The sequence below is a fragment of the Dermacentor andersoni genome, chromosome 1 (assembly GCF_023375885.2).
Source record: "Dermacentor andersoni chromosome 1, qqDerAnde1_hic_scaffold, whole genome shotgun sequence".
In the NCBI taxonomy this organism is placed as follows: domain Eukaryota; kingdom Metazoa; phylum Arthropoda; class Arachnida; order Ixodida; family Ixodidae; genus Dermacentor; species Dermacentor andersoni.
This window is the reverse complement of record NC_092814.1, coordinates 76,948,918-77,525,633: the sequence shown is the minus strand read 5'-3', so window position 1 is coordinate 77,525,633 and position 576,716 is coordinate 76,948,918. Positions and strand designations below refer to the sequence as shown.

Below are 576,716 nucleotides of genomic sequence, written 5' to 3'. Positions count from 1 at the left end.
ATCATTCTGTTTATGACTCGGTTATGCACTGTAGTTACGAAGTGATACACTGGGGCAGCACATTTCATTTAATTAAAGACAAGTACACATTTTTGAACCTATTGCGAAGTCAGAGAGAGACCGCTGCGCGCGTGCTCTGCTGCAAGAGAGAAACGACGTCAATACCGGCGTAGCCAATGGCGCGCCACACCTTTGCTGCGAGATAATTATGTCATCTTGAAATTGTCTTATAACCCGGTCCCCCCTCTGTGTCCCTTCCCTGCAATACTACATAGATAAATGTATATGTCCTAAACGCGTAAGCATCTCTATGTCTACCCAACGAGAAGTTTGTCTGTCCTTCACGTAAGACCAATGCAATGGTTCATACCCCTGCAGTAGGGTTTTTGTGGTCGGACCACGGGTGTTTCGCTTAGGCATATACAGCTTCGCTGTAAAAACATCGCGCTCAGATCTTGTAGGGGGCACTGCATCACTTCGCTCGGGACATCAGGTGCTGATTTTTGGCATCAGAGTTGATTATTCCTGGACCTTCAAAACGACTTATAAAGCCTAAAAAGCAGGAATTCCTTAACACAGCAGCTGCCTTATCACCAGCGGCTTAAAGATTGATTTACGAAAACACTGAATATTTAAAATGACGCAAGGAAGCTCTGTAGTTAAACGTCGTCTCAAGTGCCATGCTATCGCCACGTCGGGCAAGGTAGGTGGGTGGAAGTTGTCCTACCGAATGACGGAAACAGAAAATATCACTGCTTTACACATATTCTCGAAATTTATTACATATACAACAACGAAACCTTACCATGATAACACACAGACAAAAAAAAAACGAAAATCAACATGATTAACCAACACCGCCTGAATCAAACACTTTCAAATAATTAAATTTTAGACCACCTTGAGCAAAAACAAGAAAGTTGGCATAAGCGTTTTGCGAAACCGCCACGAAGATTCCATAGAGCTATGCCAAATTTGTTTCTGATACTTAGACATTGATAGTCTGGAAATGCTAATGTCTGCCCGTGTTTTTCAGATTTCACAGCATGCATCACTATATCACACATGACTTTGGAAAGTTGCATAAATCACAAAGATAAACTCAGAATTTGTCTAGACAACGCTTTTGCTGTCTCTAATATAACAGAATTCATAATTCTCATTCAAATGAGATAATAGTTATTTCATTTTTTCTGCAAATTCTCAATTTAGTACATCATTCTTCAATCTCACCACTGCCCCGCCCCCCCAACCAAGAACCCTGTAACCACTGGCTCCTTGTCCATGAGTCCCCCCGAAGTGGGTGAGGGCAGTGATTTTAGGAAAAAAGGCGGCAAGCAATAAAAGAAAAGAAAATCCGAAAAAGTGCTTAGGGGTCCTAACCACTTTTTATGAGTTGTGAATGCGAAATCATTAATGTCCACTTGAATGGCGCTGAGCGGTCCTTCCAGTCTTACGCTGCGAGTAATGTGCCATAGCGGTACGTGCCGGCCGAGCCAGCAAGAAGCAGCAGCCTGCCGTGCCAACGCCACATGCCACAGACGTGGCGATGCCCATGGGGTGACGCGTCGTGGCGATGCTATCTACCTTGACGTAATAGCTGGCACACTATCGCCGCAGCAGGTGTTTCATTTCGCCCGCTCTGCCAACGCCTCCTTGATAGCACAAGGAGCGTGCACTTCGATCCATGACGTCATGCTACCTTGCCCGACTGCCATAGAGCCTAACGGGGATGCTCCCGAGTAAGCCGTGGTGATTTTGACGTCACTGCTTTCGTCACGTCGGGCTTGACAGCGCAAATTTCGGGCCAAGTAGCATGACGCGATAAAGCAGAGTGCACAGGCCTGCGGTCTAGGAGGCGTTGGCTCTGCGCCGTCGAGGAGCGCTAATGCCGAGAGCGAGGGTGACATGGAGTCGCGGCGATACCCTCTCCGCTCACGCAACACCTGGCGCACTATCACTTCAGCAGGTGTTCCCTTTCGCCCGCTCTGCTCCGTCGAGGCGCAGCTCATGGCGTGGCGCCGAAGCATGGGAACTCCGTCGAGGCGCACTCGTGACGTGGCGTCGCAGTCAATGACAATGCGAGTTTAGGTGCCGTTTCGCTGCTACGGACGACAGACGCCGGCTTTTGCGTTCATCGGGCCACTTGACGCTTTCGCATCAATCATATGTTGGCCTTAATGCTGGCAGAATGCTACTGTCGCAGCAGATGAGTCTCGGGGCGAAGGAATTGCAGAAGTCTGCTGCCTTTCTAAAGACTTTGCTCACAGAAATCCACAGAAGTTAAAAGGATCGCAAGTCAATGGACACTTGTAGTGATGTGCAGTTGGCCAACAAGGGAAGCCTCAGGCTGGAGCTAAATAATAATAAAAAAAAAACGTTTTGAAGGGTACTTGTCGGAACGTTTGGCTCTATCCTGGCGTGTCCCTTGTTCACCCACTGTTGATCACTTGGTCAGAGAAGCATTGAAGATATATGTCCAGATACTGAGAGCACCCGCTGCGGTGGCTTAGCGGCTGTGGTGTTTTGCTGCTAATAATGAGGTCGCAGGATCAAATCCCGGCCGCGGGGGCCGCATTTCGACGGGGGGCGAAATGCAAAAACACACGTGTCCCATGCACGGGGGGCTCGTCAAAGGTCTCCTGGTGGTCAAAATTAATCCGGAGTCCCTCACTACGGCGTGCCTCATAATCAAATCGGGATTTTTGCAAGTAAAACCACAGAATTCAATTCAAGAGTATGAGAGCGCCGTTTCTTTGTTTAAAAATATATTGCGATGTCTGCAAAGCTCAATATGTAAGGATATACCACTCTTCTCTAGAGGCATCCTGTAGCTCTTGAGAGATGCATGCCTGCAGGATGCTGCAGTGTTCTCGCGTACCAGGGCTACAGTGGAACAGAAACAACTGACCCACAGTACGTTGCTTAATGTCTCAAAATATTAGCGACTCATGTTAAAGCGGTAAAAAGTATGAATTAGTGCATGACAGCGCTTAGTGCGGCATGTGAATAATATTATGGGTTTTTGTCCCACACATAATCGAGTATGTTGCTCCGATTTGTACTCGCTGTTGCTGGAAGTTGCTTCTCTGACTAAAGTATTTTATTAGCCCTCGCTTTCATAACTGCTGTTAGCAAATAAGCGTTGCAACTTCGTCGACAATGCGGCCCCCAAATCAGCCTTCGCTGTATATATATACTGTCAACCAGAAAGAGTTGCATTCACTTGGCGAATGCCATGGAAGAGCAGGTTGCCCTGCAGCGCGAGGGTACATCCCAGAGTGCAGTGCATCATCCTCTGGCATTCACACGGGCTGCAGAATTTCTTTTTTGCCGAGTTTTTCGAAAGCCGCCAGCTTCTATCGAACATAAAACGGAGCCGTGCGCACGCACTGGAAAGAAGGTCGTGCACTTGAAGCTGTTTCGCGAAACGAGTAAACAGGCGAAGCACAATAGGGTCGGAAGACTCGCTCCCTTTTTCTACCTCTCGCGCGGGGCAGGACCTCGGAGCCTTTTCGGCGCGACTGCTGAGATCCCGGCTTCAGGGGTCTTTATGCGCCCAGCCCGGCCACAAAGCGGAAGGACAAACAGGTGGATGGCAGTGCGCTGAGGGGCACAAAGACTCTGGACCCGGACCTATAGACCTGGGGGCCCGGGTCCTTTTGTGGCTAGCGGCGTCCGCCTCCTCCCCCTCACGGCTTTCATAGTCGCGCTGCTTTCCATTTCGCGGCGCGCCCTCTTTCTGTCTCATATTGAGCCGGGCACGTACCTTATCTCACCCTCGGCTGCTCGGCGTCGTCGTCGCCGGCCATCTCTCGCGGTCGCCCCATTGTGGCCAGGAATGCGGAGCCCACTTTGGTTTTTCACCTCGCTACGTGTTCGCTTGAGGATCCAAAGAGCTTTGCGTGTCGCCCCCACCGCCCCCAACAGACGCGCGCATTTTTAAAGTCTCGAAGCGGGGGATGGGGGACCTGAAAGCAACAATCGACGCGCGAGGTAGCCACAGAGGCTGGTAACGGGGTTGCAGCGCGATCTAGTGCTTCGCTCGTGTCGTCCTGGCCTCGTGAACCTATGCGTCACGAGGTGCGCGCCGCTGGAGGCATCGAGCAGTCGGATCATGACCTCGTGATGTGTCACGCCTGGCTCGCCTTCTTCGCTTGGGAAGACATACAAGGAAGACAGAGAGGCCATTTGAGCCGTCAGTTTCTCCCCAAGACCCACAAAGACGCGTCACAAAGCGATAGTGAACGATCTTTTTTTTATCCCAAGTATGACCTCTTATTGCGCAGCAACAGTTTTCTCTAGTATTTTTTTTTAATCACGGTTTTTTTTTTCTACGACACACATGGTTTGAGTTGCACATCGCTCATTGCATAACAAAGCTTTTCGTTGCTTCGTTCCCCAAGGAAAATTTCTTGGAGAGATTTTGGCGGTTACATATGTTTGAGGCTGCAATGGTAATTTAAACGAAGAACAAGAACGTTTAGTTCATCTAGCAACTGTTTCACCTCCCTGGTGTTTCCATGGCAAGGCCCAGGTCCCTCTTTTGTGCGCGTTGAAAATTCGTGTCCACCGTGTTCGCGAAGCTGTAAATCATTGGCATTGTCTGATTCCGGCGCTTTTCGGCGCTCCAACATGTTTCTGGAAAGACTTTCCGCGAGGCCCTCGTATGGGCCCGTCTGCTTCCTCGGTTTCCGTGCTTCTTGCGCTGGTGATGCTCCAAAAATACCGGCACATACATTGTCGCCGCAACCAAACTGTCAATTTATCACGCTGACCGACCGCCTGACAAGGCTCATAAATCTTTCCTGATAAACAGCTGTCTTTTTTATCTCCTCTTTCTTTTTTTTCTTTCTTCCTGCACTTTCGCACCCCCTCCTCGAGAGAGAAACTTACTCCTTCACTTGTTTCTCTCCGAAGCCGTATATATCTGCAGGCGGTGCACCTCGCTTGGCACACATTGCGCGCCACGCACGCGGAGCCTGCGCGTCCCACGTTCCTGCCGGGCGCCCGAGGCTCCGGCTCGTCAAATAGTCGTCACCTTCATAAACTAGACCAGCAGGGGCAGCAACGCGCGCTGCATGGGTGCCGCGCCACTGTGCGCCGGCCGATTATGACGATTATTTTGAGCCGAAAGGTTCCTGGGAAATGCGCTTGTCCCCGTGTCTGCATGCACGCGAGCCTGCTCGGACCGCTGGCAGCAAAAATAGCCGCCCGCAAGCGGTCTGTACGCTCTGCGGAGAACTGAAGGGGTAGAAAAAAAAAATGAAGAGAAGAAAAAAAAGAAAAGAGATCGGCTGCCACTCCATTCTTTTTTGCACGCATGTCTCGCCGGGCTGTAGTTCCGCTACAGTGTTTAAATCTAGCCAGCCGGAGCTAAACTTCACCTTGAGACCTTTTGATGTTTCGCACGGCGTGCTGCCGTTCATGTGCCTCTCTGAAGCCGTGGTTCAGCCGTGGAGCACAACAAGCACTCGCACAATCGTCGCGGACGAGCACAAGCACCTGAGCTTTCATGAGCACGGGAAATATAGCACAGTACAACACTCCTGCAAAGTGCCTCGAGCTGGCAGTCGCGCGACAATTTTGGGTGTATTCGCGGGCTTCTTTCACGCTCGGAAAAAAACTTTTATGTAGCACGTACTGAGCAACAGAAAGCTGTATCGGGAGTTTTTCACGTTGCTCTACAATTTTCTCATTGACACTTTTTATCTAATTGTAATATTTTAGAAGTTGACTTATTAATTAATACTTATTATATAATTAGGCGGACTGCAAAAAGTACTCCGAGTATCTCCAAGTGACGGCAGACAACATTACCTTGGTTCGGTGCAGGTACGTGGCATATGCAGTTTTAAATCTTTGTGCATGATAGTTGCAACACCCTGTATATAAGCATGCAGGCCCGTTTCATAGAGATACTGCCGCAGTGACTTATAAAATGTGTTGTCCATAATCCATCTTTCGTAGTCTTCAACTTGATCACTGTTCAATATTTGCGAAGGAACCGCATCATTTCGCCCTGGTCTACAGGTACTTTTCCAACAGTGACATCGTTCCATCGTTTTTCCTTTCTTTTCTTTTCTTTTTTGTAAACAGTAATCGTGTAATCTTGTGTGCCGCGCATGTGCGTGTTGGACTAGAGTCAATGGTGAAGACAGTTATGTCACCATAGTATGTAGACAACAAAACTTGCGCTCTTAAAGGATATTCTGACACGGTGGCCCGAAATAGATGCCCAAAGTGACTCTCCGGAGATGCCGTCAAAAGCTCAAAGTGCATTATTATTGCTTTCTTTATGACTAACAGAGCCTTTGTATTGTTTGTTTGACTATTCTGCACTAACTCTTTTCACTGCGTATTACGGCAAAGACGTTTCATACAAATGTGCCTATTACTTCAATAGTCGAATGCACAATCGGCAACGCTTGTTCGCAACTGCTTCGCCTTGGCGGCCACGACCACAAGTTCTCATATCCCTTAAGGAATAACTTATTTCTGATTATACCTTCCTCCCGCCAATCCAAGTACTTCGAAAATACACAATGCACTGATTTTCTCCTTATGCGTCCAGTTAAGTAGACGAACACCGAAAGTCGACTTATTATCGTACAAAGACAGCTTGAAAATGAATTTAAAGAAACATATTACGTTTACACGATTTCTATAGGCACTCCTGTCTTCTCCTCTTTGTCTTCCTTAATACTGACTTCTATCTGCAGACAATAGTCTTTGCGAAACTCTATAGCAATTTCAGTACCCCGTGGCGCGTGCCACGACCAGCCCCAGCCAACGCCTGCATGGTTTCATTTCTCATGCATAGATGGCGCTGTCGCGAAAGAGGTGAGAAAATACGTGAGAAAAAGAAGGCCGCACCTAGAATATTTTGGAACCACATAAAATTATTAGGCAGGAAGTCAACAACAATACAACAACATATCCTAAACGAAGATGGAAGCAAACTGGAAGGGGACGCGGCATTAAATGACATCCGAAAAATAACAACCAAATCGTTCCAAGGCAATGACGAGGTTGTATTTGAGGGAAAAAAAGAGCATGAAAGACAACCAGATGGAAAAGGAGCTGGTGCTGACAAATTTCCATTGGAAGAAAGCCGAAGAGAAAATACCTAAGCGCACAGCCACAGGGCTAGACGAGGTTCCCGTTAGGCTGATTAATGAATAGGACCAAAAAGTAAAGAAGCTCTGGTGAAAGCAGTGGAAAAAACTTTGAAAGATAGACGAATACTAGGCAGTTGGCGACATAGTAGAATGAAATTAATATATAAAGGTAAGGGGAAAGACGATAGAATTTTCTCACATAGACCGTTGACCATTACATCGGTAATATACAGGCTAGCAATGGAGGCAATTAAATTAAAGCTGCAAGCATGGGCAGAGAATAATGGCATTTTGGGAGAACTTCAGAATGTCTTCAGTATAGGTAGGCATTTGGATGATAACTCATTTGTACTTACTCAGTGTATTGAAATATCAAGAGTAGGAAGCAGACCGTTATATGTGGCCTCTTTAGATATTACAGGAGCGTATGACAACGTAGACCGCAATATTTTGTCGGATATTCTGGAAGGACAACGCTTAGGCGACGATTATCTACAGCTTTTGAGAGAGATTTACTTAGAAAATACCGTTTACGTTGAATGGGAAGGGATGAGGAGCGAGGAGAAAGTTGACATCAACGAGGGACTGAGGCAGGGGTGCCCTTTATCCCCACTGCTGTTTATGATGTACGTGATGAGGATGGAAAGGGCGCTAGAAAGAAGTAATATCGGGTTTATAATCTCTCATACAGATAGGCGGGTACAGTAGTAGAGCAGCAGCTTTCAGGTTTGTTTTATGCGGAAGAAATCGTGTTGCTAGCTAACAAGCAAAGTGATTTGCCACGTCTGGCTCGTGGCAATCACGTCATGACATGAAGTATTGAACTGTAGGGTTATTAAAGCGCAGTTTTCTTTGCCTCTTCTCCCGACTTTCCAGGCGCTGCTGTGGTTTTGCTAGCGCGCGCCGATCGGTTTTTTGCAACATCACCAGACGGCGCTCGCCTCCGTGAGGATGGCTGGCTGATATCTGTGGACAGGAAGGCGAAAATTTGGGTTTGAAACTTAGTGTTAAAAAAAATCAGGTGTTATGAGGTTCAATGAAAACAGTGAACGGACAGTGGCAATACAGGGCCAGGAAATACCTCGGGTAAAAGAATATAGATACCTTGGTGTATGGATAAACGAATGTAATAGGTATATGGAAACACAAGAAAAAACAATAACAGTAAAGGGGAAGAGAAATGTAGCCATAATGAAACACAGAGCGCTATGGGTATACAAAAGGTACGAGGTGCTCCCGGGTATGTGGAAAGGTGTAACGGTTCCAGGACTTACTTTTGGAAATGCGGTTGTTTGCTTGAAATCAGGGGTACAATCAGGACTCGATGGCAACCAAAGGCCAGTGGGACGTCTCGCATTGGGCGCTCACGGGAAGACAACATATGAGGTTGTGCAGGGTGATATGGGCTGGACAAGTTTTGAAGTGAGGGAAGCTGTGAGCAAAATTGATTATGAAGAACGACTGACGAATATGAAAGAAAGTAAATGGGCTGGGAGAGCGTTGAGTTATATGTACAGGAAAAACATTGATTCACAATGGGGGAAAAGAACTAGGAAGCTTACCAGCAAGTATGCGGCCTATAGGGTGAGCAACATCGCAACAGAGAAGGTCAAGAGGAAAGTCAGACAGGCTGAGATAATCTCATGGGTGGCAGCGATGGGAAATAAGCCTGCTATGAGTAAATACTTAAGAAAAAAAATCGAGATCAGGAAAGAAACAATTTATGATAACTCAAAGGGAAGCTCATTACTTTTCGAAGCGAGATCAGGATGCCTTAGAACACGCACGTATAAAGCGAGATATAAGAAGGAAGAAGAAACATGCGCTTGTTGCGGCAAAGCTAGGGAAACGACGGAACATGTTTTATTAGAATGTGAAGATATCTTCCCGGCGGTCGCTTTAGGCACCATTGGTCTCCTTAAAGCCCTTGGGTTCAGCGAGAGCAGGGGGAAAGTAAACATGTCCGCAGTAGGGAGATCAGTGAGAGGTGATCGGAAGATTGGCAGAAGAAAAGCAGGCAAACGACAAACAACAGAGGCGTACAAAAAACAAAGTTCCCAATAGGGCCTCAGAAAGATCGGTGAGGGGAATTCCTTCGTGTTTTTTTTTTAATATTTTCTTCTTTGCTTTTAACATAGGTAGCACATTAGGCAGTATAATAACAAAAGTTTAGTGGCGCAAACCAACGCCCCATTGCAAAGGGGACGCTCATAGCATCCATCCATCCATACATCCATCCAAGCAGGGAAGAGATCGATAGAGCCGGGGTCGGTACAGACGCAGTACAATATAGAGGTAGAAGTTTTAATGAAGAGAGAGCAAATAAAGGAGAAGATAGACAAAATACTAGAGTGTAATAGACGTAAAGCTTGATTAGCTCAAGCAGGCTAGATGACTATTTCTCGCCGCCCCGTTTTTTATTTTATTTATTTTATTTCCAATACTGTGAGCCCTGCCGGGCTGTTACAGGGTGTGAATTCAGAGCACAAAGTTCATGCAAAGAACTTAGTCAAGTTTTCTTCAAAAGAGTCAACCATGTTATTGCTCGGAAACACACAAGAATTCAAGTTATTCCACTCAACAATTGTTTTGACAATGAAAGACTGCTTAAAGACATCAACTCTAGGCACATAAGGCATTATAGCGTAATTGTGATTAGTTCGTGGTGAAATCTTTCCAGAAGGCTTCAAATAGAAACTGGAATTCAGGTTCAGCTTATTGTTATAGAGTTGATATAAAAACTTAAGGCGAGCGATTTTCCTGCGCACAACCAACGCAGTGAGGCCAGCCCTGATGAGCATGGAGGTTACCGAGTGACTTTTGTCGTAATAAGAAAAATCAAAGAAAAATCAAAGGGGATGCCGATAGAAATAATTATCATCATCAACAGCAGCAGCAGCAGCAACCAAGATAAGCAAGAAACCTTAAGAGTATTGGTGGACAGAGAGAGAGAGAGAGAGAGAGTAAACTTTATAGAAAAGAGCATATGAGCGTAGACAGCTCTGCAGGGGGTGGTCCCCTCAGTCCAGGAGTGCAGTGGCCTTGGCTGCCCTTCTCGCTCGGTTGACCAGGTTGAGCTGGTCCATCGAGTCTTAGCTGGGCAGCGCTGCCTCCCATTGCCGTGTGGTGGGGTGTGTTATGGGTGTGAACTGTGGTGTGCCTGCGCAAGCCCACACGATGTGGTAAAGCGTTGCGCATTGATCGTAGTCTGGGCATTTATAGGAATACAGCGCAGGGTGCATGGCGTGTTAAGAACAGCATGCAAGAGATGGGGTTTCGATAATCAGAAACATAGATAACTGTACGAAATAAAGAAGAAATAAGCAGAGTGCTAGATTACAATATAGTAACACGTAAGCAAATCACACGAGCTAACTGACTATTTGTCGCCGCTCTGTTTCAATTGAGGAGATGCCATTAGAAATCGTCATCAACACAGGTTAATATGACAGGTTAACAATGCAAACCATAAGATTGAAGCTTCAAACACGGACAGAACAGAATGAAATATTTGGGAGAAGTAGAGAACTGTTCTAGATTAGGCAGGCGCATATAGGATAAGCTATTTATAATCACTGTCCGTTAATATGGCCCCAAAAGGAACATACCTTTATGCTTTATGGACATTCATAGTGAATCAGGTAACGTAATCACAAAATTATGTGGAATATCTTTAGAGATTTAAGGACACCGTAACTCTACTAAATGAAGTATTCCAGAATAATAAAGTAAAGATAGCATGGGAAGGGCTGGGGCCGCAAGAACAAGAGACATTGAGAAAGGCTTGCGCCAGGTTTTCCCGTTATCAGGGGCGGCTTGCACGAACATTTAATAACGAAAATAATAATGAAATTAAGAACGCGTTCTAGTGCGGACTAGACGTTGTCTAGGGAACATTTAGGAACGCGTTCTTAGATTCGTTATTATTTTCATTATTAGAAATTCGTGCAAGCCGCCCCAGCTCTGTTCTTTATGATGCGCATGAGAGGCATGGCAAGGAGACTAGAGACAAGTAAGATTCATAGCATGTGGAGACAAAAAAAAAGGGGGGGGGGAAGGCAATGATGTTAGGCAGTGTAAGGAAGCATCTTTAGTCTAACCCTCAATCCACATATTCTCAAGAAGAGCAGAAACTTGTTTAGAGATTTCCGTGCTGAAAATGCTCTATACAAGTGTCAGAGGATTTTCTCCTTTGTCAAGGAGCGATTGTCGACGTGTCCAGCGCGGTAATTGTAGCGAGGGAAGTCACAAAGGACATGACTGGTCTTCTCCTTGCAGCCACAGTTGTGGCCTTGTGAATGCAACACTTGGCGGACGCAACCGTCCACGACAATGTATGGTATTTAATCTGTACTATACAGTGGACACTGTCATGGCGGGATCGTACGCCTCCATTCGCATGGTCCTTTCGAGGTCTCGCATGGGTTTTGCCGCAGCCGCTCAGTTTCCAATGACGGGCGACGTTGTGCCCCATTGTCGATTGCGTGGTAATGAGATAGTTTGATGTCAGCAACTAATCGTTCGTTAGGTTTGCCGTTCAAACGGCGAAAAAAAGTCAAAAGAGAGCTATCTTACAGCCACAGGAGATGCAAATGGAATGGGACAATTCTTGAGTAATAAACATCAAAGCAGCAAGGAGGGCTGACATGTCTCCAGCCATCAATGACGTCGGACGAAATGTCTTAAATTTGATGGTGATAAATTTCGCCTGAAAGGCCACTGCTCACGGAGGAAACATAACTGTGTAAACGTGAAGGCGCCATCAGTGCTTCTTGTGGAGGAGTAGTACTGGGACCTGTTCATGGTTAAAGATGACATATTAGCTTTCATTTTGATGTCAGGAACGCTGATGAGAGCTTGGAATTGGTCCAGGCACCACAGCAATAAAGATGGCCCTTCTGCGGGCTTGAAGCTCGACATTATAAACACTGAACGCGGTCTAACCGCAAGAAGAAAGGAAAGACGGTGTCCTTGGAAAGTTATTGCCCTAAAAAGTAATGTTTTTCTCATCTTTCCTGAGTTACCTATGTTTACTCCATCAATAGGTCACTGTCTTTTACCGCTGCTCTCCACCGGAGATTTATTCACTGTTCCTCTTTAAGTAGTCGGTAGTTCGACGAATACCACATGGGCAGGTAAAATTATTGTTAGGAAAGAAGCAGGCCACTGAGCATAGCCAAAACACAATGACGTTTCGAGATCCGTACAGATGACTTGTTCGCACACGCCAGCTGCGCAGAAGGTTCTTACCTATAGTATTAAGCGAACGACGCAAACTTAGGGAGTACGTGTGATTGAGGCTGCCAGATGATCTGTTTATTTTGTTTCTTGTGGTTTGAATTATTAAAGATTCAAGATTAAGCCTTGCTGTCAAATTTTTCTCTGTGGCTACGATACGCGCGTTGTCACAGTTCACCTTCGGGTCCGTCTTGTGGGTATGCTCGACGACGGCAGTTGTCAAAGCGTGGCCTTTGTCGGCATCATTGTTGTTTGCCTGTGGAAATTTCCGCTCTCACCAATACACAAGGATTTGTAGTCGGCGCACGAACATTTAAAAAACTACGCCAGGAAAACTTGCCTGAGGTAGCGGATACTTCACATTCATTAGGCCATATTAAGGCTTCCTTGCGCAATATTTAGGTTTGGTGGCGGCACATGCGCAATCTGTAACAATACGGGCTCGGGCATCCGTTCGCACCTCGCGGTATATATATATATATATATATATATATATATATATATGCGTGCGTGTTGTGTGTGTGTGTGTGCGTGCGTGTGTGTGTGTTTGTGTGTGTGTGTGTGCGTGTGCGTGTGCGTGTGCTAAAGCGCTCATCATTTGCTTCGCTGTCGATTGTGCTATGTATAATAAAACGCCAGGGGTGCCAATTCCTTGCCAGGTCTGCTTCAATTGTCTTAAGCTCCTCCTGAAGGCTTTTTACATCGGAGTAAGTGCTTTGTTCCCGCTCAACTAGCGCGCGTCGCACTGAGCGTATGCTGTAACCACGGGCTACACTCTGAACACGGTAACATTTATAAATGTGTACATTGTCAAATTTGAAAGTAACATACATATTGCTATTTTAGGCAAACGTAACAGTTGTGTGGCTGATTTTTTGTTTGCTGATTGCAGGTAAGACAAATGGAAATAAAAGTATCAGCAAATAATTATACGTAACTCAAGTGACAGGTGCACTGTTTTTTTTTTTTTTTTGCAGTTACGTCTAATAAGACGCTGCGCGAACCGTTACATTTACGCGGCAGCGCGTAAACTGCAGTTTCTATTATAGAGTATCTGAATGCATGGAAAGGAGCCACAATTGGGCGGTGTCATCCATCTATCCTGCTCTTATCTTTCGCTCGGGACGCATGCCAGAAAGACTTGTCTAGCGGAAAACCGCCCATTTTTTGCAGTGTGCGAGTCACCGTGGATGTATAATTTTCGCGCAACCGAGTTTTCCGCTGTCTTCGCAGCTTTTCTCCGCAGTTTGTTCCGTGCAGCCACTGCGTTAAGCAAGAGAACGTGATTCACGCAATACGCAGCCACTGAAATTATCCCATACTGTGACTGCATGCAGTACACAGTCACCGACCTGTCGGTCAACTCGGAACCGAAGAAAAAATGGGAGTAGTGCAACCATTGTCCAAGCGCTCACGGCCAGCTATCCGAGCTCGGCAAGTTGCTGCTATGATACGCGATATCCTGGCTTTAATCACGCAGTAACAATTTCTAAGGTTTTACTTTGTTGGCCCATTAAAGCTCGCTCACATTTGTGTAGCTGAATTAGTAATGGCCTAATGAACCTCGATTAATGGCTTATGCTTATGTCGTGTGAATGGTGCGTAGTACATTAGCATGGATACCACGGCTAGTGCGAACACATTGTGGTTACCTTTGTGGCACTGCGTGCCTATAATAATGAAACCACTCGCTTCTGATATGCACGTAACATGACTTGCTACTGGTACTGTGAAGGGCATCGAGCCATCATTTTTTCGGTTTCGCTTCGGGTTCACGTTCTTCGGTTCGGTTCAGCTTCATATACGCAGCAAAAATTATAACGGTTCGAACCGGTTCAGAAAGCTCTGTACTGGTTCATTCCGATTCAAGTCTGTCCGAACAAAAGAAAAGAAAGGACTTTCGCGTGAATCTGGCTTCTATAAAAACGTGGGTGCATTTAGAGAAACAAATTCGGTTCAGTATTGTGTAGAATTATTGCGGATCATTTTCTGCTGCGTAGTATCTGCACTTCATGTCGATTATGCGAGTAAATACTTGTTCCTATTGTAATATTGAAAACTGAAACTGTTAAGATACACTAGTTGTATTCTAGCGTATGCTGGTGGTTTTTGTCAAGCAAATTCTTCTACGTCCGCCTTGTCATTCCAGAATGGAACAGAATAGATACGTTTAAGCTGCCTCACAGGACATCATCAACAGCAGCAAAAACTTGTCTGTGTTGTGATACATAAGTTCTGTACAGGAAGAGAGAAAATTGGTCATCCTATGTGATTATTAGGCTTTAGTTTACGAAACTTTAAGGGAACTCACAGAGGCTAGTAAAAAGAATCACACAATAACGTTCTGGTAGCTATCTGGCTGCTGCAATATCCCTGGTAATGTTGCAGCAGATGAGGCAGCTGGACAAGCCCTAAACAGCGCTAAACAACAGGACGAAGAGAGGGACACAGACCACAGCGCTGACTAACAACCAAGTGTCTTTATTCTTTCAGTCAGTATATATATATATATATATATATATATATATATATATATATATATATATATATATATATATATGTGTGTGTGTGTGTGTGTGTGTGTGTACACTCTACCGCTACCTCAAAGCCCACAATCAACAGAAATTAGCATGCACAGGGCCAATAAATTGCAATCAGTGGCATAGGAAGGCTATCTCCTTGCGAAGGAGAGAAATGGAGGGGAGGCTTACACATGCTTCGGCCGCTATTATGAATGTGAAAGGCTTCAGAAATAAGACATGCGCAGTCATCGCGGTATCTTGACAAATAGGTCACATCTTTAAAAGACGGTTTGCAGCCGCATTCATTGCAATGCAGTGACAATTGACTATCTCTAGCTTGTTCTTGAACCTTGTTTGAGTGTTCGCGCATGTGGTCATTGATGCGCCGCCCCGTTTGACCGATATAGAAACGCTTGCATGAAAGGGGAATCTTATAAACCACACAGTCACAACAGTCAACAACAAACCTCTGCCTGTGCTACTTTTTACAACTTTTTTTGTTTTTCTCAGTCACCCGATTGACTTTGTGACAAATGCTATCTAACTTATTTCTAGCAGTGAATAACAACCTAACACCTGCCCTGCTGACGACGTTATTGAGATTATGCGCAACCTGGTGCACATAACCGCAACCATTTAGGTTAACCATGTGGGATAACCGCAATCATTTGCCGCGACTGATTCACAGATTGAGCAGCTGCCAATTGCTTTTTTTTAAGGCTTGCTGCGAGGATTTCAGCGATGCTAGTTAAAAGCGGTAACTGGAAACCTGCGAGCTTCAGCCTGGCTACTTGCAATTCGAAGCTTGTATCTACTTGGTGGTCACAAGATCTGATGAGTGCCGCCTTTATGCAAGATCTGGCAATACCGCGCCTAACTATCTTTGAGTGCGAGGAGGAAAACGGAAGAAGGCTCATATGAGACCGAGGAGCAAACTCCAACATACATGGTTGCTTGAGAACGAGAGCTCCATGTCTCAGAAACGCAGCTTATTGTCTGACTGATGCTCCGTGGTCAATTCAAAGAAATCTAAAACTGTGCGGAACACGTCATATATTATAGCTGCAGCAGGCTGCGCGTCAGGAGTGTAAAAAAAGAATTAAGAAGTCATCAACGTATCGCATCACTTTTAGAGTGCTCGTCTGGCTGAGCTTAGATTTAAGATTGCGGTCATAGGTGGCCAATAAAATGTCACATAGAACAGGGGCAATACATGAACCGATGCACACACCTCTTTTTTTGTATATAAAGCTTATCCTCCGTGCTGATGAAAGTTGAAAGCATGCAAACCTTAACAGCTCTAAATACCTGTCGACATTGATGCGACGTGCATTCTGAAACTTAAGAACACCATATTTGTCAATGCAATGGCCGACTTCGATACACACATCTTCTTGAGGCAAAGAGTAATATAAGTCCTTGGTGTCCACGGAAAAGGCTCGGACAGCCTTTGGACATTCTTCATGGAGAAAGGTGGAGACAGTACCTGGCGTCTTTATGAGGAAAGGGTCATCGATGTCGAGGAGGCACAAAAACTTTTGCAGGAACACTCCCACTTGTCGTTGACAGGTTCTGCGCTCAGCTTTCCCGTTACCGTTTTTAACTAGCATCGCTGAAAGCCTCGCAGCAAGCCTTCAAAGAAAGCAATTGGCAGCTGCTCAATCTGAGAATCACTCGCGGCAAATGGTTGCGGTTATCCCATATGTGCACCAGGTTGCGCATATTCTCAAAAAAGTTTGTCAGCAGGGCAGCTGTTAGGTTGTTGTTCACTGCCAGAAATAAGTTAGGTAGCCTGTGCCACCAAGTCAATCGGATGACCGAGAACAACAAAAAAGTTGTAAAAAGCAACACAGGCAAAAGTTTGTTGTTGACTGTTGTGACTGTGTGGTTTATAAGATTCCTCTTTCATGCAAGCGTTTCTATATCGGTCAAACGAGGCGGTGCATCAATGACCGCATGCGCGAACACTCAAACAAGGTTCAAGAACAAGCTAGTGATAGTCAATTATCACTACATTGCAATGAATGCGGCTGCAAGCCGTCTTTTAAAGATGTGACCTATCTGTCAAAATACCGCGATGATCGCGCACGTCTTATTTCCGAAGCCTTCCACATTCATAATAGCTGCGAAGCATGTGTAAGCCTCCCCTCCATTTTTCTCCTTCCCAAGGAGATAGCCTTCCTATGCCATTGATTGCAATTCATTGGCCCTGCGCATGCTGAATTTCTGTTGCTTTTGTGCTTTGAGATAGTGGTAGAGTATATATATGCTGACTGAAAGAATAAAGACACTTGGTTGTTAGTCAACGCTGTGGTCTGTGTCTCTCTCTTCGTCTTGTTGTTTAGCGCTGTTTACTGCTCCTAAGCATGAATCAACCAGCCCAAATGCTTACTCTTCTGCAGCTGGACAAGTGCATGAGAACAAAGTTACATCTGAACTTCTAACTCTAACTCCTCTAACTCTAACTCCTCTAACTCAAGGCTAATTGCGACATATAGTGAGACATATTTCAGCATGTGTTGCACAGCGACATGGTTCGATCAGTATTTAAAATCTTCAGATTTATTTTACCTCGACCCTACGCTTGAATTATAAATCCCGTCCACAATGGACACAAGCACATTCCTTGAAACGCTGGTTCACTTTCTCTTGCTCGATAACGCGTACACAAAGCACCTTCTGCGTAAAATCTTACGATCTGATATCGGAAATGCACTTGTAGCCACGGAGATGAAAAATATAGATTTTCTACTTGAAGGTCCGCGGCACGACGCACAAAGACAACGATTAATAAGTGATTTAACAGCATTAGACCGCAGGCCCTTTAGCCTCAGGAAGATCCTAGGTGCATAGCCAACCCATTCATTCCGAAGGCGAGAGTTAATGACGCTCCAGAGATTTCTGGCAGCAAAGCGATATTCTTCAAAAATACTGAATTGAATTTGTTTCGTTCTACGCCTGGATTCATGTGCCTTCGTGATAACTTATTTGGTGTTTTCTTATGTGCCCTGATTTTTCCGTAGTTATGTTACTGGACTATTTGTTTCTGTGTTCTTATGCGTTTTCCTTAATGTGAGATGGTTTAAGACTGAGTGTACGAATGATTTATATGAGTTAACCTTAAGTTTGAATGAGATTTCATGTGACGTTTCATGTCTGTGGCCTTTATTATGTGGCTTTCTACGTGGAAAGGAGTATCTATAGCCGGCACAAATAAAAGTGCAACATAGTAGCATATGTGGCTCAAGATATCTGCTGTAATATCGATTACATTGCTAGAAGAATGATGCTATGCGTACTACGGAGTGCTCCCCTGCCGGAAAGGGCTGGGTGCACGACGATGCAGCGCCATCTAGGGAATGACGATTCTCGCATTGGTGAAACGCATTGTCTTTTTTTTTTTTAGCACGTGTTAGCTTGGCGATTAAGGTTGGTGCGAGGTTAGAGGTTTGGCTATGCTATAGGTTGAAAACAAGTTGGGGTTAACTCGGTTAGAACGAAATATTACTGAAGCTCCGGATTGGGTGCGCGAATTATAAAGGTCTAAACCAGACTCGGAATTGCCCTCGAGTGTACGTTTCGATTGGTGAACTACTCTACGGCTGAAATGGCAATCCTTGCACGGGATGTGGCAGCATCGCAGTGTGGCACCTGTTCGTCGTGAGCACCCAGTGATTTTCGGTAGGGGCGCGCTCCGTAGCGCGCATAGCATCATCCTTGCTGGAAGTCGTGCATTACAGAACTTCGTTCCGGTCATAAAAACACTAGCAAGGGTAGCACGTCTTTTAATTTACTTGAGCAAGATATGTGCAGCTTTCTGAGAGACCAAAGGAAGATAATAACAATACAGTATTTTTTTTTTTTTGAAGTCGAGTCTAGCATGGCAAATTTCTTAAATTATTTTTTATGTGTATCATGATCTCATTGCCATGCACATTGCACCCAGCATAATTCTGAATTTGTACCAGTTTAGATTTTCTTATTCAGTTGGTTTCTGTGATCATAGGTTGTTATAGGATTTGGAGGGTTTTGACTTCTATTTCTGTACCATTGTGCTGCATTCTAGTCATTTTTTTTTTCTGTAACTTTTCTCGTTATTATGAATAAATTTGGGTACTGCTGAAAAGTAAGCTATTCGTGTTCGCATTAAAAATAAATGCTGGAAAACATTGCAGAAGAAGTTGTTTAAGAAAAGTAATAAATACATAATTTAGATAGTTGGCATACAGTTTGGAATAAATTCTTGCCCTATACAACGTGTCTCAGCGAACGCTTAAAAAAATTCTTAAAGGTTGCCTGTGACAGATAGCGCAATTCTAGTTCGTGAGGTGGTCTATACGCGAAGCGGCGGGCGCTACTTGCACAATAAAATTGAAATGCATAATCGACTAATTAACAAAAATCACTAATTAACTTTGAAAAGAATTACCTTATGTCCCATATTGCAATTTACAAGTTCTAGTCGTGGAGTTCGCAAGGCGGATTCACTTGGAACGATTTCACAAGATGACACCAGTTTCGAGATATTAATTCCCGAACTTTGCGGAATAATGCATTGGCGTTCCAGTTACTTTTGTGCTTCAATGCATAAAACCACGTTTTGTTAAGGTAGTAACTAAGCTTTCTGTTGGTGAATACGTTCTACATAAAAGTTTTCCCTAGCGTGAAAGAAGCCCGCGAAGACGCGCAACTCGGTAAAACGCTTTTAAATAGCACCGCGTATTGGGCAACAGAAAGCTGTATCGGGACTTTTTTCATGTTGCTTTAGAATATTTTATGGACACTTTTCATCTAACTATAATAATTGAGAAGTTGAATAATTAATTAAGACTACTTGTCTAATTGGGTGGAATGAGTAAAAAAAATAATCTGAGCCTCTCCAGCCAAACCGCGGCAAACAAAATTACCTTGGCTCTGTCCAGCTACGTAGCATTTGCATATTTTCGAAGTTTGGCTCGGGTTAAGTGAAATACCCTGCATGTATACGTTTGGCTACCTGCACAGCGCAGTGCGGTGTCCCGAACTTCAACACACACATATCGTGCCACGCGGCGATTACAGAACGCGGCGGCAGCGGTTGCGCAGTGCCGTGCACTGCTGTGCGACGCCATGTAGCCGCTCACGATCGACTCAATATATAGGTGCAACACATTCGCGCTGACCTCACTCGTCAGCACCGCCGCTGCGAGTCCCGTTTCATGACCGCTCAACGACCCCGCGAGGCATGCAGTGGGTGGTTCGGTGGGTCCGAGCGGCGTGCTTGGGAGTCAAGGCCAGCGGGGAGGGGGGCACGCTCCGGGGCGTGCGCCGGGGGCCGAAGAGGTGCACGCGCCGCAAGTCGCCGCCACCGGACAGGAGCGCCGGCGGCACGCGCCCGGCGCGGGGGAGGGTGGCCAGCTGCTGGCGAGCTCGGCCGCCGGCAGGTGCCCATTCGTCGTGGCGGGGACGCGGCGCCTTATCGGAGCCCGATTAGGAGCCGTGATGCGCGCTGCCCACTCGGCGCCGGCGGCACACTTAATGTCACATCGCGTACTGGGCGCGCCGGGGGCACGCATGCACAAGTGGACCTGCTACGCGTGAATTGTACCCCCGGGGCTTCGAGGAGCGGCATCGAGGGGGAGAAGCGTTGTGCACGCTTCGTGTCCAAATGTAATTACGTTTGGGCACACCTTCTGCACGCTGTTTACGGCCGCTGGGAACAACGGCCGTAAACATACAGCAAGAGCTCGAATACGGGCTAGCTAGCTTGCTTGCTTGCTTATTTATTTATTTATTTATTTATTTTGTGAAGGAACGCAACTCGTCAATGCTTCTTCCAGAGAGCTGCAATATTTAAAACGCCTGTTGAAGCATGGTGGAACAAAATCAATGTACGCGCTACGTTAAGCATGTTTTGAAATAGGCGACTTTTCTTTTTTCTTCTTCTTTTCCTCTTCTTTTGAGCGACCCCGGCCACCAAATTTTAAAGCAAGCAGGTTACCGACGGACGCGACCAACGCCTACTTGCAACAGCGACGCCACTGTTCGTCAGATTGGAGCTGCACTGCTGCGATTGTCACATATGCTTTGCATTCTACACCATTACCGCTTTTCTGCCCTTAAACCTTCTCTAACTAGAGAGACGCCTCGGTGGAGGTGCACAGGCTTTCCGCACAACGATTGTGCTCGGAAGATATAAGGTGCTCGTCCTCTCATCTGTTCGGCAAAGTTCAACGTCGGCATCTTACACGCAACTGACCACGAGTATGGAAGCGTCACGAGCATCATTCAAGCTCTCGTGTGTAAGTGTTCTGATGCACCTTGCTCTGGTTGGGAAAACATAATGTAGAAGACCCTTCGTTGCTGCTATTTGTCGGCTGCTTTCTCGTTGTTTCATTAATCAGCTTCATGCTGGCAGAGGAAGAAAAAAGTTCGGCGGTATGTTACTCTCCTGTAACACGTGAAGGCGAAAGCTTGCTGCACACGTCGTAATGAATTAAGTTACACGATTGGAGGGGTCAGACTTCTTGCAAGACATAACGAGCCGCAATGTGAAGTATGCGCATGACACTGCATAGGCCGACTTCCTCAACGACACATGCGAGCGCCTAATGCACTACCTCAGGGTTCTTTCGCTCTTTATTTCGTTCTAGCTTACTTTCTGTCTTTCTCCCTCACTTTTTTTTTTCTTCGTTCTTTTCTCTATGTTATTTCGCTTGTTCGCTCTTTCTTTCATTCGTTCTTCTTTTCTTTCGTTTCTTCATTCATATTCAGCAATTGCATCTTTGCTTGCTTACGGGGGTATGAGCCAATCCTGGTGATGATATTTTTTGCATCTGATTTTTTGCATCACGGGACTAGACACCGCTTTTTTGAGTGAAGAAACCTTTATTGCAGGTCCGGCGAGGACGCGAACTCGTCGCGCACCTGGCTAGTCCCACGTCAGGACCGGCAGGTCTAGCCCACCGGCCCGGTCGCGGGCACGCCGGGCAGCCAGGATTTGCTTTTCAAGAGCGGGGCTACGCAGAAGCAAGTCCCACTCATCCTTGATGAACTTGGGGTATGTCGACCCGCACTCCCACAGCATGTGCGCTAGAGTGGAGGTCTGCCCGCAGGAGGGGCAGGCGTCGTCGCGACACAACGAGCCACTTGAGGCTCTCGCCTTAAAAAGAGATACATTAGTTACAGCAGCGTCCATCTAAAGAAAGTCGGTTATACAAGTCACGTCGCGGCTGACCCGAGTGTCAAACTCCTGATTTCATTGGATTGGCAATGTCATGTGAGAAACGTGAACATAGCCCGGCATTTTTGCTTAATGTGAACATGCTTGTGCTTCTCCGGGCTTGTAACTTTCGCAGCAGATGCTTGATATCCCTAATTCCCTATAAAGTACTTACTTTTATAATATATATGGGCGCAGGCAATACGAAAAAAGGAAAGAAAGGAGCTTATATATATATATAGCATACAGTGAAAATGGTGCCCCGGAGATATGTAATAATGTTCAACACTTTGACGTTTGAGCCTAACTAAGATTACTTGTGCATGCGACGATGCGCTAATGCGTAAATGTGTTCCGCATAGACTGGCACAGTCATTCGTGAGGAGCAGTGTAAACCAGTACGCGTGCAACTGAGCGCATACAGCTATATATCCCTTACTCAGCTCGGTCTCCCTCGTTCAGTGCGCGCAGATTTCCTTCTCAGCAGCAAAAACCCGCGCTTCTAAACCAGGTGTACAACCTATCACACACACACACATATATATATATATATATATATATATATATATATATATATATATATATATATATATATATATATATATGCTATAGACAGTGCCGGAGCCTTTCAAGCAAGCCTACACAAAATTGATTCCGTACCGAATGAGTTGAAAGAAAGAAAACGCATTAAACTTTCGCGCGTGCAGCACATTCCCCGGGCACGGATATACCTGGCGAACGTTCATGGTTGCCACGGCTCACGACTTCGGGCTCACGATCCGCTTCGAAACCTCCTGGTTGCGCGCGCGCCAGACGCCAACCTGCGATTAGGGCCGAGCGTCTGCGGGGCTTTCCCCCAGAGGTCGTGTGCCTCGCACGAGCAGCTGGAGGCATTCCCGAAGCGGCACACGCTAGTAACACGAGGGCAGGCAGAGGGGCATCGCCTCCACCCACCCCACACCCATCCAAAAAAGAATGTATTGCCATTTATTGATCACCCTGCGTGAGACACCGCACTGATCAGCCGCATTAGTAAAAAGAGAAAAGAAAGTAAGAAAGAACCGGAAAATGCAGAGGGGAACAGCCAGTTTAGAACGAGAGGAAACAGTGTTCTCCGGAGCATCAGGATACAATGACCAATCTCTTTATTTACTTGCAATATGCTGTGATACCACACGTCTTCATAGGATTGTGCGCTTGCATGTGACGTCAGTGACGACGCATATGAGTTCATTTCGCACACTGCATGCTCAGCGTCATAGTACACAGAAAAACGTTTACCAGACAATGGTGCAGCTTTTCACGCCATGTTAGGGCTGTCTCTTACGTGGCGACCACCGCAACGACGTCAGTGGGAGCTGCATATTAGCGGCTTTACCAGAAGCAACTAAACGCCACCAAGTTGACCAGTAAGTGCGGATACGATGCCTGCATGCCGCCAAGGCATATTTTCGGCCGGTTTGCAGAGAGCAAAAATGGCGGTGCATCAGCACACGGATAGTATTATACTGGTCAGCGAATCTTAGTATTTTCAACGCCACATTAAAGACCGCTGCGTGCCTATATACAAGGTGTCCCAGCTAACTTTAGCCAGAGTTTAAAAACATGGAAATGCCACGTAGCTGGACAGAACAAAAGTAATGTTATTTGCCGTCGCTTGGTGATACGCACCTGACCAAGACGGCGTGCAGACCTGCGACGCGGCAGAGGTTGCTAAGAATCTATGGACCCGGACGGGCCGCTACTGGAAACTGAACCTAGCAACGTTCAAGACACGAACCCTCTCGAGTGAAGCTAGCTTAGCAACACTCTTTTAGGAAATATATTATTAGCCTTAGTGAGGTTAGAAGAACTGGTGAGGCTTATACAGTGCTGACTAATGGCCACGTCCTCTGCTACAGAGGACTTCCAGATAGATACAACACGGAGTAGGCTTTCTACTCTCAAAGGATATAGCGAGCAGAATTGATGAATCCTACAGAACTAATGAGACGGTAGCAGTAGACGTAATAAAGCTGAATAGGAGGTATATAATAAAGATAGTACAGGCCTACTACGCTCCAACCTCCACTCACGATGATGAAGAAATAGAAAAGTTTTATGAAGATGTTGAATTAGCGATGAGAAAAGTGCAAACTCAGTATACTGTAGTCAAAGGCGACTTCATTGCAAAAGAGGGGAAAAAGCAGGCTATTGAACAAGCAATTGGCAACTACGGTATCGATTTTAGGAACACTAAAGGATAGATGTTGGTAGAATTTGCGGAAAGGAATAGACTACGAATAATGAATACCTTCTTCAGGAAGAGTAGCAATAGGAAGTGGTCCTGGAAAAGCCCTGATTGAGAACCAAGAAATGAAATAGATTTCATACTCTCTACCGATCCCAGCACAGTGCAGGATGTAGAAGTGCTAGGTAGGGTAAAGATCATAGGTTAGTGAGGCCTAGGATTTCCCTCAATATGAAGAGAGAACGAGTAAAGTTAGTCAAGCAGAAACAGGCTAGCCTAGACACAGTAACGGTAAATCAGACCAATTCAGGCTGGTGCTTGCAAACAAATATGCTGCTTTATAGAACAGAGAGATGAAGACAACATATAGATAATTAATGAAACCGTAATTAAGCTGATTTCAGAAGCAGCAATTGGAGTGGGAGGTAAGGTACCAAGGCAACACGTAGGTAAGCTCTCCCAAATAACAAATTACTAATAAAAAAACGACAGAGCATGAAAGTGTCCAATTCAATATGTCTAATAGAATTTGCGGAACTGTCAAAACTGATCATCAAGGAGAAAGTAAGGGATATTTGAAATTATAACGTGAGAAAGACTGAGGAAGCAGTAAAAAATGGACGCAGCATGAAATCGGTGAGGAGAAAACTTGGCATAGGGCAAGCATGCATTGAAAGATAAACAGGGTAATATCGTTAGCAATTTCGAAGATAAAGTAAAAGCAGCGGAAGAACTCTATACTGACCTGTACAGTACCCAGCGCAGCTATGCTACCTCCATTCGAAATAGTAATGAACAGGTTACAGAGGTTCATTCTATAACTAACGGTGAAGTTAGAAGGGCCTTGCAAGACATGATCCAGGGAAAAGTGGCAGGAGATGATGGAATAACAGTAGATTTAATCAAAGATGAAGGAGATATCATGCTTGAAAAGCTTGAGGCCCTTAATACGCAATGTCTCACGACTTCAGATAACTGGAAGAATGGGAACGTTATACTAATCGGCAAAAAGGGAGACGTCAAAAAACTTAAAATGATAGGCCCGTTAACTTGCTTCCAGTATTGCATAAAATATTCACCAAGATAACTTCCAATAGAATAAGGACAACACTTGAGTTCGGTCAACCAAGAGAACAAGCTGGCTTCAGGATGGATCACACAATGGATCACATCCATGTCATCAATCAGGTAATCGAGAAATCTGCAGAATACAATCCACCTCTCTATATGGGTTTCATAGATTATGAAAAGGCATTTGATTCAGTAGAGAAACTATGCAAGAGTCCACCTAGTGGACATGTCGACTAAGTGGACTCTTGCAGAATACCTCCCCTGCAGTCATAGAGGCAATACGTAATCAATGAGTACAGGAGGCATACCTGAATATCTTGGAAAATATCTACAAAGATTCCACAGCTACCTTGGTTCTTTACAAGAAAATAAGTAGAAAGATACCTATAAAGAAAGGGGTCAGGCAAGAAGACAGAATCTGTCCAATGCTATTCACTGCATGCTTGGAAGAATTACTCAAGCTATTAAACTGAAAAGGCTTAAGAGTGAGGATCAACGGCGACTATCTCAGCAGCCTTCGGTTTGCAGATGACACTGTTCTGTTCATCAATACTGGGGACGAATTACAATAAATTATTGAGGACTTTAACCGAGAAAGTGTAAGAATGGGGCTGAAGACTAATATGCAGAAGACGAAGATAATGATCAGTAGCCTGGCAAGGGAACAAAAGTTCAGGATCACCAGCCAGCCTCTAGAGTCTGTGAGGAGTACGTTTACCTACGTCAATTACTCACAGGGGAAACTGATAAAGAGAAGGAAATTTACAGAAGAATAAATATGCGTTTGAGTGTTTGAGGCATCGTCAGATTCTAACTAGAAGCTTACCACTATTATTGAAAAGAAAGGTGTACAATCACTGAATTCTACCGGTGCTAAAGTAAGGTGATGTAACCAGCGCACGGGGGGACACAACACACAAGAAAGGCGACAAGGATAAGGAGCTTGTCCTTGTCCTTGGAATCATGGAATACCCACTAGCCCGGTCTCACACCTTGCTAAAATATGGGGCAGAAACTTGGAGGTTGACAAATAAGCTCGAGAACAAGGACCACGCAAAGAGCGATGTAAAGGAAAATGTTAGGCGTAACGTTAAGAGACAGGGAGAGAGCGGTGTGGATCAGAGACCAAACGGGAATAGCCGATATTCTGCTGGGCAGGGCACGTAATGCGTAAGATGGATAACCGGTAGACCATTAAAGTAACAGAATGGGGACCAACAGAAGGGAAGCGCAGACTAGGACGGCAGAAAACTAGGTGGGGTGATGAAATTGGAAATGCGCTGGACAGGGGTAATCAGAGATCGCAGGGAGAAGACTTCGTCCTGCAGTGGACATAAAAGTAAGCTGATTATTATTATTATTATTATTATTATTATTATTATTATTATTATTATTATTATTATTATTATTATTATTATTATTATTATTATTATTGTTTACCCGCCATGGTGACATAGTGGCTATGGCGTTGCGCTACTAAGCCCGATGACGCGGAATCAGATCGCGGTCACGGCGGCCGCATTTCGATGGGGTTGAAATGCAAAAACGCCCGTGTACCGTGCATTGGGTGCAGTTTAAAGAACCTCAGGTGGTCAAAATTAACCCGGAGTCTGCCACTACGGCATGCCTCATAACCAAATTCTGGTTCTGGCACGTGAAACCAATTCAATTTAATTTTCTTAATTTTAACTAATATTATTTTAACATATATAAACACTATAATCAAAGAAAGACAAGAGGAAAAAGATGAAGAAAGAAAAAAAATGAAGAGGAAGGCACGCCACAACACCACATCACGTCGCACGCAGAGTACGAACACTACAGACCAGAGTCTAGTTCCGTGGTTTACAAGAATTCCAGCACAGCTTTGTGAGCCTCGTATATGTATAGTTGAAGCACGACCTTTCGCATGCATTATTAAGCACAATGCGGGCAAGCTTAAGTTGCTACAACTTGTTCAGCAGCACGCAGTCACAACTGTCGAAAGCCGGGCAAGAAGGGCTCGACGCACGTCCTTGTCGGTGAAGGCAGCGTCCTACATTAACACGCCCGGTGCGTAACTTGAACAACAGAGACCTACTGCGAAGGATCAAATCATGGCGAGAGTTTGCTGTAAGGTTCGATTCCTTGGCGACACGTTCGTCCGGATATGAGTGTTGCAGGTGGGGGCGTATAAGGCGGTCGTGCATCGTCGAATTTACATTAAGTACCATCAGTGAAGTCACAGTTATGCGCTGACGCCGCCAGACTGAACAAATTATTGTATTCACAACATTAGCCTTCTCACTTTCCTTCTCAACAAGTCATGTTCCCTATATAAGCTACGGAGAAAAACGAAACTTAAGCGCGATGTATTCTTGCACGGAACTTCTGCAAACATGTAGTTCGCTAAAGAAACGCGTATGCTATGCCGATTGCACCTGTGTACCACGGTTAGTAATTGCTGGGCTGTTTACCGCTGATGCAGCGAAGTTGCCTCTGAATGGACGTGACAACCCTCTAACCAAGCTCTTCTAGCCTCTGTATAGCGCTGGCAGCTTGGAACTAGCACGTTCTGATGCAGACGTTTCTTCATTGTTGAAGCAAGATATACCTTCGTATATTCAGAGGGAATCTTCGAGCAAGTTTACGAACACGAAAACCTTTCAACGCTCGAAATTTTGAGCGGCACGTGTGTAAGTGAAGCAGCTACGCACTGTGAAGCGTGAAAGGAGAAACCATAGCACATGCGAAAACAAGATAGATACAGAGACCTGGTGACGAAGGGAAGGGAGTGGGGGAGGGATCCACGATTCCCTCTCCGCCTTCGAACATATACAAAATGGAGACCGGCCGAGTCACCTGCGCTGAAGTACATGAAGTGCGCAGAGGGCATGCGGTCTCGTGCGTGCGCTGCGAGGGCAATACCGTTCTCATGCGGTTGCGTCACGATGGGTGGTTTGGGTTACGGCAGTTCAGGGGCAGCTGCGGAGCTCGGGACGCGCGCCCACGGCCAGCAAGGACTGGGCTGGGCCACCTGCCTCGGTGATTTGGGCCTGCCCGTGGCCTGAAAGCGGGCGGGTGCGCGTGCCCGTCTCGCGCCCCTTCGCACTCGGGCGGACGACGGGCCCCGACAGCCGACCGAGGAAACCCCGCAGGGGGGCAGGCTTGCTCATCCCGCTGATGTCATCGAGAGAGCTGCTGGCCGGCCCCTCGCCGTTATTTTTAACGGAGCGCAGCCGCCTGGAACGACGGAGCGAGGAGGAAACCCGTTGCGCGTTTACACCGGCAGGTTTTCGCGTGTTCACGCATTCACAGGGCTGTTTCGTCTTTAAGTCTACCCGGGGCACGAACCACGAGCGTCATCAGGCGGCGCCTGCTACAACGGGATAGCGTATGCCTGTCTGCCATGCGTGTGTCTAAACCACTATTATTTAAATTCTAGTAGTCGACAAGTGTCGCAAGTGTCATAGCACCGCGATAAATGGCTCACCGTTTCTTTTTTTTTTTTTTTTCGCTCCTCATGCTCACCATCGTTGCTCGCAGATATCCCCATGTGCGCAAATTTCGCTTGTGCCGGCTTTCTGTACTATCTGATACAGCTTTCCCAGTTTCTATTTTTCTGGCGTATTCTTGTGCTTGATACTACTGTCAAGAAACGTTGCTCGTTCTACTGAAGAACATGGTACTGCCGACCCCAATAACAAATCTATAGTAAACGCAAGCAATACGGACGGCTGACTGGACGAGGATTCTTCTTATCAGTTATATTGTCATGAACGCCAATCACTGCCAAAAGCACCGCATTTTCGTGAAAAGGCCGGCTAGTTGTGTTGCGTATTGTGCACAAATTGTTTCACTAGCAAACGGAGCTCGAGTTTATTTCGGTTTCCGTCCGAGAAGCGCTATCCGGCGAGGAAAGCAGCATGGATAAGCGACGGCCGGAGATGCCATCACAGCACAAAACTTGCTCGCTCCTTGCAGAGCCGGTTCTCATCGCGATACTTGCGGCTACTGAATTGTCATATGACAGCGCCGCGAGGTTATTTCGGCCTGCAAACTTCGAGACGCCCTTAAAGGCAGCTGCATTTTGCCGGAATGTGGAAATTTAGCTCAAGATGGACGAGCACGGACAGCTCTTGCGAAAGCGCAGTGGTGTCACTCAGTTGTCGCTGACACGTAATTATAATAAATATTATAAAGTGATGTCGAAAGCGTTCGATAAGATAGCTCGCCAGCTTAGGCAGCGTCAGCAGTTACAGCGCCGCTGTCGCGCTAGCGATGCGGTCTATAAAAGCCGCCGCTTCCTGATAATAAACGTTCTTTGGTTGTTGCTTGTTGAAGGTGAAGGACGCACACTTCTTCGCGTCTGGTCGCGACGCAAACGTGGTGTCGGAAGTGGCGCCCGCCGATCTGAGGCACCACGGCTCTCGGACGTCAGACAAGCCCCGAAACGAGGACGCCGCGGCCCCACTAAACAGTGCCAGACGCCGGGCAAGCCAACAGGTACCTTACAAGGAAAGACCAAGTAAGATGGCTTTGTTTCAAATTGCTTTGCAACACGCAACGACTGGCCCCCCCTAGAAACAGTGATTTCTTCGCTTCCGAACTGCGTCTGGACGAGACGGGAAGCCAGAAAAGAGTCAAGTAGATGCATTGGTGTATCTAATGGGACCTCAAGCCGAGGATATCTTCAAAACGTTCAAACTTGAGCCTGGCGATGAGAAGCTCGAGGTCGTACTGCAGGAGTACGAGGCCTACTTTGTTCCTCGACAGAACATCATTTATGAAAGGGTGAAGTTTAACACCCGAACGCAACAAGACTGCGAATCCGTCGAGGATTTTGTTACTGCACTGCACACGCTTGCTTCCACGTGCGACTACGGGGAGCTGCGAGAAGGTTTAATTCGAGATCGTCTCGTGGTGAGTCTCCAAGGCCGTAAGATCTCGAGAGCTCTGCAACTCGATCCGGACCTAAACCTACAGAAAGCATTGTTGGTGGCACGACAGCACGAGACCGTCAACCAACAGCAGGCAGAGCTTCACCGCGTGCCAGAACAAGTCCACCAAATACAGTCCCAGAGGAGTACGCGACAAGTGGGGAAGAACGTGCCTCCGCCTGAAAGTGGAAGCAACGTTCCCAAACCATGCGGCTGGTGCGGAAGAAACAGGCACAGTCGAGCGTCCTGTCCAGCGAAAGATGCAGTCTGCAGAAAGTGCGACAAAAGAGGACACTTCGAGGCGGTTTGCCCATCAACCAGAGCTGTCAGGAACCTCGAAAACCGGACCGAGGAACCAGGCCTTCCTTGGAGTCGCATCCCATTCATCCGCTTACAGGTGGGAAGTCCCCGTTCTTGTTGAATCCTCGAATGTGGTACTTAAAATAGACACTGGCGTGGACGAAACGGTCATTCAGGCGAAGCTCTTCACTTGCATCTTTCCCGCGACGAAACTTCAACCAGCAAGGCGCCGGCTTCAGGGACCTGATGGTAAATCCCTTGCCATATCTGGTATGGCTGCCATGAATATGACGTTTGCGGGAACGAGCAGCCGCGAGGACGTGTATGTACTTCAAGGCCTCCGAACACCTCTTCTTGGGAAACCAGCGATAGAAAAGCTCTACGTACTACCACAAATCAACGTAGTGAAGAAACTGGACCCCTAATCTGATTTTCCGCAAGTGTTCCAGGTACTGGGGACTTTCAAAGAAGAGTATGACCTCAAGTTGAATCCGGAAGCAAACCCTTTCGCACTGTCGTCCTCACGTAGAGTTCCCCTGCCTTTGTTCAAAAAAACAAGACAGGAGCTCGAGCGGATGCAAGCACTAGGCGTCATTTCTCCTGTCACCGAGCTTACTACATGGTGCGCACCTATGGTTGTCGTTCTTAAACCCTCGGGTGCTGTTCGAATCTGTGTTGACTTTACGTAACTCAACAGATTCTCGTTCAAGGAGAATGGCATCCCATCCCGGCCGTCGAGTACACCATCGGAATGCTACGGGGAGCCAGCACGTTTTCGAAACTTGATGCGAACTCGGGGTTTCTGGCAGATACCGTTGAGTGAAGGGAGCAAAGAATACACAACTTTTATCACGCCGTCCGGACGATTCTATTTCAACCGATCGACTTCCGTTCGGAATTTCGTCAGCCCCCGAACATTTTCAAAGACGAATGGGACAGGTTCTTTCAGGACAGGAAGGAGTCGTCTGCCACATGGACGATGTGCTTATTTGGGGTGCCCCGCGGGCGCAGCATGACGAGTGGCTTCGGGCAGTGATGGACCGCCTCCGCACAGCGGGCATTACTTTGAACAGAGATAAGTGCGAGTTCAGTGTCACCCAGATTTCATTTTTGGGACATACAATCGGGAACAACGCAGTGCGTCCCGATAAGTAAAAGCTCGACGCGGTGACGGAAATGCCACATCTGACGTCCAAGACAGAGTTACGGCGCGTGATGGGCATGGCAAATTATCTGGCTCGCTTTGTGCCCCGCATGGCGGAAGTCCTTCAGCCGCTTTCTTCCATGATGAGCTCAAGACAAGATTTTGTGTGGGGTCCCGCGCAGGAAGCCACCTTCAAGAAGTGGAAAACTCTTCTTTCATCGGACCCTGTTCTGGTAATCTACGATTCAAACATGGAAACAGTGGTCACAGCAGACGCCTCATCATACGGTCTTGGAGCTGTCCTGCGCCAAAGGCAAAAAGTCGGTCAGTTCTAAGTGATTGATTATGCTTCCAAAACTCTTACAACCAACGAGCGGTGATACGCCCAAATTGAAAAAGAAGGACTTGGCCTCGTGTGGGCTAGTGAAAAGTTCCGAGATTATTTCTTAGGAAAGCGCGTTAGCCTTGAGACAGATCACAAACCACTCGTATCTTTGTTTGGGTCAAAATGAATTGACGAACTAACACCGAGGCTACAAAGAATGCGCATGCGTCTGATGCGCTACACGTATGACATTGTGTATGTTCCAGGCCGGGACTTACGGTGACGGACGCGCTTTCTCGGTCACCTCTTCCACAAACGGAATCCCTGGAACTGGAGGACGGGATCCAGGGCTATCTGCGATCGGTGGCTTCGTCAGTCCCGGTAACAGCGCCGAGTTTACAGCTTATCGCCCAGGAGCAAGAGCAGGACCCGGTATGTCAAGCTCTTATCAACCTGTGCACAAAAGGCTGGCCAAGCCGTCGAGACGTTGGGTTTGGCTTGAAGCCTTACTGGAATGAGAGGCAAAGCATTGCCCTTGTTGAAAACCTGCTCATGTGCGGCTCTCAGATAGTGATCCCATGGACACTACGGCAGCCCGTCCTTAAAATAATTCACGAAGGGCACTTCGGAATCGAGAAGTGCCGGGCACGTTCCGAGAGCTCAGTCTAGTGGCCAAGTATCGACGCGGACATTGAACGACTTGTTAAGAACTGCCACAGCTGCCTCAAGCACAGCACCAACCGAAAGATGCCTCTGCAACAGACCAAGTTTGCAGATAGGCCATGGCAGCGCATTGCGATGGATTTATTCTTTCTTGAGGGAAAATATACAATCATATCTCAATCAGCGCCAAGCAATGCGCCACTGAAATGATCGAAACACCATCCGAGGGCAGTTGGTGTCGCCGATGGGCAGCGCGGAGCGATCACCGTGGAACGGAGTTCGCCTGGTTTGCTCTTTTCTGCCGACGGTGTACAGATAACCAAATGTATTTTTCATATAGCCTCTTAATATTCATGCATGCGTTAGAGTTCGCAAAAACCTATGCGTTCAATTGCTAGCAGAAGCTTTTTCGTAACCGGCGACACCCGTTGGAGACTTTCCCGTATTTACCGTACGCGAAAAAGGACCGTTGTAATAAAACAAACAGCTCCGTCAAACTTTGCTTTGTTGCAGATGGGCCATATTAGTACGGTAAACTCTTCTATGCGGAGCATCAAGCTCGGCGCGCTGACTTAGTCGGCAACTGCCGATCGCTCTAACTGGTACGCCTAGCTCTCAGTTGTTGAAGCAGCAGTTGACGGCGCTTGCAATGAAAACGCCGCGACTCATAAAGCGTTTATTTTCGTAAGCATTTTAGCGTCTGGACAATTATATTGCGCTTTAATGAACACACAGTTGGTTCTCTCTATACTCAAGCAAAGCGCAAAGAAGGCTGGCCGCCTTGCGCGGCGGTCGCTGCGTGCGGCCAGCCTGCGAAACCAAGCGTGGACACTCGGCGACACATCGGCAGCGTGTTTCGACGACGTGCACTCCGTTCTTTCTTGAAGGAGTGTATGTCGCTCGCATCACTCCCGTGCTGGCATCAGCAGCCTCCGAATATACGATATTTTTAACGTAATCTTCTTCCTTCAGTACCGAGCCTCGATGAGACTGGCGAATAGTGGCAGTTAAAATATAGAAAGCAGTTACTGCCACACGCGATAAATTTGAATGGTATGCTTCGAGAAGTCGGAGGTCCATGTCATGCATGAAAACTGGAACGGTGTGACGATGCCTTCAATTATTTTTGCCGCAGAGTACATATGCGATAGCCGCGACAGAGGCCAGGCAGAAGCCGGGAAACGAAACTCGCTTTCTAACCACATACTCTCGCATGCAGAGCACTGCAGCTTTGCCTTTTGTGCGCAGTTGGCGCTCACTATATTGCAAACCGAAGGCAATAGATATATGGAAACACAGGAAAAAACAATAACAGTAAAGGGGAAAGAGAAATGCAGCCAAAATGAAACACAGAGCGCTATGGAGATACAATACTAATAATATACAGGACTTACTTTTGAAAATGCGGTTGTTTACTTGAAATCAGGGGTACAATCAAGACTCGACGGCACCCGAAGGTCAGTCGAACGTCTCTCATTGGGCGCTCACGGGAAGACAACATATGAAGCTGTCGAGGGTAATATGGGCTGGACAAGTTTTGAAGTGAAGGAAGCTCACAGAAAATTGATTATGAAGAACGACTGAGGAATATGGAAGAAAATAAATGGGATGGGAGGGTGTTGAGGTATTTGTACAGGATAAACATTGATTAGCAGTGGAGGAAAAGGACTATAGGACGCTTACCAGCAAGTATGCGGCCTGTAGGGTGGGCAACACAGCAACAAAGAAAAAGCGGAAAGTCAGAGAGGCTGAAATAATCTCATGGGTGGCGACAATGCAAAAGAAACTTGCTAGAAGTACTTAAAAGGAAAAATCGAAATCGGGAAAGAAACAGCTTATGATAACTCAAAGGGAAGCTCATTACTTTTCGAAGCGAAATCAGGATGCCTTAGAACACGCACCTATAAAGCGAGATATAATAAGGAAGAAAAATCATGTGCTTTCTGCGGTAAAGCTAGGGAAACGATGGAGCATGTTTTGTAGAATGTGAAGACGTTAGCCCAGCGGTCGATTTAGGTACCAGTGGCTTCCTTGAAGCCCTTGGGTTCAACGAGAGCAGGGGGAAAGTAAACATATCCGCAATAGAGCTTAGTAAAAGGCGATTGGAAGATTGGTGGAAGTAAAGTAGGGAAACGACAAAAAACGGGGAAGTACAAAAACAAAGTTCACAATAGGGGGTAAGGAAATGGTTGTGGGAATTCATCGTGGGTCCTTTTTTTTTTCTTTTTTAACCTGGGGAGGACATTAGGCAGTATAATAGGAAGAGCTTGGTGGCGCAATCCACCGCCCCGTTCCAAAGGGAACGCTCATAACATACATACATACATGCATACATACATGCATACATGCATACATGCATACATGCATACATGCATACATGCATACATACATACATGCATACATACATTGGTAGTGCCACACATGCGTGTTGCCGAGTTTGTGGATTCGGCTAGCTCCCACCGGTGGGTGGCAAGTTATCTATTCGTCCACTTTCGTTTTCCCCGTTTCCCCTATTATTTTTCCAGTTCAATTTCAAGCACAGCTAATTACCCTTATGCTTTCCTTGACTTCATTGCCTGTGGGCAACGAATAACTTGTGCGAGCGCCTTTGACTTCGTATAGTGCTGTCCACGCACGTGCACACATTTACTGCATTCCTCTGTCTCGTTCCCTTCATTATATTTCCCTTTTCCCTTCCCCCAGTGTAGGGTAACCAACCAAACACTTTTCTCCTTAACGTCCCTGCCCTCTCTCTTTCTTCTCTCTCTCTCTCTTCCCTGTCTGTTGGCTTTACACGCTCATGATTTGAAGAGTTTATTTCATTGGGAACAGGTCGGGCCTATCACTTCTAAGTTAAATTGTTAACAGTCTAATATTCCTGATCTATTTAAGGCGGGTATACTTCTTAAATTCGCTCAACGCGTAACTTATGAAGAACTCGGGAAATTGTCAGTTACAACCTAACTGTCTTTGTGTTAATAGGCCCTCTGTCTTGATATCAGAGAAAAAAATTCAAGCAGAGTAGATACGGCTATTATAAATTTATGTATGCCATTTTCTGTAGTTAAGTATCGCTCTTTTTGCTACAGTAATTTTTTTTTATTGTGGAGACATTATCAGGTGTGTCTTTTAAATCACACTGACCTCTAACTTCTTCAATATGCTCAATAATTACTGAGGAACTTGATCGTGAATTAATTTCCACTCGAAGATATGGTGGCGTTTTCCTTGCGGTACATATAAGAACGTTTATATATGAGATTGTTCCAGCACGAAAAAAAAAGAATACATCTTAGAAGAACACAGAAGATGAAACAGGATAGGATGAACGCTGTGTTTCTGCATTAAGTATGCATTATACATTGCTTTTCTTGCAAATGTTGCTTTTATGTCGCCGATACTCAACGAAAACTTGGGGCAGATTAAATTCAAATTCGGCGTGTTAGTTAAAGCAGTGATAACAATGGCGGCCGATTTGTAATGAAGATGGAACTGCATGCACGCTATTCGTTTTTGTGGCGGGAATTCGGTGCCCATGTAAAGAACGTGACGTCGCGTGGCGAATGTCTCGTGCGTTCTTTTTCGTCGTCTTCCCGCGCTCCTTTTTGTTAGGCGTTTGCAGACACTCCGGTATAATGCAAAATGAGAAATTACCGTGACAGGTGTCCTGCTAACCTTGAGGCGCCATACAGTTCTTGCCAGATCACCGAACGGGCGTTGATAGTGCATGAGAGAACAAAGTAAAGCGTGTCATGAATAGCAACAACGGAATGGCACTGACTCCTGAAGTGGCCGTGCGGAGACTACCACAACTCCGTAAAAGTGGAATATTTTATAATTCTTATAAAATACTAAAGCTAGTATAGCGCTGTTTCCGATAACTGATCCGGTTTTCGTTCAAGTTCGTACAATGTTCCAGAGGTGCAGCGAACCTAAACAAAAGAGATTGGTGGGCTAGTTGGCGTAGCACGTAAAGTATTTTTCGCGTAAAGAAACGCAGGACACGAGAGAAGGCACGCAGGACACAGCGCTGTGTCCTGTGTGCCTTCTCTCGTGTCCTGCGTTTCTTAACGTGCAGCGAATGTTCAGCAGAAGTGCTTGACGGCTTCGTTCAGTGCAGAGCGAGAGAAGCTAGTTTCTGGTAAACAGAGACACACCCTTTGAAACCGCCACCGGAGAGACAAAGCAGGGAACGTTAGAAACGGGCACGCACGTTGAGTACATAGCCGGCGCGCTTCTTTTTTCACCTTCGCTATTGAAGCGGTGAGAGCGGCATAATCTTACAGGTAAACTGCAGCCGAGGAGGCGAGCTGCTCGCGCGCGCGCACAAGGTCAGCTACCGATCTCAGCCACTGCAGCGGCTGCAAGAAAGCCACGCAGGCCGTGAGCTTTTCTTACTTTTTTTCCCCCGCCTTTTGTCGGCGAACAGGCTGTTTTACGGCCGCCTTTGCCCTTCCTCGGCACCGTTTTTGTTAGTCAAAGGAAGCGGCGATCATAATTTTGGCGCGGGGTAGCGATCGCCGCTTAGTCGTGGCGTTTATAGCGGCCGCTGCCGCGAGCTCCAATTTTGTGAGTGAGACATCAAAAGTCAATGCGCTCGACTTGCGAGTATTTCTTCTTTTCTTGAGGCCCAGATACTTTCGTCCGCACATCGTTCTTTTTATTCGGGATCTTTCTTTTTTTTTTCTTACAGTGCTTTGTCGAGAGGCTACTAAGCTGCAGACTTTCGCAGCGAACGTGAAGTCTAAGGAGTGGCCGTATAAAATTTGCACCCCAGGCAAGCGAAGCGGGAAATATATGGGTGAATATATTGATTGTGCCGAAACGTCGCAGTGTGTCGAATCTTCGCACCCTGAGAAAAATAAAGAACGGCAAAAAAAAAAGTCCATTGGACGACGCGAAGGTAATAAGGAGTGGGATGGGGAACCATCGCACAACGCCCGACTGCAAGAACGATGATGTTTGAAGAATATCGATGGCACATCTGCTCTGTGTGCTTAGCCGAGTGGTGCAGCAGCGCCACGATGGTGAGTTCAGTTAGGAGGACATTGTCCCGTGACCGCTTTTCGCTTGCAACTTCTCGCCATGTTTATATATATATATATATATATATACACCTACGCGACCCGGGCATATATGCTAGGTCACGTAGACGAAAAATGTTGAAGCGTGCGTATGAGAATAATGGTATGCCCGTACCCGTATAAAGAAAGATATTGTTACGTAGTAGTGATGGTGAATAATACAGCTGTAAAACTGTGAATGACAAAGCTGACTTTTTATTGGACGAACTTGCCCGCAAAAGCAAGTTACACTCAAAGTGCAGCAATAGCGGCGAGCACGGTCGGCGATCGTCGAAAATCTGATCGGCCGGTCAAGCGCGTCGGCTTTTATACACGAGCCATCGAACGTTCCAGAGCAATCGCTGGTGCCCGCGCGTCTTCCGGAAAGTTCTAAACCATTCGCGTCGCGAATACATGCAATCAGATTACACAAGGTTCGGTGACAACAGGCAGCGGATAGAACTATCGATAACATCCCAGAAACTTCCGATAAATGCAGGCGCGTCCGGCGCTGAGTGATAACATTTGTTAGACGGTGAAAAGCTCTCACCCGAAGATAACCAATGTCCACGTGTCAATATGCTTCCTTTATTTTTGTACGCCTCCACGATCTCTGTGACCATGAGCCAGTGTTTTGAAACATGTTTATTCATTTCAAATCTTTTACACCTACTGACATATTTGCGACATAACTCGGTGGTACTTATTCTTTAGTTTTGGGCGTTCGGTCGCAGTGTAGCCACTAACTCTCTTAGATACCTGCAATCATTCTAAATAGTTAAAACTGATTAGTGGTATTTGGTGCATCGTACACCAGAGACGTCACAAGGAGACAGCAATACGGCTTCGCTGTTGCAGTACATCGGTGCTTACTCACTTGTGCACAATTCTTGTCGAGTAAGAATACCCCTAATTATGTTAATGATTTAAAATATCAAATTAGGGGTATTCAGTTCTTTCACATACGCGAATGTCTATCATATGACGATGTACTGTCCGCATTAATTCAAACGCGAACAAGCCACAAACATCTCGAGTGAGCTGTTGCGTTTCCAAATTCACCGTGCATATTTGTGTAACAGTGCCTTAATTCCGACTCCAAAAACGTGCATTTAGGAATACTCCATGCTTTGAAACCGGCTACAGAACGATCGCACACGTTACTCTTCCTTGCAATTGCATGGTACAGGCATTCAGATGTGTCATTAGTACGATTAGCATGCTTTGCATACATAGTAACTTTGAATCTGCCCGTATTGGTACTATTCCAACGCGCGCCCTTTTTGAATAAAAAGTGCGTTCAAATCTGTATGCGTGTTCCAATCGTAACAAATGCTACTCAGCATAAAAACCGAAACCAATTCTTAGTTAAAAAAAATAAAGTTCAATGCAAGGTAGCTAGCCACCTTGCCATCGAACGGACGTTGTCTTTATATGCTTTTTTTTTTTTTTTTGCGGTCGCCCTTTTCCAATTTGCTGTACGTGGACGGGTGCGTGGAATGCCCTCCCGCAGACGATGGTTGTGCGAGCCTTCAAGAAGTGTAGCTTGTCTAATGCATTAGATGGAACTGAAGATGACTTTGTGGTCGACAGACAGCGAAAACGAGGTGTCGTCGCACTCTGGCAGCGACTAGGCGCTGAGGTTCAGCTGTGTGCGTGTCTGTGTGTCTTTCGTTTCCACACAGTACGCGTCGACTCAGGGGCGCTATAACGTAAGGCTATTCCAAACTTTTCTATTCCAATTCTGCAATCAGCCCTCCAAGATTGGTCAAAAAGTTTTTTGGACCACCCCCACTTCACCTGTCTGCCATGCGACGTCACGAAAACCACGATAGCTACCAATCTGACATGACGTGTACGCATTGATTATGCATGATTTTACCGAACAAAAGAAAATAATCGTTTCTGATTCGACGCCTTTTTGCCATTAACCCTTTGCCATTGGTCAAAAGGTATCAGGCTGCACCCACTTCACCTGTCTATCACTCGACGTCACAAAACCACGAAAACTCATTGCGTCAAAGTGACGTGTACGCGTTAACGACGTATTAATATGCCGAACAAAACTGGCTTTTTTTTCATGAACAACCGAAGAATGCCCCGTTCCGAAAGGAATAGAAGATGGCTGCCGCCGATCGCTCAGGCACTGGCTACTCGCACCTGCAGGAGAGTATGGGCTTATTTGCTTATAACAAAACGTTTTGCGTGGCCATATAACGTTATCGAGCCTTTTCGGCACGTATACGCCATCGCACTGCCAACTCTTCTTTGCTGACGATCAGTTTTAGCGGCCTTTTTAGCTGTCCGTTGCACGCCGCCGCGATTTTAGACAAGCCATCGTAGCTACCTAAGGGAAAGCGGACCAATCGCAGATACCGGCACCCCCTCTTCATCAGGTTATCTATATTCAATGCGCTCGCTCGGCCCCATCGAAATTCTCTCCCCTTGAGCGTGCTACTCGCCTCTTGTCAGCCAATTAGATAAGAAAAGCCACTCAATGTAAGCAATGATATTCGTTTTCAAAGCAAACAAAAGTGACGTCCTTTAAACGAGGAGAGCGTTTGATTGGGCTGTCCGGGCAGCGCTGCGGATCATCGCCCGATGCTTGCGTCGGCGGTTACGTAAATTTAATGTCAGAAGATTGTAATAAAACTGACTGGAATAGTTTTACGTTATAGGGCCCAGGTTTCGCTACTTGATTTGCGTGATAGAATCGGCAACAAGCTAATTTTTGGGGGGATATTTGGGCGTAATGTAACTGCGCGTTACAATCGTGGACGTCGTAGAATCGTGCTAATACTATCTATCTATCTATCTATCTATCTATCTATCTATCTATCTATCTATCTATCTATCTATCTATCTATCTATCTATCTATCTATCTATCTATCTATCTATCTATCTATCTATCTATCTATCTATCTATCTATCTATCTATCTATCTATCTATCTATCTATCTATCTATCTATCTATCTATCTATCTATCTATCTATCTATCTATCTATCTATCTATCTATCTATCTATCTATCTATCTATCTATCTATCTATCTATCTATCTATCTATCTATCTATCTATCTATCTATCTATCTATCTATCTATCTATCTATCTATCTATCTATCTATCTATCTATCTATCTATCTATCTATCTATCTATCTATCTATCTATCTATCTATCTATCTATCTATCTATCTATCTATCTATCTATCTATCTATCTATCTATCTATCTATCTATCTATCTATCTATCTATCTATCTATCTATCTATCTATCTATCTATCTATCTATCTATCTATCTATCTATCTATCTATCTATCTATCTATCTATCTATCTATCTATCTATCTATCTATCTATCTATCTATCTATCTATCTATCTATCTATCTATCTATCTATCTATCTATCTATCTATCTATCTATCTATCTATCTATCTATCTATCTATCTATCTATCTATCTATCTATCTATCTATCTATCTATCTATCTATCTATCTATCTATCTATCTATCTATCTATCTATCTATCTATCTATCTATCTATCTATCTATCTATCTATCTATCTATCTATCTATCTATCTATCTATCTATCTATCTATCTATCTATCTATCTATCTATCTATCTATCTATCTATCTATCTATCTATCTATCTATCTATCTATCTATCTATCTATCTATCTATCTATCTATCTATCTATCTATCTATCTATCTATCTATCTATCTATCTATCTATCTATCTATCTATCTATCTATCTATCTATCTATCTATCTATCTATCTATCTATCTATCTATCTATCCATCCATCCATCCATCCTTACGCCTGACCTATTGACCCAAGTCGTCTACTAGCTTGAGTCATCACGTCGTCACCACGCCGCCGTAATCGCTGTCATCATTCAGTCGGCATCATGCCACAAGTGTCGTCGTTGTGTCATTGTCATAGAGTCATCGTCAAGCATTTGCTGCCGTACTGTCGTCGTCATCCGTCTCCCGTCATGCCGTCGTCGTCAAGCCATCTTCTTCATTCCATTGTCGTCAGGCTGTCCTCGTACCATCTTCATCATTTCAGAAACGTCATCCCATTGTCATGATTGCATCGTCTTCATACTGCCTTCGCCTGTCCATCGACGTAATTACTTCTTCGTCATTCCATCACGATCATAATATCATTATTGAATCATGATCATGTCACTCAGAAGAATAAGAATGGGCTGGAGTGCGTTTGGCAGGCATTCTCAGATCATGAACAGCAGGTTGCCATTATCCCTCAAGAGAAAAGTTTATAACAGCTGTGTCTTACCAGTACTCACGTACGGGGCAGAAACCTGGAGGCTTACGAAAAGGGTTCTACTTAAATTGAGGACGACGCAACGAGCTATGGAAAGAAGAATGATTGGTATAACGTTAAGGGATAAGAAAAGAGCAGATTGGGTGAGGGAACAAACGCGAGTTAATGATATCTTAGTTGAAATCAAGAAAAAGAAATGGGCATGGGCAGGACACGTAATGAGGAGGGAAGATAACCGATGGTCATTAAGAGTTACGGAATGGATTCCAAGGGAAGGAAAGCGTAGCAGAGGGCGGCAGAAAGTTAGGTGGGCAGATGAGATTAAGAAGTTTGCAGGGACAACATGGCCACAATTAGTACATGACCGGGGTAGTTGGAGAAGTATGGGAGAGGCCTTTGCCCTGCAGTGGGCATAACCAGGCTGATGATGATGATGATCATGTCACCGTTGTCATGACATCGTCGTCATTGCATCATCATCATACAGTCGCCTTCATACATTCCTTGTCATATCGTCTGTCATGCTGTCTTCCTACAGTCACCGTCAGGCCATCGTCGTTAATTGTAGTCATGCCGTCAGCGTCACGCTGTAGTCGTCATACCCTCGTCATTGTTTCAGAATCATCATCTCATTGTCGTCATGCCATGATCGTCATACCGACGTCGTCTTTCCATCGGCGTCATTCCATCATAATCAAGCTGTCGACGTTCAATCGTGACTATGCCACCATTGTCATTGCATCGTCGTTATACAGTTGTCGTATAGTCCACTTGTCATACCGTCATCGTGGTGCCATCGTGGTCGTTCCATCGCCGTCATTCCAGCTTCGTCATCATCTTCTCGTCGTACAGTCATCGCCACGCCGTCGCCGCCATGCAATCGTCATCATACAGTCGTCGTCATCCGTCTGGCCTCATGTCGTCGTCCTTACATCATCGTCATCATTTTAGAACCGTCATCCCACTGCCATCCTATCGCCTTCGTCGTTAAATTGAATTCTTGTTCATCATTCCGTCATCGTCAGTGCGTCGTCGTCATGGTCAACCCTGGCGAGCGAGAGCCGATCCCGGAGACAGGGTACGTCGCATACCACCGAAGCAATAGAAATGTCAGAATTATCACTACAGATTGTAAATAAAGGCGCCTTCAGCAATACGGTGCTTGCTGCATTGCTTGATTGCTCATCGCATTAACATCGAAAGTTATCGCGAGATGGCTTCTGCGGGAATTTCAATGAGAAGTATTTGAGTGCAGGCACTTTTCGCGAGCGGGATGGGTATCTCGCCGTTTTCATGGGCCGACCCCGGTGATTGTGCAGTCTGAAATTATGTGTCACGGGCCACTTTGTATGTGCCTCTGGGTTTTAGTTTGCTTTCAATCTTATATCTAGCCATTAGAAACATTTTGTCTTACTTATAAATATAAACACTACAGCATATAATTTCTACATAACCGGTCTCTACAGAACATTCACTTTGTTAGGCAGCTTAAGAATAGCGTTTGCGCCTTCCATACGTTAAACGCAAGCACCTTTAATTGCGGGAGGTTACGATACGCGCCCCTTTAAGAACTTTAGTTTACCGTACGGGCACACGAAAGTAAGGAAGACGTTAGAAGGCAGGGCGCCGCCTGGTTCCTCGTGTCAAATATATCCAAGCCAAAACAATCTATTAGCAACCATCCTCTAATTTTATACCAACGCTCCAGTACACTATACGGACGCGTCTCGTTAGGCGTATACGGACGCCAAAATCGACTACGATCTCAGAAATTGGACGTGCTATATATGAGCTCATAACTAACATTTCAGGTGTTAGAGGATTCGATAGAAAGCTCAATTCAACATTTACTGGTGATAAACGATACCGAGAGCGTAGCATTTATGCAGAAGAGGGAGCCATGGGCGCCGCCATATTCGACAACGCTATTTCATGGCGTATGTAAAATGTAACGTACGTTAACATAACTAATGTAAAATCCAGAAACTCATTAATGTGTGAAGCCTACAAATGTGAGGACAATGCTATTCCTTGAACATAATGCGTTTACGTTTGGATGCAAACAGTATCTAAAACTATTCAAACAACCGCTTTCTACAAATTATGAATTCTTAGTATTACGTAGGCTTCAACTGCAGTTGAGCCAGCCAATTTTTTCTGTAAAAGCGAAGCTTTCTTTGCCTCTTTCCCCCTCCCCCATTTTTCGGGTGCTGGCATGCTGTCTTGCATGAATGCCGGTCTAGGGTATACAGAGCAAACCAGCACCGGATATCCAGTACCATCGTCGCCATGCAGCCATCTTCATGACTTCGTCATTATGCTGGCGGCGTCATTACGTCATTGTAGCGGTGTCATGTTCAGTTCATCGTTGACATGACGCTGTCGTCATCGTGCAGCCATCGTCATGCCTTCATCATTATGCCCTCGTCGTCATGCCTTCATCATTATGTCGGGGTTATAATTACGTCATTGTAGCGCTGTCGCGTTCATTTCATCGTCGTCATTACTTCGTTGCTATGTCATCGTCATTGTTCAGTCGTCGTTATTACGTCGTCGGCATGCAGTTACTTTCAATCTATCATCATCATTCCATCATCGCTATGCCTTCGTCATTGTGTCGGCGTCCTCATTTCTTCATTGCTATGCCGTCGTCACTCAGCATCGCCATTCCGTCGTCGTCATGCCTTCATTATTTAGTCGTCGCCACGCCGTATAGCTATCAGGCAAACGTCAATCACGGTGCCGTCATCATGCAGTCGACATCATTGTGTCGTGGCCATTGTGTCGTCGTCGTACAGTCGTCGTTGTGCCGTGATGGTCACGCCATTGTTGCTATGCCGTCGTGGTCTTTCCATCGTCGTTTTCCCAGTGTCTTCATCCCATTGTCGTCATGCCGTCGTCGTCATACCATGGTCATTCTTTCAGCGTCATTCCTCCACTATCATGCGTGGGATCCGCATGTCGGAGTATCACAAATTTATGTTGAGCGTTTCCCGGTGAAAATGTGTGCTTCGTGTGCTTTGTACTTGCAGGTGGTCGCTAAAGAAGAGCAGCGTTCTTCGCAAACACCAATAAAAGCTTCACCTAAACCGATTCCTACAGCGCATGGGACCCGCATATAATTTTATTTTGTGCGCGTTGCAATTTATGTTGATGGTACAGCACAGCAACCTATGTTTTAGAGCGCAGCTCTTAAGCATCCGTTCGTATACGTTGAACGACGGCATGCCTCGGCGTCGCAGCGTAACCGAGCTAACGAGCAGAGCGAATGATGAAAGAGCGAACGCGGAGCGCAGCGCGGGATGAAAAGTGAAGAGAGCGCGAGGAGGAAAGCGGAGGAGGAGACTACAGTGAAAACATTGGCGGAAAGTGGAGGAGGAGAGGATATGGCGAAAGCATGAGAAGAAAAGCCTAGTGCAGCTCTGCGGCGACGATTTCTACGAGATGGTGCCAGAGTAGCGCGCGCCGTCTGTTCACCGATGGCATGCGGCGAGCGCGTCCAACTATACTCTATATGAAAACAAAGCGCTGCACTAGCGGAATTCTGTTTGCGGCAGCTGCGCTGAATCGCGCCCACGCGTCTTTAACGCGCTGTTTCTCGCGACCTCCTTATTAGCGAGGCAGTCCCGCCACACTTCGCTCCGTTTGCAACGTATCGCACGAGACAGTTTGTCAACGCAGGCCAATATATCTCGAAATGAAAACACGTATAGAGTTGCGCTCAAATTTCGCATTAGGGAGTATCGTAATCGTCGGGGAATTTTTCTCTTACAGTGACTTCAAGAGAGCGTAGAGTGCGTAGAGTGCGTAGAGTATGTGTGTAGTGTAGAGAAAGAGAGTGTCAAGAGACTGTAGGACCAAGCCCGTCCGCACATGTGGCTCGAAATCGGTGGCAGCCTGCCGGCTAAGTGCATGATTTAGAGAAAAAAAGATTCTGGGAGCTCTACCCGACGCTTAGCTACCCTACACGGAAAAATGGGACAACGTATGCAAAAACAAATGCATCATGCACTATCCTACTTTCAACCTTTAGGAGAATTCGCTTTTAGAATTCGATTGTACTTCAGCCTCACCGCCAGAACCACGAGCGCTTGACGGAGCTACTACAGCGCCATCCATGCTTCTTTGGTAGTGTTTTTTCGTTATGCACCAAATTATTTATTATGAGCCTCTATAATTCCACTCTTTGACTGTAAGATTACGATTACAATGACAATGGTGCCATTCCTGCGAGCAGCACGTGAATTCGCATTTTTTCGCGAAAGTTTTTGTGAAAACGAAGCAGAAGGTATCACAGCTTGCAGTGACGGCACGATGACTAACCTTCTTGCGCATGTCATGATGTCGAGGTACGTTGAATTGAGCTAATAAGTGTCGATTCCTTTTCCTAAGAGAGCGCGGACAAATAACGACGTAGAGAAGAATAAAAAAAAATTCTGGGGTTTTGCAGTGTCTGAATCACGACCTGATTATGAGGCCCGACATAGTGGGGGACTATATGGATTAATTTTGAACAACTGGTGTTCTTCAACATGCACCTAAATCTAAGTGCCCCCATCGAAATGCACCCCCGTCGATATGCGGCCTCCGCGGCCGGGTTGGAACCTCCGACCTCGAGCTCAGCAGCGCAACGCCGTATAACCACCAAGCTACAGCGACAGGTGCTGTGTTAGGTAAACGAGTCGTGATTTCGTTTGACTGCTAGCGCTTACGCATGAACGCGTTAGATTAACAGAAACGAGCGCAGCAATCGAAGAGCTTTAATGACAGACAGTTATAGAAGGCCAGAAGTCGAGTTCCTGACTGGAATAGAAGTCAACGAAGCGTCAATCCGGCACTCATCGAGTTGTATTAAAAATGTCTGCACGGCAGGCGGCCTTTCTCCTCGTGGTGTAAAGCTCAAGCAGCGTGGCAGCGGCGGCGCAGTCATGGACCGGCTGGTGAGCTGCCGTCGCACCACATACCTGGTGCCACCGGTGTGAGGGGACCAGGTGCAGGCGGGCGTGCGTGGCCCGGACGCTGCTCATCGGCGAGCGCCTGATGAATGGCACGAGCGCTTCCGCGCGCTCTGGGCCCGCACCTTTTGTGTGCTCTTGGTCACCAATCGCCGGGCTATGAAATAATGCCGCGCCGCTGTTTGTCCACTAGCACCCCGTGTCGGCGAGGCGCGCGCCAGAACGCCCGCGCGGGGCTCGCACCACGGGGAAAGGGCCTGCTGGCCTGCGCGGGCGCGTGCTCAAGCCTGCGGGGCCCGCAGCGCGGCTGGAGTGTGCGATTCGCACCTGTCCCTTTTTTTTTTCTCTTCCCCTTTCCCTCCTGCTGTCTCGACCATTTGCTTTCTCCACTGAGCCGCGGTTCTTGTTCTCTTTGTGCTCTGGCCCTGGCGGCCGACATATCTGACGGGTCTCCTTTGTTCGGGGGCGAGTTCGTCAAGTAGCCGCTCGCGCAGATCGCAGATGTCTTCCTTTGTGCTCGCTCGCGTTGGTTGTTTTACTCGGCCAGAGGGGTGCATTTCACTCCCTTCGCCGACACCCGGCACTTGATAAAGGGAAAAAATCACCATTTAGGCGTGCTTTTTGGGGATCCACAGTTACACAAAGAAAGGGGGCGTCTAAAGGTGTTGCCTCCTGATAATAGTGGTTCCGGAACCGGTTAGGCATGTCAGGTTCTTTTATTCTTTTTGGCGCGGAAAACTAGAATGCTGCAAGTCCTTTTGGCTTTATTTCTATGCACCTGCCCCGACTTAGGTGCTTATGCCTTTATATTGATAGGTGTTTCTATTTCCTTTCTCGCTCCGTGGCTCCGTCTGTTCTTGTACTCTTGTACGAAACAATGGCGCAAGCTACGTATCGCAGCTTTATGAAATCATCCATTCAAAAAGATACACATTGAAAGCCAAATTACCTTAGGGCAAGGTCACAGAACTTCGAATCTAATCCCGCTCTTTCCCGACCCGCGCGCCGCGCTTCACGCACATTTCCTAGGCCGCGGAGCTTGGTCGAAAGACCCCGACGCGTTGCGGTGGGAAAGACGTGCGCCTGTCATGGTTGAGCCGAGGCGGGTGTAGTCGCGCGCAATACTGCGAGTATTCAATGTTGCTCCACTTTCTAGGAGTGCAATCTAGTGATGTGTCGGTACTACGGCACTCGGATTGGTGGGGCGGTGCAATGGACCGCAATGCACTCGTTGGCCTGCAGACTCTGGAAGAAGGCGGCGCACGAGCTGTCGCTTGCAAGCGGGGCGTCACTGCGCTTGGTCTTTAATGCCGCAGTATAGTAGCTTTTCCTGTTTTGATTAAGATGGTCGCTGTACGGCCCAAATAATTTATTTGATTCACGGATGAAACGAAAGAAAAAAAAAAGTTGGCACGCGCACTGAGGTCTGCTGGTCACCTTGTTATTCGGGCTTTCGGCGACCATGGTTCTGTTTTTCTTAGAGTAGGGCACCAAACCAGAAGCCTATTATGGTTCATGTTTGTTAATTTTCGTTCCTCTCGTCCCCGTGTCTTTTTCGTCTACGTCTCTAACCGTTAAATATTTATCAACTCGCTCAGCTATTTGGTTAGCCTCTATGTATTTGCTTTCTTATTTTACATTTTCCTTGACACGTGCGTGACATTCCTGTCCCACGGCACAGCAATGCCGATGACTTGGTTGAAAACTCTTGCAACCAGATCTTGCTATTTGCTGCAAGGTTCTTCACTGACGCACGTATATTGTTTGGCTACATTTGCAATCCGAACCGAATTATTCCTTAAAATGTAGCTCAATAAAACTTGTTCCTTGGGCTAGTTAGTTCATAGTGCTTAGGGAAAAGATATTGCGCAAAGCAGACAAGGACTAGAGGGTAGAGACATGCATTGGCGAAAACTTTAGCTTCAACAAATTTTATTTCAGCAAAAGTCGACAATATAAGCCCATTACCACCACACGTGTAGTGAGGCAACACGCATTTCCTATAAAAAAAATAATAAAACGGTGAAATATGCACGGAGTGATTACGTCACTGCGACATACCGCGCAAGAACCTTCCTACCAAACAAGAAAGTTGATACATCGCTCACGTATTCATTACCTTCAGAGGCGGCATAAAACGCGTCCGTCAACTCTCTGGCAGTGAAATCTTTGCTTCTGCCTAGACTCCTGATTTCCGAAGACTCGGAGCAAGTGCGAAATACTGTAGCTTTTTTTATTGAAATCTCGTGCTCCCTTGCACGATCATTAATGCAGCGTCCAGTTTGCCTGATATACGACTTCCTACAAGACAGCGGAATTTCATTTACAGCACCAATTGCCCCTTCCACAAACGCCCGAGCGTGCTTCTTGTAGCAACAACTACTCTTTCCCTCTCGGAGGCAATTCTGGTGCATACACGTGGTGTTTCTGCGAAGACTTTCAGTAATTTTTAAATATCATCTGTGGCAGATAGCGTAATTATATTCTTTGAGCTCGATTGCCCAAACACGCGGACATTATTTGGGTGAGAAATCGAGATGCATAACTGAATAATTACCAAAAATTTACTAATTATGTTTTAACTAATTCTTTTACAGCACATACTGCAATTTATAAATTGTGGCCTGGGAGTTCGCAAGGGAGATCTAATTGGAACGAATTCGCGGGATGGCACCAGTTTCGAGATATTAATTCCTGAACGTAGCGAAGAAATACATTGACGGTCCAATAACTTTTGTGCTTCAATGCATAAAACGGCGTTTTGAAAAAAAACAAATAGTGATGCGACAGTGCACTTTTAGAGCAGATTTGATTATGCATATCTCGAAAATGATGTCATCTACAGAATTATTTTCAAGTGTATATGCCTTGCAGACTCGCGAGCTAAAATTTGTAAATTGCAATATGCGACCAAGCAGACCTCGCTACAAGCGTCTCTGCATCACAGCGTAGGTTGTCCCATAACTTGTTATCAGCGCGACCCACTGGCGTTTAAGTACCTGATGGACCCCAAATGAGGTTCAATTATACATGATCAGTTTCCTCAGCTCTGTTACACATTATTATTTATTTTATTGCGACAACTTGCTCTGCGGCTATGAAACGGGATAGTGCCTCCGCCATGCAATAGCGCAATACCAAATCGCTCCACCCTCCCCCTCTTTTTCTCGATCCCGACCGTTAAAAGCTCTGGATACTCACTGGCAAAAGATGTGTATTAAATCAACACAGTAGACAGTATCCATGTTTAGCCGTGTATATTTTGTATTTGTACACTTACAAAAAAACTGAGAATGGTGCCCCAGATACTTCATCTGGCGCAGTTTCCGAAAAGCCATTTTTAGTATACCCTCAGCATTAGTAAAATTTCCCATCATTGCGCCGGTACGGCTGCATATACCAAAACAGGAGCCACATAGAGTGGACGTATGCTAGCCTGTGTGGAGCATATTGCTGTTCATTAAGTAAGGAGACCGTGCCAAAATTTACCAACGAAGGGCAGGCTATCCCAATGACCCAAAATAAACCCTGGCGGCAGTGAAATTTCAAGAAAAACAACAAAGGCAGAAAGGAAAAATATCAGAGGAATAAAACATCGCGTAAATGAAGCTCATCCTGTTACGCTAGTATACACATAGTCACGATATGACGGCAACTCTCGATCGTCCAATCACAGCGTTTTACCAAAACATTGGCGCAGGCACAATAGGAAAATATAATTAAAAAAAGAAAAAGAAATGAAAGAGAAAGCGGTCGAATCGATTCTCGGCCGGAATGCCACAGGCAAATAACAATACAGTTAAAAACACTAGTGACCACAGGCGTCCAGTAGCTTTTCGGCAAAATCGCCAAAGAACGAGCGGCGGCTGCCTGCTGCAAGTAGCAGGAAACACCGGCAGCACGTTCAGTCCTCACGCTCGTGTCGGAAAGACAAACTCGGCAAGAAGTGTGCTCTCGAGAGTGTCATTGTGTGGCCGGTATCCGCTCGCCGCAAAGTGGGACCTCTCCACTGGAAGTTCGCATGCCCGCGTATGCGGCGGGGAATGCCGCATAGATGCAGTCGGCTGATACGACAGCGGTCTTTTGAAACAGCGTGCTTGCAGAAAACGCAAGCCCCGCAGTCGCGCGGCTGCGCCTGAGGGAAGACAAGAGTGGGTGATCAAAGCACGCGCGTTATTCTGATACGCAACATTTTGCTCCACACGCCAGGCACATTGCGGCATGTATGTTTCCTTTATGGCCTTGTTTAGGGTTTGCTCAATATAAAAAAAAGACAAGAAAAAGCGGCAGAACTCATCTCACGACGACTGTCGACAGCGTATTTCCACCGTCGAAACGACGTATGTATGAGGCGTTTACCGTAGCGGGGCTCCTCTTTCGCGCTTCGATGATGATGATGATGATGATGATTTATATATCTTCTTTGAAACGGGGCCCTGACGAATTCACGCGAAGGTTCGCGCTAATGGCAAATATTTAGTAATTTTCATAAGCTGCGCTCTGGATATACAGTTTGGAGGAATTCTGGAATTTGGAGAATCGGACAAGTTTTTAATGGTATACACTTTTACTCCGTTTAATACATCAGCTGCAACGTTGTGGAGGCTAGAGATACTTTTTGCGGTGGCTGCGTTCGCACATCGAAAGAGTTTGGCATTTTCTGAGCGATTTTTGTGAAAATGGTCTTTATATAAGCCCAGTTCTGAATAATAATAAAAAAAACTTAGAAACAAACAAGCCATGTACTTATGCGACTATTAACGCATTTTCTTTCTTGCATGAATTTGCTTTCCCTTGTTTTTTATTCTAGCTTTTATTATTTGTGGCCCATCACGGCAGCCTCACGTGCATGCTCACGCGATTAAACGCCACTGGCGCTCATCTAAGCATAGAAGGTATGCGCGGAGTAATACATTTTGCAGACCGAACTTCTTGCGTATATAGCTTCCACAACGTTGCACCTGATGTATGAAATGGAGTACAAAGTTAAGAGTATCAGGATACCGTCTTCTGCGATACGTGCGTTTTATCTTTATTTTTTTCTACAATGTAAACGGAAATCACTCCCAGGTGGGAGTATATTGCTTGTCCTCTAGTGACCCCCCGCCCCGGTTGGGAGTTTATTATGCTCCGTATGATCGGAGTAGAATTCTTACTCCGTGCGAGGGGAATTTTTGCGTGGAACCATGGGAGTTGTTTTTGTGTCTGTTTTTATTTTTTTACTTTGCACTGGATGGAGCTCTTTCGAGGTGCAACGGGAGTATAAAATAAAGGTATCGTGTTAGTTTGCGTGAAGACTTTTATGTGCAGAGGCTATTGTTCAAAGTTCGAAATATGCACACAAGACCGCGTCAAATTCAATGAAACAAGTCAATGAAAGCGCATAAAAAATTACATAAATATTTGAGAACCGCCAATGCATAACTCTGAAAGACATCGAATACACACGCGACATAGAAGAAGCAACGCTGCCGGTATATATAGCCATGATACTGTGTGCCTGAAACCGCCTAGTGAGCAGCTGTGCTGTTTTCATTATTACGACTCACGTGCTCGGTCATACGAGATCTGCCTCTCTGAAATTAACAGACGACCTTAATCAACATAAATCTGTTAATTCAAGATAGTGAGAAAAATAGTTAATGGCGTAAATTTTCACAATTAGCATGCCATTCTGCGAGTGCTGGAGCGACTTCGCACACCACCGGCGTTCGCGACCAAAAAATAGTGCGCTAGTTACAGTAAGCATCAAAAATGTAAGTGTGTGTGCTTCATGGCCAAATTTACTTTGCGCAAAATAGTGGTAGCCTAGCAAGAATTTATTAAATGTGAGCAGGACCCGCAGCAGCCGAGGTAACACCGAATTAAAAGTGCGCAGTCATACATTTTCTTGACCGCACTACTTGCTCAGCGTCCAAGCAATTTCTCTCGGCTATGAAAAGGAGCTACATCGCTGATCTGTCGAGCGAATCCTCAAACGCGGAGCCAGCAGGCATGTTTCTAAATCAGTGTCTGGGATAGAGCATAATGTTAATGCAATATCGGAAGCAACGACGTGATCAAAACCGAAATGCGCGATAACAATTCGATCCACATCGCTCAGTAAGAAGCGTTATTTACAGTACGCATACTTATGTCCTACCGTTTTTCTTGGGCGAGGATATCCGTACACAGATAGATAAAAACAGTTGCTTGCAGTCCGGTCTTTCTCACTGGCCACAAAGCGCCGCAACGAACTTGGAGCATGCCATTCATGTGCGACTAGCACGGACGTCGTCGCTCGAACAGTCGCTGCTGTTGCCATTGCTACGCTGTCCTTTCGAACATTACACCGGCCGTTCTCAGCATGTATTCACAAAGACATAGAACTCGCATTTCACGTACTGAAGAACACAAGCCACGGTCACGCAGCACGAAAACACAGTCAGAACCTGACCCGACATCACGAGTCAGTGAGCAGCTTCGAGGTATGCCTAAGCTTTTTTCCGCACTTGAGAACGTTGCTCTTGCATTTATCGCTGTCAGCAAAGTGATCAGAGCTAACGCACTTGAAGCTGAGATACAGTGAGCTTCATGCACGCCTATAACACTTCCTGGAAGGAAATGCGGGAAACAAATTGACGAAAAGCTGTCACGGAACGACACTTCACAGATGTAAACAAACCGTCAGCCATGAGCACTGCCGACTCCGCCGAACGCGCCCGGTCGCTGGCGCGGCGCACAGCCTGATGGGAAGTGCCACGTGACCAACATGTTTCGGCGGAGGGGAGTTTTTTAAAACTCCCTGTCGGATTTTCACCTGCAGGAGAACAAGATTTTGGAGCGGAGTAAAATTGCACAAACAGGCCTGGAGTGCGGCCTGATCCCGGTGACCAGAACCGGTAACGCACTCTCTCACCAGAGCAGGATTGGCCACCCTGCTGCAGTACTTGGCCACAACCTCCTATATGAATACAACAATCGAACCCCGGCCCTCAGTCCCCAGCAGCCGCGAAGCAACTGACCACGGCGGCGGTCAGATCTGTGACGCTGCAGAGGGTGCTAAGAATACCTGGCTCCGGACAGGCCGCCATTGGAATCTGAACCTGGCAACGTTTAACGTTAGAACGCTATCTAGTGAGGCGAGTCTAGCAGTGTTATTGGAGGAATTAGAGGGTAGTAAATGGGATATAATAGGGCTCAGTGAGGTTAGGAGGACAAAAGAAGCATATACAGTGCTAAAAAGCGGGCATGTACTGTGTTACCGGGGCTTAGCGGAGAGACGAGAACTAGGAGTCGGATTCCTGATTAATAAGGAAATAGCTGGTAACATACAGGAATTCTATAGCATTAACGAGAGGGTGGCATGTCTTGTTGTGAAACTTAATAAGAGGTACAAAATGAAGGTTGTACAGGTCTACGCTCCTACATCTAGTCATGATGACCAGGAAGTCGAAAGCTTTTTGAAGACGTAGAATCGGCGATGAGTAAAGTCAAAACAAAATACACTATACTGATGGGCGACTTCAATGCCAGGGTAGGCAAGAAGCAGGCTGGAGACAAGTCAGTGGGGGAATATGGCATAGGCTCTAGGAATAGCAGAGGAGAATTATTAGTAGAGTTTGCAGAACAGAATAATATGCGGATAATGAATACCTTTTTCCGCAAGCGGGTTAGCCGAAAGTGGACGTGGAGGAGCCCGAATGGTGAGACTAGAAATGAAATCGACTTCATACTCTGTGCGAACCCTGGCATCATTCAAGATGTAGACGTGCTCGGCAAGGTACGCTGCAGTGACCACAGGATGGTAAGAACTCGAATTAGCCTAGACTTGAGGAGGGAACGAAAGAAACTGGTACACAAGAAGCCAATCAATGAGTTAGCGGTAAGAGGGAAACTAGAGGAATTCCGGATCAAACTACAGAACAGGTATTCGGCTTTAACTCAGGAAGAGGACCTTAGTGTTGAAGCAATGAACGACAACCTCATGGGCATCATTAAGGAGTGCGCAATAGAAGTCGGTGGTAACGCCGTTAGACAGGAAACCAGTAAGCTATCGCAGGAGACGAAAGATCTGATCAAGAAACGCCAATGTATGAAAGCCTCTAATCCTACAGCTAGAATAGAACTGGCAGAACTTTCTAAGTTAATCAACAAGCGTAAGACAGCGGACATCAGGAACTATAATATGGATAGAATTGAACAGGCTCTCAGGAACGGAGGAAGCCTAAAAACAGTGAAGAAGAAACTAGGAATAGGCAAGAACCAGATGTGTGCGTTAAGAGACAAAGCCGGCAATATCGTTACTAATATGGATGAGATAGTTCAAGTGGCTGAGGAGTTCTATAGAGATTTATACAGTACCAGTGGCACCCACGACGATAGTGGAAGAGAGAATAGCCTAGAGGAATTCGAAATCCCACAGGTAACGCCAGAAGAAGTAAAGAAAGCCTTAGGAGCTATGCAAAGGGGGAAGGCAGCTGGGGAGGATCAGGTACCAGCAGATTTGTTGAAGGATGGTGGTCAGATTGTTCTAGAGAAACTGGCCACCCTGTATACGCAATGCCTCATAACCTCGAGCGTACCGGAATCTTGGAAGAACGCTAACATAATCCTAATCCATAAGAAAGGGGACGCCAAAGACTTGAAAAATTATAGACCGATCAGCTTACTGTCCGTTGCCTACAAAGTATTTACTAAGGTAATCGCAAATAGAATCAGGAACACCTTAGACTTCTGTCAACCAAAGGACCAGGCAGGATTCCGTAAAGGCTACTCAACAATAGACCATATTCACACTATCAATCCGGTGATAGAGAAATGTGCGGAATATAACCAACCCTTATATATAGCTTTCATTTATTACGAGAAAGCGTTTGATTCAGTCGAAACTTCAGCAGTCATGGAGGCACTACGCAATCAGGGTGTAGATGAGCCATATGTAAAGATACTGGAAGCTATCTATAGCGGTTCCACAGCCACTGTAGTCCTCCATAAAGAAAGCAACAAAATCCCTATAAAGAAAGGCGTCAGGCAGGGAGATACGATCTCTCCAATGCTATTCACAGCATGTTTACAGGAGGTATTCAGAGACCTGGATTGGGAAGAATTGGGGATAAGAGTAAATGGAGAATACCTTAGTAACTTGCGCTTCGCTGATGATATTGCCTAACCAGAAGAATAAGAATGGGTTGGGGTGCGTTTGGCAGGCATTCTCAAATCATGAACAGCAGGTTGCCACTATCCCTCAAAAGGAAAGTGTACAACAGCTGTGTGTTACCAGTACTCGCATATGGGGCAGAAACCTGGAGGCTTACGAAAAGGGTTCTGCTGAAATTGAGGACGACGCAACGAGCTATGGAAAGAAGAATGATGGGTGTAACGCTAAGGGATAAGAAAAGAGCAGATTGGGTTAGGCAACAAACGCGGGTAAACGACATCTTAGTTGAAATCAAGAAAAAGAAATGGGCATGGGCCGGACATGTAATGAGGAGGGAAGATAACCGATGGTCACTAAGAGCTACGGACTGGATTCCAAGGGAAGGGAAGCGTAGCAGGGGGCGGCAGAAAGTTAGGTGGGCAGATGACATTAAGACGTTTGCAGGGACAACATGGCCACAATTAGTACATGACCGGGGTAGTTGGAGAAGTATGGGAGAGGCCTTTGCCCTGCAGTGGGCGTAACTAGGCTGATGATGATGATGATGAAAATCGCGTCATCTCGCCTATATATGATCCTCCCGCAGCTAGCCAACGGAGTGAAACGAGGGAATGGCGCTGTATTGCTCCCCTACATCGGAGTAAATATTCGAGGATGGGAGGTTTTAGGGCATATCATCTGTTAAAAACTCCTAGGTCGGTTTATTATAAGGCAGAAAAACACATATAGGAAACGTTGAGCTGTGCAGGTAACTGTCCCCTTTGACTGCTGGTAGGTAACTGTGGCGATGCCAGGGCATATGCGAAATTAGAAAAAGAGTACTTGCGCGTAGTACTGAAGACGAGATCGGAGCTACATACCGTAAATGTCCGCATATAATATGGACCCGCACATAATACGAGGCAAGATTTGAGGATATCCAAAAGCGAAAAAAAAAAAAGAGATTCTTCCGCGTGTAATACAAGTAACGCGAACTCAGAGGAAACATTCATTTACATCGGTCTTCGCGCTTCAGTCATCGTCGTCCCTCGGTTACGCTGTCTTCGGACAGTTCCTTGACCGAGAACTCTTCCCAGAGATAGTCATCTTGTGCGAAAAGCTTGCGATGTAAGCACATAATGGCGGCTGAACCCACACCGTCTCTAGCTGGCGGCTCCTGTACTCTAGAAAATGATGAGGATAATGGTAGCCATGCAGCAATAACCACGCCAAAACTCTGAGCCCCATTTGTGGCTGAAATTTGGGTTTGGATTTTCATTAGTATGAGGTGGAGATTTGAGGCACTAATAAATGGAAAAAAAAACTTGTATTATATGCGGATTTTTACGGTACTACTGGCCTTACCAGTAACGCTTTATCTCATTTTTCCACGCTAATATGTCTACAACCGCTGCTGCACCCGCCGTGGTTGCTTAGTGGCTGTGGTGCTGGGCTGTTAAGCACGACGTCGCGGCTGTTGGAATCGCCCCGCTGGCACGAGTTGTTGGGGTCTCGGTTCTGACGCCCGTTATTGCCAATGGGTCGCAAGCCCCAAGGGTAGCGTTGGCCTGGCGGCCTGGGGCACTGGAAGCATCCGAAGGTCCCGGCAAAGCATGAGAAGACTGGTAACAGAACAACTTGTTTATTCTAACATAGCAAAAGAGCGGCCGGTCAGGTCGACCGAAGTGGAGAGACGGGAGAGCACGTAACTCAACAGTACAAATCGGAGCCTCTCTCCTGGCGTCCGGGGGCAGCTGCTCTTATACTCTCGGCGTCGCGGTCCAAAAGGGAAGGTCACGGGATGAAGGTCACGGGATGAAGGTCACGGGACGGCGGAGCATGAGCGCACGACGGCGCGCACGGTCGAGCCGAGAGACCTGCTGAACCGAGTGCAGTGACGCATCGCCAACCCGCCCACACGACGGCGCGAACGGTTGAGCCGAGAGACCTCCAGGCTCCTCATTCGGGGAACTCCGCTCCCCGGCTGCCGCGCTTTGACAAGCGAGGGCACACACACACACACGCACACACGAAGACACGTGGCACTGAAACACGCCTGGACACGCTTGGCGGGGAAGCGTTGCGGCGGCGTCGCACGGGCCAAAATGTCCGCCGCTTTGAACGAAGCCCCGGCGTCCGTTGCATCCGCGCCGGCATTACCGCGCGTTGTAGGCGAAACGTAACAGACCGCCCCGCCGGGGGAAGGAGATCCCGATGGTCAGGGGACTGCATCCGCTGTCCGGAGGGATGTCGCTCGATGATGCTCATAACCGTAGTCGGGCGTCCTTTGGCGTTTCTTGAGCGCAGCGCACAGAGAAGGCCTCGTTCTCACGTTCAGGTGCACACAGGACACTGCAAAGTGACTTCGGGAGAGTTGACATTTTTGTTCTCGTTTCCGGCAAGCGTTAGAACTACGCCGAAAGTCAACCGCTCAGTCAGCAAGCACGGCACAACCCTCACTAAGCCCTGCCAGGCTCTTTCCCCTTTTATACTGCTGCCTAGTTCCTTACAGTAGTTTAGCAGCACTCAGAACGCGTCCACAAATCGGAAAAATTGCAATAAAAAGCACATCATCACTTTGAAACACTACACAAAAGCAATAGGTTAAAAATCCTGCCTCAGGAAGAAAAACATCAGTAACAAGCAATTTTGAGGCTGATTCCCACGTTAGGGGCTTCGACTTAAGCCATCGGCGTTAACGTTGAGACTCCCCTTTTTGTAACGCACCTCAAAGGAATATTGTTGCAAAGCGAGGCTCCAGCGCAGGAGGCGGCCATTTTTGGGAGAGATGGTCTGCAGCCATTGGAGAGGGCAGTGATCCGTTTCAATGATAAACCTCGAGCCGGCTAGGTAACATGACAATTTCTGAACGGCCCACACGATACACGCACACTCTTTCTCGGTGGCGCTATACGCCTGCTCACGACTCGTCAGCTTACGACTAGCATACAGGACGGGGTGTTCTACTTCTCCATTTTCCCGTTGGCACAGTACAACGCCCATGCCTCGCTCACTAGCATCACACTGAACAACGAACCCTTTTGTGTAGTCGGGCGATCGTAGCACAGGCTGGCTTGTTAGGGCGCTCTTTAGGGCGCTAAAAGCTCTTTCCTTTGCCTCGTCCCAGACGACTGTTTGCGGCTCTGTCTTTCTTAGAGCATCCGTCAAGGGAGCCGCGATATCAGAGTACCTGGGGATGTACCTCTGATAGTAGCCGGCGACACCTAAGAACGACCGAATATCGGTCTTCGTGCGCGGTTGTGGGAAGTCTCGCACAGCGGCCACCTTTATTTCAGAGGGGCGGCGACGACCCCGACCAATCACGTGTCCGAGGTAGACAACCTCGGCCTGTGCTAACTGGCACTTGGGAGCCTTGACTGTCAAGCCCGCATCGCGCAGGCGGGTTAGCACTGCCCGCAAGTGCGCCATATGCTCAGGCCAGGATGCGGAGAATATCGCTACGTCGTCTAGATACGGTAAAGCGAATTCTTGCTGTCCCCGCAACACTTTATCCATGAGGCTTGAAAAGCAGTATGGCGCGTTCTTCAAACCAAAACTCAAAACTTTAGGACGGAATGTCCCCATTGGTGAAATGAATGCCGCATACCTACTAGCCTCTTCTGTAAGTGGAACCTGCCAATAACCCCTGACAAGATCTAGGGTGGAAATAAACTGAGCGCTACTCACTCTCTCAAGGCGCTCCTCGATGTTAGGGATCGGATAAATTTGATCCTTAGTGATGGAATTAAGCCTGCGGTAGTCGACGCAAGGACGAGGTTCCTTGCCCGGTACCTCAACTAAAATCAAAGGGGAGGTATAATCACTCTCACCCGCTTCAATAACACCGAGCTGTAGCATTTTCTTTACCTCAGCCTCCATAATATCGCTCTGGCGGGGTGACACCCGGTACGCCTTGGATCGTACTGGCTCTGGGGAGGTAAGTTCTATGTCATGAGTAAGGACAGAAGTCCTACCAGGCCTCTCAGAGAACAGACCTTGAAACTCTTGTAAGAGCTGGTGTAGTTCGGTTTTCTGCTCAGGCGACAGCGATGCTTTACTTATTAAGTCACTAATGACTTGATCGGTGTCTTTCCTGTTCGTCACTGAGCCTAGTCCCGGAAGCTCGACCGGAAGCTCTTCTAACTTTCCCGCATCGGGAATTTCCTCTCCAGTATCTGGTGCCTTTAACGCTACAGGCTCAATTTTATCCCGTTCGGGCGTGCTCTGAATACCAGCTTGCTGCGCCTCTGACCCTTTCTCATCGTTCAACAACGTCGGCCCCGCAACTACCGCCTTTGCAGCGAGCTCCCGAACCTTCGATCTGGTTAAGGTCTGAACGCTAGCCTCACCAAACAAAAGCCCCTTCTCGCGCAGGAGGTGATCGGACCTGTTCGAAAATAGGTACGGGTACTGGGGGGGCAGCATAGATGACACTGCGGCCTCCGTCTCAAGTGCTCCGAAAGGTCCTTCAATAAGCACTTTTGCTACCGGCAGACACACGCTATGAGCTTCCACTGCTTGCTTGATCCATGCGCACTCGCCCGTGAACATATCGGGTTCTACGTAAGAGGGGTGAACGACATCCATCGTAGCTGCGGTATCGCGAAGCACTCGGCACTCTTTCCCGTTCACGAGGAGGTCTCGCATGTAAGGCTCGAGAAGCTTCATGTTCTCGTCAGTGCTGCCTAATGAAAAAAACACGACTTTTGGTTTTGTTTCTGGGCACTGCGCCGAAAAGTGACCCGGCTTCTGGCACGTATAACAAACGCGCGCTTGCCTCATCTCGAACCGCTTTCTGCGTTCGGCTTCGGTTGCCGCCGTCTCCTTACGTTCGGTCGGACTGCTTTCACTCGCATCCGAACTACGTGTGTCCCCCTTTGCTCTCATGGGCGTGAACTTTGGCCTCTCAAACTTGGAGCCAAATTCACCCTTTTGACCGTCCTTAGCTCCACGAGCCCGACGCGTCACAAACTCCTCGGCTAACTCAGCGGCTCTAGCCACCGTACTAACGTCTGGCCTATCCAAGACCCAGTACCGCACGTTCTCAGGTAACCGACTAAAAAACTGTTCTAGCCCGAAACACTGCAGAACTTTCTCGTGGTCACCAAACGCTTTCTCTTCTTTGAGCCACTCCTGCATGTTTGACATAAGCCTGTACGCAAACTCTGTATATGACTCACTTTTGCCTTTCTCATTTTCCCGAAACTTCCGACGGAACGCCTCCGCTGACAGCCGGTACTTTTTTAGCAGACTCGATTTCACTTTGTCGAAATCCTCTGCCTCCTCTCTATTCAAGCGAGCGACTACGTCGGCCGCCTCGCCGGGTAGCAAAGTGAGCAAGCGCTGTGGCCACGTTTCCCGAGAGAACCCCTGCTTCTCGCACGTTCGCTCAAAGTTAACCAGGAACAAACCAATGTCCTCTCCAAGCTTAAACGGCCGCATCAGGTCAGTCATTTTGAACAATACTCGTTCTCCTGCACCGTGTGCCTGACTTCCATTACGAGCGCGTTCCATCTCTACCTCGAGACGCTTCATTTCCAAAGCGTGTTCGCGCTCTTCTTTTTCTTTCTGTTCTTTTCGTTCACGCTCATCTTTCTCTTTCTGTTCTTTAAGTTCACGCTCCCTCTCCTCAATGGTCTCAAGGCATTCCGACAGCTCGTCATCCTCAGCTTCTAACTCAAGAATAGCCCTTAGCAGTTCTGGTTTTCTGAGTTTGTCTGAGACATCCAGACCCAACTCTCTTGCAAGCTCCAGCAATATCGGTTTGCGCAACGACTTCAAATCCATGGCTGCTCTGAATGCTGCTTTCTCTACTGCCTACTATTGTCTTGCCGCAAACTAACCCGGCAGCAACGACAACCACAATTACCAGCTCTGTTTCTAACACTAACAAAAGCCTGGCAAAACTCAGAAGAAGAAAGTCCCGCACTCACCAAACCTCGCAGCCAAGAATTCAGCGCAGTCGTTCCGCTGCAGGCAACCAGTCATCACACAGGGCTCGTTGCACTGCTCCCGGATGGTCGTTGTGCTGCTCAGCATACAGTCAACCGCATCTCTTCGCTGCTGGCCTCCGTTGTCGCGATCTCACCGCTGGCAACCAGATGTTGGAATCGCCCCGCTGGCACGAGTTGTTGGGGTCTCGGTTCTGACGCCCGTTATTGCCAATGGGTCGCAAGCCCCAAGGGTAGCGTTGGCCTGGCGGCCTGGGGCACTGGAAGCATCCGAAGGTCCCGGCAAAGCATGAGAAGACTGGTAACAGAACAACTTGTTTATTCTAACATAGCAAAAGAGCGGCCGGTCAGGTCGACCGAAGTGGAGAGACGGGAGAGCACGTAACTCAACAGTACAAATCGGAGCCTCTCTCCTGGCGTCCGGGGGCAGCTGCTCTTATACTCTCGGCGTCGCGGTCCAAAAGGGAAGGTCACGGGATGAAGGTCACGGGATGAAGGTCACGGGACGGCGGAGCATGAGCCCACGACGGCGCGCACGGTCGAGCCGAGAGACCTGCTGAACCGAGTGCAGTGACGCATCGCCAACCCGCCCACACGACGGCGCGAACGGTTGAGCCGAGAGACCTCCAGGCTCCTCATTCGGGGAACTCCGCTCCCCGGCTGCCGCGCTTTGACAAGCGAGGGCACACACACACACACGCACACACGAAGACACGTGGCACTGAAACACGCCTGGACACGCTTGGCGGGGAAGCGTTGCGGCGGCGTCGCACGGGCCAAAATGTCCGCCGCTTTGAACGAAGCCCCGGCGTCCGTTGCATCCGCGCCGGCATTACCGCGCGTTGTAGGCGAAACGTAACACGGCATAGTATCCCGGCCACGGCAGCCGCATTTCGATGGGGGCGATATGCGAAAACACCCGTGTACTTACATTTAGCTGCACGTTAAAGATTCCCAGGTGGTCCATATTTCCGGAGTCCCCCACTACGGCGTGCCTCATAACCAGATCATGGTTTTGGCACGTGAAACCCCATAATTTTTAACCGCGCCGTATAGACAATAATTAGTTAGCGGCTGTTGTGCAATTCATGGGAACGAGGTTTCGTCAGGCAAGGTATCGCCTTTCACTTCAATTCCTTGCCAGAAGTACCGTGATGAAAATGATGAATGCTGGGAACATCATGTATTTTTCTTGTCTGATTTATTTATCTATTTATTTATTTGTTTATTTATTTATTTATTTATCTTTAATGTATAATAAGCATTCGTGCTCCCGTTCCTTTGCATGACTATGCTATAGGGATGTTATGAGCAGAAATGCATTGAAAATGCATGGAAATGTTGCGAAAAGCAACTCCATAACGGTCCTCGATCGGTATTTCGACCATTGCTCATTTGCCTATAGAAATAGCATCTCACGGCGTGGTGCAATCCGTATGACGCGATGAAACTCCTTCTCCTGGCTGTTTTCCGAACCACACGGCTGGATTAGCTTCTCACTTGTATTCCCTGGTGCTATACATAGCGAACAGTCTTGATGCAGCCACAGCATACTTGACACGCAAAAATGCTCCGTGTCCTTATAAGCCTTTCAACTGTTCTCCAACTCGGAACGGTGCACGTTAATTTTGTTTAATTTCCAATGGTTTAATGAAATCACCATTCTGTGCTGTCAGCCGGAGGTATAAATATAATGCGTGCACGGCTGCCGCTGGCCACGCATTTGGGCATGACACACGGCAACGAATGAACGTATAGGCGCGAAGTAGGCTAATGACGCCATCTTGCTTCATTTGCGCAAAATGCTCGTAGGAAAGCACCTATAAGTGAGTGTCCGCAATTCTTGAGACATTTAGAAACGATTTTAAGGCACTAGCTTCCATTGTAAGCCACGTGTGCCTGCATTATGTGTACGTAAAGAAATCTGTATGGCATGAATGCACGGAAATTTCACTAACTACTAATGGTTATGCCTTTGATTTCAGTGCGAGCGAAACTAGAAGTTTGTTTTATAATTGATTCACCTGACAAGTCTTGCCTGTAGACTAAGCAAAAAAAAAGTGAAACTGAGTACGCAGTAAGAATTCGCAATTCGGTTCAATATAGCCGCATTATCTGCTTTATTCGAGCGATATATATATATGTATATATATATATATATATATATATATATATATATATATATATATATATATATATATATATATATATATATATATATATATATATATATATATGCCAAATGAGGCTCCCGCTCAATTTTACAAAGCCCGCGCAAGGAGCCGCCCGTCACGCCACAGGTGTCCGTGAGTATACAGCGACCTTTCACGCCCCGTTCCAGGCTGTTGTCTTTTCGCATTTGGCGGGCGATATCGGGGCTTGACAAGGAGGCTTGTTTCATGGTTGCCCAACGTTGTGGCTTAAACAGCCACATACTCATGGGGTTCTGCTTACAGCAAGGGCATGACAGTTGCACTCTTCTGCTCTTAAGTTTTGATTTTCTGGGTAAGATCAGCCAGATCTACAGAAATTTGAATGTGGAAAGCCGGTTATGAGCTTCACAAATAACGCTTCATCTATTGCATTAGGACCAATAGTGAAAATTTCCTCCCCCTTGCGGAAGCACCTCCACCAGGTGTCATGCGGAGTAGGAATGAGGCAAGGTCAAAGCACGTAACTGAATAAAAATAAACACTTTGGGCAAATTCGCGCCTCTCAAAAAAAAAAAAAAAAAAAAAAGAGGAAGTAACTCGGCGTCGACGATTGCTACAAGGTTTGACAAGCACACAATAGCTGCGGATGATTTAGAGCTGAAGCGGCTCTCGACTGGCCGCTATTTATGCATGACGCAGAAATTTCTCTGACTCGCGTAAAGAACGGCGAATATCCGTGAAGGAGCTACAAATCTCGGCTTGGACACACTCAGATAGCGCGATAACAGAACTTTTTCGAGAACATATTGCCAGCATCGATGGGACCAGGTAATGCATGAACTCGCACTACGAAACGTAAAACGATCGGGCGTTGTGTTAGTGGCGGTAACAAAACAAAGAAAACATATTGATCGGCAATGTACACGGTCTTAATTAAGGGATGTGCGTTGTTTGACCTGCCGTTGTTTACGACTGTCCCTGAAAAAAATGAGAAGCCAATTCCTGTAAGTTGGACCTTGAAGCGTTTACATCCATGATTCGTTGCGCCTATAGTCGTTATCGATTGCTATCTGCAGAAAAGCTTAGGCATCGCTGTGCCAAAGAAGCCGTGGACATCTGCGCCATCGTCCGCTGCTACAGTGACGCCTTCGTCTATAGTTTACTTCTATAGTTTCGCAATACTTCAAAGAGCCACCCTCTTTTTCAATTAAGTTTATTCATCATCACCACATTGCACGCAATAAGGCGTTTGCGGATGTGCAATGGCACGACGTTCATCCGGACACCGCGTGAAATTCTCGGAGAGCTCCGACAGGTCTTACTGGCAGCCAATGAGTTTGGTTGTCTAGCCGGACTTCTTTCTTTCTTTCTTTCTTTCTTTCTTTCTTTCTTTCTTTTTGTGTGTGTGATCTGCACCTACGGTTGATGGGCCACTGGGGTTACCTCATCTATATGAAAAAAAAAAGAAGGCGGAAACAAAATAGAAATCAAACCCACTGCAAATTCTTCACATGGAAGCTATTCAGTGGCGGTGGAACGTGAGGAGTTCGGCTGCGCAAACGCGATTTCGCTGCGACCGACGGCCGATCGCGTTTCCCATCCGGCATACGCAGCGTAACCCACGGAACGCAAGCTGCACCAAGTCTTCCCACCTCACGCGCACTCGGTCGTCCCGCGAGCTGCCCGTAAACAAAATCAGTGGCAGACACGCCCGTTCGCCTCCAACCACGCGGCGCTTTCCCGCGGAAGACACTTGCGTTAATGCGCGCGGCGTGTGAAGAGCGCGGTGTATCGATAGCGCGGCATGACCCTCGGTGGAAACCTTTCACGCTTTTCCCACTTGTTCGCGCGGCCGTTTCATCTTTCCTTGCGGCGAGTTCTTGTTGAGGCGCTGCGGCTCTTTTCCGCCGAGCGGCGTGCACTTGCACCTCGGCCCTGTCCCACCGTCCGCAGAACGCCCCGTTTCCCACCGGTGCTCCTGCTCGGGAGATGAGCCTCGGGGGCGACCGGCTCCTCCTGAGAATGCTGGACCGGCGGCGCCCGTGGGGGGACGCCCACGGAGAGAATGGCAAAACGGGCCATCCGCGAAACCACGACCGAATAACCGAGAGAAAAAAAAAAAAAAAAAAAGAAAGAAAACGGTACAAACGAGGGCGGAAGGTGGCGCACCGAGCGAAACCTGCCCGCCGTGGAACACATACGCGCGCACTGAGAGGGCTCCTGAGGGGGGAAAGTGATCGGAGGATGCTCGCCGGGGGCACGCGTGCAGTGTGTCTGTCCCGCGATGGGAAACCGTTGCGGCTGCGCGCTGACCTTCGACCCTGACAGAGCAGCTGCCGCCCAGGAAACAGGAAAAAGTGGTGGCTGAAGTGTTTGTGAGAAATCATCGACGAATATAGATAACGGGCCGGCAGGCCGACAGCGCCGTTGGCGTGCACGACGGCCAACGGTGCGTCGGGAGTCTGCCGCCGCCGGTGCCCGTTCATTCACACCGACGCGCGGGTAAAGAGGAGTGGAAGAGCGGGGAGGGGGGGGGGGGGGGCGGATATTTGAGCACGATTTGCGCCAAGTTCTTGATCTCATTCTTCCGCCGCTGGAGTATTGAGCCTGCCTGTGGGAAGACGTTTGTTGACTTTGTAGTTGTTGTAGGCACTTTGCGTCCGAGGTATCCTGTTATCTCGGCTGTTCGTCAACCCACAAATGCTGCTACGCAGTTATAAAAAAAATGACATGTTTCCGATGACTTATTGCCATCAAACCAGTTGGAAATCAGTTTGAAACGGTGGTAATTTATTGTTATTTTCGAGACTATTGCTCCAGGGTGTTTTCCCTATTCGAAAGAAAGGAAAGCAGGAGGGAGGAGTGTAGGAGGAGGAGGAGATGTGTAGGAGGTGACGGGGAAGATACAGTTCATCAATGACTTGTCACTTTCTTGAATCGATACCACTGAAAAAAGATAGAACAGCTTAAATGTGTGAACTACCTAATTTGCCACTATAACTTGTCAATTATTGCAGGTTTTGTGGACATCCTGAGATAAGAAACCTAGCAGCTGTGGCAACAACATCACCTGCGAGCACGACGCCAGCCGTGCCCCTGAGGGACGACGGGCAGCGTCGGCTGCTTGCTATATCGATTCAGGAGGGAGAAATAGCACTTATGAGCGAAAGCGGGTACTCACTTCTTCGATTGCCTTGATTGTATTTCGTCACTGCGTCGGTTTTTTTCGTGCAGGGGATGCTATATCAGTACTGAATCACCCCTATACCGCTGGCAGCGAATGAACAAGCCGCTAAAGAAACGTTCGTGTTGGTGAGCGAAACTCAAGAGAAACTTGACAAATATATGAATGCGGCCGCTAATAATATGTAAATCGATCAAAAAAAAAAGCAAGGTCACATCTAGTTACTGCTATGTTCTTGGTTTGATTTCGCGTTCTCTTAGAGCCTCTTTCCAGCGCTAGAAATTCGTATCACCACAATCTTCCATGCAGCCAAGGGTCGTATTCACAGCATGCGTAGCGTGGAAGCGCAATTTCCCACTCGACCCTCTTCAGCCTCTTCTACCGGTTCCCTTAGTACGAGGTCTTTAACAGTCCCTATTCCCTCGCTCTCTCAACCGTTGCAACGTATTATCCCGTGAAAGGGACGATTGAATCGAATTCCTCTTTAAAGGGACGCTATAAAGAGAAACAGTAAGTCAGTTTAGGCTGATCAAGTATTTTTTCATCGCTCTACTTTCATTATTTCGCGGTAAAAGGTTGATTATTACAGGAGTAAATGAAAGTCAAAGTTCCATTTCTTTTTTTTCTTTTTTTTTTTTCAATTTCGCGCCGAAACCCCACCGCCAGTACGTCAGTGTCAAATGTCACGGATTTCAGAGCATCTTTTTTTTTTCACATTTCGGCCATTGTGACTCAGTACGTTCTGAAAACTTACTACATTCAGCCTTTATTCCTTTTTTAATATAACGTAAACCGTCTTTAGCGATAAAAAAAAATAATTGGACCCTAGGAGATGCCGTTGAAATTCATGACGTCACGTCAACAGGTGTGCGAAATCAAAGGTAGCGCCACCACCTGGCTTTCGTACCAAGTCTCATCTCATGGTAAGAGTGGCTTTTTTTTTTGTCATTCTAAAATTGTAATTTACTAATACAGCTGAGTTGAATTTCCTATTTAGTGTCCCTTGAACTAATGTATGACGGAACCAGGCTCGCTGCCTGGAATTTCTGTACAGTGACGGAAGCTAGAACTTTTGTTCATGGACATACTATAGATTTATCGTCGCTCTGGACTGTTTTAATTTTGAAGTAGTTTATCTGCTGGGTCCACCTCTCAATCTTCCGTCTAGCCCGGAATTCTGCAAAACAACAGCTGCGCCCAGTTCTTGCGGTATACAATTTGTTGGAGAGCGCAACGATATTATGTCGTTTACTTCTCGTAGTCCCGCTTCGTGCTCAATGGAACACGAAGTTGTGTCTGAACACAGTCTCAGCATTTCAGTGTTTCCCCGGTTAGCGCATTAAAAATAAATGTTGGGTAACCTTTGCCATGTGATCAGGGCACAGGAAAAAAAATTGTACACACAAAACTAGTAAATATATTGTTTTCCTCATCTGTAACTTACATCTTACATGGCTAAAGTGGTAGGGCGCCTGGTACGAAATCCGATAATAAATCCGCGGTTTTCTTTTAAAGCCCCCTTCTTGTCATCTTGTCATTTACTTTGAAAAAAAAAAGGCGGGGGGGGGGGGGGGGAATAATCTATCAAAACCCATTTTTATTTTTCCATCGATGGAAAGACGCAACGAACTGCAATGTTAAGTGTTCTGCTAATATCCCCATTAGCACCTCTTCTCTCACGCAAATCCCGTGCTCTCCGAAGTCTCCGAAGATTTACCTCGAGAAGCGGTCGCCGACAGCGGTCTTGCTTTTCCATTAGTTCGGCCTGTTCCCACAGCGGACACCTATTAGACCAATCAAGCACCTGGCAGCAAGGTATGCCCTACGCTACAGTGCGATGAAAGGAGGAGCCGCCGTTCAGCTGGACACAATTATTGACACACTTTAAATTAATATTGGCCTCCAGTGAAGCTCTTGTGGCCTCGATCGTCGGCCGCTCCGCTCTGCGCATGTTCCCAGAGCTCAAGAAAAAAGAAGAGTAGAAGGGAGTTGGGGGGGCTGCTCTCGGCGGTCGCACGCTGTTCACTCACAGCGCACTCCTCGAAACCGCACGCAGCGGAGGGTCATGGTGTTCAGGCGAGAAACAAGAGAAAGGCGCCCTCTTCGCCATTAGCCCGCGGCGCCGATCGGGCAGGGTGCGCGGCGCGGGCGCGCGCTCCCCGGAGCCTGCACCGGCCGGTCGGCAGCAGCAGATGTGGGCCGCCCGTGTGAGCGCATGTGTGTGCTCGTGCATCCGTAGTATACGTGCATGCGCGCGCGCGCGCGCGCGCGATCGCCAAGAGGAGAAGGAGGTGCGCGCACCGAGGTCTTTAGTCCTGCTTCGATGAGTGCACGGCGCTGGTTTTGAAACACCGGGGCGGCGGCCAGATGGATGAATCACTTTGCGGCCCTGCTTGATTAATGGCGACCGGCAGGCCTAACGGACTTTGCCGCGAGAGCCTGGCGGTTCCGTTTGAAGTGCCTCGCTGTTCGGCTGTGACGCCAGTACGGTTGATGCGCGCCGGCCTCTTGGTCATTCGCCTCGGCCCTGAAATCACCGCGCGCTTTCACGACACGTGTTGCTCTTCTCTACGCTGTCAGCTGAAATGGCGCCTCGTTTCTATCGTGCCTTTTCAGCAGTACGCTCCGAGCAGTTGCCGAGAGTACACCAGCTCAGCAGAAGGTAAACACGCGGTCAACAACCTGACACAGTGGGAGAAACCATTCCGGTATTTACTCGAAACCGCGGCTTACATTATACGGCTTCGTACACATGTTGAATGGTGTTGACAAGCGACCGGAAGTCATCACTTCAAGAAAAAGAACGTCACGTCAGCGCTTCTCAATTCGAAAACAATAATGGAACGTATCATCCAGACTTTTCAAAAGTCACGGCGAGATCAGGTCACGTTCAGCATGACATCCCAGTTGTATCATAGTGTTCGTTGTCGCTCTTCTATGACCCGGCGGCTATGAACTGAGTTGGAGGCATGCATCATGAACGTTGGCACTGTTTCTCTATATTTCAAAACACTTAAAGGGAAGATCGCTCATGACAAAATTGAGAGCTTGGTATTTGTACATCCGTGGCGTGGCCACGCGAACCTCGTCGCTATCACTGAGAAATCGCTGGACGACTTCTCAATGCGTTTTTCGAGCTTGCTCGTGTCGGACTTGACAAAAAATGGCGAACTCTGCTATTGCGTCTCAAAGTCGTCCGTAATAAAATTAACACAGCGGTTCACAAATCCACAGAAAGATTTTTTTTGACAGTTTGGGGCTCTGCGTAATCAATTTGTTAACTTAGTGGAAACTTTGCTAATAACTTTCCCATAAGTAGACATGTATATGAACTACAAGTTACTTGGACTCTACAACAGTCAATTGTGCCAGGCATTCGTAGCTCATATACAATCTCCTGCTAGTCATTTGAGAAGACTTAACCGTGTTCGAGCAAGTTCGAACACCTTTGTGATCTGACAAAGGACAGAGATGCGAGTGGAACAGCATTGCAGCCTCCGGCAGTGCAAGACGGAACGTGAAGTCACTGCTGCGAATGTATGCACGACGCAGAGGGCCTACACAACTCAAAATAGTAACAAGCGTCTTTATGGAAGCTTCATCATACATACTGGAACCGTTCTACAAACTGAGCTGCTGGAAGTCTTGTTACATAACGCTTACGTTCGGCTATGACTCTCAACCACTGCGGGACTCGCAAGAACTGCGAGCATCTGCATAAACCCAGGTACAGCTACTACTAGCATTACGGTCTTTCGAACCATAGTGCAGGCCTTCTATGAGTATACGCTCCGAGGATGATCATTTACAGAACTTTCCGTTGCAGGTCGACGTGAAATGTGCTTGTATAGCGACACAAACGAGCTGCAGTAATGAATGTTGTGTTGCAATATGTGTCACACAATGCACAAGAAGCTTTGTCGTGTCTTTGCACGGCGGCGCACCGGTTCTCGGCCGGATATCGATGGTCGGTTGCCGGAAGCCTTTTCATCGGCATAAATCTCGATTCTGGCGTCTTCCGCCGTGTCGCCAGAAAGACTTTCAAGGGCCACAGTTGATCTACCTGATCGGACGCAACGGAGCCTTGTTTTTTTCGTCACTGTCAATGCGAGAACTTAAACGGTGCGTGGGAACAGCAACAATATTCAAACGGTCCTTCACAGCATGGGAAATCTGGCGAAAGGGATGTGTCGATGGAATAAAATAATAACTCGCATAGGCTCGGCGAACGCATGAGTCGACAGCATGAAAAGGTCCGTTGCGCCGTTCTCGTGGGCACCCATCTGTTGCGAACCCGCTGCCTATTTCGTACATCGATGCGTGTGATCGGACGCACACGGGAAGCGGCTATTCAATTTTTTCGATAAAACGAGGGTTCGGACCGCGCTCTCCCGGCAACTTAGAAAAATTCTCTGCCGGCCAAGTATAACGGGTTCCCGCCGTTCCAGTTTCCTCCTGCCCTGTTCATTTCTCAAAACGAAGGGCACACCTTTCCCTTGAAATAACTCCACGCAGTAACGGTAAAGAAAGCTGATAACGCATCTAAATTTCGTGCGAGGCGAAATCGTACTTGTACGTAACGAATTACGTGTAATCAATTACGCATTTCGGTAATTTTGTAATTTAACGATTACTTTGTTTACTCAGTAACGATCGCTGTAATTCAATTACTTTTTCGATAACCAATTATATTTAACCAGTTACATTTCTGACGAAACAAGCTATATCAGGTCACGTAGCATTGAGCACATAAATTTGGCGCGAGCTGCAATGTCCAAAGGGATGAAAACATACACATGGGTTACCTGCTTCCCAAATCAGCGCCCTGCAGCTTCGCCTCAGTCATATGAACATGGCAGGCTTGCTGATTTGCACACCGTTCCTGGAGCTTTTCTCTTATAATAAGTATATATATATATATATATATATATATATATATATATATATATATATATATATATATATATATATATATATATATATATCTCCCTCTCTCTGGGAAGTGCTTTGAAGCGGCCTTCATAGGCGACAAGAGCCCCTACTCGATTCTTATTTTCTTAGTGTAGTCAATGATATCTCTGATATAGACAGAAGCTGTTGGCCGTTAAACGTATATGTTTCTATCTTATTGATGTATGCGTGACTCATATGGGCCTATATTAGCGATTTTAAAACACGAGTGTCTTTGGGCCTGAATATTATGCAGCTTTATGTTGAATTACTATATAGACCTCTTCAACGCTTGCTGACGACGTTTGCTGATTTGTTAATAGTTCAGAACGAAAGGAGGGCGAATACAAGAGAAAATGCATGCGCCTTTCATTTAGTGGACACAATTGTACAGCACAGCCTACCATCGAGCTGCTTTCTCGCAACAAAAAATTGTCACCAACCGAAAGGTATAGCGACTACCAAAAAGTACGGCCGGTCTTTTGATAGTCATGCAAATGAACAATTGCTACTCGCTGAGAACTGTCCTCAACTTTTAATAAGTAGATATGTCCCACTCATTTTCTAAATGCCGTTTTTTTTTTTATGGGCGCCGCCATATTGCATAGGCAGTGGCGCCATCCATGAGCAGCCGGCTTGATGGCTCGGGAGATCGCTCTATGTTGTATGCCAGGCGTACGCTCGGCTGCAGTTTCCGGTGGTTGTTTTCGCGCTCGCGCGGTCTCTTTAGTATGACAAGGCACCTTCTACGTGGGAAATACTTCTGTGAGAGGTATTGAGGTGATTTAAGACGGCATGGCCGAATTTTCAACTGGCATTGAGGCGGAAAGGGCACCCAGGGCGATGTGTGCGCGCATGTTCCGAGCCTGCAGTCAGCCTCGGAACAGGTTGTGTATTTCAAAAAATTCGTTTCACAAATGTGCCCCTGCTGCAACATTCTCACTGTAATTCTAAGGAGTGGTTTAGCAGCAATAAGTAGTTAGAAAACAGGCGCAGCGATCGTAACATCGTGGGTACCGTTATGCTACGGAATAAGTTGCGTTGTTCACTTTGACAAGCGTTCAAATTGTTATCTGCAGATACGTTGTACGACTACCTCGTTTGTTGGACGCTGCTCCCACCAACAAATAAAATGGTTTTGATTAGTAATTACAGCATATCGTGCAGAGTGAATCACGCTAGTCGTGTAGTCGAGCGACTGGCACCGGACTCCTCAAGCGTCCGAAGAAATGGGAACTGCGGGTTATAGATCTGGTCTTATTGCGGCGTTAGCCCACTCTCTCTCTCTCTCTATCTCTCTCTCTCTCTCTCTCTCTTATTTTTCTTTTTTCTTTTGGGGAGGGGGGGGTCGACCAAATTGGCCGATTGGCGACTCTAAACAAGGGTACGTAATTCAAACTTTGCAAGCCGCAAGAGAAAACAGCTTTTTTTTCGGTCGTGCTCGTCCTGCCCTCTACAATGCACTCACCCGTTCTCCAGAATTTGTATCCTCACAAATAGCCTTCGCATTCTTTTCATGTGACGCCATATGGATATTGCTGCTTTACAGGGCAAAACGGGATTGCCGCAGCATAAGGCGTACATGTATCATGCTGGTTTACCAATCGTAGTGTTCCCTGTGTTGAGCCGCGCCATCGGTCTCATACAGTAGGCCAACATAGACATAGCATAGTCATTTCAAGTCTACTAGACTTGAAATGCGTGAGAACAATGCTGATGGCTGGCGCAAATATTTTAGAATGATTGGCGCTTAGATGTTTCCGGGTTGCATTGGGTTGGCTGTGCACGAGCATTTCTATATTTTAGTACCCATGCAAAGTGATCAGATAGATGATTTTCTAATTCACGCTGGCAATTCATAGACGCCACTGCTCTTCGTAGGTTAGAAACTGATACAGTCAAAATAGTTCACAACCGTACGCACACAGCGGTCGATTATGTAGGTCGCATGTTTGCGCAGCCAAGAGAAATTTCCGCATATATAATGTAGTTATTACTGCACCGAAAAGCTACACAGTGGATCCCAACGACCTTGTACGAACTGACATCACGTAAATTTCTCAAATAAAAAGCTAGAACATCTCAATATCGTTCTTCAGCACGTGACGGATAGATGGGTGGCTTGAGCGTCCTCTTTGAATCAGAGCGATGGGTTGCGTCACCAAGCTCTTGTTCTTATTTTGCCTAATGTCCTACCTACCTTTAAAGAAAACACACGCATCAAACTTTCTGAACCAGTAGAAGAAACTTGGTTATTACGCCTCCGCTGTTTGCCGTCTCCCTACTTTTCTGCCACGAAACCTTCAATCGCCTTTTATTAATCTCTATTACGGACATGTTTACTTTCCCCGTGCTGTCCCTGAACCCAAGAGGACCAAGGAGGCCAGGGGAGCCTAAACCGACAGCTGGGTAGATATCTTCACATTCTAATAAAACATATTCCATCGTTTCCCTAGCTTTGCCACAGCAAGCACATGCTTCTTCCTTGGTGTACCTCGCTTTGTAACTACGCGTTCTAAGGCATCCTGATCTCGCTTCGAAAAGTAAAGAGCTTCCCTTTGAGTTATCATAAACTGTTATTTTCTTAATTTCGTAGTGACCTCTTAGGTAGTTACTCATAGCAGGTTTCTCCGAGGATAATTAACATTGACCTGCACTGTGCTACTGTCCTCAATCTATGTCCAAGACGATGAGCAAAACGTGAACAAGGTGAATGCAGGAGCCAACGTTTCGACAAGTGGACTTGTCTTCTTCAAGGTGACGTACGCTCTCCTAGCCACAATTTATATAGGTGGGGTTCTTCTAAAGGGGAGAGGGTGTGAGGCGGGAGGGTGCGGAAACGAGGGAAGGTGTGTTAGCGTGTCGAATTGAGAGTGTCGAACACCATCCCGACCAATCATCGGTTCAGAAGGCAGTGAAGGCACTTCTCTCTCTGAGAACGTCTGGCTTGTGTGAGAGCCTTGACTCCGTAGTGATGGCCGTGACGTCTCTCCACCCCAATCTCTCTCCCTTCTTTCTATTTCCCTTCTCTCTTCACCCAGGGTAGGGTAGCCAACCGGACTCTTGACAGGTTGACAACCCTGACTTCCTTTTAACTCTCTCTCGCTCTTCCATTGCCGCCACCCAGGAGATTGTCTCAGCCTCTCTGACTGCGTCTGATGTTTTTTGTTGCCATGTTGCCTACTATACCGGTCGCATACTTGCTGGTAAGCTTCCTAATTGTTTTCCTCCACTGTCAGTCTATCTCTTTCTTTTACAAATGCCTGAACATTCTCGCATCCCATTTTCTTTCTTTCATAATCCTCAATGGTTCTTCAAAATCAATTTTTACTCTGAGCTTCCCTCACTCAAAACTTGTCCAGCCCCTATCACCCTGTACAGATTTATTTGTAGTCTTCCCGTAAGCACCCGATCCGAGGCATTTACAAATGTAAGTCCTGGAACTATTTCACCTTTCCACATACCCTGGAGCACTTGGTACCTATTGTATCCGCATATCCATTTATGTTTCATTATGGCCGCGTTTCTCTTCCCCTTTGCAATTACAGCATATTTTTTCCTGTACTTCCATATATCTATTGCCTTCGTTTATACGTACACGAAGGTATCTGTATTCTTTTACCCGAGGTATTTCCTGGCCCGTTATTGACACAGTATGTTCACTGTATTCATTGACTACCATAAAACATGATTTTTTTCAACGCTAAATTTAAATTCTAAATTCTGACCTTCATGTCCACAGATATTAGCCAGATGTTGCATATCACTTTGCCAGTTAGCAAGCAACACAATGTCGTCTACATAAAACAAACCTGGATGCTGCTGGTCGGCTATTGTGCCCGCCTGTTGGTATGAGAGACTAAATCCGATACTGGTTCCTTCTGGCGCCCTTTCCATCTTCACCATGTAAGTCATAAACAGCAGAGGGGATAAAGGGTACCCCTGTCCCAGTAGATAGGATAGGATATCCTACGATGGCGCGTACCCACTGTGGGGGATTGGCCAAGATTTGGATGGTATTAAAAAGATGATGTTATTACAAATACTGCTAAATGTGTCACGTGGAAATGGATAAAAATAATGTTTGAAGAAGTCATAACAATCGCCTTGAAACAACTATGACTTCCTCCACGGCTGAGCAACAATCCCTGTGGCAGTTTCCAAGAGAAGTGGCTCCTAGAGAAAGAATCCTTTGGTGATACCAACTTTCTCCTCGCTCCTTATTCCTTTCTATTCTATGCAAACGGTATTTTGTAGGTAAATGTCCCTCAAAAGCTGTATACAGTCGTTGCCTAAGCCTTCCCCTTCCAGAATATCCCCCAAAATGTTGCGGTCCACGTTGCCATGCGCTCCGGTAGTGCCTAAAAAAGCCACATACAACGGTCTCCTTTCTTCTTTGGATATTTCAATACGCTGAGTAAGAACAAATCAGTTATAATCCAGACGCCCACCGATTCTGATTTTAATAAGAGCAAATAAACAGCTCGCGCAAAAAGAAAGAAAAACGAAGTGGGCCGATCGAAGGCGCGTGGCACGGTAGTTCCCTGTCTTCTTGCTGGAGTAAACGGCGGCGTATGCAAATTTAGTTTTTGTTTGAATTTTAATAAACATGCTTGAAACCGCCTGCTTCTTGGCTAGTTCCTCGCAGTGGGTATGCGCCAGTATTTGGAGACAAGACAAGACGCGCTGCTCTAGGCTCTTCGGACGTATTGTCCTTCACCGTACTTGCAGCCTGGTCTACGGGACAATAAGGTCCTTGGGCTTATTGGTGCCGAAACCCGGGACTGGCTTTCGTAGAGGACCATGGAACGCCTGCGAAACGCGAGAGCAGCTCGGTGACGACACGACACTATGATCATCAAAGAAGTTGACGATCTTCTAGCTCGCAACGAGTTCGATCCCGCGGTGTTTCGCAACATTCTTCAGCGCCTCGAGAAAAGCAACGACGAGCTCGCCAAGGCCAACGAAGCACTGCATGCAGAGATGACTGATGACGAGAAGGCTGCTGACATTAACTCTGTGCTGGAGTACGAGGACCGGGCTGCTGAAAACGTTGGTCTTCTGCGACATCTCATCCAGGAGCTAACCCTCCGGACTCCGGCGACGTCAAGGTCCAATGGTGATGTACCAACTGACTCATCTTTGTTGCGTCCAACAAGCCCGAGAGAAGCGTCCGTCGTGTCCGGAGTGAGGCTTGCTAAGCTAAACCTAACGATATTCGATGGTTCCCCTACGAAATGGCTTCCATTTTGAGAACCCTTTCGCCAGACGGTACAAGAGAACTCGCGGCTTAACAATGTCGATCAGTTCCACTACCTCCGGTCTCTCCTAGACGGCCCGGCTGCAAAGGCTATTGCAGGTATACTGACGACATACAGCAGTTACGAGGACGTCATTTCGATCTTGAAGGAGCGGTACGGAGGTGTGCGAATTATCGAAGAAAAATAGATGGAAAACCTCCGCACTCACCGCTCTGTCGCTACTTCGGCCAACGTTAGTGCGCTGAGAAACCTCTACGACTTTGTGCACGTAAACATCTGGAGCCCCAAAGAACTCGAAGGCTTGGAGACGAACTATGTATACGCCGCACTGTTGTGCGAGGTGCTGAAAAAATCGATTCCCCAAGACATAATGGTAGAATATTACCGACGGCGTCGACTTCAGGCGTGAAGTGCGATTGAGCAGCCGAGCTTGGAACAAGAACTTCAGCAAATGATCAAGTACCTTGGCATCGAGATGGAGTGTAGGGAGCAGCCAACTTACCAGCAACGTGTCTAGTACTGCGGTCAACAGCAGCCTTTCGGCAGCTGTAAGAGACAGCCAAGGGCATCAGCTGCAGTCCTCAATAACAACGCTATGACAAAGGAGGAAGCATGCGTCTTCTGCCAAAAGGCACACTCAACGCAGGATTGCAACGCACCGATTGATAACGCGGAGAAAAAGCATTCAGGTGTACAACTAAGGGACACCGAGCAAGGGATTGTCGAAGTGAGGTGAGCTGCTTGTACTGTCAAGGAAGACACGTTTCTTCGATCTGCTCCAGAACGGGCGCTAAACGTGCTTACGTAACGACGCCACCGGAACACACAACGAGCAGTACTTCCATGTACGATGTGTCAGACGGAACTAAACTAAATGACATAGACACCATACAGATGTACTTCTGCAAATGTTCAGAGCTTGGGTAAAGGGCACCAAGAGTTCATGCTACATAAGAGGCATTCTGGATAGCCAACGCACTTTCATTAAGGATGATGTCTAAAAAAAATGACCCTAAAATTGGTAGGAGTTGTAGAGGTTGACCTTACCGTCAGTGTTTCTGGGAACAAAGGTGGAGGTCGAAGTACTCGTCGAAGACTAGTGGAAGTAACGTTACAAAGTCAGTTCGACGGTGTTCATCACGTGATAGAAGCAGTAGAAATAGCAGACATCTCTGAAGTCCTTGTTGAAGTGCAAAAAGACCGCGAATTCATCAAAGGCCTAAAGAATTGCGGTTGACGATTGGCTGATACCCTTTGCTTTCCCAACTTTCACCAAGAAGAAGACAGCGTATTAATTTGGTCAGACCAGTTATGGAAGATATTAGGAAATGACGTCATTTGGGATAGTAAGCACAAAGGTATCCTATCAATTGAAATTGTACTGGGATGGACATTCCAAGGACCCATAAACAGCGATGAGCCCATTCACACACACACACAAGCAAGCGTTTGTGTACTCCGGGCGAATTGCTGTATAAACGACGAAGGTGTATCCTTAGAACTGCAACAGTTTCGGACTCGAAAGATTAGGGATCGCAGATGCTATTGAACCGTTCTGCCATGATAAGTAACTTTTGAAAGCTTTAAAAAAAAAAACATTGAGCTGCGCGATCACAGATATGAAGTTTGTCTGCCTTGGAAGCACTTGCAAGCAGATGTGCACGATAATCGTGTAGTATAGCTATAAAACGGCTTCGCTGCTCCTTCGTCGGCTATCTCAGAACAAAGACGTTCTACTCAGCTATGATGCATCAGTGAGACAGTATCTTAAGGATAGCCATGCGGAACCAATTCCTGTCATTGAGGGTACGGCTACCACGAAGTACTATAGGTCCCATCGTGAAGTAATTTGGGAATTGTCCACCACGACTAAACTCAGAGTCGTCTTCGATGCGTCGTCCGATGGCACTGGAATGACTTCGCTGAACGACCACCTGGAAAAAGGTTCGAACCTCAGCAACGATATGTTGAAGATGTTGCTGCGCTTTCATCAACACCAGTTCGGAGTCGCGGCTGATGTCCAGAAAGCCTTCATACAGATTGGAACCAAGCCGTGCAATAGGTACGTTCTGATATTCCTTTTCTTTGAAAACAGAGCAACAGCAATATATGACATGCATCAGGTGCGCGATAACTGCATGACCCGCGTGCCCTTTGGCAATACGACAAGCCCCTTTTTGCTGAGTGCGACATTGTAGTATCCGTAGCGGGTAATCTTGCCGGTGTCTGCTTCGATCCTATAAACATAATACAAAGAAGGGATCACATCTAAAGTGTGAAAGACTTGGGGTCGAATTCGCTACTGTTTTCGTTTGTATGCGCTGTTTATTGCCATTGGCCGGTGTTACGTCTGAGCACCACAAAGGAGTTAATTGGAGGTGTGCCGCGTGTAAAATCACCACCCTTCTTATCCAGACGTCAACACAGTGTGGACACCGATGGCTGCAGGGTCCTACGAAAGGCCCTCATCCCACCATTACCTGGAAACCTGAGCAGAGGACGAAAAGGAGGGAACCACGACATCTAACTGAGAGCCGCAGTTAATTAGGCGTTTGCGACAAGTCAAATCACCACACATCTCTCTGCTCTTATCCAGACGTCAACGCAGTGTGGACACCGACTGTTGCAGGGTTCCACGAAAGGCCTTCACCTCGCCCTTTACCTGGCAGCCTGAGCGAAGAAAAGAAGGGGGGACAGCGACGACGAACGGGGCGTCGCCGGTTGTTTTCTTGCCACAGATTCCAAACCAGTCTCTTCGGAGGCGGAGTAACTGCGGGTTATTGCGAGCATGGGCGTGGTATCGCAACGGAGTCGACAAGGGTGATTTGCTGCTGAACAGTCTTCAGATTCCTTAATAGACTCGCCTATGGAAGACGACGGTATTAAAAGCGGAGACTTTTCGAGAACGAGGACAGAGAGTCCTGATGGGAACTGAGACGTTTAACTTGCTCCTGCATGGAGTGGGCTTCCGTAACTGGAGCCTTGTAACTAAGCTAAATAAACCATTTTTCCTTCATTTTCTACAACCTGACGTAGTGGTCGATGGGCTTGGTGGATTCCATGCCCTGAACGCCACCCTATAGCCGCGACACCGGCCACCTTCTCTAAGATTATGTCAAACGCCACGATTGGCTGGCAGGAGGAGGAGGAACTTTATTATTGCATGTGCTTTTACGAAAAGGTCTCGCATCAGAATTTTTTATGAATACGGGTCGGTGATATTTCTGTATGTACCTACGCACATTGTTCCTTTTCAAAATTTTTGAACCCGTTCGCGCACGACTTAGCGGCGAAAGGCCTGTTCTAGTATTATACTGGCAAATCAAATACGCCAAAATTCATTCTAGGCGATCGTAATGTACCTGGGCTAAATTCACAAATAACTTCCTTATGAAGAGCTGTTTGTCATCGGTAAATATCGATGCTAATAATAACTGCATTATCATGCTTGGCCGTTGTCTGTTGTACTTAGGAGCCGTTATACGGCACGAAGTTCTCTGTGGATATAGGCTAAGGCAGGGAATTCATTCACAAAGCTTCTTTTTTCTTAAGAACTGCTTGTAATTGGCCGACCACACTCACTAATTTCATTTTCGCCTTCGCGATCGGCCAGCCCTTGTTACCGACCGCTCAATAGCTGTGAACTGCTTCGTGTCAATACGGGCCTAGATGTTCACCAATCTCGTAGAATTTCTCGTCAAGAGGGAAAAGCAATGAAAGTGATCCTGTCTGTACGTATTCATCAAACACTTCTTTAGACGCTAGAAATGTTCGTAATAGCACATGCCAGCCAATCGTCATATTCGGCATATTAAGGCTTAAGTGGCTCATACCCCTGATGACCTTAATGAAACGCGTCGTCCGGTTCAATGGTACAAAAACTATCATCACCCGCCGCGGTTGCTCAGTGGCTATGGTGCTGGGCTGCTGAGCACGAGGTCGCGGGTTCGAATCCCGGCCACGGCGGCCGCATTTCGATGGGGGCGAAATGCGAAAACACCCGTGTACTTAGATTTAGGTGCACGTTAAAGAACCCCAGGTGGTCGAAATTTCCGGAGTCCTTCACTACGGCGTGCCTCATAATCAGAAAGTGGTTTTGGCACGTAAAACCCCATATATAATATAATATAAAAACTATCATCATCAGCAATGGCTCATATCCCCCTAAGCAAGCAAAAAATGCAGTGGCTCATCCCTCTCGTAACGCAGAGGCTACAATCACTCATCAAAGTGAAGCGTACAGTGCATACGTTTTTTTGAAATCACGCATACAACATACAGAAACGCGGCATCTAGTCAAGTGGTAAAAAAAAAAAAAAAAAAAAAAAAAAACGCGTGACCTTCTCAATGGCTCATACCCCCCTAGGCAAGCAAAAAAATGCTATGGCTTATACCCCGATAAAGCTGAGGCTACAATCGCTCAGCAAAGTGAAGCGAACAGTGCATGCGTTCATTGAAATCACCCATACAACACACAGAACAGCATACGTTTCAGTCCCCTGTTGAGAGGATGCAACGTAAAGTCGAAGAGAAACGTCGTTGGCGCGAATCTGACCCCGCTGTACGAGCGCGCGAAACCGCAGTTGAGCGTCGAAAACGAGTCGAAGAAACCGAACTGAGAAAGCAGCAACACGACGATGTATTACGAATTGTGCGGTAGGCTTTCGCCTTCACGTATTACAGGAGTATAACATGCTGTCGAATCTTATTACCTAAGGCCAGTGTCAAACATCACGTACGAACGAAAGGCTTTGAGAATATGGCCCATAATCGGGAGAGGTATTTTGTAAGGATTATTTTCCTCCGGTTCTTCTCATTTCTTACCATCAGTGCCACCAATTGGCTTATCCCAATGCTGGTTTGGACGCGGCTACAAGCTATCCAATGACAAAGAACAGAAAGAATAAAAATGGAAAAGAATGGTTACAAAATAGGGCCGACAGCATCGGCTAGAATGTAGTGATTTGCATGCTACGATCCCAGCAAGGGTCCTTCTGTAGCATGCAGTGAGTTCCATGGATATAGGGGCACAGATTCGTCATTCGCGTACTTGCCATCGCTGAGACAACACCGTTTCGCTCCTTTCCTGCCGTTAGAGCACATGCTACCAAGTTCCGCACTGTCCAAGGGAAGCCTTTCAGTATGTTGCTTACCTGCATACGATCAACCACTCTGCGTAATGAAAAAAAAAAAGAATACACTGTGTACATCACGAAGTTCACCTTCAACGCATTCAGGAAGATATTAAAATAACAAAACGTCAAAGCTAGACAAACTCGGCATATCCTCGCTTGTTAATGTTGTGAGCCGCCCTGCGAACAATCCGCATAACCATGCACGTCACCACCTTCTTGCCTGTATGGTTACACGGTGGCTAAATTTGATTAGGACACAAAAAGCGCTCCTATATACAGCCCCGCTGGTTGTCCAAGCTGTTGGGGAGCCCAACAACAAAACGGATATAAGAAAGTTCGGTAGAGGTTTCCCTGTCGCGGCACTTGTTTCCTTGTGACGACAACGAGAGGCCGCGAGCAAGATCGAAGAGCGCGCCGCCGCCGCCTCCCGGAACACGCAACGTCCCTCATTTATCACCGCCGCACATGCGCGCCAGCAGTGCATTCTGCAACTAATGTTTGCACCGACGCAAGTCAGGCTTCCGCGCGGGTCGGGTGCCACCGCTTTTCTCCGGTCGGGTGTGCGTTCCTCTCTCTGGGCGCTATTGTGCGTACTGGAGTAGAGTCGACCTGGGAACATGACCCGAACTGCTCCTGGGCGCTCAATGCAGTCATCCTGCGTGCTTTAGGCGTGCTGCACAATGCCAATGGGCGCAATGCCTAATCGATCCATCTCGCGCGGCTTTGTTGCGTAGTGCCGGAGGCAGGCAAACTCCACCGCGGGCGCAGTCCAGTGCCCCGCCACCGAAGTCGCGCAGAGAGGGGACCGTTCGCCCACCGTTCCCCCTTTTTTTGAGCCAAAACTGTTTTAAATGCGCACCGGCGCCACTTGGGAAAGCTTCTCCGCCGCGCGCGCGCTGCCGACGCTGCACCGTTACGGCGCACCAGACGGCTCTGTGTACACCGGCTCTGCGCTTTTACACGTTGGCTTTCCTTCCGGGTGACGTGCGCCAAAGACGGTCGCGGCAAAAGGTGCGGGCATGTACGCCAGGATCGGTTCTCAAAGGCGCCATTCACTTGCGAGGCCCTGATGGTCACCTGGTTGATGGATCACTCCGAGACGATGCGAGCGTGTGTGTGCGGGATGTCGATCTGGGAACGCCTTAAAAAGTGCGCCACCCGAACCCTTTTCTTTTGTCGATATGCGCGTAATGACGTCCGTCCAAGCAGGGACCGCTCACAGCAAAGGGTGCGTCTTTTTTCGAGGCGACAAGAAGCAGAAGAGCAAAAAGAAAAGAGTCTATAAAGTCGAGTAAAGCAGTCTTTGTAACCCGCATGTGCTCGCGCAAGTCAATATATACTGGTATATAAGCAAGTCATTGCGTTATTGTGCACATCCACGTGCACGCGTATAGATGAGCAGCTCGATGAAATTTGAGCGATGAGGTAACGAGCAGAAAGCGCCGTGCCTTGCTGCCTGCGTGGCGAGTTTTGCTACCGAAGCAGCTGCCGCAGAAAGCAAGCACGATGCTCGAAGGGCTTTCATAAGGCGTGTTTTTATGAGCGCAGCTCAGTGAGTTGCCAGCGTTTTGCGACGGCCGCGGAACGACTTGTGGTTTCGGCCTGGCACAGGCCGCTGTATGACAGGACAGATGGCTCCGGGGAAGGCGTTGTATACCATCAGCATAAATTCAAACGGGAAACATGTCGAAAACGACTAGAATGCGTTGTCGCGTTTACAGCTTCGCCTGCATTTGCATCAATCGCTTACTTCAGGCTACCAAAACGTACATGCGTGACTGCACCAATCTTAGGAAAGGGCTGCTGAGCAACTACACGTCGCACTTCTGTGCAATTATGCACAACGAGTATCTTGATCGGGGCTCGTATTCACAAAAATGTCCTTGCGCTAAACCTGCTCACAACGGTCCATGCCACAACGGTCGAAACCTCCACCACGGGCCACAAGGTTCAGCAAGCTCGAGAGATGATTCCGAATAAGCGACGAGGTAGCGTCTTCCTCAAATATCAGTCTTCAATCTCCCAATCAAATCATCCACGACCAGCTCTGCTTCCGTAAAGTGTGCGCGCGATGGATGCCAAGACAGCTTATTGCAAAACACAAGCTCGAACGTGTTGACATCTGTCAACGCTTACTCGATCGCTTCAACAGTGAAGACAACACATTTTTAAGCAGAATAGTCACCGTATAACAAACAGGGCTTCATCACTATCAACCAGAATAACAACGCCAGGGTATGGAGCGAAAACTGCTAGGGTCTCCGACGAATAGAAAAACGAGGACTGAGCCATCGGGGCGAAAGGTTATACGAACCACTTTTTTTTTTCTGAGGGGGGGGGGGGGGGGGGGTACGCGAAAGGGTCTATAGTGGAAGACTTTATGTAAAAGGGGACTACGATCAACAGCGCGAGTTACAGTGCAATGTTGGATAACAAGCTGAAACCAGCGATTCGCAGCAAATGCTGAGGTCTAGGCCGAAGAAAACGTTTCTTTTCTCTCTTTTTTAGATGGGAACGCTCGCCCGCACACGACAGGAGCTCCACCTCACCGTTGAAACCACCAAAGAGTTAAATTTTGAGGTACTGGAACACCTTACCCTATAGCCCATGCAGGGACCGAATTCCCAAAGCTTCTCGGTGGAATTCCCAAAACCAACTTTTCTATATTGGCGTAAAAAAAAATTCAAAAAAAAAGCAAATCCTCTAAGCTAAATACGTTCGTAAGATCAGCCAGCTTACGATGCCTGCCGCAGCCAAAACGAGTGCTGTACTCGACAACAATCGTGTATATAATGGTAGCACAAGTACGAACTTCCATACTTGCGCCTAAAGTAAGAGTAAGTCAATTTACAAAACCTAAACGGCTGTCGCCAGCTGCTGACGTAAGAAGAAAATTCTACGATAGAAAATTAGCAATCTTAGAACATAATGACGCTGATCTGCACCGGTCAAGATGCCGCTGGTAAGCGATGGGACGCGCTGTTGCAGGCGATTTGCTGGGAGGCCACGACTTTACTTAGATGACAGGTGCTTTCTTCGTACCGACGCCTTCTTATAATATAGGCCATCTAAAAGCGTACAGTGCCGTTTTAACACGCTACTTGACTTAGGAGTGCGCTGATGTGGAAGACAACGCTAATGCATCAGCTGGTGCTTACCGGCAAGTTGTGTTTCTCCAGGCTTTCAACAGACTGGTGCGGTTCTAGTGCTCGGGGAGGTAGTGTGTGGTATCCTAGTTGCTAGAAATGCGGTATCCCTTTATGACTATGACCATAGTTGGTCAGCATTTTGACCTGTTGTCTGCACCCCTAGCTGTGTTGTATTTTCGCAAAAGGCCTGCTCACCCTGATAGCTTGTAGATAATTTTTTTCGAGTGCTTGTTATACTAAGGCTTACTGTGCGAAATAAAAGAACAACGCGCATAAACGTCTCAAATTATCAGAACTTTTCGCTTTTGGACGATTTATTGTCACATTGCAGGCTATTAGTTCCAGTCTGTTACTACATTACTCCGTCTACGTGTTTCAAAATTAATATGCAAGGACGTAATGTATGTGCCCGCGGTTTGTCTTGTTGTGTACAGAGTAGTAAACATGCATACAGACGGTTGCTAATTCTGCCCAAGATACGAAGCGGGACGTCACTATAGTGACACATGAAAACGTAAAAGGCGAATAATATCACGTGGAATTGATTGGGATTTTTCTAAATCACTGAACGGTTCGATAGAATGCAGCACTGCATGAACCATCCCATCGCCACTCGCTTAACTAGACAGCGTACGATTATCATTCTGTGTGAATAACTTGGGAGTGAACACCATCTGTCACGTTAATTTATGCCACTTGGTTCTACTACAGGACAAACGTTGAAGCTGCCGTGACACATGCTTTATTTGTAAGCTGGGTAACATCACAAAGCAGCCTATGAGTTTCCAATGCAGAGAGCATGACCTGAAGCCGAAAGTTCATAGGTTCGAACTGTTATCGAATGAATAAATCGTCCAGCAGAAAAGGAAAGCCGACCGATGGTGTACGATCTCAATGCTCGGTACTTGTATGCGTTTTCCAATGGCACGTAGTGTTCCTCTGTATAATGCTCGCCGTTGATTTGACGTGCAATTTGAGCGTGCCGTTACACAGATCACAGCCTAAGCAGACAACAAACATAGGAAAGACAGGCCAACGTTGTCTTTTGATTGGTTAAAGATCCTTATTCTAAGTTCCAGGCTGACATAAGGCGTAAGCAGAATGACATCCCAACATCTCCAGCATATCATTAAAACTTGTATCTCTCTCTCACGTCTGTCCACCCAATAGTCCTTTCATATTTGCCTCCTCTCACTTTCGAAAGAGTTTGTAGGCGTTCGTGAATGCTCCGCAAGAATTTTCTTAGGCTGTAAAAAATTGTACGCTGCTTCGTGGCTGCTGCGCAATATACAAGTGAACATGCATGGCGGTGTAAGTCGGCCGCGGTTTCTGGCCTGGAATCACGAAGGATAAGAAGTTGTAAGGTTTTCATGCGAAGAATCATCTCCGAGGGCAGCCACGTTTTGCAAACGGGTGGGTGGGCGCTTTCTACGCTTTCTATTGGGTACGTTTTCGTACGCTAACGAGGTCATTTCTCACTATCGTCCACCCTGCTATTTATCTGACGGGCAGCGAGCGCGTGAGTGCTGTCACGCTTGTGGGCGCTGTATGGCAGCCACCCGGAAACGGAAGATGCCAAAAAAGCGGAGAACAGTGATCGGCGGTCAGCGCATAGCAGCCGCCTGATGCGCTATCGTGACATATACGGTAACTGCGTAACTGCGCTTCTTCTTTCCTTGTCGTCTACACCTAGCTTTACTTTCATCCTCGCCCCACACGACACTGCAAGCTAAATGCGCCGCAACTGCGGTGGTACTCTTTTCTTAATAGCGCAAGAACTTTTTGGCTAAGAAACTGCGTATGAAGAGCGCAGCTTAGTGAGTTCCGCTCCTCGTTCGTAAGTGCTCTTTGCCATTGGTCGGCCGCCTTAGCTAATAGTATACAGGGTGTCCCAGCTAACTTTAGCCAGAGTTTAAATATATGTCGATGCACTCTAAGACGACGCGACCCAATGCATGTTGCTGACTATTGTATGGAATAAGTCAAACTATCTTTTGCGTTTTCGTTAATTGCATAATTAGGCAATATTAATTAACCAACTTGTGAAGCAATGAAGTTACGCAATCCAATTAGAAAGTTCTAGAGCGGTTTGCAAAACGTCCGATTAAATAGTTTCTAACTTTCTATCTATTAAGCATTAGTTCTTTTTTTTCCCGCTTACTGCAAATGCCCGCGAAATATAAATAAAAAATACCACGTGACATGCCCGCTTGCGCGCCGTGATTGCAGCGTTCACAAACGTTCCGCGTACAAACGAACATAGCATTTAGCAGGATGTACTGCCGCTTAAAAGGCGACAGGGCAGCGACGCAGGCGTGGGCTGTGCGATTTACGCCAGCAACCGTTATCGCTTGCGCGGCGATAACGGTTGCCCTTTCCCATTTTAAGCGGGAGCACACCCTGCCAAATGCGGAACGCGGAACGTTTGGGAACACTGCAATGACGGTGCGCAAGCGGGCATGTCACGTGGTATTTTTTTCTTTAATTTCGCGGGCCTTTGCAGTAATTAATGATGGGGTTTTACGTGCCAAAACCACTTTCTGATTATGAGGCACGTCGTAGTGGAGGACTCCGGAAATTTCGACCACCTGGGGTTCTTTAACGTGCACCTAAATCTAAGTACGCGGGTGTTTTCGCATTTCACCCCCATCGAAATGCGGCCGCCGTGGCCGGGATTCGATCCCGCGACCTCGTGCTCAGCAGCCCAACATCATAGCCACTGAGCGGGCCTTTGCAGTAAGCGGGAAGAAACTAATAGTTAACAAATAGAAAGTTCGAAACGGTTTAATCGCACGTTTTTCAAACCACTCTACAATTTTCCGATTGGAATTTTTACAGCGAAGCTGTATATGGCTAGGTTCTGGAAAAAATTGCGTGCGTCCATCGAGCCGTGTAGATCGAGAATTTCTCCCCATACGTGGCCGATCCCAAAGACAGTGCAATACCAGGCCGACCCGCGGCGGAGGTGAAGCAAGCTTTAAGCACTCCGCCGAATTGCAAAAATAAGTTTAATATCTTAGGCCCAAATACAACCCGTATCAGATATTAAGCTGATAAGAACAGATACTACACTTTGACCCGCGTCGGCCATGCCTACGTTCGCTACGCCCTCTCTTTGTCGGCGTTTCAAGCGCTTGCGTATCTCCTTTCCTTCCGCTATCCCGTGCTGGCGGTCCCGTAAGCGTGCCGCCCGCCAGGACCGCGAGGCGGAAAGAAACGCGAAACGTCCATGCTGCCCGAATCCCGCAAACGTTTCACTGGAGCAACGGCCTAGTTTCAGAGAGAGTTTGCGGGAAAACAATTCTGTGCGGCATGTGTTGTGCGTCACCGCTTGTGGTTTTCGAGTGACCTCACAACCAGTGCTGCACTGCGGGACGTCGACCAACGAACGATCCTTGGTTACGGTCAAGCAGTGTGTACCCTCGGAGTGCGGTGAGGCGCGTGTATATTCTACGTGCCGGGATTCGTTAGCAAAAGGTGTCGTGCCGCGTTTTGCAATAATACATGGGTATATGTATAACCCCCGTGCCTCATCATCTTCCGAGGCTCAACGTCGTGGCGGAACTACTAATCGCGCCTCGCCTTCCAGTTATATGCATACGGCGTTTGACGCACGGCAATGGACAGTTAACCATTAAGGGGCCCACATACACAGCTTCGTTGGTCGTCCACCTTCACAGAGTGGAGCGGCACTGAATTTTTTGCTTAACTCCACTGCTTCAGAAGTTGGTTAATTAATGTTGACTAATTATGCAATTAAGGAGAATACAAAAAATAGTGTGACTTACTCCGTACAGTCAACAACATACGTTTGGTAACGTCGTTCTAGAATGCATCAGCATGTTTTCAAATTCTGGCTAAAGTTAGCTGGGACACCTTAGCTGTATATGTCCGGCATGAGGATTCGCTATAATTTTTTATTCCAGACAATTATATGTAAGAGTTTTTTGGTGAATGCGGGCCTACATCTTGCTCATTCCGACTTTATTCTGTTTGGGCCGCTCAAGGATGCAATGCGAGGTCGTCGATGCACACCGTGGTGGCTTAGCAGCGATGATGTTACGCTGCGGCGATCGCATTTCGATGGGGGCGAAATGCAAAAACACCCATGTCCGGTGCATTGGGGGCACGTTAAAGATCCCCTGCTGGTCAAAACAATCCAAAGTCCCCCACTACGTCGTGCCTCATAATCAAATCGTGGTTGTGGCATGTAAAACCCCAGAATTCATTCAACGAGGTCGTCGATTTTCCACAGACTTAGACGTGCAGGAAGCGGTGCAAAAGTGGCTTCGAGACCAGCCGAAAGTCTTCTTCTGGGAAGGAATACGCAAAAGTTTCTGGACCCTGCTGGACCGACTGCATTGACATGGGAGGTCCCTATGTAGAAAAATGATTATGGCACCCCTACCCTTGTGTAAATAAATTATTGAAAGGAAAGTGCGTGTATATATATATATATATATATATATATATATATATATATATATATATATATATATATATATATATATATATATATATATATATATATTTGTAACTGACGCTCGTATTTAAAGGTACACTATATGAGTATATTAACTCGAATACATTCGTAGATTACACTGCCGAGAGAGAGAAGAAAGAGAAGGGAGGTTAGCCAGGCGGAACTTCGTTGGCTACACTCTAAGAAAAATCCCGGGGAAAACGCAAGTAACAGGGCCGTTATTCCTAAAAAGGGCGCTTTCGTCCCTCAAAGGACTAACTGCATCAATGTGCGTACCGTGTACAAATTTCGGACAGTAAATGTTTAGTCCCTGGTCGGAAAGAGAGCAACGGCAGGACGAACGACAACAGTTACTCCCCATGCATGCACTTCGCTGTTTTCGTCCGCGTCATGGAACGAAGCTGCGAAAACGGTATTGTCTATAAATCGTGAACAGTTCGAAGTTCGTGCAATGCCTATTGAACTACATGCAAAGCAGCACTTTGCCTTTTCGTGAGAAAATTGCGTGAAACTTAAAAGCTGGAATGTGAAGAGCCATGCCATAAGTGAGCGATACACATTAAACGCGCAAGTCATTGATAGACTGCCAGATTTTGCTGGTCAATAGTACCTAAGTCCAAGGAGGTTATGAACTTAACTGAAACGATGTCTAGTTCAAACGGTACACGCTAAGCGACAGAGAAATTGGCCTTCTCTCTCGTCTTGGGTGCCCCAATTGAGCTTGCTACACACGTATATACATCGCGTAGTGCCTCAGTTTAAATCACCCTAAGAATAATCTGGCAGATTCCTTTTTGCAGTCGCTTACGATTGCAAGTACACTCAACGTTAGACTCTACTCGCATATATAGCATACACAAAATGCCGAGTCACTTTTACATTGCCGCACCGGCATTCCAATGCTTAACCTTGTCCCAATATCCGGGTCTGTCAGTTAACCGACTTGGTGCGAATCGAAACAGCTAATCTGGGTTTGGTGACTCAGGAACTGCAAGTCATTAAAAGAAAACTAAAAAGCTTAGAGGAGGATAAATACAGAGATGTAATTATACGTGTACGAGCTGAAAAATATCTCGCGGGGGAAGTACCAACAAAGTGAGCTTTGTCAGATGAAAAGGCTTACGCTCGAGGAAATGAAATATTGGAAATATAATATAATAGTAAGACATTCAGAGAAAAGAACGGTTATGATGACGGCATTTGAAAGTTACTATAGAGATTTGTTTGCTTGTCCTGAGCGAAAGGTGCCAGGCTACGAGGATGACTTTTTGACAGAAATGCCGACGATATAGGCGAAGAGGAAACGAATTTATTAGAAGTGAATATTAGTGTGGGAGACATTGAAAGGGCTATTGAGGAACTAAGCTCGGGCAAATCTCCTGGTCCGGATGGGATAAGATAGGATAGGATAGGAATAAACTTTATTTGTCCGACGGTTATTCCGGGATTACCGCGGCATTTCACAAGGCGTTCGAGACGGATATGGCAACATCATTGCATGAAGTATTTTCAGAGGCACTCAAGCGGGGGTCTTTACCTCCATCATTCAATCGTGCGCACACAGTACTAATCCCAAAAGGCAAAGATAGAAATATATTACGTAAAGTAACGGGATACAGGCCAATTACGTTGACAAATGCTGACTACAAGGTTTTCATGAAAGTTCTTGCAGCAAGGCTGCAGGGAGTTATACGGAAGTTAGTTGGGCCGCATCAGACATGCGGCATCAGGGTTAGGAAAATATTTACAAATATTCATACAGCTAGGAGCATTTTAGAATATTGCGATAGCGCTCTCTTCAAGGCAGCGCGATGCTGCAAATAAATCTAGCTAAGGCTTTTGACATGGTACCACATAGTGTTCTCTTTTAAATAATTAATTATGTAGGACTTGGTTCCGTAATATGTAAAGGCATCAAAATGGCATATCAAAGCTCATGTACCAATTTAATTGTTACTGGTGAACTTTCACAACGCATACAAGTACTCTCTTCCGTTCGACAGGGTTGTCCGTTAAGTCCTTTACTTTTTGCTTTATTTTTGGAGCCGCTCTGTAGAAGAATAGTTAATAGTACAGAAATCAGGGGGTTTAAGATACAATCCTGTGAAGTTCGTGTTCTAGCTTATGCCGATGACGTTGCCCTATCTGCTGCAGATAGGAAAAGTGTTAGCTCATTATTAAGAATTACTGAAAGGTTTTACGAGAAAAGCGTCAGTGAAATCAATAAGCAAAAGAGTATTGGTCTCTGGCATGGCCATTGGAATGCCACGCCCAGTGTTCTTGAAAATATCCGGTGGCTCACACCTAGCACTTACCTGGGGGTACCTTTGGATGGGTGTCGTGAGAACTAGTCACTCTGGCTCGATAAAACGGATGAAATGAGTGCGGTGGCCGAAGCATGGGGTGGCCGTGAATTGTCGCTTTTTGCACGTGCCACTATTTGTAACGTTTTTCTCGCTGCGAAAATTATGTATTTTCTGCAGGCACTGAATTGTACACGTAAGCACGTGAAATTTCGCCGAATCTTTGCCACGTTTATCTGGTGTTCTACGTGGGAGCGAACATCAAGGACAAATTTGTTTCGTCGGGTAAAGAAAAGTGGTCTGTCGGTGTGCCACTTGTTTCGTCAGCAAGTTGTATCACGTTTCATATTGCTAAGGGACGAAAGAGACCCGTTTCTGTGTTGTTTTTTAAACCATGCTATAACAGTTTCTATGCCTGATTTGTTTTTTCTTCAGCCATTGGCCCTCATTACACAATTTCAAGGTTCTTTCGTGAAGTTGTAAAGTTCTATCGTTTCCTTAGAGCAAAAGTTTCCCTTGAGTACCTCTCCAATGTAAAAAGAAAGCGTCTTATGAAGTATCTCATTCAGAGTGGGTTCCCTGTTCCATTGTATCGGTTAATGTTTCAAGAAGGGCCTGGGCAACATGTACTTAACAGGGTTAAAAATATCTGGATACCAACAAACGCTAAAACATTTTTCTTCAAGCTTCACACAGGAACCTTGCCTGTTAAAACGTGGTTGGAGGAAAGAGGGATTTATGTGCCATGGGGAAGCAGATGCTTTCTGTGCAACAAAGCTGAAACAATTGAACATGTTTTCATTGATTGTAATAATGCTATATTCTTTTGGGATATATTACAGAGAATATTAAATATAGACCTACCCCTCAATCCACACGGTATTCGTTTTTTACCACCTGAACGCGATTTTGAACAGATGCGTGTTATCTTTTTTACTTGGGTTGCACGCAGTCTGGCGTAGTCTGCTGGCATATAGACATTGTGATGTTAAAGGCCAATCTGTGTATGAATATTTTGTGGAAATGGTTGTGAAGGTACGTGACGTATACAAGACAAATGAGTGTGATGAAGGTGCGGTGTCAATGCTTGACACTTTGACACATATAAAACGAGTGGGATCTACGATAACAAACTCTTTTGAGGCTTGTAGCCAAGCTGGAAATAAAGAAAAAAAGAAAGACCACCGTAAAAAAATACAAAAGAGACCACCGTGGTGAAGTTCTTAGAGTACCTGACTTGTAAGCGAGAGGACTTGAGTTCTAATCCTACTTTCGGGCACGTTTTTTTTTTCAGCTCAGTAATTTTTTATTAGGGTATAAATGCCCAATTTCATTAATTCCATCTTTGCGGAGCGTCGGAAAGAATTACCGTTACTCCCTTGAGGAGCAACGAAAAAGGGCAACTGTTAGTCCTCGAAGGAGTAAGCGCATGGGGAGTAACAGTTCATCCCATGTTAGTTAGTCCCCAAAAGGACTAATGGTGTTGGCAAATCGGTTAGTCCCCAAAAGGACTAACCTCCCTACCCCTTTTAGTGATTTTTTTCTTAGAGTGTACCGTGGGGAAGGTAAAAGGAGGAAGAAAGGGATAAGAGATACTGACAAGACGTGACGCAAGCTCACATTCAGAGACGGTTGTGCAGCCCAGTCCCATCCGCCGCGTTGTCTCAGTGGATATGGGGCTCTGCTGCTGTAAGCACGAGGTCGCGGGCTCGATTCCCGGCTGCGGCGGCCGCTTTCCGATGGGGGCGCAATACAAGCACTCTAAGCTGCTTAGATTTATGTGCACATTGTCTGACAACCTAGCTTCCTATAGCGCTGCACAGACTTCAAAGCTTGTTTGGCGCTGAGAAGACACCTTTCACGTTGGCGCTGTTCCCGATCTTCTTCAGCCTAGTTTGTCAGACAAACCACAAAGAAAAGGCTTTGTTATATGTGAGGCCGGCGTTTTTTATGTGCTGCCGTTGTCATGCGACAAAAAAGTACATCGGCCAAACGGGACGATGCGCGAATGGCAGGTTGCGGGCGCGCGAACAATGTGGGAAAGGGCAGCGCGGGCCATCTTGCTTCCATTGCAGAAAATGTGGGTGTGAGCCCCAGTATGCACAGTATTCGCAGTGCTATAATAGGAAGGACTACCAAGCAAACGAAACCTGAGATCATAAGATGCGGCGAAGATGGTTAGATTGGGGGACGCGTGCGCCATCTATTGACCTTTCTAAAAAAGAACTGGACTTTCTTAACCACACAAGATTATGAGATTATAGCCTGTACTGCCATTTCCGCCGAGCCGCTCTTTGCGGCTCGGCGGGAATGGAAATACAGACTATAATCTCACAATCTTGCAAATTCGCGCTTTTCTAGCTTCGTTTTATCATCCTCTGTTGCTTTCTTAAATTTGATGCTTCATGTCATGGTTTATGAAATTGTACAAATGGCGCTTATGCGCAAGCGGTTTTTGTTTCCTGTACATATTTGTGATGCTTGTCAAAATAGAGAGATTGTTGGAAGTGAGAGCTTCGTGTATACGTCTGTCTAAATTGTCGTCCTGCATTTTTTTTTTGCTAGTAGCTAGAATGGAATGCCCAACATTGGGAATGCTAACATATGCCCAAACTTACGTTTCTGCAAATACGGTCACGCAGTAGGCACAAATAGGAAGTAAGTGACAGAAGTGGTATTGCCGGCTAAGTACGCCAGGCTAACCGCGCGTGGTGCAACACCACCACCACCTGGTATGGTGATCTGACTTTTTTAGCAGAAGCGTGTTACACCATCTCAAACACGTTTACTAAATTATCAAGACGGCGTAAATTTTCGCTAAGGAGTCATTTTAACCAATGGCAAACAAGAGAAACGTGATTTCAGAAACCCCATAATTTTACCAGTGCGAGCATGAAAAAACAAGCAAATAAAAGCTTTCCACTTACTTATTGTTGACAAGTTGCGTTGAATTGAGCTTCATTTATGAGGCGTGAACACAGTTATCGACCTCCATACAAACAACTGAATGTTGCAATTCTGGAAAAGATACGAAGCTTTCTAGAGAGACTGCCACGTCTTCAACAAAGACAGCGAAGCACAGGAAACTGCCGAGAAGGAGATCGCTCTTGGTCTTTGGCTTCATGAACCCTACGCTCCAAGACAAGGGCCAATTAACAGCGGGCGCCGGAGATGTTGAGAGACGACCACCGAACATGCGCTATGTTTTTGAGTTGCCAATTAAAGGTAAAACAAAAAGGAAGACGTTCGAAATAAATAGCTTCTCTTTGATGAGAAGCATTTCTCGGCTCATCAAGGCACTTTGCCGAAGGTATGCTGCTGTTCCTCATCGTTTAGGGCCTATTCAATAAAAAAAAAAATACAAGCGTCTGATGGTGGGCTCGAACCACGACCCCTTAAGCACAAAATCCCGATGCTCCAACAATTAAGCCATCATCTCTTTTTTTTTTCTTTATTATCATTAGGCCACCATGCATCGTACGCATACTTCTCGTTTGCGAACGCCAGCTAGCTCTTTGAGACGTCTGGCGCGGGCGGCACGTCTAGTAACACGAGCGCGTGCCCGCGCGCACGCGCATGTTTCCAATTGGCCACAGAGTCGGGAATGAAAGGCGCGAGTTATAGCGAGCCTTACCACTTTACTTCGCGTGCTTCACGTCGCATATCAACAAGTTGCCGATAAAAGCGAAGGCGTGCCAGTTTCTTACGTTCTTCTCTCGTGGTTGTTACTGCTTTTAGATGCTGCACGCCACCGTCGGGACCGGCCCAAGTGGTAACGAAACAGGTTGTATTGTTTCCGTGCCGTCATACTAATGTCGTCGCTGCCGTCGTCTTCTTGGTACTGTCGTGACGTATGCATTCGCGTCACACACCCAAATCTGACGGGGCTTTTAATCTGACAGTGCTTTTAATAAAATCTTCACCGTAAAATTTCGATTTTGGCCTTCAAGCACACTCGAATGTGAATGTGTGATACTTACATCGAGGGCAGCGCATATTCAAGCAGGAACCGGTTAATGTAGCTGAAGAGAAAAAAAAAAAAGTCATTTCTCATGTACTTTTTGTACCGAACTTATAAACGCGCTATATATATATAGCTGCAGGTTACTGCCTTTAAATTCACAGTTTAGCATCGAGTAGAAATCATTGAAGAAAACAGTTATAGTTATGATGCGTATTCTTCAATATACCGAAAGGTTCATGTGTCAACAGCATGCCAATTTTCACTTGCTGATATATCTAAAGGCAGCCTAATACAAAAAATTAGGCGTGTATGCCTCCGTAGGAATTATGTGCCGGAGATTACTGCTACTCTTAACTGTTCTGCAAAACAGCTGATTTCTCACCTTGGAATAGAGCGCACTCACACGCACGCACGCACGCACGCACACACGAACGCACGCACATGTGTGCACTTTTTTTAGGAGATTTTAAAGCATCAAAGAAAACAGAAAACCGTGTGTGGTGGCGAGCCTTTGTTTCTTGTCAGGCGCCACAAACTTACAGCACGACACAGCATGTCCGCGAGAACCCCAATACGGGGCAATCGTGGGGAAATTCTTTGTCTAACTGACAACCTGCGAAGATCCTGAATGCCGACAGCACGCGTATTTGAATGCTAAACAGATTAATCTCCTTTTGTGGTCGAAAGTTGTTGACGTCAATAACTCAGAGCCCTAAATTAACCAGTAGGGGGCTGCAACAATTTGATCGGATGACACAGCAAGGGCAAAAAGTGTTTCCCTCCGGTTCTCCGAGCTCCCGAGCGCCTCATCAAAGGGGCCGTCAGCGCAGTGGGCGTCCATTTGTCATCGCCGCAGAACATTGGTTCGCTCCCCTCACCGCTTTGGACAACGCCGATTGCGGGCTGCGCGTCGTACATGTGCAGAGGCGCTTTCTTTTCCACTTTGCCGGTGGCGCCGGACATTCAATTCAATTAAAACGAATAAGATCCTCGAGAGGGCACGGGGGAGGAGCAAAGAAAGCCTTGACATAAAACAAATGCTGCATTCGTCTCGGCGCCTTTCATCCTGACCTACAGAGATTATTTTGGCACCCTCGCTGTGAACAAGCGCGGGAGCGCATTCTTTTACAGCGCTCTGTCGTCATAATTAATCATGACCACGAGGGAGAAGATAAATTCGCTGTACGTCAGCTTGAAGTTCACAGCTCGGCAGTGACCGGCCGCGGCTTCTTCGAACTTGCTTTCCCCTCTTCTGTCCATGGTAGGCACCTACTGGAGCCCCTGTTCTCTGTATGAAGAGAAGGGAAATCTACAGCGCTACTTACAAGTTGAAACTGCGATGCCTCCTCCGGGCACACGATCATGTCCGTTCGCACCTCACTGGCCTTTGTGACTCGTCCTTTAAATAGTGTCACGACTTCCATAATTCGATATCGAAATACAACGCGCAGCTGTGCGGACGCCCGAGCAGCAGCTCCGCATCGTCCAGCACTTTAGCAGAACGAACGTGCATTCTGCGATGCCAACGAAAAAAGTCATGGTAATACCTGGGCCCGAATTATCAAAGCTTTTCGTTCGTAAATGCGGTTTTCCATTGGCTGGCCGCTTTCGCAATAATAGGTCCGGCAACCCCATTGGCTGGTATCTGCTTTTATAGCAACAGTTGTAGCGTAAGTGCTTTTTCGTGAACCAGCCCCGAATGCTCAAATGGATAACGACACAAACAGGAAGCAAGGACGTCACACAAAAGCTGACTACGCGTATATGAACAGACCATTAAGAAGCGCGTCTTCGTGAGTATCTTGTTCCCGGCCTTTGTCGTTCAGCTTTTGTGCATTTAGGTTTTATCATGCCGAACCACGTTGCCCGATTACCGATTCTAACCAAGAAAATCAGGGCTCGTGTTCCCAAAAACGTTATTAAATAAGAACGGTTCATAAGAGCAAAAGCCAGCCGATCGTGATGGAAATATTATCGACGGCTGCGGGCCAATAGCGAAGAGCACTTACGAATAAAAACCTTAGTGAAATCATCCCCACTATGTTTTTTTTTTTGTTCGTAAGTGTTCATTGCCTTCGACTGGTCGCCTTCACTAAATGACCAGCCTCTATAGTTTAGCTGCACTTTTCTCTTACCAGCAATTGGTCCTTAATCGCAGCGAAGCTCCTGCTCTAGAACTGTCCGTGAGAGCACGCTGCCACCAGCCGATCGCGATGTTAGAAATATTATTAGGGAAGACGGCCGGCCAACTGAGAAGAGCACTTACGAAGTATTTCGTTCTCAAACGTGAAGTGTGACCTTTTTTCAAAGTTTAGCGCTTCAGAAAATCACTTGCTACCTATGTCTATGAGTTCATACTTTGATTAGTGATCGTTATGACCCCGTTAGGAGAGCAGTCTATACATTCACGTCGATGGACGGCTAAGCAGCATTTATTTTATTTATTTATTTTATTTATTTTTATTTTATTTTTTGCCGCAGAAGCTGTTCTTGTAGAGGTCATCCTAGCCTCCTGCAGAACGCCAGTGCACGGATACAACGGATATTACATCATCACCTGGCATGGCGGCACCTGGCCTGATTATAGTCCTCATCGCTTCAGGCCGAACGGGTAGCCGTTTATAACCCGTTTTCACCCCTTCACGGGAAGTGAATTTTGTTGCAGGCTTTCGCTATGCTTTATCTCGCCTGGGCAGCAAAGTTAGGGCATTATCTCGGCGGTGTTCTTGAGATTGGTCCTTGACATTGACGGTTGACGGCCTAGCCTATAATCAAACACAAGCAGCTCGCTATGTCACAGCTACGGAATAGCGGGGTTATCTGTTACCGCTAAGGCAAAACAAAGTGAAACACGCTTTACTGTGAAAGATGACGCCACCATTCCGTTGCAAAGAAATCGGCATGTTTTGAGCCGTGTCGACGCAGACGATACGTACTTGGCATTGCCTTGGATTGGTGTTGCTTATGGCAGCATACGCCAAGATATATCGTATCTGCTCCTCTCGCTTGTGCATCAATGCTCGGATGCGCCAAATCAGTTTTAAAAATATTTCATTATTCTTTACCGCATCCTACAAGCGTGACCTTCTGGTGGCTTTATGCTTCAGCGACGTGTGTGAGAACCCTGAATGGCTCAGTCAGGAGCGATGGCTGCATCAACGGCAAAAAATTCAATGGAGCTTGCAGCTCTTGCGGTAACCTACTTTCGACCAGAAATGAAATTGGCCCACCTTTTCTTCTTTCACAAATAAGCTATATCAAGAAGTAAAGCTTATTTAATTAATACATATTAGTGCAACAAAAAATACAAGACACGTAAAAGAGGCCAAAATATGCGCTTAATTTCGACTGATTCACTTGTAGGCCGTAGTCAGACAGATTACCTACCGTGGTGCATGGTTCAGTGGAAAGGAGGTTATGTGCTTTGCGAGTGGAGGTGGCTCTCAATGACATACTCTCTCTGGCTTGTGCCGTGTACGTTCCGCGCAGCGCCTGTGTTTTAATACAGAAACCAGCGAGACAGACGCATACACGGCAGAAGGCGTGGACAGGACGAGCGCTGGACTTGCAAGGGAAGAGTTGTAAGTTCAGTGCTCCTTCTGAACACTTCTCTTGCGTACGTGTCTTTATGTTTCGACGGTTTCTTGTTGACTAATTTGCACCAACTCGACCCAGCAAGAAATGCTGCTGTGAGAGTTGGGCTTGCACAGAAGAGCGTGAGCCCTATCACAAGAATACTTCTGAGTATTATTTAAGATCTTGGGTACACCACATCACTAAGAAAACTAATCGAGCATATTGTGAAGAAAAAATGTGAACGCTGCTTTCACGATTGTAATATTTAAAAATTATTGAACACAAAACCTGAGTTACAAACCGAGCTTGTGTAGTGAACCATTATGCATTGCAAAAGTTCAGCTGTCAATTGGAAAAAGTTTTCTGTTGCTCCCATGCCTGTGAAGCATTTCTGACTAATATGCTTCTGTTGTCACGTGTGTTACAATACCAAGTTCTGGACGGGATGGATGAGTGGCAGAAAATTTTTTTAGTACACACAAAGTATAAGAGAACGTCTACAGTGAAGTTCATGACGCAAGGTCTTCAGCATACGAATATCAAGTTATTCAGGATGTTAAACACATGTAGCTGGTAAGGTTGTGTACTACAATAAATATTATATATATGAACGAGAAGAAAGGCGGTTAAGCGAGGGGCCCATTTTTATTAGTTATATTATGAGTAGCCGACAAACAAGGACACCAAGGACAACATAGGAGAAATTACTTGCGCTTACTAATTGAATTAAAGAAGCGAAAAAAACAACGGAGATTGAAGTGGATGAAAAAACCACTTGCCGCAAGTGGGGAACGATCGCACATCTTCGCATTACGCGTGCGATGCTCTTACCAATTGAGAAGAGCATCGCACGCGTAATTCGAAGACGTGGAATTTGCGCTCGTTGCGTACCACGGCAACTGACGACTGGCATGAAAGAATCGAGGAGGCGTACCCAACGAGCACGACTCTTCTTGTAACGCAGGAAATCCTTAATGATGTGGTTCACTGAACCAATGGAAATGGCAAGTGTTGTTGCGATCAAGTGTTGCTTGACCCTGAGATTGCCCGAATCAACTCGTCCACCTGATAATGATGATCCTTATCAGAGGCCGTTGCGGGCTGTCCCCTTTGGTGCTGATTATGGAAATTTGATGCGGCTGGATTTTGGTCTTTCACAGTCCTTGCCCACCTGCGCACAGTGCTGACGTCGACACAGGCATCCCCATAAACTGCAGTCAGGTGGCGATGTATGTTGATGGGCGCACAACCTTCCGCAGTCAGACATTCAACTACAGCCCGCTGTGCGTCAACCGGACGTTGCCACTGGATGCCATGGATTGCTCGATTGCTTGGAACGATAAGAGATTGGAAGGTGAGGCAAGCCTAAACATCAGTGCATTAATGATAAAGAGTTCATTGCTATAGTATTACCTGCTGTGGCCTCGGAGATAAATTAATCTCCGCCACCACACTCCCAATCTGTGTGACGCGCAAAACTCTGCACAAATTACCAAGCACTGACGCTGAGAGAAAGCGCAGTGGATAGTGCGTACACGGCTCTCCCCAATAGCGTCACGTTGCCACACAGGAGAGAGTGGCCGTGAAGGGGAAAGTTTTTTCTTCGCGAATAGCGTCGTCTTCGCCACATGGTGATGGTCCAACGGAGGGTGAGGAGGTGATCTGATGACGATGACAGCGTAACAGAAAAGACGGAAGTACGTACACAACAAAGCCAGTTAACGAGCTCTTAAAAGGGCTGACAACTGCCCAGTACATGTCATGAGTGTTGGTCGAAATGAAAAGACCATGATCTAGAGTAATAGAACCGAGCATTCCGTTCACAATAGAAGTAGAAATTATACTTTAAGCTGGTGCATAAAGTCGCAAACAACAGTAAGTGGCGCTAAAGGACGATGAAACCTTGGTATACTTCAGATGTAGCCAATAAAATTACTGTATACGTAAGTCGGCTGTTATTAAGTGCCACATACTTAATGTTTAAAATCGCAGTCTTTATGTTACATAGGTGTTCGCGCTTTCTTCAATGCGTATTACGAACTCAAAAAAAAAAAATGTTCAGTCTAACTAGCAGCGCTGCCTTCGCGGCAACTATAGTGAACCGGCCGAGCCATGACGTCCCTCATTGCATGGCGGCGCACATGGGTGTTCTTGTACGCGCAGGAGGTAGCGAGTGAGTACCCCGAGTTCGGTGGTCTCTCTGTTAGAGTCAAAGTGTCATTGACTAATTGTGCCTTGAATTGGTGCCAGCACGGCAATAATAGCACTACTGGCATAAATATAAAAAATAAAAGCCTCGCGCATGCAGCCAGCAAAAGCACGGCTTTCGATAGTGGCTTCGGTTACTTGGAGGGAGCCGTAGCTGGAGGATAGTTTTCGAAGCCACCTAATATTGTAGAAATAATTCAGCACGTTAGAAAACATCAACTGCGGGAACATAGGCTTGTTAAACAAAATATTACACTCTTACAGCTAGGGCCACACTTGTCGTCTGCTTCCCACCAATGCCGACGTATAATCGATATCGCGCTCACTTGTCACTGTTTCCAGCATTCCTTTATTCATTTTCCATTCCTTTATTTCAGCATTCATCTTTAAATGTACAAATGTACTCATGCATGTTTCCTCTGCATGAGTACATCCTCAATGAAGATCGATAAATTGTAATAAAAATGCTCCACGCCGTTTTCCCCATTACCACTGCATGATTGGACACTCGGAAGGGTAAGTTTTCCGTCGCACTTAAAAGAAAAGAAAAAAGAAAAACCGGGTACACCCCGTTTTTTGTCTGTTTGGTTGTTTGATTATAACTTGAAAATATTAAGCGCACCTAGCTATTTTGGAAGAGCTCAAGCGGGAAAAAGTAAGGTTTTCGTTCTATAGGCTCCTCACGACTTACGATTTGCAGAATAATTTGATGATGACACCTCCGAAAAATTACAATGTAAGCAAATGTATTTTAACAGCTGTTCTTCAAGATCAAGGACCGAAATCAGCAATGCATCTGATTCGTAAGAATTGCACGCCATCCAGAAATTTATTGCGCTATTTTACAAGGCTAGAACGTTGTGCTCCCCATAGCTATAAAAGATCACTGCTTCTCATGAAATACAGACTCGAATCGCAGCCAGTGGCAGTCGTCGGGACGATAAATTCGTTTGTACAGTCAATATCACCGAGAGCGCACTGTCACAGTACATGATGTTGTCATTCAGACAAACCCACCAGTAGAAAATAAACACTCGCGGGCATCGCCGTGGTTCTGCGCTGCTTGGGAGCCGGTATAGAAAAGGCGCAATTGGTCGCACGGCAGCACTGAGGAACTGGATGACGCATTCCTGGCATTCCTCGAATTTGGTTCAGCGCATCGCGCGCGTCGACAACAGCAAGGGGGGGGGGGGGGGGGTGAGGTTGCAAGTGCACGCAGATTTGAGCAGAGTTGGCGGCGGCGCTGTCTTCAAAAGAAGCCCGGGGACCAGAAAGGCGAGCTGGCCAGACAAAAGGGGCGGGGACCGCCGCATGCGCGAGCAATTCTTCGCCAAGGGCAAAGAGTCCCTCCGCAGGCTTGCTTTCAGAGCGACCCCCCTCCTTCCCCCAACCCGCTTTTGTGGCAACGTCTTAGGGTTGGGTCATCCGAAGAACGTTCGCTGCGGCACCGGCTTAAAGGGATGCGCGACCCAGTGCGCAGAGGACCACAAAAAGGCATTCAGGAAGGACTCGTATTTTGCGCTCGGCCCTGTTCGGACGCACTATTGTGCGCCCGGCGCCGAGGCCAGGAAAGAACCTGTCGTCCCCACTGACCGTCCCCGTATAACAGCCTGCGTCAGGTTTTTGAGGTCGCTACGAGGGTAAAGGATTGCCAAACATTGCCGGGCCTCCTCCTGTCACCTGTTCTTATGCAAGGTACATTCGGGGTCGTTGTGCGCGCCGCCATTGTACCCTCGGCTCGTCGGTGGGAAATATGCACTCCTTTTTTTTCTTTTTTTTTTTTAATGCCTGACTCTCTCCCTTCTCAGCCTTTCTTTAGCTGGTGTCGGGTATTTAAAGAATGTGGACGGTTGTTGAACCCTGGCACGGAACAAAGATGGCCCGGGTTCCAGAACCTGTATTCACAGGAGGGACCTGATTAGGTTGGGCGAACGAGTCTTGCCGACCCACGACGCGCGCACTCGGCCTACATGCGGGCCCTGGCCGCGGAGTATACGCGCTCCTGTCGTCGTTGCTCAGCAAACTTGTAGTTTCGGCAAAAATTGAGCGAGCCTTCAACTGGTCATAAAACAAGCTCTGACGAGGAAGGTGTGGCAGAGGCGTAGCAAAATAGTCCCCAAAATGGACGCTTAGCGTATGGAGGAAGAAAGAAAAGGTTATATGCGTCGGTAGGCATTGTCGCCATCACCCATCCATACTTCTTTGTTATTTTTTATTTTTACAGAATAGGTGCGCACTAGCCCGTGGCTCCTTGAATGCGTGGACCGGAGCGCCCGGTAATAATGCGAAAGTAAAAGGGGCGCCGGCCTGTTTCTGGGAAGTTGGAAAGCGTTGACGGAACCACATGAGGTGGCACTCCTGGAGGCGGCCATAATGCAGGTAACAATGCATGTGTGTGTTTTCAGTTTCTAGCGAATCTGTTTCACCCGCCTTTATTTGCACTCCTTGTGCATTTGTAGTTTAAAATGATTTATTCTTTATCTCTTCACCTCAAACGGTTTTATCCCGGCTCCTTGACGGAATAAGCTTTATTTACTAAAGCGACTTAAATTGTGCTAAATCGTCTTAAATAGCGAGACTCTGAAAATTCAAGAGGGACATGTAAGGACCCAGGGGCGTCTGGATGATACAACCAGCCAAATAAAAAGAGAATTTTAGATTAGGATACGCACGCGGCTTGCCTTCCGCTTACGCTTGCGTCCCACCATGACATAGCAGAGTCTGACTTTTTGCTTTAGAAAACCGCTTGCGTTCCTTAATCTCAAACTCCCTAATATATCAAATGTCTAATTCATGGCATATGAAAGTTTGGCTGGTTTCGAAACTCTGGCAGCCCATCAGCCAAACGCCTGAGCGATGATGGAAAGTATTTTGCATGATGTAAAAACGCCCAGTTTTGGGGATTGGATAATGTTGTGCAGAAATTTCCAAACAACAACTCAAATAACGAGACGTCGGCATTCTGTATACAGCGGATAGCAACGGCACCTACTGAGGCGCCCTCAAGCATTGCTGCCATTTATGGTTCAGGTGACTATGAAACAAGCATGCTAAAGGCACTAGGGGGGTTCTTTTTAATATGATATATGTTTTGAAGCGTTAGCATTCTTTGGGGAGCCCATGCACTTGCCGGGGGCTATCTACCTATCTATCTAACCATTATCCCGCTAAATCTGGGTCACTGGGTAGTCCGCGGTTGAATGGCTAACGCCTCGGGCTGCTGTGCTGATGTAATAGGCTTCGAAACCAACCACAGGACCAATTGGGTCATTAAGTACGTGCAATGTGTACATGCGTACCGCTCTTCAACGAACCTCTTCACGCCAATATGGATCACTGCAGATGCGGGTCTGGGTAGGCACCGCTGTTCGAAGAAACTCTTTCACGCCAACTTGGGTCACTGGGTATGTGCCAGTAGGTGTGTAACGCTGTTCAATTAACGTCTTTGACGCCTGGGTAACTATGTATGTGTCACTGGGAATGTGCCACTCTACAATAACGAAAAAACTATCCCTTAAATTTTCCCGATGCTGAGGGGAATCGAACCCACGGCACTATGGTTCCTCAAGGACAGCAACCCGATGTATTAGCAGGCTGTGGCACAGATGCACTGGGTATATGTGCCGCTTTGAATGGACGCCTGTCACGCCAACACTTTATCGAGCTGCGCCATCAATGCACTGGACATGCGTCGCTAATAGTAAACCTCCCGCCATCTTGGGTCACCGAGTATGTGCCAGTGAGTGTGCGGGAAATGAGGGAACAATTCTCAGCGTTCGCATGCACCAGCGCGCCATGCATTTCAAAGGCCACGCGCAGGCTTCGCGGCGGCGGCGCTAGATGACGCCGTGTTCTAGGAGAAGCACGAAAGAGAAATCTTGCTGCAGTACACGCATCATGCATAACTCATTTCGACGGTGGCAATACGTTGTGTCGCTATACTATTTCAATGCTAACGCATTACCGTCGACAGTCATCGTGAAATGGGTCCTGCTGCTTTTTTTTTTCTCCCCTTCGAGCACTTCTCTGCCTTATTTCCCCTCCTGCCAGCGGTACCTTGGCCTATCCCCCAAGTAGGTACGTGCCATAGTTAGGAATAATAATAATAATAATAATAATAATAATAATAATAATAATAATAATAATAACAATAATTAAATGGCGGGTGAAATCCGTCACTCAAAAGCTACGTTGTCTCAGTTGACCACGTTAAGAACGCTAGATTCTGGCACAGCAGACAAAGCGAACATGTGGATGACGTTCTTTGTGAACCAGACGAGACCGCCAGACATATTTTTCCCGCATTGCCACCTGCAATGTAAGCCATTAAAGGACCTTCCCGCAACATCACCATTGCCGGTTTCGTCAAAGTGGTGCTCGAAGGAGCTTCAGTGAACCGCGAAGAACAGCAGACGGGATCCGCCAAAGTGAACCTCCTGCAACTACAGGCGCTTGTGCATGTGGGGCAGAACAAAGCTCTTCGTTCAAGAGAGCTGTTTGCCAGTGGCCGCTCACTTTCGCTAATATGTGCATCACAGTTGGCTGACACGTGCCCATACGAATCGTTCAATCATAAGACATTTTGTTTGCGTGTATGTACGCTTGTGTGAATGCCGGGACCCTGCACTCTGAGAAAGAAAGGCGTCGTGTGGCAAACCATCCGATTAAAAGAGAAAAAGAAAGTGTGATTTCGGTCACTTTGTGGCTTAAATCGCTGTTCACCTAAAGCCCTTCATTATTTTTTCAAATTACTGTCTTGGCGACATTTAGCCGGGACAGCCGGTACACAGACGCCTCAACGAGAGCGGGCGGAAACGGGTTTAAAACTGCCACACATAGTTGGAAACGCGGCTGGGCTGCGACTGAACCACGCTAGGGGATAGGTTCGCAAACTAAAGAAGTGTTCTTTCAAGCCTCACGATTCCTTGCCCTCAGCTTATGTAGCAAGATCCATCAATATTAAGGAAACTGCAAGAAGAAAATTAACAAAATAGACGGCAAACAATTAAGTGAGTGGCATGAGCAACACAATGCACTTCCGGCACCACCAAACGACACTGAGCAGAATGGTGGCGTATGGGGACAAGTTCAAGTATACTCATTACCGATGCACGCGCTATACAAACAGGGCAATGAAGGACTAGCAGCACGCAAGAAGTATAGGGGGTGGGGCACCCGGATAACCAGCACATGCTGTGGGATTTCCCATAAAACAAAGAAAAATTAAATGAAATCATGAAAAACAAAGAAACGTAAAAATTCAACCACAACTATAAGAGTGCCGGCTGAATCCCCAGGAAATGTAGCGGCGATGATCGAACTTGTAACGAAGATCAATCTGGCCGAGGCAGCTGACGACAAACAGGGACATTACTACAAAAAATGAACGCAAGATCTAGAGGATCTAGATACATATTACAAGATGATCTAATTACAAGTTCGAAACCCGGTACAGGTAGTGAAAATTAACAGAGTACTTCTTTTTTTCTTCGTCTCACACCACATGATATAGCAAAATTTTTCGCAAAAGAAGAGAGGGTTTCCTTGTATCTCTTTCATTTCCTTTTTTTTCTTTTGCTAAAACACATTCACAAATGTTCATATCATACATCGGCAACAGACAACTTTGGAAGCTGGCAAGGGACAGTCGCCTGTCCTAGGGGCGCCAGACGTAAAGTGAACAGCAATTTGTTATCTTTTTTTTCCCCTTCTCTTATAATTTTTTTTTTCAGCACTGCTTCCGCAAGCTTTTCTTAACCGCATTATCAATTAATGGCATAAGCGTGCGGAGCAATAACATGCATTCTTAGTATCACACATTTGTCACCGGCCTTTAGTCTGCAATTACCATCTAAAATCAGCTTGACGGACATACATACTGAAAATATGGATAGTTATTTATTATTTTAAGTTGGCGGAGTATATATAGGCACCGTCACAGCGTGAGAAGCATGGCGGAGAGCGCGCGGAGCGAACGAAACGGGCGCGTAGCACGTCTACAATGGGAATTGAAGAATGCAGGCATTGTCATGGCGACAGTGACGCGTTCTTCAGAACGGCACAGGGCCTGCGAATCAGCCAATTAGCATATTGGTGAGGCCAATAAAGCACTTCTGTTCAATTGCTCCCTGCCCATAGAGGGATCGTGGAACGGAGATGCGACACGGATTCTCCGCTAGCGCCGGCTAGGATTACACCGAGATGGCGTTGCCCAACGCGACGCCACAGCAGACCTCGTAAACTAGCCCGACTACGTAGACTTCAGCTTATAGAAAGTATAGAAAGGCAGCCAGAGCGATGCTTCCGATAAGACACTCTCGCGGGACGACCCCGGAGCAAAATTGTGTCCCGCCACCGCACCGCGCGTCCAATGTCAAAGCGGACGCGGCGGGCTTTATTGTCAGATTGAAGACTCCGTGCATGACTTGCCGCGCGAAAAAATGCGCTCGAACACAATGGCGCATGGAGCGCCCCCAGAAATTGCGTTCCAGTCACGGCGCACGACGCTATCGGGCGCTCCCATTTGGCCATGCGCGAGAAGTTGACGTTTTGGGCGGTCCTGCACCCACTGCAGTAAGGACGACGAACAAGCGAGGCAGAGGGGAAATGATTCATCGCCGTGTTCCTTCTAATGCTTCTTTCATTTGATATCCAAAGCACCCTCTCTTGATCTGATAAGGCGCGCTCTGTATGGCGACGCCGGTGCACGTCTGGGCCGCAAAGTGCGCGAAGGAAGCGGCGCCGTTGCCATGCAGGCCCGCAAGAACACGGCGAGCAGCCGTTCGAACTGCGGCCTGTGGCAACGCACCAAGTGTCCTGAATAGACCCGCCCACAAAGAAATCACCTTCAGGGGGGCCCCTTCACAACGTTCGTCTCTGAGGGAGTAAAGTGCTGCAGAGAGCGAAAGATGACAGGATTTCATTCATTTTCTACATTTGAGAACTCGTTGCGGCAGTAAATATTTCGCAGGAACCTACACGTGAGATTGTGAATAAACTGCCACGTCAACTGCGCTCGATGACGCAGAAATAAGGAAACAAGCCCAACTGTTACTTTTTTCGTTCCCGGCGTTGTTGGAGGAATTACAGTTCCTGTAATTGCTGACTCCAACATCCCGCGGAAGCAAAATTCTGTGAAAAAGTTGAGGAAAGTAGTTTAGTATTGGCTGCTGTTGTTTTTACTACGCAATTAATGATCTTGGAACACATGGTTCTGATGCGCCTAGAATGGTTTTTGGAGAAGCGTAACATATATCTATAGAGGCGATGACAGGTTTCCGAAATGGTATAGATAGTCAATCGACAGCGCTATTGACCTAACGACTGTTGAACATCAGAAACGCCGCCCTCGATTGACGGCTGCTGTCTTTCTTGATATCAAGGGTGCATTTGACAACGTCCTAGATGATGCAATTTTAAATGCCCTTGAAGAATATGGCATTGGTGGCCCTCTGCATCAGTGAATAGCCAGCTATGTCCAAGAGAGAACGATATTTATGACAACTCTAGACGGTGATACAAGGAACCATCCCGTCTATCTTGAGGTGCCTCAAGGAGGTGTACTGAACCCAACCTTATTTATTGTTGTTCTAGTTGGACTCGTCAAAGAACGCACAGTCTCGGTCACTGTGTTCTCAGATTATATCTGCATATGCACCACGAGCATACAGCGCTTGCAAGTACAAACGAAGCTACAGCGTGCAGTGTCAATAACGTCGACATACCTAAACAATCGTGGACTACAGCTCTCACCGACAAAGAGTGCAGCCACGGCATTTACACGGAAGTCAATGGCCTGCTACCCTGTTATGATTCATGGAAAGATTATAGCTTAGGTAACCCACTAGAAGTTTTTGCGAGTCACCACCGTCTGTGACTTATCTTGGTCGAAGTATATTTCTGCATTAAGAAAAAAGTTGGACAGCTCCGCTCAAGTTATTCGACATATGCCTGGAAAATCATGGGAGCCATCGAAATCACCTCTTCTGCAGCTCTGCCAGGCACTTTTTGTTGGATACCTCGGCTACAGTGCGCCTGTACTTTGTCGGATTAGTACGTCTACCGTCTGCAGACTTAAAAGTGCTTAGGCTCGCGCACTAAGAATTTGTCTAGGACTACCAAAGTGTGCTTCTACATGGGGCACTATTGCAGAGGCACGTGCGTGCCCATGCTCGAGTTTATCTGCAACATGAGCCAGTGCGAGTGCATCTAAGGCTACTGACTAGGCACAGGAATCAACCACTGACAATCGTCCCAAGCATACGGCATGAGGCCGCCTACTCAGAAGCCGTGTTGTCGCTTCAAGGTCCACTGCCGTCGGACTTCGCACTGCCTGAGATACCGGAAGTTCCACTCTGGACGGTGGCAAAGCCGACGGTGAGACTCTCAATCCCCGGAATAACAAAGAAGTCGAAAATGCCGCTTGCTGGGCTCAAGTATTTCGCGTTATCCTACATTGCTTACATGTACAGATATAGCGAACATGTTTTTGCAGATGGTTCTGTAAGAGATACCTCTTCCGCGGCAGTTTATACGGTACCTGGAATGGGGATCACGCAACAGTTCAAGATAGGACACAGAACATCGTCTACAGCAGCTGAGTTGATCGACGTTCTAGAAGCAGTCCGCTGTATGTTGCAACAAAGCCTCGAGAAATGGACAGTGTTCTGTGGCTCGAAACCGGCTCTGCAGCTCATAAGCAATTATATGAATCACAGAAACGCATACAGTCCTCTGGTTTACGACATCATGGCTCTGCTTGCTGATGCGTCTCAATCTGGGCCTACCATCGTGCTGCCGTGGATTCCTAGCCTTTGTGGAATAGCTGGAAATGAGCAGGCTGATGCGGCGGCAAAAATGGCACACACTATATAACGGAAAGATTCTAAAACTTCATTTCTCCCGGTATGACATCGACGCCTTGCTTCGTAACTCCATCAAAACCTCTATGGTGCGACAATGGGACAACCCCGAACATCGGCAAGAGCGCCTCCATAGAGTTGACGCTGGTTTGCGATTCCGGCTTCCACTTCGGCTGCTAAGAGGCCAGGAAACACTCATCCATCGATTACGGCTCGATGTGGCGTACATTCGCCGATACCTTTACAAGACTGGACGACAACGGGAGCCTGACTGTAGCGTCTGTCACACTCCCGAGACAATAGATTACATACTTTGCGTGTGCCTTCAATATGCGGCTGAGCGAAGGACACTTACGTTTAATGTGGACTGTTTGTACTCCCACCCCTTTTTGGAAGAACAAATTTTAGGCGCATGGAGAAGAGTTGACCACGCCCAACACACCATAAAATCACTCTTGAACTTTCTACGTGAGACTGGCTTAGACCGTCGTCTCTAGGACCTGTGGAAACAGGTCTTTTGAGAGGTTAATACAGTGCGAAATGTGTTTGCGCGATAACGTTTTGTGTAGACAAGGTTACTCCTGCGTTTAGTGTGTCTAAAGCGCGCATCCGCGTACCATATTATAATCACCTGCCATGTACCTCTCCCTGTATCTCCCACTTTCCCTTACCCCATCGAGGAGTAGCAGGCTAGAGGTACGCTCTCCAGGCCGACCTCTCCTCCTTTATATTCATTAAAATCCGTTCCTCCTCCTATTTGTCTTATTTTACTTTGACAAATGAATTATGCTTCGGTGTCAATCATGCGGAGTGAAATCATCTATAGAAGACGGCATTTTTCATCATGCACGTGCGCAGTCGCGTATTTGTTGCACTTATTCCACCTCTGGTTCCTTATCATTGCTGATTCTAATTGTGACCCGCTGTGGTGGCTTAGCGGCTATGGCGTTGTGCTGCTAAACGCGAGGTGCAGCATCGAATCCGGCCTCGACGGTCGCATTTCTATGGGTACGAAAGGAAGAAACGTCAGTATGCCGTGCAGTGAGTGCACATTAAAGAACCCTAGGCGGTGAAAAGTTATACGGAGGCCTCTGCTAAGGCGTGTCTTATAATCAGATCGTGTTTTTCAAAAGTAAAGCACCAGAATTTATTTTATTTCTTTAGATCCTGCTTGCTACTTCCGCATTCCACGTGGCACCACGGCAGGAGCGACCGTGTTCGCACAATACTCAAAGTTGTTTTAAAAAATGCTCCTTGTACGAGCAATGTAGTGGAATACGTTTGCCATATAATTTGCACTCGTGAATGACTCGCAGCCTGGAGGATTACCTTTATAAATGAAATTACAGCTGTGTGCAGAGAAGCGTCCCTCGCACTTCTACATACGCTGTGCGAAGTTACGACGCCGTACTTGGACAGGTAGTGGCTAAAAGACTCGTACTCCCACATTCTTGCCCGTGTACAGCTGCACAGTGATAACTTATGTCCCCGTTCACCGATTGTTATAATCTGACCATCTGTTACAACTTTCAGCGTGTCCGCGTCCACTGGTGCTCAGTCTTCCTGTCACCTTCGGTGACACCGTTGCTATCCCACTTCCTGCTATAGCCACGCCGACCGCAAACATTAGCAACGCCTTCTGATTCTAGGCCATGGCCTTTTGAATCACTGGAGTACCGCGTCAGGAATGCATCAAATAGTTCTGATTGTGCAGGGCGCTCTCCTCTGTGGAATCACTTGTTGGCCGGCTACCCACCGTGAGCTTGGTCGCGAAACGCCGATGCCACCTTTTCCTGGATTCCTGCCGCTTCCGCTGATTCCGGATGCCACCGATTCATTTATCCGGCAACGTAGTTCACCGACGACGATCGATGTCACATCCAGCCAGGAATATAAAAGCGACCGAGCAGCCGTTGGATTTGGGCACGACACCGCATCTAGAATGCATCGAGTAACAGTTCTGATTGTGCAGGTTAGTTACCTCGACGGTGCTACTTGTCCTAAGAGTGACGATTACAGTCTATTCGCGGTGTCGTGCCCAACTAAGTTCCGCGCCAAGGCGGCTTCCTTTTGCGAGTGTCGCGTTGTTGTTCGTCTGCCCTGTGTTTATTGCTTTTACTTGCCGATGATATTGAGTCAAACCCAGGTCCTTCCCCTGAGCAAAAAACTCAAGAACAATTGCTTTCTTGTTTGTTGGATACCATGCGTAGGCTTGAGTCAGGCCAGGCAGCAGTACTGCTTGAACTGAAGGGCGTTAAGGAAAAACAAGATGGGACAGATATGACAATTAAGCAGCTATCCGACAGAGTTGCAACGCTGGAGGCCAAGGTAGAATCACGTGACCAAACCGATAACTATGGTCTTGACCCTGCGCTGCGTGAAATCACTGTAAAGCTGGAAGAAGTTAAAGTGAAATGTGACGACGCCGAGAACAGGCATGTCGGTCAAACCTGCTGTTCTTTGGTCTTCAGGATGACGCGAAAGAGAACTGGGATGGCTCGGAGCAGAAAATAATTACATTTTGCTCTAATCATCTAGGAATCACTGTAACCGAATCCCAGTTTGAACGCGTACATCGGTTAGGGAAGTTTTCTGTTGACAAGCAGAGGCCCATCATTGCAAAACTAACGTTTTTTTTAAGACAAACAGCGAATTCTGGCATCCGCGCACAAGTTGAAAGACTCTCATTATTCTATTCGCGAATATTTTTCTTTGCCGATCAGGTTAGCTAGGCGGAAACTAGTAGAATTCGCCAGAAACCAGAATAAGAAGAGCAAGCTGGTCGCTGATAAACTGCGCATTGACAACAAAACATACGTCTTTGATAGCACGACTAACTCAGTTGTGTTATCAGCAAGATAGCTAGACAAGAGCAAATGCACTCAGGAGCTGCCTAGGCCATCTAGCACTAGTCCACGGCTATCATTATCATTTACTAACATCCGCAGCTTGCTTCCTAAACGTGATGAAGTGTGTTCTTCCTTAAATAAAAAAATTATGCGGTTTTACGTGCCAAAATCACTTTCTGATTATGAGGCATGCCGTAGTGGAGGACTCCGGAAATTGCGACCACCTGGAGTTCTTTAACGTGCACCTAAATCTAAGTACACGGGTGCTTTCGCATTTCGCCCCCATCGAAATGCGGCCGCCGTGGCCGGGATTCGATCCCGCCACCTCGTGCTCAGCAGCCCAACACCATAGCCACTGAGCAACCACGGCGGGTTGTGTTCTTTTTTGGATGATACTAACAGCGATATTGTAGCACTGACAGAAACCTGGCTTCATAAAGATGTAATGGACAATGAAATTTTCCCTAACCAAAATAGCTATAACATATACAGGCGTGATCGTTCCGTTAAGAGAGGTGGCGGCGTCCTTATCGCCATCAAGAAAGCGTTTGCCTCATACCACGTACATAGTGATTCTTCTCTGGAAATAATGTGGGCCGCCTGTGCAACGGCATCGGTCAAGGTATTGGTTGACGTCTGCTACCGACCGCCAGATTCTGATCTCTCCTTCATTAATAAACTTCAAGCCAGTATTACTTCTGCCATCCAAACATGCCCAGCTGAATTCATTTACCTGGTTGGTGACTTTAACTTCCCGCACATTGACTGGCAGAATTTGTCAACCTCGTGTCGCACCTCAGCGGAGCTTATCAGCCTTACTTTAGACTTCAATTTTTTTCAAGTGATAAATCAACCTACTCGCGGTTCTAACGTTTTAGATCTTGTCTTCTGCAGTGCACCTGAAACGATTGGCGAAGTTCTGTACTTCGATGGTTTTAGTGACCACAAGCTTATTCATTTAGAGCTTAATGTCCCATTAGCATTTCAAGCTACTACAACCAGGCAAATTCGCGATTATAATAGAGCCGATTATAAAGAAATGAATAATAGGCTTAATGACTTTTTCATTCAAACGTTCTTGCCCTCATTTTCGGATAGCTCTGTTGAATACAACTGGGTGCTTTTTAAGAACATGATAAATAATGTAGTATACAAATATGTTCCCTTAATTTCTATCTCAAATGACAAATCTAAACCATGGTTTACAAAAGCTCTCCGTCGTCATCGAAATCAAAAGAAACGTCTCTACAAAAAGGCCAAACTCGTGTCCACACCATCGGCTTGGGAAAAATAAAGTGTATGCTTAAAGTCTTATTGTTCTGCTGTTCGCGTTTCTAAGGATAAATATTTTTCTCACGACCTCCCCTCTCTTTTAAAATCCAATCCCAAAAAGTTTTGGCGTGTGATATCTCCCGACAGTGCTAGTAATCATATTTCACTGACCAATAATGACCATCTCCCACTTACTGATAGTGAATGCCCTCATGCATTTAACAGGTACTTTGCATCAGTATTGACAAGGGAGGATCATTCCAACATACCCGTTGTACCTGATCATGATTGGCAATATATGGGCCATATATTCTTAATTAATAATAAATTCTTAATGTCACCGTTGAAGGTATCGCTCAACTCATTGATAACCTAAAGATTTCTACAAGTGCTGGTGTTGACAACATTAACTCTAAAATATTAAAAAGCATTGCATCAATTTCCAGTCAAATTCTTTGCCTCCTTTTTCAACAATCACTATTATCTGGCTTGCTCCCTACCAACTGGAAAATTGCCAAGATCGCCCCTGTGTTTAAAAGCGGAAACAGAAATTCACTCGAAAGCTACCGTCCAATACAATACATGTCCCAAATACATGTCCCACTGACATGTACTTGCTGTAAATTACTCGAACACATTATCGCTTCTCACATTTACAGTCACCTCGAACATAATTCCTTCCTTTTTCCTGAACAGCACGGCTTCCGAAAAGGATTTTCTTGTGATAATCAACTACTAGAATTCACGACTGATTTGCATTTTAACATGGACGCTAACCTACAAACTGACTGCATCTTTTTAGATTTTGCTAAAGCGTTCGACCGCGTTGCACATTCCCGTTTGTTTTCAAAATTATCTGCTATTTGCCTACATTCTTTTACACTGTCATGGATTCGTAACTTTCTTTCTTTCCGCCATCAGTTTATAACAGTTAGCAATTTTACTTCATCACTCTGTGACGTAACTTCAGGCGCACCTCAAGGCAGCGTTCTTGGCCCTTTATTGTTTCTCATGTACATTAACGACCTGCCCGCTAACATATCTTCTCATCTACGACTTTTTGCTGATGACTGCATGATTTACCGCTCCATTAATTCCATGAATAATTCCATGGATCTCGCCCTCCAAAGTGACCTTAACCTAATTTCCATTTGGTGTAATAAATGGAAAATGACACTTCACTCGAATAAATGCAAGCTTATCTCTTTCAGCCGCAAGCGTACCAATTCTAACTTCTCGTATCTCATAGATAGCACGGTATTATCTCAGGCATCATCATACAAGTATTTAGGTATGCGCCTCACGCATAATCTTTCATGGGCCACGCATGTCAACAAGATTTGTGCGAAAGCTTCAAAGAGACTGGGATGATGATGATGAAAAACGTTTATTTGCTCTATTTTGCAGTGATTTTTGCGGCTTCAGATGGAGTCTTCCATCTTCTCTCCAGGGTCGGTTCCCCTAGTCCAGGGCTCCGCTGAGGGTAGCTGCCCTGCGTGCACGCCTTACTAGTCCTTGTTGGACTTTCAGGATGTCGCTGGATAGCATCCTCTCCCACTGTTCCGCACTCGGGTTTTTTATTATGGCTAGCCCATCTATTTTCTGGCAAGCCCATGTGGTATGGTATAGGGTTGGTTTGTCTCCACACCATGGGCACTTGCTCTCGTACTGCGTGGGGTAGATCTTGCTTAGCATGTTTAGGCACGGGAATGTTCCCGTTTGTAGCTGCCGCCATGCTACGGCGTCTTCTCTATTTAGTTGTTTGTGAGGGGGCGGGTATTTTCGTCTGATGCCTCTGTAGTAGTTTAGTATCTCTGAATAGCTTTGTGCTACCGGCTCGGGTTCCTCAGCGGGGTCGGGATTGTTGGATGCTCGGTTTGTTGCGTGCCCTCGACCTATCCTATCCGCCTCCTAATTTCCCGTAATGTCGGTATGTCCCGGCACCCAAACTATCGTGTGTTTGGCCTGGTTGTTGACGGTGTTGCCACTTGAGCGGAGGATGCGGAGCGCGCTGTGGCTGATTCTGCCGTTTAGGTAGTTGCGGCATGCTGCTTGGGAGTCTGTGAGTATGGTTAAGGACCTGTTGGATCGGTAGCCCTCCGCTGCCGCTAGAGCCACGGCTGCCTCTTCGGCCTCAACTACCGTACAGTTCCGAATTGATGCGCTGGTGATTTCTTTTAGATCCGAGTTGATCACCGTTGCGACTTTGCTTTTCTTGTGGTTTCTGTCCTGAGTGTAGGTAGCGGCGTCTACGTACACTGTGTCGTGTCTAGTTGCCAGTGTTCTTTGTACATACTCTGCTCTTGCTTGTCTTCGTGCCATGTGTAGGTTCGGGTCCATATTGCTGGGTATCGGTGCTACTTTGATGGTGTTTCTGTATTCGTCCGGTATCGTCTCCGTGCTTTGTGTCTCCTTTATGGTAGCTTCACCGCCGTATCTGCTCAGGAGTCTTCTGCCCGTTGCCGATAGCTTTAGTCTTTGCATTTGCGCGATTATCTGCGCTTCTTGGAGCTCCTCGAGACTGTTGTGTAGCCCCAGGGCCAGGAGTTTGTCGGTCGATGTTGACTGCGGTAGGTGGAGCGCCGTCTTGAGGGCTTTCCTCAGGATTGCGTCCGCTTGTTGCATTTCGTGCTTCGTACAGTGGTAGTACGGGAGGCTGTACGTCACTCTACTGACCTCCAGGCTTCTGACCAGTTTGAGTGTGTCTGCTTCCTTCATGCCGTGTCTTTTCCGCGAGACCCGCGTTATCATGCGGGCCACTTGGTTGGCTGCAGTTTTAAGTAGTGTTAGGGTGTGGGTACATCGTTGGTTCGATTGTATCCACATTCCTAATATCCTGATGAGCGTCTTCTCCGGGATTGGCTGTCCCTCGAGGTGGATGTTCAACTTCATGTTTACTTCCTCTGGGACGGTGCGATTCTTCTTGCCTCGCCATACTCTTAGGAGCTCGGACTTCTCCGTTGAGCAGGCTAGACCTCTTGCCTTGACATATTCCTCTACGCATGTCGCAGCTTCTTGTAATATTTCTTCCTTTTCCCTGAGTGAGCCTTTGGTGACCCATACAGTGATATCGTCGGCGTACATGGCGTGGCGTACGCCGTCGATTTGGTCTAGCTGTTGGGCCAGTCCAATCATGGCAACATTGAACAGGATGGGTGAGATGACCGATCCCTGCGGTGTGCCTTTGTTTGGGGTGTTGAACTTTTCGGATCTCAGCTCGCCCAGGCCGATTGTTGCTGTTCTGTTGGACAAAAATGCCTTGACGTAGCTGTGTATTTTCATGCCGCAATTTAGGTTGTCTAGTCCTGTCAGGATGGCTTCGTGGCTTACGTTGTCAAAGGCGCCTTTGACGTCCAGTGCCATGATGATGTGCTCTCCGTTGAGCGGGATATTGCTCAGTACCTCTTCTCTGATTTGCAGGAGTACATCTTGGGTCGAGAGCCTGGCTCTGAAACCACACATGCTGTGGGGGTACAGCTCGTTTTCTTCCATATGATTTTGTAGCCTCCTCATAACCACTCTCTCATAGATCTTGCCTAGGCATGATGTAAGGGAGATTGGTCTGAGGTTTTCCACTTCAAGTTTCTTGCCTGGTTTCGGTATCATGATGACTTCCGCGTGTTTCCATTCTTCTGGTACTGTTCCCGCTTGCCAGTGTCCATTGAGGTATTCGGTTAGCTTTGCGACTAGCTCGTCTCCGAGGTTGCGGATGAGCGCGTTTTTGATCTTGTCCGCACCTGCGGCTGTGTTCTTTGTTGCGCTTCTTATCGCCGCGTACACCTCTTCCCGGGTGATGGGTCTATCCAGCCTTCCATTTTCTTCTCCTTTGTAGCGCTCTGTGTAGGCTGCTGGGTCGCCGTCGCCGTAGCACTTTTTGCGTACTTTGTCCAATAGTTCCGAGTCTGTTCCCTCGTACTGGTGCACCAGTCGGTATATGACTTTGTTGTTTTCGGTCTTTGATTTTGCCGGATCTAGGAGTGCCTTGAGTATGCGCCATGTTTTTGCAGTGCTCAAGGTTCCGTTTAGAGAGTCACTAAATTGTTGCCAATTTTGCTTCGATAGCTGCGCCGCGTACTCTTCTGCCTTTTTCGTGAATTCCGCGATCTTTAGCTTGAGCTTTCTGTTGTATTTCTGTCTTTTCCACCTTTTTGTGAGCCCCCTTCTGGCTTCCCATAGTCTGAGAAGTCTAGAGTCCACGTCCGGCGTCTGCGGCGTACGCTCAATTTCTTTGGTGAATTTGCGTTGTGTTTCTTTGAGCATGTTCCCCCAGTCTGTTATAGATTCGATGCTTTTTATTGTATCGCCACATGCTTCTCTGAACGCTTTCCAGTCCGTTATGTTTGCTTTCCCTATCTGTCGTCTAATTTTGTCTGCTATTGTGATTTGCGTCTTTAGGATATAGTGGTCGCTACCTAGGTTTTCCATTAGGTTGTCCCACTCCGCTTGCCTTGTTCTTTTGACGAACGTCAGATCGGGATAGGTGTCCTTGTTCACGCTGTTCCCGATTCTCGTAGGGGTATCGGCTTCCGTGATGAGTTCACACTCGATATTGTCACCTGCCTCGGTTACCGCTCTTCCCTTTTGATCCGTTCTCGTGTATTCCCAGCTCTCCTCTCTGGCGTTGAAATCTCCCAGTATGACTAGTGCATTTCCTTTAGCCAGCTTGTCTGCTCCTTTGAACAGCGCGTCGAATTTCGCCCTGCTTTGTCTCGGGGGGCTGTATATATTTACGATGAATATGCTTCCTCCCTTCCTTTTCTTTTTTGGTATGATCTCGACTATTACGTGCTCTACGTCTGTGTCGGCTATCCTGTCATGGCTTATGGCGATGAGGGTTTTGTTGACTAGGATTGCCGTTCTTCTCCCTTCCTCCGGATTCTCGTAGCACGTGTAGCCCTGTAGTGTTGGGGTAATCCCTGCGCCGGAACCTGCAGAATTCTCCTAACAATGTTCGAAAACTGGCCTATCTAACACTAGAACAGCTAGAATATGCAGCATCCATATGGTCCCCATATCAAAACTACTTAATAAACTTGCTAGAATTCATACAATATAGAGCCGCTCGCTTCATTACACGTAACTACAATCCCCTTTCGATCGTAACACAGATAAAACTTGATATCTCTTTTGAGCCATTACATATTCGTCGTTCAATCGCTCTTTCATGCTTATTTCTTAAATATCGCCATTGCACCAGGCAATCTGCGTTACCTCTAGAAGCGCCGTCGTGCATTTCGAGCCGTTTACATAATCAGTACAGCATCAAGCGCATATACGGAAGAACACAAGCTTTCAATTCATCAGCCCTTCCACGTGCCATCGTTCTTTGGAATGATCTTCCCGATAATATTGCATCCATATGCAACCATCAATCATTCCATGATCAGCTGCGCGAATATTTTTAAGTGACATCGTGATGTTAAACCTTCTTTTGTATAAAATATCACACTTTTTGGTTATTGCGTTTTTGTAAACCCCTGCATTATTATTTCTTTTCTTGAGTCATGTGTCAGACATTTGTGCTGTATTTGTATACTTCAATTATTCTTTGTACTTTAGTCTTATGTTTATTGCTGCTTTTTAGTACTAGTCCTGTGCAATGCTTTCCCTTTCCCTTTTTTTGACCTGTATATTTAGCATTTTTTATAATATCCTTGTTCGTGCCCTTACTCAATGGCCTCTGGGCCCTGTAAGATATTATAAATAAATAAATAAATAAAAAAAGATCCCTCGGCCCGTATAGTGCAGCAATTTCTTTCGCTCGATTCTGTGCCAGTCTTATCATCCACCGTTCACGGAATGGCATGGCATGGAATCGTTACATGATCCCAGCTGCCTTAGCGTTACCCTCAAGTGCATTGCGCCTCCGGTGCTCCTCCGCATCCTTGGTTCTCGAGCAGTTGGAGATGTAGAGACACCACTTTCAAGCCTTTGCTGATAGCTCTGTTAACGGAAGACAAGAAGCTATATGGGTACGGCATAATACCGTCCCTGAAGGCTTCATGGGCTGCCCGAACTAAAGGAGTTGTTGCGACGAATCCGCGAGAAAGTTTCGCAATTGAAGCTGCCCCGAGAACCTTTCAATTTTACTTAGTTCAAATATTAGTAACCAAAGAGCTGTAGCAGGTATTTCTACAGAACAATTGTATGCAGTGGTCATGGCTCAGCTTAAGACGGCTTCGCAGTTAGAAGTTTTCATTTAGACTAGAGTGTACTAGACCATAGTCTAGTGGGCCGAACGGCGCTCTCTCGCTGAGGCTCCGCGTGTGGAAAAATTTTGCAAGGGCGCTGCGAGCCAACTGGATTGGGGCGGAGACGCGCTTCGCGGCATATTCAACGCAATTTCGCTGTGGGCCCTAAGACCGACTGCGCGCGTACGCTCTTATAACAGTGCTTTATTTCCACTGCAAATTTATATTGACACCTTTTCGCTCCGTATACATATTTCAGGCATCGGTTATACAACATGACGTATTCAATTTTGCTCTCGTTGTCTAAAGCTAGGGAGCGCGCGTTCGTTGCGCGGGCGCTGGCGGACGCCCAGTTTTCTCACAGAAAGTGTCTGTGGTAAAAATTTCTGCGGATTTACTTGCATTGGTGCGCCCGCGACTCTTGTCGGCCGGTGCCAATTGTAGTTTCAGCCAGGTGAACTGCTGTTTTTAACATTGTTTTCTAAATGTAACACGCAATTTCTGCCACAGAGGCCGCCTATCTGCAACATGAAGTTACGAAAGAAAATGCTACTGATATCGTGTCATTTGACGCGAGCGTCTTGTTGGTGTAACTTTCATTAGAGCCAATGATCAAATAAAACAATATTATAGTGAAATAAACCAGGTTCATTAACTGCGTGGCGCGAAGCTAGAGGTGCAGATGACCAATGCATTTCTAGGTGAATCTAATGGTACATAGACATATATATCCACGAAACACATGCAAGAGAAAAATTAGCAACTATTCTAAATGCACTGATTGAAAAAGTGAAAGCTCCCGACCGGAATAAGCGTGTTTCTTCTAAAAGCTGCACCAGCGCCAGGTGGACCAATCGACTTTCCGAGAAAAGGAATCAAGGCAAATATTGGACGTTAATATGAACAACAGTGTTAGGGACAAGATATTGCCTATGTACTCAGACTGAATCAGGGAGGCCGGGAAGTCTTTACCAAAGTAATCTCCGTGGCTTGTCTGGTGATCTTCTTCAACGTGCCAACAGGCGAAATGAAGTAGAAACATATAGTCTAATCGAATGGTATTTGCTTTCAGATCGTATTCGACTTCAGAATTCACTATTAAAAATTATCGAATAGCCGTTTGCGTTCGAATGTAACGAATAGCAGCACTTTTGAAGTCTCGAAAATGAGACGATGCAAGTGAGGACTCATATTCCAAATGATTGTGCTGCTGGAGAGTCGTGGCTGTTGCTCCGAGGCGCACCAGTTCCCGAGAGAATTAGCGCGCGGGTGCTAATCAGTTCAGCTGAACAAGTTCCTAGCTGTCATTCAATATAAACTCTCCGTTTTGGGACAGCCAAATCTGCAAACTTGATTCAGGCTAGGAAATCATTTTTGGACAGTCTCACCATGTCTGCAAGACAGCAACCCTTTAAAACTGGGTGCCCTATGTGTTACCACACTTATCCTTTTCAACGAACGCAGCATATCTACAAATATCTCTACGTGTATGCGAGGCATGCATGCCGTTCCTTTAAATGCTTCGTTATTGTCCTTATGATAGTGCACTGGATAACTGAAAGCAGGCGTTTAATTATAATACAGAAGCTGCTTAGTTGAGCGGACGTACAGTCGGGAACGGCGTTACATTTAGGTATGAAATATAAGATAAGCGTAACATGTTTTTCTCATAAATCAGACTCAAGAATAATTTCTCTCGTTTACACCCCTATAGAAAAAAGCCGAAGGACGCAGCTACCTTCTTTTTTTCTTTTTATTTAATGAAACAAATTCTGCCGTTTTACGTCTGGCGATATGCTTACGAGGCACCCTGTTCAGTTCGCACCACCTGGGGTTCTTTAAAGTGCACCCACATCATATGCTTATGAATATGCTTATATACACGAGTGTTTTTCCATTTCGTTCCCATCGAATTCCGCGATCCGGTCTGGACCCGTGAGGTCGAGTTTAGCAGCGCAACGCCATATCCACTTAACAGCGACGCTGTTAAGGGCTACTTTTCCCACTATCGCGTCCGCGTGTAGAAAAAAATCCCGAATATAGTGCAATGTCAGGCCGCCCCGCGGCGAAGGTGCAGTTCAACATTAAGGGGCCCACATACACAGCTTCGCTGTTCATCCTTCTTCACAGAGTGGAAGGGCACTGAGTTTTGTTGTTGTTAAGCATGGACTGGACAAAAAATTTCACACGGCTTAGGGGCCAAAGATTAGCATATATAATCGCTACCTAAAACTGTTTTCGGCGCCCGAGTGCCGACCGCAATAAAAGAACCCGTGCTAATTACTCCGCGTTCTGTTAACGAGGAAGATGGAAACATGAATGGTATGTTGCACTGCAGTTTTTTTTTTCTTTTTCTATCAAAATACTTCCCGTAAATCTGAGTACAGGGTGCCGGATGGGGCCGATATGTTTTATTTGTTTGAAGCGGCAAGCAGGACGTTTACATATGTTTTTTTCCGTCTGCGTTTCGCAAGACGATGAAAAACTATATGCACAAAAATACATACGAGGGATACGTACTGCTTGAAGAACAAGAAAAACGTTTGCTCTCCAAAGGAAACCGTACAATAGCATAGTAGAATGAAAGCCAACACTGCGGCCGCAATGCACGCGAAGTCACAGAGCGGCATTCAAAATCAGTAAAATGAAATAAAGAAGAGAAAGAAAGGCATCTATTCCTAAGGCATCAACACATGTCATATCCAATTATAAACACCATTTGAGCGTTCTGATTGCCAACAGTAACGCGCGAAGCAGTACGAATGACCCCGCCGAGCAGAATCGCCAGCAGTTTCCAACGGCGCGACCTTGATGCAGCCCGATGGACGGACGGACGGACGGACGGATGGATGGATGGATGGATGGATGGATGGATGGATGGATGGATGGATGGATGGATGGATGGATGGATGGATGGATGGATGTTATGAGCGTCCCCTTTGGAACGGGGCGGTGAGTTGCGCCACCAAGCTCTTGCTATTACATTGCCTAATGTCATGCCTAGGTTAAAAAAGAAAAAAAAAAAGAAAAATAGAAGAAAACGCACGATGAATTCCCATAACCAAATTTTCTGACCCCCTATTGTGAACTTTGTTTTTGTACGTCTCCGTTTTTTGTCGTTTGGCTACTTTTCTTCCATCAATAGTACAATCGCCTCTCACTAATCTCCTATTGCGGACATGTTTACTTTCCCCCTGCTCTCGCTGAACCCAAGGGTTTCAAGGAGTCCAGTGGTGCCCAATCCATTTCGATCGCAGCGCCGCCACAGTATCTTTCGTCGTAGCGCGCCTCACCGCAAATCATGCGCCGCTCCAGCTGCTCGTCCCACTCAACCGTATTCTAGTACGCTTGCAAGTACTCCTCAACCGTTTTCTAGTACGCTGAACGCTTGCAAGAGCACTGATGTTTATTGTGATTCAAACATCTTTATTGAGCGCGCGCGCGCGCGCGTGTGTGTGTGTGTGTGTGTGTGTGTGTGTGTGTGTGTGTGTGTGTGTGTGTGTGTGTGTGTGTGTGTGTGTGTGTGTGTGTGTGTGTGTGTGTGTGTGTGTGTGCGTGTGTGTGTGTGTGTGTGTGTGTGTGGGTGTGTGTGTGTGTGTGTGGGTGTGTGCGTGCGTGCGTGCGTGCGTGCGTGCGTGCGTGCGTGCGCGCGCGTTTGTGTTCCCTAAATTCCCTAAATCACGTCTGCGAAAAATAAAGTAGAGTGAAACTGCTACGAACTGCCGAAACTGAGCTATATATAGTTCAGGGAAGGCACGGAGACAAGGAAGAAGAAATCCGAAGCACACTGTTTGCGCATCATGGTTATAATTTCCTCCGAAGGGGCATGGATAAGCTGCGTGTTTGCGACACGTGAAGCACGAATTATTGTAAAAAAAATCGTAAGTTTTTGTACCTCCAGAAAAGAAACCAGAATTATATGAAAACCGTTAAAAAAATTTGGAGGACGCTTAAGCTTCGCCTTAAAGAATGGAACGCGATAGCATTCAAATACCCCTGAGCTTTTCATGATTCCCGGCAACGGCAACTTATGTAACGTTTACCGGGAAACGCTGGCGGCGAACGCTATGCACGAAGGCAAGCTTTCTGGTAGAAACACGGCATCTTGTGTGGTCGATTTCCTGTTATTGTTTCGCACTTTTATTATTTCAGTCTGAGAAGAGCTAACGTAAAAGATATGTGCTGTCTATTTTTTTTTTTCAATACATTTGTTTGTGGGCTGCCGTTCTCAAAATTCCGAGGAATAACTTTGTCAAGAACGAAAGACAGGATATGAGCAACTTTGGGGGTAGAAGAGTGGTTGGGTATGCGTGGTTCGGAATTTTGTCCGAAATTCATTTTGTCGAGGCGCCGTCCGACGACCGACGCGTGGCGCCGCCGCCGGCACCGGATTTTCTGCCACACGGGGCCCCTTAACGCTATCGCGCTAAAACCCGCCACCCGCAAGCAAACAGATTTGCCCACTAGGCAGCGCAGAAAACCACTGAATCGGCTGCACTGGTCGCCGTCCCCGAGCCACTTTCCTGGCACAAAGCCAACTACATATATATGACAGATGTCGCAGTACTTTCTGCGACTGTTCGCAGCTTAGTCGCTCGCAGTGACACCTGCGCACAAGCTTAGTTTGTCAGCGGTGCAACCGACACTTATCAGCTAATTGCCCCTTGCGCACGGTACTGTACACCACAGAAACACCTTCTCCGTTTTCTTTCTTTCTTTCTTTCTTTCTTTCTTTCTTTCTTTCTTTCTTTATTGTTATCATCATAGGTGTTACAGTGCATACGCAAAAGACTTGGACCCAATAGCGGCAGGCTAGTGGATGGGTCGGGATGCGAAATATAATAGACATTCGGTACAAGCACAGGGAGATCAATACAGAGGATGAATGCCACAAATTAGCACATTAAAAACAGAAAAAAAACATATTTTTTGCAGCATGCATAACAATTATCACCAGTTACATAAATTATCAAACCGCAAAGAACAGAACGCCGAACAAAAATACAGGTACCAAATCAGTGGTTTATAGCTAATAAATGTGATTTTAGTGCTTTGCCGAAATTTTGTGTTTCTTTTATTTTGAAGGGTATGTTGTTCCATGTCTTAACTCCAACAAATTCAAGTAGTCATTTTCCATATACATTGTGTACAGGAGGCAGGTTAAAATTTCCAGCGGCAGTACTTCTGGTAGAACGTGATGATGAAAAAAAATATGGACACAGGGAAAGGATGATTGCGTTTCACAACACCGTTTACGTAGGTAGCTGTTTTGCGCTCACGCATAAGATCGAATGGCAATATTGCTACGCGAAGGACGAGTCAGTAAGACGAGCAACTATTTACAGAGAGAGAAGGGAAGACGGAAAAGCAGGGAGGTTAACCAGACTGAGTCCAGTTTGCTACCCTACACGTGGGGAGGGGAATGGGGATTGAAAGAGGGAGAGAGAGAACTTAGGTGTAGGATGTCTATAGTCGGGCACTCAAGTCTGTTGCCCTCAGGTAGCGAAAAAGCGCTCGAACTGCTTTCTGGGCCAATGAACTGTGAGGCCAGGCTCCCAAGATCTTCGCTTCCGTAAATGGCCTGTCATCCAGTCTATTTAAGGCACACTGGAGAGTCTCGCGTTGATTATTGAAGCGAGAACAGTGGCACAGAAGGTGACCGATGGTCTCTTCAGACTTGCACTTAGCGCACATTGGTGAATCCGCCATTCCAATACGATAGCTGTAGGTGTTGGTGAATGCTACTCCTACCCACAGCCGACACAGCAGTGTTGCGTCACGTCGTGGAAGGTTCGCTGGTAATGTAAGTTTCAGTGATGGGTCGAGGCTGTGTAAACGACACTTAGAGTTATGTGGTGTATTCCAGCAACCTAACGTGATTGTACGAGCGAGACTGCGAAGCTCTCTTGCAGCGTCGACTCTGGATAAAGGTATAAGGAGTGTCGGTGAGCCAGCCTGGGCACGTCGGGCAGCGTCATCGGCGAGGTGATTACCAACGATGCCACAATGTCCCGGCAGCCACTGAAATATGATATCACGTCCTCTTTCAGAAGCGCAATGGCAGGTTTCGTTGATTTGTGACACCAGCTCTTCATAATTGCCACGTCGTAAACTTCGCAAGCTCTGGAGGGCTGCTTTCGAGTCACAAAATATTGCCCATTTGTTGGGCGGTTCTTTTTCAATGTATTCGACAGCAGCGCGAAGAGCGGCCAGTTCAGAGCCTGTAGATGTCGTTACGTGTGATGTCTTAAACTTGATGACGACCGATTGAGATGGTAGAACAACGGCGCCCGTACATTTTTTCCGAAACGGAACCATCCGTGTAAACATGAATTCGGTTAGCGTATGAACAATGCAGAAGTTCCAATGTGATCTGCTTGAGAGCCGCGGTGGTCAGGCTAGCTTTCTTCACTATTCCTGGAACAGCAAGGTACACAGGTGGCTTCTTCAAGCACCACATAGGGGATGGCGTTCTTGTTGCGGGTGAGTGCCTCAAAGACAAAAAGTGCCGGTTAGCCGCAACTGATCTGGAGAACGCTGCCCTGGGTCTTTTCTCAGACAAGCGAGCGAGATGGTGGTCAGGGACTCTGGATATATGGCGAACATGCACCCGGAGTGCGTCGATATCTATATAGGTCCTTATTGGGTGGTCTCTCGCGGTAGCAATTGTTGCCACGGTTGCATTTCGAGGTAGCCCCAGACATGTTCGAAGGGCTTGGCCTTGAATGCTCTGTAGGACATGGATGTTAGTTTTGTTAGCATTGGACAGCACTGGTGTGCTGTATCGCAAGTATCCTAGGAAGAGCGTCCTGTATAGTTGAAGCATAGATGCCACGGATGTGCCCCACGTTTTACCGGCAAGAAACCTTAGTATATGGGAGATAGAAGTAAGCCTCTTCTTCAAATATGTGATGTGGGGGCTCCATGAAAGGTCTCTGTCTATAATAACGCCTAGGAATCGGTGAGTTTTTGCGTAGGAAATTGGTTGGTGGTCAATAGAAATGGGGGTACCAGGTCATGGGCTTGTGGGTAAAGGCGACTATAAGGCGCGCTTCTCGGTCGAAATGCTGAGGCCTTGCGCACGCAGGTACGATGATGTTAGGGTCACTGCTTTTTGGAGCCTTGCACGCACCTGGAGACGTGTAACTGCCGAGGCCCATATGCATATGTCGTCAGCATATATGAAAAGGTTTACTGTATGTGGTAGAACGTCGGCAAGGCCAAGGATTGCAAGGTCGAACAAAGTGGGGCTAAGAACCCCACCCTGACGGACGCCACGGTAAGTGTAATGGTCAGCAGTTCGGCCATCTGCACTGTGCACAAAGAAGGATCTTTTCAATAGATAGCTCCGAATCCACCGAAACATGCTTCCACCTATTCCATTATTTTCCAGGGCATCAAGGATGGCTTCATGCGTTACATTATCATAGGCGCTTTTCACGTCGAGGAATAGTGCAACCGATATACGCTTGTGGTGTTTTTCCTGTTGTACAGACGAGACTAGGTCGTACAGACGAGAGTACAGACGGTCGTACAGACGAGACTAGGAACGGCCTCTATTGTAGAGGCCGTTCCTCTATTGACAACTATTTACAGGTTATATTTACAACAGCGGTTGCAGCGCTGAACGGTTAGATTCACAGCGCGAGCCCACTTCGTTCTTCCTCGTCTTTTCTCGAGTGATGGCGCCCACGCGCCTCGTTCAAACAATCAAATACCACACGCGTGTAGCATAATCCCCCGGCGGCAGAAGCGACGTCCCCGAGCGTCTAAATGTCATCACTGGGAGGGCGATACTGCTTCAGTCGTGTAACGTGCACGATATTACAGGACTGGGAAGCAGATGGGGCATCAAGGGCGATCTCGTAGGTGACGGGAGTCACGGCACGAAGCACTCGGTATGGGCCTGTGTAACGAGACAGCAGTTTTTCTGACAGGCCGACCTGACGCGACGGAGACCATAGAGGCACCAAAGAACCAGGCGGGAAGTGCACGTCTGGGTGTCGCTGCTTGAATAACGGAAATAGTGGGGGCCGCTTGGTCAAAGGTACCGCCAGGGGGTCGTGGATGAAGGGGGGCCGGACTCACCGCTTCAATCTCACGGCGAACGATACGTGTGACGTTCTCTTGAAATGGTCGTGTGGCGGTAAGAGCGAAGCAAGAGGACGTGGCACGGGTGTTTGGGAGCCGGGAAAACTGTGGGACGACGCGGCGGCTTTTGGCTACCACGCTCAATCATGCTGAGCCAGTCGTCGACGTCAACGTCATTTTGGGCGGAGAATGTCCCAGGATCACAGAGACTTGGAACCGTAACGCGCGTAGTAATGTGTCAAATACCACACGCATGTAGCAATATGTTGAGTTGATTGAACAGGCCTGCTGGGTGTATTGGTTCTCGAGTGCGTCCTGACTCTTAATGCCTGCCTTTGTATGCAACGAATACGGTCAAGATAGGTGTTATACGTCCGGCCAGCCCCAAGACTCAATGCAGTATGATAAATGGCTATTAAATAAAGCAAAACGAAGTATTCGCGATACATTACAATCATATAGTTCGCGAGCTTGGTAAAGACAGTAGCAGGCTGACACCAATTTTGCACAGAGCACATCTATATGAGTTTGCCAGTGTAAGTGATCGTCTAGGGTTACACCAAGATACTTCAAGCCATAAGTGTGCTGTAGTCAGGAATCGTTCATGACTATATTTAACGTGTCAACAATCTTACTCCGTGAATGAAATATTGTGTATTTATTTAGTCTTTTTGATATTAACGGAAAGTTTGCTAGCTGAAACCCACTGAGACACCATTTTTAGTTCTAAGTTAAGCATGACTTCTAAGCCATTCAAATTGTTTGCCGTTACTATAATGGCTGCATCATCTTCATACATCAACATTTTTGCTCTGGTTAATACTTTTGGTAAGTCATTTATATATAAAGAAAACAAGAGAGGCCCTAACACTGAACCTTGGGGAACTCCAGTACGCACATACTGCTGGGATGAAGTCAATGACAACATTTTGCTGGCGATCATAAAGATAGCTAGTGAAAAATTCAAGGTATACTGCCTCGGAAACCATAGCATTCTAATTTTTCAAGAATAATTTGATGATTAACAGTATTGAAAGATTTTTTAAGGTCAAGAAATACATTAGCCACAAGCTCATGTTTGTTAAGTGCCGAGTTGATCATTTGCATTAAAGTAAGGACGGCAGATGAAGTGGAACAACTAGGCGGGAACCAATGCTGTTCAGGGCACAAGATACTATACTTTTCAAGAAACTTGTAAACACGGCTAGAAATGATATTTTTCAAAAATAATGTTCACCGGACTCAGAATAGATATCGGTCGATAGCTGGACGGATCTGAACCATCACAATCTTTAAATATAGGGATGACTTTAGCTAGTTTCAGTGATGATGGATATGTTGAGCTGCGTAAGGAATGATTGAATAAATTACAGAGGACGGGACTGAGGAGATCAATGTTGCCCTTAATTAGGCGTACAGGGATGTCATATGGTCCTATCGCTTTGCTGACTGACATATTTGAAACGACTGATAAAATTTCATGTCCTCTTTATGCGCTGGCCAGAAGTCATCGGTTCTACTGCTGCACACGAAGCTGCGGGTTCGATTCCCGGCCATGGCGACCGCATTTCGACGGGGGCGAAATGCACAAACACTCGTGCACGTTAAAGAGCCCCAGCTGGTCGAAATTAATCCGGATCCCTCGAATGCGGCGTCCTTCATGACCCACTGTGCAATTTCGGGACGTTAAACCCCACAATTTGATCTCAGAAGCCAACGTAAATGTGACATCAGAGAAAAATAGTTTCTCAGAGACGTATGTAAACAGTTTTGGTTATTTTTCTTTTTCTAATTATTATTATTATTATTGTTAGCCACAAAGGCTCTTAATAAGGGAACGAAGCGTAATTTGCTGGTTTGCCTGACACTCTATATGGGGGACACATACCCGACGCAGTGGTTCGAGCCTTCGGTAGGCATTTCTTCCTGACGTGAAAAATGAATGCAGTGCCAAACGAGCATACAATAGCATTTGGCGTGTAAGCAGTGAAACAGCTGCCGCTCGCCTTCGCGCTCACTCCTCGCGCACGGTAGGAAAAGATAAGAGACGGGAGGGCCGCCGCCCTACACGCCGGCCATGCGGTGGGCCCGCTACGCGGAGAGCGAGTGCAAGCCGGGTCCGGCAGCAGGCAGTGGGGCCCGGCAGGTAGCAACGCGCGCTTCGAGCTCGTATATGTGCGCATCGAATGGGCGGCCAAACGCTGCCGAATGGGCCCGCACGCGCGGCTCCAACGATGCCGCCCCTGACGCCCTTTGCCGGGGGCGGCTGTTGCGCTCCGGCGCGCGCGTTTGTGTGCCGTGTCGACCGACCGCAGGCGGCACCTTGTAGACAGGCGGATCCGCGGCCATCGTGGGACGTAGTATACGAGCGGGGGGAACCAGTCTGCCGGCCGATTCACTCTTTGGGTCAAGACGAGCAGCTGCGGCCAGCCTCCCGCCGCGCGCGCGTCCGTTTCGCTCGAGACGCGGGCGATTTTAGCGCGCTCGCGGGCCCTCCGCCGCCCACTAATCATTGTCACGGCGATGAGCGCACGCCGGCCGCTTTGGGGGAGCGCGGCGCCCGGCACGTGCCTGGCGCGGGCATGCGCGCGCATCTGTTTGCCTAATGGCCCCGCGGCCAGGTACACACGCGCACGCCGAACGGTGTGCGGACCCCGGGGGCAGGGATTCCCCTCCCGCGGCGTGGCACCCGGGCAGATATTCTCCGTCGGGGGAAGAAATACGGCTCCAAATGGCGCTGCTCGTTTAGCAATGTTTTACTCCAGTCTGTCACACAAGAGCGCGCGGCCGTGGAAATGCAGCCTGTCTGCGGATGTTTTGTTGCTGTGTAACGGGCGCGCCCAGTGTACGCACCGCTGCGTGGTGTACACCTCTGAGCAACACGTGATCCGGCTGCATCGGCGGGCCATACGTAGTATGCTGTGCGTCGAAGATACCTTCTCGCGCAAGCCCACCTAGCGACTGCTGTTGCGTAATAACGACCGCATGTTTCACTCTCAAAACTTCGATAATTATACATATTCAGACGCGAAATAGCGGAAGTGGCACGCCGACACATCAGCTGATGCTGGAACGTCGATGATTTGAGAGCCAATCGTGCGCGCTCCTTTAATCCCATTAAGAGGTGCACTGATGTCATTATACAACCTTCGGGGCAGTTCTTAAACAGTGGATGGATCCTACACCACTACCAAGTTATTCTGCTCCCCGCTACCAAATATGATTTTATTTTTACAGTGTTGCTCGGCTCTGAAGCTAAGCTGCATGGTGGCCCTGTTTCAACTGATAAACGCAACTAGAATCTCGTACTAACTAGAGAAACCAAGGTGACTAAAACTTGTATGCTACTTCAAAAGGGTCACAGCCTGTGACAGCCTCACGTATCTGGTATGCGCTTATACGAATAACATATAGGTTGCATGATTCGAGGCGTGAAAAGGAATAGAGACGCGGAAGTGTATCAAGTAATTTTCCCCGCGTAAAAGAATGTACTTTTGGTGCGTATTCGGATCTTTAATGTCACAACTTACACGTGGCGCTTAACGCGCATTGCATTTCGTTCTCGGGTTTTCGAGTTTTATTCTAGACACGAATATCACAGCTTTTCAACGCATATGTTGTATTTTATCACACACTCTTTCATTACGGGGCTCCGGCTTTTTGGGTTTTTGTTTTTAGTCACGTACTGCTGTTCCTGAACGACAAAGTCACTGAGTATACGGCATGCATTCTCGCTTTATTTTGTAAATTAAAAAAAAAAAAACTCGGCAGACCCCATCTCACGACGATATTGGACGGTAATGCGATTAGCATTCAAGCTATTTAGCGACACACTCTATTGCTGAAGTCGCGTTTATTTAAAATTTGTAGTAGTCATTCTAAGACTCGTGTTGCTTCGGCTATATGCGACATAGACTGCCATTGGTATCGGCCCACTTTAATATGGCATTCACTTGCCAAGTCGGCATGATGACGACTGTATGGCGACAACGCAGTGGCGACGAAGAATGAATGACGCCGATAGAACGACAAATGCGGTAAGACGACACTGAGGTGGCGATTCTGAAATGGCGATGATAGTATAACGACGATAGCGTAACGACGGCATCATGAAGACAATGGCATGGATAGAGTATGACGACGGTGTGACCACAACCCTATGGCGAAGCTAGACTGGCGACGATGGCACAACCACGATGACATGGCGACGGCGGTATGACAATGAATGTATGACTAGCGACTGTCTGACCACGATGGCATGACAACGGCGCCATAATCACGATTGATCTCCTAAGACCCCTTGTACAACCCATGATCTCCTAAGACCCATTGTGCACTGCCTTCAACATTTTTTCAAAGTTCACTCAGAAGCGGTTATTCAATATATTCAAAAGAATGTACGGAAGTGGTTTACTCATTCTTGTCCTCCTTAGAGAAATTTGACACTAGATTGATCTAGGCCCCTGTGTTGTCACAGATAGCGGAAAGCAACCTTGAAGTGTATTTGGAATTTTTTGATATTGCGTGAAATCGAGGGTGCAGCAGCAACATGGCAGTGCACTACACATAGTTCTATCTTCTCTGCGTTTAGGCAATGAAATATAGTTTTTTGCCATACCAAACATGAGAAGATGGTTACTTCTTCCACGCGCATGGAGATGCAGCATTTGGCATATAACTGTGTTATCTAAATTTTAAAAAATGTCTTTCACGTTCGTAACATACCAGTAGACAATGAAAACCAGCTTGAAAAGCGATTATGTCCCATAGTTGTATTCGGGTATCAGCAAGCTAAATGACGACAACGTGATGGCGATAGAATGACGAAGAAAGAATGACGTCGGTGGAACGACGAAGGCGTATGACGACAATGGGATGACGTTTCTGAAGTGATGACGATGGTAAAACGGCAGCGTCACAACGACGGCATGAAGACAATGGTATGACGACGACTGTGTGACGACAGGCGGCGTGACGGCGACGGCATGACGAGAGTCAGATGACGAAACTAGAATGACGACGATGAAACGGATCGCTACGACGGTGTTATAATGGATGCGTGACGACGACTGCTTGATCACGATGCAACGACGACTATGGCATGATACCGGTATGAGGACAATGGGATGATGACGTGTGTATGACGGCGATGGTATGACCACGACTGTATCACGAAGAGTGTATGACGACGATGCTGGTGTGACGACTATAGAACGACCACGACGGCATCAACGACGGTATGACAATGAATGCATAATGACTGTATGGCGACGATCGGGTGACGATAACGGCCTGACGAGAGTCGGATGACAAACTTGCAATGAAAACGACATAAGGACCACGACGGCTTCAGGACCGCGAGCTAGCGTTCAAAGCTGTTAGACAACTTGGGTCGATAGATAGATAGATAGATAGATAGATAGATAGATAGATAGATAGATAGATAGATAGATAGATAGATAGATAGATAGATAGATAGATAGATAGATAGATAGATAGATAGATAGATAGATAGATAGATAGATAGATAGATAGATAGATAGATAGATAGATAGATAGATATGCTCAAAACGCCTGAAGTAGGCAAAGAATGCTATCGCATTAATAAAAAATTGCAGGTTGGCCCATAATGCGAAGCCGTGACACGATAGCTGGGGCTGTATTATACGCAGTTAAAGTCGTGCACTGTTTCGTGTGGTACCGGTTGGAGTAAACATTGGCAGATGCGTGCCGGGCAACCTGCTTTGGGAAACAATAAAACTTTATTCAGTGTCGACTCTAGTCCATGTCGTCTTCGTTTGTGTAAGTGGCACTCCCCGGTGGTGGAAATAGCAGAGACATGGCTGGCTCCCTTCTCCTTCACACCCTGGCTTTTACTTCTTACCACTGGCTTAACTTCTTTCAGCTCGGTGCTGGTTTATAGACCAGCTTCAGAGCGTGGCGCCAGTCAATCATAGGTATCCACGTGCATTATTCTTTTCTGCTGCAGCAGCGGCAGAAGTGCAAACTATGCGCAACAAGTATTACACAGGCTCGTGCGGTAACGCTGGGAGCAAACATTCGAAGATTCGCGCGAAGCATTCACCTGCTGAGAATAAAACTTCATCTTGGGCGGTGGAGCTGCCTCTGCCCGGTGGTGAAGGTGGAGAGACACGGCTATTATCGTTTCCTCTTTTCTGTCCTGCCTTTCGCATTTTACAGCTAGCTTCATTTAAGTTCTTTCACTTCAGTGATAATTTACAGGTAAGCTGCAAAGCTTGGCGCCCGCCAATCATAGCAGCTAGTGGTGTGACCGCGCACTCCCACAGCCGTATTTTTTACTGCAACATCGGCTGAGGGGCTGAGAGGCAAAACCTCCGACTGTGGGACCTGAGTTCGAACGCACTCGCGGTATTGCGTATTTTTTCGAAGTTTCTTTATACACTTCTCGCAAAGCACATTGGGATTCTTGCGACGAAAGCCGGCGAACACCGGTGCCAGCGGCGGACATCAAATCGACTAGATAGAGCAGTGAGCCCATAACAGCTATCGCTCTAAAGGAATGTAAGGGTATTTGTCCATGTTCGCGTTACCAGTTGCTTCTCTTTCTCTTCTTTTAGTAGACTAAACAAAATATCGCAGAGTTGAGCTGACAAATTACTCTGAGTCGAGGTGGCCGAAGGCCAAGAAGTTGCTTGATGATGGTTTAGTCAGGCATTGTTGCGGCTGAAGGCAAGGTGCGGCTTCCAACTTCAAGCTATGAAGATTACCTCGCGCTTCCACCAGCGTGTAAGGTGATTTGTTGTCGATCATGCCTCGAATCTGTATGGTTGTTGTTGTTGTTGTTGCAGTAGCAGTATAGTTGTCCTTTCTGTTGTTGCTGCTGCTATTGGCGTTGTTGTCAAATAAATCTATTAGATAACAACAATGTTTGTGGGGCAGAGCTGCTCCTTCCTTCTTCCACGACATCCATTATTAAAGAACGTGTATTTGCTTCTCATTATGTATAAGACCTAGAGCACTATCAGCAAAACTTGAAACGCAAACAAAAGAGATAGAAAAAATCTTCATCAGAACGTTTGTTAAACGTAATTACACCGTAATGAGACGTTAAAGCACTCGGTAGTCGATTTATAATAGCAGGGTGCCGTCCCGAATGTATGCTTTGGAGCGTGAATTACGTAGGCTGCTACAAACACAGGGGAACCTGGAAAGCCCATAACCCCTTCCAGTCATTTTCGACTTGTTTGCGTTTGGATTTATGCTGATAGTACATATTTAAGCCCAATATGCATCTTGATGCGTAGTCAAAAGCCTTCAGTGCGTGTGCTCCTCGCGTGCCACCAGGCAAGCCTCTCCAATTTCATTAAAGAACATCTCTCGTGTGCTCCTCACCGCCTTTCCACATGCGACGACATACTAAACAGCGCAATTGCTTTCACTTTCTACGTTTGGAATATTCCACTTGCACCACACTGCTACGACCACAAGCATCATCAGCATAATTTTTAGCCGGCATTTTCTTCGTCTTCTTTGCACGCAACATTCAGGCATGATCAAATGGCAGATGAAGCACATTGAAGACATATATCGGATTACAGACATTTTAACTTTTTTACACTACCACATAACGGGACGAACAAAGGAAGTTTTTCTTTTTCTTTTTTTGTCATTTACACGGTCACTACTTTTGTTGTTCCGCTGTTTGCTTTGGGAAGTGTAACATCTTTGTTGCTTGCTAATGTCGGTGTTTCTCGCATCTTCGTTTATTCAATCTTGTTGTAACACTCGAACTTTTACTAAATTAAACGGACCGTGATACCCTTAAAAGGTCAAAAGAGAGAGAAAGAGCGATAAAGCACCCGGAATGTCATAAGTTACAGGCGTTTGACGCTCCCGTGTAGCTATTCCTCGAAGAATCTTTGGCAGCGCTTCGCATCACAGTCGCTACACTATGCAGCTGGTAGTTGTGTTTAGTACAGATGACAATGAACTTGTGGTTGCTTGGCCGATCTCCCACAATTTGAAGGGGCTCACCTCGATGAAGTATTCACAGGGTTCACGACCCAAAAGTTTCACTGACCTTCGATATGCAAGCAAGTGCTCAAAATGCATACCGCATAAGGCGCCGTTATGCGCCGGTGCCAGAAGACGACAGCAGAGGCAGTGCGTGATAGACAAGAGAAGCTCACATGCGCGACCTTGTCAAGCTCACAGAGCCTTAACAGCAGCGCGCACTCACCGCGCTTGTCGAAAAGAGGCGGCGTATAGAGTCTTAAATTATGCCTAGTCAATGCACGCGCACGGTTAGCACACAAAGGCTTGCACAGCCGAGTGACAAAGGATTCCTCTAGCAGCGAACGCGGCTTCTTTGTGGGCCTCCGCGGTGGGTTGATTTCTTCGAGTCGGATCTCCGCATTCACCGCGGGCGGGAAACCGCGTCCGCGCATGCACGCAGCGGCGAGCGCAAACGAATCCATCTGCGCCCAGTTTCGCACGCACGACTCCTTCGCACGTCATAAAAGACATCCCGCAGCCTCCATGACGTCGTTCGCGACCGATCCCCGCAACGGGGGAAGGACTGCAAACCGTACCAAATTGGATTTGGGGCCACAAAGCCACTCGCGAGGTTACCGAGCCGGGCGCGGAACACCGCGGGGAACGCTGTTTTACAACCGAACAAAACTCGTAAACTTTAATTTCGCCCAATTGACGCGACGGGCGCGTAAATCTCTCGACGTTCGGCGGGCGGCGTTGTTCCGCGCGGCGCCCGGGGGGCGTTGCTTCGGGGCGGACAAAAAGGCGCGGCCCGACATGATCGCGCTCGACGACGACAAGGAAGACTTCGCGCGCGCTCGGTCCCGGACGGGCTATCGATGAATAGCGGGCACCTTTATGACGTGCTCCCCGAGGGCATTATGCACGTGACCCGGTGCTTGTTGCGGTGTTCCGGGACTCGATGGCTGGCCTCTGGCACTCAATGCCGCAGCGTCCCCGCAAGCGCGGGGCGGACGCAATCAGAGAGCCATAGGCTGTGGCCCGAGCCGCAACGGCTTTCTTCTAGTCGACCTGCTTGCGCTAAATCACATTCCTCGACGCCTCCGTCTGAGAAGGGCGGTTGCGTTGGCCTTGCCTCGGCAGATGTGCGCCCACCCGAGGGAACCTGCCGCGGTCGACGCTTGCGTGTGCAGGCATGTCACTTGCCGTGCGTTTGCGCCGACGAGTGTTCGCCATTGCCCGCACAAAACACTCGATCCTGTGAGTAAACAGAAAAAAAAAAAAAAAAAAAACAAATTTACCACGAAACGATGAATAGGCACTCACTGAAACCGTCACAACCGAATGACGACACACAATGTTTCCTAGCAAAGATGCGACGCCTTGAGACGTCTGCGCCAGGGGCGTCACGCAGCGCAGCGCGGCACACGGAATGGCATGTGGTCGGCAGTCACTAGCACCCGCTTCCCATCCACTACCATAAAGTTAGTACGCCCAAATCAAAGTGAGGCACTCTGTCACGGAAGCTCAAAAAGCGGCACGCCCTGGCGATAACACGGCAGGATTTCTTATAGAACTTTATATTTTTCTGATGCTGTTCATACAAGTACTCTAACCGCAATAAATTCATTTCCGAGTAGCAACGAAAATTACCGCAGCTGAAACCTTGCACGGTATACACGTGCGTCCGGCTTCAGCATGGAATCGCAGGTGTTCACTGCCATAATGGACCATTAAAACGTTGACTGCAGCATGTGTAGTGCTTTGTGGCTGCGTATCCTTCATTTAGAGGCTCCAGAAAACTATCACTATACTACCACAGTTAAAATTATGGTGTCTCCAGCTGTTACTTCAGTGCTTTTCGGCTTTCGAATTGAAAGCGTGTTGTTGTAATCGTACCGCTGGCACGAGTTGTTGGGGTCTCGGTGCTGACGCCCGTTATTGCCAATGGGTCGCAAGCCCCAAGGGTAGCGTTGGCCTGGCGGCCTGGGGCACTGGAAGCATCCGAAGGTCCCGGCAAAGCAAGAGAAGACTGGTAACAGAACAACTTGTTTATTCTAACATAGCAAAAGAGCGGCCGGTCAGTTCGACCGAAGTGGAGAGACGGGAGAGCACGCAACTCAACAGTACAAAACGGAGTCTCTCTCCTGGCGTCCGGGGGCAGCTGCTCTTATACTCTCGGCGTCGCGGTCCAAAAGGGAAGGTCACGGGATGAAGGTCACGGGATGAAGGTCACGGGACGGCGGAGCATGAGCCCACGACGGCGCGCACGGCCGAGCCGAGAGACCTGCTGAACCGAGTGTAGTGACGCATCGCCAACCTTCACTTGGGGAGCTCCGCTCCCCGGCTGCCGCGCTTTGACAAGCGTGGGCACACACACACACACACACGCACACACGAAGACACGTGGCACTGAAACACGCCTGGACACGCTTGGCGGGTAGGCGTTGCGGCGGCGTCGAACGGGCCAAAATGTCCGCCGCTTTGAACAAAGCCCCGGCGTCCGTTGCATCCGCGCCGGCATTACCGCGCGTTGTAGGCGAAACGTAACAGTGTACTGTGCACGTCTTGAAGGTTAAATTGCCGACTTTTTTATCTTGTTAATTAATTATTAAAAGTATAACGATGGTAATAGATAAGTAAATATATACAGGTGGCCCTGATTGCGCAACATGACTACGGCAATCTTCAAAATTTTAATTGTCTAAATAACTAAATATATGTCTAAATATATTCGTCGCAATGACAGAAAAAGTTATTTCGGAGCGCGCGCTATGAAAGCTCCTGATCCTAAATGAAACGATTTATTTCTTTCTTTCTTTCTTTCTTTATTTATTTATTTATTTATTTATTTATTTATTACATACTGCCAATCCCAAGGGGATTATTGCAGGAGGGCAAACAAAATGAGAAAGAAAAACAATTACAAATAAAGTGTGAATACGCAGTTACAGATTTTATGCAAAGTTATTTGGGGTTAATTTTGAGGGAGCAAAAGTCATAGTAAAACATTACGAACAGACATGTAGCACATAATGATGACATTCAAGAATTGCACTAGTACAAAAGAAAAGTACACAAGGGTACTAGGTAAGCAATTGTCAAGCAATGTTAAAAATTTACATAAATCGTTACAACTAATTATACATTCGGGTAATCTATACCATTCTCTAATTGCCTTTGGGAAGAAAGAATACCTGAGACAATTTGTGTTGAAACGGCATTCTTGTAAGGTTAGTGGATGTTTGTGGCACGATTGTCTAGTTTCGCATTTAGATATAAATCTTGAGCTCTTGATCTTAAGCTGCTTATGAAAGAGTTGGAACAGCATTTCTTGGCGCGCGAATTTAGCACGATTACTTAATGTTAAGAGTCCAGACCTTTCAAATAATTCTGAGGGTGAATCGAGTAGACCATATTTGTTGTAGACAAACCTAAAGGCTTTTCTTTGCTCACCTTCCAGCTTAATAACTAAATTGTTTGTGGCCGGGAACCAAGCTACGTTTGCATATTCTAGTATAGGTCGAATAAAGGTACTGTAGGCTAAGAGCTTTGTTTTAGGTGGTGCAGATCAAAGTCGCCTTTTAAGGAAGAATAATCTCTTTATGGCGGACGATGTAACATAGTTTACGTGTGCCTCCCATCTAAACTCACGTGAAATCACTAATCCAAGGTACTTCTGTTGCTTGGCCGTAGTTAGTTGAGTGTCACCAATGGTGTGGGAAAATTTTTATATATATTTCGTTTACGTGTTATTCTCAGCAAAGCTGATTTTCTTACATTTAAAGTCATCTCCCATTTCGCACACCATTCTGATACTGCTATAACGAGCTAAGCACTTTCTGTTCGATACTGTATATAGGCGAGCAGTGCCGCCTCGACAGGAGCACTGTATAACTGCGCCCCTGTCGTTGGGCGTGTGCACGTAAAAAAAACCTAGTCGAACGTTTCGGAAAGCGCATGCGAGCATTAATTCTCCAAGTGAAATGTGCAGTTTAGAGGATTTCCTTTTTTCTTTATTTTTTCATCGGAAGGAAATATCGGAACAAAGGACAAGACGGCATATCACAGGTGTGGGAACGAGCCTGCAGACTTCTTATGTCGCACTCGCAACTCTACCACTTCAGTTCTGTTTTCGTCAGCCTACTTTCAGTGAGATATATATGCCTCTCAATATGCATCGCGCACTGGAGAGTGTGATGCCACCCCTGTTGAATTGAAGAAAGCCTGAAGTCACACGAGTAAGTCTGAAAGCTCCACGCTGCAAACAAGCAGGCATTAAAAAAAAAAAAAAAGACGGGGAAAATACCAAGTTTACATTCCCACTCAATTAACCGTGCAGTTCATGAAATACATTGCTCACAGCATTTCAATGCCAGTTCCGTACTTGTGCGGAGCGTACCCGGCGCCGTGTACGAAGCCCGCACTATAGCTGTCCTGCAAGTGTAGGGGATGCTGTGTAGGTAACGCAAGTGCAGGGAAAGTCTTTATGCCCGACCTGTGCAACGTGTAAAACGAATGGCGACCTGAAGATGTCTTCATTTGGCACTGGAAAAAAGGAAAAGGGAAGTGTATAGTCCCTCTTAAAGTAGTTCAGTAAATACATCAGCTCTATAGCGCGCCTTAGATTCACAGAATATCCCAGCTATATAGAAATTTGGTTTGGGCTAGTTGGTTCATTTCGAAAGTACATAAGCCGAGTAAAGCGCAAATAACACGGACAAAGAATGTACACTTACAATAGGACGGGTGCACATTTCCCACTACAGTTGAGAAAAAACAAACACGACTAATAAATATGCACATCTATATGACATTTACTCATGAAGGGCGATAAAGACAGGAGGGAAACCTGATCACAGCTATGTATCTTCTCAACTCCTGACATCAGCACCACTTGCCACACTAAGTTCAAGAACCACAAAACGCAGAACGCGCCATTCACGCAGATGGGTCGCTCTCCAAGGCTATACACAACGGGGTAGCGCACAATGCATAAACAGGACAAAAAAAAGAAAAAAGAAAACGTAGATGACACAAAAATTGACCATGCACCGCGCACCGGCGCGGACTAGCCAAGCAACAGAGATTTTGTTTACTCATAAGGCAGAGAGGTCGGCTTGAGCAAGTGCCTGCTACACTGCACTAGGCAAGAGGGAATAGGAGTGGAAATATAGGGATGAATGATGAGGAGGAAAGAGTTGGTGAGTACGTACTACCACGGCCGATGGATAATACACACAACGCGACCCTACTAAAGCCGCTCGTCCATGTCCCGTGGCATGAACGAACTCCAACAACGCTTTCGTGGTCTGCCTCGCAGTTGTAGCATACAGCCATGGGCCGAGAACAGCGCCCTCTGACAGAGGTTGCCTGCTGACGCTGGATAGGAAATTGTCCAGAGTCCGTCTCTCCGGGGCAAATATTGGGCAATCACATAATAACAATCTGTTCTAACGTTTCTGGCGTCTGGCAGCGTTCGCCGTAACAGCTGTTCGACGGGCCGATGAGGTGTGCGTAGCGGCGAGTGAAAGCAACCGCCATGCAGACCAATCCTGCGAAACAAAGATGTCCGGCTCCGCGTAAGACATTCCTGAAATGTCAACGGAACAGTACGACCATGTTTCAGGAAACATAGTGCAATTCTAACGGACAAAACTATCGCGTATGAATTAACAGGCATAAAACAGAACAAAAAAGGACAGGGTAACAAAAACCGCCCAAATAAACAACACTGGATCTTACCTGCACAGCAGTGTACAGCGTTGTTGTAGAAGCGTTGGTGTATAAAAGTCACGCGGCTGCTGTTAGGAGGAAGCAGCCGCATGACATTGTGAGCTATCGAGCACAGTACCCGCCGGTTTGGAACGACGATAAAAAGTACGATTGCAGCAGCTAACAGTTAAAATGACGCCCTGACACCTTGTTCGCCTTTCTTAAACTCTCTTGAGAGCGCGCGTTCTCGACTTCACATCGCTTTTCGTTTTTTTTTTTTCGCACCACAACTATGAAACGCGAAACAATAACTAAAAAAAAAGTTGTGGAAACTATTGAATATGATGTTTTCAAATGCCAAGCATGATTTGACATTCGAAGTTATACGATTAGACCAGTATTTATTATTTTGGTAAAATAATTTTAGCTAATTCACGAATTATGGATAACAAATACCCCAGTTTGCAGAAGAGGACTGCTGGCAGAACACCACTGGTCCCTTCCTAATATCTCGTAACCTGTGTGCGTACGTGTGCGTGTGCACGCACGCACGGGCGCGCGCGTGTGTGTTATAAAGCTCAACAGCACTAGCTCTTGCAATGATATACTTTCCTCCAAGACGGTTAAACGAGTTTTTTAACCTAAAAACACTAGTTACGCAATCATATCACCCACATTTCCGATTACGTAGTGTAATCTAATCAAACCCGCAACCACAGCTATTTCGTCTTGGAAACATTCGCGGAGTATCTGCCAATTGTCTTGGCAACTGCTGAAATGCCCTGGACTTGTAACGAAACGGTCAGTAAACGAGTCATCGATTTTCATTTGAGTAATGTAACCGTGCTTCGGTTTTTGATAAAAGGATGTTGCCCACATACTTCTGTCAAGCGACGTTTCAGTTAAACCAACTTTTTTTATTGCGATAGCGATTACGCGGACGCTGCAGGAGTGTTCGCGCCGTCGGCGGCGCCACCGTCCTGCTGTCTTGGTATCGACGCCACGTATACGCGGTCCGTGCGTGGGGGGTCTCCAGAGGTGCGCAGTCTGGCTGCAAAAACGACGAAGCCAAGTGGACGCACCGTCATACGTTCTGCTCAGTCGGCTCTGCCGGAGCCACGGAACGCTCTGGCCTCCACAGAGGCATGAGCGCTACATGTGCGCACATGCATCAGCGTTCCTGCTGAACAGCACTGTGCATGCCACACCGGGGTGCACTATAGACCGTTTTTTTCGTAGGCGCCGCCATATTGTGAACGCAGTGGCGCCGCCTATGAGCAGCGCCATACTGGCTTGGGTGAAAACGGTCTTTTGCATTGCAGGTATACGCTCGGCGGTAGGTTCTGGCGTTTGTTTTCGCGGTTGTGCGGTCAGTTTAGTATGACGTGCGTCTTCTACGTGGTAAACGGTTCTGTGAGACGTGCTGAAGTGGTTTAAGGCGTCATGGCCGGAATTTCTGCTGGCGTTGAGGTGGACGGAACACGCTGCGCGATGTGCGCGCGCCTATTTGAGCGTACAATCAGCCTCGGAGATCAATTCTGTATTTCTGAATGTTCCAATCACTAATGTGGCCTTATTGCAGTATTATCCTCTATTTCTAAGCTGCGGTTTAGGAGCCATGAAACATACGCGACGATCGTAACAGCGCGTAACCCTTCTGCTACGATAGGAGCTGTGATGTTATACTTTGACAAACGTTCAAACTGTTCGCTGTAGGTTACATTGTGTGACTACATGGTTCGATGGATGAGGTTTCCGTCCCTGAATAAAATAGTTTTGGCAAGTAATAGCAGCATACCTTACAGTCTGAATTAAGCTTGTCCAGCAAAGGGACTGTTTACGAACTGCGCGAGCGTCCTAAGCAGTGGTAGGTGCGGAATTACATATATCTTTGTTCTATATACCGCATGGTCCAAGTATACGGCATCAGCGGTTATATATAATAGGACCTCGCATACGGCGTGACTATGCGAGGTCCTATTGCGGCGTTAGCCCGTTTTCTCTTGCTTTTTCGAGAAAGAGGACGATAAGTGATTTTTTTTTTTCGGTTGTGTTCGTTCCGTTCTCTACAACGCACTCACACGTATTACGGAAGCTTTGTCCACAAAAATAGGCATCGCATTCTTTTTATGCGATCCCTCTCATATATTACGGCTGTATGCAGGCCAAAAAGACAATGCCAAAGCGCACAGCTTACATATGTATCGTGCTGGTTCACCAACCGCAGTGATCGCTGTGTTGAGCAACGCCATCGGCCTCATGCAGGAAGGCTAGCGTAGACATATGGTAATTTGAAGCCTACTAGACTTGAAATGCGCGAGAACGATGCCGGTGCATCACAAATATTTGATAGCGCCTGCCGCTTAGATGTTTCGTGGTTGCCTTAAGTTGGCCGTGCGCGAGCATGCGCTCTTATGCTTTATGTTTTACTCCCTACGCCAAGCGATCAGATAGTGAGAAGATTTACCATTTCATGCTGCTAATACAGAGACACCGGTTTTCTTTGTTGAATTAAAACCGATATAAGCAAAATAGTTCACGACACATACACACACCGCGACTGATAATGTGCGTACACCGCGGCTGATAAACCGCGTCACATTTTTGCGCCCCCAAGAGATATTTCCTCCTACTCTAGTTACCGATGCACCGAAAGGCTTCCCTGACGACCTTATGTGGACGTACTTGGCGTAAATTTCACAAAGTAAGATCTAAAACATCTCGAAATCGTTCCGCAGCACGCGACAGCAATATTTTCAAGCAGCGCCGCGCCGGATCGCCCAAGCCAGAGAGGAGGAAAGGCTCGCCGCGCGCCCTATCCTCCTCGCCCAATGAAACGGTCTGTACACTGGTCTGAGCGGAACGGACACTAAACGTCGCGCTAAATCTATCTAATATATTCACTGGGCGCTGAGAAACGCCGACGGTTTTTCATCGGCCTCATCTCATGCGTCATCGATGTGCGACGCCGGCAACGCCGCTGCCGGCGTCGACCCTCCAGATGAAAGGACAACGGGAATTTTCAGATCCAGGCCAATTTTGCGACAGGGAAATTCAATGGTTCTTTTTCTCGATACGGTAAAGCAGCGGCATGGAAAAGCTGGCAGTTTCGCACGAAGTGCTAAGCATTGAAAGCGATAGCGAGGTTTAGTGTTGCGCTAAAGCTCTTCAGGGAGATGTTTGCGCGGGCGACATATTGGCGCGACAGCGCTCGGCAGCTTTTAGACGTCTCACAACGCTGGCGTGATGAGGAGCGCCGTCACTGGTGTTGCATGGCATCGCACTTCATTGATGTAAGCGATGAGGCAGAAGGAGGTTCGTCAGCGTTTGTAACTTGAAGTACATTGTATCCGTTGCGTTCAGAGAACGCACAACGGTGGGGTATAATACACACAGCTGCGAAGAAGGAGCGCAAGTGTTTGTGCACACGACGCCAGCAGTGGGAGGCAAAACGCTGCCCTTGCTCCGTTATACAATGGTACAGAATTTTTTTTTGCAATGGTATACCGCAGGATCGGACAGGACCGTTAATGGATGCCTACGCCAGTGAGCCCGCAATTTCATTCAAGAACAAACTCTTGTGTCCACGCACCAAAATTAATTGAATACATTGCAAATATTCAAGGACTATAGGGAATGGAATATAGTCGTAATATAGAAGAGTTACTGGACGCGGTAAGGGAAGAACACGCAGATAGAGAATCCATAACAATAGCAGCTGCCGCGTTTCAAGGGCTCAATTTACGCAGCGGGAGAACTTTTACAATAAATTCTGGCAGAAAATTAGGTATAAAATATGGCAATTGAAAAGAAAAAAAGCGCTATCATGATCGCGACAATAAATATCCACGTCCGATTTCTCTTAACACTTTGATGCGTCAGTCGCTATAACAACGTTTGTTGAAATTGTCATTATAAAGTATCTTGAAGTATAGACCATCGAGAATGTGGTATGGGAGTATATAGCTTAGCGTTGTTTGGGAAGATATTGTCAAATATTCTTCTTTCCCCGATGCGATCCTCTACTTCATTTTTTTTTTCTTCGCTACGAGCACACACCTCTCGTCCACGCCTCCGTTTATGACAATGCTTGGCCAAACCAGCCCACAAAAGTAATATTGCTGTCAGGAAAGCACTTCAATATGCCGCTTACTAAGACATCTAGCATGTGTAGCGCGCAGAGCAGCGTAAAAATTCCCATATAACAACGTCCAAAACACCAAGGAACCGCGAATACACAGCGTGAGCCGACTGTAAAAGTTATCGGAGCACGGAAGCCGTGAAAAGTTCAGTTTACTTTCTACATCTCCGATCAGCCGAGAATAGGTCTGAACTGTGGTAGTCGCACGAAGAAGCACTCACTGGACGTTTTTGATTTGAGAGGAGAACCATATCAGCTGTATGAAATCTAGCTTTTTTTTTTTCTTTTATAATCCGTGCTCCGAAAACTTTTTCGTTCGGGTACATGTGTTTCCACTTAGACACAAGTATTCGACTACGCATGCACGCACACGCTCTGCAAAGCTTCAATAAGCAAATCTTTAAACGTGTTATTTAGCAAGCTCTTAAATGTTTTTACATTCTAAAGTGTGTATGTTGACGTGCCTATAACGCAGTGCGAAATCTCGCGACAAATCGACATCCTGATAGATTTGATTATGGCTGGACTCACGGTGGATAACTTGCTCGGTGCGATTCTACGAGTGAAAATTACAGAGAAACTGCGCAAACTTCCATCATCCTATTTTTTAAATGCAGCATTCTTCTGATATATCTAGGAGATCCCTCGATGGTGCTTGAAAATTTTCAAATCTCGGAATCTCGGCTAACATCCTATGTACATTGGTTTGATGTCGATGTTTCCGATAGCGCCGCAACATTACGCCTGAAATGCTGAACGCGCACTGGAAGCCTGAATGCGTTTCGAGATGAGATGCTTACGAACGTTCGGCCTTCCAGCGAAATAATGCTGGTTACGTAATTTCACTCCACTTTTTTCCAACTCAATAATGTCTTACCGTGTTCTTTTCAAAACTCATTTAAGAACACGCACGACTGCCGATAATGACTACCTGCAGTCACAGGCTTAGATATAAGACAGGAAATGTAACCATTTTACTTCGGCAGTGCACGCGATACATGACCAAAAGATGTTTGAAGAAACAGAAATAATGCGAGAACGCACACAAAACTACATCATTTTTTCCGACCACAGTAAGTCCGCTTCTTCATCTTGCGTAATCAGCACAGCGTGAGTACTTGCGAAGTGCACCGCTTGTTTGAAGTGCCTTTGTGTGCACCTGTGGTACTGTATCAACTGAACTGGCAGAAGTACCCACTCGAAGAAAGGTGCTTCCGTGTTCTTTTCAAACCTTCCGAGCTTGCAATAGTATGCACGCACACTTTTGTCTACTTATCTTCACCTTTCTACATTTCTCTCCAGAGGCCGCTCCCCATGAGCACATGATTTTCATAATATCCTCTACCAGTCAGGTGTCCTCTTACACGGATGGAATTCTTCCGCAGCCGTTGGAGAACTACCCTGCCGATCCGGTGTTTCACTCAAGAGCACGTAACCAAGTCTCCCCTCCTCAGCTCCTAGCTGGCTACCAAAAAAGAAAGAAACAAAAAAATGAAGCCGGCAGGCCCCGAAAGGCTGCTATTCGAGCGCACCTGTGGACATGGTGCAACCATTGTCGCCACCGCGTAGGCGCCCATCTCGGATAGCAGTGTTTCAGGTGTATAGGCGAGCGGCGATGGGGGCACCGGGTGTATAAATGCGAATAGCGTGTGTGCGCGCGTATATATATATGAGTCTATGCACGCTTTTTGTGCATCGCTATGCATATTGGCGAAACGCAGGTGCACGGCTTCGGCGATCCTCGGGCGACCAGAGAAAGGCGGGGAAGGTGTACAATGTGCAGCAGCACCCTGCTAGCATGCAGCACGCACCGCAGCCCTGAATACGCGAGTGGCCGCGTTTCTAGAACGTCCGCGTCCACAATGGCAGTGAGGTGGGTGAGGAAAACAAGCACAAAAGGAGGGCCCGCCCGACATATTTCAAGGCCCACATCTTTCACTGTATATGTTGTGTACGCTCAACCTTATTTTTCATCCGTTCATAATGCACGCTCTGCTTGCATTTGTGCGCGAACTGGGATGCTTAGAGCGGGACAACTCCAGCAAGTTGCACTTCCTTGATGGCCCCGTGTCGTCACGTTTGCCGGTTGTCTCCGCTCGTGCGGAAGCTTCCGGGTGTATAAAAGCTTTATGATATATACTAGGGCAGAACAACACTGGTTTGTTCACAGCTGCAGTTGAGCTACGTGTCTCCATACGTTTCCGTGCCGTTATCGGAATGCGCTTGCGTTCAGTAACCTCCAGAGCGCTAATGCCTGAGGGTCAATTCAGCACATTGGCTTAAATCTTGTGTCAGGCGTCTGGCTGCGTGTAAAGCCTATGGTGCATGGGTTTCACAGCTGCGTGCTTTGGAGGCGGGTATATAAGTGCGCAAGGTTTTCGCAGCTAAAGGGTGTATAATGAGTAATCAGCAGAGCTACACAGGCCGCACACAGCCACCTGGCAGGTTAAGACCCTTAAATTAGAACAGGGAAGGGTGCAGATAGATGCCCACAATAACCACAACATTACGTTCTTCGAGCTTTATAATGAAAACCTCCTTCTAGATTGCCCACATCACGACACACCCAGACGCCGACTTAAATTCTTACGTTCTGTGTAAAACACACTGTACTGTTGGTGGTGAAAATAAACTTCAACTTCAAATCAACCCTAATTACATCAGACCGCAGAGCTTCCAGTTTAAAGAAACTTTTGGGTGCTTGGCCAACAGCGTCCTTGCAGAAGAGCGCTTTAAAAGCACTAAAGACTTTTCTTGAAGACAGCGGCATTGTTGGCCGTTATTAACGCTTTTATTGTTGCTTTCATTTCAATGTCGCCGTATATATTTATGTGTTTGTGGATTATGTTATGTTGACTGTTCTTTTGTGACATGTGATAATGCCTTTACACGATGTATGTACCACCCGCTGACTAGAGACTGTGTTATTAGGCGACACTATCATTTATATTTTTGATACTTTTTCTACACCGCGGAGTCATTCAACTTGTATATTGTATGCACAACGTGTTTCTTACGTCATAGTGTTACTGTGAAAACGTTGCTTGACAAGTCCTGGCGCTTGTATGAATAGGTTATTTTATATGTAATCTTAATTGAACCCTGTATGTTGTAAGCTAGACCCATTCAAGAGCCAAGGAGTAGCGGGCGCCTTAAATTGTGCGTCAACATCTCCTTATATCATATAAAAAAAAAGTGCGCTGCAGCGTTATCTAATTCACTTCTTTACGAGTTTTTATATGCTACCCCGGACCTTCTCCTTCATGCATATCTCATTTGTGCTAGCCTTATTAAATGTACCCACGGCAAGGGCCTCCTACTTAATATAAGTAACCGACTTTCTTTCCCTCATCCACCTCTACTTACACTCATTTCTGAAGTGCGATAGCGCAAGCAGCCTACGCGATTTCCTAGTTCGAGAAGCACCCCGCAATAACGTAATTGCTTCGTCACTTGTGAATTAATTCTTAAGAAGGAAATAACAATCAAGTTACCAGTTAGGTTTAGAGTTCAAACACATGAGCAAATCCTCGTCACGAAATGATCAAGTACCTTTTGCCCGTTATCGTCCTGTCGCACACCAGACAACGTGAGCGTATTTTCAACAATACTCCATGGGGCAGTTGCAGTCCTATGATTTGTTGATGTATCAAAACATTGTGGACAAGGGTTTCTGAATGCTTCAATTTTTTCGTGAGCCTGCTCTCGGGTGCAGCGTTTTCTGCCTTTGTTTGACATGGAAGACATGGACACGGTTTTATCGTCCTGCGACACGTCACCATTCTTTCACTACTCGGAAGTGTCCCTGTAAGACAGCGGAAACTGATATAGCTGACTCTGCTAGGCTTCTTGGACTCAAGATCAGCTGACTCTACCACATTCTCTCCCGTGACCCATCGCCGTTCAAGGAACTGTATAACTCTTCAACATTAGGTAAGGCGACCGTCCTATTCTCACACATTTAAACGTTCACGGCTTTCTTTTTGCCACCTGCGGTCACCGATAGATTGTATCAGATTCCCAAGATGAAACTGAACGAGTTTTTCTTTCGCGCCTGGTCTTATCCAAGGAGTCAGAGCGAACCCACGAACAAATGCTAATGCTGTTGACGCTAGGTGGCCAAGACTCTTGTTAGTGGTCTCGGCCTTTGCGAGACCTGTAACTTGCTCAGTACACGCGCCTAATACTACAAAGTCGTAATTCAACTGCAGGTGTTATCCCCGACGTCGAACTTGTCATGACATGGACATTATTAAGAGCATGAGCGCGTACATCCCTCTTTGCGAAGTACTTTGTCTCCCCGCGCGCCTATAGTGTTACGTTTGCGCTGATGATTACACGGTGGAAAACACGTTTCCTTCTCAGCACCAGATGGGTTCTGGCGAAGTACCGATAAGTGACGTGCCCATTGCTGCCTTTGTCGTTGGTGCTCATGCTGTGTTTGCAGCCGGTGCAAACTGCCACGTCCGCAGCCGCGGTAGAAGCGAGCTCGACGCATGCTTTCTATTTCTCGTCGCCGCCATGATGTTCCGTATAAAGTCCAAAAGTCATATGAATGAGCAACCCGTACATCGTGGGCAACAAAAAAAGCACGTAACAGTGAGCCGAAATGGGTGCAGGCTTGATGGGAATTATCTTCCCGCAAGCTCAATATTCGTGTTAGTCGGAGGTCACACGATCAAATGCGCGCTTAGGAAGGAGAGTTTGCGGGTTCTCCACTATCTCTACCGTAGCTGCGAATGACTGTGCGCGGCTGACGCTTACGCGGCCCGCGTGTCGTATTTAATTGTTGGTAATAATGGGTGGGTGCAATGATCCAGGGCGAGCAGGGATGGCTGCTAACTTCATGCGCGCTGTCTTCCTTCCCGCGGGCTGTCTTTCCGCGTGTGTTGCAGATCGCTTAGTCTAAGAGACAGTGGTAATGGGAGATCGCTTACAGAGGCCATCCTGTAGTGCACATAAAAATTGGCAGATGATGATGATGAAATTAATTTGCGCAGTCGCGGTGAATCGCGCGGCTGTACGAATCATTCGTCCCCGCTGCCGGTCATATTCATAATCCCAGTGACGTGACAGCGACGGCTCGTGGCCATCCAGTCAGATATTTATAGGTTTAAATGGCCCGTGCATTAGACTATGATTATTTCAATTAGTAAGTAAACCTTTACTACAATTTGTGACCCATACAACTAACGTATAGACTCATTTAAGGGCCGCACTTTTTTTGTCGCGATTTTGACAAGCCTTACATGGGACAGGGACATTTGACCTAATTTATTCAGCTACGTGTATGAAATCCGCCGTAAACCTCCGCGATCGCCTCCTCTCGCCATACAATTTCGTGCGCGCGAAACTACGCTGCGCGCGAAATTTAGCTGTTGAGCGCGATCGGAATCAGCGCACCAAACGCGATAGCTTCATTGTCTGATTTTTTTAAATATTGGCTGTCAAGTTGGGGTTGCGGCCTTCACATGGGTGCGGCCCTTACACGGTTTTATACGGTAAGAAATTTCGTTCGAGTAATTATTTTAAACTTCGCTGTCACATTACTTCACCTTTCCGGCGAAACTGCAGCCTTTTCATTTTTTTCACTGCGATCGCGGGTATAAGCGCTGCTGCGCATGACTGCTATTGATTCTGGTTTCGAGTGAATCCAGCTTGTCCTCATTTCGGTTACTCAGTGAACTATATATATATATATATACACACACACACACACACACACACACACACACACGTACACACACACAGGGTGTCCCACATAACTTGAGCCAAGAATTTAAAAATGAAAGGCGCGTCAGAAGCGGATTGAACCGTACGCATACTATTCGCAATAGCCTAGAGTAACTCAGACAAGTTTTTGTTTCACCCATAACTCGCAAATTAATTAAGTTTAATTACCCACATTTTTCATTATTGGCTGAGGACCCCAAGTATCATACGCAGATTTGTAGAGCACCTTCAGAAACCACCGATCAAGTTGTTTCCTTTACGATATGTCTCACGCAGTCCTTTTTGACGGGTTGCAAAAGAAAGCCCGCGAAATATGAAAAAGGACACGTGATGGAGCACTTGCGCAGTGGCATCGTGCTGCTATCAAGTGTGGATACTTTCACCATCACCATTCACCGTGGTGTGCACGTTCGCAGAATCGTCACAGTGAGATCAATGAACTCTTCTCGAACATGACCCTGTGATGCTGAACAATGGCTGGCCGACTTATGTTTGTCGGAGAAGGACGCTCTCAGTGACCGACCTTTTGTGTTGGCGACACAAAGCGTGCAGCGATGCGGTCATGTGAATCGGACACTTGGGGTTTTGATCACCTCCCTATATAGCTCAGTCCAATACCGTGACAGGCTCATACGTTCATTTATAATTTATTTCATTACAAGCTGTCGTAAATTTTGGTAGCTACTGATTGTACTTGGTGAAGAGGATAGCTTCTTGACCAACTGCTTCAAGCCCACCGCAGCTCTGAAATTTGCTCAGAAAGGGCTTCTGAATCCTCTGCAACCCCGAGCAGAAAGGCACAACGGGGAATGCAACGTTCACAGCAGCTATCTGATTTGACTGTTGTAACGACCTAAGTGCTGCCACTTATTGACACACCAAGCAGCTCCGGAGAAATTCTTTGGCAGTGCTCTGCGGCACGATGGGAGTTCATAGCGGCTCACCGAACAACACTGAGGTCCCTCAGCGTGCGTCGTTCTCTTGAAATATGTCGTAAGTATACAGTCTAGCTTTGCACATTGCCACAAATGTCTGCATGGCTAGCGGAGACATTTGCAGATTCTTTTGTACCCATCACTATGACGCAGATGTAGCTCCATGTAGCCTTCTGGAAGAAAGCACAAGGCGCAAATAAAATGCGGCTTTTTGCATGAAAGAGCTTCGGCATGCACTCCACCTGCCGAAGCAGCGCAGTGCTTTAACATAGTTGTTCAGAAATTTTGGTGAATCACTCGACCAAGAAACATTGGATAAATACAATTAGATTTTGGGCTAAGGCAAAATTCCACTGCACTGGAAGTCGTCACTTGTCATTTCTGTGCTGAAACCAGGTTGTGTGGCAATCCGCCTTAAATCATCGTCCCATTTCTTTTTCATTCCATGCTGGGAGGTCGCAAGAAAGCGTACATCTTACTGACCTACTTCGCAGGAATGACTTCTTTCCTGAAGTTATGAATGGCTATCGCGAAAATCACTCCGATGCATACTGTATACACCTGGCATCATCGCTGGAGTATGCGAGACACAATCGTTCGTATGCCTAAATCTACCTGGACGTCTAGCAAGGTTCTTTTCCACACGTGCTCATTCTAGACGCCCTCCCACGCGATATAGAGTTGAAAGTCCACACTTCAATATGTTTTAGACTATCGCATATAGAGCATTGAAGGATTACGCGTTGGCCATGCGACAGGCAAGAGAAAGAAAGTTTATTTCAGAAGGTGAGATCGACCTGAAATAGCGCGTCATGTACTCTGCGCAGGAGCAGGGGAAACGGTGACTTACAGGCGTGATACGAAATGATGATAACATAGAAGAGGGAGAGAGAAAGATAAGTCGTCCAATAAGCCACCGGGTTCCAGATCTTGGCTGGGGTTGCTAAGTCAAATGAAAAAATAAAAAGAAAGAAACTTCGAAAATAAGCGTAAAAAAGAGGCTGGTGAGTGGTCTTCTTGTGTGTAAGCAGTACAGGGGCAAAGAAAGTGCTTTTGTAGTTTGTAAAGAGCTGCGATAAGCGGGTCCAGTACGGCGAGCACCTGCACGGCGCTTTTAGCAGCCGGAGTCTACAGAGAATCGTACTTTATTCCAGCAGATGCTTTAGCACTTGCTCAACGCTTTCGCTTTCATTATTTACATCTCGTTTCTCGCTTATAGTGTGGCCGGCTTCATTGGCCCTATCATTCGCTTCTTGACGTATATAGAGGACGATTACACGTCACGGTGCCACGTACGCCCGTAGGCCTAGAGGGCAGCAAAGACCATGTCATGTTCGTATCTTCTGAGGTGATAATATTTGCCCTGTGCTCTCACCGATCTCGAATTTGCAGTAGTTGGTGAAACCGTCCTCGACGCAGACGCATGGCAGATATCGTAGTGGCACCTGCGCCCCATACGGACTCGTTCTGAAGCGGCTGGGTAGTGCTTCTTTTGCGAGCGTTATATTGGCGAACATATTGAGTATAGCCTCTCTACGGGAAGATTTGTCTCCTTGAGAGACTTCGAATAATACTAACTTCCTCTTGCGTATTTGGGCAATTCTTCGACGTCGCTCTGTTATAGCCATTATCGTAGGACTATATAAAAGAAGATGCATCACAGTTATCAATGTCATGTTGTCCGCCGCAGCATCGACAGGTCACTTCGTTCCAACCCCCACAGCGCTTATGTGGCCTATCTTGAGATACTTTCGGCACTGCAGATGTCTTGGAACGTATGGTCGGACGGAGGTCTCACGCACCGTACTTGGCACACGCTTGTAAAGTGGGAGAAACAAATGCTAAATTGCTACACCAGGACTTCCCTAAGTGATGAATTTCAAGAGTGCGCACCGATGAACTTAAAATACTCTTCAGGTCGGCAGACTTGATTTCAAGGTCAACGACGGAAACCACAAGAGTCGTTGACTTCCTCCCATCAGTAAAACTGAACGGGCAGGCATTGCGATTTGTGTTGGAATGGGCTAGAGCGTCTCTGGTATTGCCTTACGCTTTTTTTTTCACTTACCGTTAGGATGTTCTTTCGAGCATTGATCCTGATTTCGTTGACTTGCTCATGGGCCACGCTTTCAAACTATTCTTTTAGAAATCACCTGCTTAGGGAGTTAAGGTTGTGTGACGCTGAGAGTGGAACGTAAAAAAAAAAGCGCTCAAGCACTCCGTACAGATGGTTAACCAGCGAAGCTGAAACGTGCGGTCCCAATGTTTATCCCTGGGTTAATCTCGACGGTGCATTAAACGACGGCTTGGTAGGCTGCCGGATCCTCGGTACGCAGTTTCTGCTTGAGCTCGGCTGCACGAGCCTATTCTTGTACCCGGGCTGCAGCATCGGCACGGCGTAGACGAGCTCATTCCCGGTTCTGCTCGCGGCGTTGCTGATGGACAGCTGCCTGTTCATCAGGAGTACGTATGATGCGTGTCCTACCCATTTCGAAGCCAGAGAGAAACTGCTGGATTCGCGCGCGCTCGGCTGCGATGGAGAGCACGACGTCACTACTGGCGCAGGCAATCGCGCGTCTCTTTGTCTCTTTTTTTTTTTTTCGCGCATGCGCATGGGGTTGCACCGAAGGAATTTTCGGCGTACAGGCGACAAACGGACGGACGGTCGAATCCGCTAGCCATGTACAGCTTCGCTGTGAAGCATAAAGAATTGCTATTCACACTGATTAGGTGAAGTCAGTTCCCTCGACGTCCCGCGCATCTTTTTCTTCATACGGCCGCTCATGCATGGCACGGTGTGCTCGTTGTGTGACTTCCGGAGTTAAGTTCTCCCAGGATTCGCACTGGTCCGAGCGTGAAAAAGTACGGCGTCCCAAAATGAGCGATGAAGTAGAACAATGACCGCAAATGCGTGGTAAGATGGAAGCTGCCCTGAATCCAGCAATGGAATGCGATGAAATTGAGATTCAAATTTATCCATAGAAGCCGAGTGACGCCACTACCCTGCAGGTTTACATCAGCTGACAGAGTCTCTCCTAGAAGACGTGTACTAGGATTTTACAACAGTTTATGCAAAGACTTATGTTCACGAAGCCATGTACCACTACAACCACTGCGTTTTTGACGCGAAACGTACGTCTTTAATATCGGTCAGAGGTGGTCGCTTGCTAAAACCGCATGTAACGAAAACCTGTTATATTATATTTGCAACCGCAATACCCACGCGCCTTACTTTGGTATCACTGTGCATAGCAAAGAAGCCATTACTGGATCATGTATGTGTTGTGTGCACAGATATGACGCCGTTGTCGCGACACGCATGACGCAATCAGAGCTAAATTTAGTCTCTCGCTCGGCATTCAGATAAATATTGCTCGGCAACACGTTTTTCCAGCCGTGTGGGAGTGGTCGCGTTTGCGAGAGCTCGCCTCAGAACTGAAACCCATGTTCATAAGGAGTTACAAGGCCTAGAAGTGTGCTATTCTTTGCAGAAATTTCACGTTCGCTCGGTTATGGTGCACCCGCGCGTTCGACACGCACGGTTCAGAAATGGCGTGAAAAAACTCGGGCAGCAAGACAGAGGGATATCCAACCTATTTGGCCCCGATGGCACGTGTCCGTCTCCATAGGGAGAGCAAGCGCAGGAGCTTGAGGCTAGCGCAGGAACTCCAACCATCTTATGAGTACGGCGGGCTTGAGCGGTGCAGGACAGTCTCGGACGCCACCAGTAGGGGGGTCATTTCTTTACCCTAGTGCCCCCCACAAAAAAAGAACATCTGCAAAACAAATGGCCCACTGTGAACAGGGAGCGAGCACGATTGCAAAATTAGACCGCAAGACCTCCACTAGCTGTAACATAAGTTAGGCATGTAAGCTTTCTAATGCATGAATAAATGTAACTTGTGTATTTGGTTACGTAATTTCTGTACCCTAGTGCCCATTTACACTCTGTAGCACGCACAAGACGTCTCCCGTACTCCACAGTGGCTGTGTCTCTAATACAACCTACCCGATTTTTTTTTCCCCCAGAGCATGCAGCAATGCATCGTTCTTTTAGAACAAAATACACGGCGTCGTCGACATCTGCGGAACTGTTAAGCATCAGCGTGGTGCTGAAATGTATTTGCCAACTGCGATTGCCAAGGGCTGCTGTTCCGCGTTGTTACCGCGGGGCTCCCAACCAGCTGTCCAGTGCCAACGCCGACACCTCTTTTGCGTGAAGTATTCAAGTTAGCCCTTGAAATCGAATCTCAGGGAATAACTATTAGACTCCTTTTATCAAACCAGCCTCGATTCGAAGCTCTTCCTCGATTCCACCGAGTAACTGATGCTCATTCAACTTAGAACGCAATCCCGACTTCACTGACAATACTTTGTGAAAGTAAAACGACGCCCGGTTGCTTTAAACACCACCGCCTCCAACGTTCATCATATTCGGGTGAACGTGTCGCCAAGAGATCGTGTATCATGCACAAATTGGTCGTGCTTTAACGCGCCCCGAAAGAGCCTTTCTGTTCAGGTTACGCCACAGGTGAGTTAACGTACTGCACATCGCCTTCACCGGCAAGGACATGCGTCGAGTCCTTAGTGCCCAGATTGTCGATACCGCAGTGAAACGCTTAAGTACTTGCTGCGGAGAAAGTTCCAACAGTTTGGTCTTTTACGATATTCAGTCACTGACTTGTTATTCTCAAAAATACGAGCTTCAAGTAGATACGAGGCCCACAAAGCTGTTCTAGTACTATTTTCAGCTGCAGTCCATCTCTCCGTCACGATGCAGGCCCGGCACTTCGATGTCGCGAAATGTATTGAATGCGAATTAATTATTCAGAAATGCTAGATAGAGCCGGCAACGCGAAATATGCACAAAAAAAAAGAATACATTTACAGCCATTCAAGAAATATCTGAAGCGACTTCTCCTCCCTTTAATTTCTAGATTGTTCTTAGAACGCAGTTATTTATTTCATCAATTCTTGACTAGGGTCATCAGCGGCTGACGCGGCAGGAGCGTTCGCTGGAACGTCTTAAGTCTGGGCCATGAGACAAATCTCCTCAAGGTAAGCCAGGAACGTATCGAGAATCCACTTCCGCTAATGGTACTCTCTAACAGGTCTCGTCCACTCTCGGAATGCGGATGGCCTATGTTCAGCTGCAGCCTATACGTATCTGAACGGATCGAACTTTTGCAAGGGCTGGACAGAGGCACACTAGGTGTTCCACGTATACACCGGCGTCGGGCAGTGGCATCTTGTGCATCGCCCAGCAGGCTGCAGTATGAGTCACTCAGCAAGTCGCTTATGCTGTCGTCTGCATAGACCTTAATAGGGGTGTTCACACGATAGCGTGCAGCAGTGGCGAATAGAGTCAACCGTGTAGGTGTGACGGCGTTGTCGGTGCGCACAACGTGTTACGTCGCCAAACGACTTTACCCGCACGTGTACACGGTCTAACGGGAGGAGGACGCCCAGGGCCGCTTTCTAGTGCACTTTAGCCTGCTTTTTCGTGGTTTTTTCACTTTATGTATACACTGTTTTTTTTTTCATATGTTTTTTGTCCTATGAAGCTTGCTTCCTAAACAGCATTCACGAAGAACAGAAAAAAGAAAGATATTACTCATATGAGTGAACAGTGGCCAGTCGCTACTACTGCATTGCGTGTGGATGCGTGTGAAGCGTTATAAATGCTTTTTCTCAGAGCTTCCGGCTAGAAGACCATCGACTGCTTCTTGAAGTTCGAAACAACGGATGATAAAAGAAGCGCGTGCCCATGCACGCCTTATAATAAGAACGACGCGGAAAACCCCGAAAAGCCTTTGAGTAATCACAAGGAATTTCTTAGAAAACGGACTGAAACTGACTGTACAAATCTCGTGAGAACTTCAAGAGCTGAAAGATTCAGGATGAAAAGGTTTCATATCATTGAGGAGAATATTGGGGGACGTGCTGTTACAATTATATCATTGATTCAGCCACACTTCTTTAACGCAAGGTAATTTTTTTCCCTCGGAAAGCATGTAAGTGAAGATTCCTGGAACCGAGCATTTGAATCACATTCTTGAGAGGCAAACCACAGGCGCACAATCACACCCGGCTACGCGTTGTGAAAATAATGACGCTTTAAACCGTGAAACTGACGACTGAATATGTTTTCAGTGTGAAATATATATGAGGCCGTGTATACAATTTTCTAGGAGTTGTTTTAAAGGAAACATAACCTTCATGAATGCAAGCAAGGGTATGAAAATAAGCGCGGCCAATCAAAGTGTGCTCTCCTTCAATTCCACACCTTCACGACTGTCATGTAGGAAAGTGTTCGCGGAGTGAGCTTACTGCATTAAAGTTGCAAATGTTTTGCTATGAAATGCATACATCACTATAGATACGAGTACAACTAGTGATGTCATGATATATGTTATAACATGTAGGTAGGTACGCAGTACTCCTTACATAATATTATATTGAGCATATTGCTCGTACATGACTCATTAACACGGGATGAAATCGCAAGATTATAGTCCCGTACCTTCGTGTGCCTTCGCCGAGCGAATAAGCATTAAATAAAAGGAAAAATAATCTGAAGTCTACAGCGTAAATATGCTTTCTGTATATGGTTAAATCAAAAGTGCAACTTGCATTGCTCATCTTCAGAATGTCTCGTTCCGAATTTTTGCCGAAGCGATGCGTGCATGCGTGCGCGCTTGCTCCTATGCAACTTTTACGATTCAGGCACGTATTTAGTAGGGCCACATGTTTCAATTTCCTAATCAATGCCTGTCAGTGCTCGAGGCGTGTCCAAGCAATCCGGAGACTTTAGCCCCAGTTTCAAGATATTTGTCGTTAACTCACGCCAAGATGAATTGACTTTCCGAAAATCTTTTCTTGCGCACTGCAGGACAAAATCATGTGAAATGTAAGTGGGCGCTCCCCTGCACTTTTCAGGACTATTATCTTGACACTGGTGTGCATTAGGATACGTTATAAATGGGCCTGCCTCGAGCACTGAAATTCTCCAAGTCCGCCGATAAAGCGTGCGCCCTGTCCCAATTCACGTATGTACAAAGTAGTGGAATTTTACCAAGCAGCGAATGTGCGCCTAACTTATGTCCCCATTTCGAGTATTATCCAGCACGACTGGTGGCAATGCGTATACCCTGCCGTCCGCGAATGTATAAAATTCTGTAAACCCTGATAAAAAAGATTTCGGGCAGAACTCGTCTACGATGACTATCCAAGTATGCGAATAGCCAAAACGCGTCCTGTATACGAGGCGTGCGCGCTTCCCTCTGGCCACGCTGCGCCTTCTGGCGCGCTGCCGCCGTGAAGTTTTCGCTCGTACCCAGTGGCACATCAGTAACCCTTGTTGAACGTGGGCGGCCCATATTTTTAGACCGCAGTATCTTCGGGATCGGCGCCCATTTTTGGTGTGATAGCTAGATAGCTAGGTAACCGGAAGAAAAATGGGTCTGACCATGCCAAGAATGCTATTCGCATTAAACATCAACCGGTATATAAGGCCGGTATAATGCAACTATTCCTTCGCTCGATTCTATGCCTTCCGTATCATCCACCATTGACGACCAGACGATCCTGGTGAAAGCGTATAGGCGGGGCGACACTCGGACCGCTGACGAAGAGCGAGAAGGAAAAGAATTGGAATAGAAGCGTTGCATTATCACAGCCCTTTACATTCATTAATGTAACATCACAGAATGTTACTACGCATTCTAGAGACCTGTGGAACTGTATCATTGGCTTCTTAGGGCACGTTAAGACACAAGTTCGTATTCCATATTAACTTCCTTGAGAATACTAAATGAGGCGGCGACGCGTGAATTTTTAATACTAATTACTGACATTGTCCGATCGGTAATATCATTACATTTTTTCTCATAAGAGAGGGGAAAACATGAGTAGAGAAAACGAAGTGTTGTAGGTTTACCACCTATACGGTGACGCTGCAAATCTGACCACCCGCCGCGGTGTCTTAGCGGCTATGGTGTTGCTCCGCTAAGCACGAGGTCGCGAGATCGAATCCCGGCCGCGGCGGCCGGATTTCAATGGGGGCGAAATGCAAAAACACCCGCGTTCCGTGCAATGAGGGCAAGTTAAAGATCCCCTGGTGGTCAGAATTAATCCGGAGTCCCCCGCGACGGCGTGCCTCATAATCAAATCGTGGTTTCGGCACCCAGAACCCAGAATTCAATTCAATCTAATCGACTCTTTGCAAAACTTTTCGCACTTTTGCGAGCTTTACAGACGACCCTCCCCGCAACTGATGACAACAATAAAACCTTTCTCTTGCGCACGACACGAACTACCGATACACGAAGCAAGGCGCGGGTGTGAAATGCGCTCGCGCGGGGCTCGAGCATGAGTCGTGTCACCTTTGACATTAGTCGAAGACAGCGGCGCACTTTCCCAAACTGCGGAAAGTGCACCGGGCAATCGGCGCGCGCGGCAAGAACGCGGCACTCGCTGCACTGGCAACCTGCCAGGACCGTTATTGCTCCGGCTGTGCCCGCGTCGCTCTGACAAGTGAATTCCACTCGTCAACGTGGCTGCTCAGGAGACGCCTCTTCCGACGCCGGAATTCCCTCCGCTCCAGCGACGAGCGCATTTCGGGCTCCGGGAAAAAGCACGGCAGTATAACGGCAACAAAACAAAGCAACAGCTTCCCGCCAACCAGATCGGGGGTCAACTCCGAGAGCAGGGGGGAAAAAATACGAGAGAAAGCGAGCAGAGAGCGAAAAGAATAAAAAAAAAAAAACGAGAAGCGACACCCGTCCTGACAGCCACCGCGGACTGTCAATGAATGAAACGCAGTGAAAGTGGTGGAAGAACAATAATGGTCAAAGGAGGAGAATAATAACGTAGAAGCCGAAGAAAACAACAAAAACCGAGTGAATCAAAGAAACGATGTCAGCAGAAAGACATGGGGGCTGGAAGAAACACACATCCCGACATTCCACGGGTCGCTTGTATTGTCAGTGGCAACGGTGTCGCGAGGAATTCCATTTCTGGCTTATTTTTCTATTTTCTTCCCCTCCAAGTGATCCTGTCCGTTTTCTTCTGCTTGCCTTTATTTTTGCTGAAGACACGAGGCCAAGTTTTTGTTGGCTCTGGTTATGCCGGCCGGTTCAGTAGCGTTGCACGGCATTGATGTAATTTGACCTGATCGGGCTGTCCCGTGAGGAATGAGAGGTGCTGGCTGGGTCGGTTGTCGTTTCACTTCTCTTGTTCCGCGCGAACCGTGAGTTGTGCCATCAGAGCGAATTCCGTCTCATTTGCGCACCGCAATGCCAGTGACGCGCCTTCAATAAAAAAATAATAAGCCACAATAAACAACCCATGCGCACAAAAAACCGAGGTGTCGGTGTCGTGACAACGTTGGACGATGCAATCTAGACACTAACCGGCCGCCCGCAACTCACCAGCGACAGCTCGTCCCGTCCCATTAAGGTGGTAGAAAAAAAGAGAGAAAAAAAAGAATAGCCCCCCCCCCCCCCCCAACCCACTCTTCCGAAGTTTCTCTCTCGTCCTTCAACATAGTATCCAGCCGCTTCTCGCGGCTTATTTTCTTTTTTATTTATCATTCGGAAATTTGGAAATCTATAACAATGCGAAGATCAATAAAACATCATGGCTCCCCCTCTATGCACCGTCTGAAAATGACACTGGGCATGTAAAGTGTATTAAGGTGTACTCAATAATTGTCAAGGTTCCTGCAATGTTCCAAGTGTCTCGAGTTCTTAATGTACGTATATTGAAGAATAACTAATTGTTCGCCTAGTTGGTCTTGCATTGCTGAAGACGCCGAGTGCTTTTGTAGATTTTGCAAGACTTTTGCGATTTCAATCAAATGGTTCTGCTTTGCGTACTGGCCGACTTCAATTCTGCGATTGAATTTAATTGATTATGAGGTTTAACGTCCAGGAACAGTACAGTGGGTTATGAGCGACGCGGCATAGTGGAGGCCTCCGGAATTTTGCCCGCGTGAGGTTCTTAAGCATGCACCAAAGCGCGGTATATATATACACAAGCCGCCGCGGACAAGAATCTTACCCGCAACCTCGTGCTCGGCATATAACATGGCGCTGAAGTTACCATGAAAACACTAATTAGTAATATTCGTGGATTACTATTCGTATTGCAGATTATCGCACAGGTCAGCGCCACTGCTGTGCATATTGGCCAACAAACATTTTGGCTGAATTGAACACCTTTAATACAGTATGTGCGCGTGTGAGAGGAGTGTGTGTGTGTGCCTGCGTGCGATTAACTCATTAATTATGTTGTTGATTAATAAAGTTGTTAACTACCGGCTATAAGAGGAAGCCTTAACTTGGGGCCAACTCCAATTTTCCTGTTCAAATACAGGCAAAATGTAGGAATGGTTTTGACACAGCCGCTGAAACGATTTGAATGAAATTTGTGAAATTTCAAGGAGGAAGTTAATTTCTAGCCACTCTAGGAAGCGAATCAGAATCTTGATATAGGACATGTTCTTTTTATTTATTTTTTACAGGAATTACCGAAAATCGGCAAGTTTCTCAGAAATTGAAGCACGAACTCTAAATATCTGTAACTGCACCAAAATCGGATATCGCACTACTGTACACTACACCTGTCCGAGCACATAAAGAGGACACATTAAATCATGTGAATTGTGCTTATCGCTTACTGTATCCCGTGCGCAGCGTGCAGCAAAACAGACACTCGGTTCAGCCAATAACGTTCACTTACGCAACTTGCTTGTCGCGCAGCCGGCCAGACAAGTACCCCTGATGCGCGCAGGCCTCGTTGTTTATAGAACCTATATACAACAGTAGCGCGCATGTACCATGAATGTTTGATGTTTAATGGCGCAAGGGCCAGGTATTAGCAAAGAGTGCCATGCTAGTGTTAATGAGTTCGCAGCGGACTGATCGGTTCTGTGAAGTTTATGTGACGTGGCTGTAAAGGGGCCTAAAAGAGTTGATGTAAATTGCATAAAATCTACGTGTAATAAAATTATGGCAATGACTAATGACGTCTACTATGAACATTAAGACGCATTGCGAAGGAATGATGCAATATACAAAATATGTGAGATGCTAAAATTGGCTAGAGCACTACTGCCTCACCAGAGCCCTTGAAACACAAGGGCCTAGAGGCATGTGCTATACAAAGAAGACTATCATAGCGGCATCCTCTGGAAAGAGGATGCGCTACGAATTTAATGGGCTTGTAACATGTAGCACAACATCATTCAAGAAAGCGAGGACTGCTTTGGTCTTAAAAAGCGGTTCTTCACCAAGAAACATAGCCGAATGTTGAGGGGCGCAATAGCGGTATGCAAAATGAAAATGTTTCCGCCTGTCTCTTTCGGCTTTCCGACACTCCAGGAGGAATGACGTGCAGGACGGTCATCCTGTCACCCCATCTACCAGAGGTTGGAGGCTCCCTATTCTTAGTCTAGTAAATAGGACATCTGTTTTTCGTGTTCTCGTAGTTGGGTGCCAGAAACCTAACTTCGGCTGAAGCTTATTACTCGTTTCAGCGTCCCACAAGCGTTGCCAGTGGCTTCACAGTTTGTTTCGTAGGAAAGGCTTCATGTCTATGGCAGGGACAGCAGCAGAACGAATACTCTTGCGATGCTATTGATTTGGCGATCTCGTCGGCAAGCACATTACCCTCTATTCTTCTATGGCCAGGAACCCAGTATATTACCACATGTCTATGTGATAAATAGATGTTGCACAAGAGTGAGTAAGGTTCATTGAAGACAGGATTTGTATGCTTTTGTAAAGAAATTAGCGCTTTTACAAGACTTAACGAGTCTGCGAATATGATTGCTCTGTCAAGTTTTAATTTATTTATATGTTTTACCGCAAACAGTACTGAATAGGCTTCTGCAGTCAAGATACTTGTTATGGGGTACCCGCTGTGGTTGCTCAGTGGCTATGGTGTTAGGCTGCTGAGCACGAAGTCGCGGGATCGAATCCCGGCCACGGCAGCCGCATTTCGATGGGGGCGAAATGCGAAAACACCCGTGTACTTAGATTTAGGTGAACGTTAAAGAACCCCAGGTGGTCGAAATTTCCGGAGTCCTCCACTACAACGTGCCTCATAAACAGAAAGTGGTTTTGGCACGTAAAACCCCTCAATTTAATTTTTTTTTGTTATGGGGTTCAACACGTCAGATTCAGAAAAAGAGGGACCAACAGTAGCGTAAGATACGCCAGCATGCGATTTTGACCAGTTTGTGTAAAATTCGGAGCAGGAGTACTTCGATTGAAGCTCACGGAAATGCATTGCAATTTCAAGCTCAGGAGCGCGCTTTGTGACCTCTACAAAGGATACATCCCATTCTATCACCTGCCACTCCCAGGGCGGTAATAGCTTAGATGCAGGCATTAGGCGATGTTGGAGTATTGGGACATCCATTTCTTCGCTAAGTTCTCTCACACGCATTGAGAAAGATTGTGTCATGGAGGGTCTATTACGAAAAATTGCAGAACGCGTCAAGTCGGTAACGGTTTTGAAACACGGATGTTCCTTATTAGAGTGCACTTTCAGAAAATAGGTGAAGCTGGTGTATGTTCTCTGAAAATGGAGTGACCACTCATCTGACTCTACGTATAGACTTTAGACAGGGCTTGTTCAAAATGCGCCAGTGGCCAGGCGGATACCCGGATGATGGACGGGGTCTAACATCATTAGCGCGCTCGGTGCGGCAGAGTGATAAACCACGGCACCATAGTCCAGTCGTGCTCGAACTAGGCTCCTGTAAAGATTTAATAAACACTTCCTGTCGATACCCCATGTTGTGTGGGATAGGATTTGAAGTAAGTTTATTGTTTTTAGAGATTTTGCTTTAAGATATTTTATGTGTGAAATGAAAGTAAGACTACAGAGTCAAGTATAACACCTAGGAATTTGTGTTCTTTGTTCACAGGTATTTGTTGCCCATTAATTTCGACAGTGGGATCTGCAGCAAGCCCTTTCTTCCTGGTGAAAAGAACGCAAGAGCTTTTGTTGGGGTTCACTTAGAACCGGTTTTCGTCTGCCCACTTAGAAACTTTGTTCAAGCACTGTTGTACTTGTCTCTTCCAGACTGTTAGGTTGCAGGATTTGAAACCTACTTGTATGTCGTCTACGTAGACGGAATAAAAATTTGATGGTGGTAATGCTTAACGAAGCGTGTTCATTTTAACGACGAAGAGCGTGCAGCTCAGTACGCCTCCTTGGGGCAGTTTCTTGCATGAATGCACGCGACAGTGCATTACCTATTTTCACCCAGAATGTACGGTTGTGTAAGTAGCTTTCTATAATTTTTAACATGGTGCCGCGGATGCAGCGTCGACAGGTCGCGCAGGATTCCGTAGTGCCAAGTTGTATCGTACGCCTTTTCCATGCCGAGAAACACGGATAAGAAGGATTGTTTAAGCACGAAAACGTCGCGAATGTTTGCTTCGATGGGCATTAGATGGTCGGTTGTAGATCGTCCTATATACTCTAAAACCACACTGATATGGATCAAGAAATTTATTTAATTGAAGGAAGTGTAAAAGTCGACAGTTTATCTTTTTTTTTTCACAAAGTTTGCATATACAACTTGTGAGGGCAATTGGGCGGTAACTTGTTACTAATGTGGAGTCTTTGCCCTGTTTCAGAATCAGAAAGACAAAGGCTTCTTTCCATGCGGTAGGAAGGTACTCCGCAGCCCATATAGCATTAAAAAGTGCTGGCAGAGTAATTTGAATATCGCTGGGGAGGTATTTAATCATGTGGTACATGATCTTCTCCGGTCCAGGTGCAGAACTCTGACATGCAGTCAGGGAGGCTCTCAACTCGGCAATATTAAAATGCGCGTTAAAGGGTTCCTTCTGTCTGTATTTACGGTCGACAGCCTTGCGTTCTGCTATTTAAAAAAAATAAATTATGGGGTTTTACGTGCCAAAACCACTTTCTGATTATGAGGCACGCCGTAGTGGAGGACTGCGGAAATTTTGACCACCTGGGGTTCTTTAACGTGCACCTAAATCTAAGTACACGGGTGTTTTCGCATTTCGTCCCCATCGAAATGCGGCCGCCGTGGCCGAGATTCGATCCCGTAACCTCGTGCTCAGCAGCCTAACACCATAGCCACTGAGCAACCACGGCGGGTTTGCGTTCTGCTACTTGTTTGTGTTTCAGGAATGCCTTGGAATAATGGTCAGAACTGGAAACGCGCTGAAAGTGTTCGCCAAGAACGTCAGCTTGGTCTTCCAAGCGGTTCGCTTCATCGTTCACTAGGTGCAACGGATGAATTTCTTGTCCCTTTAGCCTTTTCAGCCCGTCCCATACTTTAGCTTCTTGAGTATACGAATGTATACCTGAGAGAAACCTCTGCCAGCATGTCCTCTTTGCCTGTCGTCGCCTCCTTCTTCCCTGTGATTTAAGCTGTTTAAATTCTATATATTAGATTTTTGGCTGTAGGGCTTTCACGTAGTTTGCCCCAAGCTTGATTTTGTCTCTTCCGTGCCTCTCTACAATCGTCATTCCACCAGGGGACCCGTCTTTTGAATGAAGTGCCTGTTGTTTGAGGAATGAACTTTTCAGCGGCGTCAACGATAAAAGCGGTACACTATGAAACAGCATGACCTATACTAATATTATCTATAAAATCCCGTGATATGTGGGTGGACTCCCTAAAACGCTCCCAGTCAGCTGAGGCCAGTTTCCAGCGAGGGAAGTGTGGAAGGAAGTCATGTTTGTTTACGACGTTCAGCGTTACTGGGAAGCGATGACTTCCGAATGGATTTTTGATTACACACCATTCTAAATCAGGGAAGATGAAGCGGAGCCGATCGCCAGGTCTATTGATGAGTATATTATGATGTGGATTACAATACGTTGGTTCTTTCTTATTAAAGAGGCTCGCACCGGAGGTTAAAAAGAAATTTTCATTGAGTTGCGACCTCTCGCGTCGCATCGTGAGTCTCCCCACATCGTGTTATGAGCGTTAAAATCTCCCACGAGTATGTAAGGTTCGGGAAGCTGATCAATGAGATTATAAAAGACTGTCTTTTCGAGATGATGCCTCGGGGGTATATAAATGGTACATACAGTGACCAATTTATTAATAAGAATGGCCCGAACTGACACTGCCTCAAGGAGTGTCTGAAGGGCGACGTGTCGGCAAGCTACCACCTTGCCAGCTACTATTGCGGAGGCATTAGCCTCGTCACGGTCTTTTTGGAAGAAGGCGTAATTTCGAAGAAATTTTGTGTTGGTAGGTTTAAGATGTGTCTCCTGAACACACAGCAGCTTGGGGTCATGTTTGTGTAGTAATTCTATAATGTCGTCGAGGTTATGTTCAAGTCCTCGTACATTCCACTGCAGTATTTGTGTTTCCATTACGATAAATGTGTTTAGTGCTCTGTGTTTAAGACACTGAGATTAGTTCACGGCCCTTCCCAGGCGCCATGACACGGTTTTTTTTTTTTAGCGATCGAGAGAGGCTCGCCGTTCCTTAGGCGCTGGTGGCGCCGTCTGGCTGGTTGTGTCCATTGCCTCTTGCGAGGCGCTGTATACGCGCTCTTGCGGGCGCTGGGTTTGACGTGAAGGCCTTCTCTCGGTAGACGAGACCTTTGAGGCCACCAGCCCGGAGGTTGATGAACCTGCTGCGAGAGTGGTGGAACAGCGGTAGCTGTAGCTGGGAGGGGGGGGGGGGGGGGGGGCAGATGGCGTCCCCGCCGGCTCATTGCGTGTGGGCCGGACAGCCGCCGGAAGCCGTTGTGTCGCTGCCCCCTGACGCGTCACATCGACAAAAGGGCAGGTAGGATACCCGCCTGCGTGCCTCCTTGAAAGTTGTTTTCCTTTACTTTTATCGTCACAATTTCTTTTTCTTTTTTTCCAGGATGGGCACGACTGCGAGTACGCGGCGTGCTCCCCATAACAGTTTACACAGTGGAGAGTGTTCTCGCAATATTCAGAGGTGAGTTCATGGGCAGTACAATTCGCACAGGTTTAAAGGCCTCCGCAGCTCTGTGAATTGTGGCCGGAACGTTGGCATTTGAAACATCTGAGGGGATTGGGCACGTTTGGCCTAACACTGAGCTTGATGTGCCCGACCTCGATAGACTCGGGCAGGACACTTGAACCAAAAGTGAATATTAGGTGTTTGGTCTCGATTTCTTTGCCATCCCACCTCATCTTAATTCTTTCGACATCGACAACATTCTGCTGGCTGAAGCCCTCCAAGAGTTCAGCCTCTGTCAGCTGGAGCAAATCATCGTCCGAGACAACGCCGCGTGTGGTGTTCATAGTACGGTGCGGGGTTACTGTTACCTGGGTCTCCCTAAATGACACTAGTTTCGGCAGTTTCTCATGCTGCTTCTGTTCGCGGAGCTCCAAGAGGAGATCACGGCTTGCCATCCTCGACGCCTTATAACCTGGACCAAATACTTCAGTCAAAGACTTTGAAACAAGGAACGATGAGATGGTTCGCACTGGTTTGTCTGACTTTTCAGAGTGAATAACGCGGAAACGGGAGAAGTTTTGGATTTGACGTCCGAAAAACTGGAAGACATCTTCGGTGCGCCCTCGTTTCTGAGGGCGATCAGGGAGGTTGGGGAAAGCATTTTCCATAAGTGTAGATGGGGTTTTCGGCAGCGATGCCAACCACCCATCATGGAGCCTAACATGGGGACGTGACAGAAATTCCTTCAAGGGAAGCCTTGCCAACGCCAGCTGTGCATCGCTGCTATAACCAAATAAAGCATAACCAAAACTACTGGCTAGCCACACAAGGTTAACCCTTGCCACGGGGAAACTCGGAAGTGAGAAGAAGTGAAGAAAAAACAGGAAAGATTAAAAGTGCGAGAGAAAGACGAAGGTTGGAGAGAAGGACAGGAAAAGGCGACTGCCGATTTCCTCCAGGTGGGTCAGTCTGGAAATGCCGTCTATGTGAAGCAGATGAAGAAGAGGTGTGTTGTCTCCGCCAGGGGGCCTTAAAGGTCCGAACACCAGACATCGGCTCAACCCCCAGGATCCCCCTTTCCCCAGACACGGCTAAGCCGCGCACGGCTACACGCGGGAGGGTCCAACCCTCGTGTGCTCGGGTAAGTGGTGTCGCAACACACCAAACACCTGCTGACGCAGACGCCCCTGCGGGGGACACATGTACCATCAAGATAACGAACGCGCCAGGCGTCCTGTAGAATTTACGGCTTACGTAAACAAATTTTTACAATGTTTACGAGGGTATTTCAAAAATCTTACTAACAAATTAGCGGTATATTTTATACTGGTGCATGATACACCAATATCGTCCGCGTTAGATGCATTAATAGCTGCGGTTTAGATAACTGCGATATTATTTTTATTAATGAGTTACAGAGTTGAAAACATGTTACTTGAGGTCTCGGTCATTTACGCAGAGGAATTGGTGGTGGTTGACTACAGCTATACTCCATCAGTCGTCACAGGATACCATACGTGATAAGCTCTGCGCATTAATGCTAAAGTACGCGCTTATCGAACAGCAGGAGCCCTTGGCGATGGACGTCGCGCTGGAGCCTTGAAATTGAGGCGCAACCATGCTACATTTGTCCCGTTACATACATCAACAGTGTACGTGAATATTGAGGTGAAGTACACCAACTCATTAGCCATGCCTATATTTGCGAGACTGAATAGCACTGCGCTCGAAGCTGCACCTTAGAACACACAGCACGATGCGTATAGTCAAACCTCGTTATAACGAAACTGGTCATAACGGACTATGAACCAACCATATGAAGCTAAGGAAAGCGTTGGAGAAATTATTAGTTATTTCAAATGCAAAAATGGTAAGACAAAGGAATATGAAAATGGACAAAAAAAGGACAATAGCCGCCAGCGGGAGTGGAATTCATATCCTCCGCATTACGCCTGCGATGCTTTTACTAATTGAGCAACGGTAGAGGCTGTTCGCACATCCACATTATTGTGTATTTACGTATGTAATATACAAGACCCTGTGAGTGTTGGCCAGCGCGACTCATGACCATGGCGGCGGATGTGGCACATATTTTTTTACCGCTGGCGTCACGTAGTAGTACGTGTACTTTAGGAGCAGGCAGCTAGCTGGCCAATAAACCTTCGTATGCTTCGTGTGCTCAAATACAGGGTTCTATTAGCGCTCTCACAGGCGCTCCTGATGCACTGCAGGGCCCGCTTGTTCACTGTGAACAGTGTGAAGTATTTCTTGTGCTTGCGCTTGAACTCCTTGACGAAGTGGTTCACCATGCGGTTGTCGCCGCCCAGGTGAGTGTCACCAGCCGCAAGCAACCACAAGATTGCGTATTTTAAAGAGAAGCTGTCTTTGGCTACCACCCCAGAGTTTGGCGTGTCGTCGTCGTGGTGTCCGCAGAGTAAGGTAGGCCGATACACGGAGACTGTGTTATCAATGCGGCGACTTAGTGTGCACGATATATAGGTCTTCGCAAGAGCGGTTTGCAACTCGGGCCGGTGCTGGAGGCAGTGCGATCAAAGGGGCGCAGTGCGACGCGCGGGTGGGCCGATCCTCAAAATGCTGTCGCATTACACGATAGGTGCACCGAGATTATTTGCCGCTATTTCAGGGTTTGCCGCCGGTGTCTCGCCGAGTAGACGCAGCCCTCTCACACGGCTGGGGCACTGAGGAGGAAAATACGAACAGCAGCTGTGACGTTCGCGCGGAGGAGTTCGGAAGGGGCACTCGCTGGTTTATAAGTCGTAAGCGGCACTCGCATAGTTCAGTGCGACCCTTAATGACATTTCACGCGGTCTATATTGAAATGTGCAATGAGCCATTTGCGAATTACGCAAGTCGGTTGCCCTGCAAGGCTATTTTTCAACCAAGAACTCTCAAACTACATTTATCCCTCTTAATGCGGTCTTCCCCGAGAGGAACCGCGAGCTCGAAGGGTTTCCGAGAATCATTCCTAAAATTTCATGTCGTCGTAGTTCCAAGACACGTCAGCCCCCACCGAAAGGGAATGTATTGTTCTCATGCAACATCCTTTACCACCGCCAAACCCCCGCAGAGTCGAGGGTTGTGCGCGGCGTCGGTGGTGGTAAAGGCGAGACTGTTTAATGAACACAATAATTTCCCAAGTGGTCCGTTGATCACCTCTTTGCAATGGCTGCAGACGCGTTAAATGATAGCCGTTAGGTTTCATACTCATCATTACGTACACATGTACGCAGGCAATTCCACCTAAACCGCAAGACCATCAGCTTCTCGGTATTGAGAGTGATGGAAGCGGTCGAGATGCTACGCGGCCATGGACCAATTCCTACAGTGCCTGGGATCCGCGTAATTTTTTTCCCATCCAGAACTCGCCGGCAGACAACGATAAAAGTGCAACTGCGCGAGAACCGCATTTGCATACATTGAGTGCGACAGTGGGGATCAAGATTGGCATCAATAGTGAAGAACCCCTGTCGGCCATAGCTTTTTTTTTTCAAGCACAAAGCTGCTTTGCAGTAAGCACATCCATATAGCAGCTGCAGTCAACGTCGGTAGCGATAGTTTCTAAAGAGGGGCAAATTGCCGAACGATACTTTTGAAAAGCGGCTCTTTCCAAGGTTGAACATACTTTTTTTTTTAATTCAGGCCTTTTCTTTGTTTAACAAAATAAACCACTTCAGTGATGTCGAACTTTTTGTTTGCGCAATGTTTTGTATTTTGAAAGTATCTTGAACGTAACAATACTTTCTCAGTATCTTCTACTTTATCTCAGATGCTTTTAAAATTTCAGTATGCAGTGATCTACTGAGTATACTTTTTGCGTATTATTTAGTATCTGAAATACTTCCATCTTGCATTTCGTCGGTTGTATGACCGATAAGTGAAAAATACCTGTTGAGTTAGTGTCGGCGGAATGAAATTCACAGTGCCCTAAGCATCACGAGGCCGTTTCCAGGTGTTCCGTCGCACGAGAAGCAATATAGTGACGCGGTGCCGATTTCGCAGATCCGAGTAACAGTCAACAGCGGCAGGTGCCGTTCAGGACCCTAATTGTGGCCCAACATGTAGTTATGACGCTGCAAATATCGTTGAGGACAGAACGAAGCATTTCTCATGCCGTGCACGCGGCCGCACCGCATCTGCCATTGTACCTGAGAAGCGCACCACGCAGAGAAGCGGATGTATACTGTGCAGTGGTTGATAACGCGGCGGGCACTGCCCCGCAAAGCATCAATATGACTTTTTTCTTTCTCGCTTTAAAAATGAAGTTACTCCAATTAAACTCTCAGGAATGTATCTGCTTTCTATTAGCTACCAAATGATGGTACGCCACAAATGGTATGCCACAAACAGCTGTGAACAACAAGGTTTTGCACGAGTCTCAGTCGTCCTCCCTCCGCCTCCTTGCATCTTAACATCTGCTTGTGCAAGTGTGGCGCCTCAGTGAGACTCGTACTAGAAGAGCTCTTCTCCACAGGCTACGGAGGCGGAATGAATTTCGCGCCGTTGGCACTCAACGAACTTCGTGTACATGGCCTTAATTTACTAAAGAACTAGAACGTCCGGAGCCACCATAATCGTACGAGAATGTTGAATGTCAATTAATCATTTCCGACATTCGCATGACACTTCTGGCGGAAGCAAGCTTAGATATGTGGTGCCCGAACACCTCGAAACCATGTACGGCCGCCACCTCCAGTTATACACTGATGGCTCTGTTGACATAAAGAATATCGAAAAAGAGAGTAGCGAATTAAGTGATCCCGGTTCTCAATGTCGTATGGGCTGCCAGAGTTCAGTGTTGCCATTGAAGCAGCCTTGTGGAAACTGAATTTCTACCAGCTGCTTCATGCAGTTCTCTTTTCAAACAGCAAGGCCGCGCTGCAACTATTAAAGCGCGGGTTTTCCCTTGACGAGTGCATCCAGTGTACGTCACACGCGGTTAAATAATTACAAAACATCGTTATTACCATCGTTTTCCAGTGGCCACCTTCACATACCCGCGTAGCAGGCAACGTGGCTGCAGAGACTTGCGCGAAACGTTGCAGTCCAGGTCAACGACAGGACACAAAATGTCATGAAACAGGCCATCGCCATGCACTTCCGTTCTTTGCGGTCCCCACCGCACCAACCTTGTGTGACAAATACAGGAACTGACTCGAAGTGCTGCGACTTGGACTAGTTGGTTGTACATGCATGTGTCCTGTCCTGTGTTCCAAAACAGCGCAGTAAGGACTAAGGGACTTCATAGAACTGGAGGCGCTCTCCTTTATCACATCCGCACAGGGTCAGCACAAACTCCAGCTTGGCGGTGCAAGCCAGGACTTAGCACTAGCACATCATTGTTGTGTGTGCACCGTCAAGCTCTTTGTGACATCGACAATTGTTTGTTAGAGTACTTGTCATGAATTTGACGCAGAACGTAAAGCATCAATAGATGTACTGAAGCGCAAGAGGGCCCTCACCCAAGCGCGAGTGATACTTTGTTCCCGCGACGACTCTTGATATTTAGGAGAGAGGTCATTGGACTCCTCCTAAAGCTTCTGCTTGATAGGGGTTTGGAGTGTGAATGGCGAGTGGTGTGGGTCGACGTGGAATGAGTGACGCGCAGCCTGTTGCGCTGTCAAGTTCCCTGTCTTACCGGGTGCTGTTATGCTACCAGGTTAAATATGACGGGCTTCAGACCACATACTATATACGTTAGATAGGAGGCGCTCTGGCAATTAAACCGCCCCAGCGCCACCTATCAATTGAATAGCATTTATAGATATTAAGGGAGCTTACGATAACGTGGACAGGCAATTGCTATGGGGTATTCTCAAGCACGATCGAGGGCATAGATGACGATTTTGTGAATCTGCTGAGGAATATATTGACATGTGTACTGTTTATCTTTTTCGAGTGACCGCTTTTCACCACCTAACAAATGTTATCGCTCAGCGCGGGACGCGCCCCCATATATCAGAAGTTTCTCGAATGTTATCGATGTTCTTTTACCCGTTGTCTGTTGTCACCGAAGCTTGTGTAATCTGATTTCATGTGAGACGCGCATTGTGTACAATTTTCTGGAAAACACGCGGGCACCAGCGATTACTCTGGAACCTTCGATGACCCATGTATAAAAGCCGACGCGCTTGACCAGCAGATCAGATTTTCGCCGATCGCCGACTGTGTTCGCCGCTATCGTTGTGCTTTAAGTGTGGCCTGTTTTTGTGGGCACAGGTTCGCCTAATGAAAGTTAGTTTCGTCATACACAGTATTGCTACTGTGTTCTTTACCGTCACTACTACGTGACACTATATACAGGGACAGCCGAGTACAAATTGTATAGGAAAGTCGGAAGCGCAATGAAGTTGTGGAAATGCACGAGGACTGAAACAAGGATTCCTTATGTTTCAATTATTGTTCGCGCTTTATGTTAAAGACATAGAAAGACGACTGGAAAAGATTGAATTAGGTTTTATCTTACATTCGTAATGGGCAAAGGGTGCAACAGAAGGTCCCTGGACTGGTGTATGCAGAAGACATAGTGCTGCTAGAGGACAATGTAACAGATTTACAGAGACTTGCGAATATGTGTGGAATGGAGCGACAAATCTAGGTCTTAAGTTTCAACAATTCAACAGCAAGCCCCCCCCCCTCCCCTTCCTTACCGATAGTCAACCAATATAAACACCTTGGTGCATACATAAACGAAAGAAAGACCTACTCAAGCATTCACCAAGATAATCTAGGAATGAAGGTGAAGCGGAATTTAGCGATAATGAAACATAGAGCCCTTTGGGGCTGCAATACACATAAGGTGGCGCGAGGAATCTGGAAAGGAGTAATAGTACTAGTGCTAATGTTCGCAAATGCAATCTTGGGCTTTAAATCAGAAATCTTGTCGGGGTTGGAAATTAACCAGAGGTCGGTGGGCCGACTAGCTTTGGGGGCCCACGGTAAAACCACAAACGAGGCAGTGCAGGGTGACATGGGTTAGGCTTCTTTTGAAGTCATAGAAGCGCAGGACAAAATCAGTTTCTAAGAAAGACTAAGGAACATGGGTGAAAATAAATGGGCGGCTAAAGTGCACAAATATCTGTGCCTCAAAAGCGTGGACACACAATGGAGGAAGAGGTCAAGAAAGCTGGCAAATGGGTACAGGGTAATTGAAAGCGTGAAAAGACAACCTGGAGTCATCAAAAGGTCACAGTTTCGCCCGACAGGCGAAGCAGCGATTGCGATAGCAAATTGTTAGATTGATATATGAAGTAAGGTTAGCCGCTTTCTCAGCTGCATAAACTGCTGTTAAGATTCGCTAACTAAATTAACAAGCGCGTTGTCCCGCGCGCGCAGGCAAACACGAGCACATGTCACTCGATGACCGCGGACACTCGCAGTCAGAACGGTTGCGTGAAGAGCGGCCAGCAGCGGCGAACGTATTCGTGCCGATTCTCGCTTAAACGCGAACTACACTGTAAAATAATTTACACCCTTAAAAGTGAAAAAAAGGTGTAAATGTGTCTATAACTCCCACCCTTAGTGTGATTTATACAACGGACACCTTCGGGGTGTGAGTTATAGACACGTTTACACCTTTTTCACTTTTAGGTGTGTAAATTATTTTACAGTGTAGGCGCGCGTGGGCACAGCGCACACAAAGCCATCTGCTATCTCAGGTCTGTTGGCCTTGGAACCCAGCGCAGATTGCCTCCAAAATAGGACGCGCGCGTCCACGCAAGTGGAATAGAGAGGAGTTGCGCACTAATCTTCCCATTTATTACCCACCCCCTCCTAGCTTCTCCCTTCCCCCAGCATAGGGTAGCCAGCCAGACTCTTGACTGGTTAACATCCCTGCCTTCCTTATATCCCCCCTCTCTCTATCCTAGCTAAAACCCCTCTATTGTGAAAAGTAGCGACACTCTTAACGCGCGCGCGTTCCTCCTCAATTCTCCTCGCATTTCACTGTCCCACAGGCCGGCGCGTTGCGCACGGCACGCTATTCGGGCCAGTGGCCGCCAGGGGCCGCGGAATAAACAATGCGCGAGATCGGGATGCCTTAGAACACGCACCTATAAAGCGAGATATAAGAAGGAACAAGAAGCATGTGCTTGCTGCGGTAAAGCTACGGAAACTATGGAGCATGTTTTATTAGAATGTGAAGATGTCTACCCAGCGGGCGATTTAGGCACTACTGGCCTCCTTGAAGCCCTTGGGTTCAGCGGGAGCAGTGGAAAAGTAAACATGTCCGCAGTAGGCATTAGTAAGAGGCGATTGGAGGATTGGTGGACGAAAAGTAGGGAAACGACAAAAAATGGAGACGTACAAAAGCACAGTTAGCAATAGGGGATCAGAAAATTTGGGTATGGGAGTTCATAGTGTTTATTCTTTCTATTTTTTTTATTGTTTAACTTAAGTAGGACATTAGGCAGTATAATAGCAGGAGCTTGGTGGCGCAACCCACCGCCCCGTTCCAAAGGGAACGCTCATAGCATCCATCCATTCATCCTGCCGTAGCGGTGGCACCAGCCGTGCACGGGAAAGAAAGAAAAGAACAAGACACCTCGCTTTGGCGCCTAGCGTTCGCCGCAAGCGTTTCCCGGTAAGGATTACGGTTGCATAAGCTGTAGTTGCTGGGAAGCGGCAACTGTGGCTGGTCTCTGTATAGCGCCACGCGTTGTGGCTCTGCCAGTCGACAGAGATGTCCTCGATTCTCCTCGCCCGCCAGCTGCGCACGGCGCGCTTTTCCTCCTGGGCTCCCGCGGACGGGCTGCAGGATTCTATGGAGGCGTGTTATTTTGGGCCAGTTGCGCGCCCCAGTGGGGTTGAAAATTTTGATAAATGCTAATAACAGCATCGATAATGCTGGAGGCAACGTTTCTGAGGAGGTTGGTTTTTTCTTAAAGCCGTATGAACGGGGTATACCGATGTAAAGGGAGCTTTGAGGCGAGTTCTATACTTCAGACAATTTTTCTGCCACATGATCAGATGCTTTACTTCATGCGTCTGATCTAGTATTGCTTGCGACACATCCCCTTGTGTGTGGCTTATTAACCGAAAGCCTTAGACCTCTGTTTCAAGGTCCCGTTGTGAGCTACAGAAAATATCACGTGACCGAAGGAAGGCGGGAAGCGAACTAAAGCATGTGCAGCCGCGTTGAGATGATTAATGATAAGCAAAGTAATGATTGGTGATTGGATTAAGATGAATTCGGGTGTATTAGGGAGGATTAAGGTGGATTAAAGTCGATGAAGGTGCATTAGGGTGCATAAAGGAGGACTAGGTTCGATTAAGGTTGATGAAGGTGAATTAGGGTGGGTGAAGGTGCATTGAGATGCATTAAGGACGATTATAGTGGATTAGGGTGGATTAAAGTGCATGAAGAAGGATAAGGGTGGATTAAAGATTAAGGTGCATTAAGGAGGATTATGGTGGGCTAGGGTGAATTAAAGTGAATAAAGAAGGATTACGGTGGATTAGGGTGGACTAAGGTAGATAGATGAATGTGGATTCGGGTGGATTAAGGTGAATTAAGGACGATTATCGTGGATTAAATTGAATGAGGATTAGGGTTGATTAAGGAGGATTACAGTGCATTAAGGAGGGTTAGAGTAGATTTAAGGTCGATGAAGGTGGATTAGGGTGCATTAAGAAGTACTTTCGTGGATTATGGAGGAAGGATTATTAAGGTCGATGAATGTGGATTCGGTCGATTAATGTGCATTAGCAGGATTATGGTAGACTAATCGGTCTTAATACTTGATGAACCCTAATTCACCTTAGTCCACCTTAATGCTGCTTCATCCACCTTAATACAACATAATCAACCTACATCGTCCCTAATGCACCTTAGCCTACCCTATACGGTCTTAATCCTCCTTTATCAACCCTAATCCATCATAATCCACCTTAATCTTTATTCATGCATGTTAATCCAACTTAAGCCTGCTTAATAGTACCAATCTACCTTAATCCCCCTCTATCAAACCTAATCCAGCCCTATGGTCCCTAATCCACCTTAATCGGTCTTAATCCTCCTTTATCAACCCTAATTTACATTAACCGACCTTAATCTCCCTTTATCCACCTTAATCCTTGTTAATGCACCCTAATCGGTCTTAATACCCTTTCATCAACCCTTCACCCTAATCCGCCTTAATCCACCTCCACCCACCTTAATATTTGTTCATGCATCTTAATCCTTCTTAATGCACTTTAATCCACCCTAATCTTGTTAATACACTATTATCAACCTTAATCCTCCATAATCCACCTTATGTCAATCACTAATCATTCATTAATTAACTTGCGTAATCATTCTCTTATACAGGGGTGGACATGCTTTGGACCACCTCTGGCCTTCCTTGGGTCACGTGATACTTCCAGTTTACAACGCGACCTTGAAACATAGAGATCTAAAGGCTTTCGCCTAAAAACTTTACAAAAACTCGATGTTGACTAGCTAACTCTCATCACTTGCAATACCACGGGTATAATTGCCACTAATTTTTTCAGGGCGCCAGGCAGAATCTATAACAATGCTGCACTTCCGACTGAATAACAACAGTTAGCGACTTGCGAGGTGATGGAGCCGCCCCAGAATGTTAAGCATACTGAGGACAACCGCAACAAAAACGCTGGTGAGCAGGCCGGAAGAATGAAAAAAAAAAAATGCAGCATTACGGGATGCTTTGCTACGAGCTATAAGAAAGACGCCTCAGCTCGCAAACGACGTTGTTCTTTGTCGGAACAAAGTTCTTTCGGCCAATGTCATGGAGCCACTGCTTCCTGCGCAAGCCGTCACGCTTTCCTTGAGGTATCATAAAAATGGCATAACCATCTTCAGGCTTCTTGCTGCAGTTATATGCGCAACAGTCCGGCATAGCGCTAGCACATAGAGCAGGAAGTACAGCGTACAACGTTCGCTACGCCGAGCCAGCCGTGCTCAAGAGGAAAATGGCGCGAACGAAAAAGAAAAACACAAGCAAAACACAAGGTCCGCGCGTTTCCCAGGGCAACGGCAGGGAGACCAATCGCCGTGCAGAAAAACGGGGGCAAAACTGGTTGCCGCGGGGGGAACGCGCAAGGGGCGAGGAGGAGGCGAGGAGGTCGCGCGGCGGCGGCAGAGTTCAAAGAGTGTCGCTACTTTCAAATTATCAAAGGACTTTATGTACAATGTACTGTTGGCGCCATCTATAAAATTGCCCTGACATATGTGGCAAAGTATACGTCGGCCCAAAGCGCGTAGAGCTCCCCCCCCCCCCCCCCCCCCCCCCTTCCCTCCATGCCGACGGCTTCCCGTCGAATGCTTCTCGTAGACCACCGATGCGCGTCTCCTACAACGCCACCGGCGGCACCCCTTATCGCGCCAGCATTACGAGATGCCAGGTAGCAAAGCCCCCCTCCATCCACGCGCCACCGCAAACGTGGCATCCGCCTGGTAGGTGCCAGGTCGGTGTTGCTGTTGCGCAACCAGTTACCTCAGCTGCTGAGTCGCGCCATGTACTCCCGCATATCATTAGAACACCGGCCAGCGAACTTGAGCACGCAAATACGTTAATATCGCAGTAAAAAATGCTTGCCCATTGGCCGAAACTGAACTTTTTAAATGAAAAAGTCGCAGTTTTGCCCGAAAGGCGAAGTATTGCTTGCGATAGCAAATTATTAGACAACTATACGCAGTAAGGCTAGCAGTTTTATGAATTGCATAAACTGCTGTAAACATTCGCGCACTGAATTAACAAGCACGGCATCAGTCGCAGCAGGAGTAAACGCGGAGATACGCGCTACACTCCTCCCCCTCCTCCCCTTCTTAGCATGTGCGCGCATCTCGCCGCCTTCCTCCCTTGTGGCTCGAAAAGACGCCGCCGTACCAAGCCACCATTCGTCGCGGCTCATCCTAGCATGTTTTCTCTCGCACCTACAGCACACGGCGTGCGAATAGTATATCTTATCGCACTTAGACTTGATACGCAACCTCACGGCGACGCCGACGGCAGAAATTCGAAGGGAGTGACCATATAATTGCTATCACAATACATACCACCTAGTCCGTCAGTGGGTTGAGTACTGCATGTAGGTTTCTTGAAAAAAGAAAAACAAATGAAAAAATCAAGAACGCCTTGAATTCACCATAGTTGTTCACCTCTAAGCAGCCCCTAAAACAAACTAGACCCCCTAATGAGCTAGAATATGCAAGCGCGATGCCTTTTCTAATAACTGGGAGATATTGAAAGCAGTGGTTTAATTTTGACACCACCATGATGATCAAAAGGCATCGCGCTTGCATGTTCAAACTCATTACAGTGGTGGTGGTGGTAACAACTTTATTGAGACTCTGCTCAGTTATGGTCTGGCAGGCCCGAGTCCTAGAATGGCCCTTCACGAGGAGCGACCCTTTCGGCCCAGGCAACGAGGGCTTTTTGTACTTTTTCATCCGGCGTTCTGAGCAGCTCTTCCCACGTCTGTTGTGAGGGAGCTGGCAGGAGCGACCTGGGAGGGGGTAAGCCCTCGCACCCCCAAAGAATGTGATTTTGGGTAGCCAATGTTTGATTTGTGCAGTTTTGACATATTGGGTTCCATTGCCCGTTGGTAATGGTAACTCATTACGGGTCTCCAGCTATCTAAAAAAAAATTGATTGCTTAAACTAATTGTCGAGGACAAAAAGTGCCATGGATGATTTAACTTCTTTTTTTAGAAAGCAATCGGAGATAATCAAGCGTGTCTGGGACGTTTGAGGTGGACTGACTCTTTTTGCCTCGTTTTCATGTTTTTCCCCCTCCCACCTTTTTTTTCGACATTTTACTATTAAATGGATATAATTTTTCAGTTGTAATGCTGTCCCATAAAGTGAGCACTTCTAAAGTTAATTATGAATATTAATAAGCTACCCGGACAACGTGATTTGCAGAGCAAGTATGTCTGCCTCTTCAGATAATCCCCCTGAACATGCACATACAGACACACAGTGATCTAGCATATGCTGGCACTGACATCTCTTAAGCAGCAGCTTCCTCCCTTGCCAACTCTCCTTTACCCCCTACGCAACAAAGAGCTGTGGGACAATGCCCTCCGCGACGGACCTCCCGAGGTCCTCCGAGCTGTGACACAACGGGCTCAAAACATCGCCGGAATCATCTTAGGGACCCTGGACTGAGGGTTCCTCCCACACTGCTCTCGCCATTCAAATATTATTAATAAAGATGTTTTACTCCCTCTCTCTCAAGTGAACTCAGAACAATTTACTCCTTCAGAACTCAGAACAGAATACTCCTTCAGTGCTGAGTGAGAAGAATCGAGATTACCGAGGGGCTTGATTTTTAGCAATAACCATGGAAGCCAAAAGTTTTCTTTTCATTCACTTCCCTTCTTCCTTTATTAAAAATATGAAGCATAATGAAAATTGGAGCTTCATTTTTAATTCTACATTTCAATTTTTCATTATGATTTGCTTCCCGTAGCTTTTACAACTGAGAAATGCAGCGGCTGTCGGCAGGGGGTGCCATTTATCAAGTCTTGTTTGGGCACAAGATCAATGCCGCTATCCATTGATGAATGCAGTTTGCTAAAACCTGCAGCTGTCACCGGGCACCGGTTTCATTTATCCAAAAGCCACTCCAGGTGGAACAATACCATACATTCCATGACTTACCTAAGCAGCTCGCCAGTGCGGCTGGCTGGCCTGTGTGCGGGAACAGTGGTGGACATCCAGAATGAAACGTACAGGAGCGATCTTATTGCTCTTGCTCGAAGCTGGAGAAAAAAAGCCGCGTAGTTGGTGCCATCGGGCCCAAGCGCACTTGAGTGTTTCGTGGCAGAGATCACGGCAGTAAACTTATTAAAGGTGAATGACATGTCAAGGTGGTTGTCTCCAATTGGTGGCGCACACCATGCTCAGTACTGGAGCTGTAGTCGCAGACGCACATTCTGCAAGATTTCAGCAGCAGCAATAGGCATTGCTGCTGTGCTGGCGATGGACGGGTAAGAAAGAATTGCCAGATGATATTATAGATAGCTCTAGTTCTCGAGAAGGAACTCTGCCGAGACATTGGAATTTTAAAATATTAGCCTACACTGGCACAGCGCATGACAATGCGGCTTGCTCTGCCGAATTGCAGCAGGGCTTGACCAATGTTGGAGTAATGCCCTTGGTATTCAACTCTTCATTGCCTCCGGGTTTATTGGATGGCATACAAAACAGTATATAAAACTGCTTTACGCGATGAAGCCAGGTGGTCACTTCTATGAACTAAGTGTATTTTTCAACGTCGTGACTTAATAACACCAGCATCTATGTGTGCCGATTGAGGTTAGACATGTTTGATTTTTTAGCAGTCCTGGACGTTGCATCATTCGATCCACCACCATCTGGCAAACATGAGGCAAGAGAGATTGCAGCTTGACATCCACAGTCACTCTGGCAACGTGACGGTGAGGACTAACCAATCATGTTACTCATAATCATATTCTAGTGGCATCACAGTTGCACTCTTTGGCTGATCAGTATTGATTTTCTGAGAGGAAGCGACCAGGGTTCATTACTCCACTGAAATTAGCACCATCAGCTTCTTGCAAGTCTGTAAGCAGTTACGAACTCTTTGGACAATGGGTTTCAAAGTTTCACATTGGGTTAAAGCAGCTGACTCGGTTATAAAGTTAATTAGTAATTTTTTATAATTGTCTGATTACTACCGCGACTCCTGTTAAAATGTATACGACTGTGGTAAGAGCAATTTTGAAGAACTCATTTAATTACCTTCCCCATGCTTAAGGAATTCTGAATGCATTTTCCAAAGCACCCTGTATATAAAAACACCACACACATGTCTGGGCAGATTTTGGAATTTTATTTCCTCGTTGGCTTCTATGTTATAAAATGGAACACAATGTGATCACGACACACCATCACAATGTATACAGAATTGAGAAACCAGATGCGAATTGTCAACAGAACTGTGCAGCAAATACGGCACAAACATACACAAGTGAAACAAAAAAGCCGAGTCGAGGACTGTTTAGTATCATGCCACAATGTATCAAAAGGGTGTCCCCACGAGTAATTCTGAAAGCCGTGCAATATTTACAGTATGTACAATCACTACATCACGTGTAAAAACATAGCAGGCATGATAACATGCTGGAAGCTATGGCACAATGAATGAGGTGCCAATCTGACGACAGAAGCAGATGAGTTTTATGGTTCCTGCATTCACTTTTACTATCCTACTGTTCAAATGACCGGTTCCAACATCAATGGTACAGTTTAGTGCATACTGCAATGTGGCAGAACATTTTCACAAAAAAAGTGTTTAAGTATGAAATTCTTTGCTTTGCAAAGAAATGAACAAGTCTTAGTGTTGTACATACAAATGGTTGAAAACTTCTGCATGAATACGATGAAGTAGAATGAGCTACGTCATGAAGGTGGAGGAGGAATGAGACATGAAACTATATATATTACATAAATGTGTGCCTGTTCACAGATTTCAGCCCAGCATGCTAACACCCAACATAGGTGAAAGCAAGCACAGCCAGTCACAGCACACACCATTGATTATGGGCTAGCTTCTTGAAATGAAAAGGAACTTAAAAAGGGATCTTCAATTAAGTTTTTCTATGTACAGTGCAATCCACTACTAAAGGGAACATTTCAGTGCACAGCACACACCTTGGTGTACTCCAGGTGCTGGCACAGCCAGCGTGTGTGCACCACGAATGTGCATAGAAAGAAACCAATGCCGCCTACTGCATTTCGTCTCCTGTGAAGCCAGGTACTTCCAGGCTTGGCAGAGAAAATTTAGCTCGTGTGCCATTCTTATGTGTTCACTTTAACAGTGGACTTCACTTTGCAATAAATGTTGCTTGTTGCTGCAGACTGCAAGCTGCAGGCCTCTTTCTGCAGCTGGCTCAAATGTTCAATATTCAGCTGGTCATAGTTCAATATAAATAAAAACAGAGCTCATGCAGCAGCATCAAAATCACTACATTTACAGTTGACATTGCTACTTTCAGCAGCATAACAAAGAGCATTTTCTTACACACCGTACATCAACACAGCATAAATTTAAATGCACAGGGAAACATGTTAATAGATAGGTAATCTCCACATTTTTTGCATTACAAAACATCAAGTACCACAAAATTAGAGCAGCTATATTTTGACCGAACCCGGTAAGCTGCTATGCCAGTATCAAAACAGATCAGTCCAGTTTTATGTTTCAAAGCAATGGTAATGAAGGATTCTGCAGCAAAGAAAATCTTGAAATTTATTTCAAACACTGTAGCTGTTTGTTACCATGGAATAAAACTTCAATACATAGGTTTCTTTGCACTTCATATCCATTAAATATGCAGCTAGTGATCCTACACTTAGGTGCATAGCCTGAGAGGCACTAGCCATGCTGGTGCAGTAGAATTACCATATAACTGCTTTCGCCTTCTAGTCAACAAAATTTTATTACATGTGTCAACCCTGATGACATGGAAAGCATGATCCTTCATATACTAAAGGTATAGAAAGCGTGCGGTACGACGGTGGTGCCGACACGCCGGGCAGAATAAAGGCATCTGTCTTGTATATTTTGTTGCAGCCAATGTACAGTGAAGCACTGTGCAGGCGTATGTGACAGCTTCATAATGTCCTGCATGAGCTACTGGATTGTAGGTCGCTCCAGTAATTATTGGAATTTTCCACCAGGAACAATTTTTTTTTTTGCGTCAACACAAGGAGTTGTGAAGAGCTAGAGCGGTGGGTATGGAGTGTGTGTTGCACGAAGAGCACACTTGTCGACATTATCATGGATGCAAATGCCCTCCTCCAACATGATCACAACTTGCCTCATTGCATTTAATTAGCACTCCATTACTTCAACTTTTTTTTTTTTACTGTGCTTCCACTGCCTTCAGGCTCACACCATATAACCGATGCTTCACTTGACCATCTTGTTCACTTCCCCGTGCGACATTTATGCTCATTATTTCTATTCTATCTCATTGCCAACAGCTCAAACTATCACTGTGAGGTGCTTGCCCGTTGTACTTTACAAGCAGAAAAGAAAGCATCCTTAAAAGTGTTGCTGTTTGGCCAAATGTAAACCAAACAATTCAGTAACCCTGCACACTTCTTTTTTTTTTATGTTTCCAAGTTTTCCATGTAGCCAGCTGGTGCTGTTTATATTTTGTAATGAAATGGCATTTCTTATGCATGCTCACAAGTTTATGTGTGTAGTACAAACATTCATCGAAGCGACATAACTGCATGTAAGGTGCACTACTTGTGCGCTAGTTTTTTCTCGCATGTGTGGATTGAAATCAGTTCAGTTTCTGGGATTGTGAATCCAAACGGCTACGAGAAACATCTTCCAAGCTTCCCTTCAAGTAGACAGAACAAAGTACTTAGAAACCGATATCGCGGCAGCGCACATTTTCATGTTGACATTCATTTGTTGCAAGCACCTTCCCTGCAGGACACTCAACTGCTGGCTCTCATTTCTACTGCACATCAAGAACGTGGCTGCTTCATAGTAGTTTAACCCCTTTGTCATCATTTAACCCTGAAGAATCCTTCACTGCATGTGCACAGAAACCTGGCTTTTCTTACTATTGCGTGAGGTGACGTGGGCAAACACAGGAAATTTATGTGGTGCGCTGGGAATGGCTGCACAATGAGTAACTCTGGCACATCTGATGGCGGCGCTGTCGCCGCGGCTTTTTGAGCCACCTTTTGCCGTCGCAGGCTCCCTACACTATAAGTGCATGAGTATAACTCTTAGTTTCAAAAATTCAGATATTCTAGGTAGGCCGATTTCAGTCTACTAAAATGTGAACCAGCTTATGTATGCAGCGATGTGAAAGGGAGGAGGCAACATATAAGCAGTTTGGCTTGTGCTTGTGTAAATAAAGGCACACTGCCTTTAATTATGAAATGCAAACTGGCCAATGAACAATTATCCTGTCCACGAGCATGGCCTGAGATCAAGGAATTCAACAATTAAAAAAGGGAAACAAAAAGAAAACAGGCACGAAGTGTCACATTGCAGAGCAGTTCTGTTATACGTAAAACTTCAATGGTTTTGAAGCAGTCTAACAACACTAAAAGTGCTGATTACAACAACATAACTTCTGTATTCTCTTTAAGAGGAAATTATTTCTTGGGTTATTTCACAAATTTTAGTTGCATGCAGCTCTTAACATGTTCACAATGATGCTGCATACACAAAACTTGAAATTCACTTGGGTTATACAATTGGTGGCTTTCCAAAATCTCAAGAAGGCAATGTACACCAGCATAATTGTAGCACAGCAAATATTACAAGCAGCCAATGTCTGCCGAGAACTTGCCTGTAGGAACAACTGAAATAAATATCTTGATATGGTGAAATTGATGGAGCAACGTGCCACGCATTCAACTGCTGAGCAATAGCATAGGCATTCAGCTCTTTGTCTTCATTTAAATAATGATAAGTGCTGCCATAACATGAACAAAAGTGATACAGCGAGAAGCAAGTTAAAAAATTTGGACAAAACATCTACAGCAAAAAGTCTGAAGCCACGTCAAAAGTCACAGTTTTGCCAGAAAGGCGAAGCATCGATTGCGATAGCAAATTAGTAGACAGCTATATGAAGTAAGGATAATAGTTTTATCGACCGCATAAACTTGGAAACATTCACTTACTAACTGAAATAACAAGCATGGTGTCAGCGTGCACAAGCAAACATGCACACATATACCCGATGAGCGCGGACACTCGCTATCAAAACGTTGGTGTGAGCAAGTGCGGTGGCAGCTGCAGTGAGTGAACACAGCGCGCACAAAGGTATGAGCAGTCTGTAGATCTCTTTCAAGAGACGGTGCGCGCGACCGTGCAAAGTACACACTTGGTGTTGTAGTCGAAGCCGCCCCCAACTCCCCCTTCCCTCCCGCACTGCCTCGCCGCTTTTCTCACTGTTGCATGCGACATTGAGCCATGATCGTCACTTCCCCTTGCACCCGGTCATGAAATGCCAAGTTGCTGTCGAGCGCAACGCCGCACCCCCCCCCCCCCCCCCCTCACTCCCATCTACCCACGGTGTTTCGCGCGACGGAAGACGGCGCGTTTGCGCTCCATTTTGCTCCTTCACAAGTGCCAGATTGAGCCGCGATCGTAAGCTTTCCTTGCATGCTTTCACTCACATATGCAGCATACGATGCACGGTGATGGTATTATTGTACTTGGACTTTATAAGGAACATCACAGCGACGGTGATGACGAAAATGCGCCTGGAGTGTCCATATAATTGCTATCGCAATAAAACTGAAGTTAATTGTTCTCTCCTTTATTTCTTAAAATTTTGGTGCTGTGCTCTTTCCGTAACTCCTTCCAGTTTATGTGGTTTTACATCAGGCTAGGGCAATCCCTGCATGCGACAAGAATCTAAGAGAGAGCAAATTACGAGTTTTAATATGGAAGAAACAAATGGCGGGGTTTTACGTCCAAAAGCTGCACAGTGTGCTATGAAGGACGCAGTAGTGGAGTGCTTCAGATTCACTTTGACAGACTGTTTCCTTAAGGCTCCCTCACACTAGGCCGACCCGACACTGGTTTCGGTCTTCATTACAGTGAGGCTGCTGTGCTTAGGAATTAAACTGACAGCCTCATGATCAGCAGTAGAATGCCACAGCCGCTGAGAAATACAAGTAACTTGCAAAACACAGTGACCCTATGCAAAAAAGGGCATACTGTTTGTTCTCAGGACTAAACCTTAAATCCCATCAATTGCAACAGTGTCAACAAGAAAGAATGAGGAAGCAGTCCGATGGGATGACTGCCTATTTGAACTGGCTTAGCAAGCAAATACACACAAGCACTAAACAAAGGCCAACTACAAATTAAAATCGTATTCTGGGGTTTTAGGTGCTAAAACCACCATCTGACAATGAGGCACACTGTAGTGAGGGACTCCGGATTAATTTTGACCACCTGGCTTGGTTTATTGTGCACCTAAATCTAAGTACACAAGCATTTTTGCGTTTTGCCTTTACTGTAATGCAGCCACTGCAGCCGGGATTGAATCTGCGACCTTGAGTTTAGCAGTGGAACACTGTAGCCGCTGGATAATTGTGACATGCATGTGAACTGCTAGTACCACCAAATCCGTTCGCACAGCCAAGTTCTCTTGAACATTTTTTGCACATAGTTATTATTTTTATTAACTACATTTAATATAAAAACCATCTTTTGCGAGGCGAAATAATTAGTAAACACACTAAAGGATTCATATGCTGTGAACATATGCCATGAAACAGTAAAGCAGAAAGAACACTGAATTTGGCACCCACCTATCCACTGTGATCCATGTTGAGAATGTACATGAAGATGGCAAACCTATACAGTCTGCCAATAGGAGTGTCGATGATACAGCTTAAGCACTTAATAAAGACACAAAAGTCACATTTAACACCTAAATAAAAACCCAATGTAAAAAACGCGCATGCATAAATTAAAATGAAAATAAGCTAGACATTGCACTAACAAACATACCATTGGCCACACACACACTAGAAAAATGCAATGAGATGCCTTGAATGAGCCTATACACTACTGTTTCACCAGAATGGTTTGCACAGCATAAAAAATATGAAGCAACCTATACATGTAGTCTGTACAGCTTGCATTTGACCTGATGTGTTTAAACAAAATAAAACACGTAGAAAGAATGTCACATTCACACATTTTCGCAATAATAACCCAAATGGTTAAGTTAATATAGCTGATCCAATGAAAACCATGTATTACTTAAATATAAAGAGGTTATGCTCAAAGTCATGCACCAAGCAAAACAGTTAAGTATTCGCAATACCTCACAGAGAAGATACCAAATGTAAACAGCTTTTAACACACCACTTGTGGTAAACAAATGGCAACGTTAACATCACCTGCTGTTATTTAAAGCTATGTCATGCAGTCTCCTAAACAAGAAAAATTTCAGCTACAAGGCCCTTGTAGTGCAATGCCTGCAAGGCCTGTAACCATGCAACATTCTACGAAAGATGAATGGCCAATAACATGGAGCACTACGCTTAGTTCTCTGCAATATTTGTGATAACACAGTCTGATAGCTACAGTTAGTCTCCAAATTGGCAAAATTCATATCGTATTTTTACAAAATTCATATGCAGCTTCAAGCTGCTACTTTACACCACTCTAGTACAATCTACTGGGGTAGTACCAAGCTTGCACACTGTGGGTCTGTGTTAAATCTCCATCAGCACTACAGCTTTCCCATTCATTAAATGCTAGCAAAACATGGCTTCTTGTACTTGCAGATAGTGACAAAGAACATTTTCCTATTTGTACACAGCAGTAAGCTTTACCTTAGGCCGCAGGAGCTTTTTAAACTGAACTAGGCAATTTAAAGCAGTAGTGACAAAATTTTAAGTTGCAATACCTGTAAACCTGTCATATAACTTACCAGTACACATGGATACCTTTATCCAAGTACTATTAATTACAAACAAAAGTTAGAAAATATTCTATTTTGATTTTAATATGTGCAGGTAGCTGACTTCAAACTACAGCACCTAGACACATAGACATAACATGGCTTGAAGGCAGCCTATAAATGCAGGCTAGCTTTAATTATGTTTAGCAAATGCTAGGAAGTGTTGGAACATAGAAACACGTGGCAGCAGATACCAGCAGGCTAGCTGATCCATCATAGAGCTGTCATAGGACCTTATATAGCTCCCTTGATGCGACTGTAAATCTAGTTTTCAGGCCATCCAGGCTTTACCTAATTTAAAAGGTATGAGCCTGGACTCAAGGTTGAATAGGCCTGCCCGTTATGCGCTTTGACTTCTCCCTTTGTCGTCCTTCATATGGTTCCTCTTTCTTTACCTCTTCCCCATCTCCCAGCACAGAGCAGCTGGCTATTGAGGAATGTGCCTCAGACCGACCCCTTCTGCCTTTCCTAAGTTTTCTCACTCTCTCTCTCTACTTACCAACTTGGACAAAAAGCCAACTTTTTGCTGAATCCGCAGTCACTTCAAATGTCTTATTGCACATGGAATGAGAAGAAACCAAATGTGAGGCAAAAGGGAATAACTGGTTTGGTGGCACAGGAGATATTCAAGCAACCTTAATAAATTTGATCTCAGCCTTATGCAGCACAATGCAAATGCACTTCGTGCGTGTCAGTGGCAGCATGGCATTCTCAGTGTTCGAAACTGAAACCTGGACTTGTAATAAATAAGGCTGTAATTAATGAATTGTGCGCTGGAGAAAACAAGGTACTGTACTATGATAACTTGGCCAATACCTACCCATACCAGTAGACAAAAACGAAGCTAAAATTTTTTGTGAGAACAGTGCTCTTAACCCAGAGGAGAATATAGGGCATGGCAAATGACAATGAAAACTCAATGATAAGCTATAGTGCACAGGTGACAAGCATTTTACACAAGCAAACACCAAACAGATGCAAGAAGAGACCCATGCACGAGCAATGGAGAGACCTGGACCCACATTCTGATTTTCATCCCTGTGAGGAATGTTGCCCATTTTTTGTGTGCTGAATGGCTGAAGTAGATAGGATGACTTAGTTGTGGCAACGAAAAGAAAGGGGGTTAACTGAGGGGCCCGATCTTTATCAATCATATCATGAGAAGCCAACAAACAAAGACACCAAGAAAAACATAGGGGAAATCACTTGTACTTACTAATCAGCATCGCATGCGTAATGCAAGAGGTTGGATCGTTCCCAACATGCGGCAAGTTGTTTTTTCATCCATTTTCATTGCCATTAATTTATCATTTCTTTAATTCAATTGGTAAGTACAAGTGATTTTCCCTATGTTTTACTCGCTGTTTCTGTTTGTTGGCTTCTCATGATATGATTAGTTGTGGCAAGACATACCTGATTTATTGGCTGTCCACATCAGTAACCTGGTGATGTGTGCCATGATCGTTTATGGTCAGTCAATAGACAACTGCTTTGGACACTCTACTTCTGAAACTACTGCAGCTGAGCATATCAGAAAGAAGACAATACATTGAACATAAGGCCACAGACAGGTTTTAAATCTGTTTCACCTGCTTGTATACAGCAGCCACATTTAAAACTAAATCTAATAAGCCATTTCATACATTTATTGATTAGATGGCGACTTGTACTACATTAAACAGGATGAAAATTTCCATGGTCACGTGGCAAGGTTAAAGGAATGTGCTCCAAGAGCCTGCACTTAATGCCATTATTTCATCAACCAAATCACTTCTACTACTTTAACAATAAAGGTGCACACAGCTGGGCAAACATTCTCGCAAGGATCTTGTCAGAATACAGTCCACTAAATAAGATAGACAGGAGTGCCAACTCGCCTGGTATGACAGTGTTCTAGCATCACAGAGCAATACGTAGGTGGTGCTGAAATTCAGATACAGTTAAGGCCCGGATAAACAAGAGGTAGTGACATTCTTCTCTGTCTGCCCTTGCTACCTCCAGGTCATCTCACATTTCGCACTTTCCCTGATTTCTCACTTTCCATCTATGGTTGAGATGTGTTGTTAAATGAAAATACAGTCGAACCCACTTATTGCAATACTGTACTGGTTTTAACAATACATCGGTTATAACAATGAGAAGCTGCTGCACTGTCAATTTTTGTATGTTTTCCATGGTGAAATAACCCACTTACTACAATGACCCGATGCCACATTATCAGCTATAACGATGAAGTCTGACTGCTGGGTGTCCGTGCCGAAAGGTAGTGAAATCTGAAATCTTTGAAAAGAAAACGAGAAATTCGATCCGCTGCACGATGGGCCGCTGCTGCCGCACGCTCATTTTCCAGCCTTCTCCGCGTGACTCTCTCCTGTTGCCCTTCCACCCCTCCGAACACGAATGGGCTACGCCCATAGGTTTACGCCGCCCCACCCTCCAAAACACGAATAGACCGTGCCAACTGCGCTGCAAGCAGATTACTCGCATGTTGCTCGCTAGCTCCTCATTCATGCCAGTTCTGTGAACAGCTTAATTGCTTGCACTCATCTTTGTTGATTGCGTCGAAATTGTTCCTGGCCACGCGGTTTCTCAGCTTCACTTGACTCACCGCTGAAACGGAAAATGGCTGATCATCGACAACGCGCGACGTTGCCGGTGAAAAGAAAGCGCATGGCTATAGATTTGGAAATTAAGTGCTTCTAACCACTGAGACGATCATTGCAAATGTGCTTGCATCAGATAGCGACGGCGACGACGGCAGCGATGACACGGTAGGGCAGGCTGCATCAATGTTGTTCTCACAGGAGGTCCGGCAGATGATTTAGTCCCCCTCCGGGGTTTCATTTTCACGAGGAACCTTCCGCTGCACTACGTGGAGCACTTGGATGCCTTGGAGAAGGATGTCTGCAAGCTTCGCGTAAAGCATGTATGGCTGATGGACATAGGCTTTTCTCGTGTAAGCCAGTCAGAAGTATGTGGCTAGATGCTTGTGGCGATCTCTCCTCAGTGTTTCTTCTGGATTTCTCAAGCTGACAGGCTGCTGCGGCAGCCTTCTCGCAAATTTTAAAAGGCCCCTTTCGAGGCCACCAAAGCGATGCCTCGGCGGTGCTCACATATCGCTTGCCACCCGTGACACCTCTTTGCAGTTGTTATAGCAGTGCCATTCGTTAACGCCAACAGCCGTGGCTAGTTACACGCGATCAGAGCGCCGAAGAAGCAGTTAAAATAGTGAACACAATCAGCAGCCGGGCGGAGGAAGATGGTGGGGAGGGGCACTGGCCTCCCCACCTATATGGCTTTCTCACATCAGCCCTGCCACTCCCCTATTTTGATATTTTCACGCAACCTGGTTATAACAATGATCGGTTACAACAATGGAATTTTCATGGCACTTGAGTATTGTTATAAGTGGGTTCGACTGTATGTCTTCAGCATGAAGCTGCAATTGCGTTGCCTCAATCATTGATGAACTCATTATAGATGGCTGTTTTCTACAGCATTTGCTAACGTGACACTGCAGACTTCCATTAATTCAACCTTTCAATTAATTCAATCTTGAGAACCTTGCCAGTGCACACCTATTTCTATGGACCAAACCTTCTGTTATTTTGAGCCTGAAATTGGCAATTACCAGACAATTCGGACTTTGCAGGTAAGCACACACACGCCTGACCTCAATGGCAGCAATGTTTGTCTTGGTGTAACTAGGGGACATCAGACACGTTTATCGCTAGTCAAAAACACTGATTTCCTGTCTGCCTTTGGTAGATATCAAAGCAAGGACGATGAATGATTGCCGTATTTACCCAATTCTAATGCAAGCTCTTTCTTTCCAAGAAAATTGGTCTGAAAATTTCCTGCGCGTTACAACTGGATAAGAAACCAAAGCCACACTTGCGATGTTATCAACAGCCTGCCATCAGAGCCAGCATTTTTGCTACTGTTACAAGATGGTGGCAAAAAAAGATTTCACATAAGGCAATTATGATGCCCTACTTTCAGGCTTTAATTACGAAAGTTCATTCAAAATATAATTTATTTTACATGCTAAGTTAGCAGCAACAGAGTTGTGTCGTGTTTTTGGCACTACAGAGAATTGGGCCAGTAAAATTAAAGGATTCATTTCACTCGAATCCGCAATTATCATCCAACTGGTCGACTATGGTGATAAGCAGGCGGAGAGGTGCTTAGACCACTGACGAAGCAGGAAAAGGGAAAGAATTGGAATAGAATCGTTAAATTATCCTGGCTTTGCGTGTGCCACAGGATGAATTGGCGAAGTGGTTAGTTTAGGTGTGGGCCATCATCCCGTTTGCGATAGCAGAGGAATGGTTCGAGAAATGCAGGATATTAAACACAATTGACCAAAAGGAGGACTACATGTTGTGGTCCATAAACTGCAATAAAATGGTGCCCGAGATTGACGATGATGTAAAAAATTCATAAATAAATTCCCATCCTGTGAAGGTAAAATCTGCAGGTTTTATCTTATTTCTGATTGCCAGAATCAGAGGTGTGCTGCATTCTTTTGCATTATAAAACTGTGTATTCATTACATTTGGGCACTCAATGTTTTATACTATTAAACTGTAAAAACTGGCGTCACGTTACGTTTGCGGCATGTCAGAATCATGTAAATACTGCCAAATGAAGCTGCAACTTGCTTCAACGTCTTTTTTATTGCCTCTTCGTTTAATTTCACCCGCTTTTAGTCACACCATGGTAGAATTAATGGATGTTGATTGTACAACTAAATAAAAAGGAAAGGCTACACAGTATCAATAGATTCCTTGCCTTGAGAGTGTATTCACAAAGCTGGTGCCCCCGAGATACGCAAAGGAAATAAAACCACAGCAAATTACGATTCCACAATGTATACCGTATTTACTCGAATCTAATGTGCACTTTCTTCCCATAGAACGGGTCAAAAAATTGCACGCATGTTAGAATCGAGTACGACCCTAAATCTGTGTTACGATATCGCCATGGGCATTTCAAAATGGCTGCCTCATACGCGCCTCGAGCCTAAATGCTGTAGCTTCCTCCATGTGCTGTATACTACGTGTGTTGAGGTTAGTCCACCGTACGTCTTCCTGATTTCTGCGTTTGCTCTATAAGCATGGAAATGCTGACTGCGAAGGCACGCCAAGTGTTTAACACGATGCCATAATTAAAGGAAAAGTGATCACGTGTGCGGAGACAGGCAGAAATCGGGCCGCATCATGGGGTGCGGAGTTCCCGAAACTTGCGTGCGGGACTGGTGCAAGCAGGAGAGGCATTCTACTCCGGTGGCGGCTGCATAGACACAGCTGCGTGGCCACTATCTTGAAAATGATCTGTAATGGAAACGAGTCTACGCACCTAGGCGCACTGTGCTATGTTCTCGTCGCTTAGTTGTTGAAGCGAGAGGCCGCACAAAGGTCAATTCGCTCGCTTCTGCTAGTGCACTTTCTCACTCCAGCATTCTGATAAAAGGTTTCCGTGGTCATTGAGTGAGATGTGTTCTTGTTTGCTTGTGCACATGTGACACTATGCTTGTTAATTTAGTTAGTAAGCGAATGTTTAAAAGCTTATACAGCCAATAAAATTACGATCCTTACTTTTCGTATAGCTGTCCACTACTTTGCTATCGCAATCGATGCTTTTCCTTTTGGACGAAACTGCGACTTTTTTTTATTGCAAATTTAGTGCATTGGGAGTAAATCTTTGTTTTTCCAAATGAGAGAAAGTTGTATTTCTATATGAAATAATGAGGTGTGCGGTACTGTAAAGGACTTCTTTTTTTTTTAGGTCACGGCAAATGAGTGCACGTTACAATCAAGCGCATTCCCCCCCCCCTTTTTTGGTCATGGAAAACGGGTGTGCATTACAATCGAGGGGGCACGTTAGAATCGAGTAAATACTGTAAACAGGTCAGTCCGCCTGTGCTGTGTAGCTATCATGCCTCACCAACGATTTACAAATTTCAGGTTATGCTACACAAACTCCACAAAAAGCTCAGTGCTTTAAAGCAGTAACAAACCAAAAACAAAATGACTAGTAATGATAAATTTGCCTTCAAAGTCTTTCGAACTGTGCTGTGGACGTACAGCGATTTCCTTCATGCTGTGCGTATTTCATGCGTATTTGGATTTCTTAACACAGCACCACATAAGAGAAACTTCGGCAGCCAGAAAAGCACCCAGAGAGCTTGAGCTAAATATGCTGCTTGTATTACCATGTACATGCACGGTATGGTGGCTACAAGCAATTGTCATGGCAATAAAGCAACGGAAAACAACAAGCTAAGAAAAGAAAAGGTGCACATAGGCCCTCACTTTTTTTTCTAGGAAAACAAAGTGAGCACAACGATGTACAAATATGGAGGCGCAAACCTCCTCTCCTGCATTCTCTCACGGACTCATGCAGCAGGATAAGAGAATGATGCTACCTGCAAGTATTTAGGTGGATCAGTCCTAGCACAAGCAGCAGCCATACAATGCATTGGCTGTGCCTTCCATAATGCCAGCAACATTGAAAGACCTCAAGTGCAGCAGTAGGCCTACCACACATTTTCCAAGCAGCAAATAATGGGTGAACAAAATACTTCGATGACTCATGTTTCACACGAAGGTCACCCCATATCATGATGTTGGCATGGTCCAACTGCTTAAAAGTACTGTTCTTTCTCATTCAATGGCCCTTATCAGGTAATTTACACCCTAACTGCATGGTGGCATGCACATTTAGTGTGAACAGCTACTGAAGAAAGAAAAAGGACAGAACATGTTAGAAAGGTGTGAGGAAGAGAGGTGGCAAGGGCAGGAAGAGGGCATAGTGGAAATCTAGGTGGACCAAATCGTTGAGCCCTTAGCTGGAATAGCTAGCTGTGTAGTAAGATGGGCGAGATGGCACTTCTGTATTTTCTGTTTCATCCATGATACACACTTTGATCAATATTACACAGAGGATTGGCAGCAAATACGGAATACGGGCTGATCAGCATGTTTAAAGTGCATCACCGGTTTTGACACTGCAAAATAAAAAAGAAAAGCATTAGTGCTTCAGGTTAGACCAATGGCTAGCACTCTGCTGCCACATGCAAGTGACTTCTGGGAGCTTAGCCTTTGTGTCAAAACAAAAGTTACAAACTTAACATTTACTTGGGTGGCATGGTACGCTGTGATAAACCCATGCAGTTTTCTGTCCTATTTGTTGTGTGCTGTACAGGTTTATCAAATTACAAAAGCCACAAAATTACTCCATAGAAGCCATGTTAGCTGCTTTACAGCTAAGCTGTTAAGGGAGCTGAACAATGATTTTCGGGCGATAGCATGGTTGGTATCAAATGTCAATCAAAGAACAGTCAGCAACGCAGCTTGCGCCCTATCTCCCAATTTGCCGTGAAATGTAATTACGAAGAATTATAAAATAAAAGTTACCTTGCATACACCTCACTTAAAGGGCCCCTCACCAGGTCTGGCCATCTTGAGCTGACAAGTGCAGATCATACAATGCGCGCTAACGATCGTGTTTGCAAAGAATTACATGGCTACGCGCCTCGGAAAGGTCTGAAATTTCAGTCCGAACGCTGTTTTCCCTTTCCCTCATGGCGACCGCGCTCAAAGCCGGATGGTGATGTACTCGTGTCCCAGCGCCTACGTACTCGTGTCCGCAGTAAGACGTCGCTTGTGGTGACACGCGACTTCGAGAATTATTCAAGGCAACATTTGTTATTTGTGTGATCTGTTGCTTGAATTGACGAATTGAAGTTTAGAGAAATAATAAAAGACTCAAACGGAATGTCTGCATGTGTTTGTTTTACTTCGCACCAAAGCAGGAGAGATGTACTTCTGCTTTGTCTGCTTGTTCCCACGGTCATGCAGTCACATGCACACGTAGTGAAACTATGCCATTTTCTACCGTGTTCCAGCACGTGATCATGCTCTGCGATCCCCTTGTTCTGCCTCAGTATTTGTGTAACACTGAATTATACCGCTAGTGATGTGTCCTTGTGCACAGCGCACAAAATCGTGCAGTGCGTGAAATGAGACATCACAACAGCTCGCGCGCGACGCTGTCATCGGAAGTGCGTAGCACCGAATAAAAAGAAAGAAAAAAGGGTGAGGAGAAAAAAAATCAAGGCGGGGGCCCGTGACGTATGCGTCACGTGATCCTCGAGGTCCGGTGTGGGAGAACGCAGGGAAGAAATTTTGCTTGCGAAGGCTAGACGGGGCAAGTGCAGAGTGTCTTGCTATGCAGTGGAGCTCGCCTTCTGAAATCATGGGTTTACAGCCCTAAAATATTTCTATCTTGGCTATTAATGAGTCAATTTGAAAAATTTTTGCAGCAGAACACTCCATAGAGGACATGTAACAACTTCCAGCATATAACCAAAATTTGCTTTAAACAGAAAATTTCTTTGTGCAGTTTATTCTCGCCAGTGATCCATAATTTTGTTTCGTGAGTGACGTTTCTCTGGCTCCACCTTGGAGGTCGTCGGCCTTTTTGGTCTCGGGCTTTTGGCCAAGACCAATTTAGTATCTGTTTTTACGAGTATATCAATCCTGTATGCCGTACCATTTTCTTTGTGATTAAAAAAAAAAAAAAACGCAGGTCTGTAGAAAGCTTGTATATAGTGAAGCATATGAAAAAGCTTAGGTATGGTGAAAGAATTGCACCTGATATAATGGGGTGTTTGCAAAGTCTTGGGTAGATATTGAGCAGGGGCAACACAGATCCCTAGGATGCCCAAAGTGTGCAAGAATTCCCTAATACAGCTTTACTGTCTTTGATAAATGGGTTGCTTGGATTTGCAACCTCTGCAAAGCCTGTCAAGGCTTCTTAAAAGCACTTCTAGAACACAATAAACAGATGTGGCCAGATGTCAAAGCATGTTTGACAAGTTTAGTGGCTACCACAGTGCATGCACAGAGTTGAGGCTAAGACGTCTCTCTGCCTTGATTGTGGAAACTCCCTGCCATGTTCAGAAACTACTACATTCTGAAACGGAAAGCATATGCCCATGCCTGCTGATGTTTAAAGGGCCCCTCTCACCAGGCCTCATCAGAAATTTCGGTTATACACTGGGAGTTGTAAAGCGACATCAGGGGAGCATTTTACCTCATGAATTTTAGAAAATTGTTGAAAACTAGAGGAGATCAGAGAAATTAAAATTTCACATTGCCATGCTGCCAGGAGGCGAGCTTCATGGCCAACAGACACAATCTCTCTCTTTGCCTTGGGTACCATCTGCAGGCAACATTCCCTTACCAAAGTCGAGGGGCAACGTAACGTTTACACCACGAGCCCTCCCCCCTTTTTCTTTTCTCCTTCTCTTTCTACTTTGTTGCATGGGGCACATTTTTAGAGGCGGTGTTGTGCATACTGCACATGATGATTTACTGAAATCCTGTGCCATAATCGGTGACCTACCTAGCAGGCACTGCATCAGACATTAATAGCAGTTGATGCGAGTGACCTTGACTCTGCGGCCGGATGCGGGGATTCCTCGAGAAGGATGCACAAGCGTTTGTCTGAAATTTTAGCTGTTTTCACACCGTGCAGCGGCTTGACACTTTGCAGACACAACTCTCAGCATGTGATCTATGTGCCGGGCTTACCTGTTTTAATGCTATAAGCAGGTGAGGAGCACATTAATTACTGTGCCATTAGTGAATAACTCAGCACAGGAATAATATGCAGTGCTCATAACAATTTGAGAGGAATTAAGAAAATGAGGGTGAGGTAGAAACTTAATAAGGGAAGTAATAATAAATCAACAGATGGTGGTCACTGTGCTGTGTTCAGCTCCAAGTGTATACCAAAGAGAAAAAGTCAGGAGGAAGGAAAAATTTATACTATTGACACTTTGCTTAATTTTTACTTACTTATTTTATGTGGAATAAGTACACTAATAATAAAGACATGGTCAAAGGTTTCAGAAGCAACAGGGGCTTAGCGTAAACCAGAGATAGTCTAACATTAATGAACTGCATCAGTAATGTAAAATTTCGTGGCAGTATTTACTTGTATTGAATCCTTTTGAGCATCAAGAGCATTTTATTGTGATGAAATAGGGCTGGCATCAACTTTCAAGCAATATAGATAAATTATATGTTTCCTCAAGATAACATTTCCTGCTAAGCAAAATACCATTTTCAAGTCATTCTGAAAATTTGATGCATGTCTGTGCTTCCCTACCAAACCATAAAAACAAATAACGGCACCACTTTTACTGCAAACAGCAGTATATGGCTCACCCAACACTCTTCGTCTGCCTGTCCAACCTGTGGCATGGCCACTATCACCTCTCCTCTTCCATGGGCGCACACACCTTGGAACCGATGACCACTCTTCCCTTTTTGGATCTCTGGCCTTTCACTACTGCTGTTTAAGATACCTCGTTTTGAGGCATTCTTTGCGAACACTGTGCTTGACCACAGTATGTGCAGTGAACCTTATTCTCATTGCTTGTAACCCGTCAACGCACTTCATCAGTGTCGCCACCACCACATTGTCTAATTGTGATAACGAGATGTGCCAAAATGCCACCACAAACTGTGCCTAATTGATATGATGCCATCAGCTCACTCTATCTGCACCTTGTAAAGACTGCCAATGGAAGATTCGTCTGTCAAACCATGGGCAAATAGACTAAGTTAGTTGACAAATAGACTCACATAATGAATGAGCAGTGAGCCACATACTGCTCTAGCAGCCAGTGCCATTATGCAAGTAGCATTGGAACAGGGCAGTTGCAGAGGACTGAAATTTTTGTTTTTGCATTGAGTAGGAAAAGATATAAAAAAGGAAAAGAGAAACTGAATAAAAATAATTTACCAGCTAAAAATTTCACACACTATTTCTACTATTTCACTGTAGCTTTTAGATACCAAGCAAAAATACACAAATATAGAGGTTACAAAAGTGGATGAGCTAAAAATACTGGCCACAAAATTCTGATAGACTGCGACATAGAGCAGAGCATTTGTGAGGCCTATACAACAGAAGCTTCATTACAAGACCAAAAGTTTTAATTATTAACGAAGACAGAAAAAGTAGACACTCTGGACACATGGCGTACATGGAGCCTGTGTACACTGTGTCTACTTTTTCTGCCTTCGTTTACGTGCTGTAGGGCCATTACACCAAAAATGAACCCACACTAATTAACCTAACTTTCAGTACTTCTGAAATTAATGCAATCAGAATTTACAGCACAAATGCATGAAACAGCCCTGCACTTCAGTGCTGCCTTTAGCACAGTGTTCCAACACAGAGCTAAGCTGTGGGCACTCCAAAGAGAAATACTGTAAGTTCTCGTGTAAGGGCCACACTTTTCTGCCTTAAATTTGCATGAGAGTATCTTGCATAAACAAATAGTATATAAACAAATGCGTATTCAAAGAACAAATGTGAATGCAGTCACATAGGACAACCTGAAAATCCTCTTACTTTTAGCTTCAATCGCTGACTCAATTACCACCACTGGCACTGTCTTAACGTTTCAGCAGGTGAATCCCTGTTCACTGAGAGCACATTCTTAAAAAATGATTCCATCCTCAGAAGCAAGGCCAGAGTTCACATGCCATGCACAAAATAGTACAGGTCTGTGTTGGCAGCAGAATGATGAGCAACAGCCAGCTCAGCAGCACAGAAGTCATGTGAGACATCAGAGCAGTTATCACGCGAAACGTGAACAAAATATTACAGGCAATAGCTGCATATATTTCAAGAGGCACCGGCCCAAAGAGAGTGCACTGCACAAACACACACATTAAATGCAAATGTCTGCCCTGACTCAAGCTGTTCACACACTTCCTGGGCTGTGCAGTAGTAGCCGCTGCATGGAGAATGTGGCATGAGCTTTGGAGTGTTAGTACACCGCACAGAGGTGCATGCATATGGGGAAAGTGTGACGGAGGGCAGGTGTAAAAATTAAATGATAATGTCAGCACCAGAAGGCAATGACTCCCCGCTAAGATGTTACAGACAGTAAAAGCAGCAAAAAGATGCCAGAAGAACCTATAGCTGATAGCCTCATATACCATGCGGAATCACACAGAGATGTTGCAGCATGCACCCTATCATGGGCTGTTGTACATCTCACAGTGGTGTGATGCTGGTTGGTGAGGTGTCCTTTGGAAAGGGGAGTGTGACCCTTACATGGATAATATCAAAAATATTTCCTCATATATTGTCCCAGGCATAGGTGTGGAGTCCATACATGGGTGTAGCCCTTACACAATGAAATACGCTAACTTCATCTAGCCACACAGTCTGCCGCAAGTTTGGCAGTCTGACTGCCGCCGAACAATAATGGATTAAAAAAGAAAGTGTTCACAATCAATACAAAGACCTTCTATCCAATATCAATGTTGAGCTTTCAGCTACGGCTTTCAGTAGATGTTCAATAACCATAAGGAATTTCAAATCAAAATTACGGAAGAAGGCTGTTACACAGTGCATAACGACTCAGGCAAAGTGGCATAGCTTGCGAAGTTTACAATATGCATTCTCTATGTCATTATGCTCTACAGCAGAGCTTGCTTGCAGTTTTCCTTTACATTATCCAAAAGTAGAAAAGCTCAAGGTAAGTTACGGTGTTTAGGCTTATAGCCATAAATTTGTACCTAAAAAGGTCTAAAATTTCACAATAAATACATTTAAGGCAATAGTATAGCAAAAGCCATAATTAAGGTATGTTCCTGAAGTCCAATTGCTGCTTATTTCAGCACAGCTCTCATCTGAGACACTTCAATCGCTGCTCCTGCAGCGATTGCCTTTGAACAGTGCCTTTGTCCGAAGGTATGCAAGGTTCTGTGGCAATGAATTCGAAAAATGTTAAAGGCAGGCAAACTCAGCCTTACAATTTAAAAGAAGTGATATGGGTACCTAGTTGCAATCTTATTCATAGTGTTTACTTGAACTCCAATTCTCCTTGGCACAGCAACAAAAATTGTAACAGCAAGCTGCTCGAGAGCATAAAGTGAAATATTTAATCTTAGTGAGTCACTAAAGCAGTGACTTCTTTCAAGCAAGAAAAGTTTGCACTACGGTGACCAGTAGAACTTGTTCTCACGGGTTTCAGCTACATACTAGAATTGCAAATTTAGGGGAAAAAAGTTTGCAAACATTGTTTTTCCTTTGTAGCAGCTTAGCTTTTGTAAGTGGCAACTTTATTGAGCATACAATCTTGCTCAATGGTTTGCCTTACCCATGCACCTCAGGCAAACACTCATTCACATACTATCTGCAGCAGACGCACCACAGTAAAATAAGCCTACACAGATTTTTCCCAACATTTCCTAAGGAACTCCTGTAATGTGCTGCTTCGAGCAACGAAAGCAACACATAGCAAAAAAGAACAAAGAGCCCACATGAAGTCCTTCACAGCATTTAAGATCTGACAGATATTTTTCCATGACAATGTTTGATTGGAGGCAGGATAACTGCAACCAACTGTGGTGCTGCATTAAGTACAGTACAGTGAAGCCGATTTATATAGAAGACTGCCATTTCAAATTATTCCTTTACACTAAGCACTGAAAGTTGAAAATATTCTCCTGAAAATTCCATGCATAGAGAATTTCCAGTATAGAAGCAATGCTGTGTGCCTATATTATGCGTAAGGGCCACAATTTATTATTATTTTTTTTTCTTGCGAGGGGTAGGAGTGGGGGGAGGGGCGATTTGGGATGTGGCCCATGCACAAGCAAAAATATTGCGCAGAAACCATCAATAATGATTGTCAATGTAAGCAAATAGCCGACCGCGCTCAGAAAGCTATTCACTTTATTAAAGGGGCCCTGAACCACTTTTTATCGAAGTGGAGAAAGGCAGTTGAAGCGAAAATAGGCTGTTTTAGAAGTAGTTTGCTGCAAAAAAAGTACTTCAATGTTTTCAGCAGAAGTAGAGTTATTGGCAATCAAACATGGCCTCCACTGTGCTCCCATTCCTTCTTCAATGCCTTGCACTATGAAAGCTGTGGGGCGTGCCCACAACACTTTGCCTTCTAAATGTCACCGTTCAAATTTCATTTTGCATGTTAACATAGACACTGCGACTTCCGCCTTTGGCACCTGTGACACGCTAAACATAAGCCAAACATGGTTGTTCTCAGCGAGCCGCAGTGCGCTTAGCCAGTGAACTCGTGGTGGCAGCCCGTGGCGGCTGCTGTATCTACACCATGTAGCCGACCGCAGCTTGACGTCAGCTATCGGCCAATAGCATCCGTTTAAGGGAACGACGAAATAAAGTGCCCAGAAGAGAGTGAGGAGAGGGCCTTCTGCTGAAAAGAGAGCGTTTGAACGAAAGACGACTTCGCGATCTCCACGCACCGTGTACAACAGCAAAACTTGGCTGCGATGTTCACAGCAGCGTATGCTACCTGCAGACTATGTTATTTCACCAAGCCCGAGGGGTGGTTCAGGGCCCTTTTAAAGGAATGATGTGCTTGAAGACATATATTTGTTGCAGCAAGAAGATTAAAGTAGCGTTTGTTGTTTCATTGGGAGAAATTCCGTAGCAACCGAATCAGTACATCTGTAGTGGTGCTAGAGCCCTTTCCTGCAGCTGCCACAGGAGGAAATGGCAGTGGGAGAAGAGCAGGGCTGTCTGTCGCGAGCGCTCCGCTGCAGCATCTAAATTTTCGGACACCCCATAACTCTCACGCGACAGTAGATGTTTGCAGGCCTGGCTTCAATGAAGCAGAGTTCTCCCTTTGCATTGTCACCCATTGCCTATTTTCACAACCTTCAAAATAGCCCTGGATGTTTATTAAATTTGATTAAATAATTATTTTACAGTTGAAGATGTATAAGTTTGTGAGAACTACCTTTGCACAGAAAGTTTTGTAATCTGATATATTTACTGCTGGCGCTCAGCGAAAAATGCACCCCACAACTCTGTTAAACAGCATGCGACCTTTGCATTTGCAGAGAATGTCTGACAGCCACAGACCACCAACCATTACCAACAACCGACCACGAAAATGGACAAAAGAGCCAAAGAAAACTGTTTGCTTTAAAAAACTAAATGTGTAAGGTTTCAAAAACAGATGTGCTCGTTGCCATATGTGACGACCATGGGGATCCTTTATTTTAGCCTTGATTTTTCTCTCATTCATCATTGCTAACGTTAAGTGCGAGGCTGTAGCAGCAAAGTCCGGTTCACCGCAGAAGCACACTGATTTCGGATGATGTGCTGCACATAAGCTTGCGCGGTGAAAAAAGTTTTCGCAGGAAACGTGAACAAAATGGTACAACTAAGAACACCATACTACCTTTCAGTTGTTATAGGCACGACAAAAGCTTCATGCACAAAATTTTGGTGTATGCGCACGCTCAGGAAGGCGTGCAGCAGCAGCATGTGCTGTCTATGAAAAGTGGTACAGGCTATCATGCTGGACACATATGCGTAGGTGAATGGCCAATGGGACAAGCCATGTGGTGTCGGGATGGATATTTTGTGATAATGTCAATGCTTTATTTAGATTAAAGAACTTACCTCTAATAACTGTAAAAGCAACAAACACACCAAAGAGGAGCGTAATATGCCACACAGTATGTCTCTGCGTACCATTAAGATAGCACAGCATGTGCTGCTTCGCAGCAGCTGATGAGGTACCGTACTTACACGATTGTAAGTCGACCCATTTTTAAAAATTTGAAAATATGAAGTGGGGGAGGGTAGGGGGGGGGGTCGACTTACAATCGAAACCAAAACATGGCACCGCCAAAAAAGCGAGACCAACGAGATATCAGGGGAGCTACAACGTAGTTACAATTCTATGTTTGCTCTATGGCCCTACCCGTAGTTTTCGCTATCCCGTGTGTTTGTTCGCTTTTCGAAAGGGTTTTTCAACATTTTTTTTAGAGTTCTACAGCGCACACAGCACTCATGGGAGGTGTCGATAGTCGATGGAAGTGCCGCTGTTCCATTCACGGCAGCACACCCAGAACGGCGGCGTTTGCAGGGAGTATCGATAGTTCATGGAAGAGCAGACGCCGCTCACGCGTTTCTATTTCGCTGTAGCTCTTAGTCTGACGCATTCGACTCAACTGCCAGATACGTGCTACTTCCATGCTTCCTCAGTCGTCATGAGTGCTCCAGGCCCACTAAACATTCGGCCCTCATTTACAGCAGCGTTCAAGAGGGCTGCCATCCTTTACGCCGAAGAAACAAATCACTGCGCAGCGGGCAGCAAGTTCGATGTTTCTGAACGGGTGGTGAGAGAGTGGCGACTACAGTGAAGCAAAATTTTCACCTGTGACGGCAAGCGAAGCCCACGGGCTGAAGTCGGGACGCTTTGCGGAGCTGTAGGCCAAGCTTGCGGGGTACGTCGCTAAAATGCGTGATCGGTCCCTGCCAATGAAGTGCGACATGGTCATGAAACAAGCCCGGATCTTCGCCTTTTAAGGACCTACTCCGTCGTGAGTACGAGTGGCTGGCGGCAGAAGACCGCGAACTTACGCCAACCAGACCTGTCAAAAGAGTCTCCCTGACGGCTGCGTGTGGTTGGGTGCATTCGGCATGGGGTGCTGTTCCACAAGATGTCGTGGTGCGGTCGTTTGCCAAATGTGGAATTTCGCTGGACAACGACGCGCTGTAGGGCCGTAGCAGCGACGACGACGGCATAAGTGAAGACGAGTAGTCCAGTGACCATCCCAGTTACTAATAAATTTTCGTTATGGAATGCGCCCTCGGGTATGCTCTTTTTTTTCCCCCATGTCACGCAATATGGGGGGGGGGTCGGCTTATATTCTAGTTGACTTACAGTCGTGTAAATACGGTATGTGCTTCGGAGGGCGTGTGCAGCCTATGCATGAATAATTTCTGAAATACCTTTTTCAAAAATATTTCAATCTAAATTTGAGGGCGCGGCCCTTACACAAGAACATACGGTATTCTAGTAATCAAATGAAATTCTGCACCATGGCTTTGTGGCCATTTTCCCTCAATGCTTCCATCCAAAAGGTGGTGCTTGATGGAGTGAGATAAACCTTTGTGTACAAAGACTTGCTGTAGAGGCACTTTGTGGCTGATGTAAATGAGCATTTAGGCTTAGCGCTGCGACAGGTTGTCAATTTTGACATACAGTGGAATCTCGATCAACGGAAATCACTTAAACGGAACTGTTTCTTAAACAGAACACCATCCTTATGGTTGGTTGGTTTTGTATTCATGCAATTGTATTCAGCTTTGTCTCTCGGTAAATAGAACTGCAGATAAATGGAGCCAATTTTCCTGGTCCTTTAAGGTTCCGTTTAAAGAGAGTCCACTGTAAATGTATTAACTAGGTGTTACATATTTTATGCACAAAATAAATTTCTTTCATGCCTATAACACTCTCTTTCTGCCTAGGTGCCATTATTGTTGAAAGGAAACCAGCGGGAACTGTGAAGGCACCCAGTGCCCACAATAATATGTCTCCCTGCACCATGTAAAGACAGCGTACATGGTGCACATTACGCAAAGAAAACATGCTATGCAGCCAATAGCCACCAGGCTATGAAGGATTGGTACATGCCATTCCACACTATGCACCACAAATCACACTCTCTCTCATGATATCAGGAAAGTATTGCAGACTGGCAGAGGTTTAAATTAGTGCTAAGATAAACATTATTCAGACATCTTTTATCAATATGAACTATTCATGACCCCTTAGCATTCAATATATCTGGTTTTGGCTACATTGGCCCACTTAAGAGTGCTGTTACATAAAATTTCGATCAATGCAACATAACTGGTATAGGTAAAATCAATCTTTAAAGTATAAAACAAATTACAAGAAGAATTAACAATGCATCCACACCACTCCTTCCATAAAGTCTGGCTTTTTTGTATGTGCTATGATACTTTAGCATAAACAATAAATTTTATAGCCAGTGAATAATGTGGTAAATACTCGCCCAACAAATAATGCTCTACAAGTTCTCACTTTACATTAGCTATCTTAGGAATCGACAATAGACAGCAAGTGATGTTGCATATAGCCAAAACAGTGGCATAACAAGATGCTAGCAGAGATGTAAAGTGCTTGGCAAGTTATCTGGATACTGTGGAGCCAGAGCAGGGAGACAAAACTGCACTGTGCTGAGTCGTGCAAATGTAGTAGCTGCAGCTGGGTATCCGTAACTGGCTTACATTTCAAATTTTTATAAGCAACCACCTGGCTAAGTGTCTTCTATTGTAATTCTCCTTTGACGAGAAGTAAGGAAAGCCACGTTTACCAGTTTTTAGAGCAACTTAGGGGCACCAAGAGGAGACTCTTTTGGAGGTGCATCTTTTGAAGGTAATGAGGGCACAGGGACTACCTCCGCAGCAACATCTCGCTCACGGTCCAGGCCTGGTCGGTAGCTTTCGCGCAGGGCATCCAGCCGCTCAGGAGTGGGACCCCACCGGGCATAGCCAGCATCATTTTGCAGAAAGATGATGTGCGTCCCATGTGCCGAGCGCACACTTACTTCATTCCTACAAGAAAAAAGTTCGAAGAGCTGTATTAAGCGCATAAACATAACTAAACAAAACACCTAGCAACAAAACAGAAGCACTTTAGGCAGAGACTCATGGGATCATCTGCAAAACAAAAGTTCAGTCAAACCTCACTATAACAAAATGGGTTTTTAACAAACTAATGAATATCATGTAGTAATTTTAATTCCCCTTGAAATTCCCATAAAAAGTGTAGTGATCTGTAATACTCAAAAGAGTAGCAACCCCCGGGGTTTGTGCTCAGCAAGCTGCAGGGCCGGATCAGCCATGATCATACATAATTCAGTATGCTGCCATGCATACATGCTAGCCTCCATGGGACACCTAAACGTACCTAAATGTACCGTTTGTTCAGACATGGCAAGTTATATTTTGCGGGCTTCTTTAGAACACCGCAAAAATTACAGCACAAAGTGCACTAACCAAAATTGGACCTCTTGGTATCCCCCCATTCTTTTTTTTATTCCATAGTGAGGGTCTCAACTCCAGCAGGTTTGATGCTTTCAGGTAGAATATGAGGGTTTATTGGCCAGCTGCCTGCTCCTAAAGTTCATGTACAATGTGACACCATCCATCAAAAGGATGTTCCCCATCCACTGCCATGGGTGGCGCCGGCTAAAGGCTAAACCCCATGGGCGCGATTTTGTGCGCGACAGCGACAAGCGACGGCTTTGAGTGACGGATCGGGCCGTTGCTTGAACAGATTGCTCAGTCTTGTCGCTCGGTTATGGAAATCTAGAATTCATCGCTTGTCGCCCAGAAGTGCTATGAGCGAATAGCCAATAGTATGAAGCCGAAACTGGATGCACATTACTCAAGTACTACCAATTGTTGCACGGAACGAGCAAACGACTGAATTTTTATACTTGCAAGGATAAGAACCTATTGCAAGACCTCCAGAAATATTTTATGCTACTGTTTACAGTAAAACACACCAATTTAATTATTAAGCACGCGTCATGCCAGTTACGACGTGTATTTGCTGTCCTCATACAGGCAACACCAGGGAGACGTCCTTCGAAGTCATCGCTCGCTTGGGTAGGAATTGTAGGTGACGAGCGAACGTGACTGCCATCTCCATTGCATCGCTTGTTGCTGTCGCGTGACCGAACTCAGTGACCCTTGCATGGGGTTTATACTTAACATTCCCAGGGCTAGATCTGGTACCATTACATAAATAGTTAAATACCCAAGAAAGTGTATATGGGAACAGCCACCAGAGTAGCACAATTTGCAGTGCAATGCACGCGTAATGCGGAGGTTGTGGGATTAGGCTTCTATTGGCCGCAAGTAGTTTTTTCGTCCAAAACTGCAAATATTTTGCCCTATGCTATGTTTGCTTCATTATCTGTTCGCTTCATATGGTTGTGACTAACAAAATTGCGCCCCTCGGTTCCTTCCTGTTGATTACATAGAAAGAGTTACAAGCTGCTCAATGATATTACCTAGAATACTCTACAACTTTCTCATGGGAAGTTTTGTGCTAAAGTAAGTTAATTAATCTCGACTAATTATGCAATTAGACAGATTAAAAAAAAAAATAGCGACTTGCGCCACACAATAGCCAACAACATGCATTTGGTCGCATCCTCCTACATTGCTTCAACATATCTTTCACCTTGGCCAAAGTTAGCTGCCATAGTTCTATGTCCATGTAGATGCTATTACACCTACTTGTGAAAGATTTACCTTTCCTTTATTTTTGATGCCTTGCCTTTTATTTTTGATGCCTTTGAATGAAAAAAGGTACCTACTAAGCACCTAATGCAGCTGAAGTTAATAACAGACACATATACAGCTACAACAATTACCAGCACAAAAAGTTACCTTGGCATGATGTGCTGAAATCCATGTCTGTACTCGTGATCATAGGCAGGAATTAATAGCTGCTCTCTCTTATACCTGAAAAAAGAAAAATGTTGACGTTCCTTTATGTCAGAAACCTATATCCCATGTCACTGTAACTTGGCGAAGCTGCAAAAGTTATGGAAGCAAGTGGCTAATAGGATTATAATGGTTGGCCATGAGATGCACACAAGGCACCATTCATGCGCTCTGCCAGACAAAATGAGAATTGCACTGCAACAAAATGCCACATATTGCTAATGCCACTAGAGTACAGCATCAATAAAACTTGGTGACCACTGAAGCACTTGAGAATGGCACCAAACGTTTTCTGTGGGGTGCTTGAAGTACTGGGTGGCAACAAAATTGAAATACCTTGATATACGCAGCAGGTGACCAACCCCGCAGGATGTATTGGATGCTATCAAGCACTGAATTTATTACAGCGCAGAGACAGCATCAGAAGGGCCCAAAGCATCCCTTCACCACCAAAAGTGGCAGACAAGCTATCAGTACACCACAACCATGAAACAAAGTCTTCACAACATATCCATGCTATCATACACTTATGCGTACACACTGATGGCTAGCAGATAGATGACTTGATAAGTAATCCACACTAGTAGTGCTTGTGATGGCCCAGAAGGCTGCAACTCTGCCTAAAAGGCTTAGTGTTGCGATTAGTATATCAAAGACCATTCTACAGTATGAGTGACTTGCTACATTTGTGAGTAAAAAAAGTCACAGTTTTGCCCGAAAGGCAAAGCATTGATTGTGATAGCAAATTAGTGGACAGCTATATGAAGTAAGGATAGTAGATTTACCGGCCATGTAAACCTGTAAACATAGACATACTATACTCATGGACAACTAGGTGGGGTGATGAAATTATTAAATTCGCAGGTGCAAGTTGGAATCAGCTGGCGCAGGGCAGGGGTAATTGGAGATCGCAGGGAGAGGCCTTCGTCCTGCAGTGGACATAAAATAGGCTGATGATGATGATGCGAAGTAAGGATAGTAGTTTTATCGGCCGTATAAACTTGTAAACATAGGCACACTAACTAAATAAGCAAGCATAGTGTCGAGTGCGCACAAGCAAACACGAACACATCTGAGTCAACGACCGCAGAAACGCGCTGTCAGAACGCTGGCGTGAGGAAATGTGGCAGCAGCAGCGAACGAATTAACATTCATGCTGTCTATTGCTTCAATGAAAAGTGAGCGCCGAGAACACACAGCATGCATAAAGCTATGAGCTGCCAGCGTACCTAGACTGTGCCCCCAACACAGATAGCTCTCAAGATATGGCCGCGCAACCGCGCACAGCTACCACATGCGCAGTTGCAGGCAGAGTAGAACCCCCCCCCTTGTGCCTCGCAACGTTGGGTGCCTCGCACACGACTGGAGACGGCACGCTTCCTCTCTGCTTTCGTCTCTTTCGCGCGGGTGAGACTGAGCCGTGACTGTCGGCTCCCCTCGCACGCCTTCAGTCGCACATGCAGCCTAGAGCACATGGAGATGATGCTACTGCTCTTGGACTTTACACAGAAGCTCTCGGCAATGGCGACGCCGACGAATCGCAATAATAAAATAACTTTTGTGTGTCCGATACGTCATTTGTGTCACGACGCTGCTCGTGGCATGCAGTGCTTTGAGCATAGCCGTATGGTCGGTGCATGCTGCACTATGATGCATGAAGTGGCGAGGAAAAGAAAAAATGTCTTGTGTATTTATGTATTATCGTGACTTCCTCAGTGAAGAATGATGGCCTTCAATATTAATGACACGCCACACCATAAACATTGCAAGCCTCAAGATCATACGACAGCGGTGGTTCTTTGGTTATTCTTGTCTTATGCAGCAATCATGTTTGCAGAAATGATGCTCCAATTTCTGGTGATAGCTTATTTAAGCATGTACATGCACAGCATAAACAGCCAACAAGATGGTTATCAGGGCACATATAATTATTTTCGCTTTTAAAGCACAGAAACCTGAATTGCAAAAATAGTCCTCAATTTTCAAAATTACAATGCAGGCTTGTTTTAGCCTAACTATAAATAATTTTTGTATTCAATGTACAAGACATTTATTGCCCGATAGGGATTTACAATTATTTATTTGGTTTCTTGTCAATCTGCAAATGAATGCAAATCAACTCCTGAAAAAATATTTCAGCAGATTAAACTAACCTAGTGTTGCACTTTATTTTAGTAATGCCAGTGACGAAATGAGATTTGGCACAATTTTTGAAGCAGTCAAATCTTAATTTTGGAGCAGTTTGGAGCGCCTAAATACAGATTTCAGAGAACTTTGGAGCAAATAAATGCAACTGCTGGACACATCCTATGCCTTTTAGAACATTTAAAATTTATAAGCTGCATTCCATAAAGTATTAGCTCGCTGTAAAACAATGTTACTATTACAAAAAGAGAGAAACATAAATTTAAATGAAGAAAACCAACCAGTTCGCACGGCCTGCTGTAATTTGTTTATTTCAAACTGGGTGAAGCTGCTCAGGCATTGCTTAGCCATGTTTTCAGCAAGGCCAGAAACAGCATCAGACAGAAACTCCTAGCCAGACTCAATGCCATCAATGCTCTCCTGAGCCAGGCAGCCTTGATGAGCTCCTGGTAACGCTCAAGCATTGCTTGATTTAGATAAAGCCAAGTGCTTTCCTATGTTCTTCTTTTCCTGATAAAGTTGGAGCCTCTGCTTAGCAATTGGCTGGTTCACAACTGATGCTGACTGATTATTTAGACATTGATGATTTGACATGCCTGATTATTCGCACTGCTTCGCAGCACTCACTGGCCCACACATAAATGTATAAGGACAACTGAAATTTCACATTCCGGGCTCAAAAATTCAGACTCCACCTGCATGACTGTGTGCTAATCTGACTGCTGAGTTAAGCAAAAACAGTGATATTTTGACTTTCATATGTCGCTGGCATTTTTGCAGCATGGTCATAGGCCATGTTGCCGACACCTTCTCAAAATTGAAGCTAGTGACGCCTAGTTGACCGAGCACTAACCAGATTTGAACCGTAGGAAAAGCGAGCAACTCTGGCAAGACATCCTAAAACTGCATTCTCGTGCGAGACTCGCAGCATTGGTTCCATACATCCAGCATTTGTTCATTCACGTGGTAAACAGCGACATGGTCCACGCGCGACTTCAAGTTGTTTAAGCAGCACCGACTCCACCCTTGATGTCTGTGCCGGCAAGGCACATGCATAGAGACATACAGACATACTTTCACTTTCGTGACATTTGGCACGACTACCACTGGACACGTCGATGGACGATAGCGTTCTTGGGACAGTGCCAAAAATTCTGCTGCTCCTAGACGCCGAGGCGTCTGACGTTAGTTACGCGAAATCCCGAGTAAGTAAAAGAATCCCCAAAAGTGGTTGCTCAAGAATATGACACACTTTTTTTTAGCTACTTGTGGAATAAAGTCACTTATTTTCTGGCAAATTTGGATATTTCAGACTCTCGATTATTGGGACCTTTAGGTGATCCCTGTCGAGCCTGAATTATTGGTTGGTGAAATATAGATAAAGGGAAGTTCAACTTATTAAACCGTTTAGTTATGCACGCTATGCACATCTGCGGACCCCTGCAGCCACACACGCTTTGCCAGTCGTTACTTTTGGTGCACTTCAGCGCAAAATCATGTTTTTAATCAGGATGGTGCAGAAATCTCGTTTGGTGCAATTTGGCACATTTAGCGCAGGAGTAGGAGCACTGATTTAACATGGCTGCATAAGTCTTGGAAAATGCAAGAAAATTTCTATTTGAATTAAAAGAATTGGCATATAATTATCATACAAAAGCAGGCTCTTTCGGAATGCACTAAAAAAAAATTAAAAACTCATTAATTAAAATTCCACAGTACAGTAAAAACTCATTATTTCAAAGTCATCAGGACTGAAAAAAATCTTCGAATCAAGTGGGTTTTCGAATTACCCAAACACACAAAAATGCAACCCAGGCAAAAAATTTCGCTGTAGGAATATGCTGCCTTTATTCGGTGATCTTTGGATTACTTAAAGTAATCAGGTTTGCCGCGTCCTGTAGTTCGAGGCTCCAAGGGTCATGTTTTCTAGTTGGCCAACTACGTGCAGCATTTGAGAATTTCCACCGTGGCACTCAACAAAATTGCGGATAACGTTCAGCAATCCAGTAACTTCCTTGAGAGCGGGTGCTCGGGAGGGCTTGTTAGCATCGTCGTCTTCGCTGTCGTCGCACATGGTCGCATCGGCGGTAGCTTCACTCTCCAAGTCTGAGTAGCACGTTTGTTGATCATTTTCAAAGTTCAGATACTGGGCGAAGCCAACTGCATGAGATTTGCTATCCTCTGCGAAGAGTGCATTGATCCGGTCGCAATACTCGGCTCCTTCTTCATCAAGTGCACGTGAATAGTCAGCATTAGCATCGAAGGTGCTTTCCTTCGAGAAGCCAGCGTTTTCAAAGCACCGCATGATCAAAGTGGGTTCCACTTGCTTCCATGCATACACAATAAGATATATGGCTCCGAGGAGGTCAACTGAGTACTCCTTGGCGTTGTCATAGCAAAGGAGCATGCACTTGAGCAGGTGGTGGCGGTAAATCTTCCTCGTGTGATGAATGACACCTTGGTCCATTGGCTGCGAGGTTGACATGGTGTTTGGAGGAATAAATACCGTCCTGATAGCTTTCAGGTGTGGGATGTCACCATGTGCCGGGCAATTATCAACAACGAAGAGTACATTCCTGCCTGTGGCCGCGAACTTGCAGTCAAGCTGCCGAACGTAATCTTCAAATATTGCACCTGTGACCCAGGCTTTTCTTGTGCCGGTAGATAAGCTCATCCCTTGGTGGCAGCCGCGTACATATAAAACATTGAGGCTTCCCACTCTTTCCAACTACGAGTAGCGGCAGCTTGTGTTTACCGCACATGTTCGCACCGAACAGAACGGTAATTCTTTCCTTACCCTGCTTTCGACCCTTGCCGGCGGTGTCCTTCGCTGTGAACGTTTTTGTGGGCAGCATCTTGTAAAAAAAGGGCTGCCTCATCAAGGTTGTACACATCGTCTGCACCGTACTCGCTAAGCAACGGAGCCAACGTGTGTTTCTTCCAGTCGTCCATTACGCTCTCGTTTGTGCTGCTGCTCTTGCCACAGATGGCTATGAAGGTCAAATTACTGCGCTCTTTAAAAAACGGCTGAACCATCCATTGCTACACTTGAACGCTTCGTGCCCAAGTTGTAGAGCCAAGTCGTTGGCCTTCTCCAGCAATATCGTTCCATTGACGGGAAGGTGGGCTGCGCTTACTTTATGCTGCCAGCGAAGTAAAGCTGATTCCACATCTGGGTACACGGGAGCCCGTACTCGCGACCGTTTCGAAGAATATGTCTTGCTAGAATATGTAGGCCTTCAGTACCTTTGACTTGTTCTTCAATATTATGGACAACGTTGAGAGGGACACGCTGTGCCTTTCAGCCAACTTGGTCTTGGAACACGTGTTCTTACCCGCTTCTTGGATCAAGCAGAACTTCTGCTGCAGCGTTAAAGTCTTACATTTTGGCATCTTCGCTCACTGGCACTTCAGCATAAAAAAAAAAAAAAGAAAATAGAAAGAAAGAAAGAAAGAAAGAAAGGAAAACAGCACGCTAGCTGCAACACCCCTAAACACCGCACACAAAGAAACGGCCAGACCGGCGTTGCGCGCGCACACGTCACCGCAAGGCGCGGAGAGAGAATGGGCGAATGGCATCCAGTGACAGCGGCATGGAACACGCGCTGATGCTGCGACCGCTGCGACTGCGAGGAGTGTGCAGAGAGGGGGACGAGAGCACGTGACAAAAACCGGTATGCCTGCTGCATTGCAGTGAAGCACGTCTCCTCCTCTACAGGCGCGCGTTTCGGTGGTGCACGGGGCATACCGTGGACTGATTTTTGTGCTAGCAGTACTACGGGTCAGACGCTTCATCTATAAATATTCGCAATTGCTATGTGGTGTCACCTTGCGGCTCCGAATGGCCGTCGTTTTGTCGGGTTTGCAGTGACATAGGGATCGGGAATTGCCGCATAGTATCCCAAATCTTAGAATTAACCGGTTTGGCCTAGGCCGCCGGTTCGAATTATCCAGTCAAATTTACATAGGAATATATAGGACCGTAGAAAACCTTTGAATTATATGGGATTTTGAATTAACCGAGTTCAAATTAACAAGGTTTTACTGTATTGCTGAAAGTTATATTTAAACAAACTTTGAAGTAAGAAAGTAAAGAGTATTTGGGTCAGAAACCAGTGAGAGAGGTAATAAACTTTATTGGAAACTGGTCTGGCAGTTTTCCTTCGGGGCGAGACACCATGAACCTTTATTTACCAAGAAAACACCCTAATCAGCAGCTTCCTTTCTCGGAAAGCAACAGTGGTGACACACTGTTTCAGGGCACAGATACAAAACATGACTCTTTCCATGGCTGATCCAGAAATAACTGACACGGCAATTCCAGTTCTGCAGTTGCACTTGTGCAGTAGAAAAAAAGTGCGCTGCATACAGCACATAAGCTGGCAGGCGAGTGAATTTAAAATGAATAGAGCCATGTCGCTATTTGTTCTGATGAAACAATTTTAACCAGCGGTTCTAGAGCCCTCCAAGCATGCGAACAGCTGAACCCTGATGCTTCATCCCCTACCATACTATTTACCACCAGCCAAAAATATCCGCAGTGCGACGTAATGTGCTAGACATAACAGGGTGAGATCATGTGCAATATGGCCTCTGAGGTTATGCTCATGCTCCCAAGTTTTATGATGGCCATGTACACTGCACCCCGTTATGAGGCAATAGGTGCTTTTGATTTACTTGCAACTTTGTGCACTAGTTCAGGCAGTGCTGCACTTTACTGTTCACTTCAGTGGTGGAAGCATGGCCACCTAAGCACGGTGCCATTAATTTCAAAAAGTGCAGGAAAAGTTCAGGCTCAGTTCCTGCATTTTTTGCACCACTGTGATTGTCAGTGATGTCGTGCAGTGACAAAGCAGCAGACAATCCTACAAGGAAAATGTTTGTGGTGCTGACAGAAATTCTGCTGTTAATCGGCAATGATGTCGTCCATGTCCCCTTTGCCCTCAAGCGTGTTCCAAGACAGGTGGAAAACGCGCTTGAAATTGAATTCAAAATAGGTATACAAATTTTTTACGCAAGTCTCACTAGCTTACGTTCCAGTACTGCCACCATACACGTGTCTACTGCTGATTTTTGTTGTCGGAGTGCTGGCAAAAAGCCACTGTCAATTTTCCTCACAGCATGGCAGCTGTGAATCTGACAAAGATGGGCATTTCCAATGCAATCACGGCACATGCTGAAAACACCAGTAACGAAAGGTGTGCATGACCTGCACCACATCAACACTTTTGCGCTAATTTCAGGAAAGCCCTAGTGTCGCATTGTGGCTGCACTTCTGAACTGGTGTTGCATGAGCTTGGAACTGCGCAGTGTGCAAGAAGTGCAGGAGATTTGAACAGACCTTATGAAAAGGGGGGGTCATTTGACTGTCGAGTGCTGATCTGAGGACATACCCCAACACAGCCTCCTGTAGATGTCTGTCATGTGGCAGCACATGCAACGAATCATACTGAGCGTTTACCAAAATGCATTCGAAATTTCTTAATGATAGGAAAAAAGAGATTAATTGCCTGTGGATTGCTTTTAACACAGAGTCATGCATTTGAAAATCCCTCTATGTAGTAAATAAACAAGAAATCTTTTACCATATTTACCCAAATCTAATGTACACCTTCTTTCTGAGAAAATGGGTCTAAAAATTGTGTGTGCGTTACAATCAGATACGAAACCAAAACTGTGTTCGTGGCGTTGGCAACAGCCTACCATCAGAGCTGTTAGACGCAGCGTCATCACAATTAAAAAATGGCAAAAGAGCACATTTTTGTGATGGTATGGTCATTATGGGTTAATTTTGTGCTCGACTACAATCTGGAGTGGTATTCTCGGTACATCACTTTTGGAGATGCCAGTATCACTTTCCCGAAATATTGCGTGACGTGGCATCGGGTGTGTTGGCATATAAGGTCAGCAGCATGTCTGGCTTTGTGCCAAGCTGTGCAGAGTGCCAGGAACACTGTAGGCTGCATACTTTGACAAGTACAATGCAGAGTCATGTAAAACCTCGTGAAAGAGATTGCAGCATGGCAGTATCTCTAGAAGCAATTGCTCGTGAATACCGCCCCTTTGTGCTTGGTATCTTGGCCAATGAAGCACAAATGGCAATGATGACGCACTGCTTTCATTATAAAAGCTACTTCAAAAAAATTCCCTTCTGTGAAGGTAAATTCTGCATGTCTCTTTTTTTTTTTTCTGATCGCGAATTTGGGCACATGCTATATTTTTCTTTTATAAATCTGGGGCATATTACATTCAGGTACATTTCTGTTTTCTTACTTTAAATCCAAAAAAATTGGATGCACGTTAGATTTGGGGACATGTTAGAATTGGGTAGAATGGTAAGTAAATTTCACTTTTTAACCAAAAGAGCTATGCGATTAATCCTAATGGAAAATTTGAAGCACACCATTCGAGGAGCTTGTGATTGTTCCCAGAAATTAATTTCGGCCAATTTCCCACAGAAAAGTGAAACTGAAACATTGAAGAGCACAACTGTGATGCACATAGTAGACACCCATGAATGACGCGACTGCTTGCACGTCACCGTCGGACAACCATAAAGCGACTGACTGGCTTGACAAGGATGCTTGCTTGATGCTAGCCCACCTGTGAGGCACAATCAATGATGTCACTCATAGACGTTTACTAAGGCTGTCACAGTTGTACTCTGACTGTTCAATTTAACTTTCTTTTAATGAAATTGGCCAGAATACACCAAGCTGTAAAAATCAACGTCATTTTTTCGCATTCTGGAAACAGTTACAAGCTCCTGGGATGGCGCGCTTCAAGTCTTCTATTGGAATCAATTGAATGGCTCTTGTTAAAAAGTTAGTCTAATTTGCATAATTAGTTGCCCGATTGCTTGAGTCATTTTCACCGATTACTTCATTGAGTAAAAAATTTGGAACAATATACCTAGTTTGATTAAACGTCTGCCAAATATTGCACTGTCGCTCAAGAAACTCATTTCTTCCGGGAGCTACCACTCACCATATTGATGCTGTACTCGCAAATTACTGCTGATATTGTATACATGCAACATTAATGCTGTAATTTCATATTAACATTGTACTGACTAATTTATGTTGCATATACTCAACCATTTTGTAATGGCTACTCAACTAGCCATATTGGCTATGGATCCAGATGCTGTCACAGTCATCTTGTATACCTTTTAGTGCAATAAACATTCTTCTAATTCTTCTTCAAATGTATAACTCTGCGTACAGTATACATTCATTACAACAGACCTTTATAGTGGAGAAGATTTTGGTCTGATGTAAAAGAAGTACACTGAATCAAAATAGTGTTACAACAGACTTCGATGTAAACACTAAATAGGTCTGCTATACCTAGAGTGAATCGTAAGCAGCCCATAAGCTCAAAGAACTGATTTACTGATATTTAAGAATTATGAAAAAAGTTTCTCAGGTTTGACTGTGCTTTACGATTAACAGCTTTGGACATTATACGGGCCTCCATCATCAAAAGGCTGTTAACATCATCTGCTGCCATGTTTTGCTCACTAGCTCTTTAGGCCTTGGATGAAGTTCAAAGCTTGAGCAGTTGTCACCTCCTGGGCTGCTACAACAATCACTCTGTTGCCTTATTCCTCTTCCTCATCTACCTCTTGGTCTGCAGTAGGCCCTCCGTGGACTTGAGCAACAATGTCTTCATCTGTCAGCTGTTCTGTGCTGACAAGAGCATTATCCAAACTATCATATTCTGACAACTCTTGGCTCCCAAAGGCGTCCTCGACAGCTGCCCAGAACTCTGGATCTGGCTGGTCTTGATCATCCAGTGGCAACACGGGCTCCTCACAATCACTGTCACTGACTGCAAAGGCAGCTTTTTGAAAGCAATTTTTCATGATGCTTGGCTCAGTCTGCACTCAAACATCAGAAAGAACTTGGAAGAGCAAATCTCAGATCAATAGCAGAGTCTCGCTTCTGCTGCATATCAACCAGCAAATGCTCAGAGAGGTGTGTGTGGTAGCTCGACTTCACCGAATGTACAATGCCCTGGTCAATATGCTGCGCCTTCGATGTTATGCCTGGTGGAAAATATGCAATCTTTGCGGCATGAAGCACCGGAAGCTGCACGTGGCTCGAACAACTGCCGAGGAAGAGCAGCACATTTCTCTTCTGCTTTTGCATTCTGCTGTCGAAGCCCAGTGGCCACTTGTTAAAAATGTACTTTATCATCCATGCACTTTTGTTGGACTCCCAGTCCACGGGAATGTACACGTTGTGCAGGCAGAGTGGTCTTCTGGACTTGCGTATGACTAGCAGCCTTGTTTTCTCAGTGTCATCCATGTTGCAGCAGAAAGGAGCACTTCTGTGCTCCTTGGACTTTTTTTCTGCCATGGCAAGAGTCCTCGGAAAAACAGGTCTTTCCTGGCCTCATTTCGTAGAATATGCCACTTTCGTCAGCACTGAAATTGTCATGCAGTTCATAACCTGCAAGGTGCACAGGGAGAACCTTGGTTTTCCAATCATCTACAACAGTGTCGTCAACACGGGCCAATTCGCCAGAAAGGCATTTGAAGGAGATCCCGTGTCTCGATTTGAACCGGTTGTGCCATAAAGTTTCCTACAATAATTACTAGAAGGTACTCTGGCGCTGCGATCGTTCAGTCACCATGGGAATGATGGGAAGTACACGGATCGTGCTTGTGGCTTCAGACGTTCTTGCAACTTTGTTTATTACACTTTGTCTATCTTCATTGTCCTAAATTTCAGAACAATCAACACTTTTGTAAGTGCAAAGCAAAAAATTACTGTGAACACACACAATAACTACTAATTGCAGCAGTTCAGTCTGTTGAGGTGGCCAAATTGAAACGCATCAGGCGTCCCAACACGTTGACTTACCCACGAGAAACTCATAAGGGCATACTATGGCTCCGGTTGGTGCATGCGTCCATGGTGTAATGGTTTTAATATCGGGCTTCTGTGCTAGAGGTCCTGTGTTCAAATCCTGCCGTCAGCTAATTTTAATAATGTTTCTGTAATTATTTATTACGCAGTACTTTGTTGAAAATTATGAATTTACAAAGTCCCGGAGATGTTTGAAGCCAGAAGGACGAAGTTTAGGCAAATCTATGTACATTCACCTACAAAATTTTACGGACCACGGGATCTGAGAAAAAGCTGAACATATCTGCAGCCTCGCAGCGGAGTCTGGTGTTCGCATTTCCAGCCGCTGCTAGTACATGCAAACAACATAGCAATGTACGGTTTTGCTGGCTACTTTTACAGGCTGCTCAGAAATTCAACGTTTTACGAAACCCTGTGGTCCGTAAACATTTGTGGTTGACTGTATTTCTCGTATTTCCCATGCTGGCTGAAGCACCTCGAATGCAGCTCCTGTAGACACTAGCACCAGAGTTCCCTCTAATAATTATTGTACGATGGGTTATGGGTTAAGCCAACCTTCATTGCACTTGAAGTCATCTTGCTTCGAAACAACGACAAGTTGATCTGCATATTTTCATAGCAGCAGGCCGTTGATGGGGATGTTTCGTGAATGGATATCACAAAGCCAAATGAGTAGCACCTCTTCAACATCAGGAAACAACGCCTTGCGAAGTCTGAACCCCTTCGGCTGCAACTCAGCTGATACTTTCTTGGCCATGATTGCCTCCTTGTTTTTGATGATCGAATTCACAGTTTGCTTTGATAAGCCTGCGCAAAGTCCATCTCTGCTTCTTTCCCTTTGCCTTTTCGACTTGACTGATGATCTCAAGCTTGCTTTGATAAGCCTGCGCAAAGTCCATCTCTGCTTCTTTCCCTTTGCCTTTTCGACTTGACTGATGATCTCAAGCTTGCTTTGATAAGCCTGCGCAAAGTCCATCTCTGCTTCTTTCCCTTTGCCTTTTCGACTTGACTGATGATCTCAAGCTTGTCTTCTAGCTAAATTTGCTTCCGCTTTGTCACTTCAGGATGTTTGGCACATAGAGTTTCCTACACTATACTAGAGAGAATTCTGGCGCTGCAGTCATTGTCCTACGATGGGAAGTACATGGATTTGTCTGATCTTCATGCTTGTGGATTCAGAAGACGCCGCGAACAAGCACAATCGCTTCTAATTACAACGACTGAACTTGTCGAGGTGGTCAAATTGAAACGCCCCAAGCGTCTCAAGGCGTCTCATGCCCGCGATAAATTCATAAGGGCGTTTCACATCACTTGTCGATACATGCGTCCGTGGCTTTACTGTTTCAATATCCGGCTTCTGTGCTAGAGGTCCTATGTTGAAATTCTGCCGTCGGAAAAATTGAGTAATGTTTAAATAATTACTTATTACACAGTACATCATTGAGAATGACGAAGTTACAAAAGCCACTTGAAGCCAGAAGGACCAAATTTAGGTAAATCCATGTACTTCCCATAATTCCCATTGGTACAACCACTCCCACTGTAGCTCCCGTAGACACTAGTGCCAGAGTTCCCTCTAGTAATTATTGTATGAACTCTATGGTTTTGCACACCCATATGGCTCCATCACGTCCTCCAACACTCCTAGCCACATCCTGCCGGTTGTACCTAGTCAAAGCCAGCTGGCGTAATCCAAGCCAAGCACGGGCACATACAAATTGCCGCTGCCTTTAATTCCTGCAGTTCTTGTCGTGAAAGTATGTGCTGAGCGACATTTAAGTTGGAAACTTAAAATCGGAATGTCTGCCCCCACGGAAGTCTGCTGTAAAGGTATGCCGAGCACCTTGTTGTCCTTAGAATTTAGTCAATTATATCAAATTGTATGTTATAACAGAATCCATTGTATACGAAGCTCAATCAACGGAAGCGATGGGAAGATCAGCCTACTACCACAAATTGGTATGCTATATCCAGACGGATGTCTGTTGTAAGCAGATCTGTTATAATGAGGTTATACTGTAATTCAGTCCTTCAGGTGCATTTTATGATGGCAGGTCAAGCGCAATTCTCTGGGCTTGGCTGGCTTTCTGCATACAGCTGTGATAAAAACCACTAGTACAACCCCTAGGCAGTTTTATACAGGAAATGGCGACACACCTTGGCTATTTATTTCGAAGTACCCCAATGAAAGCAGGTCATTACTGTTGTGGTGAAAGGCTTGCTACTCATTCAAAAGAATTGCAGCACCTTTTGCTAAACTCTCTTTCAAAAGCAGCTTTCAAGAGAGGATCACCAAAGCATACTTGAGATCTCCGTTCAAGTTGTTATTAACATATGCATTGCCAAGTACCAACCAACCATTCGAATGGATTTCACGAAGATTAAGCAGAAAAGAGTGCCGATCCATAAAGCAAGACCAGCAAGGATAGCACTCGACTTCTGTAGAGCTACAGCACTTTGTTTAGCTACCGTCATGAATAAACGAAAAAAAAAAAAAAAACCTAACTTTCCGACTGACTTATTTCACCCACAAATATTTTGCACCTGCTCAAAACCACAACAACAACAAAAAAAAAATGATATAATATGCAACTTAACGTAACATATTACTATAGAAGTGCTGCTTGCTGGGCCAGTTGGTTTACACTGAAACTTCAGAAAACCAGCGGCAAAAAAATTGAGAAGCAAACACGACAGAAAGAAGAGACACCACAAACATACTTATACAGCAATTTTCTAGTGAGCAATGATGCATATCTGTGGTGCTGTCAGGCAGAGGGTTATCAAGCATCAAGCTTTATCAGCCTGAATGCTGGACTGGCAGTAACTCGCAAAACCAGAACTGTTGGCTCAGTGATGAGATGCCGTGAATTGCCACATAATCCTTCGAAACCATTATTAGTGATGAAAACAGCAAGATATGAAAATCTGATACTACTTTCCTTGGGCACAGTGGTTCCACTTTAAAGGGCATAAACATACTTTGTAAGTGCAAATGTAGGGGGCACCATGCTGTGTGGCATCATGAATATGAGGCCGTATGATGCAATAAAATAATGTGGTTTCACCTATAATGCAAGGCAGTGAAACGATAGCTGGCACTACATTATGTGCAGTAAGTCTTACACTGCTCAGTCTGGTATTGGTTGGAGTAAGCATTTGCAGGTGCTTGTGAGCAATCTGTTTCTGACAAAAAAAAAAAAAACTTTCTTTAATGTTAATTCTAATTCGCGTCTCCTTTTGTGGTGGCAGTGCTCCCCATTAGTGAAGTGGAGGGCCACAGCTTCTTCCTTCTCTTCTCTATCCTGCCTTTTTTTCCCATACTGTTGGCTTTGCTTCAATTGTTTCAGCTCGGTGCTGGCGCAATCAGCTGCAGAGTGTGGCATCGAAAAGTTTCCACGTGAATCATTTGTAACGAAGAAGAGTAGCCGCCTGCGCCACAGCACCATCGCCACCGGCATGAGCTCGTGGTTGCTGTCTTTCGCCGAACGCTTGTGACAGCTACCCGTTCGCGCCCGTTGCTAATAAATCTCTTAGCAAGTGGTGGACGTGCTGGGTTTCGACCACCCTGGAACTTCGGAGTCGCACTCTACCCCCCATCATGCCCGACGACGCACGCACTCCTCCAGCTCCTCCAACAGCGCCGGCCACCTTGGTTTGTGCCGGTGCCTTGCGTCAGCGAGATCCCCCTATCTTCTCCGGCACAGATGACAAAGACGTTGAAGATTGGATCTCGTCCTATGAGCGAGTGAGTGCCCATAACCAGTGGGACGACGTTACCAAGTTGAGAAACGTCGCATTTTATCTTACGGACGTTGCGAAACTATGGTTTCTAAACCATGAAGCCGACCTCACTTCGTGGTTGGTCTTCAAGACCAACTTTACCCAAGTTTTCGGTCGGCCTGCAGTAAGAAAGCTTCGTGCAGAACAACGTTTGCGCACACGAGCCCAAGAGGCCGGAGAAAACTTCACAAGCTACATTGAGGACATTGTCGACCTTTGCAAACGGGTGAATGCGTCCATGTCAGAGGAGGAGAAGATAAAACATATAATGAAGGGTATTCAGGACGACGCATTTCAAATGTTATTATCGAAGAGTCCTCACACTGTCGCTGAAGTGATAGAATTGTGCCAGAGTTACGACGAGTTGCGCAGGCAACGGCTTCACACCCGACGTCCCACCCCACCCGCCGACTCTCTATCAAGCCTTGGAGTCGACGACAACCATGCTGCTCTCTTCGTAAAAATCCAGGAATTCATTCGCGCAGAGGTCGCCCGCCAGCTATCTTTGATATCTTCTGTCCAGGAACCACCCCCTGCTTTGCATCCTACGATCCGCGACTTCATTCAAGAACAAGTCTCTCAAGCCGTTCCTCCAGCCGTTGAGCAGACACCAGTCACGGCTCCTCTCACTTACGCTGAAGCAGTTTCCCGATCTCGTCCACAAACGCCCCTGCCGCCCTCTATGCATCGACCACAGACATTTTTGCCGCCATCTATGCCGCTTCACGAACGCCGGCATTTTCCTCCTATGCCGCTTCCTGACCGCCAGAATTTTGCGAATCCTCAACCGCGACTCGGACCTTACCCCCACCAGTGGCGCACCTTCGATGACCGCCCAATATGTTTTGCTTGCGGTAATGCTGGTCACGTGGCGCGCCATTGTCGTCGTGGCATGCTTCCTCTTCAGAACATCCGGCGAGCGCCACCTTTCCCCGCTCCGTTTTCCTCTTCGCCTTCCAGCCTTCCTACCTCTTCCTTTTCCCCTGACCGCCCAACCGCCTCTACTCGCCGCTCACCATCTCCCCGTCGTCGCTCGCTTTCTCCGATGCGGCGTCGTCCCGTGTCCACCGAGCAGGAAAACTGATGGCCGCAGTTCCCGAGGCACGAACTGCGTCCACGTCGCAATGCCCAAGTCCTCGTCCCTCTCCAGCCAACGTCATTGAAGTCTCTGTCGAAGGAATCGCCGTCCTGGCACTTGTAGATACAGGAGCCGCCGTATCCGTAATTTCCGCCGAACTCTGCCGCACACTACGAAAGGTTTTGACGCCTCTCTCCGACTTCTCCCTTCGAACCGCGAACGCTCAAAATATAACGCCTCTCGCTGCCTGTACTGCTCGCGTCTTCATTCAAGGTCTACTGTATACCGTTGAATTCGTCGTGCTGCCCACTTGTTCCCATGACATCATATTAGGCTGGGACTTCCTTGCAAATAATAACGCCGTTATTGACTGTTGTCACGCCGAACTCGAACTTTCTGCACTTCCCGACGTCGAGCCTATCGAAAACGACCCTTCCAGTGTTAAACTGTTTGTGTCCGAAGACAATTCCGTCCCGCCACGCTCTTCCCTACTTGTGCCTGTGTCGTGCGCCGCTATTTCTGATGCCACTGTTCTCTTTACGCCCTCTGAGCTGTTCATTCGCCGCCGATGTTCTCCGCTGCCCTTTGCTCTCCTTACTCTTCGCCATGGCGTCACGAAAATGGTCGTCGACAATCCCACAGCCTGCCCTTTAGCTTTATCTCATGGTGAATGCCTAGGCCTTGTTCAACCGGTCGACACCTTTTGCATCTTTGACACTCCTGCCGTTTCTACTTCTGCGGGCCTTGGCGCACTTACTTGTGACTCTGCGATTGATCAGTCACTCCTCGACGCTTTCCACTGCTCCATCGACGATGGCACGTCATCTTCGGAACGAAGCCAGCTTATTGCTCTCCTGCAGAGGTTCAGCGCTTCTTTCGACAGCCATGCTTCCGGTTTGGGCCGCACATCGACCGTTTTTCACCAGATAGATACCGGCAGTCATGCACCTTTGCGGCAGCGCCCTTACCGAGTTTCCGCCTCTGAGCGCCGTGTCATTGACCACCAGGTTGCTGACATGCTCAAGCGTGGCGTTGTGCAGCCTTCCAACAGTCCCTGGGCATCACCGGTCGTCCTCGTTAAGAAAAAGGATGGCTCTATTCGATTCTGCGTCGACTACCGACGTCTGAACAAGATAACGCGCAAGGACGTTTACCCGTTACCGCGCATCGACGACGCCCTCGACTGTTTGCAGGGAGCTGAGTTCTTTTCTTCGCTGGATTTACGTTCCGGATACTGGCAAGTCCCCTTGGCACCATCTGATCGACCTAAAACAGCATTTGTAACACCTGATGGATTGTACGAATTCATCGTAATGCCTTTCGGCCTGTGCAACGCCCCAGCCACTTTTGAGAGAATGATGGATAATATTTTACGCGGCCTCAAATGGAACACATGTTTATGCTACCTGGATGACGTAGTTGTCTTTTCTGCTGATTTCCGAACCCATCTCAGCCGTCTCGAGCAAGTTCTCAAATGCCTCACTGACGCGGGACTTCAACTTAACTTAAAAAAATGTCGTTTCGGCGCCCGAAAGCTCACTATTCTTGGCCATGTTGTATCACGAGACGGCGTTCTTCCGGATCCAGCCAAGCTCCGTGCTGTCACCGACTTTCCGCAACCAAAGAAGTTAAAGGAGCTTCAAAGTTTCCTTGGTTTATGCTCATACTTCCGACGTTTCATTCGAAATTTCGCTTCCATAAGTGCACCCCTGACAGCCCTTCTAAGTGGCGACAAAGAACTTTCCGCTTGGTCACCCGCCTGTGATGACGCCTTCACGAAATTACGCCACCTGCTAACCTCGCCACCTGTCCTCCGCCACTTCGATCCTGCAGCGCCCACAGAGGTCCACACCGATGCCAGCGGCGTCGGACTTGGCGCCGTACTCGCACAACGAAAAGCGGGCTTTGATGAATATGTCGTTGCCTACGCGAGCCGAACTCTGACAAAGGCCGAGGCTAATTACTCTGTTACAGAGAAAGAGTGTTTAGCCATTATTTGGGCACTTGGCAAATTCCGTCCTTATTTGTATGGCCACGCTTTCGATGTCGTCACTGACCATCACGCCCTTTGTTGGCTGTCTACCCTTAAAGACCCATCTGGCCGACTTGCTCGCTGGGCCCTTAAGCTACAGGAGTACGACATCCGCGTCCTCTACCGTTCCGGCCGCAAACACACGGACGATGACGCCCTTTCTCGCTCACCGGTCTCCGCTGACTGCGCTTGCCTATCCGCCCATGAGCCCACAGTTCGATCTCATGCACTGCGCAACATGCCGTCGGAGCAGCGCAAGGATCCCTGGATCAGTGCTCTCATCAGCGTCCTTTCTGATCCATCCACCTCTTCACCATCTCGCGCTCTTCGCCGCCAGGCTACTCACTTCTGCATTCGCGACGGCCTTCTTTATCGTCGTAATTACCTCTCTGACGGTCGCAAGTGGCTTCTCGTGATACCCCGCCATCTTCGTGACCTTATCTGCGACGCTTTCCACGCAGACCCTCAGTGCGCACATGCCGGCCTCTTCAAGACCTATGCTCGGCTACGCATCCGATTTTATTGGCGCGGCATGTATAACTACGTCAGAAAGTTCATTCGCTCCTGTGCTCAGTGCCAACGCCGAAAATTACCTCCCGGACAAGTCTACCCGTCACAACCCCTTCCCTGCCCTCGTCGGCCCTTCGATCGTGTTGGTATAGACATCTACGGACCGCTACCCTCCACTCCAGCAGGCAACCGCTGGATTATTGTTGCAGTGGATCACTTGACCCGCTATGCTGAAACAGCTGCTCTGCCGACTGCCACCGCCCGCGACGTTGCATGGTTTCTGTTACGACATTTCGTTCTTCGCCACGGTGCCCCTCGCGAACTTCTGAGCGATAGAGGCCGCGCCTTTCTTTCCGATGCTTTGAAGGCACTACTCGACGAATGCCGAATCGTTCACCGCACCAGTACAGCGTACCATCCGCAAACTAACGGTATGACCGAGCGCTTCAACCGTACTCTTGGCGATATGCTCTCCATGTACGTCGCCTCTGATCATTCAAACTGGGACCAAGTTCTCCCTTTCGTGACGTATGCGTACAATACTGCGACCCAAACAACTACTGGTTTTTCCCCTTACTTTCTCCTATACGGACGAGAACCTTCTACTACTCTCGATACCATTCTGTCATATACACCTGACGCTTCCGAAAGTACTCCGCTATCTGAAGCTGCTCGTCATGCCGAGGAATGCCGCCAGCTTGCCCGCTCTTTTTCCACCGAGGACCAGTGGCAGCAGCAATCCCGTCAACCTGCCGGCCGTTCTGCACCAACTTTTTTGCCTGGCTCTCTCGTATGGCTTCGGGTACCCGCTACTACACCCGGCCTCTCCTCAAAACTTGTCGCAAAGTACCTAGGACCCTACCGCGTTCTCGAGCAAACGTCCTCCGTCAATTACATCGTAGAGCCCCTCACGCCATCGCGGCCGCGAACTTGTCCACGTCTCTCGCATTAAGCCGTACTACGACCCAATCGTAGTCTCTTCGCCTTAAGCCGCCAGGATGGCGCCTTTTTCTGCGGAGGGCGATTGTAACGAAGAAGAGTAGCTGCCTGCGCCACAGCACCATCGCCACCGGCATGAGCTCGTGGTTGCTGTCTTTCGCCGAACGCTTGTGACAGCTACCCGTTCGCGCCCGTTGCTAATAAATCTCTTAGCACATTATTCTTTTCTGTTGTAGCATTGGCATAAGTGCAATATTATGCGCAATAAATCTCGCACAGTTTCGTGCTGTTGTTAGTGGATGAGCACAGAGATCTGCGGTAGAGAAGAAAACTTCATTGTGGAGGTGGCCCTCCTGGTGAAGTGCAGAGATGCGACTGCTTCTTGCTTCTCTTTCTTATCCTGTTTTTTGTATTTTATTGCTGGCTTCATTTTAGCTTTTTCACCTCGTTCCTGGTTTACAGACAAGTTGCAGAGTGCAGTGTTAACCAACCACAGCTGCTAGCGACATGACTGCGCTCTCCAGGTGCACTATTTCTCTCTGCTGTAGCTTCGATGGAGTACTAGCTATGACGTAAAATCTCCTAATGCCACTCTGAATCCACTTAGGGCACTCCTCACTTTTATTGATTTTTTTTATAAGCTTTTCACAAAGCATTTTGGGATTCTGGCAACAAACACTGGCGGACTAAGGGAGGGAGCCCATAACAGTTATCGCAGTAAAAATGGTTCAAATACTAGTTGAAGCATTAAATGTGTGAATTTTATAGGGCTTTCCTACACACCGAAATTCACAATTTGCCTGACCATTTGGATAATGCTGGCACTTGCAAATTGTTTCAGTGCCGTCATGCTGAACCTCCCATATTTCCCTTTTTTTTTCTTACCGCGATGTGCCTCAGTGCAAGTGTGGTGCGATAACTGCAAAACAAGGCTATTTCGCAGTCTGCAGCATTACTTGGTGCCGAGGCAATTTGGCACAATTGGCTCATCACTTCTATTGCCCAGCACTTCCGTAAAAAAAAAAGAAAAAAAAAATCAGCACTGCTTTATACAAACTTCATTCGGATGGAACAAGGTGTGCAAGTTCTTCGATTTAGGCAAGGTTTTTATGCATTCGCACTCATAAGCCTGACACTGAACAATTCATAAATTTGTTGAGTCGACATTAATGCCCGTGGTGTTAGACTGCATAATAACTGTGAATGAAATCTGGGGTTTTATGTGCCAAAACTATGATCTGACTATGAGACATGCCATGATGGGGGACTCCAAATTATTTTGACCACATGGGGTTCTTTAATGTGCACCTAATTTAACTATACATAAGAATTTTTGCATTCCCCTCCCCATCGAAATGCAACTGCTGCAACCGAGATCCAACCCATGACCTCGAGCTCAGCAGTGCGACGCCATAGCCACTGGGCTACTGCAGTGCTGTGAAGCTAGTTTCATTCCCAAACAAATACTTAGAAAAAATATTCAATGCAAGTTTTGCTTTTGAAACATGGTGTCACAGAAAAGTAGAAAGGTACTAACGTGTGGGATGGCACAATTAAAGCTGCAATTCCATGCCTGAAGAAGGCTAACAAAGAGTTTGACAGGCGTACCAGTGCTGAATTGAATGAATTAACAACTTGTCTCTTCCATTGCAACAATCCATAAGAGACCGCTATCAGACGAGTTTCTTTTAGGTCCTTGGCCTAATGCAAACAGCGCATCCCTGGTAACAAGTGATGCTATAGCTTTTCTCCAAGCCACTGGGCTGGACGCACGGCTTTAGAGATGCCATTACTTTGTGAATTTGTATATACGCATCTCTTCCTTATACCATCATCATTCATCAGCTCTTTCCCTCCCCTTCCCTTTTCCCAGTAGCAGGCCAGAGCATGTTATAGCCCAGGCTGACCTCTCTGCCTTTCTGTAAATAAGCTTCTCTCTCTCTCTACTTCAGATAATGCAATGCTCACCTGCTGGCTTCAAGCTTGGTCAAGGCCACTGGAACAGGATCTCGAAAGTCTGGGAAAAAGACTATGAAGGACAGCGATTCCTGTGATTCTGTAAGCAGCCGCTGGAAGAAAACACACAAATGTTGTACTAACCAATCCTTTGAATAGAATAAAGAGGACAACATTAACTCCTTCCTTACCGTGAACAAAATTGCAATTTTTTGAAAGCTTTAGTAATGATATTTTATTTAATATATCATTAATATATCATATCATACTGGTTACAATCAACACGCTTACATTAAGCACCCATTAACGCAAAACTGTAAAAACTGGAAAAAATTTAGAGATAAGCAGAGTTTCGAGATAAGCAATATCATGAAAATAGAAGCCTGCTAGCCATACAGAAACCACAGGAAGCCTTTTCAAAATTCCGCCAGTAATATTCCCAGTCACTGAGATGTGCATCGGCACCAGACACGGTGTTTACGTGCAAAGGTGTTACTGGCACTGTGCCAAGACAATGTGCCTGGCACCGAGTCAAAACTATTGATTCTAATGCAATATTTGAAGCCAGCCATACGAGCATAACTGCTTCCAGGCATGCAAAAAGCTGACACTGCTACTTCCTGCATTGTACTAAATTCTGGACAAGTTCACTTCAAAAACTGAAACTGAACTGTGGAAGAGCACAATTGTCCTGCCTCCACTGATGCTCACGAATCATGTGGCCATTTATGTCTCACAGTCGCGTGAGCATGAAGCAAGTGTCCTTATCAAGCTGCTATCTCGCTGGAATGCCATGGGCTCGCATGTTGGCTTCTTTTGGGCACAGCGCATAGGCTGATCATGCCTGCTCAAAAGTGCCGATCAACTTGCTCAAGCTAGGTCACGATTAATACACCGATTAATATACCGTGAAGGGACCATATTGATGCGTCACAGCAGCATCCTAAATGAGAAGGCAAAATAAATACATAAATAAAGACATCAGCTCACTAGTACTGCGTGAAGCCACAACAAAGTGGCAGCAAGCAGCCAAGCAAAAGCACGTGAATGGTGACAGACAGAAAGAAAGGGGAAAGAAGTGGGGTAAACATGTCTTCAGAATCAATTACTGGTAGCATGCAAATAATCCCGGCAGAATCGTGAGCCCGACGTTGCTTTCATAAGAGCTGAACTATCAGAGTGCCTGCCATCTTCACAACCACTGGGTGTGCATCTCTGCGTGCTTGTTAAATATCGCCTCTACAAAGCAAAACAAAAATCTACTCCTTAAACTGCGTTTTAGATGGCACAGCAAGTCCATAATGGTGCCAGGAGCTATGAAATCGGGTGCGGCACTCGTGGGTCACCCGTGATCCCCGTTAAATGGCCGTGGTAAAGAAACTTCACCAATGAAAATTGTACACGTGAAGCAAGCAAGCATAGTATAATTAAGTAGATGGTGCTGATAGCAATGTGTGCGATATCTATTTCTAATGAAAAGGAAAGCTGACATCCACCTTTCTCCACCTGGCAGATTTTCAGAAAAATCCTTTGGTTATTTTTTTTCAATGTTGTCATGTGTGTGAAGCACACAATAAATGTCTACTTTTGCATGAGAAATTTTTTTCAACACCATTTCCAGAATGCTATGCCATGTTATCCACTAGAATCACTGGCAATTTCGAGCTGACGAAGTTGGAGAAGTTGACAGCACATAGTTGTTGACAGGTGCTCTCATGAGGGCTCATGCATTCGTATGATCAGATTCCACAACACTGGCTGATTTATTTTCTGTTTATTGTCTCTTTTTTAAAAGCAGATATTCATTTGGTTACTTTTTACCAATGAGTGAGCCACCTCCAAAAGATTTGGACGCATAGTTGGAAATAAAAACTGCAGCCATTACACGAGGATAATGATACTATGTCAGTCACGTGACATCGTGACACCACTTCGTTTTCTAAAGTGGTGAGCAAAAAGGAGCCAAAAAGCACCACAGTGATGCAAACAATACTTCTAAAGGGATCTTCTCAGACCGAAACTGAACAGTATGGTGTAGTATGGTATGGCACACGGCTCTGTGCTTCTGCTTGTTAGCGCCTGAACATTCACTGCATTAGTAAGCAAACGGAAGAGAACAACATTTGTCTCTCTGCAAGTTTTCCAAATCTCCCCCCTCACACCTTTACCATTATAGAGACTATGTGCCTGTTGCATGGCACCCCCCAGATGGATAGAGATTATGAGCATCACCTTTGACACAGGGTACAGCTGATACTATCAAGCTCGTCATTTTCAACTTTGGCAAGCAGTGGCACCTGCCCATGCCCAAAACGCACGATTCACGCTTGAAACATTGTTTAGCATCTGAAATTTCTGTTACTGCCGTTATAAATTGGTGCTATGGGCAGTTGGCGGTGCCGCATGAATCGTGCAGGTTCGAAAAATCAGGCACCTGAAAAATCGGTCAGTGACTGCACTTGCTATTGATACACGCATATTGCGTGTTTCGTGTGGCCGATGCACGCGGGCGCCCCGACGAAGATGACGAACGCTCGCTGGCTCCTGTACTGTTGGTTGAACTGGCCAGCACTGCAGTTACCCTAACCCTTTTTAAATATACTTTGAAAATAGTCTCCAGTCTTAATCCTTTGTTCGCGTAACATTTTGGTGGAGGGTGCCGTTCCCCATCCTCGCCACAGAGCTTCGCAGCAGCCGCACCGTCCTGCTTTCCGCCATGGCTGCTGGTGACGACACCTCGTCTCCTTCTACTCCTGCTATATATTTTTGCTACCAGAACATATATTTTTGAGGCACATGCAAATAAAAATTTGCCTCACCATAAACAATATCATGTTGGAGCTTGCAGTTTCGATTTCGCTATAGCAGGAGAATACTCCATTGAAGTAAAGCATGAACAACCAAATTTAATATTTACTTTGTTTTATAGTAGACTTCTGTTAAGTGGATTCCAGTTAATTCGATTTATAGTTAATTCTGACTGATGGTCCCAGCCAGAGCCCATGCACTTCTATGGGCCCAAAGTTTCGCTATTTTGATTCTAAAATTGGCCTTCACCGGATGGTTTCAATTTGACCAGTCAGCATGCATGCGTCCGACCCCAGCAGCGACCCCTTTAGTGGCAGAGTCTGTCTCAGCGGAGCTTGGGGCACAGCGAATGTGGTGAACATAAGTAATTTCCCATCAATAACAGCCATTTCCAGCCTATCCTGGGAAGGTTTTCAAGCAATAACCGTAGCTCACAATGTCCGATTATGGTTATTACGTGATTCTAACGCACGACTGTTTCTTTTTTTTCAATCAAGTTGGGCCGGAAAATGCCTGCGTGGGGCACTTGGACACGATACCAAAACCGCAATCGCGGCGTTCGTTTGTGCACTGAGGCGAAGCTAACTTTAGGAAATCGGCCACTACTGTGCAACACCACATTAAAACCTTGTCCATTTTTCTTGCTAAAAAATAGGGTGCACGTTATATTTCTACTTTGGACACATGGAAACTGGGTGCGCGTTTGATTCGGGGGTATGTCAGACTTGAGCAAATGCTGCCAAATGAATCGGTGGTGTGTTCTGGCATTTTTTCTGCATCTTGTTTAATTCGTCCTCGTCTCTTTAGCGCCGCTTTCCTCATGTATGTTACACCAACTCGCCCACATCAAGCTCCGGCTATTTAATTCGACAAGCTGGATAATTCGATCAATTTCGTCGGTCCCGTTAAAGTAGAATTAACGGAAGTTAACTGTATCAAATTCGAGTGCAGTACAAAGAAGCATAAACTGGCAGTGTGTCATTGAGACATTTTGTGGTGTATGTATAAAAATGGGCACAATTCTAACAGCATATAACATACTGGGTGATGCTAACAATTATCAGCACCGCCTGATAGAAGCTAACACTATGAAATGTGTGACTGAAATGCAGTTGATTAAGCAGCACAATGCACCAGGCCAATTAAGTCGATACTTATCAAGAGCATGCAATGAAGTGCAGACTTTCTGTACACACTGAAGACAGGTGAGAAGTGATAATCTGTGAAAGCAGAAAACGCATGCAGAATAGCTCTTGAAGAAACTAAACATTGTTCTTGTGCTGGTACACTTGCCACCGGTATGGAAAAGCACCTGATGGAACATGCTACAAAACACCCATAAAGCACAAATCTACAACATATCCAGTGGCCAACATTTTGCAGGGATTTTTCTCTTTATATTCATTTATGAAGTGTCACAAAAAAGGAGGGGGCAAAAAGAATAGAAAATGAAAACAATTTATAAAATATGGGCCCAGACCTTCATTCAGCAAAGAAAGTGCCCTCTCCACTTTTCAAGATTTTAGCACTGCTGAAAATAAGCATCATACAGCCTATGCCACAAACCTCCAGGTGGTTCACAGTGGCCTCCATCAGTTCTTCTGAAAAAGGTGGGTTGACCTCAAAAGAGCCAGCTACAGGAAAAAACTTCAGGATGGACCTGTAAACAGACCAGCATACAAGAATAACAAAAGCCTGTATTACATTAACAAAGTACTTTCAATCGAACAAAAATTATGATTTAGGAAAATCCGTAACACCAAGCCTTTAATAAAACCTTATAAACCAAGACTTGCTTTCTAAGGTAAACCAAATGGCATGCAGAGTTTATGAATATTCTTGTGTAAAATGGTAGAGTTCTAAATTCAAAATTGCCATTGTTGCAAATTTTTTTTCCCCTATAGCTTCCAAAACAGTGCACAACATTCAGCGTTTGTAGAGGTGGATGTCATCTTGTACAGTTAACTTAGAACGAGAACAGAGTTACAGCACTTCTAGGGGGAATAAAATTTTGCGACACTGTCACCTGAAATGGCTCTACTTTGACACAATGTGCTGAAAAACAATTCCTTCAGTGACTTTTGACTAAAAAGACAATGTTTCTCTCTGCACTTGCATGGTGTGCTCCCCCGCACCCTTCCCGTAGAAATGGTGCACACAAAAGTGGGTCTAGAAGCACAATGCCCACCAACAAGGTTCATGCTCAGCTTTCTCAAGAAATGTGCATACTAGTACATCATCTGGGCTTATTCATGATGGCAGCGCACTGTACACAACACAAAAAGAGAAGGACGGGACAAGCACTGCACTAAGAAAATGGTATTTAGTGATTGGAATAAAAACATTCATTGCTGCACTTCATCGTGCCAACTGAGTAAAAAGGTGCATTTTATATACGGGTGCAACTTGTGCACTAACATTTTCTTTGAAAGTCTTCGTTTATTCTGAAATGCACAAGCAATTTACACATCACCACTAAGGTGAGGTCACCACTCAAGATGAGGCATAAATTAATTGCGTGTTTCAGATTAAACATTGGTTTGAAGTCAGCACTCGCCACATTATTTCTTCTCGAAGTCCACATCCTCATGTTGTTAATTAGTCACCATGGAATTCTACCAACCCGCCCAGCTTGCCATACTTATACACAACTTATACACAGGAAAATACAATAAGACAGGCACTCTTAAAACCATGTTTGCTTTCATTCTATAGGGTGCTCTGGCCATACTGATGCACCAAGTACCGGCAAGAGTAATTTACCTTTCATTAATTTGTGGCTTAAACATTTCTTTTTTACAGCGAAGCTGTCTATGGCTAGGGTTCCACGAAATTTTCATGTGTGCGAGCAAAAACTATCATCATCAGCAATGGCTTGTGCCACTGCTCATGCGTTCGTCGTCTTCTACAGCTGGCTCGTTGGGGCCTGTCGGTGTAACTGCACGAACGCACTCGTGCCACTGCTTGTGCGTTCGTCATCGTCTTCTTCCACAGCTGGCTCCGTTGCCACTCATCATGCCAGTGTTCCCATACTGTCCTGCACGCTCGTGCCACTGCTCACGCCTCCGTTATTGTCTTCTTCCACAGCTGGCTCCAATGGCGCTCATCATGCCAGTATTCCCATACTGTCCCCTCCTCTGCAAAGGCACTGATGGCACTGGCCCACTGCCAATCGGCGCGGCGATTTTGACTGCAAATTCTTTGCCTCAATATACTGCTCGAGCCTTCGTCGTCGTTTTCTTCTACAGATGGCTCTGATGCCGCTCATCATGACAGTGTTCCCATACAGACCCTTCCTCTGCGAAGGCGCTGATGGCACTGGTCCATTGCCAGTCAGTGCAGTGATTTCGGTCTCAAATTCTTTGTCTCAATAAACAGTCGAAACCCGCGACAACGAAATTCTCGTGACAGTGAAGCGTTTTCATATCCCTAGCGAACGCCCATAGGATTCAATGCATTTCGTACCTCACTGCAATGAAATGTCGCTGTACTGCAATCCCACATCAACGCAATTTGCCGGAACGTAACTCAGCATATTACCTACTCACGTAAGGCTAGCAGGCTCCAAAATGTGCTAAATTGCGATTGTTTTGCACTAAAATTGCACAAAATACCACCGCATTACATTTTTGTTCACAAAAACAACCAAGTTCCGGAAGCGGTCAGTGCACTGGAAACACGTCATGGCCACCATCTTGTTTATCACCCATTTGAAGCAGAACGCATGTTGCTACCAACATGTGACGACGGTTTTTGCACACCTACTATAGGCGAGATCGTAGATCGTTGTTCGAAATGCGCGCTCAGCTCGCATTTCCCGCAGCTGATGATTCAGCGAGGCCTAGGCCAATCACGTGAGGCGAAACTGAACGCAAACTGAACATGCGTTTCGAAGAACAATCGCCGATAGCGGCAGTGCACTGCGTAATGTGTGCCTTGGTGGGAAAAATGCAGCAAAAACAAGGAAATCTAGATCCCACGAACATAGAGTTGTTAATGGTGCTTTAAATGGAGGTCGCAGTATATGGAGTGTCGCGCATCGGGCCATGAATGAGCAATCGTCCGGGAATACACATCCCTTGCTTCAAGAACGCTGGTTTTGGTGTCACCCGACAGGCATTGCATGCGGATTCAGCACTGGCTGTAGATTTGCATGAAAAGGCCATTATCTCGATTGTTTGCCTTTGGGTACACGAGATACGATCACTTTTGCGCTCGGCACTGGATGCGTCAGCGCTTATGCGCAACAGCGTGCACTGGAGAAATGCTGCTGCATGCGCTGTTGCTCTGCGTCCGGTGCCGAGTTACGCAAAATCTCGCAAAAGTGATCGCATCTCTGAAAGCAACTGACCGAGAATACTGCGCTACGGCAGTGCTGCCACTGCTGGTCGATGCATGCGGCGCACTTTGTACTGTCGGCAATGCGGTTCCTTATTCTCGAGCAAAGCTTGCAAAGCAGGCTAACGGAATTTTGAGAGTAAAGTTTGGTTCTGCGATGCATTACCCATCTGTGCTGTTTCTTTTCGCAACAACGAAATTCTCACAAAAGCAACTTTTTTCGCTTTCCCCGCAGATTTTGTTATTGCGAGGTTCAACTGTATTGCGAAATGAAAACACAAATGTATATAATGAATGTGCATAACAAACGTATACAGTAGCTGACCGATTTTCTGGACCTGGAGGACACCGAAAAATAGTCCGAATAAAAGAACAGTACAAAAAATCCGTGAGTAACAAAACCGAACTTTATTCCAGCTAAACTGGACTGAAAAAGTCACAGATGGTCTCGTTTTAAATTTCTGCTTTTGTAACAACGTCTGCTTGAATCTTTGCAAGTGTCATGTTCTCGTCATACACACCAGACTACAATATTAGAGCACTGACAATGTCTTGCATTGATGGTTGCGGGTGGCCAGAGGTGTTGTCGTTGGAGTCCGAGTCGCTTCGCGGCGGTGCGGTCACCTGGCACACAACCTCGTCGTCCATAAGCTCCGTGCACAACTCTATGTTGCTGTCGACTGCGGCAAACTCGTCAAAAGTAACAGCAGCGGGAAGGTCCATCCCACTGCTTGCGCAAGTCGGCAGAGAGAGAGAGAGAGAGAAAACATTTATTTATCAGGAGTTTGGGCGACTTCCTCGCAGGGTGGAGCCCTTAGTTCAGGGCCCCATTGGCTCGCGCCACTCCGCGTGCCCGCCGGATCAGCCATCGCTGCTCTTGCGGGTCTGAGCTGGCCAGCGCAGTCTCCCAGGAGGAAGGGGAAGGTGAAGGAATAGGGGAGTAGCCCGGAGGGCGTGGGCACTCCCAGGTGCAATGGTATACTGTGGGCTTTGCTCCACAATAGGGACAGTATGAGGTATATTGTGTGGGGTGGAAGAGGTGAAGATAAAAGAGGCAGGGAAATGAATTAGTTTGAAGCTGTCGCCACGCGACGGCATCTTCTCGATTAAGGGAATTATGTGGGGGAGGGAAGTGCCTCCTGTTATCTCTGTAATATTGTAGAGTTTCAGTGTAGTTCAGTGGTTCTGTCGGTGCGTCGTCTGGGTTGGACAGCTCTTCCAATGGCGCCCGGTTAGCGAGCTCTCGGGCTACCGCATTAGCGCGTTCATTACCATGGAGAGAGGCGTGTCCAGGTGTCCAGACGATACGCACCCTGTGTAACGCTGTGGAGTGTAATGATGTAAGGATGCGGTGTGTGTAGGGTGTCACCCTCCCTTGTGCCAAAGTCCTGCAGGCGGTCTGAGAATCAGTGACCACTGTGATAGGTCCATCCGGCGCCGGCATGGTTGAAGCGTGTACGATGGCTAGGGCAATAGCAGCCTCTTCCGCCGTGCCACTCTCCACAGTGTTGAGCGTTGCCGAAGCTCTCAGAATGTGTGCACTATCTAGTACGACTAGGCATAGGGCACGTTTCTGTGGGTAGCGGGCCACGTCGGTGTATAGGACTGGAGTGTTTGATTTGTCATCGCCAAATAGGCGAGCGAGGGCTTGTGCTCTTGCCTTTCGTCGACCTTTATGACGGTCAGGGTGCATATTCCGGGGAATTGGGGCCACGTGAATTTTGTTGCGAATGCTAAGCGGAAGAAGTGTGCGGTTTTCCTGTTGTGGTTGTCTTGGTATTTGGTATCCTAGCCGGGATAGAATGTGGCACCCTTGCATTGTTCGTTGCAGACGTTGCAATTGGCTGTTAAAATGACCTTCAACTAGTTCGCGGATGGTGTTGTGCACCCCCAGTCGTAGTAAGAGCTGCGTAGACGCATGTTGGGGTAGTCCCAGCGCTGCCTTTAGTGCCGTACGGAGGAGGGTGTCCATCTGGTGCATCTCAGTCTGAGTTAGATTATGATAGGGCAGGTGGTAGGTTAATCGGCCAATTATGAGGGCTTGCACGATTCGGAGTATGTCTTTTTCTTTCAGTCCTTGTCGGCGGTTTGTAATGCGCTTTATCATGTGCGTTATTTGGGTAAGTTGTTGGTGGAGCATGTGTAGGGTATGTGTGGCCTTCCCGTTGTGTTGTATGTGAAGTCCTAGTACACGTAGTCTGTCTACCCTTGGAATAACGCTGCCATCGAGATGCAATGTGATGGCTGGTGGAAAATCGGCCTTGTTCCGTTTTTTGAATACAAGCAGGAGCTCCGACTTCTCAGCTGCGCATGTGAGTCCTCCGGCTGTTGCGTACTCTTGAACTATATTTACGGCTTCCTGTAGTGCGTCTTGCATGGCGCCGTCTGATCCTGTGGTCACCCAGATTGTAATATCATCGGCGTACAGAGCGTGCTGCACGTTCGGAAGTCGGCAATCAGCTGCTCGCCGGTGTCGATGTTTTCAGCGGTGCTGTTTGCCTCTTTGGTCACGGGCTCTTCAGGGTTGCAAAATCCAGTATGCCTAAAACAATTTGCAATCGTTGAAGGCTGAACAGCCTTACAAGCATCCGCTAGCATGCTGAGTGCGAGAACAGCTTAACGAAGTATGTCTTCCTGCTGTCAAAGCACATGAGTGTGCGGCCAAGTAAACGGGCCCTGTAGTGCACCTTAAGGTTTTTAATGACCCCTTGGTCCATCGGCTGGAGCACACTCGTTGTATTCGGTGGCAAGAATTAAAGATGAATAGCTTGCAGGTTGTTTATGGCGCCATGTGCCCCACAGTTGTCTACGACTATCACCACTTGGCTCTTCTCGCACTCAAACATCTGGTCCAGACGACAGACATAAACTTTGAACAAGCTTTGTGTAATCCGGGCCTTTGTATTGCTGCTGTACCACACAGGCAAGTTCTTCGCACCCTTAAAGCAACGGTGGTTCCCACCAGCGCAGGCCTCATTCGTAAAGGAAATAGAACGGTCCAGCAGCATTTTGAAGAATAGGCCTGTCTCGTCACAATTAAAAATATCTGCAGGAGCATATTCTTGTAACAGAGCCTTCAACTTACATGTCCGATAATCCGTGACAGTAGATTGATCCATGTCACTACTCTCCCCGCAAACTTTATTGAAAAAGACTCCGTGCCTTTTCTTAAACCCACGGATTCACCCATCGGTGAACTTGAGGTCCTGAATGCCCATTTTTAAAGCGAGCATTTTGGCTTTCTGCTTGAGCATGTTGCCCAAAACGGGGAGGTTGTTTGTAAGGACTCCTTTCAACCACAGCTGCAGCACTCTTCAAGCTTCAGATGTCCTTTCCAGTCATTTTTTTGTAGTTTGGCAGTGCGACTGGTCGACTGCAGACAACTTTTCTTTGTTTTTCACGTAATCAGACAATGTCTGTTTAGAGATATTAAACTCCTTCGCCACATCGACTTGGGTTTATCCTTGCTCGATAAACTTGATGATGGCGGCCTTTTTGTCCAGCGTCATGGTAAAATATTTTCCATGCTTCGACACATTCGATGGAGGCAGGTGAAGAGCAGGGGCAATGGCGTGGAAACCGCATCGTCATTGCGCTGAATGAACGGCCGCAACACACTGAAATAGCGATGATATGTTGTACGGCAGTTAGTGATGTCAGGCGATGATTTCAATTGCACTGTACTGAATAAAAGCCGGCAGATCATTGCTGGACGAAAACGTGCGCGACCCCACCTATGACGCCGAGGCAAAAGTGATGATGGTGATGGTTATCGTAAGCATCACCTGGCGTTCATAGGTGGTGTCCAAAACTGGCTGAGCATGACCGGTTTCCGGCTCTCAAATCACTTCCGCCGCAGGTTACAGGCAAAAACATGGCCTTTAAGATCGGCGTTTCTCACAAAAGGCGCCACCGTTGCAGCATGGATTTGGACGCCTCCTATACTTGCTAATCAAATTACTATACCGATCCAAGCCATTTTATGTCCGATCCGAAGCTAGTCAGGCGGCTCAAGATTAAAAAATGGCGTCCTCCCTGACTCAGTGCTGGTCTGTCGTGGCAAATTTTGTCCACAAAAGCGAACTTCTGGCTTTATGTTGTCCGAAAAATCGGTCGTGAAAATCCATTAACTCTATGGGAACCCTGAGGTACATTTATGAAGTCTGGAATATCCATCAAGTCTAAATTTTTGGAGTCTGAAAAATTGGTCGGCTACTGTAACACATATGCACGTGAAAGTATAAAAATATGTGTGCATACCTTTCGTCACGATGGCCACCAATCAAGACAATAAATGTGTTCGTACCTTCATTAAAAATTCTGTGTCACCTCTCTGTTGTGCGCTGGACAGCTTTGCTGATCATCCACCTTCACAGAGTGGGATGGTGCGTGATTTTTTTGCAAATCTGCTTCCCTTTCCTTTACTCTGTTAAGCACAACTTTACCATGAAGCATAAAATGCATGGACATTTGAGCCTGCACAGCTCTCATGAGTAAATAAACAGAAGGCTTAATGCTGAAACAGCAAAGTATGTTTAGAATAAAACAAAAGTATGGCCATTATGGCTCATGGCAGCAGACATGAATCTCAAATGTGACTCCATCCACTCCATCAGTACCTTCAGCAAAGAGCTACTTTCCATCAATGAATGACATTCAAGCAACACATGAGAACTAGCAAGTTCCTTGTACTCTCTCCTAATTATGAATGCGAAACCAGGGTATTGCAATGTCTATCTGAGAGTACTTCCTTTTCATAGGCAGCCAATCAAAGAAGCACGTTTTACGTCAGAAAATGCAAAGCCCAGAGAGGGTACTAACAACATGCTGCAGAAGCTGCTGACATGTAAAGTGAAACAAAACCTTGCACTTAGAAAAGTCTTATACCTAAATTTTCAAACGTTCCATTCAACTTATTCTCATGTAATCTAGTAAATAATTAAATAGTTTTAACACGGCAAAGCAACACAAGAAGCTAGGAGAGAGAGGCTGCAGTGAAGCCTCTCAGATTTATTTGGTCCATTGTTTCATCAATTTAGAACCAAAGCTTGGCACACTAGCAGTTTTGTAATTCTGGCTTGTCATTTAGAAAATGTGAGTGGATCAACTGTAAAAGAGCAAAGGGCCTGCACCACATACCCTCGTGATCCAAAAAAGCTGTCAGTGTCAGGAAATGCTGAGCAGTACTGCCTGAAGTAGCAGTTCAGAGGAGATGAAAAGCACTCGAAAGTCACCCCAAAATGCTTGTGCAAGCTCTCCATGACCAGCACAGGCAGTGAATTTTGAGTCCCATGACCTTCATTAGATGACAAGCCCAGATACGTCTGAAAGGAGAAACGTAACACAGATTAGGATTCATTCTGAAATGAAGACCTGAAACAGTAGCACTGTTCTGATTTGCAAAAAAGTGGAGGGAAGCGTTCAGTTTTAAAGAATAGCTTTGCACCATACATAGGCCTAAGCTAAAGACACAGTTGTACCTTACAGTCCAGAAACAACTATTTCAATCGTGCAGCTTGACTAACTGACAGTGCAAATATGCACCTTGGCTATTATATTTACCCTTTTCGTGGAGCAGTTTGCTTTAGAGGGACAAGATGGCACTTTCTGCAACGCGCTGCATATTGCCTCTGCGAAAGCACACGATTACAAAACCACTTCTGTTCTGCTTCTGTGCAAGCAGCTGTCGGAAATGCAACTGGGTGTTCGCTGATGCACTGTGCTCCATTTATGCTTCAAAATGTTCAGTGGCAGAGGGAACACACATGCAGTAATTCGCTGCAAAAATATTGACTGCCGTATTAAATAATCAAATGGATCTGTGTGATAAAGTCTACAGACCACTGCTACATAAGAACTGCCTGTGTTGCCAGCCGCCTTTCGCAATGCACAGCTTTTCTCGAGGATAAAAAAAAACTCACTCATTCACCAACATTGTATCACTAACCTCCAGAGAAAGGACTTCAACCCCGGTATGTAGGCAAGAGTGAGTACCGCTCATTACACAGCGACAAAGGGAGTAGCGCTGCTTCCTGGCGTAGCAAATTTCTCCCACATCATCTACACACATCAACCCCAACTCACCAGCAAACTTAAGCCCACTCTACCGTCACTCTTGCCCACTTTATCACCCATTTATCACAAGTAAGTGAATGGGCTCACACTTGAATGAATGCACTGAAGCATGAGTGACGGAGACTTTACCAACAACACAAATGTTTGAAGCTAAACATTTCATAATGGTTCACAAAGTAAGCAAGTGACTAGTGATAATACGTCTTTGCTACAACATATTAGAAAGTACAGAGCATCTACGTTCCAAGCCTTGTGTGCAACAAGATCAAATCTATTGCAACTGAGCACTTCCGCGAGTGATTATGCAGAAAATAAGCAATCAGATGGCGACCTTACCGAGTCGGAAACATGACAAGCCACTGATTCAAGGTGCTTGCCAAATAAAGAATGAAGAGCAAAGCACATTGATCCTGATTTATTTCACAAGCAGAAAATTTATACAGCTTGGAATACATTTCTAGCCCCACATATAGTACACATATTGTATATGCTGCTTGCACCGTTTGGACAAGGGATAATGAGCTCCAAAAGCACTTATATGTCCTTTGAATCTGTGGGCAAAGCTTCATATCATCCACCCAGTCCCTGTTGACTATATCCATGAAAACAGAGGTTTGCTGAGCCACACCAGGGCGCCATGCAATCCATTGTTAACACATTGGCAAAGGAGTCAGCTGAGGCAAGTAATGGACTTGTCACCACATTATCAAACATGGCAGCGCCCACGGGATCACCATGAAAAGGGTCTATAAGTGGTGCTAAACTGTATGCTGCCATCAGAATACTGTGATTTGCATTACAGCTGTATTAACCTCTCCATCTTCACACCCAATAAAGTCATGCTGGTAGACATGAATCTTTGTAGAATAAAATTCACAAAACACATACACATATACAAAAAGAAAGACTGATAGCAGACCAAACTTGAAAACACATGAACAAAGGTTTTATTTCAAATATCAGCACTAAATTTCTCTCACATTTTTTTTGTCAAGTAACACCAATAAGTTCATTACATGAAATATGTAAAACAGGAGCGGCATAGGCGGTTGCACACTCGATACATACATAAAGTACAATAGAATTTTATTTACATCAAGAAGAGGAAGGAGGCTATGGGTAAAAGTTGCCCCTAAGAGCATCTTGACAGGATCCCACAGCCCCCTCTGTACAATGCAATCGACGATAGCAGCATGCATGAGAGACTCTATTAAATGTGAAAACACATATCAACAAGATAGCAAGAAAAAAAAAAAAAAAAAGGTCTTCAAATGCAGACTGACACAAAAACCCACCTGCATCAAAAGAAGTAAAAGTAAGGTGGCAATTTATTTCTACTCAAATGGAAATGATTTATTTACATAACGAAAAATAAATTCTAAGGTTTCATTATGTAGTTGTTAAAATAAATATTCCAGTTCTATTGTGTTCATTTAAAAGTGTAGGCACTGTATTTGACAATTTTTCTTTGGGCAATTCATTTTTGCAGTTACCACCTGCCAAATGTCTTTATGTAGATTGGCAACCGGCACCATGTTATGTTGAAGCCCTGCAAGGTTGCTCAGGAATCTGCGATTTTCCATTAATTCTTTTGAAAGACATACTTGGTTTGTACTGGCACAATAAAATATGGCTAGTAAGTATTCCTGTGGGAATAGGTCAGATGTATGACAGTTGTTTGAAACATTAAACAGTGTTCTCATGAACTTTTCCTGAATAAATATTTTTGCATGTTAGTGAATGCTGTAGCACCCCATACTAAGAGGCAGTAATAAAGGTATGAGTAGAATAGAGAATTATAGATAAGAGTTTTTTTACTCTCAATATTAGTAATGGTTTAACTGATGTTTCATGCCAATGACTCGAGCCAATTGTTTCGAAATATTATCAATATGGTCATTCCAAGTCATATTTGGCGAAAAAGATACTTCAAAAATTTTAATGGTACTAACCAACTCCATAGCCATCTCTCCATATCAGAGGTTTAAAAATGACATGCACTTTCTTTTTCTGGTCTGTATACTATGCCTTTTGTTTTGTGTTTATCCCTAAATGATTTACGTCCCACCATTTCTGCAGCAGAGGTAGAAGCAAGCATTCCTTATTTTCAAGTTGATGTAGTCTTTTACTAAATAGAAATGACGCATCATCAACGTATTGAACATATTTCACTTCTGTGTGGGTGGTTACTAAATCCTCAACATATACATTAAAAAGAGGTCCGAGAATACTACCACGTGGAACACTTTTTGTAATAAGCTTCAAGTTAGACTGGTAACTTTGAACTTGTATAAAGTGTTTTTGGTTAAGTAAGACGCAATCAACTTTATTGAGTGCCCTCTAATACCGCAACTTTTCAGTTTCTTAAGCAGTATATTATAGTGAAACTTATCAAAAGTCTTGGTAAAATTCCATGAAAATACTTAGCATTAATGTTTTTTTTTTTTTCAAAATGTGACAACATAATTTTTTTTTTTTTTAGGAATGCAAGTTACTCTAGACCTAAACTTCCTAAACTTGTATTGCACTGATGAAATTATATGTTCTTTGATAAAGGTATTTATTTGGCAATGCATAAGTTTTTCGAGTCTTCTGAAAAAGTATAGGCAAGACTGAAATTGGCCTGTAGTTCCTTAGAACTTTCTTAGCCCCTTTTTCAAGAGGATAAGGCAAATGCACATCCTGTACCATCATTTTTGTGAAAAATGATCCGCAAGTGCCTTGGCTAATAAAGTATATGTCTCTAAACCTTCACGCTTGTGGCTCCAGAACTTCAGATATTTGTGTGGCATTTTTTAAACACGATAGCATTAAGGGCCCTGTGTCACAGAAAATCCAATGTCAGTTTCGTCATAGGAAAATCATCCCAAACCACACAGGCCCTTCGCATGGCGCACAGATGTTACTGAACTAACTGAATTTTTCAAAATAAAAAGTGTCGGATTGTAATTTGAATATACAAGAAAACATAATTCTGTTATGCATAAACTAAAACACAATTCCCTTTACCAGCTGCTGTTTGAGGCCTGTCTTAGTGGCCACGGACATAAGCTGTGGATACTAGGGGGACCCAGTGAGTAGGTTGGCGTCTTTAACTTAATGAAGTGTGTTAGAGATATGTACTCATGCACACTTGACTCAATTCTGAATATCCTAATTATGAATGAGGTAATTATGCAAAATTAATGCTAATTGTGGTAGTTCATTGTACTTCAACAAACGGATGCGTTTGTATGGAATAAAAATTCGATTTTGGAGGGAAAGAAAGGCGAAGTAACTGTACTGCTTCGCGGTGGACATTTCAACTGTGCCGTGAGGGAAGGAATGCCTGTGCATTTGACACTGCGACAGGAGCGGAATGCTTCCACTGCTCGTGGAGGCCACCAGGAGGAGCACTGACGTCAGCGCTAGGGAACAAAGAGCCGGAGCACATCCTTGTATAGTAATTATGTAGTTATGTGACTTAACACCATCGCAAGCGAATGAGAAGGTGATGTAAATGGGGACCGATAATGCTATCGCATTCCACTCTTAAAGGCAAAGCTTAAGCGTCTTCCAAGTTTATTTTAAATCTTTCTACATTTTCAAGCAATCAGTTTTTTAAACAAAGCAAGGCATCAAGTCTCTGTGCACATACATAATCATTGCAAGTTGTTGCACCGATAAATGTTTTGTTAAAAATAATCAAATTATAATGTTCCAAAGCTGTTTGAAGCAAAAAAAAAAAAGGAAAGTTTGGGCAAGTTCATCTGCTGCCCATCAATCTCATGCTGCCTGAACCACCATTTTTGCAGCTCCTGCAGACACTGGCTCCACAGTTCCCTTAATACTTTTTTGTAGGAAATTGAATGCCTCCTTCCATGATCACCATGGTGCCAGCCAAAATATCAGGTTGTGTAGCAAAAAAGCGAGGGAATTTGAATCATGTACTCCAAAAACCTTCGCAGCTGGCTGTACTAATCCATGACTAGATTTTCACACTTCCAATAGTGAATGGTGCCAGAAAAGCCTGTCTTTTCAAATGCTCTTGAAGGGCCCCTGAAACGGTTTGGACAAGTTTTGTAGACGCGTAGGGTACAGCTATAGTTTATAATTTGCGCCACAATTTGTGTGAAGTGTCTCATATTAAGAGAGTTACGGATGATTACAAGTTACCCTCCTCCACAGTCATGCATTTTCTCCTAAACTCGTTCGCCGAGTGATCGGGGCTAAGCTCTGCCTTCACTGGCTCTGCGTCATGATGGCATGTCGTGCCATCGACTTCCGGTTCTGTAGGAGCGAGCGCATAAAGCCTCTCCAAACTCTCCGCCAGCTACTTGGCAGTCGACCCCAAGCGAGAGCTATCAAAGCAGCGTGCGCTGCGAGCAGTCTGTTGAAGCACCGAATGTGTCTGGTATTCCGGTAACCACAGGCAAGCTGGGCATTTCGGCAGATGGCTGGAAGCGTAAACTCAAGCTGATGAAGGAACTTTAGTGTAGACATACATGAGCGGCCTGATCGGTCTGCACGGTCCAGCCACTTGTTGGTGCAGTGCTTAACCAGCCAAACAAAGCACTAATGTTGCTCTAACCAAGTGTAGAACATTTTAAACATTTACAAAAACAACGTGTTGATGATTACACTCCTGCGAAAAATTTACACCAGCAACCAATTAGAATACGTTTCATTACTGTTACCGTGTATGATTGAGCTCAGTGCCACCAGGTGGCTGCACTGTGCAGACCCTTCACATTTGCGCTTCTGTCGGCACAGTCAAGCGGCCAGACACTGCCCCCTTGCGCTTGCGTTTGCCCTAATACCGGACTCGCGAAACGCTATTGCGTTAGTAATCTTCCGGCGTAAAGTGACGGCCCCAAACGCACAAATCTTGGTGCCGATCGGATAGCGGCAGTCCGATGCGCAGCAGCCAGTTCGCTCGTCTGCTGCCTTGCAGAGGGACACGATACCGCAGCTTGACATATTGCCAGTTGCTACGTTTGCAGTCCCCAACGCAACAAGTCGAATCGTAGTGCTCGCGAAAAGACTGAGACCGACTCTGACCGCGGAGCTCTCGTCAAAATGGAGCACGCTGTAACACAAGCAGACGACGCTTGCTGTGTGCCGGAAGTGCTGAAGTGTCGTGAGAAATTGTTCTTGTGCATTCTCTTTCTGTTAGTTTATTTTTACAAAACCGAATTAACTAACATTCCAACTATTACGAACATCATTTGTTCGCCATAAAGGTGGAAAAATTATCTTATTATCGACTCCGCTCTGGGCAGCCAATCGGATAGCTCGTACTAATGACGTCATATGGGTAATTTACGTCACATGGGTAGGGGCGGCTGAAAATTCCGCCGAGCAGTGTGCTGCGATCGGCAGCGATGTACATTTTTAAAACCTTGTAATAAATTACACGCTTTACGCGGAGCACTTAGATGCGTCAATTAACCCTTTCGCTGTCACGGACGTACCGGTACGTCATCGCGCTTCCCCCCCACAGCGTCACTGACATGCCGGTACATTCTCTATCGTGCGTTCAAAATTTCGCGCCTGAGCGCAAAGCTGGCGCTCTTGGATTGGCCACGCCATCTGTTGACTCTTTCTACAAGTTCGTATATTCACCCCGACCTGTGTTAATCCATGTATTGAAGAGTACGGTGCGACTGCCACTCCCCACTTTCTCTTTGCTGAGTGGCGCGGTGGCTCCACGTTCGCTGGATCATGCGTCGCGGCCGTGTGGTTATGGGTTCAAGGGTTGTTCTGCAATCTCCGCTGGTTTGAAGGTTTTTATTTTTCTTCTGTTGGTGTGCCTGCTACGGCGCGTCAAGTTCAGGCGCACGTGCCGTTGCCTCTCCAAAAAGGGTGACTCGATTGCTGCTTTCGCTCTCTCGCTGCACCCTCGCTTCCGACTTGCAGCGGTAAACGTAAAGCCCTTCAAACTTTGTTTAGCCTTTTTCCATCTCCCTGTCTTCTTGATCACGCAACGTCCCATTTATCTCCGTAGTGCGGGCGACTGAAAGCGCATCCTCCCTGCGCGCGGTTACTTTTGGATGGCTCGGCGCGCGGGACCTTCGTCAGCTCATTGGAGTGGTGGCTGAATTCCGATTCAGAATACGAGCCGAGCTTGGATTCGGACTCGGACAGAGTCGCATGCGAGAAAGAGGGTTCCGCATCGTCAGATTCGGATGTTGAACGGATTTTATAGTCAGGCTGATGATGATGATGATCGTTACTAACAACAGCTGCAGAACACTGAAATGTGCATATTGCATTGACTATGTTATTTGTATACCAATCATAATAAAAAATAAATTGCTATGTTCATTCCTTGTTATGCTCGTTCCCTGAAACCAAGCCGACACTGGGGGTGCGTCACGGCCAGAAAGGTCCGACAGCGAAAGGGTTAATGATCAGAAGGACCTACTCTAACTACTCAGTACGTTTGTAGAAAATCGTCATAATCATTTCAGGGTCCCTTTAATGTATACCACAAAGGAGTATTGACATGACGTGCTAAATGAAACTCCTGGACCTCAAAATTCTAGAAATACTGGCAAGCTTTGGAGCACCCTAAATGACTTACAATAGCTATTCTAAACAACACATTTAGTTTCTTTTCCCAGGGTGTGTAGATGTGACGCAGAAGGTTTACTGTGTGGGGGCAGAACATCACAACGTTTTGGCACTCCCTCCAGCTCGCTTGGTGGTCTGTTGATGATATGTGGTTTTTAATGGCGCAAGGGCCAGTTATGGCCAAGGAGCGCCATGACAAATGGCAATCTTAAGGACGTATTGTGAATGGCGTGGACAGTGAATTCATCATGGTAGGTGCGACATGGCTGAATAAGGTCCTAAAAATTGTCGCTGTAAATGGCGTAAAATATATAGGTACTAAAATAATGACACTGATTATTTAGGGATGAGGACGATGGCAATTGTGTTTGGTAAAAACACATGAAAACGAAACAACGGTTACACTAGAGCATGAAGATGGCCCTCGAATACAAGGGCTGTTAATTCACGTGTTAAAATTCCCTGGCCAAATTATTTTCAGGGTGTTGGTTTTGGCTAAGAAATCTAAGACTTCCTGCAGATTAAAAAGCGGTTCATCACTAAGAAAAAATGCAGGGTGAAGAGGTATATTTTCACGATATGCAAATTGGAAATACTTTTTCCTCTCAGTTTCTATTGCAGGGCACTGGATAAGAACATGGAGGACTGTCAGGCTATCGCTGCACCTACTACAAGTCGTGACAGTAGTGTTTTTTGGGTTTCGGTGTGTGTGTCTGATCATCTCGTACATTATTCTGTCACTTCCTGGAGCGGACTTGTTGCAGCAGTTTAGTGAGGCTTAGAACTCAGCGATTTTGAATGGACGATTGTATACTTCATTGGATGTGCTTTTATGACCCAAATGCAGCTGTTCTGCTAGTCGCTGGTACTTTAGAAATGTATCTGTGTAGTGAGATGTACTGGAAATGTGCTCGAAATGTGCTCCTAGACAATCTGCCTGGTCCTCAAGAGTGTCTCCTTGTGTACATAAGAAAGGTAAAGGATGAGTTTCGTGGCCTTTTATTTTGTTCACCCTGCTCCAGGCTTTTCGTTCGTCTGTATATGAATTGATGCTGCTGATGCAGTTTTTTCAACTTTCCCATTTAGCGCGACGGCACGTTCTTCTACCTTTCGACTTGATCGCCTTGAAATTAGGTTCTCTGTGGCTGGGGAGTTACAGAGGAGATTCCAAGCCTTGTTTTGCTTTTTCCGGGCTTCCTTGCACTTCTCATTCCACCATGGAATACATCGTTTCAAGGGTGACCCATTTGTTTGGGGGATAATGCAGCATCAATAAATAACGCTGTTATGTATGCTACTGCATCGTCTAGGCTAAGTTCACAGATATAATTTCAGGGCAGCTGTGTTAGTTCGCGAAACTTCGACCAGTCGGCTGAATCAACTTTCCATCGAGGAACATGTGCAGGACACTCACTTTGTTTTTTCAGGTTTAGAACGATGGGGAAGTCATCACTTTCATAAGGGTTACTTATGGCATCCCACTCTAGATGTGGCACAATTGTACTAGACGCTATGCTTAGGTCTGTCGAAGAAAATGTTTCGTGTGTAGAGCTGTAAAATGTTGGCTTTTTCTTGTTAAGCAAGCAGGAACTCGAAGAGAATAGGATGTTTTCTATAAGCCGTCCTCTCGCATCACATCGAGAGTTGCCCCACAGTGTGCTATGCGCATTTAGATCACCGACGACTATGCAAGTGTGACGGAGCTCATCAATAAAGCTTTGAAATGTTGTGCTAGAGTTGATAACTCGGGGGGATGTATACAGACGTGACGGTAACTAGTTTATTGAATAGCTCTGCTTCGATAGCTACTGCCTCAAGAGGAGTTCGGAGTTGCACTTGCCGACAAGCAACGACCTTGCTGGCTATAAATGCTACCCCACCGAACGATGCAACAGCGTCATCCCGGTCTTTCCAGAAAATAGCGTATTGCCTGAGAAAGGCTGTTTGTGTAGATTTAAGATGTGTCTCCTGAACACACAGCACCTTTGGATTATATTTGTGTAAGAGCTCTTTGATATCATCGAGGTTGTGGATCAGACCTCTCATGTTCCAGTGTAATATCTGTGTATCCATACTGTTTGTGTTTATGTGTTGTGTGTCAAGAGGAGCCAGTTGGCTTATGGAGCCTTTCCTGGCCCCGTGATCCGGGTTTTTTCTTTCTTGGAGTGGTCACCAGAAGCGCGCCGCTCCCGAGGCGCTGAATGTGCAGCCTGGTTTGTGGTTGTGTCCATCGACTCCTGGAAGCCACTGGACTTCCGCTCACTAGAGCTGGGTGTTTTCAAAAAGGCCCTGCCTTAAAAAGCAGAGCCTTAGAGGCCACCAAACCAGAGGTCGATGGGCCTTCCTTTAGAGACGGCACAGCAGCGCTCGCTGCTGTCGCCTGGAGGGTTTGGGGCACTGTCGCGGCCACACTCTTTATGGGTTGGGCTGGTGCCCCAGTCTGCTGCGGTGTCGCCCCCCTACGCGCCACACCAGTATACCCAGCGGTATGAAAAAAGGAAATGCGCTTTCGTGTTTCCTGAAAGGAAATATTCTCTTTTACTTTGAGGGCGACTATTTCTTTTTCTTTCTGCCATGTAGGGCAAGCTCTAGAGAAAACTGCATGTCCACCGTCACAGTAGGGACAGTGGAGTGCGCCATTACAGTTATCTGAAAGGCGATTGTGGACACCGCACTTTGCGCAGGTTTGTCGGCCCCGGCAGCTTTGTGAGCCGTGCCCGTACCTCTGGCACTTGAAATTTCTCCGGAGGTTCGGCACGTATGGTCGGACTCGGACTTTAGTATATCCCGTTTCTAATGTTTCTGGCAGCCTAGTGGATGCAAAGGTAACGAACGATCAGATGTTTAGTCGGAATTTGTTTTCTTGTTTGATTATAATTCCCTTTACTATGGTGACATTCTGTTCCTTCCAACCTTCTAGGAGCTCTTCCTTGCTCAGATACAACAGGTAATCGTCAGAAATTACTCCTTTGCTTGTGTTCATGGATTGATGTGGAGTCGCTGTTATGTTTACATTACCGAAGAAGACCAGATTTGGGAGCTTGTCATGCTGTCGTTTATCACGGACCTCAAGCAGGAGGTCACTGCTAGCCATTTTTGTGACTTTGTAGCCTGGGCCAACCGTGAAAGGTTAAATCATTCTGTCTTTACAGGATTTTCACTGTGAATAACGTGAACTCGTGCAAACATTTGTTTAGGTTGACAAAAAAACTGCAACTTCTCTTCAGAGCTTCTTTTTTTGTTAAGAGGCCGATCAGAAAGACAGGGGAAGGACGATAAAGCCATACATGTTTACTTAATTTCAGCAGCCATGCCAGCCACCCACCATCGAGCCCAACAAGGGGACGCTACAAGATCCGAAGGAAACGTAGACACCAGCTGTACATAGCCACTATAGCCTAATATAATAGACCCAAGGTTGAATAAACTACACCAGGTTAACCCTTGCCGCCAGAAAATACGGAAGTAATATGAAGTGAAGAGAAGACAGGAAAGATGGCTTGGTAGTCTGTTATGCTGCTACACTGGGCCACATAATGAGATCATCGAGCAAGCTGGAGCAAGTGCCAAAAACTCACCATGTCCCGTGCTCCCATGTAATACACCTTCTGCATCATGACACCTACAAACCTTTGGAAAAGAAACCGAAACTGGTTCATATAAATTATTTATGGTGCTCCAAGGCTTGCCAATAGTTTTTAGAAGGTATCAAGGTTCAGAACCTTCATATAACTCTAAAAAACTAGAAGTAGACAATTTCATGTCAGTATAAACAAGAAGCTGTTTTACATGTGCAGTGTGGTAATACTTTCAGAGGTCTCAACTACTTAGCATCATGAACAGAGTTCTGTGTTTTCGGAGTTTATTTTGGGGAAAAATTGGAGGATATTTCTTGGAATGCTTTCTTTTTCTGTAAAAATCTAGAGTTTATCAAAGCTTTTCTTTTTTTTTAATGCCACAAGATTTTGAGTTTCTTGGCCTCTTAGAATTATTCACCATTTTGGTTCACCCATACTTCAGAAACAGCTTTGATAAAAAGAAACAAATAAAGGCAGTAATCAGAAGAAACATTTTTAATTAGTTGACATTTACATAGCAAAAGGGTTTATTACTGTTATTTGCACTCTTTCCAATTTGCAGAACTAAACATTAAAGGGCCCCTGAAACGATTCGGACAAATTTTGCAGACGCGTAGGGTACAGCTATAGTTTATCATTTGCACCACAATTTGTGTGAAGTGTCTCATATTAAGAGAGTTACGGACGATTACAAGTTACCCTCCTCCAAAGTCATGCATTTTCTCCTCAACTCATTCGCCGAGTGATCGGGGCTAAGCTCCGCCTTCACTGGCTCTGCGCCATGATGGCACGTCGTGTCATTCACTTCCGGTTCTCTAGGAGCGAGCGTGCGAAGCCTCTCCAAATTCTCCGCCAGCTACTTGGCAGTCGACCCCAAGCGAGAGCTATTAAAGCAGCGTGCGTTGCGAGCAGTCTGTTGAAGCACCGAATGTGTCTGGTATTCTGGTAACCACAGGCAAGCTGGGCATTTCGGCAGATGGCTGGAAGCTTAAACTCAAGCTGATGAAGGAACTTTAGTGTAGACGTACATGAGCGGCCTGATCGGTCTGCACGGTCCAGCCACTTGTTGGTGCAGTGCTTAACCAGCCAAACAAAGCACTAATGTTGCTCTAACCAAGTGTAGAACATTTTAAACATTTACAAAAACAATGTGTTGATGATTACCCTCCTGCGAAAAATTTACACCAGCAACAAATTAGAATACATTTCGTTACTGTTACCGTGTATGGTTGAGCTCAGTGCCACCAGGTGGCTGCACTGTGCAGACTATTCACATTTGCGCTTTTGCTCATCCTGTGAAACGGCAAGGTCAAGCCGCCTGGCCTTGTCCCGTCCCTTGCGTTTACCCGAATACCAGACTCGCGAAACGCTATTGTGGTAGAAATCCTCCGGTGTAAAAGGATGGCCGCAAATGCGCAAATTCTGGCGCCGATCGGATAGCGACAGTCATATGTGGCGCGTTGCAGCCACTCCACTCGTCTGCTGCCTTGCAGAGGGACACATTGACATATTGCCAGTCACTACGCTTGCAGCCCACAACTCAATAAAGTCGATTCATGGTGCTCAGGAAAAGACAGACTGACACTGACTGCGAAGCTCTCATCAAGACGGAGCACGCTGTAACACAAGCAGACGACGCTTGCTGTGTGCCAGCAGTGCTTAAGTGCAGTGAGAAATTGTTCTTGTGCATTCTCTTTCTGTTACTTTCTTTTTATAGAAACAAATTAACTAACATTCCCACTATTACGAACATCATTTGTTCACCATGAAGGTGGAAAAATTATCGACGACATGCCCTGGGTAGCCAATCGGATAGCTTGCCCTAATGACGTCATATGGGTAATTTATGTCATATGGGTAGGGGCGGCTGAAAATTCCGCCGAGCAGTGTGCTGCGATCGGCAGCGACGTACATTTTTAAAACCTTAGAATAAATTACAGGCTTCATGCGGAGCACTTAGATGCATCTATGAATGATCAGAAGGACCTACTCTAATGACTCAGTACGTTTGCACAAAATCGTCAAAATCGTTTCAGGGTTTTTTTTCAACTTTCGCGCTGGAGACAGTAAAAAGCCAGTAGGGTTAAGCACAGCACATGGAAGGGTGGTCTAGACACGGGCATTCATGCTCCACAGAACTAGGGTAGCAACTTCTTCAATGGCTGATAATCTAGGAACTGTCTTGGCTCTCGGCAGCAAGATCGTGTCATGCCCAAGAGGTAAAATGACAGAGAACAACTGCACATGCATGTTGAAAAATGCTGGCAGTTCAACCTCCATGTTTGGCTTCACCTTCTAAACGCGGTGCCAGAATGAGTCACCTACTAATGCAGTGCAAGTCGTGAGGAACATGTCTCCGCACAGCACAGCTCCACTTTTCTGCAACAGCCACACAGCATCTCGGAAGCTGTTAACAACTTCACAGCACTTTTCATCTACAATGTAGAGCATGCAGTCGACATTATTCCAACGACATAGCAGTGCCTGCAGGTGCATGGCAAGGACAGGGAAGACATCATGTAAAAGAGTATTTTTCAGCATTCTCCTTTTACAAGCTCAGCATGACGAGCAGGTTGTGCAAGTGTTGTCACGATGAACACCTGCAGCTTCTCCCACTTTGTTTTGCAAATGTAATCATGACACATTCATGTGATCTCAACTGAGGGTAGCAAAATTCAGTTTGGATAAATATGAATCTTTAATTTTTTTTTTAGGGCGAGTGTTTTCTAACTTTATCAGATTAATCTAAAAATACAGAACTAATATTAACCCACAAGTGTCACGCACATTTGCATTTTTCTCAAGCTCCTAAAACAATGGCACCATGACTGTCTTAGTGGGAAGCAAAAAGCTTTTCCCCCATGTACATTTTTCACCAGTGCAGTGGCCTTCTACAGTACAAGACGACCTGTATTTTCCCAACAGCACAGGAGGAGCAACCATCATAACCCACCAGCAGCCCGTAGTAAACATTTTATTCTCTCTATCCAAGTTTAACACTTCTTACCTTGCTAGCCCCACAAACAAATGTGCTTTAAAAAAGTCACAGGCCTGCGCGGCACACCCAGCAGTCACAGCATAAGCTAGAGGAGCGGCTCCAAAGGAGCTCCATATTCAGCAGCACACTAGAGGGTCTTCACGGCAAAGTCTGCATTGTTTTCATGAGAATGATCTGAACTGTCCGCCCAGTATTGACAGTGAGCTACAGCTTGTGCTGCTCTCTGCACAGCGGTCTCCTGAGCCCAATGTTGCCTGGCTGTAGCCAAGCGCTTAGCTCTATGATTCACTTCTTTAGCAGCAGTTTGTACCTTGTGAGGAGGCGCCATAAAGCGTACCGAAGAGTAAACATAGGCATCAAGACCACGCGGCACACATGTCACATCCAATCACCCATGGCAAGACATGATGATGTTGATGATTATGATTTATTGGCATCTCCTTTGATACGAGGTGGTGACAGTCACCTAGCCTGCTTGAGTTAACTAGGTCCAGCCACATGCAACATACAAATGCTACATGCCGGGACACCTGGTAGAATACAATGCAACTGCAATGCAAAGTTTACACATATCTAATATTTATTGGCATCCCCTTTGAAACGGGGTGGTGACAAACAGTCACCTAGCCTGCTTGATCTAATCAGGTCTGCTATACACATTTCGTTTAAGCATTTGTATGTAACTCCTTACTCTTCTTTTCTTCCTCAAGACAATCCATCCACTTATTGGCTAATCCTCCATAGTGCATAGGAGCCACATGGTGTAATAATACAAAACTGCAATGCAAAGTGCACACATGTCGGCACTACGTGGAACAGATTTCACGTCGCGTGACACGTGGCACGATACGATGCTAATGAAGATGGTGATGATTATTATTATCATTTACTGGCATCCCCTGTAAAATGGGGCAGTGACAAACAATCACCTAGCCTACTTGATTTAATCAGCTATGCCATACATGTTTTTCATGTATGTATGGTGCAGGCATGCAACTTTTTTCTTCCTCAAGACAATCCAACTATTTCTTGGTCAATCCTCCAAAGTGGGTAGGAGCCTTGCAATAGCTGCGATGGACACCAGTGGTGGCGGTTGGATTTGAGCCCATAACAGCTTACACTGTAAAACTTTGACACAATGCAATGAAAAGCACTCCCAACTGCTGCAAACAACTGCAGCATGCAACTACTATACCAGGCACCACATGTTGATAAGCAGCTTGAGGGAAACAAAATGTTGCAACTAGTTCTTATTTGTGCTGCAGTTTGAATAGTCGACACGTCTGATGGTTTATCAAAAAAGATACTAGTCATGTATTTAGCTGAGATACGAATCATAAATTTAACTTACTATATTCATGTGATCATAAGGCAGCCACAATTATTAAGGCAAGGATGCAGTTGCAGGATCCAAGAAAAACAAAAACATATGGGCACTAGTATAAAGCAATACAACAGGATTACTCAGACACCAGTAGGAATAGCCATTGTTTGAATAATAGAAAGCCTGGAGAAAAAAAAAAAGAGGATTCACATAAGAAGTGCTTTTAATGCACAAGTGGCCAGATAACGTTGCCAATGCATTGCTCTACACACTTGCATGCAACCAGGTCAATCTGTATTTTGATATTGTCATGTTACTACAGAAGGATAATATCACAGTGCTTGCACCAAATCTGCATATATTTACAGCTACGACCCGAGGTCAACTGCTTTAAAATGATTACAACTTCCTTCACAATCTGGTACTTCATGTCATTGCAGTCCTTGTCGGCACAAACGGCGAGCACGGTGTTGTGTCATGGCGTGGGTCTAACGGCCGCAACAGCGAGTGAGGCATCAGTAACAGACGGACCACAACTGTCCTTTATTAGAATGTGCCAAGTTTTACATAGCCGCATGTAGCAGCAGCTGGGTTGGAGTAGCCAATGATGGTAATGCTGGCTGCCACTCAATTACAAAAGGAAGATGATGATACCCGACACAGCAGGTGGAGTTGGCACCATTTATAAACTGCCTGATGATTCTGAACAACAAAAATTAGTAAGAGAAGACAATAGAATCACCCAAAACCGTGACACTAGATATGATGAGCAACAAATTATGGACACACGGGACACGCAAATGCAGCCTTGCCAGCGTGGTGGTTTGGCTTGTCCTTTGGATGTGGCCAACAACTACTGGGCTGACAGACCGAAAGAGCAGTGTCCCTTTGGGAAATTTAACTTCAAGGAGGCACTTGCAATGCATCACAACAAAAACATAAGTCTTTCTGCATGTCACAGCCCCCAAGCTTTCACACCGTCATGCAAGCAGGTATTTCCTGAATGTCTGTGCATTTACCCTGACAGTCACTGGACCAATTAGGCAGAAAAAAAAATTCCCCAATAAAGTGGCTGAATTTAGAGGGTTCAAGAAAAACAAGATTGGCTTTGATATGTATTGCTCCCATCCAGGCAGCATCGCCTGACAGATGCAAAGTGGCCATGAATGGAGGAAACACTGCCGAATATCCTCTAGGTGCATGAGGACAGACAACTGTAACAGCAACAAGATTGGCTATGAAATATTGCCATCTGAAACGCAAGCTCTAAGAGGTGAACAGTGGAAGGGCAGAAACACAGAAAAGTGCATGAGGCTTTTTTTTTTTTTTTTTATCTAATATGGATGGAAACGAAAAGTTCCCTGCTGCTTCTATGGCATTTTGAAAGAGTGCCAGTGCAATACTGCAATAGCCAGAAGGCTTTGCAGATGGGGGAGCTTTTCCATGAATGGTTTGTGCTGTTCAGTGTTTAGACAGAACACGAAGGAAGGAAGGAAGGTGGCACTGGTTCTGAGCAATTACAGTGTACACCATTTAGTGGCAGACCTTTTGAGAAAAGAACTATTGTTCTTCCCTCCAAATGCAACGGCAAGTCTGGAGACTGGATGCCAGTATTATAGGAAATTTTATAGTCGAACCCCACGATAATGAAAGCCTGAGCCAACAAAATACTTTTGTATCCCGGCAAATGCCCATAGGGTTCAATGCATTTTGTATCTCTCGACAATGAAATGTGTCTAAACTGCAATCCCACCTCAACATAATCTGGAGAAACACTATACTCCACATTATCTACTCTTGTATGCCAACTGAGTACAAGAAGTGCTCAAATGCATTTTCTCCCCACTTAAATTGAATAAAATGTGCCGCCATCACAGTGCTGCCGTTTTTGTTTACAAATACAGCAAAGCACTGGAAGCAATCATGTGTGCTGAAAACGCGTATGGCCGTCATCTTTGCTTATTGATAGCCCATTCGAAATGGCATGACCGCATCTCACTGCCGTCATTCATATGATGACGGCTTTTGCAAACCTAGCACAGTGCATAATTTACGGCTCAGTAAGAAAAGTGCAACAAAAACTAAAAAACCCACGTCTAACTAGTGTGGACTTGCTTCTGGCGTTTGAGATGGTGATTGCAGCGTGGGCTGCTATGCCTCTGGCCGTGATCGAGTGATTGTCTGAGAATACGCGTTCTCTCCTTCAAAAACGACAGTTTTGGTTCCACCCAATAGGTACCGCGTGCGAATGTGGGGTCACCGGATGTAGATTTCGCGCAATGGAGTCGTATTTTCAGTCCATCTTTTGGGGATACGAGATACAATCACTGTCGCACTCAGCACTGGATGCATCAGTGTCTATGGGCAGCAGCCTACACTGGAAGAATGCTGTTGCCTGCGTGGAACGCTGTTGTTCCACATCCGATGCTGACGTATGTGAAATATCATGGAAATGGTTGTATCTGTGAAAGTGATTGATCGAGAATACCTCTCCATGGCAGTGCTGGCATTGCTGACCAATGCATGGGAAGCACTTTGGGCTGTCAGCAATGCAGTTGTACAGCCTCGAGCAAGGCTTGCCAAGTGGGCTAACAGAATTTTGAAAGCAAAGTTTCGTTATGAGAAACATTCCCTGTCTGTGCCGTCTCATTTCGCAACAATGAAATTCTTGTGAAAAAATTTTTTCACTCTCCCTGACAGTTTTGCTATTGCAGTGTTCAACTGTAAGTCATTCTATTTCCTCCAATTTTACATGACTTGTGCTCAATATGCACATGGTGGTGAAGGTAATACAGCAAGATTGTGTATAATGGCACTCTAGTTAATATTGGATCAAACACAGAAGTCCACTGTACCCCTTTGAAGAACTGCTTCAAAAAGGTGGTACACTCGACAATCATAACAAAACAGGATACAGTTAAACTTTGAGATAACGAACTTCAATATAACGAAATTCTCATATAACGAAGTACTGAACTTTTCATAATCTCTTGTCCATAGAACCCCATGCATTTAGAACCTCAATATAACGAAGTGCGTTTGTATGCCATTTCAATATAAAGAAATTTCACTGCTCCCCCCCCCCAAAGGAAAGCCGAGACAATAAATCCACAGATGAAGATGGTCAAACGATTGAATTACGAGTGGCTGTTTGTAAATGCACCTCTCAAATCGGGACAAGAGCAACCGCTGAAGTGGAGCTGCATAATGTTCCGTATATAAAGTCCAAGTGCAATAAGATCCTATTGCGCCTTGTGCACTGTGTGCTTTAGGTGCAAGTGATAGTGTGTGAGGGTGAGAGAAGAAAGATGGTGGCTTCTTGAGTGCCACCTCCCTTACAAGCAAAGGCAAAGAGGTGGAGGGGAGCGAGCTCACAGTAACACGATCAAGTGCGCGCGAGGGTTAAGTTGACATGCCTCTGGGTCTTGGCTGTGCATGGCTGTAAGAGCGGCTAAGCGCATATGCAGCCACGCACCCTGCTTTAGAGGTAACCTACCACGCATGCAAAGTGGGCGTGCGGAGACAGCATAGCACCACGTAAGCTGTCTTACCACGCATTTAGTATTGGAGGTTGCGTAATCTCGAGTTTCAGTGACCCATTGGAGCAAGAGGCAGACGAAGCATTCACTTCCCGCTGTTGGCGCTTTTCCTGATAGTGCCATCCCAGTGCGGGCGATGTTATCAGCCGCAGGAGCGGAAAGTGTGGCTGGCTTCGTTTAATCCATACTACCAAGAAGATATTGCTGACGTACGTCGCATGAAACCGTATCATTCATCACTGACTCCAACATTTATTAAAATGAATTGTTTTCTCCTTCGAATTTGCTTTTTTTCGAGTGCCCGATAATTCGGAAAATTCTGTGGCCCCTTCCCCTGTAAGAAAAATCTATCAGTGACTCTACTTATTTGCGTAAAAGATCAAATTTCAATAGAGCAAAATTTCGATATAATGAAGCAAATTGCTGATTTTACCGACTTCGTTATATCAAGGTTTAACTGTATAATGAAATAATGGATATAACAAAGTAAATAAAATTCTCCTTGAAATCAACATAGAGATCCATGTATTTAAAACCTCGCTTTAACGAAGTGAGAAATCATCCTGCCAATCAATATAACGAACTAGATTCGTCTCCAAAACCAAACAATACCCGACCGTTGCAAGCCGATTACATCGCTTTCCCCGGGGTTTAGCACTCGTTCGTCGCAGCAGTTCTAAACTCCTGCATCCCCATGTCGAATAGGTTGTTGAGCAACAATGGCCTTTTTCATCGCCGCACATAGCTGCACACCTGCACATGAGCATCAGCTCACTATCGCACTTCTCCATTGACCTCTCTGTCTTGCGTGAACCACGCCACGCAGCACGGCTATGTGCGGCGGTGCAAAAGATTACTGCATTCACTTTCTATGCACGGCGCAGGCAGGCGCAGTGGCACGTGGCCTCTGAGATTTCCCCAGCGCAATCTCAATGGTCATGGCAAGCAGTGGCATGCTGCGTAGCTGCGCGAGCGGTGAGAAAAATTTGTACATTCACTTCTTTCTCTACGGCGCAACGCGCAGGCAGCCGCAGCTGGGCCTGGCCTCAGAGACCTCCAGGCACAATCTCACGGTCACACCCAGGCCGTGAATTCACTTCTCCCTCTCCCTGTGACGTGCTGAGCGGGCTAGGAGCTGGGCATGGCCTCAGAAATCGTACTGGCATCGGTGCAATCTTGGAGGCCACAAAATAGCTGAGCGAAGCAAGCACATCGAAGTTCGCTTGCCTCCCTGATCACACAGCGGTGCGCTGTGTTGCGTGCCACGTGTTGCTTGACCGCGACGAGCCAAGAGGAAAGCGGGCCGAAAGACCATCACAATGGAGGAAGCTATCTAATGGCTGTTTCATCAGATGCTAAGGCGCATGCTGTACACACCGTAGATTCTTGTGCTCTTTTATTCAAATTTCATCGCATGCGTGGCCATATAGCGGTTCCGTGGGCTGCTCAGCCGTCTTCTTATTTCCATGTTTACAATTGTGCACCCTAGTGGGCATATATTGCAATAAACGGTAGTGATGGATATAACAAAGTAACAGACATAACGAAGTAATTTTGGCTACCCTTTCAACTTCGTTATACTAACGAGGTTCGAGTGTAAATTGTAATGTTGTAGCAGGCGGGTGTAGGTGAGCGGAATGGGCCCTGTACCACTCGGCTGCACCAACCTGCTACAACATTATCGCTAGCCCACCTGGTGGAGCAATGACAGAGCTTTGGTTCTTAGCCAACAACGACGCATTGCCATTGGAGAAGTTTTGGCACATCACATATGCTGTAGAAATTTGGGCCTGTGACGTATGAGGCAATTGTTGCCAGAGTGACTGGCAGGGCATGTGACAACAGTAACAAAAGCAACGACACACAAGAAGAGCCTGAACAAGTAATGTCATCTGAGGAAACCCTGCTCGCAACTAAGTCCCTCCGGAACTTTTTATTGGCAAAGACATTCTGCTTCAATACATGGAACAGTCAGATGTGCTTTAGAAGGACACGTACTGACTGCGTGTGAAGCATGCAAATTTGACTGACCATGGATCTTCTGCTGTGAGACAATTTGTACTCTGCCTTGCTCTGGATGAGGTGATCAATTAAAGGATTAAAATAGCTTTGTTGCTCTTTCTTTCCTGCATAACCCAACTACAACAATCCATTATAGCATTATAGGAATGACATTTCTGTGCCACCTCAATATTTTGCTAAGTGGGTTTGACTGAACTTGTTTTGCACACACACACACACACACGCACACACACACACACACAAAAAAAAAAAGATGCCAATGACAAGCAAAGTGCCTTACAGCATTAACTCACGCTGAAATGAGCCCACCATCTCACCTGGTATCTCTTCAGCATGCACCAAACCCGTGGAAGGAAGTTCTCAAACTTCCTGTCATCTGTGCAGTTCCACCTGTAAAGTTGCTCCTAAGAAAAAAGAATGGAGAGAAAAACGGACAAAGGTGTGAAATGGAAGTACAGGATACAATAATGTCTACATCATACATAGTGTTAATCCTTTTATAAGACAAAGATTACAAATGTGACTGTCGTAAATAGAAACGTTAATCTGTTCACAGACTGTCCATTAGCTTTTCCCGATTGCTAGAAATATGCTCGATATTGGTGCTTTCACGTTTTCATGTTTTATTCCAGGATGCACCAGTCGCAAGTATGCCGTGATAAATAAAGTTGTATAATCATCATTGGTGTTTTCAATGGATGTAAAGCAGAAATAAGTGCTCAGAGTTTTTGAGGATTCTTATGTTAAACTTCAATGAAGCCCCTCAAGAAGCATGAATGAAAGAAATAATTTGCTATTTTTAGTACAAGTACTCAGGGTAAAAAAAAAAAAAAAAAAACTGAAATATGGAAGATATCCGCCGTGCTCCTAGTTTGACCACAAGAAAAAAAAAAAAATAGTGGAATCCTGATTATAGAGCTTTCTCAGGACCATAAAAAAGCGTCGTAAAATCGGAACAACAAAGATTATGCCTATAAAGATACTACAGTTGAACCCACTTATGACGATATCGGTTTTAATAATATATCTGCTGTAACAATGAGAAGCTGCTGCACCGTCAACTGTTGCATGTTTTCCATGGTGAAATACTCCACTTACTACAATGCCTCAATGTCGCATATCGGTTATAACAAAGTGTGGTTGCTGGGTGTCCGTGCCGAAAGGTAATGAAATGCGAAATTTTTGAAAAGAAAAAAGAAAACAAGAAATTCGAGCCGCTGCACGATGGCCCGCTGCCTCAACAATCACCATGCACTCATTTTCCAGCCTTGTCTGTGCACCTCTCTCCTGTCGCCCTTCCAAACCTCCGAACACAAATGGACAGTGCCCATAGCTCTGCGCCGCGCCACCCTCCGAAACACAAATGGACCGTGCCAACTGCGCTTCTCCCAAATTGCTCGCTGGCTCCTCATCCAGCACAGTTGTGCAGATAGCATAATCACTCGTCTTCATCTTTGTTGGTTGCGTCAAAATCGTTCCTAGCCATGTGGTTTCTCAGCCTTGTTTGACTCACCGCCGAAACGGAAGATGGCTGATCCGCCCGCTGATCATCGGCAATGCGTGACGTTGCGGTGAAAAGAAAGCGCACTGCTATAGATTTGGAGACTAAGTGCTTCTGTGTTTTTTGTTTTACTTCGCACCGAAGCAAGAGCGATGTACTTCCGCTTCGTCTGCTTGTTCAAACGGTCATGCAGTCATGTGTGCAGGTACCGGAACTATGCCATTTTCTACCATGTTCCAGCGCGTGATCATGCTCTACGATCCAGTTGTTCTGCCTCAGTATTTGTGTAGCACTGAATTATACCGCTAGTCATGTTTCCTTGTGCACAGCACACAAAATTGTGCGCTGCGCGAACAAGACAACAGCTCACACGCGGCGCGGTCAGCAGAACTGCGTAGCGCAGGAAAAAAAAAAGCGAGGAGAAAAAAAAATGAAGGCACGGCCTGTGACGTATGCATCATGTGACCCTCGAGATCGGGTATGGGAGAACGCAGGGAAGGAATTTCGCTTGCAAAGGCTAAACTAGGCAGTGGAGAGAGCGTCTTGCTTGGCAGCGGAGCCCGCCCGTTGAAATCATCTGTTCGCGGCACTGAAATATTTCTATCTCGGCTATTAATGAGCCAATTTGGAAAATTTTTGCGGCAGAACGCTCCCTAGAGGACACACAACAACGTCCAGCATATAACCAAAATTTGTTATGGGACCTGGTGAGGGGCCCTTTAAAGGGACACTAAAGGGAAATACTAAGCCTACATGGACTGTTTAAATATCATTCTAGAAACTTTGCAGTGCTTGTTTTATGTCAAAAAATACCTAGTTTATTAGAAAGTTGTGTCTAAAGGGCCCGAACACCTTTATATCAATTCAAATCTCCCGCCACTCAACCGGGGAGTGGCGACGTGTAAGCCATCAACGCCCTTTGCTACCGTCGGCGATTAAAACGGTCCGACAGAGGTTTTTGGCACAAAATGCAAACGCGCAGCCTTGGAGAAACCGAGTCAAGGCAAAGCTAAGTAGACCATAATTATGATCGCTTTGGCGCAAACAAGGAAGGACAAAAGGGAATAGTTCATATCTGATTTGTGAATTGAATTATTCGAACGTTCACTATTCGATCCAATCCAGTGATACAGTATAAGCTCATTAATTCACAACTCGTTAATTCTAAATTTTAGATAATTCGAAGTAGCCGCCATGGTCCGTGCAACAATGTCTTGAAAGCAATATGTAACACATCCCACTCATTCACACTGAAATCCGCACCACCACCGATAATTCGAACTCAAACCCATTGTGGATGGGGAGAGTGCTAGTGTGCAAGAGCACGTTGGCGACACTGGCCCCACCGCACAGCTTTGCTCTTTCCATCTGCGGCCCTTTGTTTAGGTCTGAGTGGAGAGAGACACGTTTGTGCCTGGCCAGGCATGGCCAACGCCTCTATTGCAGGTTAGTTCTGTCCCTCCCTCAAGACCTTCAAGATAAAAGGCGCTGCGCATCCTTTTTTTTTTCACTTTTTCTTTCTTTTAGCATGTTAGATCTTGCAGGCTATGCTCTTTCTCTCACGGTGTTCTGCCTAGAAGTGGCACCAGGTAATGTCTAAAAAATGGTGGCCGTGACATCTATAGGCACTCGCCGTACCAAAAAGCACAGCCTTTTAGATTCGTGGCTATTACTCAAGGCAAAGCACCACTGGAATATGTGTTTGGATGCCACCTATATATACAGTAAAACGTCGTTAAACCGTATCTACTTAAACGGTAGTTTCATTTTAAAAGTAGTAAAATCAGATCCCCGACTCAGCGGCCATTGAACATAATGCATTTTGTAACCGCATAAACCGTACCAGCTTATTGGGTATGTATTGGTTAACATGTAGTGTTCCCACTTTTCGTCATGCAATCAAGGCGGTGCATCGTCCCAATCAGGCAGCCCGGCAGAACAACAAGCCTCAGAGATCAGAACAGCCTCCAGGCGCCCTGTGTATTTGCGCTTGAAGCCAGATCAATATCAACATCATTTGGGCAGTGTGCCTGAGAGCGTTGTGGTGCCGGGCAAGCTAGGACTTGCATCATGCCGAAGCTCGGATAAAAAACACCGAGTGTTCAGCATAGAAAAGAAATTGGACTTCGTGCTATCGAACATGGCATGAAGAAGTCGGTGATGGCACGCAACAGGGATCTACTGTTGACTACGGTGTGTGGCATTTGGAATCCGAAGAAGTTGCTTGACAGTGTTCCTGCAACCGCGAAGTGATGTCGGCTACGAGGTTCGACTTTTCAGCATTGTTGTCTCTGTTGTTGGCGAAGTGTCGCCTAACAACAGTGATGAGGACGACATGAAAAAGCGACAGCACGGGTGACTCAGGCCCAACAGTGGCAGAAGCTGTGCCTTACGTCAGCCTCATGAATGTAATCATTGCGACATGAACAACACCCTGGAATGAAAAAGGCGCAGTGCTTCTGCAGTGGTACCGTGCCCGTGCACGAATAACATGCAATGCCAATGAGGAATCTGCCATGCGAGTGTTTGCCGAGAAGAGGGGCTGGCTGAAACGCTGGCTCGCAGCTACAGTAAGTTTGGGGCCGCTGTCGATGCTCCTAGGCCTCGGCGGCATCAAACAAAAATAACACTTTTGTCGCGTGAAGTGAATAAATACTGCATGTTTTTGGCCTTTCATCGCACTCTCTCTGAGTTCCGTTTTTGACAGGTAAGTGGGTGATCTCATGCTATTTCGTTTCAGCTGTACTTCTGTTTAGTACATACTTTTTCCAAGCTACAGCCAACTACGGTATAACGAGGTTTCACTGTAAAGTGGAACTCAGCAGCGTGCAGCTGGTGCAGCTGCAAGAGTACAACGGTGACCAATGTCGCAGTAGGTTGTGGTGCGTTTCGCGAGTGCATTTCATAGCTAAGCCCCTTGCGGTGTAGCGTGACTGGCTGTAGCGGTGTACGCATGGCGTGATTGTGGCATAGTGTGACTGGATTTATTGAATTAATCAGCAAATCCTGTTTCTATTTTGCACAAAAGCAGGGCGGAAGCTGCAATTCTCATCATCTCGTGACTTGATTAGCACTCACAGCAACGAAGGCCTCGCGACTTCCTTCACAGTGCTACTGCGGCTCGCGTCACATCCGATCAACTGCACGCACATCCCGATCATTCTTTCGCCAGGTCGCCACCCATCGCAATATAGACGGTGCTCTTCATCCCCGACAGGTTTGCGCTGAGTAAAAACGGAACTACTGTCTGCCGCAACCGCTGCAGACAAAACCGCTGCCGCTTTTGACACAATCATGGATGGCGACCTTGCGGTTCTGAAGGCACACAGCCGATGCACGCAGAGTCAAAACGAAACTGTTGTTTGCCGCAACCACTGCCGACGAAACTGTGGCCGCTATCAACGTGATCACGGACGGCGATTAGGTAGTCATGAAGGTACGCGGACAACGCAGTGCTATGGAGCGGCAGTACTAAACGCAAAAATAAAGGCTAGAAAGGCACAAATAGGCATCAAGCCTTCTGGCGTTACCTGTCATTCGTGTACATTTCGGCGCACATTTGCAGTGCTCCGCGGTCGCCGAGCTCTGAGAGTTGTCCGAATTAACAGATGTGCGGCCAAATTCATCTGAATTAGCAAGAGTTTCATAGCATTACATAATGCATACACCCACCAGAACCAAAGGACATGTCCAAATTATCAGATTTTCCGAATTAACGAGGTTTTACTACGCATCTTAATCAAGCGAATTCGAATTTTCGTAGTATCCCCGCAGAATTTTAATTAACAAACTTTTACTGTATACAAGTATCCGCACACCCCTACTTCTGAGTGCTTATGCATGTAGCACTGTACAAGTTCCAAATTACTATTGTACATTTTTTCCAAAAGTTAAAATTCTTGAAAAAAGAACATTGGCTGGAACAATGAGGCCACCTCTACGCAGAAAATGCCGGCCACAAGCATGTATGGTTTTTCATAAACTTCGCATTCCAAAGCCTTATGGGTGCAGATGTACCGTCATAATTCAACCTGGCTACAATAAGTTCTCTACGTATCAAAAAAATAAAAAGCAGGAAGTCAGTTTAGAGTACCTATAACAATGAAAACTCACAAGTTTCTGAAAGTACAATGTGTTGATGCGCACAACTTCTCCTTTGTAGCGCAGGAGGGTGCTGTCCTTGTCTGTGAGCACATCCACTGCTGGCAGCCGAGGTGATGAGATGGCAAACTGGACTGGATAGCAGAACACTTTTTTGGGGTTTGCCACGTGCAATGGGCTTGTGATTTCTGCATGAGACACAAATTCAATACAGAAATGCAGTTTAGCCCACTTACAATGCTAACACTCGCAAGTACAGTCGAAACCCACAATAATGAAATCCCACAACTACAAAATTCTCACAACAACGAAACATTTTCGTATCCCCAGTGAATGCCCATAGGATTCAATGCATTTCGTACTTCTCGAGAACGAAATGTCGCTGTACTACAATCCTGCATCAACGAAATTTTCTGGAACATAACCCAGCATACAGTCAAACCTCGCAATAACGAAATCAACGGGGAATGCGAGAAAATTCACATTCGCGAGAATTTCGTTGTTGCGAAAAGAGAGCCCAGAGAGGTAATGCATCACAGAACAAAACTGTACTGGTGAAATTCCATTAGCCTACTTTGGCAAGCTTTGCTCGAGGATATAGAACCGCATTAGCGACAGTACAAAGTGCACCGCATGCATCGATCAGCAGTGGCAGCACTGCCGTGAAGCAGTATTCTCGGTCAGTTGCTTTCAGAGATGCGATCACTTTTGCATCTCTTGATCACTTTTTGCACTTTTACAAGATTTTGTGTAACTCGGCACCGGATGCAGAGCAACAGCGCATGCAGCAGCATTTCTCCAGCGCACGCGGTGGCCCGTAGGTGCTGACGCTTCTGGTGCCGAGAGCAAAAGTGATTGTATCTCGTATACCCAAAGGCAAACGATCGAGATTACAGCCCCTTCGCGCAAATCTACGCCCGGCGCTGAATTCGCACGTGGTGTCTGTCGGGTGGCACCAAAACCAGTGTTCTTGAAGCAAGGGATCAGTTTTCCTGGACGATTGCTCAATCACGGCCAGATGCATGGCACTCCATGCTGCGACCACCATCTCAAGCGCCATAAACAATTCCACATTGGTGGGACGTGAATTTGCTTGTCATTTTTTTTATTTGCATTTTTTGCATTTTTTTTCGCCGAGGCGCATATTACGCAATGCACTGCTGCGATCGGCGTTCGTTGTTCAAAACGAGCGTTCAGTTTACGTTCAGTTTCGCCTCACGTGATAGGCCTAGGCTGCGCCAAGTTGTCAGCCAAGGGGGAACGCAAACTGAACGTGCATTTCGAACAACGATCTCCGATCTCGCCTAGTAGGCGTGTGCGAAAACCGTCATCACATGTCGGTAGCAACATGCGTGTCGCTTCAAACGGGTGATCAACAAACAAGATGGCAGCCATGACGTGTTTCCGATGCATGCGATTGCTTCTGGCACTTGGTTGTTTTTGTAAACAAGAATGGCGGTGCCCACGCAAGTGTAATGTGGTGGTATTTTATGCAATTTTAGTGCAAAGCAATCGCATTTGAGCACATGTTGGAGCCTGCTAGTCCTATGCGAGTAGGTAATACACGGGGTTAAGTTCGGGCAAATTTCGTTGATGCAGGATTGTAGTACAGTGATATCTAGTTGCAGAGAGGTACGAAATGCATTGAATCCTATGGGCGTTCGCCGTGGATACGAAAATATTTCGTTGTCGCAAGAATTCCATTGTTGCGGGATTTCGTTAACCTACTCCCGCAAGGCTAGCAGGCTCCAAAATGTGTTCAAATGCGACTGCTTTGCACTAAAATTGTATAAAATACCCCTACATTAGACTTGCGTGGGTGCCACCATTTTTGTTCACAAAAGCTACTAAGCACCGAAGGCGATCGTGCCGGAAATACGTCATGGTCGCCGTCTTGTTTGTTTATCGCCCGTTTTAAGTGGCAGCATGTTGCTATGACATGTGACAACGGTTTTTGAACACCTAGTGCAGTGTGTAATGTGCGCCACAATGAGAAAAATGCACAAAAAACAAGGAAATCCACGTCTCACCAACATGGAATTGTCTATGGCGCTTGAGATGGCGGTCGTAGCATGGAGTGCCCCGCATTGGGCTGTAATTGAGTGATCATCTGGGAATGCGCAGTCGTTCCTTCAAGAAAACTGCATTTCGGGCCACCCTACAGGCATTGCGTGCAGATTTGGCGCCGGACATAGATTTGCACAAAGGAGCCATACTCTCGATCGACTGCTTTCAGGTAAACGAGATACGATCGCTTTTGCGCTCGGCACCGGGCACGTCGGCGCCTACAGGTGACAGCGTGCGCTGAAGAAATGCGCTGCATGCGTGGAGCACTGTTGCTCTGCGTCCAGTGCCGAATTACGCAAAAGTGATTGTATCTCCAAAAGCAATTGCCCGACAATACTGCTCCACCGCAGCGCTGATCGATGCATGCAGCGCACTTTGTACTGTTGGCAAAGCTGTTCCATATCCTCGCAAGCTTGCCCAAGTAGGCTAACAGATTTTGACAGTAAAGTTTGTTCTGCGATGCATTACCTACCGTATTTACTCGCATAATGATCACACTTGCATAATGATCGCACCCCTGAATTTTGTCGCCAAAATTCGATTTTTAATAATTTTCCGTGTAATGATTGCACCCCGAACCTGCCGCAGCGATATGTCGTGTGCCAAGTCTAGCTAATAATGATCGCGCTTACCATCTGTCGAATGCTACGCGAACGACTCTTCAAGACAAGCCAAGCGGTCTGCACGCACCAAACATTCTTAAGTAGATGCCCAATTTCATTACTTTCATCACTTTCCGCACTTCCATGACAAAAAGAGGTACAACCAAACTTGCCTTTATTATGGGTAGGCTTTATAATGGTTGTGGTCAACAAAAACAAAAGAGGCGCCTTTCGATTCTTTTCATCTGCACTCATGAGCACGCAACAAATCGCGAGCGGCAATGATAGTAGCTACGTTTACACTGATACGTTAAAAATGTACCCTATTCATACGCCGACGCTTGTAACACAGCTAAGATATTCGCCCACCCTTAGCGGAAACTTGCCGTGTTAGGATAGTAGTGAAGACAGATGCCGCAGTTTCCGCAGTACGCTGACCATGCGTTTCTGTCACTGGCAGCTAAGCGCGCCCATCTGTTTCTGTCCCCTCAAGTGGACATGGCTACGTTATTGCCACAAACTTGCCGATATTAACGATATCATTCATCACTGATACGGAAAAAACTGTTTCAATGCACGCAATGTACTCACGAGAAGAAAAAAAAAAATCGAGTTCGGCGCGTTCGGCTTGCTCCGCCGGCCGCCATTTTTGTTTTGGTGACTCGCACCCGCATCCCGCAGCAAACGCGGGGGGAAAAAAAAGAAAGAAAAAAACTTTTTTATCGCGGGAAATTTAACCCGCGTAATGATCGCACCCCTGAATTTGTGTCAATTTTTCTGACAAAAAAGTGCGATCATTATGCGAGTAAATACGGTATCTGTACTGTCTCATTTCACAACAACAAAATTCTCGCGAAAGCGAGTTTTTTCATGTTTCCCGCAAATTTCATTATTGCGAGGATCAACTGTACCACCACCTTCAAATCCCTATACAGTCAAACCCACTTACAACAATATTCAAATGCCCCAAAAGTTCCACTGTTATAACCAATAATTGTTATAACTGGCCTGCATGAAAAAAAAGATCAAAATGGGGGATGGCACAGCCGTTCCGAGAAAACTGTAATGGCGGGAGTCCAGTTCTCCGCACCACCTTCCTCCATCCGACTTCTGATTGCGTTGACTCATTTAACTGTAACTCTGCTTCCTGCGTTCTCCGATAGCGTGTTGTTAATAAGCCGCAGCTGTCGGTGTTCAAGAATGGCACTGCTGTAACAACTGAAAAGAAGTGTCACGGGCGGATAGCGATATATGAGCTCCGCCGAGGCATCGCTTTGGTGGCCCCAAAAGGCGCCTTTTAAAAAATGCGGGAAAGTCGCTGCGGCAGCATCTCAGCTTGAGAAATCCAGAAGAAATGCTGGAGCGAAATCGCCACAAGCATCTCGTTACGTACTTCCCACTGGCTTGCATGAGAAAACCGCATGTCTGTCAGCCTTGCTTGCTTTACACGAAGCTGGCCGACATCCTTCTTTAAGGCATCCAGGTGCTCTATGTAGTGAAGCAAAAGATTCCTCGCGAAAACAAGCCCATGAGGGACTGAATCATCTACATGACCTCCCGCGGGGCAATGTTGAGGCAGCCTAGTCTGCCCTACCGCATCAGCGCTGCCATCGTGGCCGTCATTGTCGCTAACCGATTGCAAGCACGTTCGCGACGATCTCCTCCATCGGTTAGAAGCACTTCGTTCCGAAATCTATAGCAGTGCGCTTTTTTTCACCGGCAACGTCATGCATTGCCGATGATCAGCGGGCTGATCAGCCATTTTCCGTTTCGGCGGCAAGTCAAGCAAGGCTGAGAAACAATGTGGCCAGGAACGATTTCGATGCAACAAACAAAGAAAAGCACGAGTGACTTAATCCGTTAGCAGAATTGCGCAGAATGAGGGCCATAGAATAAAGAACCAACTGTGAGGGCCGTGCGCGCAATTTAGTAGCAGCGCCGCAGGAGTGGTCCATTCATGTTTCGGAGGGTGAAGCAGCGCAGAGCTATGGGGTGCGGCCCATTAGTGTTTGGAGGGGTGGAAGAGCGACAAGAGACATGCACGCAAGGCTTGCGTGCATCTCTCATGGAGAGACAGATGTGATGGCAGTTGGGGTGGCGGGCGATTGTGCAGCGGCTCGCATTTCACTTTTTTTTTTCTTTTCAAGGATTTCGCATTTCATTACCCTTCGCCATGGACACCCAGCAGCGAGACTTAATCGTTATAACCAATAATGCGGCATGGGGACATTGTAGTAAGCGGGTTATTTCTGCATAGAAAGCATACAAAATTTGACAGTGCAGCAGTTTTTCATTGTTATAACCGATATAGCGTTAAAACCGGTATCATCATAAGTGGTTTCGACTGTATACTAGCTGTGACCTTCCATTTCTTAACAATTGTACTGCTTAAATAAGAGCTTTGCTGCCCTAGATGGTGAGTCATTACCTGAAAGCTGTGGTTCTTCGCTGAGTCAACCACTATTTCCTTTTAGTTAGCCATGTTAGTTGAAAAATTACCTCGACGATGAAAGCAGAGGTATGGGCAATAAGCACTAAAACACTACATAGCAGCAACTTCATTAAAAGTTGCAATAGGTGCAACATTGCTCGTGTAAATCATGTCCAAAATTTTAACTACTTTGGATGTTAGCCATAACAACAACATACACATACTCATATTTCAACCTACCGTATGGACTCGTGTAAGGGCCGCATCTCCAACTTGGCAGCCCAAAGTTAACAAAAAAAAAAAAATCCAACAGAGAAGCAAGCGTGTTCAGAGCAGCGATGCCATGCACTGCGTACTTCTGCGTGCAGCTACTAAATGGCGAGAGCTGCATGCTGACCTCTGATGCAATGGTATATCCGGTGTGTGCATAAGTTGCCAGCACCATTTTCACCAAAAGGTTCAGTCCCATGCAAAGGCTGCACCACGTCAAAATTGTGGGAAAAAAAGTACAGCCCTCACACGACTCTATACGGTACTATATGCCAAGAGGACGCTCAGATAAATATCAGCAGGGACACGGACTGATCTTGAAATTGCAGCCAAACCTTATTCTATTGAAATGGGTTACAACAAAACAATGGATGTAACAAAGTAATTGTAATAATTTGACTAATATCCCTTAAAATTACAATGTAAACAACTGCATTTAGATTCAATTTGAACAAAGCAAAAATTTTTTAGGAATGGATACAACGAACTATATTTTAGTTTAGAATGAAGATTTACTGATAGCTGCATGACGATTAGCCCAGAATACGATATGCAGTGTACAACACTAGTATTAACTTGCCTGATTAGGCAGCTATAAAAACTCCCACGAGCTTTTGACCACCTGACAACACACGAAACAAGTCATACAGCAAGCCTGGACCCCTTTACCCCTAAAAAAATAGGTGTTTGCAAATATTCAGAAATTTAGAATATTATCAAATATTATAATTCTAATATTCGTATTCGATTCAAAAACTAGGTATTCGAAAATTTTCTAATATATTACTGGCTGTGTGGGAGAAAACATGGTTATTAGCGTTTACTTTTATCTAATCTAAGAAAGTGTGTCTCAGTCTGGCGGAGTGCGTGAGCGCGACATAACACTCTTTCTTCACTTGTGTAGGAACCGCCAGACCCAAGGGACCTGATTGTCGATTCCCTGGCTTTGGATGCTTCCATCTTCGGCGCCCTTATTGATGTGATACACCGGAGAAGATTTGGTGCAAGTGCCTATGGCTACACAGTCCACGCTGCGAGCGCATCATCGTGGGAGCAGCCAATCCAGGCAGGGAACACCGGGCAACTACGCTTAAAAAGCCAACGCCGATTGTCAACGAGTGCAGTCTGGCGGAGTACGTGAGCATGGCATAACGCTCTTTCTTCGCTTGTGTAGGTGGGAGCAGCGTTTCATAACTACTTCTGTGTTTGAATTTAAATTCTGCTCTGGTGGACTGCACAAAGTTGTGTTCACAATGTCCAACAATGATTGCCTCGCATGCCTGAAAGCTATTGCACCTGATAGCCAGTGCCTTTGTTGCAGCGATTGTGATAACCGTTACCACGCTGGCAAATGTTCTGGCGTCACAAAGACTAACCTAAAGAGTATGTCAGTAGAAACGATCCGTATTTGGTTATGTCCCACGTGTGCAAACCACAAAACACGATTTATGAAACCTGGAGACGGGGCTGGCTTTCAGCGTAAGAACTTAATGGCAGACAGTGAGCAACCTTCTTTGGTTGACGTCATGTCGAAGCTAGACACTATGCTACGCCTTGTTGATGAGCTCGAAAGAAAACAGGAAGAGCAGCTGGCTAAACATGATACCACCAATGGAAAACTTGAGGAGCAAGTATTAACAATACAGAGCATAGAATTGCTCGATCTGCTCTCTTCTAAATATGATGAAGTGCTTGAAACTCTTGAAACTCAGAATCAAGAAGTAAAAGAGCTAAAGAAAAAAACTACGGATATGGAAGCTCAACCGCTAGCAAAGGACACTAGACTTTCTCAACTGGAAATGGAGGTGAATAGGATGGAATCCATTTCTCTCCATTCCCAGCAATGGGGAAGTCGAAGCAGTGCACAAGATTAAAGGCAAAGCAGATGCTGAGGCTCCCATACTAGTCCGTTTCATCAAGAGAGAAACAAGAGAAAAGTGGCTTGCAAAACGAAAGACGCTGAAACACGAGAACATTTACATAAATGAAAATCTGACACCTCTAGCCAAGAAGCTTCGGTGGATGGCAAAGCACCTAGCAACTGAAAAACACTACAAATATATTTGGGTGCGAAATGGTCGTATATTTGTTAAGAAAATTGAAGGTGCCCCTGTTATTCTTGTTGAGAACGAAGCGGACCTTCGCAAGATATCATGATGACTGAGAGTGTACATTCATTTTCTGAATGAATGAAGATATGCCGGGAATTCGTGTCAGTTGAATCTTGTATAAGTATTGATCTTATCCATGTGAATGTGAGAAGTCTTCACAAGAATTGGAACATGTTACAAATGTACTTGGAGGATGTTCAACTTTTCTGGAGGTCATAATATTTACAGAGATCAATGTCAGTGAGTTTGATTGCTCTCTTTATAATATACAGAACTATCAATCATATGCCTTGTGCAGAGAGGGCAAACATAGTGGAGGAGTGTTAATATTTGTGAAAAATTGCTGGTTTTGTGAATGCTTGAAAGTTGAATTTGATGAAGCAGAAGTTATAGCACTTTATCTTTTAAACAATGAAGAGGAATTGTTAGTTTGTGCAAATTACAGACCTCCTAGCAAGAATATTGCAGTTTTTTTAGAGGAGCTCGCTAGATTCCTTAAAAGGTATTGAGTAAATGTGTGATTCTCGCAGGAGATTTAAATATTGACATCCCGGTAACTAATAAGGTTAGTGTAAGTGAGTATTCAACATTGTTGGCCAGTTGGTCAGTACAAACCGTAATGCAACAGGAAACTTTCGGCTTTTTTAATAAAGAAAAAGTTGCCTATCATTATCTCGTTTCACTTACGTTGTTAAAAGATAGTAAAATGGCGGCACAGGAGAGACCTGCAGAGAGGCTTGTAATTAACAATGAAAAGTAGATAAACTAATTAAGTGGTATGACTGAAATTCCCTGTAGTAACACAATCACCTATATGCTTACGAAATGCTTGTAGAGCAACTAAAACCAATTTACAATAACTCGAAAACTAAGGTGAGGATGAAACAGCGAAAACAGGCAAGTGCTTGGATACAAGGAAATTATTGAGCTATCCTACATCAAGAGTAAACTTTTAAGAAGGCGCAACGAGAACCCTCATGACTTTGCACTAAGAGAAGACTTCAGGCAACTGCAAAATAAAATTACAGCAAAAATACGACTAGCAAAAAACAGTACCAGCTAAATCAATTCTCGGCATGCAGTAGGCACGTAAAAAAAAAACATGGAAATTAGTGCAAACCACCATAGGAAAACCATCCAAGAAAGGCATTGATGATACTTTAGAACAGGCCTTTCCAGATAAAAACAAGGTATAATTGGCCACTGAGTTCAATAAGCACTATGTAGAATCTGTTACTTTCTTGTGTAGACAGGGAAGGAAAATGGCGAACGCTACTGCAGTTGCTTCGAGCATTCATTTAGCGTACATGGCTACTGTCCCTGAGCCGGAATTATGGGATGTGTTGAAGACAATCTCAATAACAATATCACCAGGCTATGATAGTGTTAGGATAAGGGATCTCATAGTGCATTTTGACAAACTTAAGACTATATTACTTTTCATTATCAACGAAACTTCAATAACTGGGCAAATTCACACGTACATGAAAATAAGCGTAATAAGACCATTGCGCAAAAAAGGCTCCCAAAAGGATTATAGTAATTATAGGCCAATAGCAATTTTGTCCTCCCTCGCTTGTATCATGGTGAAAATTATACATGTTAGCATGACATCATTTCCTGATAAGTACCATCTACTAAATGCAGCCCAGTATGGTTTCTGCAAAGGCAAAGGTACAGTTAACCTACTAGAGGATTTTCATGACCTAGTCTGCAAAGAAATAGATAACAATAACATTGTCCTTCCACTTTTTATTGATTTCAAAAAGCCTTTGATACTATTAATCAAATCTATTATTAGATAAACTCGACAATATTAGTTTCAGAGGTCCCTACATGTCGTTCTTTATAAGTTATTTTGCTGATCAAGCCTTGTGTGTCCAACTAGGTGGATTATACAGATCAATTTTGAACGTTTCGACAGATGTTCCTCAGGGCTCAATTTTAGGACTTGTTATTTAATATTTACGGCAATAATATGACCTGTCTTCCATTGAACTCACAACTGTTTTCATAAGGATGATACTGCCCTGGCAATACCAAGTAAAATGCATGAAGAAGCCTCCGACAGGATGCACCAGGATGTGCATCTTTTGATAGGATGGTTAAACGTTAATCAGATTTTTACTAATACTACAAAAACCTGCCTTTGTTTTCATAGCCCATATAAAGTGTTTAGAACATTATCAAATATATACCTTCATGAGAGGAACCGTACATGCTGTTCATGCCCACCTTTGGAACTTAAATCCAATTTTAAATATCTTGGTATCACATTTGACGAAACACTGTCGTGGAACTTACATATTGCAGAGTTAGCCAAATGCTAACGCCTAGTGTGTGTTTATATATATATGCTTTACAATCTATTTGTGATGTATCGGTTAGAAAAATGGTATATAAGGGATTGGGAAAGTCCATATTACGATACAGAATAACAATTTACGGAACCGCATCTTTATATAAATTAAACACACTAAGCCGCATAGTGCACAGAATTGCAACCACCCTCGTCTACGGAACCAACTATCACGATAAGTCAGCCAGAGACAGTATGGAATATTTTGATATGCTACCTGTATACAAGCAATTATCTTTGACATATTATACAAGCATTTCTTTCACAGCTCCTTCAAAACCTGCAACATTAAAGTACGGCCTCTCCGTCATTCGGAAAAGTATGTCATACCCAGCATCTTCACCACTTATGGCAAAAGAACCCGCACCTACTATGCTCCTTATTACTTCAATAAAATATGAACCCTCCCGAGCATTACTGAATTAAAAGACCTTAAGAAGTTCCTTCGACCTTGGTTGAACGATAATATAGACTGAGGTAATTTACTGTTTGCCATGTTCTTAACGTTTTCATTTCGTGTACGAAAGTGTGCACGACGAAAAATCTGCTATCATTTGTTCTTTTGGTTCTTCTTTGTTTGTTTGTTGTTACGTCGCACACGCAATTGCTGCGTATTTGGTTGATTTTATTTCTCTTCTTTTTCTACTATGATTTATTCACTGTTGTTTCATGTGCTTAACCTGGCTGCCCAGCTCCGCGCACAAGCGGCAACGCTTATGCAGGCTGGAACACGTACGAATTGAAGTGAATAAAATATATTATTATTACTATTATTATTATTATCTTGTGCTGAATTTTGCAATTATTTTATGCTGATGGCGAAATTTAGCCTGAAAGATATGCTTAGCCACTGGACGTCTAAGCTTTGCGGGAAAGCAGCCTCTCTGTAGCAAGGGGCAGGGGTTTGTGAACAGTGAGGGTGCACTCTTTTGCAGGTTCCACCTGTATTCCTACATTTATTGCTTGACAGCAAATGCGATGAGTGACGAGTGGTACAGGCTCAAATGCCTCTCAGTTAACAGGAAATCGATGCGTTATAATAAGGCACAGGTTGGCGAGAACCGACAACTAGCGGAAATTACTCAATTTTCCAAAGCTAACATGAGCCAAATACAGGAATCATTTTGTATAACGGCTTACTAGATAATTTTTTTACCAGTGACAATGTAATTGCAATGTTCCAACATGTTAAAATAAACCAGCTTGCTAATAAATGCATGTACCATATCATTATTCGACATTCAATTCGATATTCCATGCTACGTATTCATATTAGATTATTATTAGAAAATATTGATATTCGCACACCCCTACTAAGAAAGCAAAAATTGTTACTCAGGAGCTACTTTTACGAGTCATGAAAGTAAAGGCGCAGATATAGTGCAGTGCGTCCAGTATGCCAGAATATTGAAAATTTGCCCCTAAATAGTTCAGCGTCTTGAACGTGGCCCGCAACAATGCGACGATCAGCTATTGCTGCAACACAGGTGCGGGAGTGCATGGCGAACAAGCCCTTTTGTGTTTGGTGAAAGTGCGAACTCGGCAGCTCTGTTCAGTGCATTCGAACTGTAAGGCCAGCATGCTGCTGGGCAGCTAAGCTGGCGCACAAGGAACTCTTGGTCTAGTAAGTCTAGCGTGAGATAAGTTCTATCCCTGTGCCAGTCATACCATAGCGTGCCGAACGCCATTGGTCACGCTGACTGTGCCAGACGCTAGACTGTAGAGCGTCCAATTTTCAATGGTGTAGCGTAACTGTGCCGCACAGGGCACATTTCACGTTACGCCGGACTATATCCACACCTTAAGAAAATGGTGACAAATGAATGCTAATACAGTAAAACCTCGTTAAACCGTACCCGCTTAAACAGTAGTTTCGTTTTAAAAGTAGTAAAGTCAAATCCCCAACTCAGCGGCCATTGAACATAATGTGTTTCGTATCCGCATAAACCGTACCAGCTTATTGCGTACGCATCGGTTAAAACGTAGCGTTTCAACTTTTCGTCGCGCAAACAAGGCGCTGCGCCGTCTCCATCGGGCGGCCCGGCAGAACAACACGCCCTAGAGATCGGAACAACGGCCTCCAAGCGCCCTGTGCGTTTGCGCGTGAAGCCACATCAACATCAACATCAATTCGACGCGGTGCCAGAGAGCGTTATGGCGTCGTGCAAGCGAGGACTCGCGTCGTTCCGAAGCTTGGATAAAAAAGACGCCGGGTGCTCAGCATAGAAGAAAAATTAAACATCGTCCGTGCTATCGAACGTGACACGAAGAAGTTGGCGCTGACACGCAACAGGGATCTGCTGTTGACTGCAGTGTGTGGCATTTGGAATGCGAAGAAGTTGTTCGACTTTTCGCCATCGTTGCCTGTGTTGTTGCCGAAGTGTCGACTAGCGACAGTGACGAGGACGACACGGAAAGCGATAGCACGGGCGATTCAGGCCTGACAGTGGCATAAGCTGCGCGTTACGTCAGCCTCATGAATGCAATCGTCGCGACGACAATACGGGTGCGATAACGTAACTCTATTCCAAATGAAAATTATTCCGAACTCCGGCACCCAGCAATAAAAAAGGCGCCCCCGGGACTTCTGCAGCACTACTGCGCACGTGCACGGAGAATACGTAACGCCAACGAGGAATCTGCCATGCGAGTGTTTGCCGAGAAGAGGGGGCTGGCTGAAAAGCTGGCACGCAGCTTCAGTAAGTTTGAGGCCGCCGCGGCATCAAACGAAAATAACGCTTTTATCGCGCGAAGCGAATAAATACTGCATGTTTTTTCCCCTTTCATCGCACTCTCTCTGAGTTCCGTTTTCGACAGGTAAGTGAGCGATCTCATGCTATTCGGTTAAACAGTACTACCGTTTAGTACGTACCTTTCCCCAGCTCCGGCCAACTACGGTTTAACGAGGTTTCACTGTATCCACTATCTATGAACGACCCCATAATTACCATTAGCAAAAGTCATGCAACAGCCAAATGTCAGATACAGCGTAATTGCCATTGTCCATCGCAATATGGCAACACAGCAAGCTTTTGCGTAGTTTGGAATGATAACGTGCTGCTTTCATTACAAAAGCTAATTCAAAAGATACACTTTCCCCTGCTAAGCTAGCAACAACAGCTCATGAGAGTTTTTGTTTCAGAGAGATTTCTGCTTTAAAATGTCGTGGTATTCATTGGTACGTACTCGCTGTACCAGCAACCCTGTGATTGAGGCCGACTCCCACATCATCATTAGCAAAGAAATGAGCAATGAAGAAATCACCAGGACTGCTCACAACCATTATTTTCATTAGATAGTGAAGATGCCGTCACAGAGCTAACGCCCACTCTAGTGGCACCTTGTGTTGTAGACATATCATTTGATATAATGTGGTGTTTTGTAGCAAGCTCATGCAGACGACGTTGCGTTGGATCACACGACAGATCACTACTTACAGGAAGCGCAACCAAGCCAAAGCTTAGAATTAAGCTAAAGAATTCAAGCTTATTTTTTCTCCCCCATGCCATGTTAATGGTTATAAAATTTCATGTCTATGAAGTTTTGTAACGAATTTTTTTTTAATGAGACCCATGAATTTTTTTGTATAGTATGATTCAACCTTATTTAGTACACTAACAATGATCAGTGACAAATGCTGTTTCTTGCTTACCTTCAATGCCATGCTGGTTGAGAATGATCCAATGCTTTTCCCGTATCTTCTTCACATTTTCGACAGACATATGATATATTTTGGCACATATCCCTTCCACTGAAGAACGGGCTGCCTGGACTAAATGTGGCTGACACTGTTTTTTCAGATGGGCCAGGCGTTCCTGCAGAATAATTCAAGGCAGAGTACAATCGCGCTAAAGCATCGCCTGTGAAAGCTTCCATGGTGACTGCTACATTGTAGCTGTAAACCTCTACACGCTTTTCCATAATTAGTTAGTGGCAAACGTAATAGTGTGCCATAAATGAACAATTATGCACTGCTGCCAGTTCATAGAGAACTTTAACTTCATATTTTTTTTGCCCAGCTTGAAGCATAAAAATCAAGCACTATGTTTAAGCTGTTAATTGAAAAGAGCTAAATCTTCATAACATTATGACAACTGATAGTTTTTTTTTTCTGACTATGAAAACAATTACAATAAACTCTCACTATAGCAGAGTAATCACTATATGAAATTATTTCTTTAAAACCAGAACTTCATTAAAAGTGTAGGAGCAGTAAGAGAGCCATAACATAGCACAATGTACTCTAACAGCACAGAAACCTAATGAACTTTTATCGAAACAAAGCTGCACTCGATAGTGGCAGCATGACCATGGCGAAACTCTTGACGCCTATGAATGTTAGTACTAAGGAGCTGCTGCCAAGTGGCAAAGTGACGTTTGCAGCGCTTTTTGTCTCGGCAGATTGGTCAGGAGAAATGCAAAGGGCCATTGTTTATGCTGAACTGACTGGTCATGTGAACATTTCCCACTTGGGCATTTTGTATTAAGCAAAATCAGGTTGCTCCTGCACTTTGAATAATCCGGCCCAAAATGCATGCACTGAGGTAGGAGTAATGAAAAATTTTAAATGAAGCAATATTTTGAATAAAGTGATTTCGTTATAATGATAGTTTACTGTGCATAATCACCAGTATGCATGACTAGTTTTTGGTCGTAAGCTTCATTATTCTGCATGAAGAATGTCATTAAAACAGCAGTGAACATCACAGAAGCAGTGCATGTGCATCTCCTACCCATCAATTTCCAGGTAGTTCAATATGATGACACGTACATTATCACCTGCTCTCCCCTCCTGCCTTCCCTCGGTGACATTTTCACCCTTCACTGTCTTTCTCATTGTCAGCTCTACTGATGATGGTTGCTCGCTGAAATGCTGAGAAGCAACCACTTGCACATTTCCACCACAAATGTCAAAAGCCCTACCAAAGCATACGAAAATGTGTACCACTTATATTTACTCTAAATCATTATATATATATATATATATATAAACACTAGGTGGCAGTAATGATGTTGGAATGAAAAGTTTCATATTGTTGCAAAGTGCAGACAAGCATGAATATTGTTTATGCAAGGCGAATGCTGAAGACACCAGCTGACACTAGAACATGGCGGCTGAAGCCCCCAGCAACAACAACACATCTTCGTCATCGACTCTTGTCTGCACGTCCTGCTCTGCATCATGACGCTGCACCGCCGGGGTTGGAGTGCCGACCCAGCGCAAGTGAGTATGGCCCGGCAAAGGCACACACGTAGGGCTTTAAACGGAAGACATGAACAGCACCGGTTCTTGGCTGTATAGATGATGGGCCTGGCTCTTCGGGAGCAATCTCGTATGTCACATTCGAAAGCTGTCGCAGGATTCGGTACGGAAATGAATATCGCGAGAGAAGTTTTTCCAATAAGCCCGCACGACGAGATGGTGACCAGGGGAGCACGAGGGAGCCAGGTAAATACTGCACGTCCCTATGGTTCGTATCATAACTGGACTTCTGGGAAGCCTGGGAATCAGTGAGGTGAGTGTGGGCAATCTGACGGGCCTGTGGTGCCATAGAAATCGCATCATGGGCATAAGCAGTGTGCGACTGTGTGACTTGTGGAAGTCCAGTGTCCAGGGGCAAAATGGGATCATGGCCGAACAGTAGATAACACAGTGAGTAACCTGCAGTGTCATGGCGGGACAAATTGTATGCAAAGGTGACATATGGCAGAGCGACGCCCCAGTCCTGGTGGTCTGGAGAAATGTACATAGCTAGCATGCCGGTAAGCATTTTGTTCAGTCGCTCTGGGAGACCGCTCGTCTGTGGATGGTAAGCAGTGGCTATTTGACGCTCAGTAGAGCATAGGCTGAGGATATCATCAATGACCTTTAACAGGAAGCAACGTCCGCAATCCGTGAGGAGCTGACGTGGAGCACCATGGCACAGGATGACGTTGTTAGGAGAAAATCCGCGACGTCAGTTTCACAACTTGTAGGCAGAGACCCTGTAATGGCAAAGCACATGGCATAATCGGTTGCAACCGCAAGCCATCTGTTGTCCTTAGTTGAGAAAGGGAAATGGCCAAGTAGGTAGAGTCCCACGTGAAAGAAAGGTTCTGTGGGAATATCGATGGGTTGCAAAAGCCCTGTTGGAGCCATGGGAATGGGCTTCCGGCATTGGCACAGGTAGCAAGCAGTCACATACCGGCCCACAGAGCGGTAGAGATCGGGCCAGAAGAAACGGCGCCAGACTCGGTCAAAGGTGCGAGTAACACCACGATGCCCAGCGGTGGGCGCGTTGTGGAGCTGTTGAAGCACAGTGCATTGAAGGTGCCCTGGTACGGCCAGCAGTAGGTCAGGGCGCAACTTGCGTTTGTACAGGACTCCGTCGGAAATACAGAAGAGACGCAGAGAAGGATCAGGAGTTGGCGAGCTTAACCGATCTATGATAGGTCGCATAAAGGGATCACGGCGCTGTTCATCGCCAATGTTGAGGAAGCCTGAGATGGAGATGGTGTTGGATTTGAGGTCTGTGGCTTTCGGTGGTTCAACAGGATGGTGGGACGAGCAGTCGGCGTCCTGATGCAAACGGCCGGATTTGTACACTACAGAAAAAGTGCACTCTTGCAAGCGCAATGCCCAGAGCCAAAGACGGCCGTAGGATCCTTCAACGAGGAGAGCCAGCAGAGCGCGTGGTGGTCGGTAATTACGTGGAAATGGCGACCAAATAGGAATGGGCGAAACTTCACTATCGCCCAAACCAGTGCTAGGCACTCTAGCTCCGTGATAGAATAGTTGCACCCGGCTGTGGACAGAAGACTGCTTGTGTAAGCGATAACGCACTCTTGACAGTGCTGAATCTGGGCAAGAACATTACCAATGCCGTGATCACTAGCATCTGTACGGATTTCAGTGGGTGCTGAAGGGTCAAAATGGTGGGAGCTCATCAAGATTCTGATGAGCACTCTGAAGGCTTTGGCCTGCCACTGTCCCCACACTAAAGTGACGTCATTCTTTAAAAGCTCAGTGAGAGGGCGCGTGCAATGTCAGCAAAATTTTTAACAAAGCGACAAAAATACGGGCATAAGCCTATGAAGCCGCAAACATCCTTAACTGAGCATGGCATAGGTAAGTCTTGCACGGCTCGTACTTTGACCGGGTCAGGTTAAATCCATTGGCGTTTACAAGGTGCCCGAGAACGGTTATTCCACGACAACCGAAGTGACACTTTGATGAGTTGAGCTTAAGCTTCACAGCGCAAAACAGCAAGGACAATCACGAGACGCTCAATGTAGGTTTCAAAGGTTAAAGCAAAAATGATTACGTCGTCGAGATAACACAGGCAGATGGTTCACTTCAAGCCTCGAAGAAGGGTGTCCATCATTCTCTCGAACGTCGCTGGGGTATTGCAAAGTCCGCAGGGCATGACTCTGAATTAAAAAAGTCCATCAGGCGTAATAAAGGCTGTCTTCTCGCAATCCTTGTCATCAACAGCGATCTGCCAGTAGCCCAACCGGAAGTCAATCAAGGAAAAATATTTCGCACCATGTACAAAGCCAAGTGCATCAGCGATAAGAAGCAATGGATACACATCCTTCTTGGTAATCTTGTTCAGATGGTGATCTCAAGGTGTTGTCCATTTTCTTGACCAGGACAACTGGTAAGGTCCATGGGCTAGCGGAAGGCTCGATAATGTTCGTCAGCATCTTCGCGACTTTGCTTTGAAGCAGATACCCGGTAGAGGCGGCGATGGATGGGACTTGCGTCGCCAGTGTGAATCCATAGGTGACTACGGCTGTCTGGCCGAACGGGCAGTGATTGAAATAAAAAATATTGCGATAACTAAACAGAATGCGCCTAAGGTCTGCAGTCTGAGCTAAAGAGAGGTCAGTAGCGATTATTTTATCAACGTCGTGGTAGGGTGACGAAGCAGAACGGGAACATGCGACGATAGGGCTGACAGAGGCAGAAATGGTGGGCGCAAACAGAGATATCTGGTACTCGTGCACAGGTGTCAAGACGGACCACTGTCAAGTTACCTACCAGGAAGAACACGTGCAACAGATCCAAAGTTGAGAACGGGAAGCCGAGTAGAATTATCGACAACGGTAAAAACGGTACTTGGGAGTGCGATGCCATGCTGTGGAATAACGTTGAAAAGCGGGGAGACGATGTAGTCGCCATCAGGAACATGTGGTCGAGCGTTAAAAGGTACAGTAGTAGCAGCTTGAGACGGCAACCGGGTGAATTCGGCAGAACACAGGGAGAGATGATGTGCATCAGAAACAAAGTAGCTGTAGAAGGAAGGTCCAAATGCACGACACCTGTAGCGCAGTCTATTAGGGCAGAATGGGTCGAAAGAAAGTCCAGCCCCAAAAATAAGGTCATGCGGACAGCGCTCTAACACAATAAATAAGATGGTGGTTTGATGGCCGGCAATCGCTACTCATGCTGTACACATGCCGACAACCGGTGACGTACTGCCGTCAGCAACGCGTACTGTGCACGGTACGGCATGCGTGAGGACCTTTCTCAGTCTTTTGCGAAGGGCGGCACTTATTACAGACATCTGCGCACCGGTGTCGACGAGGGACTTGACTGGAACGCCATCCACCTCAACGTCTAATATACTTGCCTAATGTAGCTTGCCATTGCCTAATAGTAGGCAATGTGATCAGAGGATTTGCAAGCCGGGTTGTTGATGCAGCATCAATTCCGCGAGCTGCATCAACAAGTTTTCCTGTGGCACGAACGCAGGGGAAGAAGAGCGGCGGGCATGCGGCGAATGAGACCGACAACTTAGGGGCGATGGTGACCAGCTGGTTCCGAAGGTCGCAGGTATGTTGCCGGTATTTGTAGATGAAGGACGCACAGAGAAACGGGGAGCGACGGTAAGTTGGAGCCACTTAGAATGGGGAAGCAATGGTTGGGTGGGGCCGGTCCTGATCGACAGCGGCATTACGAATGGGGCAAAGACGGGAGGCCTAAATTTGCTATCTCTTGTCTGACAACAGCCTGTACAAGTGATACAAAACATGAGTTGTCTGGGCAATGCTGATGTGGAACGGCAAGAGACATGGCTTCGAGCTTGCAATAAATTAACTGTGTCAAATTTTCTTGTCCAGAAAGAGGTGGTCCACATGGCTATTCCTCACACGAAGTCGTTGACGCTGTATTTGGTAGCCTGTTGAACTGCTGCGTAATGCGGCGACTCTTCATCAGTTCGAAACTGCGGCACTTTTTTATTATCGTGTCCACTGTGTCATAGCTCTTGCAGATAAGCAGGTTGAATGCGCCATCTGCTATGCCCTTTGGGATGTGGCCAATCTTGTCGGTCTCATTCATGTTTTTCTCAACTTTACGACAGAGCGCGAGGACATCTTGAATATATGCCACGTAAGATTCTGTAGGCGTTTGAGCACAGGTCGATAGCTCCTTCTTTGCTGCCAGCTGACGGACAAAGGGCTTTCCAAAGAGGTGTAGAAGCTTCTGCTTGCAGACGTCCAAACTTGTTATGTCGTGCTCGTGGGTCTCGTACCATGCTGGTGCTGTGTCTTGGAGGTAGAATATCACATTCACTAGCGTTAGTGTTGGGTCCCACTGATTATTTTCACTTACACCAGGAAATCAAGTCTTCAACGTCACCAGGAAATCCAGGCTTCAACGTCCGTACGATCGATGCCATTGAAGGTCCCTGGGTCTCGCGGCTGGGACTACACGATGGAGGTCAGCGTTTGTGGCACCGGAGGTGGGCGGTCGGTCATGGTGGTGCTTTGGCTGTCGATCATTGTGTCAGATCATTGTGTCAATCATTGTGTTTTTGTTGCTGTTTTTTATTTTTTGGCTTCCCTACCTCTCGATGTTTAACTGATGTCTTTAGACCTTGTCATGTTCATATGCGGCAGTATTTGCAATCACCTATACATATATGTTGTTAGTTTCAATCAAAATTTAGTTGAGAGTTAGCGCTCCTCCTGTCTGCTTCTAGTCTGTGTCCGTGTCACTTCACGCTACAATCCAAGATCATGTCAGAGCTCATGCAGCAACCGCTGCGGAGCTCCGTGTTGGTACCCCACACCTCCACCAAAATGTTGCAAGGCGGAGACAAGTAAGAATGTTGTTTATGCAAGGCGAATGCTGAAGGCACCAGCTGACACTAGGACATGGTAGCCGAAGCCCTCAGCAACAACAACACTTCTTCATCATTGTTTCTTGTCTGCCCGTCCTGTTCTGCATCGCGACAATATCTACAATAGTCTGTTTTCATGTCGTTTTCTGTTGGGGAATGACCACTGTGATATGCAGGTTCACTGCACAAGTGGGCTTTTCATCAATAGCATGCCAGCATCGGCAGGTAGGACGTAGGACAAATGCATGCAAAATTTCTTTAGAGCAGCAGAAGCGCTTTGGAGTTTAACATCGTTATGGCTTGTGTCAACTGAAGTCATGGTAGCTATCAAAATTCAACATGCCATGCGACACAATAAACATAGGAGTACAAGCAGCTGCGCTGCGGCAGTGCAGACGTTTGTCCCATATTAAACCTCAATAGCACAATGGAATGTTTTTGGCTTTGTTTTTATTGCTCAGCTGCATGTATTTGCACTATTCTGAGTACTGGGAAGGTGAGGGGGAGGGGGTATTTAGTAAGTGTCCACTAAGTGGACTGTCCATTTCAGCACTCACTGATTGGATAGAGCTGAAGGCCGGCAGGACAGATGCCAACCATCACTGCCGACTCTTAAGCTCTATCCATTGAGCTTGCACTGACAGCGGCAGTTTACCTAGTGGACACTTACAGAATACCCCCCCTGCTCCTCACCCTTACACAAAATGACAGCTCTAGTCTTGGGCAAGTAACTGATGCACAGTGTTCCAAGATTTACGGTTTCAGTTCTGAAATCAGACTAAAAAGGAAACCTCAATGTAAGCTTCGTGTGACTTATTCACAATTTGCCTAAATCTAGCCGGTTTTGTTTCTTGGCAGAGTATCACACAAGCAGTACTACAATACCTTCAGTGACACTGATTCGCCAAATAATCTTGAAAAGCACTCGCGCTTTTTCCTTCTAGCTAAAGCAAAAAAAGATGGTTGTGCAAAAACGTTCCAGCCTGCATAACGCCAATGCTTACTACGGATTGTGTGCAGAAACACATTGTGTGCTTTTGTTAGCCATTTAGCCCTTTCGCTGTCACGGACGTACCGGTACGTCATCGCGCTTCCCCCCCCACAGTGTCACTGATGTACCGGTACGTTCTCTATCGTGCGTTCAAAATTTCGCGCCTGAGCGCAAAGCTGGCGCTCCTGGATTGGCCACGCCATCTGTTGACTCTTTCTACAAGTTCGTATATTCGCCCCACCTGTGTTAGTCCGTGTATAGAAGAGTACGGTGCGACTGCCACTCCCCACTTTGTCTTTGCTAAGTGGCGCGGTGGCTCCGCGTTCGCTGGATCATGCGTCGCGCGCGTGTGGTTATGGGTTCAAGGGTTGTTCTGCGATCTCCGCTGGTTTGAAGGTTTTTATTTTTCTTCTGTTGGTGTGCCTGCTACGGCGCGTCAAGTTCAGGCGCACGTGCCGTTGCCTCTCCAAAAAGGGTGACTCGATTACTGCTTTCGCTCTCTCGCCGCACCCTCGCTTCTGACTTGCAGCAGTAAACGTAAAGCCCTTCGAACTTTGTTTAGCCTTTTTCCATCTCCCTCTGTCTTCTTGATCACGCAACGTCCCATTTCTCTCCGTTGTGCGGGCGACTGAAAGCGCATCCTCCCTGCGCGCGGTTACTTTCGGATGGCTCGGTGCGTGGGACCTTCGTCTGCTCATCGGAGCGGTGGCTGAATTCCGATTCAGAATACGAGCCAAGCTCGGATTCGGACTCGGACAGAGTCGCATGCGAGGAAGAGCGTTCCGCATCGTCAGATTCAGATGTTGAACGGATTTTATAGTCAGGCTGATGATGATGATGTTTACTAACAACAGCTGCAGAACACTGAAATGTGCATATTGCATTGACTATGTTATTTGTATACCAATCATAATCAAAAATAAAGTGCTATGTTCATTCCCTGTTATACTCGTTCCCTGAAACCAAGCCGACAATGGGGGTGCGTCACGGCCAGAAAGGTCCGACAGCAAAAGGGTTAGTTGGCTTGTCTGTTGTCTGTCACTGCCAGCTCAGAGAAGCTTACACCCATTCCTGCTTGAATACAAACACTGATCACCACCAAGAAAGGGTGCCAACAATGTGACAGATACATTTTGCTACTTATGCATTGGTTCTGCTCACAGAGGTTGGGGACATGTATACATGGCATGATAAGCATCCATTAAATTGAAACTTGAATGCAGGGTAACTTCACTAGACAGAAAAAATAACACAGAGACTTTACGGGAGCAACAGAAGAGAATTACAAAATTTACTTATCTTACAGACTTATTCACATTGAGCAACTACTCTACAATTGATTAAATGAATGCACAACAATCTGTTTAATGCAGATTTCATTATATCAGTTCATTTCCTCCTTCCATAAACTTCAGGTTACTGTCACTATTTGACCCTCTGTGGACTTTCAAAGGACAAGGTAATGCAACTATATGTGAAGTGCAACAAGACATTCACAAAGTCTGTATTAATGAGATTATTTTATGCTACATAAAGGTATTAAAGAAAGGAAGCAGTGGTTCCGCAGGTCTGCTTACCAAATGGTCATCATAAGTGGCATTCAACGTTTTTCTCAACCAGTGAAATGCATCTTCAACATTCCATTTCACAATCTTGCGACTTTCTGGACTTGCATTGCTAGCAAAAAAAAAAAAAAAAAGCAGTTCAAGCTTTGCCATTGAAGCAGAAGCATTCATTGAAACAAAACGTGCAAAATTTGGCATTGTATGGCCAAATCTAGGACGCAGTCATAAGAAAATTCGAGAACTTCATTATTGCATACCAATCCCCCAAAAGTCAAACTGAAAAAAGGAGTTTTTTTTATTAAATGCAACATGTCTGCACCACTTATTTACTTGTTTTTATTTGTGAAGAATATTTTTTTTTAGTAGCCGATTATCACAAGTAAATGCATAAAAGGAGATTAAAGAGAAAAATTATTTGCACTGTATTAGTAGATTACCATTTTACAATACCAAAAAAGCAAATCTCTAGATGAGGCTTGGCAAGCCAGAAAAGAAGCAAGAGCAAAAGACTGCTGGCGGCACGATGTTGAAGTTCCCGCACCAGCTCCCCGTGAAGTCATGGACTTTGACAGCGTCTAGTCGGGCCTAGTGAATTTTTTATTGATAAAGATGATTAAATTGTGTTCTGAAGAGCCAAAGACTGAACTAATTTGAAGTCCATAACATCACACTGACGTACTAGCACTGGGATTTTGTCCCACAATTCAAATACTGGAACCTCGAGTTTTAATTTCTCATCTAACAATTAACCTATTACTATGCGTAATTGATGAAAACAGAGTTTTAAAGTAATAATTTATCAGCATAAACTGATGTAATGTCTATCTTTAGTGTTCCTTTAAAGCTGGATTACACAGAGCAAACAACCAGCATCCAAGTGACATACTTTGCCCGGAGGTGAATGCTGGGTGCCCAGCTTAAAAAAGCTTCACAACCACCGCCAATTTAGCCTGACCGTAAAAGTTTGCTTGGAGAATGACATCACTGGAAACATCCAAAGGGAGGCAGTGGTCACGAGCCAATCAACAAATAGCGTTATGCCCAAGCTTCTGCTTCATCTGCTTGCAATGGCAGACAGCCTATAGGCTATGGCAGTACATAACGAGCAAAACTTGCATCATTATCACCTAAATACATGCTTTGTATGGCACCAAATGCCACGTTTTTAAGAAAATGTGGCCTCATCTTGGATCAGTGAAATGACTACCGTATAATCTTAAGTAAGGGTCGCACACGTGTATGGCTGCACCTACTTGACAGCCAGAAATACTGAAAATTTAGAACAATTTCGACCGACAAGCAATGGGTGCATATGCAGCATCAGCGTGCACTGACGCTGTGAATTTTCGCATGCCACGAATTTTTGCTAATATTTGCGAGCCGCTACTAAATGGCAAGAACTGCCCTTTGAGCTCTAACGTCTGGGTCACGACCACGATCGGTTTTTCCATGGTCTTCTATGATGGTGCGCCAGTTCCGGCGCCATCTTTGCGCACTTACGTTGCGCAGCCAGCTCATGTGTGGGCTGCCGAAAGACGGCAATGCAGAGGAAGCGTTTCATGGCATACGATGCTCCATTTCAGCTCAAGGCTGTTGCGCATGCCAAAGAGCACGGCAAGTAAGCAGCTGGCCACAACTTTGGCGTCGCCAAAAAGTGCTTAGGTCAGTGGTTGAAGCAGAAAGATTTTGCCACAGCAAACAGATTGAGAAATGCGTTCCATGGGAAAGCAGGCATGTTCCCGTAATTAGTAGTAGCAAAAATTAGACTAGAAATGGACCAGTCCCATGTAAGGGAATCGCCTCGTCAAGATCGAAACAAAAAAGTGTGGCCCTTACACAAGACTATATGTTACGGTGCAGTCCACTTATAACGATACCACATGTAACAATATATCGATTACAACGATGAGTCAACTCCATAGTATCAATTTATGCATTAAGGCTGTGAGAAACAAAACACACATATGTAACAATGTTATTTACCGCATATGGGATATAATGATCAAAATTCTGCCTTCTGAGCGGCATTTTCCATGCAAGATAACCTAGAAATTAGCGTTGCTAAGTTCCCCTGAACCGACACAAGGCGAAAAGTTTGCGTACGTGAGTTTGTATCTGCCGCCATTACCGTGCTGCACACTCTGCCAGCACGCCGATTGCGAAAGCCACGGAGAGTATCGCAAGTTGGCGCAGCATGCCACAAGATGGCACCAGCTGCTTTGCATCCGCATCGCCGGTGAGCGTTCCGAGGCAGGAAAAAAAAAGAAAGCAAGAAGCAAACCGCGTCTGCGCTCCCTTTCTATAATCTCCCTCTCTGCCTCGGCAAGCGTGGAAATGCGCCACGGAAGCAGCATTGGGTGCACGGCAAGGCGCAAAGCTGTGTCGCTTGAGATGAAGGAGCAAATTTTGCAAGACTCAAAGCATGAGTTCGCACAGTCGATGACATCGACAATTCTGAAAACCAGGAGCGACACAATTATGAAGGCTAGAACCAGTGACCATGCCAATCAACGGAAATGGCAGGCTTTGTGCGCCAGGGCGAAACCCCCCACGTGTAAAAACAACACGGTCGCAGCCGCTGACATTACTGAACTCTGGGAGCATGTCGCTACTAGCGATAAAATAGGTGGTGCATTGATGGAGAAGTTTCCGAGTGCAGATAGCGCTGCCTCGTTCTGCGAAGAATCTCTGGCAGGGCGATCACTGTCGCGATAGACGGCAGCGTTGCGCAACGGAGGCAACGACAGCAGCGGCAGTGACGACGAGATTGACACTGGCCCGTCTTTGACACCGACCCCAATGTTCACATAAAGTGCACTGTCGTCGGTAGAGTCGCTCATTGATTTCCTGCACAATAAATTATCACCGCCAGTGTTCGCGCAGCCACTGGACGCGATGCTTACCATGGATGTGAACCTGAAACTTGAGCGAAAGCAAGCACAGATATCTGGCTATTTCAGCGCGCCCAACACTTGACACGCTGTTTAGAGGTATGAATAAACATTTCATTTTCACACCCAATTTTCTAGAACGTCAATTCTTTATCGTAAGTGGCAAATTTGGTTTTGGAGCTACGAGGGTATGTTCGGCAGCTTCTTCTTCTTTTTTTTTTTTTTCAGTAGTCCAGATATAGGGATGATCGGTTACAACGATCGGAGTTTTCGTGCTTCTTGATATAGTTATAAGTGTATATATTGCACCACCAGGAATAAAGAATGTGATAATGCAATAACGTGCATGTACAATTTTCAATGTACAGTAAAACCTCGTTAATTTGGAACATCGCATAATTCAGACTTACTGTCTGGTCTTGGCAGCCGTATGCATGATTTAGTGGCATTAAGCTCGTGTTTCACTGATTCGGATAGCACTTGAAGCGCAAGTGTGACATATGTGCAATGCAAAAGAGAAAAAGCGGCACTTGTCCCACCGAACTGAAAACAGCAGAGCCTGCATAACCATAGTATCCAGCAGAAACAGTCCGGAATCACCAGAACGTTTCATGCTTATTTGTGCCTTTAAGTCGTTATTCTTGCATTTATTGCTGCACATGACAGTGCATTGGCCACGTGGTCCCAAACTGCATCGTCGCCATATATGTTTGCGTCGATAGCTGCCATGGTTTTGCCAGAGGCAGCTGCGAAAAGCACTCTGTTTCAGTAGTTCTGCGCAGGAGCAAGGCTACGCGACCCGTGAACGCAGATTCTTGTGCAGCCAGATGTAGTGCCACAGTTTGAAAGCTGTTGGACGACTAAATGGCCTTGACAAGTGGTCTTGTCGGCGGGTGTTCACTTCGAAGCTTCTCTGTCGGTAGTAGGGCAGTTTATTGTGCGATTTTGCTTCCTTTTTAATAAAATGGTTATTGAGGCTCTATGATACCTAAAATAAAGTTATTCACTTGTTCAAAAGAAAAACTGCAGAGAACAAAAAGATTAATGCAAACGCTGCCGTACAGACATTTCACATTTAAGAAGTACAGTGCAGTCCACTTACAGCGATACCAGATATAACGATATATCGGTTATAACGATGGGTCAAGGTAACAGTGTCATTTTATGCATTAGGTCTACGGGAAAAAATTAACATATATAACGATATGTTATTCACCGCATATCGGACATAACGATCAAAATTTTGCCGTCAGGACAGCGTTTGCCATGCAGAATAATTGTGACATTTGCGTTGCTTGGTATACCTGAAACGAACGCTGCCGAGACGGGGTGATGTTCAATTACGCGAGTTTGCATCTGCATCCATTGCCGCGCAGCACGTCCCGCCCCGGCCGTACCGCCCACGCACCTTAGAGCATTGTGAGTTGGTGCAGCACGCCACAAGATGGCACCAGCTGCTTCACGTTTTCACCTTGCGTCACCCACAATCATTATAACTGCAATCCTTATACATTCTGCTTACCACTCGTATAAAAAATATAACTTCCTGGCCAGTACATCTTTATCTATTGTTTCACCAAATAATGCTAATTAACATTTAATTATCTCATTAAATACTTGAGCCACAAAAAAAGCAATTGCATTTTTAAAATCAGCACAAGAAAATAAACATATCTGTGCATTTAAGTTGAATTTGCTTAATAAATTAATTAAGAAACCTCCAGATGAAATGTCCCCCCCTTAAGGCGCATATATAGTGTGACGTAACATGGGCGTGCACGCGCACATGCTACTTCACATTGGCAAGAACAACTCCATAGTTCTAAGCATTGGCGCAGCCAACGTAGCTGGACGCGGCCAACGCGGTGCGACGTGCCCGACGTCGAGATGGCTCTTGCTCCATCCGTGTGTTCGTCGCACCGACTACGCTGACTCACAATGCATGGTATAGAGAACGAAAGGTGTCCACGCCGCTTCATCGACGATCGCAGACAGCCATTTAAAGCGACGCGCGGGTTGGTGATTTTTCTGTGCATGCTCCAAGGAGAGCAGCTGATGGCCCGCGCGTCGAAGTATAGAGGGGACTGCATTTCAGCTGGCGCAGCGCAAGCAGCATGACTGGTCGCAAGCAATACGCACCAGAAAAGTCTGACTATAAATGCGCCCTTTCTCCGCCGAGAGAGAAGTGGTTTGTGCTGAGAAAGGAAAGGTTAGCGCTATCTTCTGTAGCCCTTGAGGGAGTATGGCTCAGCGCCAACAAGGAGGGGAAAGCAAAAGAAAAGGAGGTAGGAGAGAAGCGCCACCAACGCTCGCCACAGAAACTAGAGCTGCAGATGTTTGTCTCCGTTGTACTCTCATAGCTGCACTGGCTGCACGCTACTGAGTACCACTATACATATAGGTGGTGTCCAAACACGTATCTGAGCAATGCTTTCCTTTGAGTAACAGCCACGAATCTCAAAGGCTATGCTTTTTGGTACTGCCAGCATTGGTAAACATCACCGCCGCCATGTTTTAGACATTACCTGGTGCCGCTTCTCGGCAGAACACTTCGCAGAGAAAGCGCACAGACTCTATATGTAACATGAAAAAATAAAGAAACAAAAAGAGAAAGGCACCCAGCGCCATGTCCGCATTTTTACCTTGAACATCTTGAGAGAGGGAGAGAACCGATCTGAACAGAGGCGTTGACCATGCCTGGCCAGGCAAAAACGCGTCTCCTCCAGTGAGGCCTAAACATGGGGCCACAGATGGAAAGAGCAAAGCTGCGTGGTCCTCGCGGCGACACCAGCATTGTCAACATGCTCCTGTGCACTAGCACTCTCCCCAGCCACGATGATGCGGAGTTCGAATTATCGGTTGTGGTGCAGATTTTAGTGTGAAATACCGGGATGCATTACATACTGCTTTCTATATATTGTTGGCTGGACCTCAATGGATACTTCGAATTATTTGAAATTTCAAAATAACAAGTTGTGAATTAACAAGCTTTTACTGTAGTATTGACAATGTTTGTGTAAAATGAAGGAGCATCATGCAAAGATGTTTGTCACTTCCTTCATAACAAGGATACGAAGTCGTCAAAATGTACATATAAAGGAGAGGGGGACGGAGGCCTTCTTCCCAAGTGTCCCAAATTGTAATACAGTCCACGCTCGTTACAATGGACCCACGTACAGCAGGCTTTCAGATATAACGCACCATATTTCAGCCTTAGTTTGTTCTACCTATTTTATTAATGCAACGAAGTTCACTTTTAACGGATCACGCTACAATGAACTATCAGCTACAGCAGACGAAATTAGTGAAAATTTTTTTAAAGATCGAGTGCATAAAACATACTTTTGCCATGTCGACATGGGCTGACAACCGACTTGCGAGGGTCAGCCAACGATCGCCACTCAATATTGCAGGGGGGAGGCAAGAGAAAGGGGGCTATAGTCCGGCAGCTGCTGCTGAAGCGATCTGCAATGTGGACAAAGTGGGCGCCCACACCGGCGCCGTATCTTGAAAGCAATTTGCGATGTGAACAAAGTGTACCCAGTGCCGGTAACTTCATATGCACTGTGCTTTCAACATTTAGTTTACGTTAAAGCGAGAGACAGCACAAAGGTCGATTCGCTCGCTGCATCTGCTGTGCTTATCTTGCTTAATTCGCTATCGCAATTAATGCTTTGCCTTTCAGGCGAAAGTGCGACTTTCTTGGTTTGTTTTTTACTTTGGACGTTCATCATTCATTCTTAGGAATAAAGTTGTTAGGGATCACGACGAAAGTTTCGAAAGTGAGGTGTTTCAGACAGTATGGACTTCGGATAAAACGGACAGTTTTTGTCAGATTATTAGGGTCCGTTGTAACGAGAGCCAACTGTATACGGCAAGTTGGACTGGTATGCATCATACAACAGATTGTATGTGAAATCGTATCCCGTATTTCCCAATCCAATTCCCAAGCTAAACATCTAACATAAGAACTTCACTCCGTCACTGTGATCAGGCCTCACACACAACCTCGACATCAGTGCAACCCCACGGCACATACTGCGACACACTAGTGACCGCAGCACCATCAGCTTGGTATGTCTCATTCATTTGAAAATTATTGTTTCAAATGGCCTTCACATCGCCAGCAACCACACAGTGCTATGTTAATTTAATTTCGGGGTTTACATGCCAAAACAACCATATGTTTATGAGGCACGCCGCAGAGGGAGACTCGAGATTAATTTTGACCGCCTGAAGTGGCTCCTTAATGTGCACCAAAATCTAAGTACATATACAGTAGAACCTCGGTCATATGTTCTGGAAAAAAAAATGCTAGAAAAAAAAACGTACGATCCAAACTAACTAAAAAAGTTTGACAGACTTAACTATTGTTGACATCTACATAATGCGAAGTGTTGCGCGGATCGTTGTGGCACGAGACACCGACACGCATCGATCTGGTGGTGCTCTGGCAGCCCAAGTCTTGTTGTTTTCCTACTGCGTGGTGTTCTAAAAGGGCGACAGGAAACTGAAAAGAAATCGAGCCGGATGGCGACATCGGATGCCGCCGAAGCGAAGTTTGATGCCTACATCACGCCATCTGTAGCAGGGAACAGCGGCGCATTTCGATTATCGGCTACTAAAAGCGTGCAGCACGCTACTAATGGCGCTATGCACCACACACTGTAAAACAGACAGATGCAGATGCTTATCGCAATAGATTTGGCGGCGATAACTGTGGATGTGGCATGTGACAACCCGAGCAGAGATTTGCTGGTACCGGAATAAGAAACTACTGCACGCTGTTGTTTTCACCTGAATCGGGCAGCTATAAACTGTTCTTGATCATGCGTGCCTCGCACCTTTCTTTTCTTGTTCATGTGAGGTCTAGCGGCCGGAAAATATATACGATCGCAGTCTGCAGCAGGGAACGGCAGCAAATTTCATTTATCACCTATTAAAAGCATATCTTTACGCTTCCGATGGCACCATGCGCTGTGAAACAGAAAGGTGAAGATGCTTATCGCAGTAGGATTGGTAGTGATAGCTGTGAATGCTGCGTGTGACCCTAGACAGACAAAATTTGCTGGTACCAAAATGAGAAACTGAGTGCGCAGCGGCGTTGTCACGTGAGGTGGGCGGGCGAGTATCATGGTGAAGCTGCCACGCGGGCAGCTATATACTGTTTTCGACCGTGCATGCCTTGCGCATTTTCTTGTTCAAATGGGATCTAGGAGCCAGAAAACTTATCATACAGTCACAATTTGACGAGAACGTATGAACCGGTAAAAAATGGCCATAACTCTGTTCGTAAGAAGCCAACAAACACTGACACCAAGGACAACATAGGGGAAATTACTTGTGCTTAATAAATGAAACAAAGAAACGATAAACTAATGGAAATTAAAGTGGATGAAAAAACAACTTGCCTCAGGTGGGAACCGAACCCACAACCTTCACATTTCGCATGCGATGCTCTACCAATTGAGCGACCGCGGCGCCGTTTTCCCATCCACTTTCTTGGGTATTTATGTGTCCAAGTAGAACCCTGGGAGAACCCACAACCTTCGCGAAATGCGAAGGTTGTGGGTTCGGTTCCCACCTGTGGCAAGTTGTTTTTTCATCCACTTTAATTTCCATTAATTCATCGTTTCTTTGTTTCATTTATTAAGCACAAGTAATTTCCCCTATGTTGTCCTTGGTGTCAGTGTTTGTTGGCTTCTTATGATATGAGTAATAAAAATTGGGCCCCTCGGTTAACCCCCTTTCTTCTCGTTTATTACATAACAAGGGTCTCGAATCCGGCAACATTGATGCCTTCAGGTAGCATATGTGGGTTTATTGACCAGTTGCCCTCACCCAAAAAGATCATGTTCTCGTGACGCCTGCGGCAAAAGGGACGTTCCACGTCCGCCGCCAAGGTCTGTGAGTGGTGGCGCTGGCTAACACTCCCAGGGTTCTACTAGGACACATAAATACCCAACAAAGTGGATGGGAAAACGGCGCCGCGGTCGCTTAATTGCTAGAGCATCGCACGCGAAATGCAAAGGTTGTGGGTTCGGTTCCCACCTGCGGCAAGTTGTTTTTTCATCCACTTTAATTTCCATTAATTTATCGTTTCTTTGTTTCATTTATTAAGCACAAGTAATTTCCCCTATGTTGTCCTTGGTGTCAGTGTTTGTTGGCTTCTTATGATATGAGTAATAAAAATCGGGCCCCTTGGTTAACCCCCTTTCTTCTCGTTCATAACTCTGTTGGTCATTTTTTGGGTTCTCAATTGCGAACATGGTCACCAGAAAAACGCACGTAACGGGAATGTATGAACGAGGTTCTACTGTACGAATATTTTTGTATTTCATCCCCATCGAACGCCCCACCTCGTGCTTAGCAGCGTGATGTCATAGCAGCTAAGCAACTGTGGCAGGTGACACAACTCTTCAAACAAGTGCCCTGGCCTGGACACTTCTATGCTAGCTAGTAATAAGACACAGCCAAAGGTGTCAAAAGTGTATCGTTAAAAATGACTAGCCACTGATGCTTGCTCATAGTACCTGAAGCAAGTACAATAGCCATACCGTGACTCAATCATCTTCTTGGCTGCCTCGGCATACTTGGAGAGCTGCTTGCGAGCGTCCCCAGCAAACTTTGGTCGCACAAGCTTGATGGGGATGTCGTTCATAATTTCCCGGTACATGCACTGCGAGACCTCTGGATGGCACGCACTTGGCAGCAATGGATCGTGGCCCTTGTCCACAACTTTGCGCTCCATCAGCCATCGTATGAAAGATTCTTTTGGACACTCAATTCCTGGAGAAGGAAAGAGAACCATGTTCAACATCCACGAATACCTTCAGGGCAAATGTGATGATACACGATGATATACTAGATTAATATCTGAAAAAGCCCTGGCTAAGGAAGGCCATAATGAGGAGCTGTAGTTTACATCAGCCAGCCAGGGTTCTTTATGACCCCTTAAACATTGATCATAAAAAGAAAATACAGCTGAATTTCGATTTGAGCACCCTTAATTCAAACTTTTGGTTTATTCGAACTGCCGCTGTGGTCCCGTCAAAGTTATGTGTATTCCAATGGGTTAAAACACCCAGTAATTCGAACGCGCAAGCATTTGCACAGGTTAGTTCAAACATAGTGCGCTCCGACAATGCTCTCAGCAGCACACCAAACCATGTGGCAGCACTTCCAACCAGCATTCCTCTGACCCAGCCATAGAGGAAGAGCTCAGGAGAGACCCCTTAATGCCGCAAGTGAAGAGAAAAAAAAGAACCATGGCAGAAATTTGAATGCAGGTGTGTGCAGGCACATATCACCGATTATTTCTGTTAGTGATGGGTGTCCTGTACAGTCAACGACCCATTTTCCTGACCCCCAATTTTTTCAGACTCCGATAATTCAGACGCCTTCGCGGCACCGCCACGTACCCTAAAGTCAATATACAAGAACGTCTGAAATTAAGGACGCAAAAACCTTCACCGTCCGATTTACTGGGCTTTTTCCAAGACCGCAGGTTCGAAACAACATTAATCAAAGCCACCACAACTTCTATTTTGACTATCGCACCACCTTGAGTCGGTGCTCTCGCACGCAGATCCGCTGGCAGCTGTAGCCACACCACCGCAAAGCTAGGCTCAGCTACTTCGATGTTCGCTACCAAGCACCTTGCTATTCGGTACTGTGTTTTTCATTTAAACAATTCGCCACTGTTAGCAATGGTGCCGACTCCACCTTTGTAATCCTCGCCAATGGCTTCGGAGCGCAGAAAGCATGACGCGTTGCATAATGCTAGTGCCCGAAAGTCAACTTCGCCCCAATACACAAAAAGTTACCCGGTGAAGCATATGAAAAATTCGAAGGGGCAATTGTCACGGGACATGGTATGTCTCCGTTAATTATACACGTGTGCACCTGCCGTCCCTTATCACAGTACGAGCGCCGATAAGCCTAAGAACTGACTATAATTTGTAAATACGTGTGAATAAATCTTCTTAAACTTCCCACTCATGTGTTAGCTCTGTACACATGCCACAGCAGGTAAGTCCTCCATACAATTAGCTTCCTTTAATTCGAATTTTTTTTAATTCGAACAAATTTTCTGGCCCCTTCGAGTTCAAATTATTGAGATTAGGCTATACAGTGAAACTTCGTTAATAGTAGATACTTGGTGGAAATGTAGCATTAACTATACACTAAATGGTGTGGGATCTCACACACATGCTCTTGGTATAAAGGAACAACAAAGTAGTGCAGATAATCACAAGAGAATTTATTGCACCTTTTATACACCAATCTATAGCCACTGGAATTGTTATCAATAGAACATGCCGATGGGCACGCAACAAATCGAGGAAGTCTAACTCATCGCAACAAGTTAGCGAGCAAATGTGCTCGCCTCCATTCTAGACACTAACGCCTAATTGTTTGCATGTACAGTCATGCGAACGGTGGCATATTTCAACGATTATGTTCATCCATTCCAGTGTCATGCTCTTAAGCCATTTTGGGGACAGTCCCACGAAGCGTGAATCGGCGCAGGTGGAAGGTCGGTGCCTCTCGCCGACCCCAAGCCAGAGAGGAACAGATTACTACCTTTTGCGCCTGAGTAACCCAGTCGGGTGGCATTAGCAGTGCAAAACTCGCGCCATTTCTCATGCTAGTCTGCAACCACACCGACTGCCACCGGCGCAAAGCCACGCGGCGAAGCCGGGTTACAGGAGACGCTCGCCATGGGGGAAAACAACGTCAGAGGAGGCGTGAGAGTCGAGTGTCCTCGAAACGGTGGTGCAATCGGCTTCCATTAATTTGACCCTGAAGGGACTGACAGATAGATCGAATTATCCGGCAGATCTAATTAAACAGGATGCCCAAAAAATGCCAAAACAAACAGCCGATTCATTTGGCAGCATTTACAGAATTCTAACACATCCCCGAATCAAACGCACACCAGCTTTCAATGCATCCGAAGTAGTTAACTAATGTAGAAATGACATTAAGGTTCCAAAACAAAGTAGAAATGTAATGTGCACCCTATCTTTTAGCAAGAAAAATTATTGCACAATGGCGGCCACTTTCCTAGCTAGCTTTGCCGCAATACATCCCTGCTATGTGGCAAAATACACGAATGTTGCAAAAGCAGTTTTGTTTTCAGTTTCGTATCCGTGTGCATTGTCCAGACTATTTTCGGACAAATTTTCTCATTAAAAAAAGTTGCAAGTTATAATTGGGTAAATACGATAATCAAACATTGTGAGCGACAGTTATTGCCTGAAAATTTTCCCAGGTTGGGCCGAAAATAGGCGTTTTCGACAAGAGATGATGATTGCACAACGGATACTCTGTGCCCTAAGCTGCGCCGAGACAGACGCTGCAACTAAAAGGGTCGCTATTGGGGTCACCACAGGGGTCAGGCACATGCATAATGACTGGTCAAGTTCTAATTGTCCGTCAACAGCCAATTTCAGGATTGAATTTTGCCCCATAGAAATTCATGTGCGCCACAGCCATGTTGGCCGCAATTTAATTAAATGAAAAATCGAATTCACCGGAGTTGAACTAATGAAAGTATACTGTACGGACTAAGTGCCAAGTATAAATTTACATATTTTGACGTGCACTGCCACTACCAAAGAAGATATAAATGTGATGCCACCATAAAGGTTACCTAAAATACTCACTACAAGGTTCTTTTCTTTCCTTTCGCTTTTTTTATAAAGCCGAAAAAAGTTCCACCTCTTTCGCACTACCATGTTACCATGTAATAGTGTAAAAGCAATACCAAGCAGCATTTCTAAACTTTGTCAGGGAACACAGTGACAGAGTAGACAACTTGTCTGGGTTTCCCTGATGTACAGTTGAGCCCGCTTATAACGAACCCGAGCGTCACGCGGAATTCGTTCGTTCTATCCAGAAGTTCGTGGTATGTGGGCCACACACAAAAATTGACATCAATCCAAAACAAAAATTTATTGAGAAAAAAAATCGGTGATCGTTGTCTGCCTCGTCAGAGCACACCCAATGACGGCGGTTTCAAGCTTGTTCAAAGCTGCGATGTGTTCGTCACCCAAGGCCTTAAAATACACAAGATTTCTAAGTGCCTCAATATGGCTCACTGCTGTGGTCGCGCTTACGGGTGCTGGCTCCGACGGATCGTTGTCATCGTCCGATGCTTCGGCGTCGCTTGATGCCCGCACTTCCCGGAAGGCGGTCTCGTCGCAAAACGACTCCGCAACTTCAGCAGCGTCGTCCACATCAACAAAATCTTGCCAATCAAGATCGCAGCCAGCCAGGTTAGCGTCAACAACGCGTCGCCACAAGTCGTCGTCAGGCTGGCTTTGTTCAGTGTCTTCAATGCCTGCTTCAGGTGCGTCAGCGAAGCCGGCCTTGCGAAAACAATTCCGGATGCATTCGGGTGTCACTTCCATCCACGCCGCTTTGATCATTTCTATCGCCGAGTACAGCGAGACCTGCAGAGGCACATTGGCAGCGGGGCAATCAACTGCAATCAGCATCCGCTGCACAACACAGCGCCTGTAGGCCGCTTTAAACGACCGTATTACACCCATGTCCAGCGGTTGCGCTTTTGAAGTTACATTTAGCGGCAGAAAAAGCAACTCAACTGCCGTTAAGACAGCTTGGACATGGTGGGCGGTACAGTTGTCGAGAATCAGAAGAACTTTGCGCCCTTTCTTTGCCATGCTGCTGTCAAAGTCAATAAGCCATTCCGCGAACAACTCGCGTGTCATCCACGACTTCGAGTTATGCCTGTAACGCACTGGTACATATGTGCGGAAGCAACGTGGCCTCTTTGATTTACCGATGACAAATGGCAAGCATCGATCGCTTCCATCCATGTTGGTGCACAAAAGCACAGTTATGCGAACTTTGCTGTGCTTGCCGCCAGCACATTTGCCACCCTTCATAGCGTGCGTTTTGCCAGGCAGCATTTGATAGAATAGCGCCGTTTCATCGGCATTATACACATCCCTTTCAGCATAACTTGATACACGGGCCAAGTTTTTAGACATCCACGTGTTGATGTCTTCGTCGCTTACCGATGCCGATTCGCCATTGATGGTCTTGAAAATAATTCCGTGGCGGAGCTTGAAGCGATGGAGCCAGCCATTGCCAGGAGAAAAATCTGGGAAGTCCAGGAGGAACGCTAAGTCCTTTGCTTTGGACAACATCAGCGGCCCGCTGATGGGAACATTGCGTGCTCGAGTATCAAGGAACCACTTTAGAAGCGCGTCTTCAACGTCTGCATATGTGGCTTTCTGTAGGCGCTTCCTCGTTGCGGAGTCCGTGGCGGCACTCTTGTAGATTTTGTCCTTCTCTTTTAGTATCGTGGATATTGTCGATTTCGACAAACCATACTTTTTCACCAGTTCGTGGTTTTTCGCGCCTTGGGAAAGGTCTTTCAAGATCAACAGTTTCGTGGCCAAGTCCAAAGCTTTTCGCTTCACTGTCGAAGTAGACGCCGGCGAATCTGCCATCTCAGATAGGCACGGGAGTACACCAGTAGAAGACAACACCGACAACGCTAGCACAACCACAAGTAAGAAAAAGACAGTCCCGCAGTCGTGTGAGGTGTGAGGCGCGGCGTTAAGGGGGGGGGGGGGGTGGGTGAGAAGAGGGGGTACGAAAGCACGTGATCACGTGCTACGTTGTCAATTGGTGGAAAACTTCGCCGCTGCCCTGACGTCGACGATGGCGAGTGGGGTCCCGTGGCGAATGAGCTGGCACTTTCGACTTGTGTGTTCACGTTGCTGATGCGTGCTGGGCCGGCATTTTCTTTTTCTCTCTCTCTCGTTATCGCCGCGATCCCCTTGCCGCATCGCCGCTCCTCCGTGCCTCCGGCGAGATGCCGCGGGAAAGCCAATTCTCGGAGCGTGCACAGCACAGGGTCGGCGTATCTCGCCACATGGAAAGTGGTCCGCGACACCAAGGCGTTCGCTGTAGCCGATCGGCTAGGCTCGCGGGCGTTCGTTGTAGCTAAGACCGAGCGCCATAGCCTAAACGTATATTTTGACGGTCACGCCGGACTTGTTCGTGATAGGCGAGCGCTCGTCTTAAGTGGGGCCGTTATAAGTGGGCTCGACTGTACCATATTTGCACGATTGTAAGTCGACTCGAATGTAAGTCAACCCCCCCGCCCCCTCATATCGCGCGTGACAGGGAAAAAAAAAAAAGAGCACGCCCGAGAGCGCATTCCGTAACAAAAATTTATTAGTAGCTGCCATGGTAACTGGACTACCCATCTTCACTTGTGCCATCGTCCTCACTAGTGCTGCCATCGTCATCGCTACTATGGTCCCACAGCACGTCGTCGTCCAGCGACATAACACATTTGGCAAACGGCCGCACCACAGCATCTTGTGGGACAGCAACCCACGCCAAATGCACCCAACCACACGCAGCCGTCAGGGAGGCTCTTTTGACAGGTCCGGTTCGCAGAAGTTCGTGGTCTTCTGCCGCCAGCTACTTGTACTCACGGCTGAGCAGGTCCTTAGAAGGTGAAGATTAGGGCTTGTTTCATGACTGTGTCGCTCTTCACTGGCAGGAACCGATCACACATTTCAGCTACGTACGCCGCAAGCATGGCCTCCAGTCCCTAAAGCGTCCCGACTTCGGCCAGTGGGAAATTCTTCGCTTGCCGTCACAGGTGAAAATTTTGCTTCGCTGCAGTCGCCACCATTGCACCACCCGTTCATAAAGCCCCTCCATCCAAGCGCCACCGCCGCTTTCTTAAGTAGCGACAACCTTTGTTGTGCGCTGCCTTTCCCCCTCACACCAAATCCGGTTCCGGCATTTCTGGGTCCGGCGTTTCCGCTTCCTGGAGTTGCGCTGCGGGAATTTCCACTTTGACTGCCGATGGTGAGACGCCCGCGCGTGCTTAGCAGAGCTGTGGCAGTCACCATGAGAAGAATGCAAAGGCGACAAGCTGTTGTATTCCGCTGAAATAGTAGTTCACCGTCGCTGTTTTCCAAATGCATGAAAAACGGCAGTGGTCTCCAAGCGCCCAGGCACTACATTCCACTGTACGTTGTCTCTCGTGGCACAACCCATCGCAGGTTGACGCGAAGCAGTGAACACGATCAGATCGTTGATTACAATAGGCAGTGGTTTTTGGATGGAATCGCATTCACAGTTTAAAGCGCAGCTGGTGCAATTAAAGCCTCTCCATCGACGCGAAAGTGAACAATGCTAAAAAAACATAGCGTCACTTCCACTCGGAACAGGAAGCTGCAGCTACGGAAGTTCCGCTTGACGCCGGAAGCTAAGGGGGCGAGTGGGAGAGAAGCGGGGAGGAGGAGGGTAGGTTGGCGGTACTTAACCTGGTCGGCGGAAACGTGTATGGAGGGGCTTTACTGTACAGAAACATCGAACTTGCGGCTTGCTGTGCAGTAATTTCTTTCTTTGGCATAAAAGATGGCAGCCCTCTTGAACACTGCTGTGAACGAGCGCCAAATGTTTAGTGGGCCTAGAGCACTCATGACGACTGAGGAAGCATGGAAGTAGCACGTAGCCGGCAGTTGAGTCGAACGCGTCTAACTAGAGCTACAGGGTAAGGGAAACACGTGAGCGGTGTCTGCTCTTCCATGAACTATCGATACTCCCTGCAAGTGCCGCTGTTCGGGGAGTGCCGCCGCAAATGGAACAGTGGCACTTCCCCAAACTATCGACACCACCCCATGAGCGTTGTGTGCACTGTAAAACTCTAAAAATGTTGAAAAACCCTTCCGAAAAGCAAACAAACACGCGGGATGACGAAAACTACGGGTAGGACCATAGAGCAAACATAAATTTATAACAACATTGCAGCTCCCCTGATATCTCGTCGGTCTCGCTTTTTTGGCGATGCCATGTTTTGGTTTCGATTGTAAGTTGACCTCCCCACTTCAGATTTTCGAATTAAAAAAAATAGGTCGACCTACAATCGTGTAAATACGGTATGTATGTGCATTTGTACAGCAATCTGCGGCTGAAGGAAAGCAGTAGTAGATCCGGCATGACGTCCGAGCTTCGGCAAGATGCGAGTCCTAGCTTGCACAACGTCTCAACGTTCTTTGGCACAGCACCGAAATTATGTTGCTGTTGATGTGGACAAGTAAAACTCTTGCTTTGGCTAGTTGGTTCATGCTTGAATGAGTAAAGGCAAGGCACAAAAGATAAGGACTGAAGAAGGACACAAACGACAGAACCAGCGCTGCTCTTCCAAGCATCTTCTGCATTTGCGCTTCGAGGCCGTTGTTTTGATTTCTGAGGCTTGTTGTTCTGCCGGGCCGCCCGATGGGGACGACTTACAGCCGCGATTGCGCGACGAAAAGTAGAAATAAAACTTGTTAATCGATACGTACGTAATAACCTGGTATGGTTTATGTGGACACAAAATGCTTTATGTTTTATGTTCGCCGAGTCGGAGATTTGCCTTTACATTTAAAACGAAACTACTCTTCAATGGCGTACAGTTTAACACGGTTTTACTGTAGTCACTTGTTGCAACATATTGGTAGCTTGTTGCAACATGCGAGAGCCAATATCTTCCTGCACCATTATATTTACGTGGTGGCCACTTTCAAGCGCAACGTAAGATGCGGGAACATTACAGAATAGCGCTGTATCAAATGGGAACATAATATATAGGAGTCAATGGGGTTTAGGTCAGGACCACGAAAATGCAACGTAGCAGCCAGGAAAATTTAACAGCGAGGAACATATCACCAGGATTCCACTGTGTACAGTCAGCAAGGGATTCTAGGTTACTGAAACAAACATTTTACCATTAAGCGTTCATTTATATTGCAAGCATGATTTAGCTGTAATATATGAATATTTTTAACTTGCCTTCTCTTGAGTGGCACATTTCATGATAGTTGTTTCGCAGACGGGTGGTGAGTGTAGAGCGCAAGTTTTCCACATCAGGGTGTGGTGGAGGCATTAGTGTTGGAGATCGCTCCCAGATGACAACATTGGTTGGCACTTCCAGATCAAATGGCCCACTACAGAAATAAAAATAAAATGAGCACTCAGGTGACTTCTCACAATGATCCTGAAGACGAGTAACAAACAATTCTGAGTAGTTTACCTTCATATCATACAAAGTGTATGAAGCACAGCACTTAGCGTACATAGATATAAGACCGCAGCAATGCTCAAGACTTACCAAACAATTCCTCGGACAGTATTTTCGAGCAATCACTTTTGAGAGTAGTAGTATAAAATTCGCGAGATTTTAAGTGACTTGGCACTGAACATGTCGGCATATGTGGCAGATAGTGTTTCTGGCACTACACCAAGCTCACTATCTTCACACAGCGCAAGGTGTGCTTTTAGCTGTACACTATGCACAGCAAACCCTCCTTATAATGAAACCACCTTACTTAAACCATCGCTTCATTCGAAATTTCCCTCATTCCTGACCCAAATGCATGCATTTAAAACTGGATTACTCGAAGCATATCACTAAGCTGCTCCACATAAAGTGAACTGTAAAGGGACGTGTGTGCACTCACGGCGGCGCTCAGCACCTTCCACGCCGAGTGAAGTGTTCTGTGCCGGGTGAGCGAGCCTCTCCATCACCAGCTACGCCATCGCGCATTCTTTTCCTCCACGCTGCGCCCACATGTTATGAGCGGTGAGTGGGTGCACACTCACACCAGCGCTCAGTGCCTTTCATGCCTAAGCCCCTTGAATTAACTAAAGGTAGCGACATTCCTCCTCTCGTGGCTTCTCGCCACACGTGCCTTTCCTCGCCACTCACCCTCTCAGCTTGTTCTTTTTGATTGTGCCAATCGCACTGTGCAGCACGCCAATCATCATGATTGCCGGATCCACGATCACCGCAACTGCACACCGTGATCAAGAGCAACTGTCATGGCACCGACGCTAATCGAAACAAAAACACAAAGAAAACAAAAGGCGCGACTGGCAGCGCACAGAAGCTGGTGCACTTGTTTCCGCAGAAACAGCACGAGTGCAACCACGTGAGTCCGCTCCACCAACAGGGAGATGCGGACAGGCCCCGGACCTCCTCACCTACCCTCCCTCACTGGCTCAGGCAGCAAGATAAAGGAATGTTGCTACCTTTAGTTTTATTCGTAAGGCTTATACGCACCGAGTGAGAGAGCGACCCTCTCCGTCGGTGCACCCTTTTCCTCAATGCTGGGGCCGCATGTTATCAGCAGCACTGTCAAAGTAGTGTGCAATGGAACAGACAAACGTTACTTAACGACGCCTTGCACGTGCCCAGCATACCCAAAGTCATCCAAACCAAGACTCTACTGGTTCCCTGCGGCAGCTTATGCAAAGGAACCAATCACAATTTAGAAATTCAATCGCTATCTGGCTCGATCGTGATCAAAAATGCACCGCATGACGCCCGTATTAGACTTCCATGGAGTTGTGCTATTTCAGCTCAATTTTTTTAGCTTTTATGGAGTAGTCACTTTTATCGAATTACCATTTATATCAAATTTTATTGCCATCCCGTTCACTTTATTATAACAATGGCTTACTGTATTTAAAATAATGAGGTTCTAAATACATGGTGTTCTACGGACAAAAAAATATTTAAAAAATATATAAAAACGTTAAATAGTTTGTTATATTGAAGTTCATTATATCGAGGTTTAACTGTACATGTAATGGTATATTCAACAGGATGTCCCGTCCACTGACAAGCTTGTAAATGAGAAGCCATTGAAAAGTTGTCACGTGTAGTGCACCATAACAAAGGCAAAAAATACAAAGGAATGGCACTTCATCAGATGCATGCAGTGTGTGTTCATTGAAGGAGCAAAGTGTAATACTTAAGCATTGCACACATGGCTAAATAATGAACTGCATTACAAAAATCCAAACAAATTTGCAGGCTGTCTAGAGGCAAGGCGTCGTTACTGACTAGAAATTATTGAGCGGAAGTTAGCTGCTCCACGCATTCACTCAGGAACTGATTTCTTTGCACGAAAAAAGTGGCTCGCCAGTTGCAAAATCATCTGGAACAGTCATCACTTTTTCCCTTCAGACTCCAATAAGCTATGAATTATACTTGAACAAAAACGAACATTCAACAATTTCAAATAGTGAATATTCTAATCAGATAACAAAGACTATTAAATTCACATATGAAATTTCTACTATTCCTAAATCCCAAGTTTATAGTTCTCATGGTCTAAAGGCCATTTCTGTGAGCTGAGGAACCAATCATTATCATTTATCAATTAAAACTTTGTTCGTCGCACCGGACACATTAGCAGGTTCCAGATATATATAAGCATGTGTCCTTAAACACTATATTCTACTAAAAACATGCAATATTTATGGCTAGTTGTCAACAGTGAAAAGTGCAGCACACATTCAACTTGCCTGAATTGATTCGTGGCATTTTGTACCTTGTCACTATATGGAGTTCCAAACAGCACTTCTTCAAAAGCTTAATGCTACACACCATTCTTGATCACACAGGGAAATGATGTCACATGAGATGCCCTTGATGGCTTTTATGTATATTACAGGCAGAGCATTAGCTGCATCGCCACAATTAGCTGGACCACCTACTACCTTGCTATTAGAGCAACCTTTGCACACGTCCACCTGGCACTGCTATGACTTCAAAGGTACAGAATGGGTGTACATTCGGTGTTGAGAGGAACAATAGCAATACTGTAGAACTATGTCATGAGCCAATAAAGAAAGAAAGAAGTAGAAGAAAGAGCAGAAGATAAGAAGAGGACATGAAAGCATGAAGAGACGGTGGAAAAAAAGAAAGAAATAGGTTAGAAAATAAGAGCGTCTGAATAGAAAGAATACAATATATGAAAGAAGAAATGCAAAAGTGCACGCGGAGCTACATGGCCAACGGGAAAAGAGACACGTAGCCGAAGAGAGCTGCCCAGCTACGTTCTGGAACGACGAGGGGCAGAAGTAGCTGGAGGTCGGACAGGGCGGGTAGAGCGCGGAGACGGCCGCAACCCAGTGGAAGCTGCTCTTCAGCTGCCACGGCCGCAACTTGCGAGCTGAGCGGGCACTCCACCGGAGACCGCACAGCTACAGGCTGATGGAGCCGTTTCCTGGCCTACCCGCAGCTAGCATCCGCAGGCTAAAAGGAGTCAACCGGGCGATCCAGGCACCTCAGTCAGTCCACTGCCCTGACTTCCTGACCCGGTCAACCATGGACCGAACGTCGGACGCAGCGACATCGAGTCCACGACGCATCGGAGGGCCAAACAACGTGTTGTCTGAAGCAACGACAAATAGGTGACGCGGCTATATTGAACTATATTTTGAACTTCATAACACGTCGTGTGTAAAAATTTTAGATAACCTTCTTAATTAACTCACTTTGTGGATAGTTTGTCGTGTGTTAGGTTTTCTGCTATTGGGTTTGTAACGCATGCTTTCTTGATATATGTATCTTTATTATGCTCAGGCCCCATAAAGGCTTTTCCTAACTCAAACGTTCATTGCGTCATGTTTACCACCACGAGACTTCAACAAACTAACAACTTATAAGTACCTTGGGCTGCACCTTCAGTGCAACTTAAAATGGCTTCAGCATATCGACCTCAATCTTGTGTCTTGCTAACCACTCACTTCGCCTTCTTAAACGTAACCTCAAACATGCCCCTATTCACGTAAAAAAGCTTGCTTATGCTACTCTAATACGCCCTAAAATGGAATATTCTGTGTCGATTTGGGACCCCGCTCAGGCCTACATTATCCCTAACATCAAGTCCTTGCAGAGCCATGCTGTTAGTTTAATTTTTTCAGACTACTCATCCTATACAAGCGTCCCAGAATTAAAAAATGTGCCAAACTGGAATACCTATCGTATCCCCGTAAACTTGCGCGTTTAAAACTTTTCTATAAGCTTTATCACCAACCATCCTTTCACAATGATCTCTCTCAGTCACCCCATGTCATCTTTTCAAGACGTGATCATTCTTTCGAAGTTAAACACGTAAAATGCCATTCATCTTCTCATGCCAACTCATCCTCGCACGATCATTCAGTGGAATAATTTGCCATCACACATAGCCACAGAAACCGACACAAGAAAATTTCAAGGTTTACTTCGCTGTGATGGAAGTGTGTAATAATATTTTGTTGATTGTTTTTTGTTCATGCTTTCCTTTCGTATTATGCTTTATGTTTTCATTGCTGTTTTTTATTATTGCTCTATGTATTGTTGTTGCTCTTTCTAATATGTATAGTGTTATTAATGATTGTATCCCCCCTCCATCTAATACCCTCATCGTAAGGGCCTTTAGGGGTAACATGAATAATAGCTGCCTCGAACAGCTAAGCATTACCTAAGCACAAATTTCTTGGCTGCTGCTGGATTAGCATCATCAGATGCTCGTCGTTTGTCAGCTCGAGGCAGAAGCACTGGGCTGGACGTTGGTGGTGGAGATGGGAGAAGAAGGTGCGACGGTCCAGGCGGGGTTCCTGGGTCCACAGGGGTTGGAGGTCCCTGGATTCCCAGTGGGTCAGTAAGGGGGTCATACTGTAACCAGTTTAAAGAAACCATATTTTACTCGTTGACATATATTGAGAAGTTGCATGGACAAGAAATTTTCTACTCGAAGAAAACCTATGCCCAGCCTAACAACTTAAATGGTAGCTTATGTTACATGAAGCATCCTGCAACAGACCATGTTTGTGAACAAGTGTTTAAGTGTTAGTGCATATGGTGAAAAATACGAGGGACATTCCGAAAGTAAGTTTCATCATTTATTTTCGCACAGAAACTTTATTGCCAAAAAAAAATATACACCACGGCATTATGAACTATACACCTTGCACTATTTTTCCACAAATTCGCCACCAACACTGAGACATTTGTTGTAGCGTGGAATCAGTTTGAAGAAACCACTCTGGTAAAACTCGGTGCCCTGCAATGCAAGGCCTGAGACATGACCTCTTCACCATGCCCTCTGTAGGCGTTCATGGATGACAGACACACAAGTCCCGCGTGCCCATTCATATCGGATAACAGCATGCACTTCCATTAGCAACCATGTTGTCAGCACAAGCCTGTCTGCCATCGTGATTTGTACTCAAATAACCTCGGGCATGCCGGTCTGCTGCTCTTTGGCACTCTGCATGGTACGACTTTCCTCCTCCACTGACGCTCCTTCCATTGTTGAACCAGCAACAGGCATGGATTCTTATGGCAATTGTTTGCTTCAGCTGGTGTACCATCTTCTTTTTCAAAAACATGACGACACTTACTTTCGGAACGTCCCTCATATATGGCCAGCAGGTACCTTTCACAGAGGATCTTGCACTTATGAAAGGCAATCCAAAAGTTCCTGGAAATATGATGCCCTGCTTCAATGAATAGTGGCACGCTGCTCCAGCTACCTAAGTTTCGGCTGGTAAGCTAACTGCATTCATCCACATCCTCCGCAATTGTTTTGCTCTTGTGATTATGTTTTGCATTAGTCTTGATGGTGACTTTAAAGAACAAGGAATCCATAACAAGCTTTGTTTCCAACTGGAAAATATGTAGCCAAGACGCACTGAACACTAAAGCAAGCATTTGGAGAAGTTCTGGGTCACAGCCAAGCTTACAAGTGGTTCCATTGATTAATGTCTGGCAGATCATCCAGGGAGGATAATAAATACTTTGAACACACTTCAAGTGGCATAACCAACACAAATGTGACATAGTTTGTGCAAAGATAAATAAAGATCCCCACAAACCAAGTTTTCTGAAGCCCCTGATTTGTCATATAAAGCCTGCCTCCAAATTTTGACAGATGAATTGGAAATGTGCTGTATCACAATGAATCAAAATTTGTGCCCCCTCTCCTCGTGACACAGCATATACACATGCGTAAGGATGAAATAAACAAAAACAAAGTAGTGTGTGCACATACACACATACACACACAAAAAGAAAGAAGCAGACATGTATGCAACTCACTATGGCCAATAAGAAGCAACATCAACACACTACAACTACGGAAAAATCAGATGTGAATGAATGACATTATTCTCACTAGCCAAAACAGTCAGACAAGCTCTTTGGTTAATAAATTAGAGGGCAATCTAGCAGTCAAGCAGCATCCCCCTCCATTAAGGTAGGACACACTTTCCCAAGGACTGCGGATAACCCCTTGTACACTGCCTGTTGGGAAGGGCAAGGGAGGCTGAAGGTTCTAATGCAAAAAAAAAAAAAAAAAAAATTCATTTTCTATGAGCACTAGTCACTTCTTTTCTTTTTTTATATACAGTCAACACCAAACCACATGAACTGAATCAGTGGCAGTCGGAAATAAGCTGCTGGCATGGTTACAGAACAAATAACATGTTTTATGCATTTAGATAGTAGAATGCAAGCTAATTTGTGGTTCTGGTGGTTGAATGTCACCAGAGGAAGTTGCTGCTACAATGTAGGGCATTTTATGACAGCTCATAATAAGATACATAGATGTGATAGTCTGTTATTACAATAAATGCGTCTTATTCTTAATCTTACACCGCACAGACTCGTATAAGGGCCGCACCCCCAACTTGGCAGCCCAAAATTTTGAGAAAAAGATTTCAACAGAGAAGCAATCCTAACGGTACCCCCGATGCCGTGTACGTGCATCGATGAATTTTCGCTCGGTGCATACTTCCACATGCCACAACTAGATGGCGAGAGCTGCACGTTGACCTCCGAGGCAATGGTACATCCAAGGATCCGGGGTGTGCACAAGACTGTACCAGCACCATTTTTACTAGAAGGTTCGGTCCGAGCATAAATCACCAAAATTGTGAGAAAAAGAAAGTGTGGCCCTTACAAGAGTCTATAGGGTATTTGCCTTTCCAGGTTAGCGATTTTCAACTAACAGTAGCATATTCATCACTAAACGATGTTGACATGCCGAATGCACATACTAAAGCTTGACAGCAGCACGTCAAATCATGGGAACGATGCAGATGTCTACCAGATCTTGTAACAGACACTGAACTCAGTGCAAGCATCCACTGCATTGATATGGTATGCTTAACAATTCACAAGATTACCTTTCAGAATGGTACAGCGCTCAACAGTCAGCAGTGTCAGGTTTTTGATGATTAGCAAAGCTCAACATTCACCTGGGCTGGTGTGCTGAGCCGTGGCATTTCCCACAGAGACTCATTTGTGAGCTTGTTGAAGAAGTAAGGCCGACCTTCACGCTTGCTCCAGAAGCGCCGCCATCCCACTTGCAGCAACTCAGCCGGCAAATCATGCACAGGATCTGGACCAACAGTCTGTGGTGGTGACAGGAATGGCGTCGTCTGCCCTACTGGGACATTTTCCACACCTGAATCCACGGTGTCACATTAGTCAAGTGACACTTTTCCACTACTGTGAAATAAATGGATACGATACTATGAATCTACAAGTCAATTGTGACTACGTAATATGCTCAGGTGACAATCAAAACCTCTTTTTATTCACTTTTAGGCCCCTTCAAAAGTAAGGCTGTGTCCCCAAGCATTTTCAGTATGAGCTTGTGTACGCAAACCGAATTTGAATAGACGAACCTCGATATAACAAATATAAAATTTAGTTGGTCATGTTTCATTTCAATGAAGTATTCTCCTGTCCTGGTATAACAAAATCTAAATGCAGTTACAGCAAAGCAAATCTTTTTTTGCATGTGCCTCAAAATATATATTTTGGTAGAAAAAATGATGTCTACCAATTTTGGGGACACCCGATTTTGGGGACACCCAATTTTTTTTGAACCTGCGTGATCCCTGCAGCACCACCAATCTAACCCAAGCACTAATGTACGCAGACAATAACCGAAATTTCAGACATCAACCACACGTGTATTGCCGCAAACATGACATGGCAGCAACTTGACCGCCACGGGCTCAATCAAGTATGGATCCATGTGCAATTCCCTCCATGTACAAAAACTATGTTGGCGACGTGCGTGTTTTATTGTGATAGCAATTATGACACTCTAGGCGAATTTCCACAGTCCTCGTCAGCATCAGCGTGATGTTCTGTATAAATCCCAAGAGCAATAACATTGCGGCTGCATGCTGCGGGTGGGAGTGAAAGCATTGGACGGTGAGCCGAGAAGGATGGTGACTCAATCTTGTGCGTGCAAGGGAGGAAGCACACCGTCTTCAATCGCACGCAAGGCAACAGGTTGGGGGGGGGGGGGTTCTACTCTGGTGGCAGCTGCATATGGTGCAGACATGAGCCGTACATGAGACAGACCCTATCTTGAAAGCAATCTGCGGTGGGTACAGAGCCTAGGCGCACCGAGTGCTGATGGCTTCGTGTACACTGCATTCCCTCTGCCTGGTTCACATTGAAATGAGAGAGCTTTGTGTGCACTGTGTTCTCTCCACTTAGTTCGCGTTGAAGCGAGACCGAGAGGGAGGTAGGGGGAAGAAATTTCAAAAAAAAAAAAAAAAATTAGCCTTCTTTTTTTGGATTACAGCAATGTCAGAAAAAACTCTGTGAATGGCTGCCAGTAATATTGGTCAGAAGTTATTCGCTCGGCGATTGTACTGTGATGGGAGATAGTATGTATGCACGTGTATAATTAACGAACATGTACCATATGTCCGGCGACAGTGGCCCATTTGCACTTTTGTTATCCTTCACCACATAACACTGCTGTATTACGGCAAAGCTGACTTAAAAGAACCGGTCATTAGGCAACGTATATTTGACCTTTGCTACACGTTTACTCCTCAACGCATGTTTTGATATGAAGTGAACTGAGTTACTCCTACACTGGCTGTGCACAAGACGGATTTAAATCTGACTTCGGCTAGCTACCTTGCACACAAGGCCAACGACGCATTTGTGGCTGCATGGCGTGTTTTTAACATGAAAATGTTTCACACTGCGGTCCACCCAGGGGTGAATCCAGGTGCCTACGTTGCGGGGGTGCGGTTCTTTAATGTGGTTGGGATGGGGGGGGGGGGGCATTGCGCAACTAACCACATGTCTGTGACCAAATGTTCATGATTTGTTCTCAGTTGCATCCTTAGTGCATTTTGCATCAACAACATTTTCCAGACAACTATGTGGTCAGTCTGAAAATTATTTATTGACACCAGTAGGTATGTTCAAGCCTTGCAATAGAGCTAAAAACTAAATACTGTAAGGGGACAGAAAAGGGAAGTACAAATCACACTTAACCTCTTCACTACTGAAAAAAAAAAATGCAGGCAAGAAAAACAAACATTTTCAACATTTCATTCGAAATGGTTTCGCAAGTGCAGACAAAAAACAAATTGTGAAAAATTTTCATTTTCAAATGGTACAAATGAGCGTCCACAAACGCGGACATTAGTTGGGAGTATCGTAAAAATAAAATTAAATGTTACCCTTGCAGGCACAAGAAAACATTGCATTTCATGCACCAAACTCTTGACTTTGCTTTGCAATCTTTGTTCCTGCATTGCATTGCATTTTAAATTTTATTAAATTCTGGGAAGTGGTCAAAACCATTTTCTCATGTCACCGTGAGGCAGCTAGGCTGGTCTGGTCACTGTAAGTGCTGGTCTACTTTTGTACCTTTATTACGTGGCACCATTTCAATTTGGGTTAGATCTGGTTAATGTTTTGGCTACATCCTGCTTGAAAGACAAGAGAACCACACTTCTTTTTGTTGTAGATGCAAAGCTGTTGTGTCACGACAGCACTCGACCCACGCATTGCAGACAGAAATTTTGAGAAAATGTGTGAGCATCCTAACGGCCCATTTCCAAAATTTGACCTTCGTCCTAGCATATTAAATGCACCTGTCGTTGAGGTCCACTCCCCTCATCAATTGGTTATATTCTGATACACTTCCCAGGTGCAGCAGTAATATTTTTTTCCTTTCATCCTTCGACCAGCACTTGCATCAAGACATGAGGGTAATTCCAACAGCACCGGAAAACGAGTTTACGCCTTTGTTATCTTCCCATTTGACCAGACACACATTCCTGTTCCCACATATGAGGGAGGTTGATTCTCCACGGCTTACTTTGCTGTCATTGGGATGGTTTACAGCAGCATCCTCAGTGTGGTTTAGATTTACTCTTCCAATCATGAACTTTTTCTCTTGAAGCAAGCAATCAAAAATCTTCAATGCGGTAAAATATCTAATCGCGAAAATATGCGACTACTGCGCAGTTATCTCCCCAAGCTGTATTAAGACTGCTCCACCTAGGCCATTGGCTTTCATGTCATCAGAGAAGTCTGTACCTTTCCCAGTGTATATAAAAAAATCAAGCACAAACCTATCTGGAGAGGTTAAAACAAACCGTGAGATAACATGCTGTGAAACGCAAAAAAAAAATGCACCAAATCTCCACACCCACAATTTCTATATATAACATCTGTCTATAACAATTGTCTATATAACATTTGGCGTCCCGCAGGGATCAGTTCTAGGGCCACTTTTATTTCCCATTTACATTAATGACGTCGTCCAGATAACTAGTAACACGTTAGTTAAAATCCGTTTATGTGCAGATGACTGCATTCTGTATTCAAATATAAATAATGCATGCGACCAGCTTACTCTAAATAATGTGTTTTCTTCATTCTGTGATTGGAGCAACACATGGCAAATGAGGTTAAACTTTAGCAAAACTTTATCGATGACATTCACTTACAAGAAAAATCCTTTTCGTTTTTCGTACATTAACAACACACATCAACTAACGCACGTGAACGAGTCTAAGTACCTGGGTGTAACATTCTGTTCAAACTTGAATTGGTCTAAGCATGTAGATTTAACTTGCTCCAAGGCACTCAGGAAACTCGGGTTCTTAAAACGTACGTTAAAAGATGCAACCAAAAACTGCAAGCTGACGGCATACAAATCTTTAGTAAGGCCTGTACTTGAATATGCATCAGCATATTCACGGCCACACTTGCATATGCATCGGCCACCCTTCGCCAAAGACATCATTAAACTTGAAAATGTGCAGAAAAAAGCAATAACATTTATATATAAGCGTTATGACCGTCACTTCTCTCCCACAGTTCATGCCCGCACATTATCACTTGACACACTTCAACACAGACACATATGTGATCGCATTATCCTACTTCACAAGATTATCAACAAGCGTATTTATGTTGACGCCCCCTTTTCTTTCGCCAGTTATTCAGCACGTGTCACTCGCCGTACCAACCCGCTTAACATCGTGCCGTTTATGTCGTTTTTAGACAGCTTCAAATTTGAATTTTTTTCCTTTCAGACGAATTGTGGAACGATTTAGATGGCACATTACGTGAGATGTCTGTTGATCATTTTGTGTGAGAATTGCCTAATCATGTATTTTCTTTGTGATACTGTACTGTTTTCTCTGTAAATCTTTGCACTCACATTTGTAATCATGCACTTTCCTAATATTGTTTATGTATCATCTTCTGTACCACTATTGCAATGTCCCAATTCATGGGATAGCAGTATTTGTAAATAAAAATAAATAAATAAACTCTGTCCACAAATGGGGCACCGAGTGCTCTACATTCACAACTTCTGCCCATAAACGTGGACGTGCTTTCAACATGTCTGATAAATGTGAATTTTGGCTTTCAGTGCATTGAAACTGTTACGTTCCACATGCTAAAAAATTCCACATGCTGAAAAATTGCTGTCGAGAGAGGTGGAAGGGGATTAGTTAGTGACTAGGGGGGGGGGATCGCCACTCCCCCTGGATACATCACTGGGTCCCCCATCAACTTTCTGTAACGGATGTGACATCAGCGCGAATGCATAAAATATGCTCTCTCTTGACAGGGATGGCACTACCATCTAGGAATGGTGAAGCAAAGTACTGCATCCTGACACCAACGAGTGCCGACAGTGAGCACTTCGGTAGTTTCAGCCTGGTGTAGGCCTCATGCTGAGGTGACGACACAGTTTCCGCACGTGGTATGTCTTTCATGTCTGATTAGCCTGTGACACGTCGTCACCTATGGAGTGCAGCTTCAACATGCATCAGCAGCACTTGCACGCCGCCTACTGCTTCATTTAAGATGGCACCAACTAAGTAAACTGCTGCGCAAAGCGGCGCAGAAAGGCAATGACGTCGACAGGCGAATTTCGCTTTGGTCGGACAAGAGACAAGCTTGCGTGAAGCAGAACGCACAACTCAAGTGACTGGCCCAAGACACTACGGAACAAAATGCTCGTACCTTTGCCGTAGCAACTCGCCAACAGGACGCAGTGCGCCAAGCAAACTTGCAACATGGTCGCCGACCCGCAAGTTATGCAACTCAGCAACTCTCTTTCAGTGCAGCGAACCACGAGTTCACGAAGCAAACATGCAACAGCTTCTGTGAAAACATGTTTCACTTTCGTGCTATATCAATTCCCATGAAAGAGGGAGCAACCATGATTTTATGATTATTATTATTATTATTTTATGAATATTTTATTTTTTTTTATTTGCAGTCGGTTAGGGGCAGTTTTTCGGGAGATTTACGGCCACGTGCATACAATCAGAAGAATTGGTCAGAGTTCGGGAGTGTCCCAAACAAATCGGAAGAGTTGGCCAGTATGCAGGTGGGTCATAATGTCAAAGAAGAGACGGAGTGGTGAACAAATTATGCAACTGCACAAAGTCTTCATCACATTTAGATGACCAGGCGGACATGACCTGGCTGACTGCGAGCAGATTTGTCAAAAGTGCAAGGATGGTCACAAAATTGTGCACAAATTAAATGATGAAAATAGGAACACAGGCATATGAAACTTCGGAGGGCCTCGATATATGCTGGCTTGGGATACGCTGCTACTGCGTGAAGCTCGTCGGGATCAAGAAAGATGCCGTCTTTTGAAATAATGTGACCCAAGATGGTTAACTTTCAAGAAGCAAAACGGCACTTCTTGAGGTTGAGCTATAGGTCGGCAGAAGTGACAAAGGTCAGAATATTGTGCAGACGAGCAAGGTGTGTCAGAAAATCCGGAGAACACAACTACATCATACAAGTAATATAAGCATGTCTTCCATTTATAGCCGCGAGGTATAGTAATGATCATAAGCTCAAAAGTAGCAGGTGCGTTGCAGAGTCCAAATGGCATGACCTTAAACTTGTACAGGCCGTCGGGAGTGATAAACACCGTTTTTAGGTGGTGAGATTCAGCCATTGGAACCTGCCATATAGAAAGTGCAGGTCCAAGGAAGTGAAGTATTCTGCACTTTGCAAGCAGTCAAGAGCGTCATTGATCCGATGTAGTGCGCAAACATCTTCCCTTGTAATCTTGTTTAGACAGCAATAACCAACAAAAACTAACCGAGCCATCTTTTTTCTGCACAAGGACCACAGATGACGACCAAGAACTTTGGGAAGGCTGAATGACTCCGTGAAGCCGCATGTCGTCCAATTGCTTTCTAATAATTCAGGGCTCTCCCATGGTAATGTGATAAGGGCGATGTCGCAAGGGGGCATGTAAACCAGTGTCTATGTTACGAGACACAGTTGCCGTGCGATCCAACAATGTCCGATGACAGTCAAAGGAAAAGACAAACTTTTGTAGGAGATCTAGAAGTTGGGCATGGTGAGCCGGAGAAAGATCAGCGCTGATGGCGGAGTCGAACGTGGTTAGAGGCAATGGGCTAGGGACAGAAGTGATGGCACCAATATGACTACACGCAGAGTCATCAGGACATCAATATCTTCAACCCAGTCAACATCTTGAACATGTCCTGAGGTCTCTTCACTCAGTAAAACGATTGAGTATGAGTAGTGGTTGGAAACCAGCATCATTGTGGCCCCAGAGGTAACAGTGAGGACGGCAAATGGGAGAAAATTGCCTTTGCATTGAGCAAACACGTCAGATGGTGTCAATATTGCAGTGGCACCTAGTTTGGCAGCACATGACAGGGCAACAAGCACTGACATTTACGGGGGTATGTTTGTGTTGGCACAAACGAAGAGTTTGCTTGTACTGAGACAAGCGCCGGCCGATGGCAAGCCACAGAGTGGCAAAAGCGCCACTTCCAGACAATTTCATCCGAAGATGAGGTAACGAGAGCAGGAGGGCAACATAAAAAACTCAATGTGCAGACCATCTTGGATGATGGCACGGGCTGTGCACATGGCTGATGGATGAAAATGCTGCGTGCTAGCAGTGGAGAGTACCATGCCACAAAGTGACGTAACTTTTTTGAGCTTGCGAAAATGATTTTCGTTGATGACAGAAACGGCGGCCACGGTATCGACAAGTGCTAGTGCAGTGGCTACCTCAACATATACACTACATTAATAACATGTTGCAGTGAAAACAGAAGTCTTGTAGAGATTGAAACACTTGCAGTTCTTGCCTCCAGAACTGCACTTATCAGTTTCCCTCGACAGTAAGGGGCCGACGATGCATAGGCGAAAGCAACCGTCAACGAGGAGGAGGAGAACGAGTGTTCTGGCGGTGATCGGAGTCGAAAGGTCTTGGTGAAGATTGAGAAGTGGTGGTGTGTTGTAGCACGTAGTTAGGCGGATCAAAGGGGCCATGGATAGGCGGAATGCGGTGGCGACAGAAGAGCACAAAAAGGCTAGCAATTCCACAGGCGAAACAGATGGGTCAGTTGTCTTGTGTGCACCATGTGTCCACAGGACGAAAAAAAAAAACTACAGTGACTGCCTCAGAACAGGAACTAGAGCTGGACGCATGGGGCGCTAAGAAGGAAAATGCCAGAGGGGGTTGTGCTATCACTGCGGTGCAGTTAAGCGGCGGAGGTGGGAGACAGGGAGGGTAGTCGGCATAGGATAGCGGCGCAATCACAGTAGCTGCTGGGCGAACGGTAGGAACAGCAGGAGTTGCCTCAGAAATCTGGGTTCGGATGGCTTGCTATAGGGCCGAACTCGAAAGTTGCGGCAGGCTCCTGTCCGTGAGGCAGCAGTGAGAACTAGCAAGCCAGCTCCTCTCTAAGGAAATCTTTTATGTGATGAAAGAGCCAGGAGGGGTCGAGGTGGCCAGTGGCAACAGCAACGCCCAAGATAGAATCCGCTTGCAGTACGTTTTGGCGGGCAATCGTGCATTCGCAGCACAGCTCATCAAAGCTCCAACATAGGCTGACTTCCTTCGAGAATGTGCTTGATCTTCTCATCCTCTGTCATGATGGGATTCATGCAGTTGCAGAAGTCGAGCACATCCTCAATGTAGCTGGGAAATGTCTCACCCAGCTGATGCAGCTGATGCGCTTGCTGGTGTAGACGCTGTTCGGTGCAAAAGTTACGTACTGTGGGCCATTCAGTCACTTCACTAAAAAGGGTCTTAAACGTGGACCTGCTCATAATATCAGATTCATAATTTTTAAACCAAAGGGTGGCAACGTCAACGAGATAAAATATGTTGTTCAGCTACATCTGGTTGTCCCATTTGTTATGGATGCTCAAGTGTTTATACGATGATAGCCAGTCTTCCACGTCGTGTTCTGCGGTAGCGCTGAAAATGGCCGGATCCCACTGGCAAAGTACACCAGCACAAATGATAGGGGTTGCTGCTGTCAGCTCAGGCTGCGCGATGGCTGCGATGGGCATGGTGTTGGAAAATCTGGTGGGCAATATCCAAGTGTGTAGCTCCAGGACGAGGCAGGGGATCCCGGCACTTCCACCAAAAGTAATGAGGTTTACTATAAAAACGATAACTGCTCAAAGGTACAGCATAGTGCACAGTATGTGTGAGCAACCCGGGCTCTCGCACAATCTCGTGGCACGGGTATTCTTCTTTCTCAATATACCATTGACAACACAGCTAGGGGCACGTCTGCTTCATTACACAAAGAAAGTAACTACAAAAAATCGAAACACCGCATCGAGCACGCGATTCCAACTACGGACCTCCCAATCGCAAGTGCAAAACTGTGACCGTTACGCCATAAAATATAGACAGACAGCATGTTTCTTCCAGAGTATTTATGCGCTGTCATGTAGTGCAGCTCAGCTATATAGGAACAGATGGAGCAAAGTGTGTTCTCTGTCGTACTGTAATACCTAGGGAAAGGCAGATTCCAAGATACGAAATGTCTTTTTCACATCTCGCAAATGCGCACGACACTCGGGCAAATACGACAAATGTCTTCAGTCAGACTTGCGACACAAAGGCACCATAGGAAGGGGCACGTGCTCTGGCACAACAGAGTTGCAGGGAGGGAGGGGATGCTGCCTCCTGCTAGTTCAGGCTATTCGCTTACATTGACTATCGTCGTCGATGGTTTCTGCACACTTTCTTCATGTTTTCAATCGTACACCTTATCAGCAATCAACTGTGAGATCCGACACATGGGCTAGGTTGACAGCTCGGTCGTACGTTCAGGCTTTTTGCTTACATTGACAAACAGTTATATGTAGTCGATGGTTTCCACATGCTTTTTATGTTCGCATTCATAGACCTTCTCGGCAATTGACTGTGGGATCGGACGCACAGGCTAGACTGGCAGCCATAGCAGCTAAGTTCAGAACCAGGTACGGTCCTCTCCATGCTTGGGAGAAGTCTGTCAGCAGCATGCATGTTTTGGCCAGCGAATTGACTTGGTTGGACCACAGTCAGCAAGCCAATGTGTTGGTCCCACACGATAAAACAGATTGCATGGTTCTTTATTTACGGCAGTGCAGAGACTCTATGTGTAATTTACTGTTCTTCCCGTGCCTCACAGCATCACGGCAAGATGTCCAAGGGTCATCAACATCCACAAGAGATCCTTTGCTGGCCCATTGGGGAAACCCTGCTGGCATTTCTTTTGCATAGACTTGACTGCGATTTTTTTTTCCCACCGATATCTATGTGTATGCTTATAACGAATATGAGATATAACGAAGGTTTTTTTCGCGGCCAATGCGACTTTGTTATTACAATGTTCGACTGTATACGCAGAGCTGCTTCTAAACAAGTTTTTCTGTTTGAAAAACATCATTGACTGCAATGAGGAAACCTTTGCATCATGACAATCATTTTAGCCCCTTGATCTTAGCCAGATTTCACATCAACTGTGCAACACAAAAAATGGACACAATGGCAAACAAGGCAATGCTAACCAGCAAAGCAAAGCGTTCCTGCTAAGAAAAGCATGTACAATTCCGTGTGAAAAAAGTAAATACCAGCTAGCTGGCATTAACTTTTTTTGCAATGGGGTGCACATACAAACAGTATGCAAACACTGAATAATAGCCTTTTTGACACTCCAAAAGCTTTGATACTGACACTGGTACCCTTATCTTCTGCCATTACACCTGGATATTTGCAATCATCAGTAAGTACATCTGTCAGGTGGACTCTCGCTGCAGACACTTCACACCTTTCAAATCAGTGACGCTTACAGACAATACTAGTATCGCAGCCTGAAGTCAGCAGAAGAATGCGATACAAGTGCTATGCTTAAGCTGTATGTGCTGCTATTTGCTGATCTACATTTATTCATTTATTTTTACAAGTACTGCCAGCCTTGTTACCAGGCCTTAGGCAGGAGTAGGCATTTGGAACAAAAAAACAAGTATGAAATAAGATCAAACAAGATAACAGACACTGAACAAGAATCTGCATAACAAACAATATAAGAGAAACCATTTCACAATCATGATTTGACTGGTAAAAACGAGGGATGAACGCTATGGTTTATTCACAAAGTGCAGAAAGAAAGAATGAAACCGTTGGACAGTCGACAGTTGTGGCAGGTAATGTGTTCCATTCGGAAGACGTGCGCGGGAAAAAAGAATTTTTAAATGTGTTGGTCCTGCAGCAAAAATCTCTAACCTTTTTGTTGTGATAAGAGCGCGTGAGCGGTGGCTAGCTGGTACAATATATAATGTTTTATCTATTCCTAATTGACTGTTATAGAGTAAGAAGAAAAATTTCATTCCGTCCCGGTAACACCTTATTGCAAGGTTTTCCAGTTCTGCAGCTTCTAGAAGAGATGATGGGGACGTGCGCCAGCTGTACGAATTGAAAATATACCTGGCTGATTTTCTTTGGACTTTCTCAATTTTAGTGATGTTGGTTTGTGTGTGCGGATCCCAAACAATCGCAGCGTATTCTAGAATGGGTCGGATGAATGTTTTATATGCTAAAAGTTTTATTTCAGGTGAAGCATTTCCTATTGATCGCCTTAAAAAGCCTAGTTTCTTCATTGCTTTATTATACATGTATGTTACATGTTCATTCCACCTAAGATCTGATGTTATTACTACTCCCAAGTATTTGTACGTAGACACGACTGATAAAGACTGGTTGTTAATGCTATAAGTAGGGGTTAAGGGATTCTTTTTGCAAGATGGTCATTGCAACAGTCTTTTTGAGGTTAATACTCATCTGCCGTTTCGAGCACCATGTTTGCATTGTAGACAGCGCGGTGTTTAAAGCTTTCTGATCATTTGAATTGCGTATTTCGTTGTACAAAATGCAGTCATCTGCAAAAAGCTTTATCTTGACGCATATGTCGCTGATGACGTCGTTAATAACATTTAGAACACATAATGAGACGGAAAAGATTTTATTACTTTTTTGACACGTTACATGGTTACTGACCCATAAAAAATGCCTAGTTTTCTTTTTATTTGTGGAAATCTAAAAAAATGCTGACATAATTTGTGCCCCCAACAATGGGTATTGAAAAAAATACTCCTGACCAAATAACTTTTCAACTTCAAACAGAAAGCTTTTTAAACCACATTCTTATAAAGAAAATAATGTAATGACTATCTTACATGATGCATTCAATAAATCTTGCTATTTAAAAAGTTATTGGTGTCTAGATTCTAAAGTTTTCAACCATGCAACCTGAGCAGCTGTGTGGCTACTGTGACATGGTATAACGATTAGTGCAGTTGTAGAGAATTGCACAAAATCCCTCATTTTCTTATTTGCAAATATTCACCACACACGTCTAACAAACATACATCCATCAAAATGTTTACCCCAAAGGATAATTTAGCTATATCATTAGCAGTATGTAACAGCCAAGATTGATTGTTCATCTGTATGTTCCCTTATGACATACATATGAACAAAAATGTTCATTCAGAAGCCTTGCACTGTTTTAAGTCTGCCACTGCAGGTTTTCTGCATTAGAACTACACACATACAGTCAACAAGTGAGCAGGCAGCACAAGCACTAGAATTCTGCATCTACAAGATAATAATTTTACTTCAGGCACCAGTACAGTCAAAACCTCGATATAACGAAATTATCGATATAGCAAAGTATGGAACTTTTCATAACCTCTTGTCATAGGACACCATGTATTTAGAACCTCAATATAACGAAGTGTGTTTGTGTGCGATTTCAATATAACGAAATTTCGCTTTCGCCGCAAAGGAATGCTCAGAATAAATCGAAACTTTCGCGGACGCAGATGGTCAAATGACAATTACAAGCGGCTCTCAAATCGCGTGCGACGGGACAAAAGCGACCGCCGAAGTGGAGCCGCATCATGTTCAGCATAAAGTCCATGTGCGATAAGATCCTATCGCGAAGCGGGCACTTCGTGCTTTAGGCGCGAGTGAAAGCGTACGAAGGTGAGGCAAGAAAGTTGGCGGCTTCACGAGTGCCGCCTTTCCGCGCGAGCAACGGGAAAGAGGGGGAGGGGAGCGAGCTCGCGGTAACGCGATCAAGCGCGCGCGACGGGCAGGGGGTAAGTTGGCGGCGTCCCGATTTCTGGCGCGAGTCTCGGACGTGGCTGCGCATGGCTGTAAGCGAGGCTGAGGGCATACGCAGCCGCGCACCCTGCTTTAGAGGTAATCTGCCGCGTTTGCAAAGAGTGGGCGTGCCGAGACGGCGTGGCATCATGTAAGCTATATTCCCGCACGTTTAGTATTGGAGGTTGCGTAATCTTGAGTTTCGGTGACTCGTTGGAACGAGGCAGACGATGCATTCGCTCCCCGCTGCCGACGCTTTTCATGATAGCGCCGTCCCAGTGCGGGTAACGCTATCGGCCGCGGGGGCGGAATGCACGCGAAAGCGTGGTTGGCTTCGCGTAATTCGTACCGCCCATGTGAAGATGTCAACGTGGCATGAAACCGTATCATTCGTCGCAATTCATCAAAACTAATTTATTTTTTGCTTTATTCGATTGCCCGATAACTTCGAAAATACTGCGGCCCCTCTCTGTGTAAGAAAAATTTATCGGCGACTATACTTATTTGCATAAAAGGTGGAATTTCAATACAACGAAATTTCGATATAATGAAGCAAATTGTCGATTTTATCTACTTTGTTATTCGAGGTTTAACTGCATAACAAATTCATACTGAACTCTACCACCAGTGCAAATAAACCCCTCTAAAGCTTTGTACAATACTCATTCTGTACAATCCACACACATGGCCACAAGGCATAACTTGTGGTTGTGTATTAGCTTGCAAACACAACCTGATATGAAGAAACATACCAAATATAAAGAACTTGCTAGTCAATATGAAGGCACCCGCCTCTAATTCTGATAATGGATGTAAGAAACTTCTAAAGTCGCCCAGCACTGCTTGCAAATTTGAACACTAAGCTATTCTGTTCCTCTTAAAAAACATGGGGGAGTAGAGCACAGGTGACAACAATCACATATTCTGCAGTACTACCCAACTTTCTGATAAAGAAAGACACAACCTGTACGTGTTTTGTGTCTCACTTCATCCTCGTCTGCTTAGCACTACAACCTTTGTTTTTACTGTCAAACAGCCTTAGCAATGTTTTGATTGTTTACAAAGCATTCAAAAGTTTAATTCCCGATATTAGAATCAAATGAATGCACACAATTATGTGATTCAGGCTACTTACCGAACTTCTGTTCCTCCCAGGATGCAGCTGGTTTACTGAGCATCTCGCTCACTGTGTGGTTTTTGTCCAAAAGTGTCTCATCACGTGACAAGAGGTTTTGGAAGCGAGCATCAGACATTTCAGGCCTTCAAGTCATTCCTTCACCCTAAAATATTTGTGGTAGTTCAAAAGTGCATCAAAATAGATGTGAACGGCACACAAAGGACTGCAAAATTTGCATGTACAGGAGCTACTAATGGCTTAAACAACGAGGCCCCTCTGCACATTACTACTGATATGCACACCACCCAAAACTAAATATTCGCTTTACTACTGCAAAGATGGGACAAGAGAAAACCCCCCAAGGAAACATGCACAACAGAAATATTCCAATTTGCTGCCAAAGGGGTGAACGCTTTCAATAATCCCATAATATACTAAATATTATTGTCTATTTAGAGTGCACTGAAGTCCAAAGTTACTGCAAACAAGCAACATGGTTTTGTTTCGGTCAGACACTGCATTTCACATGTCACTGCTTGCTTATATATCTGCTTAGTTCGTCATCGCTTTTCTACAACAACATATTTATGAACGACTAAGAGCCTGCAGCAGACATCGTATGCTGGAAACTTTTAGTCGCAAGCAGCTATCATCAACATAAGTCGACGACCTTGTCTATAGAAAGAACAGAAGCAAAGCGCATGTTAATCATGACATCAGAACCGAAATCAACATATTACAAATAGGAATGTCCCTTTAGTCACTGATAACACAGCTGAATGACGACAGGAGTGTCATACGCACAGTCTCATTGCCCCGGAAATGACTTAGCAAGGCGCGCGTCACTATTTTATTGATGTTCATATTTACGCACAGGTCAGCTATAATAACAAAAGCAACATGCTTATGTTTACCCATAGAGTATAAGGATTTGCCCACAGCGTACGCAGAGAAACTTATCCCGCCAAATCCATTGCTATAACATATGCGTCAATTTCTGTACATATCATCAAGCACATTAGTCACGGACCTTCACAACTAAGCATAAGTAAAAGAAACTGAACTTTAATAGTAGCCGCTGCAGGAACTTACTTGCATGAACGGCTGTTAGAAACAACGTTCTCCAGTCTCGGCTGAAGCGTCAACTTGGTAAACAGGACATTTACATTGCACTTTTTAGCTAATCGAAACGCCCCTTTCATGCGAGCAGCTGCAATATTAACTACCATCGCTATTATTCAACTACTTAAAACACTACGATGCCTGACAGAGAGCCAGAAATGCTCCTGGCAAGTACTTTAAGAGCGGACTTGAATGAAGATGAGAATGTACACAAATCCACGTGTGTTTAGCTCAATCATTTAGCGGCTAAATTTGGGCGAGGACACAGAAAGACACGGACGCACTACAAACTTGCAGCTAGAACATTTGTGCACTTGTTCTAACAACCGTACGGCAACTTTCAGCTGTGAAAAATTGGCAAATTGTCATTTCCTTGAAGGAGACGAATAGCACAGCTCCACAACAACGCCATTTGCCTCTCTGGACAAAGATGGCGTCACGTGACCACAATAAAGCGCCACCACAGCCACCACCTACAGCCCAAAGCTGTATATGAACAACTAACTTAAAATAAGCATAATTAAAGCATAAACGTTTTATTAAATAACAACTGAACATTCATACACTAACTAAGCCATATAATTTATTATTTTGATATTATTAGCATAGTAGCTGAAGAAATGTTTTTTTGCTTGCCTCCATACTAAAGCATGACTTGCTTCGATTTCTGGTCAATATCAATTTAATTTACGCAGATGAATTTTACGCAATTTCACAACACTTCTTTTTGCGGAAAAATGAAACCACATCGCACATTATGAAAGGTTTTTTTTTTTTTAGCTAAAAATTGTGACGCCACCTAGCATGATTGAATGCATCACTGTTTATTTTATATAAAGCTGCTATTTTAACTATAGTCATGCTTGTTGACCACATGGGAAGCATGCATTTTTAACTAGAGAATTTTGACAACGAACGGGTGAGGTTTGGAGAGCAATCTTTACTAATTTCTGACGTCATACGCTTTTTTTTTTTCCTTATGTTTTGGTGCGGTTGTGGCATCATGCTTGTGCTGTTAGTGGTGGTGTCGCAGCAAGCGAGTTGTTTACGAAGGCGAAGATTTGTTTATGACCGAGTCCTGCTAAGATAGTAAAGGCGCTGGTTTATCTCATCTAGGAGATAGCTACTGGGTCTGGCTGAGCTACTAAGGGTGGTCCACCGATTTTTAGAAGGGTTTAACCAGCACCATAACACTGCTATGACTGCATGAGCTAAACTTCGCTCAGGGAGGATGTGTGAAAGGCCCCCATCGGAAAGTGAAAGTGCGAGTAGACGGAACAGCGAAGATTCTGGCTACGCTAGGGTTCTGCAATTTTTACTGAGGAGGTGCGTATAAAATATATAGTAAGAGAGTAGAAACCAGTAGAAATTTTGTATGCGGGACGACAGTATGTTTCTTATCTCTATTACGTTGGCTCGCGCATCTACTACACGTTTGCGGCGCAGTTTTCTGTGCGCGTGCCATGTCGGACGCGTTGAAAAAGACGACGGTCGCGTTCGAACCTTATTTTCTCGAGGAATCGCTGACCAGTGGGCTAGTGTAGCTCGATCGCCTGCAGGCTTCTATTTTAGCTTGCGCCAGCCAGTATGTCAGAGGAGGATATGTCAGTTTTGGATTTCTGGCAACTTCTGACGTGAGGTTTTTGGCTGCATTGTTTATTTTCGCAGGCACATATTCTATTTGGCCAGTTTGTCTAGGACATATGCATAGCGATATCATTGTCATTTGCTGTGTTAGAGTTTGGGTTTTTTTCCCGAATCGGTAGATCGTTTACGTTGTTCACGACGGTGTTAAGATCGAACACTTTATGCGAACACTTTGTGAATTTTATTTTCTGTACTTACTAAAAACTGAAAGCTTGTCAATCGGTATTAACGACGCAGCTGTCATGAATATCTTTCATATATTTTATACCTTGTTTGGGCGCCGAGGTTTCTACAATGCAACAGCGATCGTTAAGTCATAGTTGCAGATAACAGTCTAGCTATTCAAGGGTTGTATAACTTGTTAGAACCGCCGTCAGTTTAGAAGTATAGACTTGCTCGAATTTTAACCATGCCCAGTGATTACAGGAGTGGGCACTGCTTGTGAGTGTGGTGCCAACAGTGTGCAGCTGACAGTGCAAGCTGGAATAGAAGCCTAAAGTGATGTTTTTGAAGTAAATATTTTCGCTGGTAGGCATAGTTTTTGACCCCAAATTGCCCCCGCACCTAAGTGTTCAAATAATTGCCCTTCTTTCTCATATTTGTTTGTCAATAGCATTTGTGAGTAACAAAATGATAGCAGTAATCCACTGTTTTAAATTTCAGATGCCTAGAATAGTAAGTATTATTGAACAATTCAGGTTACATTCCTATTCCTAAAGTGGCAAATACCTGAGAGCATTCATGTATGATTGCACAGAGTAATGGCATGTGGGATCAAATGAGCTGGTGTGCGTTACTGGACCATGGAGTATACACTAGGCATGCGGGTATATTCCAAAAATACATTTGTTTGTATTGTGTTAGGTTACTGATACCAGTAATGTGTAATTGGGGCTTTGGCTTGCTACACTGAGCTGTGATATTATATATAATGAGTAAATGATTTTCTGTGAACCATCTTTGTTTGTGCATGCATTCCAGTAGCTGTGAACTCAGCCCCATAGGACTTGTGCGGTGAACATGAAATCTATGTTGTATTCAGTAACCTTATTCTGCTTAACTGAAAAAAACAAAAAACATTTTCATACTTGGCACACAGCTTCTATTTAATCAAGATGCTTTTATGTGCATTTTCGCTTCTGATTATTAGTAAAACGTTAAGTTAGTGAACATTATCAGACGTTCTGAATAAAAATTTGGAGGATGCTTAAGCTTCGCCTTTAAGAGTGGGACATGATGGCATTCAAAGATCCCCGACTACTTGTCACGCTTCCTGACAACCACAGCTTTCTTGTGAAGGCAAGCGCCATCAGAATGGTGTTGTTGCAAGGAACCGAGCAGGCCGCACCGCTCTTTAATTTTAGAAACGCTGGAACAGAAGTTTGTGTTTGAGTTTCCGCATAACAGAATTATGTTTTTTGGTATATTCAAAATGCAGTCCGATCCCATCATGTCTGTAGGTAGTGTTTTGGTCATACTTTACGATTTTACGATTACGATTTTGAGGATATTAGTTCAGTAATGCCTCTGCGCCATGCGGAGAACCTGCGTGGTTATGGCTCGGGATGATTTTTTGCGAACAACGTTCGACGCAAGTTGCTGACACCAGCTTTTTTTTATTGATACGGGGCTCTTAACGCTGTCGCATTAAAAAGCCAATAATTCAGTGCAGCGGACCAAGTCGCCATCATGTGCCTTCTCTATGTTTAGGCTGCCTCAAGCTATGTGTCCCTTGAAAATAATCTGGCACTCTAGTGTAAATGAGACAGTACCAGAATGGCCTGCTTGGGTATATATACTCATGTTGCTGGGTTTCTTTTGATCGGACAGAAAGATTGTATTGCAGTAATCATGTTCATAGTGTCTCACTTTTCTCACCGTAATTGTATCTGCTTGCAGCATTGAAGCTAACCGAGCACGACTGTTCAGCAGTGCCCTGGAGGTGTTTTATCAAGACGATTCGGATGATGAGCTGCAACTGAACGGAATATGTAGGCATTATATTTTTTACCTAAATGCCTTTGCTTTGCTGCTCTTTTGGAAGATAGTTTATTTGTATATCTACAAGAGTTCTCAATTTCCTTTTGTTATGTAGCTCTCTCAGTGTGTGCATATTCATGTTTGTGACCTGTTCTTGTGTGGTCTTTCCCATGGCAGCAAGGAAAAGCTGTTGACAATCAGCTGCTGGTAAATTGTTGAAGTGAAATGACATAATCAGTGAGCTTGATCATGTGCATTCAGGGCTGTCACTGTTGTGCGTCATCTGCCCACATAATTGCGAGTTCAGTGCAGGTGCTGCTGCTTCTTCTTCTTTTTTTTCATTTCATTCATTTGTAATGGCAAGGGTAATGATAATGAGAAAATAAATGTAATGAACAGCATAATGCGTACTTTGTGGTCTAGGTGTGCTGTTTCATTTGCACAGGCACTTGTGCGCCAATTCTCTTGATAATCGGTTTCTTCTAGAGACAAGTGAATACTAATAGGTGTGAAAGGCCATGTCATATACTGAATGAAGTAGCATAACAACTGGCAGTGGTGCAAATATGGGTTCTCTGTTTACATTAGCATAACAACTGGCAGTGGTGCAAATATGGGTTCTCTGTTTACGTGATTACTCTGTCTGATGTCTTCCTGCTCCACAATAAAGTCCTGGGCTATGGTGCATTTGGTGCTTGCACAATATTACTTAAAGCAAAGATAGGAGTACTCACTTATCATTGCGCATTTTACATATATCAGCTGTGTTGACTTTTAGTCTTGCTTTCATTTAAAATACAAATTTTCAAGACAAGGTTATGCCTAATTAATGGGGCACCAGTATTACTAAGTAAACAATAAGGCACACGTAGCTTATGGGTCCAAGTTGCATAATAGTTACTTTTAATGCACAGTTTCGTCTAGCTTAAAACTGCAAAAAGCTTCTGGATTATTTTTCACCAGGGAGCAATTCTTGTTTGCCTGCTATTACCAGTGTGGATACTCATACTTTTGCTTTAGATAAGTGACCAGCATAGGAGTGATTACTGCACACACTCATGATGTTTTGCTATTACTTGATTGGTTTCCGGTTAGAATTAACACAAAAATCCGAGGACACCTAAGCACTTCTTATGAGTTGTGAATGCGAAAGCATTAATGACCAATTGAATGTCGCTGATCAGTCGTTAGTGTTTTGTGCTGCAAGTAATGTACCATAGTGGTATGTACTGCCCGATCCAGCAAGCAGCAGTGGCCACCAAGGCCAGCAGGTGCGCGCAGCAGATAAGCCCAGTGGGGGTGAGAGAGAGAGATGCAGACCGTGCACAGCCTTCTGAGAGCGAGGGTGACGTGACGTCGCGGCATGCCGTCACTCCTTATCCAATACCTAGTGTGCTATATTGTAGCAGCATGTATTCCCTTTCGCCCGCTCTGCTCCATTGAGGCACGCTCGTGATGTGGTATCGCAACCAATGTCAATTTAAGTGCCATTTCGCTGCTCCAGGCGACAGACATTGGCTTTTTCACTCAAGGAGTCAGTTGACGCTTTCGCATAAAAAGAAAAAGAAAAGCTGCTCTTGAGAGCAGCTTTCTCTCAATGCCGACCATAGCTCGTCTTTGGCATAGGGAACAGCACAACATCGGACTGAACGAATGTGACTTGTCATTGGCAATATTGGTACGACCTCCCATGACAAGTAAAGCACAGGATTGGGGCTTAAATGAGTACTGGCACAAAATTTTTTTTTCTTTATTAGGTAGCAGTCAGCTCCATAATCGTGGTAAGGGGCCAGAGTTCCTCAAGTGCACAACAAATCATTAGTTATCAAAATCATTTTTTAAAAGAACCAGTTCAAAACGTAGACCACAAGTGTGAAGCACAGCTTTGACCTTGAAGTGGGACACCTTGTTACTTAAAAGAAACTAGAGGTTGTGCTTGCTGTGTATCACAAGTCACTGATGTTTGGGTCAGTCAGCCTGGTGCATAGGGCACAGGCCACACTATGACCGTGTCACCAAAAGTTGAGCACCTAATAAGATTAGGCATTCAGTGAGATAATAGAGATGGTGATAGTGGCACTATCTGATAAGCCAGAGGACCAGGCTGATCCCATGTCAAATGCAGAGGAGTGCAGAGTGAAGGAGGAAAGAGTGACTAATGTGGCAGTGCATGCTTAGCATTCAGTAATACGGTTGTAATGTGGCTCTCAACAATTGCGCTGGGTGCCTTCACCTGTAGAAGGACTGAAAATTGAGCTTGTAAATACATTACAAGAACATTTGGAAACAGATTGAACAGACTTGACAAGAATAGACAACACATGTTGTTAATAGACAGCTTGTGTTCTCTATTCTTGTCCAGTCTTCTTGTGCTGTTCCCAAATACTCTTGCCTGTGCATCAGTAAACCACTTGACTACCACCTCATATTCAAGTCTTCAAGCCCGCAGCCAGACTGTGCACTTGGAGTACATCTATTAAAGCACTCATATTAAAAACAATGTTATTAATATAAGTACAGTTCTTTTACTTGAAACTTCAGTTTAAATAATTTAAGCTTTTGTAAATACTAGTGACTATGCAAAAAGCAAGATAAAAATGTTTACACTTTTTAGCAAAGTTTTGGAAATGGCATCAAATGGTGCCGTAAGGGCTCAGAGGTTCAGGATACCTAATGTATTCTTCCACCTTTTCTCATATTTATGTTGGAACAGACACTTACCCAAGGGGAGGGGGGGGGGGGCTCCCCGTTCATGCCACCACTTCTCCCACAAATTCCAAAAGCACTGCCAAATCAATGTTGAAACTTGACAGCTATTTGGTGGTTAACATTTTGCTGCCTTTTTCATTCCTTTTGGATGGCGGTAGTTATTAGCATCTCCTGGGGTGTGAAGGCCAGTTTCTTCATCGATTGGGTGCCCACGCGATTAGCTCGAGATGCATTCAGTTGTCGCCGTCTTTTCAACGGTCACGCGCATCGCTGTTGCTTCGTTCAACCTTCTTTGTTTAGACTTATCCAGGGACCAGAAAAGGGATTCGGTTCGTGGTCAGCTGGTCTGTACGCACGTGAACGAGTTGCAGCCAGAGAAAACTCCAATTGCGTTTAACTTTTCCTTTTGCTTCATTATTTCCTCAAGTAACGGCTCGCCACGACGCTGACAGATTCTCGGAACCATATACCCGTGATATGGGTTAGATAAGGTGGAAAATAAAATAATACGAGACAGCGTCCATCATCAAACCCTACAATAACCCTTAAACTCATAGGCAATATGACTGTCACCTGTTAACTCATCTGGTTTTTCCCTAATTGTAGAGCTCTTTTCGTTCAAAATTTCCAACTGGAAACAAGGGTTGCAAAAATTTGAGAAATGAGGCGATCTATTAAGGGAGACAGCCAAGGCAACAGCCAAACAGGAAGGGAAAGCGAAAATTAACAATTTTAACGGTTGTTTATAAAAATATTTATGGATTGACATGTCTTTATTTAAAAAATAAGTAGAACAGAAAAAGGAAGTGGAAAACAGTTTTGTGTGTTCTGAATGACGCTTCTACAGTTATCATTCGAGCCGCCTAACGTAGCCACTTCTCTGCTGTGATTATGTAGATGTTTTTCTAACCTGCCGCAGTGGGCGTAGTAGGTCTAGAATCGCACCGTCTTGCACCCTACGTGGTTGTACGGGACTGGCAGCCACGCATCGTTATGTAACTTCTTAAATAACAATACGAGTCGGTTGTGGCACTTCACTTGGTAGAGCAGTAAACGAGGGATCCAAAATAACTGTGATTGTTCCCCAAATATATATTTGTTTATAATTCTTCCATAGCTAATTCAAAAAACGCTACTATAGTCGGATACAAATTAAGTCTGCAGTGAAGCCCCACCCACGCCTTCATAACCACCAGCCACTGTTCCTCCGCGAGGCTACGAATAATTCGTTATTCAAACTTTTCCTTTTACCCAAATAAGGCGGTAACCGCAAAAATAAAATTATTAGCACCTAATTTTATACCTTTTGCCTTGCCTATTATAGTGGAATGGTCAAAGCTTAATTCTTTATTGAACTGAAATAACGTGCTTGCTTTGCTGCAACTATTTATTGTCAAGTTTAACTTCAGTTGGCAGTGAAGCTTCATGAGTAAACCGGTTTCAGCAGTGAAATGAACGGCACTGCAGACTTTTGAAGAGTGAAATGCTCAGGCTCCACACACTTTGTCCATGTCTGTTGGACACCTCATTGCTTCTGCCGATGAAAAGACTCAAGAATAGCAGACGCTCCGCAGGTATCAAGTATGACACCATTTTGAAAAGGCTGCTTGACAACGATTTTGTTTGCTTCTGTGATTGGCTGGCGAAGTAACACAACTCCACGGTGTTTGTGTGCCTTGGTTGCCAACTGCTGTTTTCTTTTTAAGTTGTATTCTGCTAAAGTAATCTTTATTTTCAACTTTGGCTTCTTTACTTGTTCTTGGCAGTGTTCTTCCTGCGCTTCTTTCCTGCGCAAGTCCATTTGATGTAGTTTCTTGTTTGCCAAGTAAAGGAGAGGTGTATCTCACAGGCACACCTGTAAGATATACCTTATTTCATTTCTCTTTTGTGGGTTTACATGTTTTTATGGTGAATGGTGGACGTTATTCACATTTGTACTAGTAAAGTACTCCGCCCCCCTCATTTGCATAGTAGTTACCTTGGGCAGGCCCCCCCCTCCGAAAAAAAATCCTAGGTACGTGCCTGTGTTGGAAGAGCAGCAAAATTAGTTCGCAATTCTGTCTAGCACAACGCAGGGTTTTGTAATATTCAAAGAAAAACAATGCTAACAAATAAAAAGAAGATAAGCATATTGTAGGTGCCGAAACCTGTTCTCCATTGCAGTGCATGTTGAGTGCTAGATATTCTGAGGCAGGGCTCCTCAAAGGGATCTTCAGCGATCCCATCGAGGTTGTAATCAGAGGTTTATTGAATCTCCTTTGTCATTGTCAATGAGTAATATTTGCACATGGATGTCCAGTGGGGCTACTTCTCAAAATTTAAACAAATGTTTGTTAGCACCTAATTCAATAGAATTACACCTCAAAATAAAACGGAATGAGTATAAGGCTTCTAAAAAGCAATCGAAGAAAGACATATTGCACAGCTGAGGAATACGTTGACAACAACCGGGTCCCAGGGGTATCTAGCTTAAAATTATGAAGCCACCATGTCATGATGTGAAAAACATTTGCAACATTTTTGCTCTTTCTACTGCTATTTAAGTTTCATTGTACAATAAAATTGTCATCCTTTAGTGGAATTTACGAGTGCCACTAATACATTTGGTTTACTTTTTCTGGTACAAAGAGCATTCCTTATCGCATTTGACCCCACAATCTGTCACTTACCTGTACAAGCTTCACATCAAAAGTACAAGTAGTCATGTTTATTTCTTTTCAAACATTGTGGTGGCTCAGTAGCTATGGCATCTGCTGCTTAGCACATGGTCATGTCTTTGATTCCTGGCTGTGGAGACGCAATTGAGAAGGAGCACAGTGCAAAAACACTAAAGTTTTACATTTTGAGTGAACATTTATGGACCCCAGTTAGTCAAAATCTTTAGCCCGCCACTACAGCATCTCTCATAGCCCTCCGTGTTACCTTAGGATCCTAAACCCCAGCAATCAACTAATCCATTATTTTTTCTTAATTATTGTGCAACCTTTTCTGTAGCAGCGTCAGTTGACACCACTAGGATCAAAGGGGTTTCGAAGAAGACAAGTGAGATATTTTGTGTCAGTACTCAAGAACGAAGAGGGCTGAGGATATGTAAATACATACAAACTTCAGGAAAATGGCAAGGTCTCATAAGGATACTGGCAAAGAGAAGCATTTGGAAAGAGCCATCCAACTTTAAATTGAATGATATTTATGAACTTCCTGTCGAATGATCAGGTACTCAAAGTACAGGATTATATCATCTTGGCCTTTCGTTCTGATACATCATGTTTGTTTGTTTGTACTGAACAGGCATTGGCAGCTCAGTTTGGACTTATTTAGAGCCTTTGTCATAAGACCATCTGTCAAGGGAGCGTAGTTACAGCTAAAAAAATCCATTGCAGTGCTTTTGTCACTTCAAATTATTTTCACTGTTGAAAAATTACACATTTAGGAAACCTGTGGAATTATTGGCCAAATGTCTGTGTTCTACTTTACATTGTGATTGTCTTGTAAAAATGTCGTAATATATCCTTAAGTAACATAACATGGCTTGAATTGAACTTGCATCACATTTAGAGCAGTTACTTGCTCTTGTAGAAGGCTTTCTGGGAGTCACAGTTAATGCATGTTAAATTTATGCCAACAGATACACTTGACATGGGTCGAGGTCTGATGTCAAGGAGATGTTATTTTCAACTTGTTTCAGCTGCTTCATCACCAGACAACTCAAGGATCCTAGTAAGTTTGCTACTTGGCCAACTACATGTGTGTAGGTATATGTGTTGTTGCTGAATGTGTGACATAAGTGTGTGGCAGCTTAACTTACTCTAGCTCACAAATTTGTACTCTAAATTTCAAGCTGTGCACATCAAGGCAGCTCTTTTAATAGGAGGTTGGTTCTCTGGACTGCTCTTTTTAGTGGTTGAGCAGATGCTGAAGTGTGCCATGTGCAGAACACTCAACCGTGAGCAGCTAAGGAAGTGGCATTTCCATTTCACTTTCATCCTAGCTAAGCTGCATGCAACATAATGTGTTTAGTGTGATCATGAGTCAAATTGCATGGCTGGATTGTAAGCCCAGGCCTCTGCTACATTCAGACATCACAACACCAAAAGTGTTTTAAACGAGTACTGAAATGGCATTTTCTACGTCTTTTTTTTTAATTAAGTTTTTAATAATCTAAAGAAAAAATATTGGCATGTGCCAGAGTGCCCTAAATAATTTACTATGATGCTTGATTCAGTGAACTAGCTTCAGTACTTGGTTGTTGGGTGCGTCATGATGTTCTGATACATTGACTAGTTCCATTCCTCTGAACGCTGTGGCTGCCACACGGGAGCTTAGTCAGCATAATCGCATGCAGCAGTCTGTTTTTAATGAGCAAGCCCATTATGCATAGCTTTATTACTACATGATGTTAGCAAATTTTGATCATGACATCATGATAACATTGATGTTGCCATGTTTGGCATTTCAAAACAATGTTAGTATCAGTTTAAAATATCTTATGTGCCAGAAGTCTATGGTAGAGTTTCTGCAACTTGGAAAATATGTGTCAGTGCACCTTTAATGCAAAACACTAAGATGCTGTGTTAAGCAAGGACGAACTCCTGTGAATAAACTGTTTATTTTTATTCATTGAAGTAATGTCTTAATATGCTATCCATATGACAACAGAGGCCAACATACAGTAGAACTTCGTTCATACGTTTTGGAAAAAACGTACTAGCCGGCAAAACTTAGCATGCAAAGTAACTAAAAAAAATTTGACCGTCTCAACTATTGTTCACATCTACGTAATACGAAGCGTCGCGCGGATCGTTGCGGCACGAGACGTCGAGGTGGCGGTGCACCGGCTGCCCGAGACTCGTTTTGTGGTGTTTAAAGAGGGCGACGGCAAACCGAAACGAAATCGAGCTTGTGGGCGACGCCGGATGCCGCCGAAACGAAACGTAATGCCCACATCGCACCGCCTGCAGCAGGGAACGGCGGCGCGTTTGGATTGTCGCCTACTAATAGCGTGCAGTACGCGACCAATGGTACTACGCCACACGCGCTGTAAAACAGATAGGTGAAGATGCTTATCGCAGTAGGTTTGGCGGCGATAGCTGCAAATGCGGCGTGCGACGACCCGGGCGGAGATTTGCTGGCACCGGCATAAGAAACTGCGCACGCCGTCGTTTTCACGTGAGCTTTGAATGCCGCGTACGACGACCTCGGAGATTTTCTGGTATCGAATGGAGAAACTGGGTGCGCGCCGGCGTTTTCACGGTGAGACGGGCCGGCGAGTATTGCGATGAAGCTGCCGCGGCGGGCAGCTATTAGCGGCGAGAATTTGGAGTAGCGCCCTCTCGCGAGTGACGTCACGGCCAGGACGCCACTCGCTCTGGCTCGCTCGGCTGCCGCGCACGCTCGTTCCTTTCGTGTATGCCTGGGGTATCAGACAGTTTTAGTTACACGTACGTAGAGGCTTTGCGTACGTAGAGCTTCTACGTGTCAGCAGTGCGCATGCGTAGAACGTAGCACCCGCGCGCTGGTCTCACGGACGTACGTAAGATTCATTAGACAGTTTTAGTTACACGTACGTAGAGGCTTCACGTATGCAAACGTGAAAAGCCTACGTACCTTACGTGCACGCCATCTGAAACGCTTTTAGCTACACGTACGCGACGCATGCCAAGAGGGACCCCGTAGCTCCATCTATCGGGAAATGTGAACACGGCGGTAGCCAATTCAATCCTGTCGCCGTGTTTCGATGCGAGCCGTCTGCGCGCGCGCGGCCCGCTATCGCTTGTTTGTGATCTCGCGGAACTCCCGCGCGAAGCTGTCTACGTGCGCAAGAAACGCACGCAAAGAATTGAATCTCACGTACGTCCGTGAGACGCGCGTGCGCCCGCTATGTTCTACGCATGCGCACTGCTGACACGTAGAAGCTCTACGTACGCAGAGCCTCTACGTACGTGTAACTAAAACTGTCTATTTCTTTGCGTGCGTTTCTTGCGCACGTAGACAGCTTCGCGTGGGAGTTCCGCGAGATCACGAACAAGCGATAGCGGGCCGCGTGCGCGCAGACGGCTTGCATCGAAACACGGCGACAGGATTGAATTCACTACCGCCGTGTTCACATTTCCCGACAGATGTAGCAACGGGGTCCCTCTTGGCGTGCGTCGCGTACGTGTAGCTAAAAGCGTTTCAAATGGCGTGCACGTAAGGTACGTAGGCTTTTCACGTTTGCGTACATGAAGCCTCTACGTACGTGTAACTAAAACTGTCTATTAGCCCCGAGAACGACCTAGAGGGGCGCTGCGGATGCCGCTCGCGTGACGTTAGGGCATGGACTCGCGCCTGTTGTCTGCTGCAGTTCGGGCGGTGCCCGGACGCCTTCTGCAGTGTTTCCGTTTGTTCGCTCTCGTTCCCAATGCTTGTATACTTATGACGGGCCTCTCAAATATATATTTTACGATGTCTTCGTTCGCGAAAATGTAATCAAGGAGCTTATTCCCTAGACGACAATATATTTCTCGAAGGCAACGCTATAGTGCCACCCGAGAGTGCTCAGACCAGCCCATTACAGGTTTTTCATGCGCAGATCTACACTTTCCAGTGGTAGCTCATGTGAATAATAAAGGCATAGACGCAAAACCACAGCACATAAGAATCTAGTTAAGATTCCATACCCACCATGGTGCAATATGCGTGTCACAAATAAATGCCGACTATATATGACTTCTACAACATTTATCTTGATTTTAACCCGCTAAAACATGTTCGATTAGACGGATAGTTCACGGTATAATATCGAATTTTTCTATTTCTTCATAGAAACCCTCGGCAATAACACGAGGACTTAACTACCACTGCAGTTTAGATTCGGCCAGCACCACTTGCGTTTTTAACTGGTTCTCAAAATTAGGCCGTTCTTCACCGGTTAAATTTAAGTGGCGGTAACTTGAAGCAAAGCTGATTGAGGTTTACAGCTGTTTGCAGCACACAGAAAGGAATGTACCAATATTGATTCCCTTTCCGTGCTACACGTTCAACTCGCTTGAGCAATTTACTGGTGCTTCTTGCTTGAGAAACAGGCATGATGAATCTGTTTGGAGAACTGACACAGGCTGCTGCGGTCAAATATTTGAGTGAAATATGCCTTTTGGGCCGGTTCACTGCAGCCAGCAAAAAGCCTAAGGCCCATTCATTAGTAGTGTTGCACATATTCAAGATATCATTGTTCCCCAGTGGAGGCCAAGTGTTCATGTGAGACTTGTGGTGTCTTCCTTAAGAGGCGGGTACGCGAGGTTTTTTTTTATGCACTGACGAAGCAAATAGTTTATCTGTGTAATTAAACAATGCAGGATCGAGACATGTTGAGGCAGGATGTGTTTGCATTTTCCATTTCAACGCAGCCTAAGCTGCGCTGTGGTGCCTCGAGTATGCTATAGGCATTGTAATTGGAGCTGTAAAGAACTACTTCATGGTTTCAATACGAAGTTGTAGTGAAATGGTGGGTTTCGCGAACAAAGCGCACCTCGCCATAACAACAGTCGGTTGCTTCCGTTGTGGGAGAGGTGTGCCATATCGTCGATAAAAGCTACTGAGGGCCACCATGACACATTTCATCGCTTGCAGGTGATTGCATGGTTCTCGATCTTAACCACGAAATTTTCTTTCATGTGATTGCTGTTATGGTGTTCGTGAAGTATATATATACTATACACGATGCGCCGTCATGTTAACAGTCAGTACGTTTCTGGGTGCCTATTTCAGAGAACAGTGAAAGTAGTACCAAACCTTTTCACACAAAATGCGCGCCTATCTCTTCCATTTAGGCCTTAATACAGTTTCCACATTTGACTAAAACAACTCACCAGTGTGATAAGAATTATGATGAAAGCTTCGCTGGGCAGTGCCCTTCTAACACGGATTTATAATGTTGACACCAAATATCAAGGCATTTCTTCCATCTAAAATGCTATGTCTCTCATACTTAAGTAATAAGGGAATGTTAAGTGTTTAGAGGAGCATCATAAATAACTTCGCGTGTTGAACTTGCAGACGTTCTTTTTAAGCAAAATTTATGGACAGACAGGGTGCATGTATGCATTGCAAGACCAGTAGACCCCTTCAGCGCTACATAGCTTGCGATATCCAAGTCGCAAATTTTCATGACTCATGCGGTTTCAAAGAAGAAACTGCGGTCCATGCTTGGCAACAGAAATAATCCGAAATAACCTTCTGTAAGCACGGCTCAAGCCGCCAATACCAAGAAAACTCACTGAGAAAACGAGCGCGCGCGGCAGCCGAGCGAGCCAGAGCGAGCGGCGTCCTGGCCGTGACGTCACTCGCAAGAGGGCGCCACTCCAAATTCTCACCGCTTATAGGTGGCTTGAGCCGTACTTGTTGAAAGATAAGTCTGCATCTTTCTGCTGCCATGCCTGAACCAGAGTTCCTTCTACGAAAGCGCGTGAGTCAATAAAATTCGCGGCTTGGATGTCGCAAGCTATGTAGCGTTGAAGGGATCTACTGGTTTTGCAACGCATATATGCGCCGTGTCTGTCCATAAATTTTGTGTTAAATTAATGTCTGCAAATTCAACATGCGAAGTTGTGTATGATGCTTCGCTAAACAGTTGACATTCCCTTAGTACTTACCTATGAGAGACATTGCATTTTACAAGGAAGAAAAATCTTGGTATTTCGTGTCAACATGTTATCCGTGTTAGGAAGACACTGCCCAGTGAAGCTATCATGATTCTTACTACTCTGGTGAGTTGTTCTAGTAAAATATGGCCACTTTATTAATGCATAAAAGAAATAGACACGCATTTCGTATGAAAAAATTAGCTGCTACTTTCACCGCTTTCGGAAACAGGCTCCCATAAAACGAATTGCTCATGGCTGCTAACATGACGGCGTGTCATATATAGAGTATTTACGTATATAGCTAAAGTTAATTCAAAAATACCATAGTAACAGTCACCTGAAAGAACAGTTTCATGGTTAAGATTGAGAGCTAATCAATTGCAAGCGATGAATAGTTTCATAGTGGTCCTCAGTTGGCTTTATGGAAAATATTGCACACCCCTCATGCAACGGTAGCAACCGACTGTCGTTATAGCAAGGCACGCATTGTTCACAAAACCCATCAGTTCACTACAACTTCGAATTGAAACCATGAAGCAGTTTTTTACAGTGCCAATTGCAATGCCTAAAGTATATTTGAGGTACTACAGCGCACTTAGGGTGTCTAGAAAAGGAAAATTCAAGCACCTTCTTCCTCACCATGTCTCAATCTAGCGTTGTTTAATTATAAACGGATAACTATTTGCTTCGTCAGTACATAAAAGAGAACCTTGCAAACCTTCATTAGGAAGACACCACAAGACTTACATATTTCACTTGATTTTTTACCCTCCAGCAGTGAATTATATCTTCAATATGTCCCATACTACTAATAAATGCCGTTTCGGCTTCTTTCTGGCTGCAGCCGTACGGCCCATAAGGCATACTTCACTAAAAAATTTGGGCAGAGCAACCTGTGTCAGTCCGCCAAACAGATTCGTTATGTATATTTCTCAAGCAACAAACGCCAATAAATTTCTCAAGTGAGTTCAACGTCTAGCACGGAAAAGGGGATATATATAGGTACATTCCTTTTTGTATTCTGCAAACAGCTGTAAGCCTCAATTAGCTTTACTTCAAATTACCGCCACCTAACATAAACACGGGAAGAACCGCCTAATTTTGAGAAGCAGTTAAAGAAGCAATTGGTGCTGGTAGAATCTAAACTGCAGTGTTAAGGGCTTGTGTTACTGCCGAGCGTTTCTGTGAAGAAGTGCGAAAATTTGATATTATATCATGGACTACTCGTCGTCAGCAAACCTGTTTTAGCCAATTAAAATCAAGGATAACTGTTTTAGAAGTCATATATAGCCAGCGTTTGTGACATACTCGTCGCACCGCGGCATGTATGGTATCGTAACTGGATTCTTATATGCTATGTTTTTGCAGTTGTCGATCCGCTCATGAAAAACCCGCAGTGGGCCGGTCTGCGCTCCTTCGGCTGGCGCTCTAGCATTGCCTTTGAGAACTGTATTGTTGTCTAAGAAATAAGCTCTTTCAATAAATTTTTGCGAACGAAGACCTCTTAAAAATATATTTGAGATGATCGCCATGAGTATACAAGCAGGGGGAACGAGAGTGAATGAATGAACGCACTGCAGAAGGCGTCCGGACACCGCCCGAACTGCAGCAGACGACAGGCGCAAGTCCGTGCCCTGACGTCACGCGAGCGACGTTCGCAGTGCCCCTCTAGTTCGCGCTGTGGGCTAATATACTGTTATTGATCGCGCGTGCCTCGTGCATTTTCTTGCTTACATGGGATCTAGCAGCTGAAAACGTATCATACGGTTGCAGTTTGGCGATAGACTGAACGTTGGTGCCAAAAAATTGAGTTTTCCGGGAACATATGAACCGGTAAAAAATGAGCATAACTCATTTGGGTCATTTTTTGAGTTCTCGATTGCGAATGTTGGCACTGAGGAAACGTACGTAACAGGAACATATCAACGAGGTTCTACTGTATATGCTCTGGTTACCCATAGGGAAGGAAAAGTTAGCAGTGTGTGTGTGTGTGTGTGTGTGTGTGTGTGTGTGTGTGTGTGTGTGTGTGTGTGTGTGTGCGCACGTGCGTGCGTGTGTGTGTGTTTGTGCGTGTCTGTGTTTTGTCACTGCAGTGAGGCTCAGTGGTGGAGCATCAGTAGGATGAACTGCAAAAATGGTCTAATTAAACTATGAAACTATAGCTGGAACCATCTATGGTGATTTATAGCTTAGCCTTAGTCATAGCTTTGCCATAGCCATATAACCATAGCTTAACCATAGCTTTACCTTTTGGGGTCTTGTTTCTTTTTATTGTTTTTTTCCAAAATGTAGCCTCATGTTCATTCTTTTTTAGGGTAAAGTACATAACTTGTTAAATGCCTAAATGCATGACATTTGCTGTTAGTATCTCGAATGATATTTGCAGTCTACTTGCGACCTTGTCTAACTAAAAACAAAATGTTTTGCTTTCGCAGAAAAATGATCTTTACGAAATTCTCAAGCAGCACTCGGGCTACAATAACCAGGCACAACCAGAACAAAGTACTTCAATGGCTGCACTGCTTCGGGAGGCAAGCACCCTTTCCCCATCATTTGCTGTTTCTTTATTTTGTTTGAACACATACAGTTCATTGGAGCCAAAACAACTTGCTCTGTATCTATATCAAAGCATCAAAGTCGCATGCTGGCATAGCTTACGCAGCTGTTGGTCCCTCTTTCTGTGAATCTGACCTATTGCAACCCCAAACAAGTATCTTTACTGCAGAAGCATATGCAGTATTTGAACACATACAGTTCATTGGAGCCAAAACAACTTGCTCTGTATCTATATCAAAGCATCAAAGTCGCATGCTGGCATAGCTTACGCAGCTGTTGGTCCCTCTTTCTGTGAATCTGACCTATTGCAACCCCAAACAAGTATCTTTACTGCAGAAGCATATGCAGTATTGTCTGCAGTGAAACACATAAAAAAAAGTAAAACTAGAAAAGGCAATAATATCCACTGACTCGTTAAGTTTTGTAAAAGCATTAATGTCTTTACAAAAGCAGGACAATCCTGTTTTTATTGAGCTTTACTTTTGTGCAATATTTATTCATCTCGTAGACATGTTGTAATATGCTGGCTTCCTGGGCATAGAGGGATCGAGGGTAATGTGCTTACCGATGAAACCACCGCATCAGTAACAACAAAATATAGTAATTCCTCTATTTATTTATTAAAAAAATTCTTTCAGGACTCAAAGGCACTACAGAGAGGGGGGGGGGGGGAAATAGCAAGAATTGCAGCTAACAAAAGTTATATATATATATATATATATATATTACTTGTAAAGTGATCTTGAATTCGGCGTCATCAGCTGGCGATTGTGGAGGGAAGATGGATCCATGGCAACGCTTGTTCTAGAAACAAGAGTCATTACGCAATTTTGTGCGACAAGACAGTAGACCCAACTTGAAGCGATCATCGGTCCTTGAAGATATATAATGATGTGGATGAAACAGGACGTCCTTCAAATTGTTGTTACAATAATAGATCTTGTAAAAAAGGCTAAGGCGAGATGACTTTCGACATAACGAGAGGTCAGGTAAGTTTAGGGTTTTCTTCATAGATGTGACACTGGCATGACGTGAATAATTCGATACAAGATGAAACGTGCTGATCGATTCTGAATGGCTTCAAGTGTTTGAATGAGTGTAGTCTGAGGAGGATCCCATATGGTGCATGTGTACTCTAATTTAGAACATACCAAGGTTTTGTAAAGTGTTAACTTCAGGGACGATGGGGCATCAAAAAAGTTTCGACGCAGATAACCAAGCATGCAACTTACATTGTTAGTTACATATTCGACATGTGCATTCCACGAAAGATTAGAAGAAATGTGAGCACCAAGGTATCTAGAACTGTCAACAGATGGTAATGGAATATTAGTGAAGGAGTAAGTATGCAGACAATGGTTAGTGGCGTGGCGAGGAACTTGCATGCTTTTACATTTAGGTGTATTAAATGTCATGAGCCATTTACTGTGCCATTCAAGTACTCTATCTAGGTTATGCTGCAGATTGAGTTAATCGGCATGGTTAGTAATTTTCTGGTAAACTACACAGTCATCTGTTAACAGTCGGACAGTTGAGGAAGAAAGGCAAGTAGGAGGGTCATTAATATAAATCAAGAAAAGCAGAGTGTCCAAAATGGACCCTTGTGGGACACCAGATGTTATGGCAGAAGTAAGTGAACAAAAGTCATTAGCCATCGCATACTGACTGCAGTTAGAGAAATTCCTTAATCCATGCAAGTACACTGGGGTCTATGTTAAGTTGATTAAGCTTGAAGATAAGTACATCGTGTGAGACAGTCAAATGCTTTAGCAAAATCTAAATATATGCAATCACTATCAAAATCATGATCCACGTTAATAAACTAGTCGTTGGTAAAACATAGCAATTGCGTTTCGCACGAAACTGCTTTACGGAATCCATGCTGATAACTACTGAAGAAGGAATTCGCCTTAAGGAATTCAATGAGGTGCGAGTATGTTATATGTTCTGGGCATGGGCAGGGCATGTAATTAGGGGGAAGGTAACCGATGGTCTTCAAGGGTTATGGACTGGATTCCAAGAGAAGGGAAGCGTAGCAGGGGGCGGCAGAAAGTTAGGTGAACGGATGAGATTATCAAGTTTGCAGGGACAACATGGCCACAATTAGCCAGGGTAGCTGGAGAAGTATGAGAGAGGCCTGTGCCCTGCAGTGGGCGTAGCCAGACTGATGATGATGATATTATATGTTCTAGGATTTTTACTGGAATGGTTGTTAATGGTATGGGACCGTAATTATTGCACAGGGGCCACCTTCCCATAATAATAATGCACAGGGGCCACCTTCCCTATCGGAGGGCAGTGTAGACATGTATAATGACTCTGCCAGGATTAAAAGCTCTTAAATATATTTATAAAATGCAGCTGGTAGCTTCATCGGTTCTCACCACAACTCGGTAACACACATTTTGTTGATTTATACCTCACAATTTCGTTGACCATACCAAAATTCAGTCACTCGTGTTTCATTCTGTTTTCAAAGCAAGAGTGCTTATTGCGTTTATATTTGTGAGGCTCATGTAAATATACAAAAATGAGTTGTATAACCAAACCTCTCAAGTAAAATGTTGATGGAAAACTTCATACAAACATCCACCTTGGTTGCTTTCAGTTTAATCTCATGCGTCGTGTGATTGGTGCCATAGATGGTGCCTCAACTGCGCGCTCAAAAACCTGCATTTGTTTGCACTAGAATGAAATAGTTTTTGAAACAAGTGTCCTCCCTGGTATCCATAATATGACACTCCACCTCTGACACTGGCATCCTGTCTCAATGAAAGAGCCCTCTGCTGAGTGCTTTCATATGCAGTGGTCCCCTCCTCTATTTCCATTTTGTGTGATGCTAGCTGGCTGGCCAACAATAAGATCTTGTCTTAACGACACTGTTTAGACTGCTTTGTCAAAAATTGTCGACCAGTTTATGGTTCAGTGTGAAGTCTTTACAGCAGATAAATAGCACTCAGATATACATGGAAATGCCTCGCCAACGAAATTGGGAGTATGGGTAACAGTTTCAATAGTGGCAACCTTGTTTTCAGCCACCATGTTTGTGACATATGGGGCACTGATAATGTCCAAAAAATACAGTGAAACACCGTCCAGCATCCAAAATAACAACTTTGTACTCTCACAATTTGCACAGGCCGATAAAACAGCTTTGAACATTTATATGCCACAGAACTTGACAGTTCAAGAGATGGGCAGAGAACCCCGCAGGGGCGTCTGCGTCAGCAGGCGTTTGGTGTGTTGCGACACCACGTACCCCAAGCACACGAGGGTTGGACCCTCCCGCATCCAACTGTGTGCGGCTTAGCGCTGTCTGCGGTAAAGGGGATCCTGGAAGTTGAGCCAATGCAGAGTGCTTGGACCTTCATGGCCCCTCTGCGGAGGCAACGCCCCCCTTTGACCTTAGCTTCACGTAGACGTCACTCCCAGACTGACCCATATGGGAGCAGGGCTGGACAAAGATACTTTGCAATTGTGTCATGATACGATACAAGATTTTATTTATTTATTTATTTATTTATTTATTTACAATACTGCCAGTCTCTACTGAGACCATAGGAGGTGGGCACTATATATATGTACACTGCTCATAGAATGAAACGCGACACTGAGCATTTAGTAGAACCCTGCATATGTGCAATGTACGCGAGAGGCACCATGTCGTGTCGCAAGGAATTTTATCACCGAAGGTGACGAGGACTTTGACGTAGGTGTATGCGCCAAAATTACGTCGTCGTGACACGAACTGCAGCCTGTGGAAATGAAAGTATGCGCATTACTTAGCCCTGAATTGACGCTTTTCATTCCGTGAGCTCTGTACATATACAAAGAACTCGCATCATGTTAAGGAGCAAATACATAAATACATGTATAACGTCAGCTGTGCACTTTACACATAAACAATTTACACTACATAATATATACACCAAATCCAAGTACATGCTAATTTTCAAAATAGAATACAATGGCAATTTAGGCATTCTATGCTGCATACACGACTACTTAGACAGGGTGCAAGTACATGGTGGTTTGCATGATCTAATAATAGCACTAGCAATTTTAACCTGCTAGGAATTTTTTTCAATTTTTAATTCAAACTGAGACAGTGACTCAGCGTTAGTGGTGAGAGGCGTTAAATATTCCATTCACGGATGACAACCGGAAAAAAGGAATATTTAAACACATCATTATTACACTTATACTCTAATAAAGTTTTTGTGTGTTTGTGCCTGGTAGATCGTGTTTGTGAATAAGAAATGTAATTTGAAATGTCAATTTTGAAATAATTATGCAGGAGTTGATAAAGAAATTTCAAACGTGCCTGTTTCGCACATGCTTCGAGCGTAAGGACTCCAGAAATAGCTAGAAAGGTTAGAGGGAGAGTCTTCCCATCTAAATTTGTTATGGATAAATCAAATGGCCTTCATTTGTACTGTTTCTATTTTTTTTATGTTAGTGTGGGTATGAGGAAACCATACAGTGTTTCCCTATTCGAGGATCAGCCTAACGAATGTTTTGTATGCTAGGAGTTTTGTTGAGAAGGGTGCGAGTTGAAGTGATCTGCGAAGAAAAAATAACTTTAGCATAGCAGATGAAGTAATGTGGTCAATATGCTCGTCCCATTTTAGGTCTGACGTTATTGTTAAGCCTAGGTATTTATATTTCTGTACTTTAGTCAAAGCTGTACCATTTACGGTGTAGCAAAAGTCTGAAGGTTCTTTTTTCCTCGTTATAGTCATACATGCTGATTTTTTTACATTTATTATCATCTGCCACTCTGAACACCATTCTGTAATAGTACTAAGTGATTTGTTAAGCGAGTAGTGATCTTGATCATTTTTGATTTCTCTATAAATGATACAGTCATCCGTGAATAACTTTATTTTACAGTAAAGTCTATGTTAGTGGTTATATCATTAATATACATGAGAAATAACAAGGGCCCAAGCACGGAGCCCTGGGGCACTCCTGACGTAACTGGTGCTATGTCTGATGTTGTATGTTCGAAAACAACAAACTGACACCTATTAAACAAAAACCCACGAACCCAAGCAACAATTTCTCCATCTCTGATAATGTTTTTTAGTTTAGTTATTAGCTTGGTGTGACAAACACAATCAAACGCTTTAGAAAAATCAAGTAGGATTATGTCCGTTTGGCCGTGATTGTCAATACCCAGCGCGAAATCGTGTATGACTTCGGTTAATCAGTTTTGGTCGATAAACCCCTGCAAGAACCATGCTGGTTAGGGGGACAGAATGCCTTCATTAAAAAAAAAAGAAAGAGAAATGTTTTAGAATTATATGTTCGAGTAGTTCACATGCCATGCTTGTAGCGATATTGGTCTGAAATTTGATTCAACGGATTTGTCTCCTGATTTGTAGATTGGAATAATTTTAGCTTTTTTCCAATCTTTGGGTAGTTTTGATGTTGAAAGGGATTTACGGAAAATAAGGCCGAGGTATCTGCTGCACCACTGTGCGTACCTTTTAAGAAATTGGTTGGGTATATTGTCCGGACCACATGCTTTTTTAGATTCTAGGTTAAGAAGAAGGTTAAGAACACCAGTGTCTGTGATAACGAGTGGGTCGATAGTGGAAACAGTTTGTGGAACTAAGTTCAACATGACGCCATTATCTTTTGTGAAGGCCGAACGAAAGAATTGGTTAAATCTGTTGGCTTTATCGGCTTTTTCACTTGACGAGAGCTGAGTTGCGAGTGTGTTTTTTTCCAGAATCTATGTGGGTTGTTCTTTATAAAGCTGGGGAGTACAGTGTTGAAGTAGTGGTGTTTCGCTTCTTTGGATTTCTGTTTGAAATTTTTTGCTGCAAGCGCTAGCTTAAGGGTCTTAGATGGAGTATTGCCTGTTGCCTTGCTAACTTTGCGTAACCTTTTGAGTTGGCGTTTTGCATGTATTACTTCCTGAGTAATCCACAGGTTATTTTTTCAATGTTTTTTTTTTTTTCGCTTTAACAGGAATAAAATATGTTACACAGTGGGACACCATGTCTTTAAAATGCATCCAGACAACATTTACATCAGTCAAAGTATCTGAGACCAATGCCGCAAACTCTTGGAATTCGTGAGCTAAATAGGTTTGTATGTGGGCATCGTCTGTTTTGTCGAAATTGATTATAGCTTGGGCTGCGGTTTGCACTGATATTTTGTAATCTAGAGGTAAGATACACATCGGAATATTGTGATCGGATATTCCTTCTATTACTTCTACCTTCACTTGTTCTGAGAGAAAGTTATTACTTAGCAAGATCAGGTCAAGTATACTCCGAGACTCGTTTTGCATCCTTGTGGGGCAGTTCACAATTTGGCGAAAGTTAAAATTTAACATCATATCGAGAAGGGCTTCTGAAGCCTTTGTTGTGTACTGCATGGTAGACCAGTTAAGGTCAGGAAGGTTAAAATCCCCCATAAGAATAACACGACAATTTCGAGCATGTTGCTGCAAATATTCTTGTATGGCAATTATGCATTCGTGTCCACATATGGGGCTTCGATATAGGCAGCCAACAACTATACTTGTGCCTTTAGTATTAATCTTACAAAAGATTGCCTCAGCATCAGCTACCTCTGGAAGAATGACCAGTGGGATTGATTTCTTTATTGCTAACGCCACGCCTCCACCACGTGATTGTCTATCTTTCCGAACCAGTATGTAGTTTGGGGGAGTGACTTCATGACTTGAGACAGTGGGGACCCCTTTTGGGACCCCTGTCTCCTGTGCACGCGCGACTTGGGCCATTCGGCCGCGCGATCGCTGGGGACACGCAGTTCCAAGCCTCATTTTGGATAGCGTACATTCCCCGCGGCCGCGGGCGCCGGCGCGACGCGGAGCCTGCTGCTTGCGCGCGCGGCTCACGTTTCGCCGTGCGCCGCGCGTAAGAACACTGCCTGAGGAGCGGGCCCCTCTCGCCCTCTCTTCGGTTTCTCTCTCCTTCAGCATCGGAGGTGCGCGGACGCTTTCGCCCGGACAGATTGACTTTCGGTGCTCATGGCTGTCGGACGTGCGGACCCCCTTGGTCCCACGCCCCTCTGAGCAAGGCAGCCCCCTTTGGTGTGGCGAACCTGCTCGGAAGAGCCAACGTGGCGGAGCAGACTTCCCGGGAGCTTTCACCCGTAGTCTGCGACTGCCACCCCAGTGCCGTATTCCTGTATTGTACTCGCATTTTGTACATAGCAGGAAATAAACCCCCATTCGTTGGTGCCACGGCTGGAGTCGTCTCTACGCCTTGCCGGTGAGTCAGTGAACCCGCCGCGGCGCTCCTTTGCGTGCGCTGCGGAGTGGGGACGAGCTACGTGTCTCCTTAGACCTTAGCTAGCCGGGTCCGGGCACGTTAGCCCGAAGCCCCACATATCTGGCGCCCAACTAGGTTTCGGCATGGCGTCGGAGCAGGCCCCTTTGCGGCCCCCGTCGCAGCCTGAGTCCTTGGTTGCGGACCTTCTGTCGTTTGAGGCAGCGGACAATGCTGTAAGCTTCAAGGATGCTCTTCGTGGCAACCCCATGCTATCAGATGCCAAGTGCGACCCCCTAGGAACGCCCATTGGTCAGTCCGTTCGCCCAGCGGCACCCTACGATCCAAGCAGCGTGAGCCCTTTAACTGCTCAGCTGCTTCGGCGTTCTGCCGAGCAGGAGCCATCCCGCTCCGCCGGCGACTGCGATCCGCTATCCGGCCTCAGTTGGCTTGGAGGGCAACCTTTTCGCAGCACCGTCGGCCGGCCTCCCATAGGCCCGCACGATATTTCTCTGCCGTTCGCCGGTCCTTTAGGGCCACGAGCGGGCACATCCCGGCAGGCACCCTGTGAGCCTCGCCCGGACCAATTGCCGCTGCACAACGCAGCCGCGCAGTTGCTATCATCGCTGATGGAAATGGCGCAATCTCAGGCTAGCGTCAGGCCTCCCGTGGTGGACCCTAGTCCCCCTAGGCCTGCCCTGCCGAGCAACTTCAAGGTACATATTCCGACGTACAGCAGTTACTCAGACCGCATGAGCGCTACGGAATACCTGGAGTCTCTATGCCAATACCAGAAAGCGATGGGGCTGGAAGACAGCGTGATTATAGGCACCATACTGCCTGTCTCGCTGACCGCCCAAGCTGCGCGGTGGTACCGCCTAGTCGGACAGCGCGCTCGTAGCATGGAGGAGTTTAGGACGCTGTTCAGACATGAATTCCTCCCTCCTGACTATGAGCGACGCATGCGGCGCGAGTTGGAGCTTCAAACCCAACACAGGGACGAATCTCTGCTCGAGTACGTGAGAGCCATGCAGAAGCTTTATCTCCTAGCAGAGCACTCGGCGTCGAACTCTGGGAAGGTGGAGCGGGTGATTCGGCAAGCCCATCCAACCTTCGCCGCTTACCTTCGAAACGGCCGGTTCCACGACCTGGACAATTTGGCCGCTGAAGCGAAGCGTATTCAGGGTGACATTCTGGCCGCGCGGGCCTACCGCCCGCCGCCGCCAGCGTCGTCGTCCCTTGAACCCCGGTGCACTTGGAACGGCAGCAACGTGCTTACGCCCGCCCCTTTCCGGCTAACCGACGCAACGGCAGCCCTCGTTGGAGAAACGGAGCGAGGCGCGTGGGAGCTCTCTGACCGCGCTCTTGACCCGTACTCGTATGCCAGGCGGGCGCACACAGTCGCCCAGCCCGGCCGAGCACGAAACTGGGACCGCCGAAGCGGCCCGGCGGTGGAAACTGATACCAATGCCCACGCGGCGCAACAGAAACCACCGCCGGCGCGCAGCGTGCTGTGAGCAGCTCCGCCTGCACGCAGCGTCGTCTGCTACAAGTGCAATGAGACGGGCCACATTGCCCAGGAGTGCACAAACCGCCGCGCTACCGAAGGGCACAATCGCCCGACGGGAAACGGCGTGCGCCGCCAGTGACTCTGCCTTCGCCGGCGATGCCTGAAACAAGGGGTTCCTTAGCCCCGATGGCGTGTAGGGTCGGAATTGATGACCCGTCGCCAGCCCCCTTCCTTGCGCTCACGATCGCTGGTCGAACGTTTGCAGCGCTACTGGACAGTGGCGCCACAGCCTCGCTGTTCGGGGAGGAAGTTTTGGCTCACTTACGCCGGCACTCAGTCCGGCTGCGAGCCTGCAACACCGCCTTCCATCTCGCGAGCGGTGCGGCTACCTCGTGTGGCTCGGCGAGATTGGTTGTGCGCTGGGAGGAGCGTGTACGCCGTCACAGGTTCGTGTACCTCCCTGGTCTGTCCGTACCCGTGATAGTAGGCCGAGACTTTCTGGCCCGCACTGGGATCGTGATAGACATTGCGAACAAAGGATACAGGGAGGGCCCTGGTGCGCCCCTGAAACCTTTTGCGCATTTCCCTGTCGCTTCGGTGGCACCTAGAGCCCCAGGCGCGGCACCACGGCAGGAGGAGGGGCGAGTCCCATTGACCCCCCAGACTCCGGCTGTCACAAAACCCGCTGTACGCGGCCCCTCGTCGGCCAGCGAAGCGGGCGGAGCTCGTTGCGAGACTCATTTTCCCGAGCTGAGCGCAGCGCTAGCGGATCTGATTTCATGTAATCCTACGATTGCAAGCGCGCGCGGCGAAACGAACCGCTCGCTGCCGCCTTTGCCTGGCAGTTTGTCGGAACGTGAGAAGGCGTGCCTGTCATCGCTGCTGAACCAATTTCACGCGATGTTTACAGATCGGCCGGGACGCACCACTCTTGTGCGACACCGGATCGACACAGGCAACGCGCTACCGTGGAAATGCAATCCCAGGCCCGTGAGTGTGGCCAAAAGGAAAGCTATCGACCTCGCAATGGACGAAATGATCGAGACTGGCGTAATCCGCCGATCTAATAGTCCGTGGGGTTCTCCGGTAGTGCTGGTCCCGAAAAAAGACGGCTCCTCTCGTCTTTGCGTGGACTACCGCCGACTCAATGAAGTCACTCGGAAGGATGCTTACCCTATGCCGAGCATTGACTCAATCGTGGCGAGCCTAGGTGGTGCACATTATTTTACCACTCTAGATGCTAGCCGCGGTTACCTGCAAGTGCAGATGGAGCCAAGGGACGCGGAGAAAACCGCTTTCACCTCACATAGAGGCTTGTACGAGTTCACTCGCATGCCCTTTGGCTGCTCGGGCGCTGCAGCGACTTTCCAGAGATTGATGGACAGAGTTCTCGGAAGGGCAACATGGCAATACGCCCTAGCCTACCTAGACGATATTGTCCTCTTCTCTCGCACCTTTGAGGAACACCTCCGCCACTTGGAGGACATCCTCGGAAGGCTGCACGCTGCCGGGATCACTCTGAACCCGAAGAAAGCTCAGATCGCAGAGACCCGTGTCTCACTGCTGGGCTTTACAATAGAGCGAGGCCGTGTTTTGCCGAGCGAGGACAAGGTCCGAGCTATCCTCGAGTACCCAACGCCGGCTAACATACAGGCCCTCAGACGCTTTTTGGGCATGGTGAATTACTACCGCCAATTTGTGCCCAACTGCGCCGCTCTACAGGCTCCCTTGACCTCGTTGTTGAGGAAGTCCACAAGCTGGAGCTGGGGTCCGGAGCAAGATGATGCCTTCAGGGCTCTCTCTGAAGCTCTTGTGTACACAGCCGAGCTGAAGCTGCCCGACCTGAACAGGGAGTTCGTAGTCCAAGCTGACGCGAGCGACCTGGGTATAGGTGCGGTGCTGCTCCAAGAACATGAGGACGTTCTTCGGCCAGTGGCCTTTGCCAGCCGGTCGTTGACGCCCGCAGAGCGTAACTATTCCGTGACCGAACGTGAGTGTCTAGCGATAGTGTTCGCTCTGCGTAAGTTCGATCACTACGTTGACGGAGTGCCTTTTGTTGTTGAAACGGATCACATGGCGCTCACCTGGCTGAAGCGCTTGCGCGAGCCCTCAGGCCGCCTCGCGCGCTGGGCATTGACGTTACAGCGCTACAACTTTGTTGTTCGCTATCGGAAGGGGAGCACAAACGTGGTGGCCGACGCCTTGTCGCGCGCCCCCGTTTCAGAACCGGACACCTTTGACCGGCACCCCTCCGCGACAACGCTTCTGAACGAAGCCGGAGCCCTTGTCTCCAATGGCACGGAAGGAGCGAGTTCAGGCAGCTGTGCGGCCTATAAGCCGCCGTCGCCGGGCGAAAGTGCGTACCTGCTGGACCCTGTAACGTCCATGGGTATCACATTCAGCAGACGGGAGCTGCTGGAAGCTCAGCGGAAAGACCCATTTTGTCAGCAAATCGCTGACGAGCTCGAAAAAGAGCACAGCTCCGAAAGGGAGCGAGGCGGCAACGCCGATGGGCGCAAATTGACAGCTGGTATTGCTGTTGGCGCCGGGTGCGACGCAGCTGGTATTGCTGCAGGCACGTTGGATTCGTATCTGCTGGATGCTGATGGAGTGCTCCTGCGCTATATCCCATCTGAAGAGGCTCCTAATGAGTCCTTTAAGGTGGTGATCCCCCGCAGTCTACGGAGGGCCACGTTGAGCTATTTCCATGACTCGCGGTTGGCCGGACACGTGAGTGGCCGTAAGACTTATCTTAAGTTGAGCCGCTCCGCAACCTGGCCAGGCATGAAGCGTGATGTACTTCATTATTCTCGCTCGTGCCGCGTGTGTCAGACTGTGAAGCCCCGTGGTGGCAAACCCCCCGGCCTCATGCAGCCGATCGACAGCCAGCTACCCTGGCAAACCGCGGCCTGTGACGTTATGGGACCTTTCCCAAGAAGCCGGCAAGGTCACACATTCCTGCTGGCCGTCACAGATCATTTCACGAAGTGGGTGGAACTATTTCCCCTTCGGAAGCTAACGGCACGCGTCATATGGGACAAGTTGCTCGAGGTATTCACCCGCTTTGGCTTTCCGGCGGAGTTGATCACTGACAACGCGTCCTATTTCACGGCCAAGGTGTTCGTCGATGTCTGTGCAGCCTTTGGCATAAAGCACCGCAAAACAACGACTTATCACCCTCAGGCCAATCCCACCGAGCGGATGAACCGAAATGTGAAGCCCTTGCTCGCGGCCTTTGCCCGGCAACACAGGGACTGGGACGCCTGTCTCCGCGAGATAGGTTTCTCTTTGCGCACATCGGTGAACCATTCGACTGGGTACACGCCCGCTTTCCTCAATTTCGGGAGAGAGCTGTCAAACCCTATGGATCGCGTTCTGCGAACCGGCAGCGGGGCGAGCACCGTTGCGTCGGGTCTCTCCGACTACGCGGTGCAAGTGCGCGCTAGGATGAGCGAGGCCCTTTCTCATGCCCGCACCAACCTGGCGAAAGCACGCGCTGGACAAAAAGCACAATACGACCGGTCGCATAGAGAGGTACATTATCGAGTAGGTGACCTAGTCCTCAGGCGCAATCATGTGCTGAGTGACGCAACAAAGGGCATCTCAGCCTCTCTGTCGGCCAAGTGGTCGGGCCCATACCGAGTGGAGACCAAAATGTCGCCTCTTGTGTATAAGCTGGTGGACTCAACGGTAGACCATCCGGCGGTCCAGTGAACGTTTCTGACCTCAAACCTTTCGTTGCCAGAAGCAGCAACTGGGAAGAGGAAGAGACACAGCAAGTGCAACCGAGCAAGACGGCGGATCTCAATCCGCGCACTCGCCGGTATAACTTGCGAAAACGCTCTTAGTCGCCGCTTCTCGCTGGTAGGCAGAGGGACCTTATTCCCCGCCGAGCTGGCAAGCGGAGAGGTGTGACTATAGCGTGAATGCACGCGTTAAAGCGGAAAAAAGGCACTCATTAGCCGAATAAGATGCTTTTTCGTAGTGCGCAGCTTCTGCTGAGGGCCGTGGTGAACCCAAGTGATCCGCGAGCCCGCCGGCGTGAGCTGTGAAAGCCGACCTAGCCGTTGCCTTACTGCTCGCGCCCGGGGAACTTTATCCTCCAGTGGCGCTCGAGTGCCATGAAAGGCACGGCTAGCGTTTCAGCGCTGGCCGGAGGGATGCATGAGGCTACCATAAGCCCAATATGCCCCTTTCCGTGAGCATCCTCCTTCCCTCTGGCAGCCGCCTGCAAAGGTGAATGCGCCAGAACGATGCGTGATTGGCAAGCTGACGGATGCAGTGTGAGCTTCGTGTTCTGTGTGTGAACATTGTCGTCGGACGGAGAGATTTGCTCGTAGCGTTGTTATTATAATCGGAGTGCGATTAGTTGTGTGAAGTGTTGATTGTCAGTGTGGTGCCAGACGGACGCCAACAATGAAGCCGTTGCAACACGCCTCGAGGACGACGACCGACTCGCCCAGGTCTCGCGGGAGCCGTCGCCGCCGCCGCGGGCGCCTCCAGTCGCAAGCCGTTCGAGAAGCCACTGCGGTCGCACTCGCTCCTGAGACTACAGCACGACCCGTGGTGCAAGCTGGCGCTGTTACCACCTCCGCATCCTTCCAGGTGCGGTCGTTGCCAGTGTCTCCACAGCCAGCTGCCCGTTTGCCTCCACGCCGCCATGTCGCTACCTGGGCCTTCCAATCCGGTTCCGAAGCACCACTTTGCTTCGTGTCGACGAAACGGTGGAAGGAGCAAAGAAAGGTGGAGAACCACATGAGCGGGCGAGAGACACCACGCATTTTCCGTGGCCGCACGCTATCAGCCATGGTCGAGGCCTCAGGTGGAGCCGTCATGGCCTCGGACCCTTCGGCAGTGTACTGCGGCGTGTGCGGTGTGCTGCGGCTGTGTGCTGCCCATGACTCCAGCGCGGTGCACAAGCTTCACGTGAAGGGGACGGAGCCAGCTGCCGAGGAGCCCGGGACGGATCCAGCCCCACAGGTGCTGCAGAACACGGACCCGGACGTCAACCCGGCCCTGCTGCGTTCCGTTGTCGGTGCACTCGCTTCGGACCCTGTGTTCGCGGCGACCATCGCGGCAGCTGTGCAGCAGGCGACGGCGCTGGCGCCCCTCCACAACTCTGTCCTTTCTCCGTAAGCCGGAAGCACCGACCCCGCGAGCGAGAGTCTCGACTTAGACATTCTCGCTTGAGAAAATAAAACAGGTCAGACGTCAGCTTTGCCTTTGATTCCGGTCGGCTCCCTCATGGGCCGGCTCGAGTCTTCAGGAGGGGGGGGGGGATGTGGGGACCCCTTTTGGGACCCCTGTCTCCTGTGCACGCGCGACTTGGGCCATTCGGCCGCGCGATCGCTGGGGACACGCAGTTCCAAGCCTCATTTTGGATAGCGTACATTCCCCGCGGCCGCGGGCACCGGCACGATGCGGAGCCTGCTGCTTGCGCGCGCGGCTCACGTTACGCCGTGCGCCGCGCGTAAGAAAAGTGCCTGAGGAGCGGGCCCCTCTCGCCCTCTCTTCGGTTTCTCTCTCCTTCAGCATCGGAGGTGCGCGGGCGCTTTCGCCCGGACAGATTGACTTTCGGTGCTCATGGCTGTCGGACGTGCGGACCCCCTTGGTCCCGCGCCCCTCTGAGCAAGGCGGCCCCCTTTGGTGTGGTAAACCTGCTCGGAAGAGCCAGCGTGGCGGAGCAGACTTCCCGGGAGCTTTCACCCGTAGTCTGCGACTGCCACCCCAGTGCCGTATTCCTGTATTGTACTCGCATTTTGTACATAGCAGGAAATAAACCCCCATTCGTTGGTGCCACGGCTGGAGTCGTCTCTACGCCTTGCCGGTGAGTCAGCGAACCCGCCGCGGCGCCCCTTTGCGTGCGCTGCGGAGTGGGGACGAGCTACGTGTCTCCTTAGACCTTAGCTAGCCGGGTCCGGGCACGTTAGCCCGAAGCCCCACAAGACAGACGATGATAACCATGTTTCAGTGACTGCCACTATATCTGGTTCACGATTGAGCAATAAGTTTTCAAATGGCTGTACCTTATTTAAGATACTTCGAGTGTTGAAGTTTAACGTTATTTTTTGTTGCGCTGGTATTGGCGTGTTGCCGGGCTGTCTACTTCGTTTTTTTTTTTTTTTTTTTTTTTTTTTGCGAAAGCAATACTGCTTGCACTTTTGGCCCATCGGTGGTCATGGCGCCTCCTTACACAGCTGCACGTCACGTGACCGTGTGACGTCACGCCAGACCGAGAGACGGGGCCCCAGCTCGCGGCATCGATGGTGGAGGCGAAGCCTTGCGCGCCGCTGCTGCGGCGCTACTGAGAGAGGGCGCTCGCTGGTGTGACGTCAAGCAGACCGAGAGACGGGGCCCCAGCTCGCGGCATCGATGGTGGAGGCGAAGCCTTGCGCACCGCTGCTGCGGCGCTACCGAGAGAGGGCGCTCGCTGGTGTGACGTCACGCTAGGAGGATAAATGGGGCTACAGCTCGGCTCCTCGCAGTGGTCGGCGCGCTGCCTTTCGCTATGTCGGATGATGTATAGCCATAAGTTCAACAAAGGGCAACCATGTCCACACCATCAGCCGAACCAAGGTGCAGCCAAGGGTATTGCTTTCGCAATCTTCCAGGCTTAACCAAGCTAAGCCTTCAGCCAATTTTTTTTTTTTTCACATTCGCATTCTTTTTTTGCTCCATTATGTAGTGCTTCTTTATTTATACCCTGTCATTCTTTTCGTCATCCCAGATGAAAACACTGTTGTTAATTAATAGTTTGATGTACGCTAACGACACCTGGTCTTTATTTTCACGGTATATTGCTTAGCACTGTCCCAGAGGTTTTTTTTGGGGGGGGCCTCTCTAAGTTTTCGCGAAAAATCTTCCCCTATCGAGAGATCCGAGTTCTTTAGTTTAAAGCCGTTTTTTAGTATGGCACTTTTATCTCTTGCGTCTAGTAATTTAAATATGACTGGCTTCGTCTTGTTCGGTCCTAGTCTTCCTAAGCCATGTATGCGCTCAATGGCCACAGGTTCGAGTTCAAGGATTTTTTCGATTATTTCCTCGTTTATGGCCTCTTCTAGCGCTTCGCTTGTTTCTTTTTCCATTTCTGGTAGGCCATAAACAATTAGGCTTGACCTCTTGCTGCGGTTTTCTAGGTCGTCTATTTTTTCTTCAAGACTCTTAATTACCTTATTCATACAAGCCATTTCTGTATGACATGCAGTGACTTCAGCTTCAAGTTTCCTAATGACATCAAGCTTGCTATCTGTAACTGCTAGTCGCTTTTCTTTAATATCTTTAATGTCGGAAGCAATTTCGGTAAGTTGTTTGCCAATTTCCTCGGTCAGGGCCGTGGTTGCTTTCAATATCTCCGCCCATCAACAATAGCTTCTTAAAATATGTCATGCATTCACACACAGCCATATACTGCCATGGGAACGGCAACACCAGCAAAATATGGTCACTTGAACAGATGCATTTCCCAAACCACTTTCTCACCTGCAAAATGTAGATGAACGGGCAATTTGTGAACCGTGTGTCGACGGTGCCACCGTGCTCAGTGACAGGGGGTCCCTTGTGGAACGCATATATAGCCGCGGATTTTGCAGACTCTGGGTGGCGCTCTACAGCAGATGGGTAGGCGCATGTGCCGGTAAGCTGATGCAGCTGATAGTCGAAGATCCGTGTTGGCAGCGTCGGTGCGTAGTCATTCCTTGCATGCCGGTCCTGCGCAATCGCAGCAGTCCCGATAGTTCCGAGGCGCACATCGCCTGCACCGAGCAGCAGGCTGAAGACGAACTGCAAAATGTAGATGAACGGGCAATTTGTGAACCGCACGTCGACGGTGCCACCGTGCCCAGTCTCGGACAAAAAGTATTTAAGATAGATACAAGATACTACCACAATTATTGTGTCCGATATGATACTTTCCATTTGTATATTAAGATACTTCGATACATTGGCAAATATCTTATTATAGATCTATTATAATTTAGCATCAAATGCGTATGCACAAAAGTGTTCGCTTGGAAATTTTTAAATTCTGACCAACCCTGTTTCATTTGAATGAAATGTGTGTTAGTATCAAAATTTTTGTCTTTCTTGCTCAAAGTATAATATTTTCATTCAGGAACAATTTATTGGGGTTGCTTTAGCTGCTTAACATGAAAGCTCTTTATATGCTGATCCCTCAGTGGCTGTTGCTTGTCGCTTTTGTAATTGATGGGAGTCGCTGCTCTGCTTTCTGACCAGCTAACGGGTCACCATCTAATTACATGAACGTCAATAAGAAGCCTCTGCATGATGGCACAAATACCGCTGTGGAGTTTTACCTTGTCCGTAAACTTATTACCGTTTACGCATGTAACATAGTACTAAAAATTGCTTTTGGTGCTTGCAAGCAACAATTGCGTACACAAAATAGCCGCCTTATGCACAAGTCTCCCAGAAGCAGCGCCATGCATGATTTGGTTCACAAAAGTCAAACTTGCATCCACGAGATGCTTCAAATCGCTGATGTGTGAAAGCCACTAGACGCAAGGCAATACCATTCTTGCATGCTTCAGACTTTGTAACAAGAGAAACTACAATTACTAGATGCAAGGCAACCCCATTCTTGCATGCTTCAGACTTTGTAACAAGAGAAACTTGAATGAAACTATAGTGGCATCAGAATTTGCACGAAAGACACCGCACACGTTGGCCTACGCAGCACAGTGCAGTGGCTGTGAGCTGGTGTCATGGCACTGACACAACTAAAAACAAAAAAATCAAGAAAACCAAAGGTCGGCTGTGCGCAGATGTTCGCATGCTTGTTTTTGTCGAGATGGTGCGAGTGCCACCACGTGACTCTTCTCCACCAACAGGGATGCAACAGGGACGCGCCTGCCCTGACTGGAGGACTCTGGCTGAAAGAATGTTGCCACCTTTAATTTTATTCAGGTGGCTTAGTGGCAGCAGTATAAGCTTGAGAAGTGGAGTTAGCCAACATTTATAGTTTGGCACGGTGATTTTACGATAGCAGTATCTGTATCTTAAGGTACACAATACATTGTCATGTATCAGAAATACAGATACTGATACACGTCTTGCCAGACGTATCATGATAGAGATACAAGATACCCAAAGAGTATCCAAGATAGTATCTAAGGTACATGTATCTTCGATACTGCCCAGCGCTGTCCGGGAGAAATCTGTAGTTTCCTTTTCCTATGCTCCTCCCGGCCTTAGTATTTCTCTCTCACTTTCTGTCTTTCCTGTCTTCTCCTCTCTTCTATATTACGTCTGATCTCCTTGGCAACAAGGGTGTGAGTAGTCAACCTAGGTTAGGTCACATTCGGTTATAGTGGTGATGTGCAGCTGGCATCTAAGGACCTGTGTTTACCGGCCCTGCAGCATCCCCTTGTAGGGCTCCACGGTGGGTGCCTTTGCGTTTCTTTCGAAGACTACACATTCATCTCTGGCTAGTTCCTTCCCCCCAATCCTTGATCACCCTCACAAAAGAGGGCACACCAATGAAGTCTTCCAGTCTTTTGGTCTACAAAAAGAAGCTTTCCCCTGTTTCCTTGTCATTCATTCTGAAAAACCTGACAAACCAGTGTGAACAACTTGACCATTCCTTGTTTTGAAGTCTCTTACTGAAATTTTTCGTACAAGTTATAAAGCTTTGAGGATGGCAAGCGGCGATCTCCTCTTGGAGCTCTGCGACCAGAAACAATATGAAAAATTGCCCAATTTTCATTTTCATTTTCATTTATTTGTTTTTTGAGACATACAGCTGTCTCAGGGGCTGCAGCAAAAGGCAATATTCTTGCCTGACAAAGGCTGCAGCACCCAAAGCATGTTGACACTCTGAAGCAAACAACAGCACAACAAGTGTTACAATTTTCGAAATATGATAACATATAAAAAACGATTAACAATTCGAATCTCGATCAGAACATGTTAAAAAGGAAAACAAAACAGTAACATTGCAGTACATAAGGAAGTTATACAATAAAGCAGCGAAGAAAATACGTTTTAACAGATTTCTTGAACCTCAAGCTTGATTTCGTGGTTTGTAATTGTTCCAGAATTGTGGGATTATTGTTTAGTAAGGTTGATATTTGAAAGTGTAATGCCTGTTTCCCATAGTTCGTGCGAGTATGCGGTATAGAGATTGGGTCATGTCTGAGATTATACGGAGTTTCTTTGGTGGCGAAGGTCTGATTAAACTGTATGTGATCAGCCTGACGGAGACGGAACGCCTCGAGTGATAGCTTATGCAAAAATAGGTGGTCTATATGGAGTATGCCAAGCTTATCAAAAAACGGTTTAGTGTGTGCAAGAACAGGTAGGTTACAAACTGCCCTTACGGCTCTTTTTTGCAGCCTATATAGTGACATAAGGTTAGTTTTGGTAGTAGTTCCCCAGACCAGAAGAGAATAGTGTAGACGAGAGTGTATTAGTGTGTAATGTAGCTGTTTCTTTAAATTTATTGGAATAAGATGCTTTAACATGTTAATCATTCCCGTCGCTCTACGAATGTCGGCTCTGAGGGTCTCCACATGAATGGACCAATACAGGTTTTCGTTAAACCATACGCCTAAAAATTTTAAGCACTTCGTATTTTCTATAATGCGCCCCCCAAAATTTAACTTGTAGTGACCCATCAGCTGCTTTCCTTTTGGTCTAAATATGACGTACTTTATTTTTTCGCAGTTCAGTTGTATTCTATTTGAATTTAGCCAACAGTTGAGGTCCCCCATCCATCTATTGGCTACGTTAAATGCTTCTTGAATGTTATGATCAGAGAAGAAAACGCTGGTGTCATCTGCATACAAAGTTATGCACGGTGTGTTTGGGATGTTAACAATATCACTGATATAGAGAAGAAACAAAGTTGGGCCTAGGATTGAGCCCTGAGGAACACCGCAGTTTAAATCAAGAAGTTGGGACTTAGAATCTTTTAGGCTAACAAACTGTTTACGGGAGCTGAGATAGTTCTTAATTAAAGTATATGCTACACCTCTTATGCCATACCAGGGTAACTTTCGAAGCAAAATATCGTGATTAATAGAGTCAAAAGCCTTTCGGAAATCCAAAAACACTCCAATAGTGTAAGTCTGTTTTTCAAAGTTCTTAATTAAGTGGTTTTTCGCATGCAAAAGCGCTTGCTCAGTAGACTTTTGTTTCTGAAACCCGAATTGTGCTGGTACTATTGCTTTGTTTTTTGTCAAGTGCCCAACTATTCTTTTATTTAAAATGCGTTCAGGGATTTTAGAAAAGATAGGAAGAACTGAGATGGGTCTGAAATTATTGAGATTATCTAACGCACCCCCCTTATGCAGTGCCACTACTCTCGCAATTTTCATGAGCACGGGAAATTCACCAGTCGATAAGACGAGGTTGCAGATATGCGAAAGCGGGTGACATATTACTTGCGCTACACTGTTTATAGGCTTTGTACTTATTTCGTCCGCTCCGCATGCGCAGTTATTCTTTAGTGTAGATATGACGTCTGCTATCTCTGCTGGGCTTGTTGGGTACAGGAATATAGTGGGCATATCAGAACATCTTTTGTATGCTTCACATCGGCCCACAGGAGCATCGCTACACTGCGCAGCAGAAACCTGGAAATGCGAGTTAAACTTGTTGGCTAGGCATTCCCCTGATAATGTTATCCCGTCGATAACTATTGACTGAGGACAGTTCGTTTTGTTGCCCGTCAATAATTCTCGAAATGTTCTCCAAAGCAGTGAAGGATTGTTTGCAGCTGCGGTGAACTTATTCTGATAGTACTCGCGTTTAGCCTTCTTCATTTTAGAGTTTGTTTTATTTCGAAGCTGCTTGTAGGTTTTCAGGACGTGCGGATCTTTCGATTTAATGAATGTTTCAAATAACTTTTTGCGGCGTTCAATTTCTTTATATAGTTCGTAGGAGACCCAAGGCTTTCTAATTTTTCGGTGCGTTTTGTGCATTTCTAGTGGGAAACAAGTGTCGTAAATTTCTTTAAAGAGTGCTATAAACTTACTGTAAGCCTGGTCAACATTTTTTTCTCTCTCTATTACACTCCAATCGGTGTTAGGTACAAGCTCCTGGAACTTCGTAATGTTATTGTCACTTATTTTTCTACTTGCTCTCGCTTCTTTCGCATTCTGCGAAACACTACGATGGTTAGAGCGTGGTATAATGCAAAAGATTGGTAAGTGGTCACTGATGCCGCTAGATATTATGCCTGAGACCATTTCGTCACTTAAATGGTTCGTTATACACAAGTCTAACAGTGTACTTGTTTCGACATTAATTCTTGTTGGTGCTTCGATTAAATTCCGACAGCCATAAGAGTGAATAACATCTAGTAGATCATATTTAATAGAGTTCTCATGAAGGAGGTCAATATTAAAGTCACCAGTGAGTAACACGGGCATTTTAACAGTAAGCTGTGCTCCAGGATCCTTTCAACAACTTGCAAAAATATATTGACACTACCTGCAGGCGGACGGTACAGGACAGCAAGAAGCAGGCCATCACACTCAACCACAAGTGATTCGCAATCATCGTTAACCATACTGTACTCTGTTAACTCGTTGTACAATACGTCATTGCGAAAATAGATTGCAACGCCACCACCTCTTCGTTTACATCGCGAAATAGACACACAGCTGTAACCTTCAAGTTCGGGAATAAAATCATTAGAACTGTACCAGGTTTCTGTAAAAGCCAAGACATTGAAACTATAGTGCAGAGAGTCAAGAAGCATGTTAACTTCGTCAAATTTGTTCCTGAGGCTTCTAGCATTCATGTGAAAAACTGAGAAGCATTGCTTGTTATGAACATAGTTGCCCACATCTACTTGGAACGTTGCTTGACTATAGTATTGGTTGTCTCTCTGGCTAAGTAGTTCTGCCATTTTATATCAGTGTTACTGACATTGTCAGCTTCTATTCTATCTTGGACAAGTCATCTTCTGATTGAATTCTAATTGCGCGTTCCCCATGACGTTTCCTGACGAACAGCTTTCCTTCCTTTATCCATGTAAACATGTAATCCTTTTCAGTTGCCTTTGCTTTCATTAGCCAAAATAGTCGCTTGTTCGTAGCTGTAAGGTTCTCACGCAAACCCACAGTTGATTTCTTCTCCCTCAAGACAGCTCTCTTTTTGAGCCATTCTTCCTTAGTAGTTCGAGACTGAAACCTCAGTAGTATTGGCTGTGTCTTTCCTTGTTTCGCTGGAAGTCTATGAACAGCATCGAGTTCCCTTGTAGTTACAGGCTGCAGACCGAGTTCACTAGCAACGATGTTAACCTTGCTGAGCAAGTCCTCATTCTCGGTGAACCTTATGCCGTGTATTTCCATATTGTGTCGTCGTCCATACTGCTCAAGTTGATTAAGGTCATTTCTGAGTTTTTTCGTTTCTTCACAGTCCCCTGACGCTTCAATGGCGGCAACTCTTTTCTCTAACGTGCCAATTTTGTTTTCCTGAGCTGTCATCTTATCCAGTAGCGTATCATACTTCTCGGAAACAAGTGTCACCAAGGACTCGATGCCATCCACAGTGGCCTTCAGATTCAGTAACAACTCTACATTCTTCTTTATTACGTTTACTTCTAGCAGCTTTTGATTTATGGCAGCTAGCTCATTGAACACATCAGTGATAGAGCGTGCATCTGCTGAGCTGTCAGGATCAATCGTTGCTTTAGGTTTGCAGGCTTCACAGTTCCACTTTTTTTTCCTTTTTCGAGTCATGGTTATTTCGTCCTCCCCCGAACAACTTCCTATGTGATACCTGCAACCACAACTGATGCATAAAATGGAAGGTGCATCGTCGGGAAAGGTTAGGCTACATGGAGCACACTGAGCAGTATCGGCCATTGCAGAAAATTTGTACACATGCAACAAGGACACTCGCGGCAGCAGCAGCAGCAGCAGGCGGCAATATTAAGTAGCGGCGGAGGAGGCTCAAGTTGTGGTGTATACTGACCTGCGTTTACAGAAAGAATTCCCTGGTTAGGAACGTAGCCACAGGACTAGCGCCACGCCGCTGCTGCCGCAGAGTGCAAATGCAGTCGATCTTCAGTCGACGTGGCTTCATATACTGGTTCCCGAGTGGCAGCTGCTCCGCGGACAGGCGATGCACTTCACAGCAGGTACGTACGGCGCACCAGTAGATAGTCCCGCCCAACCGCAGGCACCGCGAAGGCAGTCAAGGCACGTGGCAGTGATGCAATTCAGCTTGCAGAAGGCAAAAAAAAAAACTGTACGCCTGGCAGAGATGCGCAGACGTAGGGACCTGCGTTTACAGAAAGAATTCCCTGGTTAGGAACGTAGCCACAGGACTAGCGCCACGCCGCTGCTGCCGCAGAGTGCAAATGCAGTCGGTCTTCAGTCGACGTGGCTTCATATACTGGTTCCCGAGTGGCAGCTGCTCCGCGGACAGGCGATGCACTTCACAGCAGGTACGTACGGCGCACCAGTAGATAGTCCCGCCCAACCGCAGGCACCGCGAAGGCAGTCAAGGCACGTGGCAGTGATGCAATTCAGCTTGCAGAAGGCAAAAAAAAAAAAAAAACTGTACACCTGGCAGAGATGCGCAGACGTAGGGACCTGCGTTTACAGAAAGAATTCCCTGGTTAGGAACGTAGCCACAGGACTAGCGCCACGCCGCTGCTGCCGCAGAGTGCAGAGTGCTGCCGCAGAGTGTCATTTGGGGATGCCCAAGTAACAGTAACCCCGCACCGTACTACGAATACAACCCGTGGCATTGTCTCAGATGATGATCTGTTAGAGCTGACTAAAGCCGAATTCCTAGAGGGCTTCAGTGAGCAGAATGTCATCAACATTAAACGAATTAATATGAGGCGTGACAGCAAGGGAATCCAGACCAAGCATCAGATACTTAGCTTCGGCTCAAGTTTTGTGCCCAAGTCCATCAAGGCCGGGTACATCAATGTTCGTGTCAGGCCATACGTGCCAAATCCCCTTCGATGTTCCAAATGCCAGCGTTTCGGCCACAGTTCACAGAGCTGCCGAGGCCACCAAACTTGTACAAGATGCAGTGCTCATTAACACACCTCTGAATCTTGTGAAAACTCTCTCTACTGTGTAAACTCTGATGGGGAGCATGCCGCATACTCACGGTCGTGCCCATCCTGGAAAAGAAGGAAAGGAAATAGTGACAAGTAAAGGAAAATATTACTTTCAAGGAGGCATGCAGGCAGGTATCCTACCTGCTCAAGAAGAGCTTTGCCGATGTGATGCATCAGGGGACAGCGACACAACAGCTTGCAGCAGCTCTCCGGCCCACACACAATGAGCCGGCGGTGATGCCATCTGCCACTTTGGCAGCTGAAGCCAGCGCTGCTGCACTGTCCCAAAAGAAGGGGCTATCGACTTCTGGGTTGGTGGCTTCCAGAATTTTGTCTGCCGAGGCGAAGCCTTCGAGGCAAACAAACTGCTTGAAAGAGCGGGTGTTTAGCGCCCCTGAAGAGGCGATGGACACGTCTTCTAGCCGGATGGTGCAGCAAGTGCCTAAGGAGTGTCGGGAATCCCTCGACCGCTCCAAAAAAGAGAAACCCCGCATTTTACAGGGCCCGAAAAGGACTCTGTAGGTTCACTCTGCTTTCACATATTAGGCACACAGCACCATCCACTTCTGCAATATGGACACACAGATATTACAGTTGAATGTCAGGGTACTTCTACGCAATCTAGATGATGTTAAAGAACTTCTTCATAAACGGAGTCCAAAAGTGCTGTATCAACAGGAAACACAATTAAAATCTACACACACAAACTTCCTTACACACTATGTCATTTTTTTGGAAAGACCGCAACGAGGCTAACATCTCGTCCAGCAATGTACCCATAGTCATCGAGAGTGTTGCTTGCCAACACTTGCCCCATCAGACACTCATTGAGGCAGAGTCAATTCGGGCAATCTTTTTTAATAGACTGGTCACTGTATGTTCTATATACATACCCCCAAACTATCATCTTGGAAAAGGCGATTATACTATAACCTCACTGAGCAGCTTCTGGACCCCTACATACTCGTGGGTGATTTTAATGCCCACAACACTATGTGGGGAGACTCATGATGCGACACAAACGGTTGATTCATTGAAAATTTTCTTCTGGCCTCTAGTCCCTGCCTGTTCATTGAGGAGCCATCCTATTACAGTGCCCAATACAACTCGTACTCATTAATAGATCTAGCAATTGGTTCAGCTTCTCATCTGTCTTACCTGGAATGGAACCTCGTCAATAATCTTCCTGGAAGTGACCACTTCGCTGTAACTTTAAACTTAATAATGCAGCATGACAACCCTTTCCATATTCTTCGATGGAAATTAGGCTTGGCTTACTGGAAGCATTTTAATGTATCAACCTATTTACCACGAGATTTTATAAACAATTGCAGTATAGATGATGCTGTTGCACATTTTACTGCTTCTATTATTGATGAAGCCAAAAAGTCTATCCCACAAATGAATGGTGGTTCACTTACAAGACGTGTTCCCTGGTGGAAAGAAGACTGTACAGAGGCACGAAGGAGGCAGAACAATGCATGGGGTGTATTGCGTAGATTTCCAAATGCAGAAAATCTCATTCAATTTAAAAACATTAAATCACAGGGAAGGCAGACCCAGCATCAGGCAAAGAGAGAAAGCTGAGTGAAATTCTTCACGGGTATAGATTCATACACACAGGAGGCAAAGTGTGGAATGGCTTGAAAATGCTAAAAGGGCAGCTAATCCATCCGTTGCCTCTGGAGAACGACCCTGTAAGACCAGGCAGGCTCTCTTGGGGAGCACTTTGAGCAAGTGTCAAGCTCAATTCATTGTTCACATTCCTTCATTAAATATAAACAAATAGAAGAATGTAAGCCAATCATATGTAAATGCCTTCAGAACGAACCGTATAACTGTCTTTTCAGTATTGCCAAGTTGAGAGCTGCCTTGATCACATGCAAGAGCTCCACACCACACACCGGGACCTGACAGAGTCATGTATGACATAGTTAAGAACGCACACGCAGATAAGCAACTGACACTACTTGCACTTTTCAACGCTGTTTGGGCTGCCGGATACCTTCCGTCCACATGGAAAGCAGTGATTGTGGCCCCTATTTTGAAGCAGGGTAAATACCCTTCCTCGGTGGCAAGTTACTGCCCGATAGCTCTCACAAGTTGCCTTTGTAAGCTATTTAAAAAAAATGATTAATAGGCAACTTTTTCATTTCCTTGAACTGAACAAAATGCTTTATCCCTATCAGTGTGGCTTTAGGGAAGGGTGGTCCACAATTGACCATCTTGTGTGCGTTGAAGGAAATATCCGTGACGAATTTGTATGCAAACAGCTTTTCTTGTCGATATTCCTCGCTATAGAGAAGGCGTACGATACAATGTGGCGTTACGGAATCTTGCAATCCCTGGAAATATGCTAAAACCTAATAGAAAGCTGTTCGTGTAATCGTACCTTCCATATCAAAATCGGCACTGTATTGTCACATTCATTTATACAAGAAACTGGTGTACCTCAGGAAGGCGTGCTCAGCTCCACATTCTTTATCATTAAGATAAGCACACTCCGTGCCTCATTACCACCGGCTATATTTTATTCCATCTACACAGATGACATACAAATAGGCTTCAAGTCCTGTAACCTAGCAACGTGTGAGAGACAGGTACAGTAGGGCTTGAACAAGGTTTGAACCCCTACAAAAGTTCTTGTGTTCTTTTGACAAGAAAGAGATGCCTGGTTCCAGATACTTGTGTAGAACTGTGTGGACAACAAATACCTGTCAACAAAGAGCAGAAATTCCTAGGTATTATACTTGCCTCTTAGCTTACTTTCATTCCACACATAAAATATCTCAAAGCGAAATGTCTAAAAACATTGAACTTACCGAAAATGCTATCCCGCACAACACGGAGTAGCGATACGAAGTGTTTAATGAATCTTTACAAGAGCCTCATTCGATCACGATTTGACTATGGTGCCGTGGTATAAATCTCTGCCACCCCGAGCGCACTAAAGATGCTAGATACCGTCTACCGTCTAGGTATCTGCCTGGCCACTGGTGATTTCAGAACAAGCCTCATTGAAAGCTTGCATGTAGAATCAAATGAGTGTGCATGCCATCTGCAGAGAACAAGCGTCAGCCTCGCATGTTTTCTCAAAATTCATTCTAGTCATGACCATCCGTGTCCTAATACCGTTAGCGATATGACGTGGGCTATACTTTTTCGTAATCGTCCCTCTGTACAGCCTTTCTCACACCTGCCGTGGTTGCTCAGTGGCTATGGTGTTGGGCTGCTGAGCACGAGGTCGTGGGATCGAATCCCGGCCACGGCGGCCTCATTTCGATGGGAGCGAAATGCGAAAACACCCGTGTACTTAGATTTAGGTGCACGTTAAAGAACCCCAGGTGGTCGAAATTTCCGGAGTCCCACACTACGGCGTGCCTCATAATCAGAAAGTGGTTTTGGCACGTAAAACCCAATACTTTAATTTTTTAGCCTTTCTCACTGCATGTGAGGGAGCTTAGTGATGGAATGGATGGCCCACCCCTAGCTCAATGCATCCAACCAAGCTGTTACCTCCTTGGGAGTAGCAGGCGATAGAATGTGATTTATCTTCCCTAGAAGTTACAAAGCACACTCCAGAGCTCAAAATGCGAATGCATTTCTTGGAGTTCCAGTCCAAGCACTCCTGCACAGTTTTACAGATGCTTCTAGTTCACATGCTAAGGTATCTTATGCAGTCGTCGGTCCATCCTTCTTGGAATCCAGTGTACTCCACCTGGAAACAAGTATCTTTACGGCTGAGGCCTATGCACTGTTGTCATCTGCAAAGCATATAAGGAAATTAAAACTTGTAAAAGTAAAAGTAATTATATGTACAGACTCCCTAAGCATCGTAAAAGCCTTGAAGTCACTCTGTAAGCACAAACACCCTGTGCTTATGGAACTCTGTTCCGCTCTGTCTGGAGCATATACATTTAACCAGCATGTTTGAGCACCTGGCCATAGAGGCATCAAGGGTATTGTGCTAGCCGACCAAATGGCCACGTCAATTGCATCGCACACTGTGAACCCACAGCTGCGCTCCCTTCAACAGATTTGAAGCCTTTCTTGCAAAAGAAACTGCAAAGCCACTGGCAACACTTGTGGGACACTGAAACAAATAATAAGCTTCACTTGATTAAGCCACAGTTAGGCTTCTGGCCCTCCACAACAAAAACACGGCAAACTGATGTCCTGTCGTCTCAGAATAGGACATGCATACGGCAACCACAGTTTTTTGCTGACTGGTGATGAACCACCGACCTGTGGTAGATGTGGTGAGTGGTTGACCGTCCTCCACGTCCTCCTGCAGTGTCGGGAAGCCGAAACGAAGAGAAAGAAACATTTCCCTCTAGCATACTGCTACCGTGACCCTCTCCATCGCATTATATTTCTAAGTGAAGAACCACTTTTTAACACCAAAGCCGTTCTAGGTTTTTTGAGTGATGTTGTATTACATGTTATCAGCCCAAGGAATTCGTAGCGCATCCTCTCGCCAGAGAATGCTGCTGCAATAGTAGTGTTCTGTACAGCGCGTGCCTCCAGGCTCTTGGGCTGCCAGGGCTCTGTCAAGGCAGTAGTGCTCACAAGTTCTTACTGCCGATATATTTAGTATATGTATTATCCTTTTAGAATGAGCAAAATGAGAACAAGGTAAAAGCAGGAGCGAACGTTTCGACAAGTGGACTTGTCTTTTTCAAGGTGACATATGCTTTCCACGGCACAGTATATATAGGTATACACAGTATATATACCCCCTCTCCCCCAAAGGGGAGAGGGGGTAAGGCGGGTGCGTGTGGCAGTAACCAAAGATGTGTTAGCGGCAAGGGTGTAGAATTGAGAATAAAGGAGTGCTGTGCACAAGGTCAGTGGCACGGCCATGTGTCAGCCAGCGTGTCAATGGCCCATATGGCGCAAAACCATGTCAATGGCGCAAAACCCCATATATCATTATCATCGAAGGGCAGACAAAGTCTCTTGGCACACAGACAATATGTGTTGAGAAACAAAGTGGACCTGCTACAATTATGATGACTGTGGACAGATGAAAACTGCCTCCATGCACAATTGTGCACCGTAGTTTCAGCATGATAATAGCCACGAAAAGAATTGCTCAAAATTTTTAAAATTTTACACCACATAATGATGCAGACCCAATTGCAGCCACGACAGTGGTGCAGAAAAAGCCACAGAAAGTGTGCAGTACTGTTCAGTATAAACATTTCGACTTGGTCTAGCCGTTCACTGCACGCAATGCATGCGGCTCATAGCTCAGTCCGAGTATTCTGTGCCAATTATTTACGCATTCACAAGAAAATTGCTCAGAAAAAAGAAATGTTCGTTGTGTAAACGTTTTGGACGTTGCCTCCCTGCGGGAGCTACTGCCAGAGACCGAGGATATTTGCGACACCGATGAGGTCTGCCAGCACTGCTTCACGCGCCTTAAGGAAATTCTGTCTTCATCTATAGACACCCGCTATGAAGCAGTGACTTGATCAAGAAGATGTCATCTCCAACCCTTTTTTGTGAAAGAGCTCGGAAAATGGGTGACCAAATCAGTTCTTCATGAATACATATGCCGCACTCAAGCCGTGGCTATTCATGAAGTGCGAGCAGCGTGGAAGCATTATTCTGCATTTTGATTTTGTGGGTAACTGGACTGTCCCCTCAAATGAAGCACAATCATGCCATTGGCGCAAGAAATGTATCTCCATTTTCACCTGTGTCGCCATGACAAGGAAAACCAGGGAAAACAGAGGGAAAGTGGGAGATGAAAATTCAAGACGATGAACAAAACGAGGACAAGGTGAAAGCTGGAGCCAATGTTTCGACAAGTGCACATGTCTCTTTCAAGGTGACATATGCTTTCCTTGGCATGGTATATATACATATATATATATATATATAGGGAGAGGGGTAATGCAGGTGGGCGAGGCAACGAACAAACGAGGGTGTGTTAGCAGCGAGGGTCGTGCTATTCAACGTCGGTGGATGAATGTAAGGTAGCATCATGTGTCAGCCGGTTGATGTGTTGCAGTAAGTTTCTTTTTTTCGTCGAAGGGTCCTGGGAGATTATCTGCTCTGTTGGAGGTCAGTGAAAGGCAGTTGACCTGTCACTGTAGGTTCCTTTTTTTTATGGAAGGGGCCTGGATGACGAGAGGGAAAGGAGGGAGGATTATCTGCTTTGTTGGATGTCAGTGAGCTACCACTGACCTCCAACAGACCTCCAACTAATGCACGACGCTACCTCGCATTCCTATACCGACGTTGAATAGCATACCTCTCTTTTCAATTCTACACCCTCACTGCTAACACACCCTTGTTCATTGCCTTGCCCACCTGCATTACCCCTCTCCCATTTAGAAGAACTGTACCTGTATATATATATGTATATATACATACTATGCCAAGGAAAGCATATGTCGCCTTGAAAAAGACAAGTCCACTTGTCGAAACGTTGGATCCGGCTTACACTTTGTTCTGGTTTTGCTCATCATAATGGCAAGGAAAGCAACACACAACTTTGCTGTCATAAGCGACAACATGCATCGCAACACAGCGTACGCCTGCTACGCCCTATGTAGATGTGCACGAAGTGTTGGCTGAAAAAGCACCCATCTACTGTCACTTAACATATGTCAGTGATGGTGCAATGAGCCATTTTAAAAATAGTTACCAACTGTATGAATTGTGCCACTACAAGTATGTATCCGCGAGGTGGATATTTTCTGCCACCGCGCATGGGAGAATGCGTGTGACAGTGTGAGTTGACTGCTTAAGCGCCAAGTTTCCCAGCACAACCCAAGGTTTGGAAGCACTCCTTCCATTCAGTCGGCACATGAGATGGTCTCCCAACTTAGCGGCAACCTCAAGAATGTGGCCCTGCTTCATGCGCCTGCTGCAGCCACCGAGGAGCATTGTCAGCAGAAGTCATTGGAGTGGAACTCAGTGTGGTGCGTGCCAGGAATTCAGCCATGGCATGTGTGGATGTGTGCCAACAATCAGTCAAGCAGACATGCGCTGTCCATTGCGAGAAGCGCCTCTAGCCAGGGTGATTAAACCCTTTTAAATACTAACTGCAAAGGACACGCAATAAGTTTATTCGAGCACCACAAGTAGCGTAGAGTTAGTTCTCTCTTGCATCCCAGAAAACAAAGCAGAAACACATTCTCTGTTCTTGCCACAATAAAAAAAAAAACCAGGTAAACCTTCCTTCATTTGTAGCAACTGTTGCCTTTTCTTTTTTTGAAAGAGAGCAAACGTTAACGAACCGGAACGAGTCATTGCGGCACTAAATCCAACACACTCAATGTGGGCCACTTTGGCCAGTTATATTTTGTGAATAAAGCTAATGAGGAAGCATGTTGTTGCACCCACACTTTGCCCGACATAAGCGGACTTCCATCCAAAACTTTTTCAGAAATTAAAACCAGAACCAGAGTTTTATTTTTGAAGATGAGTTTTTTTTTTTTAAGAACTTGTTCATTAATTTTTTTCTTCTCTTGTATTCCATGTAGGAAGATATTTTGCATAAATCTTGCAAAGAAAATGCTCTGTTTGAAACATTTTTCAAGTTGCTGTAGAAATAGGAAATTAGCCAATACGCATCAATGTTTAAAAATTTTTCTGATTTGGGCGATGTATGGAATTTTTGTTAACTTTTTTTTGTTTGTGGATAGCATAAAAAATTCATGGAAGTAAATTACTGCAAAGTTTATTAAAATGAGCAGAAATGTTTTTCTGCACAATATTTTTATTTTCCATTTATTTCAGCCATGAAATCGGGAAAATATTGTGGTAAGCAATGGGGGGGGGGGGGGGAACGCTCCCGCCATTACCTTCAAATATTTTTTTGGCTTACTCGGAACGCTTATCGGGAATAAAATTTTTGGTTCCGTCCAGTCCAAACATTCCTACATGACATAAAAAAAACAAAGTAAGAATATCAAGAGGACATGCATGTTTGATCTCTCATGGAATCGACCACTAGAGCTCATTGTGCAGACCACTCATTGTGCAGAGAGAAAGCGTGAACACTGGAACTCGTGCCAAGCACATTCTTTTTCGGCGGTGGTGGCGCCTCAGGCAAAGTAGCACTTGCACAGTGGGTCCGAAGCCCATGCCAGCACTTTGTTTCCATGCTCGCCGCATGTTTAGTCCCTGCCAGTACTCCGCTTTCCTCCTCACCCTTTTGCCATACCCTCCTCAGCTTTCTGCCTGTTGGTTCCGCTGCACCCTCCTCTCTGCTTTTCTGCTTCCGGCTCTTCACTCTCGCTGCTTTTCTCATCCCCTGCTGCACGTTACATTCGCTTTCATCTTTTGCTGTGCTCATTCACTTGGTGACTAGGTTAACGCTCACCACAGGAACGAGCGCCTAAGAGCTGCGCTCTAAAATAGTTTTTCTTCTTTTTTCTAATGGTCGTGCCAGACTTACAAATAAATAAAAACTTGCTTTGTGGACCTCCCTTGTATTTCATTATGGCATGTGTAAAATTGCAGGCTCTTGTTTACATCTCTCTGTGCCGGTGATTGTCATACAGAGGCAGTGTTTCTCTCTTAAAATCTTAGATGAAAGATCTCGTGCTTACCGCTACTGTGTCCGAAACGTGCGGGCCCACCTTCACTTCACATTATTTTTTCAAATTTTGCACCACAATATTGATATGCGCAAAAAAAATGACTGGGGATAATGTGGCAAGCTGGAAACTGTTGAATATGATGCTTTCGAATGTGGTGCACAACTGGACATTCGAGCTTATGCAATTGTGCAAGCAATTATACATTTAAGGAATAATTTGGACAAACTAGCTAATCATTGATACAGAAAAATTCACCAGCATGCACAAGACAACTGCTAACAAAACACTGTTGGCCCCATCATCGTAGCTCATAAGCCTTTCTTTTTTTTGGCAGCTTGGCTGGAACACATGGTATAGATTGCAAGGAGAAATTGCAAAAATAAAATAATTTTCACAGCTATAAGTAGTCCTTCCTATTGCACTCTATCCCAAGGTTTGGTGCACATGTTGCAATGCAGCTGAAGGAACAAAGCTCACTACCTGCACATTGTCACTTTTTTTTATCCCTTGTGTTTACATTACAGAGAGAATGTGGAATGCCATTTCGTGGTATCTTCACAAGAGGAGACAAGTGCAGGATGAGTTCAAGGCAAGTTTTGAGTATCAGTTGCGTCAGCCTCTTTGATAATTGTATGAAGCTAATGGTACATTCAGCCGGTCCCTACTGCACTCTGACTTGAATTGCAATGATGCGGATATTGCTCTTGACCAGAGCCAGAGAAAGCATGACCAAGTTGAACTTGCAGCTGCTCGCGAGGGTCATCTGAGCCCAGAAGGGAAAACACATCAGCACGCCTTCTGTTCTAAACAAGCGAGTTGCGCAGGCTCCCAACACACTGCAGAAGCTGCAGAAGCCATGCGATGGGAACTCTGCCAAATCGCAGTTGCACTTCCCAAGTTGAAGGCGAGAGCATCTTAGTGGGAGTATAGTGCTCTGAAAGAGCCAGCCGAATGAGTTCTGAGCACCCAATTTGAGCCAGCCGAATTTAACATGCACCGTCGGAGCTCTCGAGAACGACCAGCCTAATGTACCATAAGCGAACAGTTATGGAGAATCACAAATGCGCTGCATCCTGTGTACCTCTGTGAAATGGTGTTTTGTAATTCGCACATATAATTTAACACTTTCCCATTCAGGTTCAGGAGACCTCTCTCCCTAACCAGAACTCCAAGCCCTCCTTTCCTTCTTTCTGTGTTTTCTTGCATTTTCCGTAAACTTTGTGTTGCATCTGTAAAGTTCTAAAACACTTTAAACTAATTCTTGTTGAAGTCATCACTGTCAGACTCCAGCTGGGTCCTGCTTGAATGTGTTGAGTTCTGTTCACTGATTTACTGTTGAGTTCTGTTCACTGGGTGAGTCACCGGCAGTCCTACTGTTGGGCCTACCTCTTGTTATAAAAAGGGGCCTTATGTTTGCAAAGACAAAAAAAAAAATATGCTGATGCAGTTGATATGCATGTAAAAGCAGAAAGTAGGGGGTGTGTGAATGCCAAACCGTAGCTTTGGAATTAAGTTTTTGTGGTGGTGGCTGTACCATTTTCTGGGATCCTGGGCGTCATCCTTAAAGGACCTCTCACCAAGTCTGGCCATTTTGAGCTGACAAGCGTGCAATGCATACAATGCGTGCTAACGATCATGGTTGATAAGTATTAAATCCCTACTCACCGTGGAAAGATCTTAAATTTCAAACCAAGTGCCCTTTACCCATCTCCTCGTGGGCGCCATGCTCCCAGCCAGAGAGTCAATAGCAATCGCACAAGTGCACCTATGTACATGACGCTGCTGTGCTGTCACTCACAGTGAGACGTGACTCCGAGAACTATTCAAGGCAACATCAATTACTTGTTTAATATGTTGTTTCAATAGACAAATTAAAGTTTAGAGAAATAGTAAAACATACAAACTGAATGTCTGCGTATTTTCCTTGGAACTGTAGCGAGAGAGAGGTACTTCCGTTTCGTCTGCTTGTCCCCAAGTTGTGCAGTTGCGTGTGCAGAGGGTGAAACTGTCATTTTCTACCATGCCAGAGCTCGATTTGATAATTACGTGAATGCCAAAAGAAATTTTTTTATCAAGAGATTGGGCATGGCGGTTGAATTTTAAGTGCTCATCTAAGATAATGCCTAGAAATTTTGTTGACCCAGATCTTGTGATTATGTGATTGTTAAGTGATATGACTAAGGAATCTACGAATAATGTTTGAGGGGAATGAAATACCATAAATGTTGTCTTTGATAGATTGATATATAATGTGTTTTTCAGGCACCATGTGTGAACATTAGCGAGGTCATTGTTTAATTTGTTTACTAGTGTGACGGAATTTTTGTCGGATACGAAAATGGTTGTGTCATCAGCATAGAGGAGGCAGTGGGCATGCATTAATATTTATGGGAAATCATTAATGAACAATAAAAATAACAATGGCCCAAGTATTGATCCCTGAGGGACTCCTCTATTAATAACTTTAGGTGAAGAGAAGGAACTATTTACTTGGACTATTTGTGGTCGGTCTGTTAGGTAGTCCCGAATTAACTGCAAAGGCAGGCCAGAAATGCCATAAGATTCTAGTTTGTGTAGGAGGATGAGGTGGTTAATTGTATCGAACGCTTTAGTGAAATCAATAAAGGGAGCACCGACTAATAGGCCTTCGTCTATAGCTAATTTAACTTTGTCAGCACGTTAAAGAACCCCAGGTGGTCAAAATTTCCGGAGTCCTTCACTACGGCGTGCCTCATAATCAGAAAGTGGTTTTGGCACGTAAAACCCCATAATTTAACTTTTTTTTATTTAACTTTGTCAGTAAACAAAATAAGTGCAAGTTCAGTTGACAAATGCTCTCTAAAACCAAATTGATACGGAGATAATAGCTTAAATTTGGATAAGTAATTAGTTAAACGCTTGTGAATAAGGTTTTCAATTACCTTGCTAAAGAAAGGCAAAATGCAAATAGGACAATAATTATTCAAACACTCTCGATTACCTTTTTTTAGAAATGGGGATTACCTTACCCATTTTGAGGCTTTTGGGAAAGCGCCATCTTTAAATAATTTATTTATTTCAAACACTCTCGATTACGTTTTTTTAAAAATAGGGATTACATTACCCATTTTGGGGCTTTTGGGAAAGACTCCATCTTTAAATAATTCATTTATTATGTCGGCAAGTACCGGTGAAATTTCATTATGCACAAGCTTAATGTTCGATGGTCGGATGAGATCAAGGCTAGGCCCAGTTGTTTTGAGTGATGTTATGATACTGCAAACTTCTTGTGAAGTTGTGGGGTATAAATAAAATGAATAGGGACTGCGTGGTAAACTAGGTAAGGGTGGTTCATGCTGTAGATCAACTGTAGCACTAAAATGGTTACTGAAAGTGTTAGCGATGTCCTTAGGGTCGGTTAAATTAACTGAATTGTAGCTGACGCATGATATGCCATTATCAGTGATATTAGTGTTAAAAAATTCTTTAATAACTTGCGAGTTTCGTGTGGTGGTGTTTCCATTTTGTCTAATCTTGTTTTCATAGTAATTAAGCTTACCACATTTTAGGGTGGCTGCAAGAACATTTGAATATGCTTTCAATCGTGAACGCAATGTGTTATTAAATGGCTGAGCTTTGAGCTTCTTGTGAAGGTAGTCTTTTTTTTTTTTATTATGGACCGTGTTAAACTGTTGCTGATCCAAGGCTTTCTTGGTGTACTAAACCAGTGCGTCCCGGTGAAGTTACTCATGCATAAATTAGGGCACTCTGATATCTTAGCTGGAAAAGATCAAAAGCTTTTTCTGCACATTGCTCCTGAAACACGTCAGTCCAATCAGTCACACGAATTAGGTGAATCAATTTATTTGAATCAAAGAATGACGATGTTTTTTCTAGAGAAACTAGATGTTACAGAGCCTGTGGTAAAAAATATGGGATAATGGTCTGTTATATCATAGTTTACTACACCAGCCGTGGTATTATCAGTAGGTAAGCTGGAAAGGATATGATCTATTAGAGTGCTAGAACCACCTTGTTCACACCGAGTTGGAGTATGAATTAACAAAGAAAATCCACAGCTAAGAAAAGTGCTAACATACTCGGAGCATGACTGACTGTTAGGGTCAATTATATTGACGTTAATGTCACCGCAATTTATAATGTCCTTGTTCTTGTCAATTAACTTGTTCAGTAACTGCTCGAATTCTCTGCAGAACTAAAAATAAGAAGACGAAGGTGGACAATAGATAGACGCAATTATAATATTACGATTCGTCGACAACAAATTACTGCTTGACTTAAAGTTACCTTGATCTACTTCTAACCAAACATATTCGCAGAGAGAGGAGCACAAAGTGAGGTCATGATGGAATTTATATGACAGTTTGAATTTACTAATATGGCCGAACCGCCACTACAATGTCCTTTGCGATCATAGTATTCAGAAGTATAACCGGGAAGACCGTACAGATTTCCATCATGGGATGACAACCCCGTCTCAGACAGGCAAATGAAAGAGAAAGCGTGGTCCAGAATGGAAAGAAACATGACAAGATCATCGTGGTGCCTACGAATACTGCGGATGTTAAGATGTGCTAAATTTTTTTCAACAGAGAATTGTTTTGATCAAGTGAAAAAACAGACTCAATCATGATGATGAATTGTAAAGATCAGTCAGTGCTAAGAAAACGACATGTGATTACATGAATATAGTTAGATCAGTCACACAGGAGATGCGGTGCACACAGCTGTCTTCCGGCTTTCTGGCCTTGATAGCGCAGTTGTCGGTCCACAGAAATTTCCAACCTTTAGATTTCTTAAGGTCTAGCGCCTGCGCAAAAAGTCGCTCATTTTCCGGTGTTAGATGATCGTTGACAAAAATAGATGTTTGTGGCTTATGCGAGAGCCCAATAACACTCGTAGTGAGCCGGACCTTTCGCGTTTTGGATGCAAAGTCAACCTTTTTTGTCCTAGAGCAGAATCGTGCTGTGATGTTAGTTCCCTATTCAGCAGGTACACGGCAAACAATATCTATATCAGCAGCAGCCACAGGACAGCCGATCTTTTTGCCCAAGACCTGTATAATCGACAGGCAGTTTTCTCGGTTTGTTTTTGGGATGCCCTTAATTTCCACATTGTGTTGCCACGAGTACTGCTCCAGGTCATCAACTCTTTGCATAAGGTTCTTGTTACTATCCACGAGGGACTTGTTCTCATCCCTCAGGGATTTGTCTTCTTGCACAAGACTGTCATTCCTTGATTTCACAGATTCGTACAAGTCGTTAAAAGCCATCAGGCTTTGGCGCATCTCTGTGACTTCAGAACGGAGCACTTCAATTTCCCTTGCCAGCTCGGCATTAGTCGGCATCGCAGTTAAGCACACAGAGCAATAAACACAAGCAGTAAAACACAGAGCGAAAGGGCAGCAGTGGTGGTGGCACAGAGGGTATTTGTGAAGGGCTATGAAAAAATTAATAAAGCACTAACCTGAGCAAGAATTTAGACAATGGTTAGGACTGTAGCTTAGGCCACAATCGCTGCTGCCGAAATCAACGCCGTCCAGAGCCAGCTACTTAAAAAGGCTTGTCCTTGCCGGCAGCCACCGCACGCAGCGCAGTTGTCTCGACACGTGTCTGCCTTGATAGTAGGTGCTGTTGAAGCGCTGTATATTGAGCTCAGATGGCTACGTAATCTGCGCAAGAATTTAGACGATGATTAGGACTGTATTTTAGGCCACAACCACTGCTGCCCAAATGAAGGACGCCGTCCAGAGCCAGCCGCTTAAGAAGGCTTGTCCTTGCCGGCAGCCACCGCACGCAGCGCAGTTGTTTCGACACGTGTCCGCCTTGATAGTAGGTGCTGTCGAAGTGCTGTATATTGAGCTCAGATGGCTACGTAATCTGCGCAAGAATTTAGACAATGGTTAGGACTGTAGTTTAGGCCACAACCACTGCTGCCCAAATGAAGGACGCCGTCCAGAGGCAGCCGCTTAAGAAGGCTTGTCCTTGCCGGCAGCCACCGCACGCAGCACAGTTGTTTCGACACGTGTCCGCCTTGATAGTAGGTGCTGCCGAAGTGCTGTATTTTGAGCTCAGATGGCTACGTAATCTGTGCAAGAATTTAGACAATGGTTAGGACCGTAGTTTAGGCCACAACCACTACCGCCGAAATTACACATAGCTTAGTACATAGCTTACCGTGTACCTGATCCATGTTCCCTGCCAACTATGTATTAACGAGGTTTTGCTGTAGCTACCAATTTAAAGAAATGAAGGTGACTTGCAATACTTTTTTGTTGTTGTTACTGATGTGTATGCTTCATTTGCCATTAGGTTGCTGCCAAACTTCCAAGCAGATGCAGTGTTCTACCCAAGCAAAGCTTTTTGTGGAACGTTTGCCCGAAATGGTGATATATTTATGACAGCGTGCCAGGGTAAGCCTCAACGGTAATTACTCAAGTGCAGAAGAATGTTGCTGTCAATTATATTTGTTTTAAAGTATACCTAAGTTCTTTTGTTGTTGAGCATGTTCAGAAACATCCAATGGAGTTCTTTCCATGATATCGTTTACATTTTATTTTTATGCTATGAAAGAAAAAAAAAAACATGAAAGACCTGAATTGCAGTACTCTTGGTAGTGTATCAAAAAAAGCTTGCATACCAATAAAAAAAAAATTTGCCTCAGTGTCCATCAAAAGCCAGACAACCACTTCAGCATGTTCATTGAGAAAATGGGAAGCCACCATGGTCGCATGATAAGCGATAGGCTGGCACTGAAAGGCAATGAAAACATTTGACTTTGCTTCGCTTGTAGCCAGCATGCAAGCAGCATTTCTGAACGCTTTTGAAAGCACTGCCTTCAAGGTGCACAAATTAAAAGTGACACCCACCCCCCTTTTTTTTCGGGCTAACTAAGCACACTGCAAATGACATACTGAGTAATTCAATGCAAATGTCAGCAATATGCTGCTGGTCACACTCTCCTATGGTATGCCACATCTAAAAAATGTTTTGTTTGAGCCATGTGAAATGTCTAATATGTGTAGGTAGTAAATGGCAACAAAAATCAAGTAAGGAAGCACTTTCTTGGTGTATTGTTGCTCACAAGCTGTAAAGCATTACCTGGAATGAATAGTGCAGGTTGCCTGTTTTTCTTTTCGGCAAGTCCCCTTGTCAGAATGTTGGCTGTTGCCTTGTTCTTATTTTTTGAAGCAGGAGCATTCACCCATTCATATATATTTTTCACTTTGATAAAGTAAACTTAGTCATTGTGTTTCTGAGTTACTAATGTGCTTGTGTGCTACTGTATGTAGCAGTCTGGTTTTGGCAAGGCAGACTTTTGGGAAGTTTTAGCACTAAGTAAAATAAGTGGTATTCTTAGAAGCAAATCATGCTCATGTGAGTAAGTCATAGGCGGCATTCCCCTAGGCAGGCTGTACAATTTGGCCCTTGTTTACACACAGCCTGAAGTACTTCTGTCAGAATAAGGGTGGTGACTACTGTGATAATATGCAGGCTTTCAACCTCCACCTGCCACAAAACAAAATGCACATTTAAAACTTCTGTACTAGTTTTTAATGCTTAACACTCCATCTCTTTTAGTTACTGTGAGTGTGTGGATTCCAAGTAGTAGCTCTGGAATGTCTTATTTGGTAAAATAATAGCAAAATTTACCACAGGCTTAAATGATTACAGATTTTCTTGCAAAAAAAAAAAGAAACGAAGAAGAAAAGAACCAGCTCTTGTACAGAGGGTGCATGCTTGAGAGTGCTGTAGTGTAAACACAGTAACTTTCATAAAAGTGTCCATCTTCACAATACCGGGGCCCTGAAACACTTTTTATTGAAGTCAAGAAATGCGTTTGAAGTTAAAATAGACTATTTCAGGAATACTTTGCAGCAAAATGTACTTTAATGCTCTCAGCAGAAGCGGAGTGATTGGCAGTCAAAGATCATCTTTGATCCCCTTCACGATGTGTTCCCACTCCTCTTTCAATGCCTTGCACTGCGAAGACTACGGCAGAGCGGTGTGCTGTCCACAATGCTCCACCTACTGAATGTCACCGTTGTGCCCACTTCGAATTTGATTTTAGATGTACACGTAGATGCCTCTGCTTCCGACTTTGGAGCCTATGACTTGCTAAACTCTGAGGCTATCCGTCATCTTACGGTTGAGTTCATGGTGTTTCCACAGGTGCCTTATTTCGCTGTGCTGATAGCTATACGTGGCTGTGTTTTCTTGCACTGAGTGGCATGAGTAGCACACTTCCTTTCACACTTATCTCTACGAAAATCGCATAATTTATGAGGGTTGAACGAAATGTCATCTTTATGTTCTCTTGTGCAAGTACATCGGCAGCATGCACATTGGCTAAAGGTGCAAATATAGCTTGGTGTAACACAGATGCGCGCCACGCATGGCGCAGTTATGCTACGGTGGCCATTGTTCAACTCCATATTGGCTATACAGTCTAGCATCCGGCACTGTCAGCATGACTGGCGCGCTTCGGCGTGGGAATAGAACATGTCTTATATCACGCCAGAGCCGCTAGACGAGAGTGCATCGTGTGCTAGTTTGGCTGGTCGGCAGCTTGCTGGTCTATACGCGTTTCTGCGCAAATCGCTTGTCACCCCCTTGCTTTCTTTTTTTTTTTTTTTTGCACTTCCCTCTTCCCTAGTAAAAGACAGACTGCAGCCTAGCTAACATCTCCTCTCAAAAGCAGTAGCGATATAGTTGAATCTATTTTCAGTGTGTATCAGGGCCATCTAAAGGTCTCGTTGCTACAAAGACTAATATAGTTCGGGTGCATTGAAGCAAGTGTGCTGAATTTGCGCCTCTGCAAAATACAGTTCTCACTTGCTGCACACATGTGCGCATGTATTAATTGCAACAGCTGACCGCTGCACTGCTGCAGGCAATGACAACGTGCCAAACTATACAGGGGGCAAATTTTAGTCAATCCTGGCATTATCGGCGGGAAGTATCCGATTTCGCCGGTCACTGCATGGTGTGCTTGAAACGCCGAACTATATCCATGCTTTAAGCAATAGATGCCACTCTCTGGACTCGCATTGAAAAGATCCCTAACATTACGAGCTTCAACCATGATGGCAACACGACTGGAAGGTGTGCAACTTGGGCAGCGGACAGCCTATTCTAGTCAGATGTTGGTGCTCCGACCTACTTGCTGTGCACCTGGAGCCACATTGCCCACAGAGACCAAGCAATGCACGCGGTTGTCCTCAGTGAGCCACATCGGGCTTGTTGCGGCACCCCGCAGCAGCCATGGTAGTGTCTACACTACACAGTACATGACCTCCAAGATTCCGTGCACCTGCGCAGCAGATGCAGCTTCATGCAACTGTAGACGCAATGTTTGCTATGTGCACAACAGGGCCAGAGTGAGCGTATGCTGGCAAGCATCGTGGCACCTGACCTTAAGTTTTGCGTGGTTAGAAGCCTAGTTGAGTGTTAAAAGCTAATACAGTGAAACCTCGTTAAACCGTAGTTGGCCTGAGCTCAGAAAAAGTATGTACTAAACGGTAGTACTGCTTAACTGAAATAGCATGAGATCGCCCACTTGCCTGTCAAAAACGCAAGAGAGAATGTGATGAAAGAGGAAAGAACATGCAGTATTTATTTACTTTGCGCGACAAAAGTGTTATTTTCGTTTGATGCCACGGCGGCCTAGCAGTGACGACAGCGGCCTCAAACTTACTGAAGCTGTGAGCCAGCTTTTCAACCAGCCCCCTCTTCTCGGCAAACACTCGCATTGCAGATTCCTCGTGAGTGTTGCATATTCTCCGTGTGCGGGCGCGGTAGCCTTGCAGAAGTTGCGGGGCACCTTTTCATTATGGGGTGCTGTTCTCATCGCGACAATTGCATTCACGAGGCTGACGCAACGCGCAGCTTCTGCCACTGTCGGGCCTGAATCGCCTGTGCTGTCGCTTTCCGTGTCATCCTTATCACTGTCGCTAGGCGACACTTCGGCAAAACAGAGGCAATGATGGCGAAAAGTCGAACCTCGCAGCCGACACCTCTTCACGGTCGCAGCAGCGCTGCCAAGCAACTTCTTCACATTCCAGATGCCACACACCGTAGTCAACAGTAGACCCATGTCAGGTGCCAGCACCGACTTCTTCGTGTCACGTTCGACAGCACGAACAACGCCGAAATGATGTTGATGTTGATGTGGCTTCACGCGCAAACACACAGGGCACTTGGAGGCCGTGGTTCAGATCTCTGAGGCTTGTTGTCCTGCCGGGCAGCCTGATGGAAATGAAGCACTGCCGTGTTTGCGCAACGAAAAGTGGGAACACTACGTGTTAGCCGATATGTATATGATGATATTTGCAAAGGGCCAGCAGCTTTGAAATGGGTGAGGAGAAGGCTTTGTTTGAAAAGAGAGTGTTTAAGAAAAAGGTGATTTAGTGCTCCACTTTTGAGCTCCATGTGCCACGCACGGCTGCAATAGTTGGCTGACATGTTCACAGCAGCATATGTTATCCACAGACTGTGTTTCTTCACCATACCCAAGGTGTGCTTCAGGACCCCTTTAAAAGTAAAGAGCACTGTTTAGCTTAAATATTGATATTGGCCAAATTGGGATGTTTTGAATATTTTTCCTCAGGTCTAAAGTTTGTAGCAAAATTTCCATGAGAAAAAAAGACATAATGAACTTCAGTACCAGGTGTCATGTTACAGCATGTATAACATGACACCTGGCGCCAAGTGAACAGCATTTTGCCCTGTGCATTTTAATAATTTCAATGTTACCTTCATACCTGATGAAAAATAACAATACATCCAAACCTACAGTGCAGCTATTATAAAAATAAGGAGTGCCAGTTGCCTTTGAAGGAACAATAAAGAGAAACACTAAATCAAACTTTAATATCTCAGTGTATTGTCTGTTATATATTGAGTGCACTAAAAAAGGCTGCACACCCCTTCAAAATATACGTTGCCTTTTTCTTTTATTTGAACACACAGGATTTATTTCTTTATGTGAGCTTGTTGCATGAAAGACTTAGAGTAACAAATTCTGTTGCATTGTGACACGCACTTGCTAATACTCTCATATCAAGAATGTGAAGTGTATTACACCGCGTTTTTGGTCGCGCACTTGCACGTAAATATATATTTTTGTTATTGTTTGGTAACAAGGAATGACCTATTATTAATAAGGAATGACCTATCAGTCTCTTTAATTTAAAGGTAAGCTTGTCTTGTGTATAGGTTGCACATACGCATATTGAAGTATCCACAAGCCCCTAGGTGTTTAAATGCAAATATAAATATATTTTTTTACTATCTCGTGTATGGTTGGTTTAATGCTAGCTACTGCTTATAGCATGGATGGAATTCCTGTGCCGATTGAGCCATTTTGATTTTCACACAAACTGCTGTATCAAATTGCCATGAAAGCTGAAAAATGACCGAGATTGTGCCACGTTGCGTCAGAACAGTTTGGCAGCTTTGGCTGTAGCAGGTGTCAGCAAGATCACCGACGCAATTCAGGGCACTGTGTTGTAGGTCTCGGAGGGTGTGTAAAAGTAACTTTCATATTCTGATTGACAGTTGGGGTGAACAGCCACACTCAACTAATCCTGCTGAACATAACTAAAGGTAGCGGCATTCATTTATCTTGCTGCCCGAGCCGGCGAGCAAGGGCAGGCGAGAAGGTCTGGGGCCTATCCACGTCTCTCCATTGGTCCAGTGGAGTCACATGATTGTGCTGGCGCCATTTGTGCAGACTGCTGGCCATGCCTTTTGTTTTCTTTGCTGTTTTGTTTCGACTTGCACTGGCATTATGACAGTTGCTCTTGATCACAGTGTGCAGCCCCATGATCACAGGGATCATGGATCCAGATATTGCGTCGATCTCATTGCTGCACAGCGTGATCGTCGCGATCAAGAAGGGCAAACTGAGAGGACGAGTGGTGAGGGAAGGCGCATGCGCTGAGGGTACTCTGAAAAGGAGAAGCCAAGAGAAATTTTTACTCCAGTTAGCTTATTCAGGGGGCGTACGCCAACCACTCAGTGTAAACTCCACATGTCTAGGTGCGTCTAGTGAGTGCGGAATCTTGGTTATAGCTGGTTAGTTCTGTCCACATTACTGAGAAATGTCTGAATAAACCACTGTGGTGTTCACTAATCCGAGCTTCTTCACAACTTCTAATGGAAAGCATCTCCAGTCACTTCACCAGTGCTTAATACAAAAATAGCATGAAAATTATCATAAAGCTGTTGTTCACCACTTCTTTAATGCCACAGAATGTAAAGTTTTGTGATGGTTACCCCACTTCATTATTATAATGCTCTAATTAAGAATTGCATGCTCCAGATTGCTCCAATAATGATTTTTGTGCTATAGACTGCTTCAAAATGAGAATTGGTCTTCTCCAATCTGCTCCAGAATGAAACTTTATCTGCTCCAAAATTAAATTTTATCTGCTCCAAAAATTGCTACAAAATGGCTTCAGGTATATCGAACCCACAAATAACGAATTATTGTATACATCGAACAGCTGTAAAATCCCCTTCAAAATTTTTGTATAACGTTTTTATTTTATATATTGAATTAGGTACCTATATATCGAACTTTTTTGTGATCCCCTTCAGATTCTATATATCCGTGTTCGACTGTACTTCGGTATGTGTTCAAATATTCCTAGGTCCTAGATAATGAGTAAAATGAGAACAAGGCGAAAGCATGAGCCAACGTTTCAACAAGTGGACTCGTCTTTTTCAAAGCGACATATGCTCTCCTCAGCAGAGTATGGGTACTGTTCTTCTAAAGGGGGGGAGAGGGTAAGGCGGGTGGGCGAGGCAAAGACCGAGTGTGTGTTAGCGGCAAGGGTGTAAAATTAAAAATAAGTGCAGTACTGAACGTCTGTACAGGAATGTGAGGTAGCGTCATGTGTCAGCCGGTTGACATGTCACTGTGGGTTCCTCTTTTCGTGGAAGGGGCCTGGATGGGGGGGGGGGGGGGGGGGAGGGAATTATCTGCTGCGCTGGAGGTCAGTTAACTATTGTCTTTCTGAAAGAGAGAATAAAAGTAGCGGTAGAAAATGGTGCTCGTGGAAAAAAAAAGCCTGAATATATAAATAAAGAATTAAAGAAATGAGTGAAAGAAAAGGGAGGTTGGAATATTATTGACAACCCATTAACAAAAAAACTAAGCAACCCAATGAAACATAACTAAGTGCTGTTACCTATAGTTCGAAATTTAGCATAGCGAATAGATTCTAAAGCTCCCTTTGAAACGTTAATGCCTATTGGTTGCAATGTCTAGACTTTTGGATGAAATATGATTCTCGGTATTTTCTGTCTCGCTCAGAACAGAAACGTGACTGTAGTACGTAGAGTTTAAGTTCATCAAAGTTATGACCTGGTTGGCTGAAATGCTCGGCGACTGCTTTGGGAAGTCCCTTAGCTGTGCCCGCGCAATGTCCGTTTAACCTGACGTTGATTGATTGTCCTGTTTCACTGATATATTGTTTCTTACAGAAAGAATATTCAAGCATATAAATTACATCAGAACTTTTGCTAGTAAAACTGATTTTCACTTCGTGTGTATAGCTATTTGTGGTGCTTTTAATTTTAATGTCACTTTGAAGGTGCTTGCAGGCTTTGCACCTAGGGCGAGAACATGCTTTTATTAAGGAGGGAGGGGGGGGGGTTGATGTTGGCAGACTTTTGCGTGCACTAACATGTCTTTAATGTTTCTGTTGTGGCGATAGCTAACGCTTGGTACATCCGAAAATACTTTTCTCAAATGCTCATTACGTGATAATATTGGGTGGTATTTTCATAGGATGTTGTTCATGTTTGGGAGGGCATTAGAATATTTTGTTATAAAGGCTGACGGTCTCTCAGATTCTGGTATAGGTTGTTTCTTAGCTAATTACGACTGCCTCTCTAATCTTGACACAGCATCATAAGCCTGGTTGAGAGCAATTTGTGGATAGTTTATTTTCGCTAGTGTTACTTTAAGGTCATTTAAGTGATGGATATAATCATTGTCTTTGCTACAGATTTTTATTCATTTTGCTTGTCCGACAAAAATTCCTCACTTGTAGTGTTGCAGGTGATGACTGGTGTAGTTTAAATACTGCTGGCTATTCGTAGGCTTCTGGTAATTAGTCAGTTATCTTTTATTGGATTGCTTAGTTTTTTTGTTATTGGGTTGTCAGTAATATTCCAACCTCCCTTTTTTTTCACTAATTTCTTTCGTTCTTTATTTATATATTCATTCTTTTTTCTTTCTTGCGCTTATCAGTTCACTTATCAATCCCCCCCCCCATTGTCCAGGCCCAGGCCCTTTCCACGAAAAGAGGAACTCACAGTGACACATCAACCAACTGACACGTGGTGCTACCTCCCATTCCTCGACCGACATTTAGTAGCACACCTCTCTTTTCAATTCTACATCCTCGCCGCTAACACACCCTCGGTCGTTGCCTCGCCCACCCGCTTCAACCACTCTCCCCTTTAGAAGAACCGTACCTATACATACTGTGTCGAGGAGAGCGTACGTCGCCTTGAAAAAGACAAGTCCACTTGTTGAAACATTGGCTCCTGCTTTCACCTTGTTCTTGTTTTGCTCATCATATTGAATTTCCATCTCCCGCATTCCCCCTGTTTTCCCTAGGCCCTAGGTAGGTCTGCTAGGTCCTAGGTAGTGCAAGGAAAGAGGGAACTGTCTTGTTTATTTTTAGCTTTTGTTATCTGTAGCTGTTGTTGTTGTTTCTTTTTGTACACCACGGTGCTATTATTTCATGACTAAAGCTTGTCATTGTTTTATGGATTTGGCCAATGGTATTATTGTTTTGCTGTGCTTCAAGTTCATTTCACATTGTGCAGACTGTGTGATACGCATCTATGACACAAGCCAAGGTGACTTCAAGCTATTCAAGTCTGTGTCTGCTCGAGATGTGGGTTGGAGTATTCTTGACATGGCTGTTAGGTAGGTTACAGCTGCTTCATGCACCCTCTGCAAATGCAGCTTTTTATTTTGAATAGAACTGTGCATTTATGTCTAGAAATGTTAAGGCAAAGGAGTTGGTAAGCATGAAAGTTGGCATTCGTAGCATTAAAATTTGGCTTGTTAGTTAATTCAGTTTTCAACAGCCCCAAACACGATCGGGACAGAGAGAAGATGATGCACAATCACTGACTTCCAACGACTATATTTAATACATATATAAAAAGATGAATTATTTCTCTTATGCCATGTCCTTCTGTCCATTTACTCCTACACGTGCCAACTCCTTGTTTGAAAGTGCCAGTGATGTCATACTAATGTATGATGTGCCTAAGAGACACTTCATTGGGTTCTGAAATTTCACAAGTTACCGGATTATGTCTGTGCAGAATGTTTCTTTGTGTTTATAATCTGGACCACTATTACACTGCTGGCAATGGAATACCAGTCATGTATTCCCTTTGCCTCTGACATTATCCTCATGCTCGTTAAGCCTATCATTAGGCTTATCATCCTCATGCTCGTTGGGCCTATCCTCAGCTCATTAAGCTTGTTTACTTGTATAAACACAAGCGCTGTACAGCAGTGCCTGTGTTTGGACATCTTTCTGCAAACCACTTCTTCCCGCCCTTCGGTGCTTTGCACTGCATTCACACTGCAAGTTCCACAAGACGCATGCAATCCTCTACCAATTGAGCTACAGCTGCCGCAGTAGCATTGTTTACTGTCTTGAGTCTTTGTGTACATGTACTAAACCTAGCCCAGCGAGTGTTAGCCAACGTCACTCATGATCATGGTGGTGGATAAAGAGCATCCTTTCAGCCTGTTTAATGAACAAAGTCGTGGCATATGTCTAGTGTTAAAGAACACCGTACAACAGATCCTTGCTGACAACATTGTTTTACACATCTTGCATGAGCAGAGTTGTCAAAAATCAAACATTGTACCTGCCATGCTTTCAGAGCATTCCAGGCTTTTTGTTTGTCAAGTAGTGGTAGTTAAGGTCAATGCCTACAATGCTGAACCAGCCTATACATAATTATGCTGAACTTTGGTATTGGCATATCGGAGCTGGAAGCGCCATATCAGCAACAAGATTTCTGTGTGTTTATTTTTGTCAGGACTCATGGCAGTTGTCAGCATGTTTTGGCTGACTTTGGCAGCCAAGTAGGTTTATTTACCATGTTTAAAAAGTGAAGGAACCCTTTATGTTGATTACCAGATTATTATTACTCACAAAATATTAATTTATGCTCACTAACCTTTGCTTGCAAGTGGAGATTTTACTGTTTCTGTTCACCCCTTGGCAACCAACAGTATATTTGAGAATGTTTCATGTTTTGCATGAGGAGACTCAAGATTGAATTCAGACCTGTCTATTTTAGAGAAAACACATTTATGTACAGTCATCTCATGAAGTTAATAACATCAATGTTGTGAGAGAAAATGACAGGTCAAGAACACACATGCCATTCCTCACTGTTCCATCATACAGGCTACTATACCGCTTGTCTGTTGCCATTTTCTCAAACTGATGGAATTAGCTGTTGAGAATGGTGCAGCCAAGCAGCTGTGGTATTTACCATGTCCTTGTACAATTAAGATTTAGCCTTTTAAGTACCAAGCCTGAGCTGTACTCATCCTAGCTGTTTGTACTAATATCGCCAAGGACGAGCAGTACTGGGTCAAGCCACAACTGCTTCTTTGCTCACCGAAGATGAGCCATGCTCATCAACTCAATTTGCATCGTGAATTTGAATTTAGGCACTTGAACATATTCGTCTATGCTCTCGATTCCTTTTGGTATCATCAATCTATATTTAGATAATTATGTTCAAGCCTAACAAGTGTGTGCTAAGGGAAAGCCTATATTTCAGGTCAGATATTTTTCATTGTTTGGGGTGATCGTAAAAGATAAACAGCTCATATATCTTTCAAATCTGCATGTAATGTGCAATAATTTGATAGAATGAAAAAATATTGGTAAATTTTGTACACTTTACAAAAAAAACTTCGAGATTTAAAAAGCTTAAGGCACACGTGTTGTTTAGCTAGTGGGATAGTTACACATTTGGAAATATGTCATTGTTCTTTGTTCATATATGTCTTAGTTCAAGGGGAAAGTTCAGATGAATGCAGCACATCCCCTTGTCTGTTCAAATTGTCCATGAACATTGAAGTACATGCTATATCTTTGTATCGTTGCATCACTCTCACGCCCTATGACCTCCTGCGATAGCTGTTGCTGCAGCTACCCCAGCAATCTGGGAGGTGGCAGTCTGCTACTCTTGGCAAGTTGGAAGGCTTCATAGAGGGTAAATTTAGGGCTGAAAGAGCAGTGTTAAAAAGCAGTGTCAGTCTGTCTGTGGAAAGAGAGAGAGCAAGGCAGGGAGAGTCAACCAGACAAGCGCCTGGTTTGCTACCCTACACTGGTGGTAAGGGAAAGGGGTAATAGAAAGAGAGTCTGTGGGAAAACCAAATAAATGTGGATAAGCTACACTTTCATTTCAACAGTGAATGTATATTGCTTTTTGTTTTTTAATGGTTGACTGCTGTTGAGAAAAGAGTGTCGGGTTTATATACTAGTATGCCATGTGTAGTGGCTCATACTAGTATGCCATGTGTAGTTGGCTCTTATTCCCAATGATGTGGTGCTGCTCCTCAGTTGCGTTTGCAACATTTCCTTTCTTATGGAAACATTTTTCTTGGCAACTGCAGTACATTTGTTGCTGTACAATGCTAATCTACTAATATGGCGTGACTTGATTTTTGCTGTCCCATTAGGTATTGAAGAAAAGGAAAGCCACCATATTCTTTAATGTTGCTTGTTAAATGTGTCATGTATTCAAGATTTCAAAATCATGATTTTGAATATTTCCTGTGGACTAGCATAGTCTGCAAACATCATATTATTGAATCTCCTTTCTCCAAAGTATTGAGAAAGGGGTCCTGAAGCCAAAATACTAATACTATGACGAAATATTAAAGGCTACATGCCCCAATGTGTGAATTCTGCTTGGTGAAAGAAAATATGTAATGTGACAACTATGCTGCCACTTCCATTAATGGAAGTATTGCTTAAATATACTTGGAAGATGTCCTAAATCATGTATATAGAAATGTTTCTTTCATACTACTGTATGAAAGAAACAACATCAGATCTTCATACCTTGCAGTCAATGTAAATGCTGCTCTTCTAAATGCTGCTCTTCTTTCCATTTTTTTTTTTTTCAGTCCTGATGGTCTCTGCTTCGTGTATTCAAGCTGGTCAGAATATCGTAAGTGTGCCGCTCCTTAAACAGCCACTGTGTATCAAAAAAAAAAGGGAAAAATCAAATCTGTACTCTGAGGCCAGAAGACTTGCTCAACACACTAACAATTTTTCTCTCCCTTGAGGCCCACTGCACAATGAAAAAGAAAAGAAAAAGAACCTTCAAAAAGTTATTGGTTGTCTGATTCCTGCTTGATAAAATGATATCTTACTAAAGAGACACTAAAGAGAAAAACTAATTTGAGCTGTATTAGTAAATTACCCTTCTACAGTAACAAAAAAAAAAAACACTCTTACAGAGGGAAGAGGCTTGGTAGGCCAGAGGAGATGCAAAAATAAGAGGCGGGTGGCAACACCACTGTAAAGTTCCTGTACCATCTTGCCATGAGGTTATGGATTTTTACGGTGTCTGCTCCCGTCTAGTTAAATTTTTATCAGTAATGACAAACTATATTGTACTCGAAAAGAGCTAGACAGAACTTGGGAAGTTTCAAGAACTTCTAGTCAACCGCAATAGGATAAATATTAAAAAAAATTTAATATGACATCTTGAAGGAGCAGCATAAGACAACGGAGACAGAAGGCAGGAACATACACGATAGCACTGCCCTGTGTGTTCCTGCCTTCTGTCTTCGTCGTCTTTCACCGCCCCTTCAAGATGTTCAACCAATACCAACTTGCCCAAGCGTCGATCCTTCTTAAATATGACATAGTGGCACTGGGTTTCTGGCACGGAATTAAAAAAGGCAGATTGAACTTTTTGTCCATTTTATCTTCTAATATTCAACATGTTACTGCAATGTTGACAAAAATGGAGTTTTTAACTCTTTCGCTGTCACTGACGTACCGGTACGTCATCGCGCTTCCCCCCCACGGTGTCACTGACGTACCGGTACGTTCTCTATCGTGCGTTCAAAATTTCGCGCCTGAGCGCAAAGCAGGCGCTCCTGGATTGGCCACGTTATCTGTTGACTCTTTCTACAAGTTCGTATATTCGCCCCGACCTATGTTAGTCCATGTATTGAAGAGTACGGTGCGACTGCCACTCCCCACTTTCTCTTTGCTGAGTGGCCCCCTCGCTTCCGACTTGCAGCAGTAAACGTAAAGCCCTTCGAACTTTGTTTAGCCTTTTTCCATCTCCCTCTGTCTTCTTCATCACGCAACGTCCCATTTCTCTCCGTTGCGCGGGCGACTGAAAGCGCATCCTCCCTGCGCGCGATTACTTTCGGATGGCTCGGCGCGCGGGACCTTCGTCTGCTCATGGGAGCGGTGGCTGAATTCCGATTCAGAACACGAGCCGAGCTTGGATTCGGACTCGGACAAAGTCGCATGAGAGAAAGAGGGTTCCGCATCGTCAGATTCGGATGTTGAACGGATTTTATAGTCAGGCTGATGATGATGATGATGTTTACTAACAACAGCTGCAGAACACTGAAATGTGCATGTTTCATTGACTATGTTATTTGTATACCAATTATAATCAAAAATAAATTGCTGTGTTCATTCCCTGTTATGCTCGTTCCCTGAAACCAAGCCGACACTGGGGGTGCGTCACGGCCAGAAACGTCCGACAGCGAAAGGGTTAAAGAATACCTTAAGATTATCCAGTCTAAGCTGATCTATTGTTTATGTATAGTATCCCTTTAACACTTTGCTTGCAACTATATAATGCAGTTGTCGAGATCTACTGAAAGCTTTCGAATTTGGAAGTATTTTTAAAGCTTTAAAGTCCTAAAACATTTACGACTATATTTGGAAATCATTTTTATTAAGCTTTCACTTCCTATTCCACAACACCTGAACCCCTCATGTTACATCTACTCACAAAAAATGTAATACAAAACTTGTCGACTGGTCCAGTAATGACAGCACAACATTCAAAACACTTTGGCTTATTACCAGTGCTTAAACAAATCCTGCACGATTCACAAATATTTATGGAAGTTTGAATTCACTGTTATTTTTATAGCCTAATGTGTTCAGAGTGCTGGGCAACTGTTCTATTCAATGTATATATTGTGAATGTACACCTATGGTCAAAAGTATGTGGGCCAGAGGTTGTGTTAAAGAAACCTAATTTCAGGCAACTCAGGCAGATAACCAAAAACTGACAAATGCATTGCATTTGCTTGAACTGCCGTCTTCAGTTTCAGGTTACACGCCAAGGGATCAGGGTAATTCAGTTTTTTTTTTTTTTGTTCTTTCTCAGAAACAGTTTTTATCATGAATGTGTGTTTCCCTGAGCAAGAGTATATGGACCAGGGATTCTGCGATAAAGTGGATTTTCTTCTCTGCCTATGAATGTAACTTGAAATTGAGGACTCTAGTCTAAACTTGGCATTGCGAACTTTCCAGTGAACTCGTCAATTTCATTTTGTGCGTTTGAAAGTTGTTTTAGCGAGTTTGTGGTCCGTAAGCTTTTACTCACAGGTATACATTTTGTTGCTTAAAGTTGTGAAGAAATGACTTAAATGATAGTTTTAGCCCGCATAAAACATGTTGGGTGTGCAATGACCTAGTGGAATTTTTAATGGCAAAGTGCTATGTAGAATTGCTAAATTTGTTTATACTTTCAAGCTACAGCTGGCTTATTAACTATCATTAGTATCTACATTAGTTTTAAGCATGTTGTTATCCCATAAATTGCCTGGATTCCTTCATAGTTTTTTCATTCATTAGGTTTACCATGAGAAATGTATGCTCTTTAGTGATCTTTTTTATCCAGACCTTTCTCTTTTTTTTTCTCTTATTCTTTTTTCTAGTTCAGTGTAGACTGTTTATAAAATAAATTATGCTTGCTGTACAAACTGTCCAAATCATACAGTATGAATATTAGACAGTTTTAGCAGAGCATTATTGGTCCGCTATGCTCAGGCCAGTGTATCCTCACTTTTTTTTTATTTTTATTTGCACGATACTGCAGACCTTATGTGGTCCAAGCAGGTGCTCAGCAGCTGCTCAGCAGAACACTAGTGGAGAACTAATGTGCATGTGTACAGGGCGTATACTCACAGCAGAGTGTAGAATGCTGCCCACGTTCTGCTTTAAAACCGATTGGGCTGAGCGGGAAGGTGCATCTACTCAGTTTCTTTGTTGCTATACATCCAAGTTGAGAGTGCATCGCTGACGTGTCTGGGAGACATGCTCATCAAATAAGCGAATCAACGCTCTGCTAAAACTGTCTATTGCAAGGTATATGTTTAATGCAGAAACAGCTAAAAGTCCACGAAATTGGTCAATCATGATGTCATTAACTTCACCTTATATTGAGCAAGCGCAGTAGAGGCAAGGGTCTTGTGATAAATGCTAGAGGACAGTAATGATTTCACTGCTCTCGGAGCTTAGCCTTTCTGTGACTGTTTAGATTAGACAGAAATGTGAGCAAAGTGTTTTGAGCAGGCATCTTTCTAATAACAGGGAAAAAAGGAACACAAAGAAAGCAGTAGTCTGCACATAGTGACTCGTATATATATATATATATATATATATATATATATATTATTGTTACTTCAATGTGAGTACTGACGCAAACATTTTTGTCTAATTGTAATCATGTTGTCTTGTATGCGACCTGTTCAAAATGTACACCAAGTGAAGTACAGCTTTGGGTATGTTGAACAAGCAGGTGAGCAAGCTGCCTCCTTGCATCACGAAAAACTGAGGTGGTGGTTGGTCACGTGGTATCAACACCATTGATGCTTGGGTCAGTCAGCCCATTGCAAGGGTTGCAGGCTACGTAGTGACCGTTTCGGTGAAAGCCGAGTATATTAAGCACATGGCATAATGCAGTCCACCAATTATTCGGACACCAATAATTTGGACATGTTCGATTATTCGGGTTGCTTTGAGGCGCCACCACTGGTTCAGTAAACTTTTGTGAAAGAGTAACCGAAATTTCGAAACCTCACAGTGCTTCAATCAATAATGCAGACTTTGCCTGCATGATGTGTGATTTGATCAGAGTCGAGCAGAAACAGCAATATTTTGGTTGTGATACGTTGCTGGCATGGTCATCGGCCTCATTGCCAGCACCTTCTCAAAACCGAAACTAACGGAGTCTTTACAATCCCGCACAGACTGCACACAAAGCCCAGAACAAGCCAAGCCAAGTTTGCCAAGCCATTGTAAAGGCTGCATTGTCGTGCAAATTGTTCCACCAGGCAGTGATGGTGGTGTTGGTTCCATGCGTTCAGCTTTTGTTAGCTTGCATGTGTCCCAGCAACTTTATCAAGCTGTTTTAAGCAGTGCCAACTTCACCCTCAATGCCTGTGCTGATGAGGGTGGTGGTTAAATAATGGAAGCGCCAGACATTTGCTGTTCCCGCCCAAAAAAAAGCAATAATTTGACTATTACAGTGTGATCAACTTCTGTTATGTTGCTAGGGGATGAAGATTTGGCTACATGCACTGACTGTACTATTGTCTATCTGTAGCAACAACATGACAATTAATGGTAGAGATACAAACTGACCAGGTTGCAAGCAAGCACATGTGCATGCAGCAACACATTGACAAACTTGGGCAATTTCTTATGCGATCACTTTCAAAGCTACTTTCACTTTTGCAACATTTCGCGTGACTAATACTGGACTCATCGACAGATGACAGTGTTCCTGGCACTGTAATTAGACAGCGTGCTTGGGACTTGGCGAAGAACTCCATCGCTCATGGACACCAATGCGTCTGACACTAGTCACGCACAAGTGAATGTACCCTCGAAAGTGGTCATCCGAGAATAAAGTACACTTTTCTTGGCCACTTATCCGATATTTCAGACTCCCAATTATTCGGACTTTTAGGCAGTCCCAATCAAGTCTGAATTATCGGTCAGTAGCTGTAAAAGGGGGAGAGGGGCACCCAGCGTTCCCAGACCAGTGATCTGAGAGGACTAGGCTTAACCCATAGTGTATGCGAAGAAGTGAAGTGGCAGTTATGCACCAAGATTTTAGTGACACAGTGTAGCTTGCAACCACTGCACTAAGCTGACTGGTGTGCACATCACTGGTTTGTGATACTATGTGACAACAACCTCCACTTTTCATGGTGTAGCGGAGAGTCCTGCTCAACACAGCCTCTGCCACAAAGCCTGATTATATTTTGTGCAACTTCGATATAATTAGTTATGGGGTATAATGATGTAAATTTTTTTGCCATGTATGGTTATAGTGATTATCGGATAGAACAAAGAAAATTTTCACATCGGATGCAACTTCGTTGAAATGAGGTTCGATGGTGGTCGTATTAGAAACTGATATAGTTATTTGTAGTGTTCAGGAATCGACACTCCGCATCAGGACTACCATTTGGCAAGTAATCAAGCAAAAAATTGCAGGCAAAAATTTGGTGTTGGTAGTCCCTTAACCTTCTTCCCCTTTCTGACTCAGTCAAGCAGCGTTACGGCTCTGACCAGTGTTATCTACATGTGACTGACCTGAAGGTGCAATATTACCTTTGGAAATCAGATTTATTGTTATTTTTTATTTCTTTTATTTTTGAAAATAATGTTCTACTTTTGAAATTTGTAGCACCTCCAGATGGCTAAAAATGTGCTCAAGAAAAAATTGTATTTCTACTTTGTTTTGCCCAACAGTTAAAGGCAACTTTCAAACTACCAGAAAACATTCCTATACCATCTTTGAAAAGCCTAGTTTTGATATGCAGACATGAAAACTTCATTATGAATGAAGTTTTTAGTGAAACATCTAGTTTCAGTTAAATGTTGAAACTTTTAATGAAACTTCAGTGAAACTTTGCCATAGTATGTTTGGTTTTGTTCTTTCCTAGACCTCCTGAGGAATTGTAATGCTTTGTGGCTTGTACTGAATTAACTCCTATGGAATTTTTCAGAGGCCTTTTCGAAAACTTTTTATCACTTTTGTTTCGCATATTTGTAATTTCAGTTATGCTGCAGTCTTTTTGGCTGCATTAATCTTTTTATGCAACCCTTTGCAATGCTTTTGGGCCCTGATTGTGCTGACACATCGCTGAATGGACAACAGGCAAAACATTGCTGTAATACTTATGATCTGCTTGCTTTTTCATTGTTATCAGTTCACCTGTGCAACGTTTTTGGAGAGCACCAGGTCCATGAGGCACTGCCACTTTGTCCCGAGGATAGAAGGTTTTGCATCTTCTCCTTGCAATTCTCTTGCGATGGAAAAGACATTCTTGGAGGGTAGGTGGCTTTTTCTTTGTACAATGTTTAGTTAACAACCAAATCTAGGAAAATTCACTTTTGTTCTGTAAAATAAATTGTCTGGTTTTAGGGGCAGTTCTCATATATTTTTATATTGGAACGTCTGATAAAGATCTGCTTCATTTGCAAGCGTTAGCTGCACCGCTCTTGCCTTATGCAGTAAAATCGCAGTGATATAATTCTCGGAGGAGTTGCATAAAGTATTCATGTTGCTCAAATATCACATTTGATCTGTTGTAATGTGTCCTTTGTTCTAACAGTACAAAAAAAAAAATAGCCGTACCTCATTATAACGAAGCCGCACTGGCCATGAAAATACCTTTATTATATCCAATATTCATTAGAAGCATGCATGCAGATATTGAAAAAAAAAAATCCGAAACGGACTCGAGCAAGGGGCCTCCAATGGGCCAGCAAAGGGTCTCCTGCGAATTTTGATGACCCGTCAACATATTGCCTTGCTGATATGAGGCACAGGAACAACAATAAATTAAATGCACGTGCTCTGCATTGTCACTAATATGTAACCGTGCGATTTGCATTGTCACATCAGATTGGAACATTGGATTGCTGACTGCTGTCCAACCAAGGCAGGCCACTTGCCAAAATGTACAGACTTTTCAGACATGGAGGGGACTGCACATGTATTCGTACTCCATTGCTATGGCCACCAGTCCAGCCTCCATGTCTGATTTCATGCTCGATCACTTATAAGGTCTACGAGTGCAAATATAATGACGTCGAGATTTCCGCAACGGCGTGTCACTAGCCATTTCAACAGGTGCGCTTCTTAGGCTGCTAGGCCTAACAAGCACCTGTTCATCGGGAATCTGCTATCAAAGTTGCAGTTTCATACCAGTCAACATGACCACAATTTCGTTCATGGCCGCCATGTTTGTGGCATCACATGTGCAGTTCATGTCCAAAACACCTTGTGAGGTTCGAAATTTCAGTTATTAACATTATAAATTGGTGCTACGGGTAGGTGGCGGTGCCACAGGAATTGTGTGGATCTGAATAATCAGGCATCTGAAATATCGGTAGGCTGTATTTGATGTTCTTGCTACCAGAATATATCATTTAAGGCACGTACAAACAAAATTTTACTTCGCTAATGATATCGTCTCGGATCCCGCATTTTTATTTTGTTATACAGTTTGACCTCTATGTAATGAATTCCTGGATTTTACGAAATTTTTCAATTCCCCAACACATCCCCCATTGAAGCCCATGTATAGGCGACCTTCATGTAACGAATGCGTTGCGGCGGTTGACCTTGATGTAACGAATTCGCGGCGCAGATCATCGAGCTGTATCTTGTAATGCTTTGCCCGAAATTCGACCGCGCAGTGCGCAACTTTAATGAATATTGTTTAAGTAAGTTTTTATATCGAAAGGTAAAGTAAACCGCGAGCAGAACGCTTGCAATCGCAGCAAACAAGCAAATCTTGGTGATGATGATGATGTTGAGCGCCGCTAGCGCCGCTCCGTGGCAAGCGTAGCAACCTTTAAGCTTTCATTTTGTAGCTTGACACTAGGTGGCACTACTATGACAAATTCTTTGTGGTGTCTTGCGGCGCACTTATCATAAGCCTTCTTCGTCAACGTGTTGACGTGCGTGTGCAGGTGTGTGTTTACGGTGTCGGTTCGTTGCGATGAGTTCCACTGTGAAGAAACGCAAAGTTTTGTCGCTTGAAGATAAGCTCTCGATTTTGAATGCGGTTACCGCCGGCGAAAAAAAGAAGGATGTCGCTGCCCGCTTCAATATACCAGCCAGCTCCCTGTCAACCATTCTTGCTGCAGAACAAAGCATCCGCACTGCGATGGAGTCGGGCACAAGTGCCAAGAAGAAAAGAATGAAGACGTCGACCTATGCTGATGTGGACAACGCCGTGTTTGCATGGTTTTTGGACAGACGAGCACAAAACGTGCCCATAAGTGGCGCGATTTTGCAGCAGAAAGCCATAGATTTTGCTTGCATCCTGGGCCACGACGACTTCAAAGCGAGTAACGGCTGGCTACAAGGATTTAAAAGCCGGCACGGTGTCGTCGGAAAGGTGATATCTGGTGAGTCTGCCTCCGCAGACAGCTATGCTGCTGCCTCGTGGGTGGCCGAGAAGCTTCCCGGCATTTTCAGCCGCTATGAAGCTGCCGACATTTATAATGCTGATGAGACGGCCCTGTTTTATCAAATGTTACCGAGCCACACGTTGTCACCAAAGGGAGAAGACTGCCACGGTGGAAAGCAAAGTAAACTCCGCGTGACAGTTTTGCTTTGCGCCAACACTGATGGCAGCGACAAGCGAATCCCATTGGTTATTGGCCGCAATGCCCGGCCCAGATGTTTTAAAGGAACAAGGCGGATGCCAGTAAAATATGTGGCAAACTCCAAAGCGTGGATGTCGCGGGCAATTTTTTCTGACTGGCTGAAGGAGCTCAACCAAGATGTCAAACGACAAGGCCGCAGCATTTGTTTGCTGCTTGACAACTGCTCCGCGCACCATGTGGAAGGCCTACAGCTTTCAAACGTCGAGCTGCAGTATTTGCCACCTAACTGCACTTCTCTCATACAACCCTTAGACAAAGGGATTATTAACAGCTTTAAATTCTGCTACCGCCGTCGATTGATACAAAAGATGCTCCTGGACATCCGCCTTGAACGGCCGACGAAAGTGGATATCTACCAAGCATCCAAATGCTTGCTGCGTCGTGGCAAGAGGTCGGATCACGTGATCGCCAATTGCTTTGCCAAGGCTCAGGTAAATCAGGCCATTCAAGCCACAGTCCCTGAAGACGAACCTTCAAGCCCACCCGAGGTCGCAGAAGCGTGGGATGAACTACGCATGAACGGTGGGGTGCCCGACGGTGTCGAACTGTGCGATTTTTTGTTCGTGGACAACGGCGCCGTGTCTACGGAAGAGATGACTGATGCGGCACTTGTTGAAATAGTTAAAGATAGCCTTGAAGGTGACGGTCCGTCAGAGCCTGACACGTCTTGTGCGGTGCCTCCCGCGAGGGAACTGATGGACGCGGTGGACGTTCTGCGCCGTTTCGTCGGCTCGCAGGACGATGAAGCAGCCCTGGATGCTTTAGTTTCTTTGGAGCGCCGAGTAGTGGCCTCGATCGGGCAAAAACAAGCAAAAATTACGCAGTTTTTCTCCATTAAATAAATTCTTTGAATGGCGAGTTCACTTCAATTATATCTGTCGCATTTTTATTTCGTTTTGGCATGATCCTTACCAGTCTTAACCCGAAACTGCATGTAACGAAAACCTGAATATAACGAAAAATTACGAACTTTTTTCAATTTCGTTATATCCAGGTTTGACTGTAGCACGAGGATACTCCATTGAATTAAAGCATGATCAGCCAAAATTTATATTTACATCGTTATATCAAATAATTCATTATATAAGCTTTCATTATATTGAGTTTCGACTGGATGGGACTTTCTTACTTCTTTGACTTGCTTACAGAAACTCATTGCTTATGCTTGAATGAGTAGTGCACGACCAGGGCACATATTTGCACGTAAATTGCACGTGCTGGTATCAATCGAACGAAGTTTCTCAGACGGGCGAACACATTTTCACATTAGAAGTAGCTTCTAGCAAAGTCAGAAAACAAGACTATGTGTATGTCAAAACTTGCATGCCGGTCGTATTCCTTAAGCCTAGACCACATGTACACGTGCGGACGCGCACAAGCTCGCATCCATGCGCCCGCGCATTCACAGACGGTGCGGCATGGCTCGTACGTGTCGAAACGTGGTGCGATCTCAGTGAATAGCTCCTCTCTGTTATCGTGCACTTGGGATGCCTCACGTCGGTGCACCTGGCTACACAGATACAGCGCAGTACATTCAACTCTCAGTGAAGCAGATTTACATCATCCCAGAAGGTGCTTCTTCTTTCCTTTATGTGCTGATCTAACAGTTATAAAAATATAACAATTACGTTTATAGATATCGAAGCATTTTCAAACACTGTCAATAACAAAGTACAAAGTGGCGTCTGTGAGTGAGCCCAGTGTGCGTGCCCTATCGCGCGTATTTGTGGACGCAAACCACCATTCCTCATGAGACGCGGCAGGCGCAAGGCGCGTAGACACGAGCTTGCGCACGTCCGCAAGTGTACGTGTAGTCTCGGCTTTAGCTGCACATGAGTAGCTTAAGTGCACCCATCGTGTGGGGCCTGCTTCAGCTGAAATACCTGTCAAACCTAATAGTGGCAAGTCATGTTGCAAGTAATCAATGACTGCACTTTACTACTAGCTAACTGACAACCATTTGTGCTATTATGTTGTTTATGCAGAAAGAAAACAGAGAACCAATTATTTCACTGATGGGCTTTGTTTTTGTTATAATGCTGCTTGCAGTGAGTAGTGAGCATGCAGCGGTAGCCAGAGCTAAGCCACAGGACTGCTTAAATCTGAAGAGGTCCTCACACTGAACTTATTTCATCGCTGCAACATTTGAACCATGCTTGTTTGCTGGGAGCTCTGACCTCAGACAAGTTAGCAACTGGAAATTAGGAATATGTGCATATTCAACCAGAAGCTCTTTGCTATTTACTAGCTATAGCGGCAAACAGGACTCAAAAGTCAAGATATCACCATAACAATCAAAGTGAGGGTGCATGAACTTCAATAGCACAGGTACAGGAAATTAAATGGCAGCAACTTTGTTCATGGCTGCAGTAACATCTCTCATGCAAGTCATGCCCAAGAAATATACTTATCCAGCAGAAAATTTTTGAAACTAATATTGGTCTGTGCTTTTCTCATATGCCACAGCATCCATCATTGTTCAAGGTGTAGAGGACTGTGTTGTGAGTTGCTGTTCATCACTGCTGTAGCCATTGTTCTCTGAGGTCAGCGTACCTGTTAACATTGGTGTGGCAGTGTGGAGGTTTCCACAGCTCAACATATGAGACTGTAGATTGTGTGTATGTCTGTCACAGAATGGCAATACATGGGGATGCAAGGAAGGGCGGATAGACCAAATAGTGCCAGCTGTGCTCCCAGGGCTGGCAGGTTGGCTAGGTTACCTGTCAAAGGCACATATAATCAAGGCCATGTCCCAGTGGCATAAAGGCTGTGGCAACAGTGAAGGGGCCAGCTGACCGCATATTGTAAAGCTTATCTTTTCGCCGTACTGGCCAAAACCTGAAATGTATTGTGGTTACCTCGCCACACTACTGCTGATGGCTGAAATTGTATTATCCATTCATAGAGGACCACAGAACTCTGGTCACATGCCGGAAGCACGAGGTGTTTGAGGACATAATAATGACTTCAAGAATAGTGATAGTATTTCAATCAAGAATCTAAATATTCATTCTAAATTTTTTACATTGCTTCTTTTAGCACTATTTTCTAGTGCTGTTGAATAAGATCACCTCCAACTTCAATTTTTACTAAAGTCAATGTTCACAGCCAGCCACTCTGAGTCGTGCAGGCCGTGTGGGAGCAAGCAAATCCGTTACTTAGGAGAGGCACATAATGACATTGTGCACAGAAAGCCTGGCTGTTGACTCTGCCACTTGAAGCAATGGCTGTAATTGGCCTTGCAGAGTTCTCACTCATCATGGCCTCCACCTGTTGGAGAAGAAAATCAACTTCCTGCTGCATCTTGAAATGTTTTCAACTGGGGTATATAAAATTAAATCTCTTAAATCTCCCCTTTGCAATATTTCTGTGGTTGTTTGGTTGGAGGGGATGGGAAACCAGTCTTGGTAGGGGCACATTCAGAGTCGTACATTATGGAGCATCCCATGTGCCTAAATAAAACCAAGAACACATACAGTTAAACCTCAATATAACGAAGTAGGTAAAATCGGCAATTTGCTTCGTTATATTGAAATTCGACCTCTTATGCAAATAAGTACAGTCACTGATTGATCTTTCTGACAAGGAAAGGGGCCACAGAATTTTAGGAATTATCGGGCAATAAAAAAAAAAAATTTGAATGAGAAAACAATTTAATGAATTTGGGAGTCAGCGACAAATGATACAGTTTCATTCCACAAGGAAAATATCTTCACATCAGCGGTACAAATTAATTGAAACCAGCCACGCTTTCGTGTGCTTTCTGCCCCCGCAGCTGATAGCGTCACCCGCACGCACCGAGACCACTCTATCATGAAAAGCGCCGGCAGTGGGGAGCCAATACGTCGTCTGCCTCTCGCTCCAACGAGGGACTGAAACTCGAGATTACGCAACCTCCAATGCTAAATGCGTAGGAAGACAGCTAACATGACGCCACACCGTCTCGGCATGCCCACTCTGAACATGCGGCAGATTACCTCTAAGCAGGGTGCGCGGCTGCGTATGTGCTCAGCCGTGCTTACAGCCATGCACAGCCACAGCTGAGACGTGCACCACAAATCGCGAAGCAAGCGCCAACCTATCATCCCCCCCCGCCTTTTGCTCATGCTTGGCTGCGTTACGGGTACGAGCTTCCCTCCCTCTCTTTCCCTTTGCTCGCACATCATTTGACCATCTGCGGCCGCTGAAGTTTCCATTTATTGTCTTGGCATTCTCTTGTGGCAGAAACGAAATTTCGTTATCTTGGAATCGCACACTAATGCACTTTGTTATATTGAGGTTCTAAATACATGATGTTCTATGGACAAGAGGTTATGAAAAATTAAATACTTCATTATATTGAGAATTTCATTACATTGAAGTTCGTGGTTTAATTGTGTATGTAATCTAGGCCAATTATCAATGGTCCTGACCATGTGCCAAATGTATGTGTTTGCATTCTTAGTCTGTTGTTTGTTTCTTTCAGAGCAAATGACTCATGCCTCTATGTATATGACAGAGAGGTGCACCATCGTTCCTTAAGGGTATGAAGCGTGCTGGTTTTACTGTGCATTCTGTCTTAAAAGGGCCCTGCAATTCTTCTTATGAAAAGTTGGGAATATTTAGAAGTACTAACTGTTGTGTGTGTTGGCAATCTGTACTCAAAGAAGAATGGCACAAACAAACAGGGACTATTTTGTCCCTATTTGTTTGTGCCATTCTTCTTTGAGTTGGGAATGCAGAATTTGGGGAAGGGCCATCTCCTGAATCTTTTCCAAGAAAAGCTTTTTAATGTGCTTTGTATGTATTAACAGAAATATTTGCAATCAAATTGCTGCCACTGCCACGCCTTTGCAGCTTTCCCTTCCTTTTCGTTGCTTGAACTGCACTCAAAGCTGTGCCACCATAGCCACACAGAACAGTGCTCCCCATGCTCCCATGTGTGATCGCACCGAGGTTTTGTGTCAGTGTCCCATCGCAATATTACCACATTGGTATCATCTTACGCCACCAGATGGTACCATCGCCCAATCAGTGATGAGATTTCTGGGCTTTTGTTTCGGCCCAAGGCACAGTTTAGTCATGGCACTTAAGTGAATCTGGCTAATGGCCATCTTGTCTGAAAGTGCAAATAGAAATAGTATGCATAAAAATTGGTGATTTTAGAAAGCACAAGCAGTCTCCTGTATGAAACCATAGGATCTTCTGCAGGTACTCAGATGTTCATGACAGTATTGTCTAGCAACTCATTTATATATTTGGTTCAAAAATATTACAGGGCTCATCACTGTGAGATTGATTATATGCTTCTGAAGTTTCCAACTTGCACTTGTCAAACTTTAATGTAATATGTTACACTACAGGGTGTTCTAACTAAATTTAGCCAAGGTTTAAAAGATGAGCCAACTTCTGTATAAATGTGTATCGCCTTCGCCGCATGCCACTGTGTTTCTCTGTATGATGGGAGGTCAGGACTCCTCAAGCTGATTTTACAGCTTTTTACCTGGCCTCCTTGCAATTTTTTTTTTTTTTTTGCAGAATAAATTTTAATTTCGACATGCCACTGCACTGTAAGATCCAATTAAAATTGCATTGTTAGCCACTCAATGGAGCACTTTACTAGTTTTAAATTGACTCAAATTTAAAGGTAAACTTTTGTTGAGGAAGTTGTATAGTGTTTAGGAAAGTCCAAGTCGCCACTTTTTAACTTCCTATCTATTAATGCAACTATGTCGTCTGCATCATAAATTCTGTAAAACATGAATTGGTTAATCTTAAAAATGAATTCGTTGAAAATGAAACTAGCTAATCTTCAATAATATGAACTTTGACAATACAAATAATAATAATAAATTCCTATGGGTCTGAACTCACTGTCGCAACAGTTATTTCCTCCCAATGCCCCTGCTTTTGTGCAATATTCCTCCCATTCTGTGCAGATTCCTCAAACTGTACCTAAAAATGACAGTGCTAGCATGACAATTATGTAAACATGACGACAGTCATGAAGACAGCAGCAGCATGATAAGAAACTATGACAGCGATACGCTGACATCAGTGGCACAGTGGCAACGGTGGCTTGGTGATAGTGATGGCACAGTGACAGCATGATGACTTAAATACTGTTGCAGTAAAATGTTGCATGCATAAAATGTTGCTGTATCCTATACTAAATAAAGTATCCTTCAATCAGGGCAATGACTACCGTTCCACAGCATAGCGGAACAGATTGATGAACAAAGTGAAACCTGTTTCAAGCTCTTCAGTGTTGTCACAGTAAAATAGTGTGACTTGCTCCTACACAGTGGACAACAACATGCTTTTAGTCAAGTCCTCTTATGGTGCATTGGCGTATCTTTAAACCTTAATTCAAGTGTACTTGTTCACGTTGGTTGAGTTCAAGTTGGTTGAATATCTGCAGCATCATCCTGGTTTCTCCAATAAGGGATTAAGTTTTAAGGGTTTTAAAACCAAGTGCTTTGCAACATTTTTAGGATGTAAAATGTTTACTGCATGTGAAAGGGAGAGGTGCTGTGTCACTTTACTACATACTGTAATGTGTGTAGCAGGTGAGCTAACAGTTTAATTCTACAGAACCATTCAAAATCTACTAATTTAGTGCCACTTGTCTTCAGCATTCTTGTTTTCTTTGAAGGCATGGTTTAAAGCTGTAATACATACATGCATAATTGTAAGTACATCTCCTTAATTGCCAAGTAACTGTAGAGGAAGAGGAAACAGATCTCATAGAAACAGATCTTTTGGTGAAGCACTGGTGACTTCATTGTCTCAGAATACAGTCAAAGCTCAATGTAACGAACATGGAAATAAGGAATTATTAGATATGACAAAGTAAATCTAAAATGTTTATCACCGATATGAGTGTCTAAGGGATACATGCATATAACGAACATTGGCTATGCCAAAAGTATTTTCCTGTTGGATGCAGCACTGTTACAATGAGCTTTGACTGTACATCTATTGAAAAAGATGGAAGCAGGTGATGAGCAACCATTGGTTTCACTGGGAACGGGGAAAATGGTAACAGTGGCAGTGGTAGTGAAGTCATCTGGTAGGTGAATGATGTAAAAGAAGTCACAAATTCTTGTGCTATACTTGAGCGACTGTTGCTTGAAGAAATAAGACTGTTGCATTACCCACACACCCACACAACTTCCACTACTTTTGTCATGTGCCTTTGTATGTCGCACTGTTTCACTGCTTCTCTTTCCTTGCTCTGTCACCCTCAATCCCCAATTGCCCGAGGAAGGACATGCCACCTCACATTCTTTCCAAAGGTTGTGTTAGTGCATTAGAGTGTTTAGATTTTGTGTACGAAAAGTTAGGGGACGCAAACCACCGTACACAAAGGTGCCTTTGGGTACCCAAATCAATTTCTGCATGCAGAATCTAAAACTCCGTATTAAAAACCTTTGTGAGGATATGTATGTGCCCATCATCGTTTTTATTACACCGTTTCCAGGATAAGCCAGTCCCATAACTTGTTAACACCTTGAATTTTGGAGCTGTAGAGTGATCTATACAATGCCAACTCGTTTAAAAAAAAGTGCGGAGCAAGCTGTATGATAAAGTGAATTATGTGGAGCTTTGTGGTCAAAGGAATGCACAGGAGCAGTATCCTTCACGGAGGTCCAAGCCTCTCGATCCCCCCCCCCCCCCCACATGCCTTTGACACATTCACTGCATGCCAGCTAACTGCAAAACCATCAAAGCTCCCAAGCATCCACTCTAGATTGCATAATTAATTGTGAAAAAACACAAAGCTTGCCCAGCTATTCGGAGTTCTTATGTTTGGTTGGCCATATAACATTGTTCCAAAAGGCTTTACTTTCATGCTCAGCTGTGTGATCTATAGGATATCAACATTGAGGCAAACTAGCATTTTAACTCAACAGTGGGTTGCCCTTCTTGCCCCTGCCACCTTCTTCGAGTTCTTATGTAATGCCATGCCAATGACATTGCATGTACATTAGCCATTTGATTTTAGTTCCACTTTCAGAATCAGCGTATACCACAAACTATTCCTCAACCACACTAGAGTTTATTGCTTACACTTACACAACACATAGAATGTAATTTGTGTCCTTTATACCTGAAGTACCTTTTTCTTACAGATACGTGCCCATGATGGAGATGTCAATGCTGTTGCATTTGCTGACAAAACCTCACAGATCCTCTTTAGTGCAGGAGATGATGGCCTTTGTAAGGTGGGTAAAAAGAAGACTAATATTTTAAAATGTGAATGGAGCTGTTTACCTAAGGGTGGAAGCGCTGCACCAATTGCACCATCCTACGCCAAGCGATCCAGGCTGAATCAACCTGCTCCAAAGTTGGAATTTTGAAAGTAGCTGAATTTAGCAGTACGCGTGCCTTCAGTGGCAACCATGTAGCTGTTGCCATCTGGTACTTTGCGTTCAGCAAGCGAATTCAATCGAACTTAATCCATCTTAGAAACCGTGTTCATAGATTGACAAATGACGAAACCCACCCTTCGAAGACACGTACACAAGAGGAGAGAAATGACAACCACACACACTGGGGTTAGCAGCAAAGTTTAATGAAACATTTGGCTCAAAAAGAAAGGAAAACCAATGCGCACATACGCCATACAAAACCAGGCAGTCATAAAAAACATCAGAAACATCGGTGAATGACACATTGTAAAGACGACATTTTTCAAAAAACGCCACTTCTTTGCAAGATAGCAGTAAGGAGAGTGCACTCATGCACTGATTGTGACTGTGTTCTTGGATTTGGTAAGCTTCAATGACCTCTCTTGCATTTCGTGGCTCCCCTATCAATAATTTGGGTATCTTCATAAACAGGATGGCAAGTTCGGCAGTGAGTCGCCAAGTTTGCCCCTTCACCTGACACAAGACGTTTCATGTTCTTTCAAGCGAACATTGGCACGGCATCCCATCTGTCCGATGTACACTCTACCACACAACAACAGTATGCGATAAACAACATTGGTGGTGCAGTCTGTGAATTTTGAAACATGGAAATTAGTGCAAAGGCTCTAAGGTTTCCAATTTTCAATCCTGGCACAAAGTCTTGAAACCCTACATGGCACCGAGAACACAACTCGTACCGTATTTACACGAATGTAAGTCGACTCCCCCATATCGCATGTGACAGGAAAAAAAAAAGAAAGCATACCCGCAGGCGCATTCCATAACGAAAATTTATTAGTAGCTGGCATGGTCACTGGACTACTACTACTCAGTGCTGCTACGGTCCAACAGCACGTCGCCGTCCAGCGAAATTCCACATTTGCATACATAAGTGCCATTTGCATACATACATAAGTCCACGCCGAAAGCACCCAACCACTCAGAGCCGTCAGGGAGGCTCTTTTAACATGTCCGGTTGGCGTAAGTTCGCGGTCTTCTGCTGCCAACCACTCGTACTCACGGCGGAGCAGGTCCTTAAAATGCGAAGATCCAAGCTTATCTCATGACCATGTCATACCTCACTGGCAGGGACCGATCACGCATTTCGACAACGAACGCTGCAAGCTTGGCCTTCAGCTCTGGAAAGCGTCTCGACTTCGGCCCACGGAAACCTCTTCGCTTGCCGTCACAGGTGAAAATTTTGCTTCGCTGCCGTCGCCACTCTCGCACCACCCATTAAGAAACATCAAACTTGCAGTCCGCTACGCAGTTATTTGTATCTTCAGCGTAAAGGATGGCAGCCCTCTTCAACACCGCTGTGAACATGCGCCGAATGTTTAGTGGACTCGGAGCACTCGTGACAACTGAGGAAGCACAGAAGCAGCACGTGGCCGGCAGTCGAATCGAACGCATGAAACTAAAGAGCTACAGGGAAAGAGAAACACGTGAGCTGTAGTGCGCGAGCCGCGAGCGGTGTCTGCTCTTCCATGAACTATCTATACTCCCCGCAAGTGCCGCTGTTCTGAGGGTACCGCCGCTAATAGAACAGCAGCACTTCCATGAACTATCTACACCCCCACATGAGTGCTGTGTGTGTTGTAAAACTCTCAAAAATGTTGAAAAACCCTTGCGAAAAGCGAACAAACACGCGGGATAGTGGAAAGCTACGGGAGGGGCCGTAGAGCAAGCATAACATTGAAACTGCGTTTTAGCTCCCCTGATATCCCATTGATGTCGCTTTTTTTTTTTTTTGCGGTGCCATGTTTTGGTTCTGATTGTAAGTCGACCCCCCCACTTCAGATTTTCAGATTTTAAAAAAGAGGTCGACTTACAATCGTGTAAATACGGTATGTTATGTTTAGTGGCAACTTTTTTCACGTTGTGTGAAAGCTTGTGGATGTAAGGAATAACTTCCACTCACTTACATTCCTCATTTCCACGTGTGTGTACCCTACCCTCCGTTTCTTTTTTCAACCTGTTCAAATTAGTTTAGGCTACTGCCTTTCAAGTGTTATCAGGAAGGCCAGCTGCCTTTAGATGCTGGATCTGCTCATCAAAACTTTGCTGCATTGAATGGTGGCAGCTTTTCTTGAGGGGATTATTAAAACATAGTGCTACTATGCCTCGCTTTACTAATTTTGAATGTGAAGACGCAAATGGTAGAGGCTGGTTCTTAGTGCAGGGGGCATACATCCAGCAAACGTGTCCGGTGTTAGAAAGGTCAGTTTCAAGTCTGAAAACCTTATTGCATTATCTGATGCCAGTTCCTTAGGGAAATTTAAAGCTTTGCTGCATGCTTTGAATGAGTTAAAAATGTCATATGATGCCACATCTAAGTCCGTAGAATTCTTCAGGTTTAACAAAATTTCAAAATCATCACCTGAAGACCTTTGTCACCCTATAGTCAACCAACGAGCAACTCAAAGCATTGTCAAATTTAGAAAAAAAAAAATTTTCACAATACGGGTAACACGTTGAACCTAATATAAATTCAGTTCTTTTGGACAAAGTGTCCTCAAATTCATTGAATGTCGATGACAAGTACAGTCGACCAAAAAAGTTTACGGACCACAGGGTCTCAGAAAATGCTAAATATATGAGCAGCCTTTAAAAGTAGCCAGTAAAACCGTACATCACAATGTTGTTCGCATATACCAGTAAAGGCTGGAAATGGGAATACCAGGCTGCATTTGGAGGCTGCGGAGATGTTCCGCTTTTTGTCAGGTCTCTTGGTCCGTAAACTTATTTGGTCGACTGTACATGGTTATAAGCTGCAGGAATGAGAACAGAGACGCCACAAGCGTTCTGGAAAGAGGCTGCTCCATTTTCTTCCATAAGCTCACAAACCTTTACAAACAGTTCGGCATGTGGCACTGAATAGAAAAGTTCTTGAGTGTCCACGGAGAACGCTGTGTTAGCAACAGGCTCTTGTTCACGCAAAAAGTCAATGACACAGTCCGAAGATCTGACGGCAAAAGGGTCTGATGTAACTAGAGTATTTAACTGGCGTTGTAGATACAGTCCCACCTGTTGCTGCCAAGTTACCTTTCTCCGTCACAATGGCTCTAAGAAGGCAAACAACTTTGTAGGTCTTTGCTGCAAAGAAGATGGTCAGCCTGTCTGTCTTTGTCTTGCATACTTCCTTTCCTAACTTTTCCAAGCTGAGCTCCTCGAGACCATGTCTTGACTTTTTGGGGTTTTAGGATTACTTTTTTGAAATCCTTGTCAACCACTTGCATAGCTTTTTCCGAGAACAATCCACGCGGTAGCACCACAAAACGACTTTCTTTATCAGCCTGTAGAAGGTTAAGGTCATGCTCACGGAAATAGCGAATGACTGGGCATAGTGAGTGTTCACCACCTTTGCATGGCCTCTCACCTGCTTTCAAAAGGGAATCCACTCCCTCGGAAATACAGCGTTCCTTTTCCTCCGACGGCACTTTGTCGGCGATACAATGCGATAGGTCATTGAAGCTTACCAAATCCAAAAACACGGTCACAATCAGCGCATGAGATTTTACAGGACAAGAAGAAATGCTAGAGTTTTGAATGTTGAATTACAGAATGGATGAAGAACACCAACAAATGTTTGCTAGACCAGCATGCCTGTATAGTGAAAAAATCTATTATCCTCTTTTCTGTATGAAATAGTCTTCATGGAAGCTGTAATTCTTGTCAACAAGATGTGCTGGCAGCGGTAAGGGCCTGCTGACATCCTTCACAGAGGAGTAGAGGTGACAGCACGACACTTGTGGTTTCGTCTGTGCTTTTCCGATACTACACACATTTTCTAATTCCTTTATTGCCAGTGAGGTAGCTGGGAACAACTCATTCGCCACATTGTCAGAAATGTGAAACCATTGTCTGTCGAAAGCACTGTCACAATCACACAAGTCTTCAAAAAAAAAAATGAAGCATTCCAAAATAGTTCCCTACATTGGTTCCCATTATAAAATTATTCATTTCCAAGTGTGCCACCACTTTGTTTCAGTTGTAAGGTAACACCACTTCTGTGCTGCATGTTCGCAGCACTGCTCGCTGCATTTCAAGACTTGTTTGAATTAACTGGTGCACAACCAATCACTTCTGATTTAAAAAGCAATTGATGTCATTGAATAATGTATAATTACGTTTGATCACGTCCTCTGGCAAGTCGGAATTAATTTATCGAATCGACATGCTTTTACTTTATAATGGATATGTGTGGCAGTTAGGCAGTGGTGTGCAAGGAGGACCAGCGAATTGACAGCGACAGTGACCATGTCTAGATGTCATTCTTTTCGAGGGGGCAATTTGGAAAAAATAGTCAGCATCAGATTTTTCACACTTCCTAGGGACCGCGAAAACACCCCTAAAATTCGGCAGTTCAAGAAAATGAATGCATGCTTTTTACTGCCAGTAAGAGCTCAAATTGCCACAGGCACATCTCAAATAGCTCTGGAGGCCTGTCAGTATACTTGTTAGGTGTATTGGTGCTCTTACTGTGCCAGGAGACGGTGAGTGCACACGCATACACTCAAACCCCATGATAAAGAAAGCCTGAGACAACAAAATCCTCGCCACAAAAAAAAGATTTTCATATCCTGGCGAATGCCCATAGGGTTCAATGCATTTTGTATCTCTCGACAATGAAATGTGACTAAACTGCAATCCCACATCAATGAAATCTGACAACATTAGACCCATTTTACCTACCTCTGTAATGCCAACAGAGCGCAAAGAATGCCCAAATCCAATTTGTCACCACTTAAATTGCGTAAAATGTCATCACAGTATATTTGCGAGGCAAATGTTTACAAATATAGTTGACGTTCTTGACAACGGACTACGATAATCCAGTGAAAAGGCCCGTTATATCCAAAGTCCGTTCTAACCAAAATTAGGGTCGCGGTATGTTAAATAAATAGCGAAACTTCGCATATATTGCTTTGTAACCCATAAACGAATGTAAAACTATATGTATCAGCGCATGCTATGGCATTGCGAATGTACGTAGTGGATGAGCATAGAGCAGCGGAAAATAAAGTATTCAAAGGCAGAGAAGGTTCACATCCTTAGAGAAGATAAAATGGTGAGTAGCCACTTGTGTCATGCCTGGACGGGTTGTAGGCGAAAGTAACAAACAACAAAGTAGCATCCCAATCGTGGATGTCTGATGTAATTAATGTACATTGAAAGCGTATGTCATAGTTCAGTTCAGGCGCTGTGTGAGCCCATTCAGTTGCCGGTGATAAGCGGTCGTGAGCTTGTTGCTGGTAGAGAATGAACGAAGGATGTTCTCGATGACGCGGGACAAAAAGTATCTGCCTTGTTTGGTCAGAAGCTGTTGAGCGCCGTGATGCAAGATGATGTCACAAAGAAGAAAGTCAATGACATCCGTAACTCAGCTGGTTGGGAAGCCACAGGTAATGGCGTATCGCGTCACTTAGTTGGTTGTTGCGTGATGTCGAGGTTGGTAAGGGACCAAGAAGGTCAAGCCCAACATGAAAGAACGGTTTGGTGGGGATGTCAATAGGACGAAGCAGACTGGCTGGAATCATAGCTGACCACTTGCGCCGTTGGCATTGGTCACAGCTAGTGACAAATCATTGCACGGAGTGGTAGAGCCCAGGCCAGAATAAACGGCGCTTGACACGATCATAAGTACGGGTTACACCAATGTAACCTGCGGTTGGCTCATCATGAAGCTGGCGGAGAGCAGCTAACGGCAGATGGGCAGGCACAACGATAAGGCGTTCAAGCCATCAGGGTGCATATTGTGGCATTATAAGGTGCTGTCGTGAAGGCAGAACAAGTGGAGTAAAGTGTTGGGTGTGGCAGAGCTAAGACTCTCAATGATAGAACGTAAAGCCTAGTCGTGGCGTTATTCATCACCTATATTAAGCAGGTCCGAGATGGACAAGCTATAAACGTCGATGTCTTTCTCTGTGACATCAGGGGAATCCACAGGATGCCGTGATAGGCAATCAGCATCTTGATGAGGTTGACCAGACTTGTACACTACCTAAAAGGAGTATTCTTGGAGGCAGAGAGCCCAACAACCAAAGTGGCCAGTAGGGTCTCTGAACAAAAAAGCCAACAGAGGGCATGATGGTCAGTTACAACGGTAAAGGTGCGGTCAAACAGGTAAGGACGAAATTTGGCTACAGCCCAGACAAGAGCAAGACACTCTCGTTCTGTGATTAATTCTTCTCCGGTGCAGACAGGAGATGGCTAGCATACGCAATAATGCAGTCCTGTCTGCACTGATGCTCGGTGAGGGCAGCACAGATTCCATGTTCGATGGCATCTGTGGGTGCAGTAGGATCAAAATGCGCTAAAATAAGAATAATCGTGAGGGCATCGCTAAGTGCTGAAAACACAACAGCTTGGAGCAAGCCCCGTGTAAAAGTAATGTCTTCTTTGAGGAGCGCAGTAAGGGAATGCACTATGGTCACCGAAATTACGGATAAATGGCGGAAATAGGAGCACAATCCAGTGAAGCTTCATGCGTCTTTAACCAAACAAGGTATAGGAAAATTTTTCACGGTGTGAACTTTTTCAGGATCAGGCAGGACACCCACCGCATTGACGAGATGGCTGAGTCCGAAACACCATCTTGAGGAGTTGAGCTGGAGGCTGGCATTGTGGAATACCTCGAGAATGGTGGAGAGACGCTGAATATGGCTGTCAAATGTTGGTGAAAAAACGACATTGTCTAGGTAACACAAGCAGGTTGACCATTTGAAGCCACGAAGAAGTGAATTCATCATAGGCTCGAATGTGGCCAGCGCATTGCAAAGACCAAAAGGCACGACTTTAAAATTATAAAGGGCATCCAGAGTTGCAAACGCATTTTTTTCACTGTCCATAGAATCAACAGCAATCTGCCGATAACCTGAACAAAGGTCAATAGACGAGAGTTAATGGGCGCCATGAAGACAGTTGAGCGCGTTGTCTATACGGGGCATGCAATAAACGTCTTTCTTCGTTATCTTGTTCACGTGTTGATAATCAACACAAGATCGTCAGGTGTTGTCCTTCTTCTTGACCAACACAACAGGAGATGCCCATGGACTAGAGGACGGTTTGATGATGCCCTTGGCCAGCATTTTCTCTACTTCTTTTTGGATTATGTCGCGTTCAACGGTGGAAACCTGATAAGGGTGCCGGTGAATCAGTTTTGCATCGCCAGTTAGGATGTTCTGCTTAACAACTGTGGTCTGACCTAATGGGCAATTTTCGAGCTGAAAGATATTGAACAGGACAGCAAGACCCGACGAAGATCTGCTTGCACAAGCGGGAGGTCTGCAGATATTTTTTAGAAATCGGCACATAGCAGCGTGATGGCTCTGAAACAGCCTGAATCACTCCAAGGGCCGTCAACGGCTAACACAAGAATATTGCATTCCTGCAATGATTACATGGTGGCAAGCGTGGTACCAGCAGATAGCACATGGGTAGATAATCCAAAGTTCTAAAGAGGCAGGCAGGTTTTGTTTCTGCATACGGTGACTACAGTGTGCGGGAGGACGACAGTGTACATCAGGACCACGTCGAGAATGGGGGAAATAACATATTCACCATTGCACACAAAAGGAGAGGGGCTTGAAGGGACGTATGTTGCAGCTTGCGGTGGCAGATGGAGGAACTCTACAGAACACAAGTATCTGGGAGTGTCGGATATTATATGGGCGTAAAAAGGGACTTCCAGTTGAAAAATACCTGTGGAGCAGTCGATAAGGGCTGAGTGCGTCGAGAGAAAGTCTAGGCCGAGGATCATGTCGTGAGGACACCACGCAAATACAGAAAATAAAACAGTGGTCTGATGGCCAGCAATACATACTCGGGCAGTGCACATTCCAAGAACGGCTGGCATGCTGCCATCAGTGACCCGTACTGTGCGCTGCATAGAAGGTGTAATAACTTTGTGGAGCTTAGTACAGAGAGCAACACTCATTACTGAAATCTGCGCTCCTGTGTCTGAAGGCCATAACGGTAACGTCGTCCACTTGAATGTCCAGAAGGTTTCAGCGCATAACTGCAGTCAACAGAGGATTTCTATGTCGGGTAACTCCCGGAGCTGATGCTCCGGGAGCTGCAGGGCTTAGTTCTTTCATGTATTGGAAATAATGATACTGATACATATCTTGCCAGACTATCATGATACAGATACAAGATACCTAAAGAGTATCTAAGATAGTATCTAAAATACATGTGTCTTCGATACTGCCCAGCATGACTGAACTCCTGTGTAGCGACACCGGCCTTTCTACCTAGTCCCCAGCTTGAAATGGTGCATTTACAACATTGCACAGTCACCTCAGATTGCCACCTTTACTGCGCCATTTCAATCCCATGGCTCCCACAGAAGTTCACATGGATGCCAGTGGTTTAGGACTTGGGGCTGTGCACGCTCCGCACAAAAGTACAGCGAATATGTAGTAGCCTACGTGAGCAAGACACTAACCAAGGACGAATCGAATTACTCCGTTACATAAAAGGAGTGCTTAGCTATCATTTGGGCCCTTGGAAAATTTCGACCATACCTGTATGGCCATCCCTTTGATGTCGTTACCGACCATCACGCCCTATGTTGGCGGTCAACATTGAGAGACCCATCAGGCCGCCTTGCCCGCTGGGCCCTCCGGTTACAGGACTTCGACGCACGCTTTGTCTATCGGTCTGGCCATAAACACACCGACACGGGTGCTCTTTTGCTCGCCCATATCAAGGGACACAACTTGCCTTTCTGCCATCAACTCGATGTTTTCATCACCAGCGCTCATCGATATGGCTGCGGAGCAGCACAAAGATTTGTGGATTACTGCTCTTTTGGACTGCCTTTCTAACCCCTCAGCGACTTGCCCTTCTCATGTTCTTCACCGTCAAGCTTCTCACTTCGCGGTATGGAATGGACTGCTCTATCGTCACAACAACGGTCACAAGTGGTTTTCGTCCCTCGCCACCGCCGCACAGATGTATGCTCTGCTTTCCATGCGGACCCACAATGCACCCACGCTGGCATCTTCAAAGCTTACATCAGGCTATGCTTGTGCTTTTATTGGCGTGGGATTAACACTTTTTTCCAGAGTACATCCGCTCATGTTCAGCATGCCAACGCCACAAGTCTCCTGCCTACAATCCTTGTGGTCCCTTACAGCCAATTCCGTGTCCCTCTCGGCCATTCAACTGCGTCAGCGTCAACCTCTACGTCCCTCTGCCCTGCACACTCCTGGGAATCACTGGATTGTTGTTGCCATGGGTCACCTGACACGTTATGCAGAAACACCTGCCTTCTCAACTGCCACAGCCCGCGACGTTGCGTCCTTCCTCGTGCAACACTTCTTACTTCGCCATGGCGTGCCCCGGGAACTTCCGAATGACAGAGGACGTGTCTTCCTTTCCGAGGTAGTTAACACACTCCTTACTGCATGCCATACCGTCCATCAGACCATTAATGCCTATCACTTGCAGACTAATGCCATGTCTGGGCGATTTAATTGCACTTTGGGTGACATGCTATCCATGTACGTTGCATCCGACCACACCAACTGGGACCTCATTTTACCATATATGGCTTATGCCTACAACACCGCCTCACAGGCCACGACAGGCTTTTCCCCATTCTTCCTCATATATGGCCATGAACTTTCCTGTACACTCCACATGATTCTCCTTTACTGACCTGATCCATCTGAGTGTACGTCGCTGTCTCGGGCTTCCAGATACGCCGAGGAATGCCACCAGCTCGCCTGCTCTTTTACAACTGAAGACCGACAGCGAAAGTTCCGTCACGATGGCGACAGACACGACAGACCCACCAAAGCATATCAGCCGGACTCTTTAGTCTGGCTCTGGATACCTTCGACCACTCCCAGTCTTTCCTCTAAACTCTTCGCCATGTACCACGATCCCTACCATGTCTTGCAACAGACATCCCCTGTCAATTACATCCTCGAGCTGCTCACGCCATCCGCTGACTTAAAGGGGCACTAGAGGCAGACAGTAAGTCAAGCTAAAGTGATGCATTAGTGCTCGAGAATCCCTTAAGGCACCAATATTATTGCACACAGAGCCTTAGGAATCGAGAAATTGAGGTAAATGCAGGACACAATTAGGGACTCTCCCAGGACATTCAAGTGCTTGCCCGATGATGAAGGCAATCCTCATTTATGTTCTGTCACCAGTACTCAACCACTTGTTATAAAAACATCATTGTATTGCATTATAAGATGAAAGAAAATGCTACTTGTCCCGTTCTAATTCATTTTTAGAAAGTAGAACTCATTGACTTTACGTTTGACAATGACGCGGGCAGTTGAAAGGTTTCATTTTCACTCGACTCTGCACCACCCGTGCTTTCGCGTTTCAGTAGTTTTGTTGAACTGCTGCACTGGATTTGCTGCCTCACAAAACTCGCACAACCTGTACGTAGCAGAGAATACCACTTTCATGTGATGTCGCAAGATGCCCGAATGGTTCACGCCACTTGACCAAAAGCAGCTGCAGCAGTAAATCCACCGCTCTGTCTTGGTTCGGTTTCTCCATGGCCGCGTGTTTGCGTTTTGTGGAAAAACTGTACCGCCGTCTGTCGGCCGCCATTTTACTCACTGACAGCAGCAAGGGGCGGTGATGGGTGTATGCAACGTCAGCGTGCCCCGGTTGGGGGCAGGAGATTTGAATTGCGATAAAAATATTCGGACCCTTCAGGTGCAGTTATCTCATAAACTAAGTATTTCCTTGGCACGAAACAAGCGTTGCAAGGTTTCTGGAACGGTATTTAAACAGTCCACGTCGACTTAGTATTTGCCTTTAGTGTCCCTTTATGACATCATGGATGCAAGATGGTGCATGTACAGCAACTCAAGACTCAAACCGTACTACAACCCAGTCATCCTCTCCTCCTCTTGAGTCGCCAGGATGGCACTCTCTTCTCTGAGGGGGAAGTTGTGAAGAAGACAGGTGTTTGCTTCGGGCAAATCGTTAACGCCTTGCTCGGGGATAGAGCTTGCATGCTCAGTGCCTGATGCTCGATCAATAGACCTGCCTGTCTATCATTGTGGCTTTGTAATTAAACCGCATTACATAATGAATGTTTGATTGTGTTCTGGCAGTTTAGTTTACTTATTCCTCCATTTTCTTGCCATGATCCTTGGTTTCAAATTTTGCTAATGCTATGCTTTGAAAAATTGATGAAACACTATAGTGCTGTGTATAGATAATGAAGTTTTAAAAGCCAGGTGTCTTGTGGGGAAGTGCATGCATATGTTTGTAATGTGTTTCTCTCTACTTGTGCTCTCTTTTGCATTATATTGGCAGGTTTGGGACCGAAGGACGCTTAGTGAGAGAGATCCTAAGCCAGTGGGTATCCTTGCGGGACATAGCAATGGCATTACCTTTGTTGATTCTAAGGTAGGTTATTAGGCACCTGAGTAGTGCTGTTGACAGTGTGTGTAATACTTCTGTCAACTTTACAGAATGATGCCAGGTACCTCATCACAAACTCTAAAGATCAAACAATCAAGCTTTGGGATATGCGAGCGTTTTCGTCCAAGGATGGTATCCAGGTCTGTAAAACAAATTCTTTCGCAGGTTCTTATAGACAGCTGCTTGGTTAAAATAGTATGCCATGTACCTCTCTTTCTCTTGCCATTTGGTAACACGGCCATATAATATCACTTTTTGCTCAGAAGGTCATTTGGCACTGTGACTTTTGCAATTTTGCAGTATAGTACTTAGAAATTCTAGTCAGTGAAACAGCAATTATCGAGGCATTTGAAAATTTGGGACAAGCTTTACTCCAACTGAACTACTTCATTAGCTCGTAGTTTTGTGGATGCAAATTGGCAACCGTATGCACACATTGATTGCTTACCATCACACATGCAGCACAGCTTTAGGGCATACCAATGTGCCAAAGTGCTTTAGATGCAAGACCATGGCCTATTGCCAGTTTGAGTTCTTGCACTGTTCACCTCCTGCAAGCAATATCACAATTTTTTATTTGTGTACTTTTTGTGCTTTAGGCAACGAAAATGGCAGTAGCCTGTCAGAACTGGGACTACCGGTGGCAACGTGTACCCAAGAAACGTGAGTAATTGTCTGGAAATTCATTTTTATGTGCAGTGAAACATTGTTAGTATGTGCCTGGTGGGAACATAGCATAACCACACTGAAAACCTTAAAAAAATAACACTGAAACCACACGCATAGCCACACTGAAAGCTCTCCAAATAGTTTCACTCTCACAAATTGAAAAATTGTCATTCATATCATTGTAGCAGAATGAACAAGGGTACTCACTTCAGCAGCACAGGTGTCTGTGGAAAGGTGACTCCATTTAATTGCTGGGAAGCATGACTTTTTGTATTTTATTTACACCTATGTATTGACTAAATGACGAAAAGAAGTATAGCCCAAAAATAGCCATGCAGTCGAAGCCAAAATTTTGACGCCAGAGGGGATAAGTAGTAGCCCAATATGCTTATTAAGTCTGGCAACCCTACCAGCAAATACGTAAAGGTGCCGCCCACAGTAGGGTTGATGGCGATAGGCTGTGTTTATGCTGTGGCTGCTATTGTGCCTCCAGATTCAAGTCAAGCAAGAAAAAGCTTAATGTAGGTCTCGCGCCTTTTACAGAAAGCTGCAGTAAGAAACATCATATATGTTATACTCAATATCAAGACACCAAGGATACCTTTTCTTTAATAGGAAATAATTATGTATATGGGAAAACTAAAAAAAAAGATATTTCGTCTGACCTCGTGCATGCCACACACATTCTATACTCGCGGAATAAAACACGTCAGTTTAGGACTAACTAATGTGCATACTTTAGCTTCCACTGTCTTCAGTTAGTGTGACAGCGTAATTTCGGCTCGTACACTTAGACCAAAAATTGGAGGACACTTAAGCTTCGCCTTCAAGAGTGGAACGCGATAGCGTTATCGCACCCCGTTCACACCACCTACTCAAACGCGCTACGCCAGCCAAACGTCGCGATCGGCAGAGATAGCCGGGCCACGACGCACTATGCAGGCGGACGCGGTCATGGGGCGAGTGGCGCGCCACGTGTCGGGGCAGCGCCATACATTGCGAGGAGGAGGTCTTCTGTGTTTGCCGCAAGATGGCTCTGCGTGTGCGCAGAGCGCAGAAGAAATTTAGCGGAAACGTACTTCGCTACTTGTGAAACTGCGACTTCTGTAAGTTACATGGTCATAATTACCGATATACACCGCAGTATAACTTTCTGCGGCACGTTTCTAAGGCAACACCGCATTCACTAGAGGTGATTTTGTCCCGTTTAGAAGGAGCGAACTCGTGGCTGAGTGGTAGTGTCTCCGTCTCACACTCCGGAGACCCTGGTTCGATTCCCACCAGCCCATCTTGCAAGATGTTTTTTATTTATGAAGTGCCTTCTGGGATTTATCGCTCACGGCCAACCCCGCTGACGCCGACGACACCGGCGTTTCTGCGACACGAGCTCCTTAACGCTGTCGCGTTATAATCTCCGTCACCTTTAGTGACCAGATTTGTAGCAACATGACTTGCACTCTTGAGTAATTGCACATACGGAGTTTTTAATTTAAAGTTCTTCTGTAACGTTTCATTCTCCGAGTACAGTACAAAAGCACTTGCACAAGATTTCAGCAACCAGTAAAATAAAAAATCTAATAAAGGGACAATGCTTGTAATGAAACATTGTAGAATACGTACTGGCATGTATGCAGAGTCAGAGGCTAAAGCCTGATGTTAAGGAGCTGCATCTGTGGTGTGGCAACCAATAATGTAATTGCGTAGATATGTATTTGAAGCACTGGTAAAAGGAATGTTTGAGTTAATAAGTGCATTTAAAAGCATTGGTAGCATGCAACAGCAATGTCAAAGCCAGAATTATTGCTGTAGTGATCCCTGCACTCTCCATAAAAATCTTTTGTGGCATCAAAAACACTGTGCATCAAGGCAGTTCAATGAAACTCCATGTGATAAAAAGTGATAATGGTACACACTAACTGGTAGTCTATGGCAGGCCACTATGGCCTGAGCATTCAGCCGATATATTAAGCTCTATGGAGACTGGGTCAGGGATTCACCGCACCTACAGCGTAACTGTTATTACCTCGTAAATGGGGATGAGGCACATAAATAACTTCACTACTTTTTTTAAACAGTTTGAATGAAATTTGCAATTAATTTATTGTTACCAGCTGATTTCAAAAATGCAATATGTGTTTTCCTAGTATAGGTATTTTATGATACCCAAAAGAGTTCGTTCTTTGTTTATGGCCTAATTAGCAAATTAACATAAACTTTCACGGTAAACTACGACACAAAGAAGTGATTCTGAATGTTCATAGTAAGCTTATTGTTCTAGGCGATTTTGAAGCAAAGTTATAGGTTCTAAAGCTTAGTAATAAAAAAATGCCCACCTTAATACTAGAGAAGTATCAAGGTGGGCAATATTAGTGCAAATTTCATTTAATTTGTTTAGAAAAGTAATAACGTTCTTTTAAGTGCCTCGTTGTGGTTACATATTAATGTAATGACATTCTACTGTATTGCAGTGAATGCTCCTTCTGGTAAAAACTGCTGTAATCATATATATTAATTTTGCTTTGCATTTTTGTGGCTTTGACCAGGCCTTAATTACAACACAATAGTGATGAACATACAAGCACTATGTTCAAGCTCAATTCTGGAGCTGTGGCACACTTAGAGGCAGTTAACATTGTTATACAGTAAAACCTCATTAAACCATACCCGCTTAAACAGTAGTTTCCTTTTAAAAGTAGTAAAGTCAAATCCCCAACTCAGCAGCCATTGAACATAATGTGTTTTGTATCCGCATAAACCATACCACCTTATTGCGTACATATTGGTTACCGCGTAGTGTTTCCACTTTTCGTTGTGCTAACACGGCAGTGCGTCATCTCCACCGGGCGGCCCGGACCTCCAAGCGCTTTGTGCGTTTGCGCGTGAAGCCACATCAACATCAACATAATTTCGGCGCCGTGCCAGAGAGCGTTGTAGCATAGTTGTGGCGTTGTGCAATGAAGGATTCGCGTCATGTCGAAGGTCGGATAAAAAAAGACGGCGAGTGCTCAACATAGAAGAAAAATTAGACATCGTTTGTTCTATTGAACGTGATACAAAGAAGTCGGCGCTGGCACGCGACAAGGATCTACTGTTGACTACGGTGTGTAGCATTTGGAATGTAAAGAAGTTGCTTGGCAGTGCTGCTGCAACCGCAAAGAGATGTCAGCTACAAAGTTTGACTTTTTGCCATCGTTGCCTCTGTTGTTGCCGAAGTGTCGACTAGCGACAGTGATGAGGACGACACAGAAAGCGACAGCACGGGCGATTCAGGCCCGACAGTGGCAAAAGCTGCGCGTTACATCAGCCTCATGAATGCAATCATCGCTATGAGAACAGCACCCCCGCAATGAAAAAGGCACCCCGCAACTTCTGCAGCGCTACCGCCCGCGTGCATGAAGAACATGCAATGCCAACGAGGAATCTGCCATGCGAGTGGTTGTGGAGAAGAAGGGGCTGGCTGAAAAGCTGGCTCGCAGCTTCAGTATGAGGCCGCTGTCATCGCTGCTAGGCCGCTGCGGGATCAAACGAAAATAACACTTCTGTCGCTCAAAGTGAATAAATACTGCATGTTTTTTTTCCCTTTCATCGCACTCTTTCCGAGTTCATTGACAAGTGGCCGATCTCATGCTATTTCGGTTAAGCAATACTACCATTTAGTACGTACTTTTTCCGAGCTCCGGCCTACAACGGTTTAATGAGGTTTCACTGTATATTGTTTTACCAAATTTCTGCATGGAAGTCAAGGATTTTGCATGCAAAAGTTGTTGCATACCTGCAACATTATCCTTAATGCTTATCAAGCTGCCTGGTGACATCTTTGATGTTGTACTAGAGCCATAGTCTTTTCAGATCATCATTTGAGGACACTTTTAAGTTGTATTATTGCATAGAGGGCCGTGTGTCAAATGAACTCTGCTGGTGTTTTCACTGTATTCACTTGCATGTAACATGCATTTATAGTTTGTTTGTCCTGACATTCTTTATAATGTTTTGACTGAACATGTTATTTTCTTGCGTTCCTTGAAGTTCTCGACCTCTGTGAAAAGCTGCCTGGAGACACATCTTTGATGACCTACCAGGGCCACACAGTGTTGCAGACCCTCATTCGATGCCATTTTTCACCTGCTGCCACAACAGGGCAGCAGTTCATCTACACTGGCTGTGCTTCAGGCCGCGTGGTTGGTCAGTGAAAATACTTCTTGCATATTCCAAAGCCTTCTTTATTTTTTTTCTGAGAAGTATTATCACGGACAAGAGAGTGTGTGTGCTCTGCTATGTTTGCTGATACAGACATGCCATCACAGGTTACACACAGTAATGATTCACATTGCTGCTTACATTTTATGGGGTATTTTGTTGCCAATATGACATCTCACTACATTTCTCTGCCAAAAATGAATGGCACTACAATATGTCATGATTACAATATGAGAAGGGCTTTTATCAATGACTGCAGATCTAATTCCCTTTTCATATTGCTTTAGCTTCTCGTTGGGGTTGTTGTTTAGGCAGCCTAATTGTTGTGACACTACTTGGCAAGCTTGTTCTGCTATCAGCTCTACCTTTTTGCCTGAAAGGTAAACTGAGCTCACGAAAACAGCTGTCTTGGCACAGTCAATTTAACTTTTCTCAAGTGCAGCCGTGATGGGATGTTGAAACAGCACATTCTATATTTATTTGCAGTGTGCACTTGCTGTCTAAAAGGTGTACAGTAGAAACTCGTGATAACAAAACCCCGCGAAAACGAAATATTTGCGTATCCCCGGCGAACGCCCATAGGATTCAGTACATTTCGTACCTCGCGACAACAGTGTTGCTGTGCTACAGTAATCCCACATAAACGAAATTTGCCGCAACGTAACCCTGCACATTACCTACTCACGCAAGGCTAGCAGGCTTCAAAATGTGCTCAAGTGTGATTGTTTTGCACTAAAATTGCGTAAAATACCCACACATTACACTTGCATGGGCGCCACCATTTTTGTTCACAAAAACAGCCAAGCACCAGGAGCGATCGTGTGAGCCGGAAACACGTCACGGCTGCCATGTTGTATGATTATCACCCATTCAAAGCGGCACACACATTGCCACCGACATGTGATGACGGTTTTTGCACACCTAGTGCAGTGCGTAACGTGCGCCTCGGTGAGAAAAATGCAGCTAATGCAAGGAAATCCACGTCCAACCAACATGGAATTGTTTATGGCGCTTGATATGGTGGTCGCAGCATGGAGCACCAGTAATCAGGCTGTGATGGAGCTATCGGTTGGGAATACGCATCCCTTGCTTCAAGAATGCCGGTTTTGGTGCCACTCCACAGGCATTGCGTGTGGATTCAGCGCTAGACATAGATTTGCGCGAAGGAGCCGGATGTCGATCGATAGCCTTCGGATATACGAGATGCGATCACTTTCGAGCTCGGCACTGGACGCATTGGCGTCTATGGGCGACAGCGTGCGCTGGAGAAATCCACGTTGTTGCTCTGCATCTGGTGTAGAGTTACGCAAAAGCTCGCAAAAGTTATCGTGTTTCCAAAAGCAGTTGACCGAGAATACTGCTCTACAGCAGCGCTGCCACTGCTGATCGATGCATGTGGTGAACTTTGTACTGTCAGCAATGCGGTTCTATATCATCAAGCAAAGTTTGCCAAAGTAGGCTCATGGAATTTTGATAGTAAAGTTCCATTCTGCGACGCATTACCTATTTGTGCTGTCTCATTTCACAACAACAAAATTCTTGCGAAAGCGAATTTTTTCGCTTTCCCCGACAATTTCGTTATTGCGAGGTTCAACTGTACCTTGTACAGTAAGAAAATCTCTGTAAAGTTTCAGTCAAATGCTTTGTACAAAGACACTCAACATTCGAAACTTCTAAATGGATGAAAGGAAGATGCTGAGGTGTATTGCAGTGGGATGAGTAAAGATATTCTATAACTGCCACACTGAATTGACAGTCAAAATATCAGACGCTGCAACCAAGATCCAAATTTATGAATATGCTTCGTCCACATAATGTGTAGGGACAAGAACTGCATAGGCAAGGAGACAGAGAGGATTGAAATTGGAGGGAAAATGAAGCTAAGTTTGCCTGAGGTGACTGTACATTATTTATCTCAAAGAAACTGAAATAAGAGCAGGTACATGGTGAAGTGTGAAAACAGTGGCATCCTGTTGAAACAAGATATAGTTATGAATAGAAAATTTTACACCTTTGTAGTTTTGTTTGTAGTTTTGTTTTGTAGACTAGCATGCAAATGTTGCTCAGTTTTGAGACAGTGCACACTGTGTACCATGGGAGTTTAGCATCCAAGCTGGTGTGGATGCCATCGTGGACTGAAAAACAGAAAACTTTATATGTTCCATTGTTGCATCATAAGCAAATTTATTCATTATGCACCCTGTAAAGGGATGGTTTCACAGCTGTATGTATCATGCTGTCATTTCACCTTAGCTCTGGGGGAATGTTTGGAGTATAGACAATTGTCACATAGTTTTTTTCGTGGAACTTGGAACGCCAATTTTTGGCTTTTCTTTTTGTAAGCCTCTGTTTAAAGAGCTAATGCCATAACATTTACATCCCCAAAAGCACCACTGATAAAGCACTTTGTAAGATTGTTCAAAGTACATGGTAAACTTTTTTATAGTGAATTCTAATGGCAGATTTGGAGTGGCCAACGAACTCTGCGCTGGAGTGGAGCACTCCGCTACGTCGGAGGTCAACAGAATGAAATCTGCGATTGAAACACAGGCAGTCCTGTCAGAGCAATTGGCAGGGTCCGCTAGGTACATCTACTTCCGAAAGCGCCCAGCATTCCTTGCGTTTGTCATCATTTTTGGCCTTTTTGGCTTGAACTCGCATGCGCTTTGTGTCTAGAAGATTTGTGTTTCATTCTAGCATCCTGCGCTCTAGTGGCCGTGATTGTGCGTCGGAAACATCGCAGATGCAGCAAAGCCTGCAATCAGTTCGGTGGCAACACATCGAGGCAGCCTGAAATGCCTTCGGAACTGCATTTCATCAACAAAAATAAAGGCTGGTAAAATGCGAACTTCCACAAAGGAACCGTTGTTACCTCTTTCCGAATACTGAAACGTGCAACCTTTAGTCTCTTGCTCGGCGGATGAAATGTGATCTCGAAAGCTTGCTTGAATACACTAGCTTCCAAAGCTTCTTCGTAGCTTGAGTCCCCGCTGGTCGATTCAGAACTTGCGCTAGATGAAGCAACACTCTCCACAAGCAGTAAAAGCGCAAGTTGACAATGTGAAGCACCACTCGTTGCTTCCAAGAGAGCACGATTCGTATTCGCGGGCGTGCGCGCCATATTGTTATGTTGGCTGTGGGTGGCCTGACATGAAGAGTAAAGAGTGACATCCGGTGGACTCCATCAATTTTTTGCGGAGTAGACGGCACTGCTCCATGGAGTGTATCTAGTGGTGGAGCTGCTCCCAATCCACCAATGAAAGATACAAGAGGCACTCTCAATTTTTCAATGCAATAGACTTGCTCCACAAGGAACAGGAAAACTACTACCGGATGTGCTCCAAATCTGCCATTGGAATTCACCATTAGATTTCTTCTCAAAAAGTTGTGTACAAGCCTTAGCCATTTACCTTTGCATGCAGTCTTGCTGCAAACAGGCTTGGCCTCTGGCAGATTTTTAAACAATACCATACTTTACTATCTTTGCATTTGGACACTATGTAAAGGAAATATTACTAGCCTAACCCAGTGTTGTGGAGGGGCACTAAGGTTGGAATAAGTTTCTACAAAGTAGTCAATGCTATCCGCTTCATTGTAAATAGGAAGCTGATTTCATGTGTGTGGTATTAATGCTTTCTGAAAGATGCGGCTACATCCAGTCATGTATATTTGACTTGTTCTTTTCTCTTTTCAGTCTATGACATTTTAACCGGAAAAGTGGCAACTGTTCTGTCTGGCCACAGGGGTTGTGTGAGAGATGTGTCATGGCATCCTTACCTGCCTGTACTGGTCAGCTCATCTGTGAGTACTTTCATTGCACAGATTGTATCGTCGAAGTTCTGTACATGTTACAGGAAGAAATAACTGGTTAAAATTAGATACTTCAAAAATGTGATTGACTTAAGTTAGCAATTACAGCCTTAGAACTGATGGGCCCCTATTGTGACCCAAATAGCTGCAGCATCTTTCTTGGCAGTGCTAGAAGATGGTGAATGCATAAAAGACAAGCCATATCATGTTGTGAACATTGATTTTCAACAGATTTTGAAATTAGAACAGCTGCTCACAATGAAAGTTATCCATACTTATTCAATTCTAGCGAGTGCTTTTTGGAAAAATATTGGTTTGAAAATTGCCTCGGACGCATTCAGATATGAAACGGAAACTGCATTTGCATTGTTAGCAACAGCCTGCTGTCAGAGCCAGCATCATCGCCATTTTCATCACAGAATGGCAGCAGAAGAAATTATCATGTAAGATGGCGGCGGTGGCACGCTATTTTCAAGTTTTAATAGCAAAAACCTTTTTAGTATGAAATATATTGTTGTATCCTAAGCCAGTGGCAACAGAGTCATATTCGCATGTTTTTGGTGCTCCAGAAACTGGCGAAGTAGTTAGTCTAGACATGGACCACTATCTCATTTGCTATTCTACATAGCAGAGTGGTTTGAGAAATGCAGGGTGTTAAATGTAGTGGACCATAAGAAGGGCAACCTGTTGTATGCAAACAACAGTAAAGGGCTGTGTGAGATTAAAGACGATAGATATAAAGTGTAAATAAATTCCTATTCTGTGAAGACAAATTTTGATCTTTCTGATTGCAAAATTGGGTGCACATTAGATTTGGGTACGCATTGCTCTCTGCTGTGAACCCATAAAAACTGGGTGTGCACTAGAATTAGATAAATGTTGCCCAGTGAAGCAGTGATATTTTACAGTTTGACGTTTTTTTCTGTTTCTTTTAATTCCACCCGCTCGATAATTCAATCAATTCCATCAGTCCTGTCAAAGTAGAATTAACGGAAGTTGACTATGTTTAGCGTTTGCAATAGTTAGCGTTATTCTAAGTAAAGGCTCATGTTGTATGTTGAAACACAAAAAAAAAAAAGTGGAAGAAGGCATGAATGTCTGCACCAAAATCATAGCAGAAACTGCTGTCATTTCCCAAGGTCGTGCTAAATTGTGCCACAATCTGTGACTTGGCAAGGACAGAGGCTTCACCAAGGCATTCAGTATCTTGTGCCTTGGGGCACAAATTTGTCGATGTGCAATTGATGCAGCAAATGAGCAAGATTATGCATGAAGCTAACAGCTGGTCTTGGTTTCAGTGGGATGGTTCTGTTTGCAAGTGGGCCTACAGCAGCGAACCAGAAAAGCGAGATTCAAAAGGAAAGCTTGCAGATGAACAACCCAAGTAACACAGGATGCTGGTGCAGCCTCCATTTTGAAGAGCTTGTTCTGAAGAGTCAACATATGCCTTACTAAAGTGCACTGGTGTCAGGTTAACTGTTTGCTTTTTTTTTCCGTTTTCTTTCTTTTTTTTTTACTGGGACCTGATGTTTTGTATCTTTACTTGCTGTTTCGTGCAAAGGGGATGTGGGTATGAACTGAATGGTGTGTTACAAAGTGCAAATGTTTAGTCAGTAATGAACATCAACTTGGGTGAACAATCTATAACAACAGGGCTCACAAGGTTTACAGCATTCCGTGGTACAGCATGCAGCTGCTTTGTTTTCTTGAGTATCACTTTCTTGATCTCATTGTAAACACCACAGCATCTGAAGAACCTTTTGGGTCCTGTGTATGTGACACAGCTGCTTATGTTTCTGGGGGGTATATTCTGGGGGGTATACTACTTGCTGTCTTGAAATAGGAGGCATGCTGACCTGCTGCTCAGGTGTATTGCTGGTTGTTACACTTGGAAATATGTTTTCGCTGGCTGTTAAATATGGGAAGAGCAATTAAAGACACTGCATTTTCCTTTAAGACATCATTTCCTTTAAGATCAGTAAAATAATGTAAACAAGTATGGCATTCATTTGGATCATTTATGTGGTCTGAATATAAATCATAGTATATATGGTTATGTTTCAGCTTGCCTAAATAGTTGGAAAGGTAAAGCATGCAAAGAATAAGAAATGTGCTTTTGGTGGGGTCAGAGGAGGAGGCGTCATTCACTGACAAAATTTGACATTGCAATTGTACCAAAATGTTGCACGCAGCACAGATTGCTTCCAGTGTGATATTAGTGTTGCTTTTTTTTTTTTTTCGTAGTGCAATATAGCTGTACAATATTACATCTTGTTTTATACCCATTTCAAAAGCGACTGCTTTTCATAGACCAACAGGCTATGACTCATCGCTACTTTTTTTTCCCCGCTTCATCCTTATTGGCTGCTGCTAGGATATTTTTCTTAAGGAACTGTAGGAAAGGGCTGTCGGTCTGTTTCCTACTCTGCTACACAAGACAAGTGCTTGGTAGAGAACCGAACTTTGATGCCACTGTTAAATGCATGGTCGCATTGGATTTACATATTGTTAACAGTTGCCTTTCTCTCACTTGCATCTCTCTCTATTGTTAACAGTATAGTCATAATTAAGTCACAAACATAATGCAGTCATTGTCATAATTATCTCTGAACAAAGCTTTAGTATGTTATTAGTGGGTATTTTGTGGTTGTATCATTTGGCTGTAGATGACTGCTCATTATCCTCTGCACAAAGCAGCTAACTGACAGCCTTGCCAAGTAAACTGGGCTGAGTAATTTCATTCGGACCTGCTTCTCACATTTTGATGAGAACAGGCATTCATAATTTCATTTCATGCAGTTGTGTGTGGGTTTGTTATACTTGAGTTCTTGTAGGTGCAATCCATCCAAGCCAGCAGCTCCATCTCATGTGCTTCAATTTAGAAGTGTTTGTGTGCACATTTTTTTACTTTTTAATTCTTGAAGCTTCATGTGAAAAATAAAGTTGCGTGTATCACATTGTTTCTTTTTGACATGCATGTTTTAACTCGACTGTATAGCTTGAGATTTGCCATCTGTGGCTGTTCGATTCCTATTAGATGCATTCACTTCCATGCATAGCAGGCTTATTGTAGGTAGAATGCCGCAGAATGTAGCATACCTGCCAACCCTCCTGGTTCGCCTGGGAGACTCCAGATTTTTTTACTAAACTTTCCGATTGTACGATCACTGTCTCATCTCCCGAAAAGTGGTCTCTGTTCGCGCAATAATGGTTTTTGCAAAACCGGCACTGCGAAATCTAAAGCCACATTGTAATCGCCAGCATCACCAACAACGGCCGCACTAGCACCATCAATATCATCAACTAAGCAGCCGACTATGGTGCCTAGTAAGCCGACCAAAGTCGGAGCCAATGTAGCTCTTGCATTTCATGCAGGCCTTCCTCCATGGTGCATCTTGTTGCTGCTGCTTGCAAGGCGTTGCTGCTTGTGTGTATGATTAGTGTTGGCTAGGCCGTGTGTATGCGGTGCACCGTGTAAAGTTACAATCCTCGTGTGTTTGATGCCATGGCGCTATCAAAGCCCAAGAAAAGGTATTTGCAGAAGTTTTTGCGATCTTATACTTCTGAATTTCCGTGCTTTTTGACATCAAGAAAAGGAGAACCTTACGCATTTTGTACGACGTGTGGATGCGACGTCAGCACACGGTGGCAAAGGCAACTTGAAACTGCATGTTTCCACGGTGCACCGTTGAGCAGCAAAACAACATGGTGAACTTTCTCCGGAACAACTGTGACGACAGCGTCATACGTCTGGAGTGCCTGTTTACGGGATTCCTCGTCGAACACAACCTACCCCTTAGTGTCGGCTACCACGTTGGGCCTCTTCTACGGAAAATGTTTCCGAAATGCGACGAGGCAAAGCGTTATGGATGTGGATGAATGCGGAGGTAGCCAACCTGAAATTTATTTCACAGGCATCGCTCTCGAGTCTTCGTTTTTTTATTCAGTTTCCCTCAGCTGCTGCCCCGAAATTCCAATGAATCTGTTGAAGATGCTTTAGATGCTCTCGAAGCTGAGTTTGCCACACTACAGGCGTACAATCTTCAAGAGCACATTCTGAATGAAGAAAAGTGGGATGTGCAGTGGTCTATGGTTGGAAAAATCAAAAGCACTGATGGAAAACGCGTTTCACCGAGTTGCTAAGGTGATGCTCGATTTACTCATGATATCGCATAGCAAGGCAGAGTGTGAGAGGATTTTAGCACGGTGCGAAAAACTATGGCTGAATTCCGCACATCAATGTACAACACAACCCTCCAACACGTTCGTAATGGGAACAGCGCGAACAAGACGACGAAGGAGTGAAATGACACAGGACAGCGCTCGTCCTGTGTCATTTCACTCCATCATCGTCTTGTTCGTGCTGTTCCCATTATGAATGTATACCAACTCGCCCAACTTTCCTCTCCAACACCTGCTGCTAGTGAAGGGCCGTCAGTCTGGACCATGTTTTGAGCAAAGCTACTCTGAAAAATTTTTGAAGCGAGCAAAGCCTGCTACTGCAAGGTCCCTGCAAAAGGACTCGTCGAACACTGCCTGAAAGTTTGAACCCCCCCGTTGGCGCGAATAAAATGTCTCCCGATTTTTGATCTCGCCATGTTAGCAGGTATGATGTAGCATCCTTGCCTGCTAACGAAACACATTCACTGCAGCTTACAGAGCGCACCGTTATAATATGCAAAAGGTCCTCAGATGTATGCCGATCTGAGCAACCTGTTTCACATGCAAGTGATTTTGGGCCAGAAACGGCGTGGTGCCCATCGCGTGAGTATACCTCCTTTCCCAATACAAGTTTTCCGAGCGACACGCGCCGCAGCGATCACGATATAAACGTTTGAAAAATTTTGCGAGCGACTAGAGTGGCAACCAATGGTGAACCGCCTTGAGCTGTGACGTTAAGATCACATGGCAATGGACGTGGCCGAAGCTTGCCGAAGCTAAAACCCCTCAATCTCCCAAAGTAGCGCCATTCACTTCCCTCCTCCTCCGCTCGGCGCTGCCTCGACGGTGGCGCTGCCGGTGGTGGGCCTGCCGTAGCAGACTACGGCTAACACGCTACGGGAGGAAATCCGCAGAAAAGTTCGTTCGAGCCCTGCGGAGCAGTTTTTTCAATCGAGATCTTTCTTCGTCAGTCGGTAACTGGCCTTTAGAATTTCGTGTTGGAATTGCGGAAGAAATAGAGAAAAGGACCATTATTCAAGGCGTATTTAAGGCGTAAAGCGCGCGACGTTGAGAGTTCGTGTTGCTGAAACACGACGCAAGCACGCGGTGTACGCGGAGCACGCGATCTTATACCCCCTTGGCATGCACAGGCTTCGGCGAGCCCAATCCAGCCCTGGTTCTAGCTTTGGTGTTCCCGTTGCCGCTTTGGTGCCCTGGAGGCGCCGTCAATAATACGAAATAATGACAAGGTGTTACAACTAGTAAATAAAATTTATTGAAGAAATACAATCGCGCCGAGGCGCCAACTTCAAAAGCAGCGCTAGCGCGCCCGCGCGAGTATTATGAAACGCCAACGAGGAATTTAGCGGCCCACGTATGACTCTACGATCAAAGTGCACGTTAAACATCCCCAGGCGAGCTAGATAAAGTTATCCGGAGCCATCCACTACGACCTGCATCCTAGCTTTTGTCGCTTCGGAACGTTAAAAACGTTAATCACCACAAACCAAATCAATACATGCGGGCGTACATTCGAAGCTAAAAGACTGCATCGTAAGTCATATTGAGCCTTGCAAAAGCGTCGAGAATGTGGTAACTTCTGGTGGAGCTCAAAACACACCCGGAATAAAGTCGCTTTTATGTCACAGGCCAGCTGCAGTAGCGTGCATTTCACCGCAAGACGAAACTACATAAAACAAAGAGAGCACATTCGAAAAAAAAAAAAAGTTAAACAACGCGCTAAAAACCACGCAGAGCATGAATACACACTTTTTCGAAGCGGAAGGCGTGAACTAGGCTCGAAATAAGAGGTTGTGAGTAGCCGTGGCCCTTACTTCCGTGCGTTCTTTACCACTTCCTCGAAGTCAGCCCGCCCGATACTGCGAATCCACACTTCTTTTTGCGTTGCGCCCGCTGGACGGCAAAGCAAAAAGCTTTTTGCCTTCGCTGTGTCTGTTGCGGCAACCGAAGGCGCAGCAGCATGGCACCGCAATTAAGTTCTCGGCCCTACACATTCTATTACGCTAACGCACTCCGTCAGTCCGCCTGCCGTACTTTCGTCGCGCAGGCCCAACAATGGAGGTCGGCGCGCGCTGGAAAGAAAAAAATATACAAAAGCGCGGCGCCTGCTTCCACGTGACACAGATTGGCCAATGGGGGAGCGGAGGAGGCTGGGGCGACAGGAGGCGTGGAGGAGGACGCGCCAGGGTGAGCGGTGTGGCGGAAAGATCTAAGAATGGCGCTACTTTTGAAAAATTGAGGGGCTTTAGCCGAAGCACGGAGAACCGGGGAACCCGCCCGCTCGAGCAGACGGTTCTAGCAGATGACATTTGTAGCAGACGACGTCCGCTGCCAGTTTTCAATGTCTCTCGCGATCTTCAACGAACTGTTCATCACTCAAGTTATGCAGTGTACGCTTGTTTGGGATGGTAGAATGAAGGATTTTCGCAACAAAGATAAGAGGAGGATTCTTTGGGAAGAAATTACAGGTACTCGTCGTCGCAAGTGATGCATACTTCCATAAAATAAATGTCGGCATCGCTGGAATTGGCTATGTCCGCTGGTGCCTCAGAATTGCCACTTGTTTCCATCTGTCATTTTGGAGTTCCATTCTTTGGAGCCAAATTGTCCGCAATTCCTGTTTTGTTCTTGCCTCTTTTTTTCCCCCGATGGTGACCGCATATGGGTCCGGACTGACGGGACGAAATGGCAGTCCATACGTTTTGTTCGCAGCGCATGTAGGTTTTTTTTTCTTTAAAACTACGAGCTAGCATGTTCGTAGTTTGGTCTTGTTTCTTCAGTTAAAACGTCACATACCCCGAGCTCTACAAAGGCCGCCGCCTTTCTACTCGAAATGCCTAGAGGCAAAAGGGGACACAAGCTTTTTTGAAAGCCATCCATAGGCCTCTTGCATTCTGGTGACCACGGAGGAAGGAAACTAAGGAGAGGCCCTGACGTCACTCTTTGTGAAGCGAAAGTGAAGCTGGAAGTTGGCGTAACTCATGGCGTTGCTCCGCCTATCGGGCCAGCTCTCCTCTCTTGTTTACATTTCTCGCGAAACCACGCCGCGCTGCGCGCAACCGTGCTGCTCGGATCCGCAGCAATACTAAACAATCGTTAGCACGTTAGCATGATTCCGCCAAAGAGGGCAAAATTTCCCGCGGATATTCCTTCGTCCGTTGCCATTGCCGTCGCGCGGTACATTGCGTACAGTGTTGCATGCGCGTTCATTTCACGAACTTTAGTTCCTCCTGTCCCACCAGGCCACAACAGCATCCGGTAGAGCACGGTCCAGAAAACGCAGCGCAACAAAACACGGAGACCATCGCAAACTTGCCCACACGGCGCCTTTGCCACGGTACAAAACCCACGGAGCAACATGTGTGAGCGCACAGAACAACAACAAAGCCGCCATTGTGGCCCGAAAGGCGGGGCCACTACAGCAAAGAAATAAAAAACAGCAAAACAAAGGAGAACCTACTACGTCATTTCCTCCACACTTTTCTCCTAGCGTGCGGAGGGCGTAGGGCTACAGTAGTAGGGCCTCTCCTCAGTTTCCTTCCTCCATGCTGGTGACCAAGGTGGCACCCAAACGCCTTGCGGCTGTGCCGTGCAGCGCAAAGCGGGACAGGGTACATAGGAAAAAACAAGGGCAAACACTTATTGCCAGCTCCGCCGAGAAGGAAAAGCCCAGGCACAAACTAATCTGGATCCCGGGGTCACATAGGCATAGGGGGGAACGAAAAAGCAGACAGCCTAGCTCGAGGCGAAGCGTTCCGAGCAGGACGGTCAAATGCCCCGGAGACTCAGGATACGCAGAAACCCTGAACTTGTATAGAGGAACTAGAATTCCGCCACCACACAAAGCCCTCACAAAGGAGGAAGCTGCAGCTGGCGCAGACTACAAACTCCTTCCCCAACTTACACGTGCTCAAAATATGTTTCCGACACAATACAGGGCCACCTGCCCTTGGTGCGGTGCCACACCTACACTCTACCACATCACCTGCGAGTGCGAACGCAACAAAGCATTCCACAAACACGAACACCCGAGTGCGGAGCAATGGGAGAGTCGGCTCACCAGCAGCGAGCTCACGGCCCAAAGGGCCCTAGTGCAGCACGACCCAGTGGAGCCTTGGAATAGGGGCCCACCCTTGCTGAAGAGAAGTCTCAAGTCGCCAGCGCCAAGAAGATGAAGACGACGGAGACCTCGTAACCGCGAAACTCTTAAAAGACTCAATAAAAGTTTTCACTCACTCTCTGATACAAGGTGTTATGTAGAAAAAAAAAAACAGAAGGAAAATTACATACTTATTTATAGAACAAAAAATATAGATGAAAAATCGGGATGCCATCACCGCTCACTGGTCGCGCTGCCATTGTCTAAGTATGCCAACTCCCTTCGTGATAAGGCCAGGGATGGCTTGCTTATGCCTTGCGGCATCGAAAACAAGAGCCGTTGGCAGACGAGCACGTGCTTCAAGCCCAGATTGCAGAAATACGAACTAACCCATTCATTTGCTCCATGTGGCTACTTCTATGTGCGTGTTGTAAGACCTTTAAGCTGTCGCCTATAAAGAGCTAAAAGAGACACAAATGTGAATAAAAATGTATTAACCGTTCTACACACAGTGTTTATTTTTTTGCAAGGTTTACACGCACGAAAGTGGAGCACCAACGTAATACACCGGTGAAACCCCCAGCTCACGGGCGCTTTCCGCAAGCAACACTGTACATCACAGCAGCACGCGTTGCGTCAAAACGAAGCAGCATCTGCGTGCTGCGGTGCTGTTCAGCCGCCGCAACCGCTGCCGCGCCGTCGCTTGCATGTGAATCAGTTCTCGCACCCTTCGGGGAGTACTAGCCAAACACAGAGCCGCTACTATTGATGCAACCATTGCAAGTTTTAAAACCATGATCTGGTTATGAGGAACGACGCAGTGGGGGACTCTGGATTAATTTTGACCGCCTGGGATTCTATAACATGCCGCCTATGCACTATAACCATTGAAAGTTTAAAAAAATTATAAAAAGGATGACACTTGTGTGCCTGAAGTGCTTGAGTGTATTGATAAATTGTTGTGCATTCTCTTTCTGTTGTTTTCGTTATAGAATCAAGTTAACCAACATTTCAACTGTTGCAAACAACATTTCTTCACCATAAAGTTGGGAAAATGTTGGATGACGCGACTTGGGCGGGTAGCCGATCAGATGGCTCGCCCAACTGACGTCGATTGTGACGGCTAACGTCGATTGTGAGAGGACGGCTGAAAGCAGGGGAGCGGCGCCGCTGCGATCGGTAGCGATGCACATTTTTTAAAATCTATTAAATTACGCACTTTATGCGGAGTGTTTAAATGCTTCATGATCAGAAGGGCCTACCGTAACGACTTGGTACGTTTGTACAAAATCGTTTCAGGGTCTCTTTAAGCTTCGCCTCGTTCAAGGTTAGTTGAGTGTTCAAAGCTAATAGAAATTAGTGAGACTCAACGGCTTCGACACTAATAAGCAGCGTGGCCAAAGTTTAATTCCTACGCCGGCGGGCACGGCCTAGCGTTAGCAGACGATAGTCGGCGATAGTACGATTGTCGTATTTCAGTATGCAATTGCTTTCGAAATTTGAAACGCAGATTTTCCCTTACTCTGATACCACGCGCAGCAGATGCAGCTGCGCACAACTGTCGTGTGTAGACCAGAACTGCAAAGAAGAAATACTTTTTGAGAGTGCAGACATATTTTTATTTATTTAACTCAAAATTAGCAATAATAGTATTACTGACAATTCTTGCGCAATCACGAAATCCTCCAATACCGAAGGACATCTTTTTTGCTGCAAATTAAAGAGACCCTGAAACGATTTTGACGATTTTCTACAAACGTACTGAGTCGTTAGAGTAGGTCCTTCTGATCATTAATTGAAACATCTAAATGTTCCGCGTAAAGCGTGCAATTTATTATAAGGTTTTAAAAATGCACATTGCTGCCGATTGCAGCACACTGCTCGGCAGAATTTTAAGCCGCCCCTACCCATATGACGGAAATCGCCCATATGACGTCAGTGGGGCGAGCTATCCGATTGGCTGACCAGGGCGCGTGATCGATAATTTTTCCAACTTTATGGTAAACAAATATGATATTCGTAATAGTTGGAATGTTAGTTAATTTGTTTTTATAAAAAGAAAGTAACATAAAGAGAATGCGCAAGAACAATTTTTCAGTACACTTAAGCATTTCCGACACACAACAAGTGTCGTCTGCTTGTGCTACAACGTGCGCCGTCTTGGACGAGAGCTCCGCAGTCAGTGTCGCTTTGTCTTTTCACGAGCACTATGATTCGACTTTGTTGCGTTGTGGACTGCAAACGACAATATAACGCAAACGACTGACAATATGTCAAGCTGCGACATCGTGTCCTTCTGAAAGCCAATAGACGAGCGGACTGGCTGCAGCGCATTGGACAGCCGCTATCCGATGGGCGCCAGGATTTGCGCGATTGCGGCCGTCACTTTACACCGGAAGATTACTAACGCAATAGCGTTTCGCGAGTCCGGTATTAGGGTAAACGCAAGCGCAAGGGGTCAGGGCCTGGCCGTGTCCCCTTGCGTGTCGTTTCAGGGGATGAACAGAAGCGCAAATGTGAATGGTCTGCACGATGCAGCCACCTGGTGGCATAGAGCTCAACCACACACAGTAGCAGTAACAAAATGTATTCTTCTTTTCTGCTGGTGTAAATTTTTCGCAGGAGTGTAATTGTTAACGCGTTGTTTTTGTAAATGTTTAAAATGTTTTACACTTAGTTAGAGCAATATTAGCTCTTTCTTTGGCTGGTTAAGCTCTGCGCCACGGGTGGCTGGACCGTGGAGACCGACCAGGCAGCTTACGTACGTCTACGCTAAAGTTCCTTCATCGGCTTGAGTTTATGCCTTCACCGTTCCGTCGAAACGTTCTGCTAGTGTGTGTGATTACCGGAATACCAGACACGTTCGGCGCTACGACAGAATGCTCGCAACGCACGCTGCTTCGATAGCTCTCGCTTGGGGTTGACGGCCAAGCCGCTAGCGGAGACGTTTCGCACGGGTACTAGACACTGTAGCGCGGGCGGGGGCGGGCTCCAAAACAACCGGAAGTGGACGATGTGATGTTGCATCGTGACGCAGAACCAGTGAAGGCGGAGCTTAGCCCCGATCGCTCGGCGAACGAGTTGAGGAGGAAAAGCACGACTAGGGAAAAGGGTAACTTGTAATCGCTTGTAGCTCCATTAATACGTAACGCTTCACTTAAATTGTGGTGCGAATGTTGTACTTAAGCTGTACCCTACGCGTCCACAAAATTTGTCCGAACCGTTTCAGGGGCCCTTTAAGATACATACAAAAGGAAGAAATATAGACGACGGCACGGGCATGTCGTCTATGTTTCTTTCTTTTGTGTCATAATGTGCGGCAAAATACATGTTATTCAGCAAGCACGAACTAGGCCAACAAACAGTACTGTTGGAACCACCAATACCAGTTGGTTGGCTGCTTGCAGCGTAGCTGCTGACGACATTGTGAAGGAGGATGCAAGCGATATTACGCGCAAGCGTACATGCCCTGTCTGTGAAATCGGCGAAATTTTGTGTCGCCGCGAGGAAAGCAAGCGCCAGACGAGGAAGGCACCTGGAAGTAAAGAGAATCGCACGCCGGGGAAAATACGTAGGAGCACGCTTAGAGCGTACGGCAAAGCAACGCCACCTAGAGGAAAGTCTAGGTGGAGTTGAGCGAAGTGGGGAAGGAGAAAGGAGGCGAAGTGTCGCGGAGAAGGAGGGTAAGCGGAGGCGCGCTGGGTTGACCTCTGGCAGTTTCTACGGATTCTGTGTGCATTATGGACGTACCGGGTTCGTCTCGTTGATCAAGAGGCCGAGCTCCAAGCGAGAAGGACGGCGCAACGACGCAATCTGCGGCAGGCCGAGCACGAGCTGAACAAGTACGGCAAAAGGCGTGGGCTTGGCGTGCCCAGGAGATTCCAGAACAGGAAGAAGGGGAAAATGAATAGCGTGAATAGTACATTACCTAATTGCTTGAAATAAAAAAATCACCGCCCAGTCACCGTACAGATGGTTAACCAGAGAAGCTGAAACGTGCGGCGTCGGCGTTTATCACTGGGCTAATCCCGATGCATCATTAAACGACGGCTTGGTAGGCTGCCGGATGCTCGGTACGCAGTTGCTGCTTGCGCTCGACTGTACGAGCCTGTTCCTGTGCTCGGGCTGCATCATCGGCACGGCGTCGACGAGCTCGTTCCCGGTTCTGCTCGCGGCGTTCTTGATCGAAAGCTGCCTGCTCTTCAGGAGTACATAGGGTGCGTGGCCTAGCCATTTCGGAGCCGGAAAGAAACTGCTGCGCGCGCGATCGACTGCGACGGAGAGCAACGACGTCACTACTGGCGCAGCCAATCGCGCGCCTCTTTTTGTTTTTTTCATGCATGCGCGTGGGGATGCGCCGGAAGAGTTTTCAGCGTACAGGGGACAGACGGACGGACGGACGAATCTGCTAGCCATTACAGCTTCGCTGTAATAAAGACCGTGCACTTCATTACAGTACGTTGCCATCTTTTCTAATGGCACTTTACACTTCATAAAAATAAAAAACGGCCTTGAAAAATCCGCCAGACCTACAATCAAAACATGTTTAAAACATTCTACGCGCAACGCACAAAAAGAAAATAGCACCAATACGCTTGCGCGTAACCCGCGTTCACGAAGTGAAACGTCGCTATAACTTTTTTTACTTATTGGCGTGAAATCGTAAACTCCCTGCTACATACAATAGAATAATATTGGGCTATGTTCTATGTTCACAAAGAACACTAATACTATGTTCACAAAGTATTTGAGAGCGCATATAAAGCTTCTATAAAAAAATTTTTGCTGCATGCTTTTTGTGAAACCTTTTCACCTTGGCTGTTACCTACATCCTATGTAATAAAGTGCAGCAAATATGTCATTTTCATCATAATTTTCATTGATTCATTAGAGTAGATGCTGCGCTTAAAAAATTGTACGTCCGGGTGGTGTCTGCTGCAGCAAATATTATACCAGAAGGAAATGACAATGAATGCCCGTAAGGGTCCCTGAAATGGTTCTGCCAAATTATGTAGGTGCGTAGGACACAACTCTTGTAAACCATTCGCACCACAATTTAAGTGCCTTTCTAGCTGCGCTTTTCCCCCTCAACTCGTTTGCCGAGCGATCAGGGCTAAGTTCCGCCTTCACTGGCCTGCGTCATGATGTGACATCGTGTCGTCACTTCCGGTGTCTTGAAGCGAGGGCGCGAAGCCTCTCCGACCTCTCCGCTAGCCGCCTGGCCGTCGATCTCCAGCTAGAGACATTCGATTATTCTTGCGTAACATTGGATAGGGTGTTTCGTAAACGCTTTGAAGGAGACGACAGGAGAAATGATCACAGTATTTCAAGCCCAAGTCGGAAACCAGGTGAGACGCAGGAGCAGAATCGGTGAAGCGTGTAAGCAGGTCTCTGAACAGATCGCTTTTGGTGGGAATGATAAAAATAGAGAAAAGACAGCCGAGACAACAATTAAGAACAGCTTGGCAGTTAGATACAACTGCATGCTGACCTGTGCCTTCTTTACATTGCTATAAGGTATAAAGAGGTTACAGGATGCTAACAAGAACGTCCACGTAATCTTGCCGAAGTGCCGTAAATTTAAGCCCTACAAGACCATTTTAGGGAACGAAGTGTGGATTTATCTTTGTCAGCAATCTGGCTTTGAATTCAAATGACGCAAGAGAAAAAGGATACAGATGACTAAGAATCACGCGAGTCGAAGCTTATAGGTAGGATCGAAATGGAACGGGTCATGAACCCTTGAATGCATTTAGACAGAAGTAATAGCGGTTCACTCGTTTGCATCACGCTGAAGAGATCTTTGGTTTCTTTCTAGATGTTAAATAATTGTGTTATGGCTCGGATAAGGGACAGCTAAGGAACTAATGCGAAAAAGTAGTTTAACTCCACAGTTCTAGGTTCTAACAACGATGATCTAACGAAAAAAAATGTTAGGTTGCATAATTTTATTTGCAGGAAAGGCCAACGAAAAAGTTTCGATACCTCGAAGAGCTTTCGAAGAGCTTAATTTGTCAGGTATTCAGACGAGAGCCAGCTCTTATATCTAAGAAATCGCTGTCCAAATTCTGTTAACAATATATATTTCAATCGCCCGCAGGGAACGATAGTTCTGCAAGCTGAAGCTAATATACTGTCTTGTTTGGGAGCATCGTGTGTTAAGAACCACTCAGCCATTGAGCTGCTGCGAGGGGTGTAGCAAACAGAAACGAAGCCCACAACTGTCTCAATATCGTTATCGTTGTTTACAAACGGCCATAAGATGAACATTTCAGTGATCCGATGTCCTTTTTTTAAACACTGTAATCTCGGTGCACAATATGTCAACTTCTTTTAGATGAGGTCGGTGAGAGAACCGCCAGCGCTTGTTTCATGTGCTCAGTGCCTGATCATGCATGCCAAACATGTCATCTGCTGTCTTCTTTTGAACTATACCGCAGTCGTTTAGACCGGGCAACGTCTGAAAAAATTAAGCACACCTGGCGACAAGTTCCGTTTGCTAAGAATGAGAGTACCCATAAGGCCCAGTAGAAAGAAAAAAAGAACGCGAGCGTCTCTACGGCAGCCGGAAAAGATGCGGATACGACTTTCTTATCGCCTCGAAAGCGTAGTTGCGCCTGGTTTCTTGCACCAAGAGCAAGACGAGCGCGCTTTTCGAGACCCGTTGAGAGGTAACGCCCGCACGCATGCAAAGATGTACAGAACGGCGGAACGAGATTCCTGACGAGCAAAAACGCGACCGTGGTCCGCATATGCGCTCGTTTAGAATGCTTCAGAGCCAGCTTTTCAATGTAGCACGGCGTAAAACACGCAATGGAAGCTCCACAAGGTGGAAACGAAAGAAAAGGCGAGAGGGACGAACGCAGGGGCTCCGAGATGCCGAGGAAATAGGCAAGAGAAAAATGCTCCTAGAACCTTGTGTCGGAATGACAAATCTCAACTCGGCAGACCACGCGTGCGTGCGCGCGCGGACAGTGCTTACAATTCCGTGGGCGCGTTACATACTGTTCAACTTCGGTGCGTTCCGAAACGGTCTGGGCGACTACAGTATAGCTTTGATTGTTTCGCTATCAGCCGGGAGATCGCTGGGCGCCTTGCTGTTTGGAAGTCGTGCGGCGGCGATCACCGGCCTCGCGAGGCCACAAGCAGCTCCTGAGCTCGGGGAGAGTCGTTACACTTCGCGCGCCTGCACCAAGCATGTGCGGCCTCTCGCGCAACGAACTACAAAGGACCACGCGCTAACGACGGGATACGCTCGTTACAGCGCCACGATTTCGGCGCACGGCTGCAGTCATAGCGCACCGCATGCATGGGCGCGAACGCCGTCACGCCGCTCAGGCAGGTAGCAGGCGCGCACGTGACTTAGCCGAGGCGATTTTCGTGGAGAATCGCTCGGCGCGAGTCAAATGGCGCGTGTGCTGGGAACGCCGGTAACACTTCGTGTGCTGGAAGCCTCAAGTCTTGATGGTTTGGTTATTGAAGCAACACGAGCACATATATAGCTGTAGTTCCGGCCAGCTACTCACGCCACCATAGCATATGAAGGGTCACGGCAATACAAATATTCAGCGCTTGCGCAACTACGGTAGCTGAAATCGACTTGTAATGATGGTGAGAGTGGCACGTAAGCTGGCCTGTGGTGTCTCCGCCATCATGTACGTGCAAGGAAAGCTTTCTTCAATGAAGATAAATCGAAACGAACGGCAATAGGCCGCTTGATCTTGGCGTCCCTGCCCAGTGAATGAATTTTACGCTGGCTCTCATGAAAAAGAAATCCTTTTTGCGCGGAAAATTGCATGCAGACGCTTTGCCTAGACCCTGGGTCGGACAACATGCATTTCTTGAACGTCGTGGAACCAGAATATAGTTTTCACGAACATATTAACGACCGTGCTTCGGCTCAAGATTCCCCGGCCTCCTTCCCTCATTTGTTTTCTTCAAATAGTAATGAAGCTGGCATCATGCGCGAGGAGAAATCGACATTTTGGCACGTGTACTTGGCATTGTGCGACACCCACATCACATCACGTGATCCTCTTTAAAAATGGTCAAGTGGAATAAAGGACACGGACAAAGCGAGTGGACAGTAGAGAACTGGCGAACACTCTGAGAACACTCTGAGAACAAGAGTGAAAGTCTATGCTCGTTAGGTAAAGCCAGCGTCAAAAGTTTACGCGGGGCATGGCTTCTGCGAAAAAGTTCCGAGCAGTTGGCGTCCCAGCCAAAATAACTAAAAAAGAAAAGAAATAAACAGAAAAACGAACTGTGCAATATACAGGATGCTTTTTTTTCTCTAATACTGTACACATTTTTTATATTAAAAGAACACTGAGCGTAGCGAACGTGGCGTTTTGCAGATGAGTTCCGAGGTGAGGCAGCTCTAATATCGGCAGTTTCCAAAGGCTAATTAACTAAAACTCGTAAATTCTTTATCAGAGCCTTGCGGGCAGTTGTGTTGATAGCAATTATTGCACCCCCATTTTTCTTTAAGACCTCGAAAATCGCACTTATTTCGAGATATTTTTAAAATCAAATTTCAATGCTCAATTCAGGCAATATATCGAAGCTGAGCGCGCCCTGCTGCTACGTCAGACCGGAAACGCCCCGTGACGAAGTGTGTGACGAAGTTTGCATGATGGCTTGCCACTGCGAATACTGATATCTGCCACGTCGCGGTCGCGGCAATTGTTTACCAGGGAAAACGTGCCGTATCAGCTTCTGCCGCTATGGTTGTTCCCCAGTGAAATGTTGCGACCCACTGTGGAATATCGGCCATGAATCGGTTGACGCAATAATAGTTAAAAAAAAATTAAATTAAATTGAAATGAGATTAGTAACTTGTAATTGTGAAATAAAAATTTTAATTGTTACAGATATCAAGGCTAAGGTAACTAAATATTACAGTAAATACGCGTGAGCGTAAAAAGGAAATAAAAAGAACTCTTACATGAAATTCTTTTCGTATCGCGCAGAAAGTTGCAAAAGGCATCACGAACGTTCCTGCTGCTATTGCCCAGTATCGTATAGCACCAAAGGAAAGGACCACCGTAAGAGTCAAATTCAAGCCACGGCTTCGGAAATCCACCCTTACGAAGCCGTGGCTTCAATTTTACCACGGCCGTGGCAAAAGCACGCCGTGGTAAACGTTCAGTGGGAGAACTCGGCCAATGTAGTCTTGTAATCGCTACTTCAGTTTTTCAAGTGGGGCACCATCTATTGTTCCAAGAAAAATTGAAATGGGGAAAGATTATTGGCAAAGTTATTTGTAGTGACAAATTTTCTGAATCACGCCGTAGTGACGACCGCCGACGTTAGTGAAATAGTTAACAGAACCATCGTGGATGCTACTGCGAGGCATCAGCATATTCATTTAGGGCTAAACCTTTGTGGCCTGGAACCCACACTAAACGAACGAGGCGTAAAGATGATTGGACGAGAGAAGAAAGGCATTTGACAATTGATTAGGAGTGGTTAGCGAAGAATAGCCGGACAGACAATCGGTTGAAATTACAGCTGATGACAGAAGTGATCGTAATTTATGTTGAGCTAAAACAATTGCCAATAATTCAGCCTGAACGTCACAATGTTTTCACTTGATGTCACGGGCGTAGCCTTTCACCGTACACCAAAATGGCGGCCATGATCATGTCAGTGCAGCATATTCACTGCGACGGGCAGCCGCGGGTAATCTGCTTCAATGGGATAAAGACGCTGCACCCGGAACGCTGCTGGCATCTATGCCGACCTGCTTGGGACGTAGTTGCCTCGCTATAGGAACGCGTCCTCTCGTGCTCTCGCGTTTATTGCTGCTTACGTAAGTTCTCTTGGCGCCAACACCACTTTCACCAACATAGCGGCTACAAGACGTCATGAATCTGCAAATACATTACAGGGACTTCTGGGCGTGATCGTTCGCTTTGTTTATTAAGAGCGAATAATGACAGTATAGTGGGATCAAATCCCCGCCGCGGCGGTCGCATTTCGAAAGGGGTGACATGCAAAAACGCCCGTGCCCCGTGCATGCGGGGCACTTTAAAGATCCCCTAGTGGTCAAAATTAATCCCGAGTCCCCCACTAGGGCGTGCCTCATAATCAAATCTTGGCTTTGACACGTGAAACCCTAGAATGCAGCTGCTAATGACTAGAACAAAACTTTCCATCGAGGGAGTGTACCGCTTAGTGGGGAACTCCAGCGTATAATGGCGGCCATGTTGCAGTGCTGCCAACGCGCACGTACGCATGTACGCACCACACGTACGCTTGCGGACGCGCGCAAGCTCGCGTTCGTGCGCCCACGCATGCGCAGACGGTGCGGCACGGCTCGTGTGCGTCGAAACGCGGCGCGATCACGGTGAACAGTTCCCACACCGTGACAGCTACTCTCTAGTATCGCGCGCTTGGGCTGCCTCGCGTCTGGCTACGCAGCTACGGCGCGCTACATGCAACTCTCAGAGAAGCAGATTTATATTATGCAAGAAAATGAGTCTTCCTTCCTTTTTTGTGCTGATCTAACAGCTATAAAAATACAACAGTTACGTTAATAGATATCGAAGCATTTTTAAACACTAGCAATAACAAAGTACGAAGTAGCGTCTGCCAAGGCGTCTATGAGTGAGCCCAGTGAGCACGCGCGGCGCGCGCCATCGCGCGTCATCGTGGATGCAAACTAATGCAAACCGTCATTCCTCGCTAGGGGCGGCAGGCGCAAGGCAGGTAGACGCGAGCTTGCGCGCGTCCGCAAGCGTACGTGTGGTCTGGGCTTTAGACCAGGGTTGCCAGGTCCGAAATGTGAAAAGTGGCCAAAAAATCTCGGAAAGTAGCCAGAAAAGTATCCAACTTTAACCAGATACAGAAATTTAGCCAAAAAAGTAGCCACGTTATGGAAAAATGTTGCATTTTCATTTATTGTGTAACTATGAAGACATTATCACAGCCAACACTTAAAGCTCCTTTTAGTAAATGTAGGAAGATAAAAAAAAATATTATGAGACGTGTATAAATGACTACAGCTAACAGCGCTTTGATCAGCATGTGATATGACTAGAATATTATCACAAATCAGAGTCACAGCTGCAGTTCAGGTGTAAATGCCTGAGTTAATCTTGGCAATCATTTCTGGAGGAATGTCAAAGCTCGAGGCATCCTTGATCGATCGCTTTCGCGATTATTTACGTGCGATTTTGCGTCTTGGCATCGGACGCGTCGCAGGCCGTTTGATACGCTGTGCAAAGTGAGATGCCCAGTCGCGCGAAATCTCGCAAAAGTGATCGCATTCCCGAATACAGCTGTATAGACGTCAGACTCTGGAGTTTTGCTAGACGCGTAGCGCCACCTGCTGGTGCGAAGAGGCAGTAATTGAATAGTGCGAAGCCCGACTCCCTTGCTAAGTTGCATATGCAACTAGCGACTGCGAAACAACGATTTAACTAGTTTTTGGTCCATATTGAGAGTGTTTTGCGCATTTAACACCCAGAGAGAGAGCTGTGAATTTCTCGCTTGCTGGCTCACTTTCTTTATTCTATGGCCCACTCGTCAGACTGATGGTGGAAGCGACGGCAACCTCGATAGCTCCGCGCGCTACGAAGAAACGCCGCAATCGACGCTATTGTTGTGTTGTAAATTGCCACGAACGTGAAGGTCTGAATAACAACGTTCAATTTTACCGATTTCCATCGCGATCGTATGAAGGGGAAAGGCGAGAGCACTGGATACGGGCCGTTCAACGTGTTGGGTAATCGAATTACTTGCATTCCCCACAACACAGCGGCTGGCATGAGAAAGCGCGATAATGTGTTTCTGCTGTAATTGTGTTGCGTAGCCCTGACGGAGCACCGTGACAACCAAGCGAAAACTCAAGAATCTGCAGCCGCCACTTCGTTGGCAACAGAAAAAACAACGTTGCGAACCATCCTGCGTATGTGCCATCGATATTTTCCGTCCGCCTCCGCTTGACTCAACAAGTAGAACGGAGAGATTTGGCAAGTCAGTTTAACCAAACATTTAGGTTCGTTAATAAATTCAAGGTCCTATTCTAGAGCATCGTTGTATCGCGAGCTCATTTCTAGTTTCGGTATTTTGTATGTCCTGCGCCGATACAACAAGCACGTTTCGCAATGTGCTGAGCCTGCTCAACTGAGTTTTTTAAATGTGAGCAATAATGTTGCTGTAGGAGCACTGGATAACACACGTGTGTAAAAATAATTTTCGCGTTTATTTAGATTTACTTGTGCGCGTGTGTTGCTTGAAGCGTCTGCGAAAAGTTCAAAGGTGCTGAGCGATTCTGTAGCTCCTGCGAGACAGAAAGATGCGGCGCGCAGGCATCGTAGGAAGCTTACTTTCGTTATGTTCGCATGCTGTTTGCTGCCATGGAAAACGTTTTCTGTTTGCTGCCCTGAAAAAGGCTATGGAAGGATTTACTCTCTGTAAATAATTGCGAGAAGCAACATCGCGATAAAATGCATAAAAATATAGGAGATACCTAAGTCTTGAGTTCAGGACATTTTCAATATGAACCAATTTGAAATGCTTAGATTTTTATGCTGATATGCCTATAAACAAATCTGATGCTCTCTGTACTTGCGAGTTGCAGCACGCCGAAATAACACCCGAGACTTCTTTTAAATTGTACACGTACTTCGCCCTGCTGAGCTTCCTCCCTTTCCGAAGCGTGAATGGGCGGAAGAAGCTTTCCAGGTCCTTGATTTTAAGGAAACCGTGTCTCAACACAACCGAAAGAGGAGGGTCCATTGTGGCCTGTGCACCTTCGCTTGCGGGCAGCTCTTCTTGCACTACTCAGTTCGCGCCAAGGCTGCGATGGGGGCGCTGGTGACGGGTTTTTCCGCAGCGCCGCCTGGGCAGAGTCTGAGGTCTATATTTTCAAGCTGGTAACGCGTAAATGGGCCGACTACGCCGAGAGCGCGCCGGCCACACCGGCCGCTGCCATGCTGGTAGCATGTTTACATTTATCCCGCGGCCAGCGGTCCGAGTGTTCGATTTTGCAAACTTCGGGCAGCTTCGGGTTGTCTTAGGATCTCAGCTCACGCGACTTCCTATCAGGACCGGAACTAGCTGGCTGCCGTCTAGCTGCCAGCGGGCTGCCAGCGGGCTGCCAGAACTCCGAAAATCGAAGAAGCCCAATGGGTAGAAGGCCTGACGCGGAACGTCAATGCAAAGATGGAACACGCTGTGACGTCACTAGTGCGAAATCCTTTGCATGAATTGAAAGCGCCCGAGTCAGATTGACGATAATGATGGATCAGCTTGAAAAGATCTGAAGTTGGTTGTTGGAAGTTGGCCCAAATCTTTGCTAATGTTGCTGCATAATATGAAGTACACAAGTTTCTATCAAAGTTTTGCAATAGTCAAGCTATTTCAAACGTAGCCAAAAAAGTTGCGAAGTAGCCAAGGCATTTTTTCCCCGCCAACAGCCTCAAAAAGTAGCCAATTTGGCCCAAAGTAGCCAAATCTGGCAACCCTGCATTTTAGACGGGCAGGTGCGGCCATAGAGTTTCCTACAAGGTACGGCCATAGAGTTTTATACAATAATTACTTGTAGGCGACCGGCGTAGTTCACTGCTTCTCCGCGTCATGACAGCAGGAGCGGCGTTGCAGTCAGAGGCTTGTCGCGATGCGCGCGTCGCCTACTACTCAGTCTGTTATTATTGCGCGCCTGTTATATTTAAAATAATTGGCTTTCATAATAAAATTTGAAAGAAAATGTTTAACTTATTTTGAGAGAGGGCATAAAAGTGTTATGTCTCTTGCTGCAACGAGTCCTTTCCAAAAGCGGTCATTTATATCGTCTGTTGATCCACAGACGATATAACAGACGGTGCGCTGCGCTCGCAGTCACCATAGTTCTCCAGGTTGGTGCTCCTAGTTTACGCGTATATGACCAAAGAATTACCCTATTTCATTCAACTATACGAGTACGATATCTCTCTCTATATATATATACATATGATCTCTTGCTTTAGAAGCAACTGATGGAGGGCTATTTCGTCTGTGAGGAACCTGTGCGTGCTAAACTAAACAGCGTTAGGAGCTCTATACTTTTGCCGCTTAAACCGGGGGAAAAACAGCTGATGGACAGCGCAAGTACGTTACCTTGGCAAGTGACAGGGATACAGAAATGTGTAACTTCCTATATTCGCCACAACATCGCGTCGCAATGTAATCTGAATACACCCATCGGTATTTATAGCCCTCATTTATAACGGCACGCATTACACTGGTGAGCCTTGAGAGATTTGCATGAATTCAGAGCAATGGGCTCGCTCAGATATTGAACTAAGTGCCATATGCATGTGTTCTTGGTACCAACACACACCTGTTACTTCGGCGTTAAGATAAAATAAACATTACAGTGAAATAATTCACAAAAACTGTATATCAATCTTAACTAACACTGCACGCGTGACACCTGTAGCTTTTCTCTGGTACTGAAGACATAGCTAAAACATAATATTTAGTGAATAGGCAGTTAAAAAATAACGTTGATGATCGAATATTATGAGGTTAATATTATCTATATTGCCATTACCTTTTATAGCTACGCAAAATAGAGTTTTGACGACATTATAGTTTTAAATACGGTAATACATTCTCGGCCTATCTCGACACGCATCGCCACGAGCAAACTTCAAAAGCCTGCGCAGTTTCGTACTCACAGTAATTCGTGGATGGAAGCAAACAGCCTGTGACTTCATGTTTTCCTATTCCAAAGACGCTGTCTGTACTTTTTCGAATGTTTCGATTTGTGATGTATTGGATGCATATTTTTAATCAACTAGTGTTTTGCCCCTCGAGATGTAGTCGCGCTTCAATCGCACGACCATAATTGATGTTGCTGCTTAGTGGTTTGGAACAGCACCTCAGTCTCGCCTTCGCGACCATGTGACTTGACCTTGAGAAAGAGTCCCTCCTCCAGCAACGCTGAGAAGTGCGAGCGATGGCAATAGCCCGCCTCGCAAATTGTGGAATGCTAGCACAAGGCGTTTGCGTTGTTGTACAGACCTTTCTTTTATTTGTACCGCGTTTCTACCCAAGTACACGCCTACGTCATAGCTGGGTGGCCCCCGTCGTCGTTATTATGCCGATAACGGAGCCAAGCCAACTCGTCGAAAGCGACGGCGAATGCAGCGCCACTTTTCTACTCAATATAAACAAAGGCCTATCTGCACATTGTAAGTTAGAAGTGTACGGCATTTCAATACTAATAAAAACACCAGGAACCATAGAGTTTCGTACAATAATTATTGTACGAAAGTCTATGCCGGGAATCATGTGCACTACTATAAGGTCACGCGAGAGGCCACTTATGTATCTTCATGTTTTTGCCGCGTGGGGCGCCAAAAGCCATTTCTCGCGACATTTAGTCAAGAATTAAAAATATACATCAACGTTTAATGGGAAAAAACATGGCTCGTTTTAACAAATACGATAGATCATCTTTCCATCAGCGGAGTTATATCGATTGATGTTCTGAGCGGCTCCCTATCCTTTAAAGGGACACTAAAGAGAAGAATGATTTCTTCTGCATCAGTAGATTAGCTTTCTACGAAACAAAAAACACCACTCTTACCACGATAAGACGCTTAGTAAGCCAGAAAAAGCGCACAAACGAAAGAAAGAAAGGTGGCGACGCCTCCTCCAAGTTCCCGCACCAGGTCGCTGTGACGTCATGGATTTTCCTGGCATCTTCTAGGGCCTACTAATTATATATATCGGTACAGATTGACTACATTGTGTTCTAAAGGAACCAAATATTCAACATGGCAAGTTTCGGGAACCTTTACTCAGCCAACGCGGCCCAAATGCGAAAACATACTTTGGAGTCCCTGACGTCACACTGACGCACCGGCGTCGGGGTTTCGGCGCGAAATTCAAATACTGATACTTCGACCTTCATTTTCTCATCTAATAATGAAACTCTTATTTTGAGATGACTGCCTGCAGGGTTCTCAAACAATGCTTTATTTGTCTAAACTGATTTATTGTTTCGCTTTAGTGTCCCTTTAAGTATCCTTCCGTGATTTGAATGCGAAAGCAATATGACGTGTGAATGCCGTGACGGGGCGATACATGAGCATCTCAGAATGAAATTCACTTCTAATAATCACGTGACCATAATACGTGACGTCATACACGTCACGTGTCCTTCGCAACTCTACCTTAATGCTCCTCAATCCACCTTGCTCTAATTTGTACCAACCTTAATCCACTTTAATCCACCTGGGTCTAATTTGTACCAACCTTAATCTACGTTAATCCACCTTGGTATAATTTGTACCAACATTAATCCATTTAATCCACCTTGCTGTAACTTGCACCAACCGTAATCCACTTTAATCCGGCTTAGCTCACTTTAATCCGCCTTAATCCACCTTGCTATAATTTGTACCAACCTTAATCCACTTTAATCAACCTTGGTCTAATTTTTACTAACGTTAATCCACTTTAATCCATCATCATCATCAGCCTATTTTATGCCCACTGCAGGACGAAGGCCTCTCCCTGCGATCTCCCATTACCCCTGTCCTGCACCAACCGATTCAGACTAGCAACTTGGTATAATTTGTACCAACCTTAATCTACCTTAATTCACTTTCTTTTTAACCTCAATCCACCTTGCTGTAATTTGCACCAACCGTAATCCACTTTAATCCGCCTTAATTCACTTTACCCCACCTTAAGTCACCTTACTCTAACTTTAATTCTGTTTACTTCACTGTAATTCACCATGAATGATTTTAATCCACCTTGGTATAATTTGTACCAACCTTAATCCACGTTCGTCTCACTTGTACCAACCTTAATCCACTATAATCCACCTTAATTCACTCTAATCCGCCTTAATCCACCTTGCTGTAATTTGTACCTGCCTTGATCCATATTAATCCACTTCAATCTACCTTAATTCACTTTAATCCAGCTTGCTGTAATTTTTATCTACCTTAATCCATATTAATCCACTTCAATCTACCTTAATTCACTTTAATCCAGCTTGCTCTAATTTTTACGAACCTTAACCCACTTTAATCCACCCTCATTCAGTTCATCTTAATTCACTTTACCCCACCTTAAGTCACCTTACTCTAACTTCTGACTTTAATTCTGTTTACTTCACTGTAATTCACCATAAATGATTTTAATCCACCTTGGTGTAATTTGTACCAGCCTTAATCCACTTTAATCCACGTTGGTCTCATTTGTACCACCCTTAATCCACTTTAATCCACCTTGGTATAATTTGTACCAACCTTAACCTACCTTAATTTCCTTTTTTCCACCTCAATCCACCTTGCTTTAATTTGGACCAACCGTAATCCACTTTAATCCTCCTTAATTCACTCTAATCCGCCTTAATCCACCTTGCTGTAATTTGTACCTGCCTTGATCCATATTAATCCACTTCAATCTACCTTAATTCACTTTAATCCAGCTTGCTCTAATTTTTACGAACCTTAACCCACTTTAATTCACCTTCATTCAGTTCACCTTAATTCACTTTACCCCACCTTAAGTCACCTTACTCTAACTTCAGTGTAATTCACCATAATTGATTTTAATTACCCATAATTAGTCCTAACTATTGTTGTTATACCATTTAATCTATTCTGTATTACTACTGACGTCATACAAGACGTTGATGACGTCACATGATGTGATGATGATCTTGGTACCACTCGTTGCCTACAACGCCGGCTACCCGCCGTGGTTGCTCAGTGGCTATGGTGTTAGGCTGCTGAGCACAAGGTCGCGGGATCGAATCCCGGCCACGGCGGCCGCATTTCGATGGGGGCGAAATGCGGAAACACCCGTGTACTTAGATTTAGGTGCACGTTAAAAAAACCAAGTGGTCGAAATTTCCGGAGTCCTCCACTACGGCGTGCCTCATAATCAGAAAGTGGTTTTGGCACGTAAAACCCCATAATTTCTTTTTTACAACGCCGGCTTTTCTGCTTCATGGAACATACGCTTTCGCATTAATAAGAAATAATTCAGTCGATACATCTAAAAATTGGTTGTCGCGCGTTTGCATCAAGAAAACCACGCCTGTGATCTTGATTGCGATTAAACTATATGATTATGACAAAGAAGGAAGAACACCAGCGTCATCATCATCAGCACTTCACAGCTTGTCGGTGTCTCCGAACAGCCTGGCTTCTAAAGACACGCTTCCAAGACTCGCACAGCGGGTGCCCAGCTACGTCAAGCACGACTGCATTGGTGAGCGATAATCCTGCGTCCAGACTTGTCACAAATCGACGAATTTCAGCTTTGAATCAAGCAGAGTGCAGCATTATGAAGAAGCGTAGTACGCGAGGCCTAGCTGCCGGAAGCGCTGGTACGGCCCACACAGCCGCCTCACACAGCAGGACGCAGCCTCGTCAAAACAGCGACGAATACGAAATCAGTAGCGACTGTTCACAACATCCGCCTCAAGAGCGTGTGCCGTCTCCATCAGCTTGCCAACAACTAGATGAAACAGTAGCCAGACCGGGCGTTATCACGCACGTCATCGACGGTTTGATCTTCGAAGAATACACAGAGCCGCCGCCGAGCAGCTTTGTAATGAGTGTTGATGAGAACGAACCTCCCGTCTTGGGCCCGCCTTGGTGCCTTGCACCACCTCCTGCTGCCGCCTTGAGTGTTGGTGAGAACGAACAGAACGAACCTCCCGTCTTGGGCCCGCCTTGGCGCCTTGCATCACCTCCTGCTGCCGCCTTGAGTGTTAGTGAGAACGAACAGAACGCACCTCCCGTCTTGGGCCCCCCTCGGTGCCTTGCATCCCCTCCTGCTGCCGCCTTAGACAAGTGTACGTCCCTGCCAACCACTGTCACGAATGTAGCACCGACCATGTCAGAGGCACCGGCTGCGGTCGTGAACACCTACCAGGCCCCGATCGATTTGTCCCTTGCATCGGCTGCTGCTGCGGCCTTAGACAAGTGCACGTCCCTGCCAACCACTGTCACGAACGTAGCACCGACCATGTCACAGGCCCCGGCTGCGTTCGTGAACACCTACGAGGCCCCGATCGATTTGTCCCTTGCATCGGCTGCTGCTGCGGCCTTAGACAAGTGCACGTCCCTGCCAACCACTGTCACGAACGTAGCACCGACCATGTCACAGGCCCCGGCTGTGGTCGTGAACACCTACCAGGCCCCGATCGATTTGTCCCTTGCATCGGCTGCTGCTGCGGACTTAGACGAGTGCACGTCCCCGCCAACCACTGTCACGAGCGCAGTACCGACGATGTCACAGGCGCCGACTGCTGTGATGAACACCTACCAGAGCCCAAACTATGATAGGGGCCCTGTCTCCCTCGAAAAACCGGCCATTGACCAGTTTACGGCACCACTTGAGCAAGCGCGCAATACGGAGTTCTTCAGGAACAGTCCAAGAGAATGGACAGTGGAAGAGGTGACTAGCTATATATGGAATATTACGGGCTGCGCAGAGTGCGCCGAAAAATTTCGCACCCAGCAGATTGATGGAGAGGCGATGCTCCTTCTTGAAGAAAATCACCTTATGGCATTCATGAACATCAAACTCGGTCCAGCACTCATTATATGTTCCAAGATAAGATCACTACAATAAAAACTGTGGTGCACACGTGGTGAACTCAGCAGCCGTTTGTTAAATCTGGCTATACGGTAACGTTCGCCAAGACCAGGGAACATAAAAAGGAGCAATGCGCAAATTCGCATGCTCACCCTTGGTAATAATTTGGTAACCTTTCTGACGCGATCTAAAATATACTAAATTACTATCTTGTTATTCTGCCAAGTCGAGATGAAGAAAACAATAAATGAATACTTTTTGTTTGAAGTGTGATCTAAAACATGTCTGTAAATGTGCATGACAACAAAATTATTAAGCAATAGCTTTTTTTTTTTCATTTTCTCACTTGTACTTTGGCCACTAATTACCATTAGATGTTGCCAATGAGGAAGGTGCAAGGAAGGTGTCGCCGTCTCTCTCAAAGCTGTGTACCGTCTAATTTCTTCTGCATGTTTTTTTATACTAAAGGAGCTCGGGGAGCAAAGGGGACTATAAGACCTTTTCAGGCAGCCAAGCATTACATAGTGGCCGAGCGACCATATTAATATATAATCAATGGCTGGCTCTTCGAGGTAATACTCGATTAATCAACGATACTATTTGGTGGGGTGCAAGGGGGAGGAGGGAAATGGAGCCGTCTTGATTAGTTTTAGATTAGAGGTACTCAAGCGTTGGCGCCCGCTAGCGCTCGAGACCGCGGTACTGCGCATGCGCTGACCGGTCTGCGCATGCGCAGTACCGACCACAATGTTGGCGTCCTCCTAATCTAAAACTCTCTATTGTCAACCACACGGACTCTCGGGGCGCGTTCGCGTCGTCGGCGACGCCGCAGCGCGGCTGTCACGGTGTCGCGCGCAGTTGGCGCCTGGAGGGCAGCTCGTTTAGCAGCAGCGGAGACGAAGCATTTCTGCCGGTTGCGTCGCTCATTGTACAGAAAGAAAGCGTGACCACGGGAACGCGTGACTCGCGCGGAAAGCATTCTCTAGCGGCGGCGGCACAGGCGAAGTAGCGCATGCGCAGTGGGTCCGCAGCTTACGCCAGCACTTTGTTTTCTATATATCGTATTGGTGGACGCGTTCGCAGCATGCCTGGACGCCGCCGTGGAGCACGTCTCGTGCGGCATTACGCATTCCTCCTCACCCTTTCGCCATACTCTGCTCCCCACTTTCCTCCTCATATTTCCGCGGAACCCTCCTCATCAGCTTTCCTCCTCGCGCTCTCTTCGCTCTCGCCGTCTTTCATACCCCGCTGAGCTCCGCGTTCGCGCTTTCATCCTTCGCTGTGCTCGTTCACTCGGTTACGCTGAGGACACCGACGCTCAACGCAGCAATGGGCGCCTAAGAGCTGCGCTATACAAAGAACCAGAAAGCTCGCCTTCACGCGTACTGTTCACCCCAAGTGTTTCCCGGTAAAGATTACGGCTGCAAAAGCTGCAGTTGCCGCTTCCCGGCAACTGTGTGGCCGATCTATATATAGCGCCGCGCGTCGCGGTGCTCCCAGTCAGCGCGGTGATTTCGGCGAGTTCTCTCGTGGGCTCTGATGGACGAACCTTCGACTTCTCAGTCAGTAGCTGCGCCCGGCTCCTTTGGACGTCCACACCAGTCGGCAGCGTTCGTTGTCTCTGGCCCGAAACTCGGTATTCTCGGCTCGGCGATGGTGCTTGTTGGAGGCGGCCTCGTCGCGATGGGCAGGATCGGTTTTCCTTCGTCGATCGTAGTCTCACTGAGCCGCGCGCCGAGGTTCCTTCTAGGTCACAGACGCGACAGCTGTGCCCAAATTTTATGCCCAGAAATTCGCCCTGGAATCGGCCGTTCGTGCCCCCCGTGTCCCGACGGGCTTGACGCTGGAAGTTTTCGAGCAGTCGCAGGCCGGGGATCGCTTTCTCGGCGACGTCAAGCGTTCATGCGCCGACTCTCGCGTTCCCTAGACTCAAACTCGGGATCCTCGACGCGGCGTCGCCTCTTCTCAGCCGCAGCTTTGGTGCGGTGTTCCGGATCAGCTCGGCGGCGACGCATCGCTTCTCGTTTGGCAGTACGGCGCTTTTCCTGGTAAGCCGCTTCTTCGGGCGTCCGGACTTCGGTCTTCCCATGGCAGCAGCACAAGTACACACGGAGTAGAGTAGGCGAGAGGTGTGCCGCCGCGCCGGCTGTTCCGAGCATTTACTCGCCTGTGACGTCATGACCCCGCCTACGCGCGTGGGGTGCGAGGAGGTTACGTGGCTCGGTGCTCTCGCAGGTGGTTGCTAGGCGACACGACGCGGCGTACAGCTGGGCCGAGCTTTCTGGTAACACTCTACGGCGGAACGAAAGTTTAAATAGCTCCGTTGTTAAAAGAGCGGCTGCCGTCATGTTTGTTTATGTTAAACTTTTAAGGCGACACATCCAGAAGGAAAACTCAGAAAAAGTGATAACGCATACGCGTTATCAGCATGACAGAGCATTCTTGGCAGGAAAGTAGCGAGCGCAACGTTTTCAAGAAAGGAAACGCAAGCAAGGCAGATGACGATTATTGTTGTATTGCAAATAAACACCCCAGAGGGTGTACATGTGTCTAAGAGTGTACACTCTACAAAAAGTTTGCACCCTTTGGGTCGTATCTTGCCACGCAACAATAATCGTCATCTGTCTTGCCCGCATTTCTCTTCTTTAACGCTGCGAGCCTTGTACTTCCTAGTCACGAACGGCTTGCGCGTTATCAGCTTGACACAGCATTCTTGACAGGAAAGTAGCGAGCGCCTAGTTTTCAAGAGAGGAAACGCAAGCAAGCCAGATTACGATTATTGTTGTGTGGCAAATATACACCCCAAAGGGTGTGAACTTTTCTTAGTGTGTATACGCTCTCAAAGAAGTTCACACCCTCTGGGGCTTATCTTGTACCACAACAATAATCGTCATCTGCCTTGCTTGCATTTACTTTCTTCAAAACGCTGTGCTCACTAGTCTCCTCTCGAAAAAAAATTATGGGGTTTTACGTGCCAAAACCACTTTCTGATTATGAGACACGCCGTAGTGGAGGACTCCGGAAATTTCGACCACCTGGGGTTCTTTAACGTGCACCTAGATCTAAGCACACGGGTGTTTTCGCATTTCGCCCCCATCGAAATGCGGCCGCCGTGGCCGAGATTCGATCCCGCGACCTCGTGCTGAGCAGCCCAACACCATAGCCACTGAGCAACCACGGCGGGTTTCTCCTCTCGAGAATGCTATAACGCGCATGCCGTTCGTGACTTGGAAGTACCGGGCTCGCAGCGCTAAAGAAAGGAAATGCGGACAAGATAGATGACGATTATTGTTGTGTGGCAAGATACGACCCAAAGGGTGTAATTTTGTTTAAGAGTGTGCTTGCGTTTCTGTTATAACTCAACTGTTATGACTGCTACCGGGCGGGAACGGGCGTGGTGTTCCCGTTCTTGTGTGGACGTTATTATGCTCCTGGTTTGTACTCTATCTTGTACTGGGATACTCCCAGCAGCAAGGACCAACGCTGAATTCTTGCGGCAGCCATGATGGGCGTGGGGCGATCTTCGCGAAATAGACCCACCAGCGGTTTGTGATCTGTGATCAAGGTGAATGTTCTTCCCAGTAGGTAGTCCCAAAACTTTGATACCCCGAACACTAGGGCCAACGCTTCACGCTCCAGTTGGGAATAATTCCTTTCCGCTTTGGTAAGTCTTCGAGAACGAAAACCTATAGGCTTGTCAACGTTGCCAATGCGATGGGACAGTACCGCTCCGATTCCGTTGGGTGACGCATCGCACTCCAAGCGCAGCGGCAGTGATGGATCGAAGTGAGTGAGCATTTTGGCATTGCATAAAGCGTTTTTTGACTTCTGAAACGCTTCCCGTTGTTGACAGCCCCAATCCCAGCGACGTTCTTTGGTTAGCAAATCGTAGAGCGGTGATAGCAGACTGGCCATATTGGGAAGGAACTTGCTGTAATACGTGAGAAGACCCAAGTAGGAACGCAGTTCGCTCACGTTCTTGGGTGTTGGCGCCTTCATGATAGCATCCATGTTCTCCAGAGGTTGCAGCCGTCCAGTACTGATCTGGTGGCCAAGATACGAAACCTCAGGCATCCTGAAGGTGCACTTGTCCTTCCTTAGCTTGACGCCGTACTCTCGAAAGCGCTGAGGTTCTTTCCGCCGTCATTCCCCTTCTCGGCAACCAGAACGTCGTCCAAGTACGCCTGGACTCCCGGCAAACCGTTCAGGACGCTGTCCATTATTCGCTGAAAGATAGCTGGGGCAGAGGACACACCAAATGGCAGGCGATTAAAGCAGAATAATCCCCGATGTGTGTTAATGACCGTCAGCTTCTTTGACTGCTCATCCAGGGGAACCTGGTTGTAGGCGTCTCGAAGGTCCAATGTGCTGTAAACGTCACCCTCGTGCAGTGCAGCAAAAAGGTCATTGATTACCGGGAGTGGGTACTGCTCCGTCACACAGCTGGCATTTACCGTTAGCTTGTAATCGCCACACAATCGAACTGTTCCGTCTTTCTTCATTACCGGAACTATCGGCGTCGCCCACTCCGAGTGAGCCACCGGGGACAGGACTGCGGATTTAACAAGCCTGTCCAGCTCGTTAGAAACCTTTTCTCGCATTGCATATGGAAGTGGCCTGGCTTTGAAGAACTTTGGAACCGCATCCTCCTTCATGTATAGATGAGCGGGCGGAACCTTGAACTGACCCAGTTCAGGTGCAAACACGTCCTTGTACTCACACAGGATCGCTTGCAAGTTTAGCCTTTGCTCCTTAATGCTGGATACGCTCAAAACCGCAGCCCCTTCGTTGTTCAGCGCCTGGATGAGATCACGGCCACACAGGCTCGGTCCGGAAACGCGAACAACGGTCAGTGACGCCGTAACAGTCGTGCCGCAGTATGAAACTGGGAGCGTTAGCTTCCCGGCTATAGGCAACGGACCCAAGTAGCATGACAACTTCAAGCTGGATTTTTCAAGGCAGGGCCAGCTTGTGCGATGTTGGCAGTAGACGTCCCAGGACACCACGCACACGGGTGAGCCGGTGTCAATTTCCATCACGATGTCGGCTCCGCCCCAGCAAAAATTGCGTCGTACTGGGCTGACGATTCCGTTGTCTGCGGTTGGTTGCGGCTTTAATGTATACAGCTGTGCGGAGAGCTTGGCTTCGGCATTTTCCATTGAGCCGCTGCTCAGCGCCAAGCTCTGGTGCGGTCGCTTTTGCTTAGATCGACACACGGCAGCTAGGTGCCCCTTTTTCCTACAGTTGAAACATTTGGCGTGTTTAAAGGCACAAGTCGCCTCATCGTGCTCGCGGCTTCCACACCGATGACAACCTTTAGACGATCCACTCGCCTGACTGCAGGTTTTTCTTGCCTGTCGCTGCCGTCGATCGCCCGATATAGTCTGTGAAGCTCGGGCTCTTCTTTCGGTTCCGTCTGCTTCATAAGCTGAACACCCTGTCGTGCGGCCTCTGCTGCAAGCACGATGTTTCCTGCCTCCTGCAAAGTAAGTTTTGGGTGAGAAAGCAGTGCCTTCTGCACGTCACTGCTACGAATTCCGCACACGATCCTGTCTCGCAGCAGGCGGTTCAACATGGTCCCGAAGTTACATTTATCAGCCAGGCGTCGAAGCTCCACGATAAACTGTTGAGCTGATTCCTCTTCCCTTTGAATGCGGGTAAAGAACTTGAAGCTTGCGGCTATCTCATTTGGCGGGGGTGCGTAAAATTCTTCGAGAATGGAACCGCTTCCGCGTAGGTTAACTCGCTCACCTTCCGCGGGGCACAACGCCCACTCAGTACGTCGATAGGCTTCGAGCCCAGTGCCGAGATGAGAAGCGCCCTTTTTTTAACGTCGTCGTCGACGTCGTTACCCTCGAAGTACGACTCGACTCTGATGTAGTACGACGACCACTTGTCCTTGGCGTCGTCGAACTGTGGAACTTGGTACGCCATGGCAGGAGTGTTCGCCGTCATCAAGGTGCTGGTTCGTTGCTCGTCGCCACTGTTATAACTCAACTGCTATGACTGCTACCGGGCGGGAACGGCATCCGGCCGGACGGCCAGGTGCATGATAACGTCCACACAAGAACGGGAACACCATGCCCGTTTATTCAGTGACAGCCCTTTGTTCAGACGTTCTCAAGCCGCTTCGGCACGTGCGATGACGTCGGTCTCGCGCCACTGCGAACGCGGTTTTTCTGTCTTCGTCGTCGTTTTCACTTTGCAGCAGTTTCCTTTATTGAAAACTCAGCGCTGCTACTTTCGATAATGCTGTGTCACTCTGATAACGTGCGTATTGTTCGTGACTGGGAAGTACCGGGTTCGCGGCGTTATAGAAATGCGGGCAAGACAGATGACGATTATTGTTATGGGACAAGATACTACCCAAAGGGTGCAAACTTTTTAAATAGCGTACGTCATGGCTGGTTGGCCCCGTCGTCTTTATTCTGTCGACAGACGAGCGAAGCCAACCCATCGAAGGCGAAGGCAGCGCCGCTTTTCTATTCACTACAAACGAAGGCCAATCTGCACTTTCTAAGTTAGAAAAAGTGTACCGCATTTCAATGCTAATGAAAAGACCAGAAGACACGTACACTACTAGAAGGTCACGTGATACGCCGCTTATGTATCTTCACGTTTTTGCCACGTGGGCCGTCAAAGTTCATTTTTCGTGAAGTGTCACGATCCGCCCGTGTTCGGGAACAAGGGAGGGCTCGAGGCACCCTTTGTTAGACGGACGCTCCGCAGCGTGGTGGTGATGAACGATGTCTGACCACCGAGCAACTGTGCTTGTCGGTGTTTATTGCGGCGCGGTGACCAAAGTTGCCTACCGAGGCTGGTAGGCCACCAAGCCTAGTGGGCCAACGAAGATTATGCCCGAGGAGGCGTCACATGCTTGCTACACCCCCTTACCCCCAGTTTGTTTGTTAACTAAAATAAACAAACGTCCAAGTTCAAAGTACCAGGCTCTGCCTCCGTCAAAGCCGGGTCGACAGTGCCTGCTACCCAGGCGAGTAACGGTCCGGTGATCTCCGCCGTCGAGTACTTCGCCTGGGCACCGGTGTTGACGGGCCGGGTGTGGCAACGCCGGGTGCTGCCCGAGACAGCCTCGCTCCATCCGGAGGGTCCACAGTGGTCGGCCTTGTGAGTGGTGACGGGCTCGACACCGGCCCAACGGGCGCCGCACCACTGGCAACGCTTGCCGTCTCCGAGGTGGGCGGTGCTCCGCTGGAAGCGACTGGTGCTGCCGCTAGTCCTCCTGCGGGCTGGAACTCGGAAGTGGCAGTCGAGGGTGCTGGCCAGGTCCCGAGGCGAGGCCTAACATGGTCGAGCGTGTGTCTGCCACGGGGCCCCGTCTGGCATGCGGACGAGCGGAGATGAGGCGCTGGCAGGAGACACCACCTGTCCGGCAGACCAGGGTTGGCCAGAGCGAAAGTTCCTGGCGAACTCCGGCAAAGGCCCGGGACGGCGCCCTCGGTCAGCTGCCAGCTTCTGCTTGAGCTGCTTCAGGAGCACTGTGGATCAAAGGTCTGGATGCAAGACGTCCAAGGGTGTCTTGACCATCCGACCTAGCAGGAGCTCACAGGGGGCACGGCCAGTGACATCGTGAGGCGTGGTCCGGTACTGAAACAGTACATATGGCGCGGTGGCGTGAACAGCACGGGCGGGCGGCTCACAGCTTCGTCTTCCCTTCTACTACAGGATTTCGTCCGTGTGCTTAATTCGCCATCGACCCGGTACAGTCTACCACGCTGAATCAACATTATCGGGCCGACTTTCCGCACAAGGACCGTCGAGTGCCTGCGTGATAGCCCCTCGCCGCTTCCACTGGACAGTATTCGAGTTGTCGGACGATCCCACCGCTGGCATACAGTTGTAGGAGTTGTCGGACGATCTCGTCGCTGCCACCATTTGTAAGGGTTGAAGGTCGTAGGGAGGAACTTGATAGGACAGGACTAGGCGAGCAGGATTTATTTACAGTATTTACATTTTAAACAAGAGATACATCGACAGTCTAGCGTGGCTTCCAAATGGAGCACGCAAGACAAGCATACTGCACAGCTTACGAGCACACAGCTCACAAGTACGATCACGAGTACCATCACGAGTACATTGACGAGCACAGACGAGCACGAGCACTCGAGCACGAGCACACTGTAGCAGCGACAAACAGCTGCTTATAAACACTCCGTCCGACGTCATCGTTCGACGTCATCGTAGACTACCCGCCTTTTTGGAGGAGGAGGGCTCACACACACACGTACGCACTTTCACTGCTCCCCTCCGAGGGCAGACGACCTTCGCAGCGCTCGGAGCTGACCTTCGCAACGCGGCCGTCGTGGTGTCCATTGTCCTGCATCCCCATAGTCAGGTGGTCACGCCCGACCCCAGCCGACGCCTCTAAATTCCAGAGCTGCCTTTTCCTGTAGTCGCCACGTGTGTCAGCAGACTGTGACGAATCCTGGGGACCCCGCACCGCAAAGCACCCTTTCTTTTGGGGGGGGGGGGGGGGGACTCTTTTTGCTGCCGTAGTCTGCAGTTCTCTGAAGTAAGTTCATGGTTGGTTAGCGCTGTCCTCGCTGGTTCTCTGAAGCGCGCCCCCACCGCGGGTCGATCGAAACACGTGCAGCGGGCTGAAATAGCTTTGCAGAGCAGTACCTCTGCAGGCCCATCCTAACAATAGTCCGGTGACGTCATCGAAATACAGCTATAAATTCAGCAGCCCTGGCCGGCTTCCCTCATATGGCAGCGGTGGCGTGAACAGCACGGGCGGGCGGCTCGCAGCTTCGTCTTCCCTTCTACTGCAGGTTTGTGCCTGGCACTTGCGGCTTCCGCAATACATATTGACCCTTACACGCCACTGCTGCCATCAGGGAGTCAAATCTGTCTGCTAGCTGTCTTTTTTATGTCAAAAATTAACAAAGAGTTGAGTGTTGCGCTTGACTACCTGAAAAATGAAATCAAAAATGACCTGAAGCTTTTTCGAGAGTCCTTTGAACGTGATATTCGCAATGAACTTAGGGAGATTAAGGCGAGCCTGTCTTTTTCAGACCAAAAGTTTAATGAAATGACCGTGGACCTCAAGAAGGTGTTGGATGAAAACAAACGCTTACGGGTATAAAACGAAAGTTTAAAACAACAATGTAATCTCTTGAATGTTCAACTTAACAAAGCAGACGTAAGGATCACGGAGTGCGAACAGTACTGGCGAAACTGCAACCTGGAAATAAAAGGAATTCTCATGAACCACGAAGAAAACCTGCTTGAGTTAATCGGCGATAAAATTGGAGAGCCTATCCTACCCACTGAGGTAGAAGTGTGTCACAGAGTGTCAGTTCCTGGCGGTTCATTGAACATGAACGCTATTGTGCAATTCGCTCAGCGCCAGAAACGCGATGCTGTCCTTGAGAAATCCAGAAAGAAAAGGATCACATGTAATGACCTCGGGTTCACTGCAGTCTGCCCCTATCTACATCAACGAGCACTTGTGCCCTGAACGGAAGCATCTACTTGGGCAGACAATCAGTAAGAAACGGGAGGTCAACTGGAAATTCGTGTGGGTGCGCGGTGGCCAAATATCCGCACGCAAAGAAGAAAAAAGCAGGCTGCTAAAAGAGATCAACAGTGCGGACCTCGTTAAAATGATCTAGTATAACTTATCGTTCTGATGAATTGTCACGAACTTTTAGCTCCTTCAGTTCTCAAGAAGTTTGCAAATGAGAATACACTAGCAATTTTTCATCTTAATTGTCGCTCAATTAACAGTAAGTTTGAAGATTTACAGTTACTTTTTGATTCTCTGGGGTTGTCCTTTGGTGTGCTAATGTTCAGCGAAACGCGGTATAATGATGAATCTGAATATTTTGCTCTAGATGGTTACAAGCACTTCTTCCTTAACAGATCCGGTCGCAAAGGTGGGGGCGTGTCTATGCATATTCATAATGCAATAACTGTTGATCAAAGCGAGCAATTTACGTTGGCAACAGACGATCTTGAGCTATTGACTGTAGAAAGCCATAGCAGCATTTTCAGTGTGGTGTATCGTCCCCCTAATGCAAGACTAGACACTTGTTTTGAAACACTAGAAGCTCTTTTTGATTACGTGTCTTCTAATGGAAGATTGCTTTATCTGTCGGGTGATGTGAACATAGATATGAAATGTGTATCGAAGCCAGGAAAGGAACTTGTGGCCTTAATTGACGCCTATGGGTTTCGCAACGTTATCGAAGCCCCGACGCGCATAACGTGCTCCACGGTAACGTGTATCGATGTTATCATCACAAATGCAGATAAGTCTAACATAGATGCAGGGACCGTCGCCTGTGACATCAGTGATCACCTCCCAATCTTTGCTTTCGTCAACAACGCTAGACCAGATAGCGCTCGTAGACCGCATGATTTCAAGTATCGCCGCATTGATCTAAACACCTTGAGCAACTTTCGGAACGCGATTTCCGCCACTGACTGGGAATACGTCCTATCAATAAATGACCCTGACACAGCTTACGATGCTTTTCTATCCAAACTGAAAGCTATTTACGACACTTCTTTTCCTCTGAGGTATGCAAGAAAATGCAAAAATAGAAAACCATGGATAACCATGGATAACGGCAGAACTAATTTGTCAAATTAAAAGACAAGTTATTTACGCAGTTCATTAGATCTTGAGACCCTGCAAAATTAGACGCATATAAAAAATACCGTAATCAGTTCAACCGAACACTGAAGTGGGCGAAATTGGAATACTTTAGCAATCTTTTCGACCCCGCTTCGAAAAACAGTGCCCGAGACCAATGGGACCAGCTAAATCGCTTGCTTAACTTCCGGCCACGCCGTCCTATTGTTTCCATTGAAAAAGAAGGCGAAGTTCTGTGCGGAAAGGAACTTTCCAACCAGTTTAATAGGTTTTTCATTAATATTACAATATCACTTTGTGTCGCACCAGATGTCCCTGTCGGTTATGCCTGTGCGGCACCAAGCGTTCACGAAACCTTATTTATGTTTCCAACTACTGAATCAGAAATAATATTCGTGTTTTCCAACCTCCGGTCGAGTAAATCCAAGGATAAAGATGGTTTTCAAATCCAACCATTTAAATTAGTAATAGACTTATTAGCCCCGACACTAGTATATATTTATAACCTTTGTTTAAGTACCGGCGTCTTCCCAAAACAACTGCAGATCGCAAAGGTTGTTGCCATACATAAAAGTGGATCTGTTTCTCACTTTTCCAATTACAGACCAATATCGATTCTTCCAGTACTGTCTAAAGCATTAGAAAAAATTATTCATTGCCGGTGGACTAACTTTCTAAGTAAGCATTCTGTTCTTTCTGACTAGCAGTTTGGATTTAGAAAACAGATCGACTAAGATGGCATTGACTAAACAAAAAGAAATTATAATTTCCGCCTTTGAAGAAAAGCTTCTTGTTCTCGGGATATATATAGACTTATCCAAAGCATGTGATCTAATTGACCACTTTCCGTTATCTCAGAAACTCAGTCACTATGGCATTAGGGGCATCAGTCTTGCTTTAATACAGTCTTACCTAATTTAAAACACGTTGTGGGGCTAGTTGGTGCATAGCTTTCAATAGGTGAAGCGCCAATAGTGACGGCACACAAGAAGAAATACAGCCAGGACAAGGCGCTAAAGTACCGCAAACAAATGGTGTGTTTAAATGAAACCTCATCAGATGTTGAGCCAATCTTATCTGGTGTACCACAGGGAAGCATTTAAGGGCCTTTGTTGTTGTTAGTGTATATAAATGACATTTTTCATACCCCCTTTCCGGTTCATCTCGTAGCTTACGCTGATGATTTACAATGCTTGCCACAGGAAACACACTAGCTGAGTTATCCATCCGTGGCAACCAATTTTTGGAACATTTGAGTCACTGGTGTAATAAAAATTGTGTTAAAGTTCATACGAATAAAACAAAATATGTGATATATAGAAAAAATAAAGTAGTAAGTGGTGATATCGAACTATTATTAGGTAATGACAAGATTGATATTGTATCCAGTATAAAATCTCTTGGTGTTATATTCTCTGAGACACTCAATTGGGACCTACAAATTGAAAATATTCGTGCTAAAATGAACAGGTTAAATGGCATGTTATGTAAACATAGGTTAACCCTTCCCACACAGGTTAAACTTCTCATTTATAATTCATGTATAGCGCCAGTGATTACTTATTGCAACACAGCTTGGGGTACAACGACACAACACAATAAACAGCGCCTTCTTATTGCACAAAAGCGTGCGATAAGACTGATAGCTAATATACCGTGGAATGCTCACACCAGAGAATATTTCAGGCAGTTCAATATTTTAAGAATAACTACCTTGTATGTGTTCAAACTGCTTTGCATTTACAAAACTACTGTAGCAACGAACAATAACCTTATGCCAACAATGTTTCAGCTAGTATGTCATGAGCCTACATATGATGTATGTCACTCTATATCATGTACCCTACCGTTAAGTCGCACCAAATACCGCACACAATTTTTATCGTACAATCTGCCTAGGTACCTAAATGTTCTCGAAGATAATCGTTTTTCTCTTAGGTTGCTTTCTACACAAACTTTCATGGAATTGATAAATCTTTTCGAGCCTTCGAACGAATAGCTCACCTGTGTAAGTGTATGACAATGCATTGTAGGGGACTTGAATCAATTCTATTTATCGTATTTTTGTCTACGTTGGCGTTAGAATTGTGTAATGGGAATTGGCGAAGAATTTGTGTAATTACGTTGATTGCGTGAAATCATGACAATGTAATAGATTACGTGTAAAATTACAATTATGCAATAGATTACGAGTATTCTGGTTTTTTTAAATTCTGTTTCTGTGTATACTTTACAACCCGTCGCATAGCCTTTGTTTTTCACCACACTGCTCTTCTGTAGCGTAGGAGGTCCTCGAGCTGCATTCGGCAGCTTTTTCCCTTCCGTCCTCTCTCATTTCTGTACTGTTTTGAGAGAAAAAAAATCTATCTAATATATCTATCTATATATCCGGGCAATCTGCGTCCGGAAATCCCCAGTCTGGCTCTTCCTGAGCTTGTCCTTGATGGTTTGCACCACCTGCTCGGCTGCACCATTTGAAGCAGGGTGGTACGGCGGAACCATCATCCGGCGGATTCCGTTCTTCGTCAGCCAGGCCAGGTACTCTGTGCTGGCGAAAGCAGGACCATTGTCGGACACGATGACGTCTAGCAAACCCTGGGCGGCGAAGACCTGTCGTAGCGCTGCGATGGTCGCGCCTGCTGATGGAGTGGTGACAGGTAGAACCTCCACCCACTTAGAAAAGGCGTCCACTACTACCAGGAAGTGATGGCCTTTGAAGGGTCCCCCAAAATCCACATGTAGGCGGGACCAATGTCTCTGTGGAAACAGCCAGGGGTGATTTTCACATGACGTGAGGCCCGCTGATGTTCCTGGCAGATTTGGCAGCTCTGCACCATGTGAGCGATGTCCTGGTCCAGGCCAAGCCACCAAACATAGGACCGGGCCACCATCTTGGTCTTTTCCAGACCAGGATTACCCGCGTGCAGCAACTGCAGGACCTGGACCGGAGATGTTGACGGATCACCACCCTGGAACCGCACAGTAGGAAGCCCTGCTGCAAGCTCAGCTCAGCGGCCTTGTGGTTATAGGCCTGCTGAACCAATTCCTCGCCACGGGACGCCGCCTTGACTACCTGAGACAGGACTGGGTCCCGGCTGGTCGCTTGCGATACCGCAGATCTGGAGAGCACCTCCGGGTACGCGTGCTCAAGCATGAACACTTCAGCAGGTTCTGGAACAGCATCAGGCACCTCTGGCAGGGGCAGGCGGCTCAGGGCATCAGCAGGTCACAGGTCCTTTCCCGGACGGTAAACCAGCTGGTAACTGTAAGCTGCCAGCCTCAAGGCCCAGCGTACCACTCGAGGTGATGCCTGCACAGGAACTGCCTTGTCAGGCCCCAGCACCCCGAACAGCGGCTTGTGGTCCGTGAACGCCTCGAACTTCCGGCCCCACAGATACTGGTGGAAGCGTTCGACACCAAACATGAGGGCCAAACCTTCCTTGTCCAGCTGGCTGTAACGTTGCTCTGCAGCATGAAGCCGACGAGAAGCAAACTACACAGGGCGTTCCTGGCCATCCTTGTCCCGGTGCGCCAGGACGGCTCTCACGCCGTACGGCGACGCATCTACGGTCAGGACGACAGGCTTGGCAGGATAGAAGTGTACCAGCACTGGAGCCTTGGTGATTAGCTCCTTGCTTCGCTGGAAGGCCCGGTCCTGCTCCTTCTTCCAGACCCATTGCTGACCATATCGAAGCAGGAGATGGAGCGGCTGTAGATGCTCCAACAGGTTTGGCAGGAAACTCCTGTAGAAATTATGAGGCCGAGGTAGCTATGAAGCTCCTTCTTCTTCTGGGGCTTAGGCGCCTTGCGCACAGCATCAACTTTGCGGGGAGCCGGGGCTAAGCCAGCCTGGGAAATGTCATGTCCCAAGTGCTCAACACTGGAGGCCAGGAAAATGCACTTTTCCAGCTTGAGCTTAAGGCCGGCGTTCTGCAGCCGTGCCAGGACGTTCTGCAGGTTTTGCAGGTGGTCCCTGTCGTCGCTGCCAGTAATCAGGGTGTCATCCAAGTACACCGCCACGTGCATCATGCCCCAGAAGAGGTTGTCCATCTGCCTCTGTAATATGGCTGGGGCTGAGGCCACGCCAAACGGTAAGCGCGTGTACTGGAAGAGCCCCAAACTTGTCGATATTGTGACATACTTCCGGGAGGCATCCTGGAGCACCAGCTGCTGGTAAACATCTCTGAGGTCGAGCTTGGTAAACTTCTGTCCACTAGAAAACGCTGACCAGAGATCTTCAATCCGGGGCAACGGGCACTTCTCGACAGTAGCGACGGGGTTGATGGTAACCTTGAAATCCCCGCAGATCCTGACACTGCCGTCTCGCTTGAGGACTGGTACGATGGGAGCGGCCCATTCAGACGTTTTGACGGGCACCAGGATGCCCTCTCGCTGTAACCGTTGCAACTCCTGGGTGACCCCGTCCTTCAGGGCGAACGGCAGTGGGCGAAGCTTGAAAAAACGAGGCCGGGCTCCCTCGGGTACATAGATGCCAGCCGTCGTGCCGGCAAATGTGGCCACCCCTGGCTGGAACAGGGACTTGAACTGTTAGGAGGCTGGGGACGTCTTTCACCGCATGCAGGCTGGCTTGCTGGTACTCGGGCAGACGAACGCCCAGTGCATGAATCCAGTTTCGGCCCAGCAGCGTCGGCGACGACCCCTTGGTTAAGTAAAGGGGAAGGGTTGCCTCCCTGTCGCCAAAGCGAACGCTGACCTGGGCCTGACCCTAAACCTGGGAGAGCTGCCCGGAGTAGCTGCGCATCACACACGAAGCTTCGACGGACACGCCGGGGAAAGTACGCTTGAAGAGTTTCCCGGCCATGACCGACACACTGGCCCCTGTATCCAGCTCCATGGAAATGGTGTGCCCGCAGATTTCGACGGTCAGCATGTATGGCGGCACAAACGACGGTACAAGGCCTGTGTGCCACATGTCGAAAATCGGCGGGTCCTCGGCCACGACGTGGAGCCTGGCCGCGGAAGAACTCTGGCCTGCTGCCGCACGCCCCCGCCGCGTACCCTTGCGACGGCTACCCTGGCCGCGGGCTTGTGTGGTACCTGGGCTTGAACCAGGCTGCTGCTGCTGTTTGTCCTCCCCCTTCGGCATACCCGTGCCAGGTGCCCAGTTTTCCCACACGTGAAGCATTGTGCTTGAGAGAACTGGCACTGTGAGGGGGAGTGGGCACCACCACAGCGACCGCAGGTACTGCCTTTTGTCGCCAACTCGTTGACCGCCGCTTTCGCCGACGGTGAGCCAGTCGCACGGGCAATCTCGCCGACGTCCTTGACGGTAGCTTCCATTGCCAGCGCTATCTTCACGGCGTCGTCCAGCGAGGGGTCGGGAAGCTCCAAGTGTCGCGTCTACATGGCGGGGTTGTTGATGCCGCAGACGAAACGATCCCGGAGCAGCGAGTCCAGCTGGTCCCCGAAAACGCAGACATTCGCTAACCCTCGTAGCGCAGCAAGAACTGGCCGAGGGTCTCTCCTTCCCGGCGGCTCCGGTTGTTGAAGCGGAAACGCACCATTAGTGTGGACGGTGCTGGGTTGAAATGCGAGCGCAGTATGACGAGCAGCTCACCCAGCGTCTTAACATGCGGCGTGGCTGGCTTGAGAAGGTCGAGTATGAGACTGTAGACGCGGGCCCCGCAGCTGGCCAGGAAAATGTCCCGCTGTTTGGCCTCGGGTGTGTCGTTTGCCCGGAAGAACACGTGGACTTGCTCCTCGTAGACTGGCCAAGCCGACCCATCTCCCTCGAACGGCTCGAGCCTTCCGTACAGCCGCATGGCGGCAGCAACGAGGGGCGGTGTTTGGCCGCTCGCGACGGCGTGGGACGATCCGTAGGTACTCGTCGCCAGTGTCACGATCCGCCCGGGTTCATGAACAAGGGAGGGCTCGAGGCACCCTTCGTTAGACGGACGCTCCGCAGCGTGGTGGTGATGAACGATGACTGACCGCCGAGCAGCTGCGCTTGTCGGTGTTTATTGCGGCGCGGTGACCAATGTTGCCTACCGAGCCTGGCAGGCCACCAAGCCTGGCAGGCCAACGAAGATTATGCCCGAAGGGGCGTCACATGCTTGCTACATTTTAGTGAAGAATTAATAATATAAATCCACGTTTAACCCTTTATACCTCCCGCTGGCGAGTATAGTCGTCATAAAATTTTGTACCAATATAAATAACGACGTCTATAGTCGTCATAAACAAAAATTTCTGACACAGTGAACCTGTGACAGGCCGCCAATGGAATCTGAACCTGGCAACGCTTAACGCTAGAACGTTATCTAGTGAGGCGAGTCTAGCAGTGCTATTGGAGGAATTAGAGGGCAGTAAATGGGATATAATAGGGCTCAGTGAAGTTAGGAGGACAAAGGAAGCATATACAGTGCTAAAAAGCGGGCACGTCCTGTGCTACCGGGGCTTAGCGGAGAGGCGAGAGCTAGGAGTCGGATTCCTGATTAATAATATAGCTGGTAACATACAGGAATTCTATAGCATTAACGAGAGGGTGGCAGGTCTTGTTGTGAACCTTAATAAGAGGTACAAATTGAAGGTCGTACAGGCGTACGCCCCTACATCCAGTCATGATGACCAGGAAGTCGAAAGCTGCTATGAAGACGTGGAATCGGCGATGGGTAAGGTCAAAACAAAATACACTGTACTGATCGGCGACTTCAATACCAAGGTAGGCAAGAAGCAGGTTGGAGACAAGGCAGTGGGGAAATATGGCATAGGCACTAGGAATAGCAGGGGAGAGTTATTAGTAGACTTTGCAGAACAAAATAACATGTGGATAATGAATACCTTCTTCCGCAAGCGGGATAGGCGAAAGTGGACGTGGAGGAGCCTGAATGACGAGACTAGAAATGAAATAGACTTTATACTCTGCGCTAACCCTGGCATCATACAAGATGTGGACGTGCTCGGCAAGGTGCGCTGCAGTGACCATAGGATGGTAAGAACTCGAATTAGCCTAGATCTGAGGAGGGAACGGAAGAAACTGGTACATAAGAAGCCGATCAATGAGTTATCGGTAAGAGGGAAAATAGAGGAATTCCAGATAAAGCTACAGAACAGGTATTCGGCTTTAACTCAGGAAGAGGACCTTAGTGTTGAAACAATGAACGACAGTCTTATGGACATCATTAAGGATTGTGCAATAGAAGTCGGTGGTAACTCCGTTAGACAGGATACCAGTAAGCTATCGCAGGAGACGAAAGATCTGATCAAAAAACGCCAATGTATGAAAGCCTCTAACCCTACAGCTAGAATAGAACTGGCAGAACTTTCGAAGTTAATCAACAAGCGTAAGACAGCTGACATAAGGAACTATAATATGGATAGAATTGAACATTTCTCTCAGGAACGGAGGAAGCCTAAAAGCAGTGAAGAAGAAATTAGGAATTGGGAAGAATCAGATGTATGCGTTAAGAGACAAAACTGGCAATATCATTACTAATACGGATGAGATTGTTCAAGTGGCTGAAGAGTTCTATAGAGATTTATACAGTACCAGTGGCGCCCACGACGATAATGGAAGAGAGAATAGTCTAGAGGAATCGGACATCCCACAAGTAACGCCGGAAGAAGTAAAGAAAGCTTTGGGAGCTATGCAAAGGGGGAAGGCAGCTGGGGAGGATCTGGTAACAGCAGATTTGTTGAAGGATGGTGGGCAGATTGTTCTAGAAAAATTGCCCCCCCTCCTGTATACGCGATGCCTCATGACCTCGAGCGTAACGGTATCTTGGAAGAACGCAAACATAATCCTAATCCATAAGAAAGGGGACGCCAAAGGCTTGAAAAATTAGACCGATCAGCTTACTGTCCGTTGCCGACAAAGTATTTACTAGGGTAATCGCAAATAGAATCAGGAACACCTTAGACTTCTGTCAACTTTGCAAAGGACCAGGCAGGATTCCGTAAAGGCTACTCAACAATAGACCATATTCACACTATCAATCAGGTGATAGAGAAATGTGCGGAATATAACCAACACTTATACATAGCTTTCATTGATTACGAGAAAGCGTTTGATTCTGTCGAAACCTCAGCAGTCATGGAGGCATTACGGAATCAGGGTGTAGACGAGCCGTATGTAAAATTACTGAAAGATATCTATAGCGGCTCCACTGCCACTGTAGTCCTCCATAAAGAAAGCAACAAAATCCCAATAAAGAAAGGCGTCAGGCCTTTCTTTATTGTGTCCTTCACAGCTCACAGTCCTTCACAGCTTTACGTGTCCTTCACAGCTCTCCCTTAATCTACCTCCATCCACCTTGCTCTAATTTTTACCAACCTTACTCCACTTTAAGCTGCCTCAGTTCACTTTAACCCACCTTGCTGTAATTTGTACCAACCTTAATCCACATTAAACCACCTTAATTCACTTTAATCCACCTTAATTCACTTTAATCCACCTTAATTCATATTGCCCTAATTTGTACCAACATTAATCCACTTCATTCTACCTTAATTCACTTAGATCTACCGTAATCCTCATTAACCCATCTTGATATAATTTGTGCCAACCTTAATCCATATCAAACCACTTCAATCTACCTTATTTCACTTTAATCTACCTCGCTCTACTTTATACCAACCTTAATCCACTTTAATCCACCTTGCTATAGCTTGTACCAACCTTAATCGACGTTAAACCACCTTAATTCACTTTAATCCACCTTAATCCACATCGTTCTAATTTGTACTAACATTAGTCCACTTCAGCGTACCTTAATCCACCTTAATCCCTTTTTTCCACCTGAATCCACCTTGCTGTAATTCGTACCAACCTTAATCCACATTAAACCACTATAATTCACTTGATTCCACCTTAATCCACATTGCTCCTTGTACCAACGTTTATCCACTTCAATCTACCTTAATTCACTTGGATCTACGGTAATCCACCTTGCTCTAATTTGTGCCAACCTTAATCGACCTTAATCCACTTCAATCTACCTTATTTCACTTTAATCCACTTCGCTCTAATTTGTACCAACCTTAATCTGCCTTCACTTTAATCCACCTTGCTGTAACTTGTACCAACCTTAGTCCACTTAAACCACCTTGACTTTAATCCGCCTTAATCCACATTGATTTAAGTTGTACCGACATAATTCACTTCAGTCCACCTTAATTCACTTTAATCCACCCTGCTCTTATTTGTACGAACCTTTGTCTACTTTAATCCACCTTGGTCTAAATTGTACCAAGCTTACTCCACCTTAATTCCCTTTTTTCCACCTCACTCTAATTTGCACCAACCGTAATCTATCTTAACCTACCTTAATCACTTTAATCCATATTGTCGTAATTTGTACCAGCCTTAATCCAGCTTGCTCTAATTTCTACGAACGTTAATCCACTGTAATCTACATTAATACACTTCAGTCTACCTTAATCCACTTTAATGCCCCTTAATTCAATTTAATCCACCTTGGTCTAATTTGTACAACTTTAATCCACCTTAATTCATCGTATTGCACTGCACCTTGCTGTAATTTGTACCAACGTTAATCCGCATTAATCCACTCCAATCTACCTTATTTCACTTTAATACAGTTTTATCAAATTTGTGTACCAACCTTAATTCACTTTAATTCACCTTCATTCACTTCACCTTAATTCACTATTCCACCTTAAGTCACCTAACTTTTTAACTTTAGTTCACTTTACTTCACTGTAATTCATTTTAATTACCCATATATAACTACAATAATTATCTTTGTTTACCATTTAATATTTTCTGTATTACTACTGACGCCATTCAAGACACTGACATCACATGATGTGATGATGATATTTGGTACCACTGTTGCCTACGACGCCTGCTTTTCTGCTTCATGGGACATATAATGCTTACGCATTAATAATGATTCAGTTGATATATTTAAAAACTCGTTGTCCCGCTTGTACATTAAGAAAACCACACCTGTGATCTTGATTGCGATTAAATTTAAGAATATCTTAAGCTTGAGTTATAATAAAGAAAAAAATGAACATTAGTGTCATCATCATCAGTACTTCACAGCTCCTCGGTTAGCCGTAGGCTTAATGCTGTCGGCACTGTCGGTGTCTCCAAGCAGCCTGGTTTCTAAACACACGGTTTCAAGACTCTTACAGCGAGGACTGAGCTACGTCAAGCACGACTGCATTGGTGAGCGATAATCCTGCGTCCAGACTTGCCGCAAACCGACGGCTTTCAGCTTTGAACCAAGCAGAGTGCAACATTATGAAGAAGCGCAGTACGCGAGGCCTAGCTGCCAGAAGCGCTGGCACGGCCCGGAAAACCGCACCATACAGCAGGACGCAGCCTCGTCAAAACCGCGACGAATACCAAATGAATAGCGACTGTTCACAACATCGGCCTCAAGAGAATATGCTGTCTTCATCATCTTGCCAACCACTCGATGAAACGGCGGCCAGACCAGGCGTTACCACGCACCTCATCGATCAATACCTAGAGCCACAGCCGAGCAACTTTGGAATGAGTGTTCGTGAGAACGAACAGAACGCAGTTCCTGCCTTGGGCCCGCGTCGTTGCCTTGCATCACCTCCTGCTGCCGCCTCAGACAAGCGCACGTCCCTGCCAACCATTGTCACGAGCGTAGTACCGACCATGTCACAGGCCCCGATTGCTGTGATGAACACCTACCAGGCCGCAAACTGTGATGGCGGCCCTGTCTCCCTTGGGCGAGTGATCAATACGGAGTTCTCGAACAGTCCAGAAGAATGGACACTGGACGAGGTGACACTATATATGAGAGGTCACGGGCTGCCCTGACTACGCCGAAAAATTTCGCACCCAGGAGATTGATGGAAAGGCGATGTTCTTTCTTCAAGATCACCTTATTGAAGTCATGAACGTCGAACTCGGTCCAGCACTCATCATATGTTCTATGATAAGATCACTGCAAGAAAAACTGTAGAGCGCATGTGCACTCAAACGCCGCTTGTTGCACTTAAATCTGGCTATATCTTCATACGGGTACGTTCACCAAGACCAGTAAGAAAGGCGCAATGCGCAAAGTTTAATGGTCACCCTGTGGTAATTGGTAATCTTTCTGACGTTGTCTAAAAAATGCTAAATTACTATATTGTTATTCTGCCAATTTCAGATGCAAAAATGAATAAATGAATACTATTCGTTTGATATGCGATCTAAAACGTGTCTGTAAATGTACATGACAACGAAGATACACAGCAAGAACCAGTGTTTTTCCTTTTCTCACTTGCATGTTAGCCACTAATTAACCATTAAATATTGCCAACGAGGAAGGTGTCGCAGTCTCTTTCAAAGCTTTGTGCCGTCTAATTTCTCCTGTATGTCTGTTTTACTAAAGGAGCTCGTGGAGCAAAGGGGACTTCAATACCTTTTTAGGCAGCCAAGCATTATATAGTGGCCGAGTGGGCATATTACAATATAATCAATGGGTGGCTCTGAGCTAATACCCGATTAAAAGATTGTTTTGGTGGGGTGGAAGGAAGGGGGGGGGCAATGGGGCCGTCTTTATTATCAACTACATGGACTCACGGGGCGCGTTCGCGTTGTCGGCGCCGCGGTCGAGGTCCGGCTGTCACGGTATCAGGCGCGGTTCGCGCGTGGAGGGTTAGAATAGAGTGCCTCGATGTCCTCCTCGCCCGCTGCTGGCGAGGAGGACATCGAGGCACCCTATACTCCGTTTCATACATAGCAGTGAACGCTGTGGAAGCTAGAGACTTCTTTCTTTCGCCCGTAGATATAATTCGATGTTGTTCGACCACAATTGTGGGAATTTGTTTTATTGCGATAGCAAATATATGGACACCCCAGGTGCATTTCTGCCGTTGCCGTCGCCGTGACGTTCCGTTTGAGTGAAAGCGCGTGAGGATGAGCCGGCGAACGCGATTCAATCTCGCGCGCGCGAGCGCGGAATGCAGGCCCGGATGCGTGCCCTCTCCTGTGGCGCGCGAGGCAGGGAGGAGGGGCGTTCTTCTCCGGCGGCTGCTACGATGCCTCGTCCTTCTCGTCCGCCGCTCTACAGAGAGTGGAGACAACCGCGTCTACTACGCCGTTGGCCACGCGAATCGCGGCTCCTGCCGCGATTCCTCACTCAAGCGTTTTCAGTTTCCGCTGTTATCAAGCGAGATGTGTTCATGTTTACCTGTGCGCGCGACACCATGCTGATTTAGTTAAAACGTGTTGACGGGATAGTTGGTTTGAATCCATGATAAATGTGTAAGCGCGATTGAACAAGGACGTAAAAAGAAGCAGACAGACAGTGCTGTCTCTGTCTGTCCGTTTCTTTCTACGTCCTCGTTGAGTCACGCTTACATATAGTATCATTGTTCATTTAGTAAGCGAATGTTTAGGAGTTTATACGGCAGCTAAATCTACTATCCTTGCGTCGTACAGCTATCTACTAATTTGCTATCGCAATCGGTGCTTCGCCTTTCGGGCGAAACTGCATTTTTTTTTTTTATATAGGCTCAGTACTGAATGAAACAAGTTTTAATCCGTAAAAACAAACACTGTTGTATACGGCTGCTAGTGAGTTGTATTAGATGATTGGTATTTTTGTTGTTCTTTTCGAGTTTTTTATTTGCAACCCGCCGCGCGGAACCTCACGTGCATGCTCGCGCGAGCGAACGCTGTTGGCGCGCAGCGAAGCATGGACCGAACGCCGCGGAGTGATCTTTTCTCGACCGAACTTCTTGCGTAGCTTCCACAGCGTTGACTGCTATGTATGGATCGGAGTATAGGTTAGATGTTCAGGGACGCGCAGTGTCTTTCACCGTACTAACGAGGGCACCGTTCTGCCTTTCACTGCTGGCATGAGCACGTTGTGCGCACAAACACGAGCGCTCCTGCTTTGTAGCTATACCACAGCGTGATGCATAGTGTTCTGAGTGGGCAGTAATTTAGCAACTACAAACACAGACAGTTTCCCGTCGAATGCATCTCGTGCACCATTGGTGTGCGTCGTCTCTCGCGCTCTTCCTCATCACGCCAGCGTTGCGAAGCACCTGGTGGCTGCCAGGATTGCTTCTAGGCCGCAGCAGGAGTTGCCTCGCGTACCACTTCGTGCGAACATGTCGCCCCCATTACAAGGTCTGTCCTGAAAGTAATGTCAGTAAGGCCAATTAAAAATAATTTATTGAATTTATCGTTACAAGTGTTTAAAAATCTTTAGCGAGACTTCCAGCTCTCGAATGCGTTGCGGTAGTCCTCCGGAATGGCCTTTATGCTGCGGTGCAAGCTGCTTTCATCGCGTCCACTGTCCCAAAATGCTTGCCTTTCAGCGGTGTTTTAAAGCGTGGAAACATAAAAACGTCGAAGGAGAAAAGTCCGGGCTGTACGGGGGCTGGGGGATCGTTGGCACCACTGCTTTAACCAGGTAGTCGGTGACGATGAAGGCACTGTGGGCCGGCGCATTATCGTGGTGCAACTTCCAGTTGCCTGCAATGTCCGACTGGATGCGTTGAACCCTGCATTTCAGTCTTTTGAGAACTTCCACACAAAATTTGGAGTTCACAGTGGTTCCAGGTTCTACAAATTCGTGATAAACCTGTTCGTGGATTTCAAAAAAGATGACACACTAAACATTTTAACACCCTCAAGGGTGTAAATCAGTTTGGCACCAGACAAACACCCTAAGGGTGCTGTCTACACCCTACAGTTGGGGTGCAATTAGAGCACCCTAGAGGAAGGGTGTCCAGCAAAATAAATTTAGGGTGTAAGGGTGCTAGTCGACATTAACACCATCTATGTGGGTGTTGGAAGGGTGTACACCCGTTTATTTCTAGTGTGTATGGAAGGCAGGTTCGGCACTACACGCCTTCAATTACTACTATGTACAGCAATCCAAGCGTAACTCTCGCGTGTGCCAGAAGGTTCAAGTTCGGCTACCAAATGCACCAACAGCCGGCCTTGAAGCTTCAATGGGCATACACAACACCTATACGTGTGGATCACATTACATAGTAGTAATTCATGGTGTATATTGCAAAACCTCTCTTCGCTGCACAAATACAACCTAGCAAATTTGACACTTTTGAGCATGTATATCAACAACGGTTATCACAATTTCCAGATCCACATAACATGCAACACAGACTGGTAAGATATATGCTGCATTTTCAAGAAAAATGTAAATATATTTATTGCATGCTGCAAACAGAGTACAAGATATACATAAATCACATGAAATATAAACATGCACAATCACCAAACACATCGGTAAGTACAAGAACATGTACATTTCCCACAAGGGTATCTAAAATATATGTACTGATCAAATCTGTTATTTGAGAAGAAACTATGTTTAGCGGCACTGAAAGAGCTCGAGTTGCCCTCACAGTGTCTTGGGCCACATAAAAGAATAAATTTTCAGTATTAGGCTCCAATGAACGAAAATTCAAGTTTTGACGCCCTGAAAGAAAAAAAAGGGATATTGCAAAGGTGAATTAGTGAAGTAATTGAAATGCAGAGCAAACGCACAAGAAAGACACCTGTTATTTTGTACATTAATGTAATCGCAAAGCAGTATGCAAAGTTCGAAAGTCTATGTAAAGCATAACTGGCCAACATTTTTCAGACTGAAACAATACTTTCCAAGCATAGACGTGCTTTAAGTGAGGTTTAAGCCAGGAGCATTATTGCTAATTTTCTCTTTCCAACAAGATTACTTGAGCACGAAAAATATGTAGAATTTTTTAGTGCCTACATAGTTTGTCCTCTTTTGTGAAACGAGAGTTCTCTGGGCTAAAGGTGCTGTGTAGTAGATTTTCTAACTACAATTCCAGTTTCTATAAATTTTTGTTTTGTAACCCGAAGGCACTGGTAGATGTACAATATGTAGTTTGAAAATGGGTTCTTTTCTTACTATAAATCAAAAGAGTGAATATTCCACATTTACTACTGTCTGGATGCAAAGTGCAGTAGGAGGCCTGATAAAAACAAACCACTGTTGATTAAATGATATTGCTGAGCACAAAAGGTGGACAGTGTTTTAAAATACATAGTAAATTTCTAAATTATTTGCACTTAGATGCAGTAATACAAGATTACGGCTTGCTGTAGCATGCGAGTATGCAAATTAGCAAATATTTTAATAAATTAGCCATACTCTGGTTACTAAAAGAACACAGGCACAGGCAGTCATGCATAAGTTCAAGTTAAATATCACACTGTTAACATTTGCCAGCAAATGGTCGTATCAAACATAAATATACTGAACAAGGGTGGTTTCTTGGGATAGTTGGCAATTAATGAGAAAAAATGACGTACAGCGTGAATGACAAGGACTGCGAGAAACAACATAGACTGCGCTGACTTCCAACGATGTTTTATTGCGTTGCCACATCGTGTGTATATATACAAGAGCAGGCATGCGCTGAAAATGAGTCGCAAGGGGTGTCTAACAGCAAGTCATTGTACTAAAAACATTGTCACTTGAAAAAAAAAAAGCATTACGATTTCTATCTGTTGAGATACAAGACTTCACTAGGGGTCAGCGCGATAGAGGGGGCACTAACATACACACTACCCAGTTTTCTGGTGAAATCTGCTTCTATAATTTCCCGGATGACCTGTGTCTCGCCAAAACTTCCGTATCTTCAAAGAGGGGCATGCAGCTGCAGTCCCGACAATGGATGCCGAAGTGGCCTTGAACAGTGTTATGGGCGTTGTTATAGTGCTCTCTTAAACGATCGTTTAGGCACCTGCCTGTCTGTCCAACAATGTTACTGCCGCAAAACAAGGGAATTTGATAAACCACATTGGTTGCGCATGTCACAAAACGCTTTCAGTGCCTGACAGAGCAACAACACTGACATGATTTAGGCACGTTTACACGCTTACAAAGCCTTGCCTGCTTTTCCGGGGCTGAGAAAAGACTGATTCCTGCAGGTTGCCCAATCTTTTTTAGCTTATGGGAGATATCATGCACATACGGTAGCACTGCGAACCTGTGTCTTTCAACCGGCTGGTTCCTTGACTGAGCGGGCTCATCACGGTTTGTGCACCTCAGAAGCTGTTCCGCTATGACTGAAATTAAGGCCAAAGGGCAGCCAACCCTAGAGAGGCTATCAACCTGTGCAGCAAGACTATGTTGCATCTCATGTGAGCAAGATTTATTGAGGCTGATAACGAGGTAAAACATTTAATACCTCGTTTAACAAGCTTTGAGTGTGGAGAGTTAAAGGGCACGAATGACTTCTTACTTCTCGGTTCGAAGCACCAGCACACGTTTGTTTGCAAGGCACAGCCTGAGATCTACAAAGCACAAGGAATCATCAATGGGGACCTCAGGCATTAGTTCTAGAGGCTGCAGCTTTCTTAAAATATCTCCAAGACTCCCAAAGCAGCAGGCTCGAAAGCGTTATCAGTGCAATCAATCAATACAAGGTAGTAGTCCACAAACCTGCACACTTTAACAGGAGACGCATCTAGGTGACCTTGAATATTGCAATCATGATGAGCTAGATAAATATCACTTAATGGCGGCACCAGGCATGATCCTATACAAACACCATTCCTTTGTATATTGTATAGGATCATGCCTGGCGCCGCCATTAAGTGATATTTATCTAGCTCATCATGACTGCAATATTCAAGGTCACCTAGATGCGTCTCCTGTTAAAGTGTGCAGGTTTGTGGACTACTACCTTGTATTGATTGATTGCACTGATAACGCTTTCGAGCCTGCTGCTTTGGGAGTCTTGGAGATATTTAAGAAAGCTGCAGCCTCTAGAACTAATGCCTGAGGTCCCCATTGATGATTCCTTGTGCTTTGTAGATCTCAGGCTGTGCCTTGCAAACAAACATGTGTGCTGGTGTTTCGAACCGAGAAGTAAGAAGTCACTCTTTCCCTTTAACTCTCCACACTCGAAGCTCCTTAAACGAGGTATTGTAAAGTTTCGCCTCCTCAACAGCCTCAACAAATCTTGCTCACATGAAATGCAAGATAGTCCTGCTGCACAGGTTGATCGCCTTTCTTGGGTTGGCTACCCTTTGGCCGTAATTTCAGTCATAGCGGAACAGCTTCTGAAGTGCACAAAACGTGATGAGCCCGCTCAGTCAAGGAACCAGCCGGTTGAAAGACACAGGTTTGCCGTGCTAACGTATGTGCATGATGTTTCCCATAGGCTAAAAAAGATTGGGCAACCTGCAGGAATCGCAGTCCTTTGCTCAGCCCCGGAGAAGCTGGCAAAGCTCTGTAAGCGTGTAAACGCACCTAAATCGCGTCAGAGTTGTTGCTCTGTCGGGCACAGAAAATGTTTTGCGATATGTACAACGAATGTGGTTTACTAAATTCCCCTGTTTTGAGGCAGTAAATATGTAGGACGGACAGGCAGGTGCCTAAATGATCGTTTAAGAGAGCACTATAACAACGTCTATAACACTTTTCAAGGCCACTTGGGCATTAATTGCCAGGACTGCGGCTGCATGCTCCTCTTTGAAGATACGCAAGTTTTAGCGAGACACAGCTCACCCGGTAAATTATTGAAGCCGATTTAACCTGAAAACTGGGTAGTTTGTGCGTTAGTGCTCCCTCTATCACGCTGACCCCTAGTGAAGTCTTGTATCTCAACAGATAGAAATTGTGATTTGTTTTTTTCTAGTGACCATGTTCTTAGTACAATGACTTGCTGTTAGAACACCCCTTGTGACTGCCTTTCATTTTCTGCACATGACCCCTCTTCTGTATATACACCCGATGTGGCAACGACATAAAACATTGTTGGAAGTAAGCGCAGTGTATGTCATCTCTCGCAGTCCTTGTCCTTCACACTGTACGTCATTTTTTATACTGAACGGTGAATATTAATTGATTCAAAATTAGAAAACATATAGTACATATTTGAGCTGCAAAAATGCAATTAATGCAGCAAATGGCATTTAGCTTTCCAAAAGAAAAAAAATGTTCACAGTTAACCACGAGGTGCAGGGACTCCATTCTCTGAGCATCTTGACCAATAAATGCAGCGCATGGCATTGCTGGAATCTTGCATCCTGCATTAGAAAAATAAGAAGAGATCATGAGAGTTCAGTCTGTGCAATTACACACGTACACAGCGAAAAATTTGATAAGGCAACAAGCTCCTGAACGTACCAACTTAATGTGACTGGGCACAATGCACAGCTCAGGCAACTGGGCAAGACAAGTGAAAGGTAAGAGAAATTTCTATTTTGCAAATTTAGGAATTGCATGTTACCATGAACACTAAACCACTATGTCATTGTGAATACAAGGCACATACAGCAGCAAAAGCAAATAAATTTACAGTAGCCTTTTCACCATAGAAAATAAGAGAATAAAATTTAAAGACACTACCAATGACATCTCTCAACAAGCATTTGTCCAAGAGTGTGTATGTGACCTTAATATAAAATTGACATTATGAAATCTACAATATATCTGTGCATTACACTTTATAAGTACTGCAGCTGAGAACCTTACAGGATATGGCACATTAAGACTGAGATGCACAAGACATTAAAAAACGACTGTTTTTACACAACATTATTACGCTAGGAGACAAAGAGTACTGTTTTACAGAGAGTGCACACAATATTAAAATGAGGGAACCCCCACTGGCATTCTCATTTGCCCTGCACTACATGCATCCAGCCCAACAATCTCCAACTCTCCAATGCAGTTTATTAGACCCTTTCTGTATACTAAAATTTATTGTGTATTTCTTCTTTACTAATTTAGTAAGAATTGGCATTTCAGCATACTTTCCTCGAAAATTTAGCATGTGTTGTCAACTATTTTCCTTAGAACATGCCCCCTTCTTTCATTGGGTAAGCTTGGCAATACGCCGACAAGTAGAATTCCCTTATTTAACCTTATGATCCTTCCTTATGCTCCCACTTTCTACTTCATGCTCTAAACTGTGATGCCCCTCCTACGCAGTTTATGTTAATCAGCGACTATTTACATGGTCCTTCTTTCAGTAGCCTCTCAACTAGAGCCTGAAATTTCTTGTCTTCTAAAACAATCATCTTTACCGCCCAAAACATATTGCACGGTTACCCCTCACTGGGGGGGGGGCGGGATTGTATATAAGTGTTCACATATTCAATGAACCTCAGAGCCACAACCATTTCTCATCCTGTGTAGCCACTACCCGCATGAGTCACAATGGTTGTAAATTGGCTACCCGCGCTCTCTTGCTTAAAGGTATATTTTGCCACATGGAAAATGACCACAAGCATCACATTTGATTGAATGAGTGCTCCTGAGCATGTTTTTTTTCTCGTCTTGTAATGGCTAGGTTCAACACGGTCAAGTTGTCTGAATACTGTCTAGCCTCAACCAATACTTTGTGTAGTTTCAAAATTATGAAACATTCATTTTTCAAGACATCCCAAATTAAGCATGAGACAGATTTTCATGACGCAAATGAGGAAAGGTTGTGCTTAGAGACAATGATAGGCCTGCTATATCCTGTAAAACTGTGTGAAATAAAATATGCTTGCAATTTTCATGAGCAGCTAGCTCAGTACAAGAAATAGGCACATTGCATGCGGAAAGATTTTTTTAACGCCCACGAGAGGTCCTGGTTTCTTGTAATTTCTTCAAATCCCTCGCAGTCTAGAATGCAATCCGGTGCATCTTGATTTTGATATTGTATTCAAAATAAAAACAGCTCAAATTTTAAGGTTTTGAGAATTATATGGGAATAAATTAAAGGTAGAAGAGTGTAATGCAATGAGCTAATAACAAGCTCATTGCAGAGAGTGAACAAATATTCCTTTCCTGCAAATAAGTTGGTAGCAGGAAGGTCATACGAAATTAGCAGTGACTGCACAATAAAGAATATGATGCTGCAATGCCCCATTCTGTGAATACTCTTGCACAAAGAAAATCCTCATTATGAAAGGCCATCAAGAAAATGCAAGTGTATACTTTGGATCAGCAGTCATACCTGCAGTATGCACTGTACCATCGGCAATATTTACAACCACACACAACTGCACATGATATCAAGCTTAGGCGGCCAAGGAGCCTCAGAGTTTTAAATTATAACTTGACTTATTATATTACACTACACACCTACATCTACTTACAATGTTGTCTTCCCAACTGCTTTCAAGAAGACATCAACCATCTGTCTGAAGGCGAACGCAAGTGGCTTGCTCTTGATGGAGGGCACCAAGGCTGGGCATTGTGAAACTGCTGCTACCATCTGCATGAGCTGCGAGAAACGACGCTCTAAGTTCAAGATAAACAAATGCTATTAGAACAAAAGACAAGATCACTGGCAATGAGCCTCGTTTTGGTTTGCACGACAAAAGCCAAAAATATGGACTTTGTGCTGCTTACTGAAGAAGCACGCCTCCTTCCAGATGTTGAAGTCATGCATTAGGATTGTCACACAGCTGCATGTTTGTATTCTCATATGCTGCTGTCGCCACTATGCCAGCATGCTTTGCAGTTTATTATTTCAAGTTAAATTGATTATTGTGTTTTCTTGCCAATTCTTGGCAAACAGACGAGCAACAAAGTACAACATTACAACATACTCCCTTTTGAGGAGCTAATTCACACACACGCACGCACGCATGCACGGACGGGCGCGCGCTCACACGCACTCTCACACGCACTCTCACACACACACACACACACACACACACACACACACACACACACACACACACACACACACACACACACACACACACACACACACACACACACACACAACACACACACAAAGCCTCTACCACATGAGCAGCTTCCTACGCTTGACACACAAACTTTTTTTATCGTTTGACACTCCTACTGCTAAGGCATAAAAAAGCCTTTGTGTGACTAACCCCAAACTCCTCAACCTACACTTCCAGCTTAAACACTTTCTCGAGAGCCAGGACAAGCCTTCTAGCTTCCACAGTGCTCCAAACTGTAGTTACGAATTTCAATAGGGCTATAGGCGACAGCTCTCGAAGGGCATGCAAACTACCCAGAGATACCTAAAGCTTGTATATGATACCTCTAAAGCACAACACTTCAAAATTTCAGAATTCATTAAAGCTTCTGGAGAGAACTGCTATATGCGTAGAACGTCTCGAACAACCTACCAATCACAATTTCAGCGGTTGTCTGCATCAACGGAAATGTGGGCTAATGGGAAATCCAAGACTTTAAGATCAGAAATAGTGTAATGGCGAAACACACTACCACATTCCTTAATCACTTATTTATGCTCTGGATGTAACGTTCCTTTCACAATAACAACCAAGGATATCGATTCATCAGGGCAGAGGAGGGAAAAAAGGAGAAAGCGTATACCTGACGCCTTCCCGCTGGTCCTCCCAAGAAACGGCGCCTCATACAGCAGTTGTCCAGGGTGGCTTGAAACCAAACTCGGCTTTCAGGCGGGAACACTCGCTGCACCAAATTTGAAGAGTTTTATTGCGAGTAAACGTCTACTGACCTTACGCAATACATACGCACGCACACACAAATATATGCACTCTTAAAGCGCAGGCTTGTATGTACAAAAGCGCGCACGCGCACATTGATAAACACGAACAAGCACACATACATGCAGGCAGACACGCTCACACGCGCACGCACACACACGACCCACACAGAAACATGCGCACACACGCACGCATACACAAACACGCTCACAAAACACGTAGTACGCACTAGACACACGCAAACACGCCAGCACATACAAACCGGCATGTACGCGCGCGCGCACACACACACAGCGAGCCGAAAACATGCTGAAGACGTCCGGCAAGCAGCAACAGCAGCACGCGACCGCGCAAGGGAGAACCAATACCGCGCCGGTTCTTTCGAAAGGTGGGAAAGCCAGTCGTCCTTTTTCTACACGACGCAAAAATAGCCGACATTTCACTTAAGTGCGAACGACCGTATTACAACAAACCGCGCTGAACGTATACATATAAGAGAATTACATCTACGAACGTTCAAGCGCTGAGAAACAAAGCGGAACTATGCAGGCGCACCACTCCCGTTGTAGGTTTGACAAACCGATTGTAGGTTTGACAAGCGCGATCGAGGTAGTTAACTTGCCCTACTACGAGCGCAGCTGCTCTTGCCCTCACATTAGTGAATTATGCTACGAGATCACAGTAAGATACTTCTAGAGCGAACAAAAACACGTAACCCACCAAAGAAATACCAAATAAATGGGCACTTGCCTGAAAATTTCCATTATGGCAGTACTACCGACCGCCGACACCGGGCGCATTGCAACTGCTCGTCTCAGCCTCCATGGATCCATCTTCCAGTGCGTAGGAACGCTTTGCTTTGAAGTGGGGCACGAGTAATACATAACGCACGGGCCACATCCTTTTCTACACCGCACACAAAATTAATCACACGTTTAAAATTATTTCGCACAGCGCGAACACAGGCGAAATAGAGACAATGCAGTTCATGTAGCAACTAGCAAGAGCAGCGAATGCAATCATGGCGCAGCTTCCGCCTTCCCGTCCTACCGCGCGCCTATAGTTGTCCGTGACCAACTCTATGTCCGTGATGCTACAGCGCCGTCGCGTCACCACTTCCGGCGCTTTTCATTAAATAGGGGGCGGCCGCGTAGATTGCGCTGCGCCGAAGTAAGCCGAATTATATATATATAAAAAAAAGCGCCTGGTGCTACCCGTTCATTCCAAGAGGATTCCTCGCTCGCGTGGCCGACTGTTTGCTGCTGTTTCGTTGTGGTCGCAAACCAGGGCGGTGAGCTGGTAGTTGCTACTACGTTTCGTGCTGAGGAGGAGGAGGAGGAATAAACCTTTATTGTAGAACCAGCACTTTATGATGGCCGGGCCAAAGCCTCCCACGAAGGGACGTCGAGGGCTTGCCTCGCCGCCGCCTCGCGGGCGTGCTGGGTCGCCCAGGTTTGGTCATCGAGGGCGGAGCTCCGCAGAGCCTCATGCAACCTCGACAAGAGAGTCGTGGTGTTAGTCTGTGTGTACTGTGCTGGGCACTCCCATAGCATATGCGGCAGCGTAGCCGGGTGAATTCCACAGCACCGGCAGTTGGGGGTAGTGTAGACGTCTGGAAATATAAGGTGGAGGCGGGCGGGTGAAGGGTACGTGTTTGTTTGTAGTAGACGCCCGGCTGAACTTTGGGTGAGGCGGGGGGAAGGTTCGGCGACTGAGGTAAAAGGCCTTAACGAGATCGTTATAAGTTGTCAGATTGTCCCTGGTGTCCAACTCATCTCCAGTGACTCCGGCGCGGTTGACTAGGCCTCGCGCAATGGAGTGGGTGACCTCGTTGAGATTGGGGAGGTGTGGGTGGACAGGGCCCGCATGGGCCGGGATCCATGTTAGGGAGATTATGCTGTCTTTAGAGTGTGGTGCCTGGCAGAGGATGCGAAGAGCTTGGGGAGAAATACGGCCTTTGTTGAAGTTAGTAACGGCTGAGCGAGAGTCACACACTATAGTGTGACAGGTGGGATCTAAAGTGGCCAGGGCGATGGCCACTTCTTCAGCCGTCTCGGCAGTGGGGGTAGTGACGCTACAGGCGTGGTGTAGGACTCCATCGCGTGTGGCGACGGCCACAAATCGTGTGCCATGGGAGTATTGGGCTGCATCAACAAATGTGACGCCAGGTACGTGGGCAAGGGCTTTTATGATAGCTCCGGCCCGAGCTTGGCGCCGGGCCCTGTTATATTCAGGGTGCATGTTTCTAGGGATAGGGTCTATGTAGATCCAGCTACGGATGTCGGTCGGGATCGGTTGTTTGGGGCCCTGTTGCTGATGGTAGGTGAAGCCAAGCGTGGACAGAATAAAGCGCCCCGTTTCAGTAAGGGTGAGCCGTTCAAGCTGAGAGCGTTGTTGGGCTTCAATGAGTTCGGAAAGGTTGTTGTGAACTCCCAGTTGGTTGAAGAGTTCAGTGCTGGTACAATGCGGGAGACCAAGTGCTTGCTTGTAGACCCCCCGTATGAGGGTGTCGAGCTTGTTTTGCTCAGCCCGGTACCAGTTGAGGTACGCAGCAACGTAGGTAATGTGGCATATGACAAAGGATTGGACGAGTCGGAGAAGGCTTTCTTCTTTGAGTCCCCCTCGTCGGTTAGATATACGTTTAAGAAGTCGTAGGGTGTTTTGAGATTGGGCACAGATCTTGTTGAGAGCCAAGGCGTTGGAGCCGTTGGTAGAGATGGTGAGACCGAGATCCCGGATACTAAGGACGTGTGGGATAGGACTGCCATCTTGAAGGCGTAGGGTGATGGCGTCACAGGGTCGGTGATCAGATTGCTGTTTGGGAGGGCGACCCCGCTGAATGGGCTTGTATAGCAGAAGCTCCGATTTAGCGGGCGAACAGCGCAGTCCGGTCCCTTGGAGATAGGCTTCAACTGTGTCAATCGCCGTTTGGAGGGCTGATTCCACTTGACCATCACTGCCTCGGTACGACCAGATGGTGATGTCGTCGGCGTAGATGGTATGGTTGATATTGTTGAGTTGCTGTAGTTGCTTGGCAAGGCCAATCATGACTAAGTTAAAGAGCATGGGAGAGATAACTGAACCTTGCGGGGTGCCTTTGCTGCCAAGGGGAAGCTGGTCTGATCGTAAATCCCCGGCCGAGAGGGTAGCCGTGCGATTGGAGAGAAAGTCACGGATGTAATTGTAGGCTCGCTCTCCCAGGTGGAGGTTGGAGACCTGGTCAAGGATAGCTGCATGGGAAATGTTATCAAAGGCTTGAGTGAGGTCGAGTCCGAGGATGGCTTTCGTGTTACGGGAACGATCGTTTAGCGCTTGATGTTTGAGCTGCAACATAGCGTCTTGAGTAGAAAGCTGAGCATATTTTTCTTTGTTTTTTTTTTGGGGGGGGGGGGGCGCAGTCTGTGCCGCATCACTGTGGGTACAGCACACAAATCGTGACCGTGAGGGAGACGATCGGCGCTCTTCTGCTGGTGGGATTAGATTACTCGCTGCGTCCGAACCAAGCAACCTTGCGAGGTCACAGCGTAGTTTCAGCGAGATTGTGGCTCGATAAAGGCTCTCACATCTTGGTCGTGCGACGGCGAAGTGTAAGCATTCATGAGGCGACTGAAGACTGCGTTTGTAAGAGCGTATGCTGTGGATAAGCAATTACAGCTTTCACGACACCAGCCCCTAATATAACGGCTGAGCCTTACAAACTGTGTCCGAGGATGCGCTTAGAAAGCGGATCAGTAGCTTAGTAAAGCTCTGAATAACTTAGGCAAGGTACGTGGAGATTTGGGTTTGAGGACTTCCAGCGTGATCTCGCCGCTATAGATGTCTTCGTTATGGCTTCACCAAGCAAATTGTACGTTAATGCTATTGTACAGCAGAGGTTCGTCTAACAGCGCGTCCCTGTTTGTTCAGCAATGTATCCAGACAGCTTCTTTAATTTCGCCACTTTTTGTTGGGCTTTTAAGGGCACCGAAATATTCGTGCAGAATTGGGCAAGTGCTCGCGTGTTTTCATTCTGCTACTGCAGTTTGTCTTAGAAGTGTTTAATTGCATGATAATATTACTGTGAGCACAAAATATAATGATAATCAAATTGTAAGTGAAAGGGCGTACTTTCCCTCGATTATACATTTTGGAGTGGCCGTCATGCCAGTAACAGAATCCTATAGAAAAAGATCGACAGTCACTTAGGAAGGTGAAAACTTAATGACCTCACGGATGTACACTTACAATTATCACGTGACCGTGATACGTTAGTTCATACATTGTCACGTGTCCTTCACAATTCTACCTTCATCTGCCGTAATCCACCTTGCCACGGAAACCAGAGGGAGCATGAGGCTTTCGCTACTCTAGGGGCAACGACTCAGAACATCGGCATTGCCGTTAACTTTACCCTTCTTGTAGCCAATATCGAAGGTGTACTGTCGAAGAGCCAAACTCCAGTGTAAAATACGGCCGTTTTTCGTAGACATGGACTGCAGCAATGTGAGGGGACAGTGGTAAGTCTCTATCGTGAACCTTGAAACAGCGATATAGCAAGCTAGCTTCTGCACTGCCCATACTACGCAGGCGCATTCCTTTTCTGATGCACTATATGCTTCCTCACAAATTGAAAGCTTTCTACTGGCGTACAGTACGGGGTGTTTGTTTTCGTCATCTCTCTTTTGACAAAGCACCACCTCCATACCCCGATCGCTGGCACCACACTGAAGAATGAATGGCTTAGAGTAGTCGGGCGCGTTCAACACTGGCTAACACGTTAGTGCTTTCTTCAGCATACTAAAAGCCTTTTCTTTTGCGTCATCCCACTTTACCGTTTGCGGTTCTGTTTTTCTGAGAGCATCTGTTAAAGAACTTGCAATCTCGTAATAACGGGGGATATATCTTTGTTAATAACCTGCCAAGCCAAGGAATGACCTGATGTCCCGCTTGGCCCGTGGTTGCAGGAAGTTGTCTATTGCGGCCAGTTTAACCTCTGAAGGCCGACGATGGCCTTGCCCTATTACGTGACCTAGATAAGCTACTTCCTCGCGCCCTAATTCGCATTTGGGAGCCTTGACAGTCAAGTTGGCCTCTCGTAGACGACACAGCACGGTTCGCAGGTGTTGCATGTGGTCCACCCATGATGAAGAAAAGATTGCTATGTCATCGAGATACGGAAGTGCAAAGTCCTCCATTCCCCGTAGCACCTGGTCCATAAGGCTAGAGAAACAATAGGGAGCATTCTTCAATCCAAAGCTCAGGACTTTCGGCCGAAAGGTTCCATCGGAGAAATAAACGCCACAAGCCTGCTTGCCCTCTCGGTCAACGGAGCCTGCCAGTACCATCTCACTAAATGGAGTATAGAGATGAAATTAGAACTGCTCACTTTCTCAAGCCTTTCATCGATATGCGGTATTGGGTAGGTCGGGTCCTTCGTGATTAAGTTGAGCCGGCGGTAGTCGATACACGGTCGCGGCCTCTTTCCTGGGACCTCAACCAAGATAAGAGGCGAGGTATAATCACTCTCTCCTGGCTCGATTACACTTAGCTCTAACATCTTGTTTACTTCAGAGGCCATGACTTGACGTTTACGAAGTGAAACGCGATAAGCTTTCAAACGAACTGGGTCCGGTGAGGTTAACTCGATATCGTGAACGATCGCAGTGTCCTGCCAGGTGTGTCTGAAAATATGTCTTTAAATTCAAACACGAGTTCCTTCAGTTTGGCCCTTTAATTGGGATTCAACTCCTCCTGATCTACTAGCTTGTCAATGGTCTCGTGAATGTCTTTTGCCCCCGTTTTTTATGTTAATTCCGGATAGTCGACAGGCATCTCCTCAGGTTGGTTAAGGGACATGTTCACAATGGCCTCCCTCTGCCGGTAGGGTTTAAAAAGATTGCTGTGGTACACTTGTGGTGTCCTTCGTTTTGCCGGTAGCGTGATTACAGTTTGTTTCAAGTAATTTCTGAATTATGTCAACCGGTCCTTCCCATTGAACATATAGTTTGTTTTTCAATAAGGGTGTCAGGATCATTACCTTTTCCCCAACTTCAAAGCGTCGTGTTTCGAGCCGTCCTGTCATAGTAATGCTTAGCATTGCTTTGTGCCTTACGCCTTTCCTGCCCTGCTAATTCTTGAGAAGTGTGCAGTTGGTCCAACAGCTCTAGCACGTATTCCGCAACCGAAGGATCGTCCGCCCGGCCTTCCCAGGCTTCTCGAACAATGCGAAGAGGGGACCGAAGGCAGCGACCGTAAACGAGCTCTGAGGGTGAAAAAACCCTGTTGACTGGTGCGATGCAGTTCGAAGTGCGAACATTGCTGCGGGCAAGCAAACCTCCCAATCAGCTTTGTGCTCATAACAAAGGGCTCGCAAAAGCCGTTTCATGACTGAGTGGCCTTTCTCGACCTCGTTTGACTGCGGGTGGTACACTGAGCTATGAATGATTTTAATACCGCACGTTTCCAGAAACGTCGAGGCCAGTGTGCTCGTAAAGACGGATCCTTGATCTGACTGTATTTCTGCGGGAAAGCCCACTCGCGCGAAGATAGGCAAAAGAGTGTTGACGATCTCCACCGAGCTTAGTTCTTTGAGGGGCACCACCTCTGGGAATTTCGTTGCGGGGCATAGTACAGTGAGATTATGCCGATAGCCAGACTGCATTGCAGGAAGTGGTCCCACTGTGTCTATTATGAGCCGGCGAAACGGCTCCGTGATAATGGGAACGAGTTTCATTGGCGCTTTAGCCTTGTCTCCGGTCTTTCCTATGCGTTGACATGTGTCGCAGCTTCTTATGAATGGTTCCACTTCTCGAAAGCAGCCGGGCCAGTAAAATTCCTGCAGTAAGCGGTCCTTTGTTTTCCGAATGCCCAGATGCCCTGTCCAAAGGCCCCGTGAACCAGGACACGAGTTGGTCGAATTGCACTGCCTTTCGAATGGTGTACTTTCTATAGAGGACGCCTGCCCTCTTGACGAACTTTACGTTCTGTTTGGCACACCTTCTTTCGCGTCTTGCCTTAGGTTACGCAGGGTGGAATCTTTTTTTCTGTTCAACAATCAATGTGGCAGGGCTTACATTCAATAACTTTCTTCTGCATTCTGCCTCGCGAGACATTTCAGGCTCCGGCGCTTGCCTGACCTCTTCATTAGCTGGTGCACTTTCCGCATTATCCCCTATAGGGCTGTCCTGTTTGGTGCTGGTTGACGAATCCTACGTCAAACCTGTTTCCTCCACATGGACATTCGTACACTGCCTTGGCCGCGAGCTCCCTTGCCTTGGAACGAGTTAGGGCTTGCATTATTCCTTCACTAAACCCGATTCCCCTGCGTCGCAGCAAGTCCTCAGATTTGTTAGAAAACAAATATGGATACTGTGGCGGGTGATGCGCCGAGACGGCGGCTTCAGTGTCTAGTACTCCAAAAGTGCCTTCGATACTAATATTTGCCACAGGGAGACAAACACAGGAGGCCTCTACGGCTTGCCTTTTCCAAGCACATTTTCCCGTGAACTGTTCTTCATCTACGTACGACGGATGCACCACGTCCATTGTGGCTGCCGAGTCGCGAAGCACCCGACACGGTTTGCCGTTTGCCACGAGGTCTCGAATGTACGGTTCTGGCAAGTTCAGATTTTCCTCGTTACTAGTTAGTGACATCAACATTAGTATGGGATTTTTGCACCCCACGGAGATATGCCATGTTTGCTGGCAGTTGTATCAAACTACTGGTTTCTTTGCCTCGAAAGCTTTTTTCTTTTGCCTTTCTGTCCTATGTTCAGGTGACTCCTCCTTTCCCTTGCTGTTCTCGTCACTAATTTTCACCGAATCTGACCTTTCCTTGGATTTAGACAGACTCGACTTTTACCATCGCTCTGGCTTGCCCGGTCTGTATCTATTCATCTCCTTAGGAGCTTCGTCGCCTTCGAACGCACGGCGAGTTACGTACTCCTCAGCGAGATTGGCCGCACTCGCGGTAGTGTCCACGCCTGGCCTATCCTGAACCCAATACTTGATGTTTTCTGGCAGCCGGCGGTAGAACTGTTCTAAAGCAACGCACCGCATTGTCTTTTCGGCGTCGCCAAGTGCACCTTCTTCTCTGAGCCATTCTTTCAGGTTTACCTCCAAGGTGTATGTAAAATCTGAGTATGACTCACTCTTGGTGTTCTCGACTTCCCTGAATTTTCGCCCAAATGCTTCTGCTGATAATCTATACTTTTTAAGCAGACTCGCTTTGACTTCATCGAAGCCCTCTGCTTCTTCTTTCCCCATGCGGGCAATGATATCAGCTACCTCACGTGGAAGTGACGTAAGCAAGCGTTGGGGCCACGTATTTCTCGCGAATTTTGCCTTCTCACACGTGCGCTCAAACTGCACCAGAATAAGACCTATGTTCCCTGCTACTGCGTAGGGTGCCATCAAGTCTGTCATTCTGCGCTCGCTTTCTCATGCCTCTGTACTAGGTCTTTCAGTATTTTGAGCCTTTAGAAACTCGATATCTAGGCGCCTCATTTGGAGGCCTTTGGCCTCACGGTCTGCCCGCTCGCGCTCTTCTTTTTCTTCTAGGCGCTTACGCTCATCCTTTTCTTCTAGGCGCCTACGCTCTTCTTTATCCGCAATGCTCTCTAGGCATTCCTTCAGTTCATCGTCGTCTGCCCCGCTCGCGTCGATCGGCTCAATGATTTCCGGCTTTCTCTTTGATTCGGCAATTTGGAGGCCCAATTCTCTGGCCAAGCTAAACGATTCTGGTTTCTTTAGTGCCTTCAAGTTCATGGCTACCCTTAGTGCTGCTAACTCTTCACTCTATAACAACCTCGACGTACTCAAAACTTTCGTCAACGGTTAAAGAAACATCACTGCTTTGTACTTCCCCAAGAAATACGTAAAGCCAAGTGATATCTCAGGGAAGAAAAGCCGTGCGCTCATCATATGCAGTCATGAATCCTGACACCTTCTTTCCGAACGTTGTCACCAGGACGAAGAGGAGACGATCTCTTAGATGCCGTCCAAATTTGGGGTGTCCAGGATAGCGTATCCTACCGCTGCCACCATTTGCGTTCTCCAGGGTAGCGTACCCCACCGCTGCCGACCAGTTGTTGCGAAGCCTGTTTCTCGAAGCCCGACCGGCGTTACTATGGGGTAGCGTAGCGTTGTCGGCGGGCTGCAGGCGTCCGGTACACCATGGCGACCAGGCAAGGACGAGACGATTTCTACTGCGAAACTTGCACTGTTTATTGAATGGTTGGTGAAAGATAAGAAGAAAATGAATGAAGTAAAAAGTACATTGCGGGGCCCCTTAAATAGGCCCCCTAAAATCACGTCACGTGACAGGCACTGAGCCTGGTTGTGGATGGGCTGCTGATCCCTGTCCCAGGTGACGTTCGCACGTGCTTCCCTCCGCTGGCGGCTACACGTGCGTCGGTGATCGTAGGCGGCTGAGCCCTTCTCCCAGGTGACGTTCCCACGTGCTTCTCTCCGCTGGCGGCTACACGTGCGTCGGGGATCGTAGGTGGCTCAGGCCTTGTCCCAGGTGACGTTCGCACGTGCTTCCCCCCGCTGGTGGCTACACGTGCGTCGGGGATCGTAGGCGGCTGAGCCCTTCTCCCAGGTGGCGTTCGCACGTGCTTCCCTCCGCTGGCGGCTACACGTGCGTCGGGGATCGTAGGCGGCTGAGCCCTTCTCCCAGGTGACGTTCGCACGTGCTTCCCTCCGCTGGCAGCTACACGTGCGTCGGGGATCGTAGGCGGCTGAGCCCTTCTCCCAGGTGACGTTCGCACGTGCTTCTCTCCGCTGGCGGCTACACGTGCGTCGGGGATCGTAGGCGGCTCAGCCCTTCTCCCAGGTGACGTTCGCACGTGCTTCTCTCCGCTGGCGGCTACACGTGCGTCGGGGATCGTAGGCGGCTCAGCCCTTCTCCCAGGTGACGTTCGCACGTGCTTCCCTCCGCTGGCGGCTACACGTGCGTCGGGGATCGTAGGCGGCTGAGCCCTTCTCCCAGGTGACGTTCGCACGTGCTTCCCTCCGCTGGCGGCTACACGTGCGTCGGGGATCGTAGGCGGCTCAGCCCTTCTCCCAGGTGACGTTCGCACGTGCTTCCCTCCGCTGGCAGCTACACGTGCGTCGGGGATCGTAGGCGGCTGAGCCCTTCTCCCAGGTGATGTTCGCATGTGCTTCCCTCCGCTGGCGGCTACACGTGCGTCGGGGATCGTAGGCGGCTCAGCCCTTCTCCCAGGTGACGTTCGCACGTGCTTCCCTCCGCTGGCAGCTACACGTGCGTCGGGGATCGTAGGCGGCTCAGCCCTTCTCCCAGGTGACGTTCGCGCGTGCTTCCCTCCGCTGGCAGCTACACGTGCGTCGGGGATCGTAGGCGGCTGAGCCCTTCTCCCAGGTGACGTTCGCACGTGCTTCCCTCCGCTGGCAGCTACACGTGCGTCGCGGATCGTAGGCGGCTCAGCCCTTCTCCCAGGTGACGTTCGCGCGTGCTTCCCTCCGCTGGCAGCTACACGTGCGTCGGGGATCGTAGGCGGCTGAGCCCTTCTCCCAGGTGACGTTCGCACGTGCTTCCCTCCGCTGGCGGCTACACGTGCGTCGGGGATCGTAGGCGGCTGAGCCCTTCTCCCAGGTGACGTTCGCACGTGCTTCCCTCCGCTGGCGGCTACACGTGCGTCGGGGATCGTAGGCGGCTCAGCCCTTCTCCCAGGTGACGTTCGCACGTGCTTCCCTCCGCTGGTGGCTACACGTGCGTCGGGGATCGTAGGCGGCTGAGCCCTTCTCCCAGGTGATGTTCGCACGTGCTTCCCTCCGCTGGCGGCTACACGTGCGTCGGGGATCGTAGGCGGCTCAGCCCTTCTCCCAGGTGACGTTCGCACGTGCTTCCCTCCGCTGGCAGCTACACGTGCGTCGGGGATCGTAGGCGTCTCAGCCCTTCTCCCAAGTGACGTTCGCGCGTGCTTCCCTCCGCTGGCAGCTACACGTGCGTCGGGGATCGTAGGCGGCTCAGCCCTTCTCCCAGGTGACGTTCGCGCGTGCTTCCCTCCGCTGGCAGCTACACGTGCGTCGGGGATCGTAGGCGGCTGAGCCCTTCTCCCAGGTGACGTTCGCACGTGCTTCCCTCCGCTGGTGGCTACACGTGCGTCGGGGATTGTAGGCGGCTCAGCCCTTCTCCCAGGTGACGTTCGCACGTGCTTCCCTCCGCTGGCAGCTACACGTGCGTCGGGGATCGTAGGCGGCTGAGCCCTTCTCCCAGGTGACGTTCGCACGTGCTTCCCTCCGCTGGCAGCTACACGTGCGTCGGGGATCGTAGGCGGCTGAGCCCTTCTCCCAGGTGACGTTCGCACGTGCTTCTCTCCGCTGGCGGCTACACGTGCGTCGGGGATCGTAGGCGGCTCAGCCCTTGTCCCAGGTGACGTTCGCACGTGCTTCCCTCCGCTGGTGGCTACACGTGCGTCGGGGATCGTAGGCGGCTGAGCCCTTCTCCCAGATGACATTCGCACGTGCTTCTCTCCGCTGGCGGCTACACGTGCGTCGGGGATCGTAGGCGGCTCAGCCCTTCTCCCAGGTGACGTTCGCACGTGCTTCCCTCCGCTGGCGGCTACACGTGCGTCGGGGATCGCAGGCGGCTGAGCCCTTCTCCCAGATGACGTTCGCACGTGCTTCTCTCCGCTGGCGGCTACACGTGCGTCGGGGATCGTAGGCGGCTCAGCCCTTCTCCCAGGTGACGTTCGCACGTGCTTCCCTCCGCTGGCGGCTACACGTGCGTCGGGGATCGTAGGCGGCTGAGCCCTTTTCCCAGGTGACGTTCGCACGTGCTTCTCTCCGCTGGCGGCTACACGTGCGTCGGGGATCGTAGGCAGCATTGGTTCGCGGAAAGCGTTCTCCCCTTGGTCGCACACACAAAGGGGCCTGTCATCACTGGGGGGCGCCTGCCAGAACGGCGTCCCCACGAGACTACCATAGCAAATTAGCAATCCATCTTCCGTTTCGGTTGAGCAGGGTCTTTCGAGCATCCTTTTTGCCCGGATATACACGCCAACCGTAACAGCATGGATAGCTGGGCTAGTTGGTTGTGAATAGCATTATAAAACATCGTTTGTGTCCAGCACACCGAAGCCCTCGTTGAATGCGAGGTTGGTGTGGTGTACATCATTCTTCACGCCTGTGGGAAATGGAGTCTGGGCGCTGTCTCAATGAACGCTTGCTACACTGAAAAAAAAAAAGAGCTGCTAATTTAAATAAAAACCAAACAAAATTTTCTGTGCCACAAAATAAATTTTCTGTGAACGCTTTGACAGAAACCTGTTGAAAGAAAAAGCGAAATTTTCTGTTCTTTTTGATCTCCAGCCTATAAGTCGAGTCGATACTAAAATATAACCGTTCTAAATTATTGTAACTGCATAAAAACTATAAAATAAAATTTAAAAATTTTTTTCTTTTCATACACGCCGTCTTTTGCATATACCACGCACGACGCGCTGGTTGCGGTACTGCTTTGATGCCCCGTGCCATAATGAAGATGGCGAGTGGTTTTCTTTTCAAGTACATTACAAACAGCGCACGACGTATTCATTTACCCAATATTTTCCGCGTGTTCATGCCATAGAACAGGACTACAATGTAGCCCGCAAATAAAATTCAGGCGGACAGTGACAAAATATACCAACTATGCGCTCCGACATTCCAGCGTACTCACTGAACAACGCTTTGTGAGGCAACGTGAGATTTAGGTATTAAATTTAGCGTTAGTTTTTTTGTTATAGCAAACGTAAGGGCTAACCAGTGGGCTTGACAAATGTATTATTGTCTATTCTTGCCTTTTCGGAATGTGCTTGTTTTTGCAGTGGCTGCGGAAAAAAAGGAAAAAAGAAGCATGCGTGAATTCTCAACAAAGCTCACTCAGAGAGGTTAGCTCTTAGTTACGATCAAGTGTTTAGTTTATTGAAGTGACTGGGATGTGCGACTTTTTTTCTGTTGTGTACTGTTGTATTTGAGTAATACTTGTTGGGGGGCTAGTTGATGCATGTTTCCAGAAGAGGGTTGTAGCGCCGAAAAAGACAACACATAGCAAGCGAGACGGGACAGGCGCAACTTCCAACTGTTTATTCACCGCGTATGCGAATGAATATAAGGACAAATCAAGATGGGTAGCAAGAACCACACATGCGCGCGAGGGTTTTTACAAAAAAAGCGGATAAAAGATAGGTGAGGCACACACGTATCCCACGCTCGTGTATCTAAAAAAGAAATTTCATTCTTATAAATGGAGATAGATGGGGCGCTAACACAATCGCTACAGTTTCTTTTAATATGGAAGGCCTCCAACAGTTCACGGGCTGTCTGGTCCTTACTTCTGTTTAAAACCTTTGCTTCTTTCAGCCTTGCCACACACTTAATCTTCCTTTCTTCTCCGCAGGCTTTACAATGATGCGGCAGATGAGAACCAGTGCCATTTTGTAAATCCCGATTATGTTCCGCTAATCGGTCGTTAATACAGCGGCCGGTTTTGTACTTCTTTCCGCATGTGAGAGGTATTTGATATACGACTCCCACGGCACATTTAACAAGCGGAGCTGCATGTCTCTTTTTACATTCAGTTTTGTTTACCTTGTTGGGATCAGTTTTAACGCACAAGCCAGCCAGTTTCTTTGGGGCGGAAAAAACCACAGGAACCTTATATTTTCTCGCCACATCCTTCAAATTGTGCGCTACCTTATGGGTGTACGGGATGACAGCCGGTCTACTTTTGCTTTTGGTGACCTTATCTTGGTCGCCCTTTTTTCTACTTTCTTTCTTCAATTTTCGCAGCAAGGCTTCAGCTACTCCGGTTAAGATCGAGGTGGGAAAGTCTGCTTTTTCCAACTTCCGAATCTGGGCGTGAAAGCTTTCCTCGGCCTTATGGCAACAAGATTTCTTCAGCGACGCTTCCAGGCACATTTGAGCAATGGCCCGCTTTACTGTCTTTGAATGGGAGGAATCATAGGGCATTAGTTCTTTTTGTGCGCGAGGGCGATACATCCAGCAAGAGCTTTGGTCTTTAAGGGTGATGTCAATGTCTAAAAACTGCAATATGTTGCCTTGATGATTGATGAGTGATGTTTAATGGCGCAAGGGCCAGGTATGGCCAAAGAGCGCCATGTCCTTGGTGATGTGATCGCAATGTAATTATGGGTTATATGAAATTGGTGTGACGTGGCTGTAAAGGGGCCTTAAAAATAGTCGCGCTAAAGTGCGTAGAATCTGTATAATAAGATCATGGCGATGACGTATGACGTGTGCTATGAACATTAAGATGCATTTAAGAAAAATAATACGATGTGTAAAAATATATCAGGTTATAAGATATGCTAGAGCACTACTGCCTCCTTAAAGCCCTTGAAACACAAGCGCCTGGAGGCGTGTGCTAAACAGCACAACTATCCCAGCGGCATCCTCTAAAGAGAGGAAGCGCTACAAATGCATGGGACTAATAACATGTAAGACCACATTTCTGAGGAAACCTAGGACTGTGTCTGTATTAAAAAGCGGTTCTGGACCGAGAAACATCGCAGGATGAAGAGGAATGGGCTGCCTGTATGCTAACGAAAAATGTCTCATTCTATCAGATTCGGCTGCCCGACACTCCAGAAGGACGTGGAGCAGGGTCAGCCTCTCCCCGCATCTACCACACAATGGAGGCTCACTTCCGGTGAGTAGAAAATTATGGGTGCCAAATGTGTGTCCTATTCTGAGAGGAGAGAATAGGACATCGGTTCGGCGCGATTTTGTAGTAAAGGGCCAGAATCCTAACTGTGGTTTTATCAGGTGGAGCTTATTATCCGTTTCCGCATCCCACATGCGTTGCCAGTGGTCTCGCAGCCTCCTTCGCAAGAAAGGCCTCAGATCTGTGACAGGCACTTCAGCGGTAGGGTTAACAGCTTGCGATGCGATTGACGTGGTCATCTCGTCCGCCAGAACGTTACCCTCGATGCTCCTATGGCCAGGCACCCAGCATATAATGATATGCTGGTTAGATATGTACGCTTTACATAAGACGAAATATAGTTCATTAAGTACTGGATTTTTATTTGTATATAGTGACATCAGGGCCTTCACGACACTTAGGGAGTCTGTATATGTCGCTGACTTTTGAAGTTTTGATTTTGTTATATGCTTCACAGCAGACTGTAATGCGTAGGCCTCGGCCGTAAATATACTTGTTTCGGGATGTAGTACATCGCATTCTGAGAAGGATGGGCCGACGGCAGCATAGGACACCCCGGCATTAGACTTCGAAGCGTCTGTGTAGAACTCTGCGCAGGAGTGCTTGTGCTGGAGTTCTAGGAAATGCGTTTGGATTTCGATCTCTGGTGTGTGTTTTGTTACTTCTAAGAAGGATATGTCACATTCTGTGACCTGCCATTCCCAAGGTGGTAACAACTTGGTTGGATGCATTAGGAGAAGCTCGAGGAGTGGGACATGTATTTCATCACTAAGCTCCCTCACACGAAGGGAGAAAGGCTGTCTAACAGAGGGACGATTATGGAAAAGTGTAGTACACGTCATATCGTTAACAGTGTTAAAACATGGATGTTGATAATTGGAGTGTATTTTCAGGAAATATGTAAGGCTGATGTAAGTTCTCTGTAGATGGAGGGACCATTCATTTGATTCCGCGTATAAGCTTTCAATCGGGCTTGTTCTGAAAGCGCCAGTGGCTAAGCGGATACCTAGATTGTGGACAGGATCTAGGATCTTTAGTGCGCTCGGAGCGGCAGAGTTATATACGACGGCACCATAGTCCAGTCGTGATCGAATTAGGCTCTTATAAACATTCATCAGACACTTCCTGTCGCTACCCCATGTTGAGTGGGATAGAATTTTAAGTAAGTTCATTGTCCTTAGACATTTTTCTTTAAGATATTTAATGTGCTGTATAAAAGTAAGCTTGGAGTCAAGTATAATACCTAGAAATTTGTGTTCTTTGCTGATAGGTATTTGATGTCCACACAGTTGAACACAAGGATCTGGAACCAGGCCTCTCTTTCTAGTAAAAAGAACACAAGAACTTTTGTGGGGGTTGATTTTAAATCCGTTTTTGTCTGCCCACTTGGAAACCTTGTTCAAGCCCTGCTGTACCTGTCTCTCGCACACTGTGAGGTTGCAGGATTTGAAGCCTATTTGTATATCGTCTACGTATACGGAATAAAAAATGGCCGGTAGCAGTGAAGCACGTAGTGTGTTCATCTTAACGATAAAGAGAGTGCAGCTGAGCACGCCTCCCAGGGGTATACCAGTTTCCTGCGTAAAAGGACGTGACAGTGCATTACCGACTTTTACACGGAAGGTACGATTTGACAAATAGCTATCAATAGTGTTCAGCATATTTCCACGGATGCCCATTCCCGACAAGTCTTGCAAGATCCCGTAACGACATGCTGTCATACGCTTTCTCCATGTCGAGGAATATTGATAGGAAAAACTGTTTATGAACAAATGCATCGCGGATATTTCCTTCAATGCGTACAAGATCATCGGTTGTCGATCGTCCTTCTCTGAAGCCACACTGATTGGGATCGAGCATATTCGTGAGTTCAAGGAAATGTATGAGTCTGCGATTAACCATTTTTTCGAAAAGCTTACAGAGACAATTTGTAAGAGCTATCGGACGGTAAATTGCCGCCAAGGAAGGGTCTTTACCCTGCTTAAGAACAGGAACCACAATCGCTTCTTTCCATGTGGATCGGAGGTATCCCGCAGCCCAAATAGTGTTGAAAAGTGTGAGTAGTGTAACTTGTGTGTCAGTATGTAGGTTTCTCATCATGTCATACATGACTCTGTCAGGTCCCGGTGCAGTGCTTTTGCATGTGTTCAATGCAGCTCTCAACTCGGCAATACTGAAAGGCCGGTTATAGGGTTCATTCTGTCTCGATTTTCTTATTATTGGCTTACATTCTTCTGTTTGTTTATATTTGAGAAAAGATTGTGAATAATTCGTTGAACTTGACACGTTCTCAAAATGCTCCCCAAGTGAATCTGCCTGGTCTTGCAGGGTATTGCCTTGTGTGTTTACCAAAGGGAGGGAATATGTTTGTCGCCCTCTAATCCTATTAACCCTGTTCCAGACTTTGGCCTCATCTGTAAACGAGTTTATATTCGATAAAAACTTCTGCCAACTTTCTCTTCTGGCCTGTCGGCGGGTTCTCCTGCCTTGGGACTTTACTTTCTTAAAGTTAACAAGATTCTCCGCAGTGGGAGAGGAGCGTAGCAACCCCCACGCTTTGTTCTGTTTTTTACGAGCGATCCTACAATCGTCGTTCCACCACGGGACACGCCATTTGCACGCCAAGCCATTTACTTCTGATATGCATTTAGATGCGGCATCTATTATGAAGGCTGTAAAAAACTCCACTGCAGCATCAATTCCTAACGAAGACATGTCAGCCCATGAGATACTAGTAAGAGTTCGAAATTTCTCCCAATCAGCTGTCTCAATCTTCCACCTAGGAGCTTGTGGTGGATATTCGTTTTCTTTAGGTGATCTTAGCAGTATGGGGAAGTGGTCGCTCCCGTATGGATTGTTGATAACTTCCCATTCGAGTTCAGGCAGTATACACGGGGAAACTAGGCTGAGGTCAATTGAAGAAAATGTTCTGTTTGCAAGAGAATAATATGTGGGTTCCTTCTTATTCAGAAGACAAGCACCAGAAGAGAAAAGGAACTGTTCAACAAGACGACCTCGCGCATCTATTCGAGAGTCGCCCCACAGGCAGTTGTGTGCATTGAAATCCCCAAGAACAACATAAGGTTCTGGCAATTCATCTATGAGGGACTGAAATTCATGTTTGCTTAGTTTGTAGTGTGGGGGTATATAAAGCGAGCAAATAGTGATAAGATTGTTTAGCAAAACAACACGAACCGCCATTGCTTCGAGGGCCGTTCGTAGCTGTAAACGTTGACACGCTATGCTTTTTTGAATTACAATTGCAACAACGCCCGATGATGCGATTGCATCATCGCGATCTTTGCGAAAAGTAACATGCTGTCGGAGAAAGTTTCTGTGTTGTGGTTTTAGGTGTGTTCCTGTAGACACAGCACTTTTGGATTGTGTTTGTGGGTAATCTCTTGCACATCATCAAGGTTCCTAAGAAGACCTCTGACATTCCATTGAATGATTTGTGTATCCATGTTAAAAGTAAATAGGTGCTGTGTGTACGGAAACGGAAGTGCTTAGATTATAGAGCTCTTTCGAGGCCCTGTAATAGGGGTCTTGCCCTTTCTGGAGCGTTCGAGGGAGTCTCGCCGCTCCTTAGGCGCTTGGCGCGCCGTGAGGACAGGTGTAGTGTTCATTGCCTCTTGTGAGGCGCTGGACACATGCTCTTTGAGCGAGAAGTTTTCCGTGAGAGTCCTGCCTCGGAAGGCAAGACCCCTGCGCCCACCAGCCCGGAGGCGATGGGGCGATTTGTTGGCGACGTACGTGCAGGGCACTCGAAGGGTCGTGTCGGTGTTGTTAGTAAATGCTGTAAATATCTGCTACTGAAGTAAACTCCGACTTTCTTTTTTCCCGTTTCTGCTGTTCAACGTTATTGTACGCGAGGCGTAGAGCAGACAACACACGGGAGTTCGGATTACAAGGGTTTCACGATGAAAATAGTTTTGTCTTTGATGTCCTGTGCTCCTGCGCGCCATTTTCACCGCTGATAGTAGAGGCGGTACAGAAAACGCGCTGATAGCACATGCGTCCATAAGAGAAAGATCTTGTGGTGGTCTATATGGGCTCCTCCAACCAAAGAGTGAAGACGTTAGCATGTTTGCGCACTCTGCCGAACGTGTATGCACCCAACGTGGCCGCGCGTCGCGTAGACGCCGTGACGGCGGCGAGGCCCTCATGCCTGTCTTCTTGTCGACTGCTATCTGTTTTGATCTCACCTAGCCTGCGCTGCGCGAAAGCAAACTTCGCTTTCAGTATTATATTTCAATAGCAGGAAAGAGCCAGCTTAGCGTTTATGCAGAGGACACACCGTGTTTTTGTCTTCTTTTATTGCGATAACAATTATACGGACACTCTTGGCGCGTTTTTGCCGTCGCTGTCGCCGTGATGTTCCGTATAAAGTCCAGGGGCGCTAACACCGTCATCTCGCGTCGAATACTGTATGTGCGACTGAAAGCACGCGAGGGAAGTTTATCGTGGCCCAATCTGGCGCGCTCGAAGGAAGAAAGCGGAGAGCAAACGCTCCATCTTCCGACGCGCGAAAGGCCGTGGGGCGGTGGGAGCGAGGGGGGGGGGGGGAGGGGAAGCCGTGTTGTGCTCCGGCAGCAACTGCGCATTTCGCGACCGGGCGCGAGGGGAACTGACGATCGCGGCTCAATCTCGCTCGCCATATGTGGAGGAAAGCGGGCAGGCAGCGTGGGAGGGAGGGGGGCGACTTCGACTCGGCCAGCAATCCGCCTTTTTCATTTTCCTGTGCTGCCCTCTACCGCACGCCACTGAAAACGTTTTGGAAGGGTCCCAGGGCTTTCGCCGGTTGATTTGTGTGCCTGCGCCCACGTTGAGTACGCGTCGGTTGTGCGGTTTGTGGATCACGAATCATTATTAATGGCTTCTTAGGGACAGCATGTCGTTCCTGGAAGCCATGTCGCACTCAATGACTACTGGGTGAGCAGGCCTGAGTGCGCTGTTCTGCAAACAGTGCTGCCGATAAAGGCACGCTGAGTTCCGTTTGGTGGCGCGGCTGCCTTGAAATTTGTCACTGATTTCTGCATTTGGACATCACTTTTTGTATTCTTTTTACACATTATTTAGACGTTTCGCATATTCAAAAAGTGCAACCCGGCCAACGTGAGTCGAATTGTGAGTCAACGCTCTTTCTGTATAGGTATTTAAATACCTTAGCTGCCCACCTGTTATTATCCAATTTCCTCAGGCAAAACTCTTGCTTGGGCTAGTTGGTTCATGCCTTCCTCAGGCGTTTTTCGTATAGGATTTTACTCTGAGCTTCCCGTGCTTCGAACGATGTCCAGCCCATATCCCCCTGTACTGCTTCGTTTGTGGCTTTCCCGTGGGCACCTAGTGCTAATCTTCCAACAGCTCTCTGATTTACTTCTAGTCTTGACTGAACTTCTGCCCTTAAGCACAGGACCGCATTCCCGAAAGTAAGCCCCAGCATCATTACTCCCAAATACCTCTCAGTACCTCATACCTGTTGTACCTCCACAATGCCTCGACAATGTTTCATTATCCCGGCATCTCTTCGCCCTTTTGCTATGAGAGACTGTTCGTGCTTTTCCGTGTACACCTGCCCTTTGTTTATCCATACCCCGAGAGTACCGTAGCGCGCGCCGTAATACCCCGTATACACTGTAAAATAATTTACACCCTTAAAAGTGAAAAAGGGTGTAAGTATGTCTATAACTCACACCCTTAGGGTGTCCGTTACGTAACTAACACACTAAGGGTGTGAGTTATAGACACATTTACACCTTTTTTTCAATTTTAAGGGTGTAAATTATTTTACAGTATAGTGCGCGCCGATGGACGCGCCACTGGCGAAGTGCGTTCAGGAAAGGAGGCAGCCGTGCGCCGTAGCTTTCTGCATCGTTTATCGTGCTTCTTTGTACCCGCCGTGGTTGCTCAGTGGCTATGGTGTTGGGATGCTAAGCAGGAGGTCGCGGGATCGAATCCCGGCCACGGCGGCTGCATCTCGATGGGGGCGAAATGCGAAAACACCCGTGTTTTTAGGTGCACGTTAAAGAACCCCAAGTGGTCGTACTCTCCGGAGTCCTCCACTACGGCGTGCATCGTAATCAGGAAGTGGTTTTGGCACGTTAAACCCCATAATTAAATTTTTGTTAATATTCAAAAAGTCTTCTAGCGCAGCCTTCTCGTCGGATTTATTAAAGCGGTGCACTTGTTTACATATACAGCCGCTGGTCGTTGTTATCGTCAAACATTGTGGAAAAGGTCTATCGATGATATGAAATAGTGTCAAAATGTAGCAAAACATGCATATCTGCGCATATGTGCCATGTTGTTACACCCTGAGACGAGTCAATATGAGCAGTCGAACCACTTAAACAACGGCAAATGTGATCCAGATACATATATTACGGGCTGTTAACTCATTGCCGCTTTTCTTTAACTCCATCATACTTACAGTTTTAGCATGACATAGAGCATTATTAGAGAAAACTGTGCTCGCACGGCTTAACCGGAAGTCTTCTGGGAACTCTGTTTGTAAGCATGAAAAAGGTCTATACCGAATACACCGTCTCTTGTTTTCCGCTTGACGCAGAGCCAAACAGTGCATCTCTGAAATTGAGAAATGATTCGGCAAAGCAACACGTACAGGCCCACCCATATACGTAGCGAATGCGGCCGACAGCCTACAGGTACCGTGACGTACAGACGTTGGCAGCGCTGTCTCGCCGGTTGGTTATCGCTTATTGTGTACGCGCCGCGCGAAGGTAGCTGGTTTCAAATCGCAAAGGCCAGAATTCAACTATAAAAACAGTTTCGTTCGACCTAACTGCTTACATTTCACTTTACGTCCGCCGGTAGCGAGTGCGCGAACTCGACGGTGCCAGGTTAATCTTCGCTGAACAAGATCGACATTGGCTCAAACTTCGTGGGCACGGCTTGAGAGGGTTAAAGCTTGTGCATTCAACTTGGTAGGCGTGCTTGACTCATATTTAGCACGACTAATTATACATACAAACGAAGACGCTGTCGCTATTGTGTTGTCGGTTCGATGGCCGATCGCGCGGGGTTCAGTCTAACGATGGTCGGCACGCTGATTTTGCTGGTGCCTTCGACAAGAAAGCCTGTCGCAGTACAACTCGCGCTCGTCGGTTGCGTCGTTGTCGACCTGGTATGATAAAAAGGTTTCAGTGACGCACAATAGTCGGTCAATCATTGGAGTGAGCGTCTTGTCGGTCTCGTATCAACCCAGTGTTGCCACGCCTTACGAGTACGTGCAGTCAGGAACGCGCTGCCACCACCAGCAAGTGAGGACCGACGCTGCAAAAAGACTTCGTCAGCAACGTGATGTACCTAAGTGTCGCCCAAGTGTAACGCAGGGGTGTTTCCTTAAATTAGCGAGCCATTCATGAAAGGCGGCAACTACCTGGCTTACGGTGCAGTCCGGACAACTCGGACGATGCCCTGGCCGCTTTCTCTTTTAAAGTGGAGTTGCGGTCTTACGTTACGCACGTTTTCGGCACCGCACCGACGTCGAGCTACCAGTAGAGTTTCAACGCTGTACACGGCACAAGTGCTTGCACCAGCGCGCGTCCGAGCGCTTTTTTTTTCGGGGGACTTTCCGGCGCGCGGCCACACGCGCGACCCTTCCAAAACGTTTCGCGACCAATCCGCTAGGGCAAGGCGCATGCGCTGTCGCGCCGTGAAAGAGGCTGATCGCGTACTTTGCACGGCCGCGTGCGGTCGCGCGCGCCGTATCTTGAAAGGGATCTCCAGACGGCTCATACCTTTGTGCGCCTGCCTTCTCATGTGTTGAACCGATAGATCGCACGAAGGTCACTTCGCACGCTGCTGCTGCTGCGCTTGCTCACACCAGCGTTTTGACAGCGAGTGGCCGCGCTCGCCGAACGTGATATGTTCATGTTTGCTTGTGCGCGCTGACACCATGCTTGTTAATTGTTAGAAAGCGAATGTTTCCAAGTTTATACTACCGAGAAAACTACTATCCTTACTTCGCACAGCTATTTACTAATTTGCTATCGCAATCGATGCTTCACATTTCGGGCGAAACTGCGACTGTTTCTTTTAGGTCGAAAAATAAGAAAAGCGCATGGAGCATAAGAGTACATTTCGGCCTATTGATATGGATCAAATGGACTTTACTTGAGCGACAGGTTGCAATGTTCCATTTTCTAACTTAAACGATTCACAGAATAACTTCATAAGTATTTTATTTGGAGCATATGTACAAATTCTGAACTTGAACCCTAGAAGTAATCATGTCATTGCATCACTTCTCCAATGATCAGCTTCAGTTTCGCACTTTCAACATGTGCCCCCAAGTTAATAGTAAGATTTCTTTAAAAGACTTATAAATTAGGAAGTTGTGAGAGAATGTGCATATTCGTTTTTAATATCACATTCTAACTGGCTGCATGATTAAAAAATGTTTCAACCATAGTTGCGCAGACGGTATGTTAATATTGTTAGGAATAGGTGACACGCATCACAACAAAACCAACAAAACAACCAATATAGTGGGAAGGTGGTAATTACACTTGTAGCTGAACCGGTGGAGACCAACATGAGATCTTTTTCTTTCTTTGTCTTCTTTGACTGTTGTTCATTTAAAATGAAGCAATAGTCATTCTTAATGCGTCTCCTGTTGCATGCTTGACTGTACTTAAAAAAGAAAACCACAGACGCCTCAATTAACTTGAGGTTCACACATCCTCTAGCTTAGTGCATATTGGTAATAATAAAATATAGGCTCCTACATATTTGAAGCAAGCAGGGACCACCAACATGGAGTTATGTGTGTGTGTGGGTGTGTGTGTGTGTGCGCGCGCGCGCGTGTGTGTGTGCGTGTGTGTGTGTTCGTGTGTGTGCGTGTGCGCGTTGTGTGCATGTGTATGTTGTTTGGGGGGCGCGTACATTTTTATCCCATGATGAGTGCTGTTTGTTTCAAAGTGTATAGACAAGAACGGCACCGCGAGCGGCGCTGCTGCGCCGGCGTTGAGAGCGCCGCATGCGGGGCAAAATTCAACTAGCGGGTGGTACGCCTCATCGCTACTAGATACTTTTTCTAGTAACGTTGGTACGCCTCTCCCATCTCTCGTTCGCACCGCCTTGATTGCCTCTTGCACTGCGCGTGTTTGGGCACGTTTCGTACCGCGCGCGGTGTGTGCCTACGTTTGTGTGCGTGGACGTTTTATTCGAAGGACGATGTACAGTCTGTTTCACACCTAAAGGGAAACTCGGACCGCATTGCATCGCGATGCGGCGAGCGCTTGAGTCAGGCGGCGGCAGCAGCTCGCGCAGGGGCAGGTGCTCGAGGGGCGGGGTCTTGAACGGCGTCGTCTGCTACGGCGGCGCGCGCTGGCCGCATTGTCGGGAAGCGTTCTACTGTCAGTTGCAGTGGGCCGATCTCATCGTTACTGCGTGAAATTATCCGGTATTCTTTACTAAGCGTTGTGCGATGCCCACTGATACGCCTCGAAGGTAAGTTCATCGCTCAAAGGTGCAGGGCAGTCATAGACGACGTACTGATTCCATACATTCTTGACGGCCCGTTCCTGGAAGGCGACTATATATTCTAAAGGCCCGTTTATAGTCCGACGTAACGCCCGCGCGCGTGCGCGCGCGCGCACGCTACGTCACGTCGGCGAAAACGACCCCTCTATAGTCGGGCGCGCCGGCGCAGCCAACGTAACCGGCGGCTTCCAACGCGCCCCGACGTGCCCGGCGCCGATATGGCTCCTGAGCCATTCGCGCGTCGAAGTCGGCGGAACTCTGGCACCACAATGCATTGCGCGCGAAGAAAAAGGCGCCAACACAACTCCGCAGACGGCTTTTGCGGACGGCGTGCTGCGAATGAACACATCCCTGATCAAGTCGCTCTACACTTCACTGCCTTTCAGGATGAGCGCTGTCATCGCTGCCGCTGGAGACATGACGAGATACTAACTGAAGTTCGGAGCGTGACGTGTCCAGTTCCCCGCCGGCGGGCAGGGTCTGTCTGGTGTACTGAATGATTGTCGAGAAAAATACATTCCTTTAATCGTAACCGTTTGTTTCAGCGTGTTCGACCCCCATAGTTATCATTGTTGAGTTCTTTGTTTTCCTTCCGAGTCAAATAAAAACTGAGCACGTTGCGCGCACATCTTGGTGCGTCTTGTCGCTGCTTATTACGGTAGCACACACAGTGAAGAAATATACGTGCACGCGCTCAGTACTCCGGCCTTTCGAAAGAACAAACGAAGCATGCATGCTGTCAGAAGAAGTTTGTGGAACTCCATTATCGCACAATGAAGGCTCAGAGTTTAGCGTCGCACAACGTTTAGTAAGAATATCAGCTCAGTTCCCGCAGTACCGATGAAATCGGTGCACTGGCCCCGACAGTAGCACGCTTCCCGACAATGCAGCCAGTGCGCGTCGCAGTGGCAGACGACGCAGATCACGACTCCGCCCCTCGAGCGTCTGCGCCTGCTCGAGCCGCTGCCGCCGCACGACTCCATTGCTTGCCGCATCGCGATGCAATTCGTTCCGAGTTTTCCGCTAAGTGTGAAACAGACTGTACACGCTTCTATTTGCCTTTAAGAAGATCGGTACGCTCGACGATTATTTTTATGGCTGCAATGCGGCGAAAGGGCAGCGTCTGCTTAGCCATGTAAGTGACGCTGAGCAGGTAATTGGAAACGACATCGTATGTGCCGCCGGAAAAATCGTCAGCACATACGATGCGACCCATACATATGGCACATACGAGCTAAAGTCATTTTTGCTGAGCACGAGGTCGCGGCGAATCCCGGCCATGGCGGCCGCATTTCGATGGGGGCGAAATGCGAAAACGCCCGTGTACTTAGATTTAGGTGCACGTTAAAGATCCCCAGGTGGTCGAAATTTCCGGAGTCCTCCACTACGGCGTGCCTCATAATCAGAAAGTGGTTTTGGCACGTAAAACCCCATATTTCTTTTAAAGTCAGTTTTGCAGTTTCTCACAAAATGTTTGCTACAAATTCGTGTTGTCTCTGATGGCGACAACGGACTTCCATCGACACTGTGCGGAAATAAACAACATATATCGCTGCATAGCACAAGTACATGTGCACACAACTTTAACTAGTACGTCCCCTACAATATCGAATAGAGGCAGCAATGTATATAGCTTGGCCATTTTTTAACAGTGCTCAAGAGACGGAAGTTGAAAGTATTAGTGTAGCAAGCATGTGACGCCCCCTCGGGCATAATGTTCGTTCGCCGCCAGGCTCGGTGGCCTGCCAAGCTCGGCAGGCAACATTGGTCACCGTACTGCAATAAACACCAACGAGCACAGCTGCTCGGCGGTCAGTCATCGTCCAGCACCACCACGCTGCGGAGCGTCCGTCTGACGGAGGGTGCCTCGAGCCCTCCCTTGTTCACGAACCCGGGTGGAGCGTGACTATTAGTAATCATTTCTGCTTCAGCAATGCCGGCGCGACCAAGACGCGGGCGTGTATCGCCCAGTAACTCGATCGATCGGTGCAATGGTGAAGCGGGAATGAACTCCGGTCATGTTCAATGCATCGTGCACATATTCAATTTCTCGGCACGCGTGAACTTCGGCTACTGCTAGCGCATACAACAGAAGTGGTTTCCATTCTTGAGCAGCGCACACACAAACGAAACACGAGAAAGAAGACAGGACAAGCGCTGGTCGAACAACTGAAAGTTTTTATATGAATAAAAGAATTATATACTGAGTAATTATTCAATTCATGTGGGTTACATATAAAAACCGTCATACACTCAGGAGTGATCAATGAACGAGCTCGCTTCGTTTGCCACTTGTTTATTTCGTTCGGCGCACCGCAGTAATCCATGTCTGTCGTCTGCTTTTTTCGTACCAATTTCTTGTGAATCGGCAGAATTTCACTGGTGCATCAACCCTTTCGTGTTTGCATTGCTGTCGTGAGAGTTTACAACACAATAATAATTTCCGGTCATCCGAAGAGGCACCGTCGCAAACAAGAGACGTTTCGCGCCCAGCGCGAACTGAATGCGGGCGCGATCGTGAAGGGAAGCGGCGGCGGAAACCTACACCCGTTGGAGGTGAAATCGTTCCGCCAGGGGAGAAACAAGCGCTGGCGTCTAGGATGAAACTTGGCGTGCGGACGTCCATATGGTGCCACTGACTAGCCACGTAATAATATTCTGCAGTTACCTAAAACGAAATAGTAGTCTGAGTGATATAAACATAATCTGGAAGTGGCCTCCCACACGGTACTTAGATACGCACACACTGCAGGGAAGAGTGTTGACCACTCTTCAAAAAAAAAAAAAAAAATAAAGAAGTATTGTGCTAAAGCGCTTCACTGAGCTCTGTACAATCATGCTATCGCCATATGTATAGTAAAGCACCACTTTTGTTTTTCAGGCCAGTCGCAGCATGACACCCCGAGAGAGGAACCAAGGTGCAGCGCCCAAGCAAGCAACATGGCGTTGCACCAAAAGTTGTTTCCATAATCAGGCGTCTTCAGGATTGAGTTTTAAAGCAAAAAGTCTATAATAAATTAATGTCGAGGCCACTTCGAGTTTTTTTTTCAGCTCCATTATGATTTTATATACAGGGTGTCTCACGTAACTTGAGTCAAGATTTCAAAAATGAAAGGCGCGTCGGAAGCGAATTGAACCGAACGCATACTATTCGCACTGGCCTATAGTAACTCAGGTAATACAGTCCAGCCCACATATAACGAACTTGATCGTCACGTGGCATTTGTTCGTTGTATCCAAAGTTCGTACTAAGTGAACCACCTATAATACGGGAAAAAAGAGCAAGCGAGACGAAAGTTTTGCTTATTTTATTTTTTGAAAAAAGTCCGTGATGCATGTCTGCTTCTTCAGAGCTGATCGCATCACTGCCGTTTCAAATTTTTCCAGCGCGGTAATATGTTCATCGCCAAGGCCTCTGCTGCACACGAGTTCCTTAAGCGACGCGATGTAACCGATCGCAGTTGAAGTGTTCACAGCAACCGGCGGTAGAGCAGCATCCTCGTCCTCGTCGCTCTCTGGGCAGTCAAGAAGGGCTCGCACTTCACGCACAATAGCTTCGTCAGTGCATGGCTCCGCAATGTCGGCGTCGTCATCAGCAGAAACGAAATCGTCCCAGGCAACGTCAGGTCCGGCCAGCTGCGTGTCAACGACGCGTTGCCACAAGTCCTCGTGCGACCGGCCTTCCGGTGGGTGATCTATGGCGTCCTCGGTGCCTGGGCCCATAAAACCGGCCTTGCGGAAGCAATTTTCTATGCACTCCGCAGTGAGTTCCATCCACGGCAGCAAGCAAGCTGATGCGAACTGGCATGGCAGCATCAATCGCGATCAACAAGCGTTGGATGACGCGCCGCCGGTAGCCCACCTTGAACGCATGAATGATGCCCATATCCAGCGGCTGAATTTTGCAGGTTGCATTGGGAAGCAAGAAGAGCACTGTCACCGCACTCAAGGAAGGCTGCACATGGTGCGCCGCACAGTTATCCAGCACGAGCAGGACCTTCCTGTTTTTTCGTGCCATGTCGCGGTCGAACTCGACAAGCCACTCGGCAAATAAGTCACGACTCATCCAGGCTTTTGTATTGTTCCTGTAGCGTACGGGCACGTAGCTTCCAAAGCATCGCGGCTTACGAGACTTGCCAATGACAAAAGGCAGCCGCCAGTCACTGCCGTCCATATTGACACACAGAAGAACGGTTATGCGCAACTTGCTGTTCGTTGCTGTTCGCGCGCGCGCTTTTTCGTTTTCATTTTTCAACGCGCGCTTTTTCTTTTTTTACTTTATTTTACCCGCAAAGGAGCGCCGGGGGACGCTTTGTGCGCTCTGCGTTCGCGTCGTGTCAGGGGAACACAAAGTGCGCGAAATTCGCCTGCCGCGGGTTCGCAGTCCAGCGAAACCGCACCAAACACCGCCGGCTCGGTCAACTACAGGGGCCCGACAGCTTCGCGTTCGCTCTAACCGAGTGTTGAGGCCACAACAGTTCGTTCTATGTGAGACACTGTGCCATTGCCCCAATATATATTTTGACGGTAGCACCGCCCTCGTTCGTACTAAGCGAGCGTTCGTTATATCTGCGGCTGTTATAAGTGGGCTGGACTGTATTTGTTTTACTCGTAACTCACTAATGAAGTTTATTTACTCAACTTTTTTAATTATTGGCTGAGGACCCCAAGTACGATACGCAGATTTGTAGAGCACCTTCAGAAATCACCGATCGAGTTATTTCCTGTACGATGCGTCACACGTAGTCCTTTTTTCAGGGTTGCAAAGGAAGCCCGCAAATTATGAAAAAAAAAAGCCACATGACGGAGCGGTTGCGAAGGGGTATTATTAATAAATTATGGAGTTTTACATGCCAAAACCACTTTCTGATTATGAGGCACGCCGTAGTGGAGGACTCCGGAAATTTCGACCACTTGGGGTTCTTTAACGGGCAGCTAAATCTAAGTACGCGGGTAACCAGCTGCATATTTATGTTATATTTGCTATTTTATAAGGATCATGTTACGCGCGGTAGAAAACTTAAACTTGACAGAAGTCCGCGTGGAAATGGAGGCCAGGAGTGATAAACAGTGGTCGAACAAGGAATATCGGCTTCAGTCAACATTTCTATAAAGAAAATTGTCTTCGTGAGGACGGCCACTGCCCTCACGAAGAGAAATAGCCCTTCAAAGCGTTGGCTTCAGCGATAGACCTGGTTCGCCCATTATTCATCACGATAAAAAAAAAAAACTGTCTTTACACATCAAATTTCTGTGCAGTGGAAGAGAAAAAAAAGTGAAGTAACAGAAAAACATAAACATAAAACAGACCTTTTTCTTTTCCTCAAAATGGATAATTGTTTTACACACACATTTTCTATAAAATAAAACAGAAAATATTATTAATGTAACAGAAAAATTAAGAACAGAAAACAGAACTTTTCTTGTAATACAATACAGATAACTGTCTTTAAGCACAAAATTTCTGTTGATGTAAAACAGGAAGAACTTGTTAAATATCAGAAAAAGCAAAAATAGAAAACAGCTTCACAGAAATTTTCTGGCAAGGCAGCTGCCAGAAAATTTCTATTTTTTTAAGGAAAGATCTTTACAGTGTAGAGCATCACAGGAATGCTGCTTCACTAAGTGGCGGTGGTCATTTAGCCGACCACATTCGCCGTTGCTCGCACAAGCCAGCATGCAAGACATCTTTAGAACAAACACTGGTGTTGCTTAAATTTAGCGCTCAGAAAACGCGGGAAAATTTTGAAACTTTTAGTATCTAATTATAATGAAAAACATAACTGCGTCAGTGCTCCTTCTGTGGTGCTCGGGAGAAAAGAACTTGACTATCTCAGGACAAACGTGCGTGTCGCGTCAGCTAAGTAGGGCCGCAAAGTTGCAAGATCGTACATAAGTGACGTGGAACTTTTGCCTTCATTTGGTTTTCGCCGTCTTTTATGATTGTGCCCTGGTTCGAGGAAATATCATTGAGCGGTCGGGTGCACTAGCAGCGCCCCCCCCCCCCCCCCCCTGCTTACATAAAGCCCTGTTTTCCGTGAATACAATTCAGTTGAAGTCCGGCGTTCTTGTTGTCTTTCTCTGCTCGTCCGTGTTTATTTGTGCGCTAGAACGATGTTTCATAATGCTTATCGTACACCTTCGGCTGGTAGCCTCCGTTCTTCGAATCATATTGGGCAGATCCGGCGTTCCTCCAACTCGGAGGCAGAGTACAACCACGCCAGCCGAATGCGTGACTCGCTCTCAGAGAAGGAAATTACTTTAGTAGAGGCGTGAGGCGCATGACTATAGCAAACGTCCGCTTTCGCCTATAGCCAAAGCCTCCGGTGCTGCAGGGAAAAACGGCGGAAGGCCCGGTGAGAAGAGCGTTCGTTGAAACGCCAGCATCCAGTGGCCTAGGTGATACGGTGGAACGTTAACAGCGGTGACGCTGTGCTGTGATAACGTGGCGGGAAACGCTCTCAATCTCGACGACTATTCCGACGACAGGGCTCGGAGCGCCTGAGAGCGCTCGACGCGAGAGGAGAGCGGACGAAAAGAACCGGCCGAACGCAAGGCGCTCCGCTTTCTCTCTCTCTCTCTCTTGCGACCTGTCGAAGACAACGCTGCTCACGAGAGCGGCCAGCCGAACATGCCATTAGAAATAGTTCATCACCGACGCCTGCGTCCGGCAGTGCGTCCTCGGCGACGCTCAGTTCATAGGGCTGCTTCGTTGCTGTCACCCAGGCCTGCGTTGCTATAGCTGTTCTGTGGCTCACTTCAATACCGAAGCCGCCGCCCCTTCACGAAAAACTGTTCCACAGCAACTCTACTTACCAGCTTCGCCGTAAAAATCAAATAAACAAAAGAGGAAGAGAGAAACGTGCTTATTTATTTATTTATTTATTTATTTATTTATTTATTTATTTATTGTACCCTCAAGGCTTTACAGCATTGCGAAGGGGATGGGCACAGAAAGAACACTTACAATATTGATAAGGAGCACTTTACGTAACACAATATCAGAAAAAGAACAGCAAAAAGAAATGAATGAATGATAATGGCATGTTGACATAAGGTACATGGAATGACATGGTGACACACAGGTCATTGCGCTATGCACGCATACACGCGCCAAAGAAAAAAGAAAGATGTAAGAACAAGATGAAAAATACATCAAAAGGACCTCTTAAGTTCCTCGCAGAATCTTTTTGGGTTAGTAATGCTGACGGTTGAGGCTGGTAGGTGCTTCCAGTCACGGTTAGTTTTGGGTAGAAATGAATGAGAATATGTTACCATGTTTCTTCGACGGATATGAACCTTGCAATGGTGATCAAGGCATGAAGATATGGAAGGAGCAGGCTGTATCCAGAACGATTTAAGTACGTGATTGTGATAATGGATGTTTTGAAAAACGCAGAGGCGAGATAACCTTCTGCGAATTACAAGGTTAGGGAGATTAAGGCTATTTTTCGTGGTAGTTACACTGGATGTCCGATGATAATTTGAAAGCATGAAATGTTCTGAGCAATTTTGAACTGCTGCGAGCTTGTTGATAAGTGTTACCTGGGCGGGGTCCCATACGGATGAAGCGTATTCCAGCACAGGACGAACGTAATTGATATATAGCTGTTACTATAATGGTGATGGTGCAAGGGAAAATTACGTTTTATGTAACCGAGCATACGATTGGACTTGGATGTTATATAATCAATGTGATCAGCCCATGACAAAGAGTTAGTGATGTGTACACCAATGTACTAATAAGTTCGAACAAATTCGACCTGAATTGCATTCAAAGAATACGTGTAGTTAGGAAAACGTGCGCGGTTACGGGAAACTCATTTTTTTACATTTGGAAATGTTAAGTTCCATTTTCCAGAGCTCACACCAAGCGTAATATTATTAAAGTCCGTTTGAAGGGATTGTTGAAGGGAAATGGATGAACTTATATTACTAGGTAAATCCTTTATATAAATTAAAGTGTTGGTGTTGCTCTGTGCGAGTAATGGGTCACTTGAAAGTCGTAGTGTGCGCTATATGTTGTTTCGCGCGTGTGCACAATGGTGAGTGCGGCGCAGCAGGTGCGAGGTGCGACGCCGGGAAAATGTGTCCCCATGGAAGGGAAACTCGCGCCCGAAGGTGCACGTGTTTCTCTACCTATTGTAAAGAAATGATCGTGGCTCAACCGTGTGCCGTTCAAAAGTTACAGGCTAATTGTAGCGTCCATCGTACTTGGTGAAACCGAAGCGAAAAATTTCGGTGCCATTTTTTATTTCACTTTCCTTTTTTAGAATAATAATATGTAAGTTGACTGCTATTTTTTGCTCACATCAATTATATGTTGTGGTAAAACGTAATATTTTACAATATTTTGCTGATGCTTAGAGCAAATCCAAGGAGGAGGGGCTGGGGTGACATTCCATCTCCAAACGGCTTGCACTGATAAATATGAAAATAGCAAAGTGATCACTAATATCAAAGTAGACGACATCTGCGGTTATTGGATCTAACTCAGCGTTGGTGATAAACACATCTAATAGACTAGCATTTAGCCGCGTCACTCGCGTCGGTTTGGTGATTACATTACTAAAATTGCTTGTTGTAAATCCTGAAGCGCCTTTCCGAAACCTGTGCGCATAAGTATGCTTATGTTGATATCGCCGCCAAGAACGACATCAGTTTCAGTAAAAGATACGAATTTACCTGGGTCACCGGAAGGTGGTCTGTATAGGGAACCACTGCTGGCCAGTAGGTGGTACGGCCGTTAGAATGTCGTACTAATAATATATGCAACCCGCCGTGGTTGCTCAGTGGCTATGGTGTTACACTGCTGAGCACAAGGTCGCGGGATCGAATCCCGGCTGCGGTGGCCGCATTTCGATGGGGGCGAAATGCGAAAACACCCGTGCACTTAGATTTAGGTGCACGTTAAAGAACCCCCAGGTGGTCAAAATTTCCGGAGTTCTCCACTACGGCGTGCCTCATAATCAGGAAGTGGTTTTGGCACGTAAAACCCCATAATTTAATTTTAATTTTTTAATAATATATGCAGGCGCCGTCCGATGACACAAAGACGCTACGAAAACGGCAAGGTATCTTTAACGATAACAGACGCGTACCCGTATCGACGCTTGATAACATCCGGCGCTTCCAGCTAAGCTCTGTTCGTAGCAATGCGCATTCCAAGGAGCGCATGCGCTCTACGTTTTACGGACCCTGTTTATACGGACCCTGTGCCGTCGTCGGACTTCGCTAAAAGGGGCCACGTGACCTAGCGGGAGAGTAAAAGAGCTCAAAAGGGGGAAAGGCGTTGGAGTGACCCCTTCCCCGTGTGAGAATGCTATCTTATACGCGAATCTTATACCGGTGTCACACGTACACTTCTGATCGCGATTGGGGCCGATCCAGATCGAGCTTGATTTGGATCGGGTGTTGCTACACTGTCATTTGCGATCGCGATCCTGCGGGATCCGGATCTGGGCGATCGCGATCCGAGAATCGCGATTAGCCCCTTAATCGCGATAGCAGACTGCGTCTGCGCCCTCTAGCGCAGGATTCTGAAAACGCTAATAACAAGAACTGAAGCTAGCTCAATAAAGAACGTTTAAACATCTTTTACCAGGAAGGATAGGCTGTAAAACTGAACTATTGTCCACATTTAACCGTATTTTGCAAGTCTGAATGTTTAGCTATACATAATAGATCGAGCCAGGTCGGCATCGAATTGATCGAAAATTGATTCCACCCTGCCGCGAAAGAAACAAATGTTATGCTGGCGGTTTAGTCTGAAACGTCTTAGCCTGAGCGTTCTTCACTGTTACTTGCTGTGTCATTCTCGAATTACTCGCCGTGGTAGCTTAGTGGCTATGGCGTCGCGCTGTTAAAGTCAAGGTCGCGGATTCGATCCAGGCCACGGAGGCCGCATTCCGTTGGGAGCGAAATGCAAAAACGCTCTTGTACTTAGATTTGGGCACACAGTAAAGAACTCCAGACGGTCAAAATTAATAAAATCCCCCCATTACAGCGTGCCTCATAATCAGATCGGGGTTTTGGCACGTAAAATGCTTATGAAAGTAAAAGAAATTCACGCAGATACTCCGCTGGAGTTATCAAAGTATGCGTAAGTGTTGTGCCACTTGCTTACCTACATGCAGCCCGGTGTCATTATCGATCTTATCAAACTTGATCCGACCAGCATAAACACTTATCAACCCTTATCCCTCGTTATCAACGTTATCGCAATTGATCCGATGCTTATCACCCCTTATCTGTCCTCATCAACCTTATCGGACTCGATCCGACCCTTATCAACCCTTATCGGTCCTTATCAACCTTAACAGAATTGTTTCGATCATTATAAGCCCTGATCGCTCTTTATCAACCGTGATTAGACCTTTATAACTTATCCCTCATACTCTTTATCATCCTTATCAACTCACTGACTGCTTATCTCTCAGTGTTGCGCGACGCGAAGTGCATGAGCCCTCAGAGATCGGTGGCATTTCGGTCGATGAAGGAACGCCCCAACTGAATGTGCATCCCGCGACCACCGAAACGCATCGGAGATGTGGCGTGTTTGGCATTGAATTTTCCTAATATAAGAATCTTCCTGATGCCTACAATACTCCAAATCAGCTGTACATGTGGGCCTAGAGATGGCCTTTATTCCACCATCACCAAATCTTTCAACAAAGCCTTCATAGAAACTGTTCTCCTTTGACATTTGTTTTGTAGCGCCGGTACAACACATTCATATGGTTCAGATATATTCACGTGCTGCAAGCGTGGGTGTTTAGTGCAGTGGGTAAGTTCCATCGCGTGCTTCCGCGATGGAACATTATTTTTTTCAGCACAAGAACAAGAAAAAATATCCGGCTTTGAGCGGGAATTTGGTGCTTTCTTTCATTTTTGGCTGCTGGCCTACACCCGCCATTCGTATGCTCGATGTCCGGCCATTAACGCACTGCCTGCTACGGTGAACTTTCAGATTCGCTATATCTGAATTAGGGAGGCGCTTTCATCCATCTCTTGATCTCCGAAGTTGCATGTTCCTCCTGTCTGTAAAGACATAGACAAGGAATCGCCGACTGTGCACATTTTACAGGAGCACCATGTGAAGAAAAGAAAGCTACCAATTAACTACTTTCATTTAAGCGTTTTCATCATACTGGGATCACATGTTATCCCACATATTGCTGACGTTTTGTGGCGTCGAGAGAATATTCAATTGAGGCAATTCCCGACTACTCTAGAATGTGGCCGCCTTCCATGAGAGGGCAGAGGTAAAGAGCTAAGTCACATTCGCACGGTGAAACTCAAACTGGGCGCCATGGGCCAGTCCTACAACTTCAGGAAGCCCGCAAAAGGGTACCGCGCCGCTTCACGCAAGCGTCGGCGTGTGTTTGGCTTGGGGCGTGGCCGGGAGAGTTCATTAGTTGTGGGCGCTGGCGGGAGCCGCGGACGTGTGCGCCGACGAGCCAATTCGAATCACTTTTTCGAGGCGCGCGCGAAAGGCGGCCCCGCCAAGTTATTAGAGAGGGACGATGAAGACCAGTGGCCAATTCAAAAGGCCGTCAGAGCCAAGAATGCGTCCGCGCGAGCGGCGCCGTCCTAACAGATGGGCCTCGGCGCGGCCAAATTGCGCACGCAACGCCTTGACGCGCCCAAGTGACGGAGGCGCACCAGAGGTCGCGACCGTCCCAGGAGCAAGCGGGCTCCGGGACGTCTTCATCTCGGCCGTCAAGCTTTGGCGCGAGGACCGCGCCAATAACTCAAAATCTTTACACGGACCACTCGGCTACCCATCCCGCCGGAGCCCCTCTCGTTCACAAAAGAAAACGATTCGGTGTTTTCGTTTCGCTGCCTGGTCGATTTGACCATGCCCAGATGCGTCATAATTAAGCGGTCCGTGTGGCAGGCCGACCACAAAAGGAGAGCATCATCTTCATTACGCACTTGATGTCGGCCCGAAGTGGCGCGTCACAAAAGGCCCCCAATAGAGACGCGCGGCGCCCGACTGCTGCTGTTCCGGCACACACGGCCGGGATAATGGCGCTGCTCGAGCGGCGCACACCAGAGACGTCACGCCGGCGCGGCTATAGGCTCCAAATTGACAGTGACGGATGGCGCTCGCCGGCAATTGAGCACCACCGTGGCCACGATCCCGGCTACCACTGCGCACAATGCACGCGCGCTTGTTTGTCTCGGCCGGACCGACGGCTGACCGGCACCCCGGCTGCTGGGCGCCTCTGGGCGCGCTCCGGTCCACCACCAGAAAGAGCCGCTGTCCGGAAAGGCGGCTTCTGTCCACCAGGAGGAGGTCACTACACGCACGCGCACCGTATTCTTTTAAAGGCGCCGTTTGTTGTCCTTCCTAACTATTACTGCTGACGGAAATTATCTAGAGAGAGAGACAGAGGGACAACACGGGCACATAGACGGTAGACGGGTGTAAATGACACTTTGTTAACTATAACACGGACCTGTAGTGTTCTGTTCACTTTCTCCTCCATATTACTTCAACGCCTATATGGGTGCAATTTACCGTAAATGCGACACAAGTAAATCTTATTATCCAGGCATACTTATAAATCGTTCTGAAGCGCGGTTGTTACGCGCCTATTCGGATCTAGGACCTGCTCTTTCGAGTATAGTTTTCGACTGTACAAGCAGATCGCGTATGCGCAAGAAACGTTCATATCTTCACTTGTCACCGCAATGGCGATTCGTCATGCTGACAAAGGCAGAAAACGGCTGAAAAAAGAGCAGGTCCGACGAAGTCGTCCTTCGGGCCTGTCAGTCGCTTGCCTTCGGCTGGATGTAACTTATTAGGCGCGTGAAAGGCGCCTCTTGCACGCAGCTTTTCAAGAACGAAAATAGCCGTGCGCTGCGCGCGTGCAACCTAGCCTCCGACATGCACATCACTCTGTCAACCCTTAAAGACCCCAGTCAGCGCCTTTGAGCCCTAGTCAGCATGCCAGGTTCAGGCGCCCAAACAGATGCGCGGGCGCCTTCCTTCTTTTGTGTCCTTCGGAGGGGCGGCCAACGACATGGTTTAAATCATTCTACGAGATTGACTGTCTCGCCAAATACCGATAGCTGCCGCTGTTACTAAAAGCGACGTGCTCGGGTTCCTTGCCGGATGACGCTGTTGGTGAACAATGTGTACGTGGTGAAAAAGATCCGTTATTTTTTAGTACAAAATTCGCGCACGCTTGGTGGATAGGTGATTGCGGGTGTGTACTTGCACACGGAACAAGGCTAGCAATCTAATGATGGCGGTAAAGGAACAACTGTACTCTGCCCTTTACGCAGGGTAATTGGAAATTATGTAACAGCCGCATGTGTCGAACTTTTTGCTGAGTTTCGGTGGTGGCATAAAAATGGTGCTTCCAGTTTGGGCATTGTGCGGTTAATGATTGAAATAATAGCAGATGGCGTAAGCGAGTGCGCTGAGTGAACTTTGTGAATGCGTGTTGTCAGTATGAAGCCGAGCGTCGGAAAACGTCAAAATATTATTTTCGAAACTATCCGATTGTTTTACGTCCCTGTGGGTATACAGGTGTCATGCAGGACGTCTGCTTAAGTTCTCTCAGTGGCCATTCATGGCATGGTGGAATAAGATGGTGCAGTCGTGTGCCATCGTTTACGAGTACATAATTTAAATTTCTCTCATAACGATCTTTCTCTCGCTGACCTTGCCTTTAAAAGGAGGAACAGTAGGCGCTGAGTTAATGGTCTTGCTTTCTTGTTCCCTGACTCGACAATGTGTGAACATCAGGGGTGGCTTGCACGAACATTTAATGATCAACAATAGTGGGCGCCATATAGCGAGGGTCAGTGAGGATACAGTCTTCCGTCAGCGAAGTTTTACAAATAGGGGCCCCGGTCCTTACGTAAGAGCGACTCATGACTCATGCGTGGGTTACTCCAAAGGTGAGAGAATTCACATAATAGTTTTGACAAACTCTTCAGGTTTTCCTTCTTTTTTTTTCGCAGGAAAACATCATATTTATTCCTAGTTTCAATTAAGAAGCTCGCCATTTAGTTCAGGCTTCTGTCAATACGGGGACAAGAGGACTGAGGAGGTCATCCCCTGTAAGGTCTTGTCAGGTTGGCGCATTGTGTTTGTTGAATGTGAACCTGCGACCAGCCTCAGCAGTGGTTCGTCGAGCGACTGCTTTTAGATGCAATTGGAAATGGTCTCGCGCGTCGTACGCAAATCTCGTCGCCTCGATCCCGCTGGCAATATCAAGCTGTCCGAACGATACAGGCAACCGATGCCTGCCAACTGCGCGGTGTCTGAGTGGCATGTTGCCAGGGTTCTCTGAATTCAGTTTAGTTTAGGCATCTCAAGCGTCATTTAGCGAGACACTTGCATTAAACTATATATACGTGCCTTTTTTGGACATCCATATGTTGAACATTTATTGCGTATACTGACCACTTTGTAATTTATTGCATAGTGTTTTACTGCATGTATTGTATTATATACAAGCTTTTCAATACCCTTTCTTCTGGTGTTTTGATGTACAGGCGTCACAAGTTCTCAGCTTTTCATAACGCAAGTTGGGCATGCTAGGCGGATCAAAATAATTTCTATAGCGTACGTCTCTTGTCGTTTTTGCTGGTGGTATACGCACAAAGCTTGCTTTATATGAACTTCCCATTTCTTTAATCGCATGTTTTGGTCTAACCAATACGACGAGCAATAATATTTTACACAACGTTTTACTCATTTCGTGCGTAATCATTTTAATGTTGTTATATATATCTTTGTGTGTGTGCGTGTGTGTGTGTGTGTGTAAAGCACTTTGTGCGATAGAGATCTGAAGTGAACGAGGAAATGTTTAGTCTTGAATTACAGCCAAATACGTGCTTTTGCTATTGATCTCGCTTTCGCGTACTCCTGCTGGTTGCAGCTTTCTAGCGGGTACTTCTTGATGAATAACGTGACTTAAATACCAACAGCCGAACTGGAATAGTCTCTTCATGCGACAAATAGGCTGATGTTACAGAATGTACGCTGTACAGGAATCTCGGATTTTCATTGTAAAAGAACCGTATTCTCGAGCCCATTCGCATTTATTTGCCAACTCATGTCTCTGATTCAATATGTTTAAATAAACTAACCAGATCATTGTCTCCTATGACTTATACTAATCTCTCTTAGTTTGCTTATTATTTTTATATCCGCTATTACCCATCCCCAGTGCAGTAGAGCGACGAGGGCGCAATGCTGACGAACACATATCCCTGCATTTCCTTGTGCCTTCTCTCCGTCCCCCGCTCTCTCATTCCTGTTATTTCGAAGAAGGGGTATCAGGATGCATAAATCTTCAGTCGAAAAGATCTACCTTGAACAGGCACCATGTTATGGCAATGGCGAGACTAAGTTATTGTTTTCTCTTTTCTGAGACGAGGCTTAGTGAAATGTGAACGCGTCATAAGGAGGTTGTGGGTTCGACTCTCACCAGCGGCAAGCTGTCTTTTGTTGTCCTTTCATTTTCTTTTTCCTTATATTACCTCCATATTCCAATAAAAGATCACAGTTAATTTTTCTTATGCCATCCTTGGCATCATGGAACACCATGTAAGTGTTCTCCGTGAACGGTCACACTGCGACGGTGCCATGCAGGTGTAAAGGACAAAGCTGACACCCCCTAACCGTTCGTTCTTTCATTCATTCATTCATTCATTCATTCATTCATTCATTCAGATAACTTTATTTAGTCCCCTGCGATTTGGTGGGGTGGGCCTGGGCCCCGCCTAGGTTTCAGCCAAGGGTTGTTGGCCCTTGGCAGCTTCCTCGGCTCGCTGGACGGCCCAGAGTTGGTGCTGTAGGTCCGAGCTGAGCAACGCAGACTCCCAGCGCGCGCGGACGCTGTCGCTGTTTGAGGCTGCATCACCCTGGATTGCAGCCGTACATTCCAATAGGATATGCTCCAGGGTGGCTCTAGAGTTGCAATGTCTGCACTTGTCCGTTGGGTATAAATCTGGGTATATTAGGTGCATAATAGCTGGACTCGGATAGGACCTGGTCTGTAACTGCCGCCATTCTACAGACTGGATTTTGCTTAATTTTGGGTGCGGAGGCGGGAATGTACGCCTCTGCAACCTATGGTGTGGTATAATTTCGTGAAATTTGGTCAGTCGATCTTCCCACTCCCACTCATCGGTAGTCGGTGAGGCGGAGCTAACCGAGGCTCGGTCCGTAAGACCTCGAGCCATGCGGTGCGCCACCTCATTGCTACCGTCTGGTAGTGTGTGAGCGGGTGTCCAGATGAGATCGAGACTTTTGTCGTGGTTATTAGCTAATTTTAGGAGTCGTAGTGCCTCTGGAGAGATTCGACCGTTGGCGAAGTTTCGTATGGCCGTCTGGGAATCACTGATGATTACGTCCGCTGGTGTTTGTGCTATGGCTAGCGCAATAGCTGTTTCCTCTGCGGTTTCTGCATGTGGCGTTTTGACTGTAGCGCTCGTCGTGCATTTTCCCTCGTAATTTATCACCACTGCTGTGTAGGCGCGCTTGTGTCTGTATCTAGCTGCGTCTACAAATGTGGTGTCCTTGCTGTTGCTGAATTTCTTCTGTATTCTTCTGTTGCGTGCTCTGCTTTCCCTTCTACCCTGATGGTGGGTAGGATGCATATTCTTGGGTATTGGAGTGATGGTTATCATGTCTCTGATGTGTCTGGGCATATCTACTTTGACGCTATGTTGGGTATGATACCTTATACCTAGGCGATCCAATATTTGCCTACCTGTTTTAGTTTTGGACAGGCGTTCGTATTGTGCTATTAGTTGTGCCTCGAGTATTGTTCATCCAGTGTATTGTGGAGACCTAGCTGCAGTAGTCTATCGTTGCTGGTGGTGATGGAGAGTCCGACTGCTTGCTTGTAGATTTTTCTGATTAAGCAGTCTAATTTGTATTTTTCTGACGAGTACCATCGTAGGTAGGGTGCCACGTATACTATTCTGCTTATTACGAACGCTTGGACTAGTTGAATCGCATTGCCTTCTTTCATTCCACTATGTTTGTTGGCTATTCGTTTAAGTAGCCGCATGACTTGAGATGTTACAGTGTCTAATTTGCGTATGGTCTCTCCATTGTAGCCGTTACTTTCAATGATGAGACCCAATACTCGGATCTTGTCAACCTTGAGTATGGGCGTACCTTCTGCCGTAGTTAGGTGAATTTCCGGATTGTTTCGCTCCTCGTAGTTGCGTGGTTTTCGGCCACGTCACGACGGTGCATAAATGAGGAGCTCAGATTTCTCTGCCGAACACGCCAGCCCGGTTCCTGCTAGGTATTGTTCAACTGCTTCTATGGCACGTTGTAATGTGTTTTCAACCTGTCCATCGTTGCCATCGCTCACCCAGAGGGTGATATCGTCAGCGTAGATGATATGCTTGAGGCCATAGATTTCCTGTAGCTTTGCTGGTAATCCAAGAAGAGCCAGGTTAAACAGCATCGGGGATATTACTGAACCTTGGGGCGTACCTGCGCTTCCGATCTGTAGTTCTTCGGAGTTAAGGTCTCCTATCTTAATGTGTGCCTTTGTTGGTAAGGAAGTCTCGTATATAACTGTATACTCGCTGGCCTAGGCCTAGCTCATTTATTCTGTTTAGTATTGTTTCGGGGGTAACACTGTCAAAAGCTTTCGTTAGGTCCAATCCTAGGATAGCTTTGGTGTTCCGACTTGTGTTATCTATAATTTGATGCTTAAGTTGGAGCATTGCATCCTGTGTCAGCAAATTTCTCCGGAAGCCCAACATTGTAGGGCGGAGAACGTCGTTATCCTCGAGATAGTTGGTCAGTCTCGTTAGGACAACGTGCTCCATGAGCTTGCCCACACAGGACGTGTGTGAAATGGGTGTCAGGTTCTCCAACTGTAGCCGCTTGCCTGGTTTAGGTATTAGAATAATCTGGGCCGTTTTCCATTGTTGTGGTATTGTACCGGATTTCCAGCATTCGTTCATATACTTGGTAAGTTGTTCTAGAGAGGCATCATCGAGATTTCGGATCGTCTTGTTTGTTAGTCCGTCCAGTCCCGGCGCGGATGTAGTGTTAAGCTTTTGTAGAGCTGCTCTCAATTCCGCCTCCCTAATCTCTTCGTCTAATTGTCTGTTTTTGGTGCCTGTGTAATCTGGGTGAATTGTTGGCTTAGCCCGAGATAAATACCTTGCGGCTATCTCATCGATAAAAGCTGCTTCAGTTTTGTCATATGCATGTAAGATTTTGTTTATGTTTTGTCTGTACGTGGCTTTACTTTCCTCAGGATTAAAAAGGTACCTGAGGAAGTTCCACGTTCTGGACAATCCTAATTGATTATCCATATTGCTGCATGTTGCTTCCCATTGTTGGTTACAGAGCTGTTGTGCGTATGCTTCTATATCTCTGTTAAGCCGGGCCAGCCTGCGTCGGCGCGTCCTGTTGTGTCTCTGAGTTTTCCATCTCCTCAAGAGACCTTCTTTAGCTTCCCACAGATGTAGGAGTTTACTGTCTACCTGTTCCATTTGCGCGTCCTGGGGGATCACTTGTGTGGCTGCGTTAACATCCTGCTTAAGCTGCGTGCTCCAGTCCACGATGTCTGTGATAGTATTATCATTTTTCTTGCGAATTTGTCTGAGTTTGTTCCAGTCTACAATTTTGAGTTGTTTGCCCTTAGATTTGCGTGGCCCTGCTTTAACAGTGGTTTCGAGGATGTTATGATCGCTGCCTAGATGCTGTTGGGTGTTAATCCATTTCGCATCCTTAATGTTCTTTGTAAAGATGAGATCTGGCGCAGGGTCCACACTAACACTAGACCCCCGCCTCGTAGGTGTTGACGGGTCTGTGATGAGGGTAAGGCCCTCTTGTTGTGCGTCTAGCCATAGGTGTCTACCTTTGGGGTTTTCAAATTTGTATCCCCAAGCCGCGTGTTGAGCATTGAACCTCCATGTTAACCTTAATGCTCTGCGAGAGCCGGGTAGAGGAGTTTTCTCCGGCTCTGATCGCGGCGTTAGGCTCAGCACGTCAGTCGCCGTGGCTGGTGAAACATGGCGACGGGGATGCTCTCGCTAGGCTTAGGCTTCCCGGTCGGCGTGGCAAGCTGTTTGAAATTATTTCTGGAAATGGCCCACCTGGTTGATTAGGTGCCCAGGTGATCCATGGGTCTTCCTGCTTCTTCTGAGATGTGAATTTCATAGTTCCAGTCGAAAAAACGCAGGAAATGATTCGAAGTTTACGGAGCTGACGTGAAACGCATCCGCTTTCCGTCGTCGTCTTCTTCTCCACCCCCTAACCAGCTCAAAAAATAATTTGCCCTTGAGTACATCTGAAGATGCCGCGGAAGTCGGCACCACATTTATACCAATGGCTCAGTGATGCCCGATCCTTCCCCCAGTAGACGCCTGCACTCTATCCCTTAAACCAGCAACTTCAGCGATGCTCAGTCATATATGGCGTCTATCACTGTTCGCTATACTGTGTGCTGCCTTCGATCACGCTTTCGACCAGCCAGCATATTGATGGGTGCTCTTCACCGAGTCTTTGGCAGTCATTTCCCCTTTGAAGTCGCCATAAGCAAGAAACCAGCTTGTTCGAGACATCAACTGTGTAAGCAGAGGCATGTAGGCTGCACCAGAACATAGTGCATCTGTGGTTACCCTCCCACTGCGATACAGTCGACGCTGACCGGGCTGCCCGAGTGGCGCACGGCGACTCATTGCAATTGGTGACTGCGCCTTTCTCCAAAACGGACTGCTCAGCCCTCGTAAGGCCGTCGCCGGCTGACCTCTGGTGCGATGCGCAGCGACAGTAAGGGCTTATAGTGCGAATATTGATCCAAAATGTGCTTTTCATATGCCGAGTAGCCTTAGAAGGCGTGACCGTACACGTGTACACCATATTTGTGTATGTTGCCGCATTTTTAGCGCAGGAAACATTGAACTTTCAATGGGGGAACTTGTACACAGGAACTACAGGAGAACAAAGGAAATTTGTCGTTTGCATGCCCTTTGTTTTCGGAATGAGAGGCGAACGCGAAAACCGCGATTGATCCACGTTTGTCCAGAACCAAAGTGTGGCAAGTTGGAATGGTCGCGCTCGTATCGAGAGCAGGATAATAAAAGTGCAAGCATGTCCGGCGCAGTTTCGTTGCTGAAATTTCAATTTTTCAGAGCTTCTCACTGATTTATTCATTTATTGGAATACCCTCAGGGCCGAAAAGGCATTACAGAGGGTGTGGGTAAATTGTGTTCACACAATTGTAATAACGGAAACAACATTGTTATATATGAAATGAAATAGAAAACTAATAATTAACTGAGCAGGTTATTCTAACGGAGGTCAGTAACAGAGGTCTTCAATGACAATACCGTAAGCAACACTATTGTACATGTATAACAGGAAGCGGAATGAACAAATAGCAGCGCAGGTTATTCTAAGAAGTGCTCAACGACGGCGGCCTTGAATAACAGTGCATCCTCAATGCTGGTGCTGGTGCTGGAAAGGTGGTTCCATTCTGAACTAGTCTTGGGTATTAATGAATCCTGAAACAGGTTAGTGTGGCAAAAAGAATGGCGACTATATACTGGTGATCAGTGCGGGATAACAAATATGATGGTTGTGATAAATGTTCGCGTTTCAATGACTGGTTCAACAAATTTTTTTATGAAAGAGACAAAGACGTGATATTTTTCTTCTTAAAAGCAAGTTAGGAAGGCCAAGATTACATTTCATCAGTGAAACACTGGCACTACGGGAATAGTCTGATAAAATAAAGCGAGCTGAACGATTCCGAACAGATTCTGTTGTATCTGCAAGGCTACGTAAGCCCGGATCCCAGACAGCAGACGCGTACTCGAGTTTAGATCTAATCTGCGTTTCATATAGTAATAAATTTAAATGGCTTGGTGCTTGAGAAAAATTCATCGAAGCGGAATCGCAGAAACCTGGCCGAAGTGACTCTCATGCAATGAGCAACATATTCACACAAGCGCAAGTCTTGAAAACACACAAGTGTAGTTCGTGTACGGAAGGAGCAGACTCGTTGCGCAGCCTGCGTCCTCACGCGGTGAAGCTGTAGTGAGCTTAACGATCCACGCATAAAAAGAAGACATGCCCATCACTTCTGACTTCTAAGTCACGATGAAAATTTATTTTGCCTATTAAAGCGTACTTTTGCATAGATGCTGTTGGTCACGGGCCGAATAATTTCTTTTAAGGGAGTGGTCTGTGGTCTAATGTCATTAAAGACGATTTAAGTCGGCGCCATGGTGTGTTATCGCAGCGTTATTAACGCATGCTGCATGCGTTATTATTGTGGTTGCTTGAGCGTTTCTTTTTCTTCCAATGGTCGCAATATTGTGTGATATTGTCGTTGTTCGCATTATTGCTTTGAGAGTCCCTTTGTAATGTCGCGGTGTTAGTTTGACTTCTATGTGACAACGTCGTTGTATGCGCATTATCTGTTACTCTGCTCTTTTTCCTACAAACCTATGTGAAAAATGTACACAAAGCTGCCTATAACTGCACCACCTGTTGAAGGGCCAAAGAGTAGCCGGTGCTGTATTTGTGCGCCAACATCTCCTTCTATGATGCCAATAATAACAAAGAAAGAAAAGGTCACGAAGGATGACGTCTAAGGAAATGCAGCCAACAAAATAAATTATATTATCTCTCTCGCACTAAAAGACGTTTCGCGTGCGCCAACGCAACGGGACGTTTTTGGCAGCTGATGTGATTTCTTAGTGGCCTTTGTTTTATGTCTACGTATGTGCGTGTGTTGTTTTCAGAAGCACCTTCAGGGGCGCATTATTTAACTTTGTGATGGGCACTGAATATACATATGTAAACTATAGCAATAAACATCACCTCTTAGAGCACTTTAGCTCGGTTTTTGATGACTATCTCAATCGTATAGCGCCACTTCATGAACATGTTATTAAACTAAATTATAAAAGAAACGCCGATGTACATTATTAGAACATCCTGTCTCCTGTGAAACTCTGGTACGAAAAGGGGTGCTTAAATAGCTTGCAAACTTTATTCTGGTTAATTAAAACAATTGGGGCTCTTTACTCGTTCCTATCCGTTGTCGTCGCACCTAAAAGCGGCGAATAAATGACGCAGTATATCTATTTAAATATGCTGTACAAGGAATAACGTATTTTATACCAATAGTTCCCGTACTCGCTACTGAATACGCGTGTAATACCAAATTTATTGCAGTCACTGCTATTTTTCTTTTAACATAACTATAATAAGCTTTTGTAGATAATTATGGTGTAATAAATAATAACGCGAAAAAACGTGAATACCAGGACGGGAAAGAGCGTCTTTCCTGTCCTAAATATTCACACTCTGTCCTGTTCTGGTCTTACTTCACATTCTTTCGCGTTCTATTACACCGCAATAAGCACGAAGCAACTAGCCGTACGTTACCTTTTGTAGCTCAGTATTTTATCTCTCATAAGTTTTCTTTTTCTGAGCATTTCTTGTGCAGCTTCTATTTCCCTTTGGCAATTGGCGTCGTCTTATCAGCAGTTACTTCTCGGCTTTCAAGTCTTTCTCTCAGCCCCCCCCCCCCCCTTTTTTTTTCTACTACACGTCAAAGAAGTTAGGGAGAGGATCGATTTCTGTCCGCTGTACGGAACTCCGCGTGACCCACCCTCCTTCGAGTGTGCACGGTAGCTCGCCTTTCAGCGTGGGCGCCTTCCGTCCGAAAAATCTGGAAGCCGTGCTTTCCTGCCCGGCGAATGCTCCGCAGCAACGAACGTGCGTGCGCTGCCTACCTACTCACGCCGACAGCCCGCTCTGTCATGTTTTTCCGGCTAACAAGCTCGTATATTCCCACGCAGCCACATGCGCAAGTGCGAAGCTTCAGCGCCTGCTAACTGGTCCGCGAGCAAGACGACAAAGAAAGACAGAAAAAAAAAGTGAGTGGGAGGGGAAGCTGAAGAGAGGCCTCTTCGCGCCACCCCCCGGACTCGTTGGAGAAATGAATGGCAGGGCTGTTCCAAAACGGGCCCCGCGTCTTTCTTACCGGGAATCGACATCGTAAGGACATGCGGTAGCAGTTGACGGAACACGCGATAGCAGTCGCGGGCGACTGACGTCGTGGGCCATCGCTGACGGGAAGTGCGGCTTTCCGCAGCAGCAGCAAGTATAGCGGCAACGCTTCTTCGACCGGCTGCGACCCATGCGTCGTTCCCGCTGCGGCGCAACCCTTCGTCTCGGCCGCCGGGAGGCCGCAATGCTTCATTTGGGAGGAAACAGCGCGGCGAAGGAGGCGTTGCGCAACTCGTGGGACTTGGCTGGCGCAGGCTTTCAAGTGATGTCTGGTTCACGAGAGAACCGAGATTTGTGTTCGGGGTGCTTACGCGGGTGCCCAGGAACGGCAAGTAACGTCCGTCTGTGAGAACGTCGTCGTTGTGAGAGGAAGTGCAATTCGCTGACATAACGACATCGTGCACTGTTGCAAACATATTTCTACTAGGACGCTAAAAAAAATTGCGCAGGAAGGTGCGACCACTTTTCTCGCTTAAAAAAAAAACGCAAGAAGCCTTATGTCCGGATACCGTTGTCTAAGTTTCATCATGGAATCAATATAGTTACAACACGTCTCCATCTCGCCGCATAAACCGAGGACATATATCCTGTGCTTACACAAACAGGAACAGCTAGAGGGGAAACGCCAAATCTTCGGTGCTCGATAGCTGACGAAATAAGCTTTATTATCGCATTGCGCACCTCGTTTGTTGTTTATCGATTGCGACAAAAATGCTAAGTGTGGCTACTACAAGCCCGCTATCCCAAAAAACTAAAACAGCGCATAGCGAGATCAAGCTGCGAGATATATATACAGGGTGTCCCAGTTAACTTCAGCCAGAGTTTAAAAATATGCTAATGCCACGTAGCTGGACAGAACTAAGGTGATGTTATTTGCAGTCGCTTGGAGGTACTCAAATATATTTTTTCATTTCGCCTAATTACCTAATTAGTCCGAATTAATTAATCACCTTCTCAAATATAGTTAGATGAAAAGTGCCAATGAGAAAATTGTAGAGCAGTATGAAAAACTCCTGATAGAGCTTTCTGTTGCTCAATACGTGCTACATAAAAGTGTTTTTCCGAGCGTAAAAAAGCCCGCAAATGTACGCAAAATTGCCGCGCGACTGGCCGCTCGAGGCACTTGGCGTGTATTCGCGGGTTTCTTTCACGCTCGGAAAAACACTTTTATGTAGCCCGTATTGAGCAACAGAAAGCTGCATCGGGAGTTTCTAATGTTGCGCTATAATTTTCTCATTGACACTTTCCAACTAATTATAACATTTGATAAGTTGAATAATTCATTAAGACTGGTTATGTAATTAGATGGAAGTAAAAAATATTTGAGTATCTCCAACCGACAGCAAACAACATTAATTGGTTCTGTCCAGCTATGGGGCATTCACATATTTTTAAACTCTAGCTAAAGTTAGCTGGAACACCCTGTATATGCATTCCGTAAACCGTACGTGTTAGGGCAACTACAAAACGGATATGCGATTTGTGACCACCGAAAAATGGTACTTATACTAAGTTTTCATGACCAAAGTAACGATGTTATTGAATGGGATCGAAGAGCGCCTGAGGCGGTACGAATTGCAGACGACAGACAGATCGTTCTATACACTTCGTCTCGTCTTTCACGCTGTTCGATCGCCTTCAATATGCACCAAACAGCCCGGTTAAGCATGCTCCTGCAGCAAGTTTTAGAATGAGTCTTGTCCGCCGCGGTGGTTCAGTCGCGTTCTGCTGCTGAGCACTAAGTCGAGGGTTCGATTCCCCGTCGCGGCGGCCGCATTTCAATTGGGGGCAAAATGCATAAACGCTCGCGTAATTAGATTTCGGTGCACGCGAAAGAACTCCAGGTGGTCAAACTTAATCCAGAACCTTCCACCACGTCGTCCCTCATAACCCACTGAGCAGTTTCGGGGCGTTAAACACCGTAAATTTTTGAACTCTCACTTGTAGAGTTCGTCAGTTCGAAGTGCTCTTATAGGTGAAATTTACCAAATCGCGATACCAATGTCTGCTCTGGAGTTCACGTGTTGTAAACTTAACGCCTCATTTTTTAGTGGTACGAGCATCGAGTGACACTTTTGTTTCTGGCGCAGCACTTCCGGTTCACCTCCTGAGACGACTGGGGACGACATTCAAGATAAATCAGAAAACAAAAATAGAGAAAATAGTACAGTACAAGATTCATGTGTTTTATTATATAATCGCAATTTTTATTATATGATATCAGAGAATAAGTCTGCTTACAAGTTGAGTTACCGAAGTGTCTGGAGTAATCGGAATTAGTTTAAAATCACTGATTACCACACACCAAAGCACATAATTGTAGACTTTAGAGACCCGCCAGGCGAGCACGACTTTGGCTAAATTCCTGGCAACCCGGAAGTAGAAAGCAAAAGTAATGACGTCAGTAATGACGGCACATACAAGAAGGTGGCATGATATTTAACCAGCTAATTAATGGAAAACAGTTGCCTCCGAGTTCGGTCCGTACGTTGCGTTCGCCTAAAGTTAATCTAAAGAACACTAACGCCGAGGTGCGAGTGCCACTAAGAGACACCTAAGTCAGAGATTCGGGTCGCCTACCATTTTTCTATCGGGGGTATCATTTTTAGGTTTTCAGGAGTTTTTAAAAATTGTAGAAAACATACCTGTAGTCTTTGAGCTGGATTATTCAGAGAGGCGGATAATACTTGTACGAGAAATCGAAACACATGTTTAACTAATTAAAAATATTTACTGGTTAACTTGTTAAATATGTACTTTACGACACATATTGCAATTTACGAATTGTAGCCGGAGAGTTTTCAAGGCGTATCCACGAGAAATAAATTTCCAGAATGACTCCAGTATATGGAGGTGTGCGCCATCGAACTCGGCGTAAAAATGCACTGTTGTTTCACTTACTTTTATAACAAAACGCTCTTTTATGGGCGTTCATCGAATTTTCGAATATTCTAAACTAACCAAATATTTCGAAACGAACGAATGTTAAAGTCTGGTTACCGTTCTCTGTCTGCTAAACAAAGTATCGCAAATCATCAGGATTAAGACAATGACAAAATTTTAGGAGCAACGGAGAAATAAAGCGGGTATAATCCAAGCTTTGTTTCCAGTTTTGCAGAGGAAGTCTGCATGAGAACTTGCGATTTTCGCTTTTAGTCTGCCATGTAGTTTTTCGGGCAGTTTTGTCATGTAGCAGTTTTATGTTTTATGCTAAGACCTATGGTGTTTTCCTTGCAACGGGCCCTTTTACTCGTCTACGCTATTCGATCAGCAGCATTTTTTTCCCGAATGGTCACAATGTTTTGAGCTTTCGAAAGCTTACAATGAAGATGTGTCCCCAATAGATAAATAAACCATTCCTAAAAGCTACCATTGACATGAAATTTGAATGATATGTCAAAAAAAAGAAAAAGCCAGAATATGCCTATTTCACACAGCGGTGGCTAGTTTTTTATACTGAAGTAACTGTGGCAATGCCAGCTGTCTGCGCGAATTCTCGGTGGAACGCGCCTGCATATACTGCGAGGTCTACTTTCAGCCATTTTGGGGGGCGCGCTGGGCACCCTCTGGAAGCACCAGGCAGGGCCGTGACCAGGCTGGCGCAGCTGTAAGCGATGCTGCCGAGGGGCAGTGGAGAGGTCACAGGGGAAGCCGAGAAGTTGACAGCGAGCTCCGAAGGCGCGACTTCCGTCACACCGGCGCTGCTCATCGCTCAGGGCGCCACTTCCTGCGTCCCGCTAGCTACGGCATGCATGGCCAATTAGAAGCTGATCTGGCTCGGACCACTGTTTCAACCGTGGAACCAACAAATGCTCCAGTTATTTTTGCGACTTCTGCGCGACCGCTGGGAGGGCGCCTGCTCTTCCGAGCCATGCACTCGCGGGGGCACGGTTTCGTCCCCATCTGGGGTGCTCCACGAAAGGAAGCTCGGCTGCGCGCGCGTCTGCCGGGGAGGTGTCGAAGCCGCGCGCATTCTCGCGGCGACCCGCGATAAGCGTCGCCAAGATCGTCGCTCGGCCGGGGAAGACCGTAGCCGAGATGCGTATCGCGCCGTCTTCCAGAGCTCCGTTCGGGCGGGAAGGCGCGGTCCGCGAAGCCAATTAGGGAGAAGCGCTTCACTAAGCAGTCGGCGCCGGCATGTGAGGGGGGGGGGGGGGGGGGGCGGTAGCGTGGTGTGTCACGGGAAAAACAACACGGGCTCGGGCTCCCGCGATAGAGTTTCAGATGAATTATTCCTCTCTCGGGACGGAGCCCGTGGATCGGCCGGGGCTCAGCGCTTGTCGCCGCGGGCCCAGCAGCCTCCGAGGGGCGCCGGGAGCCAGCCTGTCAAGAACGCGTCCCGTAAAGCTGCGCATTTCGGGCTCCGGGCGAGGTGATTAATGCGCTCGGTATAGCCGAGACAACCGTCTAATTTGTTCCCCCCCTCTTTTCAGGCTCCAGCGTGCTTGTCGAGCAGAACAAATCTCAGATAAAGCGCACAAAGTGTGTCATCAAGGCGCCCGCGCACACACGCACGCACGCGCACACAAACACGCACGTACGTGTGACCAAGGCACACAGTAAACACACACATGCACGCGCACGCACGGAGGACACACACACGCCCACCAGGCGAACGAATATATCGAGTTTCTATTTTGACTCTGTCGAACTTTTCGAAGCGCCCTTTCTGATAGCGTAAAAAGTTTGTGCGCGATCTATTTCACTAAATAGCAGCGAGGTCACTGGGAACTGACCATAGTATTGACGCCAACTTGACGTTTTTTCTGCTAAACTTAATGACTTTTTTTTTTTTTGTAGTGTCTGAGGGGAGAAACCCGCCTTTCGCGCCTGACCGGGTCTTTGCCAGGTGAGATAATGATAGCTTTCTTCTCTTTTCTTCTTCTTTTTTTTGTGACGAAGCAGTTTATCCTATTATAGCACAGATGGGACTTCAATTGGCGAAAGAACGCTGCTCATCGGGGCCTTGAAAGGTAAAGGGATTGTTATCATCATCGTAACTAAGTAAAAATTCAAGTTTCAAGACTTGTAGCTCACTCGAAATTCCCCAGTAACCTTAGAAAAGCGCTTTCCTTTTTGTCACAAAGTAGAACTTTCTGCAAAACACAGGGCACTATATTTGCGAAGTCTAAGATTGTACAGTCGACCACAAAAGTTTACGGACCATTGAATCTCAGAAAACGTTGAATTCCTGAGCAGCTTGCATCAGTAGCCAGTAAATCTGCTTATCAGAATGTTGTTCGCCTATACTATAGTAGAGGCTGGAAGTGAGAATACCAGGCTGCGTTGTAAGGCTGCAGAGATATTCAGTTATTCAGTTTTTTGTGGTCGACTGTACAATAAGAAGGCTTGTTGATAGTCATTAGTTATATTTTTATTAATTTTTCTGCAAGAAGGAAGATAGCTTTGTTCTTCCCAATCTAGTGCTTTCAGTGGTTTTTGAAGCCTCGACCTGCGAGCTTTTTTACTCTTGATTGATGATACTTGGCTTTACGATGTTCAAGGTCTCAAAAATCTATTATTTATTCGCCGAGACTCAATACTCGAAATCTTAATGTTATTGCTGTCTGTGTAAAGAAAACGATTATTTATCTCTACTGCAAGAACACTATTTATGCATCAGAGTGTGTGGACTGTTGTTCATTTGGGTGCTCTTTGCGCTCTTCCCGTCGATATATATACTTTAGTGGCAGAAGTATTTAAAAACTGGTGGCAGTGACCTTAGCAAAACAGAAGAAAAGGTGAAACATGATTATGCTTTTTTGACGCAGTTAACGTCATGTTATTGATACTAACCGCATTTTTGCTATTTTGCGAGTTTTGACTATTTTGCTATTAGCGATTGGTGAATAGCAATGCCTGCACGCGAACCACTCGGCACATGACTCCTTGAGCGAAGTATCTCATAAGTCCGTGCAGAAGGGCAGTGGTGCTCGGACGCCAGCTACATTATCTCCGAGATGCAGAAGACACCGTGTTGGCTATCTACACCCAGTATCCATAATGCAGCCGACACAGGCATCTGTATGCCCTGAAGGTATACCTGAATAGACTTCCATATGGTTCGAATCTGCATTATTTACTGTGACAAATTAGTTTCGGTAAACACTAGTAAACACTTACAGGATGCAGCTTCTTTGTTAATTTTTGCGTAAGGCGTAATACAGCATCTTGGAAAAATCCACAAACAGGACATCTACTTGTATGCAAGAATAAAAATTTCTGCAAAGTCGTTTGTCACTTCCAGAAGTTAGGTTAAGAACACATTTAAAAGCATGGTGTTGTCCACAGTATAGTAAATTGTTTTCTAAAAAAGAGATTATTGGTTTGTTGATAATGTGCTCAATTAGTTTGCAATATTAGCTGGTTAATGACATCGGCTAGTATTATGTTTGCACTTTTATGAATCCCGATCACATTTGCACGCAGTCAATCATCTGGTGCTATCTGTAGTTGTTTCTGTCCACATGGTGAATATTACATATAACAGAGAAAAAAAAATGTTTTGCCTAACGCTTGAACAACTCGTTGGCCAGGTTTTCCTGTCCGGGAGATTTTTCGGTACGCAGATTCAAAGGCAGGTTCAGAATTCCAGATTTTGCTGTCACTGGTTCAATCATCGTGGACCGACGATGTATGCATTCTATGACTGGGCAGAGCTGGTGCTAGTGTGCGTATAAAGATGGACTGAAAGTGCGTATCATTATTTGGCGCCAGCATGATGATATCGTCAACTACTGCGCTTTCAACTTGAAGCCTAATGACAGTACCTACTTGTTTCAGTAAGTAACGCCAACCTGTATGATGTTGCGCCATCATTTATCGTTGTCGGTCAATTTAGGTGTTAGAAAAAGCTTACTCGTGTTTTTATTTCTGCTTTTAATTGCTGAAGTATGCAATGGACATGTCATTCATTTTCATCTTACGCAATCTTTTTGAACTTCTCTTCAAGGGAATAACACCATGAATCTTCATGGCACTTCCTTTGTGCGTTTTATCCTGGATGCTGGGCCAGTTGTACAATCACCTACTATCAGAAATAAAAGCTGTAGGCCAGTGCTCCCAAAGAACTTCAGCGCAGAAGGCTTTATCCGCGTTACTAACGGTCGTGCGGTCTACGGGCCTTCACGATAAACTTTGAGAACGTCTTACGCCTTCCACCCATGCAGGGTAGCCAACCGGAACTACCTCTGGTTAACCTCCCTGCCTTTCTATGCGTTCTTTCTCCTCTCTCTCCTGGATGAATCAAAAGATCTTCACAATGCACGATTCCATCCACAAGGCATTAGCATCACCTGACGCATGGGAAGAAAACGGGTTCCGACATTGATATTAGGTTTATTATACTTTGATCAGTAGCTCTGTTATAGATTTTTATAATAGAATACGATGGAGATTTACTCGCGAAGTCTGGATATGGATGGGCCTGACGCTTGACATATATCCTGTTCACCAACGGCATGGATCAAACATATAATCGTGGCAGAGATCCGCGATTTCGAATTACTGGATGTGCTAGGCCGCACACGTTCGTTCTTGGCTTTTGTCTGAGATGGCAGGCTAACAAGATGCGAAATAAACGCGTTGGACATTAACCCTTCAAAAGTTTGATGCCATGATCTGTCATTGCAAAAACAACAGCTACACTAACGTTGGTGCATTGTCTAGGTTACCCAGTCATCATTCGTATGAACAGCGAGCCATCCGAAGCCCCACAGCAACTCTTGAGTGACATTGACTTTAGGACCAGGCGAGCCAGAACTGTCGTGGATAATGAACAAAGGCCGTATTTTGGAAATGGTTCCGTTTCCTTCGATTCTATTCATTTCTTATAATACTTTCCGCCGAGTGGCCTATTTCGCAGATACCATGGACGTGACTGTATCCGTGTGAGCCAATTACGAAGTGTAAAAAGAATGCACAAATGAAATCTTTCGTTGATAAGTACGGCCCCTGAACTGCTTCCACAAAAATGTGACTAGCATTTTACCTGCCGATACTTTGACTCCTATTGTGGCGTTGTTTGATGTTTTGGTGTTCCTTAGCTGCGAAATGTAATAGAATGCCAAAAATTTCCTTGCGTGTGCATTTAACAATGTATCTCGGAAGGTGAGGGGATGTAAATTTTGGCGTCATTGCTCATTGCTTATTTGTATATACTGGGGGGGGGGGGGGGTGTCACTATATCAGCCGGACGTTGCGTGCCGGCGAGCCTCGTCTCACATCTATTTAATTGCAACGTCTCAGTTATAGCGCGAGTCACATAATGCATACAAGTACAGCTACTGTGAATGCCGAAACTTGGCATCAGGGACAAAAACTGATTTAGAGATCAACCAATAAAAAGAGAAAAAAAAATGCGCAGTTTCGCCTGAAGTCCGAAGTATTGACAGTGATACCAAACGTTAGCTTTGCGCTCTGCAAGGTTACTCGGACGGTTTTCTTACGGAATAGTTTCACTCATTGTTGCTTGTTGACAACGGTACTGATCTCGGCGACGCCTGAGATTTTCTTCTCTCCACCTGTTGTGGCTCTGCCCAAGAGCGAGCGCTATACTTGAGAGAGTATTCTAAAAGCTGCCAAGGCTACTAACGGATCAAATAGACAGTTATAGGCGTTGGCTCATGGATGATAAGTTCGCCAAGCCACTTGTGCAATTTCTACATGAGGAGGACCTCCACGCTTTTATTTTAATACGCGTCTATGACGCAGGGCAAGATGCTCGAAGAAAAAGAAGGAAAACAGAAAAGGGGGAAATCCACTACTTGTCTATGGAAATCTTATTGCCAGTCACATTATATTTTGCCGAAGACGGCGCTTGTCTCGGGTCTCATTCTGATTCATTTTTTTTCTACACCAATTCTGTTGTAGCCCTTCATTTGATATACCCTTTTCCCTCTCTCGTTCATACTCCTTTCTTCTTGTTCATATGCCTTTTCGTTCTAATTGCGCTTGTCAACTGCAGGAAGACATGTATTACATGATAGCACGATGCATGGTTGCCACGAAGGGTACAAGAGCTGTCGCACGCGATAGAGCAGGGCTGCGCCGCGCGTACGAGCCCTTGCGCAGGAGAGCTCGAATTCAGGCATTCAGTGGGGAGGTGAATCGAAAGTACACGAAGAGGAATGCCGAAGCCGTGAAGGCTAAAGGACGAGCGTCAACGAGAAGCAGCCAGAGCCGAGCGCTTAGCTGCACTCTTTGCCTGCGTCCGGGGCGGATACTTCCCATCCTGCCACCACAGAATTTGAGTGGTGGTTTTTGCAGAGTGACTTCGGCCGTCTGGCGATTTGTGTGACCGCTTGTGGTGTAGTCAAAACACTTGACCGAGGCACCCTCGCTGTGTCAGTGATGAGTGTTGGAGGGTGATGCGCCATTGCTTGATGTGTGTATGATTGTGTTGGCATGTATTTTCGACAGTCTTGTACGTAACAAATTACATGTAATTAATTACTTGTGATGAATTACATTTACTTGGTAATATTGGAATTTAACGATTACTCTGTTTAATCAGTAACGCTCAATGTAAATAATTATTTTTCCATTAACAAATTACATGTAACCAGTTATTTAATTGATGAGATGAGCTGTAATAACTGACACCGCTTCGAGAATCCGAATTCGGTGAAAACTACAGTAGGACGCCCAAGGTCATGGCCAGACAGGCAAACCAGTGGGCTGAGATTTGTTTCCTCATCTAGACGCTCCACCAGATGTTGGTCGATGTAATGAACAGGTGCTCGTGTGTCCTGATAGCGAAGGCCACTTAGGACCTATATGCCAGGAAATCACATACGGACGATTTTTTTAGCTTTACATTGCCCCAGCCGGGAGTGTCTTCTCCAAATCCGAGCAACAATGAAGCGCTGCTCTTCGCAGAAGTCCCAGATGCTGAGTAACCACAATATTGTGCTCAAGATCCGTATTCGTTTCAACACAGCCCTAACGCTCAGGGGTAGGGGCTGTGTTAGCGAAGTGGCTAACCTCCTCATCTTTCCCTCTCTTTTTCGTCCTCGAGCAAGTTTTCAGGGTCGCTGCCGCTGTCTTCCAAAAAAAAAAAAAAAATGAGACACGACGATCGACGAAATTTTTAAAAACAATTGAGCAAATAAGCACTGTATGAAGCGCTGTAGAGGACGCACTGAAAGGGTCAGGCCTGCTCGTTCTGTTTAGGGCATCTATACAACGTTAATATAAATTTGAAGAAAGTAATGTAGAAGTAATCGATTACAAGTGAATAATTACTCATTTAATTTCGTGGGGCAGTAATTGGTAACTGTAATAAATTACATTCTTGAATGAAGTAATTGTAAGTGTAATCGGTTGGTGCTTTTTTTCTGTAACGTGGACAAGTCTCGTTTTTGATCAGTGTAGATAATGCAAGTACGCATTATCTAGGTAACTTACTTAGGGCACTACGTAGGGCTGCGCAATCGCTTTCTTGCAGCACTAGATAACAATAATGAGAGAGACAGAGAGAGAAGACAGGAAGTGCATGGAGGTTAACCTGACGCATGTCCGGTTTGCTACACTGCACTGGTTGAAGGGACGAAAAGAGAGACGGAGCACTACTTGCGTGCATGCGTAGAAGTGTTCGCTAAGTGTATATAAATGGTCACAAAGACCTGTCAACGTGAGGTTACTGTAGGAATACTCTCATTGTTCTCTGCGCCATGGACGCTCACAGCCGTGGCTCAACGATTTTCGCTTCCGAAAACAGTTTTGTAATTGTAATTTGTTTTGCACAAGAGCGAGTCTGCGCTCGGTGGTGCGCTAGGCGAAACAACCGGCTTAATGCTGTCCGGAGAGGTCCACACTGAAGACGTTGAACGTCATACCGGAAACAAAGGCACAAAAGGTGTTCATTAGTATCTTCGCTTCCGCATGATTCACACGCAGGAGTCCCCATTCTAATAAGGTACCAGTAAACCTTTGTAGATGCCACCTTGAGCCAGAGGCAGCACAACAATATCGCATCAGATCGAGACGCTTTTGATGGCACCTGCAGATCTGGTTATGCAGACGACAGTTCGAGAAGTTAGGAGAAGACCAAGAAATGGGCATCAAAGTTCGGAGCAGGAAATATGGTTGTCTTGCAGTTTTGGTTCTGTATATGGGCGGGTCGCAAGAGTTCGTGCTCTTGCACTGGCTTACCAGGCAGCGTCGTCGGGGAAGCTATTACCAGCAATGCCGGTGTGTCCCGGTAACCACTGAAATATGATGTCGTGCCCTTTATTGAGAGCTTGATGGTGGTACTTCCTTATCTCATGTACCAACGGTCTTTTCATGTAGGCCAAATTGGAAACCCTAAAGTGCTTCTTCAGAGTCGCAAGATATGACCCGTTTACAAGATTACGTCCTTGAAGGTTACGTCCTAAATAGGCCCTTGAAGGTCGTATTTTACAGCAGCATGTAGGGCAGCCCGCTCTGTCGCAGCTGATGTTGTCATATGCGACAGATTCAACTTTATCGTAGTTAGCGTAACCAGAATGATAATAGCACACGCGGTGGACAAGACCGACCCATCGGTATAGATGTGTATTCGTGCGTATGTGTGTGCGGCGTGTGCGGGTGTGTGTCTATGTGAGCGCGTGTATTTCGTCCTTTTTCCGTGTTGTGCAATGTTCACGGCGGTTCCGCTTTAAAAAGGAATTCTTGACATTCGTTCCCCCCCTCGGCTCTTGTGCTTAGTACAAATGCCCCGTTGAGAGCGGGAAGTGCCTGTGCGAGAAGCCGTCCGCAGAGTGACGTCCGAGACACGATACCCCTCGTCTCGGCGCGTTTAAAGGAGGGCTCCTCCCCCTCTCAAACAAATGCGCGCCCGGCGAAGATCGAGTCGCGCTCGACCGTCAGCGCGTCGTCCGTTCGCCGGAGAGTGCGAACGGGGGCCCGTCCTCGGCCCGGCGGAAAGGGCCCGCGTGATTTGACGTGGCCGGACCGCGGGGTACGTTGGAGGCGCCAGGCGCACGTGCATGCAAAAGAGCGGCAGAAGCGCCGCCTGGGGGCTGCCGCCGCCGCGAGGTGGTGTCAGGGCGCAGACATGTGTTGCGGACGAAGCCGTCGGGTACAGTAGTCGGGGGCTATTTCGGTTCGCGGGATGACACGCTCCTGCCGCGCCGAGATAGACAGCAGTGTCAACTTGTCAGACAGTTTTGTTAACTCATTAGAGCGCCCATTAAGTGTGACTCCGGGCACTAAAATATCCTTCGCAAACGGGGGCGGATCGAGCGGCTCGGGATAATTGTGTCCCCGCCACCGTCGCAACCAACGAGCGCCAGATGCTCTTGCCTCCGCATCGATGGCGCACTCCCTCCCCCCCTCACGTGCCCTATCCGACCGTGCCAGCGCGCGCCTCTGCCGACGCTGACGCATGAAATCTCGGCGGCGAGTCTTCGCCGGGCCAAGAAGACAGGCGCGCATGCCAGCGGCAAGCGGGGCGCCCCGACTCTTCTCGGAACGGGCCGGTCCTCGAGCAATGTTACGGATGGCGAAGAAGTGACACCGCCGAGTATTTATTTACGTAACGCCAAAACTCACAATGGAAACATTGCGCGTGTCCGTTCTATCTGATGGAAGGACTGTCAGGGACCTGTGTCACGAGCTGTCCCGTAGCTTACGGCGCTAGTCTGAAGTGTCGTTCTGTATGTAAGCGGTGTATAAAAAGAAAATAAGATAAAGATGGTGGCGACGCTCATTAGGCAGCCTAAACCAAATAAAATTCAGAGACCAGGGGTGGTACACACGAATGATTTTTATTTTTATTTCCTTTTGTCCTCAGGGTGCGGTGATTTCGCCTACACTCTTCAACATAGCCATGATTGGACTAGCTAAAAAACTCCAAGATATCCCCGACGTCCGTCATTCCCTATACGCGGATGATATAACGATATGGATAACCAAGGGCAACTTGGGAGAGAAGGAGGAAAAGCTCCAACGGGCAGCCAATATAATAGAAAACTATACGCAACAAAGAGGACTGCAGTGCTCTGCGGAGAAGTCAGAACTCATTCGCCTCACAAAAACCAAAAAACAAAGAACTGACCCGAGACTCAAACTCGAGATCAGGCTGGAAGGGAAAATTATTCCTGAGAGGTCAATAGTAAGAGTGTTGGGGATGTGGCTGCAATCTAATGTCAGATGTTTACACACTTTAAACACGATCAGAAAAACAACGCAACAAATTAACCGGATGATAGCCCGTGTGGCTCATAATCGGACAGGAATGGGGGAACAAGACACCCTCAGACTGGTGAAAAGCCTGGTCATTAGCAGACTAATGTGCTCCCTACCTTACCATACCATGAACAGGGAGGAAGAAGAAAAGGCTGATAAAATAATAAGGATGGCATATAAGACAGCCCTAAGGTTGCCACGCAACACTTCAAATGAGAAGCTTCTAGCCCTGGCCTCCACAATACATTTCATGAGCTGGCTGAAGCCCAACTCATAGCGCAAAGGACTCGATTGGCGCAAACGACAATCGGCAGAGCTCTTCTTCAAAGAATCGGCCTTGGAGAATGCATACAAATATACCAAAACGCCAAAAGTCTACCCTGCCAGATTAGAGCTTTGTATGGGGTATCACCAATACCACAAAACATTGATCCGACATTACACGCAGGAAGGAGCAAAGCTAGAGCAGAATACATAGACAAAACAGCAAAATACTTGGACACTGCACGATTCACGGATGCTTCACCATATCGGGCCAACGCAAAGAACATGGTGGCAGTTGTCGTAAACCGTAAAGGGAAAATCACGGCCTGTGCTTCGGTTTCCCGAGCAACCATTTTAGAAGCCGAAGAGATAGCCATCGCCTTAGCTATAAGGGAAGGCATAGAGCGCAATGCTCCACTAAAAATAATCACAGATTCTCAGGCCGCATGTAGGAACTATCAGAGGGGACGAATCGGCCCGAGGGCACGCCGGATACTTACCGAAATCAACAGCGACCTTGACATCAAATATACCCAAACGATAACATGGGCCCCGGGACACGAGGGTGTTACTGGGAACCTCCATGCAGATGAGGCGGCTCGAGGTTTCACTAATTGCCGAGCTGCCCATGGCAACATGGTGGAGGACCCGACACCCATCGATCCAAGTTATAAAGCGATCTTGCAACACTACAGGGAATTCAGAAGGCTCTACCCAGCCCCGCATAGGAACCTTTCAGCCGCGGACTCAGCGACGTTACGCAGGCTCCAAACGGACACATACATAAACCTACATAAATTGCACATATACTACCCAACAGCATACAAGGACATATGCCCGTGGTGTGGGAGCACACCAACGCTCTACCACATCACATGGGAGTGCACAGCTCACTCAGAAGAACAAGAAGATAATAACACGAGAGCGAGGTGGGAGGCATTGCTATCCAGCTCCGCCCTCGGTGATCAGCTCAGGCTCGTCCGGAGGACAGAAAGGATGGCGAGGGCCAGCGGTGCCTTGGAATAGGGGCCCGACGACACGACGTTATGCCGTTTTAGGGGCAACGAAGTTCTTTCTACCAATAAAGTTTTGTTCTTCTTGTTCTTCCTTTTGTCCTTCGTCACTGGTTCTCACACTGCAATTATTACCAGGATTAGGCCTCCGAGCACAATGGAGGATAAGATCACATTGGACGAAAAGAAAAATAACGAAAAAAATCACTAAAAAATGAACTTGCCCCTTATTCACAAAGCAGTTCATACGCTAAAGTCGCTCGCAAGGACAAGCGCCGGCCAATCGGCATAGCGAACATATTATTAGCGAAGATGGATAGCGAATAAAGAGAAAATTTTCTTATGAAAGCGAATATTTATGAATTGGGCCCCTACATCTTTACAAAATACAGCCTGAATTTTGTAATAGTGTTCTCCTTTCTATTCGTTTAGTCCTAGGCCACTGACTCACACGCTGCCGCGCTGTTCCCGCCGATGTGAAAGGGAAAAAAGTCGCAGTTCCACCCAAAAGGCGAAGCATCGATTGCGAAAGCAAATTAGTGGACATACAAAGTAAGGATAGTAGTTTTATCGCTCGTAGAAACTAGTATAGGAATACTAACTAAGTTAACAAGCACGGGGTCACGCGCGCACAAGCAAACATGAACACATCTCGCTCGATGACCGCGAAAACTCGCCGTCAAAACGCTGCAGTGAGAAAATGCGGCAGCAGCAGCGAGTGAAGTGACCTTCGCGCTGCCGCTCGCATCAACGTGAACTAAGCAGCGAAAACACAGCGCAGCGCGGACGCTTTACCCGTAGTAGATGGCTCTCAAGATACAGCCGCTGACATGGATACAGCGGCCCGGCCGGGCGCGTGCGGCCGCCCGGAGTAGAACGCGCTCTCAAGAAGAAGTCCAGCGTAAAAGTTTTTTTGTGAATACAGGTCCTGATGTGTTCCAAACTTATTCGCTGCGGACATCATTTAAAAGCTGACCCCCCGAATTGGCGTCGAAAAAGAATATATGTGAAATGTAAAACGAGCTGATGGGTAGGATGCTGGAAAATGACACTCCCATGTGCGAAGCAGCATGGCCGGATGCAAAATAATAGGATGGGCCCAACATTTTGATTACGCAGCGCATCGATTTAAATCGAAATAACTCATTTTCCTCTAAGCTTGCTCTAAACAGGTTTATTAGAACAGAACACAACGGGAACAGGATGGCACGAAGCGCTGTCACCCATGGTACATTCGATGATTAAGAAAAGTAACTGTAACAAAAGGCTGTAAACATACCGCGGAACACTCGCGCGTGTCTCCAAAGCCGGGAAATCGCGAGATCATTACCTAGCATCGCCATTAACAACAACAACAGCAGTAGTAGTAGTAGTAGTAGTAGTAGTAGTAGTAGTAGTAGTAGTAGTAGTAGTAGTAAATAGGCAAGAAGAAACTTCATATGCACTCACCACCTCGACGTCAGGTTGGCGTGAGGTGAGTATAAGCATGGGAAAACTTGCGAGGGCGAACGTGAAGGATGGCAGCGTGGTCGAGATGATGGCGTGGGAGGACGTTGCACCTGGTCTGCCTCTGCATTCTCTCTTCGCCGACGAATGTTTTATACGCTTCAATATTCGGGCGTTTTGCAAGATCAAGTAGGATACCTGCAAAAGAACCATTTGTACTTTCCGCACTTCGCTAAGCTGTTCGCTGCGATCGCACTGTTGAGTGTTGGCATCGCTGAGCAAGAACGAAGACCTTAGTTTTCCTATCCGTATGCGACACTACGAGCGTTTGCGAGTATCATATTTGTTACATATGTTATGCTAGCCAAGCTACAAGAATCCTACCTTCTTCATTCCATTAATAATACCAATTCTGTTGCATCTTTTTCAACAGTGCGCGAAGAAAGGAAGCCTCAGCCCATAGCTACTGTTGTTTAATTCAGCTGTGCATCTTCAAGGACAGACGCTGCGAAGCAGCGTCGCCTTCTGGCAAGCACACTCTCCTTATAGCCGAGTGGAACAACGCACACACTATAAGGCGCACCACATTGCACAGACAAAACCCTTCACTACACCTCAGACCACCGCCACTGCACCGACGCGAGGCGTCTTCTGTGTCGGTTGGGGTTGGGAGTTCCCTTCACGAAAGCTTATTCAGCGCTAATAGGGGAGGCGTAAATTTGTAAAGGTTCCTGGGGCACGTCGTCTGCTCGGCGCTTGCGGTTCAACAGATGACGGTGCCGGCGCACGATTCTCCCTCCGCCGGGCCGGTCGCGCTTGATCTCTGTGCACCTTCACCGCAAGGTATCGTCCACGCTGCTAGTTTCTAGAGCCTGTCATGGTCGCCTCGAGGACTGACCACGCAATCTGAGCATAGGCAGTCATTTAAAATAATTTGTTTAGCCGAATCGGTCAAACACGTTAATTAGCTATGCGCACTGTCGCATTGGTGCTTATTTTGAATGGCGAGTCGCGCTTTCTTGTCCTCAAGTGAATTCCGATCGTGCCAATGACATTTTTTTTTACTTATTTCATCTCGGTTTCACCGGGCCGATTCAAACATGCATGGTTTGTAATGGAGGCACTTAGGCGTGCAAGCGCTTCCAATCCAAGCTTTTTCTTGGCACGAATGTCTTGGAACACCATTTAGGCGAACACCTTGCACGGTATAGCGACCGTAATTTGGTGTTGGATGCAAGATGAGCTAGGTGTACTGGGATGATTCAAAAGGCGTAGACCGTAATTTTTCTCCTATATTTCGTGAAAGGCGCACGAGGCGAGAAATACTAGCCTAACGATCACAAAGCTGCAGTATTTTCCTGATAAAGAGACGTCGAAAGCATGTTAAGACGGACTCAAGCGTGCGGGGAAGCCAACTGCAGTCGATGAACACTTCAAGCATGACTCACGTTCCATATCGCACAGAAATATGACAAAGTGTACCAAAAACAAGGGGTATACTGCAGCTTTGAACGCGTTAGAGTTAGAGACTTTTATGACAAATGTTTAGGTCAAGTTGGAGAAAGAGATACTACGTTAAAGCCTGGTTAAACCATGCTGACCGTGCGGTTAACATTTTGTTAATACGCATATTCCAGGAAGTGTCAGTAACGTGGACAGCAAGTTATTTTACAAAACAACACATGTGTGATTCATATGTAAAAGTCGCGAATCGTATAAATGTTCGCTTTAAAATGACATAAAATTCCAAGTATGTCGTACCAACTTGCCCAAGCATCTGCCTTAGCAGTGATTTAAAAGTTCGAAAGGCCAAATGGGTGGATGGTATTTTTCTTAGGGAAAATCTTAGCAGCTGTGCGCACTTGCGCAACCCGATTTATCAATGGCTACGACACGTTAGCGAGCACGTTAGTGTATAGGACGGGCTCTAGCACAAATCTGATGTTCACGATTGAAATGTTACAGAATCACTCACGTCCTCGACCAGAACAGAATTGACGTGAGAACAAGTGCTATAGTACTCGTCATTCAGGATAAGCCCGAAACTGCGACCACACGTATACCTAATTCACATGTTCGATCGACCGACTAAAAAAAAAAAACTATTTTAAATGACTGCCTGTGCTCAGATTTCGTAGTCCGTCATCGATGCGACCAACACAGGCTCTAGAAATTAGCAGCGTGGACGGTGCCTTGCGGTGAAGGTATCGGAAAGGTGAAGGTGTACAGAAAGCAAGCGCGACCGGCCCCGCGAACGGAGAATCGTGCGAAGGCACCGTCGTCTGTTGAACCGGAAGCGCCGAGCAGACGACGCGTCCCATAAGCCTTTACGAGTTTACACCTCACCATCACGTGCAGGACACAGTCCTGCACGTGGTGCCCGCGCCTGCGAGAATATAGGCCACCTAATGTACCACTGTACTCGATTCTGCAGTGAAAGCACTTTTGTGCTTTTTGAAAACTATTGGCTTATAGGCGAGTGCCTTTGACTGTGTAGCGCTGTCCACGCACGTGCACACATTCGCCGCCTTCCCCTCTCTCTTCTTTCTATTGCTCTTGTCCAGCGCAGGGTAGCCAACCATACTCTCTTCTAGTTAACACCCCTGCCTTCTCTCTTTTTTCTCTCTCTCTTTCAAGTCTTTTCCTGGCCCTCTGTGAACCTCTGTGATCCCTTTATCTGCTTGCTTCGAGTAGCTTTTTTGCTTGTAGTTTAATTCTCAGTCGTGGTGCTCACATAAATGCTAAGACCTAATTTCTTAGCCTATATGTTGTTCATCATGATACGGCTTACAACTGCCTTGTCTATGCGCTGATGTGAGTGCGTTAGTGAATGTTCTTGATACGTGGGAGCAGTATACCATCACACTACCACTTCTTCAAATAAATAGAGTAACCGACATTTTGTTTAGAGCATTTTAACTCCTCGACGTTAGTTGATTTTCGAAATATATTTGTATCATGCTTACAAAACACTTTTATGGCTGCCGAAGAGTTTTTCTAAGTTTCATTCTATTTTTATTTAACTAAGAAGCAATACAAAAAAGGAGAGGAAAACAACTCCAGAGGACGAGAATAAGAACGTTGTTGTTGACCTTACGACAGAGCGCGATCACACCGTGAATGTACGCAATGTAAGACTCAGCTGACAGAAGCCTGACACGCAAGCTGATTATTAGCTGCAATGTGGCTACCAAAGGGCTTTCAAAAGGGGTCTCGCAGCTTTTCCTTGCAGACGCTCGAGCTCGTTATGTCGATTTGGTGCGTCCCGAACGGAACTTTTTTTGTATATATATATATATATATATATATATATATATATATATATATATATATATATATATATATATATATATATATATATATATATATATATATATATATATTTAATGGCTCGGAGCATATAGCGAGATTTGACCTCTCCGGGGGGTTGCCTGAAGAGGCGGAAATTACTTACGCGACAAATTGCAATATGCAGGTGGTAAATTAAGATTTACTAATTAACCTATTAGTCGTTAATGCTATTACCTTTCTTCGGGAACTTATACCCAAGTTTGTAGTTTGTCTCTATGTTGCTATGTCCCTGCGTATCTATCTCCGCGCCTAACCTCTCTTCGGCCATCTTGGGCCACAAGGTAGTCCAGGGGGGTCAAATGGGCAGAGCACCGGGCTGCTGTTCTAGGTCAAGCGGGTTCAAAATCATCCGTCGGACCAGTCATTGGGTACGTAACTCTGGGTATGTGGTGCTTTTCAATTAATCTCTCTGACGTCAAGTTGGGTCACTGGGCGTGTGCCATTGGATGTGAGTCGCTCTGCAATGATCTCTTTCACGCCAGCTTGTGTCTCTGGACATGTTACTCTGGGTATGCAGAGCTATTCAGTAAACTTCTTCAATCATCTCTAAAACATGGATGCACCGCCAACTTCCAGTTTACGGTACATGTTGCCATCTCGGTACTGAAGCAGAGCAGTGGTGTGTAGCCATTCCTGCTCTGCAGAAATCAAGATTAGCGTGGCGTAATTTTCGATATATCCGTCTTCAATAGCTGCTTAAAAATTCATTGGTATCGCAGTTAAGGTAATCACGAAGTGCTTACTTCTAACGCCAATGTATTTTGCTGCAAGCTTTAAGGCCGTATATCTCGAAAGCGGTGCTAATCTGACGATTTCTGTTGAGCAAACATCACTTCACTACTGCTCAGCTTGAATTTCGCAATTGCAACATGCGCCATATAAGATTAATTAAAAAGTAAATGTTGTGTCTTTTTAATTAGCTACCTGAACGTTGAGATTTGTCCCGCAAGTAACGTCCACCTCTTCAGATATGATCCACCTGAACAGACCAAATAGCGCTGTCACATGCATGCCACTTTCAAAATAACATTTTAACAAAGATGCGTTTCCGACCCAAAAATTTAAAGATAAAAAAGATTGATTTGTGGGAAAACATTCCTTTACGGTTAATATTGCCGACCAAAAGAAAAATAAAGTGTATGTAGTACGAACACTTTGAGCAGAACTCGGTACACATTGTGTGACATTTACAGCTGCATGAGCCCGAACTCGGGCGAATACTACTATCTTAGCATCCCGTAATGATAAATGTTCAATCCTGCCTTTCCACCAGAGCACGCGCAAACTGCCCTACAAACAAAAAGGAATACCTCCTAAAAGCTGTAGAGAGCTAGAGCCGGAAATTACATAAATGCGCGATATCGTTCATTAATAGCCGAGCAACACGAAACAAAATCCGACTTTCAGTTCCCAAAGCGACGCTTTCTTTGCCTACTTCACAAGGTGTTTCGCGTGTCGGGTTGGTGTCTGCGCAAGATAAAGGCGAGGTTCCAGCGAGCGCACCTACGGGGTGATCATTTACAAGTTTTCCGGAATTTTGAGAAATCTCCCGTTGCAGATAGCGTAATTCTAGTACTTGAGCTGGATTGTTTAGAGAGGCGGACATTACTTGCACGCGAAACGAAAGCACATATTGAACTAACTTCAAAAATCACTAGTCACTTTCGTAACTGTAGCCGGTGAATTTGCAAGGCGTATCCACTTGGAATGATTTTCCAGAATGACACCAGTTTGAGGTAAGCGCCATCAAACTCGACGTAAAAATAGACTGTTGTTCCACTTACTTTTTTTATCAAGGCACTCCTTCATGCATTGAACCAGAAAGGTAACTGGGACGCCCTTGTATTACGTCCCACACTTTGGAAAATAATATCCCGAAACTAGTGTCATCTTAGAGATTTATTTCAAGGGAATACGTATTGCACGCTCGCCGGCTAGAATTCGTAAATTGAATATGTGTCGTAAAGTAATTAATTAAGAAGTTATATAGTGAAATTTGGTTAATTCGTTGATGATGTGTTTCGATTTCTAGTGCTAGTAGGGTCCGCCTCTTGGAATAATCGAGCTCAAGAACAGGAATCATGCTCTCTAGCTGCCACAGGCGATATTAAAAAAATTCCGGAAAGCAAAGATTATCATCCCGTATAAGTTCTCCGTACAATAAAACATTGAACCAGGCATAAAGCTTGCACATATAATGTCGGATCATAGCTATCTCTAAAGCACACATATCTTTCAATTGAATAATACATGATATTGAACGTCTTTGATTTGCGTAAATTTCTCATATTTCGGCACCCCATTCTTGGACCATCGGGTATTGAGTGTGTGTCCGTTCTTGGCCAGTCTTCCAGAATGGTTATGTTGCACTGTGACGCGAGAGGTTTAAAATGCTTGAATATATTCGAATGCATGTCGTACTTCTCTGTGCATGCACCTCTTATCACCATGGATTCAACAGCAGTCACTGAAGGCACTAACTGCACGACCGGTGCGCCACTACAGCACCGCCGATTTCTCGAGCACAAGCTGTACGCGCGTGCATCCTTCACAACGCCGCAGTTTCGGCGGCGCTCGGTCACTCTGTCAAGATTTTGCGCGCCGACCATAGTTTGCTACTGAGCCGACCATGCGTACAGCTGAGTGAGCCAGTGTGATCACTGTAGTGAGCCACGTGACTGTTCCCGAAGCGACTGCGCGCTGTGTGCCGAATTGACGCAAGAGGCGCCATCTTCTTTCGTCAACGTAGCGACATGAACGGTGGTAGAAATTCAATAACGACTCTTGGCTGAACCTCCGGTTGAACCGGTTCGAAACGCATCCCCCACAAGGCTTAGGATCCGGTTTATTTCCAAGATGGTGGAACAAAAAAAAAAGGTTTGGTTGGGTTCCAGTTCAGCGGAAAATAACGGCTCAGCGCAGGTTTTCGGTTTATTTCCGGTTCGGTTCGACACCCAGCCGCGCATGGTCAACACTCAGACCATGTGCGGAGCAAAACGATATATGCCATCGGCTTAGCATCTATTCTAATTGGTAATAATATCCCCGACAAGAAAACTATTGCGACCTCTCTCATTTTCTTTATCGGCTTAGCTACTTCAGCAACATTTAATTTATAGGAAGAAAAAGGGAGAAAAAAAGTAAGCTCTACAAAATACAAGCTCATACGGGCAGCCTGCGCAAATGATTGACATCCGCCCTCTTTCTTCTCGCCCTAGAAACGTTGCGCCAAAGGAACTGCTGGAGCTGAAGAGTGCGGTACTAATGAGGGAAGTGGCCCAATTATCTGCCCGCGTGTCCTAGCAAGGGAGGAAGATATCGCGCAGACGGGGGCCCTTCTCTTTTGTGCGTTGTGCCTGTCAACTGCTGCGGGGCTAAGGTGCGCGACTCCCACGTGGGATCAGACATGCAATGTGCGCAAAATATGCCGCCGCCTGCTCTCGAGATGGGGAGGGTCTGAAACAGGGTGGTGGGGGGGTGAGGCCCGACGTTGCACCTGCCACTCACATCACTGTCTGCCGGCTCAGTGCGCCTTCTAAGAATACCCACTTGTGTCCCACCGCATGCGCACGGCGGCGCCGGGGAATTAGATGAGCAGAGCCCCCACGGCGACAGTTCGACGCCATAAACAAATTACAAGCGATAGTTGTCGGCATTATTTCCGTCTCAGTGCTGCAGCCACAATTCGAGTGCGCAGCACATTGCCTGCGAACGAAAGAACGCGTTCCTTCGTAGCACACGGGGCACTATTTCTGTAATGGCGAATGCGACGTCATCCGCATAACGGATGGTGAAATCGTTTTGCAACGCCAATTTTCTGGAAATGATCCAGCAGCATTCGCTTCCAACCGGGTGTCAAAGTAAAAAAAAAAAAAAGAATATTCTTGAGGTACGGCCTCGTGCACGAGAAGCTGCATAGACAGTTGCGCCCGGTCTAAATCCTTGCCGAATGCCTATTTCGTGACATAGGCGGATACACGTACTTCCGCAGTGAAAAGCCAGTGTCTTCGCTACATAAGAGTGATTGCATCTGATTTACAGGATCAAAATTACTCGGTAAAGTCCACATAGCTAGTGCTATCCTAATATCTTCGGTGGACTCCGTGAGTTTTGATACCGCGAAATACTGCGCTCCCCTTTCCATTGACAACTCAATGCTTAGGCAGAACATGTATACAGATCTGACTTACAAGAACACAAACGCAATTGGACAAAGGGGGCATTACGCTTGGAGTACTGTCGAAGCTAAAGGCTGCATGGCAGCACCTAATAGTGGGATCAAGAGTCTCATTAGCTCACGCAGTCATGCTTCTATTCCACTTGCAGTAAGAAGTCCACCATCTTGGTTAGGTCGAACTAGCTGCGAGGAGAAACACACTTGCGCAATTTTTCGCAAGCAGTGATGGGCGGCGCCTCGCAGGAAAACCTAGTAAATGTGACAATTCCTCCCAAGCTATAGAGTTTGGTAGTTTCCGCAGAAGCATCGGCTGCTGCATATAAGCTCTGAGAGAGAGAGCTAGCAAAGAGATATATTAGCTCTTAAGTCTTGCTTATTTGGAAGGTCTTTCTTCGGTAATCTCTCCCCTTTCTCTCGCTTCCCCTTCTTCCTTCCTCCAGCGTAGGGTAGCCAACCAGACTATTGACTGGTTAACATTCCTGCCTTCCTATATTACTCTCTCTCTCTCTCTGAAAAAGCTTCCGCCTTTCGAAATGGAATACCATGGCAAGACCAGATAAAGAGCTGCACGTATCCGCCTGTCGCATAAGGAACAAAGCGCAAACGCGCAAACTTTGCCATTTTATTTTTAAAAAATGAAGCAGAAAACATGATTTGAAAGGACAGGTTCACGCCTTTAGGTGGCACCGGCTACTTCTCATTGCGTTGCAAAGAGCAAGTGAAATCAGGAAAAGCATTGAAAGACACTGAATACACTTAAGAGGAATCTTTAGCTCTTGGGTTCCTATCTAAATACATGGGAAAGGAGAAATCATTTTCTCGGCAACCACTGCGCCAAATTTGATGAGGTATGTTGAATTTAAAAGAAAAAGTAAAAATCTAGTGACTGTTCGTTGCGAATTCTTGAGTTTTGTCATCAATATTTAATAAATATTGGCAAAAGTCAAAACACTCAGAAAACGAAACTATCATGTTCACAACTCTGTAACTTAGCAATAAAAAAAAAACGATATCACAGTTCTGTAAGTTGCACCTAATAATACATTTAAAGCGAACAAAATTGATACACTGATATTGACACGCGAACTCGTTTATCTTTTACGGGTGAGTGCTTTTAACGTCTAAGAAATGTTATCGCTCAGCGCAGGACGCGTCTACATGTATCGGAAGTTTTTAGGATGTTGTCGATGTTTCTATCCGATGTCTGTTGTCGCCGAACCTTGTGTAATCTGATTGCTTGTATGCGCGACGCGAACGGTGTATAACTTTGTCGAAGGCACGCGGGTCCCAGCGGTTACTCTCGAACATTCGACGACTGATCTATAAAAGCAGGCGCGCTTGACCCGCTGATCAGATTTTTGACGATCGCCGACTGTGTTCGCCGTTGTCGCCGTTCTTTAAGTTTAGCCTGTTTTTGTGGACACAGGTTCGCCCAATATAGGTTAGTTTCGTCTTTCACAGTATTGCTACTGTGTTCTTCATACGTCACTCCACGTGACAATATATTACATATGGCTATCTCAAAAAAAAAAAAAAAAACGAGTAGTATGTGAGTAGAGCCTTCGCAAAACGCTTGTAAACAATGTAACAAATTCTTGTAAGATTAAATTGACATAAATTTGTCCGCCTTGTATGATCCAATGGATGCTGTTTACAGAACTGCGATATATCTTCTTATTGCACAGCTACGAATTTGCAAACTTCGTGTTTATCTTTTTTTTCTTCGAGCTTGATAATTTGTGAAGATTCATTTCAAATAATCAGGCCCTAAATCGAAATTCGGCTTCTAACTTTGTCTCTCAAATACAACAAATTTCATCAAAATCGGCCCAGAAGTTATTTCAGAAAAGTGTTTCTGCGTTTTACATGTATTTGAATAGGCGGCATCGATCGGTGTTGGGCCCGAGCTAATGCTTCTTCTTAAAGTCACAAACACAGATAACGTTATGTATACAAGTCCAGGAATTTAAAACACAGAATACAACGCAAGAACACGCACAAACATGCCAGACATTCTGCGTTCTTCATAAAGAAGTGCAAAATACTGAAAAGAGTATGAGAACACGCACAGAAGCTCACTGTTTTGCAGACGAATTGAACAACCGCAATCGTACATAATTACATAACACGCCACGTAAGCAATGACATATAATAAACGTAAGCGCGCATTCATATGAAACTAACGAACAATGAACAGTGAAATTAACTGCTATTCTTAATTCAAATATAGAAATAAAATCGTGCAAATACTATCGACGTTTTTTTGTCAACGTAAGCGAATAACCGAACGCTATTAGAAAGCTATTCGGTCAGTTAGTAAAGGAACGAAGCACTTGGAGGCGTATAATTCTTGCAGTGAGGACTTTCAAGGAGCGCCTTTTGTTTCATTAATTTCGCAGAGAACACAACCGTTACTCATTACAACTGTAGTGGGGCAGGAACCTTCTCCTGCAGCCGCTCAGCGGGAGAGGGTGGTGGGAGAGGGCAGTCCCTCCCGAGCGCTCCACCACAGCGTCTAAACCTTCTCAAAGCTCTCGTGCGACAACACGTGCCGGCTTATCCGCTCACAGGCTCAACTACAGGCGATGGTGCGAAGGAATGTCTTCAACGGAGCCAAGTTCTACCTTGGCATTGTCGCCACTTGCCTACGTTCACAACCTCTGAATAGCCTTGGATGTTTAATGAAATTTGACTAAATATTTATTTTACTGTTGCGAGTGTCATATCTATAGAGTTCATAAGTTTGTGAGAACTACGTTCGCATCGAAGGTTTTTTTTTTTTGTGTGTGTAATCTGATATATTTACTGTTGGCGCTCGGCACACGCCCTTCGTTGCGCGAGAGTAGGCTTCCTTTGTATTGGCGGCGAAAGTCCGACCGCGAAGCACCAACCACAAAACCAGGGAAGAAGTCAAAGAAAGGTATTCGCTTGAATAGCGAGAAACGAAACGAAAGTGGACAAAAAGACAGCTTGCCTGATGTGGAAGCCTAGCGCATGTGTGCGATGCTCCACCAGTGAGATACTGCGATGGATGTTCCGTATCCGTCGCCTTGGCGATGAGTGGCTCTGGCTCGCACTCTCAAGGACAGTTTTGTGCACATATACAGATAGAGAGAAGGGGAAAGGATAACTGAAAGGCAGGGAAGGTAACCTGGACGGAGGCCGGTTGACAACCCTGCACTGGGGGAAGATGAAATGGGAAGGAAAAGTTAGGAAACAAATACACATGCGGAAATACCAAAGAACATGTAGGGGAAATACTATCGCCGCTGTATCTCAATGGCAGAGCATTGCACGTGCAATAGGGAAGATGTAGGCTAGGCTACCACGCACCTGCGGCAACTTCCCTTTTCCTTATCATTTCTATACTTTCATTCAAAATAACAGTCAAATCCGCATGTTCCCCGGCCTATCCTCATTATCCCTTGCTTCATTGTCGAACCTCTTGCTTCCCGTTTTCTCGCTCATTAAACTTATATGACACATATGATCTGAGTATTGGGGCTTCTGTAATAGTGGGCATGAAGGTTTAGTACGAATCTAGGATCTTTGTATGCTATAATAAAATTTTTAAAAGGACAGGCACTTTTCTCTGCAATCAAGCTATCAATTGGCTTAAATGCACTCTTAAAATTACGCAGTTTGGGTCGTATCTTGCCACACAACAATAATCCTCATGTGTCTTGCCCACAGAACACTGCGAGCCCGGTACTTCCAAGTCAAGAACTGCATGCGCGTTTATATCAGCATGAAAGAGCATTCTTGACAGGAAAGTAGCGAGCGCAGCGTTTTCAAGAAAGGAAACGCAAGCAAGACAGATGACTATTATTTTGTGTGGCAAGATACGACCCAAAGGGTGTACATTTGTTTAAGGGTATGGTATGGTATGGTATGTATGGTAAAGACTTTTCTCTGCAAGGCTGCTTGACAACGCAGGGCATCGCGGCGGAATCCAAAGAAAGATGCACGCGAATGGTTGCTTTCATAATGTAATCATACGTCTGTGGTCTCTCCCCCTCTTTTCTGAAAGAGCGAGGGGTGCAATAGAGCTCCGTATACTTTAAGACGTCAGTTTCACATTTCCCACAATGTCAGTGGGAAATGGAGAGAAAGAGGGAGAGAGTAAGAAGGCAAGAATGGGAAAGGGCATGCAGTAAGGTGAACCAGATGGGCGTCCGGTTTGCTACGTTACATTGAGTGATTCGAAGTTTAAGAACCAACTAGCCCTATCTCTCATGTTACTAAACTTGCGCTGATGGTAAGGAAAAGCGGGAATAAAAGAAAAAGAAGGAGAAGAAGAGAGAGAGAGAGATCGTGCGCCGCCATGCACTATATAGGATGCCACTCCAAGCTTTGTGGTGGCGGCGTTAGATGGCTCTTAATAGTCTTAAGGAAGCACGAAATAGGAGTCCAACTGCAGTACACGCCTCATACATTCATCGTTTCAACAGTGGAAATATACGTTGTGTAGCTATATTTATTCAATGCTAACGCATTACCGTCGACAGTCATCGCGAGATGGGTTCTTCCGTATTTTTGTTTCACTTTCTTTTGTCGTTGACGTGAAATATCTCTCATTTCTGTCAGCATAGATGGTCGCTAGCTAAAACCGTATCCAAAAAAAGAAAGGCCTGTAACGCTCATGCCGAGTATATACTTGCAACCGTATTACCCACGCACCTTACGTTGGTATCGTGTAGATGAAAGAAGCCATTATTCTATCATTCAAGTGTCGCGTGCGCAGATGGCGCAGTTGTCGCGCCACGTCTGACGCAATCGGAGCTAAACGTAGACTTGCAGAGAAGTGTAGTTCGGCAGTATACGTTTGCCCATCCGAGCGGGAGTGGTAGTGTTTGAGAGCGCTCACTCTGCGGTAGGCATAGTTCATCGCACTCAAACCGGTGCTCATCAGGAGTTATAAGAACTGCAAGTGCCCAATTCGTTGCAAGACATTTTACGCTTGCTCGGCTAAGGCGCCCCTGCGTTCGACAAGTAGGGTCTAGATTAGCGTGGAGGGACTCGAGCAGCTAGAAGGATACCCAACCTCTTTGATCACGGCGGAACGTGTCTGTCTTCATGGAGAGAGCAAGCGCAGGAGATTGAGGCAAGCGAAGGACCCCCAGGAGCGTCGCAGGGCAGTCTCGGGCGCCACCGCTAGAGGGCTCATTTCGGTACCCAGCGCCCAAACACCCTCCGCAAAACAAACGGGCACTCTACGAATAAGGAGTGAGCAAGATGGCAAAATTAGACCTAATGCTCCCACTAGCTGTAGCATAAGTTAAGAATATAAGATTTCTAATGCACAAATAAATGTAAGTTGAGTATTTGGTTACGTCATTTCTGTGCCCTAGAGGCAATACACCAACTGCATCACGGACAAGACGTTCCAGGCACCCCACTGCGCCTTCGTCCCTGATAGAGCCTATACCCAATTCTTCGCCCTTGGAGGCCTGCTGTGAATCGGTTTCGGAAGGTGGCGGATGAAAGGGAAAGGAAGAGGGTGGAAACGGGGGACAGTTATTTCTTCACCCTGAGCGCTAACCCTCCATCTTGGTGGTTAGGCCTAAGGTGCGGAATCCTGGTCGCAGTAGCCGAAGCCCCACTGTCATCCAAGATTTCGCGAATCGACCGCCATAGTTCGCTACGGTATATTGACTGGGTCTGGAGTGAGGTCGGTAGACATTCTACTGGGAGCGATGGAAGGACCAGTTGTACGGGGCCAGAGTATATCGGGCAGTCCCAGATAGGGTGTTCGAGTTCCACTCGGGCGTTGAAAGGGGCTGCAGGTAGCCCATGGTGTAAAAGTTCTGCAGCGCGAAGCATTGAAGTGCGGTCAGGAGGGTTACGCATAACGGAAGGACCCTGTGTACTAGAAACGCACTGAGTAAGAATAGCGATGTGAGAAGAAGGGTTACGCATAACGGAAGGGCCCTGCGTACTAGAAATGCACTCAATGCCCTTCAGAAATTTTACACCATGGACGTAAAACAACCCGCCCACATCGCTATTCTTACTGCAGGTAGCCGTATGCGAGTGCTCCATGCCACGAGTGTTCCTTCGTGCGAAAACGCTGCACGAGAAAGTGAGCAAGTAGAGTTCCATTTCTGCCGGAGCAGAACCTGCTGCCAGCAAGTAGAAGCCTGAGAGGGACCGTTTATAGTGTCTCTGTGTATAGTGTCCCTCCCACACACACTCAGTGCTTACTCTCTCCCTTCTTTCCTCTTTCTATTCCCCTTTCCCCCACGCCTAGTGTAGGGTAGCAAACCGGGTACTCTTCTGGTTGACCTCCCTGCCTTTCCTGTCCTTGCTTTCACTCTCTCTCTCTGAGAGGGAAGAGTAGTAATCTCCAGGGGGTTGTAGCTTCTGTAATTTGTGGGGATTTGGGAATTCGTCGAGCCATTGCGCGGGCGCATTCACCCGTTCTGCCGTCCCTACGCCTTACCCCTTTTCACTCCGAACAGGTTGTCAGCGGTGGCGCTCCACTCGCGGTGGTTCGCGGTGAGGGCGGGGCTAAGACGTCACGAGGCGGCCCCTGGCGGCTACTCTCGAGGTGGTAGCGTGTCCCATTCGAATGCCTCCCATTCGGACAAGTATGCGGCACCATCAAGGCGAGACATGTTTGGCGGACCGAGTATTGTTAGCTGGTTAACTGTCGCCTCCATGGACCAATGAGAGTAAGAAA

The 576,716-nt window shown here is 46.0% G+C and overlaps 3 protein-coding genes, 2 long non-coding RNA genes and 2 pseudogenes across 9 annotated transcripts; 3 read left to right on the top strand and 4 right to left on the bottom strand.

Annotated features, from left to right (window-relative positions):
* The first annotated feature begins 31,519 nt into the window (after positions 1 to 31,519).
* On the top strand, positions 31,520 to 32,740 carry LOC140217109 (uncharacterized). Its single transcript, XM_072287524.1, has 2 exons — positions 31,520 to 32,074; positions 32,338 to 32,740. The coding sequence occupies exons 1-2, from the start codon at positions 31,779 to 31,781 to the stop codon at positions 32,738 to 32,740; spliced, it is 699 nt and encodes a 232-aa protein (XP_072143625.1). The 5' UTR covers positions 31,520 to 31,778.
* Positions 32,741 to 88,855: 56,115 nt separating this feature from the next.
* Positions 88,856 to 89,035, bottom strand: LOC126546472 (U2 spliceosomal RNA; annotated as a pseudogene).
* A 95,977-nt stretch (positions 89,036 to 185,012) lies between these two features.
* On the bottom strand, positions 185,013 to 335,093 carry Pcif1 (Phosphorylated CTD-interacting factor 1). The gene is made up of 15 exons (XM_050191279.3): positions 334,372 to 335,093; positions 333,298 to 333,442; positions 319,669 to 319,877; positions 316,890 to 317,083; positions 312,424 to 312,578; positions 304,143 to 304,374; positions 294,707 to 294,806; positions 285,682 to 285,844; positions 272,202 to 272,377; positions 266,905 to 266,991; positions 245,636 to 245,820; positions 237,725 to 237,818; positions 233,363 to 233,463; positions 211,975 to 212,049; positions 185,013 to 210,126 (listed from the first exon to the last, which is right to left on the bottom strand). The coding sequence occupies exons 2-15, from the start codon at positions 333,413 to 333,415 to the stop codon at positions 209,892 to 209,894; spliced, it is 2,124 nt and encodes a 707-aa protein (XP_050047236.1). The 5' UTR covers positions 333,416 to 333,442; positions 334,372 to 335,093; the 3' UTR covers positions 185,013 to 209,891.
* A 317-nt stretch (positions 335,094 to 335,410) lies between these two features.
* Positions 335,411 to 442,482, top strand: LOC126544054 (DDB1- and CUL4-associated factor 11). Of its 5 annotated transcripts, none has more exons than XM_050191252.3 (17): positions 335,411 to 335,727; positions 337,948 to 338,039; positions 344,366 to 344,457; positions 351,794 to 351,889; positions 384,806 to 384,870; positions 390,593 to 390,693; positions 399,128 to 399,230; positions 402,483 to 402,526; positions 408,570 to 408,693; positions 415,508 to 415,565; positions 419,157 to 419,249; positions 430,737 to 430,829; positions 430,895 to 430,984; positions 431,444 to 431,507; positions 435,540 to 435,695; positions 439,405 to 439,511; positions 440,819 to 442,482. In XM_050191252.3, the coding sequence occupies exons 1-17, from the start codon at positions 335,633 to 335,635 to the stop codon at positions 440,906 to 440,908; spliced, it is 1,563 nt and encodes a 520-aa protein (XP_050047209.1). In that variant the 5' UTR covers positions 335,411 to 335,632; the 3' UTR covers positions 440,909 to 442,482. The 5 variants fall into 5 exon arrangements, with proteins under 5 accessions (XP_050047209.1, XP_050047211.1, XP_054917598.1 ...); XM_050191254.3 differs by having other exon boundaries at positions 335,412 to 335,727; positions 344,426 to 344,457; XM_055061623.2 differs by lacking the exon at positions 335,411 to 335,727 and adding an exon at positions 335,871 to 336,035.
* Positions 442,483 to 494,955: 52,473 nt separating this feature from the next.
* Positions 494,956 to 500,436, bottom strand: LOC126544070 (uncharacterized). Its single transcript, XR_008615235.2, has 3 exons — positions 499,267 to 500,436; positions 498,045 to 498,172; positions 494,956 to 495,980 (listed from the first exon to the last, which is right to left on the bottom strand). It is a non-coding gene; the product is annotated as an uncharacterized lncRNA (long non-coding RNA).
* A 26,442-nt stretch (positions 500,437 to 526,878) lies between these two features.
* On the bottom strand, positions 526,879 to 550,319 carry LOC140217100 (tigger transposable element-derived protein 6-like; annotated as a pseudogene).
* A 559-nt stretch (positions 550,320 to 550,878) lies between these two features.
* On the top strand, positions 550,879 to 561,150 carry LOC129388203 (uncharacterized). The gene is made up of 2 exons (XR_008615234.2): positions 550,879 to 551,583; positions 559,389 to 561,150. It is a non-coding gene; the product is annotated as an uncharacterized lncRNA (long non-coding RNA).
* Positions 561,151 to 576,716: the final 15,566 nt, after the last annotated feature.

Excerpts from the sequence above, each read along its gene's own strand:
- LOC140217109 (XM_072287524.1), top strand. The coding sequence starts at position 31,779 with ATGCCACATCTGACGTCCAAGACAGAGTTACGGCGCGTGATGGGCATG. Across the intron at positions 32,075-32,337 it reads CAAAGGCAAAAAGTCGGTCA|GCCGGGACTTACGGTGACGG; the intron begins GTTCTAAGTGAT and ends TGTATGTTCCAG.
- Pcif1 (XM_050191279.3), bottom strand. The coding sequence starts at position 333,415 with ATGTCTGATGCTCGCTTCCAAAACCTCTTGTCACGTGATGAGACACTT. Across the intron at positions 312,579-316,889 it reads GCCAAGAAATTTGTGCTTAG|TGGGCCATTTGATCTGGAAG; the intron begins GTAATGCTTAGC and ends TTATTTCTGTAG. Across the intron at positions 233,464-237,724 it reads CCACTGTGAACCACCTGGAG|CGGCTGCTTACAGAATCACA; the intron begins GTTTGTGGCATA and ends GTTTTCTTCCAG.
- LOC126544054 (XM_050191252.3), top strand. The coding sequence starts at position 335,633 with ATGTGTGAAAGGCCCCCATCGGAAAGTGAAAGTGCGAGTAGACGGAAC. Across the intron at positions 351,890-384,805 it reads TGGCTGCACTGCTTCGGGAG|AGAGAATGTGGAATGCCATT; the intron begins GCAAGCACCCTT and ends TTTACATTACAG. Across the intron at positions 430,985-431,443 it reads CGTCCAAGGATGGTATCCAG|GCAACGAAAATGGCAGTAGC; the intron begins GTCTGTAAAACA and ends TTTGTGCTTTAG.